Source organism: Botryllus schlosseri, chromosome 6, assembly GCF_051294905.1.
Source record: "Botryllus schlosseri isolate E-star chromosome 6, Bs_hap1, whole genome shotgun sequence".
Taxonomy (NCBI): domain Eukaryota; kingdom Metazoa; phylum Chordata; class Ascidiacea; order Stolidobranchia; family Styelidae; genus Botryllus; species Botryllus schlosseri.
The window spans coordinates 21,549,358-21,990,790 of NC_137241.1; the positions used below are offsets into that span (position 1 = coordinate 21,549,358).

The 441,433-nt window shown below is 40.5% G+C and overlaps 41 protein-coding genes, 5 long non-coding RNA genes and 1 pseudogene across 61 annotated transcripts; 22 read left to right on the forward strand and 25 right to left on the reverse strand.

Annotated features, from left to right (window-relative positions):
* Nucleotides 1–4,423: 4,423 nt before the first annotated feature.
* Nucleotides 4,424–24,378, forward strand: LOC145441514 (matrix metalloproteinase-21-like). Of its 3 annotated transcripts, none has more exons than XM_080319396.1 (12): nucleotides 4,424–4,680; nucleotides 9,247–9,701; nucleotides 11,377–11,738; nucleotides 12,821–13,174; nucleotides 15,041–15,284; nucleotides 15,461–15,623; nucleotides 18,738–18,934; nucleotides 19,524–19,671; nucleotides 19,964–20,093; nucleotides 20,155–20,309; nucleotides 20,373–20,545; nucleotides 23,652–24,378. In XM_080319396.1, the coding sequence occupies exons 2-12, from the start codon at nucleotides 9,264–9,266 to the stop codon at nucleotides 23,952–23,954; spliced, it is 2,667 nt and encodes an 888-aa protein (XP_080175522.1). In that variant the 5' UTR covers nucleotides 4,424–4,680; nucleotides 9,247–9,263; the 3' UTR covers nucleotides 23,955–24,378. The 3 variants fall into 3 exon arrangements, with proteins under 3 accessions (XP_080175522.1, XP_080175524.1, XP_080175523.1); XM_080319398.1 differs by having other exon boundaries at nucleotides 11,416–11,738; XM_080319397.1 differs by lacking the exon at nucleotides 4,424–4,680 and having other exon boundaries at nucleotides 9,039–9,701.
* Nucleotides 24,379–33,467: 9,089 nt separating this feature from the next.
* On the reverse strand, nucleotides 33,468–40,453 carry LOC145441518 (uroporphyrinogen-III synthase-like). Of its 3 annotated transcripts, XM_080319403.1 has the most exons (8): nucleotides 40,168–40,453; nucleotides 39,960–40,107; nucleotides 38,263–38,337; nucleotides 38,117–38,206; nucleotides 37,255–37,442; nucleotides 36,932–37,055; nucleotides 34,577–34,654; nucleotides 33,828–33,970 (listed from the first exon to the last, which is right to left on the reverse strand). In XM_080319403.1, the coding sequence occupies exons 1-8, from the start codon at nucleotides 40,297–40,299 to the stop codon at nucleotides 33,963–33,965; spliced, it is 843 nt and encodes a 280-aa protein (XP_080175529.1). In that variant the 5' UTR covers nucleotides 40,300–40,453; the 3' UTR covers nucleotides 33,828–33,962. The 3 variants fall into 3 exon arrangements, with proteins under 3 accessions (XP_080175530.1, XP_080175529.1, XP_080175531.1); XM_080319405.1 differs by lacking the exon at nucleotides 34,577–34,654 and having other exon boundaries at nucleotides 40,168–40,451; XM_080319404.1 differs by lacking the exons at nucleotides 34,577–34,654; nucleotides 36,932–37,055 and having other exon boundaries at nucleotides 33,468–33,970.
* Nucleotides 34,020–36,592, forward strand: LOC145441519 (piercer of microtubule wall 1 protein-like). The gene is made up of 2 exons (XM_080319406.1): nucleotides 34,020–34,487; nucleotides 36,275–36,592. The coding sequence occupies exons 1-2, from the start codon at nucleotides 34,369–34,371 to the stop codon at nucleotides 36,537–36,539; spliced, it is 384 nt and encodes a 127-aa protein (XP_080175532.1). The 5' UTR covers nucleotides 34,020–34,368; the 3' UTR covers nucleotides 36,540–36,592.
* Nucleotides 40,450–40,809, reverse strand: LOC145440162 (sex-regulated protein janus-A-like). Its single transcript, XM_080317743.1, has one exon. It carries the CDS (start codon nucleotides 40,807–40,809, stop codon nucleotides 40,450–40,452), a length of 360 nt encoding a protein of 119 aa, XP_080173869.1.
* A 182-nt stretch (nucleotides 40,810–40,991) lies between these two features.
* LOC145441517 (lipoyl amidotransferase LIPT1, mitochondrial-like) lies at nucleotides 40,992–43,494 on the forward strand. Its single transcript, XM_080319401.1, has one exon. It carries the CDS (start codon nucleotides 42,370–42,372, stop codon nucleotides 43,432–43,434), a length of 1,065 nt encoding a protein of 354 aa, XP_080175527.1. The 5' UTR covers nucleotides 40,992–42,369; the 3' UTR covers nucleotides 43,435–43,494.
* LOC145441515 (WD repeat-containing and planar cell polarity effector protein fritz homolog) lies at nucleotides 43,414–57,978 on the forward strand. Its single transcript, XM_080319399.1, has 14 exons — nucleotides 43,414–43,634; nucleotides 43,697–43,932; nucleotides 43,993–44,116; nucleotides 44,179–44,334; nucleotides 46,457–46,613; nucleotides 46,671–46,746; nucleotides 46,804–46,949; nucleotides 48,562–48,808; nucleotides 48,867–49,100; nucleotides 49,486–49,609; nucleotides 49,675–49,765; nucleotides 50,431–50,621; nucleotides 51,212–51,421; nucleotides 56,902–57,978. The coding sequence occupies exons 1-14, from the start codon at nucleotides 43,544–43,546 to the stop codon at nucleotides 56,988–56,990; spliced, it is 2,172 nt and encodes a 723-aa protein (XP_080175525.1). The 5' UTR covers nucleotides 43,414–43,543; the 3' UTR covers nucleotides 56,991–57,978.
* On the reverse strand, nucleotides 45,308–62,055 carry LOC145441520 (uncharacterized). Its single transcript, XR_013915842.1, has 2 exons — nucleotides 61,983–62,055; nucleotides 45,308–45,553 (listed from the first exon to the last, which is right to left on the reverse strand). It is a non-coding gene; the product is annotated as an uncharacterized LOC145441520 (long non-coding RNA).
* On the forward strand, nucleotides 58,018–66,498 carry LOC145441516 (acetoacetyl-CoA synthetase-like). Its single transcript, XM_080319400.1, has 13 exons — nucleotides 58,018–58,153; nucleotides 58,209–58,430; nucleotides 59,114–59,224; nucleotides 59,284–59,381; nucleotides 59,830–60,026; nucleotides 60,087–60,228; nucleotides 60,290–60,370; nucleotides 61,168–61,292; nucleotides 61,435–61,622; nucleotides 62,357–62,596; nucleotides 63,534–63,662; nucleotides 65,102–65,319; nucleotides 66,247–66,498. The coding sequence occupies exons 1-13, from the start codon at nucleotides 58,036–58,038 to the stop codon at nucleotides 66,373–66,375; spliced, it is 1,998 nt and encodes a 665-aa protein (XP_080175526.1). The 5' UTR covers nucleotides 58,018–58,035; the 3' UTR covers nucleotides 66,376–66,498.
* A 1,838-nt stretch (nucleotides 66,499–68,336) lies between these two features.
* On the forward strand, nucleotides 68,337–74,066 carry LOC145441522 (monocarboxylate transporter 1-like). The gene is made up of 4 exons (XM_080319408.1): nucleotides 68,337–68,927; nucleotides 70,134–70,277; nucleotides 71,299–72,174; nucleotides 73,383–74,066. The coding sequence occupies exons 1-4, from the start codon at nucleotides 68,699–68,701 to the stop codon at nucleotides 73,568–73,570; spliced, it is 1,437 nt and encodes a 478-aa protein (XP_080175534.1). The 5' UTR covers nucleotides 68,337–68,698; the 3' UTR covers nucleotides 73,571–74,066.
* Nucleotides 74,067–74,515: 449 nt separating this feature from the next.
* LOC145441521 (dual oxidase 1-like) lies at nucleotides 74,516–89,374 on the reverse strand. Its single transcript, XM_080319407.1, has 33 exons — nucleotides 89,042–89,374; nucleotides 88,897–88,980; nucleotides 88,645–88,812; nucleotides 88,413–88,582; nucleotides 88,113–88,332; nucleotides 87,918–88,042; nucleotides 87,495–87,600; nucleotides 87,235–87,431; nucleotides 87,071–87,167; nucleotides 86,770–86,930; nucleotides 86,477–86,658; nucleotides 84,986–85,101; nucleotides 84,782–84,919; nucleotides 83,849–83,998; nucleotides 83,669–83,790; nucleotides 83,495–83,598; nucleotides 82,917–83,073; nucleotides 82,618–82,858; nucleotides 82,459–82,552; nucleotides 80,400–80,581; nucleotides 79,891–79,957; nucleotides 79,752–79,808; nucleotides 78,977–79,137; nucleotides 78,670–78,900; nucleotides 78,510–78,609; nucleotides 77,319–77,479; nucleotides 77,083–77,253; nucleotides 75,801–75,931; nucleotides 75,643–75,741; nucleotides 75,210–75,374; nucleotides 74,985–75,140; nucleotides 74,788–74,916; nucleotides 74,516–74,718 (listed from the first exon to the last, which is right to left on the reverse strand). The coding sequence occupies exons 1-33, from the start codon at nucleotides 89,085–89,087 to the stop codon at nucleotides 74,596–74,598; spliced, it is 4,611 nt and encodes a 1,536-aa protein (XP_080175533.1). The 5' UTR covers nucleotides 89,088–89,374; the 3' UTR covers nucleotides 74,516–74,595.
* Nucleotides 89,375–90,203: 829 nt separating this feature from the next.
* On the forward strand, nucleotides 90,204–100,050 carry LOC145441523 (dual oxidase maturation factor 2-like). The gene is made up of 7 exons (XM_080319409.1): nucleotides 90,204–90,409; nucleotides 90,485–90,542; nucleotides 90,824–90,958; nucleotides 91,030–91,231; nucleotides 91,296–91,519; nucleotides 96,067–96,180; nucleotides 98,943–100,050. The coding sequence occupies exons 1-7, from the start codon at nucleotides 90,263–90,265 to the stop codon at nucleotides 99,155–99,157; spliced, it is 1,095 nt and encodes a 364-aa protein (XP_080175535.1). The 5' UTR covers nucleotides 90,204–90,262; the 3' UTR covers nucleotides 99,158–100,050.
* Nucleotides 100,051–100,196: 146 nt separating this feature from the next.
* On the reverse strand, nucleotides 100,197–107,561 carry LOC145441524 (carbohydrate sulfotransferase 9-like). Of its 2 annotated transcripts, none has more exons than XM_080319411.1 (3): nucleotides 107,444–107,561; nucleotides 102,295–102,495; nucleotides 100,197–100,923 (listed from the first exon to the last, which is right to left on the reverse strand). In XM_080319411.1, exons 1-3 carry the CDS (start codon nucleotides 107,519–107,521, stop codon nucleotides 100,267–100,269), a joined length of 936 nt encoding a protein of 311 aa, XP_080175537.1. In that variant the 5' UTR covers nucleotides 107,522–107,561; the 3' UTR covers nucleotides 100,197–100,266. The 2 variants fall into 2 exon arrangements, with proteins under 2 accessions (XP_080175537.1, XP_080175536.1); XM_080319410.1 differs by lacking the exon at nucleotides 107,444–107,561 and adding an exon at nucleotides 103,947–104,248.
* A 2,973-nt stretch (nucleotides 107,562–110,534) lies between these two features.
* Nucleotides 110,535–122,017, forward strand: LOC145440364 (protein transport protein Sec23A-like). Its single transcript, XM_080317956.1, has 18 exons — nucleotides 110,535–111,952; nucleotides 112,017–112,074; nucleotides 112,738–112,893; nucleotides 113,340–113,507; nucleotides 113,566–113,666; nucleotides 113,731–113,875; nucleotides 113,937–114,095; nucleotides 114,150–114,265; nucleotides 114,328–114,451; nucleotides 114,512–114,682; nucleotides 118,688–118,794; nucleotides 118,886–119,039; nucleotides 119,100–119,177; nucleotides 119,780–119,941; nucleotides 120,000–120,086; nucleotides 120,150–120,274; nucleotides 120,335–120,431; nucleotides 121,680–122,017. Exons 1-18 carry the CDS (start codon nucleotides 111,732–111,734, stop codon nucleotides 121,767–121,769), a joined length of 2,319 nt encoding a protein of 772 aa, XP_080174082.1. The 5' UTR covers nucleotides 110,535–111,731; the 3' UTR covers nucleotides 121,770–122,017.
* Nucleotides 122,018–124,215: 2,198 nt separating this feature from the next.
* LOC145440360 (meiosis regulator and mRNA stability factor 1-like) lies at nucleotides 124,216–149,394 on the forward strand. Its single transcript, XM_080317946.1, has 37 exons — nucleotides 124,216–126,000; nucleotides 126,060–126,252; nucleotides 126,314–126,669; nucleotides 127,420–127,464; nucleotides 128,220–128,288; nucleotides 128,344–128,469; nucleotides 128,575–128,701; nucleotides 129,580–129,662; nucleotides 130,263–130,380; nucleotides 131,242–131,342; nucleotides 131,403–131,471; nucleotides 131,529–131,704; nucleotides 131,771–131,897; nucleotides 133,019–133,307; nucleotides 133,374–133,480; nucleotides 135,269–135,459; nucleotides 135,522–135,602; nucleotides 137,744–137,854; nucleotides 137,925–138,041; nucleotides 138,102–138,212; nucleotides 138,838–139,016; nucleotides 139,199–139,290; nucleotides 139,356–139,493; nucleotides 139,611–139,753; nucleotides 140,168–140,301; nucleotides 142,401–142,603; nucleotides 143,505–143,783; nucleotides 144,548–144,696; nucleotides 144,758–144,842; nucleotides 144,899–145,005; nucleotides 145,575–145,738; nucleotides 145,794–145,870; nucleotides 145,935–146,070; nucleotides 146,647–146,716; nucleotides 146,773–146,881; nucleotides 148,518–148,717; nucleotides 148,777–149,394. Exons 1-37 carry the CDS (start codon nucleotides 125,395–125,397, stop codon nucleotides 148,931–148,933), a joined length of 5,625 nt encoding a protein of 1,874 aa, XP_080174072.1. The 5' UTR covers nucleotides 124,216–125,394; the 3' UTR covers nucleotides 148,934–149,394.
* A 4,062-nt stretch (nucleotides 149,395–153,456) lies between these two features.
* LOC145441526 (uncharacterized) lies at nucleotides 153,457–155,946 on the reverse strand. 2 transcript variants are annotated; one of them, XM_080319413.1, is made up of 5 exons: nucleotides 155,847–155,946; nucleotides 155,553–155,786; nucleotides 155,142–155,372; nucleotides 154,567–154,782; nucleotides 153,457–153,634 (listed from the first exon to the last, which is right to left on the reverse strand). In XM_080319413.1, the coding sequence occupies exons 2-5, from the start codon at nucleotides 155,715–155,717 to the stop codon at nucleotides 153,551–153,553; spliced, it is 696 nt and encodes a 231-aa protein (XP_080175539.1). In that variant the 5' UTR covers nucleotides 155,718–155,786; nucleotides 155,847–155,946; the 3' UTR covers nucleotides 153,457–153,550. The 2 variants fall into 2 exon arrangements, with proteins under 2 accessions (XP_080175539.1, XP_080175540.1); XM_080319414.1 differs by having other exon boundaries at nucleotides 155,142–155,237; nucleotides 155,847–155,941.
* A 2,128-nt stretch (nucleotides 155,947–158,074) lies between these two features.
* LOC145441525 (interferon-related developmental regulator 2-like) lies at nucleotides 158,075–159,936 on the reverse strand. Its single transcript, XM_080319412.1, has one exon. The coding sequence runs from the start codon at nucleotides 159,783–159,785 to the stop codon at nucleotides 158,442–158,444; it is 1,344 nt and encodes a 447-aa protein (XP_080175538.1). The 5' UTR covers nucleotides 159,786–159,936; the 3' UTR covers nucleotides 158,075–158,441.
* A 16,558-nt stretch (nucleotides 159,937–176,494) lies between these two features.
* Nucleotides 176,495–180,605, reverse strand: LOC145441528 (uncharacterized). The gene is made up of 3 exons (XM_080319415.1): nucleotides 180,105–180,605; nucleotides 179,770–179,868; nucleotides 176,495–177,916 (listed from the first exon to the last, which is right to left on the reverse strand). The coding sequence occupies exons 1-3, from the start codon at nucleotides 180,160–180,162 to the stop codon at nucleotides 177,150–177,152; spliced, it is 924 nt and encodes a 307-aa protein (XP_080175541.1). The 5' UTR covers nucleotides 180,163–180,605; the 3' UTR covers nucleotides 176,495–177,149.
* A 425-nt stretch (nucleotides 180,606–181,030) lies between these two features.
* LOC145441529 (uncharacterized) lies at nucleotides 181,031–182,916 on the forward strand. Its single transcript, XR_013915843.1, has 2 exons — nucleotides 181,031–182,158; nucleotides 182,669–182,916. It is a non-coding gene; the product is annotated as an uncharacterized LOC145441529 (long non-coding RNA).
* On the forward strand, nucleotides 182,322–182,388 carry LOC145442111 (U6 spliceosomal RNA; annotated as a pseudogene).
* Nucleotides 182,917–188,331: 5,415 nt separating the features above from the next.
* LOC145440368 (5-taurinomethyluridine-[tRNA] synthase subunit MTO1, mitochondrial-like) lies at nucleotides 188,332–191,285 on the forward strand. Its single transcript, XM_080317959.1, has one exon. It carries the CDS (start codon nucleotides 189,260–189,262, stop codon nucleotides 191,249–191,251), a length of 1,992 nt encoding a protein of 663 aa, XP_080174085.1. The 5' UTR covers nucleotides 188,332–189,259; the 3' UTR covers nucleotides 191,252–191,285.
* A 55-nt stretch (nucleotides 191,286–191,340) lies between these two features.
* Nucleotides 191,341–385,236, reverse strand: LOC145440387 (prolyl-tRNA synthetase associated domain-containing protein 1-like). Of its 3 annotated transcripts, none has more exons than XM_080317985.1 (3): nucleotides 385,222–385,236; nucleotides 191,989–192,095; nucleotides 191,341–191,925 (listed from the first exon to the last, which is right to left on the reverse strand). In XM_080317985.1, the coding sequence occupies exons 2-3, from the start codon at nucleotides 192,064–192,066 to the stop codon at nucleotides 191,476–191,478; spliced, it is 528 nt and encodes a 175-aa protein (XP_080174111.1). In that variant the 5' UTR covers nucleotides 192,067–192,095; nucleotides 385,222–385,236; the 3' UTR covers nucleotides 191,341–191,475. The 3 variants fall into 3 exon arrangements, with proteins under 3 accessions (XP_080174111.1, XP_080174113.1, XP_080174112.1); XM_080317987.1 differs by lacking the exon at nucleotides 385,222–385,236 and adding an exon at nucleotides 193,469–193,602 and having other exon boundaries at nucleotides 191,989–192,093; XM_080317986.1 differs by lacking the exon at nucleotides 385,222–385,236 and adding an exon at nucleotides 192,747–193,233 and having other exon boundaries at nucleotides 191,989–192,093.
* LOC145440363 (uncharacterized) lies at nucleotides 194,216–208,941 on the forward strand. 2 transcript variants are annotated; one of them, XM_080317954.1, is made up of 17 exons: nucleotides 194,216–194,506; nucleotides 195,180–195,356; nucleotides 195,865–196,213; nucleotides 198,198–198,317; nucleotides 198,991–199,105; nucleotides 200,412–200,633; nucleotides 201,416–201,522; nucleotides 201,587–201,676; nucleotides 201,786–201,897; nucleotides 202,895–202,993; nucleotides 203,387–203,571; nucleotides 204,524–204,711; nucleotides 204,775–205,027; nucleotides 205,086–205,229; nucleotides 207,192–207,319; nucleotides 207,409–207,533; nucleotides 207,605–208,941. In XM_080317954.1, exons 1-17 carry the CDS (start codon nucleotides 194,319–194,321, stop codon nucleotides 207,841–207,843), a joined length of 2,841 nt encoding a protein of 946 aa, XP_080174080.1. In that variant the 5' UTR covers nucleotides 194,216–194,318; the 3' UTR covers nucleotides 207,844–208,941. The 2 variants fall into 2 exon arrangements, with proteins under 2 accessions (XP_080174080.1, XP_080174081.1); XM_080317955.1 differs by having other exon boundaries at nucleotides 200,415–200,633.
* Nucleotides 208,465–211,657, reverse strand: LOC145440378 (tropomyosin-1-like). The gene is made up of 8 exons (XM_080317976.1): nucleotides 211,434–211,657; nucleotides 211,111–211,236; nucleotides 210,886–211,043; nucleotides 209,690–209,783; nucleotides 209,316–209,386; nucleotides 209,116–209,254; nucleotides 208,835–208,904; nucleotides 208,465–208,718 (listed from the first exon to the last, which is right to left on the reverse strand). Exons 1-8 carry the CDS (start codon nucleotides 211,545–211,547, stop codon nucleotides 208,633–208,635), a joined length of 858 nt encoding a protein of 285 aa, XP_080174102.1. The 5' UTR covers nucleotides 211,548–211,657; the 3' UTR covers nucleotides 208,465–208,632.
* Nucleotides 212,488–221,182, reverse strand: LOC145440379 (tropomyosin-like). The gene is made up of 8 exons (XM_080317977.1): nucleotides 218,732–221,182; nucleotides 217,978–218,103; nucleotides 217,758–217,915; nucleotides 217,545–217,638; nucleotides 217,125–217,195; nucleotides 213,387–213,525; nucleotides 212,748–212,817; nucleotides 212,488–212,680 (listed from the first exon to the last, which is right to left on the reverse strand). Exons 1-8 carry the CDS (start codon nucleotides 218,843–218,845, stop codon nucleotides 212,595–212,597), a joined length of 858 nt encoding a protein of 285 aa, XP_080174103.1. The 5' UTR covers nucleotides 218,846–221,182; the 3' UTR covers nucleotides 212,488–212,594.
* LOC145440385 (BAG family molecular chaperone regulator 1-like) lies at nucleotides 221,324–223,983 on the reverse strand. Its single transcript, XM_080317983.1, has 2 exons — nucleotides 222,752–223,983; nucleotides 221,324–222,234 (listed from the first exon to the last, which is right to left on the reverse strand). The coding sequence occupies exon 2, from the start codon at nucleotides 222,199–222,201 to the stop codon at nucleotides 221,635–221,637; it is 567 nt and encodes a 188-aa protein (XP_080174109.1). The 5' UTR covers nucleotides 222,202–222,234; nucleotides 222,752–223,983; the 3' UTR covers nucleotides 221,324–221,634.
* On the forward strand, nucleotides 224,190–231,040 carry LOC145440365 (hormone-sensitive lipase-like). Its single transcript, XM_080317957.1, has 11 exons — nucleotides 224,190–224,510; nucleotides 225,327–225,559; nucleotides 225,623–225,735; nucleotides 225,800–225,914; nucleotides 226,001–226,116; nucleotides 226,326–226,505; nucleotides 227,667–227,813; nucleotides 228,245–228,389; nucleotides 228,448–228,617; nucleotides 228,687–229,406; nucleotides 230,736–231,040. Exons 1-11 carry the CDS (start codon nucleotides 224,347–224,349, stop codon nucleotides 230,934–230,936), a joined length of 2,304 nt encoding a protein of 767 aa, XP_080174083.1. The 5' UTR covers nucleotides 224,190–224,346; the 3' UTR covers nucleotides 230,937–231,040.
* Nucleotides 228,446–233,698, reverse strand: LOC145440381 (EF-hand calcium-binding domain-containing protein 11-like). Its single transcript, XM_080317978.1, has 6 exons — nucleotides 232,919–233,698; nucleotides 232,365–232,521; nucleotides 232,213–232,308; nucleotides 231,849–231,894; nucleotides 231,694–231,795; nucleotides 228,446–231,627 (listed from the first exon to the last, which is right to left on the reverse strand). Exons 1-6 carry the CDS (start codon nucleotides 233,092–233,094, stop codon nucleotides 231,461–231,463), a joined length of 744 nt encoding a protein of 247 aa, XP_080174104.1. The 5' UTR covers nucleotides 233,095–233,698; the 3' UTR covers nucleotides 228,446–231,460.
* LOC145440374 (uncharacterized) lies at nucleotides 234,494–239,425 on the reverse strand. The gene is made up of 2 exons (XM_080317967.1): nucleotides 236,033–239,425; nucleotides 234,494–235,784 (listed from the first exon to the last, which is right to left on the reverse strand). Exons 1-2 carry the CDS (start codon nucleotides 236,526–236,528, stop codon nucleotides 235,021–235,023), a joined length of 1,260 nt encoding a protein of 419 aa, XP_080174093.1. The 5' UTR covers nucleotides 236,529–239,425; the 3' UTR covers nucleotides 234,494–235,020.
* LOC145440376 (solute carrier family 25 member 3-like) lies at nucleotides 239,683–241,186 on the forward strand. The gene is made up of 2 exons (XM_080317973.1): nucleotides 239,683–240,848; nucleotides 240,911–241,186. Exons 1-2 carry the CDS (start codon nucleotides 239,945–239,947, stop codon nucleotides 241,075–241,077), a joined length of 1,071 nt encoding a protein of 356 aa, XP_080174099.1. The 5' UTR covers nucleotides 239,683–239,944; the 3' UTR covers nucleotides 241,078–241,186.
* Nucleotides 248,172–249,406, forward strand: LOC145441531 (putative ribosome biogenesis protein RLP24). Its single transcript, XM_080319418.1, has one exon. The coding sequence runs from the start codon at nucleotides 248,600–248,602 to the stop codon at nucleotides 249,086–249,088; it is 489 nt and encodes a 162-aa protein (XP_080175544.1). The 5' UTR covers nucleotides 248,172–248,599; the 3' UTR covers nucleotides 249,089–249,406.
* Nucleotides 250,424–251,420, reverse strand: LOC145441530 (thioredoxin reductase-like selenoprotein T). Its single transcript, XM_080319416.1, has one exon. The coding sequence runs from the start codon at nucleotides 251,344–251,346 to the stop codon at nucleotides 250,756–250,758; it is 591 nt and encodes a 196-aa protein (XP_080175542.1). The 5' UTR covers nucleotides 251,347–251,420; the 3' UTR covers nucleotides 250,424–250,755.
* On the reverse strand, nucleotides 254,728–262,337 carry LOC145441537 (U1 small nuclear ribonucleoprotein A-like). Its single transcript, XM_080319425.1, has 5 exons — nucleotides 262,042–262,337; nucleotides 258,675–258,847; nucleotides 256,818–256,919; nucleotides 255,193–255,329; nucleotides 254,728–255,081 (listed from the first exon to the last, which is right to left on the reverse strand). Exons 1-5 carry the CDS (start codon nucleotides 262,103–262,105, stop codon nucleotides 254,922–254,924), a joined length of 636 nt encoding a protein of 211 aa, XP_080175551.1. The 5' UTR covers nucleotides 262,106–262,337; the 3' UTR covers nucleotides 254,728–254,921.
* Nucleotides 262,359–266,305, forward strand: LOC145441534 (F-box only protein 42-like). The gene is made up of 9 exons (XM_080319423.1): nucleotides 262,359–262,768; nucleotides 263,300–263,405; nucleotides 263,694–263,775; nucleotides 263,844–264,022; nucleotides 264,084–264,238; nucleotides 264,297–264,508; nucleotides 264,568–264,775; nucleotides 265,078–265,165; nucleotides 265,934–266,305. The coding sequence occupies exons 1-9, from the start codon at nucleotides 262,757–262,759 to the stop codon at nucleotides 266,257–266,259; spliced, it is 1,368 nt and encodes a 455-aa protein (XP_080175549.1). The 5' UTR covers nucleotides 262,359–262,756; the 3' UTR covers nucleotides 266,260–266,305.
* On the reverse strand, nucleotides 266,479–269,958 carry LOC145441535 (replication factor C subunit 5-like). The gene is made up of 3 exons (XM_080319424.1): nucleotides 269,534–269,958; nucleotides 268,879–269,046; nucleotides 266,479–267,408 (listed from the first exon to the last, which is right to left on the reverse strand). The coding sequence occupies exons 1-3, from the start codon at nucleotides 269,825–269,827 to the stop codon at nucleotides 266,872–266,874; spliced, it is 999 nt and encodes a 332-aa protein (XP_080175550.1). The 5' UTR covers nucleotides 269,828–269,958; the 3' UTR covers nucleotides 266,479–266,871.
* LOC145441533 (uncharacterized) lies at nucleotides 271,508–279,358 on the forward strand. The gene is made up of 11 exons (XM_080319422.1): nucleotides 271,508–271,817; nucleotides 272,044–272,109; nucleotides 272,503–272,545; nucleotides 272,610–272,801; nucleotides 273,715–273,851; nucleotides 274,207–274,315; nucleotides 274,379–274,487; nucleotides 274,544–274,703; nucleotides 275,146–275,322; nucleotides 277,120–277,287; nucleotides 278,840–279,358. Exons 1-11 carry the CDS (start codon nucleotides 271,597–271,599, stop codon nucleotides 278,967–278,969), a joined length of 1,512 nt encoding a protein of 503 aa, XP_080175548.1. The 5' UTR covers nucleotides 271,508–271,596; the 3' UTR covers nucleotides 278,970–279,358.
* On the forward strand, nucleotides 279,526–297,087 carry LOC145441532 (uncharacterized). 3 transcript variants are annotated; one of them, XM_080319420.1, is made up of 11 exons: nucleotides 279,526–282,109; nucleotides 284,263–284,505; nucleotides 284,977–285,070; nucleotides 286,724–286,921; nucleotides 287,464–287,519; nucleotides 288,999–289,182; nucleotides 289,239–289,389; nucleotides 293,077–293,242; nucleotides 293,528–293,625; nucleotides 294,876–295,803; nucleotides 295,876–297,087. In XM_080319420.1, the coding sequence occupies exons 1-11, from the start codon at nucleotides 281,849–281,851 to the stop codon at nucleotides 296,881–296,883; spliced, it is 3,387 nt and encodes a 1,128-aa protein (XP_080175546.1). In that variant the 5' UTR covers nucleotides 279,526–281,848; the 3' UTR covers nucleotides 296,884–297,087. The 3 variants fall into 3 exon arrangements, with proteins under 3 accessions (XP_080175546.1, XP_080175547.1, XP_080175545.1); XM_080319421.1 differs by having other exon boundaries at nucleotides 295,879–297,087; XM_080319419.1 differs by having other exon boundaries at nucleotides 294,876–297,087.
* LOC145441538 (uncharacterized) lies at nucleotides 309,822–314,445 on the reverse strand. The gene is made up of 2 exons (XR_013915844.1): nucleotides 310,999–314,445; nucleotides 309,822–310,937 (listed from the first exon to the last, which is right to left on the reverse strand). It is a non-coding gene; the product is annotated as an uncharacterized LOC145441538 (long non-coding RNA).
* On the reverse strand, nucleotides 334,132–340,077 carry LOC145441539 (uncharacterized). Of its 4 annotated transcripts, XR_013915846.1 has the most exons (8): nucleotides 339,569–339,765; nucleotides 338,388–338,442; nucleotides 338,055–338,110; nucleotides 337,516–337,708; nucleotides 337,007–337,125; nucleotides 336,256–336,445; nucleotides 335,669–335,767; nucleotides 334,132–335,300 (listed from the first exon to the last, which is right to left on the reverse strand). It is a non-coding gene; the product is annotated as an uncharacterized LOC145441539 (long non-coding RNA). The 4 variants fall into 4 exon arrangements; XR_013915848.1 differs by having other exon boundaries at nucleotides 336,316–336,445; nucleotides 337,516–338,110; nucleotides 339,569–340,077; XR_013915845.1 differs by having other exon boundaries at nucleotides 337,516–338,110.
* LOC145441540 (uncharacterized) lies at nucleotides 353,024–358,735 on the forward strand. Its single transcript, XM_080319427.1, has 3 exons — nucleotides 353,024–353,302; nucleotides 353,460–353,648; nucleotides 358,452–358,735. The coding sequence occupies exons 1-3, from the start codon at nucleotides 353,134–353,136 to the stop codon at nucleotides 358,622–358,624; spliced, it is 531 nt and encodes a 176-aa protein (XP_080175553.1). The 5' UTR covers nucleotides 353,024–353,133; the 3' UTR covers nucleotides 358,625–358,735.
* Nucleotides 385,237–400,865: 15,629 nt separating the features above from the next.
* On the reverse strand, nucleotides 400,866–403,413 carry LOC145440386 (dynactin subunit 5-like). Its single transcript, XM_080317984.1, has 6 exons — nucleotides 403,271–403,413; nucleotides 403,134–403,202; nucleotides 402,958–403,076; nucleotides 402,788–402,899; nucleotides 401,289–401,391; nucleotides 400,866–401,223 (listed from the first exon to the last, which is right to left on the reverse strand). Exons 1-6 carry the CDS (start codon nucleotides 403,316–403,318, stop codon nucleotides 401,129–401,131), a joined length of 546 nt encoding a protein of 181 aa, XP_080174110.1. The 5' UTR covers nucleotides 403,319–403,413; the 3' UTR covers nucleotides 400,866–401,128.
* Nucleotides 403,368–404,586, reverse strand: LOC145440382 (fructose-2,6-bisphosphatase TIGAR-like). Its single transcript, XM_080317979.1, has one exon. It carries the CDS (start codon nucleotides 404,584–404,586, stop codon nucleotides 403,912–403,914), a length of 675 nt encoding a protein of 224 aa, XP_080174105.1. The 3' UTR covers nucleotides 403,368–403,911.
* A 28-nt stretch (nucleotides 404,587–404,614) lies between these two features.
* On the reverse strand, nucleotides 404,615–406,082 carry LOC145440389 (LYR motif-containing protein 5A-like). The gene has a single exon (XM_080317989.1). The coding sequence runs from the start codon at nucleotides 406,080–406,082 to the stop codon at nucleotides 405,771–405,773; it is 312 nt and encodes a 103-aa protein (XP_080174115.1). The 3' UTR covers nucleotides 404,615–405,770.
* Nucleotides 406,083–406,108: 26 nt separating this feature from the next.
* LOC145440388 (protein FAM177A1-like) lies at nucleotides 406,109–409,312 on the reverse strand. Its single transcript, XM_080317988.1, has 5 exons — nucleotides 409,012–409,312; nucleotides 408,668–408,766; nucleotides 407,772–407,838; nucleotides 407,514–407,691; nucleotides 406,109–406,483 (listed from the first exon to the last, which is right to left on the reverse strand). The coding sequence occupies exons 1-5, from the start codon at nucleotides 409,117–409,119 to the stop codon at nucleotides 406,417–406,419; spliced, it is 519 nt and encodes a 172-aa protein (XP_080174114.1). The 5' UTR covers nucleotides 409,120–409,312; the 3' UTR covers nucleotides 406,109–406,416.
* Nucleotides 409,313–409,860: 548 nt separating this feature from the next.
* LOC145440390 (gamma-secretase subunit PEN-2-like) lies at nucleotides 409,861–411,700 on the forward strand. Its single transcript, XM_080317991.1, has 2 exons — nucleotides 409,861–410,058; nucleotides 410,937–411,700. Exons 1-2 carry the CDS (start codon nucleotides 409,998–410,000, stop codon nucleotides 411,179–411,181), a joined length of 306 nt encoding a protein of 101 aa, XP_080174117.1. The 5' UTR covers nucleotides 409,861–409,997; the 3' UTR covers nucleotides 411,182–411,700.
* A 200-nt stretch (nucleotides 411,701–411,900) lies between these two features.
* LOC145440373 (alpha-N-acetylgalactosaminidase-like) lies at nucleotides 411,901–415,351 on the reverse strand. Its single transcript, XM_080317966.1, has 6 exons — nucleotides 415,082–415,351; nucleotides 413,940–414,096; nucleotides 413,607–413,864; nucleotides 413,339–413,552; nucleotides 413,114–413,277; nucleotides 411,901–412,392 (listed from the first exon to the last, which is right to left on the reverse strand). Exons 1-6 carry the CDS (start codon nucleotides 415,270–415,272, stop codon nucleotides 412,081–412,083), a joined length of 1,296 nt encoding a protein of 431 aa, XP_080174092.1. The 5' UTR covers nucleotides 415,273–415,351; the 3' UTR covers nucleotides 411,901–412,080.
* Nucleotides 415,352–417,867: 2,516 nt separating this feature from the next.
* LOC145440391 (uncharacterized) lies at nucleotides 417,868–420,542 on the forward strand. Of its 2 annotated transcripts, none has more exons than XR_013915536.1 (2): nucleotides 417,868–418,422; nucleotides 420,265–420,542. It is a non-coding gene; the product is annotated as an uncharacterized LOC145440391 (long non-coding RNA). The 2 variants fall into 2 exon arrangements; XR_013915535.1 differs by having other exon boundaries at nucleotides 417,868–418,336.
* Nucleotides 420,543–422,031: 1,489 nt separating this feature from the next.
* Nucleotides 422,032–426,149, reverse strand: LOC145440372 (uncharacterized). The gene is made up of 4 exons (XM_080317965.1): nucleotides 425,107–426,149; nucleotides 424,749–424,853; nucleotides 423,875–424,046; nucleotides 422,032–422,323 (listed from the first exon to the last, which is right to left on the reverse strand). The coding sequence occupies exons 1-4, from the start codon at nucleotides 426,038–426,040 to the stop codon at nucleotides 422,149–422,151; spliced, it is 1,386 nt and encodes a 461-aa protein (XP_080174091.1). The 5' UTR covers nucleotides 426,041–426,149; the 3' UTR covers nucleotides 422,032–422,148.
* Between the last annotated feature and the right edge of the window lie 15,284 nt (nucleotides 426,150–441,433).

Here is a 441,433-nt window from a genome sequence, read left to right on the forward strand (position 1 = left end):
AACTTTGCGGAACGTTGTCGAATTTTACACTTTTGCAACCAAATTTCCGTGGGTTGACCAAAAAAAAAAAAAAAAAAGGTCATTTCTCCGAATTGACTCCAAAATAGCCGTTTTAACGCGTCATCGCCCCCCTATCGCCCCCTTCGCTATTTTCGCCCCCTGTCGCCCCCTTTGTCCATTTTCGCCCCCCTATCGCCCCCTTCGTCATTTTCGCCCCCCTAGGCCGCCAAATCGCCCCCTGGGGGGCGATATCGCCCACGTTGGGAACCACTGATATAGACCTAAATCAGTTTGGAGCTCTAGTAGGGGCCGAGGCTTGCATTCAAAACAAATCGTATCGTAAAGAAGCTGTTTATTACATACGAGCTCAGTCAGCAGTGCATGGACATTGGTCATGGACAATGAACATAAGTTAGTGATATTATTCATACGAATTTATTTCTGAATACAACTATAGTGTATAGTGTAACTGTCTAGTATGTCGTTAACAACTGCGCAGTGCGCAGCGCATGCACACAGTTGAACTGAATATTGTAATTTTAGATGATATTCTTCATTTTAGGTTGTCGTGGCTAAAAAGAAACCAACAACATGTTCGAAACAAGAGTCCTGTTTTTAATATCTGTGTTTCAAATGCATTTTCAATTTAAACACAGCCCTATAATTACGACACTGGTGGTGACAATTGGACAGTCTACTAGTCCATGTATGCGCTAAATTGAGTCATTAGATCAATGAAAACGAGGTCTTAGAATTTAGATCATCTTTACTCTCCGAAGACACTATATGCATTGTCAAATGACTTAAATTCATTTTGTATCTTTTTCCGGAGATTCGGTCATTGGGAATTTTTTCGGGATATGAAAAATCCATTTTTTATACCCTATCTTATATACATAGATAGTACCGAACTCATTTTCATATACAAATATGGGGTGAAATTGAAATTCACAAATTTGAGACTGGGTATATATTGTTGTTTCCTAAAAAAAATGACATTGCGGTTCTATAGTTCACGTGACTGCAAGGTCGCAAACATGCAATATCGGATATATTTAGCCCTCCCGCGATTACTATCTATCTGTAGAACATAGATATTAGGACGTGCTCGCGTGCCAATTACAAGCGTCAGACCCGTTTTTAGGTTTATGCCACACAACAGCGATAGCATAGTATGGTATATAGTATATATTTATAGTAGGCCCATAGTGTATTTGTAGTATACCTTGACAGGAAATGAATATTTCATTGGCAATAACTTTAATCTATGTATACATTTTACAATTGTACATCTACTGTACACTTTCTTCCGAAGGAATACTGGAATCGACATTAGTATTCCTAAACTAAGTTTACAATGATTCATTCCAGACATGCGCCAAATGATTACATGCCCACATAGCCAAGTTTTGTTCTGAAATTATAATACACAACGTCGGAGACCGATAACATTTTGGGATGCATAATAGAGATACAACTTTGTTAGCATTGCCCCTCCGTTGAATATTCATATAAATGGATCTTCATATACTAACTATACTCTATTATAAGAAACACCTCATATATCTAAATCCATCCTTCTACAATGCACACATTGCACAGTGTGCAATGTGCATTATTGGAGAGGAGTTTGTTGTTGGTGTGTGTCTGTTCTAAGAGGACGAATGAAGTATATCTTTAATAGGATCAATTACGCAATTGTGAGTGCCGATCAAATACATTTCAACGTCACAAGTATTCGCTGTCAGAAAGTGACCTTTGCAAATGCGACCGGAGAAGATGTAAAACTAAAAATTTGAAGATAGTAGATAAACTAATTCGCAGAAGTCGCAAAGTATCCCAGACGATTCACGTCAACCGTCGCGGACGGATGCAACATGCGGCTACCAAACAGAGAGTCTTGTACGGTGCAGGCAATATGCGAGATATTGTCTGTGCTGATGACAAAATTATAACCTTTCACGACTATACTCCACGTGCAGCTTATTTAACACTCCATGTCTCTACTGACATGATCCATCCGGGAATCTCGATCCGACTTTTTCCATGGACGTGCATCGGATTCTGTAATCTGAAAACACGCGCCTGTGTTACTGTCGCTTAAGATATCACAGTGATTATCGCGCTAAATTTGTTTGTGCATCGACCTACGAATACGTTCGACTGCGGTGGATATACGTGACCGTGGATATCACGACTCGTCGACTGACGCAGCGATGTAAGTCGCTTCCGTTTACCACGAATTCGGTAGATTGACTCATGTAGGGATATGGAGGGTATGAATCTCACAGAAAGTAGATACAGGATAACGTAGCATGACTTCTCACTCAAAATAATGCTCACATATGCTTTGGAATGAACGACCCGGCTCTGCAGAATACTTAACGCATACCGTGGGATTTTTCAAAACGAAAAATTACAAATTAGAAAATTACATATAGTGTGTATAGTTGATTTCCGTTAGAAGTTGCGGTAATCGCATCGTGTTACGACTTGCGAACCGGTTGGATATGAGGTATCCATGGGGTATAATAGGGTAGCGTAGCCCCTTTTCTGGATGAGATTAGTAAAATAAATATTTATAATGCTACGAATGTTTTGATAGCATGATTATCGTTGTAAATTTTCTTTTGAACTGCAATGTATCGCGCGTATCCGCTCTATATATTCCTCGTGTTGATTTATTCGGCAAAGTTCTGCCGGGCGATATGAAAACCTTCGACTCGCTTCTTGCTAACGCTCGAACACCAACCGGAATTCGTATAAAAAAGTTTACCTCTCTTACACAAGCGCAAGTAGGGGTGGCGAGATAGCGCAGTGGTATATTCCGCGGCTGTAACACCAATGGGTGCGGGTTCGAGTCCGACCGAGGTCGACTTCCGAATTCCGACACCTAAGTGTTGGAGGTTACCTAGGCTCCTCCTCGCCACCTCATCCGCGTTAGCGGTGTCTTACAAAAAGCCTACAGGTGGGCCGTGCTATAAGTCGGCAGTTACGGGAAATAAGAAGAATATCGGCCTGGTGTAAATGACCATAGTAGTCGACAAACACCATGAATACCCCAAAACAAACAAACAAACAAACAAGCGCAAGTATAATTCACGCGCAACATTATCGAGTATCTATCGACTGATATGAAAGATGCTCGATGCCCCAGTCCATTGAGCTGCCGGTTGGTGCATGCTTCTGTACGATTGTTTGTGGTTGCCATTGTTAAATAGCGGTAATCTTGTGCACCAGTACTGCAATGTCAGAATAACAGAGTCACGGCATTGACTATGGTAAGAACTCAATGTCAATAAAACGTGCCAGTGTGCCATATTAGGCAAAGAAACCATTATAAATTGCATAGATGTCAATGCTGTGTACATCACAATACCGACTAGAAATGATCGGTGGGAAAATCTAGAGGAAAGTATTTCTTTGGAGCATGCTATATCAAGCAAATATTTTGTTGATCTTATTATTCGAAGAAACAAGACCATATAAAGGCATCAAGCGACTAAATACATTAAACATCGGTTGGTTATCAAGATTTGACTAAATTTTACTGTGGTTGCGGTACTTATCTGTTTGAAACACACAGTAACGCCCATCGAAAAAGATGTAACAAGTTTTTGGCCAGTCTCGTGACGGTATTTTCAGTCAGCTATTTGTATTCCTTACATCAACTCCATCGCATATGTTGCATCTGGAAAATGATTATTTGTTTCTTGCTTGTCTTATCCGCATTAATTTTTATGCCTGCCGCATGGTACTTTATTGACAGACAATTTACATTATAAGTGCTAATGTAGACAATATGAATTAATCCTGTGGATGTTTGCATATTAAAACCAACCGGTGCCAACTTTATCTATCCATATACATTGAACTGCGCCACTCCGGTTTCAATGCGCCGAGCAGCGACATGTGTTGACCTCACTAAAAACAAATACAAAACCACACAGACTTGAGCATCATTATTCATTTACACAACGACGCGTGCCTCGTGAATATACCATACGACGCGTATCTCAAAGTGAACGCATCGTGTACGTCATGCCATTCACAAATACGATTTCGATAGTAAAACGATAAAACAAAGGAGTCATATTTACCACGGTTGGAACGGCAGTCATTAACATACGTCCTGACAGCTAAGTATGCTCATCTTGAGAAATACTCATCTTTATATGTATACTGATAATTAACTGAGACGGGTGTGTCGTTATCGCGCGGATGAAATAGTTGAAATTATTACCAGAAGAATCACACTTACACAAGAGATACGGATCTCGCTGAATAGGAAGAGGAAAAAAATGTGTCACTCATTTAAAAAGAAAATAGACGAAGCGAGTTCAGTGTCTTCCATTCGCGGCGTTAGGCAGAATATATGTTTCTGTAAAGATATGAGTAATTTTTATACAAAAGACGTAATAGTTATTAACTTATCGATGTTAATTTGCGCAGATATATTTGTGAAGCCAACGGTTTACTAATGGTAAACTCTAAAATACGGCGATGAAGAATGCTCAATAATTCAACAATCATCCGTCAAGACGCATTCTCGTCAGTTGAGATAAGCACCTAGTGGTATTTTTTTCGGAAACGACTGGATTACACTTTTAATCTACGATATCGCTTCGAGGTTTGCAGAAGTTGAATACCTGACGACGGATATAAGGTTGCATTCTTGAGGTAATATCTCTAATGTGCTATGAAATATTATACCTTAATTCATTGTGGCGGATATCAAATGGAATCCGTACTTTCGTTTACCGTACGTTAGTCGCGTAAATAAGTTTCCATCATAAGTGATGAAAATGCTACCCTAATTCAAAATAGATTCGCTCCTGTTAACCATAGCTGTCGTTATTATGCATTGGTGAACAATGTAGATTCCACCATATCCAAATCCGAACTGAAATACTAACACACGAATTCTGTTCCGCATGTCAGGAGATAACATGATATTCTATCAATCTTAGTAGTTATAATTAATAGTGTTATATTTGTAGTAATCTTCGAGAACATGGTATATATACAGGAATATCATAAAAAATAATTCTCAGGCAGTTATGTAATGTATAGACCTAGCTTCGCGTGGAAAAACTTTGGCTAAACATGAATACGATGGTACGAGATGCGGAACCGGCCCATTGGTAGCTATCTTACCAAATATGTGATCTCTCGAGAGCTGTTTGATTGGGATATATGTAACTTGTTGCAGATAATGCACTCGTGTTTATTTTGGTGTTTTGTAGTACACCGTTATGGTCAGGTTGTTCAAAATGTGGAAAAAAATTTCGCCTGTGCCGCAATTAGAGTGTGACTCATCGCGGCACGCGTATGTCGTATGTATGTATACTGAACTGGATCGCTTATCGCCGTCATCTGTGTGTATAGTGATAGCGTAGGAAATTTCCGACGCAGGAAGCAGAATGACTAGGAAGAAATATTCGTCAAGTCGCGAGAATTCAGTTTTGGAGCGGGAGTTAAGATGTTAATGCATATCGTTTCGAATTCATGTCGCGCTGATTTCCGCTCTGTGACCTAAATCAAAAGTATGATATCTCGGACTGTTGGCTAAATTGCCAAACATTATTTGCATACGTCACGTCAGAACGTTTCGTCTGCATCTTGAAGGTTTTGCAGACACCCGAATACTTGAAGCAGCGGATCTTTGACTATGTCGCAATCAGGACATCGATGCCTGTTCCATTGCACTTGAGGTTCTGTACATTTGTTAACAATTAATGTGTTGATCACCTGTCGAACATATGACGTTACACTCGTACGAATTGTGACGACATTTCCATAAGTCAAACGCGGCGAAAAAGATTAATTCCACAAACCGCATTAGTGTCATTCTGAATAGTGGACACTTTGGTGGCGCTACACGATTTCTGCAGTGCAATAGTTTGAACTTTGAATTCATCAGTCCACTAAGTTCGCATATCTTGTCGACATCAAAAGATTTACTGAACGCGTAGGCGAGAACGATAAAACCAGACAAAATCAAGTGTATCTGAGTGCATATAGGTCCTGTGTCGTTTTATAGGGCAATGTATATGAAGTGATAGCGGCATGTAATGCAAAGAATAAGACCAGTTCTATTTTGTGCTCGTACGACAATGTTAGTTGGGACGCGTGTCAAATTGAACTTGTTGCAGTTGGCCGTCAAAAATATGACTTGATCCCTTGAGGCCAATTCTTCGTGCCAGCTCGCATCACCTGACAAAATGTCGTTCAAATGAAAATCTGTCGCCATGTTCTACATGTTTGGAATGTTGTGGTAAACGCGCAATAGAGGTAAGGGCCTTCCGTAAGCTGAAATAGTTCAAGAGGCAGAGGAGTCGAAAATGGCGATTGTCGACACACAAATCTAATCTTTGTGCCCTATACACTATCAGGACAATAAATTCACCTTTTCGTAAGTGCATAAATCAACTTTTAAAGCTGCGTTGCTACTGTCCTCGCTCTCCACTTGTAGAACATTATTAAAATTTTATACTTTGACACCGAACGCAAGTAATTTTTTATTTACTAGACTTTATAGCACGGTGATATGTACTAATGCATGTTTGTAGACTGTAGAGTAGGGTTTTGCCTCAGCAAAAAAATCTATTACATATTATCACACCGTTTCCCCTTCGCGTATGTAATGAAACCTTGTATATGAAAACAGATAGTGGCATTTTGATATGAGCATCATGATGTATGACCATATCTCGATTATATGCCGTTCACACTGAAAAATCGGCGCAAGTTTTAACGCAAAATATCTATGATATATATATATACATAGTTCGCTTGAGGCAAAATGCACCTGATATCAATAATATTCACATTAATGCGGCTGTGTACTGAGCCAAAAGCATTCGTGGCTCGAACTTGCGTAGTTGATATGAAGCAAGTCCGTAGACATGAATTTCAGATGTGGGTGTCAGTTTACTAATCCGGATATCTTTACGTATATTGGTTATGATTACCGAAAGATTGAGTGTGAAATTGTCCGAATCGCAGTATTTGCACCTGTTTATGTGAAAGTCGCCAGATCAGATGGGAGTGTTATCACAGCAAACTCATACCAATTAGTTAGTGTATGTAATAAGAAAATGTACAGCTATCTCTTATCGTCGGTATCAGTTAATGACGGTAAAAGAGGCAATGCTTATTATCAAAACCTTTGATCACTTTATGAGGGCGGCTATCATCGCTAAAGCAATAATATCGTTAATAATTTGCTTCTGATGTGCAGATGAAACATAGCGACCGTTGGCATTTAACATACGTTCTGCAGTACAATTTACGCTGCGTTCTGTATTCAAATAACCGCAATTTAGTCTTGCTGTTTTATCGAGATATATAGTACAGATGCAAATGCTAACTGTTGCGAACGCCACACCATAGTATTTACGAAAATCACATGGATATAGAACGGCACTGTTCCGATAACTCATGTCCAGCTTTAAATCTCACATATCAGCAGAAAATTGATCAAAATTTATTATCGAGGGATATTAGATGGCTATTACACAGAGAGTAACGATTTCGAACATGTGCGAATATCGCTGTGCATGACTGTCTAGTGCCTATTCTAGGGCCGTATCACGGCAATGATGCTCATGTTCCAGAGACCGTACATTAGGAAAAATAAGAACTATACATATGGAATTGTGGGAGATGGTTGTTTTGATCTCTAGCTAGATTCATCTAGTAGTTCATATATGCTATATGTGAAGATCGTCACCCTCTTCAACACCCTTCGCGCCGCTGAGTCCGAGTTAGAAATTCCAGGATACAATATGTTCACCATTCTTTTAAATTGATCGAACTTCGGACCGAACGCATAGCATATAATTCTAATGGGGTACAGGATCAGCATGATGATTTCATCCACCACCTCATGTCACAGTTCAGACATATCTCAAGATTGAGAAGCATATATTTGTTCCATTCACTGTTATACACGAATATGTATACCTATAGTCTAAAATTACTTACCCATCCGCTAATTTCAAGCTGCGTTAGAAGATAATTCAACAGTAAGCGCCAGTTTGTGTTCAGGATGAAAAATTGTTTTACAAGATACTATATATATTGATAATAATAGTAAATATTGATGTCTGCCGTTTCATCATTCCGATAATTTTCGGATGGGGTTTGTGATTAATAATTGGGAGCGATTTTGTAATCATCCTATCGTATTCAATAAGACAGAACTATGTCTGCGTCGTTAATTAGTCCGATTCAATATGGGGCCACGGGCGGGATGACAGGAGACAGAATGACACACGTTTCGTGTTGTTTAGAAGGACACCAAGAGAACATAACTTCGTTTAGTGCAAGAAGGGGGTTTGTGGCTAATGATTGATTGCGATTTTGTAATCATCCAAAGACAGAACTGCGCGTCTGCGTCATAAATTATTCTAGTTCAATGTTGGGTCATCACGGTAGTGGTAGGAGACAGAATGCCACACTTTACGTGTTATATAGGAGGACGACCGGAGAAAATCACTTGGTGTACAGCAATGATGATGTTGGAGTCGTAAAGCGAGAAAATGAGAAACAAACGATTAGTCACACGCCATATTGTTTCTAACTTCGTCAACTCTCAGCAGTTTGATTTATGGTACGTTTCAGTAGCTTAACCATGTACATTATTATAGTTGATAGTTGATTGGCTATAGTATTTACGCTATACAGAGAGTCCATTTAATGATTCCCAATCTACTTTTTGAGTTGATGGTGTGCAGTAAAAATATTACAATTCAGGAAACCAAGTAAAATATGTGTAAAATATCCGATCCATTCAAGCTTATTGTGGACTGTTAAGACCAAAAAAAAAACAACGATATATTTGACGTTAAAGTTCAGTTACGTTCAGTTTAATATAAATTTCATCAATTCAAAACACCGCAAGATTGAAGTGATAGTCAGGAATCTAAACGACTTGGAATAGTTTCAAAGTGGAAGTTGTAGTTGCTTTATTATGAGTAAATTAGTCTTAGAAATGAATTTATTTAAAACAATGATGATGTATGAGAAATATATGGCATTGAGAACATGTAATAAAAGAATTTTATTACGAGAAAACATCTCACGTCTTTTTCGTAGGTTTTCTCCCGCTGTAGTAATACACCAGCGGACACCCACATATACAGCTGCCTCGCACACTTAATCGCATTTCATGTATTCAGCTATACTATGTTTAGCATGAGTGATCAGATACTATTTAATGTTATCTTCATGTTCATGTAGAAGCATATCAAGCGAAGATGAAAGATATGATACGACGAAGACGAACGAGGCCGTCCGCCAAGCCTGGATTACCGAAACACGCTCAAGCCCAATGCACTTCTATTAAGAACTATTTGAGGATTTTACCTAATATCGCGACTGACCGGCTTGCGGTTAACAAAGCAAGCAAATCGACAAAGGTTCAAATATTACGGACCTGCCTTCAAAGCTCCGTTTTGGAATTATCACAACGCGTATCGCAGCAGAAGATGTTTTGCAAGACATCCCGCGCGAACTTCGTAACTTTACCAATTTTCCTATTTTTGTTTATCTCGACGACATTGGTATCTTCACTTCCCGTGGGTATGGATGCATTCCTAGATATTGACGAATCCGAGTATGCCAACTCGAGACCTGGACTAGAAACGACCCCGCTAGGAGAACTATCTGAGAAAGATATGGAAATGTCTGCCAAGGTAAGCACATGGTATATTCGATTTTAGTATTGCCATCAGGTGTCTGGAATGTTGTCTTATGTGTCGTCATATTCTGATGTGACAATTCGAAAAAGATGTGCCAATGTTCAGTTTTAGCGTGCGCCGCTACACTAACACCGACTGAGTCCGCATAAGTGGGCAAGTTATGCAACGTAATTCGTTACATGATTGACTTACTGTGAAGGCGAAATCTTTAACGCCGAGATCAGATATGATTTGCTAAGACGAATGTCGAAAACGGATAAATCATTCCATACCATCAACGGGTATCCCGCGGTATTCGCATGTCATTTCCGTCGACTTGTTTTGATGGTAATATAACGGCTAGGAGTGATTAATGAAAAATGCGTGGCAACGCGATGTGGGCCGAAGCGCGAAGGAAACGTGACGAAAGATTCGAGGAAATCCTATTAAAAGTCAGCGTCGCCTGTCTTACATCAATTTAATGCGATTCGGTCGAGCTAAAAAAGCAGGTTTTAGTTACTGTATCGGTTCCGGTAACACCGAAAATGTTTAATCCCAACGTGTCAAGTTAACCGTGCGTAAATTGAAACCATACGCACTCTAATTAAATATTGGAGTATGATATACATGCCGTTACATTTCATATAAAATTATCGCGCGATTCAGAGATTCAAGATTTATTATTTCAGATATTTTTCCGAATCATACAAAGTTTTTCGTGCTTGCAAGTCCTTTCTTGGGAAATATAACCTAAAAACCGTGTCCAATAAGTGACCGTACAAGTATAACTTAGGCCCAATCTGCAGCATTGTTACCATGTCGTGTAGGCGTAATAATCACATCGCAAAGTCATTTCTTGCCCCAACTATGACGGCTACGCATGCGGGAGCAATCGACTCGTTTTAGTAGTCCTGTGGTCCCAGAGGGTCAGGCATTGTGAGAATGAAGTACAGTTTTAAGTTTCATAAAACTAATCAGTGATACGGAATATAACACTCTCAATTATTCAGTGTGGTATTTGTCAGTGAAGGTCATTAAGGCGCGACCTATCACACGGTTTGCAAATGATTCAATTGATGATGGCTAGTTTTCGCACATTAGTCTTGCGTCTTACGTCGATGACTTCATTGTGTATCATAGAATTCTGCCAACTCGTTGTTTCGGAAAGATGAACATCCCACCTCCAAGTCCTTAAAAGTTTCTATCTGGCTAATCGCATAAATATGATACAATGATTTGCGATTTTCTCAGTAAAAATGTTATTGACGCTACGAAAACTACGTAAATTTTATGTTTGCAAATTAAACGCGTGCGATGTAAAGAGCCATAGCTACATCCGAGCTCGCATAATTAAATATTATATCAAATACATACATATACGCGAATTCGTGCAATGTTCATTGATGGATTGTGACTCATAGATGTGATCTTTCGAGGCCTGGGAATAGTTTGATATATATATGTAGCCTTCATAATCATATTTGAGATGAGCATATCATCTGACCACGCGTTGCGGGCCTCTTCCTAAGCACCACCATGGTTGCAGTCCGATGAGAAGGTTTACGTAAGGAAAAACATATAGGCGACGTCACGACTACATTTTTGACCAGAGAGCGACAATCGTTCGTATTTTGACCCTATGGTGCAAGCCCGCGTTAACATTGTACATTTTATGCGCCACCGTATCCAGACTGTCGGGGTAAATGACGGCAACTATACTTTGGTAAAGGAATTTTTGGGGAAATTCGGTTACGTGCAACCTGCAGAATGGAATGACGTGGCTCCCCGAACATGGGAAGAGCTCGAATACGGTATGTTCATGGACGAATCGGAATCATCTGGCAACGGGGATGATTACATGTACGGGAGTGGAGATGGCCGTGATCCACTCGACATCAACAGACAAGGGGCGAATGAAGTCCTGACGTGGCGCGCTGAACTCATTTCGGAAGAACAGTATCACGAGGCCCTGATAAAATATCAAACCATAAATCGGCTCAATGCCACGGGAGAACTCGATAACGACACGGCGTCGTTCATGGGACAACCAAGGTCAGATTTCAAAATATTCTTTCGTTGTTGTGGTTGTTGTTTGATTGTTTGTCCGGTTCAGAGTCACCCTGCATTCTATAGTTATTTCGATTAACGTACATCATCATATTTTCGTTTGTAGACCTTTCCCGTGGCAATGAGCGTTAAACGTGAATTTGTATTTTTACTTATTCTAAATGTCATCTATTTCTCCAATGATTTTAAAATTTCTCCGCTGCTTGTTTTCTTTGTTTCTGTAATTTATAAGAACCTAATAATTCTTTCTTTCGAAACAGACTATATATTCATATTGGCAAATTTATTCCACTCTTAGCTTTTCGACTAACTCTCGTCGAGAGCGCACGCCAGTAAGTGCGGTTAACCACATACGAAATATAAAATTTTTGAGGTTCTGACGTAGCAATGACTTGTAAACAGACTGACGAACGACATATATAACAACGCACATGGTTAACGGTAAAACAGAAACAAACTCCACTTATAAACATAATCGAATAACAATATACAGCACAAAAGAAAAATTCCCAGAGTATAGAGATGTTTTTTGTGGCGGCGCAGGATCGGCTGTTGCAGTTCTGTTTAGGTTGATTCAAGAAACTTGAAATGAAACAAAGAGAGCGACAACGAACAACTATGGAAACTGATAGCTATATACTATAATATTTAACCCGTTTAGGGTGTTTCAGGAGGTGTTGGCCAACGGCAGAATTCCAGACGTTATCTAATCATAGTCGCGCATCGGACAACACCTGCTTACTTGTCATTATTCGGTCACAACCACAAAAATTTATTTCTCGGTTGCGATTTTGATTAACCGCATTTACTGACGCGCGCTCTTGCTGAGAGTCAGTCGTATAGCTTAAAGTCGAATTTTTACCACCAGAAGCATATTCATTTTTACAATAACAAACTCAAACCACTGAATTTAACACTGTTTCTATAAAGAGTATTTAATCATTCTTTCTGGCGGTGCCTCCATTTTACATCTTGTCGCAAAGGCTAACTGCTTTCATTGCGTCCGCTCAATTGTATTTCCTTCGACTGTGATCGACATTTGAACATAACATTGAATCCCGACGCAGATGCGGAGTGCCAGATCGAACTGCCGGTATCAAAGAGCATAGAAGAGAGGAATTGGCAATGGAAGATATTTTCGAGACAAATTCATCGCTCACCCTGACCACTGCAGAATTCGAAGCAAATAATACGATACAGCGGGATGACAGTAATGTCACAGACCCCCTCACGACAACGCAAACACTGACGACGGCTCAGGACGACATGTCCAGCGGAGATTACGAGCCGGATCTTGCCAGATCTAGAAGATCGGTGGACGTTGAAGCGGATTTCGCCGTTGAGTACGGAAAGACGAGGGAGGAAAGTTTGGAATATTTGATCGGCGCGGTATCTGAGGCAAGGGTGCCTGAAGAATCCCGGTAAGTTTGAATAAACAACTATAATGTAGCAAACCGTCGTAACAAAACCGCAGTCCGTGGCAGAATATAATGCTGGTTTGGTCTTGGTAATTTCATGGGACATGCGTAATGCTACCTATGTACAGATGTATAATTGTATACAGTCATTAATGAAGTATACTTTAACTTAATCGTAGTGTCCAAGTAGGTTTTGTCTATTTGTAACACATATGGTTGGTATAAGTCGGTACGTTTTCACACTACTTCCAGTTCACTCGGACAGTTCTTTCATCAAAACTGCTTACTTTTGGCACTTAGTATTTTGAAAAGTAGATCGTAGTTTTGGGATAAGTTTGCACCACTGTTATATGTCGATTCGCATTTAAAACAAATTGATTTTTCAAACACTTTGTTTGAGGCATCGTTTTAAGCAGTGTTTAAAAAAATGCCTTTTAAAATAATTTTGTTCATTTTAAATGTTGTATATACTTTCGACTAAACATATAGTATGACTCTGCGGACGATTTGAACCCATTATAGTCGAAGTACGACGTGGAGTGACTATAACCCTCGAAATCGTCGCCGGTACAGCAGTTATAGCATGTAGATTGTAGATATAGAACAGTGGTCGGGAACCTTTTTTGTCCGAAGAGCCATATTGGCCTTATTTTTTCCATCTCAACTCCCAAAGAGCCATACATGCCAATCGACTGCTACGTCACAATTGAAAATCAGTGATGTCATATTAGCACTAATTTGAACTCACTACATGGGATTCCTCGTTTGCGCCGTATTTTCTCTGTAAAAACTGGTATTTATTGTTCGAAAATAAAGCTCGAAACGAGAGGTAAGGCACAGATGGGCCAAACCTCACCATTGATAACGCAATTCATCGTAAGTAGCTTAGAATTTAATATAACTGATATTAATCGAATGTGACTGTCACACTGATTCCGAAAATCTAACTAAATACTTATCGACTTCCCAATTCTCAAAATATTCGGCGGTAGCATAACGTTGCGCTACACGCATATATTTTATCGCCGTACTACACATGAGAGTTATACTTACCTATCAAGAACGTGGATAGCTATGGCGTTGTTTGTAATTAGAGTTTGTAATTCTGAATGCCACATCCACAACAGTTTATTTCGCGCCGTAGATCAGAAAGGCAATGTGTATTGGAAAACTGCGTTTTGAAATGGGCGTCGCCGTGTCTGCTATGCTCTTTGATTAATCAACGTATCGCACAATTCAAGATTTCGAGTGGGTAAATAAAATTCGCGAGTGATATTGGCCGCCGGCGTGACAGTGCCGATTGTTTAAATTTGATGATTTCGAAAAGAGTGGGTCCGAGGTCCGAGCCCCTAAACCGAAGACGGCATTGTCTTTACCTCTCAAACATATGTTTATACTGCCAAAAGAATAATTATTTTGGACGTGATGAGAATTTACCAACAAGGCGCTACAATATTGATCAATTCAGTACAAAAATAAATATTTGGCAAAGAGCCATATCTTGTGCCCAAAAGAGCCATAAATGGCTCGCGAGCCATAGGTTCCCGACCACTGATATAGAATAAGTGGTTCCCAACGTGGGCGATATCGCCCTCCAGTGGGCGATTTTGAGAAACAAGGGTGCGAAAATACCAGATGTGGCGGCTGGGGGCGATAGGGGGCGAAAATGTTAGAACGTCAATAATGAATTCTGCTTCTACTTGAGCAGCAACGCTTTTTCTTTGACCCCTTCTGGCCTTGCGCCGTGTTGACAGCATTAGTCGTCACTCATTCGCATGAAGTTGTTAGTCTTGAAGTAAATCATACTGGAACAATGGAACTTTCATAACTGAGAATAAAGAAACCCTATAATGTTGGGATTTCCCGCAGATTATCCGAGTTGGAGTCGATACTGAGCGCTATGAGGCAGGAAAAATTGTCGATGCTCAACGCAACGAAGGAGAGAGAAATATTGAGAGAAGAAAAAAGCCAGCGTCCGATGGCGGCGCTTCCAAGTCTCGTTTATCGGATGGTCATGGAAACGCGCGCATCGCGAAACAAGCGTTCGCAGTCGTACATGCGGGACTCCGGATGGCTGAAAGCATTTTCTAAGCCTGTCATCACTTGGCGACTGGTAACTTTTCTCCCCGTTTTTTCGATATGGTTCGGTTGCAACCATGTGATATTTTGAAATGATGAAAAATTGTTGAGTGAATAAACAATCAAAAGGGAAATGTGGAAATAGCGATCCTCCATGATATCCTATGCGTTCGATACGGCGACATGACGTGGGTGTATTTATCTTCATAGGTGGAAGAATGGCAGTCGAGAAGATCTTTTCTGACGCCAACTGAGATTTGGTTCACTATCAAGTATGCTTTTCGCATGTGGAGCGAGATCATCCCAAAAAGTTTCCGGGAAGACAGAACCTCCCCGATTGTCAAAGTGGACATTTTAATCGGTTTCGGAACAAGTGGGTATAGTATTTATATAGTAAAAGTACATATTACTTCGTTAGCGAACACCTGCAAAGAAATATTATTGTTATAATGTGTCACTGCAGGCCAGTACGACTGAAGCGCGGATATCTCTGGTTATTCATATTGGATGAAAAAATATATTATCGCGGTTGACATAATTCATTAAAGATAAATGATATTTTGCGGTTTTTGGGAGACAAACACTGCCCAAAAAAGAATGTATTCAGCAGGCGTTGCCCAACGATCTTGTTACGCGCCCAAAATCCAGATGTCTTGTTCGACAAAGAATAACTTGAACTACATCATTAGAGTGATATAATTGCAAGAATTCGATGCCACGGCGAGGTTCGGATGCTCAATAATACCAAACACCCGATTATCTCGGTGTTGCTGTTTCTGAAAAATATGCAACCATGGAAATATCGAATTAGCTTTGTGATGGGCGCGTCGCCACCGACATGATAAAGTTGACATGTTTTGACTACTTTTGTGTGAATGCCGTGTAACGCAATAGGTGCGGAGATTGTTGTATTGCTCATATAGGCTATTACAAACATAAAACATCAAACGCACGGAATATGTTTGAAATGGTTTTGCCCGATAATGTCTCGTTTCAGTACTATGTTCGTTAAATATGAGCAGGTAATTAGCATTTCATATTCTACCGCTGACAAGATTACGTGTTACGATGCTTACTGATTTGAAGAAATTTGCGCAGAGAAATTCGCGCCTGTTGGTATGCAACTATAAGTCATTGCCAAACTTATACACGTTTCATATAATACCGTCACTTTATGGCGGGTTTTCGGGGACGATGGCGTATGAGTTTAACTATAAGGATAACCCGAAGCATAGTCTTTCTCTCATCACACAAATAAACTTTCGTTTAACCGCTGGCGTGCATAAGTTCCCAACGTATTCACTATTCATGCATACAAAGATATCGTATACAACCTTTCGTAGAGGTAATGTAAAATGTAATGTACCAGTATGCAGGGTTGTAATGACTCGAGTCATGACTCGACTCGAGTCAGACTCGAGTCACGATTTTCGGATGACTCGACTCGACTCGAGTCATTTTCTCAAAGTACGGAAATGACTCGACTCGACTCGAGTCAATCTGTGTATTGACTCGACTTGGACTCGAGTCATTGCGCATGACTCGAAGCAAGTCATAGACTCGAGATTCAGACGGCCAAGACCGACATTTCACTGTAATTTCGAAACCAACACACTATTGGGATTTCGGTTGTTGGTACTGGTGCTTGAAAATGCGACCAGAAACTGCTAAAAGTGAGGAAAATTGATATATTATAAATGCGAACCATTCAATATCACCAAACAGAGTTAAAAAAGTGGGTTTAGGAAGACTTTAACTGGAAACTGAGCAGTCAACACAATGACTTGGACTCGGACTCGAGTCATAATACCATGACTCGGACTCGGTCCGCTGTTCGCTGACTTGGACTCGGACTTGACTCGGTGGGAATTGAAAATGACTCGACTTGACTCGAGTCAAAAATATAAAAATGAGATTGACTTGTGACTCGGAGCCTTGTGACTTGGTTACAACCCTGCCAGTATGTGATAATCGATTGGCGTAAACACCATCCCAAGGTTAATATATTCTCGCTATGCCGACTTCAATGACGATGTAACCTTGATATTAGCATCGCTTACGATATACATCAGTAAAAATTGCTATGCTAATATGAGGGATATATGCCCGCCCATAATATGGGTGATTGGTGCACAATATCCGATGGCATCTCATTATTTCTATCTCGCAGAGTAGAGAAAAATAAATACCGAGTAATGACGGCAATTTCGCATGAACTGTGAAACTATAGTTGCGTGAGGGATATGCCAAATTGGAGTTAATTTGTGACCATTGCTCATTATCCTTCTCCTACTTTACGAGGAACGCGCGGACATCTGCCGTATCTAACGCCTGCCATGTCAGATCTTTCCAGGAAATCTATAAAATATTGCAAAAATGTACCGATTTAGCAACGTGCAGATGTCGATATATAGCAAATAGTGCTATTATGGTTATCATTGGAATCAGTCTGGAATCTATATATGCCGTTTTTGTGAATGAAGATCGGCACTGCGTTCTCAATGCAGGAAACACGAACAATTTACAGAATCGCAGTCCTACTGCATCGCACTGTGCCAATTCAATGCAACTTTAAAACGTGACAGCACATAGATGGGACCACGTTACACCGAACATTTCGTTCCATATTATGCAACACGACCATCCCGGGAAAATGCTTTGGGTGTTTATCGAAATCAGTCAGAATCTGCACGGTAGCGTTGATCTTTAATATTGATAAAATACCGGAGATTAACCTAAATTATACACGTAACATAATCGATGAATCTATGACAGAAAGGCTAAATATCGTGAAAGCAGTACCTCAAAATGGTGAAGATTTGAGAGAAACACCATGATACTTGTGGTGAATTACTGGATTCAAATTATATCTGTAACCTCGATGGGTAATTTTTGTTATGGTTTAACGCCGGTACGCCGGCTTGCTCGCCGATAGGGTCGTTGCCCGCGTCTAATCTCCCATCACTTATTAGCTTGTACTTACCACCAAATCCTCATTTTCGGTTTTCATTTTCGGGCTTGCACTCTTTGTAGTGAGCCCGTATATTTCTCGTATCGAAATATTTACCGCTACTATATGCAATCTTCACGAATGCGAAAACGGCACAGAGGCGATCGCAATTATACAAGTATAGAAGTAATTGGATAAATATACATGCTAAATTACAATTAGAAGTAGTGAATAGTAGAATTGGTTGTGGTAAAGTAGAAAACCGAAACCATGAAAATTTCTCGAGTAAGTAATTTGAAGAAGTAAATTAGGACGAGGTGTCGCATACTTGTATTGCTACGTTGGTGCGTTTTCGAAATAGCAAGATATGCATATTCGCGACCATTGCAGAGTGATTAATTTTGCCACAGGCCGGAGCAATTTTTGAAATTACAATCTGTTGTCCCGTCACATGTCCAATTGTTACGATAATTTTACTTTGAATATACCAAAGCGCTACGTTTTAAATTTAAAATTTAATGTTGTTGCAATGTTCAGAACTGCACAATCGTTGCCGGGTACCTTTTCGGGACAGCAGTATTACCAAGGAATACGCCCACGCCTGGCCCTTGCCACGGGCTGAAATTCATTTCAACGACGATCAACCTTTCGTGTCAGCCGGCTGGGATGCTGCGACAGACCTGCCAATGTTCAAGAAAATGTACAGCAGTCGAGTTCCTATCAGTCTATTCAAGGTAGATCCAAGGCGATTTTTAGACATATGTGTAGAAGAAATGGTCAAGATAGTCAGCGTCGGTACTCGGGGGTAGAAGGAGAATTAACACCGTAACTTTCGACTCAATTACAAGTAGCCATTTCCAAGATATATCAAAACTACTTCAGGTGAAAGTATATAAATGAATATCTTATAAGTGCTCAAGTAAGTAATCTCAAAGGCATATTTGATTTGCTACTTTTGAAATTGCAGTATACATCTCCACGACAAATCAAAAATTACAAATAACACTGCAAATTGGTGCCATTTTCAAAAATATATTCAGTTACCGTGATACAGGAGCAACTTCCCATAGTCACTTACATCCAAAACTACTTTCTACTGAACAAACACCAAAGTCGGAAAAGTAAGTTATTCTGCCTAAAAATTATTAAAACATAACCACTCAAGTATAAGTAGAGCAAGTAGCCTAAACCCACTTGAGAAATCTAAAAAAGTATAAGTAGGCTACTTCTTACTGACCACCTATGCATGTAGCATATACCGAGAAATTTAGATCGCGCTGCCAACGTCACCCAAATTCGGCACAACTTCGCTATGTATCGCAGGTTGCCGTTCACGAGATCGGACATACTTTGGGGCTTCCTCATATAAACAGGAGAGATTCGGTGATGAGCCCGGTGTACTTTCCATTTCAAAGTAACAAACTGGGGGAAATCGGTACAGCGGACAGAATGGATATTCAAAGACTTTACGGTAAGGACATCACCTCGTCACATAATTTCTTTCTTGCATAAATGATCAGTAGTAACAATAAGTCCCGTAATAGAAGCACTACGGATAAGTATGATTACTTAATCACTGACCAGCTCTGCAGCTGCGAGTAATTTTCGCGGGCCGCATCCGTCCGCATGCCTGGGTTGGACCACCTTGGGTTAGGTTATTGGATATCGACTGAGTCTAGTGACTTGCAAAATACATAATTTTCTTTTATGGTAGCGATATCCACTTCATGGTACAATTTTTAAATTTGTCCTCCGCTGTACAGGTCCTTGTTACAATAGCTTCGACGCAGTCTTTGACTGGGTGAGGCTGTACGTGGCTAGCGACGGGTCGATTAAGCGGAAGTTCAACACATTTTTTTTCAAACGTAACTGGTTTTGGGTGTATGATAATGGGTAAGTATTGCACACAACCAATCAATATATGGCCAGATGTAAGTTGTTTGACTTTACACAGAGGCAGACGGCCAACTTATGGAGACCCGAGACTCACGAAAACTGCGTGGAGGGGTATATTAGATGGGCCTACCGACGGCTTCAACAGCAAAATTGACGGTGTGGTGCATATCAGAGATTGGAGTCTTCCTGATGGGCCGATATACTTCTTCATTGGTGAATAATGAAACATTGTCGACAAAAAGTGTGCACTCGCTAACGTCAACGTATTTTGCCCAGGCGATAGCTTTGTTGAATACGACAATATCGCTCATAGAGTAAAGAAGAGAGATTCGGAAGGCAGAAGTTACCCGCGCAAGATATCTGATGAATTTCGTGGTATTCCGAGTCATATTGACACCGTGTTTTATGAGATGAAGGAGAGATTGCTGTATTTTTTCAAAGGCAATTTGGTAACTATCGATAATATTCCGAGTTCGGAGAATTTAATTTTTTGAATGTTAGAAGAGACTGTGGCCACTGACCAGCTATATCGTAACATAATTCGTTTTACAATAGCCTATATTTCATAATAATGATCAGTTGTATGAATTTTGCCAGTCAAATATCAGTAGGCCTATAGTCCTGTAGAATTTGGTCTAAAAATGGGTCAACCTAGAAAAATTCTTATAAAGACGTATTATATACCGTTGGAAAGATATTTTTACCAGCTTTTCAATGATAGGTTTTGTCACTTTAAGGGCAATCCTTTTCGGCAAAGGATCTCTCGCAGGCGATCTATTGGCACACTTTTCAGATTACTATATTGGCAAATACATCGTATGTTTTTGTGCACCGCGGCGTGGTAATGGTCGAAGTCGAAATGCCTATTTTTATTTTCTATAAATCATGCTTTTTTTCGTGGGGGAAGGGTACTCAATAATCAAAAATTTGGCAACATGAAATCCCGTCCAGCGCGAAAGAAATTGAAAAGAGTTGCATAAATTGTCAATAAGAGATGTATAAATAATTCATGTTCATTCACCGACATAATTTCGGGCCCCCTTCGAGCTCGGGACCCCCAATTGGACGATTCGGGATGCGGCAGTTACGGTCCTGGTAAGAGATCAAAGTTCGGTCGCTGTTTCCTGGTTGAGATTTTACTATTGGAAATATTTTGCTCTTCAATCGCATATATATATATTATTTGCATGTGGTATATTCGGGGTCAAATCAAGGTTGTTATAACAGCCATCGCGGTCGGGCTCATACCATGTGCTTCGAATCAGATATACACAATCCGAATTCCCATCTGTGATTGGCACTACGGGAAATTAAATGTGTTGGGTTTTGTTTTAGTGCTTTGTGTGACTATAGTAAATCAACTGGGAATGTCATGGAGATATCTGCCCACATTGAATTTGGTACTGCACCCAATACTTTTACAATCTCTAGTTCAGTGGTTCTCAACCGTGGGTCTGCAAAGCCTCTAAATTTACAAAATAGTTGATAACCTAATTTATATTTTAAAAATTAGGAAAATCACGAGGCTGCAGGTTTGCTTCATTACAGTAGAACTCACATCAACAGGAAGGCCGTCTGAGATGGAATATCCTGCTGTGTGAACTCATTTTAGTTGTTAAATTGCCAATAGCCCACTGATACAAATATTTCGCTGTATAAACGTGTTTTGTTGGGCATTGTGTAAAAAATAAATGGTTGGATTAGTAAAGTCGATCACAAAGACTTCGTAATGTTCGCAAAAATCCGTTTTTGCCTGTGATATAGGCCTGCATAACCATTTTCCCTAATAACTCCAAGGTGAGCTGCTAGATATAAATTAACAGGCTTGACGTTATATATGTTCAATAAAAAAAATCGTTTGTCAACTTTGGTGTCATCATTGTTGCGATCATACCCAAATGTGTCGTCGGAAGCTTTATGTCCTATTATTACATTCGCCACCACCTTTCTTTGTCTAAATGGATGTTCAGCACTCGTTGATATGAAATCGAAGGCGCAGATTTTAAAGACACGACCACGTATTTCAAAAAAATGCAGTTTTGTTAAATAATTAGCTTTGAAATATTAAAAGTCAACCCAATTTCTGCATACATAGAATGCTGTTATTTTCAAGAAAAATAATTTTGTTGCTGTTTATCACTAGCCTACAGTTTTCATTTGCACATGACAGATGACGATTGTGCGATAATTGAGCTAAATTGGAACTTAAACTTCGTGGGGGGGGGGGGTCCGCGGGGGTCCGTGACGGTCCAAAAGGGGTCCGCGAATACAAAAAGGTTGAGAACCACTGCTCAAGTTCATATTAAAATATTACGGCAAATCAGAAACCGCCAAAAATGTAAAGCTTTTTGTATATAGAATTGGCGTTTAGTATTGCAAAACACAAACAAAAAGCCTCGATACCATTTAAAAACATCTCTGCCTCTGTTCCAATATGGTAATTGGTGTGGGTTTTTGAATTTGTTTACCAGTGTAATTTTATGGGTCGAAAAGAGCTTCTGATTGAACGATGATAGAGAATCACTGTAGCCAAGTTCACCGAAAACTCACTCATTCTGCATTACAACAACCCATGTTTCATGATAGATGATTTCAATAACAATATTTGAATTTTTGCTATTGTATGCTAACCGTGATGTCACTAACGAAAGCTGAAATTTGATAAATTTATGAAATGAAAAAAATTGATACGGAAAAAATCTGACGTGATGGAGAAATTATTAGCACAGAATCGGATTCAACAACCATAAATTAGCCTAAATCAATCATTGAAATTTTTGACCCTAATTTTTGTTCGAAATTTGTAAACCAGTGTTATCTCCGTCTCGGTCAACTTTTGCCCCCTTAACGTATGATAAATACCTCTTAAATAAAGTTATGTTTCATTGTTTTGCTGTTCGATTGTTAGTTTGCTTTACTGGGGGTGATATTCCAATTTATGGTGTTGTATTCTGATACGAAGGTATCGTATTTTAGCTTATAATTGTATTTTAATGTTAGGCAAAATAGTGCTTTATCCCCTGGGACGTTTTTGGTCATAACTTTTTTTCCCCAAAGTAAAAAAAGTGACAAAACCCATCATTGAAAAGCTGATAAAATTATCTTTCCAACGGTATATAATACGTCTTTGTAAGAATTTTTTCTAGGTTGACCGAAAATTCTACAGGATTACTATTCGACTATTCGTGGGGCTTCGCCTGAGCTAAAGTTTGTCTTTTCGGAAATTTCATATACATGCATATCCATTATGCATTCTATTTGCGGTCGAAAATGCATTTAATCGACGAAAGTAAGCCATAACAGACATGCGATGACATATGTAGTGTATACGCTTTCCGATTTTGGTTTTACGAAGTAACCGGTTAAGTTTTAGCCTGTAGGCTACAAGAGCATTCATGTGAAATTTTGTTATTGGTACCAGCCAAAGTGTTATTTATTACTCTCACGAGTTTTATGGGCATACCCTTACAAACAGTATATAAATTAAGATTGTCGAAGTTACGTTCGAATATATTGGCCTCCGGGGCACATTTTATAGCAAATCCTTTGTTTTAGGTGTACCGGTACGACTCGCGAAAGAGAAGGGTAGTAAGTAGGAATCTTATCTCACTGGAATTCCCTGGATGGGGTGGAGCGAAGCCACTACCGAGCAACATTGACGCAGCCTACTACTCATACACGTACCACGCATACTTTTTCTATAAAGGGCCGTTCTATTGGAAAATGGCTGGGGACAGAGAGCGCGTTGCGAACAAGGGCATACCAATCCCAAAGAATGCAGTTGGCCCGATGCGCGTAACAGCATCAAAGTGGCTTTATATCTGCGACGTGCATGAGACTGAATTTGAGATGAACTAGTCCGCGTGAGAAAATATTCAACATCCAAAATCTGACTGTCAATTGCTGTGCCAAAGCGAATACATTTTCGTGGAGGTCGTTATGCGTTGGCTACCGTAGACACGCGATACCGTAGTTCCGTTCACATTTCCAAAGCGGAAGCAACCGTTCGTGAACGTTTTTAACTTCGAGCAGCGGACACTTCACGAGATATATGTCTGGACAAGGGAAGCGGTCTACACTTGCATATCCCGATATCTGTCATGCAATTTCTGAGATGCATCTCGGCACTATCGATTCGAAGCTAAGAACATGTGTGCAACTGTGCATGCGTTTATATATGTTTGTATCAACTATGCGACATTCCGTTCCAGTATAGTTGCTGCGTTGGTGTTGTCCCTCACTGTCTTTCGTGCTAAATTTACATTACAATTAACAACTGGGATTGTTTGCTTTTCTGGCTTGGAGGCTATAGGTAGGCTGTGTGAAGTCGATTTTAAGGCATTGGTTAATCTACCTACGACATAGGATGAAAATATAGATGACATAACCTTGGTATAGATGCGAAACACGTGACCGGGCATCGGGAAGAACAATTTCCAGTCACTTCGTAAACAGCTATGGCAATAATTAGGGCAGGACGAAATCGAGTACTCGATTGATTCGATTCCGAATCGACTATTAGGCTTCGAGTCGAGTAATCGAGTGTCACTCATATGACATGATATGAGTATAATGATGTGTAAAGCTATAATGTGCTGCACCGGGGTGTACCGTAAGTCCCATATGTAACTCTTGTACGCGACCACAAAGAAAATATTACCTATTCTAGAGCACATAAATACAATTAGGTATTTTTTCGGCCATGCCCATTTCATTCATTTCACAAAAATGTGATTTCCTCATTGTGCCCAACCCTAGTAATAGAGTTACAGTTGACCATCCTAGCGTTAAATTAATTTAAACCTGTTTTAAATGGTCGCATTGATTCCGAAAATATAGAGCATAATCTGGTCAGGACACTGGAAGGCCCATAGAAATTGGCCTCGTTTCGACACAATATTGATTTTGGGGGGTTCCAGTGCCGTGAACTGATTATAATTTATGTTTACGATGTCAGTGCGATAGTAGCTTCCGTTTAAGACCGGTGTTAATAATTTTTTGCGCTCAGGTTGCCAGCTATAAAATTACCATATCTGTTTACGAAGCGACCGGAAATTGCTAGCCGTATCCGGTTGCCCACCAGTGCTGCGCTATCCGTACGGTATAGTTATCTATAATGAAATACATGTAGTTGATATTCAAGTCATTTTCATTGCCGTTTATGGACCGCCGATTCGATAGATTTAAACGTAAACGAGGGTGGTATAGACGAAAGTAACAGGAAGGACAAAGGGGATACATGTAGCGAGCCATATCGATATGCAACACGATTTCTAACTTTTTAGCGCTGTTAAAGTTAACGTTCCTCCGTATTAATACACTGACTGGGATGTACTCAGGCCGAACTCATTTGAATTGATACGTTTAGTTCAGTGTATTAGTATCAGTATCAGTTTATCGGTAAATTCATCATTTCAAAATACACAAGACTAAGATACAGTGAAAAGAGTCGATGGTGTCGAAGCGACTTGGAGTAGTCTATATAGGCTTTGAAATCAGACACCCACCTGGACCTAGGCGATGTAAAGAGGAGGCATGCACATGTTGTAGGCTACTACACTGATTGAAAAGTAAAATTAGATAATATAAAATAACAAGTGACATCGTTTCAAAACACCACAATATTGCGACAAAACAAAAATATAGGAATCAGAGGTGGTCAGTAAGAAAGTAAGTACTTCTGCTTTTTTGAAGTACTCAAGTAGTTTTCCAATACTTGCGGTACGTACTCAAGTAAATCTAATTTCGCACTAATTTTACTTCGTAATATTTTGTGATCTACTCACTTACTTTTCGCTATTTTCATTCTGTCAAGTAGAATTAGTTTAATCCTGCAATCAGAAAGATAGCCTGAGAAATTTAGGGGCTGTTTTCACGGGGTACCAGCATTTAATTTTCATAAAGGTTAAGTAAAACCCAGAATTTTCGTCGCGCTTCACGCAGAGCAGATATGGAGTGACAAATATTTTTTCGGATTGTGTGGTTCCGTTCACACCGCATTGTCGCCCATGTGAAATATTTGATCATAGTAAATATGGCCGATCATAACGTTTGAAACTGCCGTTTCGCAATCTAGCAATTACCTATCATATTGTAATCTAACAGGCCATGGCGTGTCCTAATCTGGAAAAGGGGACTCTGATTTCTCTGAGCGTTAGACCTGTTTTAGCAGACCACCGTTGAAACTTTCTGGACAAAAGACATGAAATATATTTTCCGCTTTTTAGATGTAGTATTTGTATTTCTCTTTCAATTTCCAGTATCATATTTTGAGTCCTAATTAGTTCCACTTCTTTTGTCTGGAAAACATACATGTGGAAATATAAAAGCATGTATAGTGATGCCTCTATTTTCCGTAAACAAAGCTACATGGCATTTTTACGATCCGTCATATTTTTATTAACGTATACTAATCGCGCACAGTGTTAACAGCGTATCCGATGCAACTGTAGCGTACCGCTCAATGATTATCCTAATTACCCTCGCTGATCACTGATTATGCTTCTATACTTGTTGCTGTTGCGAACCTATGTGTGTGGCATTCGCTTTTAGTCACCGTTTGAAGAACATCGCCGTTGTTTTAAGTTGCTTTTAATAAAAGACTTACGGTAACGTGTCGATGGGAAGGCGCCATGCCATATATATATATATATCGACTTTCAATTAAATAAAAGGGCAAAAGAAAACAGGAAACAAAAGAACATCAAGATAATCAGTTTTGGGCCCCTATTAAGCGCCTTCAGCGTGGGCGGTCGTGGGCGTCTTCGAGCGCTAGCCCGCGTTGCGCTAGCTTGGTCTCTATTGTCGAGCGCCATGTGGTTCTATTCCAGCCACCTCTACGCCATGTCATGCCATGGTATTTTCTTAAACTGGGTATTCGAGTAAACAAAGGATTAGAATCGCATTTCCATATCAATACTACCATTTGCGTCCCATGCATGGCCGTAACAGCACTTCGTCAGCCCCCCCCCAAAAAAAAGTTGGTCTTGGGCCCCCTATAGGGTGATAAACCGAACTTCTGGGGGGCTTCGCCCGCAAGACCCCCTTTTGGCTCTCCGCTATTTGCCGCTACTTGTCATCTATATTGAGTGGCCGTTTAGTGAGTCAGCTATATTCGCCTAGTCGCGAAGCGCGAAAAATTTCAATAATTAGTGATTGAATCGGTCAATATGATCGGAAATTGCATATATATTGCTATCAATTTTCATCCTCTGCTAACGTAATCAGATTTACCGGTAGAGCTGTGTGAGGTGTGTTTGAAAAGGTAGGACCCCTCAGTAATATTTAAACATCTTCGGGCGTATACCCGTTGGCAGGAACGAAACAGCACTTCGTCAGCCCCCCCCCCAAAAAAAGGGTCTTGAACTCCCATAGGGTGATAAACCGCCCCCCAATCACGATGTTCGCTTTTGCCACGAAATTAGTTGTACTGTTTAGTGAGCCAGCGCCACGCGCGAAAATTTTCGATAATTCATGATAAAATCGGTCAATAAGATCGGGAATTGCATATATATTGCTATCAATTTCTTGTCCTCTCTGCTCAGGTTATCATATTTACCGGAAACTGTAGGGACCGTAAATAATAAATATAGAATCGAATAAAAAAATATAGAATCGCCCAAACATACTATAAGGCTAAAAGACGCACACGATTTCAAATTGGTATTTCTTCACTGGCATATAGTTTTTTCCTGCGGGATGGTATTTATCTTCTGAGGTTCAGATTGCCAAGACAGGAACAGCTTTTGCAGCTTTTAGTGAATTGAGACCGCTTTTATAACTATACTTACTTACTTGAGTAGATTTAAAATCAGTCAATAATACTTCTACTTCAAGCAATTTTAGGTTGCTTTTAAAAGTATTACTTCTACTCGTACTTGAGTAGATTTTGCGTCGCTACTTCTACTTGAGTAGCTTTCTTGACTACTCTGACCACCTCCGAAAGGAAGGTGACGCAAGGACATTGCAGTATAGTCTTTCAAGTCGGACATCAACCTTGGCCTGAAGCGCTCGTACCCCTGGAGCTTTCAATAACATTTCTCGTACCCCCAGTACCTTTCAGTACAACTTCTGATGGTATAGCCTACCTATATCAATATCATATACAGCACCGTAACTGCCGCACCCCAAACCCCCCAATTGGGGGGGAAGCGAGCTCAAAGGGGGCCCAAAATTATTTCGTGAATTAGCATAAATTACGGAGTATTTTTTGAAAATTTATGTAGCATTTTCAAAAAAATTTTGCGCTCCGCGCGATTTCAAGTTGCCAGATATCTTCATTATTGGGTACTCTTCACCCAAGAAAATATACGCAAGATTTATAGAAATAGGCATATCGGCGTTGGCCATTGCCGCGCCACGACGCACGAAGATATAAAGTTTTAGGCCATGTAACATGCGATTCCAAGAGGTGTGCCAGAACGATCGGCAGCGAGAAAACCTTGGCCGAAAAGGACTGCGCTTATGCTGATACATATAGGTTTAATTATCCATAGGCGCCTAAATGACTGGTGACGAATATTCCTGTCTTGGCAATCTGAACATAACATAACATAACATGGTTGGGTTATATTTTTGATCTGAACAAGTCACACACAATGTACAATGCGATAAGACACAATGCGATGTCATGAACAGATAGGAGGATGTAGAACGACACGCATCAGTAGCGATCCTTTACTCTAACATCCACCTCGGCCTAGAGTGCCCGATGTCACAGTTCTTTTTCGATGTTGAAGCCGCGGCCCTTCCAACTAGTTCTTTTCCATTCATTGTGAGTGCTTTCTTTCGTCGGGTCTTTTTCTGGGCTTTTTTGTCGCCGTAAGAACGGCAACGGCAGGGGAAGAGGAGCCCAGATAAACCTCCGACGGGAATCCAACGCTATTCGTCTGCGTGCTGGGCGCTTATCGTAACCACTACACTATCTCCCCCAAGACAAATACACCCCGCACGGAAAAATTATATGCCGGTGAAGAAATACCAATATGAAATCGTGTGCGTCTTTTAGTTTAGTACGTTTATGCGATTCTACATTTTTTGATATTGCCGAGGTCACGAAATAACATCATGTAACGAAGTCATACCAACGGGGTCCGCCCGCCCAAAGATGTTTAATTATTATTTACGGGCCCTACAGTTTCCAAGACACTTCGGTCAGCTCTACCGGTTAATCTGATTACGCGAGCAGAGAGGACAAGAAATTGATAGCAATATAGGCTACACGCAATTCCCGATCTTATTGACCGATTCTATCATGAATCATCGAAAATTTTCGCGCTTCGCGCGTTCTCACTAAAGAGTGCAACTGATTTCGTGGTAAAAGCGAACAACATGATGAGGGGGGAGTCGATTTATCACCGTGTGGGAGCCCACGACCCAAGTACTTTTTTGGGGCCTGACGAAGTGCTGTTTCGTTCCTGCCGACAGGTATACGCCCGGAGATGTTTAATTATTATTATTGAGTGGTCCTACCATTTGAAACACACCTCACTCCGCTCTACCAGTAAATCTGATTACGTGAGCAAAGAGAGGATAAAAATTGATAGCAATATATATGAAATTCTCGATCATACTGACCGATTCAATCGTGAATTATACAATTTTTTCGCGCTCCGCGCGGTCTGTCGAGAAATCGTAGACACTAAACCAGTGATTCCCAAGCGCGGCCCCCAGATAGCCTTCTTGCGGCCCCAAAAATATATTACGAAATCGAGTTATGACTAAAAATAAAATTTATATTTATAAAATACTCTTGCTCGGCTTGGCCTCTGTAGTTTTTAATTATAGAATTGCAGGAAAGTTGTGAGTATAGACTGATAACGTTACGTCACTGCTGTTTCAATGCAATGTGCCCTAACTTTCCAGTTGAACGAGCAGTAGCTATAGATATAAATAGGTATTGATAACTTTCAAAACCGGAGGAAATTCTTAAAAAATGGTAAATTTTTGCCACTTCGTGGTCGCTTAACTAAAAAAGAAAAAGAGGCTCAACTCTCGGAAAATACAGTTTTTCTTTCACATTAACAGGTGGTTGACTGAAAAAAAGGTCAACTTTCCGGTCCAGCTCCGGAAATAGCCACCGTAGCGTTCCTATACAGTGCTGACTTAATGTATATCAGTGGAATTTGGCCCTATATGTAACCAAAATCCTCAAAAAAGAAGACAAAATCTCAAAAAATAAGACATTTGGGCGTCCTCCGAGGACACTTTAAAAAAATCAAAAAAGAGGACAAATCATCTTAAAAGAGGACGTATGGTAACTCTATGATAACTAGATGTGCAACACGTGACTCACGGTTGAATACGCCGAGATGCATACAGCTTAGCCGGCTAAAAGCAGCATAATTGGTAGAATGGTAGTCCTATAGTCAGGGCCGTAACTGCCGCACCCCAAACCACCAAATTGAGGGGGGCCGAGCTCGAAGGGGGCTTAAAATTATTTCGTGAATTAGCATAAATTACAGAGTATTTTTTGAAAATTTATGCAACTTTTTCAAAAAATTATCGCGCTATGTGCGATTTCAATTCGCCACATATCTTGATTATTGGGAACAGAAATTAGAAATGGGTATATCAGCGTTGGCCATGACCGCAACAGAACGCACCAAGACATATAAAGTTTTAGGCCATGTATAACATGTGACGCCAAGAAGTGTGTCAGAACGATCGGCAGCGAGAAAGCCTTGGCCGTAAAGGACTGCTTTTATGCTGACCAAAAACTTCGAAATACCAAAACTTTCGTTATATAAACAAAATACATATAGGTTTAATTGTCCATATAGGCGCCTAAATGACTGGCGCCGAATGTTCTTGTCTTGGCAATCTGTACCTCACAAGACAAATACCATCCCGCAGGAAAGAAAATTATATGCCAGTGAAGAAATGCCAATCTGAAATCGTGTGATCTTTCAAGTGGGTCTGGGCAATTCTACATTTTTTGATATAGCAGACAGGAGGTCACGAAATAACATCATGTAAAGAAGTCGTACCTGCGGTTCCGCCCGCCCGAAGATGTTTAATTTTACGGGGTCTGCAGTTTCAAATACAACTCTCACTCAGCTCTACCGGTAAATCTGATAACGTGGGCAAAGGGGACAACCATGCAATTCCCGATCTTTATTCACCGATTTTATCATGAATTATCGAAATATTCGTGCGTCGCGCTGTCTCACTAAACAGTACAACTTTAATTTCCGGGCAAAAGCGAACAACGTCATGCGGGGTCAGTTTATCACCCTATGGGAGCCCGGGGTCCTGACGAAGTGCTGTTACGTTCCTGCCAACGGGTATACCGCCGGAGATGTTTAATTACTATTGAGGGGGCCTACCTTTTCAAACACACCTCACTCAGCTCTACCGGTAAATCAGATAACGTGAACAGTGGCAGGATAAAAATTGATAGCAATACATGCAATTCCCGATCATATTGACCGATTCAGTCATGAAACCAAAGAAATTTCTCGCGCTTCGCGCGTTTAGGCGTGAAAAGCTGATTCAATCAACGGACACTCAATGCAGCAGATAAGTAGCGGTAAACAGTGTACAGTTTTGAAATCTCGCCAGGGCTATAAAACTACTCGGAAATAGCTATGATGACTGTTTGGGTCCGTTTCATAGCCGTAGTATTCGTGCGGCCCCGACCATACTCAGAATTTCTAAATTTGGCCCTCACACCGAAAAAGTTTGGGAACCACTGCACTAAACGGACACCCAATATAGATGGTTAGTAGCGGTAAACTGCGTACAGTCTGATGGGGGATCTGGGGGAAGCCCCCCAGAAGTTGGGTTCATCACTCTATGGGGGGCCCAAGACCAACGTTTTGGGGGGGGGCTGACGAAGTGCTGTTACGGCCCTGATCATATATATGCTTAATCGCTCATACCGCGAAGTTTGATTTGAATAAATCTCACTAGAAAGTTTTCCACTTTTTATTAATTCGCAATTTTTTTTAGGTTATAGATGGCGTATACGCCAAATTCCACATAATGTATATCTCGTACCCCGAATTTGGTGATTTGTACATTATGAAAACGATGAGGTATGCAATATGCTCCCTCTAATTTTTCACGAGTCTGCGCGCACTCACCAACTCACTGCGCGGCCCCTTCGACAACAGTGCGTAACGACTAAAAAAATAGGTCATCAATACGGCTTACTGGTGCGCGGCACAGATTTTCCGCGCACGCGCGCAGCTTAGAGGGAGTATTGGTGGTATGTGAGGGTTAAACAGCATGCGATTCAAGTTTCCGCATGCAAAGAGAATTCAGTTATTTTACTACAGTGTCATGAATTTACCTGATTTTGCGCTGCGGTACTTTCGGCACGCTTCCACTGTTTATTGTGAAATCAAATCGAGAATGTGCATGATTGGTTGTGCGTCACCCGCCAAACGTAATACACCAGCACTCCCATCAGAACATACTCTCCACATGGTTAGGTGATGGTTTTGACGAGATTCCCTTCGCTGAGGTCGAAAATTGAAGTAGTAGGTATGCTGAAGGCTCGGGTTTTTCTACCAGGCCGTGAATCGATCTTTCAGTTTCTTCCTCAGTGTAATTAACCAAATGGCAACGGATCGCTGGCGAGCGCTCTATACGATTGCCTGAAAAGCGCTCGATGATCTGTTTGTATAGTCTCTTGAGTGTTCAGTCTTACGTATCACGTTGCCTATAGTTACAGCGCTATGCCTCGCACCAAAGGTATCACAATAACATTACGGCGACAACGGCTAAAGGTGTGCGGCATCGGTAAACTGATTCTCAGACACAACCAGTATATGACAGAAATATGAAGTCTTGGTTGTTTCGAGTAGTTCGAGCTTAGGGGCCATCTTCAACATCAGCTTGACACGGTTTGGGAGATGTAATAATAATTTGTTTTGGAAAGGTTCATGCATACCAATGATCTCGATTCTGCCGATGTTACTTAATTAGGTGATCAGCATAGGGCTGCTGTTCAATACCCTCGCAGTTTTCACACATTAACCCAGCTCTTTGATAATGCGAAACTGAATGAAGTATAACAGCTGTCGTGTCTGTCTTTGGGTTCAAGATTTGACCCGCCAATAATCAGGGATATGTAGATTCCAGCAGAGGAGGACAAAGAAGTCATCGTTGGTACTCAAGTATCAGTAGGGTACAATTTCTACCAGTTCTAAGTTATCTAGGCCTAGGTTCGAAAACTGTTAAGTAGAAGTAGTTTCAAATCACAACTACTATAGTAGGTACTTACTGCAATAGGGCAAAACCTACTTGAGTTACTCCCAAAAAGGGGAAGTGCAGCGCTACTGAACAGTGAACACATTCGAATCTAGCTATCCAGTTCTGGATATCCCTGGTCAATAACGAACCAGAATAAACACAAACAACAACTGATAGTGACAGAATGGTGAAGTATCAAGCATATCATTACAGATTCATTCGGCACTACAAATCAATCAATGAACCAACCACATAGACTGTGAAAGCACTGGAGGTTCAGGAAGTTGTTTGTCACATTATGCTATGGTATGCTTAATATCTTTCTAAGAAATTTACTGTAGCAGGCTGCGAAAGGAAATCGAAGTTGCAATAATTCGGCAGGGTATAAACAAGTCTTACCCCACCTGGCTCAGCTCAGAGTGGTCAGTTTTGAATTGCAAAATATCAGAATTTGGATGTCTCTTGTCCTGAGTATCGTGATTTATAATCCAAATTCAATCTCCCAGATCTAAGGGTTCGGCTAACTACTAGTATATCTCTCTTTTTTTAGTGCAGTAACTTTGCTTCCTAGTGCTCCTTGCATAGAATTTTTGCATTGTATTTGCATTTTTCCTGCTGTTCAAGAGATCATCGGGACTTTCAAAGGTGCATTCCAGGCTGCTGACTTCAGTCATCTGTAAACAGAAGAGACATGATTCGGCTGCACAATGCACGGCGTACACGCAAAAATGGATGGTTTCAGACTTACAGCGAAGGGAATAGTAATATAACATAAATTGTTCCTCGATCAAAATTAGTAACGTTCTGATATCATGATGTCAAAGCAATACTGTGGGCCGCTGCAGTGTCATTTCTAGTTCACAAAAAGGAAGCATAGGTGCAAACATGAGGATACACAGACCAGATTCCAGACCTACACTGCAGTCTTACAGCCCTGTTACCAATCAGTCACTCGTTCGTTCATTCTGTTTTCAAACCCTCAACATGCACACAAACACTTAAATTTTCTCAATACTAACAGGTGTATCCTAATCTTACACGTGCAGGCATTTGCCAGCCAACCAAATTCACAATGTCAAGCGCCGCGATGAACAGGGAAGATTCGTCCTCTCAGGCTACATCAGATCTATACAAAGTCGATCACGACTTGCCTCTCCGATTTCGGCAGCCAGATGTCCTCAAAGGATATAGGTAAGCCTACTAGGGAATAATACTTCCAATCATACGCAAAAAACGCATAGCAGGATATAGGCGAATGCCATTTAGTTCGGGGAACATACCATATTCCACGACTGTGCTTGAACCCGACTGATGTGTGCATCGATGATGACTCTTGCATGTAATTAACACGTATTTTTCTTAAATGTAGTGTAAGTAAATTTTAATGCAAGATATTAGGATTGCCTCTAGTACAGCGGTTCTCAACCGGGGGTCCGCGAAGCAATTTCAGGGGGTCCGCGAGATCTCTAAATTTTTAAAATGTTTGATAACCTAATTTTTATTTTATTTTTTAATTTGAGAAAGCATGAGACTGTTTCGCACCACAACTGCTAAAACCTCACAACTCATATCATCATAATAATCGTCTGACATGGACTATGGTAGTGTGGAAACTCATTTTCATTGCCAATTTTCGAGTAACCTGCTGATACAGACATACTGCTGTTTAGAGACGTTTTGATGGATTATATAAAAATCTATATATGTGAAGATAGTAACGTCTATCAGGGTGACTTCGTAATGTCTGCGAAACCTTCTCCATTTGAAGTTGTCAGTCTCATCAAATAAGTGAACAGTCGTTTGAAATAAAAAATTTCAGAAGTATTTCCATAATTTGTCCCAATGCAGGGAACAGCTTCTTGGAGGTACAGAACTTTAATATACAATTGAATAATTTAATCATATTGAAATGAACCCAAATATTTTCGCCTGACACTCGTCATAAATCGGACAATGATATACCTGCTTCTAAAGTTCGGCTATCAGATTTGGCGCATTCTTATTGCGGATGCCCTATCGACAAAGCTGATTTTTTGATGAAAAAGGACTAGGGAGTGTTTCGTTGCTATCAAAGCATTACGCTCCAACCCTGAAATTATTATCACCAGTTATATTGGTATGCAGCCTTGTCTTGTTAATGTTCAATTGTTCATCTTCGAAAATGTTTGCTCGTAAATTTATATGTAAACCCGAACAGAACAAGTCGTTTCATGACAGTATTTTTCTGGTTCGAAAACTTGGATTTATTCTTTGGAGCATAAAATCTGTAAATTAGGATTTCACTTTGACGGTAGAAACTCTCTGCGGGCCGATCAAAATGCCGTCGCGGGCCGAATCCGGCCCGCGGTCCGTGTGTTTCCCGTCCATGCGCTATAGATGCTGGACGTAATATGTTCATAAAATATGTGTTTTTTCATTTTGGTGACATAAATGTTGCGATCACACCAAAAGTATCGTCGGAAGCGTTATGCGTTAATATCACATTAGCCTCCATCTAACTTTGCGGAAATGGTTTTCCGCACTCCTCGCTCATATCAAAACGAAGACGCAGATTTTCAAGACACGACCACTTACTTCAAGAAATACAGCAGCAAAATTAGCTTTGAAATGATAAAAGTCTACCAATTTCTACATAAATAGTATGATGTTATCTTCAAGAAAAATCATTATTTTGCTGTGTATCACAAGCCTACAGTTCATATTTGCACAAGACAGATGAAGGTTGCACCATAATAGAGCTAAAACTTGAGGGGGTCCGCGAGGGTCCGTGACGGTCAAAAGGGGTCCGCGAAGCCAAAAAGGTTGAGAACCACTGCTCTAGTATATTCGCGAATGGATCCACAGTTCAGATTGGTTTTGGCATTTGGAAAAAATTAATTCAAGATTCTGTATATTCCCAAGTCGAAACTGATTTATCTCTCATGTAACTAATAGTCGTACAATACACATGGTCGATATTCACCAACACTCGTTTTTAGAACCCAAGAACCGCACCCAATCTATCGCAGTTCCAGTATGGTTTACGGCTCGAGAAAACCTACAGTCCACGAAGTGCCGGTGACATATCAACCGCGCTCGCAACGATTTTCTACCCATCTCGGACTATGTGGAATGTACAGAAACCATTCCTTGAATACCTTCGTTGAGAAAAGCAAAGTGACGCAGCCGGACAACGCTGGACTCACTGCGGTCGATCGACAGAACTATCATAAAAGCTATAATCCGAGCCCTACCGTCGGATAATTTATTACCTTACATCTTTACAATACAATTTTCTACGAATCCACCTTCTTAAATTAGCCTCATTGCATGATACCGACACATTAATTACAGCATAGAGGTTAATTCGTGTTTACCAGTGGGCAACCTCAGCATCTCATCATGTAGGTCAAATCCAGCATGCAAATGCAATAACGAGTGACGTGTTGGCTTTGCGTCGACTGAAGTTTAGGTTGACACCTTGAGTGTGCAGCACTCTTTTACAGGTTACATCAAGTTTAATCCAAGAATCTAACTATCTCTAAAAAATACACTTACAATAGCGCAATTCACCACAATTGTCAGCTTGCAATAGAATAAAGCAGTTAAGCATGGATGTTGCAAGATCAAGTGGACAGAAAAATCGAGGCATTTACCTTCCTTAGATCGAGTTTCTATAGCCAAGGATAGTGATTCCGGGGTGGGATGATGTGCAACGCAGTACGGTTTCACGGAACTTTTCACCAATGATTCAGCTGTAGCCTTACCGATGGCAGCAAACTAAATGAATAGTGACACAAAAAGTTTACTTGTCATATTTATGCCGAGATATCAGGGCCAGACAACAAGTAGGCTACCCATGACGTCACACATTTGAATACCTGCTAGTTGATATTGATATCTCTCATAAGCAGGTTAATTCATAAAAATTTTCAGTCGGTAGCCGACATGTTATCTACAGGTCCACTAGATTACTTACTCGTAACTGCCTCAATTCTTGGCGGTAAATGCTCGAAAACTTTGGCATACTGAAAGTCACTCCGGATGGACTGAAGAACACAGCTACAGTGTCGGAAGGGATTGCGTTTGATGCAAATTCGGTAATATTGTCGTGAATATCCGAGTGTTCGGTAGTCTCGTATACTGTTACACAGGTCAGGTGACAACCTACCATAAAGAGTTGAAATGGTGAATAATAAACAGCTTTCAAAGTCAGACAGACACTGACAATCAATATTTTAGTAAAAGGATGAACATTTAACTTCAGTTAAAAATCCTGATGATGAGAAGCCAGGGTTGTAATGACGAGAGACATGATGATTTTAGATGACTCGACTTGACTCGAGTCATTTTCAAATGCGAAAAATGACTTGACTCGAGTCAATTTTTGTATCGACTCAACTTGTACTAGAGACATTATGCATGACACGAACCAAGTCATATAACTCAAGACTAGGTCGGCCAAGAATAGTAAAGTAATCACATTATTGGTACTTCGTCTATCAGTCCTGATACTTGGAAAACAGGGTCAGAAACTGTTAAGATTAGGGAAAATCTATTATGAATGAGAGTCATTTTATCACTCGGGCAGGGGCCTACAATACGTAAGCCCCGCTCGGGCAGAGTTAAAATAAGTGGGTTGAACCGGATTGAACTGAAAACTGGACAGTGAACATAATGACTTGGACTCGAGCCAAAATTATAAAAGCGAGATTGACTTGTGACAACCCTGCGAGAAACAGTAATTAACAAGTACGGTACTAAACAAATTAAAATATGACTGGTGTCAATAGGCATTGGCCTACAAAGACGTGAAAATCATTTGATAGGCATGCACTTACCTGCTTTTTTAATCATATCGGGTAGAACCTCTCTTTTCATTTGACCACATGGAAATAAGTATTTTTCATTTCGATCACTTTTCTCGGCATCTAATAAGAGAAAATACTCCAAACCGGGATATTGTCAATAAAACAACGATATTCACCTTTTATAATCAATTCAGCAAGTTGTTCCGCACTTCCAGTATTTGACCCAAAAGTTTCAAAACCTAGTTCTTTGGCTGAAAATTAACATCACATTATCTCCGAGGGAAGGTGTGATATCGAATGCCGACTATTGGGATTCACAGTAATATTACATACATTACACTAAAATTAAATAGTCAGGCCTTCAATAATACTGTGCTTACGCCAATCAATTTGTAACACTGAGGACTATCAAATGAACCACTAAATGCACAGATCTTGTGCAAAACCAGAGATTCTGCATCATGTTTTGAGATCAAGAATAAGTATGAACAATACAGCTTTAAATGTGGGTATATGTCAATCCATAATGCAAATAAACGGACATGGAAATGGTGAGCTAGATGTCAGTACTGACAAGAATTCACTACTAATTATGTCATTGTGATCAACCAAGAGTACTATTCTAACTTCTACTCAAGTAATCGGTTGCCAGTGAACTCGGCACTTGGTGAATTCGGCCGGACAAACTCGGCACTTGGTGAATTCGGCCATTGGTGAATTCGGCCGTCGTGAAATTTTGTAATAAAGTGTATTAATAACTATGAATATGAATATAAAGTGTATTAACAGCTATTAATATGAATTATTAAACTAATAATAGTATTATCAAGTGATTCGTCAATCTTGTAAGGAGGTCAGGGCATGCGTAGATCACGCAGTCATGGCGTGATTGGATCACGTGATTACGGATTGCGCAAGTGCGGGAGATAACGCGACGTTCACATATCGACCACGCGTGGTCGGCTCAATGTTGATTTGACTTGGCGACAATGGCGAGGGACGGACGTACGACTTTTGAGAAGATGGATCTCTGTGTTTTATGTAATAACGAAGTTTTAAAGGATCACCAATAAATGTTTCCCACGAACACGAACAAAAATTTATAGACGTCAAAATAAATTGTTTTTTTTTGCGCCTTTGGAGAGACGGATACTAGGGTTGGGGTGGGGGTAATAGGGTTGGGGAAAGGAGGATATTAGGGTTGGGAAGGCGGTGTTAGTTTTTGGGGAAAGAGGGATATTAGACGTAGGTGGGTTAGGGTATCTCAAGATTAGGAAAGGGGGGATATTAGGTTGGGGGAAAGGGGGATTGGAGGTGGGTTAGGGTATCCCAAGATTAGGGTTGGGAGAAGCAGGGTATTAGGGTTGGGAGTTAGGGGGAGATTAGGGTTGGGGGTTAGGGGGAGATTAGGGTTAGAGAAAGGAGGATTGGAGGTGGGTGGGGGTCAAAATTGGGGTAGGGAAAGGGGTATATTAGGGTTGTGGGAGGGGGATATTACGGTTGGGGAAAAGGGGGATTGGAGGTGGGTTAGGGTCAAAGTTGGGGTATCTCAAGATTAGTACCGAGTTCACCGGCAAACATTCCAGTAACCAATCATGGTGACCGGTACCACTACGCGATCTACCACGGCACGTGATTCTTCTTTATCTGAGATATATATTTGATGCATTTTATTACAAAATTTCCCGAGGGTCGAGTTCGCCAATGGCCGAATTCACCAATGGCCGAATTCACCAAGTGCCGAGTTCACCAAGTGCCGAGTTCACTGGTAATCAAGTAATCAAGGTGACCACAGGGATTAATTAATGCTACTGGACCTCTTGGTTACGGTGACATGACATGCGAAACACACACACAAAATAAATATATTTACCGAGTTTCTCAGTTGCTTTTCCCACAACATAACACTTCAATGATTTCAAGACAGTTGGATCAATAGATTGTGTTTGAATTATATTTTGTAGAGCTTTGATGGCATTCCCGCTGGTGAAAATGATGCTAGTAAAGGACTTTTCGAGTATCTGCAATATGGTAACAATATAGGCTAAAAATATCTACAACTACACGCATATGGAACTTACACTATTGAAAAGTTGCTCCTGATTTATAAACGAAAAGGATAGAACGGGAATAAATGTCACTTCGCCAAGATGGCACAGTTTCTCAAGATATGGGTCAGAGTCCTTTTGTTCTTTCAGAAGTAGAATCCGCATTACTAAATTACGTTATTTGATCAGATTGGTGATTGCTTCTATATTCAATTTCAATGAACAACAAATATTACAGAATACAAGCAATCGTTGAAATCTATAACCGATGTATGCTCTAAAATGAATCTTTCTCGTTCAAATTACTTCCACCTTTTAGTAACCTTCATTCGATGTTACAATTTGGTAATCTGGATATTTTGATCGAAGTATTGTCTCGGTTATGCTGTGATCAGCTCTACCATATGCTACGGAATATCCGTAAACTTTCAAGGTTTTCTCTTTGGAATTATGGGCTATTCTTCCTCCTCCAAGAGGACGGGTGTCGAACCCGAGTGCTTCGATGCCTGGTGAAAAGTGTTCGTAAACGTCGGCGTGGTACTCGGCTTCTGCACTGCCCCGTACAACAATTTTCCCTACTCCTGATAATGATTCCGCTTTTATTAACACGTATTTGAATGTTTCTTCATCTATGACAACATCGGGTATTGCATCCAATTTCTGCGTCTCTGACATTTCCAACCGAGAGACTCCGTTCTTCTGCTTGCAGCCAAACTGTCAGCGCGTATAGTATTCACAGCATTCACAACATTCCGTCTGCAGGAAGATGTGCAAAATTAGAATCACTGAAGCGTTAAACCGCTACATCTACGGGTCAGTGATTTTCAGTGTCAACTTTTCCTGGTCGAGTAGTGTAATGGTCGTTTGGTTTATTGGTTGAAGTAAAGATTAATAACCTCCGTAGCGTAGGTTGGTAACCTATAGTTCAAGTGTATGATTTCATTGCCTTGATTATATAAAACTAACCTAGCTAGTTTGGTTATGGAGTTGAGGCAGTGCAGACTGCTGCGAGAAAGAGAATAAGTCGGTTTGTTATTTATCCGTCGTAGCTGTTCATTAAATATATAAATATATATCCTCTGATGTAGTCGAAAATGTGACGTTTATTCGTGGGCAAAATGCATCGCGAGAGAACACCCTAGTCTACATCAATCTCATAGCAATTAATTTTCAACGTTGTAAATCGCTAGATGTTATCACGATGGATGGGTCGGTCGGTAGCCACTAGCCAGTAGGGCAGTAGCCTATATACTTGTTATCTAATTATCTTAAATAGACTGGTCTTTTTAATGTTTCAATGAATAATGTTATGATTTATCCATCGTATTACATTAACAACCTGACAATATCGATCTCGCCTTCCGTCACATGCCACCTCATTTTGTTACTTTGTCATTTTATGTTATGTTCTTTTCTGTCTTGATTCAGTGCGGAGTGTGCAATGTGCATGCCTTGGCCCAGGCGGCTAGGCCCAGCCGCCCAGGTGGATGTGTGATTTCAAAGATTACTCCAAGTCGTTTTGACTCCTTTCTTTTTTTCACTGTATTGCAATAGGCGCTGCATCGCTCACATATACGTAGAACTGTTTAACTACGTAGGCTAAGTAATTGCATAGCCTCAGTTTATAGTTACCAGCCAAAATAGAGAATAGAGAATAGAGAGACGAATTGATAAGATGCAATACATTACCAATTTATACATATTGATATGATACAATTCGAGTCGGCGCCAATGGTTGAGTATTATATAACTATGATCGAATTCATTTTCAATAAAACATGAGGTTTAAGAACAGAGAACAGAAATATATATTTTGCTATTAAATTACTTTATTATTAATTTATTTGTGAGTGAACAATGGCGGCTCAGTCAAACGCACCATAATTGAATGATTGGTCGCTCTCATGGGTTACACCAGCATTTCGTCATTTTAGCAACGTGACTCTAGTCAAGTCATAAGAAAAAGGTGGCTCGAGTCATCCCAACACTGTCTTGTGGTGTATTGATATGATAACATTGTTAATGAACTGCACTGAACTATACCAATATCAATATGGTATTTTTGAATTTTGACGGTTGATTTGACATACCGTAAATGTATGACTAATTTCATGACATGCTTCCAGCTTCCCTGTGTACTGTGGAATTTGATGTCTTTGATCACTGCTATTATATTTCACCATCATTTCGCTAAAATCAATAATTTTACAGGTCTCTTTCTTCTAGTTTACCCAGATGAATATCACAAATCTCTTTTCTCGCTTTTCTCTCAAAACCTGCTCTTACTATGGGGCACGAAACAACTCACGGAGAGTAGTGTACCATTCAGATGACGACACTCCTTACCACAATCTTGCGTTTGAGGAGTGGATTTACGACAATGTAGACTTGAGCAAATCGTCCTGCATGCTCATATGGCGGAGCAAGCCATCAGTTGTGATTGGACGTCACCAAAATCCCTGGCTAGAATGCAACTTGAAATATTTGCGGGATAACAGTATGTTCCTCGCGAGAAGGCAGACGGGCGGGGGTACAGTGTATCACGATCACGGCAATTTAAACGTAACATTTTTCACGTCCCGTTCGTCGTATTCACGCAAGTGCAATCTACGTCTCATTATTAGCGCACTTGAAAAGAAATTCCCATTTTTGAACTTGAGTATTAACAATAGAGACGATATTGTAATGGATGGTAAGTACAAAGTCTCGGGATCGGCGGCTAAGCTGGGCAGGCGTAACGCGTACCATCATTGCACTATTTTGAACGATGCAAATCTCAAACTGTTGAGTTCCGCATTAAAGCCGTCGTTATCAAACATCAATACAAAAGCGACATCAAGTGTACGATCAAAAACAAAAAATTTATCAAGATGCCCAGGGGATATCACTCATCAAGACATGCAAAGTGCCTTGACGGAAGAATACATGGCGCGCGCTGTGGAATCCGAGGAACCATATATCATTCAAGCAGACCCATCTGATAACAATACGTTTGAAGGAGTAAAAGACATTATTGATAGATTAAATTCTTGGAAATGGATTTATGCAAAGTCTCCAAAATTTGCGATTGAAATACCATGTGTCGGTAAGTTATCTGTTGCCGATGGTTTGGTTAGTGCTGTTGAGTCATATTCTGAATGTGGACTGTCCGTTGCACCTGAACTTGAAAAGCAGCTTTTAGGCGTAAAGTTAGCTAGATCTGATTTGCAGAGTTTTCGAGAAAAGTACGCCGCAGAATTGTCATCAGACAAAAACAAATATATCTGCTCACTTTTGGAAAATATATTGACAAATATATAACTCTTTTGCACTATTTCAAACAAACACTAAGACTCCGAAGTTGTGCTGTTTTGAAATCAGGATCTATGTTAGTCTATTTGTTTGTAAAGTATGCGCGAGTCATAAAGCCATGAATTTTGAGTCCGAAGGCGAAAATTTGACCGCCGTTACCTGTAACATCAAATACTTGACTGCGAATGAACGTCAGTGTCAAGTTCCAGGTGAGAGAGGCATGAATCCAAAGCGCAAACAACATCCCGAATAATGATAACATATTCTTTAGACGCGACAATATCCGCGTTTTCGTATCATGAGAAGACAAAGAAATCTCAAAGTTCCAGAAGAGTGCAAAATCAATTCTACAATGCCAAGAAGAATTTTGTCGAAAGCCGGCGAGGCGTGTGGATGTTGCCAAGTAAAAGATCCGACCGTTTGGCAGATTGTGTCAAAGAATTGAACATGATTTTGAGTTCTAACGCCATTTTGCATGTGCGGTGGGCCAAGTCACATAAAATTCAGGTAACCTACAATCAAGATCTATCTCTTGCATCCTATTTCTCAAATTATCTTCTCCCGCAGCTCGTCCTCAATTCGGGACTCCTGATAAACGTCCTGCTGTCGCCTCTCAACGATATTCAGAGAATATTTTTTGATAAATCCCTGACAATGAAGCTTCCACCAGAGGCAGGCTCCATTACTGCTGGTCGGTCTTTAGTGTCGTTGAGATGCTAGTCAGGAAAATAACGGCCTGCGTTTTGTTTTCAGCCACGCTTTCTGATAAATTTTGTTTGCTGTGCTATGACGACAGCAACAAAATCGCCTATGTCAGTTTTGTCCAGCGGCCGGAAACACCGGAGCTGAAACGTATGACAAGTAAAATCTCGTCAATGGATATGCGGATTTCGTTTCACGATATTCCAGGTAAGAATTTTCGATGTGGCTTGCTGTGATTTGTTCACTTATTTATGTGAAATTACGACAAAACCTTTCCTATCTTTAAACATGCCCCATGAAATGCATGAGATGTATGAAATGAATTGGTGTCCCTTCGTCTTGAAAATATGAATTCCTTGACTTGGGCCTACTCGTTAGCAATTATTGATTGCGTAAATTCCCCATTAGCTATTGCATTATTGAAATGATTGGATATGTTTCATCAAGTCATCAACTGAGTATTCTCCTCATCAGACTTCATTTTGTTATACTGTCATAATTAGTTAACTTGTTACGTCACATTAATACTTTTACCCTACTTAACACTGATATTGCTCCACAATTTATGTGTTCTTCTCTTTTTTGATAACATTTTTCACAACCAGATCATGTAGAGACAGTGTACTTGTTTGATGCTGGTGTGATCACACTGGTTGTCCTAGAACAGTGGTTCTCAAACTTTTTTTTTAGACACGCACCTCTTTATGACAGTGATATCACAATATATTAAAGAGCAATAAGAATGCTAGCAATCCCAATGGATAGTTTGATGGCATTGACGGTTATGGGCTGTTGATGAGAGAATTCTCAAATATGAAATTTGGACAATAGACAGCAATAACCATGAGCTGAAGAACAAAATTTTCAATAAACTCCAGCTGCACGCCCCCTAGTCCGAGAACCACTGTCCTAGAAGGTCGCGTCGATTACCCTTATCCAATACCGAATGCTGTGTTTGTGTCAGGGTTGTAATGACTCGAGTCACTGACTCGAGTCATTTTCTCAAAATACAGAAATGACTCGAGTCAATATGTGTATTGACTCGACTTGGACTCGAGTCATTGCGCATGACTCGAACCAAGTCATATGACTCAAGATACAGACGGCCAAGACCGATATTTCATCGAAATTTCGAAGAATAGTGAAGTAACCACCCTATTGGGATTTCGTCTATTAGTACGAGTACTTAAAAATGCAATCAGATACTGCTGAAAGTGAGGAAAATTAGTATATTATAAATGCGAACCATTCAATATCACCAACTGAGTTATAAAAAGTAAGTTTAACAAGATTTTAACTGGAAACTGAGCAGTCAACACATTGACTTGGACTCCGACTCGAGTCATAATACCGTGACTCGGACTCGACCCTCTGCTCGCTGACTTGGACTTGGACTTGACTCGGTGGTGAGTTGAAAATGACTCGACTTGACTCAAGTCAAAACTATAAATGTGAAATTGAGTCACGTAGGGCTGGGCATAATGATTCGAGTACTCGATTCTGAATCGAGTATTAATTTTAATGATTCGAGTCGAGTAATAAAAGACGATTTTTTTCAAGTACTGACATTATACACTTCTCGCCAGTGAAAGTTAATTTATCATTGAGAATTATAGTTTCGATACTAAGTTTCGCTGTTGAAGCCTTGAAACCTTGATCGGCACTATCGTAACATACGTAACATATTGCACAAAGCTACGAAGATTACTCGACATAACACATTTCCGAAGTCATGATTGTCCCACAACATTGTCACCAAGTAGAATGGAGTCGGTATGGTCGGGAAAATACCAAAGGATCATTTATGAGATGGATAACATTCTTTGTGGTGGCATAAACGGTACAGTCGGTACATATTCGGACTTCGACGTTTTATATTCTGGTATGACGTCATAATGGGTGATACTCGATTACTCGACTCGACTCGAAGCATATTACATGATTCAGAATCGAATCACTCAGGTACTCGATTTTGCCCAGCCCTGTGACTCGGAGCCTTGTGACTTGGTTACACTTACAACCCTTGTTTGTGTTGTTCTACTGTATCATCATTGATGCTCTGCGCAGTGTATGTTATGTGCGGTATCTCAGTCTCTTTCTCTCTCTCCCTCTCTCTACTTGCTTCCAATCTCTTGGGTTCCACCTTGAGATGAAGATATTAAAGATCTTATCGCCGGCATCTATCTGCATCTGTTCCACAGATAGCTACACACTTATAATATTCTGTATGTAGTAGCCATCGCTTTTTATAAATTCAGTTTGATTGTTCTTATGTGCTGGTTGACCAAGCAATCAAATTTTTGTGTATAAACGTAGCTGAAATGTTCAGGGGACCCTGCGCAGAGGGGTTATCGGAAATTCTGCCTCAACAACTCGGAAGACGTCGCGTTATGTTGGAGCTCCTCTCATTTGGTGTCATCCCCATCTTCGAAAGCCGCCAGGCAGGATAAAGTGAACATGGTCCTTCTCAACTGTTCGTTTGGAAAGTAAGTCTTTGGGCCTACTATTCATGCCACCTCGCTGGTTCTATCGATCGCTTTTAGATTGGAAGTGACCAGCTGTATCCACACAGATTCGAACCCTGTCTTCGTAGAATTCAGTAAGATTAACCCATATCAGGTAATGTTCATCAGTTCCGCATTCGCGTCTGATTTTGGTGATGGAATCCTGTTTTAGATCGGAAGCTTGGAAAGAACTGTCACTACAAAAGCGGAGGTCGCTGTGCAGTATGTTACATACGAGTGTAACCGCGGACAGCTACAGAGGCTTGACATCAATTTGATTCCCGTCAAAAGCGGCGTGCTGTCGTGCTCGAGAAACTGGTAAACGTGAAAATTTGAAACTCTTTGATACACTCTGACGGCTGTCGACTGGCGAATTGATTTCTAGAAGAAGTAGGAAACTCTGCAAGATACCCGTAAAAAATCTTGGGCAAGGTACCGAGCCCTGTGATTAGTTACAACTGGGGCGATTTTTTTTACCTAAAAATGGAAGATTTTGACCTAAAAAATCAAAATTTTGACATTTTTTTACCGTAAAAAACTTAGTTTTGACCTAACATATGCAAATTAGGTGTTTTCCCACATAATATTAGAATTGTACTATTTATCTTCATTTCTGATTGGAACTGTCTGTCTTTACGAAGTAGTTTGGCCATGAAAAACTTTTTTGACTCAAAAACTGAAAAAATTTTCCATGAAAAACTGTATGTGAACAAAATCTAGCCCTATGAAGAATTCCAGTAGTTACATCACGTATTATGGTAGAAATAATTGAAATAAGTTGAAGTACAACGAAAGATACTTTCCTACATTCTTGGGTAGAAAGTGTCTGTCCTTACTAAGTAACTTGCCGAGAATGGAGAAAGAACGCTGACAACACTGAAGTTGTGCGTACACTGCTGGTGACAAACCGTGTTGCTTCATTCTGACAATGGTGTCTACATCACAATTTTTCATCATGCGCTTATCGATTTAGGAACCATGCAATTCCCACGCAGTCTTGCTTCAGTTGGGATATTGCGGTACGTTGAGCATAACACCATGTCAACCTGCTTGTTTCATTTGAATGTTTATGCTTCACAATGAGCAGACAATGGGCCGTCTACAACGGTAGGCCTATAAAATAGGCTACAAGCTGTAAAATGTCATATGATAAGTTCACTGACAGTGCAAAATCTCCGATACAAACGAAATGCAGGTTCCAATCAAATTTGGACTTTGTAAAAAATTTTGACATTTTTTGACCTAACGCTACAATTTTGACAAAATTTTAACTTTTTTGACATGTCAAAAAGATCGCCCTACTTATGACACGTTTACCACTCAGATCTCTGATAACGTAGTGGTTGACCAGACTTCAATTGGTAGGTCGAGGGTTCGAACCCCATATCGTTATCTCCAGTCAAATTTATGTGCATTTTTGACGAAGCCATAAATTTAATGTCTGTCTGCCAGTCAGATCAAGGACTTCCTTGTACAGTCGCTAGTGAATTCGGCACTTGGTGGCCCCTAATTCTAATCCTAACCTACCCGAACTATAACCCTAATCTAACCCCAAACTTGGACACTTACAGACCAAGTGCCTAATTCAACATACCGGCTTTACTACGTGCCGTAAACAATTTACGCTACGAATTTATTAATGCAGCATCACCACCATCATAATACTAATATTGGCAACATTTATTATGCCAAACTGGTAACCACTTGTAAAACCAGTATTCTAGACCTCGGTCTCCCCGCTAGGTGCTTGAACGTATTATGGGATTTCGTGGAGAGGAAATAATGTTAGTTCAGACTCAAAAACCTTACGGGTTGTATTGGAAATCCTCAAAATGCAGATGGTGCCTGCCCGAAAAGAATCCACCTTCTCTGCCTTGATATCGATCGAATCCAATGTCACTCGCTCATTTATTGAACAATTCGATTTCAGTGACGAAACAAAACTCGCGATCGGATGCACCGACGGCACCGTCTTGGTCTACGATCTGTCCACGAAACTATCGCGGACGCTCCGCGGCGATATGGTCCCGAGCGTCGTGTCCTGGCATCCCAACGGCGGCGCTGTGATGGTCGCCAGCGGTAGCGCCGAGTTGAAATGCTACGACTGTGCCTTGGGCGAAATTGCTGTCAAACCGCTTCACGAGCACACGAGATCGTCGCCCGGGAATGTGTTTATGGTAGTTTTACTATTTCGTTCTTCTGTTGAACTGAAGATTATCGATCTCATCTTCATAGCTGTCGGAGTTCTTACCTGGCGACAACGGACTGGTGACTTTTTTATGGTCGAATAAACTGGCAGTTTCGGCCGATGGGTCCAGGACAGTCCCGTCGACTCCGATTGTTTGCGACACTGCCCTTGTTCTGTTCGATGGCGGTCCGTTCGCGTTCCTCAATTTTCACTTGGGGTTCAATTCCGACGGTCTGTTTCGGCCGGTTGATATCGTCAGGGAGCATTTGTCTCGAGGCAAAGTATGTATGTTCGTAAGCGTAATATTAATTAGTCCGTGGATGTATATTGTATAAGCATGCTACATGCTACACTTCGGCTATCAGGAGTTTGATTTAGGCTGTGGCAGGGTTGTAACAAATCGACTTGACTCGAGTCAAAACTATAAAAGTCAACTTGACTTATGACTCAAAACTTGTGACATACCACTTTTTCACGGTTCTAAGTGTAAAATATAATTAACTTTGCCTAAATAACTGTTGAGTAGACGGGGAAGTAAGTCTAAAAGCATAGCCACTTTAGTAATTAGTGCGAGTGGGCAAAACTACTTGAGTGCTCTGAAAAAGGAGAAGCTCTACTCCATTCACCTCTGGTTGTGTCCGATCATGCATTTGTCACTGAACATAGGTCGATTGCGCCGTGGATATCTTGCGCAGCATCAACTGGAGCCGAGAGCCTGACAACGCGTTTTTAACTCTGATTACAATATTCAATCACCTTCTCAAGCAGCCTCTGTCTTTTGATACTGAAGGTTTGTGTATGGTGTTGATGCGAGTTGAGCCCTATTTGGAATTTGACGAGCGATGTTTATTTCAGAAATGCTCGAACGTACCCTCAGCTCATTTTACGCGCCACGTTATCCTATCGCGGAGGCTGTGATCATTGAAAACAGACACACTATGAGCAGGTGATTTTTTCAACTGATTATACACGGGATAACGTTAAGTTAGCACTCTGCATGTGGGTTGTCGAACTGCACATTCTCAATTTGCACTTTACCTGCAAGCCAGTGATTCCAGGGTGTCTCTTACAAATTTAGGTGTCTATGTAAACTTTGCAATTCTCGGCTGTACTTTTTGCTAGCCTGCTGTATGTTACTGTGTAAGGGGATATTGAATGCAGTCAGTGCCCTAAACTCAAATCTGCTCCAGACTCCCTCCCCACTTTCACAAAAATCGGAGTACATTTCCGATATAATATTAGGATATCCTGCCATGGTACTTCATCTCAATGCCAAATTGTCCATGTCCGAAACGTTTACCCATCTCAGGTTTAAGTTATTTCCCCAGGAGAAAAGAACATATTGTTGTAGGTGGTTTAGAAAGTCACACGTCATCGAAGGTGTCTATCAATAATTGATGTGACTCGAAAGGATCAGTCTGGTAAGGATGTGCGCCTTGCTTATCGTTTTAACGGAGATTCGGCTTGATTATGTCTTGACAGTTCCATATCTGGCAAGCCCTTGTCCGTTTGCTGATACTTAAGCAACAGTGCGGTATATTGGATTTAGTATTACAAGTAAAATTTTGCGCTGTATTCATATTTATGAAGTGCATCGATTGTTTTTGACAGATACGCAAGGCGCTTTTTCCATCACCTGCTGGATTTCGGGCGACTGGAAAAGGCCTTTCTGCTCGCGAAAGATATTCAAGACCGGGATCTGTTTGTCGACATTTATTTCAACGCAAAGAAATGCGGGGAGACCGTCGTAGCGAAAGCCGCCAAGCAGAAAATGATTGAGCTGTATTCCAGCTCCGAAGAAGGTAATGCTAGGAAATTACGGGCGAATCGAATTAAGACTGTGGGGACTGGGGACTGTGTTTCGGATTAAAAGATTTAATTTCCATCATTACCCGTACCAATGGTACCATGACAATAACCCAGTCGTTGTCAGTCTACTCGTTTAAAGTGGATATTTACCATTATATGTGATCGTGACAAATGACAATGAAATTCATGATTCAAGCTCGGCTTACCTTGTGTTCATTTGCTGGACATCATGTCATTTGAGTGACAAATACTTCACGTTTATCTGAACTTCATTTGATGCATACCACCCTCCAACCCTCGGTTATGCGCTTATACGAGGGAATGCATCCTATTTTCCTCTTCAACTTTAACTAACTGTTTGCGCTGGATCGTTAACTAAAAACGGCCACTCTTTCGAAAAAACGCTCCAATGTTCCGAGTTCAGCCTCAGTGAAATGTAGCTAATGGCTTGATAAGATGCAGATCAAGGATCTGGTTCTCGTCGAATCGACAGCCGTGAAATAAGCTAGGCTGAGACACAGAGTATGCTATGCTCACCGTTTCAATGCACCGCATCAACTTCATCCGTGTAATCTGTGTCCAGGGTCCAGTTCCGAAGACGAGTTTTGGATTAGAAAGGTGAAGGATCGCGCTATCAGGAAGAGAAAAATGAAGCAAAGAAAGCAGTCGGCAAACGTTATCGAACGCAGGTCGAAAGTGACGTCGCCGCGTCTGCGAAAAGAGATTGTGCCGTCGTCCTATCCGCCTCCAAAAATGGACGACTTCATGAAGTCGTTAATGAGCGAAACCAATGGTAATGTAAAGTTACAGATCCGTGCTTGTGTTTTAGTCATTGAAGTTCAAAATGGCACAACTCTTGGTCGAATCAGTTAGGTACTTGATCTGCGCAAGCCTTAATTGGAAGGTCCCATACCAGCAAATTATGTTATTCTTTCTAATATGGTGGTAGGGTTGTTCAAAAATAACTTTTTATTCCGGATCCCGGGGAATCACTGATTAAATTGTTATGTTGCCTGAAAAAAAACGCTGCTCACCAAATTTGGCTCAATTCCAACCAGTATACGCCGACGCAGAACCAACTAAACTTTTGAATTCATTATAAAAAATAGAATTTTCAAATTTTACTGTCAACACCATGAGATTGCTTAGCTGTCTACAAAAATGATGCAAAACAAATTTTACGCAATTCCGACCAGTAGAAGAAGCGAAGTTATTTGAGTTTTTCATTCATAATTTTGGGATTTTTCACCGTCTATGCTCTTTCTACAAATCCAAAATTTTCAGCTGCAATAACTTCGCCTCTACGAGTTGGAATTGTGTCAAATTTGTTTTGCATCGTTTTTGTAGACAGCTCAACAATTTCATGGGTCTCACAGAAAAATTTAAGGGGACTAGCAACCCAAAAACCTAATTTTCGGATGGGTACCCCCAGGGGCGTATCCAGAGCGCGAAAAAGGGGGGGGGTTTGCGTTACGAAATTGGTTATTGTGACGTCATCATTACGATCACTCGTCTCCACGCCCTGCCGAATAATTAATACATTATAGTTTAATAATAAACAGAGATTTGCGGTGAGTGGGAGATGTACGAATACGATACGGACATTGCCTGAAAATCGCGTTTCTTTTATGGTCTGATTGAAAGAAATTCGTAAATGCTCACATTTAGTCATGAGCCGGCAAATGCCGCCCGTCTTCAAGCGCCTAGTTCCGGTCAGAGATGCGCGATTTTGTTGGGTTTTGACGATATTATGCGCACGGTCGGTAGTATCGCAGCGGACGAACAAGCGCGGAATAGGGCGGTAGCATAAACGAGGGCGATCGCCACAGAGAGGTGTGGTGTGAACAGTGTACGTCGTACACGAATGTGTGCTTTTCGATGGCTTTACTAGCCATACGGCTGAGCGTGTAGTACGCGCGAAGATAATTAGACCTTAATTGCAAGCACGCAAGTCAGTCAACTAATACAGAGTACACACTGGGATAATAACTTGATCGACAGAGAAACTTGTCAGCCGATATAATTAGGCTTTACCACTAGGCCTACTCAATTCTCCCGTTCAGCGACAACATAGGCCTGTATTTGAACGACAGCAAGCCACCTAACAATCGGGAACGTGGATTGCTAGGCTTGTATTTTGAAATGTGAATGTCAATCCTAGGCCATTTCTCGCCAATAATCGCGAATACAATGTGGATTTGAGAATAGCATTGTCGTACTGGTGCCGTCGTGTCTGCGTCTCGCTGATCAATCAACACGCCGCCGCGTGCAATTCTTAATTAGGATTTCGAGGCGAGCAGGTGGAGCGAATTCGCGAGCGATGTTGATTGCCGACAACTTCGTCTTTGCAATTACGTATCGCGTCGGCCAATTAGATTAGATTTTCCTAAAATGAGTCTCTCGTTTTAGCAAGGCGAGAGAGAAATCGAGGGAAGAAAGTTGAGAACGTCGGCAATTGCCACAGCTGAAATGTAGCTGAACAAGTGCAGAATTCGTATGGAATTAGCGAATTATAATGACCTATTTTATCCTTTCGACTAATTCGGCGCATAATTCCAATATTTTGTAGGGGTCTTAGTCCCCTTAAATAACATTAAGACGCCATATTCGCCTTCTCATACGTAAAAACGAATATGTTAAACTAATAAATTAGCAAATATTAGAGGCTATATTTGACATCAATTTTTAGGATTTTGAAAAGGGGGGGGTTCCGACCCCCTAAAACCCCCCCCTGGATACGCCACTGGGTACCCCCATTACAATGAAATTTTCACAGTTTCTAGATGCTGCTATGCTATAAGCAAAAAAGCAAAAAATTTCGTTCTACCCTGCAAATTGTGGAATTTTTTGGATTTTAAGGAGAACAAATGCACCGACACGGGAAAGCAAAATCTCAAAAATTTGAAGCTCTTTTTTCAATCTAACGCCTTCTTTAGGAAGTACTAGGACAGTGCTGTGCTATGCTAAAATTTAAAGGACTATGTCATAGCCATCTTGGAGAAATTTCATTTCTAAATTTAAAAATTCAAAAAAATCATCATTTTTGTCATAAGTTTACTTTGACGTTCTGTACCTCTTGACATGGTAGACCGATGTCTGGAAACTTTTAGCATAGCACAGGTCTGAATCTCATCTTTTCAAAAAACCTTGAGTGACACATTTATGACAAATATTTCTTACAAATTTTTGGTTTACCGTGAAGCGACGTAACAAAATTTTACAATTGAGAAAACGACGACCAAACATTTGAAACGTAAAAAGACAATGATCAGGTGTTACGGATGTAACAATATCCAACGAATTGAACAGTGCAGGATGCACAGTAGGGTTGTCCAAAATTTGGAAAATCGTACAAATCCTCAGTTGTAATGTCTTATTCTATAGATTATTGATAAAAAACTACACTGGGCCTAAAAGAAACTCACAGGAAGGCTGTTAACATTTCGTGCAAAGCGTTTGAAAGTAGCTGCCGAAGAATGGGCGTGCCACCGACCATAGAACGGCGAGAAGACTTGTAATCAGGAAACCACGGCTCTTGATTGGCTAATTGGCTACGCTTCGATGACCACGACTGCAGCAGCTTGATGATGAGGTGATCAAGGAGTCTGCTACCGGCGGCGATTCTGAAAGCGCATTGTATGTAGGTTGACAGATACTGATTTAGGATTGATTCAGGGTATGTTGAGGTACGAAATACATGATGTACAAACAACAGCTGCTTCACAAAAACGTCTAAAGCATGACTGCTTTATTGTGTAGGAAACCGCCGTAGCCTATATGCCTTGTTTTCAACCAGGGAAGGCATAGGCGCTCATGCTAGTGGCGACAGATTCCTAGTTTCAGAAAGGCTATATCATTATTGAATACAAATATAAAGCCTAACAATGACACTTTAATTTGTGTCATCTTATTGGGCTCAGGTTGTAGTACATAGTTGAAGTTTTGAATGATCTAGGGATCGGTTAGGCTTGGCACTTATCAGATGTTTACAGCAAATTGAATTCACTTGTAAGTGTTTTCAGAGTCCCTAATGATGCCGCAGAGACGAGGTGTAAATGTAAGCACGGACTATGCTTGATATGATATAAACAATATGCTGGATACTATGCACTATGCAGCATTGTCTGTGCGTTGCCTTACACCCCTTTTCTGCACGATTATCAAGGACTTTGGCATATCATATCCAGCATAGTATGTGCTTACTTTTACACCTCTTTTTTGCACTAGCATTAAGGACTTTGAAAACACTTGCAAGTGAATACAATTTGATGTAAAAGCATCTGATAAGGGCCAAGCTAACCCGCTGATTCAGCCGATCCTTAGAGCTTTCAAAACTTCAACTATGTACTACAACCGGAGCCCAATAAGCTCAGACAGGCAAAGTAGTGTCATTGTTAAGCTTTATATTTGTATTCAATAATGATAGATCCTTTCTGAAACTAGGAATCTGTCGCCACTCGCATAATCGTCTATGCTTTCCCTCGTTGAAAACAAGGCATATAGGCTATGGCGGTTTCGTTCACAATAAAGCAGTCATGCTTTGGACGTTTTTGTGAAGCAGCTGTTGTTTGTACACCATGTATTTCATACCTCAACATACCCTGAATCAATCCTAAATCAATATCTGCCAACCTACATACAATGCGCTTTCAGAATCGCCGCCGGTAGCAGACTCCTTGATCACCTCATCATCAAGCTGCTGCAGTCGTGGTCATTGAAGCATAGCCAATTAGCCAATCAAGAGCCGTGGTTTCCTGATTACTAGTCTTCTCGCCGTTCTATGGTCGGTGGCACGCCCATTCTTCCGCAGCTACTTTCAAACGCTTTTCACGAAATGTTAACGGCCTTCCTGTGAGTTTCTTTTAGGCCCAGTGTCGTTTTTTATCTATAACCTATTGAATAAGACATTACAACGGCGGATTTGTAACATTTTCCAAATTTTGGACAACCCTAATGCACAGTGATCAAAGTAATGCTATCTTGGACAACAGTGAAAGAAACTGAACAAATTTGACAATACAGAAAAGTAATTCCACAGTAACATTATGTACCAAGAACCACTTTCATGTTCATCGCGTAGTGACGTTTTGCCTGCAAGAATAAGATGAATGAGACAAATCAGTCTATATTCATCTACAATGAAAACAGAACAGTAGGTGATTTGGCTACCTTGTTCGATTCATCAACAACAATGGGTTTACTTGAAGATTCCTCTGTTGTGATGGAGCTGTCACATTTCAAGCAATGGCATTTTAGAGAAGCACAAAAACCTTTTTTGCCAACATTGAGCACCAGCTTGCTGCCGGTATTTTTACATGCAGTGCAGAAAATTTCTACAAAAATGAAATAGGTACAAATATGCACGCTATATGCATCGTTAGCCAAACGTACTCACCGTATAAATACTCACCAGTAACAGGTAGAGTCTCCACTAACCTGCTTATACTTACTTGCAGCTAGAGTCTCAAGCTTGCTGACTTCAATCATCAAATACTTTCCAGAGAAAGAGCTGCTTTCAGCTGCTGCCCCTTCATCTGACTTCCTGGTGATCCGAGCCACATTAGCTGCCAGTACTGGTGGTTGATGGGCTGGTCTACCTTTTCTTCTCCTCTTTCCAAGCTTGCACTTACTTCTGAATTTGACTGCCTTCTCACTCATTTCTGCTTCATTTTCAATGTTGACTGCACTCATAAGAATACTATACCGGTCAATGAGTGCCAGAATGCTTGAATGACAGTAATCTAACAAATTTATACCCGGAAATAATACAGATATATATTTTCTAGCAGTAAAACCATATATTTGCTGAAGTTATCGGAGGAAAGGTGTGATCTTTTTGTTGGCAATTGGGATAAAAATAGCACTTATCAGAGGAGAAAAGGGTGCCCAATAAAATTGAAATTTTGCAATTTTTAGTTATTGTTTTGGGGAAATAAGGCCATGAGGTGACAGCAGAGATACAATAGTAATATTTCCTACCAGAAAAAAAAATCGAAAATTTTGATTTTTTTGGGTTGCTAGTCCCCTTAATAAATTATTTTTATTTTTTATGGTAAATTCAAAAATTTCAATTGACTCTGCTTCCGCGTGCACTGGTTGGAATTGAGCCAAATTTGGTGTGCAGCGTTTTTTTAGGCAATTTCACACTGAAATCAGTGAATCCCAGGGATCCGTAAAAAAAGTTATTTTTGAACAACCCCTCACCGGCGATTGATGATCAAATTTACAAGTTTTTATGTACCTTCTTATTCCTGATACGTGAACCGTTTTCAGCTCTCGAAGTGAACGATGACGAAATTGTGCCAAAGAATATTATACAAACCGGGAGCACGCTGAAGATCTTGGACTACGGATACGTATGAATTGACTCGATTATAATCAATATACAGTTGCACAATTTTCCTCGTTTCTTTACAATGCTGCTGGTGGCTGTCAAACGTTGATAGCGATCATCCGAATCTGTTGTTTTACTCTTTCCATTCTTTGACATTGTGTTGAATTCTTGCTTTGGAAGCTACGGCCGAATGTTTTTTACCGGTGGTTATTTATCTAGCGATATTTTTATTGGGTGCCTGCACATGTGTCTGTCTAGCATTTCATATACCGATTATGCACTAATTTTGGGAAGGAATATTACATGTTTTCGTGTTATGTACGTTTTCTGGTATTTTATCGCATATATTTTTCGTACATGACTGGTCTAGTTTTATGTTATTGCAGGGATGGTATCGAGTTACTTGTAATTTAATATACAAATAGATTGCTTCTACTTACACTACTCACAGCTATTGGCATGCCTATTTGGAGAGTTTCCCAGTTGAAATGCTTGAAATACAGTAGAATCTGGTTATTTCTAGATTTGTATCGTGTTTCAGATATATACATGCAGTGAGAAGTTTTTAAAAACATCCCTTGTCTTTTCAACACTGTATTAGTTTTGTGGTGAATAACCATTTTGTTATTGGTACTTGAATTAGAATTTTGCACAGCAATGCCCTGGATCATTTGCTAGTTTGATTTGACTTGCGTTTGTAGTATAACGGTGCTTTCCTTGCAATATTTACGTCATATATAAATATACTGATTAAGGTTGTTAAGGACCTGTTATAGTTGCGTTGCTTTGTTATTGCTGTATTTGTGCTGGTTTGAAAAGACCTAACCGCATGACAACTTTGAGAAAATCATATATCTCATGAATGTTTCGGTGCAACATGTCGCGTATTGGAACGCGTCTTTTTTTGTGTATTTTTGCTATTTTCCAGCTACCGAGCTGACAGAAAGAAGGCATGAACCGTACCTCTGAAAATATGTATCATTCACTTACCTGTTGTGCTTTATATATTTTGAAGATCGATTTGCTTATATTCTTATCTAATAATATGCATTAGCTACGACCATATCTATGCAATGGAGCGCATCAAAAATGGCACCAAGTCCGTTCCTGAAGTGATGTGGGAGCCTACCGCAGTCTGCCGCATCGACAAGTTCAGAACGTTAGTGAATAGCAAGTACCGATTGAATCTCGGTAAGAAAAATGGCCCGCGAGTTTTGAGGGAGATCATAATTTTTGACTTGTCAAGAAACTTACCATCAACTATGGACCTGGTCCACCGAACGATATGACCAATTCTGGGAAACGGTCTGGGACGAGGTCGGAGTGGTCTCTTCCGAACGGTGGACGAAGGTCGTGGATATGAAGTTATCGATTGTCGATAATCCGAAATGGTTCGCCGGCGCGAGACTTAATTACGCCGAGAATCTGTTGAAGTTTGACGATGACAGGGTAGCCGTGTATTCCACGGGTGAGTAAACTTTCCGTGCTCCAAAACCAAAGTAGATATTCATCTGGTCAAGACACAAACAATGTACAATGCGATTGCGATGTAACGAACAGATCTGAGGATAACCGAACGGCCAACTATGGTCTGTTGATGCAACACCCACCTCCGTCTGCTGGTATTGTTATTAATGCTGTCTTTCTTTTGATACTTCCTTGTTCCTCGCTCCTCTCCCATGCATTTGTCCTTCATCGGGCCTTACGATAAGGGAGCATATATCAACCTCCGACGCTTCGAAATGTGCTACAGTCAAGACTCGAACCACAGTCCCTCGGGCCGATGGCAGTGGATTAATCAACTGTGCGAATTCCCACATAGAATATTGCTTCCCCTTGGAATCGGAAGTTGGACTTGGTTTTTGTTTGATTTAATGCGCAAATTGGCGACTGCGATTTATTAGAATCTTGACAGCAAAGTTTAACTTTTGTAGATTGGTAAGTCGTGTTGGGAATCTTTTTTCTAAGATAAGCCTCTTCAAACAGTATTTTACTATTGTAAAAGTTGCATTGTAAGAAGTGGTCTGCTCTGGAATCTACTAGAAATGATTTGAATTTAACACAATGATATCACATCGGAACTTCAACGTGCCTCAGCCCTTCAGACCTAATTTACATTGCTGTAAGGAGTTCATCGATATATCATTTCAGGGGAACAAAGGGCCACGCAAACCTATACTCATAGACAATTAAAAAGTGCCGTTCGCTGCTATGCTGCATCTTTGAAATCGCTGGGTGTCGTCCGTGAAGACAGAGTTGTAGGTGTGTATTTATCCACAAAACCGTAAGGTTTTTTTGACGTGTGATATTCGTGCTTTTAGGATACATACCGAATTGTGTCGAAGCACTCATAGCTATGCTCGCCGCTGCTAGTATCGGCGCTATATGGAGTTCTACTTCGCCAGATTTTGGTGTGATGGTAAGTTTTAAACATAGCAGCCTCTTTGTAATAATATACGATTGTTTCTAAAAATCATGTTATGTTGCTAATATACAATCTGTACATGCAGAGTCTTGGTCAGTATGACTCGAGTAAAATTACTGTTACTTTGAGAAATCTCTCTTGAATGGTTTGAGAAGTATCGAGATAGATACGAAAATGTTTCAAGACAGTGTGCTAGGGGTTTAATTTTGTCTATACTCGGTGTCAGCTATCAGAATCATAAGAGACGGCTTCGGTATCAATGCGAAGATAGTTGATAACCCTACAATTTCAAAACATCCTTTTTTCAATGATTGTGATATCGTTGCTAATTTACCCTGATATGTGCAACGATTTTACTCCTGAAAACATGGCAAGATGTGAAAAATTTGACTTCGGAAGCTCTGTGAATCGGTGGTGTTACTACCTTATGAATATGTTTCAGGGCGTTCTCGACAGGTTTCAACAGATCGCGCCGAAAGTCATATTTTCCGTCGACGCCGTCTGGTACAAAGACAAGACACACGATCACTTACAAAAGTTACACGGCGTCGCGACGGGACTCCCTAGCTTAGAACACGTAATCGTCATACCGTTTGTGTGCAACGAATCAAAAATCGACGTTTCAAAAATCCCGAAAAGGTAGTACACGGGGGGTTGGTCTTCCCTTTTTCAATCTTCTTAAACTCTGTCCAATCACAGCATGCATCTCTCATCTTTTTTAAATCTTGCCGACCGAACGTACGAATTGAGTTTCGAGCAGTTACCTTTCGATCACCCGCTATTTATTATGTATTCGTCCGGAACGACGGGTCCGCCGAAATGCATGGTGCATTCGGCCGGTGTAAGTAGACGCGGTTTGCCCGATCATACGTGCCCTGTGATTTCGTTTCGTTTTTGTTCAGGGGACTTTGCTTCAACATATGAAGGAACATATATTGCACGGGGATATGAAAGAAGACGATAAATTACTGTTTTATACAGCGGTGCGTACTCTATTTCTATGTCGTGGCAATGGATGGTAGAATTTATGGCCTGCATGCATTATTCTTAAGTATTAGCGATTTGCTTGACTTGGATTTGATATGAATTTACAAACGTGTGTTTGTGAGAGCGGGTAGTCTAAAGTGCCATGGGCAGATGAGGTAGTCAGTAACATAATACTTCTACTATTTTCAAGTATGTGTTGTCTACTTGAACTACTTACTGAAGTGGTTGTGATCTTAGAACTCGCCTTTCTACTTACTTGGAAAGCGCTATGTGTACGCCCTTACTTCTACTTCTATTTGATCACCAGTGATGACTATTTTGATCACCTCTAGACATGTGGATCGAACCTCGGATAAATATAAGTTTTTATATCCTAACGCTTAACTTATTTTTTTCCAAAGCCATCCTGAGAAAGCAGCATCCTTTACAGTTGAAGGAAATATCTGCATTGGAAAAAATATATAAATCTCAAATAGTATCGAAGGCCTTTGTAATGAATAATAGTTTTTGTCTGGGAGATAGTTTCGTTGTTCATTCAGTTGATCAATTATAATATCAATATAGTCTGAATATATTTTCATCCGATAAAAACACACGTACAATGCAATACACAAGTCACAATGCGATGTAATGAACAGATAGAAGGCTGCCGGAGCGACCAGCTGCGGCCTCTTACCTGTTCCTAAACCTATTCTCATTAGTGCAATATGGGGTCACTCGACTTCGCAGTTTTCTTTGCCTCCTTTCTTATTTCTTTGCCTCGTCAATATTTTTACGCACCATCATTTTTCAGACCGGCTGGATGATGTGGAACTGGCTTGTTGGAGCTTTGACGTCTGGCGGTGCAATTGTTCTCTACGACGGTTCCCCTTTCCATGCCAAAGTCAGCACTCTCTGGGATCTTGTGTCCAGTTTAAAGTGAGACGATTGCGATATATTGGGTTAATTTTAGGCTTGAGGTTGTGTTTAGTTTTGGGTTAATAAGTGACATGCTCAAGTGTCGGGCAAAGGACTACCCTGTTTTTCGTTGTTTCTGTGAATAAACGCTGCTTCGATTCAGAATAACAATACTCGGAACAAGCGCGAAATGCTTAAGTATGATGGAGGAGTTGGGTCTAAAGCCGAGAGAAAGTCACGACCTTGAAAGCCTTCATACTGTTTTATCGACTGGATCCCCGCTTGCCCCTCATCAGTACGACTATGTCTACAATCAAGTGAAATCAGACATTGTGCTCGGTTCGATATCAGGTAAGATGGAAGACCACTCGAACCAAGTCACATGACTCGAGACTCAGACGGCCGAGACCGACATTTCATTATAATCTCGAAGAATAGTAAAGTAACCACACTATTTGGATTTCGTCTATTGGTGCTGGTACTTGGAAATGCGATCAAAAACTGCTAAAAGTGAGGAAAATTAGTATGGTATAAATGCGACTCATTCGATATCATCAAACAGAGTTATGAAAGTGAGTTTAGCAAGACTTAACTGGAAACTGAGCAGTCAACACAATGACTTGGACTCGGACTCGAGTCGTAATACCATGACTCGGACTCGACCCTCTACTTGTTGACTTGGACTCTATGGTGAATTGACAATGACTCGACTGGACTCGAGTCAAAACTATGAAAGTGAGATTGACTTGTGACTCGGAGCCTTGTGACTTGGTTACAACCCCGTTAGCAGGACAATCTCGCAATGGAACTGTTGGTGAGGTTACGTAGAATTTAAATTGTTGTACGTCTCCACTGTCGTAAGACTCTCTGCCTGTCTCTCTCAACACCAGCTATTTTAAAACTGCAATTCCGACAACGTATGCAAGTTTTTAAAATATAATTCTCAATTCAGCACTACAACCCAACTCTTTCTTAGCGTGACCAGTGACCACTCCCTATACATTTCTAGTATACAAGTCTAACTTGAAGGCCAATACAGGTGGAAAAAAATTGGCGATTAAGTTACAACCCCGGTACTTTTGCAGGTGGCACAGACATCATATCATGTTTCATGGGACAAAATTTCTCTGTCCCGGTACGGCGCGGCGAGGTGCAATCCAACAACCTCGGCATGGCTATGAGATCCTTCGACGAAAGCGGAACCCCGGTGTACGACACGCCGGGGGAATTGGTCTGCGTTGCGCCCTTCCCGTGTATGCCGACGCGTTTTTGGAATGACCACAACGGAGAGCTCTACAGCAAGGCGTACTTCCGGAAATTTCCCGGTTTGTGATTTGTCGAATTAGTGCTATGGCGTTCGGCGATGACATCTCGACTCCTTCACAAGTTAATACATCCTGGTTTTGTAGGATAGAACCGTGATATATAATATTCTCTTCCAATAGCTAATGTCCAAGATAACAAAATCGAAATGCGCCATATGTAGAGTTATCATACGTCCTCTTTTGTCAATAAATTGAAAGTGTCCGTAAAACGGAGGTCGAGTCCAAGTGTTGACCTTTCTAGTCAACAGCACAGACAGGTCAAAAAGTGGTTAATTCGGGAGTCAGGTCAAAGTGATGACCAGTTTTTTTTAGTCAACACAGACTTACCGAAAACTTTTAAAATTAGCCATTTTCTTTGCCTGTATTACAGCTGTCAGAGTTTTTGAAAACTGACCTCTTTTTCTGATCTCAAAAAATAACGAACCCTCTAGCCATACGATTCTGCCAAACTAAAGTATTCTCGTTCATTGGCAAATTCAGTTGCACGGATCCATGTTTAAGGCGCACTGCGCTCTAAATATGACGTGGTGTCATATTAAAGTTGAAGCTGTGAAAACCATTTTGGAAGCTATCATTTTCATGTGAAAGCCTCCGTGATTGAACCGCAGCTAAAAGGTTTTCGCGGAATAAACTATTCCAGTGATCGATCTATGATATTGCCTCTTAGCCATATGCGAAATTTTTGGCGTGCATTTCTTCACTGTTGCATCTGCTCGATGCAATCAAGGCAGAAAATGGATTTTACACCGATATTTTTACTATCGTATATTTCGATGTTTCTTTCACTTATTATCGAGCAGAATTTCGTGACGTTACTTCCGTTTGATAAGTAGCAACGACTGTTCTGACCGTCTGTGAATTTACCCGAAGCGATAACGGCGAACGATGAAATCTGGGTTGTGTTTTTACTTTTCGCCGGGACACCATATTTTTGCAGGCGTGTGGGCGCACGGAGATTATTGCATTTTCAATTCCGAGACCAACGGGGTCAAAATGCTAGGCCGCAGCGACGCCACGTTGAACCCGAACGGGGTGCGTTTCGGGACCACCGAACTTTACGGAATTGGTAAGATCTGCTTTCTACACGGCTTGACATCGCGAAATCATTCTGGATAATGTGTCACCGATGTAGAGCAGGTCGATAATGAAGTACTTCCACTATATCTGAGTGCTTTACTAGGTATTGCCTGTTTGGACTACTTGAGTGATAATGATTTTAGATCACCAAAGTGTCTTCAGGTTTTTAGACGAAACTTGGCCTAGTATACTTACTTTTTTACCTGCTTGAGAATCGCCACTTCTGCTTGTACTTGAGCACCAACGATGACTGCTTTGGCCGCTTCAGCTTGTATCGTTATCATTGTGGCCGCAAAAACCACTTGACTTTCGCGTCATTCTCACTGTAACAACTACGTAATAGTTGGTTCTCAAATACTCGTCACGGATTCGCATCGCACCGGCAGCCTCAAACAACTTGAAAAAATTTAGAATTCCCAAATTATTTTAAAATTACTGAATTTACAAAATTTTGGAAATTGAATTGTATTCGGATTCGAAATAAATACAACAAATGTCAGGATCAGCTCATATCATGTCAGAGGCCGAGCTTGGCTCGTTTCACACGTGTGCACTGTACAGTGTACACTAGGGCTCTTCAAAAATGACTTTTTTCTCAAATCGTACTGGCTACTTGATAAAATTGTTAGGTTACCTAATTTAAGCCTACACACCCAATTTGGTTCAATTCCAGCCAGTAACCGCTTTGCTACAGGAGAAGAAAGTTTCTATTTATTATGTAAAAATTAATAATAAAAAATTTGTAAATTTTCTGTTCACCCCATGAAAGTGTTAGGCTGTCTATAGAAACGATGCTCACCAAATTTGGTTCAATTCCAACCAGTGGAAGCGGAGTTGTTGCCGTCGAAAAATTTTGATTTGAATAAAATAGTATTTACGGTGACCGATTCTTTGTTTATTTATTATAGTTGTGCTCACCGTAAATACTATTTTATTCAAATCAAAATTTTTCGACGGCAATAACTCCGCTTTCACTGGTTGGAATTGAACCAAATTTGGTGAGCATCGTTTCTATAGACAGCCTAACACTTTCATGGGGTGAACAGAAAATTTTTAAATTTTTTATTATTTATTTTTATATAATAAATAGAAACTTTCATCTCCTGTAGCAAAGCGGTTACTGGCTAGAATTGAACCAAATTTTGTGTGTAGGCTTAAATTAGGTAACCTAACAATTTTATCAAGTAGCCAGTACGATTTGAGGAAAAAAGTCATTTTTGAAGAGCCCTAGTGTACAGATCTCCTGCGGCATTCTCAGGAATACCATAAGTTAGATTAAAATTGTATTACAGGCATTTCGCTTTAATAAGTCCAAATTAGACAATCGACTAGTTGTCCCAGTCTACGCACAGGCACTCGAATTTTCCCAGCTCTACTCGCCACGCGTAAGACCACGCCCGTCTCCATGTGCTCTACTTCTTGTCGCAGTCGAAAGAGTGTTCGGCGAAGAGGTGGAAGATTGCGTGGCTGTCGCGCAACGCAGTCGCCGGTCGTCCGACTTTGGCGAGCGCGTCGTCTTATTCGTGAAGATGAACGACGGCCGCGTATTCTGCGGGGATTTGGTGAAGAGAGTGAAAACGCAAATTCGAACGCTGCTCTCGCCGCGTCACGTCCCGGCGCTGATTTTGGAAGCGAAAGACATACCGGTAAGAATCAACATGTGTGCCTTTGTGAGCGTTTGTTTACTGTGTTGTCTCGACCGCTAACTTTACACGCGCGATGGATTGATTGATTGCTTGCTTGTTGATTTAGTTTAGGTTGATGGTCATGTGCGATTGGTGGGTAGATCGCGTGCGTCTTGGGAAGAGAGAGTTTGATTTTTGTTTCTGTACTGTTGTGCTCTCGTAGAAATTTCTGTTTCAAATCTTCATAAGACACCTCGCATAACCGGATCTGGGTTTGTTGCGGGACTTGTAGTAACGCTACAGAGCTGATCCCAAGAGCCAGTGTTTGATCGCGCAAAATTTTACTGGAGTCGTGTCGAATCGTTTTTAGCAATGATTCCTGGCGAGGCGTTCGGAAAATGAGATTTGAGTCGAGACTAGAGTCACCCCAACACTGCCGGGATATATGCAAAGTCAGGACGCCGAAGCTACTTGGCCATTATTACGTCACATCTTTCATCACGTCACATTGAATCAGTGATGTTAATGCATTAAAACATTTCGCCACCCTACCCCCCAAAAATTGCATCCTTCCTCCAAAATTTTCATCTTGGCTATGCCTTGCCTATTTGCCGATATTGTATTGTAGTTTCGTCGTTGAATGGGCCTGCGTGTTTTTTGGTTCCGGAATCCGTGACAGCCATACATATTGCTAATGTTTATTGGCGTTATGTATCAAGTTATCGTGTTCAATTGCCGCTAAGCTCTTTGATTTGAACTTCGTGAGATCGAGTCGAGTGCATGGCGAGAGTTCGTGAATGAAAATAGTCGCTGCCCTCACTAATGAAATACGCGTGGAAAGTTTAGGGAAATTGCCTCCCGGCCTTGCCGTGTCCATGCGTGTTTTTTTATTTTATCTCGCGTTGTCCATCTGCTGCCACGACACGCGAAGTATCATTCTTATTTCAGTACACCATAAGCGGCAAGAAAGTGGAGATGGCCGTGGCAAGAGCGGTGGCGGGCGAGGAGGTCACTCATTTAGCTTCGTTCCGGAATCCCGATTCCATAAAATACTTCAAAGACGTACCAGATTTTTAAGTGTGTCTTCTATGTTTTTATAGACCATTATTGCGTTTTGCGTGCTTACACCCTTTTTATACCGATAACGTTGTGTCGTTTGATGACTTTGCGAACCAAATAAATTGTTACCTGAACCACTCTGCTGTGTCAGAAGTTGATTATTTGAGGCTAGAGAGGTCGAGGGTAGGCCTATCTAGTTCTAGATACCCCGCACAGAGATAATTTAGTCAACGTTGTGCTACAGAAGATCGCAGCCACGGATCGATTGCGAATTAGTTGATTTTTAGCAATTGGCTAATGACGAGAGCTTCCAGATCGAAGAAAATGGAAATCGTTGCGGGACTTGGTGAAATTCGTAAATTCCACTTCCATTTTGGCCAGTAAATACAGTGGAAGAACGTGTTAGAAAGATACTTTCACATTCGCCGAGAAATAGCCTACAGACATATCGAAAAATGGGCAGATGCGTGCTACGGCAGACGATGTGTCACTCAAAATTACATCTGATAATCTCTAAACGCATGCCAGTATTGATTCGGATTATCGGCGTGTTTTTCATGGTATAGCAATTCTTAAGGTAACGAGAATTAATTAGAATTGGTAATACAATAGGGTTACTGTATTTTGGGGTCCTTAAAAGAGGACACTGATATATTCAGAAAGCTCCGGCATCGGACAAGAATTTTGGTAATTTTGAGAAATTTTCGACCGAATAGTACTGTGTTGACTAAAAAAAAAGATCAACACTCTGGCTCGACTCCCGAATCATACCAGCTCTTTACGAAAGTGTGTGGTGTTGACTTCATAAAAAGTTCATCTCATCACTTTGACTCGACGCCCGATTTACCCCATTTCTTGCGAAACTCTGACGTCCGTTACGTCGGAGTCGCATTTTTCATTATATTTATTCATTTTCAGAGGAAAAGAGGACAAAATGCTAAAAAAGAGGGCATTTAGGCGTCCGCCGAGGATACTTTCAATTTATTGAAAAAAAAGAGAGGACAGTGTGGAACAGTATCCCGCCGGCCATCCGACAGTCGACGAGCATGTCCACATTCAAGTCGAAATACAAGCAATTACTAGCCTACTAAATAAATACAGTCCATCCTCAAGATTACCGGACCACGACTGACCTATCGATCTCGCTTCCCATGACATGGCGCCCTATTTCTTGTCGCTTTCTTTTTCTATACTGTATTCTTTACTTTCATTCAGTGTGCATGCCTCCTCTTTACTACGCCTAGGCCAAGGTGGGTGTCCGATTCCATTGACAAATCCAAGTCGCTTCGACATCTTCCTGTCTATTCATTGTATCGTATTTTTTGTGGTGTATTGAACTGATAAAATTGCTAATAAACCAATGATGATGATGATGACAAATCCTCAATAGGACTTATTTATGGTAACTCTATAATACAATGACGATGACTTATGGCGAGCATCGTTGACCTTAATTTGCCTCCCCGTCCTCCGTTCAGGTCAGTGCCAGTGACGACACAAATATATACTTTGAATAGTAATTTCTTGGGTGGTGTATTCAATATAGGCAATATTATATAGGCCAAGGGTAGCCAAGCCTATTTTGTATCATCATCACCATTTGTTTATAAGCAATTTTTATCAGTTCAGTACACCACAAAAATGCGATACAATGGAGAGACAGGAAGGTGTCGAGCAGTCCATGGGATCAGACACCCACCTTGGCCTAGGCGATGTAAAGAGGAGGCATGCACATTGCACAGTGCACACTGAATGAAAAGTAAAGAAGATAGAATAGAAAAAATAAAGCGACAAGAAATGGGGCGGCATCATGGAATCTTCACATTTAATATTGATTCGTATATTTGTCGTAACATTTAAGACGTGAGATAGCGATAAATTGTTCTTTTCTGGACGATGAAAATACGATGCGATAACTCCGTCGAATAGATTCCCTTAAATCATTCTACCGAATTCAGGCAATTTTCATTAGCAAATGCTTACTAATATTAGAGTCGACTAATATACGAACAACACCAGCTCGTGATCGAGCAGCCCATTACCGGCGTTGCGAAAGAAAGGCGTATCAGGACGTTGTTGTTCTTCCGTCCACAAGAACTATTCTGACCTTATTCTATCCATATACGATACGTGAAAGAAACAAATCTGATCGACAGAGGCGCGTGGCGGCGCATGACCTTCGAGACCGAGCGAAGGTATACAATCGAGCTCGTGAATTACAAAGCATCGATACCACTGTCGGCCGGCCGCGTCAGTAATAATTTACAGGAAACGTTTTCGAGCTATTCGTTGGACTGGCGGTCGGTGAAGCGAGAACGCCGTAAGCGAGCAGACGTTCGGTATGGTTCTTTTAGTTAGGACAGTAAGAGGCAAGGTTCTGTATCACAATTCGCCAGATGGGGGATGGGCATGGATCGTGCTTGCGGCCGGGTTTTGCATTATGGCCATCATATTTTCGGTTGTGCGTTCTTTGGGAATTTTTTATAATGACTTCAAAGACCATTACGGCGCTACAAACACACAAACGTCGTGGATCTGGGCGATCGCTACATCCATGTTCGGGCTGGCGTGTAAGTTATCCGTGGAATGTCTAGAATTGTCGTCATTTCTGTTGTACGTTAGCGTCGAAATGGCACATGGTACGCACGTGGTTTGTAAGCTACGATCACTGGAGTGATATCGCCTGAGGTTTCAACAGTCAAACCGTATCGATTGAATTAGGACGACGGCAACCCAATATTTCGTATGTTATATTAGCGATACGCATATCATGTGTTGATATTCGACTGTCCTCGATATGATGTCTGTTTCATGTGGCTCCCTTCGCTATTGCACGGAACATGATATCTTTTCTATGTGTGACCAACTGACCATGGCAGAGACCACGACTGGAGATTCTGAACTCCTTACCCTGCTGCACGAGTCCGTGTCCTCTGTCCAGTACCCATGTCCATTATTCGTAAAAGAATAAAACAAATTGCATTTAGTGAATATGCCTTACTTTTTACCGGTGTTACAGGATTTTGTAATTAGACTGCAATTCCACCTCTGCTTCCGGCCTGACAAATTGATGTAAATATATCCTTTTTCGACGAATCAATACCATTTCTACGCCGTGGTCGGTGCTATTTGCTGAATACAATCGAGATCGATATTGTCATATTTAGCCAAGATGCGTAGCATACTAGGGCTGCTACGCTATAAAATGTGAGGCTTTCGTTCGAGGCAGTGGGGGTACGTAAATATCGGTTCCAATTTTATGCTGCCCTGCTGTCTCGCCGTGACGTGACAAGTGCTCTTGGTCAATCCGAGTTTGTATTACATGGTAGGCTGCGATAAAGGTACGGAATTACAGTACGATAATTTTACCATACCAGACAGCTAGTTACTCGGCATTGCTACTCAAGTAGAAGTATTGCTGTAAATTTCTACTCAATTGTGAGTAGAAGTAGTGATTACCTATATGCATTCCAAAACCAGCCTACTTAATGTAAAATTATTAAATGAAAGGTATGGAAAATGCTCAATATCGACTACTGCCCTGGAATCGTTCATGATTGTCACGGAAGAGCCCTGTGAGACCCATTTTGCAATTGTGAACTTCATTGTGCTAATAACTGGCATTGGAGACGGAGATATAGCAAGTTTTTCGAGAGACTGACGTAGAGCGTCCTGTGGCCTATCTAGTTGATCGGTTGCTCAAGTTAAATCGTCCATCTCTGTACTCATTTTGACGACTTTATTCAAAGTGATCCATTTGCGTTTAATATTCCCAGCTCCAATTGGCGGGATGCTGATCCGTGTTTTCGACTCCAGAAGAATACTGATGCTGTCGGGTATTCTATGCTGTGTGGGGATGATAATCACGCTATTCGCAACACAACTGTGGATGGTGTACGTGGGAATCGGAGTAATATGGGGTAACGTATTCGAACGCAATCGTTTTACTTCGTATTGTGACTTGAATATTTTATGATGTTTCTATTGTCGACATCCCGCGTTCGATTGGCGACTGCCTGCCTACCAGGGGTAGCAAAGTTGTGCGGTTAATGAATTACAGTATTCATTGAGTTGAAAATTCGACCGATTTCATATTTCTCATATATACATTCTCATAGTCCGAGTCAAGCCTAGTCAAATTAGGGCAGAGGCTAGAGTTACAGTAAAGTCGCTGCAGGTTAATGCTGGTCCTTGTTCTGTTGTTGGCTCCTCCAGAATGTATATTCGTTTCTCAATTCATCGTTATTTCAATTTCTTGCCCTGTTAGTGTTTGCATACCATTTCCAATAATGACATGACGAATGGCATTGGATATACTACCCGGAACGCCATAGCGTCCAAGTTGGTGTGATGACATGCGAGTATTCGGGCGCTGCACCAATCCATGTGGTCCCCGTGCCCCGTGGTATACATATTTATAACATATTCTAACCATGCGAGCCTGGACACACCCGTCCCGCGTACTATATAGTCACAGACTTGTTTTCTAAGACCTTGTTACTATGCCCATTGCCCAATGCCCATTGCCCAGCTATAGTCGAAGCTCGACATCGTATAATTCAAGACGCTTCGGTCAACATTTGTACAGTTCTGCTAGACTTTGTTTTACAAAGTCATCATATAGCGTTCAATAGCGGAAGAAAGTATTAAAGCGTATCTGTACTGTTTGTTACTTCAGAATCGGTCTATTTCCTGGCACCGATATTAGTGATTTTATCATAGATCGAGACTGGTTCCGGTTCAGATGTAAACTCTTGCATTTAGGAGGCTCGCCAGCGAATTAAGCAAGTTTTATATTTCAAAGTTTCCCTGGCCATGGTAATTGGTTTGTCATCCCGGTGAATTGTAATTGCTGTTGGCTGTGCTATTCTGAACTTGAAACTCGTTAGTTTTCGCCCGTATGATAGGATTCAAGCTTGCATATCCCATTTATTTCTTTAGGTTGTGGATTCAGCTGGAGTTACATATCTATTATTACCCAAATCAACATATACTTCTCCCGGTGGAGAAGTCTTGCCAACGGGGTGATGGCCGGAGGCAGCGCCGTGGGAGCCGCCGCGATGCCACTTCTGATAGAGGCATTGCGTGAAATATATGGGTGGCGCGGAACCATGTTTATATTGGCCGGTATCGCACTGAACATCTGCATGTTCGCCGCTTTGATGCGTCCAATCAGCGTCGTCAACGCAACAGACTTACCGAAATACAGAGACCTTCGTTATGCGGATGTAGCAACCAACCCCGAGGAACGCCAAGCTATGACCGTTTCGCGAGAGGTTTTGGACTACATGGAAAAAGCCGACGAGGTCGAAGTCGTCACACAGGCATCTGTCGGGAACCGCGTCATGAAATTCATTCGAGACTATTGGCTTTTAGCTTGGTACGGACTTACTCAATTTCTTGTGGGCATATGCGTCTTCATCCCTGTAATGTTCTTGGCCCCTCTTTCGAAATCAATCGGGTTCACTGGAGACCAAGCCGCTCTCTTGCTGTCAATGACTGCGTTTGGTGACATGGTATTTCGCCCGCTCACTGGCATAACTTTGTCACTGGTACGGGTGCTGGAGAGGAACATATTATTTTTCTTAACGGCCATTACCTTGGTACATGCCGGTTTATGCTTGATACCCGCGTATGGGAGCGAGTTCAGTGTTTTATCAGTATATGCCGTTGCGTATGGATGCCTTTTCGGATGTTTTGTGCCTACGAATACGTCCGCGTTCGCAGTTCTTCTAGGAAACGAGAACCTCGCCACGTACATGGGGAATTTCTTTTTCTTGAGCGGAGTCGCCAGTTTGGTCAGCCCTCCGATAGCAGGTAATGAATCTTCACTTTTGTTCTATGGTTGCCGTGTATTGCTAATTGCTATCAAGTTATCCTAACACTCAATTTAGCTATCGTTATTTTCGTTGTACGACCTCATCTTGAGACTTGAGTGTAGTTGTGAGCAATTCATGGTTGTGCGTACAATGTACAATGTACAATTGTACATGTACAATTGTACATGGACATAGAATGAAAAATTCTGGAGGGGCATCGAATTTTTGTCACGTCACAAGGAACTCTATGCAATACTGCAATCACCAACACAAGGAATGTACGTTACAACTCCGATTTGTTCAAAGTGAAGTTCCGTCTATTCATACCCGATCTTCTTCAATGGTATATTGTATTGTGACGGCCTGACCCAGTTCTATTCACTTTCAACAAGATCATGTCCGTCAGGATATACAATTTTAGCAGAACCCGACTTGGATATGGAATTTTTAAAGTCGCACTGCACTCTAAAAATGACGTGGTCTCAAATTGAAGGGCAAAACGAAATAAAAATTTTGGCCGCAGCCGTTTTCTTCAGAACGCCACCGTAATGGAGCTGCAATGTATTGAAATTTCGATAGCAACTTCACGCTCCAGCAGTCACGCAGAGATCGAACTTTATATCGTTGTCAGCCCATGCTACGAAGGAAATATGTCGTACACGCCCTATGTCTCAAAGAAATAGAATACACTAGGCCGTATTTTGACATAAATCTCCTGACTGAACAAGTGAACATCTTCCGTTGAACGCGGTATCCAAACCACCTTGGCGTGTACGACATATTTCTTTCATAACATCTGCTCACAACGATATAAAGTTCGATCTCCGCGTGACTGCTGGAGCGTGAAGTTGCTATCGAAATTTCAATAAATTGCAGCTCCATTACGATGGCGTTCTGAAGAAAACGGCTGCGGCCAAAATTTTTATTTCGTTTTGCCCTTCAATTTGAGACCACATCATTTTTAGAGTGCAGTGCGCTTTTAATATTTCTCAATTTTCATGCCGCCCTAATTTTTGAGTGTTTGTCGGATTTGTATTCCATTCGGGCACGACACGAAGTGAGTTAGTGATTCGGGTATCGACACGGATTTCGAAATTCCATGCGCTTTCATGCCCTAAGTGTTGTGCAATTTTACACGTTTGGTGAATTCTTCTTGGATCAATTGAAGTTTCATCTGCGCGTTAACTATTTTTATATAATTTTCAGGATATCTGGCTGATGTGTTCGGAAATTACAGAATTGTGTATTGGTATGCTATGCTCTGCTTTCTCCTTTCGTCGTTGCTTTTTCTCGTCACCGGCGTCTGTGTTCGAAGGCTCGGCGCTATGTTGCCCAAGCACAGAGAGACCAGAAAAGAGGGCAGTTCTCGCAAGTTCGACTCAAATTACGACTGAACATTTGAGTGTTTCCTTTTTTCTTAATCGTACTGCAAAAAGCCTTACCGGGTCTACTGCTACCGACTCACCGATATCGTTCGGAATTGACAGACCATTTTCTATGGCCTCAACAGTATTCGCTCCGCTGCCATGACGGGATTTTTGAGTTTCGTTGACTGCTTGTGCCGACTGTTGATTGTTGACTCGACGTGCCGCAATATCGTTATTGTTAACACTAGTGAATAGTGACAGTGCATATCGCTTCTATTCTAAGTCCGATTAAACTTGTCGCCGTCATTCACACCTGTGATAGATGTGTTGGTTTGTATTGTTTCCCAGTTCAAAAGATATAGTCGGTATTGTTACCAAGTACAAAGTGTTTTTAACCGACTCGATCCACTGGAGAGTGAGCGAGTGGAAGAAAACTCGCTTGTGAGCGAAGCAGTGTTCGCTCTTTATGTCATTGAGGTTGACTATACGCAACGCAATTCCATAATAAAACTACTTTGCTAATGGCTCCGCCTCCGACGATAGCCTTACGACAGGTAGAATTCGGAATGCGTATTATTCTAGTTCTTGGCCAGATAGACAAAAGACGTATCGAATGGACAAATTGGACATTGGACAAGGCTCGTAGAATCTTAATATGTTAGCTGCGGTGGCCAAACTTTGGCGTGGAAAGATTAGAGCCGATCGTCGATTAGACAAATACGCGAACAGGCTCAATTGCTTACTACCTCTCCAGCCTAAAACTGGGCCAATAAACGGAGTCACGATCACAAATAACCGTCCTCGCCACCTCATCCGCGTGAGCGGTGTCTTACAAAAAGCCTAGAAGTGGGCCGTGCTATAAGTCGACAGTTACGGGAAAAATTGAGAATATCGGCCTGGTGTAAATGACCAAAAGTAATCGACAAACACCATTAATACCACAATGGCAGTTGCTATTAATTATGATATCGGTTTTGCTGTGCCTTCCATTCTGAAATATATTTATATAATATTTTTCAATATATATATAATATGCAAGATCGAGTATTGCTTTAGAAATTTTCGAAGAAGTGCATAAACTGCGAATTTCCCCGTCTGTTCACATCTTTGCTTGATGATTCAACCTCATTCGTGAGACCGGGAGGACCGCAACTAAAGACGCCGAAGCGCTCAACCTGTAATGAGAAATGTGGGGTGTGAGATGCAGAAAAGGCCTAAACCATGTTTTCAGCGACAATGCTTACGTTGCTGTGAATGGCCTGTAACGACTCGAAAAATGATCGAAACTGTGGCCGGCCGAAATGAGTCGTGGCCTGCAGTCCCGTAAACAAACTCTTGTTAGCCTCCTTCTGGAAGAATCGCTCGCATATATACTGTAAAAGTGTTGTAACATGATTATAAAGTATATGAAATTCCATACCATTTAGGTAGGCCTACCCACCAACACTGTTGTCCTCAAGTCAAACTTGTTTTGAAACTGTGTGATGTAGATGTGCGTATCCACCATACTGTTCACATCCGATTCTTCAAGATCTTGAATGATGTCTGTCAACCATTCGAAATGTTTCTGCGTTCTTGTGACCCATATGAAATACACCTGGTCGTAGTGAATGGCGTAAACTTGCGAAGCGTGCTTCAGTGTAACGTTTTGTTTCATAGAATTTACCTTCTTGCACGCGATTTTGTCTCTTTTACTTGATTTGCATTTCTGAACAATATCTTTCAAAATTGACGTGAATGGAGTCACACCGATTCCTGCTCCGACCAAAATAGAGACCTCATACTTATACCAATCTTGGTGACCTTCACCAAATGGACCATCCAGGTACAGCTGAATCAAGAAAATGTTTGCATAAAATAATGATTCCTAATTGTAGATGTTATAATAATAAAACGAGGTATCGGTATAAAATGCAGTGTCGCATCGCAAGCCCCAATATGTCCATTAATTGTGATCTTACCTATTGCATAATGACTCGATTTTAATGTTGAATTACCATCAATAGAACCACTTGTGTATCGCAACTTTCGGAAATTGCAAAGAAGGGTATGACAGGGTTTCACAATCAGCGCTCACTCGCTATTAGAAAGAGACTAACCTTGGGGTATTTCGTCTTTTGGTCGATCGCTCGTTGATAAGCCGCTCGCAGGTTGGTAGTCCAGGGCCCGACAGCTCTGATATGCAAAGAAAGGTGTTCCTACAAAATTGTCTGGTGTTATTCATTTACAGTTTGATGTAGCAAAGTTCATAATGTACCTCATGGGGTGCAGAGGTCAGAGTGAAGGGATGGTACTCGTTTGTCCCAAGAGAAAGGCACGCGATACGCACCCACTGACCTGGTCGGTACTCAAAACCAACCGGGCGCTTGAACACTAGATTTGTAACACCTGCATGTAAAATAGGTCCACATTGACTATGGTCAGGTCAATTTCAGCAGCGGCCTGAAATCCAATTCACCGCAAGTAACATTATATCGCCCACGACCAGTTTGATAATTTTCTTTATGCACATATCGGATAAACGGCACACATGTTGATTTTTTCTTTATGCATTTAACTATTTTGAATAGATCAAATATCTAATGACTGAAATGAGGAATATTCCGCAGCCGATAACAAATGTCCGCAACTCGTTACAAACTTAAAATGCGCGCATTCCATCTATGACGTAATAACGGTATTTAACGAGCGTTGGGTGAGGATGAGGTTAGGATAGTGTTGCGAACGGACAAGTTGCAATACTGTGTTGCCTCAAATTTAGATTGATTGCAGATGGTTTAAAAGGTGAGGAATTTCGATACATATGCTCGTTTTCGTGAAGTTTTAATAAATAAAATTTCCTCCACTCTCGCACAGTTTCCCTATTTGATATCAGGTAATGTGCGAGTTATGATAAAAGAAAGGGTATGTATTGTATAGTAGCGGTCTTCAAAAATGACTTTTTTTCTCAAATCGTACTGGCTACTTGATAAAATTGTTAGGTTACTTAATTTAAGCCTACACACCAAATTTGGTTCAATTCCAACCAGTAGCCGCATTGCTACAGGAGAAGAAAGTTTCTATTTATTATGTAAAAATAAATAACAAAAAATTTGAGAATGAATAAAATAGTATTTACGGTGACCCATTCTTTAATTATTTATTAAATACTATTTTATTCAAATCCAAATTTCTCGACGGCAATAACTCCACTTCCACTGGTTGGAATTGAACCAAATTTGGTGAACATCGTTTTTATAGACAACCTAACACTTTCATGGGGTGAACAGAAGATTTTTAAATTTTTTGTTATTTATTTTTATATAATAAATATAAACTTTCTTCTCTTGTAGCAATGCGACTACTGGTTCGAATTGAACCAAATTTGGTGTGTAGGCTTAAATTAGGTAACCTGACAATTTTATCAAATAGTCGGTACGATTTGAGAAAAAAAGTCATTTTTGAAGACCCCTAATGTATAGTCGTGTCGCATGAAACCGCTAGTTTACCATACTGCTGTGTCCCATTTTACGCTGTAAATATTCAAATAACGATCAAACCTGACGGCAATGGATCCGCTTTGACTACCGAAGTAGTTATCTTTGACCGACTCAACGTTACCAGCTGATCGATTGTGAAGATGAATGCGGGGACCACCAAATAGAAATGAAACAGAGGATATTGTATCAGGCCGACCGATCCATGGAGAATGATTAGAATCATCAGAACAACTGGTTTAGAATGTATGGATAAATTAGAGATTTTCATTCTTCCCAGGAGCTACATGACGACGTACTGAACATATGATGGGTGATCCAGAAGACACGGAAACAAAATCTTCTCGAGTACTGAGTCGCGAAAATGTATATGATTGATAACACGGCGACCAAAAGAATCCCGGTGACTCCAGTTATAGTTTGGTAAATCCACCACACAAAAGACTTCGGAAGGTCGGATCTGCAAATTAGAATGCATTTGATGCCCATTAGACAGGGACGGGAAACACACGGCCCGCGACGTGATTTTGAGTGGCCCATAGACTGTTTTCGGTCTGCCAAAAGTATCCACTATTTGCTTACTATAATGTCAAATTCTAGTGATTGTTTAGGTTATTCTTTCGGACACAAATAATAGTGATTGTAGTTATTCTTTAGTCGTTTGTTTTCTTTGTGCCCGACATGCAGCGAGAGAACAAAACTGTGATCGACCACAGATGTGCCATTGACTTCAATATAGCTATTGAAGTATATTACGTTAATATATTCATTGAATACTGTTTTGGTATCCATGCATCAAACTTAAAGTTTAGATTAAATGCGAATAATCCTTGTATAGGTGGATAAATACGCGTTTAATGTATCGATTCAGGAATCCGGCCCGCCAAGTACTTAATTTTTCCCATATCCGACCCGCCGACTGGAGAAGTTGCCTGCCCCTGCCATAAGCTGTGTGACAAGATATCCTATAGGATGTGGGTTTGCATTTAGACATAAATAAAGCGAGATTTTTCTAGAGTTGTATCGGGTCTTAGATTTTGTTGCGAAGCAGGATGTTATTAATGTTAAATATAAATTTCGACTCAGCCTCTAAAATTCCAGGTCGCACTTCACACATGCACTCGGGATGGTTTTAACATTCAATTCACATTCAACCTTTCGTGGTCGGTACGCGAACCTCGATGTTTGGTATGTTCGTGTTGGCATATCAACATTACAAGAATTTTACCCTAATCTTAACATTAGTGATCAAAACTCACTGAGTTGTAACTTCATATCAATATCTGTGTCGGTGACAGCGAGAAATAAGGAGCAAGAATGATGAGATAATCTAGCATAGTCGAAAAATATTCATTCTCGAGGATTTTGCTTGAAACATCAGACTATTTCGGTTGCTAATCGGAATAGTGTGATGTTTCCTGTTGCGGGGCAAGCATTTGGACATGAAAATGTATACTCGACCCAACTCCAGCTTACACATAGCTTCTTACCCGTCATCAACGAGGATCGTCGGGAACACGCAAGCTATTATTGGAAGCGGATGAACGCTGAGATGGTAAAAGTTCGAAAGATGACCGAAAACGTGAAGAACTGCACAAGGAAGAGTTACCATGTTTTCCAAATAAGTGAGCATGTACAAACGCCACTTACCCGTTTCCACAATCGCTACATAAGCTATCTGCTTGTGAAAAGCCACAGCGGCGTCAAAGGGTATGAAGTTGTTCAAGAAGGTTTCGCGGCAGAACGTGATGAGATTTCGGCACATCGTTAGCAGTATGAACGAATAATGGAATGATATCGCAGCAGCGGCAGACCGGCTGATGATAAGACCCCACTCCGTGACTTGCCTGATTCCTTTGTGTTCGCTTTTCAATGCATAATCTGCACCGGCAGATTAATGAAAATGATCAACACTCCATGCAGCCGTATGTACATCAGACAACCGATGAAAACTCACGGGTAGCTCGTTCTACCATCACGGCGATGGTGACGGAGTAAAACACGACGACACACAAAATATGTCGACGATAGTTTTCCACGTAGCGCTTGATCAGCTGCATGTATCTCTTCCAACCTTTCAGTTCCTTGGTACGCGCGGCAGTTGAATTTATTACAGATCTAGAGAGCACACAGCTTAACATTGACGCGCTCCAGCGATATATCTTACGTTTCAGAAACTTATTTAGGATACGATGGAACAGAGAAATCGCAAAGGATGGTCATTACTCGGCTATGATAATTTCCATGCTAATAAGCCAGTATGGGCCTATACGGCTATATTAACACGGATAACTGCAAATATCATATAGGCCTGCTGCACTATCTCTAACAGTGTAGGCCTAGTGCAATATTTCAACAATAACCGAATTAGTAACATTACCAAAGTAATTTAGACCAGTAAAATTGACGTTTTAGTGAGTGCCCTACTTAGATATATACTTGAAATTATATGCTTGGAAATATCGCCCCGCCAAGTCAATAGGTAGGTCATTCTGATGTGGTATGTCTCCCAGATTACACCAGGCATGCAATATTTCGGAACTGCGGTTAAGTATATAGAAAGTAGGGACTAGTGTCGGAATGTACGATACTGCTTTTACCCAGCTAAATTCGGTGGGCACTTTGATCGAATAATTTCGATGTCATCGGAGATCAAATTCAATAACCAGTATTGAGAAAATGTAGAAGAGTCGCTTCGTCACGTCGCATAAGTTTTATAAATTATATTTCACCGTTGCTTCAGATTTTTCGATTCCGGTGGTTCCTCTTCTAATCCCGTCTTAATTCGTCTAAATGCGGAATGATACACGGTTGTTATTGCACGACATTCACAGCAAACTGTAGTTTCCGAAATGAAAATGTGTAAATTACCGCTTTATGGACGAGCCTGATTGGTATGAGAGAGCATTTCGCCTCGCGCGTGCCGGAAGATCCAGACCTTGAATAGAACAAGATGTTGAAGTTCGAAGAAGAGTGAATCATATACAACGCTTTTAGTCACGGGCGTAGCTGAAATATATACAGCATTCAAGTGACTTCGCGTTTTCATTACGATGTCATCACGAATAAATTCCACAATTTTAGAGAAACAGCATTGCCCTTCTGATATTAGGCCAATTTTAATTGCATCTGTTATATATACATTACATATGCATTGTGCATGTACCCCATACATAGCCGTTGACAAAGTCTTGTTAAGACTTATGTAACGAAATGGCGTATGGTAAACATTATGACGTAACCAGCATTCGCGACCCACGCCTATAATGGTGTCTGTGTCAGTCATTCAAGAGAAAAATAAGAATATATCTGTTCTTTTGTTCGTTTGATAAACATAAAGGTGAGGATATTTTGGCGGCTACCTAAATTCCTTCCAGTACCTGGCAATTCCAGATTGGCGGAGGCTAGGGCGTCTCTGTTTCCGCGTAGTAGCACTTCCGTGAATTTCTCCAAAGTCAAACTGCTGTTTTCCTCGTCGGCATCGGAGTTACGGAATATGACGTCGATGGCCTTTTCAACTTCGGTACCAGATATTTTGTAAGACGCCACTTCGAAAAATGACCTGACAGAAACCATCGCATTGGATTCGCCATTATTGCTGCTGTATTACCCGCACTGTACTCATTAGTACTGAGCCATGCAGTTGAATTTTGTCGGGATATGGTGCGATTACAAATGTAACGGAATACCCTTTCTAACAAATACCCATTGGTTAGAAATTCGATATTAGTGCGCAACACGTTATTAGTCCCTCCGTTGGTGTTTCAGTTTATTACAATATAGAAGTTTGGCGTTGAAACGAATCGACTAATTTCAGAATTTGTCCTACTGAGAATCTGTTGTTGCATCAATATTTCACAAAGTATGCTACATTTACATAGTCCAAAGCGACGATTAGGGAGTATGTATGTACCAAGTAGACAATAATAAATACGACGAAACAGATGGTTATATTTTAGAAAGCGCGCATCTAATCAGAAGTTCGTCTCGTAGCCTACGACAACACAATGCATTCTGACGTAGCAGTGAGTTGCACGCATTGCGGCAATTGTTTGTTGATTATGACTGGATTTTGGGGTGAATTGCTTTGCAGCGTTTCCCGATTAACATTCAAGCCATCGAGTAACGATTATGCGCAGGAACGAATTCCAATTCCGAGGCATACGCAAAAACACACACTTTCCAATTTCGCGCTTCGATTACAGCAGTGGTTCCCAACCTTTTTCCACCCACGTACCACTTCGAGGTTTTATGCAGTGCTCGCGTACCACCTACATAATTTACGCACGCCGTAGGGCGTAAGTGGTCAAAATGTTTTCACCATTTATGACGTCATACTGACGTATTTGCGCTATGTGAGGTGTAATAACTAGGGCGACTTTTTACCTAAAAATCGGAGGATTTTGACCCATAAAAAAATTGATTTTGACCTAATTTTGACTTCACATACGCAAATTAGGTGTTTTCGCACATAATGTTAAAATTGTACTACTTATACTCATTTCTGGTAGGGACTGTCTGTCCTTACGAAAAAGCATTTTTGACCTAAAAACTGACAAATTTTGACATGAAAAAACTTTATTTTAACGATATTTGTCCCAGTAGTTACACCAGGTATTATGGTTGAGTTAATTAACATTTGTTGTAGTGCAACGAAATATACTTTCTTACATTCTCGGGTAGAAAGAGTCTGTCCTTACTGGGTAGCTTGCCAAGATGGAGAAATATCGTTTAACAGGAGTATAGTTGTTGGCTGACAACACTAAAGCTGCGTGTACACTGATGGTGACACAACATGTGGCTTCATACTGACAATGTTGTCCTGCATCACAATTTTTCATCATGCGCTTCTTGAAAATATAACCATGCAATGTCAAGCAGTATTGCTGCAGTTAGGATATCGCGGTACCTTGAGCATAACACACACCATATCAATTGTCAACCTATTTGTTTCGTTTGACAGTTCATGATCCACGATGAGCAGACAATGGGTCGCCTACAGCGGTATATAGGCCTATAAAGTGGGCTACAAGCTGTAAAATGTCAAAATCTACGATACAAACGAAATGGAGAGGTCCAATAAATTTTGACTTTGTAAACAATTTTGACAACTTTTTGACTTAACGCTCAATTTTGTAAAGCAAAATCACCTTAGTAATAACAAATTTTATTAAACTATACATTATCAGCCCGGGTTGATGAGATGCATGAAATTGTTTTTTCACCACTAGTCAAAAACTTTAAAAAATTATAAATCAACCCAACTGAACTAATACCTTCCTTCGGTCGAAAAAAAACAGAATCTACTCGCGTACCACCTGGAAGACCTTCGCGTACCACTAGTGGTACGCGTACCACAGGTTGGGAACCACTGGATTACAGGCTATACCGAAAATAGCTCACGAATTATTGCAAATGCGGCTTGTTGGGCTTACTTACTTTATCATCAGTTCCCCTTCCTCCCGAGTCACCCTTCCCGTACCGTCTACATCATACATGTCGAAAAGCATCTTCGCTTTCGCCTCAGGAGAACCTGAAGCGCACAATGTATTTACACCATTGCTCATCACCAAATATTCATCTATTCAAAATATCTACCATTCATTAGCAGCACCATGAGATCAGCGAACTCCCGCATGGTCAGGTAGCCGCTATTGTCTGTGTCCGCGAGCTCAAACATTCTCTTGACGAAAATCGAATCAGCCTTCATTCCTAGAATGTCCGCAAATTCGGCTTCCGTCAGCTCGCAGTCTATGATGTGGTCTCTGGACCGCTTTTTGCCGCCGATGGACGGGATGAGGGACTTGCGTCTCTCTGGCGTAGGTTCGATATTGAGTACCTGAATGTATCAGGCGAGATGTAGCGACATGGCGAAACGGGTTATTTACCAGCCTCACCTCGGCAAATATTCTTCTGAACGATGCTTCTAAAAGTTGCTGACGAATTTCGTGAGTGACCGTTTCGGACAGTAAAGTGGCTTCAGTCATTGCAAATACTGTTATGTCGATATTCCTTGCGCTTAGATAGTTTTCGAATAACATTTTCGCCTGATCTCTGTTCAGGCATGTTAGAAATACTGATTTTGTGATATGATTTAATTCACGCAGTTATGATACACGAATGCAACATATGTAAAATCAAGGATTTAAAAAACTCCATTATCATATATGACATTTCGCGATAGGTTTTACTTCATGGATTGTGGAATAGAAATTTTTAACGTCATACCGATTTAATAGCATTTGCATTTCTGGAATCTCCATGATATTTAGTACTGCAATCATCATGATTATACAGGACTACGTATATATTTATACTCATCCGTATTGTGTGGTAATCCGTCGTGCGGTGTGAGAATTATTATCATTAACATCAAGACAAGTTTTTCGACTTGATTAAGCCGCTACTTATCAAATGGAGTTTTGTTGTTATGGTTAATGACACGCACTGATAAATATCATGAATATTGCGTTACCTCTCTTCCTGCGCGTTGAACCGTAGAACAACATCGTACTCTTTCGGAACCCTTAAAACCATGATATTCCTTCTCTTGTTGTCATTGTAAAGCAGGTAAACTCTCTACATTGAAAACATGTCAAATAGCGATTTTGTCCTTGCGATTAGAGCTAAATATAATCTTATCAATTACGTTGAATTTCCTCAAGTTCACAGTTCTTAGGATTCGTCCACTTATGTTCAATATTTTCAATTGATCGTTTTCCATTAGAATAACCACAGGTCGGCTTTTGTTCTTTCCGATGATTTCAAATCCTAAAGCAGTTCATTATTAGTCGAACCGCAACGTTTGAAGATGCAAGCGAACGTGAACCTGCGAAACTAGTTTCATCCAAATCCTCTTCCGAACTGGTGCTGAACATGCGAATCGATTGCTTTCGAATTTTCTTTCCTAGTTTCTTCTTTTCCGTCAACTGTTTTTTCAGGTTATGTCGAGCCTTCGCCAACATCGCAATGTAAGAAACTGAGGACAAACAAAATGACTTTCAACATTTCCCACAGAGAAAATGTACTGTATGGTTTTAACCTCGGGTGGGAAGGAGTTGTAATCGGAATGTTTTGGACCATATCTTTAGCTCAATATGCTAAGGTTTGTGATATGAGATGATTTTTTTCGCAGATTCACTTCTCGGGGATGTGAACCTGTATACATACAATGATCATAGCATGCGAATCATAGTTATTCCTACTACGATATCATACATAATACACTATAGTATATTGTAATTATGGCTTTACCTATCTAGAATTCTAGATGATAAAAAACTTTTTTATAATCTAACACATTGTGACGTCATTGGGACTTTGGAATCATTGGAGAGTGAATTTATTTTAATTTAGCAATATAGTGCCCACGAAATCTACACTACGGCTAGTGCAGTGGTTTTCAAACTGGTAGGGGGCGTAAAAGCATCTAAAGGGGGCGCGAAGCAGCGATCAACTGAAAAAAAAATCGCGTTCCGCACGATTTACCTCTAATTCATAGTTATTACTGTGTGTATAGCCCGAATTTTCATATTTGAGAACTCTCTCATCAACAGTCATAACCTCCCACGTCATCAAATTATCCGTTGGGTTTGCCAGCATTCTAGTTGCATTTTGTGATATGACGATATAGGGAGCGCGAAACTTTTCACTATCATTAAGGGGGCCTTGTCCAAAAAAAGTTTGAGAACCACTGGGCTAATGGAACATTATCATCAGTCAGCCAGCCAGTCCTTGACAACAAGTTGCTAAATATACTTACATATCGGGAATAGTATGAGCAACACGATTGTACCGACAAACTTCTGCCAATAACCATCAAACAGATTTTTTCCGCGATTCGGGGTGCAAGGCGAAGTAAAATTCTCAGAGTTTACTAGCACAGAAGGACACGGGCTACCTGTAAATTAGAGTTTTATAGCTATAGTTGCGGTAAGCTACATTATCGGTTTTCCGCTTTGGTTACCTTCAGTGATGAAAACATTTTGCTGAAGAAGATTTCCTTGCAATGCAGTCGTAGCTAACAATATATCTCGGAATGTCGTGTTTTGGATCTGTGCGATCTGAGCTTCTGTAAAGAATCTGACGGACAGACAGTAGGCTATTATAAGTACGTGCAACGTCGCCTATATAATGTATTACATTTACGACAGGGGTGTCAAACATACGGCCCGCCAAACGATTTCATTCGGCCCGCGAAGCCATTCTGAGTAGATTGAAAAATGCTTCTATTTTATCCAGCACATTTGTAACAAATGTTGAGATTTTTAAAGGGAATTACATCGATTGAATGATGCCTGAAGACAGCAAATGTCGAGCATGTTCATAAGCCACATTAGAACCCCGTGACTGCGGTGTTTCCATTTCAGTCCAGTTGCTATTGGTAACAAGCCTGTGAAATTGAGAGCCAATTCCCAGAAAGTCAAAAAGCGCATACCCAGTTCATATAGTTTTATGGAAAAATTCACCAAAAACAAGTTATTAACTGAAGCGAAAGCGGCATTGGGGAACCGTTATGTGCAGGTTACGTGGTAAATATATTAGTTACACAAAAAATATATTTCAAATATCTGCGATCGCACTGCTGTTTTACTTCTGACTCGAAAGGTGTATGGTCTCCGGAGCAACTCGAATTGCGGATTTAATAATAATGATGACATATTCAAACGTTCGCGGATACAGTTTTACATCTTTTGTATTCCTCACAGCGTATACGTATAGGGCCGACGCCAGATTACGACTAAAAGGGGAGCATAGAAATATGCCAACTTACATCGTCGCTAGCGCTACTGTTTTACTGGTTCATAACTGTACTCGACCGGCCAATCATCGCATTTTGTCAATTCCATTGTTCGCGAATAAAGGTAATTCTAGAATAGAACTCTTGTAATCCGTTATACGATATATTGTAATATAACATCATGTATATATGCTCTATAATAAAGTAAAAACCAAGGGCATGAGGTAACATGTTGGAATCAGTTGTGGGTCCGGCCCGCGAGCGATTCGAAGTTTATAATCCGGCCTGCAACCAAATTTGAGTTTGACACCCCTGATTTAGGAGGTCCACTAGCGTCCAGGGATGGTGTCACATTAGTCCTTGCACAATGCGCATTGCACATCGCATATTGGTAAAACACATTGCCTGTTCGTATCTCATATAGATTAAGGTAGGAATCCAGGTATATCTTAGTCTAATTATATTATAGATATAGAAGCTGTAGCATATAGAAGCGTTGATATGGCTGACTGTACACTGTACACTATACAGGTAGTAGTATATGTGCAGACCGGTATGTAGTATACAGGTAAGTTTGGATATGTTTAGGAGGTATGTTAGACTATCATATCAATGTATACTGTACAGTTGTACATATTCTACACTACAGTCAGCTATGATTAGTAGTTTGTTAAGTTCGTTTCAGGGAAGATCATTAAAACCGCCTTATCGACTCACCCATCCTTCGTGTTTTCGAACCAAAATCGATCGCTATCCCTCAGTCTTACGAACTGATCTAGTATAATCTGTGAAAACAATTCGCCGACACCGCCCGACGCACCCGATTCCAACAAGCCTCCAACGTAAATTTCTAACCGATCCGTGTTGTTTCCATAAGCATCAGAAATACGATCCAGGACCTGCAATTGAAATTATCATCGATGTTCACTGTTCAGCCAGAACTCTCCTTCGTAAGATTTCTTGGTGATCTCGCATACAGACAATGTTGGTCCAACATGTTTAAGGCTTACCGATTCTGGAATACCAGTAAACTCTGCGAATGATGCAATTTCATCCAAATCATGGGCCTTCCGGGCCCGATTGTAACTTGCCAGTCCAGCGTCTCTTCCTCTTTCGATGGTCACAGCGAGCAGATCCATCCTCGGTCTCTTCACCGGGCCATACAGAAAATCTAACCGACGAGACCGAATCCAACATATATCAGTACATATCAATTTAGGTCAACTCAAGCATTAAAAGTCGACTTGTTGACACAAATAAATGACCAGGATCAAGCTAATAAATGTAAATTAGATCTAACATTCAACGTACTTCTGAGATCGTCGCTGATTGAATAGTCGACATTGTTCGTAGTTTGTGAAACGAGGCCAAGTACGATATCATCAATTCCCCGAGACACAAGAGTTTCCTAGCATCGTATAAATGGCCACAGTCACACAACATGAATATTTCTAGCTAGATGCTGTCGTAAGAACCTGCAATTGCCAATACGTATTGCACAGCCGTAATGCAGGCTCGCCAGCTGAAGCCATGAATTCGTTTGGTAGAGGGTCAACGCTACTGCAGTCTGGTCGTCTGAGCACAACTCCAGCGGGAATCATGCTATGACCAAATCTCATAGCCGCAGCAGAAAACTCGACGCTCACGGATGGGTCGAGCAAAGAATTGTAACCTGTCATATGAATAGATAAATCTCTCATACGGTCTGAACTGGGGTTTATTGGTCGGAGCACACCTGTGTATTCGGGTATCGTAGCATTTCCAAGTAAAGCCGGAAGCACATCGTACAAGGCTATTTTTTGGTATACAGCAACAACCCATTTTCGAACATTTTCGAATACCTGTGCAATATATAGATATAAAGTATATTCACTTTATAAAATTATCGGTAAAGCCTTGACTGGGAGTCGAATGGCATCGCGTACATCGTTTATATTCATGACGAGATATGATGGTGATGGTGTCTAGGTTTAGATTGAGAAAACGTAACTAAGAGGCCTGACCGGGTTTGGCTTTTGCGATTGCTTACGCGGATATCCCAATCACGAAAAATGAATGGAATATCGAGTGACAGCTCCAGCTCCAGACTAATAAACTGGCTCTGATTCGCTTTAACCTCTACGGATAATTTCTCCAACGCTGCGGAGTCATTACGTACTTTTTGATCCGACCAGCTTGGGTTTTCTTCGGAAAATCTCCGAGCGAGGAAATTGTGATAACGAAACCATACGATTTGAATTGACATCAAAAACACGTTTTCGTTTCCTCTTGCATTCCCGAAACCTATCGAAAGTAAGTATATAATATCTACAATAATATACATTAGAAAGTAGTAAACGCTGTCTTTACTTACTCAGAAGTTCCTCGGGATCTCTCGTAGCCAATCTGCTGCTTGATTCTGTATCGATGGTTGGGTTGATCAAAGGCAGGCCATTCTTATTGAATCGAGGGAATTCGGTCAAATTGCTCTGAGTGTGTAGGCGCCCTCCCCGAAACTCCCGGATATGCTCAGACCAGGACTTACTGGGTCCGTAAATAACACTTGCGTCGAGCCAGGCAGTCACTTCGTTCACCTTCGTTAGCGAAAATAAAACAGTCATGGATTAAAGATTTTTGGGTGTGTCAGCTTAACATCGTCAACCCAAGTCCTAACCAGATTCCTTGGCGAGTTTGGAGAAGAACCAGTTTTTCTGTCGAACTTCGATCTATAAACGGGCATAATTCTGTCATATACTGATCCCGAGTCAGGTACTCGAATGTTGAGGTACTCTGCAGGACACGCGACTCTTCTCGAATCGACAATATCATCCACTATCAGTTGAGCTATTATTATAATAGAATTGTTGAACAACACTGGAAAGCCGTAAGTAAGAAAGCCGACTTACCGTAAAAGGGTAGCAGTACGGATTGGCCAGTAGTAGACAATTCATTCTGTGTTATGCGCTCCAGTGCATCGCTCAAAAGTCGGGACGATGGAAACCCTGCTTCAGACGTATATGCTCTGTATACCGAATCTGCATAACTGGCGGGCACATTCCTAAGCATGGTGCTTCCTGTTACGGCAAAATCGAATCGATGGATATATTTCATATATATAGGGCGAACGTAGTTATATTAACCAGCTGGGGTGCACTTACCTGGAGCGCCCCAACGAGGATGGGAAGGATTGTTGTACCATCCATCAAACCTTGCAAAATGATTTACAGCTTGTGAAGGGCGACCTAAATTCAATGTTAAATATACAACTCTATCAATAAGTTATACATGTCTCCCTGGTCTCACCTAATGTTGCTAATATCAGGAACAACGCTCTGACCTTCAGCTCCATATCACCACCGAGATTTGCAAAGGAGCTCTATAACGTAAGATTTGTCATCCATATGTACCAGCAGTCTTATACATTTACCATGAAGTGCTAATATAGATTGATACCTTTGACTCAACCTCAACAATCAGTCACTTGATATGGTAGTTTAAAGAATCATCTAATGCGCTATACTAATTTGATGATCGTATTATTATCAATTCGCTTATAGGCCCTATTGTATAGACGGAGCTGAGATATGATATTCTCTAATACATTCATATCTTGGATATTTCAGCTTATACCTCAAGGCTTCTGTGATCTCTCTCGTCACACACCCTGCATTAAAGAATGGCGGTAAAATATAAGAAGTGTCCTGGTGTTCTAATGTTCGTGCCTTTTTACGCGCTCCGCTCTCGGCACTTTGTCAGTGCAATATTCAAAGTGTTGTACAAACAATGGGAGACCATTAACGCTATATTTCATTTTTTCCTGCGATACCGAGTATATGTCTCGCTAAATACATCACAGAAGTTTGTAGATTATGGTGTGGCGTTCAAAAGCACCTCGACGTTTTGGAGAATTAGTACGTGCCGAGCTATTGAGATGTGTATCATGATAATTTCACGGGTGTTCGTCTGAATTTCGTGGCTTGATAGTCTGCATTTATCTTGTCTAGGCCTAAACTTCAATGTATGAGTAGGTTGAGGATGGGTGTCCACTGTCCAGTTAATAGAATTCATGAAGTTGTTGCGAGACTCTCCTATTTTCCCGTTGCATCAAGCTATTGTGATGTTGCGAAACTTTTATCATTTTTGATATCAGATGAATGAAATTGAAGAATTTCTAAATTATATTAAAACCCACGCGCATATTATTGGCGAACGGTCCTAATGGTAAATCCATGACTAATCCAGCAGTAAATAATGATTCAACAAACCCATGTGTGCAATGTATAATGCGCCCAATTGCTACTAGTCAGTCGTATATATTTACTGAATAAGTCACCATAGCTACGGTTAATCAATGTAGCTAGGGTACATGAAGTTGCAAATGCTGCTGCTGCAAGTTTATATATATTTTATCATGACCGATTCATAGAGTCATATACAAATTCTTTTCTGCTTAAAGTTTGTGAGAATGAAAATATATTTCATTTTCAGGCAAATGTAAGACATTACGGAAGCTTTTTAGGCAATATGACACTTACAGACGGCTGGCCGCCATTTTACTATGAGCGGAAACTTGGAGCTGATATAAACGTTGGTCAGTTGTACGTTGCTTTTGTTGCCACTGCTCTGGTATTTGCATTTGTTTTGGTCCTACCGGGATTCCGGGGGCTTGAGGTAGGTGGAAACCTTTAAATTAAGTAATTGTAGGGAGGTCAAATCTGATTGACCATCGCACGCTTTTATTTTCAGAGGACTTTTTTTCTCGTGCGTTGGTCGCTGTCACTTTTGGTCGGAATTCTCATTGTCGGTAAGTACACTTAAACAAATTAAACATAAACTGCGGAAAAAATAGTTCGTGTAAATTGTAAAAGGACGTTCCGTTCGGGCTTCTTTTACAGTTAATCGAGGTTTGAACAAATTATTTATTGCAATTGGTTCAGATATGATATCAATTGATACAAACTTCCGAATATAGCCAGTGAAAGACATAATTGATTTATTTCATAATACATACATTTTTGCAAGACGATCACAATAATTAATTATTATGTTGCCAGTAATGTGAAATGTAATAATCTTGTTGCGCAGCATGTGGCCTCGGCGTTTCATGGCAAGTTGCTAACTCAACGGCGGATTTCCGTTACAAAGTTACCGATGAGAGTCTCACGTCCTTTGATCTGGGATTAAAAATTGGTTTGGTCCAATTCAACGTAACACTACGAGGTATAAACACGGTGATGATGACAGCATTGACACTCTTAGCTGATAATTATCATCTTTGTGCACCGCTACAGGGGGCTCTCAGGATAAACTAAATCTGAATGAACAGTTCTTTTTCGCCAACACTGATGAAATGATAGAGAAGGCTCTATTACGTGGGATGCCATTCCCCATTCTAAACATCGCTGAACACTTCTCAAGCACCAGATTCCATTCGCTGTGGCCGTGGGGAAGAGCGTATTGGCTTGCTGGACATTATTGCTCGTATTTGTTATGGTGAGAAGTTGATAGGGTTCCAAGGAACCAAATAGAATGCTCCATGTTTCTTGTCAATATATAGGACTGCTCTTGCCTGTTGGGTGATGACGAATGTTACGTTTCAAATGACACCAATATACGGCAGTATATTCATGGCCTTGACAGGGGTTTTGATGCTGTTTGCAAATATATCGTTCTCAACGGTGAACTCCACAGGGAAGTTCAAAATTATTGTCGGACATAATGAACCCCCGAGGGTTCTTAATGTACTGTACGGATGGTGCTTCTGGATGTGTCTCTGCGTTGGTAAGTTATATTTTTATCCGATATGTACAATCACGTTATACGGATTTGATATGTACAATCACGTTATACGGACTTGATCTCAATTGACTAGTTATAGTGGATACCGTCTTATTCTGCGAAATAAATTGCCGAACCGTAGCGACTGAGCAAACCATCGGTATACGACTATGACCGGGAAGCGAAGACCCCTATGTGCATTATGAAATTCGCGTCGTGGAGCACAAGGCCTCAGAAGGCGATAAGAACCACATGTATTATGACTAGGGCGGTTTTTTTTTACCTAAAAAATGGTAAATTTTGACCTCAAAAAACTTAATTTTGACCAAATTTTGACCTAAGATATGCAAATTAGGTGTTTTCCCACATAATGTTAAAATCGTACCACTTATCTTCATTTCTGGTTGGAACTGACTGTCCTAACGAAGTAGTTTGGCCTGAAAAAAACGTTTTTGGCTTAGAAACTGGCAACTTTTTACATGAAAAAAAAACAATATTTTAACGAAATCTGGCCATATGAAGAATTCCAGTGGTTACAATATGTATTATGGTAGAAAAAAAAATTAAAATATTTTGTAGTACAACGAGAGATACTTTCCTACATTCTTGGGTAGAAAGTGCACGGACTGAACGTCCTTACTAAGAAGCTTGCCAAGAACGTTCAACAGCAGCAGTTGTTGGCTGACAACACTCAACTTGTGCGTACACTGCTGGTGCTGGTGACACACCGTGTTGCTTCATTCTGACAATGTTGTCTACATCACAATTTTTCATCATGCGCTTCTTAATATGAGAATGATGCAACGCACAAGAAAATTTTCTTCAGTTAGGATATTGCGGTACGTTGGAGACGGACTTTCAGCATTCCCGTGGCCACTTACTGGCCACGGATAATTTCGTGGCCGGCCATGAAAAGTGCTATTCTGTGGCCGGCCATGGTGATTTTCATGGCCGGCCATGAAATTTCAGTATGGCCGGCCATGAAATCTCCATGGTCGGCCATGTCTAACTCATTCTCATGGCCGGCCATGACTAAATTTCATGGCCGGCCATAGCCAAATTTCATGGCCGGCTGCAATATATCAAGTTAGTATCGATGATAAGTACTGTATGTGGCCCAATCGTGGTCAAATGCATGCTCAATTATGTTCTATTATGGGCGTACAGTAAATAGAACTAGGTGAGAGCGGGAGTTTAGCTCAGTTTATATGCATTTTCACCCGAAATACCAGAAGAATAGCGATACAATGAAACGATAGGAAGAAGATGATAACGATCTGGAATATAGTCTCTATATATCAATTAAAAACACAAAAAATGATGCAAAGAATGCATTAAAAAGGGGGATACCCACTAAATGAAACAGGAAATAATGGTATAGAAAGCTAGAAGCGATGAAGACATTATCAAAACTAGTAAATGGTAAGTGTTGATTTGTATCTTTTTTATAGAAATAGACCTAAATATTCGGCTGACAATCGTCACAGCTAATCGTATGCAACTGCATAGAATTGGAAAAAACAATGTATACCAGATATCTGTCAGAAAATCTCTATAAGTTCCCCAAAAGCTGTGAGATTCACATGACATTCTGTGGCCGGCCACAGAACAGATTAGAGCTCGCTGTGGCCGGTGCTTCCCCCGTTCTGATATTGATTTTCAACCGTAAGATGTGCAATGTGCATTGTGCAGTTGCAATCGATTGTATAGTTATAGTTATATTTTGTAAATATGCAAACCTACGATTGAACAATATGATGATGATAATGTCCTTCATTTTTCAACCATGTTTATCGTTTATGATGAGTCTGCGATGCGAATAAGTAATACATATATATTTGATCATGCAGTTTATGGATGTTTGTAGGGGCAGTTTAAAATCTTTCGTGGATTGCCCTGATGAATTTATGAATAATACAATACTGTACTTGGAATTTGTCTTAATTCACTGCCGATTTTCGATTTACGCTTAAGTAGACTCGTCTATAAACCTCCTTGAATGCATAATCTGTTCCATCGAGATACTGGATCGGTCAATATGCGGTCATTTTACCTGTTTTCTTGTTTTCAATACTAAATACCGCAATGAAAGTACCCGAACGAAACAATTAGGGAATCAAAGAACCAAGAATATGTGGAAAATACTGTTTCAAGTTCCAGAAAAGCTGTGAAATCCACATAACATTCTGTGGCCGGCCACAGAGCAGCTCGCAGCTCGCTGTGGCCGGTGCTTCCCCCGATCTGATATGTCTTTCCAACGCTATAGGACATGTAGTTGCAAACAATTCCATAGTTTGTTATCTTTCGTATAGCTGAATAGCTGTGAATTGGATATTGCCAGGCTGATACAATCCTTCCTTTCTGTATCAGGTCTATGATGAGTCCGCGATATACGGTTATATACATATTTGATTATCGTACTGCTATACAATACATACGACGTTCGAGATCCTCAACATCAATGGAACTTGCACTCATTTGCACGATGAGAATTGTGTCGATGAATCTACGAATATTTCTATGCTGTAGCAGCACGTGAACTTGACACACTGCAGATGTGCTGTAGATGTAGAATAAAGGCAACGATGTAGCCTAACCTACCGGTAATATTGGTAAAATGTGGGGCTTTGTTCCCAGAAATTTGATTTTGGTCCCGTTTCCGATCCTATATAATTTGTATGTATAATGTATATTGTATATCCACCTAGGTGCCGTTCTTCCAGGTTGAAGCAAATAATGTACGAATGAGATGCATGTCGCAGTCACTAACGATGCCGTGTATGCTAGAGGATACTTGATTACTTGAGTGCAAGGATCGTTTTGTATTGCATGTCGTTGTTAGATCAATTTGCTAACCGATGTGGTGAGCATAGGACGTAAATGTGCCTGCTATATAATTAAATTACTGTTATAATAATAGATAACTTCAGATACTTTGCGTCATCTAAGGCAGCATCATCGATCGATGCGACATCAAATGCAGCGCCATCGATCGATGAAAAAATGTCCATGCCAAGCCTGCGAATTGACCAATAGGCATGATATATTTGTGGTTGATGCAGGGAACAATGTGCAATTCAGCGAACAATCTTGATGACACAGACAAGTCCCAATCGTTCATTATAATTCGACATTTGAATGCGGTGCAAATACTTATCGCCGTGTAAAGTGCATCTGATCTCTCGTGCCCCTGGGTGTTTTCTGTGAAAAGCATGTACTGGACACATTGCATTCATGTAACTACTTGAATAGGAATTGTGAATGATTGTAATCATATCTTCAATTGCTTCAGATTTTGTGAAATTGGTAACGGAATAAACAAACTTTTTGTAGCAAAATATGACGGTTTCTTTATGTAAAAAACGAAAGAGGGGCAGGGAGTCAGATTATCTACATTTGCATCACTAATGGGCTTGGGCGATGGAGATGCGAAGAAACTGCAAGGTTATCGAGTCTGCACCACGGTTTTATCTTTCCACGCAATCCCACTGCGTTGATCGTCTGGCGTGGAAGCTGTGTGGACACCAGTTTTAATGTAAAGACGTTTGTCTGACCGAGCAATAAGATGTACGCAGTACGCTCATACATTACTCTATCAAATATTTATCTAGATTCTAGAAAGTCCAAGGAACGTATGTTTCGGTGTTAGTTTACAACGCACCGTCTCAGAGTACTTTTTCAATAGTCAGTGGGAATTAAATTCCTTTCTACAGCGAACAGAGAAGGTAACAAGTGTAAAGCCGTGCAAATTTTGAACCCATCCCTAAACTACTCAATAAAGTGGTAATGTAACTTATTAGGTACGTGCGATAATATAGTGGAAGTCGTCTATACAAACCTTGCCACCAGCAAGTTCGTATTGCAAATGAAGAAGATCTACTTGACTATTGTCAAATTGGATGCAAAGGGCGGATTTTGATCCAACTAGATGTGCCAAAATCACGAACTGGCCATGAACTCGTGGCCGGCCACGATGAATTCTTATGGCCGGCCATGAAATTCACTGTGGCCGGCCACGAGACAACGCATTTTCATGGCCGGCCACGAGATATTCGTGGCCGGCCACAAAAAAATCTGTGGCCAGTAAGTGGCCACGGGAAAGCTGAGACCCCTACTGGTACGTTGACTATAACACCATGCCTACCTATTATTTGTTTTATTCGACCGTTTATGATTCACAATGAGCAGACGATTAGCCGTTTACAACGGTAGGCCTATAAAATAGGCTAAAAGCGGTAAAATATCACATTATAAGTTCACCAATAGTGCAAAATCTACGATACAAACAAAATGCAGACGTCAAAAATTTTTTGACTTTATGAAAAAATTTGACAAATTTTGACCTAACGGTACAATTTTGACAAAATTTTGACAAATTTTGATATGTCAAAAAAAAAACGCCCTGGTTATGACAAATAATACATAATACATACTAGACACACGTCCAGCTTGTGATTTAGAGAGCTTGTTGGTCACTGATTACACTTCGCCCTACACTACATATTACTAGAATGGTTTCATTACTGATGCTGTGCTCAATTGAATAATAGGCATTCTGTGCGTTCTACTCGGTTCGTTGGCGTACATTGTGGAAAACAAGAAGAAATCATATTTATCGAAGTTCTTTCTAATGCACTACGATGAAGAAGCGATGGAGCTCCCAGGTAATCAAATCTCTCTTGTTGTTGTTGTTGGGTTTGTTATTTACTTAACAAAAGAATATTTAACTGGCAATTATATGCACTTTGTATGCCCGAAAAGTAGTCGTACGATATATCGATCAAACACCAGAAAAGAGTAGCAATTTCTCTTCTAATTGTTCACTCTGGATATTCGTGACTGCTCTGTGCGTACATGTGGCTCTGTCATGTACCGATATCTGGTTGAACGGACAATCGGACATACATGATGATGCCAGAAAGTGTCATTACCAGCTTATCGACAATTATTCTTCAATCTGCAATACGGTAGGCTAACGACTAATCTCACACTTAGTCGCGAGTAGGGCTGGGCAAAATCGAATGCTTCGAGTCTAGTCGAGTATTCGAGTATCACTCATTATGACGTAATAACAGTATGTAAGATGTCCATTGTCCATGATCAAATTTGTACTTTCTACTATGCGTCCACAAAGAATATAATGCCTGTTCTCCATCACATCGAAGTTACTTCGGTATTTTTTCTACCATACCGATTTCATTGCGCTTTGTGACATGTTACATGGGTTGATCACGACTTCAGAAATATGTTATTTCCAGTAACGCTAGTAGCTAGTAGGGATGGTGTGAACCTCTGAAAGGTTCAGGTTCGTGGGAACCTTTTTGAAAGGTTCTGTGCGAACGCGAACCTCATGACGTCACGTGACGTCATATTGCTAAATTGAACCCTATATTTCAATGAAGTGATAGCCTATATTAATGTACATGTACAATGTACAGTAGGACTGTTCAAAAATAACTTTTTGTTCTGGATTCCAGCCGTTCAGTCATTAAATTGTCAGGTTACCCGAAAAAACGGTGCACACCAAATTTGGTTCAATTCTAGCGAGTATAGGGCTCCGCAGATCCAATTAATTTTTTAAATTTAAACAGGAAAATTAAAAATAAAATTTAAATTTTTCTGTCAACCCCATGAAATTGTTGAGCTGTCTTCAGAGACGATGCAAAACAAATTTGACTCGATTCCAACTAGTAGAAGCGGAGTTATTGGAGTTTTTCGTTGATAATCCACGGATTATCCACCAATCAAGGATAATCCGAGAATTTTTTTTCAATACTTCGGTGTAAATTTAAAAAATTAATTGGATCTGCGGAGCCCTATACTTGTTAGAATTGAACCAAATTTGGTGTGCAGCGTTTTTTAGGGTAACCTGACAATTTGATAACTGAACGACTGGAATCCAGAAAAATAAGTTATTTTGAACAGCCCTATTGTACAGTAGTACACGATGCCTACCAACGACTCGGAGCACATAATGCTACACTGCTGAAGTACATATTGACGTTTTAAACGTCGCCAGATGTATCAACTGGGGCAATCAAACTATATAATAATCTCAAGAAATCAATATCTTCCGTCGCTTTGCCAACAATTTCGACGAGGACTTGCACGGGGATATAAGCCAACTCATTAACGGTCTAGGCCAGACCGGACAATGTATTCGGCGTCTAAGTATTGCTACGTTGATATTAAGCAGAGTGTATAACGGGTTTCTATACTTGGTACCGATATTATCTCATTAACAAGTTATACAGCATTAGCCAACACCCCAATCGCACGGATGTGTTTTTTATGATACAGATACAATAAACATACGACCTCAAGATTGACCAACAACGCCTGCTAGATTTTTTTTACACCAGACAACGATATCAATTTCATTGATTGGTTGAATACCACTCATTCGATGACTATACCTATACATGTAGCGTATTTTGATCTTGATGTTGTGTGATTGCGGGTCAAGCTCACAACTGAAACGAGTCATTAAATATTCACAAACGGAAAGCTTAATGTTTCAAGCAGACTTTTGTAACAAAGCAAGTAAAATTTTTGAGATTGTCAAGGTGCACGCTCGTTTAGTGTTGATTTTTTACGCTGCCAGCGCCATGCATAGAGTGACCCGCAGTTGAAATGCAATAAATTTCAACGAAAGATGTTATAATGAAGTGAAAATTGAAATATATAAAAAAATGTTCGCAATTCAGAACCTACCAAGAATCGTTTGTGAACGTGAACCTCTAAATTTCTGAGGTTCACACTCATAACGCGAACGTGAACCTCACGTTCACACCATCCCTAGTATAGCTTGTACTATGTGTTTCGTATGCTGTGATACGGCCAATCACGGTTTCAAGGCTTCCACGGTGGAAAATAGTATCGAAACAATAATTCTCGTTGATAAATTAACTTTCAGTGGTGTGGAGCAGACTTGGACAACTAGATAATTCTAGTTGTCTAATTTCACTAAATTAGAGCAAAATGCCAGTAATCTAATTCTAATCTAATTTGGAAAAGCTGAAAATTTTCTAGTTGTCCAAGTATATGGTTGGACAACTAGATAATTCTAGTTGTCTAATTTCACTAAATTAGAGCGAAATACCGGTAATCTAATTCTAATCTAATTTAGAAAAGCTGAAAATTTTCTAGTTGTCCAAGTCTGGTGTGGAGCATATATTTTCAGTACACGAAAAATTCGCGTTTTAATATTCGACTCGAATCATCAGAATTAATACTCGATTCAGATTAGAGTATACTCGAATCATTGTGCCCAGCCCTAGTCGCGAGAGCTACGCACCCGCATGCTGGGCACGTATCTCAGATAACCGCGCAATTTTGTCATCGGAAATAACAATTTAACTCATCTTTCTACTTTAATACAAATCGTAACTTATCTATGCTAATATTCATAATGTTTCCGTTGAAGTCCGGAAGAGGGGAGTTGTATCTTTCATTGATGAGGAAATACATGAACCTGCGAGTGTGGAGATGAGAGAAAGTAATCGGCCCCGGAGTGGCCCAAGACACCCATCAACGATGCGTGCTGCGGAAGACAGAAATACGGAGGAGGACTACGCAAATGCTGTTATAGAAAGAGATTCTTATCAACTACCAGAAGCCAAGAAATTACCCGGACTGTGATTCTTCAATAAAATATACATGTCCATGCTTATATGTCTCAATACATCTATCGTATAATTTCCAGAAATACAGGTATATATACACGTATATATAGATATGTTTTTCTGGTACAATGTGGTCGAAGTCCCATCTTGTATGAAGTTTGAACTCTAGTATTCAAACGGTATGGTTCCCATTGAGGATGCATTACTGACCCAGAGCTCAAATCTATGGCATCATATAACTCCAACTACATCATTCATGCCAATGATAAATAAAATCTTCGACGTGGTTATGTCACGTCATTTTCCCATTGTAGTTCTGCGAACACACAGAAGATGTGATATCGGTCTCCGTATCATGGTTATCCATGAGATGAACGAATTGTGACAAATTTCAAGTATTATCCTATTATTAAGAAAGTTATCGCGTGAATTACTTTTATTAGGTGCTTCGATACATAGCGGTTCTAATATTTCCCCCAAGGCACACAATATTCAATGCGATACACGTGACACAATTTCATGTAATGGAGTGGACACGCAGGATAGCGATAGGTTAGGATATGGTACCGAAACGACATGAGAGGTCAATCAACCTAATATCTATATTGTCATTCAAGTGTTTTTCATATCATTTTAATCATCGAAATTGCATCATGTTATTATTGATGGACTGTATTGGCCGGAACGGTGATCTTCAGACGCGAAATTTACAATCAATGAAAATACTGTACATAGTTTCGCAATAATATTTATGACAATGTATGATTCATGATAACCGATTTTACTGAATCTCAGCAAAGATGATGCTGCTTATATATAGACTGCTATCCCACGACAAGAAATCTAATAGATTTGGCTATGACAGTGAATATGTCTGCGTAATAATAAACGTGAGACCTTGGTAGCTTCCACACGCTGTTTAACGTCTACTTGTAAATGAATATAACTTTATTTGTGACACGAGCTTTCGGGGCGTCGCTACTTCATCAGGTGTTGAAGCAAAAGTGTAATAATAGTGATACAGCGCGTATTTGGTCTACAGAGCATGGGTATAGTCGACAACATCGTGCAATGTGCAGGAAGGTTACGGCAGAAACGCAGAAATTCCTTGTAAAAATTCCTTTATTAGACATTCGGTAGAGGATAACCAAATAACTGATAGTCAATGTGGTAGGCGTTGTAAACACTTCGGAATAGCCAAGTCTTGTTTCGAGAGTATCGCTTAACCACGTCATAACTAGTATGTTTGGATGGCCTGTGTCCTGGCGGCAAGATATAACCTTCAATGCCAAGCAACTTCAATACTCGGGGTAACTCGTCGTCAATGCTTTCCAAATGCAAAATAAAATCATACTTCAAAACGCAAGGTAAACACAGGTTGTTGTATTGTTTCCAGTGAACGTCAACGTGCTTGATAAGATTCCGATCGCTGATAAAGTTGACGAACTCTTCGAAGCTGGCAAACGATGATGACGAATTGTCATAGACGGCGTGTATGTTCCTGGATATATTCCGATAATATGGATTAGAACTATTTTCTATTTTGTTTCGGTAGGCAGACAGTACTCTGATCAACGGATCCCGCACTGTAACTATTTTAGTATATTTTTTCAATCGCCACGAAATTTCTGAAGAGTTCATCCGTCCATCTAACTTCAATTGCTCTCTTGCTGTCGAAACCACGGTCTGTCCAAGGCTTTTGTCAACAGTCATATTTTCCGTGGACAGGAGAATCTTCTTGAAATTCGTACTTCCAATTTTTGGTATCAAGCACGCAATAACCTAAACCAATACCGCCATTACGGGTAGGTGTAGCCATCTATTACGCTACATAGTAGGGATGGTGCGAACCCCTGGAAAGTTCAGGTTCTCGTGAACATGAACCTTTTTGAAAGGTTCTGTGTGAACGCGATCGTAAACCTCATGACGTCACGTGATGTCATTTCTCAATTTCCACCCTACATTTCAGTGAAGTGATGTACATGATACCTAGCGACAACTCAGGCCACATTATGTCACAATGCCGAAGCGCATGCTGACTTTTTAAAAGTCACCAAATGTCTGTATATAGGCCTAGTAATCAAATTCTATAATAATCCCATAAAATCAATATTTTTCGTCACTTTGCCAATCATTTCGACGAGGACTGGCAAGGGGATCTAAGCTTATTCCTTAAGGGTCTAGGCAAATTGGTTTTTAAGATACAAATAAACACATCAAATCAAGATGGATCCCGTACGCCTGCTATATTTTTAACTAGACAATGATGTATTCGTTATACCAAATTCATTGATTGTTAGAATAAGCATCAATCGCTGACTACCTGCATGTAGTGTATTTCGTTCTTGATGTTATGTGATTGCTGGTCAGTGGTCAAGCTTACAGCAGAGAGTCACTAAATATTCACAAACGGTAAGCTGAATATTACGAGCAAACTTTTGTAACAAAGAAAGTAAAATTTTTGAGAGTGGCAAGGTGTGTGCTCATTTATAGTGTTGATTTTTTTATGCTGCCAGCGCTGTGCACAGAGTGGTTCGAAGCTGAAATGCAAAGATTTTCTACCAGATATTTTATAATGACGTGGAAAATTGTAATATATGAAAAAGGTTCACAGTGCAGAACCTATACCCAGGTTCGTTTGTGAACGTGAACCTCTAAATTTCCGAGGCTCACGCACAGAATGCGAACGTGAACCTCACGTTCACACCATCCCTAGGGTTGTAGTACATCATGAAGAACGTAAAATTTAAAAGTGGCAGACATTCCTGACAATGGAGTGATGTCATGGCCAGTATAATAACGATAAAGAAATTCTGGTCTCAGTCTCGCGATATGGCCTATCTATAAAAAATTAATTTTTCGATATGTTGATGAATGACCATTTGGTCAGCTGTATGAGTATGAGTATATACTATAGTCGAATGGAAATCACCGTTAAGTAAAGGATGCTCCTTTCTATGATGCTAAGATACGCCTAAACTGTGGAGGCAGACACTATACGGTGGGCAGTCAGCTAACATTAGTGAAATCGTGTAGGGGCGGGATTGATTGTGTAGCGCGGCTAGACATTACGATGCTATAGTCAAATGATAGTAAATATATTAGCCTATCAATCATCGTTCCCTTTAGAATATGAAATAGATACATGCATACCTTGTACTTATCTGAGTAATACAGATTTAATTTGTCAACAAGTCGATGTGCATTATGGATACCGAGAAAAGTATTACTCGATAACTTCAATCGTTTACAAGCACGCCAGAGTACTTTCTTTCTTCGACTTTGCACATTTTCAAATTTTTGCTGCGCTTTTTTAACGGGTATTCCTGTTTCGGTAATCGCAGCATCATCCAACTGAAATTGTTGAATATGTTATAGGTATGGTCATTGGTTACATATCAACGAATGCAGAATATATAAATTAAAGTTTATAATCAATATGTATTGCGGTGGTCAATTCAATAGTCATTAATGCCACCCCATTACATTGAGAAAACGTATAAAATATCTAATATTTGTCTGTACATTTTACAGTAAATTATTATTATCAGTAACAAAAAGTATTTGCTATGAAATTCTGCCATTAGCGGTTCAAGTGCTTCGTGCATGCTCGGTTGCTCATATATCGGAGTACCATTGTAAAGTCTAATAATCCCCTTCACCTATGCCTAACACTACCGTTCATCACTTAGATCAGGGGTCGCCAACTCAAAACGGGTCGCGATCCACTTTTCAAATTTCGTAGAGCCCCCGGGCCGCAAGAATGCAATATCGAGAAAAAATAGGCCACACAGTTGAGCAACTACGTTTTAAACACTTTATGTCAGTACAACGGAGCGCTCTCTAACATGAGCGATGGGCATAGTCACCGCAAAATAAGTAACATTTTATTAAAGAAGTAGGCTACAAATTGATCAATTCAAGAAACATCTTGATTATCAAATTCGTTTTATTTTGAACTATGAGCTGCGCACAATACATGACAACACTTATCAGCGACTAAAGAATCGGTATTGGAGCTAGCGATACACGTTACTGGCTGAAAGACTGTCTCCTCCTAAAGCTTGATCTTGTGGGGAAGCACTATGCCGTTTTCTAAGCGTCTCGGTCTTGGCAGTGTCTGGGCAATTGGGCGCCAAGGCAATATCTCTATCGTCTGTTCATATCAGCTGATTCTCCCTCGATTTATTGATGTTGCCTTAACAGAAGCCGTTTCAGATAGTGAAGAATAATGATTTAGGGCACAAGAGAATAGTTTATTTTGAAACAACAACAATATTTTGAAACTGAAACCAATTTCAGCCTTACAATGTGCTTTACTTATAGCGTTCTTCTGAAATATATAACCTGGCAGACCGCGGGCCACGTGTTGGTGACCCCTGACTTAGATCTATATTGCGTACACTATAGCGTTCAGCGAGTCTTTTGAAGGCATCGCATATGTATAGGGTGGCATTGGGGCGGATAACCTATATAATTTGACCTTATATATATTTATAGAGACTTTTCGGTTATGTATCGGAAACCAACACCGCATACTGTCAACAAGCTAAACTTGGCCGTTTTCTTTCATTTGTTGTGTTGCTCTCTCATATTTATTCATTTTTATTCATTCAATTTTATTCATTTTTTATTCGTTTCTCTGCTCGTTTTATGTTCCGACTTAACCAAAGGAAGAAATTGACGTGTAACTCCCTTCCTCCCTGTGTGTGTCACGTATCTCGGTATATGCCGTATGCATTTTTCGGCTAAGGCTTACGTTAGATCATTCCACGATATATATTAGAAAATATTGCATCATTTACCTGTAAATCTGTGGACACATTCATGTAGACGAAAATGAAAGAAAGCAGAACAATCGATAACGTGATAGCAACTTGCTGACGTGTCATGATACATTCTGGTAAAGTGGTATTGATTTGTTCGTAAATGTCGAGTCTAAGAAGTAGCCTATACTTTACAAGCCTCCGACATGAGGTGATTAAAGTAGTCACGTTTCGGAATCAAGTACAATTGGAAGTAGCACGATTAATTTTTACCCAATTTTAACTAAGAAAGTAGCTATTCCCAAGTCATGTCAGAATTATGGTTCGAGTGGAAGTAGAAATGACAGAAGGTCTAAAGAGCAGTAAGTAGTTCGCAAAAGTAGATTTGATGGTCGAAGAGTATGAGATACTCTTATTAGTTATTCGAGGATGGCTTATTCGAAATTGTAGGATTATTATTATTCCCGACGTGAAGTGCCTAATGAGTAATGACACTATACAAATAATCACAATTTTCGAAAGTATTTTAGTTACTGTGATACCGGAGCTCTTTCCCAGTTGTTATGACAATTTTACTCATAAAAATGATGCAAAATCCCAAAACTGCATTCTACGTTGTAAGGTACAAAATGTAAAAAGTGATTATATCTTCACTGAGTATGACTGGTTTTAGATTTGAGACCAATCCAATTTAATTGTGACATTGTTGATTGATATACAATGCAATAATCTGGGGAACTGACAGAGCGCGTACGGCGAGCGTATCACTTATTTTGTCCGTATCACGAGCAAAGGGTGGCCAAAAAATAAACGTGTAGCCTAATGTGCAGGCCGTGTTATTTTTGGCATTTCAGGAGCCAGATGCCAAAACTGCCAAATATAAAAATTTGAAAATGCCAAAAATAAGCAATTTTTGGTATATGCTAAAAATAACACGGCCTGCCAAATAGTGCATTTCGTTCACGGCGTTGTGTTAACAGGACCGCGTTACAAGCGAGAAGAGCGTTTGTGAAAGGCAGGTTTCTTAATCTGGGTCCAGCCCACCCATCAGGGGTGAAAGCATGGTGTCCTAAATGGTGTGAGCACAGCGAGATTGAACGGCTGACTGCATTTGGTTTACGTCATACTTTCCATTTGTCCGAAGGCAATGTTACGACCATTTTTGACCGGCTTGTCGAGCGCTAAATTTGATAAAAAGGGTATCAATGAGAAGCTGCCGCAGTACTGATTATTAAAATATAAATTATATTCTGCTCATGGAACTGGAACCCCCAAAATCAACCACGATTTTTGCATTTTCATCGAGTTGCACATTGTGACGCAACAAACTGTCTGGCTATTTCTGAGCTGCATAGTTTCGTTTTGCCAGACAGTCTTGTTGCGTCAATGTTCTTAAACAAGCTAACCTTCCCAGGACTCTTCCATGCGAGTTGGTAATATTAAAGCCACCTGAAGTGACAAAAGTCCTCCGAAATATATCGGTAGACTGAAGGAGAAATGATAGTCGGGCTACTAAATAGAATGTGTTGAGAGACAACACAGGAAACTCCTGGAAAAGGATCGGGGAGAAAATTATTTCCGCGATGAGATCGATGGCACTGGCGAAGTGATCTCTTTTCATGATGCATGGAAGCCGGTTCGGTCCAAAGATTTTGAAGCTCTGAAAACCTTTTGTGGATGACTGGCAACATTCTTTCCCTCAACGGCTACTGTTGAAGCCGATATTTCCCAGATTCGCTGGGCGAGAAATGAATTTAGGTGAAACTTAGCTGACCTGAGTTTGGAAGCACTGTTACTGTGCAAGCGATATAAGTCGATTCAACAGCTGTAACAATCAGCTGTTGAGCGTGTTTGTTAGGCTTTTCTTTCTTTTTTTTGCTCATTGGCACTGATCCGATGGATACTGCACATTTTGTGGTTTCGTTTCATATTATTAACCTATGAAATCGTTAGGTTTTTTCTTCTTATTGTTTGTTGGCACTGATTATACGTGGATGCTGCACATTTTGTGGTGTCTTTTGACAAACTAGCCCAAATAAAGCGTTTTTGTGACTAATTCGAGGCTGAAACTATCTATTTAGAGGACGATGCCAAAACTGCCAAAAATAAAAATCGAAAAATGCCAAAAATAAGGTATTTTGGGCAGTTTTGGCATATGCCAAAAATAACACGGTCTGCTAATGTGGGTATTGGTAATGCTCCTTCCCAACACCCCAAAAACTAACGACTAAAATAATAAATATTATTAATAACATATATGACCATTTTACCGTCAACAAAGTATATAATGCTATTAAACGAATGTGATCCACGCCGTTTTTATTCCTTGAGTCTAACTGCAGTTTAGATTTATCCTTATCACTTCATTACTGAACTGTTTTGCTTTCTTCCCTAGCCCTGATTTTATGTCTACGCACGACCGACGACTGTTCTACATAGGTAAGATAAAATAAAGTAAAGACCATATATTTGATTTGATCATTGATATGGCACGATTATCCTTGTTTTGAACAGTCTCATCCTTTCATTGCGCTACTCCCCTTATAGCTACGACGGTTATTTTGTAAGACAAGATTCGTCGATAGAATAGTTTTTAGAATGTGTTCACGAATACTGGATATCGAGTCAGTTACCTAACATACTGTAATTCTGCCCTATGAGGCCCTATGATGAAGTATTTGTACTATCACAATATCAAGACTGATGCACTCACAAAGAGCTATAATGAATAGATGAGTCTGTATATGTTCAGATCTGTATCACATTCATTGTCAATGGTGCATGATTTTTATTACAGCGAGCGTTCCATTGCAGAGTAGCATATTCCAGTAGGCCAGCAAGGACTTTATCATATTTGGTTGTGCAACTCTATACATATGGAGCGGGCATATCGAACAAAATTTATCAGCGAAGTGTATATTTATTATTCAAGCCATATAAGTCTAATGGCGTGGTTCAACCGGCATGTCGGAGGATAATTTTGAAGTGGGCCACGGATCTATTTGAAATACTTTGTCGGTTGACTCTCGCCATGAAAAAAGTCAGAAAATCCAAATTCCGAAATATACGAAAAGAATGTAGGTGCAGTGATGTATTGCAGTGATGTGTTGGTAACAACTGAATCGGGGAAGGTGGGCACAATGGACCGAAAAGCACATTTTAGCAGGGATATCTATAGAACTAGATATCCCTGATTTTTCGTCATAAAAATATTGCAAATCCAGAACTTCCAACGAACTTTATCAAAACGATGAATGAACATAAAATGCCCAATTCCAAAGAAAATTTATTTGAAAATACGAACAAATAACGAAAGCACAGCCAATTGAAAAACGTACCTTTTTTACCCACTGTGCCCATAGGTGGGGACGTGGGTGCAATGGGACAAGCGGGAGGGGGAATGAGACAGTATTAAAAAATTTACACCGCATCAGCTAGCAAGAACCTGACAACTGTTGACGAAAACGATCGATCCGCAGGTGTCCTAGACCAGTTTTAGTTTACTTCCCGAAGCTTGGAATCGTAATGAAACTTACATGAAGATCGCTGCCGGCTCGTCGATCCACATCCACGTTGATCACGAGTGGTGGTAAAATAACCTTAATGTCCTCCATATTGCGATGCACTTCAAGAGATGTTTTTAAAGAAGTGTTGGTGACGCAGTGTTGGGATCAAGTCACTACCTTCGAGTCACGAGTCATCTCGAGTCATTGCAGATTTTGACTCGAGTCAAGTCAAGTCAATCGATTTTCAAAGGTGACTCGAGTCAAGTCAAGTCACTGGTTTTTTGGAGGTGACTCGAGTCAAGTCGAGTCAAGTCAAGTCAAGTCACGAGTCAAGTCACAATTCAAGTCAAATTGAATTTTTGAAGTACGAGTGATGGTTCAAAGTCAAAAGTCAGTATATTTTGCTAGCTGTGTGAAAGACAAATTACTTGATCATTTATCTTGAATGAAATAACGAATATCAAGTTAAATATGCATGCGAAAAGACGTATCCCTCACGCAACGCACACATAGAACTGTCAGTTATCATCAGCCAGAATATAGGACCTAATGCGAAGCTTCGAGAAGTTGAAACAAATTGATATGATACAATAGCCTACACATCTACCTACCCGTCTACACATCCCTGAGAATATAAATGCACAAACTATATTCGTCCGATTTAAATCATACAAGAGGGTTGGTGAATGTGAGCATTGCGCAACATAAGCATTTGGCCGTCTAAGAAACAGAGACACATTGCTATTTAGATTAATCTTCTATTACTACTTCGACGACGTAAGCTGTGATCGTTGAGTTTGCGGTCAATTTATTTGTGACGTAACAATGGAGGATCCATGTAACGAGAATCAGTGAATGACTGGTTGCTCTCACAAGTGACACCGGCGTATTTCGAACAATCTTAACATACACAAGATACAGTGATTTAATCGACAGCGTTTACTTGATGACTTGAAATTGACTCGTAAATTTTTCTTCGAGTCACGAGTCAATGCACATTTTTGAAGCTCCGAGTCAAGTCAAGTCAAGTCATTTTTCCAAAGTGACTCGAGTCAAGTCAAGTCATACGAAAAAGTTGACTCGAGTCTGACTCGAGTCAAGTCATGACTCGAGTCATCCCAACACTGTGGTGACGATCTTGATTCTGCGCACTCTTCTATTGATTTTTATATATTTTGTAAACTTTCCCTTTGGATATCAATGGGCCATTGTGTCCCAACCAAATTGTCCCATTGTCCCCCTCCATTTCTTCAGTGCAATAAAAAACGAAAATTGTAAAACCGCAATCATGCGTCTAAAATAGCATGGGCCTACAGGGTGACTAATAACTGCTCTGAAGAAGCTGTGTACTATAGGCATACTATACTAATTTCAATCAAATCAAATAAGATATACTCACTCAAAACAGGATCGGAAGGTATAGCGGTAAATTTACTCCGGTTAGCAATAAATTTAGCAACTTGTCATTTTCTCACATAGGCGGCTACGCTATGGCTAAATCAAACCACTTCCGGATTAGCCTACGGCTGATAAGACAAAATCATCGAAGCGATGTGTATTCTCCCTGTCGAGTTTTTAAAATATTCACGATGTACCATTGTGCCCCACCTTCCCTTATAGCAGGGGTGGGCAATTATTTTTTCTCCGCGTGCCAAATGAGAAGCAAAAAGTGTGTTGGCGGGCCGAGTCAAAATTTTAGCTTTTTGCAGTGATGCATAAATTTTATGTCTAAAGTGAAAGCAGTGAATTACATTGTTAGTAAATGCTGTGTTGATATTAGGTAAGGAGAAAGTTAATTAACAAAAAAGAATTATTTATTTACCGTCATCATTCGAAACGATGTTAAAGATGATACATTAGAAACTCTCTTTAAACCCCCATCCACGTTTGTCTATTAATACACTAAAATGTAGTTGGGATACTACAAAGCTTATTGTATTGGTCTATGCCTTCCGAGCAACTTGGTGGCATAGCCATTGTTGTTGAACGAAGCTTGAAGTTCGTCTGATTTTCACTTGACCGAGTGCCTGTATTCGTGTTTTTGTCAGACCGACTTGCATTACACTCGGTAATCGCGGCGACCTGCTCGGCACAAACTAAAAGGACGGGTTTAGGCTACCCCTGACTATACAGTGAACAACAATTTATTGCTCCAAACCTCCTTTGCATTTCAGCTTTTTTTGGGCAACTATAGAGAATTCAAAAGTTGCTGACTAGTTGCTGACGATTACCCCTGACGAGTGTCAGCCTAAAATATTCGGTGTCATTTCAATATGAATATACTGTTCTATTGTATATTGAAGTTCTGTACCTCCAAGAAGCTGTTCATAAGAGCAGTAGTAACTCGTTAGCCTACTATTACCGACAGTCTCTGCAAATTGATGAATAATGGTTCGACGAACTGGTTCAAGTCAGAAATTCTCTCTTATTTCGGAGAATAGACCCAATGCAAACTGAATTTATGTCAAAGAATATGATGTATTATGGAAGTACCCTGGCCTAGATATCTAAATGATCAGAACACACAAAAGCTGACGTGTCTCTGGGTCGCACATTCGCTACAACGATGTCGTTATGGAAGACTGGTTGCATCCTATTTCTTGTGACGCATCCTATGGAAACTGCGTCATCCAGCTTATTTGCGGAGATCTCGCCAGGCACCGGTATAGTTTACGCAGTGATATAATGGCAGGAAATGAAATAGACATAACAACAGTAGCTGTGGAGAAGGGAGTGTTGCCGCTGTCCGCTCAGAGCGCATTCTCTGCGGTACCCACCAGTAGGCATGAACCCCGGCAACTCACATATTTCAACAACGAAAAAGTGGAACGAAGTAACTCGACCTACGATAGGCTTTTCAAGTTCGAGAATTCGTACAATAACAAACTTCATCGCGATGACAGGGAGCACACAAAGAGCAGAGGACTTGAGGTGCACAACGAGGAGTTTAATAAACCCTTTCCTGCATTGATGTCGACTGCGTATGGCCACCGTCTGAAGGACGCTGTGGATCATCCAGACAGAGGCCATGTACGGATTATCAAAACCAGAGAATTCCTGAGGAATAATGGAATAACTCACTCCGTTGTTGCTGGATTTGGCAGTGTGGTACCTAATGGCTTGTAGTATGTAAAGTGCTGAACTGTTTCCTGTACTGAGTAGATGGACTGTTTACATGTAGACTGTAGAGCTCTATACAAAATTAGCTTAATTAGTATAGATGTAGTGCCAATCGTTAATCAAAATCCTGACACAGCTTCAAATAGTCCAATTGATATCATGTTTCAAGGGTTTTTGAAACTATTATCTTGATAACCTGTGCTAATGACCAGTTGGTATATATTTTAAAGAAAATATATTTCAACATAATAACATTGAATGAATTCCTGTTTCATGCCACAGCTATTAAAACAGTAACTGGTCTTCACTTATATAGTCTTCTGGAAAAATCGTGATGATTTTATCCACGATAGCATGAGGAGTATTAATTTTCTGAAAATGCTTTCATGTCGTGTTTTATTACTGAGTGCAGCAAGTGAGATTTTAGCAATTAAAGGTTCAATTAATGCTCGAATATTTGACGAAAATAAGAATCACAAATCATTGTGTCCTGACTCACGAAATTTGACTTGCTTTGCTATTCATAGGGTCTGAATTTATTGTAGATCTATCTCATGAGGTCACGGAATGAGCAATTTTATAACCATACTTCTCAGTATTCGTGTATTACAAAATGTGCTGAAGTATTGTTGATACACACAAGTAACAATACATTTGATCTAAAGACAGAAACATTTAACATGTTCTGCTATAGAGGCATATCTAAAGCCATAGCCTACCATCTATTATGGGTCTTGGATTCAATTTATCACAGTGCAGTGTTTTGTGGTAATTGCCATTTTGATGACTTGTTAGCTTCTACTCACTGTAAATTAGCACTTAGACTGCTACATTTATGAGTGCTGCTGGTGACATAAGTATTCCAAGCGCATTGAAAATACCACCTGCTGTTTAATGTATTCAAGCTGCCTATTAGTGCAAAGGTTTTGTTAGCTTGATTGTATTGTAATTTCATGAAAATTAAGGTCCATAGTGTTTACACTTTACAAATCGTGATTACTTCAGAAATTATTGTTTTGTTCTCTTCACTTGCTCTTATCATGTCACCACACTGTGTTTTGTAGCTTCTAGATTAGATAAGTTGATATTTTGTAGATTCATCAGTATTGATATGAATAATAACGCACATATATTTTTCTAGATCATAACGTGTACATAAAAGAAACTAGGTAATTTAGTAAAGTGTCTTTCAAAATAAATGGCAACATACCAGGAGTACATACAGCAGAATGAGGATCGGGACGGAGTAAGACTGAGTTGGAATATATGGCCGTCGTCAAGGCTGGAAGCTACCAGGATTGTGGTCCCTGTCGCGGCTTTGTTCACACCGTTGAAAGAACGTCCTGACCTTCCGCCAATTCAATACGAACCCATCTGTTGTCAGAGACAAACTTGCCGCGCAATTTTGAATCCATTATGGTTTGTGTTCGGATGGAATTGTGTTTCGGAAAATTTAAGTAACGTGAATACTTTCATATTACAGCCAAGTTGACTACCGGAGTAAAATTTGGACCTGTAATTTTTGCTATCAAAGAAATCCGGTAAGCAGTTACAGTTATACAGTGCGCCACAGTTAAATTACCCGTATTACTACATTTTGTGGGAGACATGATCACTTTGAGCAGGTTCTATGATAGGCCTAAGGCCTATTTGCCAATCCCATATATGTGGCGGAATATCTGTCGTTCTTGCCTTCATCTCACAACACCAGCTGATTAGAATTATTCTACGTTAAAGCAATTTCAGTTCTTCCTCTTGTTTTGGTATTGATATTTGCCTGATATATACATAACATAGGATTGTTGACTAGGAGATTGACTCTTTCATCTATTAGCTGTGATGAAGAGCCATTGTGATGATTATTCAAACAAGCAGTTGATATATTTTCCTAATCACGTATGTTTAATTAGCACTATAGTGTCGGCCTGATCTCAACTTACTCACAACTATCTTGAAGCAACTCGATGTTGGTTATTAATGCGACAGAGGCATACCAATAAAGCCACATAATTTTGATTTTGTTAATCTGCTTTTCATGAGAAATCGTAAGTCCGTTCCTACTATGAAATTTTGTAAAAATGTGTGTCATATGAATAATTATGGCAGTTTGACTTGGATAGCAATTGTTAATAATCTGATTTTCATGTATATATTCTAGTCACATGATGTATTTCATCCTATTTGTTTGCTATTGCTTTTCACAGTTTCCACCCAGCTATGCAGCAATTACTGAGACACACCAGCCTGCGGAACTTATACCTCAATTTACAACGATGGAATATCAGATTCGAGGGCCTGCTACCGTTGGACCAGTGTTTCTTTTTGTACTCGACACCTGCATGGATGAAGAAGACCTTCAAGTCAGTATAAATTTGTATCAGTTGACATTGGGCTGACAGAGTATACATTGCACTCTATACCTATAGCCGTAGTACACTAGTATAGTACGTCGTGTATATCGAAATTTGATGCATCATAGTTTCCATGTAATGCTGGCTGATGTAAGTGCGAGTAGTGATATCACTCTCTTGGGACTAGACCCGGATATTGAGTTGTTACTTTGAAAATGGTCGTCAAGTCTTTTCACAGTTGATGATGTTTAGTCTATGGTGGCGACAACCTTGCAACAATTGAACTTGACCTGAGCGTATATTCAATAAAAATAGTGTGTTCTCCCGTCCCCTTGTTATGTTTCATGATTTTTGTAAACCAAGTACAATGTCCTTCGATTTTTCACGAACGCTAGCATTTCATTGTCTCAAAGTATCAATTACAGTCGTTAATCGCAACTATTCTGCTGCAACAGGCTATGAAAGAGTCGCTGCAGATGTCCCTAAGTCTGTTACCGAACAACGCCATCATCGGATTGGTGACGTTCGGAAGAATGGTTCAAGTTCATGAACTAGGCACGGAAGGCATCTCAAAATGCTACGTGTTCAGGGGAACGAAAGATTTGAATGCGAAGCAAATCCAGGTAGGCTCGCACACTTCCGGCAAAAAGCTAGTATTATGATACTATTCGTTTGTATCAGGAAATGTTAGGCTTGAACAGATTGGGCGGTGCCCCCAATCAAAAAGGCATGCCAGGACAGCAGCAGCAACATCCTAATTCGGCTGGTCCTCCTCTAAACAGGTGCTTCAAATCAGTTATTTTTTGGTGATTCTTAAACGTGACTTTGCGGTCTCATATTCTTCAGATTCTTACAACCGTTACATAAATGTGATATGTTTGTAACTGACTTGTTGGGTGAGCTACAGCGGGATCCTTGGCCGGTACCGCAAGGAAAACGACCGTTGCGGTCAGTCGGGACAGCTTTGTCAATCGCCGTAGGACTGTTGGAGGTACAACTAACAACCGATACTTAATCACTCTACAGTGCCGTCATTTATAACATTGTTTCAGTGCTCATTTCCGAATGTCCCCGCCAGAGTTATGCTTTTCATGGGCGGACCCGGCACCCAAGGCCCGGGGATGATAATAGACGACAGTTTAGAACACACCATGCGCTCTTGGTACGACGTCGAGAAAGACAATGTTCCTCACATGAAAAAATCAATCAAGGTAAAAAGCGGCATATCCTCGTGTGCGCTTGGGATAACCACAATTCCTTTCTAGCACTATGAATCGCTCGCAAACCGGGCTTCCAAAAACGGACACATTATTGACGTGTATTCGTGCGCCTTGGATCAAACTGGGCTTCATGAAGTAAAGTGCTGTCCGAACTATACCGGGTATGGTGGAATTGTTTATATCGCGCGCTCGGGCTATTCTTTATTGCTCGGTCGTGTTGCAGGGGCATCATGGTTATGGGCGACTCGTTCAACACTTCGTTATTCAAACAAACATTTCAAAAAATATTTGCTAAAGACTCCAAGGGAGAGTTTAATATGGCTTTTGGGGCTACCCTTGAAGTAAAGGTATGGACTGGCTGTTCTGTTAACTCGTGCGCTTGGTTCGTATCAATATTCTTTATTTAGACGTCGAGAGAGGTGAAAGTGAGTGGTATTATCGGGCCTTGCACAAGCCTCAATGCCAGAAGCCAGTGCGTGTCGGAAAACGAAATCGGTGTCGGCGGCACTTCGCAATGGAAACTGTGCGGGCTGGATTCGTCCACGACGCTGGCTGTTTATCTTGAAATAGTAAATCAGGTCGGTCAACAAACGTATGTGTTGTGTAATCTGTTTGTGTGATTTACAATCCGGTCAAAGTCTGAGACATGCAACGGGTATTAGGGAAGTAGACTTTGGTCTTGCTTTTGAATAGCTTCGATTGCTTATTTCGGTGTATTATCTATTTGTAAAACTGTGGAGTTGTTGATGATTCTAATGTTTACTTTCGTTAGTTTCTTCTTCAGTTTTATCCCTTTCAATCCAGCTAACAGCATATTCCATATTCATTTGGCTAAATTTATCCCACTCCCAAGCTTTTCGATAGACTCTCGTGCGAATCTCTGCAAATGGTAAACAGATGTCGCTACGGAATAATCAGAAAAAAAGTTACAAGCAAATTATTGATTTTTAGACCATTTTTCGGTAAAATCAGGCACTGAAGCAGGGTACGAGGCCAAAGGCGTGTAGTGATCGATCTTATGACTGACAACTCCATATTGGAAACACATAAATTGAAAACACAAAACCATCAATTCTATATTGAAAAAGATACATTTCGAAGATGGTTTCACTACCAGAGTATTAGTCTGCACAAACTTTGAAAACTTGTTTTGTATCAAAAGATTTCATCTGTTTTTGAGACTTCAGTTTTTCTCTGATTAAGTCATCTCTACGTTTAAATCCCGACACATGGGCAGATGCTTTAGTCACCACTTTAACGTCTCTTTCCACTGCCTGGTTGTGCCAAGGATGTTTGGGGAGATGACCTTAGATTTTCCATCTCGAGATATGGTGAGTTTTTGATTGCTGGTGGCTGTTCCATTTCTTTTAGATTCAAGTTGACAATTTAGTGGTATGATTTGGCCTTGATGTTTATAATTGGGATTTTAAACAATCTGACTCTAGTGTCAACGTTGTTTTTAGGTTTCGTTTCATTAACATATCCTCCTTCAAAGTCATTAATTGGAATCTGGTATTCTGTTTGATCTACTCATAGTTGTAATCTTGCAAGTCTTCCGAGGCCTTCATCATCATCACCGAGCATTCCCAAAAGACATTATCCGGATGTGCAAAATATGCCTTTCCTTGTAGCAAAGGTAGTGCAAGGTTGCGAATTCGTGTATCAGAAAGCTTTGTAATATGGGAAACTATGTTGCAGAAGTTTTTAGCACCATCAACAATGGAATTGTGCCTTTTTATTTCAAACCATGACGGAAAATAAAACTCCATGCAGAATTAAGCAAGATAGTTCAGATTGCTTGATGGATGACTCTGTCGCACAGGTATGCTATGTATAGAACCTCAAAAATCAGGAAATCTGAACTATCTTACTCAATTCTGCATGGAGGTTTATTTTCCGTCATGGTTTGAAATAAAAAGGTACGATTATGGATGACTCAGTCCCACATAGAACATGCCGAATTTTGAGTTTCTATGTGCGACAAAGTCATCCATCAAGCAATCTGAGCTATCTTGCTCAATTCTGCATTGAGGTTTATTTTCCGTCATGGTTTGAAATAAAAAGGCACAATTCCATTGTTGATGGTGATAAAAACTTCTGCAACAGTTTCCCATGTTCCAAAAGCTTTCTAATACACAATTCGTCACCTTGCACTATCTTTGCTACAACAAATGGCATGTTTTGCACATCTGGGAATGCTCGGTGATGATGATGAAGGCCTCAGAATACTTGCAAGTCTATAACTATGAGCTGATCAAACAGAATATCAGATTCCAATCGGCGACTTCGAAGGAGGATATGTTAATGAACCGAAACCTAAAAACAGCGTTGACACTAGAATCAGATTGTTCAAAATCCCAATTATAAACATCAAGGCCAAGTCATACCACTAAATTGTCAACTTGCATCTAAAAGATGCGGAACATCCACCAGCAATCGAAAGCTTTTCATATCGTGAGCTGAAAAATCTAAGGTCATCACCATTATCACCATTAAGGATCAATCATCCTTGGCACAACCAGGCAGTGGAAAGAGACGTTAAAGTGGTGACCGAAGCATATGCCCATTGCTCATGTGTCGGGATTTGAATGTAGCGATGGCCTCATCACACAAAGACTGAAATCTCGAAAGCAGATGAAATCCTTTATTACGAAACAAGATTTTAAAGTTTGTGCATACTAATACTCTGGTAGTGAATCCATATTCGAAATATATCTTTTTTCAATATAGAATTGATGTTTTTATGTTTTCAATATGGATTTGCAATTTATGTGCTTTTAATATGGAGTTGTCAGTCATAAGATCAATCACTACAAGCTTTTGGCATCATAGCCACTGCTTCAGTGCCTAATTTTACCTAAAAACAGCCTAAAAATCAATAATTTGCTTGTAACTTTTTTTCTGTTCATTTTTAAGACAAAAGTTCTGTGGAAGTGAGATAGAAACTTGTTGCTTCCGCATCTCTTAAGCCCAAAACCAGCTTTCTAGCATAAGCGGTAATCAATATATAGCGAAATTAGCTATTTTTGGCTCGTTCAGTGCAATTGCACGGCCACTAGAGGGTGCACGAGCCCAAAATTATTATAGAAATTATTTTTTTTAAATTTGGCACCACATATCAAGTGTCCGTTTTGAAATTCAAAATTTTCCATTTTTCACTCCACCCTAATGCGCACTTGACAAAAAGGGGTGTCAGTTTGCCTCTAAAATGATTGAAAATAAACACAATTGTAATAGAATATCTCCAGTGACATATGTCCTTCTCTGGTATGTTTACTTGTCAGTATCACCAGTTACCACACGGCGATAAAATTTACTACGCTTCGACGCGGGATCGGGCCATAAAATATTTTCAAGATGAAAGTGGTTCGCGATATAAATGAATTCTTAGCAACCGCAGTTCGCGCGCTGCTAGCTTTCAATGTCATGTTGAAAATCTGCAGCTAGCCTAGTGCTACCCCTTGACTTCACTAGCTTGTTATTTCGAACATACATTGTCGGACACAGATCTCTTGGAAGTGGAAATATTGAAATTGCCCGGACCCATAGGATGTAATCATTGCTTACTTACCATCAATACTTATTGGTTGGCTGTTATCGGTTAACTAGGAAAATTGTGTTGCATTGCAATGATGGTCATTTTATTAGCAATTACATCGTATTGTATAATTCAAAATTCATTTGACTGGTGTTATTTTTACCGTTTTTTGTGGTGTTGAGGTATTCGCCTATTCGGATACCGTATCATGTTGGTTTGTTTTATCAACACTTCCAGGAAGGGTCAACAGTTTTCTACTTCTTCCATAATACTCTACAATTTCTTGCTATGTGCAGTGTCTAGTACTAGTGATTTGGTTATGATAATCGCATTCTCAACTTAGGTCACAAAATTTTACATGATGAAGAGATGAAATATTTTTTGAATATTCAAAAATAACTATAGAAAGACACCTGTCTGTGTATAAACGGCTTGCCTTGATTCATTGAATAAAGTTTGAAATCTAAGGCTCTTCCTTGTGATGTCTAAACCTTTTAGAAACTGTGCGACTAAATCAAATTCCGAACAAAGAAATGTTGTGAAGGTTTTTGCTGCATAGGAATGACCCCATTATTGCACGGTAACTTCCTGTCACAGTGGTAGTAAAAGATTTGCACAACAGCTAGCATATAGTTGACCTCTATGCATGCTAATTTCCAATAGTTATATCTTTCTTTAGTAGCCATGGGGTATTATAAATGTAAACATACCGTACCTGACGAAGTTATATGAGCCTCAGAGTTACCAAGAAACAATGGGAATATTTAAACCAAACAAAACTTTTGAACTGATTTGTAGTGTTATGACCGTATGATGTCTGTTTAGAGAACGGTATAGTGTAGGCCTATGTGAGATTTCATGTTTGAAATTAATTATTTGTGAATTTGTCTACCTAGGCGAATTAAAAAGACCAATGAGTCTACAAGTTGAGCTTGACGATCTCTTCATATCCATATTGTAGTTAGTGAATCCGAATGTTATATCGTTGAAAATTTATCTGCTTGTGAGTTGACCGATTTTTTAATTGCTGAACCCTGTTTGACAGCATAACACACCTATCCCACAAGGCGGTCGGGGCACTGTCCAATTCATTACGAATTATCTTCATTCCAGCGGACAGCGTCGTATTCGTGTCACTACATTTGCGAGAAGGTGTGTTTTCCATTACTTGCATTTGATTTTCTTCCTGAATGATAGCTGAATTTCTTTGCAACATCCGTCTTTATATTTCTTTCGCCTTCAGTTGGGCTGACCCGTCAACCGGCTTGGCGCATGTGGCGGCTAGTTTCGACCAAGAGGCCGCCGCGGTTGTGATGGGAAGGATGGCGATAGCGAGATCGCAAGACGACGGAGGGCCGGATGTTCTTCGGTGGCTGGACAGGATGCTAATTCGACTGGTGGGACGCGTGGGGCGGCGATGATTTTTGCGGTGTCGTCAATCTGATTTTGTCGTTTAGTGTCAAAAGTTTGGTGAATTTTCTAAGGACGCACCAGATACGTTCAGGTTCCCGGAAAATTTCTCGCTATACCCACAGGTACTGCAACACGTTATGAATTGTGTCTTTATCATGGTAATAATATGAATATAATGTAGTCTAACTTGTGTGGCAGTTGCTCGTTTGATTTGTTTCGCGGCCAACGCCGCCTCATTGCATGTCTATTGCGATTCCTAATTTTTCACAAGTTTTAAATCAGGGGTCACCAACTCAAAAATTGGCCAATTTTCCAACTTGGTAGGTGCCGCCAGCCTAAACAGCAATATCGAAAGGCAAAGGTTCTACGATACTGCTGCATCACTCATCCACCGTTTCCATAACCTTTCTCGGTTCAGTATATGTGCTGGCGAGCTACATGTGGCCCGCCGGCCGCAAGTTAGTAACCCTTGCTTTAAATAAACTCTGCAACCGGCTAAAGTACATCTTGATACCAAAAGCAATGGTGATGAATGCAGCAGAAAATATAAATTTGTCACAAATAGCGTTCATCTACTTCTTTACTATGAATAAGGAGCATCTCTGCCGCAGGTCTGAGGATTGTGTCGGAAAAAATCTATTTTATATGCAAGTGTTTGGTTTGGGAATACGCTAGCCCGATGTATTCAAGGAATTTTTGTTAATCAATTCTTTCTCTATGTCAGTTCATGTTTCACTTGCGACGGTCCGGATTTCTTCAAGTTTTCGGCCACAGCCCAGACGAAACCGCGTACCACCGCTATCAAATCAACAGACAAGACCTGACGAATTCCTTAATCATGATTCAACCGGTCCTGTATTCGTATTCCTTCAACGGGCCGCCCGAGGTGCGTTCTATTCGCTAACGTTAAACGGCCCTCCGTAATCCTGTCTCGTCTGTCGCAGCCCGTTCTTTTGGACAGTACGAGTATTCAGCAGGACAAAATATTGCTCTTGGACACCTTTTTCCAAGTTTTAATATACCACGGCGAAGTGAGTAAATGTTTTCACGGTTTGTGATGCCCAACTTGTATGGTCACTGGTCATGTTTTTTAGACAATCGCAGAGTGGAAGAAACAAGGCTACCACGAACAGCCGGAATACGCCAACTTTAAACAATTAATGCAAGCCCCGGTGGACGATGCTCAGGATATATTGGCGACGCGATTTCCAATTCCAAGGTATATTCTGAAGAATCGTTCTTCGTAACAGATCTCAGATTTACGGCCGGCTCTTTGTAGGTACATTGAGACGCAGCACGGCGGCAGTCAAGCGCGCTTCCTGCTGTCCAAAGTCAACCCGTCTCAAACCCACAACAACATGATGTGGGGCCAGCAGGTGATTCTTTGGTTGCTTTAAGTTTGTCTGAGAATTTTTATGCCCAGCTGTGGAACGCGTCTACAAAAAATTGAAAGAAACATTTCGATAGAGTAATGTTGAATCATGTATTTCTTGTGATGTGATCAATCAAAAATTAGGTGGTTAGTTTACCCTTCCGAGTTCATCTTTAGCACATAAATTTCACCCTTTCACCACTGGTGCATCATCCATTTTACACTTAGGCCGTCATTGATTAAGAACTCCCCGTCGAGTATGTTGTGATGTGATGCCGACAATCGACCCAAGCGTACAAAGTCCGTGCAATAAAACTGTAGTAAACTAGAGGTCAATAGGCCAGCGAGAAAGCTGAGCTGTCATCAACCTATGACCTGATGATTGACCATCGTAGTTTTCGATCAACTTGCCAGTGCTAGTCGATTGCTAAGGTCGTAGAGGTTTTGTATAGAGTATGCATTTCCTAAAGTTGGCATTAGTCACTTTGTGCGATTTAGACACGCCCTCAATTCCGTTACAATATTGAATTGACATTGAATACAGGATGGTATTTCCCATCTATCGCTTATTGATTAAGTACCGTCGATTCTCAGGAAGAGATGCAGCAAATTACTTCAGAAAAAATAATGAAATTTTTGTACAATTTTTTTGCAAGTGGTCTCATAAAACCTCGAGAATAACTCGCTTCAAGTTCCTGCGTCTTCCCCCAAATAAAAAATATATTATTGAAGATAAGGCATACTATCAGTTACGTGTTTTTCCTTAGATTTATGCTGCATGTCGATACCGGGTTACAAATACAAGTAATTTCACAAATTTTTACTCAATTGCCAGTAGAAGCCACAAATCAGTTATTGGAATGCTACCACAGTAGAAATGGTACTAGTGTTGAAGCAACTTCTTGAGCAGTGCCAGCACCCAGCAGTCAAAACGTACTTCACTACTCTGGAAAAGTAGAATTACTTCATTCCTGACCACTTCCATTTAGTACTTGTAAGTTCCACGCTCGGTTTAAAAAAAAGCTGGATCAAGTAATAATAATATCATCATAATCTTTCTTCAGTCATCACATGCCTTTAAAAAGTCATGTTAAAAGCAGGATTTTGACTGTCAGGATTTCTTTTCAATGAAATAATACTTCACTGTTCGCTTGATTCTATTGTGTTGTCAATGTCTTTCAATTGCATTTTCAGCCTTAGGCCCCCTACAGCACCAATTTCCATACCAGACACCTATGCGTTTCTTTTGCAGGACGGGTCTGCTCCGGTGCTCACAGACGACGTTAGCTTACAAGTTTTCATGGATCACCTGAAAAAACTGGCCGTGTCGAGTGCCTCTTAAGCTGGCCTTTGCAATCAGTGGACGTGCTGCTATAGTATTTTAATGTGGTGTCGATCGTTCGCGATCCGCCGTCTCGAGAGAGTGTCGTGAAGTAATAGGATGTTTGGAAAATGGGATTGAGTTCACGTGCAATGCTGCGTTCGTCGAACATGTCTATTTTATCGCTGCTTGTGCGGTGGCTGTCTTCTATTCACTTGTAAATAATGATGAAATTACGTATGGTAATAATAAAGTTTCGAGTTATTGAATTGGTTTTATCAAGCGGCTGGTTGGTGGTGTGCATAGGCGCAGTTCTGCGAGACTGCTCCGGGGTTGCTTCAGTTTCCTCGATGCATCCTGTGGTTGTCAGAATCGTGTTTTGTTTTTCGTTGGTCCGAGACAAAGATTTTCTGGGATAGTGTGGTGACATTCGTTGCACCGGTTTTGATCGTGGCATAACATCGAAATTGAGTTTAGAGCTTGTTCTGGTGTATATGATAGGTTCGCCTATTAATCATTTGTCGCTAAACACATCGCAAAGTACTGGCTCTAAAGTTTTATGCTGTTTTTGACGTGGTGAGTTATTTTTTAAATGATCAATATCAATATGCATTTTGTCTCATCGCATAGTACATTGTGTGTGTCTTGATCAGGTAAAAATATATTCTGACGAATATTGATATTGTTATATAATATATATAGTGCGCACACGCCGCACGGCCGTCAACCGTGTATGTGTATTGGGTAATTTGTGTACTCCACGCGACTAACCTTGTAGCGTATCATCGTAGCGTTACATTCACATTGATCATTCCAAACTGAAAAGTAACTCGACATGTCAAAAACAGCATAAAGTATAATTTCACATCCAATCTATGGTATGCCTGGGTCACTTCAGGCAATTTACAGTTATTGTATACAGTACACGACGTAAGTAGTAGAGGTCGACCGATTATCGACAAGGCCGATATTTAGAGCTTTCCCGATTATCGATATCGGCCTATGAAGGCCGATATTTTATATTTATAAAAACTTTAAAAATGTCGGAAATTCAATGCTCCCTGTTCTCAATCTCAAGAAATCGACGACGCAAAGGGCGATATATGATAGGCTTACCATATTTTGGAAATCAAAAAAGAGGACACTTTTCCAGAAATTTGCAACTTGCAGATCCGGAGTGAAATTCTCAAAAATCGGTTAATTTTTCCCACTTTGTGATCGGTTGACTAAAAAAAAAGGTCATCTTTTCCGCTCAGATCTCAAAATAACGTTTTTTACTCCACATCGCCAGATGGATGACTAAAAAAAAAAAAAAAAAAAAAAAAAAAAGGTCATCTTTTCGCTTAGAGCTAAAATCACCGTTTTTCACCCGTCGGAGCTTCACGTCTGTGCTAATATGTGGCATATCACTCGCAATTTGCTCTAAATCTGCTCTAAATCCTAAAACAGAGGACAAAATCTCAAAAAAGAGGACAAAAGGGCGTCCTCCGAGGACACTTTCAAAAAAGTCAAAAAAGAGGACAAATCCTCTTAAAAGAGGACGTATGGTAAGCCTAATATATGACGGATTTACCCTGGCAGGAAGAGTTTAACTGGGTGAGCAATGAGCATGCAGAGAAACTATGCTTCCTGCATTACAATCTACCTTTTCTGGACTGATCTGCAATTCTGTATCATATTTTGCTTTATGGGTTATCCCAAATTTCATCGAATGTGCACATCTGCACAATTAAGCAATAATTCTTTTCAATTTCAGTTTTCTCGTGTGTTGTTCAGCTTTCTGTGGCATGTGCATTGTGCAAGTGCCATCTTGCCTAATATATAATATTTTTGGTGAAATTGTTCTCTGCTCCTTCCATATTAATATCGGCCTATGATATCGGTATCGGCCTTGTGAGTGAGCCGATATATCGGTATCGGTATCAGCCTGTAAAAATCAATATCGGTCGACCTCTAGTAAGTAGGCCTACGAGTGAATCAAATGGACGATGGATATAGCGCGCGTCACCTTAGCTGCTGTTTGATGTGATGTTTTGTGTTGACCAGCGGCGGCGGCACAATATACAATGATCATGATCATACTATAGTTGTCTAACCGACGTAGGTTAGTAATCTATTATCATACTCTACGAATATCGCAGGCAATACGAGCATAAGCAACACGGAATAACGAATTCAGAGCAAAGACGGAGAATGGGTCGGCAGACAATGGGAGTGAACGAGAAGCCGACTCGGCTATACATTCATGAAATGGTGAATTTCACCGTAGCCTATACTTTGGAGGCGATACGGTATGCGTCTTTGACGAACAGGATTTTTTTACAAACTCGACATGTCATACTATTATCAGCGATTGTAATCAAACGTTGATATAGATTTGAGATGCGACCTACTTACTCAGTGACCCCATCACAGTCAGCTGATCAATGTTTTCAAAGCCGAGATGCCTCGCTCGGTCTCATTTCAGTCAGGCGTTGCATCGGAAGGGTCGTTAGCCATGCGCGGTTTTTGTTTTCACGGCCGGGATCTACATTGTCTGAAACGGGAAGGCCTACTTCGTGGATGCGATGAATATTGTAGGGGTTGCGTTGGTTCCTCACTACCATCGTTAACATATGGCACTATCAAATGTTTTAACTCCCAAATAGGTTGCGTGTTTGAATCCAATTTCGCGATGACCGGGAAAATAACGTAGGCCGATGGCTTCTTGAACAGGTTCAATCTCCAGTCGGGTCTGAACAAAGACCTGATGAGTAAAACTAGTACTGTGGCTTCCCCGTTTATCATTCAGCATTCCAGGATAGCATGGAGCCCATGTAGTAGATGTGGTGCAAGACTTGAATGCGTTACAAGGCTTTATGTCTGCACCTCCCTTTTCCAGTGGCAGATGTACATCATGCACTCATGGTATGCATGGTACCAGCTGTATAGACACTGGAATGTGGCATTGCATTGTAGGATTGTGTTGTTACATGTGCTATTGTAGTTGAGTGCATGCTGCTTGGTGTTGCTAGATAGCAGAAAACCTAAAATCTCATTGAAATGTGTGTCCGTTCATTCGTAATATTGATTCCCTTCGCCATCTCCATCATCCTTGATCAGAGAGAAATAGCTCAGCCCTACAATGTGGATGCCCGTTCACCGATAACCGTGATCGGAGAAAAATAACCTAGCCCTACTGCAAATAACAATAAATTTATGTAAGACCAGCAATTCTGATGTAGTTGTGAATATTCTTTCACCGAATGACAGGGTTCACAATGTGCTAGCGTGTATGGGTCATCAGCAATGGTAGTGTCTTAGAATATTTTGCCCGAATGACAATCTTTAATATGTGCTGGCGATGCCCTCGAAAATATTTCTTTCTACCATGAACTCGTAAATTAAATATTGACTTTGGGTTTATATTTTGAATTTTGATCAACTTTTAGGTAATAATATGACCAGCACTGATTCAATATCATCAAATCCCTATGCCATCTGTCATTGCGATGTCTTTATATTTGTGAAATCATTTTTTGTTTCTATATCTATATCCAGTTCCCAGATATTCACATCGTGTTATGGATTCCTGACATGATAAATCCCTCTACACAGTGCGGAAGGAGGCGCTGCGCCGACTTGATGTGGAACTCGGAGATTGGTAATGGAAGGGCTAAAGAATCCGTGCTATGCGCCTCAATCGAATGCAGCAACGGGGAACTCTGGAGTCAATAATCCTGTGAACTTTCCATCGTATACCCCACAGCCTTTCATGTTTTCTTTCCCCCCTCCTCCGTTAACGCCCTCGGTCAATCCACAGTGTTACAGCCGCGACGCAAACGCTTACTTCATGCAACCTGCGAATTTCCCGTCCCATTGCGATTCGACAAATGTAACGTCAGAACAAGCCAGACCATCGGAGTACACACCAAATACCAACGTTCATGGCGGTTACCGCACCGATGCAAAGGATGGCGCGTCTACTATGAATTCAATTGAATTGTCGGGCCCGTATCCTGTTCTGCTCACGCCTGGGTCTTTTGTGCAAAACATATGCGGAAATGGTGGTCAGGCAATCTACCAGCAATATAGCCCGGGCGTGCCTTCGCAACTGCACTCTATGTATCCAATCAACGTCATGTCGACGCAAGATCAAGCCTGTACAAACCCATCTATGGTGTCGATGGCGCCTGTCTGTTCATTGGAATATACGATGCCGTCCACTCAGCTTACCGATACCGTGTCAGATAGCTGCTCTTCGCAATTTCAGGTGAGATCTAGTGGCATATCATTTTGTTCCTAATCTGTAAACATGAACGCTCTTTATAGGATTGTCAGTGGTCAGATCGATCCAAATCGGTATCACCTAGCCCGTCTCTTTTTTGGGGTCATTACGTTCCCGCAGACAAACCCCACGGGGTTTATCAGCAACCGAATTTTGTTCGTCGCCATTCCATCGTCGATGAGACTGGCGTTGTCACACCGACCAATGTGTGTCCTCCGTGTAATTTGGCGGGAATCGGTACTTTACACCTTGCCCTTTGTCGCTTCCTCGGTGACGGCCACTTTTCGTTGTTTTTCAGTCTCTGCCACACCTGAGTTTATTCATCCTCGCAAACCGGATGTGCCGCAATGGCTCATGTCTCCCCCCGTTGGAGACCAAGATCCTAGCATAATAAGCTACGCCCCTATGATGTATCATAACATGAGAATACCCTCCGTCACGGGTATCGCGATACCGTTTGTTGGACCTCTCAACCCGAGTGTCCCTGTGATTCAAAATGAACCTACACCGGAACAGAGCAAATTAGACCACAAGAATTCAGTATTTCCCTCCGTTCCATATTATTCGTTCGCCCCGCTGCCAGTCAAATCCGATGCTCCCACAGTCAATTCGCAAGGAAACAAAATCGTAGACGCTCGCGTCACTGATAGCGTTGTGAGTAACCATTTCGGGGTGCACGTCGCACGTTGTCACAGTGTTGTTTTGAGTGGTCACACCTTGCACCTTATTTGTTTGTGCTTAGACCGGGAGCTGTCGCACGGTTTATGTTCTGTGACACGTCTTTCGTTTCAGCTGATGACCCCGTCTGAGTTCGAAAGAGGCAGTGCAAAGTGTGGTTATTGCGTAAACAAAGAATTGCTATCTCCTAATGACTTTGACGCCGGGTATAGCTCATCCAATGATCTTGTATCATCGCCATCATCAGTTATGTGTGCGCAACCCGGCAACAGTACTTCTGTGACGATCGACGTCCAGCAAAAATTACAGACTAACTTTCCTGTTTCGGAACGTGGAGACAAGCCAATCACAGACTCCGAAAAGATTCAATTGTTCTACCCGGTAAATTCAGTCGCTTGGCTAAAGTCATCTTCGGAAAGTGAAGCACACGCAAGTAGTTCGAATCCTTCTGATGGCAAAGCTCCTAGTGTTAGGATGGAGCTGACGCTATCTCACCTATTGAATACCGCGATGAACCTTAATGCTGTGTCTTTTGAAATGCTGAAAACGATTGCTTGTCGGTGTTGTAAGAGACGCACCAATTCACTCCGAAAGCATTTATTTCGTCACTGCTGCACACGTTTGCATGCTAATGTAAAGGTACGGGTGTGGTGTTTTCTATTCTTTTTATTTCTGAGTTGTTGGGGACAGGAATGATTTTGTGAAATATGATTCATCGAATTGCAGGCTTCGAATTGCGTGCAGAAGGGTGATGGAAACACTGTGGCTAAGGCAAGTTCAAATATTTTCATTCGATTCAACGTAATATGTTTATGATTATTATCTAGTTCAAATTTATCTATAATCGTCAACAGAAGTAGGTGGATTCTGCTTGATAGATTTGAGTCTGAGGTATTTATATTCGTTCATTATATATAACGCATAACAAATTATTCTTTGTGTATTACCTTTTTATGATATGATATGACTTGGGAAGTCTACGTGTGTATGCTACTGCGTGTTCTTCTATGTGAAGTCTGTTTTATTGGAAGTACAATGACAACCTGTCTCATAGACACTTTTGCCATGTCCACAACGATTGTAGTTTACAGTCCCGATAACAGATTGTGCTTACTTGAACCAGTTAAATTTGTGGATGTGTCATACCCATAATGTAATTGAACTGTAGAACTCTTTAATTTTTAAACCATTTACCTTTATTTGCGATGAATAAGCCATCGTAACCACGTAAAACTTGTTATCTATATTTCCCACCTCAAGCGCGAGGAGTCGTGAAAGTCATATCGGGTGTATAGTTTCTTGGGAGTTCATTATGTTTTGATATGCTGTTTAGGAATTGGTCTGCTAGTACAAATCCTACGTCTGACTTTGTGCTGGACTGAGTACACTCAATTTTATTAAGAGTGCAACCAACTCCTGATACCTGATATATTTCACTTTCAATCTCTACCGTTAGTGACAGAGCGACTTTCCTCTTCTCCTTCCAGACTTGAATGCGATTCTGAACGATTTTCCTTGTTGTTCAGACCTCCGTGGAGCCGGCTCCTGACATATTCAATCGATGGCCGAACATACCGCCTCCTCCAGACCACGAGGTTGGTGATTCTGTCTGTTTGATGCCAACATCTGCTCACTCGGTGTTTAATTTAGTCCCAGAACGAGATAATTTGTCAAAATCAGTGCTGTGAAAGGATGAATTGCGCTCCAGACAGCACTCTACCTTTGGCTGCAGCTTTGTTTCATAACGATCAAACGGAATGCTGCTCCGGTGCTTTGGTAAATTTATATTCACATAATCTCTCTGCTGTAGGCTAGTATATTCTGTACCCTATATTTTATCGGATCATCCGTAATAATATACGCATATGTTCTCCGGCTTAGGAGGAAGACGCAGCCGTGCCTTCGACTTGTCCTATCGGCGTGTTTTGGGATATTGAAAACTGCAATGTCCCAACGGGGAAATCCGCTCACGCCGTGGTTCAGCGTGTGAGGGAGAAATTTTTTGAAGGTGACCAAATTTGCTTTACCTTGGTGTTTCCCAAAATTTTTAACACAACACCCCCCTTTGTTGCAAACTAGGTGTCAAACGAGTCCCTCCTGTTCCCGACATGAAGTTGTTTGGTTCATTATACACTGTACAGAAGGGCTGTTCTGTTCAAAAATAACCTTTTTTCCTGAATGTTGCTGGCTACGTGATTAAATCGTAAGGTTACCGTACCTTGAAAAATGACGTACACCAAATTTGAATTCATTCCAACCAATATTCACGGATTTCGTACAGTTTGAAAATTTTGAATTTGCCCAAAAATGGAGGTATTTCAGTTTTTCATTGATAATCCTGGGATTAATCCTTGATCGGTGGATCATCCCAGAAGTATCATCGAAAAACTTGAATAACTCCGCTTCTACAGCTTGGAATTGAGTCAAATTTGTTTTGCATCGTTTTTGAAGACAGCGCAACAATTTCATGGGGTTGAGAGGAAAATTTGAAAAAGAATTTTTTGCATTTTTTGGAAAATTCAAAATTTTCAAACTGTACAAAACCCGCGAATATTGATTGGAATGAATTGAAATTTGGCATGTGTCGTTTTTTAAGGAAATCTCGCGATTTAATCACGTAGCCAGAGATTCAGGAAAAAGGGTTATTCTTAAACAGCCCTAGACTACAGTCACTACAGTGTCAAGTAAAGTTTTTGTGATGATCTAATTCATTGATAGACCTATATACGTTACGTAGGCTCTGTCAAAGTAACATTTTTGTGTGAATTCTTGGACAAATCAGTGATCACAATTGTAGAAGACAATTTATCTTCTAAAGAATCTTACTTTATTTCAGTGCGATATGCGTGATATTGTGAATCGATTGTGATATATATTTTACGCCAGGTCACAAAGAAGCCGAATTCATGTGCGTCTGTGATATTGTCAAGGAGAATCGTAATGTAATCGAAGACTTGAATAAGGCACAGGTTTGTGGACGTACCGGTATCAATTTTGTCCCGCTCATCATATTTGCTTCATTTTCTCTATTGGGCCTATGCGATGTTCAGTTGCGGCCAATAATGAAGTGGGCATACTACAATTTCAGAGTACTACCTACATGCACTGCTCAAGTACTTGTGTCTTTACATGCCGTAGTCGTTTTTTGGGCAAAGCGTTTTACACTTCACTTATTAAATTTTTAGAGTCTGTGGAGTAGAAAGTAATTCTGATATATGTTTTCCTAGGAGAAATAGGCCTTTTATCATTGCAACTGAATGCATTAGGCTGAATTTGCTGTGTCATTAGTCATTATGGGTTAGTCGCGAAGACAAAATCTGCTTTTGAAACTACTTTCTTGAGTTCTATTCACACCTTCATTTTCCACTTCTAAATCGAGTAGAAATTTACATAAGTAATTTTACTCAAATACCAATGCTGACTAACTTGATCAAGTGTGTTTGTGTTACTACTCTCCAATATGCTTGATGCTATTGCAAGCTTACCTGTAACGGTGCAATGTTATACCGTTCTCATAAATTCGATTCATTTTGAATATTTACGATACATCTTCGCCTATCATTTTGCAGGTCGACGTCGTTCACATAAACGCGACTGCCAAGAACGCCGCCGACGACAAGCTGCGGCAAAGCATTCGACGCTTTGCGCACAACCATCCTGCCCCAGCGACGCTCGTGTTGATTACAGGTAAAATTTCAGGGCACAGCAAATTCAGTGTTGCCACTCAAGATTTCCCATCGCCGTACTAGCTTTAGTATGACTTTCACCTCTATTTTGACGGTTGTAACTTGTAAAACTTCGAAGCACGACATCTGAACTTTTAAGTAGCAGGCTGTTCATGACATTAACATTTCGGCTGGCAGAAGTGCCCTAACCATGGTTTTAGTGTCTATTTGTTTGTGCGGCCTAAGCAATCAACGTTTGCGACTTATGTTACGGTTTTTAGGGCTGCTTTGTCGACTTCCAGCCGCATAATTTCTAACTTAAAAACGCCACAACGTAAGTCAGTGATTGATTTCGCACTGTTTTTGAACTGCACTACCAACAGCAGGAGAGGTACTCATGTGCTGGTTCGAGTTTTGGCAGTAGTGCATTTTGAAAATGTCGACGATTCATCGCATTACACATTGTATGTGTTGTATTGTGTTAGCATTTACGGCAGTGTTTCTTAACCTACTTGGCGCTCATACCCCTTGAGGTTTCCAAAAAATATCTCATACCCGCTACGGTGATACCCCTGTCCATTTTCAACTTCTGATGATATCTGTTTCAAAAATACCATTGACATCAATCGCGCACAGCGAAAAGAAAATTTCTGTGTTGAATAAATCTGCCCCGAAAATATTCTAGCTTCTGTGGGTTTGCAACTAATTTTGTCTCTAGATAGCATATCGGCCTAATTCCACAATGCATCTCGTACCCCTTGATTTAGGGCTTCGTATCCCTGTGGGGTACATGGACACCTGGTTTACGGTTTCAAGAAAATTTCAAACTTTTTTTTGCCATCTGACGATCGAAAAGGTGATACACGCCGTAACATTGTTTCAGGTGACACCAATTTCACGTCTGAAGTCAGCGATCTGCGTCACAGGCACAAATACTTTGTCGTCTTGATCCACCCCGCGCACGCCAGTCGTTCTTTGAAACAGGTGGCGATGGTCGACTAGTGTCCGTGTCTAGTTGATTTTATGTCGCCGATGTACTTGCAGGCCGCGAATTCCACGATCAGTTACGAGGAATTGACTTCCGACCTTCCGACGGCGTACGTGTCGCCGAAGGTATGACTTTTGCGCCTGATATTTGAACGTTTTCCAAGAAATAGTCCACCGTTTCAGGCGATGAGCAGCGCTAACCAATACCTGCTGCACGTTTCCAATTTGCCTCTGCACAACGACGCCAACGCGGTGCGCATGCGATTGCGTCAACTGTCGGAAAACTGCGGCGGAAAGGTGCTGAAGCTGTCTATGGGCACGGCGATTTTGAAGTTTTCCTCGGCGGACGTTGCGGACAGGTAGCTAAATTTTGTCTTGACGGAATCGTCAAAGAACAACAGCAAATTCTTATCCCGGTGATTCAGGGCGATGAAGAGAATTGACGGCGAGAACGTTTTTGGACACGCCATTAAAGTGGCGGTGCTGAAATACAGCCCAACGAGACAGTCGAAAGGTTATCCCGGGGATAACTATTCTCCGAGCGGAAACGAGGTTTGTGGGCGCGTGTTTTTTCTGAGACGTTCTCGCGAACATGACGGCGTTGAGATTAAAGGCATTTTGCTGGTAGCTGTTAAAACCTCGCTCTTTGGTTAACATCATGTTTTCTTGTAATGGATTTTAAAGTACAGTTTTTAGAACACTGTCCTTACTCGGTGGTTCTCAACCGGGGGGGGGGGTATTTTGAAATTTTGAGGGGGAATCTTGCTTTAAAGTTGTATCTGAAGATACGCTGTTTTCACAAGGTTCTGAGATATTTTATGGCAGAACTGTTAAGTATGAAACTATTTCTTAACAATGAATGTTTATTTGGCTGGGTGTATGTATAAATACCTTCCGTAGATAATACACCCCCTGATAACGTGAGGCTTGCGAGACGATATCGTTAAGCTAGATAATACACCCCCTGATAACGTGAGGCTTGCGAGACGATATCGTTGGGCCCGTGACAGCCTCTCGACCAAATTGCTACTAAGCAGGTAAAAAGTCGTTCCGAATCCAGCACAAGGCCGCTGGTGAAAATGTTTAGATTTTCAAGCCAACATAGGAGCTAACGTGAAAAACATACCAAATTCATCGATTCAACTCAAGGTCATAGCAAGCAAACTTGGTGATTTATTTTTTGTCAGCGGCTACCCGACCGATGAGAAAACAGGTCATATTTAGCGGTACTTTACCAAAGTGTAATGCGGTCCGCATTCAACATCGTTCAGACAGATCTGAATATGTTTGCCCATATATTGCTCGGTCAACAAATGGTTGTGCGTTAAAAAGCACCTTTTTAAGTCACAGGCAACTTTTTCATAGGGGGGGGAATTTTAGCTTGAATATCGGCGAAGGGGTGCATGAGACGAAAAAGGTTGGGAACCACTGTCCTTACTCATTAGAAGAGCTCAATGTCGTACTTCATGTTTTTAGTATTTTAGTGGGCTACATTGGCTACAGACCACCATGGTCTGGTATACATCGTGTACCAGCTCCTGATTAGAAAAGAGTAGCCTACTTCATCCTATTATATCTGACATCACAGTTGCTGCTGAACCTTGACGTTTTCTGCCAGTTGTTGTCCACTTGTAATAACCATATTTGACTGGAATCCTATTATACTCCGACAGATACCGGGCAGCAATTCGATGACTCCGCACATTTTTCCGCCCGTCACCTCGCTCCCCTTCCCTGCCGGGCCACACACTGTCCCGCCGCTCTACGGCAGTTTCCCGGCAATCTGCACGCAGCCGTATCTCGCGCCAGCTACTTTCGGTCCCGTGCGGCAGATGTTGCATCCGCCTCCCCGGTACTTTGCACCCGTACCTACCGCTCAGAACTTTGCCAACGTGCCACCGTTCGGCGGCATCATGCCTGCCACTACGCATGGCATCCAACCACAGTCCAAGCAAGTTACAGGTACGTCCTGTGATGCGTTGTGTGTTTTGTGAATTTGTGAAATTAATTTGTCGATGTCTGTCTTAGAACGTTCAAACTTTGGTATCAAACTCACCGTCAGCAACATCGACGCTCAGCTCGGGGTGAACACAATTCAAGAGGTGTTACTGAAAGAAATTTCAAAATATTGCAAGGTACGATTAACACGGGTATTGCTGTATGGTAAAATCCGTGAGGGCATGCATGTCTTCCGTTTTAACATTTTAAAAACATATCTTACCACCTTACATACCCCTCGCACTTGACCTACAAGCTTTTGCCTTCTACCTTTCAAATCGGTTCTTTCGTGAGTAGAACCATGTAGCTATAACTATAATGCATTGTAGTATCATCTTATGATCTGAGTGCAGAAGGTTGGGTATGTGTGCTGCTGCATATTCCCCGTGAATTGACTGGGGTTCGTGTATGTGAATGACCCGGGGAACTTGACGAACCACGACGGCCTGTTTCGTGAACAAATACATCAAGTCCATACCGATTTTTGTTTGCCATCTACATGACAAATGTGTTTATTGAACTATTTGCAAAGTCGAATGTGTCTATCATATACTTCAAACAAATGCAGGAGTCTTAACCACTTGGCACTTATCTTATCTGGTGTTCGTTTCCGGGGAGTTGATTATTTGAGATAATGTTTTGGTATTTGTGTACTGGTACAATTATTTTTTTAGAATTTGTGCTCAAAAGAGTACACAAAATGTCGTCATCAGGATATATTCAGGTTATGTTCTGTTTCGTTTTGAACCATCTCCAATCCAGAGGTACCCAAAGTAGTCATTGTTGCTGATCCAATATATGTAATGCCGTATTTCCAACCCAATTACAATGCTAACACTACTCCAAGTAGAAGTGGATAACAGAGGTCTGAGAAGTAGTCTAGGTGTGAATCTGGATGGGTTTCCACAGTTTTTACCGTTTTATTCTATGGAATGAGTAGCGGCAATGAAAATACGTGAAATTTCATCAAATGAAAATGGCGCAAGATCTATGATGTAAGGAAGTGGACAAAGCCTACTCTGGTAGTTTGATAAAGTAGAAGTACTCCGTAACTCGTCGCCTCTGCTCTGGCATGCACATTGCACATGTTTACCAGGTGCTACTGCGCTAGATCCAAAATGTTAGTACTTAAGTAATCTGATCTAAAGTAGAGTTCAGGGTTGTAAGCAAGTCACAAGCAATGTTCCCTCTTATTTTTGACAAGTCTGCGCACACTCACCAACTCACTGCGCTGACCCTTGGACAACAGTGCGTAACGACTAAAAATAGGTCATCACTTCGGCTTTTTTGTGCGCAACATAGATTTTCTGTGCGCAGATACAGTGTCAGCACTGCGCATTTGCGCACGTGTGCAGCTTAGAGGGAACATTGGTCACAAGTCAATCTCACTTTGATTGTTTTGACTCGAGGCAAGTCGAGTCATTTTCAATTCGCCACCGAGTCAAATCCTAGTCCAAGTTAGTGATTAGAAGGTCGAGTCCGATTCATAGTATTCACTGTTCAGATTTGAGTTCTATTCACTTTTCAACTCTGCTCAAATGTAAAATGGCTCGCATTCATAATATCGTAAATTTTCTTCAATCCCTAACAGTTTCCGGCTCTATTTCCCAAGTATCAGGACTGATAGACGAAATACCAATAATATGGTCACTTTATTATTCCTCGAAGTTACAATGAAATGTCTGTCTTGGCCGTCCTAGTCTCAAGTCATATGACTTGGTTCGAGTCATGTACAATGACTCGAGTGCAATTCGCGTCAATACAGAAATTGACTCGAGTCTAGTCATTTTACGCATTTGAAAAAATGACTCGAGTCAAGTCGAGTCTCAAAAAATCGTGACTCTAGTCGGACTTGAGTTGCTAAAACCCTGGTAGAGTTACTTAATTATTCACCTGCTCTGGTCTGGCATTGTGATATCTATCAGGTTCTCGACATGAATGTGCGGCCTCACAATCGCTTCACTGTGGTCTGCGACGTCACCGTGCCTCGTCTTCAAGACGCTTCCAACGTTCTTCAAAACTTGCAGCGACAAAAAATCGGAACGAAACGTGTTCTGGTGACCCTGGCTCAGCGGAACGGCGAAGAAATGAACTTCGAGGAAGCCTCGGCCTTGAAGTACTGTACAATGTCGTGAGGCGGCTTGAATACGTGGATTTTATCGCGCTTGGTTTGTACAGAAAAGAGTGCGTCGCTATCCTAGCCGGGCTTGTGGAAAGGAAAATGCCACTTCTTAGCTTTTACGATGTCTACGAGAGAAGGTAACATTGAAATCACGCGGTCGACTTTCGAACACTTTTGAAACGCCAAATAGCACTTGTGCCGTTGTGTGAAATTTTTCCTTCATAGTCCATCTACAACTTTTTACACAACTCTCTTTACATAACGCCCCTTTTACTTGTAGCCTAATTAGCAATTTAGCTACCCATTCCAGATTGCCAACACCCCAAGCGGATAATGATCGAGTCTATACGATGAGAGCTTTATCATCCTTACAATCATGTTGTAGAAAAGGGCTACTTTGCTAAGCCAGAGTGTGGTCTTTTTTGTTGTAATAAATAAATACAACCGTTGTAAATTAATTATGGCATTTGAATACCCATGGAAATTGATGCAGTAGACTCTTTGATCAGCAGTCTAAACAATTATCTCATTATTGAAAGCTATAACTATTCTAAAATTGGTAGTTTAATTGTTACCGAGGAGATTGAATGAAGCCCTTGTAATTATGTTGAACTTGTGATTACTCCACCTAGTAGTCAATAGTAAGGGTTGCCTAGGCCCCCTTGCGCTATCAACTTGGATCTGCATTTTAAACGCCATTTTATCACATTCTTGGTTGATTCATGTACACCACCATTTAATTGTTTTCTATTTACTGCCTCTGTTGCCAGCATAAAATGTGCAAATAACTTCTAGCACTGGACTATGACTTTGTCGATCATGTGATTGTCCATACTTTTGAATGCCTCAAAAATCCATCACATTGTGTTGAATGCATTGTGCCTCGCGGATAGGAATTGTCCGTTTTCTAAACGTTTTTCACTACTGTGCGCTCAGTATTTGGTCTTCAAATCAACAACACTCGCTCAAGCTTGTTTTTCTTGTGCATGTGTTTTGGTGCTATGCTGTGTGTGATTTCGTTCATTTTTTATTGCTTGATTTCTTTGAGCATTATCACGCTAATAAATGCTCCCACTTCTTGCACTTGTGACTGATTTCATCACGATTGTTCCCAATGATTTGACACAGGCTGAGATGTTGTTTGAGACAGTTCCTGTAGCTTAGGGACGGTCAACCTGTGGCCCGCGAGAAGGTTTTGAGTGCCCCCTTTGAGTAATTCTCGAAATTAGTTATATTATAACACCAAATAACCAAAGTTTGATCGACGTGATTGCAAAATTTGGGATTTTTATGACTAAAATATCAGTTCCGACGCATTGGCGTAGCCAGGGTCCACCCACATTTTTCGTAGATCGTCGTATAAGATCATAGAGTACAATATTTCGTATATAAGCTGAAATCTTCGATATTTATAAGTCAAAGTGCCGAATAATCCTGTCTTTGCCAAATTAGCCCATCGGTATGCAGAAACGACCCGCAATATATGAAAGCAGCATTATTATTAACCAAACTCATTCATTAACTTGGAAAAAATTTCATGCTGCGTGCGGCTAGATCGTCTATGTACACTGAGTCCTCATGTCATAATTATCATTGATTTTGATGCGTAATATTATAAGTATTGTTTTCAACGTTACCTAATCTGGTTCGCTCCTATCAGAAGACTAAAAAACGTCATCAACATTCACGTGCCCCACGCAATGGTTCGTAAATCTCATGTTGCCCTTTGGCCGAATAGCTTGGTCATCCCGCAGTGTACTTAATGAAATCCTGAGATTTATGAGAGTGAGTTGGGTAGCTGTTTTCTTGAATTTTGTGGATTGGGTATTGTGATTTAAGATCAGTATTGATCTTGGTCAAATTATCCGCTGTATTACTTCTGATCGGTTTTTGAGGCAACATATTCTTTGCTAGCTGGTTATATGTATTTTATAACAAACAGCACATCTCTAAAAACCTGTACATTCATTTTATGAAAAGAATGATTCAAGTCTTTACTAAACTGTCGTCGATCAGGACCTTGTAAACTATATGCATTGATGTTTCGTTAAACTAATTGAGATCAATCCAAGTCTGTGATAGTCGTATCTTGATGACCAATGATTTTAGTTGAATTCGATTGATAGATGGCTGTTATTTAATTACCCTACTATATGAGACCAATTCAAACTCATCTTCTCTTTTGGAATATTTGCTACCATTGGCATTAATGCCAGTCTAATATTTGGACACACCTTCATGCAATGATAGTGGCCATCGTTGTCATTTTTCTCTCCAGACATCAGCGTAAAGTCAAGCTGGATGATCTCCAACAAATCCAAGATGTGATTGTATTGCAAGACAGATACGGTGTGCAGGAAATATCTCTCGATTCCAAGATTAGTGATCAGTAAGTTGAAATACGATAGTATTGCATCGGTGGGCTTCTCTGTGTGCTCAAGTATCGGACAATTTCTCAGACAATCGCTGCTGCGGCATCTTTCATCTCTGCCAAGGAGTGGAAGGAACAGTCCGGATATTAACCACGCGTTTCTGCTACCTGTTTGCAAGCTTCATTTTCCCCCGGATGGAATGAAGTGATCCTACTTTAAGACTTAGTGGGAAAGGGGCTGTATCTTGAATGTTTTATCACGTAGGTCATCGAGAAGTAAGAATAAGTTATTGAAGATCGAGATGGGTTTGAGAGAGTTTTCTGCCAAGTTGCACGCCCTGCTTCATTCGCATGATGGAATACTGCAGCTTGATGGGTTGGTACATTTTGCCACTTCACTGCATGTATGAATATATGTTAATGTTTCACTTAACCTGCCTGCTACATGGTGTTATCTATTTCATGCTGGACTAAAACAACTGTCGTCAGTAATAAAAGACTATGTGAAATCTTCTTGTGACCAATGACGGACTGTTGGCTTTTTTTCATTTGTCGATAGCATTTCCATCATAGTGAGCATATCTATCGTACATGACAAAATGCCGGTATACCTAAAGGTATTGTTATGTTGGTTGTCACGATTTTAGAGTTTTTTTGTTTGATTTTCAATGCGCAAATCTAGATTTACAGTGCTATGATGAAGCTGAACTAGAAACCTTTCATGTTACCTCTAAAAATATAACCGAGTCGGTGGTATTCGATTTTAAGTAGAAGTAGGCTGTCAAATTTTACTCAATTTCAAGTAGAAGTAACTAAATCAAAACTACTGACAGTGGTAGTTAAATGAGACTGCAAATAGGTCATATTTCAAAAAATATGATCCATTTCCATGATACAAAACTACTTTCCAGTTCACCAAATAAAAAATTAAAATGGAAATTCTCTAAAAATCATTTGAAGCACTCATTCCTCGGCTCTCTCATTGTTCATGTTCAATTCAGGTTTGAATATTGCTTCTGTGCCGAGTACGGGACATTTCCCTTTCCCGGTGATCCTGAGGAAGGTGGTGTGATGGTAGAACACCAAGCCTCCTACGTGCCTGGAGTTCAAATTATAACATCGCAGCCTCATTGCCTCGGAGTCAAAGCCATTGTATGGGCACAGCCTCAGAGCGATATTGGTGATTATCTGATTTTTTTACTATTTGGCATCCAAGTTTGAAGTGTTTTATCTTCTGAAGTTTGTGTGTTCATTTTCTTATTATTTCATCATTTCAAACACCGTATAACAAAAAGATACGCAGATTTCAAAACGACTTGAAGTAGTCTTTCGATCAGACACCCATATATTGCGTATATTTAGGATCAGATTCTGCCAGCGATGCTTCTGGGTCCTCGCGATGGAAAAGTCCAAACCTCATACATTTTAGTCAAGAAGTAATTGAACTTTTGAAGGTATGATCTGAGGATGGTTCTCGATTTTGTTATTCTACTGACGATCAATTGTGAATTACTTTTAGGGAAGACCGTACTGTTGTTTGCCTTACGACAATTTTCCATCGGAGTATCAACGACACTTTCATCGGCCGTGCCGTCCATCAGAATACGGGTTCACGAGGCTGTCAGATCTGCTCACTGCGATTCCACACGTTCTACAGGTGTGTACCTCTAATTTTATTGCCTTATAGTAATGGTGTTGCGATTTAGTCGGCTGTTATGCAATACGCAAGCATGTTTCAATGCAGTCATTTTTTCGCATCTGCGCACTCTTTCAGATCCTTGGAAGCTTATCGGATCGTGTTATCACTTTGACCCATCGAGCTCAGGTGAAGAGGTTCACGCAGGAAGTGGTTAAAATACTGAAAACGACACCGGACCGGGCAATATTAGTGGCTCAAATGCCTGAGCTTTACAACAGGTACGTGCCCTATATGTGGTTGCGATCTTATTTTTATTGTGTAGCGCTATCCATATAGAAATTTCACATTAATATTACTACATACCTATTGGTAGAGGCAATTGAGAAATATAATGTCAATTATTCAGAGTTATGGATCTCTCCACGACACAGCTCTTTTGATTCGTCAGACTTTGAAATGTATCTTTATAGTCTATGTGACGACATGAAAAAAGACAGATTTACAGTGCTTGTAACATAACCTCAGCGCACATAAACATCGCAAGCCACATCAAGACCCATTTGCCGTGCTGAACTTCAGGAATTTAAACTAATGGATATTTTAATAATCTATCAGATAATCGTGGATCCAGAGCCAGTCCTTTATCTTTTTCTTGATATAGGTATGCGTGAAAATGTTCTCTCTCTTTGTAGAACATTTAGCAAAGTTTGGCGTCTCCGCGACTACGGTGTCAGCACGCTGTCGGATCTGCTGGACGACATTCCCGAGGGGCACATTTGCACCAGCGGAGAAGGCGACAACATCGTACTGTCGTTACCTCTGAGAGGTGAGTCGACTTGAATTTTTTACGTTTTCATGCTTTCCCTTGCAAAACGCGCTTACAGGGTGCAATAGTTGTTACCACATTCAACCGGCTTACGGGACGCTCGTATTCTTTTTTAACTTTGGCTGTCTCCAAGGTATACGTCTCGATACGTAGGCCTCAGACTTGTACAAACTACTGAATTTTCAAAAAGCGCAACTATAACTATAACTAAACTATTCAATTTTTAAGACTCGCAACTATAACTATAACTAGAACTACCCAATTTTCAAATTCCGCAACTAGAACTACTCAATTTTCAAAACTCGCTACTAGAACTATAACTATAACTAACGAAATTTAATTATCGGCAACTAACTAACTAAAACACAACTAACTAAATTTAATTTTCAATCAAGTCATTCATTTTTATTTTATTCGAATTCGGCGTTCCAGCCTTCCACACGAACATCGGTACAACGAAATTACTGAAAAATCAGACAGACAGAACTATCTGTAATCAGTACAGGATAAACTAAACCATTTTCTGCAGCTGTTGCTGATTGCAGCGAATCAACATGAGTCGCGAAAAAGTCGCGAAAATGTTTTTTCGCTGAGTTTTGCCCTCTTTGAGGAATACAAAATTCCAGCATCCGAGAAAGCCCTCTTAGTTCCGAGTAGGGTTGGGCAAAATCGAGTACCTGAGTGATTCGATTCTGAATCACGTATAACGCTTCGAGTCGAGTCGAGTATTCGAGTATCACTCATTATGATGTCACAACGGAATGCGATATGGCAAAGTTCAAATATGTGCCTTTTATGCCACCACAAAGAACATAATGCCTGTTATCCGTTACATTAAAGGTACTTTGGTATTTTTTCGACCATACCGATTTCCTTGCACATCTTGACAATGTTGTGGGATAGTGTAATGGTTATGCGTCCGGCTTCTCGAGCGGTAGGCCGTGGGTTCGATCCCCGGTCGGGTCATACCAAAGACTCGAAAATTGGTATCCGCAGCTATCCTGCTAGGCACTCAGCAATCACGGATACAATGGAGGAGAAAAAAAAAACGGGGGCGCTGACTAGATGACCTCATTGGGCCATATCGCAACTCCGTCGTCAAAGCATCTCGATGGTGCAGGCGAAAAAGAATATCATCTCTCTCTCTCTCTCTTGTGGGATGATCATGACTTCGGAAATGTGTTATTTCCAGTAACATTCGTAGCTTTGTACTATGTCTCGTATGCTGCGACACAGTCGATCAAGGTTTCAAGGCTTCCTCTGTGGAAAATAGTATCAAAACTATAATTCTTGTTGGTAAATTAACTTAAAGTGGCGAGGAGCGTATAATTTCAGTACTCGAAAAAATCGCCGTTTACTACTCGACTCGAATCATCGAAATTAATACTCGATTCTGATTCGAGTACTCGATTCATTGTGCCCAGCCCTAGTTCCGAGATTATACTCGCCAGCGCCCAGCAGGAGATCACTAGTTCACATTCCAATTAGTAAACAACCTCAGCGGGAGATCGCGTGTCCCTGCGCACTGTCGATTATTGTAACTGAGCCGAGTTATCAGTGAACTCGGCATAATCAATGTATTAACTATGATCCAACAATGAGCATTTGATCCTTGGTCATGATCACATCAGTAACCCTCAGTAACCTCACTTGTCACGCGAGGAGAGTTCTCATCACGCAGGACACACGAGTGTTTCTAGTTGTTCAGCAACTAATATTTTTTTGAAATGCGCAACTAAAACTAGAACTACTGAATTTTCAAAATCTGCGACTACAACTAGAACTAGAACTACGAAATTTTCAAAATCCGCAACTACAACTAGAACTAGAACTACGCAATTTTCAAAATCCGCAACTACAACTAGAACTAGAACTACTCAAAAAACTGTTAGTTAGTTGACCGTCAGCTAACTAAATGTTTAGTTTGTACAAGTCTGGTAGGCCTGTAAATTTGCAACCATATTTTTGCGGGTGGTATTCCATTTGCCGCGAGCATTGGAATGCTGTATTTTGTACGTATGAAAAGAAGATTGTCGAGCTAAAAAAACCTGTAGTGTTCACATTTTGTCGTGCATGTTATCGATTTTGCGGTTCTGCAGAGAGGTCGACTGAAGAGAAGGAACGCACGAACCAGTTTTCGCGTGAAGTGGTGAAAATTCTTCGCTCGCGTCCCCGCTACAGAATGCCGTTCACAGAATTCGTGCCGGCGTACCATCGACACTTTGGGAGACAATGCAAATTGACGAATTACGGGTTTTCAAAATTGATCGATTTGTTTGAGGCGCTGCCTCAATTCGTTCAGGTTTGATGAGGTTTTCAAGCTTTTCTATTTATGGCATCGCAACTTTATTTTCCAAGTATCTGTCCTCTCCTCAAATGTAGGAAGATTGAAAGTTTTATTATACTTTATAAATACAGTCTTCAAGGTTTGATAGGCTTCCAATGCCCTCCTTGCGAGACCTACTTTGCCATGAGGCGAGACCCACCTTGCCATGATATTTTCAAAGTTTTAATGCAGTTTGTTATAGAATTGCTCAATTCATTGTGTTTCATACCAATCCACTTCTACTCTGACAGTTTTCAAATCCAAACTACTTACTTTGTACCAGGGTTGTAATGACTCGGGTCACGATTTTTGGATGACTCGACTTGACTCGAGTCATTTTCCCAAAATAGGGAAATGACTCGAACCAAGTCATATGACTCGAGATCAGCCTGCCAAGACCGACATTTCATTGTAATTTCGAAGAACAGTAAAGTAACCACTCCATTGGGATTACGTCTATTGGTACTGGTACTTGAAAATGCGACCAGAAACTGTTGAACGTGAGGAAAATTAGTATATTATAAATGCGAACCAATCGATATCACCAAACAGAGTTATAAGAGTGACTTTAACAAGACTTTAACTGGAAACTGAGCAGTCAATACAATGACTTGGACTTGGACTCGAGTCATGATATCATGACTCGGACTCGAACCTCTGCTCGATGACTTGGACTCGGACTTGACTCGGTGGTGAATTGAAAATGACTCGACTTGACTCGAGTCAAATCCGTAAAAGTGAGAATGACTTGTGACTCGGAGCTTTGTGATTTGGTTACAACCCTGCTTTGTACGTATTGTATTTTGTAAACTACACGTACTTTCAAAATCACGACTACTTTGTAGGCCTCTGGTAGCAACCTGTTCTGTTGCCACAGGTTGTCGACAAAGGCACAGAGAAACTGCTGGCGCTGACGGAAATAGAACAGCAGAAGATACTGAGCATTCAGATCTCCGCCATAATCAGGGCGCAGGTCCCGCCGACTGTACCACCTACGAACTCGCGCGCCTTAAATAACGCCTGTCAAGGCCCGACTCTGCCGTTGGCGTGCATACCCGCCTTGTTTCAGCAGAAGTACAGATTTCCCTTGATACCCGCGGAGTTGGGATGTCGAACCTTGGAGGACCTGTTGTGGAAACTATCTCATGCCGTGAAAGTAAGAAACTTTTATGCGTAGGTGTAGCCAGAACACAATTTTTTTAGTTATACAGTCACGGATAACCATTGCTAGTTGGTGAAAACGAATAACATCATCAGTATCAGAACCAAAATTTGGAATTAGCATTCGCATATTTCGCCCACTCTCAGTAGCCTATATGTGATAAATATTAAATTTGTGTTGGTGCTATTATGAAATTTATAGTAAAGCCAACTGTCATAGCTTAGTGGTAAGCAGAGGTAGTCAGTAACGAATAGGGTTACCATACGTCCTCCAGCTAGGATAATGGACAGGTTCAACTGAAAATTGACATAAATGACGGGAAATAGGTAATACGGAAGTTCTAGCGGGTCATTCAATAGTCAAATGAAATTGATGACTTTTTTTTAGTCAACACTACTAAATTTAAGTGAAAAGTGGGTAAATTGGTAGTCGAATGAAAGTGATGACATTCTTCTTTTTAGTCAACTCACAAAAAATTTCCAGTAAATGTTGCAAAATCGACTGTTTTCGGTTTCGATGAAGTAACTTTTATGATGTGGCAAAAGTGGCCCTCCATTCCCATTTTCAAAATATGGTAACCCTACTAATGAAGGACTTATGCCATGGGAGTGCTCAAATCTCAGATTTTTTGATACGGCAATGGAGGGGGGGGGCGAAATTTTCAGGGGCCGTGTCGATATAAGTTCGAGAACCGCTCCCCTACAGCATAATAAAATTTAATATTGAACAATATTGAAAGTAACGCTCTCACTTTTCAGGTTTTTACGAATGAATCGGGCGATAAAATGGTGCAGTTAGCACGTAAGAAGCCTCTTCGTCAATTGTCGTCGCAACTGCTTGTTCTTCTGTTGGATGACAACTCAGATCCTCTGGACGTTGATCAGCTCAATACCATGTACTTTGAAAGGTCGCTATCCCCTAAGATAGTCTGATAGCCGAGTCTGATTTTTAAATGCGTTACGTTGTAGGTACCATGAGAAGCTTGACCCTACGGAATACGGGTTCATGTCCATGTCGGATGTTGTAAGGAAAGCTCTGCCCGGTGTGATTAAGGTCGGCGGGATTGCAGTTTCTCAAAGTCGTATGTTCAATATCCGTTTGGCTTTCAGATGGATTTGGATGCTCCTGAGTGTTTCATCCATATGAGGCCATTGTACTTGGAGGCCAGAGCTATCCGATCTGTTCTTTTGAAGAACAATGGAACCATGACTTTGGGGTATGTAATGGGTAGCTGCCGTAGCTTTCAACATCAATATCCATCATACAGCAATCATAGAAATGTGTGCTGCAGTTTTCCGAAATTTTGCGAGCTCTTAGCGGCATCCACGAATCTGGGACATTTCTTTCCCTGCCAATATTGTATTTTACATTAAGTCGACATCAGTGGTTCCCACATGGGTGATATCGTGCCACCCCTCACCCCTGGGAAGATTTTGAGCTACAAGGGGTAGAAACAAGTAAATAACAAAGGGTCATTTTGGGGCTAAATGTTAGAACATTCAATTAGTCCTATTGATAGAAAAGCGATTCAATGCTTGACTCATTCTAGCACGGGAAAGGTGAAATGGTCTAAATGGTATGCTGTAAAGTACCGATTTCAGACGTCTTTACTTTTTACTGCTAGATGGCATAGTTTTCACATATCTTAATCGTTATTTCTACTTGTAATTAGGTAATAATTATTGGTGTTACTTCTACTTGAGTAGCACTGCAGGCCACCTATGTTACATCAGTTATTGGTATCTTCTTTCTTTTTGACTAACTTGCTCGCTATTGCTACAATAGGGAATTCAACTTCGCGTATTTGACAACGTATCATCGTCCCGTGGATTGTGAGAAGCTCGGATTCCCATCATTTGAAGCCTTGCTTCGGGCCTTGAGCAGCGTGGTTTTGGTTAAAGGTTACGGGGCCAAACGAACTCTATCTTTACGACATCATATCTACGACGGTGATCATTTTCGCACAATCGCCCTGTATAGTTGCTAACTCTATGTACTCTTTAGTTATGCCCACCGGATTCAAGATCGACCAATCAAACGGCAGTTCATTGCTTGGATCGTCCAGTCTTGACGATTTGCCGGTACGTTCAGGCTTTGTGCAGAGCGTTAGTCCGCGAGACTGTTTGCTCACATCTGTTTTCGTAGTCTGCCGATGGCAATCGTTCGCGGTTGAGCATGTGGAGGCCGAAGGTGCCTCCGTGCATGATGCCATTTTGGAAAGACATGGAAATGGAAAGCCGGAACGGTATCGCCACCTCTGCGAGTGCAGGAAATTTCAGAGGTGACTGCTTGAATACTTTTCGATTCTGTATCATTATGTAGTTACAAAATGACAGCTACGACAGGTGGGTGCCTACACCTCTGGTCTTGCCAACCAGAGGTCGTGAGTTCGAACCCACTGGATTTCCCAAGAGCCCAGCTGCTCTGAAGTAAAACCGGCCCACCTCCCATAAATTTTGTACTGGACAAACTTGATTTGCACTACTCAACTTGCATCATACAAATCAGTAATTGAATCGTCTGTGAGCACTCGAAACATTGTGCCCATCTGTACTCGTAATTGAGTAGAAAATTACTATAGCTCTACTTCCACTACTATTGTTATGTTTGAGCCGCAATGCAGACTATCTTGAGCACCTCTGGTAAAACTTACAAAGGTGTGAACTCTATTTAAAGCAGCTGACCATATTGCTGCCCAGTAGAAAATCTATGAATATAAAATTCAATTGTCTATTCATGTTCTTGTGGTTCTGTGGCTCCCAGAGTCTTCGAGAATAAATTAAATATCTTACAACATAATTGTATTTTGGCAATGGATGTTGTGATGAAAACTTGATATATTGATGCACGTCTTAAGATCACAGTGAAGAAAACATCGTCGGATACCAAGGCACGAAGCAACACTCGGGCGGAAACGGAAGTTTTAGGTACTGCTTTTTGCAACGCTCCTTGTTCTGTGGCGAAAGCTTGTGTCATATTTCAGCTCCTCTCACGAACGGGACACTTCTTCTAGGTTGAGCGATGACGATGTGTCATCCAGCGACGGATGCAATTTCACTGTCGGCGAGCCCACTTCAGCCAGTCGAAAATCTGTGAGTGTCTCTCTTCCATTAATGAGCCGATTTCACCATGTCCATACTATCCATCCCGCATCTAGTTCAATTGTAACCTCAAAGTATTTCTACTAGCGATTCTCGTACATAGCAAAGTGCAGACTTGACAGACTGTTTTTTTCTTGAGTTGTCAACTTCTTATTGTCAACCGCAATCAACTTCTTCTTGTCAACCGCAAGAGCGGTGTGCATTTTGAATTCTGTGGCCCGTAGGTATGACAAATTTCAGTTTCCACAGCTTTACGAGTTACTTTACTTTACCTTGGTAGACTTACAGAAGCGAAAGTGTCACAATAAGTGGTTTTGCGTCAACAAACTGTTGAGTAGAATTGGAATTAGTTTGCAAACATATCCACTTGAATACTTGATTCAAATATTAACAGTGTTGGGATCAAGTCACTACCTTCGAGTCACGAGTCATCTCGAGTCATTGCTGATTTTGACTCGAGTCAAGTTAATCGATTTTCAAAGATGACTCGAGTCAAGTCAAGTCACTCGTTTTTAGGAGGTGACTCGAGTCGAGTCAAGTCAAGTCAAGTCAAGTCACGAGTCAAGTCACAATTCAAGTCAATTTGAATTTTCGAAGTATGACTGATGATTCAAAGTGATTACATTTTGTTAGCTGTGTGAAAGACAGATTAAATAATCATTTTTCTTAGTCAAATAACGAATATCTAGTTAAATATACATGCAACAAGACGGTGTATCCCTCACGCACACGTAGAACACGTAGAACTGCTAATAAAGTACGTGAGTAACTGTACAGCTACATACTAAAGTCAGTTCTTATCAGTCAAAATATAGGACCTAATACGAAGCTTCGAGAAGTTGAAACAAATCGATATGGTACAATAGCCTGCACTACCCATCTTCACATCTGTGAGAATATAAACGCACAAAATATATTCGTTTTATTTAAATCATACAAGAGGATTGGTAAATGTAAGAACTGGGCAACGTAAGCATTGAGCCGTCTAAGAAACAGAGACACATAGCTATGTAGATTAATTTTCTACTTTGCGGTCAATTTATTTGTCATCTAACAATGGAGGAATCTTGTAACGTACAATCAGTGAATGACTGGTTGTTCTCACAAGTTACACCGGCGTATCTCGAGCAATCCGAACATGAACAAGATACAGCGATTCATTCGACACCGCTTACTTAATGACTTGAAATTGACTCGTAAATTTTGCTCCGAGTCACGAGTCAATGCACATTTTTGAAGCTCCAAGTCAAGTCAAGTCATTTTTCCAAAGTGACTCGAGTCAACTTTTTCGTATGACTTGACTTGACTCGAGTCAAGTCATGACTCGAGTCATCCCAACACTGAATATTAATAATGTCAAATATGCTTGGGTGACTCCGGCCTAGAATACTTTGGTCATATCGGGTCTCGCAGTCTATACCATGTAGAATATAGTTAGGAAAATATAAAAAAAATATGTACTATTGGTCGTGAATGTTTGTGGACACTGGACATTGCCAAAATTCCAAGTGGGCACTGGGCATTCGTGTCTTTCGACCCAAGGCTACGCCACTGCATATATACAATGCACTGTGATATAATATTTGCACAATGTGTAAAGTTTTATCCTACCTTGCCGTAACCCCAGGTCAAAACAACCGGCGAATCTTCATGTAAAAATTACAATTATGGCGTCATCACTCTACCAAACGGCAGCACCCCGATCGCGTCAACGTCTTCCTGCAGTACTGCGTCAAGCCTCAAGAGCAGTTGCGATATCTCGTCCAGTACCTATTCGAGTGATACGGAATCGTTTTATGATGAATCACAAACCGATGAAGTGGACAGGTGAAGTTTCTATGTGTAGTGTGTTCATAACATTTTAGATTATTCAGAATTTGTTATAGCATTTCCACCGGCATAGAGGATCTACGCTGTACGCCACAAGTTCACGGTGAATCACAGTCTCGACCGTTGAAAATGTTGGAAAATTCGCGAGCGGCTTCCGACGGCGACACTCCGAAGAGGATTGAACTAGCTACTACATTCCCGAGTCGAGAATGAATTAAAAGCTGTGTCTCAACACCATAGATGTCGCATATCCCATAATATTTTCTATGCTTCCAATTCCTATGTTCCCTTCACAAATTTCGAATGCACATATAAATATACTTTGGCACTCTATACACTCCTGGGCTACTTCCGGTGTGGGTTATGGTGATCGATGTTGCTCATAGTAATGCAATTTCACGTTTGGGTGTACTTTGCTGCTGTATTTCACGCTGTCCCTTGCCTTAACCTATTTGCATCTCTGTCTTCATTTCTACGAAGTTGGTATATATTTTTTCAGTCGTCTGCCGTTATCTCGTTTTCTACTGTTGGGTATTTTCTCTTCGTTCGCCAACGCATAACAACTATAGCGTCCGTGTTGTCGACATCGTGTTTTAGGCAGTTGCTCTCGGTAACAGTGTTAATGCGTGTGATAATCATTGTGAATAATCTAGAGAATAAATGCGAAAGCCAATCTTGTTTGGTGGTGCCTAACCGAGCGGAAGTTGTAGATTGGTGGCGCTACAGGCGCGCAGCTTCGTGGTCGGGGAAGGGGCGTCAATCGGACCCAGTGGCATAGCTAGTTCAGCAGATGCACCAGTATCAAGTCAACTCAGAAAGTCATGTAGAATTTTCAAGGTCCGAGGCATGATAAAGTCATTGCATTTTGCAAGACATTGAAATACAGATTGACTCCATGTTGAGTTGAAGCTGCTCATGCTGAACTGCATCGGTAGCTGTCAGCCAATGAGATGATAGAGTATGAAACCTCACAAAGTTGGAACAAATTGACACAATGTAGTACTAGTCCGTCCTCAAGATTACCGGACCACGACCTGACCGATCTCCAGAGGTGGTCAGTAACGAAGTACTACTTTTTCGAAGTACTCAAGTAGATTTTCTCTACTTCTGGCACTTACTCAGGTATATCTGATTTTCGCTACTTCTACCTCGTAATATTTTGTAATCTACTTACTTATTTTCGCTATTTTCAGTTTGTCAAGTAGAAGTAGTTTAATTCTCCAATTAGGAAGATAGCCCGAGGAATTTCGGGGCTTTCTTGACTACTTTGACCACCTCTGCCGATCTCACCTTCATGGACATGCCACCTCATTTTTGTCGCTTGCTTTTTTATATTATCTTCTTTCACTTTTCTCCTCTTTACATATCACCTAGGCCAAGGTGGGTGTCTGATTTCAAAGACTACTCCAAGTAGTTTCGACATTTTCCTATCTACACTTTTGTGGTGTATTGAACTGATAAACATTGCTAATACACCGAACCGAATGCAATCCTGAACCTATTTATGACAAGCATAGGCTAATATAAATGTATAAACTACAGTATATCAGTCGGGTTTAAATTATACTAGAAGTTTGTTGTGAGCACTGAGCACTCTAGAGAACAGAAATACACTGCTATATAGATAAATGCTAGTCTCCGACAACGTATGCTTCGGTCAATTTATTTGTATCATACCATCGTATGCTCAGTAACACAAGGTTGTGTATAGTTGTAGAATACTGAATGGTGGTTGTTCAATGTTCACGCAAGTCATATTAGCGTGTCGAGAATATATAGGTACTGACAGGGATATCTAGAAACTAGTTCTAGAAGAAGTTCTAGATATCCCTGGGTACTGAGAGACAACATCGATTTCTTGATGACTTGACATTGACACGAAAATTTAGCTTACAGTCACACGAGTCAATCCATATTTTCGAAACGCCGAGTCAAGTCAAGTCATTATGCATAGTGACTCGAGTCAAGTCAAGTCATCTGAAAAGTTGATTCGAGTCAAGTCATGACTCGAGTAGTCCCTAACACTGAGATGTACTGACTATACTGACTAATGCCGTTTGTTGACTTTTCATACCTGCTAAAAGTGTCTACTCCCATAACACAAGATCCTCATCAAAGGGAAATATCTACTTGCCCCCACCCAATAGCCAGAGATGGTCAAAGTAGTCAAGAAAGCTACTCAAGTAGAAGTAGAAGTAGCGACGAAAAAATCTACTCAAGTACGGGTAGAAGTACTTCTTCCATAAGCAACCTAAAACTACTTGAAGTAGAAGTAGAATTGACTGACTTTAAAGCTACTCAAGTAAGTAAGTAGTTGTGAAAACGATCCTAAATCGTTCACATGGATTGTAAAAAGGTGCAAATTGAGCTATGCGAAAGGTGACGAGCTTGATTCATATTGATGCATACCAACAGTTATTCAATTTTCGATATATTTTCCGGAAATTAAAGACATACACAAATTAAAGGCTACACTTCCCTTTATACTTCAACATGTATGTTATCCAGACAAAAGAACTGATATTAATTATAACTCAAAGTATATGATACTGGAATTAAAAGTAAAATGTAAATACTACTTCTAAAATTGGAACATGTATTTCATGCCTGTAGTCAGACTCGAATCAAGATTTTTTGATGACTCGACTTGACTCGAGTCATTTTCTTAAAAATGAAAAATGACTCGATTCGACTCGAGTCAATTTGTGTATTGACTCGACTTGTACTCGAGTCATTGCACATGACTCGGAGTCCGAGTCTCGGATCAATTCATATGACTAGAAACTGGGTCTACCAAGACAGGCATTTCATTGTAATTTCGAAGAATAGTAAAATTATCACACTATCATTATTTTGTCTATCAGTACTAATACTTGAAAATGCTACCAAAAACTGTCATAAGTGCGGAAAATTAGCATATTATAAATGCGAACATGGCCTACTAAAAAGTAGGCCATGATGCGAACCATTCGATATCACCAAACAAAGTAATATAAAATGGGTTTAACAAGACTTTAACTGGAAACAGAGAGCAGTCAACACAATGACTTGGACTCGGAGTCGAGTCAAAACACTATGACTCGGACTCGGCACTCTACTCCGTGACTTGGACTCGGATTTGACTCGGTACTGAATTGAAAATGACTCGACTTGACTCGAGTCAAAACTATAAAAGTGAGATTGACTTGTGACTCGGAACCTTGTGACTTGGTGACAACCCTGCCTTTAGTCCAGAAAGTTTCAAAGGTGATATGCTAAAACAGCTCTAAAACTAAAAAAAAAGTAAGAGTCCACTTTTCTAGATTAGGACACGCCATGGACATACTAGATTACGATATGACAAGTAAATGCTGGATTGCGAAACACCAGTGTCAAACGTCATGATGAGCCATATATACTGTGATGAATTATTTCATATGGGCGAAGGACGACAATGTGGTGAAAACTGAACCACGTCAAACCTCTACCTAAATTATATTCACCGATACTTTCGTGAAATCATACTGGCACTCCGGATCCAGCATTGCGCGCGAAGCGCGACGAAAATTCTGGGCTTTACTAAACTTTTATGAAAATTAAATGTTGATAGTCCGTGAAAACAGCCCCGAAATTCCTCCGGCTATCTTCCTGATTGGAAGATTGAACTACTTGTACTTGAAAAACTGAAAATAGCGAAAAGTAAGTAAGTAGACCACAAAATATTGCGAAGTAGAAGTAGAAGTAGCGAAAATCAGATCTACTTGAGTAAGTACCAGAAGTAGAGGAAACCTACTTGAGTACTTCGAAAAAGTAGAAGTACTTCGTTACTATCCACCTCTGAAAATTTCTCAGGCTATCTTCCCGATTGGAAGATTGAACTACTTCTACTTGACAAACTGAAAATAGCGAAAAGTAAGTAAGTAGATCACCAAATATCACGAAGTAGAAGAAGAGAAAATCAGATCTACTCGAGTAAGTACCAAAAGTAGAGGAAAACTACTTGAGTACATCGAAAAAGTAGAAGTACTTCGTTACTAACCACCTCTGGCAATAGCAACCTAACTAAGAGATCTTTCGACTACTAAATTAAGGACCTATCATCTGGAATGAACTGCCACAAGATATCCGTGAATTGCCTTATAATAGATTCAACAAGGACCTACTTAATCACCTCTTGTCGTTATATTAACACTGTTGTCCTACCTTGCCCAGACATTGCTTCATTGATCATTTGCTACCATCGGTTAGTTTTTTCTTTTTTCTTTTCCTTTTCAAACTAAAATTTCTTACAGCCAGACTGTATAGAGTCAAGTGTACCTGTTTGATGCTGGTGTGATCAGACTGTAGTTGACCTTCACGGTCGTATCGATTATTCATCCTATCTGATACCGAATACTGTGCACAGTGTGCACTGTGCACTGTGCAATGTGCATTGTGCATGCATATTTTCTGTACCACCATCATTGCAGTCTGTTTTTTTATGTATTTTGATTGGATGAAAATAAAGACTCTCTCTCTCTCTCTCTGTGTTGTGGAGAGGGGAAATCGGGTATTTACTAGTATCCCCGGACAGTAAACGTGGGTGTATTTTGAATCGACTATTCGTCTCGCGCTAGCAACGGTTGTGTAGCCTGCCACGTCATACTCTCCCAATTATGTTACAGTCGAGCGAGCGGCCGTTAATTGTCCTCTTCTGTCGATCTTGACTTTGTAAGTTGTCGACCGTTTACAATAGCGTATGTTATCGTCACGAGATGTATGTTTGGTTACTATATTATATTCTGTCACGGAATGTATATATGATGATAACAATTAAAATTGGTGAGGAGAATTAATCGTCAAATAAGAAGTTCAATCTTGTCCCTGACACTGAGATCTCGGCAGCGAAAAGGTTCCTTCTTCGTCTTTATCCAATTCGATTTCGCATTTTTGCGTCTAATAAAATTAAATTGGATGAATGAATCACATTACAGTTCGCTACCCTTGAATTATTATACAGAACTCTTGATCAACACCGTAACTGCCGCACCCATCCACCCACCCCATCGGGCCCAAAATTATTTCGTAAATTAGCATAAATTAAAGAGTTTTAGTTTACTCAAATGGGCATTTCGGCGTCGGCCATTACCGCGCCACGACGGACCAGGACATATACAGTTTTAGGCCATGCAACATGCCACTCCAAGAAGTGTGCCAGAACGATCGGCCGCGGGAAAACCTGGGCCGAAAAGGACTGCCCTTATGCTGACCGAACACTTCGATAGGCCTATATGTTTAATTGACCATGGGCGCCTAAATGGCTGGGGTCGAATGTTTCTGTTCTGGCAATCTGAACCCAACAAGACAAATGCCTACCAGCAAGGAAAATTGAATTTCCAGTGAAGAAATGCCAGTTTGAAATCGTGTGCGTCTTTTAGTTTAGTACGTTTGGGCGATTTCAATATCTTTTGACATATCAGACAGGAGGTCACGAAACAACACATGAAGTTATCATACCTCCCGAATGTGTTTAATTATTAGTTACGGGCCCTACAGTTTCCATGACACCTCATTGAGCTCTACCAGGCAATTTGATTACGTGAGCATGAGCACTGAGCATAGGGAGGATAAAAAATTGATAGGAACATATATGCAATTCCCGACCATATTGCCCGATTCAATCATCAATTGTTGAAAATTTTCGCGCTTCGCGCGTTTCGTTTATCACCTTGTGGGGGTCCCAAGACCCTCATTTGGGGGGGGGCTGACGAAGTGCTGTTACGGTCCTGCTCTAGGTATCCCTGACATATTTGTATTACAATGGCAATGTGGTGATATGAGTACCAGGTAATGTGAATTGACATTGTGTATATAGGCCTAAAACATACCAGTCCATTCTGCTGTTCATAAATCACGCCCTTGAATATTACTCTGGATCCCCTGGTAGCTTTCTTACAGCTCTTCAGATCAGGATGGTCGTAATGCATTTGTTTCAAAACGTCCATTCCCATCATATCGTCCATCCCCATCATAGACTCGTCCAATTCCTCGTTGGATTTGTCAACTTGGTCGTTTAGAAGGTTTGTCACTTGCGCCATGACTTCCTGGAATTTCGAAGCTATTCGCATTAGTTCTGTTTAGTTACTGTCATGTTCAATAGCTCATACACTTTTTACGACCGCGACGAACCCAAAATACATTATTTTCCCCAAATGTAATGTTCTGCAAAATTTCTATCGCGTTGAGTTAATTTAAATTTTTAAATCGATTTCTTAAATCTGGACATTCCATTACATACAATCGATAAAATAGGAAGTGGCCTATGGCCTTATAGTGTAGAATGATCCTACTTCATGTGTTTGTAGTGCTCAAGTCCTAGGCAGAATGTTATCGTGCAATTATGGGCCATGCGATTATGATGCCTCACGCAGCATTGACCTACTTAGAACAGAACAGTACCGACCTGGAATTCGGAACCATCGCATTCAACAAAATCACCGTCGTCTTCCTCTTCGATGTCGCCGTCTGGAAGGTCATCCCTTTCGTCGATTTCCGGATCCTGACAAGCGTAGTACAGAAGTTTGTAAATTTGTAGATATACATTGACCAGGAGCTTGGCTTCGCACACTTTGATCGCGTCTTCGTCTTTTGCCACGAACTCCATGTCGAAAGTAATCGACGACCCATGCCCTGCCTTTGCAATGAGTTTACGATAATACTGGATTGCTGGCAGTTGGAATCTAAGTCCATAAATCCGTCTGTCATAGCCTACTACAATTTTCTATGTAGGCCTACCTATTACTATATTTCGGTTATGACGAAGATTTATACATCATCGGATTGTGAAAGAAGTGATCAATCCAATATCGCGTACCTCACCCATCATCCTTAGCGTTTCAACATATTCCAAATTACGTTGCAAGTCCTCGCCCATTTGTTTTATTACCATATCGTGCACCCACTCGTTGTCGTCCTCGTCGGAATAGAACTGACATTGCACACACAATATTAGTGCAGAAAGAAGTATCAACGACTTCATGATCTGATGATTATCCTGAGTCTATCTCGACTAGATGGACTTCAATTACTTGAAACGAGTCAAGGTATTCTGAAAAGCGAAGATATATTACATTCCCGAATTCGGCATATAGAAAATATATGGGCATACTTTGGGTTTCAAGTTCCTTTGCCATGCTTGAAAACTTACATACCGCAACGTACTCTCTGTACTAGCCTGATTATCTAACCATCGGGATCTCACACTGAATAACACTGAAGGATTTTGGAAACGGATTTGTTTACCAAGTGGGTTGGTCGTGTTTGGTCACATTTTCTCCGTACACACTAACCATGAAAGTTCAAAAATATTCGATTTCGAAGTTATCTATACAGTATTCATCTAATTGACATAGAGGGCAGCCAGTCATCTGAATTTCGACCGACACTGCGAATAGCCCATAAGCTGGGCTTTCTGTGTCTGTCAGCAGATAACGTCCAGCCTACAACATACTCGGTTGTTCCATTTCAACCCAAGTCAATGGGGTTAACTCAGGGATTTAGTTCTATATATCCCTGGGTTAACTTGGGTCATGAGTGACTCATGATGACACAAAATGCACAAGCATAGTTTACACATATAGTTGATTGTATGGTAATGTGCAATCAGCACTTGTGACTATATATTATACATGTAGGCTACTGCAGTACAGAGAGTTCTAGAAATCCCTGTAAGCAACATGTAGAATTGTAGATCATTTTTACTTGATCGTTTCATAAGTAGGCTACCAGTAGCTCACATTTAAAAAGTGTGGGTGGTGAACAAAGGGCAGCACCACAGAGTTAGGTCACAGCCATAGGCGTAGCCAGGATGAAATTGTGGAGGATAGGTGAAAATGTTATGCAATGCGTAATATAACAATTTCCAAGTTAAAAAGCTGGAAGGGCATATAGCCATTGGTTACGTCACTATGGGCATGCGAAGCGGGTAGTCCTATGGAGATTAGGATATTCCTTATCCGTCAGTCTTTCCCGTGTGCGCGTTATCTTATCACAGCAGATCACTGACCCATATTATAGCTATGCTGCTTACTGTCGTAGCCCTGCCGATTAGCCGTAGCTTGGGCCGGACACTGGAATAGATTGTGCTCGCCACTGACTGGCTGCTGGTTGGATTATGAGTATCGATGCGATGCGAAACATGGCAAGGATTTCTAAAACTCTTAGAAATCCCTGCAAACATGGGCTTGCGAGACCAATGAGATACATGGGCTTGCGAGACCAATGAGATACATGGGTCACCCTATTATGAAAATTGCCTCGCGAACCTTTTTACGCGGCAGTGCGTTTGCGTACGTATAACTAATTATCGCGCGCGTCGCATATAACCAATTACTGCAATTTACCTGAAATTTCCACAGACAAGGTTACGTTAAGTGGAAAATAACGACCTCAATCAAGTATAGAAGTTGAGTTCATGGTCGGTCAAGCCACGAAGAGTAGGTAAACGCAGCATGGCAAATCTTCAAGTCGCCACGGTAAAGCGACAATGACCCAGCTAGGCCCTTAGTCACCAGTCACTTTGGACTTTCATCTATTGCTAGTATACACTTAACGAGTTCAATTGTTCCAGGTTGTGAAGCGACGACACCAGCATCGGCTATGGTTCTTTGCAAAGGATGACATGAGTGCTGTAACGACGACGTCGACAGAATTCCCGCGAGTTTCCCTAATTCCTCGTACCCGAAGCGGCTTCGTCACTAGCGCTAACTCTCGTTCAGCGGGTTCTGTGTCTCGCGAGTCTAGCGTACTCATAAAACCAGAGTGGACAAGTTACTGAGACTAACTGTCATGAACCGAGTTTCGAAATAATTTTTCTGCAACTCATACATTTCAATTACTTCTCAGACAACATTATTTAATGAGGATAAACATTTCATCTGTTCAAATCGGTATAATCGCTCACACATGATAGATGAGAGCTGTAACTAGAGATTTGCGGGTTATTTTCATGTCAGAGTGAGCGAAAAGGCAATGATATAAATTATCTCAATTAAGCCACGATCTGTAACCATTGTTAACTGATGTAAATATTATAAGAGCCTTTCGTCTACCCCCAACTGCCACAGCAAATCCATGCTCATTAGTATGCACAAAACTTTGGCGAAGCCGGATGCCCTTCAAGCCGCAACTTTACCATTTACCCGGGTTTGAGAACGACACTAGGCGAGTTTCAGCAGGCAGCCATCTCTATCGATCTTTTGCCAGGCTAGACGTGAAACCACAGCTACAGTGGCTGTTCTCTGTTCAATATTTCCATATTACATATTATCAACTCCTAGCAATTCATTCTAGGATTGCTACAAGCAAGCATTGATATATAATATTGGCAATTGACAATGCTTTCCAGAATTCTCATGTATTGTTACGGTGCGGAAGAAGAGTCAGCAGCTCAGCACACACACTATCTGACCTAAGATAAGCTTATTACTGCACTGGAGTACACCGCGGTAAAGTATATTGAGCGGCAACAATTTTAACCAATCCTTGATCACACTTTAATACACAAATCCAGCTAGATTACTGCACCAAGAACCACGCCAATACCATTTCAACAAATCAGAATCGGGGGAAAAAGAAAAAGAAACTAGTCAAAGTTGAGGAAGGTCACTCATTGAATGGTAAAATCCAAAATTCCTAACAAAACTAAGTGTCTCATGCATAAGTGTCTCGGAAATTGTATTCCTGTACTGCCAATCAACTCATTTCAAGACCGAAACGCGGTCCGTTTATCTCGCAATTTACCCCGTACCTTAGTCCTTGCTTTGAAAACGGCTTGATTGTGCAAGTGCCTTTCAAAATGGCTCGAGGAACCTTTCGAGTGCAAGTCATCAGGAATTGGCGGCCCAAGCTCAAATACATCTCTGAGCAAATCATTTGATTTCAAATGGAAATTCAAACCGGTACCCAATATACTCCGAAAGGCTTCGTATTGTCGTTTTCTAGTCCAACTATATAGCTCCAGGACTTCTTTCCCGAATTTTATTCGTTCATCTGGAGTCACGCCATCTTCAACGGTCTTCAATATATCTCGAAAACTCGATCTTTGCTGCCGTCTGTCTTTCTTAGCTCTGTGTTTGTTGCTGTCTGTCGCCAGGCTTTTCAGACATTCGCATAATTTCTCTTCCTCCAAGGTACTTGATGCCATTTCCAATTCATCCTCATTGTACAGAATTTCGTAAAACAGAGCGATCGTCTCTCCAGCCGTGATTCTAAGATCCACGTCGGCGCTTTGTAGCAGTGCTGGCAATTGAGAGAATGAACTTCTCACAAGTTCAGACGCCGACGACCAGTTACACACAGAAAGGAGCAAACCCCATGCCAGCAACGCACTGTTGTGTAGATTACAAACCCCAGGACTAACCACCGGAACCGTCCCATCTCCTTTGAAATACGAATTTTGAAATATTGATTCCAATTTCGACATGCATTCGACTAATTCCGAAATTTCAGATGCAGCTACAAAGCAATATAAACCAAGCGCCTCACAACATTTTGCGCGAGCATTAACATTAGCTGACTTATCCATGATGATAGGGAGCAATACAGACTTGAAGTTTCTGAACATTTCCTCACCACCTTCAACAGATCCAATCTGTATGCCGACAATGGCAACCAGAACAGCCGCCAGACATTGTTCTTCACTTTTGCCTTTTCTGATGCATTTCTCAAGGGCACTTGATAGAGTATCTTTGTGGGTTTCCAAAACGTCTGACATATCCGACTTCAGAAAATGTTTCATTATGATCTTCAAACAATCCTGTCTGTGCTTTGCGCTTTTTTCCAGTAAGCCTTCTATCGCTTCTTTCACTTCAGCGTCCCTGTTGTCAATGTCAACAGTAGACTCTCCATCCTCGTCGGCAGCATTGTTTTCTATGCTTCTGTCGGAGGTATGATCGCTGCAGCCGCTTACAACACTGCTCACTTCGCTACGAGCATCATCCGTACCACCGACTTCGTTGTCGTAGGTTGAATTGGCTCCATTGAATCTAGCAGATTCCGAATCATCAGGACGACCCTTCCGATTTCTTCTTGCTTTAGATTTACGCATACGCAGGCCAACGTAACCACAGTTCCGTAAGTTAAACTATTTCGCGCGAGACCTTCAACGTCAATAACAGACCGAGACCGTACCGAGACGTCCGAGCACCACATGTATATCTCGCTCCTCGCTTTGTCGTGAGCCGTGACTGATGCGTACACAAAATAACATCACAAAGCCGTTATCGGTGAGCCATAATTGGTAACTTAGCTACATCATCATCATCATCATTGGTTTATTAGCAATTTTATCAGTTCAATACACCACAAAAAATGCGATACAATGAAAAGACAGGAAGATGTCGAAGCGACAAGGAGTAGTCTATGGAATCTGACACCCACCTTGGCCTAGGCGATGTAAAGAGGAGGCATGCACACTGAATGAAAGTAAAGAAGATAGTATAGAAAAAGAATGCGACAAGAAATAGGGCGGCATGTCATGGGAAGCGAGATCGATAGGTCAGTCGTGGTCCGGTAATATCGATCCGGTAGCATCGATCAACATCGGCGTTTACTATCCGTACAAGACACGCAATGCACAATGAGATATAATAAACAGATAGCAAGGTATTGAAATTTAACATCCACCTGACCCACTGGTATACTGACGTAGAGTGTTTTATGTATAGAATGTAAACATGGAATGACAACGACCGATTTTACGGCTTCGTTCCGCTTCGCTGAGGCTGTATTCAGAAATGTTTTGCGTAAGCGACTTTAGGATATCTGGCAATCCAAAAGGTATCTTCCAGAGCGCAGAATTTACTGCAACCACGCACGGGCTATTGTTATGGTCATTGTGCTGCGTCGCAGCAATTGTTTAGAACAATGCCATAACTGACTTTTAGGTGTATTTCAAGAGGGTTCCATTGCCCTGATTAGTTTCTAATGTATATTTTCGGAATCGGTGCGACAGTAGCTTTCAAATAAGATCAACTTTATTGAATTTAAGCACGCGGGTCATCAGCTATGGGATTAGCAATTATGTAGCGTTCAGATTGATGAGCAGTGAGCAGACGCCGGGCAAGCAAGCGTGACGATGGGTGTTGCGTATCTATCCGTAGGTTAGTTATCTATACTTACGCAAAACAATTCTGAATACAGCCTTAGCGAAGCGGAACGAAACCGTAAAATCGGTCGTTGCCATTCCATGTTTATATTTTATAGTTTTATGATTTCTTTACCTCGAAATCAAAAGCGCACAAGTACAACACACTCTGATTCGACTCCCGAAGGAGAACATTTAGGTGCCCTCGGAGGACATTTTCCATTTCCTGAAAAATGAGATTCAGAGCCGTATGGGAGCAGGTGAGGAGCAGCGCAACCCGCAAGCGTATTGGCCATTGTTGCACAAGCGAATGAGCAAATGAGCATTCACGATTTCTCGTTCGCACTTGCTCCGAAATGCGTCGTATCATTCCAAGCAGCATTGTTGCGTCACTATACCAAACTCCGTTACAATATGCAACATTCTAGTATGATTTTGGGGGGTTCCAGGACCCCAAGCAGAATAAAATTTATATTTCCGCAATCAGTAGGCCTACTCGCCGGATAGCTTTCGATTGATACCAACAATTTGCGCGCACAGCAAGGCGGTCAAAAATTACCGTAAAATAGGGTTAAGCCTACCAGCTACCATACGTCCTCCTTTAGGAGGATTGTCCTCCTTATTCAGGTTTTCGAAAATGTCCTCTGAAGACGCCTAAATGTTCCCCTTTTTGAGATTTTGTCCTCTTTTTTGAGAATGTTGGTTGAATATAGGGCAAAATTCGATTGAGATACAGTAAATCAGCACTCAAGTAACGCTCCGTCGGCTATTTCGCGAGCTGAGCCGGAAAGTTGGCCTTTTTTAATTTTTTTTTTAGTCATCCAACTGATAATGTAAACAAAAAACTGTAGTTTGGGACTTGAGCGAGTAAGTTGCCTTTTTTGTGTAGTCAACCGACCACGATGAGTCCGAAATATTTAAAAGAAATTAAGATTTCCTTCTAAGTTTGAAAATTTTGAAAAAGTGTCCTCCTTTCCCGATTCCAAAATATGGTAACCCTACCGTAAAATTGCCTTCGGCCGAATACAAAGTGTGACGCGAATCAATCGCAGTGAGCCGTGAGATTTGTTGTGTCCGCACCATTGTTGGACACTGTGGTTCTACTTGGACACTATTGTGTAGGCTAATAAATTACGATATTGCAATCTTCACTCTTCAGCGTTTTGCCTATATGTTCGTGTACTTGGACGTACATTGTACAATAATAAGTAGCCTATAGTTCATGGGACTGTTCTAGCATTATAAAGTGTCGACAAAATGTGTGGAGAGTCTTTTGCTTTCCCTCACACTTACAGTTGTGACTTGTATTGCAAGCAATGTTTTGCCAGCATGTTCCAATTGTGCATGATGAGGAACAGATTTCGGGCCAGACTATGTCCGTCGAATATTCTCGTGCGCTTTTCCAGAAAACTTCCAATGATAGATTTACTCGTGGAGTATGGCGTCGAAGCGAAATGATCTTTGAAAGTGTAAATACATGGTTTGTTCTGTTTTTCTTTTGAATTGCGAACACTTTATACATCATTATATATTTTTAAGAGTTTTGCCATACACGCATAAAATTCAAAAGGTATGCAGTTTAATTAAATAAGAGCCCTTGCTGTCGTGGCTATATGATTAGCGACCAGTGGTTCTTAACCTTTACTAACCCGCGGTACACTCTTCCGCCAATCCGTAAGCCTTCGCGGAAGCCCAAATTCATAAAAGCAAAAATCTATCACAATACGCATCAAACTATATAAACATCTAATACATTGCTATATAGATTACTGATGCACGAAATGAACTATGCATCGACATAGTGTTAAAATGACGAAACCATTAACATATAATTTTCACACAAAACAAAAACATTTTAATGAATATTTGTTGAAGATCAGTGTGACTTTAGCTGTTTCCATTCAAATACCTTCAGAAATGCGAGGCTTCACCTTGGAAAGTGCCATCGTATAATAGGTCGAAACCCAACAACGTAATACGAACAGCTTAATTACAAACGAGCTTATGAATATTAGGGATAAAATAGGCATTTCAGAATGTCGGGGTTTCGATTACGAACGGCAACCTTGCGTATACGCCACTGCAGATGACGGGTGCCATACCACAACTGCCACAATTTGTCTACTGATCGGGCCTAATTGCCTGCGACCAATGATGACCAATATAATCTTATCATTACAAATCATAAGTACGAGTTAAGTGTGTGTCTTTCTTGACCTCCACGGCACCCCTGAGACTGGCTCGTGGTAGCCTACCCCGAGTGTTCCGTGAAACACCGGTTGATAACAGTAGTATATAGGGTCGCTCAACCGGTGGCAGGGGCTCTTATGGGCGGGGTGGCATGGTGCCGAGAAACCGGGGGTGGCATGGTGACCCTTATGTCTTATGGCGGGGGTGGCATGGTGCCATTGTGTCTTATGGCGGGGGTGGCATGGTTACCTTTTCGGGTATAGGCTGCGGCGGCATGGTGCCGAGAAACCGGGGGTGGCATGCGGCTATTTCGTCTTATGGCGGGGGTGGCATGGTTACCTTTTCGGGTATAGGCTGCGGCGGCATGGTGCCGTGAAACTCGTGGTGGCATGGTGACCCTTATAACTATAGGCTGCGGTCGCATGGTGCCACTGTGTCTTATGGGTGCGGCGACATGGTTACCTTTTCGGGTATAGACGGCGGCGGCATGCTAACGTGAAAACTCGTGGTGACATGCTAATGTTTTTTTGGTATATGTGCGGCGACATGCTAACGACGATAAATGTGCCTGTCGTGTATTCTTACGGGATCTGTGATGAGTCGCCATGTGTTCTTATGGGTGCGGTCGTGAATCGTACTTTCAGGCATCTCTCGTGCGGTGTTGAATAGTCACCAACAATAACCGCACAAACGGAAACTTGGCTTGCAAGAGGATTAAGCAGTGCGTGCGACCTATATTTCGAATGACCTGCGCGCTGAATTGTTTCCGTGCAGTCGTGTGCTACTATCGATTATTACACTAGATCAGTCAGTGCGAAATAGTTTGCTAAATCTAGGAATCACTTCCAAGGTAATATTTTGGTAATTAGTTTACCGCAGAGCCGGCGTAGTCGGCGATTCGAATATCAACAATAACCGCGTTCACAAACTAACACTTCAAAAATGTGTGAAATAGTTTGCAAATCCCCGCGATCACTGACAAGATAATGACTCGGGTGACATGATAACGTTACAGGTATATGCTGTGGTGGTGATTCGCCATGTGTTCTTATGGGTGCGCTCGCACGTCGTACTTTCAATATAGGTATCTCTCGCATGTCGTATTGGAAACTCGTGTTGGCTCGCTCACGCGGTGAAATTTTAGTAATCAGTTTATCACAGAACTTGATTTCGCTGGTAAGATTTAACAAGTAACGAATAACAGACCGTCAGTGTCGGTAACTTGAATAGCGACAAATTGTCACTTATTTCCGCTCTAACCCTAATCCTTTGTGAAGTGAACGCTTATTTAATTTTAAAATCCAACGACCACTCACCGGATAATGCTTCAGACATATAGCAATCCCTCATACCCGCTCACAAGGTAATATTTCGGTAATAAGTTTGTCACAGAGCCGTCGCAGACGGTGATTCGAAAACCAACAATTTGTCACTCGCCCGCGATCGCTATATGTTTCACGCCTCCAGAATAGTGGCTGACTTTAGTTGTGTGATAAGATCCATGAAAATATTCAATCAATGTGTTAGTTTATCAACTTGAAATGAAACTCACTACACAAATCAAGTCGATTCGTATCTGAATGTTTTAAATCGGTACAACTCTAATCCTTTGACAAATCCCTTAACGCGTTTTTGTTGAATCGAACGTAACCGAATATTACTGACGCCGACTTTCAGCCGCATCGAATTATTCGCACATTCCGCGCCGCTGTTTTCACACTTATAGAATCAATACCAACTATAACTCTACAAGAATCAAGAATCACAAGTATGTGCATTACACAGTTATTGTCTTTATTAACTTGAAATCAAACACTTAACAAAAACACGCAACTAATCATTTGGCAACTCTAGCATTACCAAAAAATTCCAGTATTGTTGATTGAAAATCCTTGAGTCATTATTATCAAAAATGTTATAGTACCGCATCGGGATCCATTCGCGGGATGTACTAAAGGTAAATCCAAATAATCCACATTCGCGGGATGTACTAAAGGTAAATCCAAATAATCCACATTCGCGGGATGTACTAAAGGTAAATCCAAATAATCCAGAATGAAATATTTGGACTTTGACATAGTGTGAATTGAAATAGGATTGACAAACACGACTACCAACTTTGATCCAGCCACATTTCAAGATCATACTTTGAAACAAGTAATGTAACATTACAACTCTATTCCCGATCCCGCTTTCCATTTGTCAAAGAGATATTTTAACATCTTACCATACTCAGAAGAATTATTCACGACATTAACAATTGTTAAAAATCTAGTTTTCACTTACTTGATTATATCACTGCAACTCATAAATTTGAATTAATTCATCCTGGTTGTATTCGTATGCTCGGTCTTTTTTATTCAATTGTAAAGGTTGTTACTATTCTGAAGACAAAGTATTTACTAATCGGTGCATATACGATTTGACTTGGACATATTATATTTTGAGTATACGAGATTTGAATGTCTGAACAATAACTGAGAAATAATTTATCACAATTATATCCGTAATATTACAGCGTAAAAGATATTGGAATGTCAGCAACTCTGTAAGGTCATAGTTACTACCACTAATTTACCCGACCAACTCGTCATGATCATTCCTGAAATCAACACAAACGTGACCACTGACTTGAGTTAACCACAAAACAGCATCAAGTTTTAAATCCACTTGTAGCTTACGGCTTATTTGAATGCGGGTTATGTTTTGTTGTAATTGAGTGTACGGAAATAGTATTACGTCTCGACATATCACCATGTCGGAATTTGTGACAGAGAATTGAAACATATGCACTTTACAGAGTGTGAAAATATCACTTTGAGTATCGAGTACCGTTCGAAGCTAGCGATCAATTCTTAATCATTTCAGTAACTCCCCATTGTGTGTGCTAAATGTAAAATATCGCGAGGTTATACACTCTAAGACTTTGATCATTACAAAAGTAAATTGTGATATGTTTGTTAGATGCATCCAATTCAACTAGAAGTGTCTAGTGCCCAACACTCGTAATATCAAAAAAGTACTTGCTACACTGTTATTTGCTACGTGTTATGCATTGTTGTTCATTTGTAGTATTGAATGAAATTGTTCTTGAACCCTCAAATAATAATTCCCGACATGAAACCAAGTCACTGAAAGTCGTTACCATCACGAAGATACAATGTGTACGATGTTTGTCAAATGTGTCCTACCTGGCCAACAGAAAACAATTTTCACTAGCTTGGTAATGAAACCGAAGTCTCCATTCGATATATTGTTTGCGTCAAATACTTTACAACGAACACATTTGCGTGGTTGAGCTTTACATCATCAGACTGTCATCTGTACATCAAGAATACACCCGACTTGTAACTGGATCGTTTACCTAACCGAGTTGTATGCACAGTTTGATATTTTTGTCATTTAGTGATTGCTGAACATACCACTTCGAAATACTGCGTTGATCTTAATTTCCATCATCGTGATAAGTGAAGTACATTTGTTTTGAATTTATAACAATAGGCTTTTCTACGACATGATAAATTATTGACAAGTTCTGCTTAGAAGATTGGTTGCATATCACGAAAAATAATATACCACACATATTATTACTGTTACTCCATTCATCGGTATTTTTTCCGTTGTCGATTTTCTAACGAGTAAAATTTATTACTTGAGTTGCTCTGCTTAATGTAAATGTAAACTCGCCCGTCTTTCAACAACAAACAATGTTAAAAAAGTATGCAATCAAACACAACAAGTTTTACGATACTAATTATTATCCCACATAACCCATTTCTTACCGAAGACATATGAAATATATTCATGTTACACGAAAATATTCGCTCATGCTACAAACCTGTACAATGATTGGTGGTGCTTTCAAACTGTTTCGATACCTCAAGAACTTTATTGTCTGAACGGTTGTTCATGTATCGTAATAATCAAGTAGTTCAACATAAAACTAGTATTAACAGAAACACCAGAGTTGTTTACACAAAAGTTTGTGTGTGTACAGTATACGAATACCATTTGTAAGTCCAGCACAATTGTGGTATCCATACGAGTTTAGTTAACGCAATTTACGACACCGAGGTCGCGTCATCTTTCGTAAGACAACAAACCAAGGCTTCAGGATATGTCCATGTCATAGCAATAAATCAGCTACTCCAACAACAGAGTGCATATGTTTCTAGTTACGGCGCTTACATCTTACACACAAATCAATCTACTTTGCTAACGAAAAGTGGTGAGTCATCATATGGTTGTCCTCACAACTAAAACATACTATCATACAAAATGGTCGTTATAGTTTGCACACCAACGATACATCGTACAAGTAACAAGTCTCGAGAATCCAGTTATTCAAAAAACGTGAAAGTATTTCTACACCAAGTCGTTATGTTGACGAAAGCGTATATTGTAATATCATGATCGATTTGCATTCGTTGGTCACAAACTGTCACTACTCTAAATAATTCTTTTTCACTCAAACACAAACGCATACTTGTCACCATTCGTTTTCATCAAGCACGAGTTCAAGAAACTTACTTACTACGATATGAATTTTTATTTTTATGTTGTGTAAATAGGTAATAATTAATTCAAGTAACACTATATCAACATCATCGAGTTGTGCTAATAGATTTACATGTGATCTTGTGGTTTTCGTCGGGACATACAGCACGAACTAACTGTAGACTCCTCTCTGTTGTACAGCTACTCGGTAATCGAAATGCATTAACATGTAAACAACGATCTTGTTTCGTCACACCAAAAATATGTTCACTGTCGCGATACTCCGCACAAGACGTGCATAGCCTTTTCACACTCGTAATAGTATACCAACGTCAAGCGATAACGTTTAACAACACCAACGACACTAAACCCACGACGTTTACCTATGTAAAATTACCACTTTCACTTGTCAGTCCATCGTTTACCTGACTAAACATATTATTTTCCTTTGGAGATCTGACGTTTACCCAGAGTAAGAAACCATTTTCACTTGTAAATATTTTTTTTCCTCGGCTAACAAACCTTTTTTCACTTGGAAATATATTTTTTCTCTGGGTAACAAACCTTTTTCACTTGGAAATATATTTTTTCTCTGGTTAACAAACCTTTTTCACTTGGAAATATATTTTTTCTCTGGTTAACAAACCTTTTTCACTTGGAAATATATTTTTTCTCTGGGCAACAAATCTTTTTCACTTGGAAATATTTTTTTTCCCCGGGTAACAAACCTTTTTCCCTGAGCAACAAACCATTTTCACTTGGTGGTCCATCGTTTACCCGAGTAAAAGTATCATTTTCTTTTGGAGATCCGGCGTTTACCCCGTGTAACAATACATTTTCACTTGGAAAAATACTTTTACCTAGAGTAACTAATCATTTTCTCCTGGGTAACAAACCCTTTTCCCTTGGAAATATATTTTTTCCCTGGGTACTAAACCATTTTCGTTTGGAAATATATTTTTTTCTCTGAGTAACAACGCCATTTTCTCTTGGAGATGTGATGTTTACCTAAGTAAAAATATCATTTTCGTTTGAAATCTGACAACCACACGCATCAATTGGGTATTTGTTGTATTGGCGACAGTTTGAAATTGATTACAACGAACAGTGACGAAAATATAAACCGACAACCGGTTTCAGAGTATACCCGCATCGATCGCATCGCATCTATATCATCGGTTAACCACATGAAATAACAGCATACCATTGGATATCGAAATGTATGTTTTGGAAATCGACGGATATTGTATGTCCTGGTGTGTGTGTGTCTGTGTGTGTGTCCGGGTTCGTGCTTTAGATTTTCCAGAGTCAAAATGTCTGAATAAAACACCTCCTCGACTTTGGTAGCTGGTTGATACACGGATAATGGTGTTCGGAAAACGGATGAATTTATGTTCCCCATGGCGCTAACAACTCCGGGTTACTTGTGAGTTTCCTCAGGTCTGTTTACTATATTGTGTCTTTACTGATCAATACATGTCGCTCCAGTCAGCTGAAACCGGATCACTAATACGAGAAAGTGTGTGGGGGCCTGATCTGGATATTCACTCATGAACCAACGACCAATATTCAAGTAAACATGGTACAGACCGTGTTTTGTCTCCATGAAAAATACCAACCATCACATACAAGTAACGTCGCGATTGTTCAAGTATTCGCGTAAACGAGGTGTACAAACAATGTGTCGGTGTACAAACATCATGGAAAACAAATTCATGTTCTCAAGTCTCATCATGCGACGACTCTGTACATTCAATGTGGGCATAGATGACACACGACATGATACAATGAACAGTGCATTATGCATACCGATATATTCTCAGTCAAATATGCGAACCGTGTACTATCACGCATCCCGATTTTCGCTGAATATCAACAACACCAACAAATCTGTACATTTCTTTTCCCTCAACCTTGACGATAGAGTTGTCCTCCCAATGTACCAATCGAGTGTATGGTTCATCAGGTGTAAAATCCAAATCAAATGTCACCAAGGTATCGTTTTTCATTTTTAATATTTCCACTGCTGCATCTTGTCTGTGTCGTAAAACCACGGTGTGGGGCCAGAGGAATCTATGGATAGTTACGCGTAGTCCCATATTTACTCGTGGATATGGCTAGGTAACGATGACGTTTTCTCAGCGGTCTGCGTGAGTGAACTGTTTCAATACGTAGCTGGATCAACTAGACCAAAAGTTTCCAACCACGTTTTATAACGACATGTAGAATTACGAGTCAGCGCCCTCTTGCGGAGTGGTTAACATGAAATCAGTCTTCAACCGCAGAGACACACCTTGGATTACATTATCTAATCGTAATCGAACTCGAGATTCACACACACACACACAGAGTCCCTGTTTACGATTTCAATCCGGAGTCACTGCTCACGATGTTTATCTGTAGTCGTTATGTGGGAGTAGCGACATCTGACATATTCATCGCGTGAAAGATTGATAACGATGGTGATCGCCAAATACATTACACCGGGTGAAACACTGCGGCCTCAGCAAAAAAGTTTGCAGGTTAGGACGAACAATACGTGGAGGGATTGAGCGAGTTACGCAACCCGATTATGTCGAAGTCTGTATCACGATACAAGTCTACCTGAGAATCCGAACAATCTTGCAAAATCAAGGTGTGAATCCGTGAAAGGGCTGTACTCGTGTGAGATTGATTTTTCACCAGTTGGGTGGAGGTCGGTTCAAACTAAGACCGTGTTACGTCCAAATATGGCTGCTTGTCTGTCTCCAAGTCATCTATGCCCACATTGAATGTACAGAGTCGTCGCATGATGAGACTTGAGAACATGAATTTGTTTTCCATGATGTTTGTACACCGACACATTGTTTGTACACCTCGTTTACGCGAATACTTGTGAACAATCGCGACGTTACTTGTATGTGATGGTTGGTATTTTTCATGGAGACAAAACACTGTCTGTACCATGTTTACTTGAATATTGGTCGTTGGTTCATGAGTGAATATCCAGATCAGGCCCCCACACACTTTCTCGTATTAGTGATCCGGTTTCAGCTGACTGGAGCGACATGTATTGATCAGTAAAGACACAATATAGTAAACAGACCTGAGGAAACTCACAAGTAACCCGGAGTTGTTAGCGCCATGGGGAACATAAATTCATCCGTTTTCCGAACACCATTATCCGTGTATCAACCAGCTACCAAAGTCGAGGAGGTGTTTTATTCAGACATTTTGACTCTGGAAAATCTAAAGCACGAACCCGGACACACACACAGACACACACACACCAGGACATACAATATCCGTCGATTTCCAAAACATACATTTCGATATCCAATGGTATGCTGTTATTTCATGTGGTTAACCGATGATATAGATGCGATGCGATCGATGCGGGTATACTCTGAAACCGGTTGTCGGTTTATATTTTCGTCACTGTTCGTTGTAATCAATTTCAAACTGTCGCCAATACAACAAATACCCAATTGATGCGTGTGGTTGTCAGATTTCAAACGAAAATGATATTTTTACTTAGGTAAACATCACATCTCCAAGAGAAAATGGCGTTGTTACTCAGAGAAAAAAATATATTTCCAAACGAAAATGGTTTAGTACCCAGGGAAAAAATATATTTCCAAGGGAAAAGGGTTTGTTACCCAGGAGAAAATGATTAGTTACTCTAGGTAAAAGTATTTTTCCAAGTGAAAATGTATTGTTACACGGGGTAAACGCCGGATCTCCAAAAGAAAATGATACTTTTACTCGGGTAAACGATGGACCACCAAGTGAAAATGGTTTGTTGCTCAGGGAAAAAGGTTTGTTACCCGGGGAAAAAAAATATTTCCAAGTGAAAAAGATTTGTTGCCCAGAGAAAAAATATATTTCCAAGTGAAAAAGGTTTGTTAACCAGAGAAAAAATATATTTCCAAGTGAAAAAGGTTTGTTAACCAGAGAAAAAATATATTTCCAAGTGAAAAAGGTTTGTTACCCAGAGAAAAAATATATTTCCAAGTGAAAAAAGGTTTGTTAGCCGAGGAAAAAAAATATTTACAAGTGAAAATGGTTTCTTACTCTGGGTAAACGTCAGATCTCCAAAGGAAAATAATATGTTTAGTCAGGTAAACGATGGACTGACAAGTGAAAGTGGTAATTTTACATAGGTAAACGTCGTGGGTTTAGTGTCGTTGGTGTTGTTAAACGTTATCGCTTGACGTTGGTATACTATTACGAGTGTGAAAAGGCTATGCACGTCTTGTGCGGAGTATCGCGACAGTGAACATATTTTTGGTGTGACGAAACAAGATCGTTGTTTACATGTTAATGCATTTCGATTACCGAGTAGCTGTACAACAGAGAGGAGTCTACAGTTAGTTCGTGCTGTATGTCCCGACGAAAACCACAAGATCACATGTAAATCTATTAGCACAACTCGATGATGTTGATATAGTGTTACTTGAATTAATTATTACCTATTTACACAACATAAAAATAAAAATTCATATCGTAGTAAGTAAGTTTCTTGAACTCGTGCTTGATGAAAACGAATGGTGACAAGTATGCGTTTGTGTTTGAGTGAAAAAGAATTATTTAGAGTAGTGACAGTTTGTGACCAACGAATGCAAATCGATCATGATATTACAATATACGCTTTCGTCAACATAACGACTTGGTGTAGAAATACTTTCACGTTTTTTGAATAACTGGATTCTCGAGACTTGTTACTTGTACGATGTATCGTTGGTGTGCAAACTATAACGACCATTTTGTATGATAGTATGTTTTAGTTGTGAGGACAACCATATGATGACTCACCACTTTTCGTTAGCAAAGTAGATTGATTTGTGTGTAAGATGTAAGCGCCGTAACTAGAAACATATGCACTCTGTTGTTGGAGTAGCTGATTTATTGCTATGACATGGACATATCCTGAAGCCTTGGTTTGTTGTCTTACGAAAGATGACGCGACCTCGGTGTCGTAAATTGCGTTAACTAAACTCGTATGGATACCACAATTGTGCTGGACTTACAAATGGTATTCGTATACTGTACACACACAAACTTTTGTGTAAACAACTCTGGTGTTTCTGTTAATACTAGTTTTATGTTGAACTACTTGATTATTACGATACATGAACAACCGTTCAGACAATAAAGTTCTTGAGGTATCGAAACAGTTTGAAAGCACCACCAATCATTGTACAGGTTTGTAGCATGAGCGAATATTTTCGTGTAACATGAATATATTTCATATGTCTTCGGTAAGAAATGGGTTATGTGGGATAATAATTAGTATCGTAAAACTTGTTGTGTTTGATTGCATACTTTTTTAACATTGTTTGTTGTTGAAAGACGGGCGAGTTTACATTTACATTAAGCAGAGCAACTCAAGTAATAAATTTTACTCGTTAGAAAATCGACAACGGAAAAAATACCGATGAATGGAGTAACAGTAATAATATGTGTGGTATATTATTTTTCGTGATATGCAACCAATCTTCTAAGCAGAACTTGTCAATAATTTATCATGTCGTAGAAAAGCCTATTGTTATAAATTCAAAACAAATGTACTTCACTTATCACGATGATGGAAATTAAGATCAACGCAGTATTTCGAAGTGGTATGTTCAGCAATCACTAAATGACAAAAATATCAAACTGTGCATACAACTCGGTTAGGTAAACGATCCAGTTACAAGTCGGGTGTATTCTTGATGTACAGATGACAGTCTGATGATGTAAAGCTCAACCACGCAAATGTGTTCGTTGTAAAGTATTTGACGCAAACAATATATCGAATGGAGACTTCGGTTTCATTACCAAGCTAGTGAAAATTGTTTTCTGTTGGCCAGGTAGGACACATTTGACAAACATCGTACACATTGTATCTTCGTGATGGTAACGACTTTCAGTGACTTGGTTTCATGTCGGGAATTATTATTTGAGGGTTCAAGAACAATTTCATTCAATACTACAAATGAACAACAATGCATAACACGTAGCAAATAACAGTGTAGCAAGTACTTTTTTGATATTACGAGTGTTGGGCACTAGACACTTCTAGTTGAATTGGATGCATCTAACAAACATATCACAATTTACTTTTGTAATGATCAAAGTCTTAGAGTGTATAACCTCGCGATATTTTACATTTAGCACACACAATGGGGAGTTACTGAAATGATTAAGAATTGATCGCTAGCTTCGAACGGTACTCGATACTCAAAGTGATATTTTCACACTCTGTAAAGTGCATATGTTTCAATTCTCTGTCACAAATTCCGACATGGTGATATGTCGAGACGTAATACTATTTCCGTACACTCAATTACAACAAAACATAACCCGCATTCAAATAAGCCGTAAGCTACAAGTGGATTTAAAACTTGATGCTGTTTTGTGGTTAACTCAAGTCAGTGGTCACGTTTGTGTTGATTTCAGGAATGATCATGACGAGTTGGTCGGGTAAATTAGTGGTAGTAACTATGACCTTACAGAGTTGCTGACATTCCAATATCTTTTACGCTGTAATATTACGGATATAATTGTGATAAATTATTTCTCAGTTATTGTTCAGACATTCAAATCTCGTATACTCAAAATATAATATGTCCAAGTCAAATCGTATATGCACCGATTAGTAAATACTTTGTCTTCAGAATAGTAACAACCTTTACAATTGAATAAAAAAGACCGAGCATACGAATACAACCAGGATGAATTAATTCAAATTTATGAGTTGCAGTGATATAATCAAGTAAGTGAAAACTAGATTTTTAACAATTGTTAATGTCGTGAATAATTCTTCTGAGTATGGTAAGATGTTAAAATATCTCTTTGACAAATGGAAAGCGGGATCGGGAATAGAGTTGTAATGTTACATTACTTGTTTCAAAGTATGATCTTGAAATGTGGCTGGATCAAAGTTGGTAGTCGTGTTTGTCAATCCTATTTCAATTCACACTATGTCAAAGTCCAAATATTTCATTCTGGATTATTTGGATTTACCTTTAGTACATCCCGCGAATGTGGATTATTTGGATTTACCTTTAGTACATCCCGCGAATGTGGATTATTTGGATTTACCTTTAGTACATCCCGCGAATGGATCCCGATGCGGTACTATAACATTTTTGATAATAATGACTCAAGGATTTTCAATCAACAATACTGGAATTTTTTGGTAATGCTAGAGTTGCCAAATGATTAGTTGCGTGTTTTTGTTAAGTGTTTGATTTCAAGTTAATAAAGACAATAACTGTGTAATGCACATACTTGTGATTCTTGATTCTTGTAGAGTTATAGTTGGTATTGATTCTATAAGTGTGAAAACAGCGGCGCGGAATGTGCGAATAATTCGATGCGGCTGAAAGTCGGCGTCAGTAATATTCGGTTACGTTCGATTCAACAAAAACGCGTTAAGGGATTTGTCAAAGGATTAGAGTTGTACCGATTTAAAACATTCAGATACGAATCGACTTGATTTGTGTAGTGAGTTTCATTTCAAGTTGATAAACTAACACATTGATTGAATATTTTCATGGATCTTATCACACAACTAAAGTCAGCCACTATTCTGGAGGCGTGAAACATATAGCGATCGCGGGCGAGTGACAAATTGTTGGTTTTCGAATCACCGTCTGCGACGGCTCTGTGACAAACTTATTACCGAAATATTACCTTGTGAGCGGGTATGAGGGATTGCTATATGTCTGAAGCATTATCCGGTGAGTGGTCGTTGGATTTTAAAATTAAATAAGCGTTCACTTCACAAAGGATTAGGGTTAGAGCGGAAATAAGTGACAATTTGTCGCTATTCAAGTTACCGACACTGACGGTCTGTTATTCGTTACTTGTTAAATCTTACCAGCGAAATCAAGTTCTGTGATAAACTGATTACTAAAATTTCACCGCGTGAGCGAGCCAACACGAGTTTCCAATACGACATGCGAGAGATACCTATATTGAAAGTACGACGTGCGAGCGCACCCATAAGAACACATGGCGAATCACCACCACAGCATATACCTGTAACGTTATCATGTCACCCGAGTCATTATCTTGTCAGTGATCGCGGGGATTTGCAAACTATTTCACACATTTTTGAAGTGTTAGTTTGTGAACGCGGTTATTGTTGATATTCGAATCGCCGACTACGCCGGCTCTGCGGTAAACTAATTACCAAAATATTACCTTGGAAGTGATTCCTAGATTTAGCAAACTATTTCGCACTGACTGATCTAGTGTAATAATCGATAGTAGCACACGACTGCACGGAAACAATTCAGCGCGCAGGTCATTCGAAATATAGGTCGCACGCACTGCTTAATCCTCTTGCAAGCCAAGTTTCCGTTTGTGCGGTTATTGTTGGTGACTATTCAACACCGCACGAGAGATGCCTGAAAGTACGATTCACGACCGCACCCATAAGAACACATGGCGACTCATCACAGATCCCGTAAGAATACACGACAGGCACATTTATCGTCGTTAGCATGTCGCCGCACATATACCAAAAAAACATTAGCATGTCACCACGAGTTTTCACGTTAGCATGCCGCCGCCGTCTATACCCGAAAAGGTAACCATGTCGCCGCACCCATAAGACACAGTGGCACCATGCGACCGCAGCCTATAGTTATAAGGGTCACCATGCCACCACGAGTTTCACGGCACCATGCCGCCGCAGCCTATACCCGAAAAGGTAACCATGCCACCCCCGCCATAAGACGAAATAGCCGCATGCCACCCCCGGTTTCTCGGCACCATGCCGCCGCAGCCTATACCCGAAAAGGTAACCATGCCACCCCCGCCATAAGACACAATGGCACCATGCCACCCCCGCCATAAGACATAAGGGTCACCATGCCACCCCCGGTTTCTCGGCACCATGCCACCCCGCCCATAAGAGCCCCTGCCACCGGTTGAGCGACCCTATATACTACTGATAACTACTGTCTCAGGCTATTAGACTTAACTGAAACGAATAATAATGAAAAGCATCATCATTCATCAGTTTTTTAATAATTTCATCATTTTAAACACCATAATATTGCGATACAATGAAAAGATAGGAAGGTGTCGAAACGACTAACAACGGAGTAGTATTTTAAATTAAACTCCCATTGAGAAGGAGGTGATAAGAACTCCACATCGGACTCGCAAGTTTCCGGTTCCGAGTCTTGATATGGAGAAAGGCTCGCGTGAAAGACATGAACATTTGAACAGGTGAGCAGATGAGAATTTCGAGGATAATATTTTCTTTGTCAGAACTGCCGATGAAAGCTATTTAATTTCTATTCGTAGGCCTAGTTCTTGGTTTTAATTTTTCATCATAAATTTTAATATACAGTGCTTCATCCATAGATTCTAAAATCCAAGTAATGTCCAAATAAATCGTATGAACTTTTGAATGAATTCCTGGCTCATCAGCTATTGTTGCTTAAAAAAACGAAGGAAATGAAAATATTATATGATATTATTATGTATCAATGTATCATGTCAGACTATAGGCTTAGGCCACTCTTCCAGTCATCGCGATTCTCTTACATATATGTGTAATTGTGTATGAAAATATATAGGCTCGTGTGCACTTTAAAGCCACAATGACAGCCCGAAAGTTGTATTACACAGATGCCAAGCTTTTTGCGCACATGCATGCTATAACTTGGCACAAGCCCTAAGTTTCTCCGCCTTTCCAAACGCTTCCAAAGATTCCATGTAAAGCGACTGTGCCGCAGAACGGGACTGTTCGTCGTGTAACATGAGTCCCAAATTTCGCAGTAAGTTTCCAAGTGTCTGCTGGTAAGATATCGTGGAGATATTTTTATTTCTCATCAAGCTTATTCCATCCTGGAGATAGCGTTTTGCGGGCGAATAGCATTTAATACAACGGTAACACAGACCTACGTTGTTCATTACTTTCGCTTCCAGTTCAATCTTTTCCACCGACTGCGGGGTGACTTTTATTTCACGAAAGAAATTCAGAATCTCAACTATGAAGTCGGGTCCATATTCCTCTGCAACAACGTGATGGTAGTCACCTTGTTCTATCATGTTATCGATCAAACAGAAGCAATCATAAGAGCATTTTTCAATTGCCGCAAGAGATGCAAGAGTGTCATTTTTTTCTCGGGCTTCGAGGACATACAATTTGGCCGTGCAGCGAAGTAATAGCAAAGCCCGGAAGTTGTAGGAAGATGCTAGGTATGCTTGAACGAGCTTCATCAGTTCGTTTGCTTTTGGCCGTTGATGCGACGTGAGTAATTCCATTAGTGTGGCAGAACAACGCAATCCGTCTTGAATTCTACCTAACTCGAAATAACACTCTCCGAGCATTAGCTGCTGTCCTTGAGATATATTGATCGACTCCAACACTGATACGGCTTGATCGAAATCCCCTGCTTGGATGAGAAGGCGTGATCTCTCTGCAAACACATACAACACCATATAGCGTTACCAAACCTTTTTGAAAATATGTGAATTGGTAACCGCAGATAAAATTGTAATTAATAACGGTCCGCACCAAGAAATCGAATCGCATTCACGCAAAAATATGATTTCTATTATAAACCTATAGCTTAGTGGACATAGACGGCGTCACAAAGAGCGCCCTTCGCAACAGAGCTATAATGGCAAGCACGTAAATTATGTTAGGCCTAATAGAGAGAACAAGGAGAGGTCAATACCATTCCACCAATAAAATCGCCTTGGAGGTCAGCAGGACGTCATTCGATCTAGTCAATTCACGCAGATTCTAAAAGTAACTGCGAGTCAAATCAAGTAATCTCAAATTTTCGGATTTTGAATGAATTTCAGGTCGTTATATATTCTCAGTTTGTGTCGTTGATGTTAATATGCTAATGCAGCTGCATAATTAGGCTAGCTACACCAGGCGGAACTAACTACAGTCAAACTAATGCGAGTCACCGCAGTTATTATGTAAATTAATTGATGTGGATTGTGGATGCTGTCCATAAAGGCATGCGGGTCTATTCAATATCGCATGGAAGCATAATTCAACGTAAATGTCAGTCAAGGCTATTATGATGGGAGTTACGGGGATGCCCAAACTGTTTTATTTGTGATGTCGTCCTGACTGAATTGATCATATCATATCATCATCAGATCATATCATATTACGTGACTTTGCTAAGTTATAGGATATTTGGTGGCTTAAAGATTGACTTGAAAATCAGTCTCTCCAAGTCACGAGTAATTTGATATTTTCACATTTCAAGCCTAAGTTGAGTCAAATCAGTGAGAAAACGTGACTTGAGTCAGCGAAACACTGCACTGAAGCGATTATATGTACATAGGCCTACACTCATAGCGAAATGTGTGTGTATTCACACCCTAAAGGTGGTACATGAACCAGAACCTACTTCAGAATTCAGAACCCCATAGTTGGCCGAATATTTCACTCGTTATAGAAACTGTGTTTTTGTGTGTTTCAATTTAGAGCCAATTTGAGTCAATCATCATTATCAATCGGCGTTTTTCTTTTCCTGTATATATATTAGGGTTGCCATACGTCCTCTTTTAAGAGGATTTGTCCTCTTTTTGGACTTTTTTGAAATTGTCCTCGGAGGACGCCTAAATGTCCTCTTTCTTGAGAATTTGTCCTCTTATTTGAGATATTTCGTAAATATAGACGTGGAAATTGGACGGAGATATAGTAAATCGGCGCTCAAGTGACGGTCCGGCGGCTTTTTCGGGACTTGAGCAAGAAAAGTTTCCTTTTTTAGTCGACCAACCACAAAATCGGGAAAAATTTACCACTTTTTCCCGATTTTACTGATGCATTCTAAGCTTGAAAATTATCAAAAAGTCTTCTCTTTTCAGATTTCCGAAATATGGTAACCCTAGTATATATTCAATCGCTAGTCTAGTTCTTTTGGTTACTTCGCGGAAGAGACGGTTTGCTTGATTCGTAGTTTCAATCATTGTATAAATCCCACGTGCATAACTTCCAACGCTTCTATCCGCCTACGTTCCTTCGTATTTCGATAATTTGTACTTATTTTATTTTGGCAAGCATAATTTGGATTAAAATGTTGTGCACGAACTTTTCGCTGAGAGTGTAGAAGTAGGCTACATGAGATAGCGTTAGACGGTTTTCATTATAAAAATGATATATATAAATATTGGAATATATTTCATCCTAGCTATAGCTGGTTCATGAATTCTTGTTTGTCACCCTTGCGATTAACCATCGCATTGCCCAGTTTTCGAACCACAAGGCGCTGCTGAAAAGAAAACGAGTCCTAAATCCGCTTACCTTCCAGCACAAAATCTGGATCGCCCTCTTGACTCAGCAGCATGAAATCGAACTCCTTGCTGGCGTTGTTATTGCGGTTGGATGTGATCCTGCTTGATACTAAAAATGAATATCGTGATACTTATGGGCGTAAACTGCGGCGAACGGCGAACTTTCACAATTTCTAAAATTCATTACTTTGAGAACGTCATGTAGCTTGTAAGGTCTCATCGGCAGATTCACGACGCCAATGCATTGCTAAAACAAATTTTGTTCAGCCGACATAACTTTTTCGCCAAGCCGCTAAGGTAACTTTTGATTTGTCATTATGATAATTTAAAATTAACCGCTATTACCATTTCTAACCGCCAGGCTTCTGATCCATCGAACGATCCTGCTTTCCAATACAGACATTTTGCGTATGATCAATGTGAAAGTCCCATTCTTCCGTGCCGCTTCTTGAGGTAGGCCTACCACTCTTTAGTAAAAATAGGGTGCTTTTACCTAAAATATCAATCGGCCAAGTCCGCTAGAAATAATGCTGTTTCGCAAAGGCTTTAGTGATCACTTGGCAGTTAAGGATATTATCGAGCTTTGACTTCCTTTTAGACAAAATACTCGCGTCAGCCAGCAGTATTCAGAACATAATTTCCTTCGAGCGCGCGGTCGCGTCATTTAACCCGTCATATATGAGTGTACTCGACAACATGAATGGCAATATACTGCGGTAATGACTTATGCAGGCCGGTTTTTCGTAAGTGCACTAATTACAACCATGCTGACCGCTCAGCTAATCCTCTATCCTCATGCGAATGCTTACTCCGTTTCCACGATCTATACCAGATGTCATGGACTTCCGTGTCAAGCGGAATACGAATTGACTGATAAATATACTCGTTGCTTTTGAGAAAATGCATAGAACAGTTCTGTGCATGACATCATGGTTTACGGACAATGAGTCAGTTGCCACCATAAAGCTATGGTTGCATTCAGGAAGTACAGGCTGCAGTTCTCACATCTGATCACTGATCAGTGATCATGCCGTCAAGTCTGTTAGTCTTTGCCCAATGACCAGCATGCCCATGCCCACTTTTCCCATGCATAAAATCATTACTGAGCCAACGGGAATCGTCATTACATTCGAACCTACATGCCATAGAAATCTTTTCACCAGACAACTTAGTTGAGAAGACATGCATGACATATCTTTCGAACACATTTATTAGAAAACAACATGGAAAAATTAAGAAATTTTGGAGAGCTAGTTCATATGGCGATGCCATTATAGACACTATAATCTAAGTTTATGCTGCTTTAAAAGGGTATGGACCAATGCGTTTTCATCCAACACATCGAAAGCAACTAACAATATAGCTATGAAAGTAATTATCATATGACAAACTCACTGTAAAAAATCTGGTAGATTTACTGGGAAATCTCTGTAAATTTTACCACGAATTACCGGTCGCAGCCAATTACTGTGCGTAGCTTGTCATTTTACATTTTGATATGTAATATTACCTTAATATAGCTGTAATGTAAGTTACCAGAATTTATTTGCAAAATTACTGACAGTTACTCGTTACTGCAGTTTACCGGGCTATTGGCAAAATTGATTAGCTTCAAAATCGCTGCAGCCAATGTATACGTAGAACTGAATGTTACTGATGTATCATTCTAGAGGTGATTTGACCTGATTTAACCTCGTTTGCGAGACTGGGGTCTGTCACCGAAATTGTTGGCCCTAGTATCAATTTAAGCTTAGTATAGGGTACAAGAAATAACTGACAATCGTAGCTAATGTGGTACACCGTAGCCATATTATATTATAAGGCAATGGCTGTACGGCCAGTCTCGCTGGTTACATTCGTTGTCACGGATAAGGCTGACAAGTTAGAAAATTAGTTCAGGATGTATAATATTGCTCGGGGAAACTAGAAATATCAGCACCGCATGCTCAGCTGACCATTTGTTAATGGCGGACAAGGCGACCTGTAATAGGTTACATTAGGTGACTGCTTTTTCTGAGATTCGTAGTAAACAACCAACGCACAACTGTGACATCACAAGCAGCGTCTGGTTAGGTAAGTACAGTAAGTAGTGAACAACACATGGAATATATATCAATTTATACGAAATTAGATGAAAAAAGGGACTATATGCAATGATAAATGGTTCTGTATGAAAAAAAAGACCCAGATCAATCATTATAACGTGGCCAGTAAATATTATTTGTGTCATGTGTCAGCGGATGAATACCATTTATTTCGAAATCGTTCGAGTGTCGTCTGGCCAGTGGCCATTAGTGAGGTTTGGGCAAAGGGTGGAGCGAAGCTTGTTGTGCTTGAAGAAAGTGGACACGATCGTTGAAGATTCCTAGGAATGCTGAATGGAATACGAATCTTAAAAGGTAATACAGTACTACATAGTATTTGTTACCGTGAATATCTGACTCTGCACACCAGCCCTCGATGACTTATTAGATTTCATGATTGATATATTTCATTCGCCGCATTCTCTGTTCTATTTTGGGATATTTGTCGACTTCTATCGTGACCACATACTCCGCTGCGAAGGAGAAGATTAGCATGGCCCCTGCGCAAGGATGACACGCAAAATCGTGAAGCGTCCAATGTCATTTTCGAGCCATAGCATAGATATGTTTTCATCCACTGCTGGATTTGTTTGCCACATGCCACCTTAAATTAGGAACCTTTTGCTTCAAAACAGAGATAAAGTCATGAATCTTTGCTATGTCATGTAAAAGGCGGAGCCGTCATCACACAATGTGCCAGTACCGGTACTTCAATACATGTTATATTTTTGTTAGCCTATTTGTCTTAGTCTTTATAATGTCATGTCCACTGTCCAGGTTAGGAACTTTGCTTTATATAGCGACTTACGCATGAATTCTTTTTAGTGGAACTGCAAGATACTACATTCACAGAAGGAATGAGAACGAGAAAAAGAAACAATTGGAAGTTTGGCCGGTGGTGGAATTAATTCACGTTTTCTCGAGACCACTCGTGTTACTGCATGTCTCCTAAAGAAGAATTAGACCTCCAGCAGCAATATTTTTCCATCGATAACCACTGCATCGTGATATCATGAATGAATATACAGTTTGTTCCAATGTCGTTTTGGGGATGTGAAGAAAATGTTGCGATATTTTTGCATCGTGTTGCTTTGCGATAGGTATGGATGTACGTGAATTTACAAGCTGGTATGTAATCCTGATTTACAGGGACAGCATGTAGGTAGGTAGGCGGTAAATTGACAGTCTCGATCGCAAATGTACGGGAGAACATGTAAATTAGATATACCGGAGGTGACTGTAACATTACAGTCTGGCGTGTAAAGTGAGATCACCGGACGAGTGTAAGTTAAATTTACATTGACGAACGGTAATGTTAGATTACCACGAAATGTCTGGCTACCGTGCTTCCAAACATTTCGCGGTAAATCGAGGTTTTTATTTTTTACAGTGTACAGTTCTATAGTATCATATATATATATCGGCTTTCGATTAAATAAAAGGGCAAAAGAAAACAGGAAACAAAGGAACATCAAGATAATCAGTTTTGGGCCCTTATTAAGCGCCTCCAGCGTGGGCGGTCGTGCATGGGCGTCTTCGAGCGATAGCCCGCGTTGCGCTAGCTCGGTCTCTATTGTTGAGCGCCATGTCGTTCTATTCCAGCCACCTCTGCGCCATGGCTCCGTCGGAATGTGGTTGATGATGGCGGCGGCTGGTTGATCGTCTTGATGCCGCACTAGATGACCGATTAAGCGTAAGCGTCGTTCTGCAGCCAGCAAACGGCATAGTAAGGACACATGGCTATCGCTTCTCAAACGATTTGGTGTTCTAAACTTAGAATATATAAGGAAGCTAGAAATTGCCAAGTTTATGTATCAGTTCCATTGCGGTCAATGTCCCTCAAATTTCAACGACTACTTCACCTCGGCGACAAAAGCACACAAGTAGGCCTGCATCACACGCGCGTCAACGAAGAACAACTACCATATGATCAGGACTAAATACAAGAAAGCGCATTGCTCTATCGAGTATGCCGGACCCCAATTGCGGAACAGCATCTCGCCGGCGATCCGACAGTCGTCGAGCATGTCCGCATTAAGTCGAAATACAAGCAAATTCTTCTAAATCAATACTAGCCAGTCTTCAGGATTACCGGACCACGACCTAACATCGACCTCGCCCTACGCCGCATGCCACCTCATTTTGTCACTTGCGTCTTATATTCTCTGCATTACTTTTCATCAAGTGTGCATGCCTCCCATTTACTTCGCCTAGGCTAAGGTGGGTATCTGATCTTAAAGGCTACTCCAAGTTGTTCGACACCTTCCTATCTTTTCATTGTATCGCAGTCTTGTGATGTTTTGAAACGATGAAAATATTAATACACCTGATTGATTGACATACGCAGCTATCGTGTAACTCTCTGTAGGCCTATAAAAACTATAGTAAAATGGACTATACCCCGTACGGCCGTACCAAACAGATATGTGCAGAGGTGGTCAAAGTAGTCAAGAAAGCTACTCAAGTAGAAGTAGAAGTAGCGACGAAAAAATATACTCAAGTACGATTAGAAGTACTTTTCTCATAAGCAACCTAAAACTACTTGAAGTAGAAGTAGAATTGACTGACTTTAAATTCAAGTAAGCAAGTAGTTTTGAAAACGATCGTAATTTGTTCGCATGGATTGTGAAAAGCTGCAAATGGAGCTATGCGGAAGGAGTAGAGAGCTTGATTCATATTAATGCATACCGGGAGTTGTCAAGTTTTGACAGACTGAGCAGTCGTCCATATCATGGGATGTAAATGATACTATTGACATGGAATGCGATACTAATTCTTTGTTTACTCGAACACCCCGTTTTAGAGAATATCATGGCATAGCGCCCTTCCCCATATTATAAGCCCCCTAGTTCAATCGAAGAGCAATACGGAGAAGTTGTGTCAGATACGGCTTTAACACTTTGCGCTGTTAGTATACGATAATTAAAAATACGTCATTTCGTAAAAATGCCATATAGTGTGTACAGCTTTATTTTCGGAAAATATAAGGCATTACAACACTTTGCTTTTATACATCAACATGTATGTTTCCAGACAAAAGAACTGAAACTATGATTAGAACTCAACGTATAATACTCGTAATTGGAAGAAAAATACAAATACTACTCCTAAAAAGCGGAAAATATATTTCATGTCTTTTGTCCAGAAAGTTTCAACGGTGGTCGTCTGCTAAAACAGGTCTAACGTTAAAAAAAAAATCAAAGTCCACCACATGGGCTGCTAGGTATAATGGGTTATTGCTAGATTGCGAAATGATAGTTTCAAACGTTATAGGGGGCCATACTCACTGTAATGAAATATTTAGTATAGGCGACAATGCGGTGTGAACGGAACCACGCAACCCGGTATCTAAATTATATTTAGGGATACTTTCGTTGAAACATATTTGTCACACCAAATCTACTGTGCGCGAAGCGCAACGAAAATTCTGGGTATTACATGACTTTTATGAAAATTAAATGTTGGTACTACGTGAAAACTGCCCCGAAATTCCGTAGGCTATCTTTCTTATTGGGGGATTAAACTACTTCTACTTGACAAACTGAAAATAGCGAAAAGTAAGTAAGTATTTCACAAACTATTACGAAGTAGAAGTAGCGAAAAAAGATCTACTTGAGTAAGTATCAGAAGTAGAGGAAAACTACTTGAGTACTTCAAAAAAGTAGAAGTACTTCGTTACTGACCGCCTCTGGATATGTGAGAGAGGAAGGATATGCTTTCGACAAACGAGCTGAAAGATAAATCACTGTATACTTTCAAAAACACTTAGTTTAAAACTTGTTTTAAAGAATGTTTAAATAAATGCATTTCAAAAAATATTGTTTTTTTTTTTCAAACGTCAAATCATGCCATAATTGTGTAAATACTTTCTATAAAAACAAGTAGCATGAACCTACGGACGATTTGCACCCAATATAGTCAACTTATATATACGATGTCGGGTGGCTGGAATCCTCGACATCATCGTCGTTGGTTCAACAGTTATATAGCAGTATACTGTAGATAGATATAAATCATTGGTACGGAATGGCTGTTCTGATGATGGGGACGATTAGGGATGGGCAGGGCACAATGATTCGAGTACTCGAATCTGAATCGGGTATTTATTTTAATGATTCGAGTCGAGTAGTAAAAAGACAATTTTTTTTCGAGTACTGAAAATATTCGCTCCTCGCAACTGAAAGGTTAATTAACTAACGAGAATTATAATTCTGATACTATTTTCTACTGACGAAGCCTTGAAACTTTGATTGGCCGTGTCGCAGCGAGCCGGCGTACAAAACTACGAACGTTAGTGGAAATAACGCAATTTTGGAAGTCATGATCATCCTATACGACATTGTCAAGAAGTGCAATGAAATCGGTATGGTCGAAAAAATACCAAATTATCTTTGATGTGACGGATAACAGGCATCATGTTCTTTTTAACGGCATAAAAGGTACATATTTGAACTTTGATATGGTACATTCTGTTTGACGTCATAATGAGTGATACTCGAATACTCGACTCGACTCGAAGCGTAATACGTGATTCAGAATCGAATCGCTCAGGTAGCCTACTCAATTTTGCCCAGCCCTAATAACGATGTAGTCCGGATTAAAGATATTTTTGGTATGTTATGTTTATGGCAGCGGTCCCTTTGGTCGAATGAGCCATATATATACCCTATATTTTCAATTGTCAATAATGCCAATATAGACTGTGGCGTCACAATTAAAGATTCGTGACGTCACGGCTGAAAAAAATAAATAAAAAACATGTTAAACAAGGGCCATGTTTTAAACATTTCTGTTTTAAATTAATTTTTGTTTTAAATGCTAACACTATAGTTTCAAAACATCGAATGTGAGCTTGCACACTAGGGAGAAACGAAAATAAGCATCTCGTTATCTCGTCGCTCATCTCATCGCTTTATCAAGTAGGCTGTGCCAGAACTGAAGTGGGGAACCATAGTGTCGTATATGGTGTGGACACAAGCAAATCTCACGGCTCACTGCGACTGCTGTACGTCACACTTTCCATTGGGCCAAAGGCAATTTTACGGTTATTTTTGACCGACTTGCCGTGCGCGAAAATTGATAAAATTGGTGTCAATTGCAAGCTACTGCAGATCTGGTTGCGAACATGCAAATTTTATTCTGCTCGTGGTCCTGGAACCCCCAAAATCAGTCTCGAGAGAGAGAGATCTGATATTCTTTTTCGCCTGCACCATCGAGATGCCTTGACGACGGAGTTGCGATACGGCCCCATGAGGTCATCTAGTCTGCGACCCCGGTTTTTTTCTCCTCCATGCTATCCGTGATTGCTGAGCGCCTAGCAGGATAGCTGCGGATACCAATTTTCGAGTCTTTGGTATGACCCGGCCGGGGATCGAACCCACGACCTACCGCTCGAGAAGCCGGACGCATAACCATTACACTATCTCGCTCGCTCGAATGTTGCATTGTAACGGAGTTTTCTATAGGTATACCAATTATAGCCGGCTGTGTGCACTATGCAGCCTCATTTTGCCGCCCCCTTGGAGCCTGCTGCCCCTGGCGCAGAGCCATAACCGACAAGTAGCTGCTACGCCACTGGTTTCACATGACGAAGCTGAACAGTCAACACAATGACTTGGACTCGGGTCAAAACAATATGACTCGGACTCGACACTCAACTCCGTGACTTGGACTCGTATACTTGACTCGGTAGTGAATTGAAAATGACTCGACTTGACTCGAGTCAAAACTATAAAAGTGAGATTGATTGCATAAAAATTTTAATACAATTATGATGAAGATGAAGCATTTTGCGGAAGCTATTCGAAGGCAGTTTGCGGACTTTACAAAAGTTTTCCTACAATTAAGTTTTTAATAATTATTTCATCAGATCAATACACCCCATAATCGCGCTTGAAAAGATTGGAGGGTGTTGAAATGTCTCGGAGCAGTCTTTGAAATCAGACATCCACCTTGGCCTAGGCGATTTAAAGAAGTGTCTCTTCAGGCATGGGTTTGATATTCAAATGCATGAAGTGATTCTTTGCTAAACAATTAAAAGTACTTTGCACAAGTTTGAATGTTCAGATTCACATTTGACATACAAAGGATGAGGAAACACAAAAAGAAGACACAAGAAGCATTACACAATAAAACATTGCGTTGATTTATACAGCACATCACTGTACCGTCATCTACTGCAAGCATGCAAGCATGAATTTACAGATGCGACAATTCATACAGCGGGCGATAGAGCGACAGGGATACCCAAATTACTCATTAACGAAGAATGCAATCGATGCGTCATCATCAATGCCGTCATTTAGAACCACTGTGATTCTATTAGAATTTTTGGCGTAAATCGATAATCGGGTGACTAATGGAAATATACTCTGGTCATTTTGGATATCCCTGGTTGCGCTCGCATGAATGACTTTTCCGTTGCGCTCCGCTGTCTTTTATTATTTATTCATTCATTCCGCTATTTTCATGCATAAGCAATACGCATAGCATTCCCATAGCGTTTTCAACCGAAATGTTGACAAACCATTCCGCCAAATTCTTCTCAATTTCCTCAATTTCTATTTCCGCAATTGCAGTATATGTTCTAGGTTAGTATTTAGTAACTTGCGGAGGTAGTTTTTGTGCTATTTTCCTCGTTTTAGCACGGCCAATTTACCGATGCTCAACATTATAAGGATTCTTAATCTTACCGGTTTTCAGTCTGTCACCTCAATTAAATATAATAAAAGTGTTATTGACGCGGTAGGGGTTTTAATAGTCCTTGAAAACTGGGTAATCTTATAGCTGGCGTCCATTATCAGTACTTACCTCTTTGAATCGCGAGGTGTTCAACTTGGAGAATCATCGCTGCTCATGCTCGCAGCGACAATTCTCCAAGTTACAGTAATTTATTTATAAAAGTAAAATATGAAACGAAGTGTGAGCACAGGACACCGATTCCATACAGGTCTTTTTCGATACATCAACCATGATTGTTGAATGCTATATTCCCCCATGACCATGAATCATCAGTATTTCACATTGTCCTCTTGAAATTGCATTGGTCAATGGTCATTCGTGCCACTGAAACTGGTCATAATCTCGAAGGGCCACAACGTATGTATGTGTCATTATGCAAGTGGTCAAATTTCTGTCTGTTTTAAAGTACTAGTGCAAATTCACTTTGAGTGAAAAAAATCTGTTACGGATCATGACTTATGCTATATCAATGTTCAGCACTAAGGTATCCAGGTCTTATATTTTTCCTTATAGATATTCCCCGCACATGATAGTGTAGTGTTTACAATTGGTTATATGATATTCAAGAGTGTGATTTATGAGACGTCCTCATTCTACACCAGTTTCAATTGCCCCATCGTGTAAGTGTGCACAGTGAAAGTAGACACAGTCTGCTACAAGAGTTTCATCTTGAAAATGCTAAAGTGCAGACGAATACTTCAATCTTCGGCTTTCAAGAAAAGTCTACAGTACTACACGTCAAGTGCGTCTGATAACAGCGGATACGATGTTGTTGTAGTAGGTGGTGGGCATGCAGGCTGTGAAGCAGCTCACGCCGCTGCGCGTGTTGGCTGCTCCACTCTCCTCATCACACACAAGCTATCTGCAATCGGGGAAATGTCATGTAATCCTTCATTTGGTGGAATTGGTAAAGGACACTTAGTAAAAGAAATCGATGCACTAGACGGAATTTGTGGAAGAATCTGTGACATGTCGGGTATCCATTATAAAATGCTAAACCGAAGCAAGGGACCAGCCGTGTGGGGTCCAAGGGCGCAAGTTCAAAGAAATTTATATAAGAGACATATGCAAGCTGAGATTTTTAACACGGAAAATTTAACCGTTTTGGAAGGCAGCGTTGATGATCTTATTATTCAAAATACCTGTATGAATAGTGCAGATGAAAGTATCTCAGTCAATACAAAACACAGATGCAACGGAGTCGTACTGGAAAACGGAACACGTATTGAGAGTTCATCTGTCGTATTGACGGCAGGGACATTTCTGCGAGGAGAAATACACCTTGGTTTGCAACGTTGGGAAGCCGGTCGGTTGGGAGAAAACTCATCAAAGAGATTAGCCCAAACGATCGAGAATCTTGGATTTGTTATCGGTAGATTGAAAACAGGCACACCTCCACGCTTGGATGCCAACTCAATCGACACTTCAGTCATGACAGAGTGGAAGCCGGATGAAATATCACATCCGTTCTCATTCATGAATGATGAAGTATGGCTGCCAGTGGATCAACAAATTTCGTGTTACACGACAAAGACTGGTCCCGAGTTAAAACCAAAAGTATTAGATACACTACATTTAAACAGCCACGTTGCAGAAGAAACGAAGGGACCTCGTTACTGCCCTTCCATAGAATCCAAAATCCTGAAGTTTCCAGACAGAAATCATGTACTATGGATAGAACCTGAAGAGTTGGACACGGAAACAATATACCTCCAAGGCTTCTCTTGCACAATGCCTGAAGACTGCCAGTTGGAAGCAGTCAGAACTGTTGCCGGATTGAAAAATGCTGTCATTCTCAAGCCTGGGTACGGTGTGGAATATGATTACATGGATCCACGGCAAATTACACCGGCTTTGGAAACAAAGAAGGTGCAATCCTTGTTTTTCGCAGGGCAGATCAACGGTACTACCGGCTACGAGGAAGCCGCTGCTCAAGGGATTATTGCCGGGATTAATGCTGCAAGAAGATCCAAATATTTGCCGTTCTTTTACGTTAATAGGTCTGACGGTTACATCGGAGTATTGATCGATGATTTGACATCACATGGTACAAACGAACCGTACCGGATGTTCACGAGTCGTGCCGAATATAGACTGAGTCTGCGGCCTGATAATGCAGACCAACGACTTACTCTGAAAGCTTTTCGTGAGGCTGGATGCGTATCTCAAAAACGTAAAGAAAGAACAGAACTTATACTGGATTTAGTGGAGAACGCGGTCGATGTCTTGAAGTGCGTGAGAAAGACTCGCTCTGAATGGGGCGAGTTCGTTGACAGAACTGTGATCTCCCCTACTTCTCGCAGTAAATCCGCGTTTGAACTGTTAGCGTACAACGGAATTAACAATCGAGTCATATTTGATCTCTGCTCAAAAGAGCTGAAATCTTTAGCAGAGAATCCACTACTGTGCGAGCGTGTAGCTACTCTTTCGCTGTATAGTCAATTGGAATTGCACCAACAGAAAGAGATAGAACAGCTGAGAAAAGAAGAAAGCTTGGTCATACCGCAAAATGTCGACTATTCAAAGCTTAATATGCGGGTTGAACTTTGTGAGAAACTGACCATGGCCCAACCGATTAATATTGCAGCGGCGTCTAGGATACAAGGCATGACGCCTTCCGCACTGATACAACTTATAAATTTTGTTAAAAGCGGCTATCCTTCTTGACGTATTGGAAAATAAATGTCATATTTTCATCTTAGTGATGTTTTACCAGGCAGGTGCAAGTATACAATACAGGTTCAGCATATCAGGAGTTCGGAACATGATAGAAAGCTTTATTTTGATGGAGACCTATAAACTCTTTGATTTGTTCATGTTATCAGATTGATCTAGAAAAACTTCACAATTTTTCATTAATGCATGTTACAGTTACAATTAGCCTATAATATTCATGAGTCAGCTTTGTCATTGGTTTCAACTTCAACAAATCTAGGGCTGTGACCGGTATGCTCCACAAATTTCAAGAAGTCTTGCGAAGTCAGTCCAATAGTGCAGGTATTTACCATTGGATGACAGTAAACCCGTTCATCGTCAGTGAGGTTTTTAACATCGTTGTCTAATACTAATGTCACCGAATTCTTAGTGTCAAATAACACCGACAGTGGGTTCACACAGCCCTGCTTGACGCACAGTTTTTCTTCAAGCAATGTTTCGTCAGCAAATCTGAATCCACCTGAGACCGAAAGCTTCTTGGATAACTCATTCAGGCTGACTTGCTTGTTGTGGCCAACCGAAATGAGCCAAAGATCCTTTTTCTTTTTACCCTTGAGAAATAGGTTTTTTGTTATCAACCCTTTGCATTGATCGAGATGTGGCAGCATAGCATCCACAGTGAAGACCTGTTGATAGATTGGGTAAGTCCGTGGTAATTATATTTACAGACAGCACTCAATTTGCATCACCTCAGGATGATCCACAGATACCGTACTAATAGAAAGTTCGTTCAAAGTCTTTTCAAGCTGTTCTCGGAATTCCGCCATGATAAGTCGGAACTAAATTAGTGATACCTGAACGCATAATTTGTAATTATTCACCCAAAACAAAAACAATGTCGGATTACTCAATAGGTAATACTAGGGTACCATATTTTGGAATCGGGAAAGGAGGGCACTTTTTCAAACACAGAATACTGGTGGAAAATCCTGAAAAAGTGGTAAATTTCTACCACTTCGTATTAAAAAAAACACGGTCTTTTCCTTCACATTGTCGGGTGGTTGACTGAAAAGAAAAAAAAGGAGGGCCAACTTTCGGTCAGCTCCCGAAATACCCGCCGAAGCGCCCCTTCGGTGCTGATTTACGGCATCTCCGTCAAATTTTGCTATAAATTTGACCGAAATTCCTAAAAAAGGGGACAAAATCTCAAAAAGGAGGACATTTAGGCGTCCTCGGAGGACATTTTCAAAAACCCGAAAAATGAGGACAAATCCTCCTAAAGGAGGACGTATGGTAACCCTAGGTAATACATCCAACTACTATAGTAATGCAATGACCAAGCATAACTTTTAAAAGTATACTACACAATTAGATAACTTAATAGGCAATGGTTATGGTCCAGGTAAGAAAAGTAGCTGTTTTGCGAAAGCTATCTATAACATCAACTGCTCTATCATGACAAAGTTTCAGGTATGTCTCCCTCCTGTGTTTGATGACTTTTTCATACCTGCTAAACATGTCCATTCCCATTACACGAGATCTTCGTCTAAAGGAAACGTCTACTTACCCCAACCCAATAGCAACCTAACTAAGAGATCTATCGACTACTCGGGACCTATCATCTGGAATGCATTACCATCACATATCCGTGAATTGCCTTATAATAGATTCAAAAAAGCCCTACTTGATCACCTCTTGTCGTTACACTAACACTGTTGCCCTACCTCGCCCAGACATTGCTTCATTGATCATTTGCTACCATTGTTTAATTTTTTTCTATTTTCCTTTCGTAACTAAACATTTTTTTACAGCCAGACTGTTCTGAGTCAAGTGTACCTGTTTGATGCTGGTGTGATCAGACTAGATGACCTTCACGGTCTTATCGATCATTCCTATCTAATACCGAATACTGTGCACGCATATTTTCTGTACCACCATCACTGCCGTTTGTTATGTATTTTGGTTCGATGAAAATAAAGACTCTCTCTCTCTCTCTATGACTTGGGCCTTGGGGACATGGACTGCTCTTGAATTTTTTACTCAGGGCTATTTAGCAACATGAAGGAATACTATGCTCGAGCGGTGATGTCACCTTCACCGTTTAGAAAAACACAGAAATCGATATAATATAAACCTCAACATGTTTTTTATTGTTTTTTAATTCCTGATCCAGCTGTGAGTTGTCTCATGATGAGGATACATTTATGAATAATATTGCGACAAACTTACTGCCTCACGGCTAACGTCACTCTAGGCAGCCGAGGCCAAAGAACACCGAGGAGAGGCGACAACGAGATGTTTTTATAGAGCTCAGTGGACGAGCAACGACATAGGAGGCTAGTCAGGCTACATATTGTTATAGAGAACTGTTGCTTTTCTGAATGTGTACTCACTCGACCATATACATTTACAATATATTATCATGCCATAGTATTCTAAGGAACATCATAATTATATAATACACAATGCATAAGATTGCTGCAAGCTCGCTGCAATCGCAAACCCATACTGTGTAATACGGCTGTTGCAAGTGTGCAGTGTGCAGTGCATGCAGTAATCGGTTGACCGTGACAAGCTGATGATTTATTTTATGTAGATAATAAAGTAGTGATACGTCAAACATGTTTTGTCATTATGGCAAATGATGGTTTGAATGTATCTATGGATTACTGTATTACTGTGTGTTAGAAATGACTGCGCTGACCAGAAATGAGCGTATTTCCAAAATTATTTTTAATGGAAATCCTAAATTCATTTGTCATCATATCTAAGTCATGCCTTGTCATACATATAATAGATCACAAATAATATGGTAATGCAATATATACGATAAAAATTCCAAATCTATGTTTCAAGTTCATCGACATCAAAATATTGATTTGCTGGAGATCAGTGGAATATGTCAATGGACAAGTTACTGGAGCGCATCACACTGTTCACAGCAACATGTAAACAACGATTTCGAATGCGGCGCAACGATACGAGTGGTATGGCACGGTCAATTTTGAGCTATATGTATCGTCTTTAGTTCAAGTTCCAGCCATGTAATTGTTCATTTATTGTCTTGCAGAATTTTAAAATGTCGCATAGTGCTAACTTGTACAGGTGGAAACGATTTCAACCACCTAAAGAGAGCCATTCTCGGCGCAAAAAGAAAGATGACATTCAAAATTGGTTGGAAAAAGTCGAAGCTGCCACTGATTCTGCTATGCGAACAGCATTTGACAGAAAGGACTCGACAAGGAACAATAACTATATGCGAACGAGGTAGTTGTCTTCATATATATCACTGGGCGTACTGTTGTATTGCACTCTTCTACTGCTTCCAAAACGAATATACTGTATGTTATTCCCCTCATAATATCACATAGGCATAAAAACACATAAGTCCTTATGCAGACCTAGACGTTGTATTTTCACTATCTCCGCTACAAACAGTCAGCTGATTTGTTCTGTTGTTTCATTCCAATTACACCATCTGGATATTTGCGAGTGAAATTATGACAGTTCAGCTGTGCCTCGTACTGAAAAAGCATGCCCCTTGTCCTTCATTTTCATTGCCTGCCCAATTGCCCAGATATTTCTGTATTTTCCTTCACCATGCATATATTTTGATTTCCAATGTGCTGTGGCCTGGTTTTTGAATTTACATTACTATCAAGGTGGGCTTTCATTGGTAGGATTTTCGGCACTTCTTCGATAGTAGGTAGACATCGAACAATGTTCACCAGGATCACCATTAAATGTTTCTCATGACCACGTCGAAATTTCTGAACGTCTCAATATATTGTTGTTTTTATCGCATTGGGATTAGGGTCGGGGGGGAGGGATATTAGGGTTGGGGTAGGGGATATTAGGGAATCCTCTGAAAATTATTGATACAATTCCCAAACTGTTGTACAAAACCCAAATTCATATACACCGTTCACTGTGTTTTCAGGTCTGATAAAGTCACGGATGATGATATCTTGCAACTTGTCGGAGATATTCATGACAATGAGGCTGCACATGTCGAAGCAAAAGAAATTGTGACGGATTGGATCAGTGACAAAATCCGTTATGATTTCCTCGATGATAAGAAAGATACATATTATGGAGAAGACGAAAATGCTTATGAGTACGTTTTGTTTGGAATTGATAAACATCAGTAATGATCATGAATCATGAGCGCAGAATCGGCTCCTTAATTCATCTGTCTATTTAGTCTCATCCCATAGAGTTTCCTCGTAAATGATATCTTTGCTTTCATGCGATGTTGAAAAGTTGATTGCTCCATATCCCATGATGCTCACAACATTAAATCACACTATGCATGTATCAGATATGATCAGTACATATCTTGGAAATAGTACTTTTACATCCTAATCCGATCGGTTGCCGAATTGCTTGCATGCTCAACGGGTTTTGTCTGTGTATTGCGTCCCTCCTCACCAGTAATTTGTCTGTACTTACTGAATTATTACACTGCTTTTTTTATATTTAATCAATTGGGTTGTGACTAAACTCTCTGCATTTCTATGAGTGAAAGTCTCGAATCAATAAAATTTAATAAAATTTTGCAAGCAAACTTGTAAGGCGCTTAGTAGCCGTTACTTGCGAGCAACTCAGCCCAACTTCATTTGCAGTGAGACAGGCAAACTTTCCGCTGGGATCGAAACGGCGACTCATGAAAAATGGTATGAAGACAGCGAAGTGTTTCTTCAGCGGTACCTGAATCCAGACCAAAACCAACATCGAAAAGATCAGTGTGGCAAGTCTGAGCATAGTGGGAACGACGTTTTGGGACAAGTCAACGTCTACGATGATGACGAAGGCGCCGTCGTAAACTTGTTGATGAAGAGAATGATGGGGAAGCCAGTCATTGACTCTAAAGATGTGAAAGCGCTGAAGAAGACTACAGGATGCGGAAGTCCGGCCAAGCCTAAAATAAGACCTAGGAATCCAATAACAACAATGGACATGCGCCATAAGGAGGTACTTTCATCAATTTTACGATACAAGTAGCCTATTTGCATTCTTACTTTTGCTTTTTTGACATAGCTGGGCACAAATATTTGGGGCGTAAGACATATTTTATCAACAAGATTTACGCTGGTCAACACACATTTTGGTGCCAAGAAAGTTTCAACGGATTTAGGGTATTTTTAGGTCGATGAATCCAAAAATGACATTAGTTTTTCTGAATTGGCTCGATTTTTTTAAATATTCCCTATTTTTGGTTCGAAAACTGCTAATATTACGCAAATTGTGACATAGGTACAATGCTCTTTATATACTGCGGTTTTAGGGCATTCTTGTGTCGCTGAATCCGAAAATGACATTAGTTTTTCCGAACATCCCCTTTTCTTCGAGATATTCCACATTTGTGTTCGGAAAAGTGCTGAAAATACGCAAATTTTGGCATAGGTAAATATCACTTTATACACTACAACTTCCATGAGTTCACATCTGTCTCTTCAAGTGTGTGCATACAGTATTGTTCTATTTCTAAAGCGATATCGTTGAAGAGGCAATCGTTAACACAGAGAGCCTTCTAAACGCGAGTCCTGCTTTATGTAAAAATCAAGCAAAAATTGTAAAAATTAGGCAATGTTAGCGGTAAACAACATATTTTTGTAAATCAATAACAGGTGCCGTCAAAGCCCAAACACTACGTTCAGTACCGCCCAAAGTTCAGTTAGTAAGCAGTCAAAACACGCTAATCAATCATATACCTCCATTTTCAGTAAAAGCCCTTCGATGTATTTGCAGTAAAAAAGTTCATCTTGTTGGCTAAAATACGGAAGTAATTCTTTCTCTCTTGTATGGTAAAATGTTTTTCAAGCTCCAGTTCGGGGGCAGTTTTTGTCTTTGAGTCGGGTACTTCCTGAGAGTGAGGCACAGGTCGCCGAGAATATTCTAAATCCGCGCAATTCCAAGTATTCTACTACGACGATTAAATAAAATAAATAATTAATAAATAAATAAAAAATATCGATACCTCAAAAAGTAGAGCCGATTCAGAGAAGCGGCTGTTATTTTCGGACTCAGCAGCCCAAACATACATAGAAACCAATAAAATATCTTTGACACTAAAAAAAAAATTTTTTTTGTTGGCCAGTGTCATCATTTCGAGTACATACTTTCGTCCCACAGTACGACACCTGAAACCTAGATCGCAATGCAATTATTACATCATTTAAACAAGTAGCGAAACCTACGATTATTCATGGAAAAGACATTACTGTGGCGTGGTGATCAGCCAGCAGCTTTGTCGCAAAGCACTATATCTTAGTTATGGGTTGCTAACACTAAAGTATATCATTTTCAAGTGCGATTGGCATGAATTTTTCTGAAGATTTTCCAAATTTAAACTGCTAGGTCTTTTTTGCTATACTTGATGTCACCGGAAGTGCTACTTGAATACCTGACTCAACGTTTAATCCATGACTTGGAATCAAATCAGCCTTCGCCATCCCTATGAATATGCATGCCCAGAATGAATTGTTTTGAGAAAAACTTTCGAATTTCGGTTACCTAACTGATTCTGATTGTTGTATTTTAGTAATGTAAGCCAAGCTGACAATGACACGATATATTACACGTCTTCACACCTGACGTGAAATTACAACTCACTCTTTCATACATAACCCATTTCAATTGCAACTCTCACTGGGTAGTTGACTATACAAATCGCATAATAATCAGACTAAGGACAAGGTCAATTCTGGCAGACAGGCACCGTGTCTGTTTTTTTTCTTCAATTTGAAACCATTTTTAGCGGTACTGGCCCTGAATCCCGAGTCATTGTCATTGGTATAAGCGATGAAGAGACGTTCTCTCCTAATATTTGATATAATTGAGAACATTTGCACCTTTCCTGGTTGCTTAGGATATTCTTAATTCCGTCGGGAGTGTTTTATAAGGGAGGGCATTGTTAGCATGTATCGAATCGCCTCATATTTGATATGTCTTGCAGGTGAGAGAAGCCAGACTGCGGAGGCAGCAAGAGGAAGAAAAAAAGAAATTGGACAGAATGATACAAAAGGAAGCAAAACTCAACGCGCAAAGGATTTTACGAGAAGAAGAACTACAAAAGGCAATTACGTGTAGTAGTGGTAGTAGTATAATTTCCTTTTATATCTCACTCAATATGTAGAAGTTGTGAAAATCCTTTTAAAATGAACTTGAAATATGATTCTAACAACAGAAGTGGTCAAGTGGCTTTTTATACCGTGGCTTTTGTGAGTGAAATTATGATAATATGCAAACAAAATGGCCAATGTATCATGATTAGGGCAAGTTTTTGTTGCACTAAAACCCTGAGAAAGTTGCATTTATTTTTTTAATTTTAGCTGAAGTTGCATTTTGACCACATTTTGCTCGGTTGACTGAAAATAAAAAAGGTCAATTTTGCGGCTCAGCTCCCGAAATACCCGTAAAATCATTACTTCGGTGCTGATTTACGGTGTTTCAGTCGAATTTGGCCGTGTATTCCACCAAAATCGAAAATACTTTCATGAAAAATCGAGAAAGTTGCAAAAAGTTGCATGAAAAAAATGGACAAAAGTTGCAAAAAGTTGCACTATAAGATTCCTTCTAACAGCTTAAAACAGTATTCTACATATCTTACGAGTATTTAGGAAGCTGCCGGAAGCTGTAAAAAAAAGTTGCAAAAGTTGCAAAAACTTGCCCTAATCATGATACCAAATTATGTTTTTTTATTATATTATTCTATCATGTTTCTCTTTGTTTTTATTTCATGTTATCAGAAGTTGAAAAAGAAACAAGAAGAAGAAGCCATTCAAGCAGAAATGGCAAGGATCAGGAAGGAAATGTTCGAACAGAGAAAACTAGAGGAAAAACAAAGGCGTCAACACGAAATTGGTTAGTAGACCAGGCTTACAAATCTACGTCATTACCTACCCAAGCAGATTGTCACACGAGGGATTTTTTTATTATGCATATACAATTGACTTTTCTACTTCACCAGTTCAATTGAATTTTATATACTGTCTAAATCAGGGGTCTCAAACACGCGGCTCGTGTGAGCATTTTGTACGACTCGCGACGGAATTTTGGATGAAATCTCATCAAACTTCACTATCACGGCACTTTCGAAAGCCACCATGCAGTGGAAGTCAGCTATTATGAATATGTCACATGTCTAGTTCATGATTATAAAACATGACTTGGTACAACCACGGACGAAACAAACGATCGAAGATCAAACTGTCATGGGGAATAGTCTTATATCAAAAGGCCGTAGCTTGCGTTGCGTAGCGTATATAGCTGTCTAATCAGGTCAGTATGGAAACCCTTGGCATTCTGTTGCTCCCATGATGTATAGTTAGTTACGTCCTGGGTGATCTTTGGTCTCTTAATTCATGCTATTATCGCCGGTGGCGAGTAAGGTAGTGGTACACTTCACAGCTGTAACACCAATAGATTCTTCAGCGATTGGACATCTCCATTCGAAGGGACCTGAACCAGGGTTCCATAGACCCCTTCGCGATACGAAGCACCACATTATGTTCCAATAATTATTGTTTTAAAATATTGTATCTAAATTTCAAATGTCCGCTAGCTGCCATATTATACGCATCAGCTTTCACGATGCCATGATGCATTTGTCCTCTCGCATGGTGTCTATAACTCATTATTTTGAAAAATTATTCCCAGCATAAATTTTATTTTAATAAAATATTTGAAAATGTTTTTTTTTTCATGCCAAGTGTGAATAATAAAATAGTATATTACATTTTCACGATGATTATGGAATGCGAGTCTGCAAGGTCCCGTCAAATAAGGTCTACTTGAAAATATACATTGAATACCCTTATTCTTATTATTGATACTGCGGCCGCGTAGTCATCAAAAACTAGGAATTGGCCCACGAGCACATTTGAGTTTGAGCCCTCTGGTCTAAATGCAACTAGGGTGTCCATGAGTAGACTTAATGAGGTATTCTAAAGTCAAACTACAACCCAACCCATTGGTTGCATTGAAACTAACCAAGACGTTACTCGCCAGCTCAGATAGTGACGGAGTTTGACGTAAAGATGTGCATAAGTTTTCGCAAAAAAAAGGTATGCTCTCAGAAATACGTTTTGTCAAGGCCTGCTGCGAACTATGATGCCTTAGAGTTTTACATTCCCTCGTCGCTTTGCATAACATGTTTCAATTATCCTAGAAGATGCTCAGGAAAGTCCAGAGATTTCTTGTAATCATGGAAAGCCCGAAGTAAGCAGTCACGTGCCTTTCACTATGATGTCAGATGAGAAGGTTAAAGAAGAGGAAAGGCTGGAAAAACTTTCCGAAATCATGAATAAAAGAAACACAGATAACAGAAGATTATTGCAATCTTGCTTCTCGACTTGGTGCAAACTCATACTTCAGCAAAGAGTAAAATCAGGTAAAGATCAGAGGTCATGTTTTTCCTTGAGGCTTATATAGACTTGAATGTGGGATGGTGTGAACGCGAGGTTCACGTTCGCATTCTGGCTACTGCTGTATAACTTGTTAATTGGGTAATATCGGTAGCAAGTATAGAAACCAGTTTTACACTCTGCTCAATATCAACGTCGCAATACTCAGATGTCGAATACATTGTCCGGGCTGGCCTAGACCGTAAAGGCGTAAGCTTATATTCCCTTGCAAGTCCTCGTCGAAATTGTTGGCAAAGCGACGGAAGATGTCGCTTCTATGGGATTATTATATCACTTGGTTGCCCCAGTTGATACATTTGGCGACGTTTAATACGTCAATATTTACTTCAGCATTGTGACATTATGTGGCCCGTGTCGTCGCTATAGGTACCGTGTATGTACACTAATATAGGCTATGACTTCACTGAAATGTAGGGTTGGAATTAGCAATAAGACATCACGTGACGTCATGAGGTTCACGTTCGCGTTCACACAGAACCTTTCAAAAAGGTTCGCATTCACACGAACCTGAACCTTTTGGAGGTTCACATCATCCCTACTTGAATGCTTTTTGATTGACCATTCTTTCAGAAGCCAGTGATATAACGTCATCAGGCGATATCTCACTAGTTGTCCCATCGCCCATTAGACTAAATATATTTCATTGCTGCTGACTCGATCGTAAATTCTACGATTCCAAAACTGTAGTTCAAAACACTCCGTTATACATTCAACTTCATGTCTCGTGAATATAAATCTTATTTTCCAGGAAAAGCCAAAGCGTTAGCGGATTGGAAGTGTATGCAGAAGGCGTGGGTTTCTTGGAAATCGTACGCAATGAATTTCAGGTTGGAAAGAGAGACCGTGACTCATCAGGTATTGGCCGGTGCAAGTGATTTTGTGATCTGTAATGCATTATAATTATTCTCTTCTTATCAAGGCTAACCTTCGTGATATGAGAATAAAAGAGAAGAGAGCTTCAGAGTTGGCGAGAGGCAAGCTGTTGCGTAAAACTTTTCTCGTTTGGAAGGTGATTGTGAGCTTAATTTTCCCCCTATTTGACATTTACTCCTTACTTCTCCAGTGTTACATGCAGCTCGCACATCTTTTGACACTCGTCGCATTTTGTGCTTTTTCAGGTGTGGGTGAAAACCGAGCAGGAACACAAAGAAATTTTGACTCGGCAGCAACGGACCAAGGCAAAAATGCAAGCACTGTTAGATGCCGTTGCCACCAGTAACCACCAGGAAGGTACTGGAAGCTGAAGATTTTATTGTCCTCTTCTTTTGTGGAAGGAAGTGCAGATTTTACTTGGCGCGTGATCCTGTGGATATGTAGACTACGTAACCCCCATACATTATACTTTCTGGGTCAAGGGATTCGTATTTTAGCATGTAGCATGTTGAAAAACAATAGTGAAGTTCGGATGTTTTTTGTGTACAGAGATCATGCTTCTGCTATTGTTATCATTGGTGCCGTATGCTAGTTTCCTGTAGGTATGCGGGTTCGATGACGTTAGAAAAGAGTGACTTCTTATAGCAGAATTAATAAATAGGCAATGTAAATGCCAAATAATTACTGTTAGACTGACTAGCAAGCATTTAATATCACCAATTACCTAGTCGCTTGTGTATGGTGAGAAAAAAAGAAGGTTCAAAATTTTAAAAATTTTGCAAGGTAGCATCCATCTACTAGTGTTATGTAAATGTGTAAAGGCCTATAATACAAGGATCAGATCGGATTCCTCGTTTTGATGAACTTATGCATATTATGTGTTTGTGTATAAGCCGGTATAAGCTCCACTTTCACACCTATGTAAGAACTCAAAGAGAGACAAATATGCAATTCAATTTTCACATCAGATTAACAGCTAGATGTGATGTCATCAATGCCTTGCTCACAACAAATTACAAACCAACAGATGTCATGCACATTTGCATTACAAATGAATATACATCTCAGCGGGAGATCGCGTTGACTCTTCTGGCTTTGTTGGGATCTCCTTATTATTATGATGTTGTATTCTGTTGAGACTGAGTTAGGTCCGAAAAATGAAGTAAGTTGTTTGATCATTGTAATTCAGCCTAAAGGATTTTGTTGCAAGGATGCAGTGCCAACTACCTTATCAAAAAGTTTGAATTAAATAATATATCACTGTGGGACTCAGTTGCTTGTTATATTCATTTAAATTTAGGCGCAAAGAAATGAGCTAAATGAAAGTTGAATTCATCTTTTCCTTATTATTAAGATCATGCGGAATCTGCCTCTGAAACTAAGAATGTCGCTAGCTCTGACCCTCCTGTTCGAGGTCCAATGGGACGACGCAAAACTGCAAGTGCCTCCCATGGTATGTATTGCTTTAATATGATCTTACATTAATTTCCGGATTTGGCATGTAACACACTGCTTCTAATTAAACTCGCGGCTGTAGTGGGTTCTCTGTACTTCATATGCTTGTTCAATACTTTCACATGTTTTTAGATTACTATTTTCAATCGTTACAGTTATCTACACTATAAATTCTGTGAAACAGAAAAGTACTTACGGATAGATTTGCGGCGGAATTTTATCAGCCTCTGTGCTTCTAATCGCAGAACCATTATACCCATTTCATAATTCATGATGTCAAATGCAAGCCTGGAGTATATTTTATGTACACGATTAATATCTCCTACTTGTACTTCAGTCGAATGATTGCAACACAATCTTTCATTGCTACCTAATTTTTTTTCCATTTAAGATAAGAGAACCAAACATGGCGTGCCCAAAGAAGCTTGGCAAGTGACAAGGAAAGACGTTCAAACTTTGACGCCTCAGCAGATGATGCGGGTGGCTGATAATCCTCGTCATTCCCCTGAACCAGGTCGAATGAGACCGGTGCAGTTATACGATCCGTACGAAAACCGTCATAAATTTCAAAAAGAGGTAACATTGCCATAGTCGAGATTCCGATTATAACTTACTGACTTCGATATAAGCCTATTCAGTTATCGGCATGAAATGACCCCACTGTGGTAGAACTCAATTCTTTTCATTCTGAATTGCGACTCCAGCTCAGGACTTTTGAAGTTGAGATTGTGGATTGTAATCCTGACTCAATAGTAGGGGCTATTAAGGCCCATTCACACCAATGTTGGGACGACTCAAGTCATGAATGACTTGACTCGGAGACAAATTTTGGAGTCAATTTTCTAGTCATCAACTACTAGGGTTTCCATACAACCTCTTTTACATTCGTCCTCTTATCACAATAAATTGAAAGTGTCCTCGCTCCTCGTAGGACGACTAGTTGTCCTATTTTGGGGGAATTTTTCCTATTTCCAGAAAAAGTATTAAAATGCGATCAAAAACTTCACCCCAACGCAGCGAACGTCAGATTTTCATAAAAAAATCAGGTTAAACTTAAGTCGAGGCAAAGTGATGACCCTTTTTTAGTCAGCACCTTCAAAATCACCAGTTTTCTTTTCCGGTGCCGTAGCTTTCAGAATTTTTGAAAAGTGTCCTCTTTTTTGCGGATCTCAAAATATGGTGACCCTTTCAAATACTCTACTCCTGATAGCCAAGAGATCAGTACTGATGTTTTATTTACTGGAATCCGTTTTCAGTAACAGGATGACGGACTATATTTTCAAAAATTACACCTATTTTTATTGTCGTTCGTCGTTTTGTGTTAGTCGCGAAGCCCTCCAATTTCAAAAGTAACTATTTTCTCGAACACATTCCAGATCTGCAATTTCCACTTCTACTTGAAATAGCTTTGATATTTATTTGAAATCGTTACTCCTACTTGTAATTGAGTAGAAATTTATAGTGCTACTTTTACTTGAGTAGCAATGCTGACTATTTTGACCGTGTCTGCTCGTTTGTTTTCAACCAGCTTATCGACCAGCAACGCGCTCTTTTGCAAGAGCAAAAGCGAATGATCGAAGACATACAGGAACAGCGCCGTCTCGCTGCTTTGCAAAACGAGATCTCCGGACTGAAAGAGCAGAAAAAGGCTTTGGAAACTAATAGAATGCCTGCGATTCCAAAAGAAGCGGTTTCGGAAACCTCATCGGATCAAAAGTAATATTTATATTACAACAATATCCAATATGTATTTTTTCCATCGTATGTACATCACCTCAGGTTGAGCACGAGAGAAAATCCAGGTTCGGCAAGATCGGTTTCAGCGAAAAGACATCCTATCGTCGAAAGAATGGAGAAGCGCGCGCTGGAGAGAGCGGAGAGAAAGAAAGAGATAGCAGAGCTGAAGAGGAAGCGGGAAGAAGAGAAGAGGAGAAAGATGGAGGAGGAAGAGGAGAGAAAGTTGAGAGAGGAGGAAGAGGCGAGGAAAAAGGAAATTCGGGAGAGGAGAGAAGCGAAACGACAGCAGCTAGAGGTTTGGTAACTTTATATATTTTTGCGAATTGTATTACTTCAAGTCTCGTTTCGATTAGTTGGAAGAAGAGAAACTGGCGGCACAGCGACGTCTGAAAGAGCTTTGCCTGTCGGCAGATCAACACCACGCCAAGAGCTTGATGAAGTTTTACGGCTTCCTGCAGTGGCGAAGGCTCGTTGATAGTCGACGAGAAAAACTTGAGGTTAGCAACATCATTTTGATGTATATAGCGCTGTGGTCATTTCCAGAGGTGGTCAGTAACGAAGTACTTCTACTTTTTTGAAGTACTCGAGTAGTTTGTAGTTTTCCTCTACTTCTGCTTCTTACTCAAGTAGATCTGATTTTCGCTACTTCTACTTCGTAATATTTTGTGACCTACTTACTTACTTTTCGCTATTTTCAGTTTGTCAAGTAGAAGTAGTTCAATCTTCGAATCAGATATATAGCCTGAGGAGTTTCGGGGTTGTTTTCATGGACTATCAACATTTAATTTTCATAAAAAGTGAGTAAAGCCCATGCAGAATGTTCGTCGCGCTTTGTGCGCAGTGGGTAGGGAGTGACCAGTATGATTTCACGACACCATCGATCAATATAATTTAGGTAGCGGGTTGGCGTGGTTCCATTCACACCACATTGTCGCCCTTCGCCTATATGAAATAATTCATCACAGTATGTATGGCTCATCATAACATTTGAAACTGATGTTTCTCAATCTAGTATTTACTTGCCATATCGTAATCTATAGCATGTCCATGGCTCGTCCTAATCTGGAAAAGTGGACTCTGACTTTTTTGTTACTTTTAGAGATATGTTTTTGCTTTTAGCATCACCTTTGAACCTTTCTGGACTAAAGGCATGAAATACATTTTCCGCTTTTAGAATTAGTATTTATGTTTCACTCTCAATTCCCAGTATCATATATTTGGGTTATAACAAAGGCCTTTAATTTCCGGAAATAAAGCTACAAAATATGGTATTTTTACGGTTCACCATATTTTTTATTAACGTTTACTAATTGCGCAAAGTGTTTACACCGTATCCTATACAACTTCTCCGTATTGCGCTTCGACTAAACTACTGGCCTTATAATATGGTGGATGGCGCCATACCATGCTATTTTCTAAAACGTGCTGTTCGAGAAAACAGAGGATTAGTATCGCATTTCCATATCAATACTATCATTTTCATCCCATGATGTGGACGAATGCTTATGCCATCGAAAATTGGGTACCTGCTGGTATGCATCAATATGAATCGAGCTCGTCATCTTTCGCATAGCTCCATTTGCACCTTTTCACAATCCATGTGAACGAAATAGGATCGTTTTCACAATTACTTACTTACTTGAGTACTTTTAAAGTCAGTCAATTCTACTTCTACTTCGAGTAGTTTTAGGTTGCTTATGGAAGAAGTACTTCTACTCGTACTTGAGTAGATTTTTTTCGTCGCTACTTCTACTTCTACTTGAGTAGCTTTCTGGACTACTTTGACCACCTCTGGTCATTTCACATCCTTTTATTCATCAGTCCTCTTTTTAAGATCTTCTTCCTCGGCATTCCTCAACCTTTTTAGCTGAGTATGCAACTCAAAAGGAAATATTAGGAACTTCAACTTAATGAGCTTCAATTCATTTAGTTGGAGGTTTATATCTACCTGTTAGATATTTCATGTGTCATACTTGGTTGTATTGAAGCTTCTACAAGGCGAAGTCCTGTTAAAAACGACAAATTTGAATCTGATTGTTCGGTTTCTTTTAAGAGAACTTCAACTTTTGCCGTATGCTAGCCTCTATTATACTGCCACGTGTTGCTAAATTGTGCTGTCGAAATTTAACGAATTTTCTTTAAAATGGTCTTCTTGCCTGTCACATACCTGGAGTTGTTGGCAGTTTGGTACAACACTTGCAGCATTGTGTTGTACGCTAAGTCCAAATTTGACCATGAACTCTATACTAAGACACGATTTGATGTTTCATTTCTTTAATTACTGGATAGGTGTCCAACTTCTTGCAATTAGCAATTGAGATAAAAATTGTGATATATATGAAGGACCGGCAAGAAAGTTGATAGGGACAAGTCTTTGAGAACCACGGCATTAGATTGGCGGCCGTCACTTTTTTGTCAATCTATTCGAGATTATTATCATACGATCACTCCGTTCGCAGGTAGCCAAATACCACGCCCAGGAAACACTGTTGAGGAAGGCACTTTTGGAATGGCAGGACATCACTCAAAGGAACAAATATGAAAGAAACGTAAAAGCTGATTCTTTCTGCAAGATTCTAACACTCAGGTATGCCATTTAATTTATGCTGTTTCGTCCCATTGCTTCATGTTAACTAACAACCGCACTGTTATTTAAATCGTCTATTTGCACGTTAGACGAAGTATCAGATGTTGGAAGAGGTACGGCGAAATGATGGAAATATCGGAACAGAAAGCCGTGCTACACCGAAATCGAATCTTGACGAAAAAATACATTAAACTCTGGGTCGATTACACGACAGGTGAGAATTTCGTAGTTACTCGAGGACGATGGAAATTGACACTTAAAGTAATACCATTGGTGCGTATTCAGACGAAAAACTCAATCAATGGCGTCTTGAATCGCGCGCCGATCAACACAACCAAAAGAGACAACTGAAGAGAGTGTTCAACGTGCTGCGCTCCTACAGGAAGCTGGTGAAGTCGGAAGTGGAACGCAGACAGCGTATTGAAGATATGAGGAAAAAAGTAACGCAGTTAATACCCGACTTTCGGTATTCGCAAGACTCGTTTATAAGCGACAATTTTGACGATGCGAAGAATGCCGACTGAGCTTACGAGAATGCGAATGCCTTCCCAGATTTGGTCACTGATTTATTCCGTTCGGTGGAATAGACCCAGTTGATATAAAGTTGCCCTGTTCAATTTGTTTTTCTTTCAAATTATCCGTTTAGAAAAAAAACAAAAACTTGCGACACAGCAGGAAGAGATTCTCGGGCTAAGAGGGACTGGAACAATTTGAGTCGAATAGTAGATTCTCTCAGTGACCGAAAGTGGCTCAAAATTAATCAAACATCGAAGTTTTTGACTTTGATTTTCATTCTCCTGCACTAAAAAGCACACAATTCAACCATCGGGTGCTTTTCTCTTGTCTGCTTGGTTCAATTATGCTTATTTCACAAATACTCGATCCATCATCGAGTAGCACAGGCACTTGGTTTCACCCAACGTTAGTGGAGCTATCCTGTGACGAGATATTTAACAATTTCTTGTAGAATCGATTATAATTATCTATTTCTTCTGTTGCAACCTTTATCAGTATTTTGGAGTATTGACCTGGTTTTCTTCATCATCGCAAGTGCCTTATTATCTCAAAGCCGGCAGTCAAAAAGGTTCATATTTGTGAAATTATTTGCGTCCTTTAGCGCAACAAACCACCACTGTACTCGTGAATAGAAATAATAGAAGCGTCTATATTTGTACACTTGCAAACGCGTTAAACTCTTCACGGACACAAACGCTTGCAAGTGTATCTCCAAATTTTGAATAATATAATTCGAGATCTCCGCAGACTATGTTCGTTTTTAAATTTTCCGCGGACAACTTCGTTTCTTGTGGTTGTCATTGGAGCGAAACCATGTCGGTGAGCGTTTGATCCAGCTTCTCGCTGATGGACTTATATGACAGCTTCTCCGCGTATAATTGCTCTGCAATAGTAGTTTGGTTGGTAGTCATTTGTTTCTGACAATTATAAAGACGTTTTTCGTGCAAAATTGTGATGTTGCTAATAGCTGTAGTCTGTATAGGAGTGTTCTTATGTTACCTTCAAGGTAGTCGATGTTTTTTTCCAGTTTATCCACCGTTCTCTCTGCGAATTCCGCTCTGGTTTCGGCCTAATGAAACGAATTATACATATAAATCCAATGTGAATTTGTTTGTTCTCTATCGGATCGTGTGTGATAACGGCTCAAAAGATTAGACGGCTCGGAGGAAATGGTGATATATCCAGAAGAAGGCATGATCGCGGTAACAGAAAATTACTGTTGTTTGAATACATTGTCGTGAAACTATAGTGTGTAAACTGTACATAGTGGAAGGCTTTACGTTTTTCAACTTCTCCGAAAGCACTCTGATCTCTTCCTCGTATTTGTCTTCTTGCTCCGAATTTTTCACGGAAATTGACTCCATACTCTTGAGATTCTCCTGCAGACTCTTCAACTGCTCATCCGCGTTGCGCACTTTTCTTCAAGTAAAAACTCACGTTATCGTCTTATCCGGACGATAAGGTTATAGGATGGGCTTACGTTTCGTGCTCTTCCGCCCGGTCAGTAACACGTTCCAAGTCGTTTTCGACCATACGCAGCTTTCGACCGACCTGTTGCCGAAAAGAGTTTTGATTCGTCAATTCAGTGTTACAGAATAACTGTGGGCAAAGCCTTGCTCATTCGCTTCGCCCTTGCAAAAATTGGAACCGGTAAATTGTGATGTCATAGTAATTTTTTCGATGTGTCCACGATTTCACCGAAATCGCGAGTAAAACTCATTTTAGAATAGTTTCGATCGATTGAACACACTCGCTATTCCAATGTGATCTCAGTGCTGTAATAATAATGGGCTATATTATGCAGGAGCAAAGCTTCATTTCGCGCAGCACTAGCAAAAGTCGCTTAGTTCGTACCTCCTCGAATTTCCTGTCGGCATCTTCCGCGATCGCTTTTGCGTCGCGAAGTTGAATTTCTTGAAGCTCGAGAGTCTCCTCGTCTTTGAATGATCTGGTAAGGAAACCAGATTCTAATAAGTAATAATGCATTTGCGTGAAATATTACCAATCGATGACTATTTAAAATTGCTAGAACCACTGTAATAATAAAATGGCGGACGACGCAATAGACAGGGCAAATGCACGTGATGTTTAGCATTAGGGGCCCAGGAGAAAATGTTCATCAGCTGGCTTGAGGATTTATATGTATCAGATTTTATCGATATCTATATCATAGATAATATTACATTACATTGGTTGAAGGTTCATCGGAATTCACATGAACGATGAATGCACGCCATCCTCTTGAACAAAACAAACCGAGATCTAACGCTTAGAATTGTGGTGGCGAGATAGCGCAGTGGTATATTCCGCGGCTGCAGCACCAATGGGTGCGGGTTCGACTTCCGAATTCCGATACCTAAGTGTTGGAGGTTTAGGCCTACCTAGGCTCCTCCTCGCCACCTCATCCGCGTCAGCGGTGTCTTACAAAAGCCTAGAGGTGGGCCGTGCTATAAGTCGGCAGTTACGGAAAATAAGAAGAATATCGGCCTGGTGTAAATGACCATAGTAGTCGACAAACAGTCAAACACCATGAAGACCCCAAAACAAACAAACAAACAAACGCTTAGAACTAGCAGCTAAAGTTTTGGACAGTGTTTTCTCTCTAGTAGTGCGGAGATCATAAAGTTAGCTGATCCGGAAGAATGCTAATCGTGTGCAAGATTAAGATTAGTACTGCGAATCGCGACGCATAAAGTTGGAAAAGGTGCGCGATGATTACACGAGGCGCGCGATGATTACACGAGGTATCCTGAGTTTTCAATTAAGTGGTGTTATCTATTGCATCATTATGCGAAAACGCGGTTTTGGCTGAAACGGCAGCCTGCATTACATCGCTTTGTGTGCCTTGTATATCGCTTTGTGTGCCTCGATTGTTCATTGTGTGTGTGTTGGGCAGATGAAAATATAATCTGAAGATTGATTGATTCAATCGACTTTATCGATAATAATACAACTTATTGATCTCCACCCTAAATGCTATGGTTTGAGCCTGATATTTATGCCAGTCATACAATGGTGTGACGTTTTGGCTCGCCAATATAACAGCTTACCTGCTCTCGAATAATTTTCTACCGCGTTCGCTTTCTTCAGCTGCTTTTTCTGCGACCTCTAACTTGCTGATAGTTTCGTTCAAACGCTCTGTAACTCTCGCCAATTCTTCCTCAAGCAGTTGCATTCGACGTGTCTGCGCGTTTACTTCCAATTCGCTCTACAAACGACGAGATCAGCACAGACGTTTCATTCGCTATCAGATATTAATAGTAGCTGCGGCTTACGTCGGTCGCGACTTTAGAGGCGGTGTCAACTTTCTCGAGGGACTCTCTGGTCTCCTCCATGACTTTGTCGAGCTCGTCTTCAAGGCCAGTGATTTTGCGTGTGATGGCGTTAATTTCCCCTTCAAGCTGAAAAACAATTCGATTCAGTTCACCTAATTGCAGCAAATGCAATTAGGTCTGTTAAAATAGATTCATTGAACTGAATTTTGCGCTTGCTAATTGACTTCGGAGTGATTGGTGAGAAAACACAATTCTGTTCTATATCACATTACATCGTTATCCATCTAAGTGAGATTTATTCATATTTCAGTAGATATTCTCACTTCCTTCGCTCTATCCTCCAAGTCTTTTTTGTCGTTTTCCTGTTTCAGGGCCTTTTCCATAGCCTCGTCCTTTTCTTTGATAAGTCCCTCCATTTTATGCTTTATAGACTCCATTTTGAGAAATAGATGAGCAGGTATCCAGCAGTTACAATACTTAGTCTATTCGATCTCAACGTAACTTAAGCTGATGTATACTACTGACTAACCTTGGCCTTTCCGACGGTGATTTATATTACCTCGAGAATATTATATGGTGTCATCGTTAATCAGCTGAAGTGCGAACAACTGGAATCCGTTCGTAGTAATTGCGAAAGTCGATGATAATAATCTATAGTTTAGCGTGGGATGAAGGAATGTTGCACCAGCAAGTCTTTCTCCCGCAGGTAGGCCACAAATACAACCTTGTGACGTAGGTAAGTAATTTACAGCGGGTATATGTGTGTAATGTATTTCTATGCAATGTAAGAGACCCACTTACCCCGCAAAATTCGATATTTTCGACGTGTTTTTTGCTTGCTGCGTCAGCTGTAAATTCGTATTGTTTCGACGTGATCTCCATTTGCAAAATTCATGTGCCCTTCTCAAAATTTTCATGCTGCAGAATGTGGCAAGGGCGACGCTAGTGATGTCTTGTACACCCTGGCACTGGACGTTTTGTTACTCCGAGAAATTTATTCGCTATAATGGCTAACCTAACGTTGTGAAGATGAACGACAGCTGTTCCGTCGACGTTTGGATCCAAATACGGGTAGAAATGCTACAGATTAGATGTAGATGTAGATTATGATATCGACCGATCATGAGGCGTGATAATAATTGATATTGCATGGTTATTTTTGTGTTATCCGCCCTTGTGCAGATCATGATTCGTGAGACGCTATACAATTATCATATCGTATATGATCTGACCATTGACCATTGAACAACCAAGTGCATGATACACGCTCGCGCTGTATCATCATCATAGATTAACAATTATATAGTTGCCTGAAATATGTGATTATAGAACACAGATTACGACCTCTCTAGAAACCTGGATCCTGAAGAGAACAAGTATGTTTGGATCTTTATTTACCAAGTGAGAAGTGAGTGAGCAACACTGATCAAATTTTATGCATGTGGTACAATTCGACGTTGACTAATGACTATATATGCAGAAGGCTACTGAAGATCCACCATATCGTTCAATGTCTTGTCCAACTTCTCGCTTATTCCTTTGAAAGACAACTTCTCGGCGAGTAGCTGATCTGAATTTGAGGCAATGTCACGAAATTAATTTTCCGTCAACCCAAAGTACATGGGCTGGTTTATTACCTTCAAGATAATCAATCGTTTTCTCAAGCTTGTCGACTGTTCTTTCCGCGAATTCCGCCCTTGTTTCGGCCTAGATGGAAGAGACGAATATATAATTAGTGGCCATGCAGGCAACATCTCCAGTCAGTGTGGCTGATACAGATTACTGAAGTGTTCGGCGGACTTGATCACATGGGTAATTTCCTCAACAATAACGTGACGTTTTGGATACATTATGAAGTCACAATTCTATAGTCTTCGAATAAAATCCTGTCGCTGGCCCTGATTATATTTAATAATTAAGTTACAGTCCCGTGTTGATAAATTACGTTTCTGACAGTGTAGCGAGTCATTCCCCACGAAATCGAATGTGTCGTAGTTTTCATTAAATTTGGCAGTTGAATCCTCGTTTGTCACGAGTCGTAAATTCCATTTCTATGCAGTGGTGAGATGGAGTCGAATATACTTCGAATCGCTTGAAAATCAGAATTAGAGTCGTACTATTGTGAGACTCTGCAAAAAGCACGATTATAGCATCCTGGCTTCGATGATACTGTTGCATATTCACAGGCTGTGTTATTAACGCTAGCTTTACCAAAATTGTTGTAATAACTGATCTTTGGGCTACGATCAGAATGAAGTATATTTTATGTGACTTACGTCTTTGAGCTTTTCAGAAAGTGCTCTGATTTCCTCCTCGTAGCTGTCTTCTTGTTGCGAATTTTGGATCGATATATTTTCCATTCTCTTCAGCTTTTCTTGCATGGCAATAAGTTGTTCCGCTGTATTTTTAACTTTTCTATAAATTAGAATGGTCCACATTAATCAAATATACCGAGTATATCTATTCACCAACGGTGTAGGTGGCGAGTACCGTAGTGGTGCGTTCCACGGCTAGTCTATAGCAAACAATCAATAATCTAATTCGGCTCGACGTGAAGTTTGTATACTTGACGAATATTGCTGTCTTGCAGGCAATCAATACCCCGCGAATTCGCTTTACCCGACAAGTGCTATATATCGAGTGCTTTGAAAGCTGAATTATGTTTTGCACGATACGTTGACTAATCGCAGAGAAGAGCAGATTTGGCGGTGCCTACGTAACAATGCAATTTTCAAATCCTCATCGTCTTCCTAATCACAAGCGAGAAATGAACTCCTTTGGAAGTGCTGTTCACGTTTACAAATTCGAATAACATCCATCCATATTGTGATTGTTAGGCAGCGGGCCGTCATACCTTTACGATATAGGCTTGTAGAGCAACGCTATGTTACAGGCGACGAATTTGAGAATTGACAAGTAAAGTTGATCAAATTATATCAGTTAACAAATTTCCCGGGCGCAGAGGTTATTATTCCGGTATGTTAGAAGTTTGGAACTGAATTGAACTGCGGGTGACTGCCAGTAGAACTATCGAGGTCTGGCTATTCTCACGCGTGCTACACGATCTGCGTGGAAATGCGTTTGGCAACCATGGTTTGTTACATCGACAATGTGGAATAGTGCAAGGTTTGACAAATCTTATGAAATAGTATGTAAGCGCAGTCCGAAATTTCTGTGACGTCTTAATCAAAATGGCCCTCTTTACTTTCGTCTTAAATACGCTCTGCTTGTTATAATCACGAAAGAACAATACTCTAACCCGGGGAATACGACGGCAGTTTTCAGGGCTTAGTAAGCTATATGTGGGACGCTTTACTTACAAAAGTATACAACTATACATGTACTGATAGAAATATTAAAATGGAGAAGTTTATTTTGAAAGAAAGGAAGTCAAGCGTTGATGGTCATTGCAGTAAAGAAAATATATTTTGGAAGTGGAGGTACACTAGAAAAGACAGCTAGAGAGCACGCATATATTGCACCTGTTATCAAAATATCGGCATGATTTGGTGTGATGATGAATCGCAACCTGTACCAGATTGCCTTTTCTGTCATGGAAAATTGTCAAATGAAGCTATGGTACCAAGTAAATTGAAATGGCACTTGTTAAAAAGCATATAGACACTTTATCTGACTGACAAACCGCCGAGTTATTTCAATACCACTATGTGCTAGTGTGCCGCGAACTATGTTTAATTTTGAAAGCGTGCCGCGAGTCCAAAAAGGTTGAGAACCAATTGAATACGGGTTCAACGTCGACTTCGAAATCCCCATCTAAGCGTCGGATATTTATATAGGCCCCTCATTGCCATCCGAACCGCGTATGCGGTATCTTACAACAGCCTAGAACAAGAAGTGGCTCGTGGAACTGCGATTCCCCAGGAATCAGAGAAAAAGAGTGTGATAGAAACGTCATGAAATCCAAAACAAATGCAGTATTGATCGATAGACACGCACGCGTTGTTATAATTTTAGTTGCAGGACTATTCGACGACTATAGGCCGGTTAATAGCGTAATGCCATAAATTACTACTGGGAATACTCTTTATTTTAGTACTTGCAAAACTCAATTGACTTCGTTCTAGATATCCGTTTCTATACTTGAAATATTTTCGAATTTATAGTACTTTCTTCAGTCGTATTTTATACGATTGAAATCGTCACCACAGATGGCTGGAAATCAGTCAAACCAATTATTTCTATCAATCGACTTCATTTGGTATTAATTGTGCAATCACTGAGGAAATAACATAATGTAGATAGCGTAGGCCTATAGTCAGAGGTGGTCAGTAACGAAGTACTTATACTTTTTGGAAGTACTCAAGTAGTTTTCCTCTACTTCTGCTACTTTCTCAAGTAGACCTGATTTTATCTACTTCTTCTTCGTAATATTTTGTGATCTACTTACTTACTTTTCGCTATTTTCAGTTTGTCAAGTAGAAGTAATCTAATCCCCCAATACGAATGATAGTCTGAGGAATTTCGGGGTGCTTTCACGGAGTACCAACATTTAATATTCATAAAAGTCAAGTAAAGCCCAGAGATATTGTTGCGCTTCGCGCACAGTAGTTATGGAGTGACAAATATGTTTCCACGAAAGTATCAGTGAATATAATTTTGGTACCGGATTGCTTGGTTCCGTTCACACCGCATTGTCGCCCATATCAAATATTTCATCACAGAAAATATGGCCCACCATAACGTTTGAAACTACCGTTTCACAATCTAGCAATCAACTATCATATCGTAAACTAGCAGCCCATTACTTGTCTTTCTGATTTGGAAAATCCAGCTTTTTTAACGTTACACCTGTTTTAGCAGATCACCGTTGAAGCTTTATGGACAAAAGACATGAAATATATTTTCCGCTTTTAAGAAGTGGTATTTGTATTTCACTTTCAATAGCGATGCGAGTATCATACTTTCAGTTCTAATTACTTTCAGTTCTGCAGAACATAGGGGTTGAAGCATAAAATCAAGTGTAGCAATGCCTCTATTTTCCGAAAATAAAGCTATCTAAATATAACCTTGACGATCCACAATATTTGTTATTAACGTATACTAATAGCGCAAAGTGATGAAACCGTATCCAATACAACTTCTACGTATTGCTCTTCGCCTAAACATGGGACCTTATAATATTGGGTAGGTCGCCATGCCATGATATTCTCTAAGACGGGGTCTCTAGTAAACAAAGGACTGGTATCGCATTTTCATATCAATACTATAATTTGCATGCCACGATGCAAAAGAATGCTTATTCTGTCGAAAATCGATACCTCCTGAAATGCATCAATACGAATCAAGCTCTCTGCACCTTCCGCATAGCTCAATTCGCAGCTTTTGACAGTCCATGCGAACGAATTAAGACTGTTTTCAAAACTACTTACTTACTTGAGTAGATTTAAAGTCAGTCAAATCTACTTCTACTTCAAGTAGTTTGAGTCGGCTCATTGAAGAAGTACTTCTACTCGTACCAGAGTAGATTTTTTCGTCGCTACTTTCTACTTCTACTTGAGTAGCTTTCTTGACTATTTTGACCACCTCTGCCTATAGTTGTAAGCAGGTGGACGCCATACAAGCAGGCGGCCCGGGTGCGATTCCTGCAGTCGGAGGTTATTCTAGGCTACTCGTCCCCCGTGTCGTTGTTCTTACGGCGACAAAAAAGAAAGTAGAAGAGCAACAAATAGCTTCTAAAAAGGAGCAACGAAGAAAGAATAACATCGAATAAGACAGTGACATCGGGCACTAGGTCGAGGTGAATGCCAGTTCAAGAGACCCCAACTGGTTGGTCGTTCGGCATCCCCCTATCTGATTATTACATCGCATTGTGTGAATTGTATATCGCATTGTACATTGTATGTGTGTCTTGGGCATCAGATGAAAATATAATGTGTCGATTGATTTAACACAATTGGATTCACGATATTTAACGGTGTCGGTTCGCAACCAGCAGCCGGCATGCTGGTATATGTTTTTTTTTTTAATATTGTATGTTAAAATGCGACACTCACGTTTCGTCTTCATCAGCTCGATCTACGACTCTTTCAAGATCGTTTTCTACCATGTGCAGCTTTCGTAGCACCTGTTTAAAATATTCGTTCATATCGGCTATAACCGATGTATTAATAGATAAACATTAAATTATCACAATTCACATATGAATATTGAACAACTGTGGCTATGCTATAATCATCAATCAAGTATAAATTCTAGATAAAATAGGACTATAGCGTCACCAGGCGGCTGGTTGAACGTATTTTTCTGATTAGATTTGTTGCAATCTATGGGCCTGTTGTTATCCGAGTAGTTCTTACGACTTACGAGTAGCCTACCACAGAGGGTGATCGAACAATATCGCAACCGTACATTAACTGAGAAGGAACCAGCCAAACCTATGACAATCATTTCGAAGAAACCAGATTACACCGAACCTCGTCGTATTTTCGATCGGCGTCTTCGGCTATGGTCTTCGCGTCACGTAGCTGAATCTCTTGCAATTCCAGTGTTTCTTCATCCTTGAACGATCTGTGTAATGTAACGCACCACGTGACAATGCTGCCGCGCTATCTGATAGCAGTGTTGATGACATGCAGACTCCTCTGGCGCTTGATGCAACCGTGAATTATAACCCACAAGATTTGTACCTGGTTTCAATAGCCTTTCTACCCCGTTCGCTCTCTTCTGCGGCCTTCTCCGCTACCTCTAGTTTAGCAAGAGTTTCATTCAGACGATCAGTAACTCTAACCATCTCCTCCTCAAGTAGTTGCATGCGTCTGGTTTGAGCGTTGACTTCCAACTCCGACTAAACATATATGTGACAATATCCCTAGATATCAAGCTCAATATTCCGATACCGAAACGTACGTCCGATGCGGCCTTGTCTGCAGCGTCTACGCTCTCCAAAGATTTTCTATTATTCTCCATCACTTGATCCAATTCATCTTCCAAATTTGCAATTTTCTTCTCAATTCCAGCGTTTTCCGTTTCCAGCTGAGATGTCATGAATATGAAGTATAGTAAATAATTCCAAGCTTGCATTCAATATCTAATCCAGGGCCAGGATTTCTAGCTATCTAGGATTACAGGTTCGCCTGAAATTTCGACTCAGATGTAGACTATGCGACTAAAGTCCATCTGAGACAATCAAACTAGACAATGCATATAGAGATAACACCAATCCACAATAAAATTACCATGATTTGGTACAGCATTCCTATTTTCATATCATGCCGAGCGAGATAGTGTAATGGTTATGCGTCCGGCTTCTCGAGCGGTAGGTCGTGGGTTCGATCCACGAAAAATGGTATCCGCAGCTATCCTGCTAGGCGCTCAGCAATCACGGATAGCATGGAGGAGAAAAAAAAAACGGGGGCGTAGACTAGATGACCTCATGGGGCCGTATCGCAACTCCGTCGTCAAAGCATCTCGATGGTGCAGGCGAAAAAGAATATCATATCTCTCTCTCTCTCTCTCAAAATGCACCACATATAATTGTTAGAACCACGGAATTTAGATAGCCTAATCGCCATCGTATCAGCGAAGGCTGACCGGTGACCGCTCAAGTACAGAAACGAGGGCATTCTACACTTGCTTTGCTATACGTGATACGATGGCCTACCTCTCGTGCACGATCCTCCAACGCTTGGCGTTCAGTCTCCATCTCAATCGCTCGAGTCAGCGCGTCATCTTTTTCCTTGATGAGACCTGCCATCTTGAATTTTATTGACTGCATTTCTGCCTTTGCTGTCCACTATTCAAGTTACCAACACTACATGAACGCTCCGAACTAGTAATGCGCAGGCTTTGACTCCCCAAGTCTTCTAAGTCCTCGCAGTTGTGACATTTTGACGTAAGGCAGAATTCAGATAATTGACTGATAAGGTCTGAAGTATACCGTGCCTCTCACTCGACTCCTCGGTGTCAAAATGGAAATGTTCTGGCGACGGTTACACAGCCAAATCGGAATCTTATTGCATGTACAGTACCGCGGTTCCACGGAAATTGGCGACACCAACGATGCTTCAGTGGATGTTCAATTTCTCGAAAAACGATTTGGTAGAAGTATCGTTAATTTAAGCTGACAGATTCTTACTGGTACCAAACGAGTCATATTCGGTCGTCAAAGCATAAGATGTCGGGTAATCTTATGAAGGCTATCCAAAGCAAAGATGAGATTTGAACTTCATTTCCACCACTTTGTTGTAAACAAATACGAATTTAGAACGAGTCGTCACTGGAAAATGGATATTGTTCAACAGAATATTACAGTGAATAGACGGAAGTGGTCAAAGTAGTCAGCATTTCTACGCAAGTCAAAGTAGCTATATCCAAGACAAGTCAAAACTACTTCGAGTAGAACTTGAATGATTAGAAAAGTACTCAGGTAGTGTCAAAAAGTAGATTTGGCCGGAGATGCCACATATCCTTAGTAGTATATCAGAAGTGGGGTACTCCCAAAATTACAAGATTCGTCTTCCTTTACTCTTCATCCATGACCTATTTCGGCAAGTTTACATGATAATTTCACACACAAACGTGATGCAAACCAATTCCAATTCAACAAGACTGCATGATGGTGGGGCACCCGACTTCTAGATCGGTAGGTCGTGGGTTCGATCCCCGGCCAGATCACAACAAAGACCTGATCAGTAACACTGGTATGAGTGGTATCCACGACTTCCCGTTTGGCGCTCAGCATTACCCGCTCAGCATTACCCGAACAGCATGGAGGGGGGTGCAAAACTTAGAAAGACTCACAAGGCTATATCTGCACCTCCCTTGTCTAGGGGCATATGCACATCATGCATACATGGTATGCGTATGCAGATGCACAGATCGTGTGCCTGTAGCCTATATCATGAGTAGGTGTATATGCCGCAAAAAACATCAAGGACAAAAGTATACAACATCCTATCCCATTCCACGACTACTTTCTACTTTATAAAAGCCAAAGTGTAAAAAATAGGTAGTTTTGCATTATGTAGTAGTCAGTAGAAGTGCAAGTAGACTAACTGCAGTGTTGTTGATATCTATATGTATAGACACATGCCTGTACCAGAGGTGGTCAAAGTAGTCAAAAAGGCTACTCAAGTAGAAGTAGCGACGCAAAAATCTACGCAGGTATGAGTAGAAGTAGTTCTTCAAAAGCAACCCAAAACTACTTGAAGTAGAAGTTCATGGCTTAAAATCTACTCCAGTAAGTAAGTAGTTTTGAAAACAGTCATAATACGTTCGCATGGACTGTCAAAAACTGCAAATTGAGCTATTCAGAAGGTGCAGAGAGTTGATTCATATTGATGCATCACATGAGGTATCAATTTTCGAGAGCATAAGCATTAGTCTGCATATCACGGGATGCAAATGATAGTATCGCTATACGGAAATCGTTATGGACACTAATCTTTGTTTACCCGAACACCACGTTTTAGAAAACGTCATGGTGCGGCGCCCACACCCATTTTATAAGGCCGATAGTTTAGTCGAATAGCAATACCAAGATGCTGTATCGGATACGGTGTTAACATTTTGCGAGATTAGTATACGTTCATAAAAAATATGGCGGATCGTAAAAATGCCATACCATAGTGTAATTTTATTTTCGGAAAATAGAGGTATTACTACACTTGCTTTTAAACTACAACATGTAAGTTCTCCAGATCTAGACAAAGGAACTGAAACTAATTAGAGCTCAAACTAATGATACTGCGAATAGAAAGAGAAATACAAACTCTACTTCTGAAAAGTGGAACACGTGTTACATGTCTCTTGCCAGGATAGCTTCAACAGTGGTCTGCTAAATCAGGTATCGCGCTCACAAAAGTCTGAGACCACTTTTCCAGATTAGGATGCCATTCTGGGCTGCTAGATTACGTTCACCAATACTTTTGTGAAAACATACTTGAAAACTACTTTTCGCGAAGCACGACGAAAATTCTGGGCTTCGCTTTATGAGAACTAAATGTTGGTAGGCCTACTCCATGAGAACAGCCTCGAAATTCTTCAGTCTCTCTTTCGAATTGGAGGATTGTACTACTTTTACTTGACAAACTGAAAATAGCAAAAAGTAAGTAAGTAGATCACAAAATATTACAAGTAGAAGCAGCGAAAATGAGATTTACTTGGGTAAGTACCACAAGTAGTGAAAAAGTAGAAGTACTATGTTATGGACCACCATTGGCCTGCACTATATATATAATTGATAGGCAGAGGGCACCTTCACATTTGTAGTATATAAATTAGTATTTCAAGACAAGAACCAAATACATACATAAGAAAATACTTGCATGAAATGTTTCAGCAAATGTTATAGTAAACAGTTGAATAAAATGCTGGCATTTGCATTTTCTCTGTCTTTGCTTGCTTTGCAGTGGAATTCAAGAAACAAGATCACGACCTGAATTGGGAAATTTGGAATGTAAACCACTTTGAACTCTCCTTTGCTCAGCCAAAGCTGCATTTGATTTGAAAATACCTTGGCCCGTCGAAACACAAGTTTCAACTGCCCCACTCCTAATAATATCCTCACTTGATAGACGAGATTGCTAATTCATCTGCAGTTTTGTCAAGGTCGTCTAACAACTTTTGTGTTCGTTTTATCAATCGCTTCTTTTGATGTCGGGCATCTGCAAATTTTTCGTCGATGGCCATGCAGTCCAGGGATTCAATAGCTTTCATACCGTCTTCAGTGCAGCGTAAAAGATTTTTCTTCACCTTTGCGATAAACTGTGGTACGAACGATTCTTCGAGAAATCCTTTTTTCATGGAGTCTATATCGGTTAGAATTTCACGGTAATATTTTGCATTTTGTTCGATCCTCTTATTTGTGTCTTCGAGATGTTTCAGTAATTTTTCCTCCTCCGGGTTGTGCTTCTGTCCTATTACCATGATCCTGGATTTACTCTTTATGCCGACGTCACCGAGACATTTTTCAGGATCCTTGGCAATATTATTTCCTTTAAATATGATTTTCTGATTATATTGAGGCACTTGTGTTATTTCTTCAAAATGCTTCATCAGATCCCCTACTGTAATTCCTTCTTCGATGGTTATCTGTTCTTTTGAAGAACCAAACATCAGAGTAATTTCCATCTTTCATTCCACATACACACTTACGCAGTACCCCTAACAAGAGAGAGACAGGTACAGTGATAAATTCCTTGGGATATCAAAATAGGAAAGGGAGTCTTTTCATCGTTATAGTTAGCCTTCAGAATTGGCTTTTATATAGTAGGCTATATCCCTATATGTGTTACAGTTATTACAATTGCACGTGGGTGGAGTGAGAATGTACAAACATCAATTCAGCTATATCTCAACAAGGAAGAGCATATCAAAATATAGGCTTGGGTAAAATTATATGCGCTAGCAGTAGCAACAGCAGCAGGAGTAAGGACAAGTAACCTGACTTCGAGTCTTCGACCTCGCCTGTCCGGCCGCCTGTGATGACAAATTGTTCTATTGATAAATAATACGAACAGAAGAGAGAGATGGAGAGAGAGAAATTTATACTTCGTCAACCGTAACAAAATAACTCAAATGCATACTGAAACATAGAAGATATGCGGAAACTAGAAATCGCCAAGTTTATGTATCAGTTTCACTGCGGTCGTTGCCCCGAATATTTCAATGACTTCTTTACCTCTGAATCAAAAGCGCACAAGTACAACACACGCGCGTCCACGTCGTCCAAATATCATATGATCGACCGAAAAGATCATCGCTCCATCAAATATGCCGGACCTGATGTGTGGAACAGTATCCCGCCGGCCATCCGACAGTCGACGAGCATGTCCACATTCAAGTCGAAATACAAGCAATTACTACTAAATAAATACAGTCCATCCTCAAGATTACCGGACCACGACTGACCTATCGATCTCGCTTCCCATGACATGCCGCCCTATTTCTTGTCGCTTTCTTTTTCTATACTGTATTCTTTACTTTCATTCAGTGTGCATGCCTCCTCTTTACTACGCCTAGGCCAAGGTGGGTGTCCGATTCCATTGACAAATCCAAGTCGCTTCGACATCTTCCTGTCTATTCATTGTATCGCATTTTTTGTGGTGTATTGAACTGATAAAATTGCTAATAAACCAATGATGATGATGATGAAATGCCTAAAACGAATACTATAAGTGGAAAATGAATGACATAAGTCGGTAGGGGCGGGGAGTCTGATATTTTGAACGACAATTACCATTTAACCACTTTTTACAATGAGATTACGAAACATTCAACTGATAATTCATAGCCTATCTGTATATGGTATGCAGGCTATGATAATAATAAGTCGCTGCTGAAGAGATTCGGCGTCCTAAACATAGAAGATATGCTGAAACTAGAAATCGCCAAGTTTATGTATCAGTTTCACTGCGGTCGTTGCCCCGAATACTTCAATGACTTCTTTACCTCTGAATCAAAAGCGCACAGGTACAACACACGCGCGTCCACGTCGTCCAAATATCATATGATCGACCGAAAAGATCATCGCTCTATCAAATATGCCGGACCTGATGTGTGGAACAGTATCCCGCCGGCCATCCGGCAGTCGACGAGCATGTCCACATTCAAGTCGAAATACAAGCAATTACTACTAAATAAATACAGTCCATCCTCAAGATTACCGGACCACGACTGACCTATCGATCTCGCTTCCCATGACATGCCGCCCTATTTCTTGTCGCTTCCTTTTTCTATACTATCTTCTTTACTTTCATTCAGTGTGCATGCCTCCTCTTTACATCGCCTAGGCCAAGGTGGGTGTCCGATTCCATAGACAACTCCTAGTCGCTTCGACATCTTCCTTTCTTTTCATTGTATCGCATTTTTTGTGGTGTATTGAACTGATAAAATTGCTAATAAACCAATGATGATGATGATATTCATTTTGAAGTTGTCGTGACGTTAACAGTTCAAAAACTATAGTACGGCCGGTTCAGTAATCAGATGTTTTCAGAAGTCCTAAACCTCATAAAATGCTAATGTTTACATAGCCTGGTGCGATGTTTATATAGCTCAGTGGGTGCGATATATGCGATATAATGTGCGATATATGCGTAAATTGTGCGACATATCTGTACTCAACTGAAATTTATTTACTATTCCTATTCGGGGCAGCATTCGATTTTTCGGCGGGCGAACTGCGACGATGTCGGGGCGAGTGGCTTCGTTATTCCCTGGAGTATTATAGTATGATTGTCCGTTGGCTTATTAAACTCGACTTCTAAGCACACAATGTCATCAAGCGAAGTGTATGATTTATTAATACCGTTATTGGAAGATTGCATCGGACATTTCGGCAAGGAAGAATCCACCACAGCAAAATCCTTTGTTCATAGTTTCAAAAGTATCCATACCAATGCTACACATATTCGACCCGTTGCAGTAGAGTTCATTTCGTAAGTATTGATTTTACAACTATATTTTGACGCGGATCTGAATTTATTAGAATATCGTGAGCGACCTTTGTGTTCATATTTGTATTCTCATAATATTGTGACACATTGGTAATGATAGAATTATTAGATTGATTTTTAGGAGCGACCGTACTATATTAACTATTACTACCCTACCGTACTATTAACTATTGGAAAGTATGCATTTCCTTAACATTATTTTGTTAATCAATAATCAGGGTGTTGCAGTGCTTGTTAGTTATCGATACTGGGAAGTGCTCTTGCACTGCTGGTTGAGAGAGGGTATGAAATATATATGTTTGACTGAAGCCCCTAAAGATATATCTAATCAATATTTCTCCTACCCGGGTTGAAATCCTGGTACGTTTAGCGTAATATAATTGGTGTGCTAAAACGGTTCTCAGCGTCACACCTGTGTGTAGCTAGTAGATTCTTTAGTGTGCACTGTGCATGAGACACCGATTCCATATTGGCCCCTTACTATCAAACCATGAAATTCTGTAGACGCTATTTTGTGCCGTAATTATCACACTAGAATTAACAAGAGGTTATGTTTGCATGTACACATATTTGATCCCTCTTTGATTCTGTGCAGCAATGAGTCCACTAATTGAGTGCAAGTCTGTGAAGACCCTCATCCATAAAGTAGCAAATTTGATACTTCCATTAATTGAAAAATGATAACAATAACAATTGTTTCTCGGACATAAGATAGGGAATCATTGCACGCCTTCTATAAATTGACTTGCAGGATTTGGTGTTATTGTTTATTTATGATGTAATTATATTTTTATATAGGCAGGTGGTACACAAGTATGATGCCTCACCCGAAGTCAAAGCTAATGGTTATCGAAGCCTACTTGCCTTGCTGGAGTCGTTGCTGCATATCATTGTGGCCGAGGTTCAGATCATATATAGGGAAAAGAATAAAGTATTCTTCCGAGCCAACCGACATAGTGAGAAATTGCGGGCTCTAGCGCAGAACCTTCACCAAATGAGAGCTCTATTGGGATATGCGCAGATTTTGATTGGTGAGTGTTGAAGCTCATTTGTTGATGCCATTTGGTGCTGCCAATAGCTGCTTCCTTTAATAGGAATTACTGAACACGGTACATTATTTGCCGGTGAAGAGGAGTCTGAAGATATTTTGCATGACTGCGAAATTATGGCGAAGTCGTGTTTTTATAGCTATGTGCAAGGTTTTCAGGTTCGTGCAATTGTGTTGCTGATGCTAGATAATTGATATCTGTATTCATTTTTCATTGTTGCAGTACTACGCCGGCATACAGCCTGTTATTCAAGCATTATCCATGTTTACCGCATCCTACAATGATATCACACAACATAATTCCATGTGGGAGACAACTAAATCACTTTTTAATTCAGGTAATGGGATAATGATTTTGTGCTTTTCTGTTCTATCATTAACAAAACAATGATTGCATATTTTGATTTTTGGTTTCTACAAACAGGAAAATATGTAGTTAGTCCAAGTGTACGTGGAAAAAATATTGAAAGAATATACAGCCAAGCTGGAACATCTTTCTTCAAAGCAATGTTTGCCCTTCCTGAAATGGGTGTCGGAGTGGTGAGTGTCCTATCCCTTTTTACGGACTCTTGTCAAAGCTTCTCGATTGACTTTATATATTTACATTGCAAAATTGGTGTAAGAAAAATGTCTAGTTTTAGAATCTGTCCATTTGCAGTAGCCTACCTATTTGTTTGTGTCTACTTGAACTCTGGCAGCTTTCTACACAGAATAGTAGTAGTCTGTTCAATATTCATTGCATTTTTCAGCTACTTCCAAACCTTGTTGGGGACACAGTGCGTGTTAATCGAATATTCAATTTACCGCCATTACCTTTTGAATTGGAAACTGTGAATGGAGATCTTGTGGACATAAAACGAACCTCGCTGGTAGGCTCCGAAAAACCTGTGAAAGCGCGCTTGATATCTGCTGCATTGCGAGAGGGACACGTACGTATCCTATTAGTTATTTATAAGTCAGCGTAATCTTATTTGTTTATATATTATTTACTTGTGACTTGTGAGAATGAAATTGTGTGAGTGCCAGTCAGCTTTATTGTTGTTTACATTTTCGCCGTGATGTTGCAGTTGGATTTTTATTTCACTCACACAGAGGTGAACAAAGGAGTCAGTGAGGCTACTACTAGGGCTGGGCAAAATCGAGTACCTGAGTGCTTCGATTCTGAATCACGTAAAATGCTTCGAATCGAGTCGAGTAATCGAGTATCACTCATTATGACGTCATAGCAGAATATTATTTGTCAAAGTTCAGATATGTACCTTTCAAGCGACCACAAAGAATATAATGCCTGTTATCCATCATGTTAAGGATACTTTGTTATTTTTTTTCGACCATACCGATTTCATTGCACTTGGTGACAATATTGTGGGATGATCATGACTTCGGAAATGTGCTATTTCCAGTTACGTTCGTAGCTTTGTACTTCATGTTTCGTATGCTACGATACGGCCAATCAAGGTTTCAAGGCTTCAACAGTGAAATTAGCATGAACTCGTTGATCGTTGATAAACTCCTCGTTGATAAATCAACTTTCAGTGGTGAGGAGCGTATAATTTCAGTACTCGAAAAAATCATCTTTTACTACTCGACTCGAATCATTAAAATTGATACTCGATTCAGATTCGAGTACTCGAATCATTGTGCCCAGCCCTAGCTACTACTCAAGTAGAAGTAAAGCTGTAAATTTGTAACTAAATTACAAATAAGAGTAGTGATAGTGACATGCCATGGAACTATCTTAAGTAGTGCATTATGATGGGGTCGGAAAGTAGGCTAATAAGTAAGAAGTTGTGAAAATAGATTCGGTAGAAGCGTCATGTACGTTCCGGGACAACAGATTCGTAGCGCTCTCCCCGCCCGGACTATTTGAAACTGATGATTACCCCTGACGAGTGTCAGCCGAAAATATTCGGGTTCATTTCAATATGAATATACTATTCAAGTGAATAGGCTTAGTATTTTGTATTTTTATTGATACTTTCAGTGGGCTTGATAAATTCGTTTTTCCAGTGTAGTATTTTATGGAATGGTGAGAACGCAGGCAGGTGTGGTTTTCTACGATCGATTTGTAATTTTCGTCCCTTTACCAGAATGACGCCGGTTCACCAAGCCTTCCTGACACAGGATTGGACAAGTCGAGAGTGTTCATGAAATCAGCACCGAAACCGAAATCAAAGACTCTCCTTTTTTTCTTACACGGTGGCGGTTTTATTTCATTCACGACAAAATCATACGAGGTTAGTGCCGGCCGTCAAGACCAAACTAAGAGGAACATGAAGCTATGTCTTCAGTTTAGCATTGCTCACATGAATTGTATTGTGGGCAGCTGCCGCATTTTACTGTTTGCTACTACAAGTCATAGCAAAAAGCCAGTGTACAGTGTCCAATTTTGTGTACATGTCTTCTTTTTACATCGCCTAAGTCAGGTGGGTGTCTGATTTCAAGACTACTCCAAGTCGTTTCAAGACCTCCCTATATTTCATTTTATCGCAGTCTTGTGATGTAATGAAATGAATTAAAAATGTTTGTATCAAATCTAATTGCTGTTACTAATGCACAAGGATATTTCAGTAATAAAGCACTGACCAGCATAATGATACAGTCACTGTAGCTTTAAAGCTAGAATCCATGTTTTGTACTCGATTGGTTTATGGATGCTTCTCTGTAGGTTGTATTACGGGAGTGGTCGAACACATTGGATTGTCCGATATTTTCCGTCGACTACAGCCTAGCACCCGACGCGCCATTCCCGGAAGCATTTGAAGAATGTTTTTACGCATACGCCTGGGCCTTGAAAAATGCTAATTTCTTAGGTAAAATGGAACTACGATTGAAATGAGAAAAGAGGCTAAATCTTCTGATTTTCTGCAGGTACTACAGCAGAACAAGTCGTTTTCGCCGGTGATTCTGCCGGCGGAAACCTTGTATTGTCCGTGGCGATGAGAGCTGCGGCTTACGGTATAAAAAGACCGGATGCCGTCCTGGCTATGTACCCTGCGAGCGTGGTACGCAACAGCGCTTCGCCGGCAAGATTGTTATCTGTAAGTCAAAATAGCACTGATCGTAATATTGAGATGAGCAACATATTTAGGTACTGGAAATGTTCGCAGGTCATGGATCCGATATTGCCACTTTGCATGCTGTCCGCTTGCATGCAAGCCTACACCGGCTTCAGGACCGAAGAGATTGCATACAACACCGAAAATCAAAGGTTGCAACCAACTGACGGGGTATTGACAGGGAACAATTTAGAAAATCGTAGCGACATCGATTCCGCGTCGTCGCAAAACTCTGTGATAAGCACTTTTCTACAAGACATCGGCGAAGGACTGCGGCGACTGGGTCCCGGTACGACTCAAACGGAGTCTGAACAGAAAAGTTGGTGGGACGAAGAGGTGTACAAGCACGAAAGCGATTCCCCAAACGAAAACGCGTCAAACGTGACAGGTTTTTTTGACGGTGTGAAGAAAAAAGTGTCGGCCATATTCACAACGCAATCGACGCCGCAGGCGTCCAGCGATTATTGGGATGGCGAATTCGATTTGGCCTCGTTAGATTCCGAAGACGAGGCAATTTCTTCAGACACAAACTCGACTCGCGAGGGTTCTTCGACTAATACGACACGCGTCAGGAATATCGGTTCCGGGACAAGCGACGAGGCGTCGCCACACTTTAAAGTCAAGCTCGCCAATAATTTTGTGCCGCTGAAGAGTCAGTTCTTCGGGCGGAGAATGAAAGTTCATCACACTGCACTGGTCAAAAATCCATACATATCACCCGGTCTCGCGCCAGATGAGATGCTTGCTACGCTGCCGCATGTGGATCTTGTTGTAAGTACGACGTAGCCGAGTTTGTCAAAGCAGTCTGCGATGTTACTACGGCGTGTATCGTTTATAGTGATGTTATCAGTGTTGGGATCAAGTCAGTACCTTCGAGTCAGCTCGAGTCATTGCACATTTCGACTCGAGTTAAGTCAAGTCACTCGTTTTTTGGAGGTGACTCAAGTCAAGTCACGAGTCAAGTCACAATTCAAGTCAAATTGGATTTTTCAAGTATGAGTGATGATGCAAAGTCGTTACATTTTGCTAACTGGGTGAAGGACGGATTAATTGGCCATCTCTCTTGAATCAAATAACGAATATAAAGTCAAATATATGTGCAAAAATTTTTGCAAAGTGACTCGAGTCAAGTCATACGGAAAAGTCAAGTCATCCCAACACTGGATGTAGTAACAGTAGTTATGATGAAAAAGTTTTCACGCCCACAAAGAAAATAATGCTGGCCACTCTTCATCGAAATTAAATTTGACATTTCTGTTTCGCACATGCTACATCGCTACTCCTTGGGAATATGTAATTTAGATCAGTGGTTCTCAACCTTTTTGCGGACCAGTTGAACATTAAATTAAATGTTGCGAACCGGTGAACCTTGAAAATTCAAAATTAGACATGAATTTCATTGCGGCAAATGTATGCATGTCTAGTGTAATCTTGGAAGCTTGATTTACTGCCGACTCTTTGATATTAGATACTCATATGTGGTTCTATTGAAGTTTATACAAAAGGAAGCTCGCGAAGTTAGCCGAGTTAGCTGTTAGAGACCAGTAACTTGATAGTTATTGTTCGGTATCCTTTGATAGAAATGCTACTTTGATGTTTGCTATAGCCTCTATTAATCTGATAAGTTTCTCTGAATTCAAAGTGGTCTGTTTGAAAGTCTCCGAAGCCTTCACATATAACTTGTTGGAAGCAAGTTGTATAGGCTATTATAGACAGTTTCGTTCAGCAGTTGCACCATTGTGACGCATGCCCTAAGTAGGCCTACACCACGAACTTGTGACCTATTTCCATTACAGCACCACGCAGAAGATACATTCCGTAATGTTAATATATTTGGCGGACCGGCGGTTGAGAACTGCTGATCTAGATGAATATTCAATTGAATAGTATATTGAAGTTCTGTACATCCAGGAAGCTCTTAAGATGAATATTTGTAGGATTGTATGGCAGCTGTTTTTCACTTGTAAAAGTGATGCCAAAGATCCTAAATTTACTTTTCACTTTACAACAAAGTTGGTAGTTTCGCCTGAAACCTGAAAGTGGTATGAAAACATCACTAGAACCATTTCTACAAGTACTGATTCTCATATTATTTAATAGGGCTGCGAATTCGATCCGCTCTTCGACGATTCCGTGACGGTGGCAAAGAGACTTCACGAAATAGGGCACGGCCATAAGTTCCACGTTGTTCGAGGACAGCCTCACGGGTTTTTGAGTTTGCAGATGTGCAAGGAAACAAGAGAAGCTTCAAAAATGTGTTTGGGATTGCTGAAAGATCAAATCTTGGGTAGCGATCGATGAAGTCGGAGAATACGAATATATGTTCCCATTTTTTTTGTATTTATCACAATCGTATGCAGTCTTATTTATCGCAATTAAATGCAGGTGTGTATCCGAAATATGAAGTATTGGTCGATTTAATTTTTACTTTTGGATGGTGCATGTCAAAGTTGATTTATATTTTTTTGGCTGTATTTCATTTCAAAGGTTTAGTTTAAATAACCTTTCGAAGAACGCTGATTCATAGTGCCTGTTGTATTCCAATATTCTAGCCCCAGTAAAAAAGAAAGTCAGTCAAGCTAAATGGCGAATTGAAGTTTACGAGATGTTTGTTGCCTAATAAATGTGTAGCTGTCACAGTGTCACTTTACACTATCCAGAGTTAAAAAACCACCACAAAATCCTTGTATGCCTAAGTGACCCATCTGTACGTCTTCATATTCGTATATTCATAATATTTCTCTACGCAAGACAAGCAATACACTACATGAAATGTGCAATGTTAAATTTGATAGGGTCGGGAATACAAGATAGCACCCAGGTCATCAGGACACACTGTGTTTCATACAGCGTTCAAAATCTCTGTAGCTAATTCTCCCATCGGCATCTTGATCGAGGAGTTCAAAGCAGGATAAAATCGATGTTGGGGGCAAGCATGGGGCAACACTTGAAAATCCAATTTTCAAGTCTTGCAATGTGAGAAATCCTTTACCTTAAATATATATACGGTATCCGTTATTATGCTAATGATGTCACAATATAGAATTTGCACACTTACAATCAATGTCCAGCATGTTGAATATTTGTCTACGCTCCTGTTCCTCATCTTCCAGTGAAAGCTTTGCCTCCATAAGGCTTTGAAATTTTTCCCTACCTAAACCTGTAATTGGGAATGTGTAAAGTCTGTATGATATGTCAAACCGAATGACCTACCTGGCGATTGGTTTTTAGCTGTCCGCATTAACTGCTCGATTTCATACTGTGAAAAAAAAGTTATTGGAATGACATATAACGCGTTGCTACCCCCTTGTAGGTAAGAACAACCGACTCTCAGCTTGGTATATTGATAGAACTGTGAATTATATGAGCTCATCTCTGTTTGAACCAGCAGTGTAAAATCATCAACCGAGAACAGCACTTGGTAAGTGGATTGGATACCAACTATCGAGACATTAACATAACAATCATGTTTTGTGACTCCACAAGCCACAGCTTCAGAAGCTCAAAGCATGTACCTAACAAGTTTTTGACTATTTTAGACTGCTGAATGCGATTTGAAAATAACTTTTTACTATACCTTGGACGGCTTGTAACCAAACAAATTGATTATTGCAACCTTGATGTCTTCATAATCCAAATAACCTTTACGACGGAGATCGCATTCTTCAAAAACCTGTTGAACGTATATTTAAAGAAAAATACTGATTTTAAATAAACTGTATAACCTACTTTGCGAATCTGTGACTTTTCACTTTGAGAAATGCATCTTCGGCTGAAACTAATTTGATCCATGCATAGAACTTGCTGAATAAATATCAATTCAGAATATTTGCAATTAGCACGTGATGTGAAGCAACATATTACGTCCAAGAATATCGTAACCGGCCTGTAAGTAAGATTGAATTGAACAATTTTATACAATTGAATATTGCGCAATTAATCACAACCATAAGATTATCTGATTCAACATTATAATAAATTGGATCAAAGGTAAGTCGTGTTATGCAAGCTGTCAAGTTACGTCATGTCGAAAGAATGAAATTTAAAATCAACGTCACTGCCAACACTGAGCTATTTTCGGTGGCAACGCCAACATCCAGCTCAGTTTCAAATTATTTCATATTTGTTTTCATTATTCATTTTCTTGCCTACTCAACCGTTATTGTCATGGCCGGCCAGGTCTTGCACGCATCAGTAATAACCGTAGTTCGAGCGGCAAAAAACTAACTAGCAAGTCGTCCTTGAAAAGTGTTATATAGGCTTCTTTCGTGTTTACAATTTACCTTACATCGAAACGTACGAAGATATGGATCATCGTGTACTTGGCTTGCCTTTCGAGTGCAATGTAAAAAGAAGGCTGATTTGTTGTGGATTCCACACAATAGGGGATATAAAGGATTTTCTTGATTTGGATGAATTGCGAAAGGCTACAAATCTTGAAGATGGTGATCTGCAACATGTTATAAACACGGCAAAACGTTATATATATCCCAATGAAAACAATTATGGCGAATCTGGGATTTATTCCATACAACTCTCGTCGACTGTTACCATGAAATCAGTTAACCACAGTCCAGAGAACGAAGGTCACAACAGGCACATAACTTCGTTTTCGTCAAAAGTAGACAATTTGTTAGGTGGTGGATTTCCTTTGGGAAGAATCATTGAGATAGCGGGAGAGGCTGGGTTGGGTAAGTCGCAGTTTGCGTTCCAGCTTTGCGTGGATGTACAGATACCAGAATCGCTGGGAGGGATTAATTCCGAAGCAGTATTCCTTGATGTAGAAGGAACTTTTTCTCCACATCGAGTGGAACAAATTGCAGATGCAAGCGTCCGACATTGCCATGACATTGTTCGTCAAAAGTCTGCCTCACAACATACTGAAGATTTACGTGATTTCACTGTGAAGAATATCATGTCACATATTTATTTGTTCCGCTGTTCAGATTCAGTTCAGCTAATGGCATCCTGTCACCAAATGGTGCGGTTTCTTGTAAACCACAAGAAAGTGAAGATGTTGGTCATTGACAGTATTGCACATTGCTTACGCACCGAAGATGATTATATTGCACGAACCAAGTATTTGATGACCTTAAAAGGATTTTTTTTAAATTTGATTCAAAAATTTGACCTGTCAATAATAATCGTAAACCAGGTGACAACCAAAATCGGGGACAATCACAACTCGTATAACATTCCTGCGTTAGGTGCAAAATGGTCTCATGTCCCTAACATCAAGTTGATGCTTTTGAAACAGTCTGGCAAAAGATTTTTGTATCAATACAAATCACCATCTCAGCCAGATGGAATTGTCGAATATTGTATTACAAAGGACGGTATAAGAGATGTAATTTATTAGTTTACATACCTTGATGAGTGGTTTTTAATTGCCTTACTTGCCAGTAGGCTGACGTACTAGACCTGTATGCGAGTTCTCTTTGTTTAGTGTTGTCATATTGAACATCGACTACTGTGCATTTTCAATTCAAATTTTGTAGATTATTCTATCCATCCAGATAGAATGATAGATCACTGGAATCACAACTATTAATTAGGGAATTACAATTTCACTGATTAACTGCACTGATCTGCGGAATTCAAGTACAAGACTTCGAATTTATTTATCCAAACCATATCATTTTTCTTGATCATTTCAGTCGGGTAAGGAGCTAAAGGACACATCCTGTTTACTGATAGCTATTATGTTATTTCATTAATAATTCTCGTGGTAGTTATTTGCACCAGTTACTACCATTATTGACACATTTAACATGGTAACTTGTTTCATTAGAGCTTGCTCAAATTCAATAGTCGCACATTGAATATCTTTTGAGAAATATATAAAAATCACACATCAGTCTAATTGAATTTGCATATATTGGAAAGATGAGTGTAAAAATGAAAGTGACTGACAATATTTCTTCAGCTTCCTCAGCAAGATAATTCGACTGTAGAGCATACGACTTCTGGCTAGGTCACATCATATCAAAGGCTTGCTTGTAAAACTGGTATTCACGAATTACATGGTCAGCAATCCGGGATAGCGTGGCGAGGATAACGGTGATGTTGACCCAACACCCTTTGTGGTTCCTTCTTGTCTCCATCATCGCAGTACTTTAATGGTGCAGATGACAAATGAACTGTCTCTCTTACTTCCAATTTAATACATCAAAGATACAATCTCAGAGTATTGCAGTCAGAAGAATTTTCGAGTAAAATTGACTATAACATAATGATACAGATTCAGTATGAAACATCAAATAGTGGTATCAAGGACCAATACTTCAGTAAAAAATTCCCGGTTCACAATAAAATCGAAGTAGAAGTAGTAGTGTCCGGACCAAATGTTTAATCATAGGAACTGTTATATAAAATTAGAATTATATTATGAGCATGTATTATTTCCCTTTAGAGAATCAATGTCTGAAGAAAACGAATAACTAACACCATTCATGACTGTCGACAAGCCCAAGCAAATACATATTGTACATAATGGGTAAATATGAGAATACGCAAGACGACCTTCGCCTCTCATGAGTTGAATTTCAGATATCAGTGTTGACACCGTTGTCAAACATGCACAAAACCCACTTCCGATGGCGTTCAAGAAAGCTGTCCAGCCACATGATAGCTCCACCCAAGTCAAGGTCACACTCACGGCAGAAAGAACTAATGAACCTAATAAATTTGCAAATAGTGTTCCAATAGGTATTGGGTTTAAAAATTCAAACTTGTACTGTTTTTTGTTGAGACTTGCGAATGCAAATCTACACAAAGCTCCGAAAGGTGCCAGTAAAACACTCGATAAGTTCAAAATGACATAGTATTGTTTGCGATAAATGATAGCTAAAATTAGCAACGTAAACCAAGACAAAATCAGAAGCGTGACAAGAAGATAGTTCATTATTTTTGCAATTAGTAGAGATTTAGGCATAGCGCCATTGGTTGATTCACTATGATGAAAATGACGGCTAAATATTGTTGAGAGATCATGTCCAAAGATAAATGATGATGTAGGAGCTGCCAGACCAAGCAATATAGATAGAAATGCTGTGAAATAACGATTTCCGCTTGGACTCGAATCACCCACGATCATCAGTGATACTTGCTGATTGAATTTCGAAAAAGTAGTAATTGAGCCGCAGAGACCTGTAAGCAAAATATTCTTCACTATTATTATATTTCTGATGGTGAATTCTATAGTGTCATTACAAAATTCTAACATATATTCCATAGTATCATGACAAAATTCCAACATATATTCCATTCAAAAATGGGGGTAAGATTGACCTACTACACATTACACAATACTGAAATAATACTGGAGCAGTAACATGTAACTTCTATTTTCAAATTCCAAAGCTTGATTCACAGTGAAGAACTTGAAATTGACTAACCAGTGGAAATTCCAACAGATACTGGTAACATTCCCGCAATCTTCTTCAGTGTAGAACCAGTTAAAACTCCTAATATAAAGCTTCCAACCATGTTTGCAATGAACGCTTGAAATATGACATAATCAGAACTTTCCACACCAAGATGTGCCGAGTCCATTGATTTTTCTAGCCCAATTCTGATAATGCAACCCATCATGGACATTGCACATATGTTTGTGTACGTGAAAAACTCGCTCATTCTGTCAAGCTTGGCAGCAATGGGATCTGGGGATGTTTCTGATGGGCTTTGAGAATCCAAATTACTCGCATTTCTAGTACTTGAAGTAGAATCATCATTTGTCGATTCCTCAGAGTTGATTTGATTTCTCTTCCGATAACTTCTCGGGATATCTCTTTCACTATTAACATTTTCAATTACTTCGGCTCCAAAATATGTTATTTGAGTCGATGTTCTCAAATTTTCTTCAGATTCATACATTGATAATTCGGCAAGCATCTATAGCTGAACGTGAACTATAACTATATGGTTTGACTAATAGCAGTTAACCAAACCATCATTTTACAATATATGCAACTGATGATGTTGGAAATCCGTAAGACGATACGGTATTGATCGATCTGTTGACAGTACATATCATGTCCATAAAAATTGCCACTCGAAGAATATGGCTGGTTTTTGAGGCAATAAATGGCTTAATCATTCAGAACAGAGAATATAAATAAAAAATGCATATGTTTCAACACATGCTACATGAAAGACTTAGCAAATTGTATATGATTTTAACTTACCTCTAAGCAATAAATATAAAAATAGAAAGAGTACACTGTATTGACCAGGGGTGATTTTTAGTAAGAAACACTTCCATTAAATAATTCCACAAGACGGAAAATCTTGAGTAGGTTCATAGGCCACATTATAACCATCTGCCCCCGGTGTTATAGTTTCACTCTAGTCACCGTTAGGAACAAGTTGCTGACATTGACACCCCTTTCCGGGAAGACAAAAAGTTTTATGCAAAAAATGGACCTAAAAGTAGTTATTCACAAAAGCGAAAGCGCCAATGCGAAATTGTTATATGCACATTGCATGTATAATATTATAATTGTGCCTATGCAAAAATAGGGTCCAAACATCTGTGATCGCACTCGCACTGCTGAATCACTTCTAAATCAAAAGGTGCCTGGCCTCCAGACCAACCCGAATCGTGATTTAATGAGAATGAACCAAATTCCAATATCACTTTCACAGTTAAATCTCTTGCATTCATCACATCGCATGCATCGAGGTAACGCTAGATATGACTGAAATAAAGGGAGCAGAGAAATATTGTCGTTAGAACCACTGTTTTAGTGGTGTACAACTGCTAATCATCGTATTTTTGTCAATTCCATTGCTTGTTTGGAAATAAAGGTGTTGCTAGAATATAAACCCTATATGGTAACGTGCCGTGCCTGACATGACTCATGATATGCATACACACGATCTGTGCATATGCACACCACGGCTGCAAGAGGCACATATGTTGTGGGTCAAGGAAGGTGCAGATATAGCCTTGTAAGGATTTCTAAGTCTTGCACCAACCCTCCATGCTATCTCGGTAATGCTGAGCGCCAAGCTTGGAAGCCATGGATACCAGTGTTACTAATCCGGTCTTTAGTCTGACCCAGCATGGGTTGAACCCACGGCCTACCGATCAAGAGCCAGACGCTCCACAATTACGCTATCTTGTCGGCTTGAATGACCTTAGTGGGAACATAATCAAACCAGCCCTCCTCAGTGTTGGTATTTGTCTTCTTAGCGGACAGCTTCCCATCTCTCATGCGTATTCCTATCATCACATTCGAGTTCGGCACACCCTTTCTCCGGGTTGGAATCCCAGTACGTTCAGGTGTGGTGTTGGTGTGCCAAGGCTGTTCCCAGTGTCACACCTGTGTACAATTAGTAGAATCTTTGGTGTGCATGAGACACCTATTCCATATTGGCCCTTTCTCCTCCTAGTATTTTTGAGAATACTATCGCATGCAGGATCAAAAATAAAAACCTAGATCAGTAAATCCAGTGGCAGAATACTGCCAATTGGCAACTATGGGCAAACGAACTCTACTTGTACAGTTGCCTTCTGACTTGACCCAAGCGAGTACGGCTGGAGCAAAAATGCTGCGGTCGGGATCGGGGCTAAAGCGGCGAGAATTTTTGTCTTATTATTGTTGACATGCACTTCCTCTAAGTCTAAAAGGTCATCGTATTTGACTACTAATGCGGAACGTTTGATCGGTTGCAGGGATATTCTACAATACATATTATATAATATATGGCGATGTAATATACTTCCAATAGAGCGTGTAATCTGAATCTTTTATCTACGCATACTTTCCGCCTGTATTCATCAAAATGGTCGAGACATCCATTCCACGAACATGTTCAACACGATCAGTAGATCACGTTAATACGCTTTTACAATAGTTGCAGCCATGGTGGAGTCGTTTCAACTGTTCCACATCTTTTCATTGCGTCGCGATCACTCGGTATTTTATTGGATGAAACTGAACTTATCGTAAAATTTTCATCGTAACATATGTTTTTTCGTCCACAAACATGACGGCACTCTCACCCAGCGCCCTTCGCGCCCTGTAGCTCGTGAACGTCAACAACTCTGTGTAGATTCGAAATTAGCGTAAATGAATAGTACAGTTCGTGGGATTGGGAGCAAACTAGGCCTGTTGCCTAGGCCAAGGTGGGTGTCTGATTCCGCAGACTACTCCAAGTCGTTTCGACACCTTCTTATCTTTTCATTGTATCGCATTTATTTGTGGTGTATTGAACTTATAAAAAATGCCAATAAACCGAACAACTTGCGTTGAATTGTTTAGGAATTTCGTTTCGCCATTAATGTAAGATTAGGCTTACCATACGTCCCCTTTTTTGACTTTTTTGAAAGTGTCCTCGGAGGACGCCCTTTTGTCCTCTTTTTTGAGATTTTGTCCTCTTTTTTGAAAATTTAGGTAAGATTTAGAGCAAATTGCGAGCGATATGCCGCAAATTAGCACAGAAGTGACGCTCCGGCGGGTATTTCGGAGTGAAAAACGGTGATTTTAGCTCTGAGCGAAAAGAATACCTTTTTTTTTAGTCTTCCACCCGACAATGTGGGGAGAAAAACGGTATTTCGAGCTCTGAGCGAAAAGAAGACCTTTTTTTTTAGTCTTCCACCTGGCAATGTGGGAAAAATTCACCGGTTTTTGAGAATTGTTCTCCGGTTTTGCAAGTCTGAAGTTTCTGAAAAAGTTTCCTCTTTTCAGATTTCCAAAATATGGTAAGCCTATGTAAGATATGAGATATACCTTGACGACTGTCGACTGTCAATACCAAATCCCTTTAACAATTACTCAGTTAATAAATCTTTTATTAGTCTTTGTTGTATCAAGCAAGATTCAAGCATAGCCTTTGTAAAGGCTATGATTCAAGAAGTACTTGTATGCGCATCATTGATTCTATTTTCGTCGCATGCCATTATTATGTTGCGTAAGATATCTTCCTATTGCGTAATGCATACGTCATTTAAAACGCAACGTTGGCAGGTCTCCGCGGATGTATGATGCGTGTAAGTGTATAAAATCCGTACTTGTTTAGGGCGCAAAAATATATTAATAAGATATTTATCTCGGCGTTGTGAGATGAATTTCGAACTGAGTCAAGTGAGATAACCTACAAGTGATGTTGCGAAATACCGGTATGAATAACCTCTGCTAGGTGTCACCAGTGGGTGTCACTCGACCGCGTCCATTTCGGTCATTCGTCAAGGTGGGTCATCAAGCTCAGGACGGGTCAATATATACTGCGCTTCCGTTAGAAGTATTACTTTGTTGATCTTTATCCTAAAAGGTTGCGAAGTCGTCGACCAATAAGTCAAAGCCATGCCGAGCTCAATGTTATCTCTCGCCAAAGGAAATATCTTCGGAACGCCAGATATTAAAGCGTTATGCGAGGAGCGACCGAAATTGACCGAAGTTCCAACCGAGTCAACGCGGAGACTGGCGGTTGCAAACACAGAAGACAGTTGTGAATTCGGCTCGGCGAAGTATTACGCTATATGCGGATTCGGCGGAATTCTTAGTTGTGGACTCACACATACTGCAATTGTTCCTCTTGATTTGATCAAATGCCGAATTCAAGTCGACCCCGACAAGTACAAGGGTATTTTCACTGGTTTCAAAGTCACTTTGAGAGAAGACGGGGCAAGGGGACTCGCAAAAGGTTGGGCTCCGACCTTCATCGGATACTCGATGCAAGGTCTGTGCAAGTTCGGTTTCTATGAAGTTTTCAAAAATGTCTACAGCAACCTCATCGGGGAAGAAAACACTTATCTGTGGAGAACTTCCTTGTACTTGGCCGCTAGCGCTTCTGCAGAGTTCTTTGCAGACATAGCACTTGCGCCCATGGAAGCCTGCAAAGTGCGTATTCAAACGAAACCAGGATACGCAAACACTCTTCGGGAAGCTTTTCCAAAAATGAAATCAGAGGAAGGTGTTGCTGCCTTCTACAAGGGGCTTGTACCACTGTGGATGAGACAAATTCCCTACACAATGATGAAATTTGCCTGCTTCGAGAGAACTGTCGAAGCTCTATACAAAAACGTCGTGCCGAAGCCAAGGGCAGAATGCACAAAAGGAGAACAACTTGTTGTTACGTTTGTTGCCGGATATATTGCTGGAGTATTTTGTGCTGTCGTTTCCCACCCTGCTGATTCGGTTGTTTCTTTATTGAATAAGGATGCAGGAAGCACTCCAGTTCAGGCTTTGAAGAAACTTGGACCAATGGGTAAGTACATTATATGAAACTCATTTACATGGACTTTTCTTACACTGTGAATTTGTTTTTAGGAGTATGGAAGGGCCTAACTGCACGTATCATCATGATCGGTACTCTCACTGCCTTGCAATGGTTCATTTACGACTCTGTGAAGGTATACTTCCGCCTGCCACGACCGCCGCCACCAGAAATGCCAGCAAGCTTGAAAGCCAAGTTACAAGCCCAAGGAAAATTGTAGCTTTGCCACGTTTCGGATTGATTTTGGGACTACTAAAATTAGACAAACTCTGACTTAGTTAACCTGTTTGAAGTTATGTCAAGTATAAATAGAACATTGCCGTCAGTAATCCGATATTGCATTTTGTAAACTGTGTTCGAGTTATTTCAGGGTTAATCCCGGACAGAGTTACGACGCTGCAATTTAGTTATACATTCTTTATAGTTACCTGAGATCTGACATGCATCATCATTCATCATAGATACACTCCATGCCTGGAAGCTGAAACTAAATCCTACGTTGTCGTATTTTTCTATTTTCTGTAGTGCGATCGATCAAGACAGGGCAAAATAAAGCACTCATTTGACACTCGGAATTGTTCAGGTGCCAAAATCAGACTATTCGTCGTCGGCTAGAAATTAGCAACTGCCATGTCAAGTGAAGATACTTGACAGATCGCACCTCCAACTGAGACTGACTGCAATTGGTGACTAGTTCAAGTATATCCTCACCACTCTATTAGTCATCACCAACGAGTCAAACGTTTGACTCTACGGGAGTTATAGTCACAGTTTCCAATTTGTTACGGGCAGATTCTGGGTGGAAAAATTTGATTTCCAAAAGTGGAGTGGATATTGTTGATTCAATATATGAAGAGTCGGAGAGGTGCCCTAATTTTCCAATAGTACATATTGGTCTCAGATGATTTCATCTTAGCTTGCAATGGATTCATCTGTTGTAGTCAAAATTCAGAGTTAAAAACTGCAGGATTAACACCATTGTATCGTGCTATAGGCAGGAGTGGATGCTACAATGTTTAGACATCTACCTCTCCGTTCACTACATCACATTGTGTGTTGGAGTGTACTGTACAGTACATGTACAAACATTGTGGTGACATTGGCATACCCAATAGGTTGAAAGGACCATGCGCTACCTCCAAATTTTTTGAAAATTTACTCAAATTGAAGTAAAGCAGAGAATTTTGTGATTAATTCAAAATATGTTCAGTTCAATATACAGCAATGACTCCGAATGTATTAGCAATTATGAGAGAACGGCATGCTAATATCTTAAGTGGCCGTTGGGATGCTTTAGTCTGGCGGTGCGCTCCGTGCAGCCTGTGGCTGTGCGGCTATTAGAAACCTACATTTTGGCCCTGATTGGTGCTTATAATCTAGGACAGTGCTTCCAACCTTTTTCGTCATGGTACACCCTTTCAACGTTGAATATAAGCTCGTACACCCCTGACCACATAACACAGTGATTCCATGTAGCAACCCTTATCCATGGGTGTTTACTGTTTAACCTCCTTGCCATTCACGACCGTACTTCGATGTCATATATAGCAGTGCTCTTCAACCTTTTTCGTAGTGGTACACCCTTTTACGTTTACTCGAAACTCATACACCCCTGACCACATGACGCACTAAAATATCAGCTCCGATCACTGATCAAGCCTCCCACAAGTTGCATCGATTACTCTATGGTGAGCCCAAAATCATTGTATACTTGGATGGGAAGGGGCTGAAACACAACACGCAGCCACACACGCCTGAACCGGATCGTCACCACCTCTGGTCAGCAAAGCTTTGATAGTGTGACGTCATATTGATAGGAAGTGTGCTCATAACTCATTTTAAAATCCACTAGTAGGCGCTAAAGAGTGTCAGGAGTTTTGGTCACAGAGAGAGAGAGAGAGATATGGTATTCTTTTTCGCCTGCACCATCGATATGCTTTGACGACGGAGTTGCGATACGGCCCCATGAGGTCATCTAGTCTGCGCCCCCGTTTTTTTTTTCTCCTCCATGCTATCCGTGATTGCTGAGCGCCTAGCAGGATAGCTGCGGATACCAATTTTCGAGTCTTTGGTATGACCCGGCCGGGGATCGAACCCACGACCTACCGCTCGAGAAGCCGGACGCATAACCATTACACTATCTAACAGAAATATGGTAACCCTTAGCTATACTGTAAATTCGCGTAGTTTAATAAATCTGCCGCGAAATATTTGACTTCATGATACTATACGAAAATTTACGAAAATGTGGATGGCCCCTGGCTACGCCAATGCAATTATACCTCCACTGCACATCTTGCAGGAACTACCATTTCAAAATGTCTGAGCTCTCATGGTGGTTTCCTCATGAATCATTATAGACTAGGGTTACCATACTTCCTCCTTTAGGAGGATTTGTCCTCCGTTTTCAGGTTTTTGAAAATGTCCTCCAAGGACGCCTAAATATCCTCCCTTTTGGCAATTCCTCCTGCTTTACAGCTTTTAGAGCTAAGATAATGGATAGATTCTAGTGTAAACGGGCAATGACGCTAAACCGGAAATTCGTGGTCCGAACGTGAGTGACGGCTTAACCAGGGCTGTGGAGTCGGAGTCGGAGTCGGTGGAGTCGGAGTCGGAGTCGGGGTAATTTTCGCTTGATGGAGTCGGAGTCGGAGTCGGAGTCGTGAAAACTATAATAGCTGGAGTCGGAGTCGGAGTCGGAGTCCGTGGGAAAAGACTGACTGGAGTCGGAGTCGGAGTTTGGGAGAATGACCCTGACTTCGACTCCGACTCCGACTCCAACTTCTCTATCATGAAAACATTCGCCTTCAAATAATTTTCAATATAATTTTTATGTACCACCAATCACTGTTATTAATAACCATACAGATCAGGTGCGGCCAGCCTGTGGCACGCACGCCAAATTTGGCACAGGAGAAGGTTAGGCGTGGCCTGCGAGGTAATTTTCGAAATTATTCATGACATCAGGTACAATTGCAAGGCCAACCAAAATTTGATTAGCATGACCGCGAAATTTGATGATGACTAAAACAACAGTTCTGACGCATTGACGTATCCAGGGGTCAGCAACATTTATCCCAGATCTTCGTATATGACCATAAAGTAGAATATTTCATAGCAAATTAATTTGACTTGAAATTTTTCTCGGTACTTCGCATGATTCATTGTCACTTCTTGCATTCAGTATTTGAGCCCCCTTCTGAAAATTATAAATACATATTATATTCACAGAATTGAGTCTAATTATTCGCAATTAGGAGATAACGTGTCGTTCAACATGCGGCTTCGCTTGTGCACTCGCAGCGAGATCGTCGACAAAACATTTGCACAAAATTATAGAGGCATGTTCACTGATACCGTCGATTTTACTATGTCTAAACGTCGAATAATCCTGTCCTTGCCAAATGAGCCCAGTAGTACACAGATGCGACCCCCAATGTATGTTAGCGACATATTTATTGATATAGCCTAATTCAGTCGTTATCTTGCAAAAAAATTTCGCGCTTCGTGCGACCATGACCTGATTGCGCACTGCACTGTTGCATGACATATTGTTATCAATTTAGAGCGTATTAATATAAGTCCTGTGTGCAATGTAACCTAATTCGGTTCGCTCCTATCGACGACAAAAAAAGGTTATCAACATTCCAATTGCCCGCGCAATGGTTCGTAAATCTCAGGTGTCCCTTTCGCCGAAAAAGTTGCCCACCCCTGATATTGATAAAATTAGACATCTCTTGCAAACTACAACTCAGTTGCAGAGGGGAAGAAAATCGCAAGATGAGTTTTCGCGATGCAGTCAAAATTGATGCAATTTTTGGAATTGTACCATGATACTGTGACTGAGCAAATGCATCGGCTGGTTTTGTAAAATTGTAAAAATGATGTAAATACGACCAAACCATGCTTCCCACTTGACAAAATTGAAAATGTTTGTAGTGTAGCTTAGCTGTTTTGGTCGAACAAATGATTAAGAAAGACTGCAAGTCCCAATCCTTGAATACTTGATGTACATGTAGACTAGACATATAGGCTATGGTCTTTGACTATACTTAACTAAATTCCATTTATGACCAATGTCTATTAGTAGTAAGAGTGTGTATGCTTGTAATCAGGATAGTGTGCAATGACAAAATTAGTAAGTTCAATCTCTTTATTAGTTGCTGACTCATACACAAGAGCTACACTTGGATTTTTTTTCTACATTTTTATTATACAGGATTGGATATCTGCCATATTTGAATGATTCATACATTTCAGGATATTAGAGAGTCCATGTTATAAAAACTTGAAAAAGGAAGGATATTTAGCAAATTTTTCTTTCATGTTAATTGCATAGTGGATAATTCGAGCTGTGCCACAATGAAACAATTTAGCATGCCACCGTTAATCATATGTTTGCATATGTTTAATGGTTGTATGATAGTCATTCAACCGACAATGTGGCATATAATTTTCGAAGTAAATTGGTAATAATGCTGGAGTCGGAGTCGGGAGTCGGAGTCGGAGTCGGTACGTTTAAAGACCCAGGAGTCGGAGTCGGAGTCGGAGTCGGTACGTTTAAAGACTCAGGAGTCGGAGTCGGAGTCGGAGTCGGTATATTAAAAATGTGTGGAGTCGGAGTCGGAGCCGGAGTCGGTGGTAAAATTTACCGACTCCACAGCCCTGGGCTTAACACATGTCAACTCCCCATCCTGTTCTATACTCCGAAATGAACCAAGTAGTCCAGTATATGCCAACGTTTAAATGACTAGAAGTAGTTGCTTATGACATCGCAAAAGGAATGTAATTTACAAGCTGCATATCAGTTGATATGAACATTGTACGATGTTGCACACCCGGCCAACATGTTCTGAAGCATAAACCCGTCTATTTAGTGTGATAGTCATCAGTCCAGTGTGATGCGGATCTGGTACACCCCTGTACACCCCATCCGAGCGGTACACCCTTTTAAAATTTTGGTACACCGTAGGGTACGATACACCCGGTTGAAGAACTAGTAGACACCAAGACATGACGTCTCGGGAAGTAGGGGAGATGTGGTACCGATGGATCGAAAATTGGAAAATGATCGCTGGCCCCAAAATGTTCAGCCGAAAACATCAGATCTTTTGCTGGCTCATCACTTAGATACAAGCTCTACCTATCGCGCACATATACATGAATATCCGTCTTTTCAAAAAATATCTATGGACGTTCAAAATTTGATGCTCGAACGTATCATCGGTCCCCACCCGGTGGGTCCAATGGCACACGACCCGGGGACCTATGACACATATACCCTAAAAAACTCAAACGTGACAACTTTTCTTGCTCAGTATTATAATCTAAGCTACAGCAAGCCAAAGAAGAATGTTTGGTCGCAACCGTCAAAAAATAGAATGAATATTAACTCAAATGTTGTCATAAAATCACGTTTCGATTTAGGCTCGAGCTTATAAATTTGAGGGTACATACATATTGCCCGAAAATCGACAGTGCGACTTCCAAATACCTCGTTATAGCGATAAAACATCATATGCAATTATTACATAAATATTTTCTGTACGTAGGCATGTTTCACTTGTTTCAGGATTAGTATGCTTGATTATTTTGCTTGATTTGGCTATTGTATCATCGGTCCCCACCCTACGAATTTTATACATGAATCGAAAAAATTCCACCCAAGGAAGGTACCGAAAAAAATCATAGGTGCCATTATATAGCCTGATAAGCCCTACACTTCACGATAAAAATTATTGCTGGTTTGTTCCTGTTGAAGGTTACAAGGAAAAACGTATATGTCGATTTGAATTTAGTTTACACCACGCAAAACAAAAAACATCTGTGAGAGACCCATAGCTCGCGCACGTCGAATTTTTTTGTATGTGATGAAAGATTTTGGCAGCATGCAACTGTAGACAAGTTCACGGAGTGTAATCGTGGAATTATCATTGAGAATTTTCAAAGTATTTTCGGTCCCAGTGATTCATCGGTACCACATCTCCCCTACGCGACTCTGTGAAGTCCTCTCCTACAATGATTGGCGGCGATAAAACGTTGAAATTAAGAAACCGCCGCATGATGTCCGAAAAGTTTCGAACGTCATGCGATTTTCAAAAAAGGTGGACATTGTCATGCGCAATGACTCGAGTAGTCGAGTCAATACACAAATTGACTCGAGTTGAGTCGAGTCATTTCCGTATTTTGAGAAAATGACTCGAGTCAAGCCGATTCATCAGAAAATCGTGACTCGAGTGTCCGACTCGAGTCGAGTCATTACAACCCTGCTTCGAAGTAACTCTCCAGCGGGTATTTCTGGAGGTGAGCCGGAAAGTTGACCTTTTTTTAGTCAACCACCTGATAATGGGAAGGTAAAAACTGTATTTTGGGCGCTGAGCGAAAGTTGACCTTTTGTAAGTCAACCGACCACGAAGTGGGAATAATTTACAATTTATTCAAGATTCTCCTACGATTTTGCAAGTCCGAAAAAGTGTCCTCTTTTCAGATTTCCAAAATATGGTAACCCTAATTTAAGAAAGGACAACATGAAATTAATCGACAAAAATGAATGCTCCATGTGTCGGTAGTGTTTATAATATATTATAGCTCAGTAGTCGGTATAGGCGTTAGTTATCTCCGTAGGTTAGTTATCTATAGTAGGCGAGGTAGATGTGTCAGGTGTTGGTCCGGTAATCCGGAGGACTGACTAGTATTGATTGATTAGAAATTGCTTGTATTTCGATTTGAATGGAGCCATTGGACATACGAATGTCGGATATCCGGCCAGATGATGTTCAACTACAGGTCCGGTGATCCATCCTACCAAAGATATTCCAGTTCTGAATAAGTGACTTCTGCTCATTAGAAGAAAGGCGTTAAGCTAAGTTGGAAAAGTCATACCGGTAAATTCAGAGGCCGAAAGACAGGTAGTAAAGCTATAATAGCACGGTGCACTATGCAAAATTCCTTCCCACCCGACATGGTCGTTAAACCCTCCAAACCACATCGCTGTGTATCTATGGTTATATATATGACGAAGTTAGAAAGCGGCAGCGTGTCGTAGACTCGAGTCCCGTCTCAAAATAACAGTACGAGCGTCGATGAACGATGGTGGAGTGGGGGTGATATTGTGGAAATTACAGGTCAAGTGCAGAGGTTTAATTTCATCGTTTCAAAATTCCAGAATATTGCGATGGAGTTAAAAAACAAATAGGAAGGATTCGATACGATTTAATATTCTCTCAGTCTCAATCATATCTTGGCTTGATGAAATTGATAAAAGAACATAGAAATATGAGGGATTTACACTGAATTGAATGAATGAAAGTGCAGTAACACAGTTTAATATGAACATAACAAGAACACTAATCAATTGAATAATATATTGAATTGATGTACCTATGAGAGTATATTTCGAACAAGAACAAGTGATGAATCTGAAGTGGCATGTGTCGGTAAGCATATAGCCTATAATAGTACTTTACTGTTTGAAGGTGTTGGCGACTGGGTTGGAATCCCAGCAGTATACGCTAAGCGCAATATATTTGGTGTGCCAAGACAAAAGTTGCTAGTGTCATACATGTGAGTGGTATCTTTCGTGTGCATGAGGCACTGATTCCATTTTGGGTTGAGGATCGAAATACCATAAGGAAGTTGGTTCGGGATATTGTGAATAATTAATCTTGACATTGCTACCCTGAGAAATACTATAATAATTTTCCTTTGCATGTAATTGTAATTGCAGAAACAATTGAATAAACATGAGAATTGAGAAATGTTATTTCTGCTCCTCGCCAGTTTATCCTGGCCATGGTATATGTTTCGTTAGGAACGATTGCAAAATGTTCCGATTTTGCCGCTCCAAATGCAGGAAAGCCTTCAAGAAGAAGCGTAATCCAAGAAAAGTAAGGTGGACAAAAGCATTCCGCAAGTCGCATGGAAAAGAGCTTACAACCGATGCATCGCTGGAGTTCGAAAAAAGGAAGAATTGCCCAATCAAATATGATCGTCAATTATGGAGCGAGAGTATCAAAGCAATGAAACGGGTTGAACAAATCAAAACGAAACGGCAGGGTCAATTTATTATTAACAGACTGAAAGTTGGTAAACAGCTCATGAAAGAGGCTGATTTCAAAGAAGTGAAACAAAATATCAACTTGATAAAATCTCCTGCTGCGACAGAAAAACAGAAGGAAGAAGCCATGGTTGAAATGATGGAAGAGCCAGAGGAGATGTTGGAATGTAATTAATGAGTATTTATATCTGTATATGTTACTTTATGTGGCAACGTTGCACACAATGTGTGGTAAATGCAATGGTTACTTGAGACGTCGACACAAACTTTTGGGTATTCTTTCTTGTTCATGCAACCGCAACTGTATTTGGCCAGTACATGGTCCAAACACTTCATGACGCGGATAGTTATCACCATTGTCGAAGTCACACTTAGAGGACTGGTGTAAATGTAATGGTGATTTGTGAAAAGGCTTATCAAAATTGATCAAATTACGATATATCAAGAACACTGATAACGGATATAAGTTGAACGAATAAAATTGTGACTAAAACGAGTCAGTACTCCGCTGCTGTTTCTGATGTAGACATTGGGGAAATTGACTATTGCGAATGTTGATTTGTATGAGAAGTGCTTTGCCAACTATTCGGTCAACTACTTTGTAGGAGGTTCTGCTATCAATTTTTGTATTTCGTGTGGTGAAAATGTTTTGATACTGGCAAGGAGTGATCTTTCAATTATGTGGATATTGAATGTATGATTTTCTCTACAAGTGCTCAAGCTTGTCAGTTTATGTGTGCTCCAGGTTGTCAGTTCAGTTAGGGTTACCATATGTCCTCCGAACACTATGGCAGCATCGTTCAACTGTGGGTAATTAGAATCAGAAAGATGACCCTTTATCGAGTTATCCTGTACAAAATGTAGAATCACCAGGTTTCTAGTTCGGTGATCGGACTTTCATGATTTCTAGAAAGGGACCGTAGTTTTGGTCAAGTGACAATCGCAATTGGTCCTTAAAACATGAGTAGCATTGAGCTATGTTGACAGGTCTCGGTCTCTTTCAATATATAGATTTATATAGCCACATAAAGATACCAACTTGACCAGTTGAGGGGACAAGTGAAGGTGGATTGATTGATCATATTCCAATCATTCTCAAATGTGTTAGTTGGCTGTAGCTCAGACTGGTGGTTGTTTTCGACAACATGTCGTGCGTGAAAGACGGATTTCTCATGTGATTGGAAAATTTCATCCGCGCGACGGAAATATTTTTCGCTGTGATTCGATCCTGAATTATATATTAAACGACACAATGTGCTAAATAGACCCAGTATACGCCGGACTAGGGTTACGCCGTATATTCGTTGTTGCGCAAATGCCACGCTGGCTTGCGTTCATTGTTAAGCGCAAGCGCCTTATTCTGGATCTGGACTCTGGTATCGCTTTGTGACGTCAGCATAATTCATTAATCGACGTGATCAGATATAAATGCTCGCGTGCCGTTGCCACCGATTCCACTCTGGGCTGTAGCTATTGGATTCGTGTTTCAAGACAATTGAGAACGCGGATCTCTGTTTCTCAGGCATATCCTTTTATTCCTACACTTTCAACGACTTGGATATATATACAAAATACCGATAATCATCAGAGCAAGCAAATATCACTTCAAGTGGTCGAGTTTGCATCGATTTAATAACATTTGGCTTGAATGATTCACCAGCCTATCAATGATGAACATTATCAAGAAATTTCCGCATTAGTGCTTTAAAAAATTTCCATCATTGAATTTCAAGCCAACATTATTGAAGGGAGCGAACAAGTACCATCTCGCGGTTGTGAATGAAAAGAATGAGAAAATATTGCAAGATTGTACAACATGCTTCATAGAAATTAAACCTCAATTTAAGAATGTTTGCTGTCGAAGTTGCCAGCCCCCTTCATTTCATATTCTATGATCTGAAGTAGCTCATCCACCCGTGGTATCCTTCCAGATTGTAGTTTGGACCAGACTGTAACATCGTTTAACACAATCTCGAATGCTCCAGTGGATATCAGTTGGGTCTCGATAGCGTTACAAATGAAAAATGTCATCATCACTGCATAAATAGTATTTTCTCGTGCCCAGTTGTATATCTGAGGAGTATCCATTCCCAGAGCAGGGAAAGGATTCAATCCTCCCAACACACAACCGATGAAGACAAATTTAGCGATAGAAATAATTGATGCAACAGCTTGATAGGCTTGGGGAGGGGGATAATTTCCCGCCTCAATTTTTATGTCTGAAAAACGTTGCCCAATGATACGGGCATATTCGTCAGACGCGCGCCGGTACCCTCAGGAGGTACAGACTAAAAATTTGAGAACGGGTGTTGCAAACTTTGTCTTCAGTCCTCTGACAGGCATCTCCTCAATGTCGCTTGCTGCAGAGCTGTCCATCCAAGATACCGCAAGGCACAGCACAAGGACGGAGCATGTGGTGGTAAGCCAACCCATTCTTGAATGTGGAAATCCAACCAACAGCCAGTACTATTTATGCAGAACTCTTGAAAAATGAGGGGAAGGATATAAATTATCATCCATATACCTTGTCGAAGTCGCAACACGTATATAAATAAACATAGGAAATCTATACAGATAATGCTGATCGCCCAGTAGGTTGACTAAAGATACAAGAAAAACTAGGTTTCATGTGTCGACTACTTTGCAGCAAATTGACCTTTTTTAGTCGTCAAACACTTAATACAAAAAGAGAGAACATTTCATATTCATGACTATATTCGGGATCAAATCAAGGTTTTACAACAACCATCATATATGGGCTCTTACTTTTTGGTTCGAGCTCAATGCACAAATTCCGAATCTATCTGTGCAATTGCAGGTTCCGGGAAGTCCGGAAATACTGTACAGTGTCACAGTGTGCACAGCCAGTTCTCAAGTTGCACAATGCACATGCATGTAGCATACTCAAGCAAAGCAACCCATATTATATATTGTACATGTGACCTGTGAGAAACTACACTCAACAGAGTAATCCTTTATAGTAACATTAACATGAAGAAATATCCCGCCGATTTAATTTGCAACTGTTAATTACAAGGATATTCAAAAAGTCATCACATCTTTTGTGTGGTCACCCCATGACATATTATTGTCGAACCTGTCAGATCTTATACGGTTACTGATATTATATATAGGCAAAGATACTCTCTGTTACCTGCTTACCAGAAGAAAAAAACATATAGTTTCGGATTTTACCCTTTCAAAATTCAATATCAAACATACAATCAACGTGAATACCGGGCATTTCGTCTTAATACAGACAATATCATATATGTCATGTTTCTGTTTCTGTAAAGCAAAATTTTGGTACCGTACCACCCGACTTCGTGGCCGCAACATCACAATTAGAAATCACAGTAGTCAGTTGTGAAACGCTTATTTGGCTCACTTCACATCAAAACATACAAGTCATCTGTATTATGCTTCACGGTAACGTTATCTGCGAGACAGCACAGATAACGAGAAAAGAGCGATGCAATCAAATCCTGTCCATTTACATAACCTATATACATGACAGATGACAATCCAACCCACAAAGGTGAATGGAATCAAAATTCCTAAACTGTAAAATAATACACAGACTACAGTACCGGAGTCAACTCAGAGATGAGCGGATTTGAAATTTCTATGTCCTAATCCAATCCAAACCGTCAAATCCAAATCCTAATCCATACCCTTTTTCATATTCAAGTCCATGTCCAATCCTAATCCGATTGCAACTGGAAATTCAGAAAAAATACTAATTTATGCAATGGAGGGATTCGAAAATTTTCTTTCACAACCAACGATTCACTTGATTCAAGATAACTTAGTAACCATAAGATCATTAATAACTGATCTGAATAAAGTTTGTCGCCATTCGCCACACGACATTTCAATGTCCCAGAAAATAGGTAAATCCAATCCAAATCCGTTTTGAAAAAATGTATAATCCAAATCCGACAAAATTTCACAAATCCTGTTTTTTCAAAACCTAATCCTAATCCATGCTCATCTCTGAGTCAACTACAAAACAATGACACGGCAGAAATCATAACCTGCCAATATCAATATTCGTTGGGTTATATTTTTCATCTGAACAAGTCACACACAATGTACAATACGATGTGTCAAGAGCCAACTGATCTGATATTATGGAATCTCCAATCCTGTTTAGCGCTGTGTATGTACCGGATGGACAGGAAGTTGAAAAAATATTGATCAGTATGATTACATTAAATGATCAAACTCCCTTCTTGACATGATTGTCGAAAAGAAGCATCATCGGTTTATTTGCAATTTTATCAGTTCAATACACCACAAAAATGCGATACAATGAAATGACAGGAATTGATGTCGAAGCGACTCGGAGTAGTCTATGGAATCAGACACCCACTTTGGCCTAGGCGATGTAAAGAGGAGGCATGCACAGTGCACACTGAATGAAAAGTAATGCAGAGAATATAAGACGGAAGCGACAAAATGAGGTGGCATGTGGCGGAGGGCGAGGTCGATGTTAGGTCGTGGTCCGGTAATCCTGAAGGCTTGCTAGTATTCTTTTAGAAGAAATTGCTTGTACTTAGACTTGAATGCGGACATGCTCGACGACTGTCGGCGAGATACTGTTCCACAATTGGGGTCCGGCATATGAGAGCAATGCGTTTTCTTGTATTTCGTCCTGATCGTATGGTAGATGTTCTTCGTTGACGCGCGTACGCTGTACTTGTGCGCTTTTGAATCCGAGGTGGAGTAGTTGAAATTTGAGGGACATTGACCGCAATGGAACTGATACATAAACTTGGCAATTTATAGCTTCCTCATATCTTCTATGTTTAGAACACCAAATCTTATGAGAAGCGATTTGTTAGTTGCACATCCCGGCCCCGTGGGGCATTGGCAATGATATGGATGATCCAGTGTTGAAGTTCTTGCGGTGGGTCAATCGTATTCTTGCAGGCAGCACCCCAACAAAGAATTTCGTATTGCAACTTTGATAGGAATAGTGTTGAAGGGTATCACCAGCACCTTGACTGGCAGAGTGTAGCTAAGGTGGCGAAACAGACCACATAGCTTCGATAGTTGTGGTTTGAGTGATTGTATGTGACTGTTCCAGGACATGTCCGAATCCAGTAAAACACCAAGGTATTTGTGATTTTTAGTGTTGGAAATTGGTTGGCCAGCGATGTCAACGGTTGGGTTATCGCAGGAGTTCACGACCAATAATTGGGATTTCGCAGGCAGCGTTAACCCGAAGGCTATTAAGGGACGTCCAGTCGTCCACACATGCACTTGTGGCATTTGAACACGAGTGACGGCATTCAAGCTTGCGGTAGTAAGGCGAGCATCAAGCAGTCTATCTAACAGAAATTATGATCGCGGCCAGCCTACTACAATGCAAGCTCCAATTATATATTTCGCATAAATTCAATTGTGACATAGCACAATAAAACAAGGGCAGAATGACCGGTTGGACTAACCAGCGTGTCGGGAATATCTAGTCTATACTGCAGGCACAGCGGTCACTTGACTCACTCAAGATTTACGAGTCGCCAAGTATGTCATTGCTGTAAAACGACTCAAGTCATCCCGACAGCACTAGGTATTGGAACTGGTTTCAGAAAGCCACAGGTACAAGCTCTGTGAATATTTTTCTTATCACTACATGCTTCTCCACCAACCCCCCCCCCCCCCCCCCCCCATAATCGATTATAAATTGTAGTATGACATGGCGAAACTAACATTTGCGCCTAACAGCATCGCAAAACCTAACTCTGATTTCCACAGCACAGACTGCTCAGCTCATTAACATAAATTCATGGCAATCTTACCAAGACAAAAAGTTTCAAGTTTTTATTGTCAAAATGAAAAATGAATGATTTTTATTATTATTTCCAAGTGTGCTATGCCAACAACGATGTGTTAGCCTTGGGTGCTGGATAAAATTAAACAGTTCCTCGGCCAATTTTGTGTAGTATCTGCACTTTTAGGTCTGGACCAAGTAAATCAACAGTGAACAAATTAGTGATTCATCACTTTTTAGCAAAAGTAACTTTCATCGCGTGAGTCGGAGATATTTTGAATCCTTCTAATGCGTCCTTGGCAGTGGAGGCGTGGCTCTCATGTTCAAACTCGACAAAAGCAATGTCATGTCTACCAGGCACCATGCGAATCTCCTTGAACCCTGGGAACCTAAAGCGAAAAAAAATGAGGTCAGCACCAATGAGGAAACCACACACTAGTGAAACTACTGGATTATCACCAGGCAGCAGAAATGAACATAGAGGATGGGCTTTCCGGTACCTGTTACAAAGCATAGTCAACATTCCTTCCTGTGTCTCCTCTGGCAGATTATTCAAGAACAAGATGTGATTTGGAGGATTGTTACGGCCGTCGTCACCACCGCCACCACCTCCTCCACCACCACCTCCGCTCTTCTTCTGAATAGCGAAAAATAAATATTATACATCATGGGTATTGATTAGGATTAAAGTAAAGCCGGATATTTAAAAGCATACACAATACATTATGATGCTAATATCGGTCCCAGGATACAAGATCGTTCTGGGTCAGAGCAGGTCTGACTAGACACGTGGTGTCCGGAACTCCAATACACAAACATAGGCGCTGACTTGCGTCAGCTCGCACAAAATGCTCGAACGCACATCAGCGCATTAGGATTGTTATAAATTTGTATGCAAAATTGGGTCATTGATTGCTGTGTGCGCGATATCATCGTTGGCCTGAACTAACGTCACTGCAACGAGACTTGCATGCTTTGCCTCCTAGCTGTCCGCGGTTTAGAGACATTGCACCTCGATAGGCCTATATGCTAATTTGCAATCGTTATGTCATACTTTTTCAACACTGACATCATGAAACTGAATAACTTTGAATCTGCGGATGCAATTAATTTACTCTTATACTAAACATAATGATCAGAAAATCTATTTCAAGGCTCGAGATTCTAAAATTGACTTGGACATTTTAATTTGCGAATATATTCGTCGCCAAGGTTGCATATTGAATTGTTCAGTTCACGCTCGTATTGGTGAATAGTTGGTATTCACGAGAGATCAGTGATTCGCTAATTGACACCATTGACGGACTGACAAACTTATCATAACCTTGAATAGTATATTCATATTGAAATGAACCCGAATATTTTCGGCTGACACTCGTCAGCAACTAGTAGAGAATTTGAAAGAACAGCGTATATCAACAATCGTAACACAAAATATGACGTCACCAGCACGAAATGTCGAATACGAGAGCGTTCAATGTACTATTTTTAGATGATACACGAACTCTTTTTGTTGACACAGCCGTGGCTGGTGTATTTTGATAATAGTCGACTCCAAGGCACACAAATGAAAGTGTGAGCGACCCTTTCCGAGTATGCGAAATCTGTCGTCTCGATAATTTTTCGCACAACGTGTGCGAGAGGAGCTTATGTGTAAGTTTGTCAACACCAAGCTTGTATTATCAGCATCTACGCATGATGTATTTCACCATTTGAATTGATACTATCTTGATTAAATTTGAAAAAATCCAAAACCCTTGTCAATATTACATTATGGGCCTATATGTAATTGCTAAAACAAAGTTGCCGGCTACCTGCAAATTCACAGCACTCGACTTATAGTAATTTCGAAATCTTAATTTAGGATTGTACTTTGGTTAGGCTAATTAATTGATCGTGATCATAGATAAGCAGACATGGAAGCGCCTGTATGACAATGCTGTCTGCAAATCCACATCTTCGTAATAATCGGCAAGAAATGGATTTAGAAGTGACATTCACATTTCAAATCACAAACCTTGCATACACATTCCCGATTGTTAGCTGGTAGATCACCACAGAATGTGACAATGCAAGCTGCAAGCGTTCAAAGACCTATCTATAATATTGTGAGAATACAACTAACCTTTGGTTTCGGTTCCCTCTTCTTTTTCTTTTTTGGTCTCTCTTGGAAGGTACCCTTCATCTTGGATATGATGTCGGAATCTTTTTTGGCATATGCGATCCTCTATGTACAGACATCGATTAGTAAAATGGTGAAAATTGACACACCAGAATGGGCCTTATAATGTTGGAGTAAATGTGTTGTATTTGAATCCCTGGAGGTGAGGGTAGTCAATTGATAACAATGAATGTGTCTTGCTGGTCAGAGAGTTTCAACTGGTGCGTAGGTCTATGTGAGAATTGGTGAATTTTCTCTTAATGAGTAGATATGACTATACTGTACATCAGTGGTTCTCAACCGCCGGTCCGCGACGACATTCCTGCCGGTCCGCCAGGCATATTAGAATTTTATACTTTAATTTCAAGATGCAATGTTGAAGGCTTGTTCATTGATAAAATAAATAAAACATCAAATTTTAAACTGATTGATAGCTTCGTGAGGTAATCTTAGGGCTGGAAACACGTTCGATTTGACTTAAAGTTCAAGACGTGTCATTTGACGACAAGCAAGTGACAAGTACACAGAACAGATACGAGCCAACTCATCGCTAAACAGCACAGTTTGATCATCAGTTTTCGATTCATTCATTTTGTGCAGGACCGTAACGGGGGCAGCTCAAACCGCCCAACTGGACAGGGGCCGAGCTTGAATTGGGCTCAAAATTATTTCGCAAATGAACATAAATCATAAATCCTAGCATATTTGAAACCTTTTCTAACATTTTTCAATTTCTTTTCGCGCTTTGTACGATTTAGTATCCCTTAATGTCTTGCTTAACCTATTAGGTGCCCTTCTCTGAGAAATACGGAATGATTTATAGGTATTTCGGCGTCAGCCATTACCACTCTACGACGTACCAACGCATAATGAAGCTTAGGTTAACATGGGACTCCGAAAAGTTGGGCCAAAAATTCGGCCGCGAGAAAACCGCTTCACTCGTGAATGATCGAAAATTTTCACTATTGGCGCGATTAAGCTACGTAAACTCTCTGCTTACGCTGAGTAGAATGGATGTGCTCACAAGTACAGGTGAAAACATCCACCCAACTGTAGGGTTTGGGGGTGAAGCCCCCGGAAGTTTGACTTATCGCCCTGTGGGCGCCCCAAGACCAGCGTTTTTGGGTTGGGCTGGCGAAGTGCTTTTTCGGCCCGGATTTGCGGATGGCCGGTATAGCTGCTGTAATGTGTTTTCTTGCGGCACGCATTGTATTCGTATAGGTAGTTGCCAGAGTAGCCTGTTTCTGGTGGCTGTGGTCAATGAGCAATGTAGCACGAAAAGGTGCTTGGTCCGACTACGATACGGTTCTTCCCTCGATATTGTCAAAGAGAAGAATATTATTAGAATTAGCGTGGTCGGTTAAGCCCACGGCGTTCGGAGCGAAAGACAGTAAAGGTCTCTCGGCGGTAGCACGTTTATCTGTACAAGGCAATTTTATCTCGACTCGGCAGACTCACTACCATAAAATCACATGGATGCCATCATGAATAATAATTAAATACGATCAAAACCCTCTAAATTTCACTCTCTAGCACCATATAATTGCAAAAAAACGGTCGCATACTCGACATTTTGGCTTCATCTCAATTTTGAAAGTTCACCGGTCCGCCAGACATTTTTTGAAATTTCACCGGTCCGCGAGGTGAAAAAGGTTGAGAACCACTGCTGTACATTGAGATTCGAATGCACGTGGTAAGGACTATTATACTTGATACAAATTTATTGGGGACTATTGTCAGAGTGATTCATGGATTGACTCCAATTATGGAAAGATTACTAGGTAGCGTCAGAATTCAAACAAAATAAATCGAGCATTGTACCATTGGCTTGTCATAGAACGGAAAGCCTTGCATTGAACGAACTGCATTTGTCGCACTGGAAATTTCCTTGAATATAACGAAAGCCTGCCCCCTCATTTTCAGAGTCTTCATAGCGACGATGTCAAGGATCTGACCAAATTGCGAGAATATGGCATACAGAGACTTCTTCAACTCTGGAAATAGAAGGCGTTGAGGAAGAGATTATACATAAAATCGCACCAACTCTGCTAGTCAATAGGGTATGCAATACGGGATGTGTAACACAAAATATACAATAGACATGCAATGCTGAGGTATGAAGTGGTGGGGGAATTGACGGCGCTTCTTCGTTATTCCCCACACATCGAAAAAATTATCCACGTGACACCAAATAAGAAATAATGATTCCCATAAAAATCAAAATAATTTTTTTTTCGCGTTGGGGTGGGGTAGACGGATATTAGGGATGGAGGAGGGGGATATTAGGGTGGGTTAGGATATCATAATATTAGGATTGGAGGAGCGGTATTAGGGTCAAGGATGGGTTTGGATATCCTAAGATTACGGTTGGGGAAGGGGTATTAACCCTAATATCTCCCACTCCGACCCTAATATTCCCTCAGCCCTGATCCCAACGCAAAAATCAATTTATTTTGCCGTTTATAAATTTTCACATGCTCACGGGAAACATTTATTGGTTTCATGGTGATCACTTCTGGATGTGTGGGGAATAACAAAGAAGTGCCGAATTATCAAGTTAATACATTTTCAGAATTATTCACACACACAAATACAACAATATGAGATAATTCAAGTTTCAAGCGATTTGGTGTTTGTAATAATAATTGTCCATATTCGTAAGTATCAGGATGATTACCAGTGAACTCGACACTTGGTAATTTTGATACAAAAATAAATGATGATGCTGAAAGACCATCACGGTATGGATGGGTCATTGTCTACCAATTTGTCTTGAATTGATTAAATCTATTTGACTTAGGCAGTTTCCACGTTTCGGAGTTGCTATGCCCTGTGTCTACAAATGTTAAAGACTGAAAATTCCGTTATTTCAGCTTTTGAGAATCAACATCTGCCGCTCATTCAGTAGTTTTCAGGCTTAAGGAATATTAGTCTTGATTTTCCGACATTTCTGCGTTGTACGGATGCGAAGAATTTTACATGGTTGTAATGACTCAACTAACGATTTTTTGGTGACTCTGCATAACTCGAGCCATTTTTTGAAATGTGTAAAATGATTTGACTAAATTTGTGTACTGACTCGACTTGTACTCGAGTCATTGTGCATGACTTGAGACTAGGACGGCCAAGACAGACATTTCAATGCAACTTTGAAGAATATAGTCAAGTCACCATATTATTTCTATTTCGCCTACCAGTCCTGATACATAGAAAATAGTGCCAGAAACTGCTGGGACTGAGGAAAATAGCGGGTTGAAATGAATTGAACGCAAAGCTGAACAGTGAATTGAATTTTGACTCGAGTCACAACACTATATGACTCGGACTCGTTCCTCTACTCCAGTGGTTCCCAAACTTTTTCAGTTTGAGGGCCAAATTTAGAATTTCAGAGTATGGTCGGGGCCGCACGAATACTACGGCTATGAAACGGACCCAAACAGTTATCATGGCTATTTCGGAGTAGTTTTATTGCCCTGGCGAGATTTCACAACTGTACGTACGTACACTGTTTACCGCTACTTATCTGCTGAATTGGGTGTCCGTTGAGTGAATCCGCTTTTCTCGCCTAAACGCGCGAAGCGCGAGAAATTTCTTTAGTTTCATGACCGACTCGTTCAATATTATCGGGAATGTATGTATTGTATGCATGTATTGCTATCAATTTTCATCCTGTCTCTGTTCACGTATTCTGATTTACCGGTAGAGCTGAGTGAGGTATGTTGGAAAAGGTATGGGGCCCCTCAATAGCAATTAAACATCTCCGGGGGTATACCCGTTGTCAGGAACGTGACAGCACTTCGTCAGGACCCCGGGCTCCCATAGGGTGATAAACTGACCCCGCATCACATTGTTCGCTTTTGCCACGAAATTAAAGTTGCACTGTTTAGTGAGACAGCGTGACGCGCGAATATTTCGATAATTCATGATAAAATCGGTGAATAAGATCGGGAATTGCATGGTTGTCCTCTTTGCCCACGTAGTCAGATTTACCGGTAGAGCTGAGTGACAGGTGTCTTTGAAACTGCAGACCCCATAAAATGAAACATCTTCGGGCGGGCGGACCTCTAGGTATGACTTCTTTACATGATGTTATTTCGTGACCTCCTGTCTGCTATATGAAAAATATAGGTTTGCCTAAACCTACTACACTTAAAGATCACACGATTTCAGATTGGTATTTCTTCACTGGCATATAATTTTCTTTCCTGCGAGATGGTATTTGTCTTGTGAGGTTCAGATTACCAAGACAAGAACATTCGGCGCCAGTCATTTAGGCGCCTATGTGGACAATTAAACCTATATTTATTCTGTATATACAACGAAGTTTTTGGTCAGCATAAAAGCAGTCCTTACGGCCAGGCCTTTCTCGCTGGTTTGTTGTGGTGCGGTCATGGCCAACGCTGATATGCCCATTTCTATAAATCTTGGGTATTTTTTCTAGGGGAAGAGTACCCAATAATGAAGACATGTGGTGAATTGAAATCGCGCCTAGCACGAATTTTTTTTTGAAAGAGTTGCATACATTTTCAACAAATACTCTACAATTTATGCTAATTCACGAAATAATTTTGGGCCCCCTTCGAGCTCGGCTCCCTTAACTGGGGGTTTGGGTGCGGCAGTTTACCATTTTTTCAGGATTTTCCTACGGTTTTGAAAGTTATCAATACCTATTTATATCTATAACTACTGCTCGTTCAACTGGAAAGTTAGGGCACATTGCATTGAAACAGCAGTGGCGTAACGTTAGCAGTCTATACTCAAAACTTTCCTGCAATTCTATAATAAATAACTACAGAGGCCAAGCCAAGCAACAAGCAAAAGTATTTTATAAATATAAATTTAATTTTTTGTCATAAATCGTTTTCTTAATATATTTTGGGGGCCGCAAGAAGGCTATCTGGGGGCCGCGCTTGGGAATCACTGCTCTACTCCATGAATTGGAAGCGGTGGTGTATTGAAAATGACTCAAATTGACTCTAGTCAAAACTACAAGTGAGATTGACTTGTGACTTGGTTACATCCCTGGAACTTTACTCTTACGGAACACGTAAATATCGTACCACAAAGAAAATATCAAGCAAAGATAATAAGAAAACGCGAACATGTTAAAATGAGGCATGCAAAAATGGTTTGAATATGAATTGGATAATTGTAGATTTTGTTGGATAACCAGATTAAATAAACTTACCTTCTTTCTTTATTTTTTCGTTCAGATTATTCACGTACACCGTGTTATTCGGATTTATATCCATCGTTTCGGCCGGGTCACAATGCAGCTTTTACAGGAAATCAAGCCAATGCAGAGCGGCGCTTCTTCTACCGGTACATGCTTGACGTTACGATTACGATAAGCGCGCCCCGCTTTCCTCGCTTCACTGCGTCCAGTCGGTTGAATTGCCGTATTCGCGCAGCACATCTTCCAATGTTGAGATTTTAGTTAATTTCTTGGATCACTACATACTTTAAAAAGCAACTCCAATTACAAGACTGTAGATCACCACGAGCATAGTTAGTGTCAGGTTTAAGTACACTGAAAATGCAATTCAAATCCGGCTCTTTTATCGTTTCGGGAACCACGTTTAGCGATTTCGGGCACCACTCTACCGCCTCGCCGTTAGCTCGTATGGTTTAATTTTTTTCTACGTAATGTAATGTATTATGTATCAGTGCATAGTAAAATATGTGTGAAGTAGTGAAATAGTAATGATATATATCATTAGGAAATAGTGATCAAGTGAAAACACAGTATTGTTACGGTTGACTACACAGTTATTGTATTGCAAAACAGTGCACGAAGATTTGCAATTTGCAGAGCACAATGTTTCTGCCTTTTGCAACGGTTATTTCAGGTTTCGCCGTCAAAATGGGAATTATATTTCACTTGTGAAGCAAAGACATCTAGAATGGACATCTTTGTGAGTAATCCTTTCGATATTGTTGAATCTTGTAGTACATAAATCTCTCAGAGACTTTCACAATAGTCATCATATGTTACAATGCAATACCGTATGACACTTGCGCAACGCAAAATTTGGCATGCCTCAATTGCCCCTCCTCTACCCTGTACTTCAGAAAGCACGCCGAAAGATATTCAGATCGACGACGTTCCCGACAAGCATATCACGGTCAATATGTCACCACTTTCACAATTGTCAATTATATATGACCTTCAAACGAACTATCAAACTTCACTTTTTTCGAGTTTTTTTCTATCCGATGCCGAATTCTGTGCTGTGCATGCATAAACTTCTTTATCATCATAGTCTGATTGTTCTGTATTTCGTTGAGATGAAAATTAAGTCTCTTTCTCTCTTTAACAGAGAAAGGTAGTGGGTAGAATTACGTACCGGTACGGTATAGTACATCCCAGCTGTAAAACATCATGTTATGCACTCACTGAAATTATTTCTCTATTAGTTTATTATTTATTTATATTTATATTACAGTCCCTGCCTGACGAGATCATGGAAAAGATATTTTTGAAATTGTCTCCATACAAAGATTTTGATGTCATCGCTTTAGTTTGTAAACGATGGAATACTGTGATATCTGGTAAGCTTTGTGAATATTTGCGTGCTTTGAAATGGAACTGCTGGTGAGGAAGTTGAATTTTGTATTTTCTTTGTAAATGTGAAATGATATTTGGACTTCCCGTTTTCACGCAAACTTCAATACAAGCTGTAAGTTCAACTTAGAGACTAATTGCAATCTTCAACTTGATTCCCTATGCATGTCACATGACTGTGGTCATACAGTCAAACGCAAGGTAGACTGGGGATAAGTCCTATTTCATTAGCATCTGAAATTACGATTTGGTGGTTAACCTTCCTTGTGCTTAAGACACAATCAAGACATACAAAAGAAATTTCCATCACGCTTTTGAAACTGGTAATGTTTTCTGGACCGAGCTCCATGTCAACAGGTATGCGTGAATTATTATCGAACATGAATGCACCTTGTACTCTAATCTTGATTTTGTCTTCGTATCAGAGAAAACTCTACCAACTCAACCATGTCGAAGAGGTTTTTACAGAGTATGTGCTACAATGATAATAGCAGATCCGTGTACATTTTTGGCGGAAGATCAGTCGATTCACAATCGGCTGGTTTCAACGATTTATGGAGAGTTGACATGCATACGATGAGATGGGAAAGAGTAATTGCTAACGGTAGTAAATTTTATCCAAACACCAAGGTAGAAATTACAAGTTGACATGAGCAATTTCACAGGAGATTATCCACAACCCCAGTTTGGTTGTACTCTTGAAAGCTATGAAAATATTCTCATATTATTTGGAGGCCGGTCAATGCCCGCTGCTACTCCTTTTTCATTTCAAGTACACGATCAAGGGAATGATGATATGCACATTTTTGACACACAATCGGTATAATGACTTCGCGCAGGAGACTAAAACTTGCATGACTTTGAAACATTGTATTTAGAGCAAATGGAGTCTCAAACGTACCGTGGATGAATCTCCGCCACCTTTGTATCTTCATGGGTCATGCGTTGTTACAAGTGAAGCGGAAATCGATTGCATGGCAGTGTTTGGTGGTATAACCGCTGACACAGATACAAACGCACTTTGGTGTCTTGATTTACCCGATTTGAGCTGGTGGAAAGCGGTATTGGTTGGTGAAGTACCACCTGCCAGGTATGAGTGATGAGTTCGTCAAATCTTTTAGCTCCTGGGACCACATAATCTTTTAACAGGCACATGCATTCCCAAGTTTCATTGAAGACGCAAGACATGTTCTCGAGCGCCATACTAATCGTAGGCGGATACACAGTGGAGAACTACATATTCTCAGATGTCTGGATTCTGATTCGATCAGGGTTTAAAGAATGGACAGCAAGCCGGGTTGAGGTTGAACCTGGACCACCACCACCTATGAGCATATTCAAACGAAAGGCTGTGAAGGTGCGTTACAGTCTAGTAAATCATGTATAAGAATGTGACACTACTATACTAGTTATCTTGATATCTCTTGGACATTCACTATCAACTAAAAAGGAAGTCTATTTTTTCAAGAAACTCATGCTCATTGTGGTAATTTTGTGTCAAGTTATCTGTTGGCTTTTCTATATTAACATTATGATGTTTTTACCTATTGTACAATAATGTCATAATATCGAGCAACAGTGGTGGCAGCACATGATAATATCAATAAATCCTCAATTGTACACCAGTTTATGCAGGCTCATTGGCATTGTGGCTTTTAGGTGGGCGACAACCTAGTATTCTTCGGAAACGTTCCAAGCGAAAGAAAGTGTACCAGACGAAACGTATGTATGCTTGACCCATATCAAGGTAAGTACCTTTCTGATATGGTAGGATTACCATATTTTGGAAATCCGAAAAGAGGACACTTTTTCAAAATGTTCAGACTTGCAAAACCAGTGAAAGATCCTGAAAAAATGATAAATTTTATCCACATCGTGGTCGGTTTACTGAAAAAAAGGTCAACTTTCCGGCCGAGCTCCTGAAATACCCGGCGGAGCGTTACTTCAGTGCTGATTTACTGTATCCAAGTCGATTTCGCCATATATTTAACCAAAATTTTTTTTAAAGAGGACAAATCCTCTTAAAATAGGACGTTGGTAACCCTATGATATGGTCAGTAATTAAGTACTAGTACTTTTTCTGAGTACTCAAAGCTCACTTGTTCTCGCATGTATAAGATTTTAGACTTCTTCCTCTTTACAGTTTTCAAAGAAAAACTACTTATCTTAACGCACTTCCAATTTTGTAAAAGCAGAAAGAAGTTTTGGTATGGATAGGCAGCATATTTACTGGAGGAATTGTCATAAGAACGGCCCTCTTGTTGATGTATTTTTGAATTTTGGAATGTGCACAAGTTACGTTACCATATGCCATGACGTAGCCACAATTATATATCTTCAACTTCAATCCAAGCCAGCCGTTTTTCGACCTTGTACAAAATGTTCATTCTACTATTGGAAATTTGGTATATATTTAGGCTCTAAATAGCAATGCCGACAAATTTGACCAAGAACCACCTCTAGTCCGTTGTTGCTCTTCAGTTATCGAACACGCGCCATATCATTCCTTCACTAGATGCTGCCAGCCGTCGAAGTATATCAGAGAAGGAGCACCACAACCCGATCTACATGCATGTGATGGATCTGCAGACGGTACTAAGCAAAGGGACTGTGAAGTGGACGGAATCACCACTGACAGCAGACAGTGTTCCGAACAAGTTCCTCGGGCCGAACAGACCTAATTACCATGTCGCTGTACAATGTCGCGGACATGTACTGATACACGGAGATTATGGGGTCGACAGCGCGCAGCATGTTGAAAGAACGAGAAATCATAATGATATCGTCCAAACTTTCGATAAGTGGCCTTTGTTTTATTTGATTTCAGCAGAAACAACATAGTCCGTCTTACACCGTTTCAACAACACAATATATCGAAGCAAGTTTAGTGGTGAAGGCTGCACTTTTCAAACCATATGTACCAGGACTGAGAGTATTAATTATAAGTCAACCTTTAGTCCATCCCAACAGCCGGAACAAGTGGTACAATGCTAAATAATGATAGTATTTCCCTTCTATTGAGCCGAATTTATCTACCAACAATTTCAGTATCCAGCAAAATGAATATTCTTTGCTTTTATTTAATAAATCCAAAACATTCTCCTGTAATAGCAATGCTTCTACAGGTTGGAAGTATGCAGCGTTCTTAGCAACCCAACAATTTCTCCGAGTATCCCGTAAAATTTGAAAAAGTTATAACAGAACAGGCATACTGTGCAAGTTGAGGGAACCGACATTTCTGTGAAACACTGATGGGCCTGCGGTATTGTACCAAATTATCTTCAATGCATTGTGATTGCAATAAAGTTATAGCTATACTGAGACATAGATATGCCACAATGTGTGTTGCTCGAATGCTCAACATGAAGCCTAACTACTCCCTTCGGAATCAAAGCACTTGGTAACTTGATATTGCCCAACTCTAACCACGACATTGCAAGGACCAGTATCGATTCATACCGCCACTGAGTTTTTAGCCCTTTGAAATATCGACAGTAAGGCAGTAGTCTGTATCTTCTCACTGGCACCTCCGGCAAGCCGATACTCAATATCTGCCATTTTGTCGAGTATCATAATCTTCACCTTGGTGGGAAAGTCAATCTTGTGCACGTACTTATGGACTTCGGTCAGTATATCCTGTAAAGCGACTCCTCTCTCTTTCTTTAACGACTCCAGTTTTTTGTAGGCGACTGAAAATTCATCGTTCAGGACCCACTTCAACATGTCCTCGATATCCTTTCTCTTCGGTTGTCCCGTACAGGTGTAAACCGTGTCCTCGGAGACTAAATCGTGGGCCATGGACGTGCTCTGCAGTATGTTCAGCGAGCGTCGCATGTCGCCGTTTGATAGTTCCAGAATGGCTTTCATGCCGTCGTCGGTGATTTGCAACGATTCCGCGTCGGCAACGTGGTTTATGCGCGGCACCATCTGATCCGGACCGAGAGGTCCGAATCTGAACCTCGTACACCTAGACTGCAATGCGGGTATGATCTGGAAATAAAAAAAAAGGGTGGCAACAGTGATTCCGCAAATCCTTTCGGGTACATCATTATTTGACGGACGTGGCGAGATATCAGTGATGCTACTCAAGTGGAAGTAGCAATTTTCAAGACATGTCAAAGCTATTTCAATAAGTAGATTCTGTAGAGGGGGTTGCATGACTTTTAGTAGTAAATTGGAGGTGGCTACTTTGCAAATAGCATGATGTATTTTTGCGACTAACATTTATATGTACAATGGGGTTGTTCATAAGTAACTTATTTTCGGATCCCAAGATTCACCGATTAAATTGATAGGTTGTCGAAAAAAAAACGCTACGTGCCAAATTTGGCTCAATTCCTACGAGTAGAAGACAGAGACAATTGGAATTTTATAATTCATTAAAAAAAAAACTTTCAAATTTTACTGTAAACCTCACGAATTTGTTGAGTTGTCTATGAAAACGATGCAAAACAAATTTGACGCAATTCCAACTCACAGGAGCGAAGTTATTTGAGTTTTTCATTAATAATTCTGGGTTTCCCTAATGACAATGCTATTTTTTCGGCATCCCCCTACGTGTTCATTACAGTACATTGCGTTCCTTGTATATCGCCTTGTACATTGTGTGTGTCTTGGGCACATGAAAATATGATCTGACGATTGATTGAGAGATTTTGCAAATTTTCTCAACTGCAATATCTTTGCTACTACCGGTTGGAATGGAGCAAAAATTGTCATGCATTGTTCTTTTGACCGATTTGACAACTTTGAGGTTGACAGTAAAATTTGAAATTATTTTTGATAATAAATTCAAAAATTTCGATTGGCTCTGCGTCGGCTTTTACTATCTGGAATCAGGCCAAACTCGGTGTGCAGCATTCTTTTAGGCAACCTAACAAATCAAACAGTGAAACCCTGGAATCCTAAAAAAAAGTTATTTTTTAACAACCCTAATGTACATATAAATGTTAGTCGCAAAAATACATCATGCTATTTGCAAAGTAGCCACCTCCAATTTACTACTAAAAGTCATGCATGACTTTGAAAACATATTCAGTTACAATGATTCAGCCTGGGCTATTTCACATGGCTTTAAAAAAAAATCGCTCCAATGTGATTCAAATTTATCCCGAAACCATTAACTACTTTTCAAAATCCAAGGTTTAAAAAATGCAGTCATCTGAAAAACAGTTCAAGTAGAAGTAGTCGAAAACATAGCCACTTGAGTATGTAGTGTAAGAAGTCAAAACCTAGTTGAGTTGTGCACTCTGTAAAATTACTATTACTACATCCAATTGCACAAACAACAAATTTTTATGGACCAGTCGAAAATTTACAATTAGCTGGCAGTGATATTGAGCAATTTTAGATAACAAAAAACAAGGGCAAGTCGCTCATGCAGGGAAAAAAATCTTGCCTGTGGTTCATGGTACAATGTTGTCCATTAATACATACATTGTTTGTAGGAGAATGACATACCTTGGTGAGGTAGTTGCAGATTAGACAGAACCTGGTATTAGCAGTGAATTTTTCCATGACTCGACGCAACGCATTCTGGGCATCTTTTGTCATTGCGTCAGCCTCATCAAGAATTATCAGCTTGAAGCCTTTATTAAATATTGTCCTCGTACTTGCAAAATTCAACACCTGCAAAAGAACGACAGTGTCAATTGATTAATTCACACAAACTTCCAATTGTCTTCTCACAATATCATCAAGTCAATCTCAATATATATTGAGTTGTAACTAGAAAATTTGAAGTCAACAATTTTATGACCGCGTATCAGCTTTATCAAGAATTTCACGATTTCAAAACGTCACACAACACCAACACAAGGAAAAGATCGGAGGGTGCGGTGTCGACACAACTTGGAGTAGTCATTGAAATCAGACACCCACCACGGTCTAGGCGATGTAAAGGGGAAGCATGCACCCTGAATGAAAAGTAAAAGATAAAGGAAAAGCGACAGAATGAGGTGACATGTGACGAAAAAAGTATATAAAGTTTATTCGAGTCAGAAAATAGCCACATACATTGCCATACATAGGCACTAGCCTGACTGGATAGAATAGGATAGAGGTTAGAGGATTATTTGGTTCAGCACGTAGATGTATCAAGATATACTGTGTGTACCTTTTCACGAACGATGCCAATCCCACGATCATCAGAGGCGTTCAGTTCAAGAACCATTGAACCGAATTCTTTCGCGGAATACAGCTGCTTGGCACATGCCAGTATCGTAGATGTTTTTCCAGTTCCGGGAGGTCCATAAAACAGCAAATGGGGAAGGCGATTTTCATTCATGAATTTTTGAATCGTTTTTAAAATATCTTCATGGGATATTAGGTCTTCCAAGCGTTGAGGTCGGTATTTTTCTACCCACGGCAAATTTCCAGACGCAGCCTCATCTATCTTATCCACCTCCATCGCACTAGTTCCTAATAAGCAATTGACAGATCAAAACACCGACAATGCAGTGCAGATTTTGCTTTCGCCATTGAGCTGTGGAGCAGTGTGCACAGAATATTTCCCGCGGCATTAGGCATTTCCATTTGACCTTTGACTTGATATTTTTGATGGTGAAAATTGCTCAGTGGAAAAAAACCTGCTCTGTACGATCATAGTCGTTTACTGACTATGGTACGATAGTTGTTCACAATGTTTACAGTTGCTGTAGGCGACTATGTCTGCACTTTCTAATGTTTAGTAAAATTGTGAACGAAATCGTAAAACTTTCTTTTTGTGCTAATTGGAAATGTAAACGGGTGCTAGTTCTTGTTTTTTTTTTCGATTCTCGATACAAATGAAATGATTGGAAAGAGTCGATGCGACTTGAAGTACCCTTAATGGACCTTGGCCTAGAACATGTAAATAAGAGCAATTTACAGCTTGCACAATGAATGAAAAGTAGCAAAAGATGAAATAAAAGCATAAGTGATGAAACGAGGCTTGCTGCCGAGATTAAAACAATCCGATTGTTAGGTATCGATTCGTTTCTAGTCAGTAGACCAATCTTCTCAACCAGAAGAGTAGTATTATTTAATTCTCTACTAAATAATCAACTTGAATTATTTATTTCTCCCCATACTGCTCAGCAGAGATGAGCGGATTTGAAATTTCTATGTCCTAATCCAATCCAAATCCGAACCTTTAAATCCAAATCCTAATCCTAATCCATAACTTTTTCATATTCAAGTCCATGTCCAATCCTAATCCGATTCCAACTGGAAATTCAGAAAAAATACTAATTTATGCAATGGAGGGATTCGAAAATTTTCTTTCACAACCAACGATTCACTTGATTCAAGATAACTTTGTAACCATAAGTACATTAATAACTGATCTGAATAAAGTTTGTCGCCATTCGCCACACGACATTTCAATCTGCCAGAAAATAGGTAAATCCAATCCAAATCCTAATCCGTTCCGAAAAAAATGTCTAATCCAAATCCAATCCAAATCCGAAAAAATTTCACAAATCCTGTTTTTTCAAAACCTAATCCTAATCCATGCTCATCTCTGCTGCTCAGTGATCAGCATATGCTTTTGAGTGTTTCGGGTCATTTCACATTCTCAGGTCAACTATTTGTTTTTGTTGATCATTTTCTAGGCGCTTTCATTCTGGGAACAGCTGATCGTAAGACAATACGGCATTCTTGCGGTTCGGGTAAAGGACCATGATCAGCGGTTCTCTTATTTTTGGTGGTATTAATATAGTATCCGATGTAGTAGAGTCCGGTCTCCTTCTTATCCCGCTTTTGTCTTTGTCTTCGTGTATTCATATTTTCTGGTTTGTTTCTCTAAAAGAGGAACAGCAACTGAATATATTTGTGGGTCAGCCTACTGTTATAATAATTCTGGCTTTTCAAATACGTCACAAATTATCTATGCAATAATTTTCCTTTATATATGTCACTTCGGTGGCATTTGTTATTGATTGTGAAATAGAACACCGTCGCTGGTGACTATATGTATGAAGATAACTAATCGTACCTATGATTTACACAATAAATACGACCAGCATAGTATTAGATTTAGTTAAATTAGCAGAAGTCTTAGTCCTAAATCTCGGGTGGATTATTGGTTTTGATTCATTCCGAAACTTGGGTAAAACAAAATGTTTCCATACTATTCCAGCAGTTATGTTAATGGTTTCCTTGTAAATATCTATATACAGTTCATCTTTTGTAAAAACGATGGAATCAACGGTCACGCAGTTCAATTCCAGACTGGTGGAGGATGAGAAAATATTGCCTTATGTCATGAAAGTTGAAGAAATACGGTGCAATTTGTGCGACAAAAATAGCGAATTTTTCTGCTGCCGTAGATGTTCGGTGTTGTACAACCCTCAAATCCTTGAACAACTCGTGTGCGACAACAGTTCTTCACTGAAAGTATTCCCTGGTGTTATCTCAGGGTGAGTATATTCGCAAATATGGTGATCAAGGGTGATTTGTATGACAACGTGTGGTAACGTGACCTTGTCAAATGAATTTGTATTGTATATTGGATGCGATTTGGTAAAAACTGTATATATCAATCACTTTAGAAGTAGCTATTGGGTCGCAATATTATATTTAACTATTATTGCCATATTGTGATTATGATTATATAAATTGGGTATCTGCTTGTTATGATTTTAGAACTTTGAAGCAAAAAGTTGAACAATTGCGGAATACTGTTTCCAATTTGAAAGAATTTCAATACAGGTTTGTAGAATTCGTCTTTAACCTAAAAGAGTGCTCGTCACTTCTTTTCCCTTATACAACGCATCAAAGATCGTGTGATTGATTTAGCATTTTTGATATTGCTCTGCTAGCCCCAGTGATATACAAAAAAGTTCAGCACAATCAGGTTCTTATTTATGATGCTTAATTAGATCCAGTGTTCTGTTTTCAATATTGATCAACTGGAATTCAATACTAGTACCACTAATTTTGTATATCTCCTATAAGAATTTGGCTAGTTTTTAGTAGTCGATAAATACAACAAAACAAGTTAGAATATCTTGAATTTTGATGTAAGATGCATGTAATTTTTCTTGATGGTAATTATATGACTTCTATTACTTCTGATCTGTTGGTATTCATGAAATTTTTCAGATACCAGGAACATTCTGAAGCAATACAAAGAAAAGAGAAACTGGTATTAGTTTTTTTGTACAACTCGTTCATTTTATGGAGTAAGATTCACTGTTGCATCTCGGCAGAATTCTGAAATCTTCCAAACGAGAAGCCGCTTGCAAGTGCTCGAGAAGCTCCATCAGATCCGGCAAAACAAGCTGAGTCTTCTTCACAGAGACGAAAACACCCTCAGAAAGAGCATTGAGCAAATTCGAAAACAAACCCGAAGAGTTCTGGAAAGGCGATCAAAAATCACAGCACGAATAGAGACGAAACAGGTGCGTAAAGCATAGCATTATACAAACACATATAAAAATAGTGTACTATGATATGATGTTCATTAGGGAATGAAATTTTCATGTTGTCATAGCAGACATAGTATGATTTTCCACATTCCCAACAGAATTTTTACGGTTCCATACTGTTACCAAGAATGCTATTACTGAGATGGACATTACCGAGAATGCTATTACCAGGAATGGACATTACCGAGAAAGGACATTACCGAGAATGACCAATGCCAAGAATCTAGCTTAATGTAATGGAAGTTGTCGAGAAATTTATACCCAAGAATCGATACCGAATGTGGCAACGCCCTGATGCACACACACGACCTGTTCATATGCATAACATGCCTGCATTGCATATATTGCATTCTCGGTATTGTCCATTCTCGGTGGTGTCCATTCTCGGTAATGTGCATTCCCGGTATTGTCCATTCTCGGTAATGTCTATTCTCGGTATTGTCCTTCTCGGTAAGAGCATTCTCGGTATTGACTGGACACCAATTTTTACCTTCCAACAAATTTTCATGTAATTTGCCGCCCCACAATGTTACACCATTCCCTTAATTACGTTTCTCAAACTCCCAATTTCATATTATTGAAATTAAATTATTTCAAAAGATCTCTAAATCATGATATGGTATTAAGCGTTTGGAGTAGGCAGCATTTTTTTAAGAACTATTAGTCACATTTACGTTTGTCACTACATTGTTGTAATCGAACTGAGATGACCATACAGTTCGATTTGCAAATTAAATGACTGGAAATGTATTCAGTAACATTAGTTAATGTTGATGTCATTTGCTGACTTGTCGTTCAGCGACAGTGAAAATGCTCCGACATCATTCTTTTTCTACCTACATGTGTTGAATGATTGACAGCATTTTGCTGATACTCGCGTTTACAGAATTCCATAGAAAAGATCACCACGTCACTGGGCAACCAAGCAAGTGCTCTGAAGGAAATCAGATTGGAGCAAGTCAGCGATTTGGCTACCGACATATTTCCATTGGTCGGAATTCAGCAACGGGAAGATAATGACAAGTAACTATAACTAACGCAGTCTGATATTATGTAACACTGTGAGAAACTGAGTACCTCTGGATAGGATTCCTAGCTAAGTGGTAGCCACGGCATTGAGTATGCCATGGAGAGGCGTAAGAAATAGCATCAATTATCCTGATTTCAAACCTTCATATTGAATTGAATTTGTCAACACAGTCAATGTATTGTTGTATGCACGTAATAACTTCTTCAAAAATCAAGATAGAATATCCTACTTCTGCCATGTACACTTGAATATGCAATGTCAATTTCTTATCTCAGTATTTTACAACTTGAGACTTCGGAGCAGGACTTTATCGCTGTGAAACCGCTTTCAACTCCCGTTAAATTGCAGGGGAGATTTAGAAGGTACCACTCGTCACCGTGCATTGTCGGCCGTCGAAGAAGAACTGGCTGAAGCGAGAAGACTGTCTTACGTTCACGGAAGATGGATATATGATCAGGTATGACATATTTGACACACGGTTCTGACTAACACTGGGACAATATTGTGATTGTATGTAAAGAGCGAAAGTCCCGATCTCGTAAGAATTTCGATTGTGTCAAGTAATACCGCGGCGCCTGTGGATGGTAAATACACGGTGTGCGAAAATTGGTTGAAGTCGTTATTGAAAGGTAAGCCGTGTTCAATTTCCTTTTACTTTCACTGACCGGTATGTTTTCTCTTTCAGCGCCTGCCAATTCCGAGAGTCACGTTGACGAATTCGCGCTTCCCGAGATTTATAAGTCGGAGGGAGCCAGCATACACGCGGCACTGTGTTATTCTACTCATTTTATGCATGTGCTGAAAAAGATTCTCGACCTGCACTTGCCTTACAAAGTCACTACTAGGTACGATAGTCGCGGAATACTTAATCTTACTATCGCTCGAGTAAATGCGAATTCCAAATGCATATAATCAGTGGCAGTAGAACTGACTCTTAATTCATTTTATTGTACTGGTACTTCTCAATACTCTTTGATTTTGGGTAAGACAAATTTCCCAGCTGTGGTTCTTGGCCCCTAACTGTCTACTGATTCTTTGGTGTTGTGAAATAATTTTTTAATTTAGGAACTTGTCTGCATTTCCAATTTTCAATTCCGTTTTGGGGTAACAGCACAGGATGCTTACAAAACTGTCAACGATTGGAACTACCGCTGCCTAGTGTACTTGAGCTACTGTATAATATACACCAGGGAAGTTTAAGACTCCTGGTATATGCCATGCTGCATCCTTAAAAGCATCTAATTAAGGCTACATTGTCAAATACATCAGATTGTCGTTATATTCCAGATCATTCACCGACACTAGCATATCCGTCCAAGAGTTTCTGTGGAACGTCCACAAGTTGAACGGGAACATACTTGCATTCTGTTTGCACTATGGCGTTGACCCGCAGCTCATTCACCCATTACACACTCTGTCGAATTTGCAGAATGGGATACAAACGTGCTTGCACAATGGCGGAAGGTGAGCAAAGCCAACCACCACTGTTAAGACAAGATTTGAGTCTCGTATGATTGTGAAATACGTCTCGAGTATTATTTAGCGGTGGTGGCAAATGGAACTGTGCTATGAAACATTCATTGTGTATGCATCGGATTGATGGTGACGGTCAGGAATCACTGATATAGCATAGTTGTGAGCAATTTTGTGTGTTTTCCTGCCTGATTACGCCTGGTGACTGATGCAGCCTGTCCTTATCATAAGATCAGGTAAAATTCATGGGCCTGATGGAAATTAGGGTAGGGTTCGGCATTACGTATGCAACTAGGCCGAGTGAGTATATGAAATTCCTCATTATAATCAGATTTGTGCATGGAAAAAGTCGCATAGGCTACTTGCAACGAAGCTGACAGATGCACCAGCACAGAACTGCAAATACTAAAGTAAAAGTTGAAGCAACGTAAATTTCCAATCGAGTAAAAGTAGGGGTAGTATTAAATAAAAAAGTAAGTATCCTAGACCTTGTTCTGCCTAAAAACTGTCAATTCGAAGTCTTCTAAAATGATCACCACTTGGGTACTTAATAAAGTTGAAGTACATACAACAGTATGTACACAGCGACGACCATGAATTCTGTCATTGGCAAACGTGTAATGGATTATTCTTTGGTTCTGAACCTTTTTGACCTCGCTAAGCGGTAAAACTTCAGAACAAATGTTACGGACCGGTGAACCTTGAAAAACGAAGATTCACCCTAAATTTACTTACGACAACTTGATTGTAATATTGGAAGCTTCATTTAATGATGCCTTTCTGATACTAGATAATTATACGTGGTTCTGTTCAAGTTTCTGCAACGCGAAGCTTGCAAAGTCCTCTCAAAGACCATTAACTTGATTGCAATTGTTCGGTATCCTTTGAACGAAATGTGACTCTTCCATTCGCTATAGCCTCTATTATACTGCCAAGTGTTGCTTAATTGCACTGTTGGAGTTTGTTGGAAAGTCTCGTAGCGTTTACATAAAACTCGTCCGAAACGAGTTATAGGCTACTTTTTGACAGTTCCTTATAATAGCTATCATTGCGATGACCGCCCAAAGTAGACCGTGTACCTTCTATTGCGACACCGTGCAAAACTACGTTCCACACTTCTGAATAAATTTAAATTTGATGTTCTGGTTCTCTAATTAACGGACATTGGACAAGCACTCTACTTCTTGCATTATGGAAGAGTCGTTGTCAAATTCTAATATATCCTGCGGACCAGTAGAGGTCCAGCACGGGACCGCGGACGGGCGGTTGAGAACCACTGATCTAGACGACAGCTTTCGTGTCATTGTTAGATTCTGTTCATTCTTCCATGAGCCTTGGAGTCGACTTTCATCAAACTACGCCCACCTAGTTTTCGTCAACAAAAGGAGTTTGTGTATAGTTTAAGAATAGTAAATTGGGCTCTAGCCATCTGTTCGCCTTTATTTCTAGAATTTCCATGCCAGTGGCGTCATATTTGATGATATAATTGTTGATGTACTATGTTCTTTTTTGAATTCTCTACTAGTTGCTGACAGTCACCCCTGGCGAGTATCATTTGAAAATATTCGGATATATTTCAATACAAATACAGTTTTCAATTGTATACTGAAGTTTTGAACTCTAAGACTATCTGCAAAGTAGAAGTAGTTTAAAAAAATTACCATCTGAGTAAGTAGCGCATGCAGGAAGAACCTACTTGAGTGGTTCAAAAAGTAGAAGTACTTCGTTACCGACTACTTCTGGCAAGAGCGTGGCCTTTTCACAACTGCGTGTGCCGACCTATTCCAGCGTGTCGACGATTCGTCTTTCGCCGGAGCTCGTGAATTCCCTGGAAGACGCAATGAACGAAAGCAGCGATCCGTTACCAGACGAGGACGACGACAAATTGGAAGGCGCGCTGCTGGAGTGGGAGGAATCCTTGCACGATGAAGACTGGGAAAGCTTGCTGCCGACGGAGTGAGTCTACGAGGCTGATGCGACAGTAGGCTTGTTCAAAAATAACTTTTTTATTTCGAATTCCGGGGATTCGCTGATTAGATTATTACGTTGCCTAAAAAACGCTGCACACCAAATTTGGCTCCATTTCTACCGGCCAATTAAAATTTTTGAATATATTATCGAAAAATTAAAAAACAAATTCAAATGTTACTGTCAACCCCGTGAAAATGTTAAGCTGCCTAAAAGAATGATGCGTAACAATTTTCGCTCACTTCCAACCGGTAAAAGCGAAGTTATTGCAGTTGAAAGTTTTGGATTTGCAAAAATAGCATTAGCGGTGGGAAATCCCATAATGATCAATGAAAAACTCAAATAACTTTGCTTCTACAGGCTGGAATTGCGTCAAATTTGTTTTGCATAGTTTTTGCGGACAACTAATCTATTTCATGGGGTTGACATGAAATTTGAAAAATATTTTAATTTTTTTTTATATTAAAGTCAAAAATTTCAATTGGCTCTGCTTCGTCTTCTGCTGGTTGCAGTTGAGAGTCAAATTTGGTGTGCAGCGTTTTTTTTTTAGACAACTCAACAATTTAATCAGTGAATCCCAGGGCTCGGGAAAAAATGTTATTTTTTAACAACCCTGCGCGATAGTTTTGCTCTTTCGTCAAAGCAGTCAGCATCGCTACTCGGGTATATATAACACCGTACATGTCTACTCAATTACGAGTAAGTGTGGGCAGACTCGAGTACCCGAGATTCTGAAGCAAGCATTCGAGTACCTTTTATTGTGCTGTCACAAGGGCGCGGATGACGTGGAAAGCTCAAATATGTATCTTTTGTGTGACCATGAAGAAAATAATGCCAGTCCTGCACCACATTAAACACGATATGGTATCTTTTCAATGATACCTATTTTATTTCACTTTGTGATAAGGAAGTGGGTTGACTTCACAGATACGTTGTTTTGACAAACGTACGTAATTGCATGCTCCATATTTGTATGCTGCGATGCGACCGATCGAGATTTCGAGGCTTCCGTGGTGGCGAAAAAAGTACCGAAACTATAATTTTCATTGATAAATTTAGGCGTAGTGGATAAGGGCGTGTAAGTAATTCTAGTTCTCAAAAAAATCGTCTCTACTACTCGACTGGAATTATTACAATTAATCGTGATCGTCATAATCGTCAGATTGCTTCTTTGAGTACTTCCTTCATTGGGTCTTTTCTTTTTCCGGGCTGTTTTGATTTTCCAAGTGGCCTGGATAGCTTTACGTCAATTTCATGAGTTAGTTCATCATAACTGGGCTATCTATGTATTCGTTCGTGGCGCTATTATCAGTCAGCATGTGTTGGTCTAAAATATGAATTTTGCGATTTTAAAGCTTTCAGCAGCCTTCAAATTTGGCCTGCATTCCACTTCCACATGAACTGGCATTGAGCGATTTTATAGCGCATCTCCGACGCATGTGGCATTGTTGACTACTATGTCCATTCTTGGAGCTACGACGGTTCCTCGTTTCTCAATCGCTGATAATAATTACTCAGCGGCTCTTTCCGTATTTTCCAGGCAAGAGAAGCAAACTCAGTATTTGTCCGCTGCTTCGTTTCAGTCTCAAGTTCAAGACGAAATGGAACAATCGCAGGGTCTGGTATCTAGCGCGATTTCTTGGATTAGTAGAGGCTGGTGGAATAGTTAGCACTCCATTGAAGTCGGGTGCTGTCCTGGAAGTTCGGCTGTAATACTCGACTTTTGTCTCCGTGATCATGCTTTTCCACTGTCGTGTTATTTCTACTTTGTGACATTTGCTGGTGATCGCGTTTGTTGATATGCGCCGGTATTCTTGGAGCACATGGTTTTGTAATGTTTACTGTTTGGTGAGTTTGATACTGGTTCGCGATTTTGTCGAGGGTTTAACAGCTTTCATGAGCTAAAATATGTCAAGGTGTGTTTTCATCTGAACTGTCGTGCCGTTTTTCAAGAGGCTATGATTTGAGACCGTGACGTACGTTTGTACTATTGCCTCTATGCTGTGGACTGTCCACTTCTGATTATGTCTACTTGAATGAACTTGAATTCGATTTTTAAGGCTGAGCTCAGCGATTTTAAAGTCGAGAAAAGCTATCTCATGTCGTGTATATGGTCCTACGACAGCAGGAAGGTATCAGGCCTGCAGATTTGTTCTCCATGGCGGGATCCGCTAATGCGACGCCTGAAAAGTTTCGAACCTGTGTCATAAAGCGGATGAATTGAACTCAATAAATAGATCTTCTACGCCAGGGGTCACCAACACGCGGGCCGCATGCGGCCCGCGACTTGGTTTGAGATTTCGGAAGAAAGCGAAGAAAACATTTTGAAATGCTGAAATTGACGTGCAATGGCCGAAATACTGCCGAGACAGAGACGCTTAGAAAACGGCTTAGGGCAGTGGTTCTGAAACTTCGGGGGCGCGTCCCCTGAAGGGGGCACGGAGCTGCGGTCAACTGAAAAAAATTTGGCGCTCCGCACGATTTACCTGCAATTCATACGTATAGTTATTGCTCTGTAGATAGTCCCGAATTCATATTATAGAATTCTCTCATCAACATTCATAACTATCCGTGGCATTGAACTATCCGTTGCGATTGCTAGCTACCTGGATGCATTTTGTGATGTGACGATATGGGGGGACGAAAATTTTCAGTATCATAAAGGGGGACATGTCTAAAAAGGTTTTAGAACAACTGGCTCAGGCCTTCCTCACAAGATCAAGCTTTACGTGGAGATGGTCTTTCAGCTAGTAACGTATCTCGCTATCCATAAAAAGCGTTTCTAGGTATCGTGCACAGCTCAGAGTTCAAAATAAAATGATATTGATGACAGTGATCTTCTGTTGTATATTTATCCCTTTATTGAAATATTACTTTTTGTATGATCACTATGCCCATAGGCTATGTTAGGTAGCACAGTGTTGTACTGACGTAGAGTTTTAAACGTGGTTGCCTACTTGATATCGATATTGAATTCATGCGGCCCGCGGCCGCTACGAAATTTCAAAAGTAGCCCGTGACCCGTTTTGAGTTGACAACCCCTGTTCTACGCAGTAGGCAGGTCTGTCACAGCACTTCGTTAGCCCCCCCCCTAAAAAAAAGATGTGATATGTTAATTTACGAAATAATTTCATGCTCCCTATCGAGCTCGCCTTCGTGCGGCAGTTACGGTCCTGGTAGTAGTACTGCCACTTTAGTCGAGTCATATTTCGGTATTGGCTAATTCGTAAAAAAAAGTGACCGACGCAACATTTCGCGGCGGTTATGCTGAAAATTTGGATTGGGATCATGTGACCCTGGTCACCGGTAGGGCTGGGCAAATCGAGTACCTGATTGATTCGATTTGAGTCGAGTAATCAAATATCACTCAATATGACGTCATAACACTATGTAATATGTCAAAGTTCAAATATGTACCTTTTATGCGACCACAAAGAATATAATGACTGTTATCCATGACATTAAAGACCCTTTGGTATTTTTTGACCATACCGATTTCATTGCACTTGGTGACAAATGTGGAATGATCATGACTTCGGAAATGTGCTATTTCCAGTAACCTTCATAGCACTTGTACTATATGTTTAGTATGCTACGATTCAGCCAATCAAGGTTTCAAGGCTTAATCTAAGCTTCAGCAGTGAAAATTCGTATCGAAACTATCATTGTCGTTGATAAATTAACTTTCAGTGGCTAGGAGCGTATAATTTCGTATAATTTCAGTGCTCGAAAAAATCGCCTTTTGCTACTCGACTCGAATCATTAAAATGAATACTCGATTCAGATTAGACTACTCGAATCATTGTGCCCAGCCCTAGTCGCCACATGTCAATATCTAGAAGCGTTAGCGATAGATTTGTTGATTTTAGAAATCAGCAGTTATATAATGCGAATATATGGTCCAGTATTTGATAGACCGCGTGGGGTACGTAGGTATACGTGAGCAATGAGCGTGAGCAATTGAGCAGTATCGTGTACTACGATCGAAATTGCAGTGTTAGGCTACGCGAGTTCGGTTTCCTTTTCGTCGGAGACGACCAGCCGATCCTCTATTCATATTTGCAATATATATAATAAAAAAACCAAGCTACAATGCATACATAATACCTACATAATTTATGCCGCTTTCTCGTACACATCGACGAATAACAGTAGATTTCAGTAAAAACGAAGCTCTCTCATCTCCGGCAATGTACTCTCATGTCCACCTTATTATCGCCGGAGTGATCGATTGCCCACCGCCAGTCAGATACAGCCAGCAGTGTCGCTCTTTTCGATCGGGATGCTCGATTGCAGCGGCGGCAATGTATGCGACAAAGAGCCGGCAACTCGACTGAGACTTTGATCAATCTCCATGATCGATGCATCGCTGGAACAGCCTCTGGTGCAGTCTTATTTGTTTAATACGTTTGAGCTTTATTAATTTAGAAGAGCTAGGGAGATTTCGTTCCAGTGACATGCAAAATGGAATAATATGTTTGTTTATGTTTATGAACTCTGAAACTTCGGTTTGTGCTCAACTTCATGAGTGCGATTGCTTTTTCGGAGTATGGCCGGCGTAATGCAAAATCGGAGAGGCCGTTCGGAATTCAGCACTCTAGGAAGATATTCTGCGGATGCCCGATTCAGCAAGACTTTAACCCTCCGCAATGTGTTTTCATCAACGAGCCTGCCCTTCAAACTCCCAACAGCATTCTGTGATCTACTACGGAGATCTCCTCCCCCGTTACCACCCAGCCTTCTCCGTTTCAATGCCGCTGTCGGGCTTGGAAACCATCTTCGAAAAAAAGATCTCGTCGGTCATGGCAGGGTGAGTGTATAAGGAACATTCAACGTTACATTTAGGTATTTATAATTCAGGATTGAAATGATATGACCTAAGACTCAAAAGGAAATTTGACATTGATCTCTACCTTCTGAGTCGTAAACTGTAGAGAGGAATATCCGATCATTTCACGGTAATGATGAAAACAAATGACACTCGATTCATTATGGATACAATGCGACAAATCGCCTGTAATTTGGGACTTGACTATTGCGGAAGGTGCAGTAGTTCCGCTTCCTCTCATGTCATGCTCCCGGCCCACTTGATTATTGTAATTAGGACTGGTCGAGTATCAATTTTGAGGATTCGAGTTGAGTAGTGAGAATCTGTGATTTCGATAATCGGAAATATACGGCCATTGCCAGTAGGGGACATTTTATCAACAAAAGTCATTGTTTCGATATTTTCTTCTCGCCGTCCGGGCCTTGAAATCTCGATTGCCTTATATCATTCAAAACGTGCAGCACGACGTTACACACGTTTACGGACATGATATTTCTGTTGAACTGATAAAAATTGCTCATAAACCGAACCGAAAAAATTTATAGTGCAATTGGACTTGCATTGTTTGCTTACTTTGATCTCATCAAGTAGGCTATACGTCTTACTGTTATGGCGTCATTATGAGGTGTACTATAGATTATAGAATGCTCGGCTTTACTTGAAGCTTTATACTGAATTCGGAATCGGATTATCTAAGTAGGCCTACTCCATTTTGGCCAGCCCTCATTATAATAGACGTATGACAATATATGACATGTAATGCATACAGGTTGTATGTGTATTGTACTGTTGTGCAGTGTTCAGAAACACTCTAGCATTGGTAAATCACAGCCCGGCCGGAGCTTGCGCCAACAGTCCAACATGCTGTATTCGGCAAAACTGTGACTGTATTGTATAGTATACAGTGCATTTTGTATAACATATTGTGTAGGGTTACCATACCTTGGAAATCTGAAGAGGACACTAACTGGATGAAAATTCTGAAAAAACGGTAAATTTTTCCCACTTCGTGGTCGGTTGACTGAAAAAAAAATTAAAAGGTCAACTTTCCGGCTCGACTCCCGAAATAGCCGCCGCAGCGTCACTTCAGTGCTAGTTTACTGTATCTCAGTCGGATTCTGCCCTCTATTTACCGAAATCTCAAAAAAGAGGACATTTGGGCGTCCTCCGAGGACACTTTCAAGAAAGTCAAAAAAGAGGACAAATCCACAAATCCTCTTAAAAACTCTAATATTGTGCCTCACTCAACGCATAACTGTTCCTAGAGTTCCATGCAGACTTGGGCTGATCACTCAATTTATTAATTGACTTTACGTGTAGCTTCAAGCTTGACATGAATAACGTAATTTGACACATTGTTATCTGGAAAATATCAACTCTGGCAGTTGGCGATCTTTGCTAGATATGAGCTAATTTCGGGTTGCGATCCTGGTCTTCGTGCCTTTTGTCAATCATAGAAGCTTCCAATAGTTGTAGATGTAGATATATCCCAGATAGTTTTACCAATAGGATAGACCTGTAATCTATATTTAATGTGTTGTTCATCTTCCCGCGCAGCGTTCAGCAGTGTGTACCAAATGCTAATCCTGCCCGGTATAATTATTCAAGAATTAGGCCCAATGCCCATATTCCCTGAAGTCATTCAACTTGATAGTTTTGGCGTGTCGAAACGTAATATAGGCGCGTACGCCAACGGTTAGTATGATCCGCGCCTAAAATAATGTGATATTTACGCTGCGGCGAACAATGCAGATGGTATAAAAGTAATATACCACCAACATTGCAAGACAATCGATATATAGCCGAAAGCACCGGGAATAGTCAAACCTCTGACGCAAATGTCCACCCAATTGGTCACTAGAAAAACTTCCCCCACATCAAAACAATAGTTCCCAGGGCTCAATATATAGCCTAATACATATGTCTTCATACTTTGTATAACATTTGATTACGAAAATTAGGATTTTAGGAACATCGATATAAAAGTGTTGATTAGAGATATGAGAAAGTGCAGCAAGTTCCTATTAGTTGATGATACTCATAATCGTAAACAGTTCCTGAATCAACAAGAATTGACCAGTCTGAATCTCAGCACTGATCAATCAGTAGGAAATCTTAAATCTTCATTCGCTCAGGTGAAAGTCCTACTTCGTGTATGTCCAGCAAGCGCTCTTGCCGACAGAAGTATATTTACTGACCAACCTTCCGAGTCACGCCATTCGCCCAGTCAAGACAATATCCTGAGCGTTGATGGCATTCGCAAGCACGTGACCATTTTCAACTCCGCAACTGGTTTGAGAACAGCGCACGAGAGGGTGGGAGTGTCGGCGCCGAAAGTTTATGCGTTCGATTCCGTTTTCCCGGAAACCTCGTCGCAGGTATGCTCGGGCTGAATTTGTATAGAAGCCTACCGAACAAGTTGACATGGACCTATATAGCTATATGAAATAGGCGAATTCTGACGCTATGAATCTATTCTGACGCGGTGACGATGCCCGAAATTTTGGAGTGCAAAGTTCCTTTCGAACCCATAGCCTTTAATACTTACATTTTCACTTAGCCTACTTAGTAACAACCGCGATTTGGACTACGTCTGTTTATGAAGTGTTGAAAGGAAGAAGTCGGTTGTTTGTGGATATAGTCGCACCACGCGATCGCGGCCTTTTGAAAAACAGACCACCCTTTATGTAATATTTGAAATTCGTAGCTCGTATCGAATTTGTAATATCGTGTGACCGTGTCTGCGTTACTTTTCCTGTGGCTAGGACGCCTTACGGCAGTGGTAGCCAGATGCAAATACAACTTCCCATTTCCGTACTCGGTTTTAACCCGTTGCATTCTGAATATAGGCTGAAATCAATACGGTTGGACTCGTCGATGTCATACATGCTCTATTTCAAGGCGCTGACGGTGCGGTATTCTGCTATGGACAAGCCGGATTGGGTAGCGTTATTCAATCGACTTTCATATTCCCATGTATTTTCGCTGAGCTGTAAAAGTAATTTCGAATTGTCTTTTGGTCACCTCCGATCTCATGTCATTATCCAAATTCGCAGGGGAAATATATTCGGAAAATTTAATTAAATTCGACGAATATACGTACGATTGCGCAATACTTTGTTTGTTCCACAACTTATCGATATTGATTTTCAATTACATATCGCGATTTAGGGTATGCTGGCCTCGAAATTTCAGAATAATATTTTACGATCAAATAGACCACTACATTATAGCCGCACGCAGCGTGTAGCATGTAGCTCGATGGGAACTCCTAAATCGAACTCAAATTCCAGCAAATATTGCATATTGACCATTCATTACATTTCCATTATAAGTGCTGTCACGGTGCTATTATGTTCAGGATGATCATGGTGACTGAATTAGTCACCTCAATGATGTTACTTCGGCAGTACAAGTATGTAAGGCTAGCCCATATAGAAGTATAATAGAAGTTCAACATGTTTCACCGGCAGATCTACTCGTAGAATGATTATGATTAGGCTACTTATTGGCTGCAGTTCGAAAATAGTTTTAAAGTAAAATGAAAGATTTGATATTGACTCAAGTAAAATAAGTAGGGCGATTTTTTTTACCTAAAAACGAAATCAAAATTTTGGACAAAATTTGACCTCACGTACGTGAATTAGGTGTTTTCACACAAAATCTTAGAATTGTACCACTTATTATAATTTCTGGTTTGAACTGTCTGTCCTTGCGAAGTAGTTAGGCCTGAGCAAACTTTTTTGACTTAAAAACTGACAAATTTTTACATGAAAAATTTTATGAACTAAATCTGGGCCTATGAAGAATTCAGTAGCTACATCACGCCTTATGGGAGAACTAATTAAAATTTGTTGTTGTACAACGAAAGGTACTTTCCTACATTCTCGGCTCTATATATCCCTGATTCTCGGGTAGAAAGTGTCTGTCCTTACAAAGTAGCTTGCCAAGAATGGAGAAAGAACTTTTAACAGTAGCAGTTATTGGCTGGCAACACTGAAGTTGTGTGCATATTACACGGTTGATGACACACCGTGTTGCTTCATCATGAAAATTTTGTCTATGCAGTATCACACAATTTTTCCTCATGCGCTTATTGATATAAAAACCAATATCCATTGCCGACGCAGACTTGCTTCAGTTAGGGTACGTTGAGAATAACTATAAAGAACTAACCTACGTAGGTTAGTTATATAAATTATAGCACCATGCAAACCTATTTTTTTCATTTGGCATTTTATGATTCACAATGAGCAGAAAATGGGCCGTCTACAACGGTAGGCCGATAAATTGGGCTACAAGCTGTACAATACCAATGATAAGTTCACCCAGAGTACAAACATCTACGATATTTACGAATTGCAGGTTGCAGAAAAAATTTGACTTTGTAAACAATTTTTACATTTTTTGACCTGACGCAACAATCTTGACAAAATTTTGATCGCCCTAATAATTAGACTTTTGAAACATGTGAATAATAAATTGGCTCTGGGACTACGACATTGCGCCAGCAACAGCTTTCCAAGCAGTACTGCTGAATCGGCTGTGGTCCAAGGAAGATCAATTTCATCTCCATATACATATTTCGGTTAACAGGTAAGACATACTCGTTGATTGGCTCTGACGAGAACGTTCGTGAACTTGGAATGATTCCATGCGCCCTGAGCTGGCTCTTCCGCTACATCGAATACATGAAGAAAAAGACAAACCGTCGATACTCGGTTCGGGTTTCCGCGATCGAAATTCATGGGCGATCCGAAAGACTTCGTGACCTGCTGAGAGACCTGGCCAACGGTAAGTAGGGTTGCATTTAAAGCAAATATTTGTTTAAAACACTTTGTTTAAAATATGTTTTAGACAGTGTTTTAAACAAAGGCCCTTTTAAAAAATGTGTTTTTTCAAGTTGTAAAATCATGCCATAATTGTGTAAATACTTTCCAAAAAACATGTATGAGCCTACGGTCAATTACCTCCCGATATAGCTGACGTGCACGATATGGGATGGCTGAAATCCTCAAAATAGTCGGTTCAACACTCAACAGCTATAGTACGTAGATATTTCGTCAAAGGAGCTACATTTATCCTATATTTTCAATTGTCAATGTCAATACACTGTAACGTCACAATTGAATATTCGTGACGTGATGACATTTAAAAAAACATGTTTTAAACAAGGGCCTTGCTTTAAACATGTTTGCTTTAAATGCAACCCTAACAGTAAGTGGGTTAATATTTGTGTTGAATTTCGAGCTTTTTAGTTAGCGGAGTGCGAAAAATATTATGAATGGTGAATGCTGGAAATCGTTTTTCTGTATTTCACGCTCGCAATCATCCAGACGACGCACCGGCGGAGGATATATGTGTTATGGAGGACCCGATATACGGTACTCAGGTAACAAATGCTGAACTTGGCCGTAAGTCTCTGTGGCACTCTGCGTAATTATTCCAGAAAATCTATCTGCTGGAAACTAAATTGTCATATCCTCATTTTCTGAATGAGCGCTATAAGCAAGGCACGCTCTCTGGTGGTTACAATGTGGCGTTACATTGAAGCTCGCGCCGTTATTCTTTTTATGTGTCACTCTTCCGAGAGTTTTAATGATGCCTTTCATTGTAATGTGACGCAGCAATCCGCATCAATGCACCGTGATGCGGGAATAGGGATGTCTAGCTAGCTAGGGCCGGGGCCTAATACGATACTTATATATCGTAGGCTCCGCTAGGGCATAATAACATCATAATGATGGGAACAGTGCAAGTCAGTATCCAGCAGCAATGATAATTAAAGCGTTGGTAGGGTTCGAAAGGCTTCATTAACAATTCAGTTCAACAAAAACTTTGGATTTAACTCTTCGGTGTACACTGTACATTACACTGTAAAAGCTGCAGGATATCGCAATATTGAGTTAATTTCGATTTTATGATTCTGTCATTTCGTGTGTTTGTCGAGTGGTTCGAGAATCAAATTCGGTGCGTTCGTTGTCTATTTAGATCACATGACAGCTCGTTGGCATTTCGTAACAATTGACGATCGAAATAATCAATCATTCGTTTTTTTGGGGATTATATATCTCCCTTCGGGGTTTGCAACGTACCTAGTCGCAAGCCGGGCAGGTCATCACAGATCCGGCAGGGCGTGAAAAGTTTATTATTCAGATCCCCTCCTTTTGACTTTTAATCCGCACAAATACTCTTCTGATTTGTGCTTACACGAGTAATCTTTCGCGTAAATATCATTAAAATTGTCAGAAAAATTTCACTGACAGTCCAGAAAAGCCGCCGTCGCTGAAAAAGTATTCGAAACGATGCCATCTGCCGCCTAATTCCATTTGGAGAACTGTCAGGCAACAATCCCTTTGTTTGCCTCCCCCGGGAATTCTGACGGGGGTTATTTCTGAGATTTGAAAGCGCGGATGTATTATTTCGCTCTTTTACACACACGGGCTTTCCAATTATTAACATCCGTATCCGAGCCACGACCATGCATTCTGGAATTCTAAATAGATAATCCAAATCGTCACATCACAGCTTCCATACATTGCTGTATGTTGTATTCCTGTGTGATCTCGAGTAGATGTCTACTGTAAGCTTGCTTGGGCGACTGGCCTTATCCACGGTGCACTTTGTTCCCTGAATATGGACTGTACACATTACGTCAATCATGTTCACTTCGGTTCAATTCAGTTTATATTTTGACGATTGTTTACGCCAATACATGTGGTAGGCCTACGTACGAAATCCTCCTGTGAATTTGTTTCAAATATTGATGTGATAGGGTTTTCCTTTCCATGCATCGATGTAGTTCCTAATGAAAACACAGCGACACCGTGACGATATTCTTTGATATTGTTCCACATGACGCATGTTTCAGCTTAAAAACTTGTGCGAACTGAAGGTATCGGCAGCCCATAAAGCGGCGTACATGCTCGATTTCGCTCTAGCCCGGCGAACCAGCTCGGGTCCTAGAGCATCGGAAGAAGCACGGCGGCATTCGCATATGGTTTACACTCTCCACCTACACCAGTACGAGCTGAGCAGTTCGACTTCGTCGGGAAGTAAGGGTAATGACACCGAGAATTACCAGTAAATATTTAACGAGCATCCTATACAGTAGCGCTCGGCCGAAGTCGATTGCATTTCATCGATCTCGGAAGCTGCGAACGTACGCTGATGAAGACTCCCCACTCTCTCACCTTGTCGTTGAATTCACTCGGTCACGTGATCATGGCGATCATCAATAATTCCAAGCATGTCCCATTCAAGTGAGAATCAATGCTTAAATGAAGTTCTAGCACTCTGTTTGGCTGTTTTCTGTGACTCTGTTATTATGCCTGCGACTGTTACATTTTCCTATGAATATTTTGTATTGCCAGACCACGATATGACATAACAATTAACATATCGACTAATTGGCAAAATAGTGTAGTGGTATAATCCACAGCCATTATTTGACACCAAGGGGTTGCGGGTTCGAGTCCAACAGAGGTCGACTCCAGAATTCCTGCATAAGTGTTGGAGGTTTATCCAGGCTCCTCCTCGTAATCTCGTCCGCGTAAGCGGCGTCTTACAAAAAGCCTAGAAGTGAGTCGTGCTACAAGTCGGTAGATACGGAATCAATATCGCCCTGGTGTAAATGACCATAGTAGTCCGCAAACACCATGAATAGCACCATAGACAGACAACATGTCGAATATATGCTTCCTCCCGTGACGCGTTAGTATGATTTGATGCCCTGCGAAACTGTTCGTTTTGTCAACGCTTTTATTTGAAAGATTCGAATAATAATCACACTCTTGCTGATTCGTACCACGGCAATTCGTTCATACAAATCGTATAAAACCTATATAAGTGGTTCCAGCCTTTTATCAAATCGATTCATATTTTAACATGTTATCGAATTGGAAAAGTCTGGCAGCCAAAATGATGATGATTACTAAAAACCCATGTGCTAAAATTTTATGATGACAACATCGCGACATTTGTAATTCAAAAATTTATTCGATTAGCTACAACCACCGGCGATAGCCAAAGAGAGCCCAAACATTTAAATCGGACAAATTTTCGACTCTCATCCGATATTTCGTTAGTGAGGGTTGTAATGAATCGAGTCACGATTTTCTGATGACTCGACTATAGACTCGAATCAAAACCATAAAAGTGAGATTGACTTGTGACTCGGATCCTTGTTACTTGGTTACAACCCTGCAAAGCACCCTCCAAAAATTTCAGTTGAATGGGAAACTTGTTTTTGAATGACGTTAATTAGTTGCAATGTCGATATACAACTTGTTAGTCAAATTCAACTTCCAAACGATTGCAATACTAAGTTTAACCATAGGACTACATAACCAAATTTAGCATAATCGAGCTCTGCCCAATGTAATCAGCTTCGAATTATATACTTTAAATCAGGGGTGGCCAACCTTTTTGCCATTGACGGCCACATTTCGACTGCTGCTGTAGCCTATGCCGCATTCCAGGGCATAGTCGTAATGAACTAACCAGCCGGACGCCAAGTACCCATGTTAAAGTGTCTGTGGCCATTTCCGATGAACTCTGGGCTAAGCTATTTAATCATATAGGCTTACTATACGCACCCAAATGACAGCGTGGTCATGCTACAGGACTGCCCATAGTCGCGCGAAGCGCGAAAATTTTTTCACTTTCACTAATGAATTTCGTCATTAATATTAGTATTTTATACATTATTATCAAACATTTATCCTTGCTTATCTCATGTGATCATGGTAATGTTTATTGAGGGGGTGTTTTCTAAAATTTAGGCAAGTTATAAATGATGATGAGTCTTCGGTGGGCCAATTGTTATAGTCACTTTGTTGCACGCCGCTATTTCTTGACCTCCCATCAGGATTGTCGGTATAGTGAGGATTGCGAATTTGTATTTCAATATGGGGCGATTCTGTACTGTCGGCGCTGATTGGAACGGGCGCTACTATGTATTAAAATCCAAAAATGAAAATTCATTGAATCGCGCGCAGCGCGAAGAAAATTTCAAGATCAGTTAAAATCTCTAAAGAAATCGGGAGTCAATTCTTAAATTTAAAATTGCATATCGACGGCCGCCAACACATACTAATTAAATTACGTGTCCACGGCCGCACAAATTTCCTTACGGCCGCAGGTTGGCCACCCCTGCTTTAAATCATTCTAATGTATAGTCTACCTACATCAGTGCTTTTCAACCTTTTGGAGCACCATCTGCACTTTATTTTGCAAAAAAGCATCCCAGCGGTGTTCGACGGTGTTCTCCATGCAGAGAAATCAGTCGGACATATCTTATCATGACTTCAAACCAATGTGTGTGATAAAAATCTGCATATTTTCATGATCAAGCTATATTTTCTACATGTCTCACCTTTTTTGCAAGAAATTTAACAATTATTGCATACACTTAACAGATCGCTCCGGCGACTGAAAATTATACCCTTTTCGACCCTACTTTAAGAACCCTCAAAGGGGGGAATTTGCGTTACAGTAACTTGCAAATGTGAGTATGTAATGATGGTATTTACTACTATCTTAGTGCATCGCGCTAACCAAACCGAAATTCCGAAAAGGTGATGATTGATATGAGAAAAAAAGCCAAAGCCTATCGGTGTGGCGAGATAGCGTAGTGGTACGTTCAACACCTGCAACAGCAGTAGGTTTCGGGTTCGAGTACGACCGCTAGCGACGCCAGAATTCCTACCTTCAAGTGCTCATCGTCGGCACTTGATTCGCGTAAGCGGTGTCTTTAAAAAATGCCTATAAGTGGGCCGTGCTGCAAGTCGGTGAATAAGGGATCCTAATAAACAATATCGGCCTGGTGTAAAATGACCAATGTAGTTGAAACACAATGACTATCATAAACAAACAAACAGAAAGTCAATTTTACGCCATTTTACCCGCGTGTCGCAGGCTCAGATGACCTGATGCCCTGTATGCCTGCCACTACACTCTGCTCAATATCAATGTAGCAATAGCCAGACGCCGAATACATTGTCCGATCTGGCCTAGACGGTTAAAGCGTGACCTTATATTCCCTTGCAAGTCATCATGTACTTCAGGATTGAGGCATAATGTGGCCTGAGTCGTCGCTAGCGTGTACTTGTACATCACTTCACTGAAATGTAGGGTTGGAATGAGCAATATGACGTCACGTGACCTAATAGGTTCACGTTCGCGTTCACACGGAACCTTTCAAAAAAGTTTGCGTTCACACAAACCTGGACCTCTCAGAGGTTCTCACCATTCCTAGTAGCCTACTATTTCGATGTCGGCACGGCATTAAAAAAATTAGTACAGACCAATTCATCACCGTGACTAACACGCCTATCATGTAGCCCACGTTTTCGCAGGAAATACAACACCACGTATAAATCGACTTTAGTTGACTAACAAACGGCAGATGGCTCGCGAAATTGCGCGTTTCGCAACTAATTTAAAAACAAATGAAAGTAGTATGTTGATCGATAGATCGCCAATCCAATAATTTAACCGCTACCGCATTCAATCAATTAGCAGCCCACCAAGAATGAGTCTCGTTGCTTGTTATTCCAGTGCGAAGAAAGCGGATATATAGTTTTTCCGATCGATGTATCAGTCAACAGGACATGTTGTGTTGGCCGTACGCAATTTCATTGCCTTGTACGCCCACCTGTTCTTAGGCGTGCCGATATGTTACGTCACGACTTCTATTATTATACTTCGCGTGATGATTTAGTTGAGCTTCCATATTTTAGACTTTAGAGTTGATATCGGCTCATATAATGCTGACACACATATTTTAAGAAGGCCAGAGCGCTTTTTATTCTTTGACTTCAATGTCCACTATATATGAGGCTTCTATATACAGCTTGAGTCACTGTCTTATGCATGGATAAGCCGAAGAATAGCGACTGTTGTCGCCTTTGAACTCTAACCACGCCTTACCGTAAAAACTATTTCAGAGAGAGCAAATTGACACTGGTCCTCCAAGAATTACTGGGGAATTTCAATTGTCGCACCGTGATGCTCGCGCACGTCGCAGACGGGAAGCGGAATTACGCCGATACGTTGTCCACGATTCAAATGGCGTCACGAATTCATCGAGTCATCACGAAAAAGAAGATTAGGGTAAATCCTGCAGTCCTTTGCGGACTTAAGATGCTGTGCTAGAAGAGTTTGTCCCACCTCCACTATTTAGTATTAGTCAGCAGTGTCACTAGTCATTTCGAGTCACTTCTAAAAAGACAAGTATTCACAAATTTTCATATTTCGAGTCAGTTTCAAGTCATCAAATACTGCTGATTTGATTGCATATGCATATTCTACAATTTACAATCTACATACATAATTCCCTATGAGGTAAACCGTGACGAACTAGTTAAACTTGGTGCTAAAACGATATTACTATTTCAGTCGTCCAATCGGGGTGGATTGCCAGACGGAATGAATATGGCCAAATGTGTGGCGAACTCACAATCGACAAAATCGGACGATGAACTCCGTGGCGCGAGGTATAGCGATCATTTTGGCCTGTCTTTATGTACAGGTTTCCCATATCTGTTAACCGCGGGGTCAAAGTAGTTAGCGTTGCTCCTCAAGCAGAAGTAACGCCGTACATTTTTACTCAATTACAATTACAAGTAGACACTTCGACGATTTTCAAAATTAATTCAGGTGGTAGTAGAACATGGATGACAGGTCTAAAAAGTACTCAAGTACGCAGTGAAAAAAGTAGATATTATCAAGGGTTGGCATATACTTTTAGCAGTCTACCGGAGATGGTTTCATTCAAAATTGCAAAAATTCAATTCAATTCACTGCTAACAATTACAACGTTTCAATGCACCACAAGACTGCGATACAATGTAAGATAGGAAGGTGTCAAAACGACTTGGAGTAGTCTTCGAAATCAGATACCCACCTGGCCTGTGTAAAAAATGAGGCGTACACACTGAATGAAAAGTAAAAGAAGATAATATAAAAAGACAGGTGGCTATAAAAAGGTGGCATGTGTCCGTAGGCGATATCGATATGTCAGGTCGTGGTCTGGTAAACAAAAGGCTAACTATAGTATTGATGCAGTAGAAATTGTTTGTATTTCGATTTGAATTATAGACTAACGCAAAAGGACTAACAATACGCCATCCAAGCTGGCGGTCTAGGTCCGATTCCCGCCGTCAGAGGTTATTCTGGGCTTCTAGTGCCCAGGGAAAAAGTCACGCTAAAGAAAGAACAAGAAGAAGAAATAGCTTCAAAGAAGGACTGACGAAGACAGTATAACATCGAACAAGGTTGTGACATCGGGCACTAGGTCAAGGTGGATGTCAGTTCAAGAGATCCGAACTGGTTGGTCGTTCGGCATCCCCCTATCTGTTCATCACATCGAATTGTGTGTCTTGCATATCGCATTGTACATTGTGTGTGTGTTTTTAGCATATGAAAACATATAATCTAACGATTGATTGATTGAATACAGATAGGTACAATCTTCAAATATATATTCCGTTGCCGCGATATAGGGGGTATGCTTCACGCGGTTCTTATGGCAATTTTCCTCATAAAAGTGAAGCAAATGTATCACAAAACTGCTTTCTACTTTTCAAAAACCTAAATCTGTAGTTTTTCAAACAATCGAGTAGAAGTGAAAGTAGTGTAAAAACGCAATCGCTTGAGTAATTAGTGGAAATAGGCAAAACCTACTTGAGTACTCCTGAAAAGTGGAAGTGAATCGTTACGGACCACCTCTGTCTATATTTTGCAGCTCTGGAGTGGGAGAGACGTCCGGCAGCGAGATGTCTTGCGACACTGTCATCTACGTAAGGCCAAACGGGGTTGCGTACAGCGACAGAGAGCTCACAGACAACGAAGGGTCTCTCAGATCCGAGTCCGTCTACACCCCACCCGAAACCCCAGACAAGGTTTCGGAAAATGTGATCAGACGTAGCCAAACGACACGCATACCTCACTCGGTGAATGACACACCGTCCAACCACCGCAATATTGAATCGCAAAATACAATTAAAAAACGCGTAGCGCGTGTGGTAGGCGTAGCTGTTCCTATGAATCAAGTCATTCGTCATGAATCAGATGACACCGGTGAGGGGACTCTATCAAAGCCTCCCAGGCGAACGGAACATAGCGCTAACTACCGGAGAACGGAAATCAAACGCGACATGAAGGATGTTAGGTGCAAATCAATGTCGCTGGAAAGTTGCGGTAGCGGCAAACGAGTTCGAAGTAAAATCCCTCCGCCTCCACCTCGGCGTAGCTCTTCAATTCGGGTCGCGACAGTGTCGCCGAATAAGGATTTAAAAAGGTCGGAAAACTCGCCAAAGATCATCAATAAATCGGATCACAGAAGATACAGTTGTAGATTATCACGCACTGAAGCTCAAACACTGCAGCGGGAGTCCATCAGGCAGCCTGAAGAATACGATGTTGCCAGTCGCGGTTCCTCGCGACGTGCCAAGCGCGGGAATTCCGTCGCTAATTTATCATACAGTGACGTCATCATTTGCGACTCGCCGAAGAAAGAGTTGGAGTCGTGCATCGAGCGTTTGAGCAACGTAGTGAAATTTATGGAAAACGACGAAGTTATTGGATCCAGTGCAGTCGAAAATGAAGAATATGGTACTGATACTTCCGTGATTACTGACGAGCAATTTAGCGACGGCGGTGACGAATTGGGGGTGAGTTTTTATTGCCTGCAATTTAATTCTAAAAATCCACTTGTGCCATTGTCGAAGCGTTCCTTCTCGCAGCAGGTTCTTAAAAATAGCCGACGGAAATTCGACACGGTTGACAGAGCAGGACGCGCGCTTAATTCCGGTAAAAGATATTCGGCAAGAGTAACGAATATTGCTCCATCGTGTTTCGCCTACGAGGAGACAAATCAAGTTAAAAAATCGTTGAAACACAGCCGTACCTTCAACGTCGATCCCAATTTATCGATGTCGTCATCATCCGACAACACTGAAGCCTCTCTGCCGTCAGAGCCTAGCGCGTCTGACATTCCCGAACCAGGCAATACCGAATTAACAAAAGAAAATTTAGTATGCGTCGGTGCATCTTTAGTATCCGTCAAGTCTTCTGATGTAACTCTGTACGATTCGTCGAGCTTGGAAATGAATTACTCGCGTTCAGACTATCACAACAGTAACTCCATTGTAGACCCGCGCGCGAAGCAATCCGCCAAGCTCAGTCGAAAGGATTACGCAAACCGTGCTGCCAAACAAACTCCAGACAAGAACGTGGTCATTTCGGGTTCAGAAGTCAACGGCGGTCCGCACTTGTCTCTCATCAAAGGTGGCGATTCCTCCACCCTCGAGTTGGTCGTTACATCAAGCAGTGCGGTCACGGCGCAATATTCCAACAACCCGATCTGTGCAAGCAACACAGCGCCGATCAAGTCTAAATCAAAATGGGGCATTAAGAGATTTAGCAGCAGTAAGAAGCAGAAAACGAAAAGTGGTCATCCTACCACACAGGAACAAGTTGAGAACCATACGATTGAGCGTTTGAAAAATGCTGCCGACAACCACAGTTTCGTCAGTAAACTGCTCTCGCCAAAGGTAAAGCGAGGGGCCAGAAAATCTGACGCTAATTATACATTACCAACGCAAAGTTCTTGCGGGAAGAGCATGGAACGAAAGTCAAAGAGAACGAAAACACCAAACCGCGTCGATGTAAAGGCGAAAGATATCAATTTGAAATCAAGCGCCTCCTCAAGCGGAAAATCAGCTGCATCCAGGAAAAAAAAGGCAGGGTAAAGCATATCCGCGGTATAGGGTTGTGTATAAACATGTTTAGGTGTGCTTATGAAAACACCATTTTTCTTCAATGCGACTCTGGTTGCGATATCGTAGATTTTTTATATAGCAGACTTTTTTCTTCAATATTCATGCAATGGTGGTTATTCGTTATATTGATCTGATCACGCAAAGACATCGGAACATTATATCCATAATTATTGACTGTGTGCTGCTCAATATCGACTGTAGGCCTAAATAATGAGATTATTTTTAGCGGGCGTCGAGGAAAGATAAATTCTGTCATGCCAAAGTGGTTTACACAGCAAGGTTGTAGACTATGATCGGGATCGACTGCCCAACGATAAGAATTTATATGGATATATCGAGCAAAATGATGCTTCTTTCACGTCTTACAAATTGTTGCGGTCAAATTATTCAATTCATTGATGATCAGTTAGGCTACTGATCACTAAAGTGGAACTGGAAGTTTATGTCATGAATTTATACTCAATTACAGTCGCCTATAGATGAGCCGATTTTGTAGACCAGTGGTTCTTAATCTTTTCCCCACCAGCGTCCCTTTTCAAAAATTGCTGGGTCTGCCGCCCCTTATTTTTAGAACTGCAGTAAAAACAATGGGTAAGTGGTCGAAGTCCGGTAGGTCTTTACCATTGGAAATATTTCACGCTTGAATCGCGCCCGGGGACCACTCGAGTAATCAACGATATAATAATTGTATATGTGCTCTATTGAGGATCAAATCAAGGTTGCTATTTATACCAACCATCGGGTAGGCCTGCCGTCTCATACCATCTGGTCCGAGTCGGTTGTAGCCTACATATCTCGGATTCACCCCAGCGACTGGCAATACGGGGAAGACTGAAAATGTGGCAGAGATATTTGCTAACATTGAATTTAGTACTGTTGAATTTAGTACTGCTCCAGCTCTTATCTTTAAAATGAATGTATTCCAAACAAAGTAAACCCTATTCTATAACGTTCATGTGTGTTATATGGGACACAAAATTGAACAGTATCATCCTTTATGATAAAATGAAGAAATATTCTCAAAATTTGATTTTTAGATCTCAAATACAAATTAATTTAGTTTATCATTTTGACGAAAAAACTTCAAAACATATTTATTGTACAAAGGGCATCACTCTCAAAAGTGGCACAGCAGTGCCACTTTGATTTCGACACGATAGGATACAATGCCTAGTTCGAAACATTTTATGGAAAGTGATGAGCGGAGTCTGCTTTTCGAGACTCCGAGTCCCTCCGACTCCGAGGATCTCAATCCCAGACTCCGAGATAACCCGAAGAATCTTGTCCAGTATCCGAAACATCCATATCGATAGAGGTAGTTATTCAAAACCATTGTCGAAGAATCCCAAACGATGTTTTCGATAGCCCGTCTGATATTCAGACCACTTTTTTTTAGTATCCGTCAATTGCCGAACAATCGCAACATTACTTTTGAGAGTCAAGTTCTCTCCGACAAAATGTACAGCCAAGCTAATAAAACTGCGACCCTTTAGATCGGTCCACATATCTGAGGTGATGCCAGCCAGCCCATAAGACTTGATAGCAACTCTTAGTTCCTCTGACAGCTTCTGCTTCAAAGATGAAGCCTCCTCATTCAACTTACGTTTCACCGTAAATCATGGCAAAACGTCTTCTGCACTCACTTTGCCATGCATTGCCCCAATTTCGACCAAGGCATCAGCCATCTGCTTAAGGCCCTTCCCCTCAACAGAGCTCAGTGGTCTCATATCAAGGGCTACAAAGGAGACAACACCACGGCAAACCTTCTCCTTTGATTTCTCGCTTACTTTTTGTTGGAAGAAAGAAAGGTACTTTCTTCAACTGCGATCCATTCTTCTAACACGCTTCGATATGTCTTCGAAGATGCGACGCACCACTGGTCAACTTGTGATGCTTTAGCTGAACATTGCAATTTTGACATCTCGCAAACCCAGTATACTGGCCAATATTATCATGCAGCAAGCAGCATCAGAGTGAAATCCTTCCACACGTCACTCTTTTTCTGCGTCTTTGTGGGTAACCAACTTGACGTCGACGGTGCTTCAGCCATTATATTGAAACGACGAAGGAAAACCAGTCAGTTCGAACTAACTACCACTAACACCATTAAAATCGACGATCACATCACAGGTTTCAGTAAATTAAGTTCCGCATCGCCATGAAACCATATAGTGTCCTATATGGTGTCGACACAAGCAAATCTCACGGCTCGGTGAAATTGATTCACGGCACAATTTCCATTTGGCTACAGGCAATTTGACGGTCATTTTTAACCGGCTTACCGAGCATTAAATTTGGCGAAACGGGGATCAATCGAAAGCTGATTCCGCACTGATTACAAAAATATAAATTTTATTCCGCTCGTGGACCTGGAACCCCAGAATCAGCCTCGCATTTTTCATTGTTATGGAGATTACGGCATTGGGACGCAATAATGCTGTCTGGCGAAACTAGATAGTGGCTCAAGAGCAAACGAGCGGCTGCGCAGCGAGAGTGGGAGAACTCAGCTGGCGTCGCGGCAATGATACCGCTGCTGCTTAGGCTTACCCTACGTCCTCTTTTAAGAGGATGTGTCCTATTTTTGACTTTTTTGAAAGTGTCCTCGGAGGTCGCCCTTTTGTGAATTTAGCTCTGAGCGAAAAAAAGACTTTTTTTTTTTTAGTCATCCGATCACAATGTGGGAAAAATTCACCGGTTTTTGAGAATTCTACTCCGGTTTTGCATCTTGCGAATTTCCGAAAAAGTGTCCTCTTTTTACATTTTCAAAATATGGTAAGCCTAAAGTGTTGCTTCTGGCGCAAAAGGTCTCTGGCACTCGGAGAAATCCGAGTGGTGATTGAAAAATGATAACCCAAATTCCAACGTGACTGTTCCGTTAAAACTACTATATTCCTGACAAGTGCTATGTAGGCCTAGGCATGGTAATAGAGCATTCCAGTGAAAAAAATGGTAAGGATTTGGTGGTAATAATATTTTGGAATATTTTGACTGGTCCAGCCAGCATATAGAACCAAGTCTTATCCTTACAGGTCAAGGAAAGGCTGGTGATGTGTGCTCACACTTGACCAATGCGACTATATATATAGTATCAACAGCGCAACGTGTCTCTGGAGCCCTATACGATAGGCTTACCATATTTTGGAAATCAAAAAAGAGGACACTTTTTCAGAAATTTGCAAGTTGCAAAACCGGAGTAAAATTATGAAAAACCGGTTAATTTTTCCCACTTTGTGATCGGTTGACTAATTAAAAAAAGGTCATCACTTCTGCTCAGAGCTCAAAATAACGTTTTTTACTCCACATTGCGAGGTGGATGACTGAAAAAAAAAAGGTCATCTTTTCGCTCAGAGCTAAAATCACCGTTTTTCACTCCGAAATACCCGCCGGAGCTTCACTTCTGTGCTAATATGCGGCATATCACTCGCAATTTGCTCTAAATCTGCCTAAATTTTCAAAAAAGAGGACAAACGGGCGTCCTCCGAGGACACTTTCAAAAAAGTCAAAAAAAGAGGACAAATCCTCTTAAAAGAGGACGTATGGTAAGCCTACTATACGACAAGCGGGTTAGGGCAATCGATATCATAATAATCCGATATCATCTAATGTAGACAGCTATTTAGACGGATCTCTAGTGTCTCTTAGCGTCAGATCGGCGCACATCTCCACCATAGTGTCCTATACGGTGTCGACACAAGCAAATCTCACGGCTCAGTGAAATTGGTTCACGTCACAGTTTCCATTTGGCTACGGGCAATTTGACGGTCATTTTTGACCGGCTTGCCGAGCATTAAATTTGGTGAAACGGCCTCAATCAGCCTCGAATTTTTCATTGTTATGGAGATTGGCATCGGGACGCAACAATGCTGTCTGGCGAAACGAGAGAGTAGCTCAAGAGAAAGGGACCCAGACAGCATTGTTGCGTCTCTCGTTTCGCCAGACAGCATTGTTGCGTCCCAATGCAAATCTCCATAACAATGAAAAATTCGAGGCTGATTGTGGGGGTTCCAGGGCCGCAAAAGGAATAAAATTTTTATTTTCGTAATCAGTGCAGAGTCAGCTTTCGATTGATACCCGTTTCACCAAGTCTAATGCTCGGCGAGCCGGTCAAAAATGACCGTCAAATTGCCTGTAGCCAAATGGAAATTGTGACGTGAATCAATTTCACTGAGCCGTGAGATTTGCTTGTGTCGACACCATATAGGACAATATGTCTCCACCCAGAGGTGGTCAAAGTAGTCAAGAAAGCTACTCAAGTAGAAGTAGAAGTAGCGACGAAAAAATCTACTCAAGTACAAGTAGAAGTACTTCTTTCATGAGCAACCTAAAACTACTTGAAGTAGAAGTAGAATTGGCTGACTCTAAAAGTACTCAAGTAAGTAAGTAGTTGTGAAAACGATCCTGATAGGATGGATTATAAAAAGCTGCAAATTGAGCTATCTAATAGGTGACGAGCTTGATTCATATTGATGCATACCAACAGGTATCTAATTTTCGATAGCATAAGCATTCGTCCACATCATGGGATGAAAATGATAGTAGTGATAAGGAAATGCGATACTAATCCTCTGTTTTCTCGAACAACACGTTTTGGAAAATAGCATGGTATGGCGCCATCCCCCATATTATAAGGCCCGTCGTTTAGTCGTAGAGCAATATGGAGAAGTTGTATAGGATACGGTGTAAACCAGGGGTGTCAAACTCAAATTGCGCCTCGGGCCGGATTCAAGCCTTCAAATCGCCCGCGGGCCGGACCAGTCAACTGATTCCAAAATGTTACCCCGTGCTTTTGCTTTAAACTTATATAGACAATACACGGATCATAGGGTTTTACAAGTAGCAAGATGCAACGCCTTTATTCGCGATTAACGGAATTGGCAAAAATACGATGATTGTCTGATTGAATACAGATAACCAACGCTAAATCAATGGCGTTAACGACGATATAAGTTGGCATATTCTATGCTACCGTTGATTTAGTCGTAATCTGGCGCTAGCCCTGCATATTCGTTGTGAGCAATACCAGATTTTGATTGGAAATGCGGACATTGGAAAATTGTCCGGTTTCTCTCATGTCTGGGGATCTATTGGGTCGAAAGGGACACCGCATTTCGACAATAGATACTCCAATGATATATTTGTGGCACTAATATATTTTATATTTAAACTGCATATGACGGTTTCGCATCGGCGTTTTCGCTTCTGTGAATAACTACTTTATCGCCCATATTTGAATAAAACTCTGACCTTGGTGTGCAATTTATTCTTTCTTAAAATTGGATGTGGATGTCACCGACTTGTTATTAGTGATAAGACTGGTAAATACAATGAAGCCACAGCGCCGTATAATGGGGCTTATGAACATAGAAGAATTCCCTGCAAAATATCTCAACATTTGTTCGAAATATGCTGGAAAATATAGGAAATTCTTAATTTACTCAGAATTGCTTCGCGGGCCGGATGCGGCCCGCGGGCCGTATGTTTGACACCCCTGGTGTAAACACTTTGGGCGATTAGTAAACGTTAATGAAAAATTTGGTGGACCGTAAAAATGCCATATTGTGTAGCTTTATTTCCAGAAATTAAAGGCATTACTGCACTTGCTTTTATACTCCAAAATGTATGTTATTCGGACAAAAGAACTGATATTAATTACATCTCAAAGTATATGATACTGGGAATTGAAAGTGAAATATAAATACTACTTATAAAAGCAGAATATGTATTTCATGTTTTTAGTCCAGAAAGTTTCAAAGGTGGTATGCTAAAACAACTCTAAAACTAAAAAAAAGTCAAAGTACACTCTTCCAGATTAGGACACGCCATGGACATATATGCTAGATTATACGATATGACAAGAAAATGCTAGATTGCGAAACATCAGTTTCAAACGTTATGATGAGCCATATATACTGTGATGAATTATTTCATATGGGTGAAGGGCGACAATGTGGTGTGAACGGAACCACGCCAACCCTCCACCTAAATTATATTCACCGATACTTTCGTGAAATCATAATGGTCACACCGTATCCACTGCGCGCGAAGCGCGACGAAAATTCTGTGCTTCACTAAACTTTTATGAAAATTAAATGTTAATACTCTGTGAAAACAGCTCCAAATTCCTCGGGCTGTCTTCCTGATTGGAAGATTGAACTACTTCTACTTGACAAACTGAAAATAGCGAAAAGTAAGTAAGTAGATCACAAAATATTAAGAAGTAGAAGTAGAAGTAGCGAAAATCTGATCTACTTGAGTAAGTACCAGAAGTAGAGGAAAACTACTTGAGTACTTCGAAAAAGTAGAAGTACTTCGTTACTGACCACCTCTGTCTCCACCATACTCCAGAGATAAGCGGATTTGAAATTTCTATGTCCTAATCCAATCCAAATACGAAGCTTCAAATCCAAATCCTAATCCAGAACTTTTTCAGATTCAAGTCCATGTCCAATCCTAATCCGATTCTAACTTGAAATTCAGAAAAATTCTAATTCATGCAAGGGCGGGATTGTAATTTTTCCTTTCACAAGAAACGATTCTTTTGATTTAAGATAACTTAGCATAGGGCTGCGCCTCTCATGTTCACTTGCACCATGTGTAGCCTAGTGTACCATGAGGACAATAATAACTGATCTGAATAACGTTTGTCACCATTCGCCACACGACATATCAATCTACCAGGAAATCAGTAAATCCAATCCAAATCCTAATCCGTTCAGAAAAAAATCTCTAATCCTAATCCAATCCAAATCCGACAAAATTTCACAAATCCTGTTTTTTCAAAACCTAATCCTAATCCATGCTCATCTCTGCCATACTCGACCTCGATAACGAAATTACTGCCCTAATCATTGAGTGTCAACCTCGAGACTTGGCACAGCATTCGATACTAAAATCAAGACATACCGTGCAAAAGCTCATGACGGATCTAGGTAAAGAGCATCGTTAAAATCAATAGAGACTAGGGCCGGGCAAAATCGAGTACCTGAATGATTCGATTCTGGATCACGTATTATGCTTCGATTCGAGTCGAGTATTCGAGTATCACTGATTGTGACGTAATAAAAGTATGTAAGATGTCAAGGTTCAATTATGTACCTTTTATGCCACCACAAAGAATATAATGCCTGTTATTCGTCACATTATTTATACTTAGCTATTATTGCGACTCATATACCGATTTCATTTCACTTTGGGACTTCGGAAATGTGTTATTTCCAGTAACGTTCGTAGCTTTGTACTATGTTTCGTATGATGCGATACGGCCAATCAGGGTTTCAAGGCTTCCACATTGGAAAATAGTATCGAAACCATAATTCTCGTCGATAAAATAACTTCCAGTGGCGAGGAGCGTATAATTTCAGTACTCGAAAATATCGCCTTTTGCTACCCGACTCGAATCATTAAAATAATTACTCGATTCAGATTCGAGTACTCGAATCATTGTGCCCAGCCCTAATAGAGACCAATACCGGCTTTGCGTAAAATCTGTTCGCGATAAATGACGAGTCAGCTCTCACTCGACCTAGGAAACGAAATTACCACTAACACAGTTCAGTGACAAACTTAAAACTTGGTACAGAGTTCGATACTAACATTAAAACTTACCGTGCAAAATGTCATTACCGATCTCGGTATGGAACATCGTCAAAATCAATGGACTGGACACCAATACCGGCTTACGAGTAAAATCTGTTTGCGATACATGACGGATCAGCACACACTCAATTTCGGAAACGGAATTACTGCCCTAATCTTTAAGTACCAACCCTGAAACTTGGGGCAGTGTTAAATATTACCATCACGACAGAACACACCAAGTTTCAAGAATTATCATGTTGTGAAATAGGGTGGAGTGAAAATGACTTTTTTTTTTCAAATCAAAAAAGGCCTTCCTCAATCCTGACAAATGACCTAAAACTTCAATTAAAAGTGACTTCAGGGTGTTTCCCCCATTTTCCAGCCGGCAACCCCCCAATTTCTGCGCGTGGGGGGGTAAAATGGCCCATCTCGGCAACCGCTGGTCGTAGAGTCATGATATATAGCTCAAAATCTGCGGAAGCATCATGTTTCTATCTGTCTTCTGAAGAAAGTTTTCTCTATTGTGAACACAAAATGAGTTATAGCCAAAAAACTATATATACGCACATTTTTGTTGAAATTCAGCATTTATTCTGACGAATTGTGATCTGTCATTAGTTTTTTTTAAAGTAAAGTAACACACTGGCAATACCGAGTATTGGGCCCATATTACAAATATATTCACAACACAGTCCTTTTAAAATCGGTTCAAAACATCATAATGGAACATTCACATTGAACGTCTTATATTAAAAATGCATTCTTTTGTCAAGTTTTTTCATCAGTTTACGAGACTTAATTTTTCGGCGAATGAGGCCATCTCGTCTTTGAAATCCCGAAACGTGCCCTGATGCTTCTGTTACGAGCTTTACATGATGTTCCATGCACTGTTTGATTGCGGCATGGATGAAACAAAATCAGAGGCTTCTCGCGGCATTCTTCTAACTCTGCATCAGTTAAGTGCTCAATCGCTGGAGAAATTTGTTGATATAAGGTTCAATATCAACCAACTCGTGGTATACCTTTGCTTGCAAGTTCAACTTTGAGACGCAGAATAAACGAACAGGACCGCAGTTCAATTGGTTGGAACCGCTATGACTCTCAATGTCCAGGAGTGAATTTTATTCAGCGGCATGTTTTCGAATCGCCAGCACCTTGGTCACACCCAATTGAAAAAAAACTTCGTGGAAGTGTATCTTGTTGGCCAGTTACTCAATTCAAAAAGCTCTCGCCACCACTTATGGCCTTTCAAAAGCTCCCATAGGAAATTGTTAGTGACTTAAGTAAGGACCAGTTATATGCTTATAAATGTGCTGGGCAATTATTCAAGGAAATGCTGATGATGATCTGGCTTACTTGGAGGTTGGACCACCGGTTGCGCATTGAAGATGGCTAACTTTAGGATGCAGTGCAGAGTTTTACGGTATTATGTAACAGTTAATGAACCGCCTTTAAACCTGGAGATTCTGATTCGTTTTTGCCTTGAAGTATATTTTCCAACTTGGTTTGAGATCAAGGGAAACAAACATATAACATATGGACCCAGATACATCTTCCACTTGATTAAACAGGTTTTGAATTTCTCTGACCGAAACGTTCGAAAAATTGCTCCGAATGTGGTGATAAGAAACGGTTATTCCGCACACCCCGAAAATATTATGATTGCAATGCTGGTAGATGATAATGAAGACATACGAAATAAGGGTGTGACCAAGGTGCTTGCGTTTCGAAAACATGCCGCTGAATAAAATTCACTTGTGGACATTGAAAGTCATAGCAGTTCCAACCAATTGAACTGGGGTCCTATTCGTTTATTCTGTGTCCCAAAGCCAAGGCATACCACGAATTGGTTGATATTGAACCTTATCAACAACTTCCTCCAACGATTGAGCACTTAACTGATGCAGAGTTAGAAGAATGCCGCGAGAAGCCTCTGATTTTGTTTCATCCATGCCACAATCAAACAGTGGAACGACATGTAAAGCTCGTAACAGAAGCATCAGCACTAGTTTCGGGATTTCAAAGACGAGATGGCCTCATTCGCCGAAAAATTAAGTCTCGTAAACTGATGAAAAAACTTGACAAAAGAATGCATTTTTAATAAAAGTCGTTAAATGTGAGTGTTTCATTATGATGATTTGAACCGATTTTAAAAGGACTGTGTTGTGAATATATTTGTAATATGGGCCCAATATTCGGTATTGCCACTGTGTTACTTTACTTTAAAAAAAACTAATGACAGATCACAATTCGTCAGAATAAATGCTGAATATCAACGAAAATGTGCGTATATATAGTTTTTTGGCTATAACTCATTTTGTGTTCACAATAGAGATAACTTTCTTCAGAAGACAGATAGAAACATGATGCTTCCGCGGATTTTGAGCTATATATCATGACTCTACGACCAGCGGTTGCCGAGATGGGCCATTTTACCCCCCCACGCGCAGAAATTGGGGGGTTGCCGGCTGGAAAATGGGGGAAACACCCTGAAGTCAATTTTAATTGAAGTTTTAGGTCATTTGTCAGGATTGAGGAAGGCCTTTTTTGATTTGAAAAAAAAAGTCATTTTCACTCCACCCTAGTGAAACTCCGTCAAAATCGACCTATACCAGCAAATATCGACTCCACTCATATGACGGTAACCGAGTTCAGATATAGATACGATTGTTACATCACACCTTAAGGGCAACGAGACTATGTTGCCCCACCTGCTCGGTAATTTTATGAACAGGAGAGAGTAAATCATTGTGTTTCTGTATTGTGCGCGGCTTTGAGATAATAGACAGTTAAAGCTGGTATTGAGCGCTACCGGGGCTTGCCCATGCTAGCCATTCGCAAAGTGAAAACACGGAAGAGAATTCGATTTTCGCCGAGACTTCGCTATATATGGGCATTTACAAGCGAAAGCACAAGAAGAATGTGATTTGCGTTGGGATGTCGGTATATATTGATTGCTGTGCCTCTATAAATGATAAATTATTGTTATTGAGCTGAATTTTAGGTGGGACAATGCCCCAGTTGCCCTATAGGACGAGCCGCCACTGTCCTAATACATTAGAGAAAACGGAGGGAGATTTGGACTGGGTGCAGCGCCCTAATACATTAGATAAAACGGAGGGAAATTTGGACTGAAAAGATACCAATTTGTCGTTCGAATCACAAATGTCAATAGTATTACATGATTGTGATTTGACCATCTGCGAGGAAATGCGATTTGACCTTATGCGAGGAAATTGCATCCAAAGCAGACGTTCCCTTAACGGTCATGGAGAGAGCATCGCTCCATTCGAGACCAAAAATGTTTTGCCCGCGGTGTTTGTCGAGAACCACCAATTTTAAGCCAACTCGAACTTCGGGACCCACCTGCACGGTTACAGTGCAAATACCTTTCACTTTCAGTGGCTTGTCGCCGTACGCTACGCAAGGGCAATGGTATGCGGAGAGTTTCGAAGAGCCCAAAGTTTTGTACCCAGTCAATCCCACCGGGACTGGAGCATGTGAAGAGTAGCGATCGATTCGGCATAAGACTGTCCCAGTTGCATTTTGCAATTGTAAAACTCGTACCTGGTTGCTTGTACATGAATGGAGTCCTCGAAGTGTGTAGACAACTTCTCAGTCAACGCCTCGAAGGTTTGCGCACTGACATCAGCAGCACCAAACAAATTACGTAGGAGCGAGTACGTTTCAGGTTCGACCCATGAGAGTAGACGCGCTCTTTTTTTCTCCATGTTGGAAATGCCATAAATTGCTAGGTGATGGTTGAATCGTTGCAGATATTGGTCCCATTTCTCCTTTGATTTTACGAACGAATCAAATTTCGGAACGGTAGCTTCAGATGTTGATGCACCGGGATTCAACCTCTGTGTTAATTGGACCATTTCTTCTTTGTGCTGTGCGCGTTGTCGCTCCAAATCTTCTCTATGTCGAGCATTTTGCTGCTCCATATCTTCTTTACACTGTGCCTGTTGATTGGTCATGGTTTCATGTAGACTCGCCATCAGTAGTAGTTATGATCGCTCGTGACCTGCCATTGTGGCTTATGGGCGGGGTGGCGAGCGGCTGGAAAACCGGGGGTGGCGAGCGGCTCTTATTTCTTATGGCGGGGGTGGCGAGCGGCTATTGCGTCTTATGGCGGGGGTGGCGAGCGGCTCTTATTTCTTACGGCGGGGGTGGCGAGCGGCTGGGAAACCGGGGGTGGCGAGCGGCTTTTTTGTCTTATGGCGGGGGTGGCGAGCGGCTCTTATTTCTTATGGTGGGGGTCGCAAGCGGCTGGGAAACCCGGGGTGGCAAGCGGCTCTTTTGTCTTATGGCGGGTGTGGCAAGCGGCTATTGTGTCTTGTGGTCACACGGTAACCCTTTTCAGCATAGGGATCGGTCGCAAGCGGCTCTTATGTCTTATCGTGGAGGTGGCATACGGCTATTGCGTCTTATGGCGGGGGTGGCATGCGGCTATTGTGTCTTATGGGTGCGGCCGTGAATCGTACATTCGGGTATAGGCATCTCTCGACCGGTGCCTCGAAACTCGTGTTGAACCGGTAACCCTTTTCGGTATATGAATCGCTCAACCGGTGCTAATAAGTTTGTCACAGAGCCGTCGCACAATAACCGCGTTCACAAACTAAACACTCCAAAAAGGTGTGAAATATTGGTAAAATCCCGCGATCGCTCACAAGATAATACCTAAGACATAACCATGGCATTCGAGTTAATCCCAACGTTTGCGGTGAATGCGACTTCGATATATCGTTATTCTTATGGGTGCGGCGATGATTCGTACTTTCGTTGATAGAATGCTAGCGGCATGTCGTACTTTCACCAAAAAGGGTGTGAAATAGTTTGCTAAATCTAGGAATCAGTCGCTTGGTAATTAGTTTACCACGGAACCGGCGTAGACGGTTATACAAACAATAACCGCGTTCACATATTAACACTCCAAGTAGGTGTGAAATAGTTTGCAAACCCTGCGTTCGCTGACAAGATAATGTCTCAGACATATGCGACTTGATGTTACAGGCATATCGATCGCTCACGCGGTGAAATTTTCGTAAGCAGTTTGGCACAGAGCTTGATTTCACTCGTACGATTTAATAAGTAACGAATAACAGACCGCCAGTGTCGGTAACTTGAATAGCGACAAATTGTCACTTATTTCCGCTCTAACCCTAATCCTTTGTGAAGTGAACGCTTATTCAAAAGGGTGTGATATCATTTTAAAATCCTACGACACTCACAGGGTAATGCTTCAGACAAAGCGATCCCTCATGCCCGCTCACAAGGTAATATTTCCGTAATTAGTTTGTCACAGACGGTGATTCGTAAACCAACAATTTGACACTTTCTGGTATGGTCGCTATATGTTTTTGACACTTTGTCCGTGTTTGACTTTAGTTGTATGATAAGAATCATGCGAATATTCAAGCAATGTATCAATTGAATGAAATGAAACTTACTACACAGCTCAAGTTGATTCGTATTTGAATGTGTTGATCCGGTACAATTCTAATTAATTTGAGAAATCTTTTTAACGTGATCTTTTGATTCGACCGTAACCTGAATATTACTGACGCCGACTTTCAGTCACATTGAATTATTCACACATTCCACGCCGCTGTTTTAACAGTTATAGAATCAATACCAACTATCTCTAACCCGATAATATTCAATCATTTTGGTAATTTACCAACTTTAAATCCATTCGCGGATGTACTAAAGGTAAATCCAAATAATCCAAAATGAAATATTTGGACTTTGACATAGTCTGAATTGAAATAGATTGACAAACATGACTACCAACTTTCCCGCAGTCCCATTTCGATATTATATGCACATTGATTTGAAACAAGTAATGAAACATTACAACTCTATTCGCGATCCCGCTTTCCGTTTGTCAAAGAGATATTTTAACATCTTACCATACTCAAAAGAATTCTTCACAACATTAACAATTGTTAAAAATCTAGTTTTCACTTACTTGATTATATCACTACAACTCACAAACTTGAATTAATTCATCCTGGCTGTATTCGTATGATCGGTCTTTTTTATTCGATTGTAAAGGTCGTTACTATTCTGAAGACAAAGTATTTACTAATCGGTACATATACGACTTGACTTGGACATATTATATTTTGAGTATACGAGATTTGAATGTCCGAACAATAACTGAGAATTAATTTATCACAATTAAATCCGTATATTACAGCGTAAAAGATATCGGGGGGTCAGCAACTCTGTACGGTCGTAGTTACAACCACATTAACTAATCTCCCCAGGCAACTCGTCATGATCATTCCTGAAATCAACACAAACACGACCACTGACTTGAGTTAACCGCGAAACAGCATCAAGTTTTAAATCCGCTTGCAGCTGACGGATTATTCGAATGCATCGATGGAGAATATTATTGAACTCGTCGGTATTGTTACTTCAACAAATTACACCGACTGCGAAAGTTAATATCGAATGGTAAGACTTGATCACATATTTGTTGATCACAGACATGACAAAAAAAAAAACATTACCGAGATTTTATAAACTAGTCATATTACTCTACACATCTATCAATATCAAAATGCGAGTCATCCAATTTTTCTACTAAAGTAACATTGCACTTTCGGATTCGGTATAGTCATACAAATTGTATTAAATCCAACATCAAAACAAAAGGATTTTTTTTTTTAGTTTATTGAAATCAAATCATTCGTCTTCGACTTGTGCTTTTCTAGATTGCACGCAATAATTCGTTACGAACGAGCTGTAACCAAAGTTAAGAATTCTTTGTGTCCACAGATATAGAAGATGAATATAGCTAACACAATCGCGAATCGATGTTTCAGAGTATTTCAAGGATGTAATAAACTTGTTAGTGTCGCTTATCTAAAAGTATGCATGCGTTCGATTTCCATACCGACTGTTGCGATGTTTAGGATTCGTTTACAATGACCAAGAGTGAGGATTTAACATCAATGTCGTTACTGGAGGTATTCACAACAGAGAATCGAAACATTACACAGTGTGAAAATATATCTTTGATATCAAAGCAATATCCCAAGTACACGATTAATACTCAACTCCGTTCACACTTTCTATAGAACGTGCTAAATGTAAAATATCACGAGGTTGCACTCTAAGACTTTGATCATTACAAAAGTAAATTTAATATGTTTGCTCGACGCATTCAATTCAACTAGAAATGTCTAGTGCACAACAATCGTAATATTAAGGAAGTACTTGCTACACTGTAATTCACTAAACGTGTTTTGCATTGTTGTTCATTTGTAGCATTGATTGAAATTGAACCCTCAAATAATAATTCCCGACACGAAACCAAACCGCTGAAAGTCGTTACCAACGCAAAGAAACACTTTGTACGATGTTTGCCAAATGTACCCTATGGCTAGGTGTACTAGAATTATTTGTGTAACACATACACCGACAATGTAATCGAAAATTTTTCCGTTGTCATTCGCTAAAGTATATGTCATCACAATACTCTGTCACTAAAGATCTTACTTGTATCTGATTGAATCACCGATAATTAACTCGCTAAATCAAACCATAAGGACATTTCACTCACTCATCAGATATGAAACAGCGTCGCTTAATCGGTGTAGATCGTTTTTCTAAATGCAAATCATACCTGACCAACAGAAAACAATTTTCACTCACCTTGTAATGAAACCAAGTGGTGGACCTTGTTTGTGTCAAATGCTTTACAATAAACACAGCGGAGTGGTCGAGCTTTACATCAGCAGACTGTAATCTGTAAATCAAGCTTACATCCGACTTGTAACTGTATCGTTTACCTAACCGAGTTGTATGCACAGTTTGATATTTTTTGTTATTTGGTAATTGCTGAATATACAACTTCGAAATACCCCCTTGAACGTAATTTCCATCATCGTAATAATCGAAGTACATTTGTGTCGAATTCGTAACAGCCGACTATGACATGATAAATTTTTGACAAGTTATGCTTGGAAGATTGGATGTATATCACGAAAAATAATTACCGCTCATATTGATACTGTTATCCATTGTTCGGTATTTTCAAACGAGTAAAATTTATTACTTGAGTAACTCCGCTTAATGCAAATGTAAACACAACCGTCTTTCAACATCGCAAAGACATCGATACAAAGTATACATTATACAATCAAACGCAACAAGTTTTACTTTTGTAGGTTGTGTATGGTTATCCTGCATAACTCATTTCTTACCAAAGCCATATGAAATATATTCATGTTACACGAAAATATTCACTCATGCTACAAACCTGTACAATGATTGGTGGTGCTTTCAAACTGTTTCGATACCTCAAGAACTTTATTGTCTGAATGGTTGTTCATGTTTCGTAATAATCAAGTAGTTCAACACAGAACTAGTATTAACAGAAACACCAGAGTTGTTTACACAAAAGTTTGTATGTGTACAGTATACGAATACCATGTGTAAGTCCAGCACAATTGTGGTATCCATACGATTTTAGTTAACACAATTTACGACACCGAGGTAGCGTCATCTTTCGTAAGACAACAAACCAAGGCCTCAGGATATGTCCATGTCATAGCAATGAATCGGCTACTCCAACAACAGAGTGCATATGTTTTCTAGTTACGGTGCTTACATCTTACACACAAATCAATCTATACTTTGCTAACGAAAAGTGGTGAGTCATCATATGGTTATCCTCACTAGTAAAACATACTATCATCCAAAATGATCGTTATAGTTTGCACACCAACGGTACATCGTACAAGTAACAAGTCTCGAGAATCCAGTTATTCAAAAAACGTGAAAGTATTTCTACACCAAGTCGTTATGTTGACGAAAGCGTATATTGTAATATCATGATCGATTTGCATTCGTTGGTCACAAACTGTCACTACTCTAAATAATTCTTTTTCACTCAAACACAAACGCATACTTATCACCATTCGTTTTCATCAAGTACGAGTTCAAGAAACTTACTACGACATGAATTTTTATTTTTATGTTGTGTAAATAGGTAATAATTAATTCAAGTAACACTATATCAACATCATCGAGTTGTGCTAATAGATTTACATGTGGTCTTGCGGTTTTCATCGGGACATACAGCACAAACTAACTGTAGACTCCTCTCTGTTGTACAGCTACTCGGTAATCGAAATGCATTAACATGTAAACAACGCTCTTGTTTCGTCACACCAAAAATATGTTCACTGTCGCGATACTCCGCACAAGACGTGCATAGCCTTTTCACACTCGTAATAGTATACCAACGTCAAGCGATAACGTTTAACAAGACCAACGACACTGAACCCACGACGTATACCTATGTAAAATTACCACTTTCACTTGTCAGTCCATCGTTTACCTGACTAAACATATTATTTTCCTTTGGAGATCTGATGTTTACCCAGAGTAAGAAACCTTTTTCACTTGGAAATCTATTTTTTCCTTGGCTAACAAACCTTTTTTCACTTGTAAATATGTTTTTTCCTTGGCTAACAAACCTTTTTTCACTTGGAAATCTATTTTTTCTCTGGTTAACAAACCTTTTTCCCGGGTAACAAACCTTTTTCCCTGAGCAACAAGCCATTTTCACTTGGTGGTCCGTCGTTTACCTGAGTAAAAATATCATTTTCCTTTGGGGATCTGGCGTTTACCCGGTGTAACAATACATTTTCGCTTGGAAAAATACTTTTACCTAGAGTAACTAATCATTTTCTCCTGGGTAACAATCCCTTTTCGTCTGGAAACTATCATTTAACTGAGTACCAATACCGTTTTCACTTGGAAATACATTTTTTCCCTGGGTAACAATACCATTTTCGTTTTGAAAACTGACAACCACACCGGTCAATTTGATATTTTTGTATATTGTTACAACGAACAGTGACGGAAATATACACAGACTACCGGTTTCAGAGTACACCCCATCGGTCGTATCACGTCAATATCATCGGTTAACCACTTACGATATACTCTTGTACACCGAAATGCACGCTTTGGAAAATTGGACAATAGGCTGCGATAGTTCTGTGATGTCCGGGTTCGTGCTTTAGATTTTCCAGAGTCAAAATGTCTGAATAAAACACCTCCTCGACGACGGTTGGTATGTGGATAACGGTGTTCGGAAAACGGTTGGATTTATGTCGCCCATCGCGATAACAATTCCTGGTCGAGTTTTCCTCCGGCATGTTTGCTATATTGTGTCTTTATTGGTCAATGTATGTCTCGATATTCAGTTTGAAATCGGAAATGATAAAGTATGTAACCGGATCCGGATATCAACTCTGAATCGATAAACCAATGAACAATATTCAAAGTAAACATGTCACACCCTGTGTTTCCACGAAAAAATACCATCCAGACATACGTCGCGCTTGTTTGCCCACATCAGTATACGCGCAAATGGAGGTGTGTGACATTGCATGCAATGTGTTGGTATACAAACATCGATCCACAGACATTATCATAGCCGGTAGTTTTGATGTAGATCGAATGTTACCCGATAACAATTCCAATAAGCCACATTGCAATGACTCTGAGTCCGCGCTATTACATCGATATTTCGATACCGTTCGCTGATTTACTCGATGGTGTTATCGTGTTGTTACATTGCAAGATAGTCATGACCCTATCTCCGGACAGATCACCCAGACCAATTGGATACATCGGTCGATATCCGTCGTGTTGTCGACACCGAAGTTTTCTGCTGAGACTGCAGCGTTTGACCAATGTGAACTATCGAAGTACGGTGCTCGAAATGATTGCGACCAGTCTTTCAGTCACGATGCATGGATGTCGCTACTCCCACATAACGACTCCAGATAAATATCGTGCAAATCTCGGACTGATACTGTGATCCAATAAGGTGTGTCTCTGTGAAGACTGCAATCGTACACCACAATAGAACACTACCTCGTGATTTCACACGCAATCAAAAAACACATCATCGTAAGGGTCCATTTCGCCCGGTGCCATTTCGAAACGGTCATCGCCACAAGAGATCGGTAACATTTTGAAACTATCATCACCACAAGGCTATCGACGTCGTATCAGTTGGTCATGTCAATCCGTTTTACAAAATACCGTTTTTCGAGTCCCTGCCCCATAGTGTTACGACACAGGCAAGATGCATCGGTGGAAATAATAAAACACAGAAGGCACACTTTGGTGTTATTTGACATAGGTTTTACACCTGAAGAACCTTACATTCGAGCGATGCATTGGAACGACGCTTGTATTATTGACGTCGAAGGAACAGAAATGTATCGATTTATCGGTTTCGTACATATCCAGCAAAAATCTGGTTATATGATTGTACACGGTGAATGTCTGTGAACGCTCTATTGGTATATTCTGTGCAGTTCACTTTCACCGTCGTGCGAATAACCCATGTTACGGTTCCATGTTTGTGTGTCTGTATGTCATGCTCAGACGGACTCAGAGTCATTGCAATGTGGCTTATTGGTATTGTTATCGGGTAACATTCGATCTACATCAAAACTACCGGCTATGATAATGTCTGTGGATCGATGTTTGTATACCAACACATTGCATGCAATGTCACACACCTCCATTTGCGCGTATACTGATGTGGGCAAACAAGCGCGACGTATGTCTGGATGGTATTTTTTCGTGGAAACACAGGGTGTGACATGTTTACTTTGAATATTGTTCATTGGTTTATCGATTCAGAGTTGATATCCGGATCCGGTTACATACTTTATCATTTCCGATTTCAAACTGAATATCGAGACATACATTGACCAATAAAGACACAATATAGCAAACATGCCGGAGGAAAACTCGACCAGGAATTGTTATCGCGATGGGCGACATAAATCCAACCGTTTTCCGAACACCGTTATCCACATACCAACCGTCGTCGAGGAGGTGTTTTATTCAGACATTTTGACTCTGGAAAATCTAAAGCACGAACCCGGACATCACAGAACTATCGCAGCCTATTGTCCAATTTTCCAAAGCGTGCATTTCGGTGTACAAGAGTATATCGTAAGTGGTTAACCGATGATATTGACGTGATACGACCGATGGGGTGTACTCTGAAACCGGTAGTCTGTGTATATTTCCGTCACTGTTCGTTGTAACAATATACAAAAATATCAAATTGACCGGTGTGGTTGTCAGTTTTCAAAACGAAAATGGTATTGTTACCCAGGGAAAAAATGTATTTCCAAGTGAAAACGGTATTGGTACTCAGTTAAATGATAGTTTCCAGACGAAAAGGGATTGTTACCCAGGAGAAAATGATTAGTTACTCTAGGTAAAAGTATTTTTCCAAGCGAAAATGTATTGTTACACCGGGTAAACGCCAGATCCCCAAAGGAAAATGATATTTTTACTCAGGTAAACGACGGACCACCAAGTGAAAATGGCTTGTTGCTCAGGGAAAAAGGTTTGTTACCCGGGAAAAAGGTTTGTTAACCAGAGAAAAAATAGATTTCCAAGTGAAAAAAGGTTTGTTAGCCAAGGAAAAAACATATTTACAAGTGAAAAAAGGTTTGTTAGCCAAGGAAAAAATAGATTTCCAAGTGAAAAAGGTTTCTTACTCTGGGTAAACATCAGATCTCCAAAGGAAAATAATATGTTTAGTCAGGTAAACGATGGACTGACAAGTGAAAGTGGTAATTTTACATAGGTATACGTCGTGGGTTCAGTGTCGTTGGTCTTGTTAAACGTTATCGCTTGACGTTGGTATACTATTACGAGTGTGAAAAGGCTATGCACGTCTTGTGCGGAGTATCGCGACAGTGAACATATTTTTGGTGTGACGAAACAAGAGCGTTGTTTACATGTTAATGCATTTCGATTACCGAGTAGCTGTACAACAGAGAGGAGTCTACAGTTAGTTTGTGCTGTATGTCCCGATGAAAACCGCAAGACCACATGTAAATCTATTAGCACAACTCGATGATGTTGATATAGTGTTACTTGAATTAATTATTACCTATTTACACAACATAAAAATAAAAATTCATGTCGTAGTAAGTTTCTTGAACTCGTACTTGATGAAAACGAATGGTGATAAGTATGCGTTTGTGTTTGAGTGAAAAAGAATTATTTAGAGTAGTGACAGTTTGTGACCAACGAATGCAAATCGATCATGATATTACAATATACGCTTTCGTCAACATAACGACTTGGTGTAGAAATACTTTCACGTTTTTTGAATAACTGGATTCTCGAGACTTGTTACTTGTACGATGTACCGTTGGTGTGCAAACTATAACGATCATTTTGGATGATAGTATGTTTTACTAGTGAGGATAACCATATGATGACTCACCACTTTTCGTTAGCAAAGTATAGATTGATTTGTGTGTAAGATGTAAGCACCGTAACTAGAAAACATATGCACTCTGTTGTTGGAGTAGCCGATTCATTGCTATGACATGGACATATCCTGAGGCCTTGGTTTGTTGTCTTACGAAAGATGACGCTACCTCGGTGTCGTAAATTGTGTTAACTAAAATCGTATGGATACCACAATTGTGCTGGACTTACACATGGTATTCGTATACTGTACACATACAAACTTTTGTGTAAACAACTCTGGTGTTTCTGTTAATACTAGTTCTGTGTTGAACTACTTGATTATTACGAAACATGAACAACCATTCAGACAATAAAGTTCTTGAGGTATCGAAACAGTTTGAAAGCACCACCAATCATTGTACAGGTTTGTAGCATGAGTGAATATTTTCGTGTAACATGAATATATTTCATATGGCTTTGGTAAGAAATGAGTTATGCAGGATAACCATACACAACCTACAAAAGTAAAACTTGTTGCGTTTGATTGTATAATGTATACTTTGTATCGATGTCTTTGCGATGTTGAAAGACGGTTGTGTTTACATTTGCATTAAGCGGAGTTACTCAAGTAATAAATTTTACTCGTTTGAAAATACCGAACAATGGATAACAGTATCAATATGAGCGGTAATTATTTTTCGTGATATACATCCAATCTTCCAAGCATAACTTGTCAAAAATTTATCATGTCATAGTCGGCTGTTACGAATTCGACACAAATGTACTTCGATTATTACGATGATGGAAATTACGTTCAAGGGGGTATTTCGAAGTTGTATATTCAGCAATTACCAAATAACAAAAAATATCAAACTGTGCATACAACTCGGTTAGGTAAACGATACAGTTACAAGTCGGATGTAAGCTTGATTTACAGATTACAGTCTGCTGATGTAAAGCTCGACCACTCCGCTGTGTTTATTGTAAAGCATTTGACACAAACAAGGTCCACCACTTGGTTTCATTACAAGGTGAGTGAAAATTGTTTTCTGTTGGTCAGGTATGATTTGCATTTAGAAAAACGATCTACACCGATTAAGCGACGCTGTTTCATATCTGATGAGTGAGTGAAATGTCCTTATGGTTTGATTTAGCGAGTTAATTATCGGTGATTCAATCAGATACAAGTAAGATCTTTAGTGACAGAGTATTGTGATGACATATACTTTAGCGAATGACAACGGAAAAATTTTCGATTACATTGTCGGTGTATGTGTTACACAAATAATTCTAGTACACCTAGCCATAGGGTACATTTGGCAAACATCGTACAAAGTGTTTCTTTGCGTTGGTAACGACTTTCAGCGGTTTGGTTTCGTGTCGGGAATTATTATTTGAGGGTTCAATTTCAATCAATGCTACAAATGAACAACAATGCAAAACACGTTTAGTGAATTACAGTGTAGCAAGTACTTCCTTAATATTACGATTGTTGTGCACTAGACATTTCTAGTTGAATTGAATGCGTCGAGCAAACATATTAAATTTACTTTTGTAATGATCAAAGTCTTAGAGTGCAACCTCGTGATATTTTACATTTAGCACGTTCTATAGAAAGTGTGAACGGAGTTGAGTATTAATCGTGTACTTGGGATATTGCTTTGATATCAAAGATATATTTTCACACTGTGTAATGTTTCGATTCTCTGTTGTGAATACCTCCAGTAACGACATTGATGTTAAATCCTCACTCTTGGTCATTGTAAACGAATCCTAAACATCGCAACAGTCGGTATGGAAATCGAACGCATGCATACTTTTAGATAAGCGACACTAACAAGTTTATTACATCCTTGAAATACTCTGAAACATCGATTCGCGATTGTGTTAGCTATATTCATCTTCTATATCTGTGGACACAAAGAATTCTTAACTTTGGTTACAGCTCGTTCGTAACGAATTATTGCGTGCAATCTAGAAAAGCACAAGTCGAAGACGAATGATTTGATTTCAATAAACTAAAAAAAAAAATCCTTTTGTTTTGATGTTGGATTTAATACAATTTGTATGACTATACCGAATCCGAAAGTGCAATGTTACTTTAGTAGAAAAATTGGATGACTCGCATTTTGATATTGATAGATGTGTAGAGTAATATGACTAGTTTATAAAATCTCGGTAATGTTTTTTTTTTTGTCATGTCTGTGATCAACAAATATGTGATCAAGTCTTACCATTCGATATTAACTTTCGCAGTCGGTGTAATTTGTTGAAGTAACAATACCGACGAGTTCAATAATATTCTCCATCGATGCATTCGAATAATCCGTCAGCTGCAAGCGGATTTAAAACTTGATGCTGTTTCGCGGTTAACTCAAGTCAGTGGTCGTGTTTGTGTTGATTTCAGGAATGATCATGACGAGTTGCCTGGGGAGATTAGTTAATGTGGTTGTAACTACGACCGTACAGAGTTGCTGACCCCCCGATATCTTTTACGCTGTAATATACGGATTTAATTGTGATAAATTAATTCTCAGTTATTGTTCGGACATTCAAATCTCGTATACTCAAAATATAATATGTCCAAGTCAAGTCGTATATGTACCGATTAGTAAATACTTTGTCTTCAGAATAGTAACGACCTTTACAATCGAATAAAAAAGACCGATCATACGAATACAGCCAGGATGAATTAATTCAAGTTTGTGAGTTGTAGTGATATAATCAAGTAAGTGAAAACTAGATTTTTAACAATTGTTAATGTTGTGAAGAATTCTTTTGAGTATGGTAAGATGTTAAAATATCTCTTTGACAAACGGAAAGCGGGATCGCGAATAGAGTTGTAATGTTTCATTACTTGTTTCAAATCAATGTGCATATAATATCGAAATGGGACTGCGGGAAAGTTGGTAGTCATGTTTGTCAATCTATTTCAATTCAGACTATGTCAAAGTCCAAATATTTCATTTTGGATTATTTGGATTTACCTTTAGTACATCCGCGAATGGATTTAAAGTTGGTAAATTACCAAAATGATTGAATATTATCGGGTTAGAGATAGTTGGTATTGATTCTATAACTGTTAAAACAGCGGCGTGGAATGTGTGAATAATTCAATGTGACTGAAAGTCGGCGTCAGTAATATTCAGGTTACGGTCGAATCAAAAGATCACGTTAAAAAGATTTCTCAAATTAATTAGAATTGTACCGGATCAACACATTCAAATACGAATCAACTTGAGCTGTGTAGTAAGTTTCATTTCATTCAATTGATACATTGCTTGAATATTCGCATGATTCTTATCATACAACTAAAGTCAAACACGGACAAAGTGTCAAAAACATATAGCGACCATACCAGAAAGTGTCAAATTGTTGGTTTACGAATCACCGTCTGTGACAAACTAATTACGGAAATATTACCTTGTGAGCGGGCATGAGGGATCGCTTTGTCTGAAGCATTACCCTGTGAGTGTCGTAGGATTTTAAAATGATATCACACCCTTTTGAATAAGCGTTCACTTCACAAAGGATTAGGGTTAGAGCGGAAATAAGTGACAATTTGTCGCTATTCAAGTTACCGACACTGGCGGTCTGTTATTCGTTACTTATTAAATCGTACGAGTGAAATCAAGCTCTGTGCCAAACTGCTTACGAAAATTTCACCGCGTGAGCGATCGATATGCCTGTAACATCAAGTCGCATATGTCTGAGACATTATCTTGTCAGCGAACGCAGGGTTTGCAAACTATTTCACACCTACTTGGAGTGTTAATATGTGAACGCGGTTATTGTTTGTATAACCGTCTACGCCGGTTCCGTGGTAAACTAATTACCAAGCGACTGATTCCTAGATTTAGCAAACTATTTCACACCCTTTTTGGTGAAAGTACGACATGCCGCTAGCATTCTATCAACGAAAGTACGAATCATCGCCGCACCCATAAGAATAACGATATATCGAAGTCGCATTCACCGCAAACGTTGGGATTAACTCGAATGCCATGGTTATGTCTTAGGTATTATCTTGTGAGCGATCGCGGGATTTTACCAATATTTCACACCTTTTTGGAGTGTTTAGTTTGTGAACGCGGTTATTGTGCGACGGCTCTGTGACAAACTTATTAGCACCGGTTGAGCGATTCATATACCGAAAAGGGTTACCGGTTCAACACGAGTTTCGAGGCACCGGTCGAGAGATGCCTATACCCGAATGTACGATTCACGGCCGCACCCATAAGACACAATAGCCGCATGCCACCCCCGCCATAAGACGCAATAGCCGTATGCCACCTCCACGATAAGACATAAGAGCCGCTTGCGACCGATCCCTATGCTGAAAAGGGTTACCGTGTGACCACAAGACACAATAGCCGCTTGCCACACCCGCCATAAGACAAAAGAGCCGCTTGCCACCCCGGGTTTCCCAGCCGCTTGCGACCCCCACCATAAGAAATAAGAGCCGCTCGCCACCCCCGCCATAAGACAAAAAAGCCGCTCGCCACCCCCGGTTTCCCAGCCGCTCGCCACCCCCGCCGTAAGAAATAAGAGCCGCTCGCCACCCCCGCCATAAGACGCAATAGCCGCTCGCCACCCCCGCCATAAGAAATAAGAGCCGCTCGCCACCCCCGGTTTTCCAGCCGCTCGCCACCCCGCCCATAAGCCACAATGGCAGGTCACGAGCGATCATAACTACTACTGCCATCATTGCCTGCTGCTTCTATAGCAGCTTCAATATACCTGAATCCCAGTGGCGGCTCGTCCTATAGGGCAACTGGGGCATTGCCCCACCTAAAATTCTGTTCAATAACAATTTAACCATTTATAGACGCACAGCGCTCAATATATATCGAGATCACAGCGAAACCCGCGTTCTTCTTGTGCTTTCGCTTGCAAACGCCCATACATAGCGATGTCTCTGCGAAAATCGAATTCTCTTCTGTGTTTTCGCTTTGTGAATGCCTAGCCGGGGCTTGCCCCGGTAGCGCTCATAACAAGCTTTCACTATCTATTCTCTCAAAGCCGCGCACAATAAAGAAACGGTGATTTACTCTCTCCTATTCGTAAAATGGCCGAGCAACCGGGGCAAATATGCCTACTCGCCCCTAAGGTGTGATGTAACAATCGTATCTATATCTGAACTCGGATACCGTGATATGCGTTGAGTCGACCGTTGCTGGTACAGGTCGATTTTGATGGTGTTTCACACCATGATAATTCTTGAAACTTGGTATGTCATGTCGTGATGGTGGCATTTAACACTGTCCTAAGTTTCAAGGTTTCTACTCAAAGTTTAGGGTAGTAATTCCGTTTCCAAAGTCGAGTGTGTGCTGATCGGTCATGTATCGCAAACATATTTCACGCTAAGCCGGTATTGGTCTCCATTGATTTTAACGATGCTCCTTAGCTAGATCCGTCATGAACTTTTACATGGTATGTCTTGATTTTAGTATCGAACGCTGTGCCAAGTCTCAAGGTTGACACTCAATGATTAGGGCAGCAATTTCGTTATTAAGTTCGAGTATGGTAGAGATGTGCGCTGATCTGACACTTAGCCTACCTAACGCATTGCGGATTTCACGCAAAAGCCGGTGAATCTGTGTTCCATACTGAGATAGGTGATGAGATGATGATATCATGAAACAGTTTACTAACATCCTCGGTTTGCATTCAAATATTTAGTTTTATTTTATATTCTCCAATGTCAATTTCACCGTGGAATGGTGGCCTTCGGGCCATTTGCTCACAATTACAACCCCTGTCAAGCGCGACAGCTGTTTCGTTTTCGATGGCGGCTAACAGCTGATCGCTTGATCAGCCGATTCCTCAGTAAATATTACGCAAAATTCGGCGTTGATCTGTCCGTATTAATTTTGACAGTGTACCATACCGAAAACGGTCATGAGGCTATACTTCTCGATGATTTCATGTAACAGTGTACCAAGTTTTCGGCTTTCATCCACGTATTTATTCGGTAATATATTTTCCGAAGGCGATTTTGCAGCAGACATATAGACACTATAGACCGTAAGCCGTATGTGTCGTGTGACAGTCTCCAGCCTCAAGGCCAGAATCTCCCAAGCTGTACCGGGACCGAATTTCCGAGGCTGCTATCCGTAGTTCTTCAGAATGATGTTTTGGATTCAATATGACATTTCCTTGTCCAATCTATGAGATAACAATTGCGTATGTGTCCGAACTCGTTGACCTTTCCAGTTAGGCATACGCAATCTCTCGATTTATAGTCATTTCCATTTCTGCAGATAAGTAGTCAGGTCAAGTGCGAACATGAATCGTGTTGAATCTTTGCTCCGTACGCCGTTTAGCCAGCTGCCTTTAGAGCAAAAATTAGAGGTAAAGCGACTAGGTCCGTATCAGCCTAGAAATTGCCCATTGATCCAATCGTACGCCGGAGGAAAACGCACTCGTGCCTTTTCTTCAGCGCATTTCGATAAAACTGAATGGCTTACTTATGGCGAGGATAAAACGCCTTGTTTTGCTTTTACTGTCTTTTATTCGACAGTGCCGGTACCGGAAGCAGTGGCTCTTGTTGGAACAAAATTGGTTATCGCGATCTGAAGCATTTGTCAGAGCGTCTGAAAACGCACCAAAAATCCCAAGTGCACATGGCTAGTGCAGTTAAATATAAATTGTTTGGCAGAGTAAATGTAATGTCGCAGCTCAATGAAAGTTATCGCGTATCAGTCTGCAAGCACAATGAGCTTGTAGATAAGAATAGGCATGTTCTCTCTCGGGTGATTGATGCCATTAAATTTATTGGAGTTCATGAATTGCCCCTTCGAGGCCACGATGAGAAGGAATTCTCTCTCAATAGGGGGGTATTTTTGGATCTAATTAAATACACGGCTTCCATTGATAGCATTTTGCGCGAACATCTCGACACCGCGACAGTAGCTAAGGGTACCTCAAAGACTATTCAAAATGATGTGCTTGATTCGATATATCACATCCATCTACAGCATTTGTTTACCGAGATTGTTGACGCTGAATTTCTATCTATTCAGTCTGACGAAACAACTGACATTACGTGTTTGTCACAACTAGTCGTGATTTTACGGTTCACGAAATTTGGTATGCCAGTCGAACGATTCCACAGCTTTGTGGCTGTTGACGATCGCACTGCTGTCGGAATTTCTTACGTATTAAAAAAAACATTACAGCCCCGTTCAGTTGAGTCGAAACTTATTGCGCAAACCTACGACGGCGTAGCAGTCATGAGCGGATCGCGACATAGCGTACAAGTTTTAAGAAAGAAGTTTACCTGCATGCGCATTTTTTGCATTGCTACGCGCATCAGCTCAATCTTGTAGTGAAAAAAATGTGCTTAGGAATATCTTCTGTCAAGATATTCTTTGCAAATCTTTCAGGGTTCTCCTCCTTTTCTCTGTTTCGCCAAAGCGATCTGATCTATTGCGCGACATATGCAAGCACCGGTTACCTAGATGCGTATCAACACGGTGGAACTTCCAATCCAGAGTTGTGCAATGAGTGTCAGAGAGTAGGGTGGAGCTTCTGGAATGCTTCTCAGTGATTGAGAGCTCTCCTGTCTGGGATGATACTTCCATACGTGAAGCGGCGGGGCTTAAACGACTCCTGGAAGACGAAGAATTTTTGTTCTTTTTGAAGCTTTTTTGTGACATCTTCATGCACGTCGATACACTGTACAGCACTTTTCAGTCGCGTATGGCCGATGGTACTACTGCGCAATTGTGTATTGCACAATTTTGTGGGGCAATTTCGCATATCCGGGCGAATGTACACTTCGCTGGTGACACAGCGCTTTTACGTCGTGGGATAAGTGTGCAAAACCTGCTTATTGCGGCTTACGAATGTTGCGATATACTGATGTCCCAAATCCAACATCGTCTGAATAGTGACCAGTTGGTTACTTTCGCCCTGTTAAATCCGAGAAATTTCCCTGCCTACAAAATTCATTTTCCTTCTGGACTACTGCGCAGCGTGCCTCGTTATTACCCGATGATCGAAATTGCTCGGTTGGAGAGCGAGTTGACTTGTTTGTATTCTAACACATCCTTTTCGGAAATTAAAACCACTAGTGAACTTTCAAAATTCCTAGTTGAAAATTCGCTTTCGATCAACTTTGCTACAGTAACTAGCTTTCTGAATATCATTTTGACCACCCCGATTTCATCCGCGGAATCCGAGCGCAGTTTCAGCACATTGAAACGTATCAAGACCTTTCTCAGAAACAGGATGGGCCAAGATAGGCTTAATGCGTTGGCTGTTCTCTCGATTCACAACGACGTGGTTCTGGGAATTCCAGATTTCAATAAACGATTCTTAGTTCGGGTACATTTTGTAAAATAATCATTTGAATAAAAAACAATGAATAAAACATTTGTCACTGCACTTCAAGTCACGCCACCGGCAAACCTCTCGCGGCACCTACGTTAAAAATCATTGTTTACGGGAAATTCATGTGGCCATCATGAACGTTGAAAAACGCTACTGTGACGTCATATTGATAACAAGTCGCTTGCGGCCCTTGCCCCACCACCCGATATTGTCACGAGCCGCCACTGCTGAATCCATCCTGTATCTTCGTCGCAGAAATAACTACGAATCCGACATCTGACACCAATTGTTATGTTCTTGATCTTGTTTGAACAATAACTCATACGACGAGGTTGTAATGTGAAATCAGTATAATATACAGCAGAATAACTATGAGGCAGCGACACGATCCACAGTGCAGTTGAACGAAAGACGAGTAGACAACAGAGCACAGGGTATAAATTAGGGTTACCATATTTTGGAAATCTTAAAAGAGGACACCGTTTCAAAAATTTGAGACTTGTAAAACCGGAGAAGAATTCTCAAAAATCGGTGAATTTTTGCCACTTTATGATCGGTTGACTAAAAAAAAGGTCAACTTTTCGCCCAGCCGGAGCGTCACTTCTGTGCTAATTTACGGCATGTCACTCGCATTTTGCTCTAAATATGACCTGAATTTTCAGAAAAGAGAAAAAAATCTCAAAAAAGAGGACAAAAGGGCGTCATCCGAGGACACTTTCAAACAAGTCAAAAAGAGGACGAATCCTCTTAAAAGAGGACGTATGGTAACCCTAGTATAAATACAAAGCACGGCACACAAGGAAATAACGATTGGCGGTATAATTACGAATCCCAGACAAATAAGAGACAAACGATACCAACGTAAAATGCGCGAACATAACACTCGTGATGGAATGTGCTGAAATTATGATTCTATCCTTATAACCAACTGTATTGGTTCTATCATTATTATCTTCCCGATTTAGCGGCCAAAACTACACCAGATTGGACTGGATTCAACACAAACCCTTTCTAGATATATTAGGACCTTGACCAAATAGCTGTCTGGTTGAAAGACCACATGTCATTTCAATACTTTCCCATTCCATAATCCCATCACTATCTGTTGGTGTATTTCAATGAATAAATACTAATAATACCAACTAGATCTCATCATCTCTGATGATTGACAATTAAAGGACGTACCAGTTGTATTGTTGCAGTTATAATCAGAGTTGGTCAGTAACGAAGTACTTCTACTTTTTGGAAGTACCCAAGTAGTTTTTATCTACTTCTGGACCCAAGTAGATATGATTACTTCGCAATATTTTGTGATATACTTACTTACTTTTCGCTATTTTCAATTTGTCAAGTAGAAGTAGTTCAATCTCGCAATACGAAAGATAGCCTGAGGAGTTTTCGGGCTGTTTTCACGGAGTACCAATAATATTCATAAAAGTCAAGTAGAGCTCAGAAATTTTGTTGCGCTTGGCGCACAGTAGTTATGGAGTGACAAATATGTTTTCACGAAAGTATCAGTGAATATAATTTAGGCACCGGATTGCTTGGTTCCGCTCACACCACATTGTCACCCATATCAAATATTTCATCACAGTAAATATGGCCCCACATAACGTTCGAAACTACCAGAATTGACTCGTGACTCGGACCAAAATTCACGAGTCAATTTCAAGTCATCAAGTAATCGGTGTCGATAAAAATCACTTTATCTTGCATATGATCGAATTGTTCTTGAAACGCTGATGTAACCCGTGAGAGCGATCAATAATTCATTGATCGTGCGTTCTACTGCGCCTCCATTGTTCTCTCACAAACAAATTGACCGCAAACGAAATGATCGAAACTTACAGCTTACGCTGTCGTAAACTAGCATATAGTGAAGTAACCTCATAGCAAAATTTCTGTTCCATGTTCTTACATCAACAAAACCTATTGTTTTAATAAAATTGAATTCGAATATAGTTTATACATCGTCGATCCCCAACCATTGGCACAGGCTCGAATTGTACCAAATCAATTTGTAAATGGGTAATGTATTGCATCTTATCAATTCGTTTCTGTATTCTCTATTTTGGCTGGTGACTTTAAACTGAAGCTATGCAATTACTTACGTAGTTTGCAGCTCTACGTATATTTGAACGATACAGCGCCTTCTGGCGTGTATATTTAAGTCTGTATTCGTTCATCGCTACAAAATTAATGACCACTCAATCTGTATTTCAGACAGCTAGCAAAATGCAATGACTTAATCAAGCCTCATACTTCGAAAAGGCAACTTGACTTGAATTGTGACTTGACTCGTGACTTGACTTGACTCGACTTGACTCGAGTCACCTCCAAAAATCTAGCGACTTGACTTGACTCGAGTCACCTTCGAAAATCGATTGACTTGACTTGACTCGATTCAAAATGTGCAATGACTCGAAATGACTCGTGACTCGAAGGTAGTGACTTGATCCCAACACTGCTAGCAATTAACATATCGCAACGAACAACACATTCATATTCGCAATTTATTCACTATAAGATTTTCAACTGACCCTCGTCGGTAGTGGCCGTCAGTATAATACGGAGATTGCAATTCGAAATCTATAAAGATGAAATAGGTAGCGCGACTATGACCAGACCATGGCATGTAACTCTGCAATAGGTCAGCACCTTCTTACGCATCCAGAGTGTGCAAAATCGTATAAAGATAGCAGATTTTCAATTCTTGCTCGTGGACGTAGTCTGTTCCATTTAAAGGTGCTTGAGTCGACTATAATAAAACTCGAGCAACCGATTCTTTGTCGGCAAAAGGACCGACTCTATTCTCTCCGTGTATGTCATTAGTGTTGCGTCTCTGGCTATATATTATAGCCAATTTGTATTGCAGTAATTGCATTGTTGCTTAACGCTCTCGTTTTGTGATTTCTCTCGTTCTTGTTGTTGTTATACCATTCTGACGTCACACTACCTATTTCATCTTTATAGATTTCGAATTGCAATCTCCGTATTATACTGACGGCCACTACCGACGAGGGTCAGTTGAAAAGCTTATAGTGAATAAATTGCGAATATGAATGTGTTGTTCGTTGCAATATTCAAATTCAGTACCACAAGGAACCTATTTAAATTAACATATCGTAATCTAGTAGCCTATGATGTATCCTGCTAATCTGGAAAATCCGGACATTTTAACGTTACACCTCCTTTAGTAGATCCCCTTTGAAGCTTTGGACAAAAGACATGAAATATATTTTCCGCTTTTTAGAAGTGGTATCTGTATTTCACTTTCAATTTCGATTATCATACTTTGAGTTCTAATTACTTTCAGTTCTTTTTTCTGCAGAACATACATGTTGAAGCGTAAAAGCAAGTGTAGTAATGCCTCAATTTTCCGAAGATAAAGCTACACTAAATATAAATTTTACGATCCACAATATTTGTTATTAACGTATGCTAATCGCGCAAAGTGTTGAAACCGTGTCCGATATAACTTCTCCGTATTACTCTTCGCCTTAACTTGGGGCCTTATAATATGGGGTAGGGCGCCATGCTATGATAATCTCGAAAACGGGGTATTCTATTAAACATAAGGGTTAGTATCGCATTTTCATATCAATACTATAATTTGCATCCCATGATGCGAAAGAATGCTCCTGGGATGCATCAATACGTATCAAGCTCTCTGCACCTTCCGCATAGCTCAATTTGCACCTTTTGGCAGCATGCGAACGAATTAAGACTGTTTTCAAAACTACTGACTTACTTGAGTAGATTTAAAGTCAGCCAATTCTACTTCTACTTCAAGTAGTTTCAGGTGGCTTATGTATGAAGCACTTCTACTCGTACTTGAGTAGATTTTTTTCATCGCTACTTCTACTTCTCCTTGAGTAGCTTTCTTGACTATTTTGTCCACCTCTCGCGGCCGCACGTGACTGATGCCCCTCACAAGATGCAGCATGTGCAACACCATAAAGGCGAGTCTTGAAAGTTCTGGAGAACACCGGCATGATCAATCTAGAATAATGCTGACTAATATACTAGATAAGGTACCGAGATACTCGATTCTACATCGAAATTCCCTTAAAAATCAAGGGAAGATAAGAGACATTCAGTGTGTGTGAGCAGCACTTCGTCAGCCCCCCCCAAAAAAAACGTTGGTCTGGGGCCCCCCATGTGATGTTAAACCGAGCTTCTGGGACGCTTCGCCCCCCAGACCCCCTTACGCTATACGCTGTTTACCGCTACTTGTCATATACATTGGGCGCTTCCTTTGGTGGGGCAGTTTTGTTCGCCTGAACGCGCGAAGCGCCAAAATTTGCTATAATATCTGCTTGAATCTGTCAATATGATCGGAAATTGCGTATATATTGCTGTCAATTTTTATCCTCTCTCTGTTCACGTAATCAGATATACAGGTAGAGCTGAGGGAGGTGTGTTTGAAAAGTAGGGCCCATCAATAATAGTTAAACATCTTCAGGTGATACCCGTTTGTAGGAATGAAACAGCACTTCGTCAGGCCCTCAAAAAAAAATTGGGTCTTGGGTTCAGATCGGGTGCTATACCTACTCCCCATCACCTTGTTTGCTTTTGCTACGAAGTTAGCTGTAGGTCTACTGGCCAGGGAGCCAGCGCGAAGCGCGAAAATTTTCGATAATTCATGATAAAATCGGTCAATAGGATCGGGAATTGCATATATATTGCTATCAATTTCTTGTCCTCTCTGCTCACGTAATGAGATTTACCGGTAGAGCTGACAGCTGAGTGAGGTGTCTTGGAAACTATAAGGCAAGCTGGTATGACTCCGCAACATGATGTTATTTCGTGACCTTCAGTCTGTTATATCAAAAAATATAGAATTACCCAAACGTAAGCTACTAAACTAAGACTCACACCATTTCAAACTGGTATTTCTTCACTGGCATATATTTTTTCCCCGCGGGATGGTATTTGTTTCGAGGTTCAGATTTCCAAGACAGTATCCTTTATATATAACGAAGTTTTCGGTCAGCATAAGGACAGTCCCTTTCGGCCAAGGTTTTCTCGCTGCCGATCGTTCTGGCACACTTCTTGGAGTCGTATGTTAAATGGCCTAAATCTTTATGAGTCTTGGTGCGTCGTGGCGCGGTAATGGTTAAACGCCGATGTGCACATTTCTATAAATCTTGCGAATTTTTTCTTGGGGAAAGACTTGAAGAAAATCTATACAGGAAACTAACTAAATCTATACAGGATATATTTAAACAGCTTCTTGGAGGTAGCCTACAGAACTTCAGTATACAATTGAATAGTATATTCATATTGAAATGAACCCGGATATTTTCGGCTGACACTCGTCAGGGGTAATCATCAGCAACTAGTAGAGAATTGGAAAGAACATTGTATATCAGCAATCGTATCACAAAATATGACGTCACCATCATCATCATCATTGGTTTATTAGCAATTTTATCAGTTCAATACACCACAAAAAATGCGATACAATGAAAAGACAGGAAGATGTCGAAGCGACTATGAGTAGTTTATGGAATCAGACACCCACCTTGGCCTATAGGCGATGTAAAGAGGAGGCACGCACACTGAATGAAAGTAAAGAAGATAGTATAGAAAAAGAAAGCGACAAGAAATAGGGCAGCATGTCATGGGAAGCGAGATCGATAGGTCAGTCGTGGTCCGGTAATCTCTAGGATGGACTGTATTTATTTAGTAGTAGGCTAATTATGCTTGTATTTCGACTTGAATGTGGGCATGCTCGTCGACTGCCGGATGGCCGGCGGGATACTGTTCCACACATCAGGTCCGGCATATTTGATAGAGCGATGATCTTTTCGGTCGATCATATGATATTTGGACGACGTGGACGCGCGTGTGTTGTACTTGTGCGCTTTTGATTCAGAGGTAAAGAAGTCATTGAAATATTCGGGGCAACGACCGCAGTGAAACTGATACATAAACTTGGCGATTTCTAGTTTCCGCATATCTTCTATGTTTAGGACGCCGAATCTCTTCAGCAGCGACTTATTGGATGGGCAGCCAGGCCCCTTTGGGGCCCTAGCTACGATTCGGAGTACTTTATACTGTAGTTTCTGCAGTGGCTTGAGTGCATTTTTACTGGCAGCCCCCCAACAGAGGATGCCATAATGTAACTTCGATTGGATTAATGATTTAAAGAGTATCAGAAGAACCCATGCCGGCATGTAGCGCCTAAGGCTGGTAGAACGCCGCACTTCGGTGATAATTTAGTTTCTAGGGACTGAATATGACTCTTCCAGGACATGTCCGAGTCCAGTAAAACCCCGAGATATTTGGCATTATCTGTGTTGGAAACGGGCTGACCAGCGATATTAACGGTTCGGTTATTTTTTGAATTTACTGTCAGCAATTGGGATTTCGAGGCGTTTATGCAAAGGTTGTTCTGGGCCGTCCACTCATGGACTTTCGGCATATGGTCACCAGTCGGGGCATCCAGCTCTGCCGTCGAATATGCGGAAGAGAGGAGGTGAGTATCATCAGAGAACAGTGTGGTGTTCAATGAGGAGGTTTAAAAAATGTCGTTGATATATAAGGTGAAGAGGACCGGTCCATGTAGTGAGCCTTTGGGCACACCACAGGTCACCAGGTGAGGAGAGGACAAGGTGTTTAAGATCGCAACCATTTGTTGGCGTCGAGTGATGTAACTTTTCATGAGCTCAAGTTGTGGGCCCCAAAGTCCGTAATGCGCCAATTTCGAGATCAGAATTTTATGATCTACGCAGTCAAACGCATTTTTTTAGATCGAGAAAAATGCTACATCCCACACGGGCATGTGCGGTTTGGTGTTTGTTTCGGAAGTCAGATTGTTGAGGGGAAATGATAGAAATTTTGGCGAGGAATGAGGACAGGCGGGGGAGGAGCAACTTTCCGAATACAACTTCGATGCGTTGGAGAACGGATATCGGACGGTAGTTGGTGACATTAGTTCTATCCACAGCTTTGTGTAACAGGAACTACTCTGGTTTTTTAAGATAGCTTGGGTAGACTCCATTTTCTATCATGAAGTTGAAAAAATGGGCCATATATTGACCGATATGCAGGCTTATTATTTTTTCAACCATGGTGGGATTTGGACATAGCCGACGGCCTTTTGCGATTTCAGTTTGTGGATGGCTACTTCTACTTCTTATTTGGTCGTAGGTTCAAGCACAATTGACTGGGATATCGATCTCACCTCTGACCTGAAACCAGCATGCAATTTAGAATGACAGAACGTTCAACGCACTATTTTCAGGTGGTACACGAACTCCTTCTGTTGACAGAGTTTCGGTTGGTGTATTTTGATAAAAGTCGACTCCAAGGCACACAAATGGAAGTGTCAACGGCCCCTCCCAATAACACGAAATTCGTCGTCTCGATAATTATTCGCACAAAACGGATTACCCAACAGATGTTTGCCGATTGCAGAATTAATGGCCTTTGATCGGTCAGCATCAAGCTTGAGTGTATGATATAAGGGTGATACGATTGGTGATATACAATATTCTTTCCAATTCTGTACCAGTGGCGGCTCGTGACAATATCGGGTGGTGGGGCAAGGGGTGCATGCGATGTTAATAATCTAAATGACGTCACAATACTGTATTCTGACGTGAAAATGTGACTTCGTAGTTCGTGGTCGTCACACACAGTTTGTATGGTGTATAGATATTAGGTATGGTTAACACGTTAACTAGGCTTACGCAATTCAATTTTAATAATATATTCATGATAGAAATATATTAAAACTCGAAGCTTTTCGATCTGACACCCTTCAAATTAGTCGGAAGAAAATATGGAGTACAGTAGTTCATACCTGCCTATTTAAACGTTTGTATCAGTAGGCGCATTGCGCGCGGCGTGATTTCATACACTGTAAATTCTGAAGTGTTGCTCAACCCAGAAAATTGAACACGAAACGTGATCCAAAAATTGAACGCCTAGAAGTGTTGCGAAGTGTTTAAATTAAAAGTGTTTACCTAAAAAGTGTTCAGCCTCAAAGTAGCTGGTTGACTAGTCACCGGAACGCAGGGCTCAAAATAAAATCAGATTTTATTGATTCATGAATAGATGACGCTTATAATACCCAACCTGGGTGATTAAATACGTGCAAACATTGAAATTTCCAATAGCTGCTGTGACAGGGTTTCATAAATTCAGATCAGCAGTTGAAACCGTTTCCGGAATAGTCCATGAAATCACGAACATCACAAATGATCAAGAGCAAACTCACTTCAAATATCATGCAACTCGTTCAATCATGAAAATGAATGCATAGGGAATTAGGGATAGTGATAACAAAATATCATTTAGTATCTTCAACTTTTGTGATAATGGCATGGAATCAAATTCATTGGTTACGTCCGTTAACGGAAAACATGATCAACACAAATCATTAAAACATATTTAAAATTGATCAAATTATGGCTTGAAAATTTCTAATTTTATTGTAAAAAAACAAACAATGAATATATCAGTTTCACTACCACTACCACGATAAACAAGTAACAAAGTATTTTTTTACTCTTAATGAAATTGGGCCCGCTAACCAGGCATCAAAAATATTCTTGGGCTTGCATTACAAGGATTTATATCAGGTTAATGCCAATCACTTTTGTTTAAATAACAAAGAAATCGTTTCTTTGAGTCCATACAAATTTTGCAGATTTACAGAATAGATTTTGTTGTCATTTGCCAGTCTGCTGCAAAATATAAAATCTGGAAGTCATTAGGGCACTGGTTCTTGAACATATTTGGACACGCCCCGTTATGATAGCAAAAAAAATTCACACACCCCTTATCGTCGTATCATGAAATTAAAAAAAGCAACCAGAACGCTAGAAATCCCAACTGATAGTTGGATGGCAGTGACGGTAATAGTTGTTGATGAGAGAATATTCAAATATTAAATTCTGACCATACACAGAGAAATAAGTAGAAGCTGCCATGTGCGAAAAAGATTTTAGTTGACAGCGGGTTCACGCCCCTTCAAATGCTTTCTCCTGTTTGAGAACCACTCCTTCAGGGTATGACAATCCAATGCATAGTAGCTCAGCACGTAAACAATGTTTCTGAATACTTCATTTTCACTGAAGCAGTTTTATATTCTTGGCATCAGCTGCAATCCAGGATCGGTCAATCTCTGATTCGTGGCGTGCCATGGTGTTTGCTTCTTTTCTACTGGTCGACTCCAAGTTGTGCTCCTTGAAAATGTGATTAAATTCCAAAGTTTTGAATATGCCAATGAAAATTCTAAATTTTATGCAGAAATAAATATAACTATTTCACACATGCAGGTTACACAAGCGCAGGAAAGGCGCTCGGGTACATGTGAAATCCTATCACTGAGAAGGACTAAAATTCGCATAACGACTATTAAAAATATCTTGAATTAGGTCTGCGCTTTTTTCAATTCGGCCATTTTGACATTTACATTTACATTCAGACGCACAGGCCACAGTGAGAATGCAGAACTGTAACTCAGAATGAAATTTATAGCAGAACGTCTATGTACGTCTACGAACAGTCTATGTAAATTTGTATGGTCAACAAAACAGAAAGATTACGATACCTGTTTCAATAAGACATGCGCTTGGGTCTTGGATTGTATTAGCTTGTCTCTCAATTTGGCTTGGAGAAGAAGACAGTTGACTTCATCAACCTCGTTTTGCTGAAAATGTAATTGATTACAAACAAGATCCGAAAATAAATATAGTAGAATCGTTATTCCTATGGGTTTGGATTTCCATTACAATAATTGACCATACAAAGGACACATTGATTGTCTTTAGTACAAAAAACTTTGTGACATCTTATCGAAGGTGTTGAATACTTTTCCTTCATTGCAGTAATTGTAATTGTTCTCAATCTTTCAAAATACTTCCTTCCTGATTAAATTTAATAACGAAATTATTTGGAATTAGCACGACATGGGAAATGATCTCAATTTGATGTTCCAAGTATAGTTCAGTAAGCAGTATTTTAAATACAAGTTACCCCAGCTCTTTACATTCAAGAAGACCTCTGTTCAATGTACACAGATCAAGCCTCTCATCAGATTATATCGCATATATAGATAGTTATTAAGAAAATTAGGACTGCAAAAACCAGCACATTACATGATCAATGGTGATATATGAAATGAATAAATAGACTTACATGATCACATGTTTCCATGGGTTCTTGAGGCAAAAGTATTATCGCAAAAGATGACTGTACCGGCACAAAATCCGTTCAGATGACTCCTCACGTCACTATCAACATTGTCTGTTAGCACAGGCACGGTCGAACCAGGGGGTCTCTTCGAAGAGTCGACACCAGTTGGATGAATTTGAAGATCAATCCAAGACTGTTGAAAAGAAAATACTTGTTTCAAAAATTTGCAATACAAGGGAACTATTCAATATTCGAACAGCTTCTTCGAGGTGCAAAACTTCAATATAAAATTGAATAGTATATGCATATTGAAATGAGCCCGAATATTTTCGGCTGAGACTCGTCAGGGGTAATCGTCAGCAACTAGTAGAGAACTCGAAAGAACGTTGTACATCAAAAATCGTATCACAAAATATGACGTCACCGGCATTCAGTATTACGCAGATATCACACTGGATACATTTGTATGTGACAAAAGGGTGTCTTTCATAGAACAAATAATTATTGTAATGGAACGTTGAGTTGCATGTGACCGTACCACCAATTTTACCACAGCACGAGTAGCATACTTTCCTGGATTGTTAATCATTTTAGTGGAATTTTACCAGCAAACATTCATAAAAATAACCGAATGCAGCAGAATCAAATTCATTATCTAAGGATATACCAGTTTACTTACGAAATACCGCGATGCTTACCAGTATTTTAAACAACAAATGCATTTCAAGAAGGTGCCAATTGCAATACATACTACCTGCACATTAGGGCATTTTTCATATTCTTTCCATCAGCCGCAACCCAGGCTTGATGAGTCCCGATTCGTGGCGTGCCATGGCGGATCTTTTTTTTACTGGTCAAATCCAAATGCTGCTCCTAGAAAATACGAAACATTACAAAGGAAAATTGTAAATTTGATGCAGAAATAAATATAAATATTTCACACAGATAGGTTACAGAAGCGCAGGAGAGGTGCTCAGCCACCCAGGTTGAGAACCACTGACCTAGCCCATTATAGTTCAGTAAGCAATAGTTAAAGTACAAGATACACGAGCTCATTACGTTCAACTACATCTCTGTTCAGTGTTCAGTGTACACAGTTCAGGGTACACTGTACTGTACAGTGTACACAGATGAAGCCTTTTTCAGCTCATATCGAATAGCCCGTAAGCTACTCTGCGTGATAGTTCGTGAGAAAAGTAGGACTGCAAAAACCAGCAAATTACATAATCAATGGTGATATATAAAATGAAAAAATAGGCTTACATAATCACATGTATCCATGGGTTCTTGAGACAAAGGTCTGTATCACATAAGATGAATGTGCCGGCACAAAACCCGTTACGAACGACTCCTCACGTCACTGTCAACATTGTCTGATAGCGCAGGCACGGTAGACCCAGGGGGCTCTTTTTAAAGAGTGGACATCAGTTGAACGAATTTGAGGATCTATCCAAGACTATTGAAAAGAAATATTTGTTGCCAAAATTCGCAATACAAATGAACTGCTCAGTAATCACGCAGATATCATACTGGATACAGTTTTTTTTCTGCAATAAGTTGTGCGTGACAGAAGGGTGTATTTCATAGAATAATTGAGTAATGGAATGGAAAGTTGCACCTGACGTTACCACCAATTTTACTCTGGCACAGTTAGTATACTTCCTGGATTGTTAACAATTTTTGTGAAATTTTACCAGCAAACATTCATAAAAATCTTTATCACAAAGATAACGGATTGCAACAGAATCAAATTCATTCTCTAAGGATATACCAGTTCACTTACAAAACACCGTGATGCTTACCAGTATTCCATACAGCAAATACATTTCAAAAAGGTGCCAAGTTCAATACATACTACCTGCAAAATAGAGTTTAGTTCAGTTACCGTGTCACAATAAACTCAGAAAAGTCAAATTTGGGGATTGGGCAAAACAAATACTACCCTTTGTGATCCATGGTTTGTTGAAAAGATTGTTTGTTTGGCTGTGCTATTATTGGGGCGATTTTTTGGACCTAAAAAGGTAAGATTTTGACTAAAAAATTCAAATTCACACATATTTTGATGATGAAAAACTTAATTTTGACCCCATGTACTTAAATTAGGTGTTTCTCACATAGTGTTAGAATTGTATTACCGGAACTTATCTTTATTTCTGGCTGGAGCTGTCTGTTCTTCCGAAGTAATTTGACCTGAAAAAATCTTTTAGCATGAAAATTGACAAATTTTTATATGAAAAAGAACTTTTATCGAAATCTGGACCCATGAATAATTCTAGTATTAGTTACATCTCGTATTATGGTAGAAATAATCAAAAATTTGTTGTAGTACAACGAAAGATACTTTCCTACATTTTCGGGTAGAAAGTGTCTGTCCTAACTAAGTAGCTTGGCAAGAATGAAGAAAGAATGTTCACCAACTGCAGTTTTTGGCCGTCAACACTGAAGTTGTGCGTACACTGCACTCTCTCTCTCATTATGACAAAGTTGTCTACATCGCAATTATTCATCATACGGTTTCTAATAGAAGAACCAATGCCCACGCAGTCTTGCTTCAGTTAGGATAGTGCAATAGGCTACGTTGAGTATTTGTTTCATTTGACAGTTAATGATTCACAATGAGCAGACGATGGTCCGTCTACAACGGTAGGACTATAAAGTAGGCTACAAGATGTAAATTGTAAAATGATAAGTTCACCGACAGTGCAATCATCTATGATACAAACGAAATGCAAGTTGCCAACAAAATTTTGATTTTGTAAAGAATTTTGGCAATTTTTGACCTAACGGTACAATTTTGACAAAATTCTGACCTATTTTGACATGTCAAAAAAAATCGCTTTAGTTAACACCTTACCACTTGGAATAAACAGTAGGCCCACAGTGTAAAATGTGTTGCAGTTGAAAAACAATCAAAACCGTTGCATGACTGTCATACCGGCATTCAATTGCTGACATTGCAGTACTTGTCCACAATGGACCACAATATCGCCTACATAGTGATATTTCAGTGTGGATAGAGAGAACATCCCTTTATCCATATGTCAAAAAATTTACTTTTATAGCAGCTTCCCATCAGTACCGTAGTACTGGACCTGGTCGCAGCCTGGTATATTATCAGATTCGAAGCTCGATCATACAGCAATAATATCAGACGAATCATATACTACAAAACATCTAAAGAACATTCATATGAATAAGGGATATCAGTAGCCTGCTAAAACATCTAAAACAAACGACGTTACTGCAATGTCAAAGCGAGTTTTTATGACTATTCTCACATTACATACAATCAATAACATTTACCGGATTTCCATACCTTACAGTACATGGATGTTATGATCCTTTACGCCATCAGGTAGCAGAAACTGCTTCAATATATCCATTTCGCCAAGTTTTTTCGTGTACCCTACTCTCTGCCTGAAGCCTGACGAACCACCAATTCAAATCCAAACTGAAATCGAGCGCGCTCTACCGTAACGAAGGTTGTGACCCCTCTGCGTCACAGGGAAATATGTATATTTCATTGAAATATCACCCTTAAACTTAGTGTTGGGTCAAGTGAGTAATATTATTTTACATATACCGTGATTTAATGTGATCTCCAAACGTAGCGATGGTTTATGAATGCAAAATTGATGATAAAATACCAAGTATATATTTTCTTGAAAATAAGCCGCAGTGGCGAAGTGTTACATGTAAACGGAGAAATACGCAGAAGCGTTGCGACGATAATGGCCCAATGCGTTTATATGCCCAAAAAGTGTGTCTGTACGCAGAAAAAAGTGTTATGAAGTGTTCAATACGACCTTGCGGATTTACAGTGTAGTTGCAACATGTTCATGACGAATTAATTGAAATCTGGAATACCCATAATGACAACGCTGAGAATCCTGAGCATATCTACTGTAACTCATCGAGCCTATATCTTTACACATCCCGATTCTAAGAGAAGTCTCGATGCGTTTTAATGTGCTGAAACCATGCTTGGATTCTGCGGATGAAATCGGGGTGGTCAATATGATATTAAAAAAGCTAGTTACCGCAGCAAAGTTGATAGAAAGCGATTTTTCAACTATAGGAATTTTGAAAGCTCACCACTGGATACTACTTCGAAAAAAAGATGCATTGGAATATAAGCCAGTCAACTCGCTAACCGAGTAATGTCGATGATCGGGTAATATCGAGACACCGTTTGCAGTAGAGACCAGCATGCACATTTTTCAGATCACGATTGCCAATTTTGTTCCAACTAGATAGACTGCCTCTGGCTGGCACCAGCAGTGTAAAAAGTGTATAACAAGGCGTCCTTATCCCCGCGTATATCTCAGCTATTCATTGTTATCGAAATATGTTGGGAAAGGGTAAGAGTGCACTTTCCCCCCGCGTACGATTAGTAGATCAATGGACATTGGACAATTTCTAGGGCTAGGCTGATAAGGACCGAGTCTCTTTACCTCTAATTATTGCTCTAAAGGAAATTGCTTAAACGGTGTACGGAGCAGAAATTCAACACGATCCATGTTCGCAATTGACCTGGCTAACAATATGACTCGAGATATTATTGTGTATAGCTATAGATAACTAACCTACTGATAGATTCGCAACATGTGATTCACGGCCGAGTGATGCTACATTCGCAGATTTGTTGTCGCTTCATAGCATGAAACGGAAACGCAATTGCTAATCCCATATAGATGACGACCCGAGCACTCAAATTTAATAAAGTTGATATTATTTGAAAGCTATGCAGTGGCGGTGGTTCTGATAATATACATCAAACTCTGATCAGGGCAATGAAACCCCCTAGAAATACTCCTCAGTCTCAAAATCGGCACTGTTCTGAACAATCGCAACCAGGGCTCTGGAGCAGCCGAAAATTTAAACTGCTCCAGCTCCGGCTCCGGAGCTCTCTTCTATCATACATTAGCTCCGGCTCCAGCTCCGGAGCCTTATTATTACCACTGCTCCGGCTCCAGCTCCGGCTCTGAAATAATCGAATGGGCCTATCTATATCAGGGGTGGCCAACCCGCGGGCCAAATGGCCCGCGAGAGGTTTGGCGTGGCCCGTGATGTAATTTCCTATTATATTATCGAAAATGAATTGCTCAGATTGTGAACTTGCAATGCCAACCAAAAATTACAATTCTGGCTGCGACACTTGGAATGTTGATGACTAAAATATCAGTTCCGACGCATTGGCAGATCCAGGGTCCAGTCGCATTTTCAGTAAATCGTCGTACATTACAATAAACTAAAATAGTTTAGCGAAATTTTTCTTCGCGCTTCGCTTGTTTAATTGTCACACGATTTCTTGCTTGGTAGCCTACCCCTTACTGACAATGAAAAAACGCCCAATTTACCCGATTGAGTCTAACTGTATTCGCAATTACGCGAGAAAGTCTTTTCGCGTTTGCGCTCGCATAAAGATCGTCGACGGTGAAATGTAGGCACAACATTATTGTCGCATATTATCGGAGACCTTCGATATCGATGTGACCAGACGCTGAATAGTCGTGTCCTTGCAAACTGAGCCTAGCGGGCTGTATACAATAGACCCGCAATGCTAAAGTAATAATTAGGGCGGTTTTTTTTTGACCTAAAAAAAAGTAAATTTTGACCTAAAAATTCAAAATTTTGACTTTTTTTGACCTAAAAAAACTGAATTTTGACCAAATTTTGACCTAACGTATGCAAATTAGGTGTTTTCCCAAATAATGTCAAAATTGTACCAGTTATCTACATTTCCGGTTGTAACTGGCTGTCCCAACGTAGTAGTTTGGCCTGAAAAAACGCTTTTGCCTTAGAAACAGGCAACTTTGAACATATAAAAAACAATATTTTAACGAAATCTGGCTCTATGAAGAATTCCAGTGGTTGCAATACGTATTATGGTGGAAATAATTTTAAAAAATTGTAGTACAACGAGAGATACTTTCCTATATTCTTGGGTAAAAAGTGCATGTCCTTACTTGCCAAGGACGTTCAACAGCAGCAGTTGTTGGCTTACAACACTCAAGTTGTGCAATGTGCATACACTACTGGTGACGCACCATGTTGCTTCATTCTGACAATGTTGTCTATTACAATTTTTCATCATGCGCATCTCAATATCAGAATGATGCCCCAGTTGGGATATTGCGGTACGTGGACCATTGACCGTTGATGATTCAGTATGAGCAGACAATGCGCCGTTTACAACAGTAGGCCTATAAAGTAGACTACAAGCTGTAAAATATCAAATGATACGTTCACAGACAGTGCAAAATCTACGATACAAACGAAATAAAGACGTCAAAAAAATTTTGACTTTATGAACAATTTTGACAAATTTTGACCTAACGCTACAATTTTGACAAAATTTTGACAAATTTTGACATGTCAAAAAAAACCGCCCTAGTAATAATATTATCGACCTAGTTTATTTATAAACTTAGAAAATTATATACCCTCTTAGCACGGCTAGTGGACCGCACACTCGTTCGTCAATTTCATGTGCCCCTTTAGCCGAAAAGGTTGGCCATTCCTGGTCTATATAGATTACTAATCTACCCATAGGTTATTTATCTATAACAATCTACAGTCTGTCAGCCGTCAGTAATATCCGATGTAGCTACGAAGACATATAGGTGCCGCCGTGCCGGCTTGTGACGTCATACTGAATACTTGTCAATTGTCGACAACATCATAGTTGCACTAGAACGCTGCTGTTCAATTATGATAAATCAGCAGATGTGGTTGTTGCATGTATACATAATGGCATCTTATGAAATAGGTCGGAGTCGGAGCTACTCCTCCAATAACGGGCTCCAGCTCCGGCTCCGGCTCCGGCTGAATTTTATGTAGAGCTCCGGCTCCGGCTCCAGCTCCTGTGAAAAGGCACGGCTCCGGGGCTCCGGCTCCGGGCTCCGGCTCCGGCTCCAAAGCCCTGATCGCAACCACGCAAGGACCATTGTTATGGTCATTGTGCTGCGTCGTTGCGATTGTTTATAACAATGCCGAATTTCAGATTTTGAAGGCTATTTCGGGGTGGTTCCATGGCCTTGATGAAAATTGAATGTATATTATCAGAATCAGCGCGAAGGAAAGGAATGGAAGGATCTGTTCTTCCCGAGTTCATTGCCATAGGTAGCACTGTATTTATACAGCAGTATTTCGGCATTATATTTTAGTATGTGTTACTAAATATTTTATTTCCTTTTCTAATTCTACTATTGATGAAGAAATAAACATTTCACTGTAATCTTGTCGTTTTTATACAGTCTACACGGCTGTAGAAATACATCGAAGTGTCAACTAGGCTTAGGTAAATGCAGCGTCCTTCGTTGCTGCGCCGTTTCTATGGCCATTGTCTCTCGGCCAATCAGCGTAAAGTTTGGTTTACGGACATCAGACATGTGTACACAATACAAAATAGTCTACGACCGGAATAACCATGTGCGGATCAGTTAACAGACATATTCCAAGGTAAAGCTCACGCTGGTACGTTCGGCTACGTTTTTTAAATATTGTCTCTGGTGGTCGTATCGAGAACACGTCAGTAGAATATGTTCGACAGTTTCTGGTACGGTGCATGTTTCGCAGAGACCAGCACTGTCGTGACAACTAATGCGATGGGGGTGCGAGTTCAATTTACAGTGTCCAGTTTGTAGTCGCAATATAATTGATACTTCCCTCGGCGACAAATTTTGTGGTTGGAGAATGCATGAGAACGGTGCGTGCATACGAATGTCTCAAGTACAGTCTCGACCGATGCCGTTTAATTCCGACATCCACTTTTCAGTACATATTCCATTGGTGTACGACTTCATTTCGGCAAGTGACAGAATCATTTCATTTTCGTCGTTGGGTCCAAGTGTGCTAGCGACAAGTTTTGCGAGTTTATCCGTCCTTTCATTGCCACGTATTCCTGTGTGAGCGGGAACCCAAATAAACGTTACTTGTACTCCATTTTTGCAAGTTCTCTGCAAAGTAAGATAATAGCTTCAATTAAACTATTTGAATTGCTATTGTTTTCTATTGAGTTCAATGCGCTTTGACTGTCAGAGAATATCGCTAACTGTTTGGACGGCATACATGCGTTGCTCACCTAATTTAGACTTAACATAATTGCGTATAACTCAGAGGAAAATATTGTTTGTTTGACGTTACACGCAGCCCAATGATAATATTGAAATACTTTGACCCAAAATGCTGCACTACCGCGGGTATTTCTTTTCGATCCGTCGGTGTACTTTCGTATAAGTCCGATAGCGCGTCGCTATGTAACGTTTGCATTCCTGGATTATATATTCAGGATGGTGTGCCCCGGAGGTGATCAGCGTCAATTGAAAATCGACAACAAGCTGTTGATTCACCCAAGGCGGCAATGTACTCGGTTTCCTCGACTGCAAAATAATATTTTGAATAGAAGCGGATCTGGTTTTCATGCGAAACATTATAAACTGAGGCGAGTCGGGAAAAATGCATGCCAAGATTCTCGAGTTAATGATATGCAGAGGTGGTTTAGAGTTGCCAGAATAATATTGCGGTACTTAGCAGGCTTGAAGCCGTCTTATGTGAATTGGTGGCTCATCGCAGGAATGCTGCAGGGCGTAAACTGTCGCGTAAACAGATTCTCAGAGCTGCGTTCTGAATTTTCGGTATTGCTTGTATGATGAAGATTGGCGAAAATAAATAAGCTTCACAGCCCTACTCAATGACGGATCTAATTAGTGCTCTATAAACAGCTAGAAGGCGAGGCTTGCTCGCACCCCATGATGTCCCGCTTAATAACCTCAAAATGTTCATTCTTTTAATACATTTCCCCACGACCGCATCCTTTTCGGGACGGTACGACAGGCGCGAATAAAAGTTGATTCCAAGATATTTATGTTGCTTATTGATTGAGAGTGGAGTACCTCCTATCTGAAGGTTCACTTGCAGTAGTTTCATACCCTTGGAGGATATGACTGCATCAGTGTTGGGATCAAGTCACTACCTTCGAGTCACGAGTCATCTCGAGTCATTGCAGATTTTGACTCGAGTCAAGTCAAGTCAATCGATTTTCAAAGGTGACTCGAGTCAAGTCAAGTCACTCATTTTTTGGAGGTGACTCGAGTCAAGTCGAGTCAAGTCAAGTCACGAGACAAGCCACAAGTCAAGTCAAATTGAATTTTCGAAGTATGAGTGATGATTCAAATTCATTACAATTTGCTAGCTGTGTGAAAGACAGATTAATTAAGCATTTATCTTAATCAAATAACGAATATCTAGTTGAATATGCATGCAAAAAGACGGTAGACTATATCCCTCACGCACACATAGAACTGCTAAGTAGTACGTGAGTAACTGTACGGCTATACATACTACAGTCAGTTCTTATCAGCCAAAATATAGGACCTAATACGAAACTTCGAGAAGTTGAAACAAAATGATATGGTACAATTGCCTACACTACTTATCTACACTTCCATGAGAATATAAACGCACCCAATATATTCGTTCGATTTGAGGATTGGTAAATGTGAACACTGGGCAACGTAAGCATTGAGCCGTCTAAGAAAAAGAGACACATTGCTATTTAGATTAATTTTCTACATTTCGGTCAATTTATTTGTGATCGTACAATGGAGGAACCTTGTAACGTACAATCAGTGGACTGGTTGTTCTCACAAGTGCCACCGACGTATCTCGAATAATCCGAACATCCACAAGATACAGTGATTTATTCGACACCCCTTACTTGATGACTTGAAATTGACTCGTAAATTTTGCTCTGAGTCACGAGTCAATGCACATTTTTGAAGCTCCAAGTCAAGTCAAGTCAAGTCATTTTTCCAAAGTGACTCGAGTCAAGTCAAGTCATACGAAAAAGTTGACTCGAGTCTGATGCGAGTCAAGTCATGACTCGAGTCATCCCAGCACTGGACTGCATAGCTGATTTCTTTCACATTAACACGAAGTCCCCATTTCGTTGCCCACTTGAGCACTTCATCCAAGGATTTTTGCTGTGATTTCGGTATATATTGATTTGCATCGTCCGCAAACAGATTTATTGTGCTGTTGACTGCTGTGGAAAGATCATTAATCATTACGCTAAATAAAGTCGGACTTAACACACTACCCCGGGGAGTTCCATTTTCTATAATGTAGGTATTGGATAGATTCTGTCCTACGCGTACTTGGCAAGTGCGGTTGCTGATAAATGAATATATCCATTTTAAGATGTAGCCGGTGTAATATAGTTCAATGTATTTAAAAAGTTGCTGTAAAAACCGCACAATTCGCGATATTCGAGCCCGTTCTGTCGATCGCGTGACCGGAGCGTCGGGAGCACATATACAATCATTACGTTAATCACAATCACACTTCCCCTTGATCTAAAGATCACAAGAGTAACCAACACGTAATGCAACGATGTAACTTCAAACGTGGAAATAAAGTGAACAATTCTTGCACAGTGTATATATGAAACGGCAGACTTCCCCTTGGTCTTTAGATCGCACGGGAAGCCAAGTCAACGTGATAAGTGTGGAAACGTATAAAAGTAATACGCAGTGTACACATTTCGCTACATCAAACTGAAAGTTAAATTTCGACATATGGTTGCATGTGATTTATTGACGGGGAAGGGGAATCATTTGGTCTTCCTACCCCCGTGATCTATTGATCACTAAACTAAATTCAAGGCTTTAGAGCGCAGGTGCCCCCGCAGTGTAGCCTATAGGACTGTCTGGCCAATGGGCCAATTGGGAATAATATAACACGAGTTATTTGATATTAGAAGCACACAAAGTGGACCCCACAACTAAAACATACTAGCGTACAAGAAAACGAACAACTGCGGTGTAGGTGTGACTCAAACGATGGTAACAATATAGTTCACATATTTGTGAAATATTCCATAAAATGCCCTTACTATTAGTAGCAACGATCACTACCAGAAATCACGATTTGTAGCAATATGTTTCAACAAGTAATCATAATAATAATAGGCCGGCCTGAAGCTTACACGCTAGAATGAATGCAAAGACTTGACTGTGTGAAATAGCGAGATAGCGTAAAGGTATGCCTATACGTTCCACAGAAGCGGCACCAATGGGTTGCGGGTTCGAGTCTGACTGAGGTCGACTCCAGGATTCCTACCGGAGTTTTATCTAGGCTGCTCCGCGCCACGTGGTCCGCGTAAGCGGAGTCTTAAAAGGCCTAGAAGTGGGCCGTGCTGCAAGTCGGTGAATACGGAAACATAATGAAGAATATCGGCCTGGTGTAAAGTGACCAATGTAGTCAAAACACCATGAATATCAAACAAAATCAACTGTGTGAATGTTCAATTGGTGCCATATGTATTCGAATGTACCACTTCCATCACCTCTACTGGTAAGCCTGATCTTGTATGTTTCAATATTACTAAACAAAATCGTTCATTAAAAAATTGGCGCGATTCAATGCACATATTTTAACAGCATAAATATTAGCTCTTTATATCAAAAAGTCATTAATAACCATGTTACCGGCGCAATCATTCGTAAACCGCATGTTAACCTTAGGCCAACGGCCGGACGCCCCTAGACTGGTATTCAATTCATACTAGGTTATCGGTTGATCTAAGCATGCCGGTCTCTTTTCAGACGGTCTGACGCTCAAAAAGATATAGTGATTGCTGATTGGGCGTCAATAATCCACATCCAATAGCTGCAGCCACACCCAATTCTAAATATGGCTGGTACAGTCCTCGCCGCATTAGTTTCGGAGAATGATAAATCAGCATAATAAACAGATTCGAAGAGAATGCGTTCACTTTGTTGTCTCTTTTAGTAAATTATTAAATAGCTCACTATGATTCATTCGCTAATCATATATACGATCGTGAATATAGTGCGGTATCCGCGTGGCACATGCCTATCCATTGCAAACATTAATGAGAATATCGAATTGTAAAGTAATGACTCCGTCGCAAATATTGCAGCATATACAAACAGTACCAGTCAAAGTTCGCAGTTCGCCCGATATTGTTCATTACATTGGTCTACGCAATATTTGCGACAGATTGTATTTTAGGTCCTCTTTACCAAATTTCGGGGGCTGAATCCCAATCTGGCGTTGTTTTGTCTCTGTCGCGTCACGTAATATGGTAATTATAATACAATAAAAACAATCAATTAATGAAATATTTTTCAACTAGTCCTTAAATGTTTTAAGTGTTCTTGTTTTAATCAGAACTTGGGAGTTTTCGTTTTGATGACCGTATTTCAAAAGTATACAGCGGAGTAAAATTTCCTTTTTAATCTCACCAGTAATCGACCATTATGTGCACTCTATCGGCCATAGTAACGCTCTTACATACCTTCATGATCTTCATGACTGACATTACCAAGGTTTTCAGGAAAGTAATCTATAGGATTTTTCCGATATCGTAGCTTTGTATTCTCATCATATTGTGTGTCATATATTGCATGCCGGACATCTATTTAATGAGGTTTGGATTGTTTCTCGATTTTTTGTTGCCAAGAAGTGGCTAGCGACGAGGAGGCCAGTAACGCAATACCCGTGAAAAGTAGGTAGGAGTTTTTGGAAAAGTTTACATCAATTTTATGAGTGAAATTATTCCAAGAGCAGTGTGAAATAGACACGGTGATAATAAATAGCGATGGTGTGAACATGACGTTCACGTTAGAGCTATGTGTGTGTAACTCTGAAAGTTTAGGGTTTGCGTTCAACAACGAGCCTTGGTATAGGTTCCGCACTGTAAACCTTTTTCATGTATTACAAATTTTCACGTCACGATAGTATCTTTGGTTGAAATCAGTGACGTGCAGTCAGGTGAGGCAAGTAAAGGGAAATTGTGAAAACCTTGATAATTTATTAATATTTAGCCTACAGTCGATGTTCATGAACAACTAAATTTGAACGTTTTTTTATCCATCATCGCCAATTTCCATATTTATTGTTCAAAAATATAGCGCAAAAGGAGAGATGATACACAGATGAGGCACGATCCACCTGCGACAAGAGTGTGAAATTAGCTTTAATACGTACAACGGAAGCGCAGGGAAACATTACCTAGGCGAACATGCCTCACTGACTACTCGCTACCAATCAATCAATCATTTTTATTAATATTTTCATCATTTCAAAACACCACAAAACTGCGATACAATGAAAAGATGGGAAGGTGTCGAAACAACTTGGAGTAGTCTTTGAGATCAGACACCCTCCTTGGCCTGGGCGAAGTAAAAAAGGGGCATGCACACTGAATGAAAAGTAAAGCAGAGAATATAAAAGGCAAGCTACAAAATGAGATGAAGGCGAGATCGATGTTTTGTCGTGATCCGGTAATCCTGACGGCAGAAATTGCGTGTATTTCGACTTGAATGCGCACATGCTCGATGACTGTCGGATAGCCGGCGAGATGCTGTTCCACAATTGGGGTCCGGCATACTTGATAGATCAGTGCTAACAATCAGACAATCGCAGCACAGTGAAACGCTCTATCGATTTCGTAAACCGACAGAGGCGACAGTACTGTGCTGTATGAATTGTATTGTAGCGACGGCTAATAGGCTTACATAATGCGGAGCAGATACACTCTCTTATTGATATATCTGTTATGCATTTCCATCCATACCTACCATAAATTGTGGTAGGTGATAACTATTTACATAGCCTGCGTTGTCGTTGTTTGTGGCCTTTAAGGTGTTTTCGACTGCAATGGTCATTTACACGAGGTCGATATAGGCTATTCCTTGTTATGATTCGATATCTGCCGAATTGTAGCACGGCCCACTTCCGGGTTTTTGGAAGACACCGCTTGCGCGGATCAGATAGTGAGGAGCAGCCTACATTGCCGGCGTGTGAAGATGGCTAATGTGATAATCATCATTGGTTTATTAGCAATTTTATCAGTTCAGCACACCACAAAAATGCGATACAATGAAAAGACAGGGAAATGTCGAAGCGACTAGAAGTATAGTCTATGGAATCAGACACCCACCTTGCATAAGAAACATGTCGTCAACTCAACCAGCTAACCATATATGTTTGTTTTGTATAATTGCGAATCATATTTCAGGAAATCTGCATCTCAATCATGAATCTAACCCTGATTTTCCAAAGTCTGAAAGATGTTTTCAACTGGGGATGGTATGAACGTGAGGTTCGCGTTCGCGTTCTGTGTGTGAACCTCATAAATTTAGAGGTTCACGTTCACAAACGAACCTTGGTAGGCTCTGCACTGTGAACCTTTTTCATATATCATACAATTGTTACTTCATTATAATATCTTTCGCTGAAATTTATTGCACTTAAACTGCGGGCCACTCTATGCAGCATAGAAAAATCAACACTAAACGAGCGTGCACCTTGAAAAAATCTCAAAGCATTTCTTACTTTGTTACAAAAGTTAGCTCGAAATATCCAGCTTTCCGTTTGTGCACATAGTGCGGAACCCAAATGTGTTCGCAGTTCAATCTCTTAGTTTTTGATGACGTTGCGGGCCGCAGCGTCAATAAAAGGAGTATTCAATGCGTAATTTCTAAAGGAGGCCTTATTTGACGGGACCTTGCACAATGACAATCCACAAACATCGTCAAAATGTAATTCACTATTGTACTATTCATGCTTGTAGTGCGGAGCGGATCGACAAATTCTCTGGTCCGACTCCGATCGGGTATTTCAATTCTCTGGTCCGGTTCCGATCCGGCTCCGGCCGTATCAGGAAACAGTACTGATCCGGTTCCGATCCGGTTCCGGCCAAAAATGAAAAAGTCCGACTGGAAATCCGGCTCCGATCCATGCTCCGCATTACATGCTTGGCACGAAAAAAATCCCATTTTCAAATATTTGTATAAAATTTCTTTTTGTACTGAGCATTATTTGTCGAGAGAACAAATGCATCACGACATCGTAAAAGGTGCCACGCAATTATATTGCAGCTAGCGGACATTTGACGTGCCACAATTATAGGTAGAATATTTTAGAAGTTACCAAAGATTGTTCTGATATCACTGCATTTGAGCAATGTAGCCTAATCCGACTTTCTGGTATAGCCCTGATAGTAGGCTATTGTTCATAACATTACCAAAGTCAAATTAAATTAACGGTAGAATTGTCTTCGATAACAATTTAAATATTATATTTTGTTGTGTGATAACAAAAGCAGTGTTTCTTAACCTTTTTACCGATCATACCCTTTGTGCTTTCAATAAGATTTCTCGACTCCCTGTCCATTTTCGACACCATTTATGATGGCACCAACCAAAAAGCCTACTCACTTAAACTCGCGCGTAGCGCGAAGAATATTTTTCAGGTGAACGAATAGCGCGAAGAATATTTATTAATAATTTAATATTATATAATATTTAATATATAAGTAGCACGAAGGACATTTTTCAGTTGAATAAATTCGCCCTGAAAATATTACCCTTTTTGTTGGTTGGCAAAATAAATTTAAGCTCTATACAGCATATAGACCTAATTCCACTATGCTTCTCGTACCCCCTGATGTAGTGTTTCGTACCCTGAAGGCAATCATGGACCCCTGGTTAAGAACCTCTGGAATAGAAATGTCTGATCGCTCAAGAATCCATTGGGATTACAGCTGGGGAGCCTACCACTATACCTTACTCGCCACCAGCGATAATGGATAAAGAGACAAAATATCACCTTGGATGTAACTAACTATACATCATGGTGACTACAGAAGGCCAATGATTTCCATACGGAAATGATTAGATTAGGGTTGTAATGACTCGAGTCATGATTCGACTCGAGTCGCGATTTTTTAGTGACTGGACTTGACTCTAGTCATTATCTCAAAAATGGAAAAATTGACTGGACTTGTACTAGAATCATTGCGCATGACTCGGACCAAGTCATATGACTTGAGACTGGGTCTACCAAGACAGGCATTTCCTTGCAATATCGAAGAATAGTGTAGTTATTACACTAATATTTTTTCGTCCATCAGTACTAGTACTTGAAAATGCTGCCAGAAACTGTTAAAATAGAGGAAAATTAATATATTATAAAACACGAAGCATTCGATATCACCGAGCAGAGTTGGAGAAAGTGGGTTTCACATGACATTAACTCGGAACTGAACAGTCAACACAATGACTTGGACTCGGACTCGAATCAAAACACTATGACTCGGACTCGACACTCTACGCCGTGACTTGAACTTGACTCGGTGGTGAATTGGAAATGACTCGACTTGACTCGAGTCAAAACTATAAATGTGAGATCGACTTGTGACTCGAAGCCTTGTGACTTGGTAGCTATATACGCCACGCAACGTAAGCTACGGCCTTCTGATATCTTACTAGTCCCCATGACAGATTGATAGTTTTTTGCGTCCGTGGTAGAACAAGGTCATGGAAGTAGTCATAATTGCTCTCTATTTCGGACTACCGAAACTATATGGAGACGATCAGGAGTCCTGTTGCCCAATAATGATTCACCATGAATTTCCAATAACTTTGAGAGCAGGCCTCTTACGAGGCGTGGTTTTGTGACGGAGGAGGTTAAATATACAGATTAAATTATTTGTCACACCCACACCAGAGAAAATCCGGTACGGACCAGGATGACGACGAGGGGCCGTAAGGCCTTAGTGCACAGTCGCCACCTGTATTGTATAGCCTACCTGTCCGTGCTGAAGTCTTTTTTTGCGAGCGAGAGAGGAGTCAACTGAACATCTATGTATATAAATACAGACATCAGTGCAGTTCTAAATCAAGAAAGGATCGAGTTGCTACTTAACCACCGACGAGCCATGTCATAAAATTGACGTCCGGAGGAAATTATGGATTCAGTATATACTTTGAAATCATTAATATTACTTTCGGCAGCACTGAATTAGGAGCAGTTGTCGATTATATGCGATAGATCTGCATTGATTGAATGGGTGACGAAGTGAATTGGAAGCAAGTAATATGTTTTGAAGGCGGATGGGGTATGATTTTCCCATTTTTCTTATCTGTCCTCGCGTACTCTACCAAAGGTTGGAGAAAAGCAGGCGGGGTATCATATGGTCTATTCGCGGCACGGTACAATGGTGAAAGAATTCAGTGTAAGTATAAGACATTCCCTACATTGTTGCTATACAATTTTCAGTGAATAGATTTACGAGGTATGGTATAAAATGAAAATCGTGTTATTGTTGTAGCCTACTGCCACTGTTGCCAACACGAAGTTTGCCAGACCTTGTTTAATGTTGATATTCACAGATGATAAAGGCAGCGCGGAATATGTCGCGATAGTGTTCTTCACACTTGCAATTGTCAGTCAGTGTATTGCTGGCTTTTCCCTTGTGAACGAAGAAGCGAGAGAAAACCAAGAGGAGCATATTAACGACTCATTCAGAATACATGACGAAAGACTACGTAAACTTGGAATTATATTGGCGGTCTTGGCTCGTAAGTGTCGCGGGTGTTACGACAGAAATAACTGAGCCTAATATATAGTAAGTGTACGTGGTGATCCACTCATGATCAAACCAATCGAAGACATCCACCATAAACACGACCCGTAGCCCAATCATCAGGTATTATATGGACGGGTACTAATCGAGTTTTTGAATCCAAATGATTCGAATCATCTATTATTATAGTGGACATTAACGTTTTTCAATACCAAATTGTACTCCCTTTGCCATTTATATATTCAATCCCCAAAAAATTATTTTTCCTTCATGTCAGCGTTGAAACCTCGTGTCATATCCTTCAAAACATGTAACACGGGGCTATCAGAGATGAGCATAGATTAGGATTAAGATTTAAAACAAACCGGATTTGTTAAATTATGGCGGATTCGGATTGGATTAGGATTAGGGATTTTTTTCTGAATTGATTAGGTTTTGGATTGGATTCACCGATTTTCTGGGAGATTGATATGTCGTGTGATGAATGGCGACAAACTTTATTCATGTCAGTTATTAGTGTACTTATGGTATGCGAAGGTGCCATGAACATGAGAGGTGCAACTCTATGGTAAGTCATATTAAATCAATACGATTGTTGGTTCTGAAAGAAAAGAAAGAAAGCATTGGATCTGAACTAGATTAGCTCATGGAAATTCCAAATCCGCTCATGTCTGATGGCTATACGTGTGTTCGTATAAGTCAGTGTTTCTTATCCTTGTCGCCAGCGGCCCCTTCCCCTTCCCCAGGCCGATTTGGATTTTGAAGGGGCGGTAACGCTCATGGGGAGATATGGGGCGCTGGGATCAAGGGGTGGTATGGCGGCACTGAAGAAAAATGGCGTTACAGTAGAGAGTGCGATAGGGACACATGATTATAAGTGGAACAACAGTCCTAGAGCCTATATCCCTGAGTTCTTATTGCAAAATAACATTCGACAAAATCAGTCAAATCTCGAAATTTTTCGTCGCGCTGCTCGCGAAATTTATGACCATGTTTGCAACACGTTTCCATGTATGCAGTGGTTTACACTGTAGCAAATGTACCTCGTTGTACTAACGGTTAAGACCTGGTTACACCTCTTTCATGCCTTGAAGTGAAACAACACAGTGCGTGTTCATTGTTCATGTCAACGTGTTCAACCTAGCATGACATGCATAAACCCATATCTCAAATATGATTCAAATTGACCCGCCAGTCACAGCCTTACATGAACGTTATATAATAAGGGTTGCTTTGTTTGAAATACATTAATGTTGAAGTTGATCGGCCAAATGGTATGAGCCCATACCCGATGGTTGTTATAGCAACCTTGATTTGATCCAGAATATACCAGATACAAATGATACAATTATCATAGCGTTAATTAATCAGCTTGAGCTTGCGACCATGGCAACCTTTGCGTGCAACAAGGGGCATCAAAACAACGAGATTGCCCTCCTGATCTGTCCCCAGGATACTGCCGACAGGGAAGGCGGAGTCCGGATGGCTTTTAAGTCACATAGATATTTCTGTTCACGTCGCTACACCACCTATATAAACGGCGTACGTGATTTATGAGTACACAATACGCATATAGAAGCAGAAATAACGTTGTCAATTTCTACCTACCTGCCCGGGCAATTTTAAAGTAGAACCACTTTGATGTAGTTGGAAAGCTCTGCTACTTGAAGTAGAAGGAATTACTTTATTACTGGTCACCTCTATTGAGAACAAAGCGAAGTCGTGCTGGCGTGGGCCGGCGGGAGGGGTGGGTAAAAATACGAAGGGACTCCTCTTTCTGTTCTGGATCACACAGTCGCTGCCTACTTCTTTCATTGCTTTCTAGATCAACCATTTCTGGGATCACTCGCAATATGTCACTATATCGTCTTATACCAAAATACTGAACTCCAGAGGTGGTCAGTAACGAAGTACTTTTACTTTTTCGAAGTACTCAAGTAGTTTTCCTCTACTTCTGGTCAGTCAATTCTACTTCTACTTCAAGTAGTTTTAGGTTGCTTATAGAAGAAGTACTTCTACTCGTACTTGAGTAGATGTTTTCGTCACTACTTCTACTTCTACTTGAGTAGATTTCTTGATTACTTTGACCACCTCTGCTGAACTCTCACATTATTCTTCTTGCTGCAAAGCGAATCCTGCGAATCCACTGCGGAATTTGAAAGCAAAATTATCTTCAAGTTTTATCAGAACACCAAGATGAACACAACGAATTGTAAAAATCAGTATTGCAATTTACAATCATTACTACCAAAACAATCACAGGAACTGAAGGCAGAAGCTTTCACATTCTCAGTCTTAATATCAAAGCATAAAATGGTGCACGATTCAAAGGCTCAGAGCCAGAGGTCAATTATTGCAATAGCTGCAACAGGGTACTGCAGTGTAGAGGAACTAATATAACAATAACAAAGTAAACATATCAAACATATCAAAAAAAATTAGGATGAACACACCAATTGGAGTCAATTATTGCAATATATGCAATAACAAATGAAGCACTATAAGGAAATTGAAACATGACTACAAGCGAGTCAACTTGGATGTTATTCACTGTGCACTGTGCAGTTATCGCAGTTGTAACACAAGAGTGAAACATCAAATACAATACTAAAAGCACGCAAAATCGTGAAGCGTCCAATCTTTTTCTGTATAGACTTGGACTTCATGAAACGGGACTGTGCAACACGTGCAATCAACTAGAGACGCTTGAGCATTTTGTCACTGGATGCATTCGCTACGATCGATCCAGGGTTCATCTAATTTAGTGGTTCCCAACCTTTTTCGACTCATCGCCCCCTTTTCAAACTCCTCACCGATCATCGCCCCCCAAATATTGGGAACACAAAAATGGGCATACAGACTGAAATCACGGACCAGTTGACTAAGAAAAAAGGTCAACTTTACGGCTCGACCTCGAAATTACACTTTTCCAACTAAATTTTGGTGAGCTGACTAACAAAAAGGTAATTTCTCCGACTTGATTCCCAAAGAGCCGTAACAGCACTTCGTCAGCCCGCCCTCTATATGTTGGTCTTGGCCCCCTCCATTGGGCGATAAAGCAAACTTCTGCAGCCCCCAGACCCAACTCGCCCGATACCTCTTTACCGCTACTTCTCAGCACAAATTGTTGGACTCTTTTTAGTTAGTCGGCTTGATTCGCGAAGCGCGAAAAAATTCTATTATTCATGATTGAATCGGTCAATATGATCGGGAATTGCATAAATATTACTGTCAATTTTTCATCCTCTCTCTGCTCATGTATTCAGATTTACCGGTAAAGCTGAGTGAGGTGTCTTGAAAAATGTAGGGCCCGCAAATAATAAATGAACATATTCGGCCGGACACGTGGGTATAATGACTTCGTTAGGTAATGACATTTCGTGGCCTGTCTGCTATGTCAAAAGATATTCAAATCGCCCATACGTACTAAACTAAAAGACGCACACGATTTCAAATTGGTATTTCTGCACCGGCAACTAATTTTTCTCTGCGAGATGGCATTTATTTGTGGGGTTCTGATTGGACAGAACAGGAGCATTTGGCACCAGCCATTTAGGCGCCTATGAACAATTAAATATATATGTATATCGCATGGCATATATATCGAAGTCGGTCATCATAAAGGCAGTCTTTTTCCGCCAAGGTTTTCTCGTTCTGGCACACTTCTCGGAGTCGCATGTGACATGGCCTGGAACTTCATATGTCTTGGTGCGTCATGGTGTGATAATGACTGACGCCGAGATGCCCATTGCTATACCTCATGAGTATATTATTTCTTGGAGGAAGAGTATCCAATAAGCAAGAAATATGTGACCACGAAATAACGCGCAGCGCGAATTTTTTTTGAAAAAGTTGCCTAAATTTTCAAAATAATACTCTATAATTAATGTTTAATTCACGAAAAAAAATTGTGGGCCCATTTCGAGCTCGGGCACCCCATCTCAATTGGGGGCTTGGGTGTGGCAGTTACGGTCATGGACGCAAATATAGCCATTTCAACGCGCCATCGCCCCCCTATTGCCCCCTTCGTCCGTTTTCGCCCCCCTATAGCTCCTTTGGCTATTTTTGCCCCCCTGGACCGACAAATCGCCCCCTGGGGGGCGATATCGCCCACGTTGGGAACCACTGAAATTCAATCCGCTCATAGACACAATATTCCACTTTCGCTTGGTTTGCTATTGAAAAGTCCTTACCCGGTGCAATCACTGTTAGATTTTGTTGTCCACTAGAGACTTATAGTCGTATTAATGATCAGAACAGGCATGGTGCAAAAGGCCTCAGTTAGCCGAGTAGCACCCCCTCCCCCCTCCATACATGCATATATACTAAACGAATACTAGTCCGTCCTCAAGATTACCAGACCACGACCTGACCTATCGATCTCGCCTTCCGTGACACGCCACACCCTATTTTGTCGCTCGCTTTTCTATTTTATCTTGTTTTACTTTTCATTCAGTGTGAATACCTCCACTTTACAACGCCTAGGCCAATATAGGTGTCTGATTCCAAAGACTACTCCAGGTCATTTCGACACTTTCCTATTTTTCATTGCATCTCAATTTTTGTAGTGTATTGAACTAATAAAAATTGCTAATAAACCGAACCTCTTCAACTCTAAGATTGTTCATAGCCTATGCTTATCAATTTGTTTTGATTTCTTACAGCTGGTTTGCTGCTGCTCGACTTGGTTACTAGCAAGCATCTTTCTTGAAAATTATGTCGCAATATGCGATACCATTTTCATATTATCATGCAAAATATCCATATCTTTTCGAACAAATTTTTATTTTATTTACAGCTATCTTCATTCTGATCGCTATGGTTACTTTTCATCAACAATATCGAAATTCGAACGAACTGGCATACAGTTACATCATCGGTTGGTTTGCTTTCGCCTGGTCTGCTTGTGGAGGATTTATAATTGGGGTCCGGAATTGCACCACGTTCATCTGTGGGAAAATATGTGAATGAAGATATATTTCTGATTATTTCTTTTAATTTCAATTGAATCACCGTGTTTGCTCGTGTTCGCGAAGACATTGTGTGTACAAATGATTCTGCAATACTATGAATGGGATCCAGGCTGCTTTGCAAGAGTTGGAATGCTCTTTCAATCAAACACCACCTTGGCCTACATATAAAAAAACGAATATTTTAAGATGAGGGGCACATTCTGAGTAAAAAGTAACAGAAGAAAAACGAATATAGGGTGGGCAATGATAGGAAGTGGAATGTCTTGATACGAGAAATCCATATGCCGGATCCTTGCCGGTAATCTCTATCGCAGGTAAGCGTTCATTGTTAGTATAATTGCGACCGAGTTGTCTAGAAGGAAGTATGCAGCAAAAAGCTATACTGAGCTTTGTTCGTTAAGATCTTTTTCAAGCAGTCCGTGTTGGTTCGATAGTGCTGACGTGAATTTTCGTTCATGTTACGTCTTGCACAGGTCAACTTTATGAGCCTATATGTTTTTGTCATTTCGAGTTATTTTAAATGCACAAGTTCTAGTATCCGACAAAATTGTATAGAATTCTGTGAAGTCTGAAACACTATACCTTAGGAAACCTTAACTATAATAAGGAAATGAATTATGATGCATAAAATGGTGACGCCAAAACTTGTTGCGTGGGAGTTTTTTAGGAGCCGTGAGCCGTTTACGAGATATGGCAATCTGCTTCTACAATTAGAAAATGAGTGTGCAAGGTATTTGACAAGAAAACAGTGATGCCATAGAAAGCGCAGAATTATCAACCAAAAAATCAAATAATTCCGCTTCTACCAGTTGGAATTGAGTCAAACTTTTTTGCAACGTCTTTGAAGGCAACTCAATAATTTAATGGGGTTGACAGAAAAATGTGATATTTTTTCAATTTTCTTGATAAATTAAAAATTTTAATTGGCTCTGCGGAGGTCTGTACTTGTTAGAATGGAACCAAATTTTGGGGACGGACTTTCAGCATTTCCGTGGCCACTCACTGGCCACTGATTTTTTTGTGGCCGGCCATAGATATCGCGTGGCCGGCCATGAAAAGTGATGCAAAGAATACATTAAAAGGAGATATACCCAGCACTAAATGAAACAAGGAATAATGGTATAAAAAGCTAGAAGCAATGAAGACTGCATCAAAACTGGTAACTGATAAGTGTTGATTTGGATGTTTTTTTTACACAGAAATAGACCCTAATATTCGGCTGACACTCGTCAGCAACTGTATAGAATGGGAAAGAACCATCTGCATCAAACAGATTTGTTCGATTTACGTTTAAGTAGACTCGATTATACCTCCTTGAATGCATATGTAGGCCTATGTTTCATCGAGATAGTTGATCGCTCAATATTCGGTCATTTTACCCGTTTTCAGTACTAAATCCCGTAATCAAATCATACTACCCGAACGAAACAATTATGGATTCAAAGAACCAAGAATGTGTGGAATATACTCTTCAAGTTCCAGAAAAGCTGCGAAAACCACCTAATATTCTGTGGCCGGCCACAGAGCAGCACTATAGAATGTAAAAGTTTACATTCTATAGCACAGTGGTTCCCAACCTGTGGTACGCGTACCACTATAGTGGTACGCGATGGTCTTCCAGGTGGTACGCGAGTAGATTTCTTTTTTTTAATGAAGAGAAATATTAGTTCAGGTGGGATTGATTTTGAGTTTTTGGAAGCCGTCGTAGGATAGTACGTCCGTGGTAAGGTACGTCTTTTTTTCTCACCACTGTGACTTGTTGTGCCTACATGACCGGTCCATTCTCCATTGATCCAGCCAACCTGTGTAGTACCGTGACTGACGGTCTGTCTAATATACGAGACGTGAGTTCTCAAGCAGCCATGTATTCAGTGACGACCAAGCACCGAAGCACCTGCGATGTCGTCACACCCTAGTGGCGCCATAGAGCTACCACTACATCTCCCTTCTCGGGACAAGCACAAATGCTTATAAGCAGCACAAACATATACAACGCAAGCACAGAATGAAGACAATAAACAATCCGAATTGAGGCAGTTAGCGGTACAAAGGTATGAAGCAATTGGCAGGCAAGAGGTGAATGAAGAACACAACATATTTACACACACTACTCCTATAACTACATCAGTACTCCTCGATGTATCTGCGAGGTGCGGTACTGTTCCGATCCGACCGTCGGACCATAGTGTCCTATATGGTGTCGACACAAGCAAATCGCACGGTTCAATGAAATTGTATCACGTCACAGTTTCCATTTGGCTACAGGCAATTTGACGGGGATTTTTGACCGACTTGCCGAGCATTAAATTTGATGAATCGGGTATCAATCGAAAGCTGACGCTGTACTACTTGCGAAAATATAAATTTTATTTCACTCATGGCCCTGGAACCCCCACAATCATCATCATCATCATCATTGGTTTATTAGCAATTTTATCAGTTCAATACACCACAAAAATGCGATACAATGAAAAGACAGGAAGATGTCGAAGCGACAAGGAGTAGTCTATGGAATCTGACACCCACCTTGGCCTAGGCGATGTAAAGAGGAGGCATGCACACTGAATGAAAGTAGAGAAGCTAGTATAGAAAAAGAAAGCGACAATAAAGAGGGCGGCTTGTCATGGGAAGCGAGATCGATAGGTCAGTCGTGGTCCGGTAATCTCGAGGATGGACTGTATTTATTTAGTAGTAATTGCTTGTATTTCGACTTGAATGTGGACATGCTCGTCGACTGTCGGATGGTCGGCGGAATACTGTTCCACACATCAGGTCCGGCATATTTGATAGAGCGATGATCTTTTCGGTCGATCATATGATATTTGGACGACGTGGACGCGCGTGTGTTGTACTTGTGCGCTTTTGATTCCGAGGTAAAGAAGTCATTGAAATATTCGGGGCAACGACCGCAGTGAAACTGATACATAAACGTGGCGATTTCTAGTTTCCGCATATCTTCTATGTTTAGGACGCCGAATCTCTTCAGCAACGACTTGTTGGATGGGCAGCCAGGCCCCTTTCGGGCCCTAGCTATGATTCGGAGTACTTTATGTTGTAGTTTTTGCAATTATTCATTGTCGAGTAGATTGGCAGTGTGACGCAACAATGCTGTCTGGCGAGCAAGATGAGCAAGGATGCGTCCGAGCGGCGAGAGTGGGATCAGCTGACGTCGCGGCAATAGCAATGTGCAGCCGCGCCACAGAGAAACGCTGCGCTGTTGATACATTTTCTATGCGCTTCGGTACAAGCGAGCACACACCAGCCTTTCCTTGACTTGTAAGGGTAGAACTGGGTCCACAGAATGTATTAGGGCCCTACCAATTTTCGCGCAATATCCTTCAGCTGATAGAGATATGTAGGCTACGTCTAAGTAGTCTACATTGGATATGTCAGATTATTATGATATCGATTGCCTTAGCCCGCTTGTTGCGTAGGGCTTCAGAGATGCGTGGCGCTGTTGATACTTTCTATGGGCGCTTCGCTAAAAGCGAGCACACACCAGCCTTTCCTTGACTTGTAAGGGTAGAACTGGGTCCACAGAATGTATTTGGTCCCTACCAATTTTCAAGTAATAAGATTCACTCAAGACAGCAAATTTAGATAATGTAAATATATCATAGTGTTGAGTTTTCACTCTAGTCCCCATAAGCACCACGTCGGTGACCTTAACACCAAATTCCGAGAAGGCGAAAAAGTGCAAACTCTGTTGGGCCGAATGGACAATGGACATTCAGTTATTCACAGATGCGAAAAAAATAATGCAAATCCGTTTTACGTAAGTTACATTAGGAATATAAATACAGGCTACAGAATGAATATAATTCAAATATCTGTGACACCACTGTATTACTTTTGACGCAAAAGGTCCCCGGCATTAAAAAAAACTGTTTGGTGATAGAAAAATGCTAAACCAAACTCCAACGTCAACGTTTATAGTGATATCAGATATATTCCCGTGAAAAACAAAGGTATGAATTTGGTGGTAACATTTTGGAATCATTTGGCAGGTATGGCCCGCAAGATTTCTAGTAACGGATTGAATCCGGACAGCGATACCAGTTTAATTCGACACTCCTAGCTGTTGTTAAACTTTATTCAACAATCAACATTTTACCTGCTGCATTCGCGGACCAATTCCTACCCATACGGATCAAATAAAAGCTTGTATACTCCTGCTCAATGCTCCTTGCTCACACTTAACCATAAAAGCGACTATAGAGAGTATCAACAGCGCGACGTGTCTCTGGAGCCCTACGCAACAAGCGGGCTAAGGCAATCGATATCATAATAATCTGACATATCCAATGTAGACTACTTAGACGTAGCCTACATATCTCTATCAGCTGAAGGATATTGCGCGAAAATTGGTAGGGCCCTAATACATTCTGTGGACCCAGTTCTACCCTTACAAGTCAAGGAAAGGCTGGTGCGGGGCCTACGTAGGCCCCGCCTGGTGTGTGCTCGCTTGTACCGAAGAAAAAGTATCAACAGCGCAGCGTTTCTCTGTGGCGCGGTTGCACAATGCACATTGCACATTGCTATTGCCGCGACGTCAGCTGATCCCACTCTCGCCGCTCGGACGCATCCTTGCTCTTGAGCTAGTCTCTCGTTTCGCCAGACAGTATTGTTGCGTCACACTGACAATCTACTCGACAATGAATAATTTGGGGCTGATTGTGGGGGCTCCAGGGCCATGAGTGGAATAAAATTTATATTTTCGCAAGCAGTACAGCGTCAGCTTTCGATTGATACCCGATTCATCAAATTTAATGCTGTCAAATTGCCTGCACCGTCAAATTGCCTGCAGCCAAATGGAAACTGTGACGTGATACAATTTCATTGAACCGTGCGATTTGCTTGTGTCGACACCATATAGGACACTATGGTCGGACTATCGCCGCCTCATGATGGTCATCACGATCGACGCTAGTAGCGCTCGAACTGCTATCTCCTCCCTGATCGGGAAATTTGAAGAATTCAGCTGCCTCACTGGCGGTAATGTCGACGCCTTCTTGCGGGGCATTCTCCGTCTGGTATCTCCGCACCATTCGGCGATTTCTTCTGAAGGTGCCACGCCCAGTTCTGATAACCAAGGATCTGGGTTGAGTGTCAGTGTCAAGTTTTTCCACAACACCTTGCGATTTGCAGTCCGGAATCCAGACGCGATCTCCCACCTTGAACACATCTCCAGGTACTACTCTGTGTCTTTTGTTGTAATCACGAGTAACTCTGCGTCGGTAATCTGCTTCAGCTTTCTTCACGGCGGTTCGGTCGACAGACTTGGGCAGAAGATCGTCTGGATGACAATGTACTCTTGTTCTTAGTTTGCGGCCCATTCTCAATTCTGCCGGCGAGTAGCCGATAGCCAATGGCGTGTTGCGGTATGTGAGTAGCGCCAGATATTCATCGTCACATTTTCGCAGAAGGTTTTTGATGGTCTGAACGGCACGCTCAGCCTCCGAGTTCCCCTGTGGATATCTAGGTGAGGACATGATATGTTCAATTTTCCAGCTTTCGCAAAATGACGCAAAGTCGCGTGAAGAGAGCACAGGTGCTCCATCGGTGACCAAAGTCTCGCAGATGCCATGCCTACTGAAAATCTTCTTGAATTTCAGAATCGTCTCTGCTGCGTTCACTGCTTTGGAGACTATGCAAATCTCAATGTCCCTGGAGTAGTAGTCAACGGCTAGCAGGTACATGGAATTCTGGTATTGAAAGAAGTCGGCACCAACACGGGACCAGGGTCTCTCTGGGAAGGATGCTGACAGCATCGGTTCAACCTTTTCTCGCTGATGCTCCGTGCACTTTTCGCAATTTCTGACGGTTTCTTCAATGTCCTTAGAAATTCCAGGCCACCAGCATGACTGTGATGCATTGAGTCGGGATTTTGTCACCCCTTGGTGAGCATCATGAAGGTATCTTAAAACGTCTTGTCTCAGCGTGCAGGGGATCACCAAGCGATTCCCTTTAAGCAGGAGTCCTTCATAAGTAGATAAACAGGCTCTATCGTTCCAGTATGGCCTAAGTGGGCCATGCAGCGTCTCTTTGCATTTCAGCCACCCTGAGGATACATATTGCATCACTGTGCGCAATACGTCATCTTTCTGGTGCTCTGAGCGAATTTCATCCAACCGTTTACAAGACGCAGGAAGGCTGGATGTGACGGCATTGACATAGGCTTCTGTCTCATTATAAAGGCCATCAACGTCCTCGAAAGTTGGCAACGGACAAAGACCAAGCACCGAAGCACCTGCGATGTCGTCACACCCTAGTGGCGCCATAGAACTACCACTACAACCTGCCTGTCGGGACTGGGGAGCAAGAGGAGCTCATATATATCCAGGATGACCAGACACCAAAGACGAAACACAAAGATTATTCTCCAATGAACTACTGGCTTAGCATGGCCAGTGGCCACCTCGTACACGGCGCTATAGCTTCTCACGCTATGGAGCTGCTATTTCCCCTTCTTCGTAAGAGTGGGAGCAAGGATTTTCAAGTCGAAGAAACGAACGAAACCGACTTGTTGCACTCGTGCATGACTTTCGATGCGCTGTCAGCGTATGTAGCCTAGTTTTGACATTGCGACACAACAATTCTGTCTGGCAAAACAAGAGTGAAGCTAAGAAGAAGGAACCGGGCAGCATTGTTGCGTCACAATTCGAAACTCGATCACAATGCAAAATTCGAGGCAGTTTTTTGGGGGTTCTAGGACCAGGAGCAAACTAAAATTTGTATTTTCGTATTCACTACAGCAGCAGCTTTCCATTGACACCCGTTTTATCCAATTTAGCGTTAGGCAAGCCGGTCAAAAATGGCCGTAAAGTTGCCTTTGACCACATTCGTGTGTTGAGCGCAGTCGAGATAGGACGTCTCATCGTGATCTCGTATAGCAGTGGTTCCCAACCTGTGGTACGCGTACCACTAGTGGTACGCGAAGGTCTTCCAGGTGGTACGCGAGTAGATTTTTTTTTCGACCGATGGAAGTTATTAGTTTAGGTGGGGTTGATTTTGAATTTTTTTGACTAGTGGTAAAAAAAATTCCATGCATCTCATCAACCCGGGCTGCCTAGTTTAATACAATTTGCTATGGCTAGGGCGATTTTAATGTCAAAATTGACGCGTCAAGTCAAAAAATTGTCAAAATTGTTTACAGAGTGAAATTTTTTTGACCCCTCTATTTCGTTTGTATCGTAGATTTTGATACTTTACAGCTTGTAGCCTACCTATTGGGCCTACCGTTGTAGACGGCCCATTGTCTGCTAATAGTGGATCATAAACTGACAAACGGAACAAATAGGTTGACAATTGACATAGTGATGTATGACAGCATTGTCAGAATGAAGCAACATGGTGTGTCGCCAGCAGTGTACGCACAACTTCAGTGTGGTCAGCCAACAACTATACTGCCGTTGAACGGTCTTTCTCCATTATTGGCAACCTACTTAGTAAGGACAGACACTTTCTACCCGAGAATGTGGGAAAGTATCTTTCGTTGTACTACGACAAATTTTAATTAACTCTACCTTAATACGTGGTGTAACTACTGGGCCAGATATCGCTAAAATAAAGTTTTTTAATGTAAAAATTTGTCAGATTTTAATTCAAAAACGCTTTCTCAGGCCAAACTACTTCGTAAGGACAGAAAGTCCCAAACAGAAATGAATATAAGTAGTACACGTTTAACAATATGCGCGAAAACACCTAATTTGCGTACGGGAGGTCAAAATTTGGTCAAAATTAAGTTTTCTAGGTCAAAATCCTCCGATTTTTAGGTAAAATATCGCCCTAGTTATTACACCTCACATAGGTCAGATACGTGATTATGACGTCATAAATGGTGAAAACATTTTTGACCGCCCCGGCGTGCGTAAACTATGTAGGTGGTACGCGAGCACTGCATAAAACCTCGAAGTGGTACGTGGGTGGAAAAAGGTTGGGAACCACTGTCGTATAGTGACACGCCTAATTAACGACTAGCCGCGTAGTCGACAGTTGCGTAGCAGTAGGCTTACATCAGCTGAAGCGTTCTGCAGCTCTGTATACAATAGTCGTATCGCATATTGGTGTGATATAAAACAATCAAGTTATGTCAGGTAGTGGCGGGGCGCAGAAGCGCTCCGCAGAGTCAGAGCTTCCTGGGCCTTCCTCGAAGGAGGTAGCGACGGGGAATTCTACAAGATTTGGTATTGATGAGTCAGTGATTATAAAGGGTGTAAAAAGCGCATTCGGCAATACAATCCGTTGACTATAAATAAATCGTTGTACGCAGTTCTAGGCGGTAATTACAAGGATGTGAAAGTCCTTCCCTCTGGAGATATATGTGTAAAATGTGCGAATAGTGACCAAGTTTCGAAGTTACTGTCACGCACCGATCTCGGATCGAGCACAAATCCGATAGAGGTGCGAACGGAATTATACAATACCAGACCAGTAGAAGTGAAGGGAGTTATTACAAACGTGCTACTAGAAATGTCGGATGAGGAGATATTGCATTCGTTGGCAAACCAACATGTCACGTTCGCGCGTAGATTCTCCTATCGCGCTGATGAAGAAACTATACCCGGTAAATCAGTGCTTTTGTGCTTCGCGTCGACAATCTTGCCATCCGTGGTTAAGATAGGATTCTTACGATTTAGGCCTCGCGTATACAATCAACCGCCCACGAGGTGCTATAATTGCAATCGCTTCGGTCATAAATCGAAGCATTGTCGAAGCGCGCAGCGTTGCTCTAAATGCGGAGACCGCCACACCCATGACAAGTGTGACACTAGTGTTCTCCACTGCGTTAATTGCGGAAATTCTCACTCTGCTCGATACACTGGTTGCCCAAGGTATCAACAGGAAATTAGGATTCAGAAAATAATGGCGAACACCAATAAGGTAGACTATTGGACTGCGCGGAATACCTTACAAAACGAAGCTAGTGATCCGGTAGTGCCACCTCTCGTGAATTCCCACCCTTGCCGAAACCGAACGCTACCTCATATAGGATTGCGGACATTTCTCCAGAAGTGTCGAATAAAAACGCCCTACCAGGCCTACCAGATGAAAACCAGTATCGCCAAAGAGTATCTCAGCAACAAAGCTCAATAGTGCAAAAGACAGGGGATCATATCACTATCCCGATTTCCGGTTTCTTTAATTTCATTGCCGAAGTCATGAAAAACACGCTAACAAGCTTTGTAGAAAAAAAAACGAATCGACATTGAAGCAATCATAGAAAAATCAGCGGGGGAAAATCTTGGTATCTCGGTGACAAATAATCACGCATTCAATTAGAGTAACGGCAACCAAGTTGACCAACTCAATGCCATGATGACGACTCCTCAAGTCGATATTGGAGGTGCGATCGATCTGACCTTTAGTGGAGGAAATAAGATGGATAATTTTAGAGTGTATGGAATCGCATAACAGTCAACAAACGAGCGAGCCAACAATCGAGAATACCACGAATGTGACTGACGGTGGGGGTCCACTCCTCGCGAAAGACGTACAAGATGTCATAAAAAAGTCGGGTAGGGACAAAGGACGTTCTTCACGATAATGCAATGGAATTGCCGCGGCATATATAGAAAGATCAATGAGCTGAAACATTTTTTAGAAGAATTAGCGAAAGAGCCGCAGATAATAGCATTACAAGAGTCACACTTGATGTCCCGTTACAAGCCTAAAATCCGGGGATATAAGCTCATTCGAAAAGACCGAGACATATATGGGGGTGGGGTCTGCTTATTTATCACGGAAATGGTACAATACGAGGAAATCGAACTGACCGGATTGGACCCGATAGAAGCACAGCTTATCAAGGTTGAAGGGATCAACATCATGAACATTTACACTCCACCAAATCGATCACTTTCTAAGGCCACTCTAGAAGCATGCATGAACTCTCTGTCTTCGAAATCAATTATTGTAGGCGATTTTAATGCGCATCATCCATGGGGTAGCAGCAGCACAAACAGATATGGGCGGAACCTTTACGAAGTGATCGACAGCAATGATTTTGTGATTACCAACGTCACGGCAGGCACTCGCATCAACATCGCGTCGGATTTTGGTGCCACATCTCTGTTAGACTTATGCATTGTATCAAAGGATATCGCACTCAAAATAGAAACCACGGTCACAGACCACTTACTAGGAAGCGATCACTTTGTCATATTCAACACGATCAATATCCCAATCGCTATACCAGAAAATCACTTTCGCTCATGGTCATTCCACAAAGCGGATTGGGACAGGTATAGGCGAATTGCTGAACACAAATTAATGTCAGGACTTCGAAAGGGTGATAATACTATTGAACATGCGGTATAAGCAATCATACAAGCGGCACGAACATGCATTCCTGTATCAAAACCCCACAGTAAGAGCTGTGTTCCTTGGTGGAACGAATCCTGCTCCAGAGCAGTTCGTCGCAAACGAGCGGCGTTTCTGAAAATGAAACCATCATTTCATATGGATTCAGTGATCGCGTTCAAGAAGCAGCGTGCAGAAACAAGAAAAACAATTCTAGCTGCCAAAAATCCACACTGGGAAAATTTCTGTCTATTGCTGAATAGCAATTCGAAATTAAAAAAGGTTTGGCGAACAGTACGATCAATGATGGGGACCCGTACATGGAACGTCATAAATAGCCTCAAGTCCCAAGGCATTAATTTAACAGACAACGCCGATAAAGCAAAAGCGCTTGCTGGACAATTTGCGTCGGTCAGTAGCGACCAAAATCTAGATTTGCAGTTCAGGGTCAGACGACAAGAGTTCAAAAACGAATACATTGTGCCAATTATGCCAGCAGAAAATACAACAGACGACGGTATTAATAAGCCTCTCACCATGAATGAGCTGGAAAGAGCATTAAATCGAGGAAAAAGTACAGCTCCAGGACCCGATGAAATTTGCTATCAGATGATAAGAAATCTTAATCAACGCAGTCGAAATTATCTGTTGTCAATTTTCAATAGATATTGGAAAGATGGGCATTGCCCGGATCACTGGCGGCACGCGATAATCATCCCATTGCTAAAAGAGGGTAAAGCCAGGTCCGACCCAGCGTCATATCGACCCATATCGTTAACGAACATCACGTGAAAAGTAATGGAGAGAATGATAGCGAATCGCCTGAATTGGTTTCAGGAGAGCAAAGACCTGATTAGTCATGTGCATAGTGGTTTCCGGGCTCGAAGATCGACAACAGACTGCATCATGACTCTTCGTGCTGAAATATACAAAGGAATTTGGAACAAACGCTCAACAATAGCAGTATTTCTTGACTTCCAGAAAGCGTATGACTTGGTATGGCGAGAGGGTGTGATCTATAAGCTTCACAAGCTTGGAATATCCGGCAACATCCTGAAATGGATATATTCATTTATCAGCAATCGCACTTTCCAAGTACGCGTAGGACAAAGTCTATCCGATACATATACACTCTAGAAAATGGCACTCCCCAGGGTAGTGTGCTAAGTCCGACTTTATTTAGCGTAATGATTAATGATCTCCCCACAGCAGTGAACAGCACAATGAATCTATTTGCCGACGACGCATGTTTGTGGGAAACAGGACTGAACATTACGGCATCGGGGAAAAATATCCAAAAATCCTTGGATGAAGTGCTCAAGTGGACAACGAAATGGGGACTTCGGGCCAATGTGCAAAAATCAGCTGTAGTCATATTCTCCAAGCGTAGGAACCTACCACAAGTAAACCTTCAGATAGGAGGTACACCACTTTCAATCAATAAACAACATAAATATCTTGGAATCATCTTTGATTCGCGCCTATCCTACCGACTTCACAAGGATGCGGTCGTGGAGAAATGTATTCAAAGGATGAGCATTCTGAGGTTATTAAGCGGGACATCATGGGGTGCGAGCAAACCTTGCCTTCTAGCTTAGGCTTACCATATTTCGGAAATGAAAAAAGAGGACACTTTTTCAGAAATTTCAGACATGCAAAACTGGAGATGAATTCTCAAAAACTGGTAAATTTCACCCGCTTCATGATCGGTTGACTAAAAAAAAAAAAAAAAAGGTCATCACTTCCGCTCAGAGCTCAAAAACACGTTTTTCACTCCACATTGCTAGGTGGATGACTAAAAAAAAAAAAAAAGGTCTTCATTTCGCTCAGAGCTGAAATCACCGCTTTTTCCTCCGAAATACCCGCCGGAGCTTCACTTCTGCGCCAATTTGCGGCATATCACTCGCAATTTCCTCTATATCTGACCTAAATTTTCAAAAAAGAGGACAAAATCTCAAAAAAGAGGACAAAAGGGCGTCCTCCGAGGACACTTTCAAAAAAGTCAAAAAAGAGGACAAATCCTCTTAAAAGAGGACGTATGGTAAGCCTATCCTAGCTGTATACAGAGCACTCATTAGATCCGTCATTGAGTATGGCTGTGAAGCTTATTTATTTTCGCCACTCTATATCATACAAGCAATACAGAAAATTCAGAACGCAGCTCTGAGAATCTGCTGTGGGGCTATGATGAGCACGCCAGTCTACGCCTTGCAGCATTCCTGCGGTGAACCACCAATTCACATAAGACAGCTTCAAGCGTGTTATAAGTATCGCAGTATTATTATGGCAACTCCAAACCACCCCTGCATATCACTAACGCGAGAATCTTGGCACGAATTCTATTCCGAATCGCATCAGTTTATTACGTTTCATATGAAATCTAGATCCGCGTCTTTCCAAAATATTATTTTACAGTCTAGGAAACCGAGTACAGTGCCGCCTTGGGTGAATGAACATTGAACAGCTTGCCGTCGATATGAAATTGACGCCTATCACCTGCGGGGCACACCATCCTGAATACATACGTCAGGAATGTGAACATTACATTGCGACGCGCTATCGTACCTATACGAAAGTATACACCGACGGTTCGAAAACAAATACGCGCGGTGGTGCAGCATTTTGGGTCGAAGAACTTCAATATTCTCATTGGGCCACGCGTAACGCCAAACAATCGATATTTTCCTCGGAATTATATGCAATTATGTTAAGTTTAAATTGGGCGAGCAACGCATGTATGCCGTCCAAACAGTTAGCGATATTCTCCGACAGTCAAAGCGCATTGATGTCCATCAAAAATAACTGCAATTCGAATAGTTTAACTGAAACTATTATCTTACTCTGCAGAGACCTGGCAACAAAGGTAGTACAAGTGACGTTCATTTGGATTCCCGCTCACACAGGAATACGTGGCAATGAAAGGGCAGACGAACTCGCAAAACTCGCCTCTAGCACACCTGGATCCAACGACGAAAACGAAATCATTATGTCACTTGCCGAAATGAAGTCACACACCAATGGAATATGTATTGAGAAGTGGATGTCGGAATTGAACGACATCGAGCAAGACTCTTCGTAGTTCGTACCTACGTTTACACGCACCATTCTCGTGCATTCTCCGTCCACGAAATTTGTCGCGGAGGGAATCATCCATTATATTGCGACTACAAACTGGACACTGTAAATTGAACTCGCAGCCCCATCGCATGAGTTGTCATGACAGTGGTCTCTGCGAAACGTGCACCGTACCAGAAACTGTCGAACATTTCCTACTAACGTGTCCTCGATACTATCACCAGAGACAATATTTTAAAAATGTAGCTGAACAGAGCAGAGTGAGCTTTAACTTGGACTGTCTGTTGACTGATCCGCGTATGGTTAATCCAGTCATAGAATTTGTTGTATTGTGTAGACGTATATGATTCAATTATTAGCTCCCCTAGGCCTGGTGCACAAGACCTTAGTAGTCGAGCACCATAAACCCCTTATACATACATGCCTTTGACCAAATGGAAAGTGTGACGTCGACCAATTTCACTGAGCCGTGAGGGATATGCTTGTGTCCACACCATATAGGACACTAGGCTGTGAGTCGCGCATCGACCAGCTAGTGAAAAATTAATAAATGCAGCCATCGCCCTAAATTTCACTATGTTGTTCTTCTTGTCAATGGTGGTGAAAAAACAATGCTTATATGCATTCCATCAACCCTAGCTGATAATGGCTTAGTTCAACTGAATTTGTGATTACACCTCGCATAGGTCAAATACGCGATTATGAGTTCATAAATGGTGGAACATATGTAGGTGGTACGCGAGCACTGCATAAAACCTCGAAATAGTACGTGGGTCGAAAAAGGTTGGGAACCACTGCTATAGCAGCACGCTGTGGCCTATACATCCCGCGATCTGATATCTCTTTCCAACGGCATAGATAAGATGTGAAGTTGCAAACAATTCCATAGTTTGTTATCGTTCGTATAGCTCAGTGGTTCCCAAACGGTGGGGAATTCACTGGTTTCTGGTGGGGAATAGACGCATTTGTTCAAAATTATAAACACGACACTGTGGACCCAGTTCTACCCTTACAAGTCAAGAAAAGGCTGGTAATGTGTGCTCAGTGCTCACACTTGACCAATGCGACTATATGTATAGTATCAACAGCGCAACAGGGCAATCGACATCATAATAATCCGACATATCTAATGTAGACAGCTAGTTAGACGGATCTCTATGAGTTGAAGGATGTTAATGCGTGATAAATCGCAGGGACCTGATGCATTCTGTGGACCCAGTTCTACCCTTACAAGTCAAGGAAAGGCTGGTAATGTATGCTCGCTTCTACTGAATAAGCGTCTGTAGCCGTGGTTCCTTACCGTTTTGGCTTCATTCACCACATCAGATTTATTCCGAGTCTTCGTTCCCCACTACCCCAAACTCTTGAATACCCTTTAAAAATGCCCCTCCATAACATTTGGCCAGAAGTTTAGCATAGGGACTTGCTATTGGAAAACCAAACCAGTACGCAAGACAATCGCCTATAGCAGGGGTTCTCAACCCGCGGCCCGCAGACGATTATTTTGCGGCCCGTGACATCTTTCATTATAAACGCAGTTACTTCTGACACGGTATTTGTACAAATTAATTTTATCTTAATACTTAGCACTTTTATCGCACCGTTTCTCTTTCATTTGATTACTCATTTTGAAAGCAGTGGTTCTCAAACTGGAGGATGCGCTGCCGTGGGGGCCTGAAAGCATCTGAGGGGGGGCGAAGATGCGGTCAACTGAACAAAAAAATTTGCGCTCTGAGCAATTTATCTCCATTTCCTAGTTATTTCTCGGTGTATAGTCAGAATTTCATGTTTGAGAATTCTCTCATCAACAGTCATAACCTTCCTTGCCATCGAACTAGCCGTTTGTGTTGCTAGCATTCTGGTTGCATTTTGTTATATGACGATAAGGGGGCACTAAATTTTACCTATCAAAAACGGGGGCGTGTCTAAAATAGTTTGAGAACCCCTGCTTTAATGTGTTCTCGTTTCTTGATGTATGCTCGACTTCAGATTGGTATTGATTTGAATCGGTATTCGACTGGACTCTAGTTCAAGAGAATTCCGCAACGTAGTAGGCCTACATTTTCAAAGAGTGTTGGACTCAGTGCAAACGTTTGTTGAGATTGCCGATGACGATACAGACCAATCGTTCAAGATTGATTGGAATATCGCTAAAACCAAGAAATCTGCAAAAAAGGTGTTATTTCAATAAAAGCTCAACATTCTGTACGAATATCTGCTGTTTTCGGAACTTAGTAGCAAGGACAAGATCACCCGACGAATTGCGAAGATGCAGTCGTCTGATTCAATCGTGACCAGACGAGACACATCAATGTCAGTCGGTATTTTTTCGCATGTTCTGAAACACATTGCCGCGTAGACTACTTAACCCAGCCTCAGACGAATCCACCGATATTGCATAACCGTAATTTTATACTTGCTCTCTCACGCATTGAAACAGAGAGTTCGGTTCTCCGGTGGAAGGGTTTGAAGTTGAATATACCGACTTGGTATCGAATGCAATGCACGCTCCGTGAAGTGATTTACTTGCGCCGCAAGAAGATAGGCCTACATAGTCTTACAACAAGCAGCAGCTGCAAACTTACGAACGCTGTTCATTAATGCTTCAGAATGCATAACAACGTACTACATGGCCGTATACGACTGGTAAATGGGCTACATTAGCCTAAATTTCACATTACCCCACAAATACATGTAAATATTTTTCTGCGGCCCGCAGCTTCTTCTGCTGTTAAAATGCGGCCCGTTATACAAGGGAAGTTGAGAACCCCTGGCCTATAGCTTTAACATAAAACGTATTGTAGACACTGACCGGTAACTCTCAAAATTTAGCGAAAGCGTTATATCACGACATATTGGGCGTGATGCATGTGTTTGTAACGCCATCATTTGTTATCCAGAGCTCAACAATGAGTTTTTGAGAACAAATACTTTACGATACATCCATTCCGGAGCAATTAACTGGTAACGGTAATCGCGCGTGTCTTCGTAAATGTGTAGACTGTCCTGTATATAATGTTTACCAACTGCGTCTATTCTAGGCTTACCATATTTTGAAAATGTAAAAAGAGGACACTTTTTCAGAAATTTCAGACATGCAAAACTGAAGAAGAATTCTCAAAAACCTGTAAATTGGTCATCACTTCCGCTCAGAGCTCAAAATAACGTTTTTCTCTCTACATAGCCAGGTGGATGACTAAAAAAAAGGTCTTCTGTTCGCTAAGAGCTTAAATCACCACTTTTCCCTCCGAAATACCCGCCGGAGCTCCACTTCTGCGCTAATTTACGGCATATCACTCGCGATTTCCTCTAAATCTGACCTAAATTTTCAAAAAAGAGGTCAAAATCTCAAAAAAGAGGACAAAAGGGCGTCCTCCGAGGACACTTTCAAAAAAGTCAAAAAAGAGGACAAATCCTCTTAAAAGAGGACGTATGGTAAGCCTAGTCTATTCCCCACCGATCATTGAATGATTGGTCGCTCGCACAGTGTTCTGAGGGACGAGTTTCAGCTTTTTGACCGAGCTGGACGAGAGTATCTGGCTGATAGTATCTATGACTGACTTCCGATATTCTTAACTAGCTTGCTAATCCAGAGACAGTGTCTTTCCGGTACTTTGTATTGACGAACAGTGAGCACGGATCAACTAACCCAACTTGTTAACAAGACTTTAAAAAATACTTGCAATACTGTCAAAATGAAAAGACATTACGTCAGTGCCCAAGCAAACGAGGAGCAACTCAAGACCCTACTGACTTTGACTACACGGACGTCGAAAGAAAGAGTGAAACGTGGTCGTGCTTTTTCTGCCGTCCGATGAGGCGAGTCGAGCATGACGATTGTGAAGAAAGAATAGTATTAAATAACCACCGTGACACACGGGTTACACCAGCGTTTCGCGACCGATCCGAACATCTGCAAGATACAGTGATTTTTATCGACACCGATTATACTTGATGACTTGAAATTGACTCGTGAATTTTGCTCCGAGTCACGAGTCAATCCACATTTCTGATACGCCGAGTCAAGTCGAGTCAAGTCATTTTAGCAAAGTGATTCGAGTCAAGTCAAGTCATACGAAAATGGTGACTCGAGTCTGACTCGAGTCAAGTCATGACTCGAGTCAAGTCATGACTCGAGTCAAGTCATGACTCGAGTCATCCCAACACTGGTGTACAGCATTGAAATTATGATGCGGCGTTTTAACACTGGCACTGTACTCGTTAACATTAAGCCATACAGCTCAATTCAATCTTTAAATGTGCGATTATTATTCAACTAACCGTAACAAGAGCAATATGGGCGGATATAACGACGTGATCAATAGAAAATGGATTTGTACCAAATGGCCGATGGTTTGACGTTCGATATTGGTGCACTAGCTACCAGTCCATGTGGTGTCGATCAAGTTTATTGGAATATAATATTTTCCCGTTGAAACGAGTCGAATAATCGAATTAAACACTGTGCCATGCACATTGCGCCAGGGCAGTAACCAAGTCACATGTTTCCGAGTCACGAGTCAATCTTACTTTTGTGGTTTTGACTCGAGTCAAGTCGAGTCATTTTCAATTCATCACCGTGTCGAGTCCGAGTACAAGTGACCGTTTAAAGGGTCAAGTCCGAGTCATAGTGTTATGACTCGAGTCCGAGTCCAAGTCATAGTATTGAAATAATGTTCAACTAATGTTTTCAATCCTGCTTGGGTGATATCGAATTCCTTGCTTGCCGATCATGCTTTTTTGTCCCTATCAGAGTATTGGAACATGTTTATTTAGGCAGATAACAGACAGTTCCTGGCCTTATTTACCGATGCTACAGATAGACGTGACAGGCCGCCAATATGCTAACCTTACTAATCTTATAACATAAAATCAAATATCTGTACTGTCGCTCTTAAACATAACAAATACAAGCATTCAGTTTTTATTACGACCACATTGATGACGGCTCACAAATAGCTGATGGAGAACCATTCACGTCCACATACCAGCTGATAGAGAATCAACAGATGCACGTTTATGTAGAGGTATTTTCACCAGGGCAGCATGCTGTAAAAGTGTACATACATCTATGTGCAGTGACAAAAGAACAGATACCTTTTGATATTACTTAAGGTTTTCTCAATTGCATTACAGGCTATATCGTAGTTACAGCATTGGAGAAATAATTGTACAATGGGGCTGTTACAAAATATTTTCTCAAATTTACCGGCTACTTCTTAAAATTGTTCGATTGCCTAAAAAAACTCAAATTTGGCACAATTTCAACCGGTAGAAAAACACATTCGCTCAGAGACGTCGTAGCGTGCGGACGCATCGTCGTTTCAGTTCATTCAAGCTTAGCAGATTGGGTAATCAAGACAAGCGTCCGACTAGCAATTGACGCTTCGGCGTGTAGCCAGATGGATATGGAGACAAGTTCCTCTGCAAAGAGGAAGTCTTCAAGTACCTTCACTTCTTCTGAGGAAGAATGCGGGGATGGGGAGTGGTGCGAAGTAAGAAGCAAAATACCTGCCAAGAAATTTGCACTGATGGATAATGCAGTTGGGAAGGAACGGGAATCTAATAGCCAAAAAACAGCAAATCAGCAACTTGACGTGCTACTATCGGGGTCTGATGGAACACGCATGGGACACCAACATCCTACAAAGGTATGTGAGGCACTTAAGATGAACATTGGCAATTTTGAAAAAATACGTAGATTGCCTTCTGGAGATCTAGTTGTAACTTGTAAGACCGGAGAACAGGTTGATAAACTTCTCACTATAGACCAAATAGGAAAGGACTCCAACTTGATCGAAGTCAAAACCTCATTATTTGGTGCCAAATCTTATGGAGCACGAGCAGTGATATCCGGTGTTCCGCTGGATATAACAGAAGAAGAGATATTGAAAGAGTTCTTTGAAATTGGCGTCAATTTCGTTAAACGTTAAAGCGCAAAGTAGATGGAAAATATGAGAGCAGCCTATCGATTTTGTTATGTTTCGCGTCTGAGATAATTCCTGACTACGTGCATTTTTCATACCTACGGTTCCGTACAAAACCTTATAACCCGCCACCGGTCAGATGTTTTGGATGCAATAGATATGGCCACACAAAAGAGAATTGTCGTGGGAAATATTGCTGTTCAAAATGTGGGGGTCGTGATCACGAGGTGGAGAAGTGTACCAAAGATTTATGTTGCATTAATTGTAAACAACCGCACAGTGCTGCTTATGCCGGGTGCCCAGTATACAAAGAACAGGCAAAATTACAAATCATAAAAGAACGTTCCAAGGTGACTCACTACGAAGCTAAATCAATACTAAATTCCGAAACACCCGAAACACAAGATACGCGTCTTTACAGCGAAGTGGCGCAGGATAGCGCAACGCGTGTCAACAATCAGCAACGATCAACAATCAACAACCCAAGTCACCGAGCCACCATCAGGAAGATTCCGCGACAAACAACCTCTAATCACATGAACAAAGACAATAAAAGCAACGATCCAAACAATCATCTTGATTTGCAACCAAATAATCAATCTTCGTTAGCGTATATTGATCCGATCCATCTTATCGCTTTACTGGCTGAAATAGTGAAGCTTACATTGGCGGCCTGCAACTCGGACAAGGAGTGCGACGTATACAATATAGTATCCAAAGTTTCTTTGAAATATCTCGGTCGACAGGCAGATGTTGTCACGATGAGAAACATTTTCGAGCCCTTCCATGATATCAATGACACCAATCCGATGACAAATCCCATAACCGATGGATAATATAGGACTAAACTTTTTACAGTGGAATTGTAGAGGATTATATAGGAAACATCACGAATTAAAACACTTTCTCACGACTCTGGAACGTGCTCCAGATGCGATAATTCTCCAGGAAACACACCTTATCGAAAAATACTCTCCGAAATTTCCAGGATATCATCATCATCATCATCATCATCATTGGTTTATTAGCAATTTTATCAGTTCAATACACCACAAAAAATGCGATACAATGAAAAGACAGGAAGATGTCGAAGCGACAAGGAGTAGTCTATGGAATCTGACACCCACCTTGGCCTAGGCGATGTAAAGAGGAGGCATTGCACACTGAATGAGAGTAAAGAAGATAGTATAGAAAAAGAAAGCGACAATAAAAGGGCGGCATGTCATGGGAAGCGAGATCGATAGGTCAGTCGTGGTCCGGTAATCTTGAGGATGGACTGTATTTATTTAGTAGTAATTGCTTGTATTTCGACTTGAATGTGGACATGCTCGTCGACTGTCGGATGGCCGGCGGGATACTGTTCCACACATCAGGTCCGGCATATTTGATAGAGCGATGATCTTTTCGGTCGATCATATGATATTTGGACGACGTGGACGCGCGTGTGTCACAGAAAGGACAAATCCTTTCATTCTGGTGGATTGGCGATCTTCATTAAATCTTCGCATAACTCCAGCATCGAAGCAGTTGCTACAACCGACATCGAGGTACTTTGTGTGAAGCTTCACGGCCTATCATTGTACAATGTGTACATCCCACCCGACTGCCGCTTACGCGACAGTGATGCGAACATTTTCGAGACGTTACCACCAAAATCTAGGGATGGTGTGAACCTCTGAAAGGTTCAGGCTCGTGTGAACGCGAACCTTTTTGAAAGGTTCTGTGTGAACACGAACGTGAACCTCGTGACGTCACGTGACGCCATATTGCTAATTCCAACCCTATCTTCCAATGCAGTGATAGCCTATATTAATGTACACGATACCTAGCGAAGACTCGGTCCACATGATGCCACAATGCGGAAGTACATATCGGCGTTTTAAACATCGCTAAATGTATCAACAGCGGTAATCATAGGATATAATTATTGCGTAAAATCAATACATTTCGTCGCTTTGCCAACAACTTCGACGAGGACTTACCAAGGAATATAAGCTTACGCCTTATCGGTCTTAGCCAGACCGGGCAATGTGTTCGGAGTCTGCGTATTGCTACATTGATATTGAGCAGAGTGCACAACGGGTTTTTATACTCGCTACCGATACCACAAATAACAACAAGTTATGCAGCAGTAGCAAGCACCTTAATCGCACGGATTTGGTATTAATGATACAGTAAAGATATGAAGTCAAGATTGACCCCGTACGCCTGTTCGATTTTTTACATCAGAAGACGATATTAATGTCATTGATTGGTTGAATAAGCATCATTCGCTAACTACGTATATCGCTCGTGATGTTGTGTGATTGCGGGTCAAGCTCACAGCAGACAGTCACTAAATATTCACAAACGGAAAGCTTGTTATTCCGAGAAAATTTTTGCAACAAAGCAACTAAAACTTTTAGGGTTGTCGAGGTGCATGGTGCATGCTCGTTAAGCGTTGATTTTTTATGCTGCCAGCACCATGCATGGAGTGGACCGCAGTTGAAATGCAATAAATTTGAGCCAAAGATCTTATAATGGAGTGAAAATTACAATTTACCAAAAGGTTCACAGTGCAGAACCTACCAAGGTTCTGTTGTGAACGCGAACCTCTAAATTTCCGAGGTTCACACACAGAACGCGAACGTGAACCTCACGTTCACACCATCCCTACCAAAATCCATCGTCTTTGGCGACTTCAATGCGCATCATTGGTCGTGGAGTCACCAAACGAACGAACGAGGGACTAAACTTTTTAATGTCCTCGATCACGCAAACTTAGTCATGTTAAACTCTTCAACTCCAACACATATCAATCTCGCGAGCAATGCTGTTAATCGTTGGTCATTGCTAGATTTAACACTCACTACTCAAGATATAGCCGCGAGATGCCAAACTGAAATATCTTCGTCGCTGCTAGGAAGTGATCATTTCGTAGTATTCACGAAGTATATGACAAACTCGGCGATAACTTCCTTTTATCGACCACCATCGTGGTCTCTCAAGAAAGCCAATTGGAAGAAGTTCTCCCGAATTGCAGATGAAATGATCGATTTGTCCGATCAACGAGATGTTGAGTCTGCAAATACTATTCTAACAAAATGCATAACGACAGCAGCGAATCGATCAATACCAAAGACAAGGAATATGGACAAGAAATCTGTCCCTTGGTGGAGTCCCGAATGTGAGAGAATGATTCGTAGGAAAAGAGCAGCATATTTAAGAATGAAGCGCACCTTTGATATAACAGACGTTATAAACTTCAAAAAGGCCAGGTCCGCATGCAGAAGAACTATACTCGAAGCAAAACGCTTTTGCTGGGAGTCTTTCTGTTCCTCGCTGAATAATAAATCACGTTTAAATCACGTATGGCGGGTTATTCGTAGCATCGCTGGTACGACAGCGCATCAGCAAATTCCTCATATCCCAGTAAATGAAGTTGATCACATCGAAGACACGTCAAAAGCAGAAATAATAGGCGAGCACTTCGCTACCATAAGCAGATCCGATAACTACGCTTCGAATTTCCTCCTTTCCAAGAGTCAAGGTGACCAACATGTTACATCGTGTCTACCTTTCAATGTGAATCTGGAAGATCCAATGAATGCGCCGTTTCAGATGTCGGAACTTAGGGAGGCACTACAGAGTCGGAAAATCTCTTCTCCTGGACGGGATTCGATAAATTATCAAATGCTGCAAAATCTTTCGACGTCCGCCCAGACCGAGCTTCTTAAGCTATATAACATTTCATGGAGAGATGGAAAATTAGGAACTCCTGCACCAGACGCCGTCCTTTACTCGTACATGTGATTCACTATCTATTTAGTGTTTCACATGTATTTTTTATCTAAACTCAAGTGTTTCCCCATGAACATCGATATTACGTATACATTTTAGGGCTTATAATACATGAATTCCATATAGAATCAAATGCAACAAGCAACCAATCTTCGCGGTACTACTTTTAAACATCTAAAGCAGATTCAAACAAGAAAAAAAAATATTTAATATTTTTCAATTTTATTTTTAAATTTAACTACTTTTTGCCCATGACTTTATGCGCAGTTCGGTCGTGTTCGTTTCACGATCCCGTGCGCGAGTCGTATATGTGAGTTAGGGATAGGGCCTTCACACAAAACCACGTCCGAATTAAACGATTGCAATAGAGTTAATCCCAGTTTTCGGAGATCGCATGAGTCCATTTCTAAAGCTGCTCCCCGAATATATTTATAGCTTGGCTCTTGTATGCTGAGGTGTACATACCTCCTACCCATACGCCTGAGTTCGCTATTCATGATTTGTATGGCTCTGGTACGTGTAGTCATATGATACAATTTGTCGTCATTCAAGTTCTGTTCATAATGAGGGGGTTTCCCGACTGCATGGCCAATGGCCATGTATGGCAGCCAACCCCTCATCCAAGACTACCGCTCTGATACAGCCCCGCATGGCCTCTTTTAGGGTTGTAGTCGGAATATCCTGGCTCAACTCGTCCTTTAGGAGTTGTTGCACGTATTCCGGAGGCCTATACGAAGATTGGCAAGTTCAACTGCTCGGTTGCATAGCCGTTCCAATTCTGTCTTCACTTTCTTATCAGTTCCATCATACAGTTCATACGTTTTTATCGGGCCGCGACCATGTCTATAGAGGCCGTGGCGCGGTTTTGATGTCGGTGGAGAGAGGGCGAGGGTGTCTGTATTCAGTGGGGCTTCCACACTCGATTTTTTCTGCCTCTGAAGGGGCTGCGTGCCCGCATCCAACTTCACGCCGGCGGTTTCAACGCCCGACGGGGGCCCTTTTTCTGGAGAGGCTTGCATATCGCCTCCAGACTCTTCTTCATCCACAAAATTTGTAGTGTGGATGTCGACAGCTGCTTTCAATGCAATCTTCTCGGTATACGGCACAACTGCTGCGACCATGGGGCCGTCGTGAACGATTCCCACTCTTCTATTGTGGCGAATGCAGTGGCCGTTGTTTTCAGGAATCTCTTGAACATGATGTTCCTGAGAGGTGCTAGCGGGGCTTCCGCGCTCAGCACGCAAGGATTTCGGGGTCACAGCGCTCACCCGACTTAATTTTGTATCTGTGGTTCCTCCACACTTGGCGCAAAATCCTTCCGAGAGACAGGGACATCTTTGGTCCCGAGGGGCGTCAGCTGGGCTTCCAGTCTCGACGCTGTGTAACGTTGCAGCTTCCACCGACCCATCACCAGTAGCAGCGTTGCAAGTACTGCTTCCAGCTATGGTTTTTGCCGCGTCCGAATACATGGACAATGATAGTTCATATTTCACTGTAGTGGGATCCTTCAATTCTGTCGCTACTGAGGGTAGCCGTTGAACTTGCTCAATCCATTTCAGTCCGATAATGTTTAACGGGACTCCTTCAGCAGTTGCAAACGGAACCGGTAGGTTGTCCAGCTTGATGATGACGACAAAGTCGACACTGGATGATCCTCCTATATGCCGCGTAATTTCATATCGAGTGGCTGTCTTTCAGTCCAGCTTTCTGGGTAGGTAGCTTTCACAGCATCTTGGGTTATCAGGTTAGGAACACTTCCTGTATCCGCAAGAAATTGTGCACCTGTTTTTGTGTCTGGGTGCTCGAAATCTGGCTTGCCTCTTGACTGCTAGACGGCGTCAACTGCGAATGGTCCACTCCGACGCCCGAGTCTTGAGTCTGCGGAAGGCCGCGTCCCCTCTAGTCTGAAGCTGGAATTCCCGGAGTCGTTCGTACGTTTTGAGAGTTTCGCGACTGCTGGCCGTTGTTTCTGCTCGCGTCGGGCTGTCTTCCCGACCTTCCTGGGACCCTCGATCCCGTCTGCCCCCCGGGTGCAGCACTCCTTCGATAGGGGTTTCCACCAGCCATCACGGCATTAGGAAAACGGTTTGTTTTGGCTGTACGATCAGGATTTCGTCGCGGCGGTGGATTACGATTTGGTACCGGGTATTGCTGACGTCCGGTTGCTTGCGCAGATTGGGGAGGCCTGCCGGCCGGCAGGCAAGCAGCCCCGGTGGTTGCACATTATAGATATGCACTGGTGGTAGGGGTGACATAGTGTCAGCATTTTTTCCTTTACCCTCTTCTTGATCATCCTTTTAGACTGCTTCTACTTTTACTATGCACATTTTAGCTACTCAGAAGTAGACAGAAGATTTGGAATCGGGTTGTTTTAGTTTTAAATATGAAACTGTCATAGCAGGAACTTGCTGAAATACCCACATTAAGATAGGAGCCAAATACATTTTTGAATGGTGCTGTTTTGGTAATGTCATTTATAACATGACATTTATAACATTTTGCAAAGTTACGAATATTCATTTTGCAATTTCCAAAGCAACCCCTTGTAATTTACTGCTACAAGCGGAACCTCCATTGAAATATACTTTTTATTTAATTATTTATTCTATACTGGAAGTAGATACTTCTACTTCTACTAGAGTACCAATGCTCATGCTGATAACATTGACCGCATCTAGTGTCGGGCCATCCGAGGTATCAGGGAATGTACATAAAATAGAGAGGATTTATTTAAAATTTAAATGTGTTCTAAATCGGCCAGGAAATTATACTTCGTACTCTTGACTGCCGGATGGGGTTATTTTCATTGCGTTATAGCTTGAGTCTCTCCTCTCGAACACGTTCGGCTGGTCAGTGGCGTTTCGGGCGAGCTTTTTTTCTGTTCCATGATATCTTCTTTGCTGCGATGTGTTGCTTTGGACTACTGGATTCCGCGTCCAGTCCTGACGCTGCCTCCAACGTATGCTTTGTGTTTTTGTACTTGAGATGCTCAGTGCTCACGCTCACACTGCCGAAAATCGGAAATTCGGCTAATCGTCCACGTATAAGGTCCTGGTACGAGATGTCGGATGTGATACCGTCTGCTTCTGCCGTGAACTTCTCAATTTGGCGTTATGAATCCATAGGTGAGACGAGGAAACGTTAGGGGTTGTGTACCGATTGGCAATTGCAGATAGGAGGGTGCTGATCGACAATTATTCGTCTCCAGACTCTCCCCCGTCCTCTGGAACTACCGGGAAATGACATTCAACGCCGGAAGAAACGGTTGGGACCTCCAGTTTTTTATAGTGTAGCCCCAAAACGATTGCTTTGCGGGTAGTCTACACTCGGTTCAATTTACTTCACAGTGTTGAACGTCATCCCAGTTCGTTACGCTTTCTTCAACCCCTTTACGCGCCTTGTTGGTGATTGGTGGCGCGGATTGAAGTATTGGCTGCAGCTTGATCGAAGTAAGCAATGACCTTTCCAGGCCCAGAGGCTCATAATAATCAATATATGATTAAAATAAATCTTAATACAACCAAATACTCCAATCAGGTCGTGCAGATAACAATAGGGCTTCTCTATGCACATTACACATACTGATAAAAACCAGAAGTTAACCTATTTATCATCATGCACGATCTAAAATCAAAATAATTCTCCAAGGTTTGTTTTCACAATAGATGTGATGGCCTTTCCTGCCAGATACATAATATGCAAGTGATATGCCAGTAGATGCCCACAAAAGTATCAACACTCAGAGTCCAAGCCAACCAATTGGCAGATCACCAGTTCATTCATAAAAGTATCACAGTCTTTGCAGATTGCAGGTGTGTATATGTATATACCCATTTTCAGTTGAGGCATTGATTTCTTGTTGAGTCGTTTCTTCAAATTCTTTCGTGTCATATTCGGGGACAGGGAATTCCATCAGGATACGGGGGTTCGTGCGGGGCTCTGTAGTAGCGAGATTTCAAATTCCATATATCTCGAATACTGTTCTGGTTCGGTCCATCAGTTCATCGACTTCATGGACCTGTACCGACGCATTTATTCGCACTGCTTCATTTCTGTGTACCTTACAACTGTGGCTAGCAGGCGATCCTATCAATGTATGCTTGAGAGCCTTTACGGGGACATCCGAACATCACCCTATGAGCCCAAATGACGTCAGACTCTTTCAATGCCGTCGTCAATGTTTTGTGGATGTTCTGCTTCGGTGGTGGTGGTGGTGGTGGTGGTTGAACTTGGCATCCAGGCTGCCTACATGGGTAACAATTGTTCACAGCAGCTGCTATACAATTCGTGTGGGCACCACATGACACATAGATATAAAATGCATACACTAATATAAAATAACGGCAACACTTACTGCAAAAGTTCGCATGCACGAAAAATGGTGGCCCCATTTAATAGCAGCACGATCGTAAAACTGGCATGCATACGACAATTCCATATAAGCATCACTCTAATTTCGACACATTTGTATCGCAAACCATAGGTTTCAGTTCCGTACTGGTGATGGAAGGGCTACGCCTCACTATACATAGACACGCCAATCAGATTATCCAGCCAAGCAAATATACCACAAGTTATGGCGAGCTCATTCCAATCAACCATCCGAAACTGCCCACTCTTTTCCAATCTTTAGATTTTGATGGTATTTAAGTTTTTTATATATCATGACCAGGCAAGCTATTCCCTGCTAGGCATAATACTTATATACTTTTATATTTGATTTTCGATTTCAGGGTCCATCCACTCTTACATAGGGGCGGGAGGATATAGCCCAAATCTGCATTTACTCATATAGGCTCGACTCCAGTGTCAAGAATGCCATCGTCTTAGCTCAATGAACACAGCTATCGTGCCAAATATGGCGCCCTACTTGTGATATTATTCTTGACCAAGTATTATTCAGCATTACTTTCATCGAATTCTCTCTATATGGAAGGCAACAGAATTATAATTATATTATTTAACACAAGCAAGATAGGGTGGTTACATATCTGTCGCTTTCGCAACGGCATATTCCTTATTATAGCAGCTTCGTATGGGTAGCTAGGTGATTCATAGATCACCCCTAATCGTTTCAGTTACTATAGCCTTCTTCATAATCTAGACATTATGGTGCTACCTTCTTAGCTTTTAGGTGGGGAGGTAGACCTTATCGGAATCCTAATGAGACCGTGTCGATTTCATTAATATATACATAACTACATAATTGACTCATATCATCATTATTTCATTTTTGTTAGTACACTGATATATCACAAAACAAGCGAATTCCAAGCATTCCGTTTACAGTACATATATTACACCATTGCTATACATTAGGTAGTACATTTGTAGTGCTTAGGGTATATGCATTATAATTCTCAATTAATAAAATATCAGTCGTTATTTTTAGGATTAGCTAGCTTCAGGTTTGCAATTAAAACTAGCATCATTTTTTTCAATTACAATACATGATACAAAATTATGGAAATTAACATATATAACTATAGTAATCTACAAAAGGAATTTCAACTCAATCACGGCAATCTACCCAGCATTCACCTTCAAGGTGAGATATTCATGTCCAGTCCAGTTTTATTTCCCGAGTTGACGCGTATGCAAAACTCTGCACTACGGCATTCAAAAGGGGGTATAAATGATTCTCTTTGCCTAAATAATTGTCTTAAAAAAAACTTTTTTGTTGGCCTAACAGGCTCATTTTTTTGGACGAATATATTTATATATAATTATATTTTTTTGTGAAAATTTTATCTTTTTCTAATCGCCATAATGTTAATGTTCTACATACATGCATCAATTTTTATTTTTATATCATTTTCATTTTCTGACGGATACCACAAAATATTTACAACGAAGTTACTCCCCCTTCTTTTAATTAGCGGAGGTTGCCATGAAGCCAAGCTATTCCCTAGTGTCAAGGCAGTATGGAGAATCTGAGCATGGTTTTTCCTCAAACAGAATTATTTATTTTTCAAATGGCGACTAGGCGCAGCGTCTGGTAATCAAAGTGCGCTGCCTCCCTTTGGGAGTGGGGGTAATAAAGGGCATTATGATTACACTCAATTCAGTATAATAATAGTATCTCTACAAACAAATAGGTTAGTGCGCAGTCGGACTAAATATAAGCCGATCACTACAAGTATCATGATGACAAAATGCTCGATACCAACTGCAAACAATTAGAATAGTACATAACTCATTATTAGCCAATCAATAATATCATATGTGCGCCATAAATTACATTTATAGATATGAAAGGTTAATTCATACGGGTGTTGACACAGAAAATATTTCGTCTCAAATAGGGGAAGTGTCACATAAATTCAAACCTTTAGGCAGGGTAGTTCGGCGTTGTTTCTGGTAACTAACGCCATATCGCGTTGCCACAAATAGGGATCATTAACAGAATTTAAACACGAAAAGTAAGGCATATACCAACATATAGGTTTATTGTCCACCCTGGCTACGGGGTGTATTCAGTATTATGGGGTGTTTTTGTATAGGATCTCCAATTTGCTAGATCAATTAAGACTAAATACTATTAGCACGTTTACTGACCAATTATTTTCTTTTAACCTGTGCTAATACAGCAGAGCTTACGCAAAGTGTGGGAACGTCATAATAGTGTTACAAGCTGGCGAGTATTTCTAATAATAGGGAGTCACATTGGTTTCAAAATATATCACCATCTTTGAGGCGCAATAGATTTTGAGTCATGACAACTCTTGTGCTTAGCCAAATAAGTAGGTGGTTCTGAGCATGCCGAGTCGGGTTTACAAAAGCGTTATCAACCACAATGATCCGTTGCACTATGTTAGCTGATCAGTATACAGACTGGGTACCTGGTTATCCTCAACAGGGAACGAGCACAGATTTAAATGTTGGGAAATCGGTAGTGTCAATAATCACGCATGCGCAAAACTGCTAAATTGAGTGAAGCCCTAACATATATAGAGTAGAGCCTGAAGCATTAGAAATTGTAAAGACAAGTCGATATGACGCAGCACCAAAATCGCATGCACATTGCACAATGCACATTCATCAGATACCGTTCCGAAAACACACTATATGCCTACGAAAGTGTAAAGGCATAAGCATTATTTATTCGATTTTAGCCATGCACGAAGCTTGCTACAAGTGAGCACCAAACACTGTGGAGTGCGGATAATAGACATTCCATGAAAAAGAGTTACGCACCGCAAGCCAGATTACTCAAACATCATTGTAGCCCGAGCAGAATTTAGCAATACTGAATAACGAGTTGATTTTGAACCGCGTATTTCAACCAATTTCAAATCACTTATCACCGTTTTAAACGCCTTGCACATATGTCACGGACTATAGCGCTTTTCAAGCGTATCGCATCCGCACACTATTTTAGGCAATATATTGATCGGAACAGAGATTATTAGCTCGGGGGCAATGAATGCGTATGTTTTGGCTTGATCATAGGTTATAAGTGCGCCACCAATATTTTTACGGAAGGTCTACATCTATTTGGTAGCGAACTTATTGAAATTGTGCATAGGCTTGATAATTACCACTAGCTGACGCCGTGAATCTAGTGTTGTTCAGAAAAGTTTATGGAGCTGACACAGAATCAACTTTGGCGAGATCTAGCGCAATTCCACTTGCGTCACGCACGATTTAATGCGAATTGATTTTACGACTCCAATATCGCAGTGTCGTGTAATCTGATCCCAACAGCACAAATGCGAGCCGCAGAAGAAAATCAGGTGATCCATAAAAAATACGAACTTGGAATTGGGTACGTCTCTCGAAAGAGCGTCGTTTATGGCACGCCTAGGCGAGTCCAACATTTCGACAATCCCGATGTGAGGCCAAGAAATCAAAGCATGCAACGAAATGACCAATATTAGGGCGACCATTCTTTGATATACATGAGAAATTCAAAAATTATATCGTTGGTTAAAAAAATTTTCAAAATTCTGTACGTAATTCAAATTTGCTTTGCAAACAACATTTCGTTTCTTACGTAGAGATTGCAGCGGCTGTGACCCTATCCTCTCGCTTTTTTAGACCACACCCTGCAGCCTATTTTAGGGTCTTATGTTTTCCCAAACTTACGCCCATAACGTAATTCTGAATCTGAAATTTGACGGCTTGACGGACATTGTTTCTCATAGTACATTGGTGTTTCGCGACATCTCAGCAAAAGTGTTATTAAGTTGCGGTCTTTAAAATACGATGTTCGACAACATGGTTGGTATTGTTGCCAAGGTATTTCGTAAGGACAGCTAGTTCCAACACAAAATGCAGAGACCAACCTTATTTGAACAATGCCTAATTTAAATACTTGAATGCAAAATTTTGTCAAGATTAAACTCTTAATGTTAATGAATGCAAAAATTATGCATTTATTTAGTGCAAAATCTACCGTTTTTAAAAAAAAAAATCAATAACAATTGTCCCTCCCAAAGATACATCATCATTAATATTAGACACCAATTTTCAAAGACTTACGCTCATTGATAACAATGATGAATCACACCATAGGGGTCAGGAAAGGACAAATACTATATAGCAATATCTGCAACTACAAATATCAATGACGAAATTCATATATGGATTCGATAAATCGCAGTATTTACTCATGACATGACTTCTCTCGGTGCGCCCAAGCCGATACGAACAAACACATTAGTCCTTACTTCATCGGACACGGGTCTTTTAACATGGGATATCTGGCGTCCAGTTACTTCACAACCGAACACTGGAATACGGCAGTAGGCTATATTAATAAACAGAATATGGCCATACAAAGAGAAAAGTTGGCCACCCCTGGTTTAGGGAGTATAGGGATGCTCTCAATATGCGTCAAATCAAATTCAAACCGAGGCCGTAAATTAGCTGCAAATCAAAACATGCGTATGCACCATTATTTATTATACCGTTATTACATTTGGATTTCTAAGTAACACGACACATGATGCCACCTTCCTTAATTATACGATCTAGTTTTAATAGCCACATCGTTACTTGGATAGAAATCGGATTAAAGATCTTGATATACACATATTTCCCAATTCTGAAATTTAGGCTTGTTGAAGCGACTTGCTTGCAACCGAGAACCTTGATTTCGCCAAAATATTTCAAAGTCTTGATCTAAACCCGGCCATGACGCAATTCTGAGCGTCCCAAGAAAAATTGAAAGTAACGCCCATGTAGGAATTTATGACGTAACAATTGAAGTTACAATTTAGTCACTGTTTCCATGCACAGTCAAGTTCAAATCTTGTTCGTTGCCCGTGTTACGACATTCAATCTATACCCTTGTTTCAAGCCAAATCAGTTAACTCCTCTTTAGGGAGGTGACTCAAGTCAATTTCTTAGTCAAATCAACATAAATTTCCAAAATAGAAGACATGACTCAAGGTCAATAGATTTTGCAGACAAATTAACCCAATACGATGGACTGCCGATCCATTTGCGAGTTAGTTTACCAATTTAAAGCTTGTTCCAATCATAATGCACAACAACATGCTCAAATTGCATATTTGTTAAATTCAAATACTATAGTGGGACGGTTCCAAATCTTATAACAGGCTCACATAGAAACTCTGGTCAAGGTGAATGGCGATAGCACACTATGGTAAAGTCCTAAATTACAGAACAATTAGGCCATCCAACACTATTATACTCGCAAGACCGCTTCCCCAGTTATGAAGGAAACATAGCACTTACTGTTATCACCATTAATTAAGACGTATACAAAATAGTTCATCGCGTGTACGGCTCTAAAGCACACGCACCTTGTTGATTCTGAAAGCTAAAAGAGTAGATGTAAGAATAGCCTTGTGAGTTGAATCGATAATTTCACAATAGTGCAGACTGCCTAGTGCCCATACATCTGATACAGGATTCCTTGCTCGAGTTACGATACTCACTTAGATATTGAAGCGATTCTGATCACTCTATGTTTTTATTTGATGTAGCTGACCTCAAATCTTTGCTCATATATATACGCAAAACAAAATAATTTTCCAACAGGTAAGTAGTTTTCAACCCATAGTTATCTCGGTCTCGTAGCTATGTAGGCTATATCTAGACCAGGCTGATCCATTCCAAGTCCTTATTCTACGTCTACTTGTAATGATAGGACAATACGCATAATACCAATGGTATACATTAGTACATAAAGACGAGTACAGGAATATACAGTCATACACACATATGAATGTGAATAAGTCAACCTCAGTTTCTCCAAGCTTTCATCTGAGTATAACTATAAAGATAGACGATTAGGTTGTTATCTAACTACAACCTAAGTATATACTGATGAAGAAGTTAACGTACAAATGCTTATATGCCTTCAGAGTAAGGAATTGCGCCATCGTTAAAAGGGTTTGGTGGAGGACAAGATAATCGTTCTGCTATTTTGCGAAGTCAATTACCGTACCCAGCGCCCCAGGAAACTGTCACGAAAACTACTACATTCCTACATAAGAAATTAGTATCCGGATGGCCAGTGGTATTTCCTTTCCAGAAATTGCACGTTGCAGTAGTACCGGAATGTTTCTACTCTCACGGCATGCCGTGAGCGCTTGCCTTCCACTTATGACCCTCCCAAAAACCGCACACACAAAAAGAATATTACAACATGGGTTTCCCATATTTAGTGGTGGAGCGTTTTCGCCGCGCACGCGATAAGAATGACATAAGGCAGAACATTAGCTGCAAACTCGATTTTGCAGTACTTTGTTAAGACACGATTGCCGTCACAGATTTATTGCCCGTACTACACAGACTTGGCGCATAGCAGTATAAATATTACTCCGGTCTACTGCACGAAACCTGCGAACTATATCAGTTTTTGCCCCGTTTTCTAGAATACGATGGTGGCGTTACTAACTTACCAACAACGACAATCCGAGCACAAAATCGCAGTATCACGTTCAACGATTACAGTATGACGTATTAAATTAATATGTTTTACACACTCCGTGTGGCGATTTCCATGGAGGAAATCATTATTTAAAAATTTACATTTTGATCGAAATATGTTGGGCAGAACAAGTACTGCCTCGACCATGCAGGATCGTTACCCAGGCCGGATGGCTGGCACCATATGCCTTGTACGATTTAAACTTTAACCGAGGTGATATTGAGTTTCGCCATGCGTCCAAAAAGAACTAGTGAACCAAGGGAATTATCCTCACAACCAATTTATAGCAAGCAAGCAAGCATTCATGTATCAATTTAGCCCACGACCGCAGAAACGAGTGCGACACTTTTACAAATAGTTTAATCAGGCCGATGAATGATAATGCCGAGGTAAAGTGGACTCACGTCACAATGGTCAATTCAAGTTAAGAGCCTTTATTAATTGGTAAACGGGCGTCCGGAAGTTAAAACCGAATTTAGAGAAATTACAGATCTTACGCGTAGAGGCAATTTACTGCCTGAATACCCAGTATGTGCATGTGCGCCAATACTTTTGCATTTTAACATTCAATATTACCTCACGTGTACGTACAGCCTCATTGCGCGATGTTTGCATCACTTTTGTCATTACGGAGTGCTTTATACCGCACGCAAATGACGATAGTAACTATCGCATTTAATTCTGATCTATCGTATACGGTCAACCATAGACGGGAATGTCAAAGTCGATTTAGCGTCGCGGGCCGGACCAAAACCTTGATCGTTTGAGCCGGCCCAGTCCAATCAAGCCTGATATCTACCTATAAAACTAGACATATGGTCATAAGTTCAATTTAAAGTTCATGCACACAGACGGATTACAGAAACACGGGCTCTATTCTAGCAATACGTTCCCGAGAACACATTTTCGAAGCAATCATACTATCGGGTTGTTGTTCTTTTCATGCTAGTCGTTTTCCGAGTAATGACCTAAGATGTCCAATGTCCATATACGTCACTAGTAATCGCTATTATGCCTTTCAATCATTCCGCGCTTGTGTGTTTATTGCGTTAACGAGACACCATCCACATTATCATTATTAATACAACAATTATGGTAGCTTAGGTAACATTTTGAAACTACTCCCAATTGCTCACCACCGATGAAAGGTTTCTTACGATGTATGTGTTCCCCTTCATTTGTGATACTTTCGAGATGCTCGTCATGTAGCTGGTTTTCTTTAGCGATAACGGTAAAGCTGAGGTCAATTGACGTATATTTCGTGGTGCAAAATTCGCGTGATTCAGGGGTTGTCGTAGTCAGCTCCTGCATCGAGTCGCCCTTCTCCGTTCGTCGCCATTCGATTGACATGATATTAGCTCGGTCGGGAAGAAAACCGGAGTGGTTGGTATATATACTTTTGCCGAAGTCCGCCATTGCGTCACCAACAATTTCCACGGGTGCAGGTTACCTGAAACGAACTGCTTAAACCATAAAACATGTCGCCATTTTAGATTTACATTGCTATATGTGAAAAGCACATTCTCGTGGGGACTATATCTGACCGTCAGTTCCAGGCGTGTCTGTTTAGTTCAGTTCTGTTGTGATTGGCGTCTGTTGCATGAATAAACTCCCACATTGTTGATTCGTCGTATTGGTATGTTCGATATTAAGACGACAAAGTTACACGTATTTGTATGATATTTCCTTTTTAACCGAGCGCATAATGTTGCCGGCATGCCTCTGCACAAAATGTTACATTTTTAGGTTTGAAGGTTTGTTCGCAAGCGCCCACTCCAGTCGTCATTTCTGGATATGGCAAATCCACGTTTTAACATCCTAGGGCTTATAATACACCTGTTCCATATGGGTCGTACTACTCAATCCACCCGCTAATTCCCATTTATGTGCAACATTTACACTTATATAGTGCAACACTTCAATATCTACACTCAGTGTTCCCATTATACCCCGTTACTATTTACGGCCTTTTCTACACTTGTACTGAAAATTACCTAAATCCTGGAAACATGCTGTAGTAGTTCCTATCCTAAAACCACGAAAGGATCCTTCTGAAGCGGGATCATATCGACCCATCTCATTGTCCAGCCATCTTTGTAAGGTTATGGAAGTGATGATAGTAAATAGACTTCAGTGGTTTCTTGAGGCGAACGATCTTCTTCATTACTCCCAGTCGGGTTTTCGTCACGATCGCAGTACCCTAGACCATATACTTCGCCTACACGACACCATATATAAGGCACTGAACAATCAGAGATCAGTAGTTGCAGTTTTTCTCGACATCGAGAAAGCCTACGATATGGTATGGCGAAATGGTTTGCTCTATAAACTGTCTGCCCTCGGCGTACATGGGAGGTTGCTGAAATGGATATCAGATTTTCTGCGTGACAGATCGTTCTCGGTTCGCATTGGTTCTTCGCTATCCACCCCATTTCAACTTGAAAATGGTCTTCCGCAAGGAAGCTCTATAAGCCCCATCCTCTTTGCAGTAATGATAAATGATTTGGCACCACATGCAGGTGGGAAATGGTCTCTTTGCTGACGACTGTGCAGTATGGGACAGTGAGTTGTCGTTAACTGACGCAGTGGCGGAAGTTCAAAAATCATTAGACGTGATACACAGATGGTGCTCAGATTGGGGTTTCAAGATCTCTACTGACAAGTCAATTGCAGTGATATTCACCAGAAAAATTAAAGTTGGTCATCATACGCTAGATTTTGGTGGAGTTCCGTTGAGATTTGAAGATAAAGCGAAGTATTTGGGAGTCACATTTGATAGAAGACTAACATACAAATATCACATTGAAAATATTGCCTCGAAATGCACAAAGCGATTGAATATGATACGACTCCTAACCGGCACTTATTGGGGGGCAAGTCGATCTTCTCTGTTACAGTTGTATCGAGCGATGATTAGGAGTACAATCGATTACGCAATGCCAGCATACTTTTTTGCCGCGAAAAAACATTTGGATGGACTGAATATAATACATAATCAAGCTCTGAGGCTCTGCTGCGGTGCAATGCGAAGCACTCCGATTTGCGCTTTAGAAGCCGAATGTAACGAGGTGCCACTTCACACCCGTCATTTACACCTCTGCCTTAATTATCGCTGTTTTCTTCTGGCCCATTCCGCCGACAACAATCCAGCATCGGAATTATTAGATGATACCTGGCACGAAATATACGGTTTGACAAATCCAAAATTTCGAACTTTCAACCTTATCTCAAAAATCGACTTGCTCCAACAATTCACAATAGATACGTATCGACACACAACTGTGCAACCATGGAAAATTCCTGTTCCCTGCGTAGATTTTCATCTACTGCATTCCAAGTGGTCCGATACTTCATTTGAACAGTTACGTCAGAATTCCTTGTCATATATAACAGAAAAATACATTGGATACGACCATATTTATACGGATGGCTCAAAAAACGACTTCGGAACGGGATGTGCAGTGTATATCCCAAACCACGTGTCGATAACCAAACGATGTTCCTTGTATTCGTCAAGCTTCACAGCTGAACTAACTGCTATCTCCGAGGCACTGAAGTGGATTTTAGAAAACGGTTCGTATGACAAGAAATATTTACTACTGTCGGACAGTTGCAGTGCATTGCAGCATCTACAAAAAGCGCGTTTCCGAAGGATGAGTAAAGTATCAAATGAAATTTCAACTAATCTACTTGAGCTTAAATTCCAGAAAATACATATTATCTTCGTTTGGATACCAGCACACGTCGATATTAAAGGCAACGAGACGGCAGACCAATTGGCAAAGTCCGCAGCAACGTCATCTGAAGGGCGGAATCCTACAAATACAGTTTTGACAAGGCATGAAGCTAAGCAAGTCATACTGAAATATTGCAAGCAAATTTGGAACCAACATTACCTCGAAGAAGATAAAGGCTCTCATTTCAAACTTTTTCGTGAATCCCTTCATCATAGTACACCAAGTCTTGAAAATCGCATTTGCGACCGAATATTATTTCGATTGCGCTCAGGTCATTGCGGACTGAACGCACACTTGTTTAAGATTGGAATCGCACCATCGCCACATTGTAGCTCCTGCAATGAGCCTGAGACGGTTGAGCACTTTATGTTAGACTGCCCCTCGCATGAATTTCATAGAACGTTCCTGCGCCGTGCTTGTGTTTGTATGAATATTCCATTTCGCCTCGTGAACTTACTAACAGATCCAAGCATTTTAAAATACGTGGTAGAATATGTGCTGAGTTGTGATCGATATATTTGAATTGCTGCTAAATTAAAATTTAGTAATGTCGTGGCGCACAAGACCTGACGGTGATAGGCGCCACTCTTTTTCTTCTTCCAACAATAAATACGAACCGGTAGAAAGAAATGTTATGAGAGAAAATTTTGGATTAATTACGAATATGGATTTTCGAATTTTACCGGCTACCTCGTGATATTGTTAGAGTGTGTGAAAATATGATTCCTTGCAAATTTGGCTTGATTCCAATTGGAAGAAGCGAAGTTATTACAGTATAGGATATTTTGGATATGAAAAAATAGCCGGCTAACTACTTGTATGTAGGCTAATTATATTATATGAAAGAATTTCTCACTAAAAATACTCCATTAATTTTCGAATCCAAAATTTTGTCCTCGCATATCATTGATTCTACTTTTTAAAATTTAGCAAGATACAGTGTTCTTTCAATGCAGCGTAACAATTTTATGAAGTAACCATCCAGTAAAATAAAACAGAAGTTATTTTTGAACAGCCTTATTGTACAAACATCACACAACATTAGCCATTCGTTATTCTCACATGCACAATGCGCATACCTAAAAACGTCAAATGGGCGGAGGGTGTCGTGTGTTTTCACAAACGGCAGATCAAATCAATATAAGGAGTTACACTTCAAAAATACCAAAGGGGAAAGGGGATCCTCAGATATAACAAATCGGCATGGCCTTAGAATTAATACACATCTACTGAATACACGTTGCACTGGTGCACTAGATGCAGGAATTCACAAGCATTTTGAACCTCATTGAAAAGCATTGGATACTCATTCTTTCTAGTCGCCCTAAAATGCAAAGAATCATTGCCTTCGAATCTACACATGAGCTTATCAGTCTCTTCCAATACTTGACCATCTGAGTCATTGCATTGGCCCTAATTTAACTTTGCTTCGATTATTTGCTTGTATAAATGGAAAGTCTTGAGTACTTTGATTGCGGAGGATTTATTATCTCTTCATCACTGGATGATTTCGTACAATGCATTGCATTGCATGCATTGCATTGCCTGTTGCTTTTTACGGCGGCATATCTGATATCAGACGAGTGCAACGAAAGCAGTGATGACGAATAGCGATGTCGGCAGAATTCGTCAGGTGCGTTGATCTAACAATTACGAGTTGCAAATTTCTTCGTCTTCAAGTCATATCAAATAAGCCGAGTCAATGACTTGGGCCGAGTCATGCGTAATGACTCGAGTACAAGTCGAGTCAATCCAAATATTGACTCGAATTGAGTCGAGTCATTTTCCCGTTTCAAGAAAGTGATTCGAGTCAAGTCGAGTCACAAAAAATCGTGACTCGAGTCTGACTCGAGTTATTACAACCCTGCATTGCGCCATACCCATAACGAATTAAACTATGCAGTCTGCACATTGCACAATGCACATGTACAAGTTTACGAAACAGATGATTACAAATTGGAAATCGCATACCAAATCAGAAGTCTCCAACATAAAATACCATGGGGTTTCGGGCTAGGCCTACTCATCTGCCATCCCTTATTTACGCTAGAAAATCGTTACTGGAGTGAATGACGATGATGCGCAGTAATGAATTCCAATTAGCATGTATACTCAATAACACTTTCCAATTTCGCGGATCGATTGAAGAACTATCACGAAGGAACGAGTATTTGCTCATCCGATTCATAGCAACGATGAGATGGAATTTCTCGGCCCGTGCTCGTCATATCGACATGTGCCACGAAATCACGTTTTTATCCTCTGTCCCATTTCGCGTAACACATAGTGATCATTATTTTCGAACCGTATACAATTGGCCAACAAAGTTGTGCTGATGATGAAATTCCGGGTATGCCGAATATTCACAACATTCACAGGCATATTTCGAATACCGAGGTTCGGTACTCATGTATGAAAATTGAACATACGACTGCTCTACTGTTAAATCCCCAGGAACAGGGTTAGTCGGAAAAGGTAGCGCCAAAGAAGCAAAGATTTTTAATTCGCGAAGTTCTGCTGTTGAATTATGTGAAATCAGCAGTTATGGTTGTTGCATATATAATAGCATCTTATGAAATACGTCGGAGCCGGAGCTACCCCTCAAATAACTGGCTCCAGCTCCGGCTGAATTCTATGTAGAGCTCCGGTAAAAATACACGATTATGGGGCTCCGGCTCCAAAGCCCTGCTTCCAGGGCCGCGAGCTGGTGGAAATCGTACAGGCTCGGGTGGCTGAAAGGATTTGAAGCCCCCCGTAAGTTGGGTATTATCACCCAGTGGGGGTACAAGACCAACGTTTTTTTAGGGGCGGGCTGACGAAGTGCTGTTACAGTCCTGGTGGGGAATGAAGGCTCGGAATAAATCTGAAGTGGCGAATGAAGACAAAAAGGTTGGGAACTACTGTATTATAGGGAGCAGAGCGCCACAATACCAAAAATCGTATCACGAAATATGACGTCACTGGCATAACTAGAATATGAACGGGGCCACGAGTAAAAGTATAGCCTATATTGCAGTATGGCAAAGCATTCAGAGGTGGTCAAAGTCAAAGATATAGCTACTCAAGTAGAAGTAAAATGTAGGACACAAAAATCTACTCAAACACGAGTATAGAATTAGTCCTATTAAAACTACTTGAAGTAGAATTGACTGACTTTAAATCTACTCAAGTAAGTAACTAGTTTCGAAAACGGTCATGATACGTTCGCATGGACCTTCAAAAAAGCTGCAAATTCAGCTATGCGAAAATGTATATAGAGCGCATGATTTATATTGATGTATCCGAGGAGGTATCAATTTTCGACAGAATAAGCATTTATCCGCATTCTGGGATGCAAATGATAGCATCGATACGGAAATACGTTACTAATCCTTTGTTTACTCGAACACCCGTTTTAGAAATATAATGGCATCACGCCCGCCCCCATATTTTAAGGCCCGTAGTCTAGTCGAAGCGCAATACGGAGAAGTTGTATCGGATACGATGTTAACATTTTGTGCGATTAGTAGGCCTATACGTTTATAAAAATATGGAGGGTCGTAAAAATGCCATATTGTGTGGTTTTATTTTCGGAAAATAGAGGCAATAAGTATATGATATTGGGAGTTGAATGAGAAATACAAATACTACTTCTAAAAAAGTGGAAAATATATTCCATGTCTTTTGCCCAGAAAGTTTCAACGGTGGTCTGCTAAAACAGGCCTAAAGCTCAAAAAAGTCAGAGTCCACATTCCCAAATTAGGACACGCCATAGGCTGCTAGACTGCAATATGATAATTGCTACATTGCGAAATGCTATTTTCAAACGTTATGATGGGCCAAAGCCTATATATTTACTGTGATGAAATAATTCATATGGGCGACAATGCGGTGTAAGCGGAACAACACAACCCACTACCTAAATTATATCCACCGTTACTTTCGTGAAAACATATTTGACACTCCATATCTACTGCGGGCGAAGCGCGACGAAAATTCTGAGCTTTACTCAACTTTCATGAAAATTAAATGTTGGTAGGCCTACTCCGTTAAGACAGTCCCGACATTCCTTCTAAAGGCTATCTTTCTGATTGGAAGATTTAACTACTTCTACTTGACAAACGGAAAATAGCGAAAAGTAATAAGTAGATCACAAAATACTATGAAGTGGAAATAGCGGGAAATTATATCTACTCAAGTTCCTCTAGTGGAAAACTACTTGAGTACTTCGAAAAAGTAGAAGTACTTCATGAATGATTGACCACCTCTGGTAGCACTGCACATAATAGTATACTTTCATTAGCCATTTTGCGGTAGCTGCGAAGATCGACGCACCCTTCAATTTAGCAAGTGGTTTATACAGGTTCCGCGTATGTATATATGATCCGCGATAGCGACGTCTTACAAAACCCAAGAACGAAAGTGGGTCGAGCTGGCAGTTCGCTGCGAATCAATTCACGACTGTTGTACTTGCTATAGTCTTCTTCCGTGCTCTTTGATTGTACGAGTAGGCCTACCTAATCGTCCTAATAATGAAAATAAAATCCGGATTTTATTTGTGTCAATAATGAAGATTCAACTTCATATATAGGTACACTGTAAAGTTATTGATGATAGACGAAAAAGATTTATAATCAAAGAAATATTAGCCAAGGTCAAGTCCGGCTGAACGTACGAATAGAACCAAGCCACCGAACACCACGCACGGTTTCGCTACGCATGCAACAGTTCGATGTCAGACACGTGTCCCGAGATTAGGAGATTGCGCTATGTATTTGCCTAAAGCACGCAGCAGATCAGCATTGCTCGGGTATAAACTTCCTGTAATATTGAGACGTGGCGTCGACCATAAGGTCGACCGTGCACTCCGGCAGTTGAGCAACGCATCTACCTGAAAAGGAATTTTGAAAATGACAATAACCAAGTCAATCAGACATCGCACAATTAAGGCCATACCCGGGGAGCCAGCATACACGCAAAACGGAGGCACCACAGTTTCCGGGGCAATCACTGTGTTGTCGGCAATCATGCAACAGTCCTTCAATACTGATTTTGTACCCTGCAAAAGTCAGTATCAGTTTATTAATATTTTCATCATTTCAAAACGCTAAATAACTGCGATAAAATGAAAAGATAGGAAAGTGTCGAAACGACTTGGAGTAGTCTTTGAAATCAGACACCCACATGGCCTAGGCCAGTGGTTCTTAACCTTGGGGCGCTGGCGATTTTGACGGGAGCGGAAACGCTCAGGGGGCGCGCTGGGCTCAGGGGGGCGCTGAAGAAAAATGGCTTCGCAGTAGATGATGTGGTAGGACATATCCTCAATGAGTATTCAGAGCAAATTAACATTCCACAAAACATGTCAAATCCCTAAAGGTTTGGTCGCGCTACGCGACAATGTTTGCTACATTTGTTTTCATAAATGTAGTGGGTTATTATAATTCATGTATAACTAAATGCGCGTACTTTTAGACGGCCAATTCCCCATTAAACACTGCCGTCACGCTTGCTAGGGATATTTTCAACAAAACGTTTCTAACTAGGTATTATATCCAGCAACGCGTGTGAAAATCGAAGGAGGCAATGTATATCAATTTTGAGAGTGAGAGCCCCTTGTACATAAAATAAAGTTTGAAGCTTTGTGCACGAAATGAATAACTAAATATACTTGTATTTGAGAGCTACGAAATTAAATCGTCAGCACGATAATTTTTGAAAGGCGGCGCTGGAGGAAAAAAGTTTAAGAACCACTGGCCTAGGCGATGCAAAAGAGGCACTGAATGCACACTGAATGAAAAGTAAAGCTGAGAATATAAAAGGCAAGCGACAAAGTGAGGTGGCATGTGGCGGAAGGCGAGATCGATATACTAGGTCGTGGTCCGGTAATCTCGAGGGCTGACTAGTATCCATTTAGAAGAGATTGCTTATATTTCGACATGAATGTGGACATGTCTAGTAAAATTAACGCCCCAAATTTCTACTCAATTACACGCAGAAGTAGCAATTTCGAAACTACTACAAGTGGAAGTAGAAAAATGAAAGGTCTGAAAAGTACTCAACTTGAGAAAAAGTAGATTTAGTCCAGGGATTACATTCTTTGTATCAGTTAATCAACATGGCTACGTTCGAAAATGCAGGGTGCGACCAACGCATGAGACTATACAAATGGTATAATTTTTAAAAACACATACAGTCACCTTGATGGATGGGGCTATTTCATGCAGTTCTTATGACAATTACACTTATAAAACTGATGCATTTTACTTTACTTTACAAAAACTAAATTGAAAAAACGTAACCTTGCTTTAAAACTGTTCAAGTAGAAGTAATATAAAAACCATTGGTGTAGGCTACCTCCCAAAAAGTAGTGGTACTTCACTACTGACTACCTCTGGGAAAAGTAAGGATCATTCACTTGAATTGCCAGTAATCCACAAAAAATAAAAGGCAATTACTATGACACAATTCTTCCCGATGTGGACGTAGGAGCCGATATTCTGCGAACTTATAACCGTATCTTCGTCGATGACAACGTGATTGCCAATAACCGACGGGAAGAAGGCGGCCCTGGAAGCAACCATTCGAAACAAAATCACACCAAACACGATGAACATCATCGCCCTACCCCTTGCTGAATTTCTTGAAAGGAGGACGGATTATCGAGCGGCTTTTGATGACGCAATTTGTGCCGACCCGAACATTACCCAGATCGCCTCTGATGATGCAATCGTTCTGTACGATCGTCTGTTGGACGAAACGGAATTTTTACAACGCTCGTGCAGGGCAAAATTCCAAACGTACCTTTCCGTTTAAAACAATATTTTGACTACCGCAGAGAACGCTCTTGCGGCTTACTTTATTGCCGGATGCCTGAAAGAGTTTTAAACCAATTTCTCACGCAGAACTACCAACGGAGCGGCAGAAAATCGGTAACTCACAGTTTCGATGTAGTTTGATTTAACATAGTACGTTTCGTCCAATTCCATGTTGATGAATAGGTTCCTTTTAGCGGCAATCAGAAAACCGGTTGTTCAACTGTGCAGTGTACAGTACACAGTAATGCCAATTAAAAAAAGAAAAGGTGAAAGTAGTCAAGTAGAAATAGGAAATGAAAAGTGCCTAAATAGCTTCAAACGTGGATTTGGTCGAGGGGTCACACTCTTTTAGCAGTTCATAGCAGGAATTTACTTTTGAAATTGCGGGGTGCATCTTTGATACTGACGCCAACGACTACTCACACTACTAATCGGTGCAATTTTTTTTAGATATATTCAGCTAATTCGCCCAGTTGACTGCATCATTTCAGTCAGTAATACATACATGTATCAAAACTATTTGCTACATCACCAAATCCAAAGTGAAAAGAAAAAGCAAAGTTGCCTAAAACTGTTAATCACAAGTGGAGGTAGTCTGAAAAATACAACACCTGAGTTAGGGCAAGTACGGTAGGCACAAACTACCGACCACCTCTGGTTAAATATCAGCATCTGGGATGCGCCGGATTATAAATTTAAAACATAAAGAATAGGATATCTTTGAATCTGGTAAAGGGCAGGGATAATCTATCAGAATATAGCGATTACGAGCTTAAATGTCTACTGTCGTTGAGACACATACACTCGATCATTATTTTACCGCCGTCTAACGTAACGTCAAACTTCGATCTACAAGTGTTAAGCGAAATATACCCGGGATTAGCGCCCCGCGGAAAAGAACACCCGTATACTTTTTCGAAACATTTAAAAAGACATGCCAGGAATCCTCCGTGTGATACAACGAGTACATTTGTGTTTCCGGAACTTTCTAATTCTTCGATCTTGCCGCATAAATCTTTGAAGAAATCACCTGCTCGCTTTTCCACGTCTTTGAGCGATTCGGCGCCTTGCGGCAGGTTCGTCTCTTCCACATCTTGAGAAGGGAAAGCGAAATGTTGCAGCTCGTGATAATACCGGCCTTCCATGACGCCGAAAGTTCTTTCACGTAACATGCGATCGTAGGAGACTTCCACGTTGGAGTCGACATTTTTTTCAAGTATCTTCGCGCAAGTTTGCTTGGCCCTTGTCAAATCGCTTGATAAAACCAAATCAAACTTTTCGTCCTTCAAAACTTTTCCTAATTTCTGCGATTGAAGCTTTCCTGTCGCGTTGATTGAAGAATCCACGCCTTGTCCTTGCACGATACCGTCAACGTTAGCATCGGTTTCTCCATGCCTCACGCATGTCAACGTGAAATGACATAACTGCTGCACTGCCATAGACGACTTCACCACCAATGATTAGTAATCTATTTTTAAAACAAAAGATTGTATAAACCAGTAGTACCCAAACTTTTGGACTCATCGCCCCCTTTATGAAGCTCGACATGTCTTCATCAACATGCTAGAAGCTAGAGGTAATCACTACGGTTGCAAAGTGCTCAAGTAGGTTGATATACATGTTTCACTTACGTGGTTTTGTTTGTATACTATTTGTTCAACAGTTTTTATCACTGGTGAAATACTAATTTTACATACGCAATATTTATCACGTCAAAATCCTTGCTATAGCAAACCCTGCTACAGCAAATTCATATGTCAAGTGAAAAGTAGGTTTTGGATGCACTGCAACAACACGTTGCTACAAAATTAAGAGGAATCATTAATATACAGTTGAATAGTATATTCATAATGAACCGAACATTTTCGGCTGACAGTCGTCAGGGGTAATCGTCAGCAACTAGCAGATAATTGGAAAGATCATTGTATATCAACAATCGTGTCACAAAATATGACGTCACCAGCATGAAATTGCGAATGAGGGAGCGTTCAATGTACTATTTTTAGGTGTAGGCCTATACACCAACCAATACTCTGTCAACAAAAGGAGTTCGTGTGCCACCTAAAAATAGTACGTTGAACACTCTCTAATTCACAAAATTTCATGCTAGTGACGTCATATTTTGTGATACGATTGTTGATATACAATGTTCTTTCCAATTCTCTACTAGTCGCTGACGATTACCCCTGACGAGTGTCAGCCGAAAATATTCGAATTCATTGCAATATGAATATACTAATCAATTGTATATAGAAGTTCTGTACCTCCAAGAAGCTCCTCAAATAGGAATCATTAACAAACCCAATTGACATAAATTGATCCAAATTTCAGCTTGTCTCGGGCTGGGTTGAGTGAAGCACAGAGCCTCTTTTCCATCAGCACCCATCGAGTATATATTGAGGTTAGTAAGAAACCCAAAACTAAACAAAACATTGACCGCACTTTCTAACATTTCTCAAAATCGCCCCTCAGGGGGCAATATCGTCCACTTTTGGAACCACTGGTTCAAGCGGTATAGAATTAGAATATTATACACTCTCGCACTCAAATAATCAAGACATAAAAGTGCACAGTGACAAGGCGCAATGTAATAAATGAGGGAATAGAGTCGATCGTTCAAGTCTCACGGTCCGTCAATCATTTTTTTCGTGGCCTTAAGAATGGTTTCGTGATGGGGTTCATCCTTGTAGTATCTACTTCGAAGCGTTCTATATTTCTTCAGCATGTACAAAGCTTCCAGTTCCTTGATGATGTATTCACCGTGCTTGAGACGTTTTTCAATTTCAACAGGGTCGGCGAGGTCCTTGTTTTTCCAGAAGGCGTTGTGACACTTGTCTCGAAAGTATACGAAGCCGAGAGGATAATCCTTTCCCATGAACAGCAAGTTCTTATACAAAGTTTTAACTGCGTAACGCAGACGATCAGGATTGGACATCACGTGATTATATTAAAGATATCACATCTAAAAAATAGAAATGATGGAATATATAAAACATCCCAGTCCAGAAACAGTGTTACAGCAGTGATTTGAAACATAGTAATGCCATGAGCAATAATGTGTCATCTAGTATTCAACACAACAACACTAACTATATACATTAGCTATACACAACATAATACAATACATAAGAACAGTATCAACAAAAGCAAAGAATGAAGAATTTTATAAGTGAATCCAGAAAATGTAACAGAGATAGCAATATAAATGCACGGATTATGTGAAAGACTAAAATAGAACACAAATAATGACTTTGTAAACGGAATGTCCTTTAAACACTGTTATCAGTCACTTCGTCTTTCCCGACCTCCAATGCAACATTATCATATTCTTGTGAGCTGAAAAATAATCACTTGTTAGCACTATTACTGAAACATCTTCCCGGGATAATCAATATAGCAGTCATGTGTCAAGACTGGCAGTGGTGACTCACAATCAAACAAAAACGTACTGATAACTGATAAGGTGTGATCCCACTGCACCTCATAGAAGAATTCAATTCAATCAAAGAGCTGTCTTATGAATGTGTTATGATGATAATACTAATGGTTCTATGAGACTAATTTGTGATGTGGCTTCTGACACACCATAACCAAAAAAACAAATGTGTAATATTATTCTTATAAGTGATCAGAGACAGAGTAATTCTACTTTTTTTGGAGTAAGGCCTACTCAAGCAGTTTTTGCCTACTTGTACTACTTTCTGAAGAACAATTTTTGATGCAAGATTCTGTGAAGTAGAAAGTAGTTAACAAAATTGGTTTGTAGCACTTTTCTGTGTGAAATCATCATATGAACTGGACAAAATAGTCCCTGTATCGCGGTAACATAATATTATTTTGGAAAATTCCCTTATTGGTGGAGTCATCGGTCGTTTTAAGTAATGCTAGTCACAAATTTGAAAGTGACTCAACCCACCTCTTATTTGGGCATACTACATAAACCATACATCCACTTCTCAAAAATACTTGAGCACTTTTCAGACGATTCATTTTCTACTTCTATATGAAGTAGTTTTGGAATTTCTTGACAATTGCTACTTCTACTTGTAATAGCGTCAAAATAATAGTAATAATATTAATGCGATGGTACAATAACGCGAGTGAGATTATGACCATTCTATTTAGTTGTAAGAGAGAAGCTGTGGATTGAATTAATGAACCAAGAACGACAGATACTTCAAATATAAATGTAGGACTTGTTAAATTATACCGTAAGTGAATCGTGGATAATTCCGTTCCAATAATAGTAGATCTACATTGCTCGATCATCAACGCGAGAAAGGGCATTTTTGTTACTTTCCAACATTGGAATCTGGTACATGTTATCTGCATAACTACCGTTGTACAATCAGATATAAGAACAAACCTTGACTTTTCTTTCATAGACCGAATATAGTTCATCTCAGCCTCCCTCTCTTCTTTTGCTTGTTGTTCGTCCTCCTCTTCCTCCAGTTTCCTCCTCTCTAACTCATCCAGAGCATACTGGAATCGCGGAGTAGTTATGCCGAAAAACCAAGCCAATCTTTCCCCGAGATAATCACAAACTGAAAACGATCAATACTTTAGCCTTGGACATAATTTACATTAAACTCAATAGTTCAACAAATAGATCACCGTGGCCTACCTGCCAGTCCTTTGGAAGCGCTGACTGATGTGTAGTGCCAGATATACGGACCCCAAGTAAGACTTTGCTGTGGAAAGTGAATCACAACACATGAATGATTTGAACAAAAAAGAGGCAGGCCCACTCCAATATCACCATGACTTATCCATATCAGAGCAAAAAACAGGAAAATGAAATGATTTCTTTTCTTTTGAAACTAAAAAAAATATTTCAATAAAAAATTATATAATAATATTTATAGCATCTCTCATCTCGTAAAATTTTTTGGTAAAAGTTTGGTGTTTGGTGTCAAATTGCTGTAAATTTTTTACTTCCATTATAAATAGAAGCAGGTATATTCTAAACTACTTCGATTCAAATTTGAAAAAGTAAATCGAAAATTATCTCGGCAAAATTATGCACTCAAATTTTGAAATGTCAATGATGATTTGACTCGACTTGAGTCAATCTGTGTAAGGACTTGACTTGTACTCGAGTCATTGCGCATGACTCGGACCAAGTCACACGACACGATGCTGGGACCGTCAAAACCGACATTTCATTGTAGTTTCGAAGAATAGTAAAGTTACCACACTATTGTTATTTCATCTATTAGTCTGGTACTTGAAAACGGGACAAAGTGAGGAAAATTAGTACAATGCAAAGCATTCAATATCGCCGACCAGCGTTGTAAAATGTGGGATAACAAGAGTTCAACTCAAAACTGGACAATCAACACAATGAATTGGACTCGAGTCATTACACTATGAATCGAGCTCAACCATCTGCTAGACGACTTGGACTCGGTGGTGAATTAAAAATGACTCGACTTGACTCGAGTCAAAACTGTCAAGTTACTGACGACATGTGGTTATATCTCACTACCAGAAGTGAGGCTTGTCAACAAGGAAACATACCGGATCAATGTAAGGTGTCACATCTTCTTCCTCTTCTTCTTCATCCGTGCTGTATTCCTCATATATTCCATCACTGCAGTGAAGAAGTCTTCTAGGCAGCTACAAAATTAATTGATTCAATAATAATGATATAACTTTCATGGTGCTTTGTATAGTCATAATCAAAGCGAATTACAGTGTTTTTCGCCATTCAATTATGGGAAACTGATTACAAAAATATTTCAAGTCGAAGCAAAGCAATATATGTAGTTGATAGTAGCTTGACATGATTTCGTTGTTAGACTTGGATGGACACAATGTAAATTCATTGTGAAGCTGGGACCTGGGAAACACACTCAAGTTACCTTCACTTCGCCTGATTTTGTTATCTTATAGTGACCATCTTTTGGTAGGTTCAATACTGCACCAGTAGATGAGTCCGGCAGAACTTCATTCTTTGATTGTGATTCCATTTGATTCCCGTCACAGCGTCAATGTACCCCTGGTTATAGATATCTGGAATAGGCTCACTACAAAAATGAGAAAAGCAAGCTCAAGACATGGTACAATATCGCGGAAAATTACGCTATTTAATTCAAGATCAAAATATTTCAGCAACTATATACGATGTCATGCAGTGTCGTGCATAAAACTATAAAATGTTCATGATAACATCATCTCATCACTTAATATATATCATTACATCAGAACATCAGTAACTCAGTTAACTTCAAGTTGTAACATTTTTTGTTTTTATCATGTTATCTGAATCTGACGAGGGGTGTTGTATTGTTCTGACTTATGTCAGGCCAAAGTATGCGTTGATTGATTGAAACCTGATTAATTGTCTCCATTCTGGCTGCAAGTGACTTGATGATCTCCAGATCCCTTTCTCTCTCTCCCACCCTGATTACTGAGCTCAGCTGATTATATAGCTTTGTGAGCTGTTGTGATCAAGTCAGTGGTTTCCTTGTAACGAAAGGATATGATCCTGTTATACAAACCCGGACCTAGCTGGAGATTTAAAAATATAAATTATTTTATTTTGCAATATAAACACTTTTTGGCATAATTTTATTTCAAAATACATATTTATCAATGATATGTCTATTGGTTAAGGTTATATTTCAAAGAAATTTGGGTCCAAGTTATTTCTAAATGTGAAGGTGCTCTGGTCGCTGTCTAGTGAATTAATGAGAAACTGACAACAATAACACCCGTCTCGGCTCTGGTGTCTGGTTGAGAATGAGATAGATTTATATTCATTGAATTCAGATCGCCACATCTCTGTTTTCGTTGTTTGACAGGGCAGTTAGAATTGATTGCAGGATCGAAGAATTTTCCTGAAACAATGAATTTAGAGAAGATATCCAATGAAGAAAAATTAAAGCTCTGCCAGAAATATTATTATGGTGAGTTCTCCCTCGGGGTTCCGGCTTTAGCCAACCAAGGTGCGAGGTCTATGTCGCCAGGGTCCCATATTTTCTGTGCAAAACTGTATAGCAATTCTGCATGGTCTGTCAAAGATATAAGGTGGAAGAAGTCGTCATGATCCGTTTGCTGTTACTTTTCTGGTATAGCATATTATATTCCTAATATGCTCCGAACTTCTTCCCATACACTTCCTCAACTACAATTGTCCTGCAGTATATAGATATATTAGGTTTTAGGCTACGCATATTCTACACTCGGTGTACTTTAAACCACCCAGACATGTTGTGAAAGATAGCATGCTTTGAGTGGAAATGATTGACATTGCACCTGTGGTAGCAATTGATAACTCCGAATTATTTCCTTTCAATTTCATAAACTATGCAGCAGGAGATGGTGTGCTGAACAAAATGCAAGTAGCAGTAACCCAGCCTTTGGTGGGATGTCCGTAAAGCACTTGTTGGAAACTAAAATGATGCTGCAAATGTGGATAAGTTGCACAATCAGTATGCTCGAAAATAACTTCCTCTTTGCGGGTGCCACCTAACCACCTTATTTGGAAATTCTAAACATGTCCCAATGGTATAGCCTACATTGATTGCTTGTGGCTGTTGTGGAGGTGGCGTGAAATCAAATATCTATACCTTTCGTGAGATATGTATAAACCCCAACTGAACCAACCTGTTGAATTTAAAGGATGGCACTATCATGGTCTGGAGACACCAGAGGTGTAATAACATATATGGGTCTTATTTTCATTATCTGAAGTCCTTGTATGGACGCTGGATATTGCTTGTTGCTTTTACTGGACACAGGTATCGTTGACTTATATTCGAGTAACGGTGCTATACTTTTTCAGGTGGATTTGCTCTTCTCCCATTCCTTTGGATAGTGAATACCATCTGGTTTTATAAAGAAGCGTTCATGAAGCCGCCTTATCCAGAACAAGCTTGTATTCGTCGGTATATTATTAGGTCGGCGATTGGCGGCTGTATATGGATTGCGGGACTGACTGCTTGGATAGTCATTTTTCAAAGGAATAGAGCGGAGTGGGGCGCGACAGCTGATCAAATCTCCTTTATTATACCCAAAGGGATTCCATGAACATTCTGAAAATTTACATTGGCGATCGCGAAGGCTTGAAAGGCTCCGCTCGAGTGTGGCTAGACCCCATATATTTCCTTCATTTCCACTCAGGTTACCCAATTACACATCTTCTGATGCCAACCATGAGTAATTTTAAAATTTTTGTGAGATACTGTTTCGGTGATTAGCCCATGTTTTCTGCCAGATTATATTTTGTGTGGTGTCTACTGCTCTCTGAAGTCATTGAGTCTTAATTGCGCCTAGACAATATTGTTTTGTACTTTCTCTTTCATCAAACATATCTAGTATTGTATCAGTGTCTTAGCTGTGCAATATTAAAATTGATTGAAGGGGGCTTGTTCTTTAAAATATGAGTCCTTAATGAGAAATACATTTGTATGAATGATTTGCAATTTTGAACCTGTGTACGTACATTGTACACCTAATCCATCAGGAGGACAATCTCCATGTGTGTTATTGAAACCTGCGTAAATAAATCTAATTGAAACCTCCGTAAATAAATCTAGCAAAGCCGGAGTTCATGATAAGTGGTCCCCGACTGTTTGGGCAGTGGAAACTGAAGTTGATCAATACCAGTGTAGACTTGTTAAAACTAGAGGCAAGCAATGGGACTGAAAAATATCATAGTAGTGGGTATTTTGTGAGACGATACGCAAAAACCTTCATGGTTAATATCACGTTTCGAATGCTTAACACCATGCATAGGCTACCAAACGTTTCTTCTAAGTCATAGCCACGCAATATAGTGTATTCAGTACGTTGTCAAATGATGGTAAAAAACTACGAGTTCATTGTTGCACGGTCTCGCAATAGTGTATAAATTTCGTAACTTGTCAAATCATGGTAAAATCTACTGATTTGTTGCATATCACAGAAACGTTGAATGTAAAGAAGAATTACAAAAGATCGAATTCCAATACATCCACCTTCAGTTCAGAGACTGAGAACTTGTACGGAACAGCACGGAACATTCTTATCCCATTCGGGTTGACTTCGATGGTAATTGGCTCTGTGAGAGCGTAAGATTTGTCAGAATTGTGATTGAAACTATTATCAGTGTCAAAAATGTCGATAAGGACGTATTCCGCAGCAGGGTTTTGTATTCCCAATTCCTTCAATGTAAATGTAAACCCTGTCGGCTCCCCATAAGGTTCAGTCGTGAAGACGGCTATCGCTTGCTGCTCACCGACCAACGGTCTCACCCACAGCTGCAATCATAAAATGATCATTGAAATGTTTTGAAGAAGTTCATGTCCATCGCGAATGCCATCAGGAAATTCTAATCGGGCAGAATATCATAGACGGCAACTACATGCAACCATTCACCAATAGTTATATGTCAGACAAACAACCATGATGAGCCCAACAGCTTCACAATATTACCGAAGTTTTATGTAGAATTTTGGATGAATCAAATTAAAATATTGGCAACCATCACAATGCCTAGTATTAAAATGGATGAATTTTCAAGTAGATTTGAACAGATCAAACAATTCCTTCCTACTGTAGTCTCATGATAGCTCAAGATTTGTAGCCTAATTATGATGAGTGATACCCTCAAATTACAAAATAGGTTTTCAACAATTTACTAATAAGCTACCGTTACTTGGCAAGGAACACATTGTGACCATCGCTAGTCAGGTAGTAAGGGGAAGTTGGGAACATTACAGTGTGAAGTATTTTTCAATCACGTCTATGGCAGTAGCACTTTTAAAACTTTAAAGCAGAGAAGTTGTTTAAATGAACATAGATCTCTCCATTTGTTATGAACCGTTGTGAAAATTGGGAATATCACCAGCTTCACCTGTATCAAGATCTTTTACAACAAACCATGTTGTCTCTAGTGATGAATTATTTGAAGGTGGGCTCAGGAACTCCAATGGCGGCTGATATTGGCGCATCAGGACAATACAATATAAACTATCTTACCTGACACATGTGATCGGTTCTGATTCGCCTCCCTTGTATACCCAGAGGATCCTGGTTAACTCTAATCACTTCCGTATTGAAGTAAATTTTGTCCCGGATCTTCTCATCTATAATACGTAGGTCTGCGGAAACCAGTAATGGGGCTGCAAGTATCGCCCACATTCCTACGAAGAAAAAAAACGAGATTTACAGCCTCATAAAGAAAAACGGGACATGAAATCATACCGAATTGCAATTTCGATTCTTCAAAGCTGAGTGAGAAATCCCCTGCAATCAACATATCAGGGTCGTTCCATTTACCGGGGCCAGCAGCCGGTATGAGGGCGTCTTGATTGTCTCCCCACCAATTGATAATTTTCAAGACCGCTTCCAGAGAATCATCTATATCGCCGTAATTGCGCCACAAATTGCAGATTTCGCCCAACAGAGTATAATTCACCTAGATACCTCAATTGGAATCACAATTCTTCGATGTACACTGGAGCTAAAATACCTTTGGTGGAAGACCGCCTCGATATGCTGGCCAGCTGCACGAGTAGACGATTCGTCGACCAGTTGCGTTCAACTCTTTGCTCATAAGCGGATATCCGACAGCCTGTTCTGTCTCATTTGAGTAGCAGCCGTCAAGTTTGAGCATATCAATTCCCCACTTCGCAAATGTGCGGGCATCAATTTTTTCGTAACCCATGGTGCCTGGATATCCTCCACATGTGAGGGTGCCCATATCTCCATAAATTCCAAGCTTGAGACCCTGAAGAGATTATGGCATTACATTACAATCAGGAGGTCATCAACATTTGCGATATTACTCTGTTTCTGTACCTACCTTCTCATGCACATAGTCTGCCAAGGCAGCTATACCACTTGGAAATCGCACAGGGTCCGACTGTAGCTCCTTCTCTGTGGTGCGGTTCTTGGATGACCAGCAGTCGTCGACATTCACAAACTCGTAACCATGTTTCAACCAACCATCCTCGTAAAGCCTTAAAATTACTATTTACATGAAAAAGCTACCATACGTGAAAGAAATTTTATTGTCTGTCACATTTCCTGTTCAACAGTAGCAAGTACGGTAACCAAAACATTTGATGGATCATTGTTTCGTATAGGAAGTGACGAATATCAATTGAAAAATGGGTATCGGCATATGTATGGCACAAAACAATTAGCAATCGAGTATAAATTGACAGAGATGGTCAAAGTAGTCATCGTTGGTCCTACTCAAGTAGAAGTATACAATTGAATTGTATTATCATATTGAAATGAACCCAAACATTTTCGGCTGACAGTGCTGATACTCGTCAGGGGTAATCGTCGGCAACTAGTAGTGAATTGGAAAGATCATTGTATATAAATAATCGTATCACAAAATATGACGTCACCAGCTTGAAATTTCAAATGAGAGAGCGTTCGATGTTGGCCTACTATTTTTAGGTGGTACACGAACTCCTTTCGTTGACATAGTTTTGGTTGGTGTATTTTGATAAAAGTAAACTCCAAAGCACACAAATAGAAGTGTGAACGGCCCCTCCCAACGACGCGAAATCTGTCGTCTCGATAATTATCCGCACAAATTTCATGCTGGTGACGACATATTTTGCGATACGATTGTTGATATACAATGTTCTTTCCAATTCTCTACTAGTTGCTGATTACCCCTGACGAGTGTCATACGAAAATATTCGGGTTCATTTCAATATGAATATACCATTAAATTGTATATTGAAGTTCTGTACCTCCAAAAAGCTCTTCAAGCAGAAGTAAAAGTAGAAATACCGATTTCCAAGTAAGTGAAAATACAAGTATTCTAGGCCTGAGAACTGTTTGGTAGAAGAATTGGACATCCTGTGAAATTATCATGTCAACCTATACACTTGCACATTTACAAACCACACACCATGCAGTTCATGTCATTTTAATGTACGGAACTTACCATAATATTGAAACATATTTTTACAGTTGTCCTACCTGTCAGCCATGTCTCTGTATAGTTGTTCACTAATGCAGTTTTTCGGGTGGTTAACACAGTCTGTATTGCACCTGAATCGCTCCCATGAAAGCCATCCCATGGGCGGTGTTCTAGCTACTCCGTTGTTATAGCAGGATACATAAATAATCAACGTGCAGAAGCACAAGAATCTCAAATATCCACTTAACATCGTGATTGAGAGTTAACCTATGCTTAAACATATATATATAAATATATATATATAAACAATCTATAAAAATAAAGTAGATGGGATTAGTCTGTCAACTAATTGGTGATATTAACAGATCAGTAGGGTCTATTTTACCAAACACTATATATCGAATGAGAATGAGCTTCATTAAAATCTATCAAACACAACCAACACCACTAGAATAATAATCAATAACCATCAGATTATATAGCAGTGTTGGGATCAAGTCACTACCTTCGAGTCACGAGTCATTGCACATTTTGACTCAAGTCAAGTCAAGTCAATCGACTTTCGAAGGTGACTCGAGTCAAGTCAAGTCACTCGATTTTTGGATGTGACTCGAGTCAAGTCAAGTCGAGTCAAGTCAAGTCACGAGTCAAGTGACAATTCAAGTCAAGTTGCCTTTTCAAAGTATGAGGCATGATTACGTCATTGCATGTTGCTTGTTGTCTGAAATACAGATTTAGTGGTCATTGATTCTGAACCGATTAACGAATATAGAGTTTAATATATACGCAAGAAGGCGCTGTATCGCTCACATATACAAAGAACTGCTAAACTACGCTAGTTATTGCATAATGCATAGCCTCAGTTTATAGTTACCAGCTAAAATAGAGAAACGAATTCATAAGATGCAATACATTACCCATTTACAAATTGATATAATACAATTCGAGCCTGCGCCAATGGTTGAGGACTATACAAACTATATTCAATTTCAGTAAAACAAGAGGTTTGGAGTTTGGTTAAGGTAAGAACAGAGAACAGAAATAGACATTTTGCTATTAAATTACTTTACTATACTAGTTTACGACAACGTAAGCTGTAACCATCGATCACTTCGTTTGCGGTCAATTTATTTGTTAGAGAAAAATGGAGGTTCAGTAAAACGCACGATCATTGAATGATTGGTCGCTCTCACGGGTTACACCAGCGATTTGCAAACAATCCGGCCACATGCAAGATACAGTGATTTTTATCGACACCGATTACTTGATGACTTGAAATTGACTCGTGAATTTTGCTCCGAGTCACGAGTCAATCCACATTTCTGATACGCCGAGTCAAGTCAAGTCAAGCCCTTTTAGCAAAGTGACTCGAGTCAAGTCAAGTCATGCGAAAAAGGTGACTCGAGTCATCCCAACACTGTTATATAGATGTTTCTTCAACGATGATGAGTAGGCTATATCAAGTGTTTGATTTCAAAAAAATTCGACGGTGGTCAATCGACGGCACATGATGTAACAAATTGAAAAAAAATGTTACAATGCTCAGACTCCGAATCATCAATTAAAGAATTTCCACAATGAAAACAAAGGAAGGAGTAGAAATGGCCTGGCGGTTGGAGTCCCACAATTGAATTTCAACCTTGGCCTATAGCTACAGGGCTACAGAACATGGACAGTGCACACTAAATGAGGAATTGCCAAATGAAATATCTAAAAACTAAGCAAGCTATGACAAGTCATGCTGCATCACCGGTTAAAACACAAATTAAAAACTTGAAATAGTATGTTGATATCAACATTCTTTGGTTGATATCATGGACATTGTATACACGTTCGCAATATTAATATATGTGAATCAACTGACAATTTCTTATCGCTCATACTGTCAAACTGCAACTGTCACTCATCAGCTTTCATATATCGATGAATGATTAGAAATGTTAATAAGAATATAATTCTAATTACCTTACATCGTTACATGTTTGTTAATTGCGATGCCGAGTGCGAGAACGAACGTATGCCCAATTGCCTGTCTCCCATCTAGAAAACCATACCAATAGTCGACATAACCGACGATCGTGTAGTTTGCAGTGTTGGGATGACTCGAGTCAGAGTCAGACTCGAGTCACCTTTTTCGCATGACTTGACTTGACTCGAGTCACTTTGCTAAAATGATTTGACTTGACTTGACTCGGCGTATCAGAAATGTGGATTGACTCATGACTCGGAGCAAAATTCACGAGTCAATTTCAAGTCATCAAGTAATCGGTGTCGATATAAATCACAGTATCTTGCATATGTTCGGATTGTTCGCGAAACGCTTGTGTAACCCGTGAAAGCGACCAATCATTCAATGACCGTGCGTTTCACTGAGCCTCGATTGTTCTCTCACAAATAAATTGACCGCAAACGAAGTGATAGAAGCTTACAGTATACGTTGTCGTAACTCAAGCAGTAAAGTAATATAATAGCAAAATGTATATTTCTGTTATCTGTTCTTACCATAACCAAAACCTCTTGTTTTATTGAAATTCAAGTCGAATATAGTTTATGTAGTCCTCAACCATTGTCGCAGGCTCCAATAGTATCGTATCTATTTGTAACTGGGTAGGCTACAATGTATTGCATCATTATCATTCCGATTCTCTATTCTCTATTTTGGCTGGTAACTCTAAACTGAGACTATCCAATTACGTAGTTTACCAGTTCTACGCATATGTGACCGATACAGCACCTTCTTGCGCTTATATTTAACTCTATATTCGTTCATCGGTACGGAATCAATGACCACTCGAACTGTATTTCAGACAGCTAGCAAATTGCAATGATGTATAGGCTACATGCCTCATACATACTTCGAAAGGGCAACTTGACTTGAAATGTGACTTGACTCGTGACTTGACTTGACTTGACTCGAGTCACCTCCAAAAATCGAGTGACTTGACTTGACTCGAGTCACCTTTGAAAATCGATTGACTTGACTTGACTCGAGTCAAAATGTGCGATGACTCGTGACTCGAAGGTAGTGACTTGATCCCAACACTGGTAGTTTGTACTGTGAAATGGCCTCTAGTGATGCATGCTGTCTGTCGCACAATAGATTACGGTAGATTAGCAATCTATCGTCGGAAAAAGTCTCAAAACATACAACACGCCCCGCCCTGTCCGCTGTCGCCTACGCCTACGCAGCAAGAGCAGGAAACTCATACCGGGAAATCACAGCAAAATTGGTCGGCATTCAGCAAGCATGCATATTGCGAGGATTCTTGACGTATAGAGATCACATGACATACGTGCAGACTGCAGAGTTGCAGGTGAGTTTGTTTACCAACCCTGATTGACTGGAACGGACTGGTACTTCTCGTTTCGGTGTTGTGGAAATCCAAAAGCAAACCAAACGGTGGGTGTGGCAGGGTTGTAAATGCATTTCGTCACTTGGTCACTATAGTGTCAACATTATAGAAATTAAACATGGAACGGCAACGACCGATTTTGCAGCTTCGTTCCGCTTCGCTGAGGCTAGAGTGGAGAATTGTTTTGCGTAAGCGACTGTAGGATTTCTGTCCATCCAAAAGTTATCTACCCGAGCGCAGAAATTACTGAATCTGGTCTTGATCGAAAGCTACTGTTGCACCGATTCCGAAAATATAAATTAAAATATTGATCAGGCACTGATCCACCTAGAATCTGTCCTCCAAGTCTGAAATATCGGCATTGTTCAGAACAATCGGGTAACCGCAACACGATGGCCAAACAATGACCCGTTGCGACCCTCCGATTGTTCGAACAATGCCGATATTTCAGACTTGGAGGACGGATTCTAGGTGGATCAGTGCCTGATCAATATTTTAATTTATATTTTCGGAATCGGTGCCGGTGCCGGCAGGATACTGTTCCACACATCAGGTCCGGCATATTTGATAGAGCGATGATCTTTTCGGTCGATCATATGATATTTGGACGACGTGGACGCGCGTGTGTTGTACCTGTGCGCTTTTGATTCAGAGGTAAAGAAGTCATTGAAGTATTCGGGGCAACGACCGCAGTGAACCTGATACATAAACTTGGCGATTTCTAGTTTCCGCATATCTTCTATGTTTAGGACGCCGAATCTCTTCAGCAGCGACTTATTGGATGTCATTCGGATTGGCAATGGTACATAGGCGTCCTAAACATAGAAGATATGCGGAAACTAGAAATCGCCAAGTTTATGTATCAGTTTCACTGCGGTCGTTGCCCCGAATATTTCAATGACTTCTTTACCTCTGAATCAAAAGCGCACAAGTACAACACACGCGCGTCCACGTCGTCCAAATATCATATGATCGACCGAAAAGATCATCGCTCCATCAAATATGCCGGACCTGATGTGTGGAACAGTATCCCGCCGGCCATCCGACAGTCGACGAGCATGTCCACATTCAAGTCGAAATACAAGCAATTACTACTAAATAAATACAGTCCATCCTCAAGATTACCGGACCACGACTGACCTATCGATCTCGCTTCCCATGACATGCCGCCCTATTTCTTGTCGCTTTCTTTTTCTATACTGTATTCTTTACTTTCATTCAGTGTGCATGCCTCCTTTTTACTACGCCTAGGCCAAGGTGGGTGTCCGATTCCATTGACAAATCCAAGTCGCTTCGACATCTTCCTGTCTATTCATTGTATCGCATTTTTTGTGGTGTATTGAACTGATAAAATTGCTAATAAACCAATGATGATGATGATGATATATATATCAGTGGTTATTAGCCAATACCAAAGCCAATGTAAGGCTATGATTATTATTTGTCCCTCCTAGTAAATAGTACTGTGTCGATAACCAGTGAACTCGACCTATATTGATTTCGGCCTTGGTGAACTGGGCCATCATCATTTTTTAACCCCGCTTTCGGCACTTGCAATCAATGATATAAATGTAATATATCATTGCTTGCAATGTATTAGCTGATTTATCTTAATATTATTATAATTATCATAAAAGCAATTGCTTCATATTAAAATTTTCACGGATGTGGGTAGATTATATGACTTTTATTGGCGAGGACAGCAATCATGCTGACTTGAAGTCGTGTATGAGTTTGTCCTACTATGGCCATGGCCAACTAACTAAAACGTTGACCATGTGGTGCGGAACTAAGTAAATAATCCATGCAATGTTTCTAGGATACAACGTATCCACCTGGATATGCGATTTCTCAATTCGATGTGTTTTGATCTTGATCTTTCTTTTTAGACAATTTTCCTTGCTATTTTCTTTCGTCTTTTACTGGATATTTCTCTGGGCTATAAAGACTCCGTAAGGAAAGCGAAGAATATGAGAGGAGAAAGCCGACATTTCGAAACGTACGCTACTGCGGACACTCCAACCGGGTCTCTCGCATGCTTAGCGTAGGGTCGCCAGTCATTGGAAGGCCTGAGAGCTACAGATGCACCAAAAACTTCCAGAATATCTACCGCAGCGATATATAAAATGTACAACAAGACTTCTGTGGGCTTGCTTCGCATCCCAGACGTCTCTTGTTGTCTCTTTGCCGGCATAGGTTCAGATGCTTTCTTGTAAAATACCGCGCAGACAGGAAAGAATGCAATCATACAAACAAACAGGGCAGCGACTTCGCACACATAGGCTACACCACTCAGGTTTCTAGCATGAGAAGCAGCTTGTTCCCTACCGAGAAGTACTTGAGTCTGCATTTGTGAATATCCTGACCTTCTTCGTTTTATAGAAATTTCACCAAGGAAGCTTGTTATTGGTAGATCTCCGTATATTGCCGATTTTTATACAACTTCGCTGCTGATCAGCATTTGTAGTGCGAATGTCGTCAATCACAGTTCGATATCACAAGGTATAGCAGAGCCTTCGAATTTGGGATTGCGACCGCTGTCATCACTCAATGCGAGTCTCTTCTGATCTCCGTTCTGTCAAGAGCCTACTGGTGGTCTCGCAATGATATTTGTCGCCGCAGTCTCAAACTGTGTGGTGTGTGCATCTTTCTAGTTAAAGGTGCTGATGAATTCATGGACCAGAAAACATATTTGGAATTCAGAAGCGTTAAAATGACGACGCTCATCAAATTATGCGACTAAACAGTAAACACTAGTCAGATATATATATCGTTGTTCTTAGCTTGTCCTTTTACGTTTTTCTATATTAGTTCTCATTCAACGTGCGAGTGCATGCCTTTCAAAGACTACTCCAACTCCAAGTCGCATCGACTCCTTTCTTTCCTTTCATTGTATCGCAGTCTTTTGTTGTTTTGTAAGGATAGTTGTTAACACTAAACAGAACTGACTAGACTACCAAAGTCAAACAATATATGAAATTCGAAATAACAGCGATTATAGTTCAGAATTCGAATCAGTTCACGATAAAACTCATTTTGACACTGCGAAACCATATTATTCGTCGATAAACGGCCCTGAAAGTGGTGAAATATTGTGAATAAGGTTAAAGTTATGGTGGTTACACTAAACAGTTAGGCCTATAGGCGATCTGACCTGTTAAGATTAGTAAAATCTAGTCAGAAGAAATTCTTTCTAGGAATAGAGAACTTCGACTGTGGTTTGGTTTACGTCAGGTTGAGCGCATACTTCATGACCGCAGGTTCGCCAAAGTCTCAAGAGGCCCCTATCGGTTATTATACTTTTGTTTGCAAATTTAAGTCAGTACATGCCTAAAATTAAAGTAAATCACTAATCACCACACGTCAACTCGTAAACAGAATTTTGATGTATTATCCATGGAAAAGGGTAGTTTTATAGCAGGCCTACCTACTTAATCAACCTAACTTCATGTCAGGTTTACGAGTATCTGGCTTCATTAAATCCAGCGCCAGGATATCAATCACATCAAAACCTGATTACCAATATCGACGTCAGTTCAAGCAATGAAATTAAATCAAACCCTTGGCCGATTCCTTATGCATCATCCGAATTTCCCCAGATTGACTGAATAGACATTTCGGAGCAGTTCAAATCGGAACACGAACGACAATACACGAAGAGTTGATTAATTTATTGCACAAATAAACGTTTCTATAAATATTGTAAAAATACCACACACTCGAAAAAGTCCAAAATTGCAGACATCCCACCAACAAAGTCAGACCCCCAACAGTTAGCTACGTTCTTCCTTTGCGTCATAATATGGCCCTTCTCCAAGATACTGCTGTATACTCGGCGGCACAGGCAATCTAGGTATCAAGTCGGGAACGACATACTTTCGGATCACCATGCGGCAGGCATATTTCAACGACTTGATTTTGGAGAGCCTGGATGTCGGCGTCAGAAGTCTAAATCGTAAGAAACAGTGTGATTCAAATCAATGCAATGAACTACAAGTCGCCTGATGACCAATAATTTGCGGGAATGTGATCACATACCAATCACTGCCATCTGAAAACGTTGCGACACATTAGCCTGAACTTGGTTTGCAGACAGAGGTCACAAGTGCACGTGGAATTACATTCCTGGTTGAATATCCTAGCATCACGAATAAAGAAATTCCTATCCGATATACCAGTAGATCATAGATGTATGAAAAAAATGACTACAGAAATAGCTCAGAACCTGTTTTATATCTTTATTGGGCAAACACAAGTGACAACTGCCTTATAGGCTGAACTATAGAACTAACCATGTTTTGCTATTTGGATTTTGTAAAGTAGAAAGTAGTTTTGAGATATGATTGCATCAATTTTCTGAGTGTAATTGTCATAACAAAGGGCGAGATACCCTTGTATCAAGATAACAGAGTATATTTTCAAAAACTACCGTATGTGTGATGTCATTATTCGTATTGTTTTAGTTGTGGAAGACCGGAATATACAACCTCCGATTAACTGCTTTCTACTTTCTGAAACTACTTACTTCATAACTTTTCATAGCTTATTTTTTACTTCAACTTGAAATAGTTATACATGTCTTGGAAATGGCTACTCGGGGTTTCGTAGATGCTAGGCCAAGGGTGTTGAACATACGCCCCGCCAGACAGATTCATCCGTCCCATGAGGCAATTTTGTGAGTATTTAAAAATTACGTTCAGAGTTTTATGGCAAAATGGACCAAATAATAGCTATTCACAAAAGCGGAAACGCCAATGCGAAACCGTTCTATCTACAATACGTTATGATTTTAATAGTTACACAACGAATATAATTGAATTGAAACATCTTTGGTCGCACTTCTTCGTACCTTACTCCGACACGAAAGGCCCCAGCACAGTCTCCAAAGAAACTCGAGCTGGTGAATTGGTGATATAAAAAAAATCCAACAAAATTTCAAATCATTGTATTTTTGCCAATTCCATTGTTTGCGAAAAACGTTGGTGCTTGAATAGACCCTACATACTCCGTCATAAAATGTATAATAATATTATGCATTGCGTTTATATTATAAAGCATTCCAGTGAGAATGAATGTACCGCATGGATTTGTAGCACATTGGAATCATATGACTGGTACGGCACGAGAGCAATCAAAACTTTTGAATCCGGACCGCAACCCTAGTTGAGTTTGACACCCTTGCCCTAAGCTACTTGTAATTGAGTGGAATTTTATGACATTCCTTCTACTGAAGTGATTTGACCAACTCTAAATGTACATCACGTATAGGTCTATTATATCTGTTCGTCTGTGTCAACTATTGTCACAACTCAAAATATGTCATCATAAATGACAATCGTTGATGTTGGTGTCTATTATATTTTGATACGTTGACCGATGAATAGATTACAAACAGTGAAAGTGTAAGGCTCAGTTCACATGATCAGGAAGGAAATGAGATGAAACGAGCGAGGCAATTATGACGCAGCGATTCGCGACAATATTTTGTCCACAACTCACTGTATTTGCACAGGTGGTTCTCCCATGAATCTCGGCTTCAAGAAGTACAAGAAGCTGCCAGACATGGAATGCTTGACCGCGAGATGAATAAATTGCTGAATATTGGAATGTCTGACGCACTGCGCGGTGCTTTGGCTGACACTTCCTCCTGGTTCATACAGTTGAAATTTACCTGGAAATTGTGATTCATTCAAAGTTTATCAAATTCCTAACGATGCTTAAAATACGAGACATTCAGACTGCATTGTAGTTGGAATATTTATTGATGAATGTCAAAGGGATCGCCAGGGTGTAATCAAATTATGACTAGGAAAGAGATCAGATTTGTACAACAAACTGCTGGGTTTTCAAAAAGCGCGACTCCAAACTGTAACTAGAACTGCACAATTTTCAAAACGCATCACTTTAACTAAAACTACCAACTTTTCAAAATCTGCAACTAGAACTAGAACTACTCACTTTTTAAAATGTATTTCCTGCTTCTCATTTTCAAATTGCTACCTCTGGCGTTGGGGTTGCCCCAACCCCCGAAACGCACGCGCTGGCTACGCAACTGTTAGTAGTGCTGGCTCTGAGCTAGAAATGGCTGCACATTGCACAAGCATCATTCAACAAAACACTGGTATTTCGATTCATAAAAAACAACGACACATACTTTCTAGTTCTTCGGCGACTAATCTTTTTATTCAAATGTGAAACTAGAACTAGAAATACTAACTTTTCAATATCTGCAACTAGAACTAGAACAATTCAAAAAAACGTTGGTTAGTTGACCTTAAACTGACTAAATGAGTGTTTTGCACAAGTCTGAAAGAGATGATACATCAGAAGGGAATATTTCATAGAATAGCTGAAGAATAAATACAAAGCTTACCTTCACAATATTCAACTCGGATATGATGCAGTGTGTTTGTAGTAGAACGAACAGTGATCGTGAGTAGATGTCGTGGGTCTTGACTGTCTCTGACAAGGAAAACACCTGAAAATACAAAGTCATTGATTTAATCTGAACCACGTTTTGATTGACAATGAAATTTTACTAAAACGGGCTTCAACCTACGCTATCGATTTTGAATTCAGCATTTCAATGCATTGAGGTGGTAGAATCGATAGATTTTTCGAGATCCATCCCGTTATTACCTTTTGACTAGTTGATGTGGCCGAATTTCATCAAATATGACAAATGATGGTCTATGGTCAATGTGTCTAATAGACCTACTGTGCTATATTACCATTTCCGTTCGTCCTTGAAAGCAGTTCTTCCGCCTCTTGCCAGCTCATATTTCCCCAATACCATCCGCACTGCTTTAGAAGCAGAAAATTTTTGGCCAAGTTGACTTTGCAGGAATTTTTCATCAGTCCGATATTCAAATCTGGAAAGGCGGCGGTTGGAGGCCGCTCCGGTTGAGGCGTGTTATACGTGGATGGAGCCAGTAGCTCGTGATCCGGCAGTGAATGTCGTCTCGGACTAGAATTCTCATTGCCTCCAGCGTTAGTCAAAGGAGGACTGTGAGCACCATATTGTATCCTCGATCTCGAAGATTGCATATTCAAAGTTTCAGGCAAATTCAGTGGAACGGGAAGATCGGTAGCTTCTACCAACCCGAGCAGATTCTGATCAACACTTTTTCGCAGATTTTCAAAGTATTCGTGGTCTAATCTGTGCCGTTGCTGGATAGCGGCCTCGTTTAAAACACGCGGGGGAAGTGGAGGTGGTAAATCCCGTACAAGCGGAGGGGACGAGTCCCGTTGCGGTGGTTTCAATTTTTGCAGTCGAGGAGGCTTATTGGGTAATGGCGGGGGCCGGAACTGCGCATTGTCAGATGTCAGATTTATACTTTGATACACATGCCGTTGGTTTTTATCGCGCAAAATGTATTTCGGTTTAGGCGGTATATCTGGCTTCACTAGTGAAAATTTGGGCTCTTGATCTGCGTGTCCATTGACGATTTCAGGAGACTGGTAACTAACCATCTCTGCTTCTCTAGTCTTCACCGGCACAATATCGTGATAAATGTGGCGTCTTTCTCGCTTTTTATATCCATTGTTGGAAAGATTACTCCCCAAATTCGCCTCACTAGTGGCCGGCGTAGAGCGCCTTTCGAGATAATCTGTTCCTTCACTGCAGCTTATCGTTTCTTTAATCTCAGACGACGATTCTGCCATGACCAGAAAAATCAGAAACCTGTCAAAGACTATATCAGGACCACAAGATGTGGTCACAACATTTTTCGATAGTCTTCTGAGTACTCAAACGCAACCTGTTGCACAAATAAAACACAGCGGTATGGTACATATTAATGACTCTACATTCTATTTATATATCATGAATATATTAGGTAGCCTATATATTGTGTACTTATACATAAACGGAATATTTTCAATTCCGAGATACTGAGAACATATGCAAAAATGAATCCACAAAGAAACCAGTTTCACTTTCTCCATAAAAATAAATTTGATTTTTTTTTCGGTCAATAAATCAATGAATAGAGGCAAGATAAGATACCAGTCAGAGACAGTCAGTCAAATATTCCATTAATTTGAAATCAAGTACACAGAGCACAGATGTGATGCTACATACCTACATTTTCCAGACTAAAGTCCAGGCAGTCCTTTATGATAACTCAGTTGGATCATAATAAATATCAATTCCAATAATGATGGTGGTTTCTCTTGAAATAATGCTAAAGTGATTTGAGGCACAATTTCGAGAAATGGATGTTGTTGGTAAATGATTTTATAGCGGTGGTACTGTACTGTAACCGTTACACAGGCTACATGATCAAACATCAGATCATAGCGAATGTGAGCGTCATGAATTGTCTTTCAATCTACAGATATTGTATGAGCGATCACTTCCTGTAAAATGTCATGCTGTGTTAGTGGTGACAAACACACTTACAATAGTAGGTACCAGAGTTGGATCAATTACATTATTTCAGTTCAATTACAATTACAATTACAATTACTTTCATGAATGTTTCAATTACATTACAATTACAATTACTCCATGCTAAAAATATCAAATTACAATTACAATTACTCCTAGCATGCATCAATTACATTACAATTACAATTACAATTACAATTGCTGCTGTTGGACATGTATTGAATAGTCATAAATTCAACCGTGGTCCTTGACAACCGTAGCGTATTTAAGAACAATTCAAGTCTAGTTCAGATTGTGTAGTAATAAATGCGTTGATGTGCGTACATAGTATGCTATGTAAGATGTCACTGTGACGTAATGTAAGCGTGTTTTGTATGCTAGGTAATTATGGCTCACGTAATTGGAAATGTAAAATGTTATTTACCTAATTTCCTATGGGTTAGGATTGAGGATAGGGTGCAGTATGTCGTTGAAAAAGTATTATAATATATGCATGTGTTGGATTTGCGTATATAGTATATAATTAAAGAAACAATATTATTTTTATCGAGGGACGTAGGAATTAGGATGAGGAGTAAAAACAAAACCGTGCTTTGTCAGATAAGACGTTATATAATATCCAGTGGTCTGGTTAGTTAGCCAGACGAAATAACGATGCATCATCGTGATCTGAAATCGTATTGTAGATTGCCAACCCACGGCTAGATGCGCAAGATGTGAGTCACGGATGAATGTACCGACAAACGTACTGAAAAGTCGGCTAAAACCAGCGAACTTTATAGTCCTAGAGCTGGCGATTCATGCGTCCAAATTTGATGCATCTGGTCTTCATCGTAAGCTATTGATGTACTAATTCCGAAAATACAAAATAAAATCTCGTCAGGGCAATGTAACTGCTCCAAAATAGCCGTTTAAGGCCGACTGTTCTGAAAAGTGAGAGCGCTGCAGCAGCATGACTACAACAATTACCAGTTACGCCCATAGCGATTGTTCAGAACAATGCCGATTCCCAGACTTTCACGACTATTTTGGGATGGTACCATTGCCTGGAAATATACTTTTATTGCGGAATCAGTGCGACACTAGCTTTCGATTAGGACCATACATATCAAATTTTGACTCTTGGATCGCCCGCTATGGGACTATCAATTCTGCTGCTTTTAGCCGGCTCAGCAGTTCGCTTCTCGGCGTATTCAATCGTGAGCCACGTGTTGCGAATCCATCGGTTGGTTAGTAATTTAAAAATTGTATGGAATGGCAGCTGAGGCCAGCATAGCGGTAAAAATAAAAATAAACTTCGCCCGCAAGGGCGCGGTCAATGGCTTCCGCGAATGGATCCACCAAATTCCTTGTCGTTCGTTCAAAGAGAATGCATTATAAGTCAATTGTTTTATGTTGTGCTTGTCAGGTCTCAAAAGCAATTTAATGTAATTGAAATTGTAATTGAGCAAAATTTTTGTCAAATTACAATTACAATTACACAAAATAAAAATGCTTCAATTACAATTACATTACAATTACATTGAAAAATGTAATTAATTACATTCAATTACAATTACAAATTACAATTGATCCAACTCTGGTAGGTACCATCAGAAATTGTGTTGAAAATGGAAAAGGGGTACGATAAATCTTATTGGAAGCACAAGGCCTACGAACGCTAAAAAGGTTCAGAAACAATACTATTACTATGGCACAAAAATTATTATAGGACTATTCAAGTTGTTACTGATCAACGCTGACTTGGTAAATTTTTAAATATTCTACCCATAATTGTGGCACATCAAATGCCCTCTAGCTGCAATGTTATAACGCGACAGCTTTGACGATGTCATAATGATAAATCTGTCCTCTCGCAGTCTCGCATGGTGTCTATAACTTGTTATTTTGACAAAATATATCTAGCAGAAATACAATTTTATTCAAATATTCAAATATTTAAAAATGTTATTTTTATAGTGCCAAGCGTGAATAGTACAATCGTAAATTACGTTTTCACAGAGATTGAGGGATGCCAGTCAGCAAGGTACCGTCAAATAAGGCCTATTTGGAAATTATACATTGAATACCCCATTATTATTGATGCTGCGGCCCGCCGTCTCATCAAAAAACTAGGAAATTGGCCCATGAGCAGGACTGGGCACAATGATTCGAGTACTCGAATCTGAATCGAGTAATTATTTTAATGATTTGAGTCGAGTAGCAACAAGACGGTTTTTTCAAGTACTGAAATTATACGCTCCTCGCCACCGAAAGTTATTTTATCAACAAGAATTATAGTTTCGATACCATTTTCCACTGTTCATGTGTTCAAGCCTTGATTGGCGGTATCGCAGCATACGAAACATAGTACAAAGCTACAAACGGTACTGGAAACGAGACATTTCCGAAGTCACAATCCTCCCACAACATTATCGCAAAGTGCAATGAAATCGGTAGGGTCGAAATAATACCAAAGTATCTTCAATGTGATGAATAACAGGCATTATATTCTTTGTGGTGGCATAAGAGGTACATACTACATACTATATATTTCAACATTGACATCTTATATACTATTATTATGTCATAATCAGTGATCATCGAACACTCGACTCAAATCCTAATACGTTGATTCAGAATTGAATCACTCAGGTACTCGATTTTTCCCAGCCTACCCGGGAGCACATTTGAGTTTGACACCACTGGCGCAGGCCATCGATGATATCGTTCGAACAAGACCTATTGCATATGCGATTATTCAAGCCTGTGGAACTAGGCTTGTTGGAGACACGATAAATCAGGCCAGCAACGATTGGGGAGCGCGCAGAGATCAATGACCCAATATTGCAATCATCTCAGCGGGAGATCGCGTCACGTTAGGCCTACATTGTGCCAAGACGAATCTCGCTAATTGGCCGCGCAGCAACACTGATCATACGACTTGTTGAGTTGCAACTAAGCATTAGCGTCAGCACGGTCATTTCAAAAGGACAGGGTTTCGCATTAAGGAGGGGGTTTCGCGCTTCTAAAGGAGAGGCTTCGACCACCAAAACCCCCCCTGGCTACACACCTGCTTAAGTGCAAGTGTTATGTTAGATAAATTACACACGATGATGCAGTACCTCGACAATACTTGTTCAGGCTTAATCTGAGTACATCAGCACTCCACCCTCTCAGAGACATTGCAATACAGTAACCAGGACATAGCATGGTATAGTACAGGGGTGGCCAATTCAAAACAGGTCGTAGGCCACTTTTCGAATTTCGTTGCGGCTGCGGGCCGCATGAATTCAATATCAATATCAAATAGGCCACACAGTTTAGCAACAACATTTTGAAACTTTACATTCGTACAACGATATGCTCTCTAACATAGGCGATGGGCATAATGACCACAAAAGAAGTAATATTTTCTCAAAGCATGGGTGGGCATTCTTTTCAGCCAAAAGTCGGCATGAGACTTACGAACCATTGCACTGGCCACTTAAATGTTGATGTCTATTTTTTAGTCGTCCGGAAGGAACGAATAGGATTAGGTAACGGTAAAAAGAAGACTTACATTACTATGCATCAATATCAATAACAATTACGTCATGAAAAGTCAGTGCAGATGGGCTAGCCTCGCTAGGCTAATGAATGAATTCGGTCAATAATAAGGTTTGTTGGATATATTGTTGGTAGCCTCTTTAAACGTTTGGCTCGTTTGGCCAGGAAATGATTAATCGGCGCTTGGACTAATAAATATCGAGTATTTCAGTGAGCATGCGTCAATCATTTTGTGCAAAGGCTTTATCGCCGACCAGGGATATATATAACTCTATATCCCTGTCGCCGACGATCTTATTATGAGCGCAGACACAAAGTCTCATGTTGAAAGACACGTTCTCTCATAATTGTGAATATAGTTGGACTCATTTCTGTAAATTAATATCAATATCAATAATATTAATATCAAGTCAAATATCTGCCATGAAATATGCTACTTTATTATCACATACGAAGATCTACGAAAAATGTGGATTGCCCCTGACCACGCCAATACGTCGGAATTGCTATTTTAGTAATTAACATCCTAAAGTTTGCGGTCACGCTAATCAAATTTTCAGTTGCTTTTGCAAGTTCACAGAAAATTACCTGGATAATTTATTGTTTGGATATGATAACAAATTTTGAGAACCGCCTCGCGGACCACCCAAAAACCTTCTTGCTGGACACGGGTTGGCGGCCCCTGCAGGGGCGTATCCAGCCGGAAAAAACGGGGGGCACCTTTAGAAAAGGGGGGTGTTTTTAAAAGGAGAGGGTGTTCCTAGTGCTAACAGATTGATCAGGTTAAACGTATGCACAAATGCAGATATTACCACAGTCAGACAATGTTACTCGTGTTTGTGACTTCTTCATTCGCATATACAAAACTAAGTACAACTAAACATAACATTGTAACCCGTTAACGAAGATAACAGCAGAAAGAGAGACATCGAGGTATTTTGACCTTAATTACCAAAGCGAGGATGTTATCACGAAAGTGCGCGCAGATCATATTACAGCACAGCAGGAGATCTCTCCATTTTGCGCTGAAATACGAACACTCGAACAGTGTAGATACGTAAATGAAATATAGTCTGTCCTGGTTTGTATCAATTGTTCAGTCTGTTTTTGCACATGATCTGGATTAATTTTGTTCTAAATCAATATGATACCCACTGTCTGCCAAGATAGTGTAGTATTTTTTGGTGTGTGGAGATGGTAAAGACCAATTAACGCTTGAGCTTGTGCGATTACATCACGTGAATAACAGTGGCCGGCGCAGGCTTAGGCTCGCAATCAAAATGCATTCCTAAATGCGTTTGCGGTGTAAAAGTCACAATTGCGAATTGTCAAGGCAAAGACTATAACTTCTCGTTATTACAACATTACATTGAACATTCATGTAGAACTATCACACGCCGCAAGTCACGGAGCGGCCTAGCCTCCGATGTTTTTACTACTGGCCTAGCGTGTTAAAACAGGACAACAACCTAACTAAATCATCGCAAATTTGATCAATAGCCTACATCAGGGGTGTCAAACATACGGCCCGCGGGCCGCATCCGGCCCGCCAGACCATTTCATCCGGCCCGCGAAGCTATTTTGAAAAATGGCCGTATACTACAGCACATTTTTTACAAATGTTGAGATTTTTTGTACGAAATATTATCATTAAATAATTCCTCAAGATAGCAAATGTCGAGTATGTTCACTCGTCGATAGGCCACATCCGACAGTGGTGCTGTGGCTTCACTGTAGTCACCATCAGCAAGGAAGAGCAGCCAAAATGTAGTTATTCACAAAAGTGAAACCGGCATAGTGACAAAACCAGTAAATGCAGGATACACGGAGAATATAACTGTTGCACAAAACTATAATTCAAATATCTGTGGACGCACTCATAATTTCGCTTATGACTTAACCGCACCTCTGCATACGGAGAAACCCGAATCGCGATACAATAGTAATGAACCAGCTTTAATATATCTCTTGTATTCCTCATAACTCATGCAGAATAAGGTATGTCGTTCTTAAAGCTACTCTTTTGCTAGTTTATATTACCTTATTTAGCCGGCCATAATCCTAATTTTGCTAATTCCATAGTTCTTTAATAAAGTTGTTGCTAGAGTAGAACCCTATGATCCGTTCTAATGTCATATATTATTGAGTAGGCCTAATCATTGAGTATTCAAGCAAAAAACAAGGATTTTGTTTTTTAGTCATTCAAATGGTCCGGCCCGCGAGCGATCAGATCGTTTGAATCCGGCCCGCGACGCATTTCGAGTTTGACACCCCTGGCCTACATGATAGATTCCATATCGGACATTCGATTAGTACAATCTGTTTTGGTACTGTAGGGATCTGCTATCTCTAATGATACATGCCTAGCACGCATGTTCTAAACCAGGGGTTCTCAACCTGGGGGGCGCGCCCCCCTTGGGGGGGCGTGAAACATCTGAAGGGGACGCGAAGAAGTGGTCACTTAAAAACATTTTTCGCGCGGCGTGTTTTTCTCTATATAGACCCAATTTCATATTTTTATTCTCTCATCAACATTCATAACCGACCATACCACGAAACAATCTGTTGGGGTTGCTAGCATCCCGTTTGGATTTTGTGATATGACGATAAGGGGGGGCGTGAAATTTTTCACTATCAAAAAGGGGGGCGTGTCAAAAAAAGGTTGAGAACCACTGTTCTAAACGTTTGTTGATAATAAACTGTTAAACACGAAAACCAACCTGCGCGGTATCGAAATTTCACGGCGTCTAATACGAGTGTTATTCTAACTGGATAATAGCGTTCAGATGAGGCGAGAGAGCCATGTGACGATGTGCTTGTCGGGCTTCTGTAGACGAGAGAACAATACGAGAAAACGGCATCACCCCACTGCATTGTTTGCTCGATCGATGGAGGGATGATGCCGGGCGGCAATATGGGGATTATCGATAAGAAATATTAGATCAATGGAAATAGATTTAGGAAGGGTGATATTCGAGCTTGGAAACGGGGGGGGGGATACCGGACACCCATTAGCCCCCCTGAATACGCTACTGGGCCCCTGTATTTAAGGAACACAAACACAACAAAAAATCATGACATCAATTTAATTTTTTTGAACTCAGAGCTGTGCACGATACCTGGCAACGCTTTGCAGCGAATACGGAGCCGATATTGGGGTTAGCAAGAGCCGAGAGGTGTCACTAGCTGAAAGATCATATCCATGCCCACTTTAAGCTTGATCTTGTGGGGGGGGGGGGGGGGGAGCCCTAAGCCATTTTCTAAGCGTCTTGGTCTTGGCCGTGTTTGGGCCTTTGCACATCAATTTCCCATTCATATCAGCTGATTCTCCCTCGATAAAATGCTGTTGCCATCGTCAAAGCCGTGTTAGCTAATGATGATTCTGACAAATACTTGAATAGTGATGTTGGATGTTGCATGTCGGGTACAGCAGACGCACTTTTACGCAACGCATTAGGGAATGCTTTTTTGATAGTGAGCCTGTGCCGGTCCCTCTTATTCACGAGATACAATCGCACAAGCTCGAACGTCAATTCGTCTTTACCATTTCGGGGGGCTGGTAACTATATAACCTGAAGCTATGCAATTACTTACGTAGCTAGCATTTATACTTATATGTGAGCGATACAGCGTGCCTTCTTGCGTGTATATTTGACTCCATATTCGTTCATCGGTTCAGAATCAATGACCAATGACCACTCAATCGGTATTTCAGACAGCTAGCAGAATGTAATGACGTAAGCATGCCTCATACTTCGAAAAGGCAACTTGACTTGAAGTGTGACTTGACTCGAGTCACCTCCAAAAATCTAGTGACTTGACTTGACTCGAGTCACCTTCGAAAATCGATTGACTTGACTCGAGTCGAGTCAAAATGTGCAATGACTCGAAATGACTCGCGACTCGAAGGTAGTGACTTGATCCCAACACTGGTTGCTACCTATTGTCTTGAGTAACAACATGCATGTTGCACTAATTGCGAATCCGCATCTTACAATCTGAATATTAGCGACCTCTGAGCCTCCCATCAACTATTCGTGCGAGCTCTCAAATAAATGTGATAATCTGGATTAGATCCAAACGCGTCCACTGTTGTTCATCATTACCGCACTGAAGTATTAATATTGCTTGTTGATGCGTAACGAATTATAGGCTACAGCTAGTAAATGGATGGTTGCCAGTAAATTCGGCCCTCGGTAAATTCAGCCAGTGAATTCGGCGATGCCCTCGGTAAATTCGGCCCTCCGACAATAAAATAAAATGTATTACCAACCGTTAACATGAATTAATCACATAATTATGCTAATATTAAGTGATTTGGATGTCAGGGTATGCGTAGATCGCGTAATCGTGGGAGATAGCGCGGATATTCACGGGGCCGAATTTACTCGGTAACCCCCCTGGCTACGCGCCTGGCACACGCGCGTATCAAAAACGAAGACGTCTTTAACGAGGTCGCATCGATTCGCCTGATTACTAATTACTGGTCACAAACAACTTGGGCGTTTGAACATTTCGTACGAGGTGGCCACCACCTCATAACCTCGTAACCTCGTAAGTCGGCGCCTATGTATAGGACTATAGCAGGACTATTACCGAAAAGGTATTAGACACTTCGACGCGTGCTTGAAGACATTTTCGATTTCCTGAAAACGTAGGCCTACCACTGCACTGAGCTATACTCCTAAAGGAGAACGTATGATAGCCTACTACTCGAACGTTGAGCGTATTGTAACGTATTATTCGATACAACTTCAGTGAATAGCGCTTTCGTCTAAACTACAGGCATCACAATGCCGCGAAGAAATGGCGCTTTCAGAAACGGGGTGCAGGGAGGGATTAAAAGTTAAGAATCGCTTTTAACTACCATTTGCATCCCATGATGCGGTCGCATGCTTGTCCTGTGGAAGATTCACACCCAGCACCGTAACTGCCGCACCCCAAACGCCCCAATTGGGGGGCGAGCTCGAAGGGGGCCCAAAATTATTTCGTGAATTAGCATAAATCATAAAGTATTTTTTGAAAATTTATGCTTATTTTTCAAAATTTTTTCGCGCTGGCGCGAATTCAAGAAGCCATTTATCTTTATTATTGGGTATTAGGCCATTACCGCGCTACGACCCATCAAGACCTACAATCAAGTTTTAGGCCATATAACATATGTGACTCCAAGAAGTGTGCCAGAACGATCGGCAGCGAGAAAACCTTGGCCGAAAAGGTCTATGCCCTTATGCTGACCGAAGACTGCGTTCTATATATATATATAATACACATAGGTTTAATTGTAAATAAACGCCTAAATGACTGACGCCGAATGTTCCTGTCTTTGCAATCTGAACCTCACAAGACAAATGCCATCCCGCTGGGAAAATTTTATGCCAGTGTAGAGAAATACCAATTTGAAATCGTGTGCGTCTCTTAGTTTAGAAGCCTAGCTACGATTGGGCGATTCTATATGTTTTGATATAGCAGACTGGAAGTCACGAAATAACATCATGTAACGAAGTCATAGTATCCAGTGCTTTTCAACCTTTTTGAGCTCCATTCGCACTTTTTTTTGAAAAATATTTTCATTCGCACCAGTCAGCCGAAATTTACTACTCGATAAGAAAATGACGAAAATTATCACTTTTGTATTCGAGGAGCTTCTTGGAGGTACAGCGAGCTTCATTATTTTGCATTCAGCCAGTGGCGGCTCGTCCTATAGGGCAACTGAGGCATTGCCCCACCTAATATTCTGTTCAATAACAATTCTTTACCATTTATAGACGCACACCAATCTATATATACCGAAATCACAGCGAAAATCATATTATTCTTGTCCTTTCGCTTGTAAATGCCCATATATAGCGAAGTCTCTGCGAAAATCGAATTCTCTTCCGTGTTTTCGCTTTGCGAATGCCTAGCCGGGGCATGCCCCGGTAGCGCTCATAACAAGCTTTCACTGTCTATTCTCTCAAAGCCGCGCACAATAAAGAAACGGTGATTTACTCTCTCCTATTCGTAAAATGGCCAAACAACCGGGGCAAATATGCCTGGTCGCACCTAAGGTGTGATGTAACAATCGTATCTATATCTGAACTCGATTACCGTAATATGCGTTTAGTTGACCTTTGCTGGTATAGGTCGATTTTGATGGTGTTTCACACCATGAAAACTTTTGAAATTTGGTATGTCATGTCGTGATGGTGGTATTTAACACTGCCCCAAGTTTCAGGGTTTCTACTTAAAGTTTAGGGTAGTAATTCCGTTTCCGAAGTTGAGTGTGTGCTGATCCGTCACATATCGCAAACAGATTTTACTCAAAAGCCGGTATTGGTATCCATTGATTTTGACGATGTTCAATACTGAGATCGGTTATGAAATTTGGCACGGTAAGTCTTAATGTTAGTATCGAACGCTGTACCAAGTTTCAAGTTTAATTGTCACTGAACTGTGTTAGTGGTAATTTCGTTTCCTAATTCGAGTGAGAGCTGACTCGTCATTTATCGCTAACAGAATATACGCAAAGCCGGTATTGGTATCTATTGATTTTAACGATGCTCCTTACCTAGATCCGTCATAAGCTTTTGCACGGTATGTCTTGGTTTTAGTATCGAACGCTGTGCCAAGTCTCAAGGTTGACACTCAGTGATTAGGGTAGTAATTTCGTTATCAAGGTCGAGTATGGTAGAGATGTGCTCCGATCTGACACTTTAGCATACAACGCATTGCGGATTTCACGCAAAAGCCGGTGTATCTGCGGTAACGTGAACTGAGATGATGATATCATTCTCAGTTTGCATTCAAATATTTACTTTGATATTATATTCTCCAATGTCAATTTCACCGTGAAATTGTGGCCTTCAAGCCATTTGCTCACAACCCCCTGCTGTCAAGCGCGATAGCTATTTCGTTTTCGATGGCGGCTAACAGCTGATCACTTGATCAGCCTATTCCTCAGTAAATTTTGCGCAAAATTCGGTGTTGGTCTGTTTGCAATAATTTTGACAGTGTACCATACCGAAAAGGGCCATGAGACCACTGCTCGATGATGTCATGTAACAGTGTACTAAGTTTAAAGCTTTCATCCACGTATTTATTCGGTAATATATTTTCCAAAGGCGATTACGCAGCAGACCTACAGACAGTAATAAAGCCGTATGTGTCGTGTTACAGTCTCCAGTTTCAAGGCCAAAATCTCCTATGCTGTACCGAGACCGAATTTCCGAGGCTGCTATTCTTAGTTCTTCAGAATGATGTTTTGGATTCAATATGACAGACCCAATCTATGAGATAACAATGGGGCATTTCCACTTCATTTTGAACACTAGGGGCGATAAAGACAACTCGACCCAAAACTGTTTTGTTGCTATACGCTTTACTATGGGACTGGACTAAACATGGACCTAATTTCGTCTCTTGGGGTGCAACGAGGATGGTGAAAGCATCAATATCAATCATCCATATGGATATCAAATAACTGTTACCGACGAAAATGATGCTATTTCTTGGCGTCTTGTCCTCGTGATGGACATAGACATCCTGGCAGCTTACATTGCTGTTAATTTTCGAGAGTCGTATGATATGGCTTTGCTCATTGTGTAAGGATGACGGTCATTTGATCTCAAAAGATGCATCAATTAGAAATAGAAAGTTATCGGGAGGATGGTTCCGTTTACAAAGAAAAGGTACGGATGCCTAGTCCTGGAAAAGTTGTCTGCACCTGCAGAATATCATTTCACCAACATGATTTATTCTGCTTATCTTGCAGTAAATCAGCTCCCCCATGAGCGTGGTGTGCGTTATGGAAAATCAAGCAATGTGCAGTTGCTGCTGTGTGGTCCTACAACATATAAAATCATGTGTTTGAATTACAATGAAGCTGATGAAACTTCAATATTGGAAGCATGACGTCATTTTTGTACTGCCAACTGAAAGACATGGAAATTATGCTTACTTGTACGACAGTAAAGCAAACGATCATATATGGCCTCGACAAAACAGGATACCCGATGAAAGAGCGCACTTGCAAGAATGGAAAAAGCAAGAAAGACCTGCGGAAAAGAGACCGACGTGTAAAAAGCAGCTGTGACATCCGGCACTGGGCCGAGGTGGTTGCCAGAGACCGCAACTGCAATCGCAACTGGTCGTTTGGCATCCTCCTATCTGTTCATTGCATCGCATTGTACATTGCGTGTGCGTTGTTCAGATGAAAGTATAATCTGACGATTATCGACTATTGTAGGCTGCTCGGTACAAGGACTCTTATTATATGTATATGATACATTATGTTTGTTTGGTAGCGCAACAAACTTTGCTGAAACCTTCAAGATTTTCAAATGCAACCGAGATGATCAAGAATGACCAATGCTTGCGAGCTCATTTTTGTGTTACAATTTGGAAGTTTCTCATTATCATTCTCATTGATTATTCTTGGATATGGTGATGCTATTTGTATCAATTGGGTTTCCATCGTAGTATTTTGCTTTGTGTCTTAGAGCAGTCCCATACATGGGTTTCTCAAATAGCGGGTTGACATTACTTCAACCAAGTTAATAATTATTATGTAACCGAGTAATAATATGACCATGAATGATAAGTTACTTAGAAAGTTTATGTGCTTACTATACAATTTATTTCCTGTGTCGGGCAAAAAAATATTCGAGATACTTTGCTTGTTCAAGATACCTGCAACAATACAGCTGGTACATCATTTAATTGTCAATCATCAGGGAGGATGAGATCTAGTTGGTATTAATTAGTATTATAACTGCAACAATACAACTGTTACATGGCTCATCCTTAATTGCCATTCATCAGAGAGGATGAAATCTAGTTGGTATTGTTATAGTATTTTATCATTCAAAAACACCAACAGATAGTGATGAGATAAAAGGATAGGAAGGTATTGAAAGTCTTTCAATCAGACAGCTATTTGGTCGAAGTCATAATACATCTAGAAAGGGTTTGTGTGGAATCCAGTCTATCTGGTGTAGTTATGAGTGCTAAATGGGAAATATAAATCAATACAATTGGTGATAAAGATAGAATCATAATTTCAGCACTTCCAAGACAGGACAAGACGCCAAGAAACAGCACCTTTTTCATCCCTAACAGCTATTTGATATCCATATGGATGATTCATATTGATGTGGATACTTTCACCATCCTTATTGTACTTCAAGAGACGAAATTAGGTCCATGTTTAGTCCAGTCCCATAGTAAAGCATATAGCAACAAAACAGTTTTGGGTCGAGTTATCTTTATCGCCCCTAGTGTTCAAAATGAAGTGGAAATGCCCCATTGCGTATCTGTCCGTCTATAGATAACTAACCTATGGCTTCTACAACAAATTTCCGAAACGTTTACAACCAGAAATCAACAGTACACTATGCGATATTTAGCACTGTAGCAGGTGCGCGAGAAAGTAGCTTGCTAACCAATTTGTTGTTGCTATGCGTATCTAGTCACGTGATCGAAGTCCTGCAAAAGGCCTATTACTTCGTTTCCATGCTCGGCCGACGGTCGGCCGAAAGGCCATGACGTTGCGTTGTACATGTCGGCCGTGTTTCCATGAGCAGACGTAACCCAACCGTGACTTGGCCGAACTAGGTGGGCGAAGCGATCGCGATGACGTTTTTGGCTTACTTACTCAGTAACAATTTCATAATAATCAGAAGATTGCGATAAATGACTCGGTAGGAATGAGCCGAAAAGACTTGTAGCGGTCATCCAATCAAACAACACGCTTTGACCTTGAACACGAAATGCATCCAACATGTAAAATGGTCACGATGAACAGAAAGATAAAATGAGATGGATAAAAGATGAAAATTGGTGACATATCTTAGTATGTGGGAGATATAGATATGGGATATCGTGGTCCAATAATTTCGAGCACAGAATAGTAACTTCTCCAGTAGTCTCTGTACTACTGTTTCGTCGTCATGATTCAGACATGAACGTCCAGTGTCCTGTCGATGATTTGCTTACCAGGGGAATGTGAATAAGTTCACCTAGTTTGTGGTCAAGCGGTATATAGTTTGTATTGTATCCATGCACCATAGAACGCAAACCTTCGAATTGTGGTAGCAGCGTATGTGATCTGATCGCGAAGATTTCGGTAGCCTACGGGTAATTCGTAGCGGTACCGGTACTACTAAATTCCGTTGCGATCATAATTCTTGGTTTCTCAAGGCGTCCAAGATCCGTCCGGAGTGCAGCCATGGTTAATTTGATACGAAAAGTGTATTGTAAGTAGCGAATACCAATTAACTAATCGAAGACACAGCGCAAGCATGGCCGAAGGGCTAAGCCGAAGGATTTACTAGATGGCCGACGAGTCGGCCGACGTGGGTGTGCATCACTGTAAATGCGCAACAAAATTCTCTCGTTCGTCGGCCGAGTCTCTCGAAAATGGGCCCATCGGCCGAGCATGGAAACGAAGTATATGTGTTTGCATTTAGAACGCACAAAATAGTGAAGCTGCACCTGAATCGCAGCATCAATGTTGCGACTAGCACATTTGGTTCATTTTTCTGACAACATTCGAAAAGATGCTTCGCGTACTAAGTTATGTTAGATAGGGTTACCATACGTCCTCTTTTAGGATGATTTGTCCCTTCTTTTCGGGTTTTTGAAAATGTCCTCACAGGACGCCTAAATGTCCTCCTTTTTGAGATTTTGACCTCTTTTTAGGAATTTTGGTCAAATTTATAGCAACATTTGACTGAGATGCCGTAAATCAGCACCGAAGTGACGCTCCGGCGGCTGAGCGAGAGTTGACCTTTTTTTTTTATTTTGGTCAACCGACTACGAAGTGGTAAAAATTTACTAGTTTTTCCGGATTTTCCACTGGTATTCTGTGTTTAAAAATTTTGAAATAGTGTCCTCCTTTCCCGATTCAGAAATATGGTAACCCTAATGTTAGACGATTGGATTGTACGGTGGGCGTTAAAAATCAGGAATGCATTGCTATACAAAGCCCACACAATCCGAGTCATTGATGACTGTTGTCTGTGGATAGGCTTAAGGCTTCATTCACTTCTTATCTATGCCGTACACAAATCAACATATCTTTCAATAACAACGTTCGGCATCCGTGAGTTGTCAAAGCCAACACTTTCGCCTTCTTGAATAATTATTACTCACATAAG

What these genes read in the sequence shown, in the direction of transcription:
- LOC145441514 (XM_080319396.1), top strand. Translation starts at nt 9,264, where the DNA reads ATGAAAGATATGATACGACGAAGACGAACGAGGCCGTCCGCCAAGCCT. An exon ending in ATATGGAAATGTCTGCCAAG is followed by an intron (nt 9,702 to 11,376) that starts GTAAGCACATGG and finishes CACCGTATCCAG; the next exon opens with ACTGTCGGGGTAAATGACGG. An exon ending in GCCGATATACTTCTTCATTG is followed by an intron (nt 20,310 to 20,372) that starts GTGAATAATGAA and finishes TATTTTGCCCAG; the next exon opens with GCGATAGCTTTGTTGAATAC.
- LOC145441519 (XM_080319406.1), top strand. Translation starts at nt 34,369, where the DNA reads ATGTCAAGCGCCGCGATGAACAGGGAAGATTCGTCCTCTCAGGCTACA. An exon ending in GATGTCCTCAAAGGATATAG is followed by an intron (nt 34,488 to 36,274) that starts GTAAGCCTACTA and finishes ACTCGTTTTTAG; the next exon opens with AACCCAAGAACCGCACCCAA.
- LOC145441518 (XM_080319403.1), bottom strand. Translation starts at nt 40,299, where the DNA reads ATGCGGATTCTACTTCTGAAAGAACAAAAGGACTCTGACCCATATCTT. An exon ending in AGGAGCAACTTTTCAATAGT is followed by an intron (nt 40,108 to 40,167) that starts GTAAGTTCCATA and finishes ACCATATTGCAG; the next exon opens with ATACTCGAAAAGTCCTTTAC. An exon ending in AAAAGCAACTGAGAAACTCG is followed by an intron (nt 38,338 to 39,959) that starts GTAAATATATTT and finishes GTTAATTTTCAG; the next exon opens with CCAAAGAACTAGGTTTTGAA.
- LOC145440162 (XM_080317743.1), bottom strand. Translation starts at nt 40,809, where the DNA reads ATGTCAGAGACGCAGAAATTGGATGCAATACCCGATGTTGTCATAGAT.
- LOC145441517 (XM_080319401.1), top strand. Translation starts at nt 42,370, where the DNA reads ATGAATATCACAAATCTCTTTTCTCGCTTTTCTCTCAAAACCTGCTCT.
- LOC145441515 (XM_080319399.1), top strand. Translation starts at nt 43,544, where the DNA reads ATGAATTTTGAGTCCGAAGGCGAAAATTTGACCGCCGTTACCTGTAAC. An exon ending in CTCAACTGTTCGTTTGGAAA is followed by an intron (nt 46,614 to 46,670) that starts GTAAGTCTTTGG and finishes GATCGCTTTTAG; the next exon opens with ATTGGAAGTGACCAGCTGTA. An exon ending in AACAGACACACTATGAGCAG is followed by an intron (nt 49,766 to 50,430) that starts GTGATTTTTTCA and finishes TGTTTTTGACAG; the next exon opens with ATACGCAAGGCGCTTTTTCC.
- LOC145441516 (XM_080319400.1), top strand. Translation starts at nt 58,036, where the DNA reads ATGGAGCGCATCAAAAATGGCACCAAGTCCGTTCCTGAAGTGATGTGG. An exon ending in CGCCAGATTTTGGTGTGATG is followed by an intron (nt 59,382 to 59,829) that starts GTAAGTTTTAAA and finishes AATATGTTTCAG; the next exon opens with GGCGTTCTCGACAGGTTTCA. An exon ending in CACCGAACTTTACGGAATTG is followed by an intron (nt 63,663 to 65,101) that starts GTAAGATCTGCT and finishes TTCTTGTCGCAG; the next exon opens with TCGAAAGAGTGTTCGGCGAA.
- LOC145441522 (XM_080319408.1), top strand. Translation starts at nt 68,699, where the DNA reads ATGGTTCTTTTAGTTAGGACAGTAAGAGGCAAGGTTCTGTATCACAAT. An exon ending in ATCCATGTTCGGGCTGGCGT is followed by an intron (nt 68,928 to 70,133) that starts GTAAGTTATCCG and finishes TAATATTCCCAG; the next exon opens with CTCCAATTGGCGGGATGCTG. An exon ending in GGGAATCGGAGTAATATGGG is followed by an intron (nt 70,278 to 71,298) that starts GTAACGTATTCG and finishes TTATTTCTTTAG; the next exon opens with GTTGTGGATTCAGCTGGAGT.
- LOC145441521 (XM_080319407.1), bottom strand. Translation starts at nt 89,087, where the DNA reads ATGGAGCTGAAGGTCAGAGCGTTGTTCCTGATATTAGCAACATTAG. An exon ending in CCTGATATTAGCAACATTAG is followed by an intron (nt 88,981 to 89,041) that starts GTGAGACCAGGG and finishes CATTGAATTTAG; the next exon opens with GTCGCCCTTCACAAGCTGTA. An exon ending in ACGATCCTCGTTGATGACGG is followed by an intron (nt 77,480 to 78,509) that starts GTAAGAAGCTAT and finishes TCTAATTTGCAG; the next exon opens with ATCCGACCTTCCGAAGTCTT.
- LOC145441523 (XM_080319409.1), top strand. Translation starts at nt 90,263, where the DNA reads ATGACACTTACAGACGGCTGGCCGCCATTTTACTATGAGCGGAAACTT. An exon ending in GGTCGGAATTCTCATTGTCG is followed by an intron (nt 90,543 to 90,823) that starts GTAAGTACACTT and finishes CTTGTTGCGCAG; the next exon opens with CATGTGGCCTCGGCGTTTCA. An exon ending in CTGGATGTGTCTCTGCGTTG is followed by an intron (nt 91,520 to 96,066) that starts GTAAGTTATATT and finishes ATTGAATAATAG; the next exon opens with GCATTCTGTGCGTTCTACTC.
- LOC145441524 (XM_080319410.1), bottom strand. Translation starts at nt 104,033, where the DNA reads ATGACACGTCAGCAAGTTGCTATCACGTTATCGATTGTTCTGCTTTCT. An exon ending in ATGTGTCCACAGATTTACAG is followed by an intron (nt 102,496 to 103,946) that starts GTAAATGATGCA and finishes CAACAATTTCAG; the next exon opens with TTGGATGATGCTGCGATTAC. An exon ending in ATTACTCAGATAAGTACAAG is followed by an intron (nt 100,924 to 102,294) that starts GTATGCATGTAT and finishes GTATTGGTTTAG; the next exon opens with GTTATTGCGTGCTTGATACC.
- LOC145440364 (XM_080317956.1), top strand. Translation starts at nt 111,732, where the DNA reads ATGGCAACATACCAGGAGTACATACAGCAGAATGAGGATCGGGACGGA. An exon ending in ACAGGATGCTAATTCGACTG is followed by an intron (nt 119,040 to 119,099) that starts GTGGGACGCGTG and finishes TTTGTCGTTTAG; the next exon opens with TGTCAAAAGTTTGGTGAATT. An exon ending in CCTTCAACGGGCCGCCCGAG is followed by an intron (nt 119,942 to 119,999) that starts GTGCGTTCTATT and finishes CGTCTGTCGCAG; the next exon opens with CCCGTTCTTTTGGACAGTAC.
- LOC145440360 (XM_080317946.1), top strand. Translation starts at nt 125,395, where the DNA reads ATGGAAGGGCTAAAGAATCCGTGCTATGCGCCTCAATCGAATGCAGCA. An exon ending in GTGTAATTTGGCGGGAATCG is followed by an intron (nt 126,253 to 126,313) that starts GTACTTTACACC and finishes GTTGTTTTTCAG; the next exon opens with TCTCTGCCACACCTGAGTTT. An exon ending in TACGATGTCTACGAGAGAAG is followed by an intron (nt 135,603 to 137,743) that starts GTAACATTGAAA and finishes TTTTCTCTCCAG; the next exon opens with ACATCAGCGTAAAGTCAAGC.
- LOC145441526 (XM_080319413.1), bottom strand. Translation starts at nt 155,717, where the DNA reads ATGAAGTCGTTGATACTTCTTTCTGCACTAATATTGTGTGTGCAATGT. An exon ending in CGCTAAGGATGATGGGTGAG is followed by an intron (nt 155,373 to 155,552) that starts GTACGCGATATT and finishes CTCATTGCAAAG; the next exon opens with GCAGGGCATGGGTCGTCGAT. An exon ending in ATGAACAGCAGAATGGACTG is followed by an intron (nt 153,635 to 154,566) that starts GTATGTTTTAGG and finishes TAATTTTATTAG; the next exon opens with ACGCAAAAATGCGAAATCGA.
- LOC145441525 (XM_080319412.1), bottom strand. Translation starts at nt 159,785, where the DNA reads ATGCGTAAATCTAAAGCAAGAAGAAATCGGAAGGGTCGTCCTGATGAT.
- LOC145441528 (XM_080319415.1), bottom strand. Translation starts at nt 180,162, where the DNA reads ATGTCTGTATTGGAAAGCAGGATCGTTCGATGGATCAGAAGCCTGGCG. An exon ending in AAGCCTGGCGGTTAGAAATG is followed by an intron (nt 179,869 to 180,104) that starts GTAATAGCGGTT and finishes ATTCATTTTTAG; the next exon opens with TATCAAGCAGGATCACATCC. An exon ending in TCCAGATTTTGTGCTGGAAG is followed by an intron (nt 177,917 to 179,769) that starts GTAAGCGGATTT and finishes ATGTGTTTGCAG; the next exon opens with AGAGATCACGCCTTCTCATC.
- LOC145440368 (XM_080317959.1), top strand. Translation starts at nt 189,260, where the DNA reads ATGCTAAAGTGCAGACGAATACTTCAATCTTCGGCTTTCAAGAAAAGT.
- LOC145440387 (XM_080317985.1), bottom strand. Translation starts at nt 192,066, where the DNA reads ATGGCGGAATTCCGAGAACAGCTTGAAAAGACTTTGAACGAACTTTCT. An exon ending in TATCTGTGGATCATCCTGAG is followed by an intron (nt 191,926 to 191,988) that starts GTGATGCAAATT and finishes ATCTATCAACAG; the next exon opens with GTCTTCACTGTGGATGCTAT.
- LOC145440363 (XM_080317954.1), top strand. Translation starts at nt 194,319, where the DNA reads ATGTCGCATAGTGCTAACTTGTACAGGTGGAAACGATTTCAACCACCT. An exon ending in GAGAAGAAGAACTACAAAAG is followed by an intron (nt 198,318 to 198,990) that starts GCAATTACGTGT and finishes TCATGTTATCAG; the next exon opens with AAGTTGAAAAAGAAACAAGA. An exon ending in GTCATAAATTTCAAAAAGAG is followed by an intron (nt 203,572 to 204,523) that starts GTAACATTGCCA and finishes GTTTTCAACCAG; the next exon opens with CTTATCGACCAGCAACGCGC.
- LOC145440378 (XM_080317976.1), bottom strand. Translation starts at nt 211,547, where the DNA reads ATGGAGTCTATAAAGCATAAAATGGAGGGACTTATCAAAGAAAAGGAC. An exon ending in TGGAGGATAGAGCGAAGGAA is followed by an intron (nt 211,237 to 211,433) that starts GTGAGAATATCT and finishes ATTGTTTTTCAG; the next exon opens with CTTGAAGGGGAAATTAACGC. An exon ending in TTTCGGAGAAGTTGAAAAAC is followed by an intron (nt 208,905 to 209,115) that starts GTAAAGCCTTCC and finishes TCGTTTCATTAG; the next exon opens with GCCGAAACCAGAGCGGAATT.
- LOC145440379 (XM_080317977.1), bottom strand. Translation starts at nt 218,845, where the DNA reads ATGCAGTCAATAAAATTCAAGATGGCAGGTCTCATCAAGGAAAAAGAT. An exon ending in TGGAGGATCGTGCACGAGAG is followed by an intron (nt 218,104 to 218,731) that starts GTAGGCCATCGT and finishes ATGACATCTCAG; the next exon opens with CTGGAAACGGAAAACGCTGG. An exon ending in CGAGCTGATGAAGACGAAAC is followed by an intron (nt 213,526 to 217,124) that starts GTGAGTGTCGCA and finishes TCTAATTTATAG; the next exon opens with AAAAGTTAAAAATACAGCGG.
- LOC145440385 (XM_080317983.1), bottom strand. Translation starts at nt 222,201, where the DNA reads ATGGAAATTACTCTGATGTTTGGTTCTTCAAAAGAACAGATAACCATC.
- LOC145440365 (XM_080317957.1), top strand. Translation starts at nt 224,347, where the DNA reads ATGTCATCAAGCGAAGTGTATGATTTATTAATACCGTTATTGGAAGAT. An exon ending in GTTGCAGTAGAGTTCATTTC is followed by an intron (nt 224,511 to 225,326) that starts GTAAGTATTGAT and finishes ATTTTTATATAG; the next exon opens with GCAGGTGGTACACAAGTATG. An exon ending in TCACGACAAAATCATACGAG is followed by an intron (nt 227,814 to 228,244) that starts GTTAGTGCCGGC and finishes GCTTCTCTGTAG; the next exon opens with GTTGTATTACGGGAGTGGTC.
- LOC145440381 (XM_080317978.1), bottom strand. Translation starts at nt 233,094, where the DNA reads ATGTTGCAGATCACCATCTTCAAGATTTGTAGCCTTTCGCAATTCATC. An exon ending in AGCTAAAAACCAATCGCCAG is followed by an intron (nt 231,796 to 231,848) that starts GTAGGTCATTCG and finishes TCCCAATTACAG; the next exon opens with GTTTAGGTAGGGAAAAATTT. An exon ending in CAACATGCTGGACATTGATT is followed by an intron (nt 231,628 to 231,693) that starts GTAAGTGTGCAA and finishes TATATATTTAAG; the next exon opens with GTAAAGGATTTCTCACATTG.
- LOC145440374 (XM_080317967.1), bottom strand. Translation starts at nt 236,528, where the DNA reads ATGCTTGCCGAATTATCAATGTATGAATCTGAAGAAAATTTGAGAACA. An exon ending in ATCTGTTGGAATTTCCACTG is followed by an intron (nt 235,785 to 236,032) that starts GTTAGTCAATTT and finishes TTTTGCTTACAG; the next exon opens with GTCTCTGCGGCTCAATTACT.
- LOC145440376 (XM_080317973.1), top strand. Translation starts at nt 239,945, where the DNA reads ATGCCGAGCTCAATGTTATCTCTCGCCAAAGGAAATATCTTCGGAACG. An exon ending in GAAGAAACTTGGACCAATGG is followed by an intron (nt 240,849 to 240,910) that starts GTAAGTACATTA and finishes ATTTGTTTTTAG; the next exon opens with GAGTATGGAAGGGCCTAACT.
- LOC145441531 (XM_080319418.1), top strand. Translation starts at nt 248,600, where the DNA reads ATGAGAATTGAGAAATGTTATTTCTGCTCCTCGCCAGTTTATCCTGGC.
- LOC145441537 (XM_080319425.1), bottom strand. Translation starts at nt 262,105, where the DNA reads ATGGATATAAATCCGAATAACACGGTGTACGTGAATAATCTGAACGAA. An exon ending in CGAAAAAATAAAGAAAGAAG is followed by an intron (nt 258,848 to 262,041) that starts GTAAGTTTATTT and finishes TTCTATTTCCAG; the next exon opens with AGTTGAAGAAGTCTCTGTAT. An exon ending in AGAGGGAACCGAAACCAAAG is followed by an intron (nt 255,330 to 256,817) that starts GTTAGTTGTATT and finishes TTCGCTATTCAG; the next exon opens with AAGAAGAGCGGAGGTGGTGG.
- LOC145441534 (XM_080319423.1), top strand. An exon ending in ATGGAATACTGTGATATCTG is followed by an intron (nt 263,406 to 263,693) that starts GTAAGCTTTGTG and finishes CTTGTGCTTAAG; the next exon opens with ACACAATCAAGACATACAAA. An exon ending in ACCGAGCTCCATGTCAACAG is followed by an intron (nt 263,776 to 263,843) that starts GTATGCGTGAAT and finishes TCTTCGTATCAG; the next exon opens with AGAAAACTCTACCAACTCAA.
- LOC145441535 (XM_080319424.1), bottom strand. Translation starts at nt 269,827, where the DNA reads ATGGAGGTGGATAAGATAGATGAGGCTGCGTCTGGAAATTTGCCGTGG. An exon ending in TTGGCATCGTTCGTGAAAAG is followed by an intron (nt 269,047 to 269,533) that starts GTACACACAGTA and finishes GTTCTTTTGCAG; the next exon opens with GTGTTGAATTTTGCAAGTAC. An exon ending in TCTGCAACTACCTCACCAAG is followed by an intron (nt 267,409 to 268,878) that starts GTATGTCATTCT and finishes TTTTATTTCCAG; the next exon opens with ATCATACCCGCATTGCAGTC.
- LOC145441533 (XM_080319422.1), top strand. Translation starts at nt 271,597, where the DNA reads ATGGAATCAACGGTCACGCAGTTCAATTCCAGACTGGTGGAGGATGAG. An exon ending in CCTTACAAAGTCACTACTAG is followed by an intron (nt 274,704 to 275,145) that starts GTACGATAGTCG and finishes GTTATATTCCAG; the next exon opens with ATCATTCACCGACACTAGCA. An exon ending in TGCTTGCACAATGGCGGAAG is followed by an intron (nt 275,323 to 277,119) that starts GTGAGCAAAGCC and finishes GACCTATTCCAG; the next exon opens with CGTGTCGACGATTCGTCTTT.
- LOC145441532 (XM_080319419.1), top strand. Translation starts at nt 281,849, where the DNA reads ATGGCCGGCGTAATGCAAAATCGGAGAGGCCGTTCGGAATTCAGCACT. An exon ending in ATCTCGTCGGTCATGGCAGG is followed by an intron (nt 282,110 to 284,262) that starts GTGAGTGTATAA and finishes TCATTCGCTCAG; the next exon opens with GTGAAAGTCCTACTTCGTGT. An exon ending in CTATGGACAAGCCGGATTGG is followed by an intron (nt 285,071 to 286,723) that starts GTAGCGTTATTC and finishes TTCGGTTAACAG; the next exon opens with GTAAGACATACTCGTTGATT.
- LOC145441540 (XM_080319427.1), top strand. Translation starts at nt 353,134, where the DNA reads ATGGGTGACGAAGTGAATTGGAAGCAAGTAATATGTTTTGAAGGCGGA. An exon ending in CAATGGTGAAAGAATTCAGT is followed by an intron (nt 353,303 to 353,459) that starts GTAAGTATAAGA and finishes TGATATTCACAG; the next exon opens with ATGATAAAGGCAGCGCGGAA. An exon ending in TATATTGGCGGTCTTGGCTC is followed by an intron (nt 353,649 to 358,451) that starts GTAAGTGTCGCG and finishes TTTTATTTACAG; the next exon opens with CTATCTTCATTCTGATCGCT.
- LOC145440386 (XM_080317984.1), bottom strand. Translation starts at nt 403,318, where the DNA reads ATGGAATTGGACGAAACGTACTATGTTAAATCAAACTACATCGAAACT. An exon ending in AATCAAACTACATCGAAACT is followed by an intron (nt 403,203 to 403,270) that starts GTGAGTTACCGA and finishes AAACTCTTTCAG; the next exon opens with GCATCCGGCAATAAAGTAAG. An exon ending in TCGGGAAGAATTGTGTCATA is followed by an intron (nt 401,392 to 402,787) that starts GTAATTGCCTTT and finishes TGACTTTTGCAG; the next exon opens with GGTACAAAATCAGTATTGAA.
- LOC145440382 (XM_080317979.1), bottom strand. Translation starts at nt 404,586, where the DNA reads ATGGCAGTGCAGCAGTTATGTCATTTCACGTTGACATGCGTGAGGCAT.
- LOC145440389 (XM_080317989.1), bottom strand. Translation starts at nt 406,082, where the DNA reads ATGTCCAATCCTGATCGTCTGCGTTACGCAGTTAAAACTTTGTATAAG.
- LOC145440388 (XM_080317988.1), bottom strand. Translation starts at nt 409,119, where the DNA reads ATGGAATCACAATCAAAGAATGAAGTTCTGCCGGACTCATCTACTGGT. An exon ending in CAAAATCAGGCGAAGTGAAG is followed by an intron (nt 408,767 to 409,011) that starts GTAACTTGAGTG and finishes TTAATTTTGTAG; the next exon opens with CTGCCTAGAAGACTTCTTCA. An exon ending in CGCTTCCAAAGGACTGGCAG is followed by an intron (nt 407,692 to 407,771) that starts GTAGGCCACGGT and finishes GATCGTTTTCAG; the next exon opens with TTTGTGATTATCTCGGGGAA.
- LOC145440390 (XM_080317991.1), top strand. Translation starts at nt 409,998, where the DNA reads ATGAATTTAGAGAAGATATCCAATGAAGAAAAATTAAAGCTCTGCCAG. An exon ending in CTGCCAGAAATATTATTATG is followed by an intron (nt 410,059 to 410,936) that starts GTGAGTTCTCCC and finishes ATACTTTTTCAG; the next exon opens with GTGGATTTGCTCTTCTCCCA.
- LOC145440373 (XM_080317966.1), bottom strand. Translation starts at nt 415,272, where the DNA reads ATGTTAAGTGGATATTTGAGATTCTTGTGCTTCTGCACGTTGATTATT. An exon ending in TACAGAGACATGGCTGACAG is followed by an intron (nt 414,097 to 415,081) that starts GTAGGACAACTG and finishes AGTAATTTTAAG; the next exon opens with GCTTTACGAGGATGGTTGGT. An exon ending in GAACCGATCACATGTGTCAG is followed by an intron (nt 412,393 to 413,113) that starts GTAAGATAGTTT and finishes TTATGATTGCAG; the next exon opens with CTGTGGGTGAGACCGTTGGT.
- LOC145440372 (XM_080317965.1), bottom strand. Translation starts at nt 426,040, where the DNA reads ATGGCAGAATCGTCGTCTGAGATTAAAGAAACGATAAGCTGCAGTGAA. An exon ending in TTCAAGGACGAACGGAAATG is followed by an intron (nt 424,854 to 425,106) that starts GTAATATAGCAC and finishes TTGTATTTTCAG; the next exon opens with GTGTTTTCCTTGTCAGAGAC. An exon ending in CCGAGTTGAATATTGTGAAG is followed by an intron (nt 424,047 to 424,748) that starts GTAAGCTTTGTA and finishes CACAATTTCCAG; the next exon opens with GTAAATTTCAACTGTATGAA.